The sequence below is a fragment of the Dermacentor variabilis genome, chromosome 9 (assembly GCF_050947875.1).
Source record: "Dermacentor variabilis isolate Ectoservices chromosome 9, ASM5094787v1, whole genome shotgun sequence".
In the NCBI taxonomy this organism is placed as follows: Eukaryota; Metazoa; Arthropoda; class Arachnida; order Ixodida; family Ixodidae; genus Dermacentor; species Dermacentor variabilis.
In genome coordinates, this window is record NC_134576.1 from 145827369 (window position 1) to 146285175 (window position 457807).

Below are 457807 nucleotides of genomic sequence, written 5' to 3' on the forward strand. Positions count from 1 at the left end.
ACTCGGAGAAGTGGAACTGGGCGGCGCGAGGGAGACCACTCAACGAGCGGCGGTCTGCCGGAAGGTCACGTCATCATTTTTTTTTGTACTTTATGGGCGATATAGTAACTGAAGGACGTTACTAGTTTGATTTTTAATAAAATTGTTTGAATAGAACCCTTGCACATTTCATTTCCAGTAATAAATGTGAGCTTGCGACGCAAACAGCCACTGGTGTCTTAATTTTATTTGAGTTTTCTTTTTTAGCCGCTAGGTCGTGTGTCGTGCGATAAGTAAATTGGACGTTGTCTGGGTGTAGACTGCGGCTCTAATATGATGTCCTTTCTCCAGGGCTGAGCTTCTTAGGGTGAACGATTGCGATGAGAGTTCCGTCCACACATCTCACAACTTTGAGAATCTTGCCGTGTTCAAGGAAGCGTTCCTTGACTGCAGCTTTCTCCTGCGCCGTGTAGGGAAATTTCCCCCCCACTTTTTATTTTCCCTCAACCGTATTGGCCCTGGCGACGGCGGTAATGACGCGACTGACTGACGGTTGCGATAACGCAATCGCTTCATTCCAAGCGCACTGCTGAAAACAACCCGGGGCAAAAAAAAGAACGCAACGGACACAGCACTTTCGTCGCAATGTCAGCGTCACTAAAGTTTGTGGCCCGAGATCGCACTGTGTCCTCCGAGAGCCTGAACTATTTTCGGAACTCTCCTTCGCTCCTGCCGAACGCGTCGCACCGATGCCTCTCGTCACGTCGTTGTTAGCAGTGAGGAAAAAGGAAAAAGTTAGCAGTGAGCATTACGTCATTCAGCCCGCCTTGGCGAGCGAACGCTTCGTGAAGACATTCCTTTGCTAAGTGGTGGCCCGACACGTGACCTCGCATTGAGATCATGGAGCAAGAATCGAGATTTGCTGAGACGTTTGGTTCCTAGTAGCTGTGCCATCAAAACTGAGAGCTGGGCGAGTTGGTGTTGTTCCATCTTAACGAAAAAGTCGCGCACTTTTTCGTTAAGATAGGTATGCCAGTAGTTTTAATTCCGTGCGCGCTTGTTCGGCTGCCCTGTTGTGGCTCTGCCAGCAGAGCGGGAACACTGAAATCAACCGCGCACTTTGACATGCGATCGCGTGTTGAGCCGACAGGTTTGGCTTCAAATGCATTGCGCGATGCACCCTTCCAACTTTTTCCTTTCCTCTAGGCCAGCCACAAAGCGAATGCGCGGCCATTGGTGCTTCTCTCTCGTCGCGCCAGCCAGCGCGAGACTAGCCAACGGCCGCGGTTGCCTTAGCAGCCCTCTAGATTGCACTCGCGAGCATCTAGCGAGCCACGTTTCCGCGGTTCCGCTCGTAGCAGACGACGAGTTCGCTTTCCAGATTATTCACAACCTGTGTGGCGACAACAAAATTTGTAGCAACGCTCCTCGGGGATGACGACAACGAAGCGCCGGCCAATGGCGTTCGTGAAAGCGAACCGGTTCCAACGCGAACCGTTACAGAATACGGCCCCTGGCTGCTTGGCGGCCTGTATATAAAGCCCATAATGAAGAAGGTCACTCGGACTGATTTTTGCGTGCAAGCAGGAGCGCGGCAGAAATTCACTTTCTGTAGGACCTCATTTTGGGGTTACATCTGCGCGGACATATTTCGAAACCGTGCTGACGTCCCCGAATGCGCGTGGAATTAATCTAAAGAGAAATAAAACGCCACGAGCATGGCCACCTTATCGCCTTACACTCCAGGAGGGCTTTCGCCAGGGCGCATAAAGACGCAGTCTGGGTGCCCACATTCTTTATTGCCTTCTTTGTTTTACTCCATCATTCGTCAACGCACACAGTTTTGCAGGGTGCTGGTTCTTTTTGGATTTGCAAAAGCCAGTACAGCAACACAACCGGCTCGAGTGACTCTTGGGCTGGCAAGCCTGGCAGTGGGTCATCGAGACGACCGTCGTTGTTTCGAAGGAAAGCGGCCATAGAGATTTTTAAAGCTTGACCTAGAGGGAAATGTGGCGCTATAGCTTCTATGTGGGTAGAGATTCGCTCAGTGCGGATAAGATGGGGAGTGCGGTTCGGCCGATGGATTGGCGCGCGACGAGACTTCGACGGCGTAGGTGCCGCCTTCTGGCAATGAAGCCGCAGCAGCACGTCGCTAAAAATTGCTCTGCGCTGTACTTTTCCAACAAAAATATTATTCACTAAAAGCATGCATGCGTGCTGTGAAGCGCCGCGAAGTATCTGTGCTTACGTTTATTTCTTGTAAAATCTCCTCGGACAGTAATAGTCGGTACCGTGATTTCACAACTCTGTGACAGTGTTGCGTCAACGGGTGCACAATATAATTTTTATGACAGCGGCTTGATTCCTTCAGACTATAAAAAGAACCCGGATAAGTGAAGTGAAAGGAAACTAGGACTGGCACCCGTAGCACAGCGCGAGCCAACCGATACCCAGCATTGCTACACACACGGTGGTTGAAAAGCTGCAGCGTCACGCTTCCCTCTAGCAAGTTTGCGCGAAGCTCTATGGCGGCATCAGTGGCGAAGGGCTTCACAGGGAGGAGGGTAAGCGAGCGGGTATGGCACATTTATTTCTACAGGTAAACATCTGAAGAACCTGCTTGTCGCCCACAGGGACGCGGGGTCACCGGGACGCGGCGGTACACCCACACGCGTGTGCGACGACCGTCCACCATTTATTAGCACTCACGTATCACACCCATTGAGAACGGAGCCCTGGACTCCACACACTGACGCAGAGAACATTCAGCCTGAGCTTAGTGCTCAGCACGCAACGAGGGGGATGGCCACAGGGCACGCGCCCGCATCGAGGCGCCGTCTGGAAGTTCGCTCGCGGCATATCTCTGTCTGTACCGGTCCGCGCATTATGAGGGATGCGCAATGTGAACGGCAAATTTCGGTGAAACTACGCGTGGACCGCCGCGATAGCCGAGTGGCTGCTAAGCCACCCTTGCAGCCGAACACGAGGTCTCGGGCTCGACTCCCGCCGTCTGTGTTGCAGCAAGGACAGAACGCGGAAACGTTCCTGCGTACCGACGCAACAAAGCGCGTTAATGAACCACTCAATGTCGAAGCTAATCACCGTCAACTACACAGGGTCCCTCTTAAGGATGTGCATCCTTTGGGCAACCAATCTCGAACACTTGCCGCAATGTGCTCATTCTTCTGGACACAAAAAAATAAAAAGCGGGTAGATGGAACTTATGCTGGAAGAACGACAACGGTGCCACAGCCAGTAATTCCACGAGTCGTCTTCATCGAAGACAAAGCGCAAAGGGCTCGAGGCTACCTGTCGGAATGTTGACTGTGGGCCGCATCTTTTGGCATATTCGCGATTCGAGAGAGACTGATGTGCTCGATGTCGCTTGGAAATACTGAGCGTAGTGCAGGCGCGGTTCCCCGCCGTCTGGTCAGCGTGCTGTGGCCATCCTTTCTCTCGCGCGGCTTCGCAGACAGCACCCGTGGGCAGGACTCGGAGCTGTCCGAACTGCAAGCACCGCTGCCTGCGTCGAGGCGCGCGCGTCTCTGTGCCCTGACAGAAGGCGCACCGTGGCCGAGGCACTGTGGCGTAGACGTCTGGCCTTGTCTATAGGCATACCTGCCGAGGGCGTTTGCGCAAGTGAACTCACCCGAGAACCTCGCTCGACGAGTGTTTTACCGGCATACCATGTTTCGTAATTTCCCTTGGGGTTTTCTTTTTTCCTTCTTTTTGCATGTAGTTCTCGTTGCGTGTTGTGTGCAGTGTGCCCCTATCACACGTTTATTATTTTTCGTATCTTTGTTGATTTCATTCCTTTCTGCACAATGGCGGAAAATGTGATAGGCCTAGCTAAGAGTTAGACATTATTTCAAAATGTAATATAAGGTGCGGTGATGTTGAAATTAACGGAAGGATGGGGGCAAACGTCAAAGAAAATGAAAAATAACGAAACAAAGGCGTTAGCAAGGCAACTGCGTTTAATCGAGTAAACTCCCGATTGGGCAGATCAAGCATCCCTACGACAGCGCCCGAGAGTTGATGCTCCCAAGAATAACGGGGATTATGTCTTCCCTTCCTTCAACCCTCAAAGGCGGGCGGGCGTTGTGTCCCTCATGCATGGCTCCGCTTGCCTGTCATTTGTCTCCTCCGATTCATATATGCTCTACGTCATCCCTTTCGTGTTCGCAAGCAATAACAACGATGAAAATGGCACCTCCCTAATTACAGATCTCTGTATATAGGGAGGTGCCACTAGTTAATGAGAGATGCTTTTATACGGCTCTCGTTCTACAGCTCATGCTGTTGGCAGCTAACCGTGTCAGAGCTACGCCTTCCGCCCCTGTGTTGAGTGTAACGTGCAGCTGTGTGCGCCAAGTAAGTGTTGTCTTCAGTCTTGCAGAAATGCAATTTCACACAAAATTCTCCTCATTTCGGTGGACCGCTTCACTCGCTTGCCAACGAATGACGGAACGAATGCTAGTCCTACACTAAGAGTAGTGCTGGAGACTCTCCCATTTCTTACTCGAGAGATCCCCTCTACTTCAGTGAAGTGGATTTCAACGTGTAGTACCATAACTCTGCGCTGAAGTATGGTGAATGCATTTCATCGGGCAGTGTGTGCACTTTCGAAAACACCGAGGCGGTCCATTAACTCCCACAAAATCAGCTGCTCGCGCCCAGTGTTTCTTATGAGGTCTAAACTGAACAGGCGCAACGATGACCGTACGTAACAGAAAGTAAAAGCGTCGCAAGTAATCGGGCCTAACAGAGCTGGAGCAGGTACAGCTTGAATGCACCGCGAACATGGCTATCACCAAGATGATGCGAGCTAGTAGGAATAGCACGAGTGGAACAGACGAACGAAAAGGCGCCCTATCTCGATGTCTCCTCTTTAGCTGGCGTGTTCCGTGCGCGCCGTTCTTCACGGACGAAGAGAGCGACCGCCTATGCGACTCCGCCGTTGGCCACGATGCGCCTGTATATTGTCGGTCAGCCGCGTCCTTTAATAACAACGACGTTAACAAAGAACTGCATCACCATCACGTTTTTCTCGCCACAGGAGGGCAATGCAGGGGAACCTCGGTGATATGCGCGAGCCCCCCACGAGAACCACGCGTGACGTTGTCGGTGTGGGTTCGGGATTTTCGCGGTAGAGCTCGTATGAGGACGCCAAGCGCCAGCAGAGCTCTCGACTCGCCGTTACAGAACATGTGCGGAATCTTCGCCACATAATGTGCACCTATTCATCTTTTTTTTTCTCGCGCTCTTTAAAGAGACACTAAAGCGAAACAATAAATCAGTTTAGTCTAACGAAGCATTGTTTCAGAACCCTGCTGGCAGTCATTTTAAAAAAATATATTGATTATTAGATGAGAAAATGAAGGTCCAAGTATCAGTATTGAATTTAGTGCCGAAACCCCAGCGCCGGTACGCCAGCGTGACGTCAGGGATTCCAAAGTATGTTTTCGCATTTGGGCCGCGTTGGCTGAGTAAAGGTTCCCGAAACTTGCCATGTTTAATATTTGGTTCCTCTAGAACACAATGTAGTCAATCTGTACCGCTATATTTAATGAGTAGGCTCTAGAAGATGCCATAAAAATCCATGACGTCACAGCCACCAGGTGCGGGAACTTAAGTAGACGTCGCCACCCGTATTTCGTTCTTGCGCTTTTTCTGGCTGACCAAACGTCTTATCGTTGTAAGAGTGCTGTTTTTGATGTTGTAGAAATGTAATTTACTGATGGAGAAGAAATCATTTTTCACTTTAGTGTCCCTTTAATATCGTAATGAATCGGAAAGCGAGGCCAAAGTTGCATATCTGTGAACGTCTTCCGAAGCCTGTTGCTGGTACGACTAAAAGGGGCCACCTTATCAAACCAAAAGCATTGTTCAATGGCCGAAACGTAACCACACTGAAGGTGGCGCTTACTGCGTAGTTCTTTTCTGTGCGGCTGTTTCAGAACACGCTATTATTTCTTTAAATGTACGTCAACTTGGGCAGCAGGAAGTTCTTTTTCTGATCAAGGCATCAAGGCCATGCGAGACTGCTATGGCCATGCGAGACTGCTATGGCCATGCGAGACTGCTATGGACTGATATTAGCGTGCTCCAGCTCGCACCTTGACACAAGAATGAAATTTTCTGCCTTCATCACTTCGACAGTCTGCTTGTATTTGTGCTGTCGCGCATCTTGACGGAACTAAGAAATGTCGCTTTCCGAAACTGGTCGCCTATCTTTACGTTTATGAGTGCTCACCGACTCATGCGGCGTAACCCTCCTCCCCCCCCCCTCCCGCCTCAAAAAATTCTGTCTACGACACTTCTCCCAGAGTTTGAACATTTATGGGTGTCGTTCTTCTCGAAACAGCGAAAAACGTTCTGAATATTTCGTGCATAGACTCAAGCGTACACCTGTGTCGCGCCGCTGGGTGACTGTGTTATCGCGCTCGTTGTCAACTCTGATTTCGTGCTTCCCATAGCGCGTCTGTGATGCTCCCCGGACACGGAGAGACGGATTGCCTTCCCGACTCTGAAGGACGCATGCTTTGTAACTATACACCGCAACTGTTCTAAGGTTTGTGCGTCCCGGACGCTTAATCGGCGTCGTCAGTGATCGACAGTGTCCATTATCCCTCAGTTGCCAACTAAGGCAGACATGCATCACTATAGCTCTCCACGCTTTCCCCCTGATAAGCCTTGAGCTTCCTGTGAAGGGTCTGTGTAGAAAGCTACAGGGGCTCCTAAGCGCGAAGAAGCCGTTCACATCAGATATGATTCAAACACGCGAGGGCACCTACGTAAAGCCGTTTGCATGAAAGAGCATATCTGGCGGCTATCTTATGAACAACAGCTGCACTGGGCGGTTACGTCACGTAAAATGTAAGAGCACTCCTCACGACGTCAAAGAAGATGCAGTGTATCCGGCCATAGGCCTAAACCCATCAGTCCTTGTACAGTCGACTTCCGTTAATTCGACCTTGGCAAATTCGTATTTTCGCTCGATTCGAACGCACTGGGAGGTCCCGGCGGGAAGCCATACACTGCTACGGAAGGAAACGTTTAGTTCGAACGCGAAAGGATGCCGCTTCGGCGAATTCGAGCCAACAAACCGCCACCGGCGCCCTCTCATGCGTGCCGCGTTCACTAAAAGCTGGAAAACAAGAAATTCTGCAGACGACATTACTGCTTCCCTAGGTGACGGCAGTAACCTGTCCTGCAGTGATGACTTGCGCTGCGCCCTGGGCGATATCTCTTTTTGCGGTCTTTGTCAGCTCCGACGGCTGCGTTGAGTAATGCGGACCACTTACCGACAACGAAGGGCTACAAAAGGAAGAAGAAAGAAAGAAAAATGAAATTTGAGGACACCTACGCACTCCTTAGGAGTTGTGAACACGAAAGCATTAATGTCCAATTGAACGCCCTCGAGCGGTCCTTCGAGTTATGGACTCCCCGCGGCCAAGCGACGCGTTGAGACGCTTGGCGCGTTTTCATTGGGCCTCACCGAGGCGCAGTTAGAACTCGGGCGAGAGCTTGCGCGGAAAAGAAACGCGCGGATAACGCAGGCCTGCGAGAGCGAGGGCGACGTGCCGTCGCGGTGATGCTCTCTCCCACCACGCAACACCTGGCGCGCTACGGCTGCAGCACGTATGCCGTTTCGCCCGCTCTGCTCTATCGAGGCGCGCTCGTGTCGTGGCGTCGCAGCCAATAGAAATCTATTTGCCGTTTCACTGCTGCAGATGACAGGCGTTGGCTTTTTCACTCAGTGAGTCACTTGACGATTTCGTATAAAAAAAATTAAATTAGTTCATTTTGCCGCCGTTTGTTAATTCGACCGACCCTTGCGGTCCCACAAAGGTTTAATTAACGGGAGTCGACTGTGTAAATCAGATTGCTCGTGCGTTTCCATGGCCTGACCTTCCAGTGTAACATCATCTTCCTAAAATACAAGTGTTCATTCGCTCAACCAACGTAACCAAACATACGTGGTTAAGTTGCGCAGTTTCTAAGGGCCTTCTGACCGGATGTGCTCTTTCAAGGCCTTCTAGGCATGCCTGTAGCTGATTGTCGGAAACAAATTAAGATAGTGCTACTGTTTGGGCTTGCTGGGTTCATCATTCGCGTTACGGCGGCTAACGTAAGGCCGCAGAAGAAAGCACCACACATCAGTAAAACGAAGGCTTGCCGAATGGAGGACGGATCCGTTGGTTAAACGCAACTATAGACTTTGTGTCTTGACGCTGACATAGCGCTCGCACGAATCTTCTGACAATAGCACTGCCACTTTCCAGTAGTGGAGCCAGGCAGTGTCACACCGGACACACCCCACGTCCCTTATTTTGCCTTACCCTCTCCGTCCCATGTGATATTGGTGCCTCCCCCCGGGAAAAATTTCTGGCGGCGCCACTGTCACTTTCACCCTCGCGGTGTGCGAAACCTAAGGTAACCAAGGTTTCCGCGGCATGCGCCCGCCTTCTCTTATTATGTCTGCTCGTGTTCTGTCGCATTCGGTAGGTGTGCAATCTGTGGCACGTTACGTACGATAGCTTATTCATTCTTTTCTTTTTAAAAAAAAAAATCGGAAGGCGGTGTTGAAGAAAGGCTCTCGTAAGACACAATAGGTATCGTCGGTTCGTGATTTTCCCCACTAGGCTCAACGGCGAGGGAATGCTTTTTGCCCCGGCCAAAGTGCGATGTTTCCCACGACAGTGAGGCGAGTCTGGGCTCTCGGGAGGACCTCGGTGCGTGACGGGCTAGCGCGTCTCTTTTTGCTCGCCGTCGCCCCGTGGGGACTCGGCGTCATCATCGAGGTTGCCCTGCAGCATTTTCTAGTACACGATGAGCTACGGCTAAGCGGGTTGCGCCCCCTGTGCCTGCTTGCTTGCTGGAGATGTGCGCCGTCTGCTGCTGCTGCGGCGGCGGCGAGGGGGACGCGTTGTGTCGTCTGTATCCGCCTACATGTCTCCGAAAACACCGGCGAAGGTCTTGCGCAGGTTCCTCATGGTGTCGTCCGGGTCCTCGCCCTTCTCGCTCGTCTGGCTCTCCCGCCGTGGCCGCGTGTTGGCGGCCCGCGGTTCCCTGCGAGTGAGGGCATTTTCCATATTATTATTATTATTATTATTATTATTATTATTATTATTATTATTATTATTATTATTATTATTATTATTATTACCGCAACGCCCGCATTGTACAGACTATAGAAGCTGATCTGAGGTTGGGGGTCCTAGGACCGTGTTCTGAATATCATACCTGCAGAGACAATTCCTTGAGGAGCGCGGACCGATTGGATGGAAGATCAAAAGATAATAAGTCGTTTCAATTGTGTCGAGAGGCGCCTATGCGCTGGCTGTTTACGGTGTAGCGAATCAGCGATGCGTTCTGTGACCTCCGGGACCTTTATGAACTGACTGCGATCTCGAACGCCGCTATAAATGTAAATTTCTTGGAAGGTGAACTTACCGCAGTTGCGCAGGATATAAGTCAGCAAGAAATATTCTAGGGCCGTTTTGCTTCCTTGTAACAACCGCGTTTGACGAAACTCATCCTAATCAGACCTTTTCTCGGTTATGAAGCGTGACATGTACCGTTGCAAGATATCCTCTGATACTCAACTTTAAGCATGCAAAAGAAAGAGGTGGCGACGATGAGTACGGCAAGAAATGCGCTATCAGTGTGCTTACACTTCTTGTCGTAGTTTGACCTCGACCCATCTTCTGCAGCACCGAAATTAATGACACGCACACGTGCGCGTTGCAAAGAGTTCAATTCAGGAAGAGAGCCCGGGACTGCATGTGGAGTTCCTGTCACCGTAGTGTGACACAGCACTATAACTTATGAATAAACTAGAACAAAACAATAGAACAGAATGCACAATAAAGCGACGTAGAATAAGTGCGCTGTCAGTGAGTACACTTATCTCTCCACGTGTGGGGACCAGCATATAATCGTAGCTAATGCGGTACTGTACAGAACCAGAAAGAACCGGCACTGTCGTCGCGCATGGTATACTGAGACTCGGACCAGGAGCTATATGTATGTACTCACTGTGTGGCGGCGGCTGCTGCTGCTGCAGGGGGCACCGCGGCGGGTACTGCTGCGGCGGGTACGGGTACGGGCGCAGCACCACCGCCCATCTGCTGGGGCGGCGGCCGGCAGTACTGCTGCATCCGCTGGAGCACCAAGTCAGCGATGAAGCGCCGGTCTTCCTCCTGGCTCTCGCCCAGTAGCTGCATGGCCGAGTCGTTGGCCTGCAGACGCGCGAGTCCCTTAAGCACGAACCAATTGGACTACCATGACGTCACTGGACAAAAGGTGACGAACACGGCTGACGCGACTCGGGCAAGGCTGTAGAATTCGTTTCGATGAGTGGACTTATGTTTGCTCCTACCAAGTATGACAAGGCCCCATAATTGACAAATGTTGATGCCTCGAAGCAACGTGGGCTCTGCGACAGACGGAGCGGTTGAGGGCTCCGACATAATTCTGACCGCCTGCGGTTCCCCAACGTACACCCAAAACTCGTGTACCGAGCTTCGGGTGCGCGTTACAGAATCCCAGGTGGTCCACTGCGGTACCCCGCAGTGACGTCTCTCACAATAGACTGATCCTGCCTTTGGAACGTAATATACATGCACGTTTACGATCGCACAACAAAGGCGTTCGCGCTCAGCTACAGAGGTCACGAGAGAAAGTACGCGCCTCGGTGATGAACTCCCTGCCGTCCTTGGCCTGTATGGCCTCGACGGCGCAGATGTCGAGGCCGCCGAACAGCTCGGACACCGTGTCCACCCACAGCCGGTGCCGGTCGGCGAGGGGAACCTGCTCGAGCATGGCCGATCCCACGTTGGCCTTCCAGTGTCCGCTGATGCTCTTGCGCACAAAGCACTTGTAGGCGGAGCCGATCTTCTGGATGTGCAGGTCGCACTTGGCCTCGACGAACGGTTCGACGACGCAGTAGTCGCCCGCGAGCGCCACCAGGCCGGCCACGTCCTGCAGCTCCTGCTGGTTCTGGACGCGCACCTTGCCCAGTCCGCCGTGCGCGTGGCCCACCTTCACCACGCAGGGGAACTTGGACGCCGCCAGCTGCAGCGGGGGGGAGGGACGCGGCAAGTGTGGCCATCGATCGTGAGAGGGTCTTAACAACATGGATCGCAATGGCGTATGAATCAGAGCTATTCGGGCGTCGCAACAATGCTCTCTGGGTTGCTGCGAGCTCACGCGAACACCTGCTCAGGAGACCCACGAATAGCGGCAGCATGTGCGCTTTGTGTATACCCACTCCTAAGAAGACGTGTTCTCGCACCCTGATGGTATACCGTCGGCACCATATAGTACCAGGCACCGCGTACGAAGATGACACCTGCTGACGCCGTGACCAGCCACTATAGTAACTACCTGGTTTCGCGCGATTCACTTTTTGAAAAATAAAATACGCAAAGAAAACTACAGCGACCATTGTGCCGGCGTCGACACATACGCGCCACCGAACGACTGTCGGCGAAACAGTTAGCACACTTGGCGCACGGTCGAACTGGAGCACGCACGCGCGTGCGCCTAACCAGGTCCGCCGTGTCTGTTCAAGCGGGTCAAGCCATGGGTTAACCGCACGGGGCACAAGGCGCCGCTACCTGCAGCAATTACGCTCGCACTTTCGCATATATTCAGGTGTGTGTCCGCACTAGTGAGTCTCCGCTAAGCTGAACATACATTTGCACGCAGACGAATGAATTCGTATAGGTACAGTGGGAGGCAGTGTGACATCGCGCTAAAGGGCGTTGATTACCGAATGCGCGTCTATATATATAGTATCCGCAGCAGTCACGCTGAATGTGGCGCGCAATTCGAACGAGTGCTCCACGGCCGGCATCGCGCTTTATCATAACGGCGTACTGCTACAGCTGCGTTTAAGCCAGCGTTGTGCACAGACATCTGACTGGATGTTCTGTCCGGACGCGTAGCTTTGCTCGCTGTGCGCCGAACCCCGGGTGCTATTAAGCGCTACCGTGGAAGGCCTCTGCCAAACACAGTTCACTGACCGCTAGGAGAAGAAGGCATTGAAAAAGACCGCTTATACTATATGTCGTAGTAAAAGCAGGCACCAAACTTGCTCCAGTGATCTGATCGATTTCTCGACCGCAGTGCTCGAACGGGTGTGCGCGCACGCTTGATTACCAGTTCACTGTGACGGTATAGAAGAGCAAACAAAGAACCTTCTCCGCCCGGCCACCGCACCCTCATTGGCTGCGGTAAGTGGAAACTTGTGTGCAGTCAGATTTGTTGCGCCCCGCGATGCTCGCCGGCACCCGCTCGTATTTCTAGGCGCGTAGAACGAAATAAACGTCATCGCGTTCGCGACCAAACTGAACGGAACTGTCCGATTTGACGTTAACTCGATCTCTCGAAAGATAGAGCTCTGTATACGGTGGATAACGGGTAAATGCGTACCTCTTTTACACGTCTTCGCGAAATATGCCGCATGGGGAAACCTTTATTGAAACCTGTCAGGGTCTGCTGGAAAGTTGTTGGATGCCGTCGTTAGTCGACCGCGGCATTACAGGGCTTTTACGAACGTGTGTTTTGGATCACCGCGAGGTGCCGTCGGAATCGATTTGAAGATGACTCTGGTTTAAAGTGGAACCCGCGAATCAACAAAGAGCGAGAGGCACGTGTTCGTTGAAGCGGGAAAGCACACGCGGTGCATCCTTGCACATGTGGACGAACCTTATTTCGCTCGTTGAGCCCTGTGGCGAATCGAACGTCTGCCTCCGATTCTTGGGCATCGTTTCAACGAGTGAACGTAAACTTGATCTTTAAGTATAGTTGTCATTTTGTGCGCGAGAAATGTCTGGTGTGTGAGTGCGTCTGTCGTTTTCTTTGCTCATAAGAGCAGCGCCCGCGTGTCATACTCGCGCTCGACGCCATGGCGGGCCTGCGGCTTGCGAGGCAGCGTGTGCGCGACGCGTGGTTTTCAAACGCCACAACACACGATCGAAGGCGACGATGCATGCTCTCGCGTTTAGGCTACGTTAAACAGAAGAAAAGCGCGTACGCAACTGCGCGTGAATAGGTTTTACCGGTACACACAGCGATGCGGCGTAGCTTGAAAGGGAACCGCACAGGGAGTGTTCGGCGTCTATTCAGGCCATTTGATTCGATATTCGCGGTTTTTGTAAACGACGGTGCCATGGCAGGACGGAACAGTGTCCTCTTCATGCACTGTCGTTTGTTCTTTCTTATTGCTCTCTCTCTCTCTCTCTTTTAATGTGATAGCGTCAAATGGCCCATTGAGCGAAAAAGCCGGCGTCGCGGCGTCTGTAGCAGCGAAACTTCTCGTTGGCTGCGACGCTGGCTCGCGCTTGCTGGCTCGGGCTTCGACGGAGCAGGACGTGCGAAAGGGTATGCTTTCTGTCGCGTGAGGGGAGAGGGCATCGCCGCGACGCCACGTCACCGTCGTTCTCGGAAGTCTGCGTTATCCGCGCGTTCCTTGTCCGCGCAAGCTCTCGCCCGAGTTCTAACTGCGCCTCGGTGAGGCCGAATCAAAACGCGCCAAGCATCACAACGCGCTCGCTTGCCCGCGAGGAGCTCATAACTCGAAGGACCGCTCAGCGGGGTTCAATTGGACATTAATGATTTCGCGTTCACAACTTATAAGTGCTTAGGTATACTCGGATTTTTGAAAGATGTATGGCGCATTTCGTGTACGGAGTGGACATAATTAAATTTTATGATTTTATTTTTAGAAATCGTCTGCTGCAGATCACATAATTCTAGTCCTTGAATTTTATTATTCAGAGAAGCGGACACCACTTGCACGAGAAACCAAAAGGCATATTTAAGAAATTAACAAGAATTCACTAATGAAATTCCTAATTAATTTACGGCACATATTGCAATTTACGAATTGTAGCCGGTTAGTTTGCGAGACGTATCCTCGTTGAATGAATTTCCGGAATGACACCAGTTTGGTAATATATGCCATCAAGCGGCGTCGTTAGTATGCACTGTTGTTCCACTTTCTTTAACAAAACGTTCTTTTATGCATTGAAGCACAATAGTAACTGGAAAGCCAATGTATTTCGTCCCACACTCTGAGAAATAATATCTCGAAACTGGTGTCATCCTCGAGATTCACTTCAAGTGGATGCGTCTCGCAAACTCACGAGCTACAATTCGTACATTCGAATATGTGCCGTAATTAACTAAGAAGTTAAGTATTGAATTTTGTTAATTATTTGAATATGTGCTTTGATTTCTCGTGCTCGTAATGTCCGCCTCTTTGAATTATCCATATCAAGAACAAGAATTGTGCTATCTGCCACAGGCGATTTCTAAAAATTCTGTAAAACTTAAAAATGATCACCCTCTACAGCAGTAGTATATAAACAATGCCGGAAGACGTATCTGACAACAATATGCGCTCATTGCAACGTGTTGCAATAATGCCATCAAGTGTAATGCGCTCCAAGCGTTCTCAATTGCATGACACATACCTGTTTCTTGAAGGAAAACGAAAACTACATTTGCGATGAATATTCCCGTACCTCTACTGCAACGTCTAAGGGAACAGGCTGTCGTCGCTGCAACCTTCCGCGCTTTGGCTGAACGTCGCGAGATGGCGCCGCCGACCACCAGTGCGAGCGGTCCGTCCTGCGTCCCGACATACGTCTACGCTGCGCGAAAGCTCTCGTTATCGCATCGAGAACACTGCTGTAACGCAGTGATTTGGGCTTGTCGGTAAGACATCGTGAGGCTTGTAAAGGACGAAAGTGAGACGTGACACACACAGGCGCTTGTGTGTGTCACGTCTCACTTTCGTCCTTGTCTTTTTAACGCGCTACAAGCCTCACGAGAACACTGCACTGAAAAGGTGTTAGATGGCGACGACAGGCGCAAGGTGGCGTTGATTATGGTGATAAACTATACACTACCTATACGTATAGTATATATGTATACTTCAGAAAGAAATGTAGAACGATGCGCCACCCGTACTATGCTTTCTCAGTCACGCACCAAGCGGTGTAATTAAACAGCAGACATCTTATTTTACGGGACTGTTATGGCTGGAATCCGACAAAATTATTTAACATCGTGATCGCTGTATGAACCTTCGCTGCGGGTGGCACGAAGAGCTCGACAGAACAACACTGTCAACTGCGATAGGATTTCACGCGTGTAGTTAATGAAACGTGAAACTCCTACAGAGTGCGTGCATTAAAAAGCACCTTCAGCTCCATTTTTTAACCATTCTAAGTTTATGTATACCTTTAATTTACAGTGGCTCTTTCAAAGTTTAAAGTAGCCGGAAGATCCCTTCTAGACGATGCGACTATAACTGTTCCTATAACTTTTGGGACATCAAAAGCGCACCAGGAGTGCACTCTTATAAGGACAGAGTGTGCTGGTGTCTCCTTTTGCGCGATCTGCTTGTCTCATATGCTTAACTCCATTTGAAAGTGTTTTCTTACTCCATAATAGAACGCATTCACATCAATTACGGTGAACGAACTCTATCGGGGAGTACGGGGACATTCAAAAGGGAGTCCAGTAAGGGAGAACTGTCTCCACTTATTCCCATTAAAGCGTCCCTTCCCGTCGAGGTCGCGCGCGCGCGTTGACCCTCGTAGACGAGCGCGGCCAAGGCTGCAACGGCGCGGCCATGCGAAATAGGCCGCACCATGTCGGCGTGGTTGGGGAAGAAGCTCTGCTCCACGAGGGGAAACTGCTCGCGGCCCAGGCGCCGCTGGGCGCCCTGCAGCTGGGCGAACACCCACGGCTTGTCCTGGAAGTTGTACAGGCTGTGCAGCGAGTTGACCGCCGGCACGCCCCCGAGCCGCAGGCCCAGCAGGAAGGGCCGGTTGTCGCGGCTGCCGTCGCGCACGTGCTGCCGCACCAGCACCATGTCCGGCCGGAACGAGCGGACCACCTGCACCGCCGCGCGTTAGTTTCGAAAGGGGACGACGGCGACAGCTTACGGACACGACGGGCCACTCTACTGCAGGATTCGCCGTTTGTCTCTTATTTACCTCCGCCTTCGAGAGTTTAGAAAGGCGTCAGCCTGCTCACACTCCTAGCCTGCACGTTCTTCTCGCGCGTGTATGCGTAGGAGGTGGCGCGACGATGCTCACCTTGGTTCCCTGCCTCATGGCCGCCATGCTGACGGTGGCGCCCGCCTCTGAACTGGCCCATATGCTGAGGTCCTTGAATTCGGCTTGCTCGACGCGCACGTCCCACTCGCCGTGCACCTTGCGGCCGCGGAAGTGCTTGGCCCAGTCGGTGTGCGCGTCGTCCACCACGAGCAACGTGAGCTGCCGCTCCTTGCCGGGTCCGACGACCGTGCTTCCGCCCGATCCACCTGTACGACGAGAAAGAGCCACTGCTTCCCTTTGCCAGACTCTGCACGGGCACGGCTACCAGAGTAAACGCATCCCTGGTCGGAGATCTACGAGAAATGTCGAAAATTGAGTGCAAGGACAAGCAGCATTTCCCGCGAGTGGGGCTGCCCGGGTGCACGCGACTTATCGTTTTTTTCGCTAGCCTGCATGCAGCGGGCACTGCCCGCGCGGGACACGCACCTCCGCCCACCACACGGCCGGTCAGCGAGGCGCCGCGCGACAGCAACGAGCTGACCCCGCTGCGCGCCGGCGAGCTGGGCGCGCTCGTGGCCGAGCTCGGGCGCAGGTTGAGGGAGAGGTCGGTGTCCCCGGGCTGTGCGGTGCCCGCATTCCCGGCGCCGGCCGCAGTGGCGGAGGCGCCCCCCGCTGCTCCGGCGGCGGGCGCATCGCCGGCGGCCCCGGGCTGGTCGTCGAGCTCGCCGGAGAGGTCGCCCGACGAGAAGCGCCGCCGGAGGTAGTTTGTGGTGCTGGTGAAGCCCTGCTTGAAGCTGGAGAAGGAAATCTTGGCTGCGGCGGCCGACGGCGACGAGAACGGATTGGTCGCCGGGTACTGGCCCGCTGGCGCCGCCGTGGTGGCGGTGCTCGGCTGCTGGCCGGACGAGGCCGCCGCCCGCTCCTCCTCCTCCTCCCCCGACTGCATGTGGAAGGGGGGGGGGGGGGTGTCTCGTTAACACGGTGGAGCACGCGCGCTGCAGCGCAATATGTGCGGGTCCCGAAGCCAAGGACCGACACCGCGTGCGCGTGAGAAGACGGACGTGAGAGCGGGAAAAGGGAAGAGGACAACAAGTGGTTTCTACGGGAAAGAAATGGCACTACAGATGGGACACGAGGAAGGTGACGGTCGGGGCAGCGGCAGATGAAGTACGAAAGAACACTACGCCATAAAACAGACAAAAGCGGTAATCTCGAATTGAGACTGCAACGAGAACTCTTTTGCAAGATATACGTACGACAGCCTAAAGGGTGAACGAGCTATCAAGAACTTCAGTAGTATAACTAATGAAAAGGAAACTGACGTGACACATTGAGGTATACTAACAACGTGCACTAATAATATGTGCGTAATAAGTACAAGGCGCATTCGCACATGGCCAAGGGAGACGGGACCTACGCGCCCCGATTGTGACGTCATCTGTGGGTCACGCCGGTGCTCCTGTTGCAAACATTGCATTCCAAGAATAACGAAGGAGGGACAGGCCAAGTGTGACCGGCGCTTTGTTCCTTGTGTGCGTGGCGTCACGGCTCAGAGAGGACCCTCGTCTGTTCAGACGCTATCTTTTACTGCAACCTGGCTGGGATTGAAGGTCCCCTCACCAGGCTCCATTGCAAATTTGAGTTAGACACTGGGAATGGTAGGACGCTGTCTAGGAAATGCTTAACAGCAAGAATTTTTGAGATTGGTTCATTATTAGAGGAGGTAGGCGAAGTCGAAATGTCTCATTACCATGCTGCCAGTAGATGAGATTCGCTGCCAACGTAGACAGTCTCCTTCAGCCTCGAATAGTGCCTCCAGACCTTTCTTCCCTGCGTTCCCCGATGGAGCAGCAGATCGACCGCGTCACGTTTGCACGTGTGACCTTCACTCTGACCGTGGAAGCAGGGCTCCTTCGAGAGGAAAGGCGCGCCGGGTTCTGTTTCAAATTTTAGCTCTTTTCGCGCCACTTGATGCTTTACTGGCACGATTGCCACCGCGCTAACCACGCGGGGCGCTTGTCTGTTTGCGATGCCCAAACATGGCAAGCGGCCCTAAAATCAAAGTAGTAATGAAGTTTTTGACGCAATGGTTCTACGGAAACCCGCAAGGTGGAGAGAAGTAATTAATAAAGGGAAAATCAGACATCCACCCCTTCGTAGCAATTGCTACAGAAGAATCCCATACGGGTTCCTCGAAAGAAAAGCCTCGCAGTTGAAGAAAAATTCGTCCTGGTCCGGGACTCGAACGCGGCACCACCGCCTTTCCGTGGCAGCCGCTCTACCATCTGAGCTAACCAGGCGACTAGCAGATGGCAGGCGAAGTGGAATTTGCTTCGAGTTGTTGACAAATTCGACTTCGCCCTGTCATCTGCTAGCTGCCTGGTTAGCTCAGATGGTAGAGCGGCTGGCTCGGAAAGGCGGTGGTCCCTGGTTCGTGTCCCGGACCAGGACGAATTTTTCTTCAACTGCGAGGCTTTTCTTTCGAGGAACCCGTATGGGTTTCATTTGTAGCAATTGCTACGAACGGGTGGATGTCTGAGTTTCCCTTTATTAGCAATAAAGTTTTTGAACGTATACAGCCTCCCCCCCCCCCAAAAAAAAGAAACAAAATAAGAGAAGGTGTCAACGTGTGCCAAAGGCAACAAATAACGTCGCCATGCTGATTGCAGCTTGCCTCTCGTGACCGGCGCTCGTCCCTACCGCAGCCCGACTCCCCCGCGCACTGCGATCGTCCCCAGTCGGGGCTTCTTCCCTACGTCACGCCCCACGACCCAATCGCAGGGCCGCGTAGCATGACGTCGCGGGACGCGGACGCGGCGCCCGGGGAAAACGGCGCGCGGTCGAGGGGCAGGCATTTGGGAGGGGTTTTCCTCGCAATGGCGAACAAGTCCGGAGCCTTAGGCACAGCATCGACTGCGCCCCAGTATACCGAAGGAACTCCCACAATATATATATATATATATATATATATATATATATATATATATATATATATATATATATATATATATATATATATATATATATTCACTCGCGCGGGATAGACTGTACTTTCAGCGAACACCTCAAATGTTGCTTGTAAGATGTTACATTCCATAGGGTTTGAGTCGCTTCTGTTTTCTGATCTCACCATCGACGTTTCGTGAAAACTGCATTTGTCGAATTCAAGCGGTAGTGAACCGTCGTTTATCGGGAACGTTCCCGAAGGTTGCCTCGGTTGAGTCGCTTCTCACTTTCGCATTGAACGGAGACCTCATATATATGAAGAAACTGTTCGTGCAGTCCCGATCAGCTGCTATCGAAATTCACGACGCCACGAAGGGCTGTATCGTGCGTCAAACTGACGGCGCTAAAGATGTCTTTCGGTATACCGTCCACTATGGCTTTCGCCCACAACGTATACACGAGTGGGCCTGCTATATCCCAGAAGCGCAGCCCACCAATGTCTAGCTGGCTTACCGTACACTCTCTCCCTCTCTCTTTACGAAAGAAGATGGTACTCGAGGGAGTCCAACGTGGGTTCAAGGGGCCTCTCACCACAGAACCTCACCGAAGTTCCTGCACTGTGCGAAGGCGCACTTTGCAGGTTGCAATAGGGAGTTTTAGAAGTAGCACACACAAGCATCTTTGCGTACCCAAAGACACCCTGCTTGCGTTCTTTCACATTCTGGGTTCTTTTGTACGCTCGGCGGTTTGCGTCTTCTAACTCATGAGTGCGCGATACCTAAAACGCAGTGGCGTAGCTAGGTCGTCTGGCACCCGGGGCCCATAGGTCTTCTGTCACACCCCCCCCCCCACCGGGTGTAGCCGGCGGAAAAAGGGGTGTCTTCAGACCTAATGACACTCCCCCCCCCCCCGCCCCTGGCCCCTTGCACCCGGGGCCTACGGCCCCCCGGCCCCCCCTGTTGCTACGCCACTGCTAAAACGTCTTAACGTTTCTGTCTACTGTGCCTTAAAACAGGTGCACCTCGAACATGGAAGAAAAAGAAACCAGTCCCCAAATAGTCCGTGAACGGGTCAAGGGATGTATCGAAATGACCAGCTTGAACACTTTGCGCGAGAACGGTCGGACCTCAGGTCTGGTATATGCGCGTCCGTTTCGGGAGAGCTATAGCGAGCACGATTAACGCACCTCTGACGTCTCTCCGATGTCACGTCTACAATCAGATTTACTGCCAGTCCGGTTTGCCGTATCGAAGGGAACGTGGAGAAAAGAAGTGTCGATGCACGGGTCACGTGGGTTTCGAATTTCATAGTCCACTTCTGGGAACGTATCACAGACGTTGAACTGAGGGGAACTCGGGGAAGTTGGAACTTCGTGTATAGCGACGGAAGGGAGTAGCGCGCAAGACAAGGACGCAAGAAAAGGAAACACAAACACGCAGACTTGTTGCTATGGTATTTATATCAACTTAATTGTACAAGCCGCCATATGCACTGACCCAAGCGTTGTAACCAAGACGCATGTATGGCGACATCTTGAACACGAATATCATGTGCTTCACCTATGGCGCGACGCTAACTTGCGTACTCGTTTACAGCCTGGGGAGGGAGAAAATGCATATATGAGTGTGAAGGTTTTCAAATCTGCGTAACGATGACCGCCAGAACAGTCGGTAAAGTTGCGGAGTTCGAACGCTAAATTGAGACAGTGTCACAGTGATAACCTCTTCCTCCACCCGCGAACACACGCTGAACAGTAGAAGAGCTCAGAAAGCGTTATTCATCGGTCCAACCCAATTTTGTGATTTGTTTGAGCGCGAAGTAGTTCCGAGTATTTTCAACAAGGACTGTACACAGCGCCGATGAAGAATAAACGGCGAGTTTCTCTGGTCCACTTGGAGACGCCTTTATCCACTCTGCAGTCGGAAACGCACGTTTGGTTGGCCAGTGCCTATGACGCAGCCCGCAATCGTCGTGTTCCGTTGACGCGGCGCTGCGTTAGTGAAAATGCAATTCGGGTCTACCATAGACATTACATGTGTAGTCGACTAAACGATCTTGCCGGCGAAGAAAAGAATAACTGCTCCACATCAGCTAGCGGAGTTCACCACGAGCCCGTGCACCCGTCAATTACAGCACTATTACTCGAAAAAAAAATTTTTTTTTTTAAGTTCCCGCTGAGCTCATTTATGGGGCACAAAGACTATCGAGTTCGGAACCGACGAAGCGTGGTCACGTTCACCCATTCTTTATTCCTAGCTCGTATAAGAGCGGCACGGCAGCGCTATCGTCGCCGCGGGCGCAGTATCGAGCCAAGGGCAACGACCGACCCACTGCGGCGAACGGGTCAGCGGGGAGCACGGTCGCCGAGGCCTCACTTTGCAGTGCAGGAAAAGAGGCAGAAAAAGGGGAGGGGGGGGGCATTAGAGAAACCCATTTACTTCTTCCGGACAACAACGGAGTAAATATCGTCCCATTGGGCGCGAATAGTGTTGATATCGGTCGACCGCAAGGCGCGCTAATGGCCCCACACTGCGGCACCACACCGCGTCGTTTCGCAATCCTGCCATTCTGCAGTGCGCAGGAAAACCTCGTTACAATGAAAGAGCGTGTACCGAAGCGATTAACACGCCGCGAAGAATCAGTCGTATATATATACACTCGTCGAATAGAGCTCGGAAGCATGTATACGAATAGATTCTGTATAACGAAATTAAGTCTGTAACGAAACGGTCGTAGCCCAATTGCGATTTCATCGCAACGACACGTTTTTGCTTACAAATCTGAACACAACCGTCATCTTAGCATAGGCCTGGACGTGCAAACAGATCCACGTGAATAGCCATATTATTCGCGCTAGCTCCCGGATACTAATATGTATCGCCTCGTACATGATGGTGTCGATTTGCCGAACTCAGTTTTTCTATAGTAATGTGTAAATAAATAAATAGAAGCAACAATGGCAGACAAGCATCCGACACTTCTCGTTGTTGGATTTTTTAGGGATTAGCAAAACCAAGCACCTGTCCTCGTATTTCGCTCCTCCTTAGAGCTAATTATATGTTGGTGCTATTTATTAACGCCTTGAGCATATTTGTTACAAGCCATGGGACCTGAATTACGGCGCTACATGAATCTAATCAGCAAGCCGTATTTTTCGAACGCATATACTTTGCAATTCTTTTTACGAGTGTACTAAGTTCGCAGACTCCATAGTGAAGCAAGGCCCCAAATCGAGAACACTGCAATTACTCATAAGCCACTGCGACTATAGAATACAATAAAAAAAAAATCCTTGGCATTGCCCCAAGGGCCAGTCGAAGAGTTTGACGCAGGGTGCTCGGCTGGTGCCCCTCCACTTCCAAACTTTCCCGCCCAGGTGGGCAAGGGATGAGTTACCGTGGCATGTTAAATGCTGAGCGAGCAATATGTTGAGCCTTCGGTATTCCGTAGTTCTGGCAACAAAATGGGGTCAGCTTTTACTCCCACCTGAAAGAAGATGACACTCTGCGCGAACAAGACACGAGCGGCCGTAAGGACTATTAATCACGTTTCCCAATTCAACAAGTTTTGTCGGGGTACGCGGTGATCAGCGTTCGGGCTGCAGTCGCCGTATTCCGCAAATAATTCATGGGGACTGCCTATAGCCTTACAAACGACGCAACTGTGGTTGCTACTCGTTGCAGGCTTCCTTATACATTAGGTTCTACCGGTCCCATTCTTTCGCTCAAAGCACCGCTGGATGGAGATGATAACCCATGTCTCGGTGCTCGCCGATGGTGAAGCATTGCGGAAGTCGTACACGAACGAATTGAATGGGCCTTGGTCAACGGGAGCACCGCAGCGCGAGCTAGGCTTTGTCTCCGGCCCAGCCCTAGATTAGCTCGCGCGCGAGGGGTGCTTCGCTGCGCCCAGCTGTCGGATCCAGCAGCTCACACTCTGCAGCCAGGGTATGGCGGCCAGCGCCGCTCCCTTCGAGGAAACCTCGTGGCCGCCGGGCCAATCGATAGCCGCAGCGCGACTCCTCCTCCTATGCAACCTCCTCAATCGATGGCTGCCGCGGGCTGCCCGGCCCCCTTCCCGTGTCACCGGGCTTTTCCCGACTTACGGACACAACCAACGGCACCAGTTTCTTCATCCGAGCGCGTGCACGGTCGAGTCATCTCACCTTTTAGCGCTGCGGGTGAGTGGCCGTCGTCCTGCGGCGAGGACCGCTTAGGGCGACGGGAGGTGAACTAACACCACGAGACTAAGCACGACCCACCGGCGGCAGGCTTAAACCGAGACTGCGCCGCACGCTTCTCACAACCTCCTCAAGGGCCGCCGTCTGCTCCTCGACTCCGGCGCGTCGCGCCGGCCGCCAACGAGGGCGCCACGGTGCCATTGACGTCGCTGCTCCCGCGGTGGTCTCGCGCCACGAGACTTCGACTGCAGCGCCGCTGTGTGGCCGAAAAACCTGTGTTGGTGCTTCTATCCTTAAATGTTCTTAAGAAAGTGCTGGTGCCTGTAGCAGCTGTGACATGCATTTCTTCTCTCTCGCGTTCAATTTGAAAACCAATGGTTGCTACCAATGTTGCAACCAAAAAGCAATAAAGAAAAATCTCCCTGAAAGTTCACAAGCATTTTTTGATCACGTACGAAAGTCCCTCATTGGCGTGAGCAAACACATAACTCATCTACATGAAAACAGGTTGCACACTCTATTCTCTCTCTGACACGTCGGCATAAACACGCTACTGCAACTTCTCATATAAAATAAATTTTCTGTGATAAGTTGTCTCAAGCATCTCTGTATTCACATAATATGCATACTTTTTCACAGATTTTGCAGAGGAGGTCTGTAGGTGTGTGCAAAGCAGAAATCATGAGCTAGTGGAACAGACCATTCAACGAATTGAATTGCACTTTATTGGACGTCTATTGTAAAAATTGTGGTTTGTTCTTGGAACCCAGCTTCAAAGCTAGTGATCACCTATGACTGCCCCTGCCTCCCAGATGAATACCGTGGCTTTGGCATTTACAGCATGCCTCAACGAAGCAACAGCAGAAACAAGGTACGTCTAGGCGAATCCACGAGTTGTCCTAAGCAGATCACAACTTCATTGCGCTGACAAACTGGTAAATGCTACATTGCAATAATATAGGCCCTTTTCGCAGAGGAGCTTGCTCTAGAGGAACGAGACGGCGCTTTTGGCGCTGCGCTGCACACTGCCTCAGCACAAGCACACGAATACGACACCATTACTGCTGCTGCCCTGCTACTGTGCATTCAGCTGTCGGAAATGTAACTGGGTGTTCGCTAACGGACTTTTCGGTAGGGTTGAAATGAAAGAAATGGCCATGTACCATGCATTGGGTGCAAGTTAAAGAACCCCAGGTGAAAATTAATCCGGAGTCCCTCACTACGGTGTGCCTCATAACCAAATTGTGGCTTTCGCAAGTAAAAACCCAGAATCTAATGTTTTTTTCTGCTAGCGGACTGTGTTCCATTCATGCTGCAAAATCTGTAATGGTAGAGGTGAGGCACGTGCAGTAGTTAGCTGCAAAAATAGTGACTGGTCTATTAAGGAATGAAATGAATCTGTGTGACCAAATCCACGGACCGCTGATACACAAAAGACTGCTTGTTTTGGTGGCCTTTTGCAACGCACTGCTTTTCTCGACAACAAAAAAAATTCACACATCCGCTAGTGTTGTATTGTTAACCTCCAAAGAAAGAACTTCAAACCCAGAACATCAACAAGAGTGAGTATACCAGTCATTACAGAGTGCCAAAGGGAATAGCACCGCTGCCTGACGTATGGTAAGTTTCTTGCGCATTATCTACATACATTCACCCAAATTCACACGTGAACCTACGCCCACTCTATCGCAAACGCATCAAGAATGAGTGAATGGGCGCACAATTTAATCAATGCGCCGAAGCCTGGGTGACGGCCACTACACCTACAAAACACGAACGTTCGGAGCTGAATGTGATTGTCCACAGAGTAAGCGGGTGACTAGCGATAATACGTCCTTGCAGCAAGCAATTACATAGTACAGAACATCTACGTTCTAAGCCTTGCATGCAGCAAGAACAAATCTATCACAGCTGAGCACACCTGCGAGAGATTAGGCAGAAAATAAACAAACAGATAAAGGCCGCGCCGAGGAATGTTACTGAGCCAGAAACATGAAAAGCCGCTGCCTGAAAGTGCTAGCCAAATAAAAAACCAACAGCAAAACACACCGATCCTCATTTAATTCACAAGCGCAAAGTTCGGACTGCTTAGAATACATTTCTAGCCCCATTTCTTGTATAAGCACCGTATACGCTGCTTGCCCCGTTTGGACGAGGCGTAAGAAGCTCCGAATGCGTTTACACGTCCTCTGCAGCTGTGGCCAAAGCTTCGTGTCGTCCACCCAGTCACCGTCTACAATATACGCTGAAACAGGTTTGCTGAGCCGCACCGGTTTCATGCACACCCATTGTGAACACTGAGCCAGCTGAGACAAGTAATGGATGCATCACCACGTGGTCAGATATGGCGGCACCCAGGGGATCGCTGTGAAAAGGGTCTATAATACAGGCATATGTTACCTGAAAAAATACATTGTCCTAATGTGTGGAGGGCCGCCATGATTGTTATGCAATTACTGGGAGTCAGACATCTAGAGTAAGGTATTTCCTATGGTAAATTGTGCTGTGTAATGCAAATAGCTTTCCTTAGCTTTTTTGGCCATTTTCGTGGCTGCTCGATGGTTGGTGGTCAAATTGGGCAAGAAAAACGTTCGCTCTTTCTGTCTCTTGCTCACTCATTTGTCTATTGATTTGGACTATTCACTTAAATTTACAATCATCATCGATTGTTTCTGCACTATCTTTTTTCTCAATAAGAGATAAAAGATATATTTTGCCATGTGGTAGTGACGGTGAAGAAAGCAAAACGGTGAATGGCGAAACTAGTGTCTTTATTGGGCGAACCTGTGCCCACAAAAACAAGTTACACTCAAAGGAGAGCAATATCGGCAAGCACGATCGGCGGTCGTCGAAATCTGATCAGCAGGTCAAGCGCGTCAGCTTTTATGCATCAGTCATCAAATGTGCCAGAGTAATCGCTGGGACCCGCGAGCCTTCCACAAAGTTCTACATTATTCACGTAGCGCACACATGCAATCAGATTACACAAGGTTCGGTCACAGACAGTGGATGGAACCATCGATAACATTCCAGAAACTTCCGATACATGCAGGCGCGTCCTGCGCTGTGCGATAACATTTGTTAGGCGGTGACACGTGTGGCCCGATAAAGACGAACAAATACACATCTCAATATGGTGTGTACATCACATAAATACAAACAGAGTAAGCCTTGAAAGCTAGTATTCCTCATGTTAAAGTAGTACACAATTGCAACCTTTGCTGTCTCACTAAAACCTTACAGTGCAATTCTGAAGCTAAACTGTACTGGTGATCCTCTAAGAGTATGTGCTGTATAAATAAGGACTTCTATGCATGGTAGTTTCCGGAGAGAAAATCTGCAACACCCATTATCTTTCACTTTATAACAACACAGTACTACCAGAAATAGTGGTTAAAGCACTGGGGGACACACAAAAGTATTGTTTAAGTAAGGTGGAAATCATTTTCAAGGAAAAAGCATACATGGCTTATAGGTAACTCAAAATTTTATGAGTAGGAGAAAGATGTCAGTGCTGAACTCAATAGATAGCTTCTGATCTCCTGTAGTGTACTTTCAAACAGCTTCAGGCAGACCACAAGGTCACAGTAACCATCACTGTCTTATCATTACATTGCATGAGGCATAAATGCAGAGTCTATTGCCCATTTATACTGTAGTTTTTGTCAATCTCAGTAGTTTTCTGCCTAAATTCACCTTGCCTGAGTGACGACAGCCATCGGCACTTCTGCAGTGTGCAAAAACAGGTCCCTGAGTTATTCAGTGCATGGAAGTTGTGACAATGTGTGTGCATCATCCCTGCCTCCCCTCCCTTCACAATCTTCTGTGCGTTTCCTAAAACAATGCAAAAAACTACCAGTCCAGCCAACTGTAATAGCTTGAGGAGCTAGGTCTATTGTGAGTGCTAAGTTGTCTGCTGCAGCATTCCACAGTCGGGGAGTTTTCTTTCTCAAATGTCCACAGTATAGATTTGCCTGTAATTACGGAAACTTCTCCAGTTTCCATTGACTAATTATATATGGACGTATCTTTTTGAGGAAAGCAGTGCGCACAGGCGATGAGAACGCAAAAGGAATGGACACATGGATAACAGCACTCACTCACAACTGTCTGGGTCTTCCTTCCTCTTGCACTCTCATCACTTGTGCACTCTGAATTCTACCACAAAATCTATCCATACCAACTTGCCAAGCTTTCCATTCTACTGCTTATCATGTATGTTTGAAAATTTGGCGACATCCATGTCATGCATAAACCCATGCATGACATGGGTTTATGCTGGAAGAACCATTGAACTATTGCTAACTTGCAATGGCAACCCTTATGGTGGTTTCCCTTTCTCCTTATACACTGGTTTCAGGAAGAGACACTGGATATTAAAGTTAAAGTTTGTCACTCATGATTGTGTACATACTATGCAAAGGTATTTAAGAGTTCCAAAGCAACACAGTTGCGTAAGGGATGGTGTAGTGGAAGCCTCACGATTAATTTTCACACCAGTAGTTCTTCAACGCAGATTCAGTGTTGCCCACAGAAGCAGTTCTGCATTCCTTGCCCGTTAAGATGTAGCCACTTCAGCTGGGAATTTAATTCACAACCTTGTGCTCACAATGCCTTGCACATTGCAGGACACTGGGAATGACAGCGGGAATGTAAAAAATTATGCACATCCCATGCACTGTAGAATTCTATGTAAGTGAAGCTTTTTGTGCAGTTTGCTTTGATTGACAATAATTAGTGATGGTGTTGACAGTGAATGTTTAATTTATTCAACGTTTAGTATAACATGAGAGTTTTGAGTTTATGTTAAATGTTGCCTTGTGTGCACCACTGCTGTTTGTCTGTGTAGCAGGCAGAACACACAGGGGGAGGTGTTTACTTGAGACACTTCGCGCCATACTTCATAACCTCCGAGAGTGTTGAGCACATTCATTGTCTCACATGGCACATCGCATCCTGGCAGTATTGAACTTTAATTAACATATGGGCGTGCCAAAACCGCAATTGGATTATACTCCGGATGAATTTTGACACCGAGGTGTTCTTTAACATATCCCTAAATCTAAGTTCATGAGCGTTTTTTATTTTGCCCCCGTCGAAATGTGGCTGCCGCGGTCGGAATCAAACCCGCGACCTCGAGCAATGCCATAGCCGCAAAGCTATCACGGCGAGCTCAGAAGTGTTGATTTGACATGTGACCGCTTCCGTAGTGTCGCCTTGACTCTATGGTGTGCTTTAATGCAGCTCTGCTTCTGCATGCCCTCTGTAAGTTGTCTGCTTGACAAATTTGCATGGTATTTATTTTTCAGAAATAGCAGGAATGTACCATGCCGTCCGTACCTTGAACTGAAATTTATTGTTTGCACGCAACCGCTGTTGTATCTAAAGCAGCAGCATTTCCTTGCCTTCCCACATCACATCTTCTCTATCCCCCATCCCCTTGTATGGGAACTGCGAGTGAAGAGTGGCAAGGTTGTTATTCACTCCTTTCGCGACTGTGCCAGTTCTACCCATTCTCTGCCCTCACTCCCCCTCCTCTCTACACTTCTAACTTCCCTCTGGACTTGCACATTAGTTGAAAGGTAAGCGCTGCAATTTCTGCAATGCTTTTATGGGGTGAGGGTCGCGGATAATTACACCTGTCAAGAGCCTAATATGGCGATGTCCACGGAAATCTAGAGGGCATTGTGCACATTCGATGCAGTACGGTCCAAACGAGTTTCTCGCATCTCCTTTCTCTCCATGTATATACACACGCTGAACCCCCCCCCCCCCCAATTTGGTGTGCCAGACAGCAGCAGCTACAGCAGCAGCAGCAGTGGGAATTTTGAAGAAAAAGGCAAAGAGCTTCGCTTTAAAATGCCAGGAGAGCAATAAAACAGCTACAACTCAACGCATAGTCTCTCTCTGTTATGCTCATCATCCGCCAATTTTTATATCCACTGTAATATGAAGGCCTCTCCCAGCGATCTTCAATTAGCCCTGTCACACTAGCTGATCCCAACCTTGAGCCTGCAAATTTCCCAATTTCATCAGCCACTTGATTTTCTGCCATCCTTGACTGCTCTTCCCTTCTTGGCACCCATTCTGTAGCTCTGATGATCCATCGGTTATCTGCCCTATGCATTACATGACCTGCGCAGCTCAATTTTTTTCTCTTAAAGTCAACTAGAATATTGGCTTTTTGGTTCCATTGCTCTTTCCACGACCTTCATTTGTACTCGAGCTTCTGTTATGATAACAAGTTACAATTACTGTAGTAGTGGCTTCTGTGAATTTCGCATTACATTCTGTGTGGCTTTTAAATGTAGAATGGATACAGGCAACATTAGTTGAACCAAAAAGCGCTGAAATATTTTTTAATGGTTTTTGGGTCAATGTTAGTATAATGCACATAGAAATATAATAAGCTTTGTGTGGATTTTTGCTCCTACTATATGTTACAGCATCGGAAATATGTGCCAACTCAAATCATGAAATGAGCCAGGCAACCTCTAAAAATAATACTGTTAATTGTTGCATGCAGGAAATATTGACGTTCTTGATGCTGACCCCTGCATTTAGCATTCTTGTAATCTGCAGAACCATGTACTCAGTTTAGGTTACTTCAGAATATTGTTTATTATCTTTCATATTTAACTACACATCCCACAAATGCTCAAAAGGTTCAATTTTTACTAATGGCTATGACTGTGTCACTTGTTTTATCCTACAATAACCAGTACCTACACAACCTCTTTGTCCTGCTGCCAAACAATGAGCGGATATGTCGCATACAGTGAGAGATCGCAGAGACTGGTGAAGTGGTTGATATTAATTTATTCTACTTAACTATAAGCGACACAAAGCAATCAGGAAAGGCACCTCAGTAAGCTATCCATCCAGTTGCCGTCTTAGACGTGAAGTGACTTGCTAGAAGTCATCGTGCAGCTATGGCTGGCTGTGGCTACTCATCATCATCCTCATCACTTAGGTGGCCAGCTCCACTGGCCAGCAGGCGACTTTGCAATCAGGGGTTCCCATGGCTTCCAATTTAGCATGCGCCTCGCCAGCACCAGCTCACCTTCAGCCTGAAAGGTAGGCAGATACCTCAGTTCTACTGTATTCACTTGAATGATGCATGACCACTATAATGTAGCGCTTACATTTGCTTGATTATATTTCTTTCTTATCATTTACCACTCACAATCAGCTGATCTTGGGGTTAAATTAGGCTTCTCAGACTGCTGACAAAGCACAAAAGAAAGAATTTAAATATGATTGCTACACTATATTGGCACATATATGAAGCAATTACTGAATCCAAAATTGCAAGGTCAGTGTAGATTCAATAATCTTGCTGCGTTACAACATTCATTGAAGGAAAAAACCATTCACAAAAGACTAGAGAGGTTCACACCACAACGACTGGTGAACCTCTCTTGTCTATTGTGACTGGTTTTTTCCTTCAACTATGTAGCAACTGACCTGGATTTCAACCCTTCTGCACAACATTCATGCTCCTTATGCCATCCTTATATCACAGATGCAGTAGCTAGTAATCAAGTGCTGCAAATAAAATGGTGATGTTCTACTAGTAGGGTGATGTTAACAAACGTAGTGCCATCAGATGTGAGCATCCCTTGCCAAAAATTGGGTTATCTTGAACAGTAATTTCATTAAATACAAAATTTGCCCTGTGGATGACCCAGTGCTCAATACCACTAAAGCAAGCACAAAATTGAATTACGCTGGTTGGTCAACTTAGCTAGCACAAATAGTTATGCTCAGACAGAAGACACTCCAGCCTAAAGCTACTGTTGGACTTCATAGACTAATCAAAATTTAGCAGCACTTCCTAGGTGCACAAGGTCCAAGAACTGTATGTTTTGTGGCAGTTCACACATTCAGTTTTATGTCTGGAGCTGGGAACTAAAAAGTATATAAAGGCATACAGCAATGTGTTAATGAAGATACTGTGCAATAGCAGCTGGACCTCCTGCAAGCAGGCCAGCATCAACTATGGGTGCATAAGTGAACCAAACAAATTTGGTACCTGAAACTCATGGAATAATGTAGTCGTGTTACAAGTTCTCTTTGTAACTTGAGAACTGCACATTTCATTGCTGTGGGCAATAATACCTCATATTCTGGAGTGTAGACACTGAACTAAAAAGAAAAATGTTACACAAACAAGCTAGCTGTTGCCTATTTTGTATAGTGTTATGGTTAACTTTGTGCGGCAGTGAATGGATTGAATGCCAAATGCATAGGGCACGGCATGCCTAACTATCACGCTCGTCGACATTAACTGACTGGCCCGTCGGGTGTGTGTGAGGGGATCATGCGCAGAATGTGCAAATTCTACTACCCTCTTTACGATGTTCAAACCTTCTACGTCAAGGGGTGGATTCCCTCCTGTGTCCCTCCATCTGGGTTGACCTGACGTGTCCTGACAAAGCTCTCTACCAGGGGGCAGCAGGGAATGTGGATGCCCAGATGGTGGAGGGTATGTGAAAGCCAGCGAGCCACCACATGCATCTTCTCTGCCCTTGCGTGCAAGTGCACACATGCTGAAAGTTTTTTTTTTTTTCTCTCCTTGGAGCGCACTGCTCACCCGTAACAACATATTAAACTTCTGTTATTTGTTTTTACATCACCTCGCCTTCCCCGCTGAACCTTCTCCAATTGTCAACCTGGCTCGAGCTCCAAGCAGACGCTGTTGAAGGTTTACAAAACCTCGTCCCCTTAACAACAGACTTTCCCATAATATAACAACTGCTTCTAGGCTCAGTTTGTACTTGCTGCAAGACCTATTTGTCGCTGAAATGATACACATACAGAAAGGAAGACAGACTGATGATGGCACCTTATATACCTTATGGAACAGGTGGCAGTTAAAAAACACACTCGGGCCAGTTGGCACATGCTTGATAGCGAAAGAAACAGCACTTATAACAGGACATAATGTGGAGTACAAACAGTATTTGTGTATGTCATTCTGCTTTATGTCCTGCTGTAAGGTCTCTTTCTTTCATTAACACATGAATTTTTTATGACTACCTTATGTTGCCAAATCACACACTGTGCACACACTAAGTGCACAAGTGCAGCAGCTTCAGCTTGTGATGGATACGACCAGTGTCCCAGGATTAAATATGTACGGCCTGCATCATTGCTCAGCAGAGAATATTTGCAACATTAGAAATGCCGAAAAAATGATCCAACCTGCTTGATCACTTGCTCAATCTGTCCTGCACCAATGCGCTTTTCCAGTTGCACGATGTCCTTTTCCTGCGAGTAGATGAAAGACCTAGGTCAGGGCATTAGCGCCAGTTACAAACCGGCTACGCAGGTTTGCATCTCTCGCTTTTATTTCTCTTTGTATCTCTCGCTGATGCTACCGCGAGAGATGACGAGGTTATGCTGATCGCGGTGGCAGCAAACCATCTACCTCGGATGATGTTAATCGTTTCAGCACACTAGCTAAGACCTAACAGATCTACTTTTGTCGTATGTGATGATTGTTAGCAACCCCTCCTACGCAGAAACCACAGTGCAGACAAAACGCTTTCACGTTACAAACGTGGTAAACGCAATCCGGGTACTCACGCTTTGAACCAGTGAGAGACGCTCGTTCACGATCTGTTCCGTGTAGCGCCTGTAAGCTGCGCTTTCCGGCAACTTCGCAAGTGCCCGCAAGATCTTATTGTACATTATTGTCAGCTCCTGCATTCAAAAAGATCTACTATTAGTGCCGGCCTACGCAAAGGACAAGGACTACGAGTACGAACGTGGTGCGGGTTTTTGCATACTGCTAGTCCAGTCAGCCCGGTCGTCTGAAAAGAAGAAAAAAGAGAGATCGTTGCATAGTGGCATGGCTCTCGATACAGTATGCAGATGTAGCACATCACGCTAGAGTTTACGAGTGTGAAGCACAGAAACTACAGAAATACCTTCTTTATCACGCCAGCCATTTCGACCGATCGTAGCAGAAGTTACCTATGAAATCCTTCTGTAGGACGATGATGATCATGGTGCGCAAAATAGTTGGTGTTCAAAACATGGCGACCATGATGAGTGCGATACCGGTGTCACACGTACATTTCTGATCGCGATCAGGGCTGATTCGGATCGAATTTCTCGATCGCAATCAACAATGGTCGCTGCTACACGGTCCGATGATCCGGATCGAGTTATCATCGCCTGCTGATGGTCAGAAACTCTCAGAACTGCATAATATATTAGCTACAAATTCAAAATGAATTTTGACAATAATTCAATTTTACATTTTATTATTGCTGGTAAAAGATATTTAAATGTTTTTTATTGAGCTAGCTTTACTTTTTATTTTTAACGCTTTCAGAATACTGCTTTAGAGGGCGCAGACGTCAGCCTGCGATCATGCTGCGATCGCGATCAAGGGCCCTCCGGCCCTCATCGCGATTCTCGGTTCGCGATCGCCCAGATCCGCTGTATACCCGATCACGATCAGAAGCGTACGTGTGACGCCGGCAGGACACCTGCAGTACGCAAAAACATTGAGTTGGTTACTATATAGTATGCGCAAAAGCAAAAGCCTTCGAGATAGAACTCTGTTATTATAATAGAGTTATCGCTAGTGTAGCTATATGACCTGAAGAACATCGCTGGTCAAATATACTTACGTCTTGTCGGTGTAAAATTATTTCTTTTAATTTAGTAATTGAAACTATTCTAGTAGTCAAAGTCGAAATTCCAACAACAACACTCACGAAGTAGATCTTGAAGACTATGCTATGGCTATGCTTTCATGCACTGCAAACGCCAAAAGAATCCGTTCGATTTGCCTGCGACACTGTGAACCAGTTCACGGCTGTTCACGAGAAGTTCAGAAACTGTACAGCTCGATTCCGTAGGTGCAGACCCAGCGAAACACTCGAAACGAATGCAAAGGTGCAGACGCGGTGTAGGCGTTAAGCTATGTCTGACGAATGTGCACGGATTGCGTAAGTTTGAGAGGTCCTGAACTGCAGTATGATCGGTTTCCGGGGCGTAAATACACACCACAGTTGCGTAGACACGTCAGACGTGCTTAAGCGGGGTTTTAACGGTGCTCGCGCCCGTGTGCTGCGTAGTCTGCTGCGCCGCTGCTTCGCAGCTGTATGCCGGCACCGACAGTGGAGCGGGTGCAGCAAAATCACGAACCAGCCCTGCACCTTTCCTGCACCTTTTGAAACGAACGTCGTGGTTCTGCGGGCGCCACTGCTGCACCGCTGAAACTGAAACGAACGGCAGGGTGCAGGACCTCGCGAACTGGTTCAAGTGGTGCAGGCGAATCGAACGTCCCCTAAGAAATTGTGCGGTTCGATTTCTGCGGTGCAGGCACAGCGCGACACTCGCAGCGAATGCCAAGGTGCAGACGCGGTGCAGGCGTTATGTTTTGTCCAACAAATATGCACGGAGTGCGTAAGTTTGAGATGACCTGAACTGCTGGTGTTATCGACCTCTGAGGTCTAAGTACACCCGCGCCTGCGTAGACACGATAGGCACACGTAAGCTGGATTTCAACAGCGCTTGGGACCGTGTGCTGCGTCGTTTGCTGCGCTGCTGCTTCGCACCTGTGCGCCTGTAGTACCGACATGGTGCAGAATCGGGAACCAGCCCTGCACCTTTTGAAACGAACGGTGTGGTTCAGAGGGCGTCATTGCTGCACCGCTGAAACGGATGTCAGGGCAACACCTCGTGGACTGTTTCAGGTGGTGCAGTGAATAGAACGTGTCTGTTAGAACACGTCGTGGTCGTAGTTTTCTGCTATATGGTCACTATAATGACCACGCACCAAGGGCGCTACTATGCGCCCTTGGTATGCCCTTTATAACTGTTCGGCAACTTTGATGAAACGTTTGAGTAGTGGCAATACAATGTTAGCATATCTGGATACTTCAGTGCGCGGAGGTTAAGCGCGTAACCGTTTGTTGTCATCTTCATTTGAGGTGCAGAAGAACATTTACATGTATAGAAAACATGCTCCTTGTGAATTTTGTTGAATATAAATTTTGTGATGACGCGCCAAGCATCTTTCACAACGCGCCAACCTGTCTCTCAGCAAAATTTCTCATTTCCCCCTTCTCTCTATTATTATTTTATTATTTTGTTTTATGTACCCTGGCGAATGAGTTTTACTCATTAAAAGCGGTAGCAATTGAACGCATCACATAGTAGAGATGAGTGATCGATCGAACGAACTAAATCTATCTATAACGCTTGTCACCAGCATTGTACATACAATATTCTGTCTTGCTGTACACTGCTGAAATCACATACTTGCGTCAACACCGCACTTCATTTTCGGCTGCATTGTGTCATTCTGCATAACCAGTATGGTAGTTCAATACCATCTGAGGTTTTTGACCATGCGAGCTGCTACACTTCTCACGTCAATGCTTCAAGGACTAAATACTGTTCTTGTACAGCACTAGTAAAGATTTATGAGTGTAGCAGCTGCCTGTTAGCAAAACTATAAAATATTTCGCTTTAATTTTTATTCACATACGCGAACAATAATATTTGTTTTAGCCATGGGAGGGCGCATGTATCAGTTTACACCGTGGTTTGGTGGTAGAATATGGTCATATGGTCGTCAGATGGTGTGGAGTTGTGTGAGCAGTGTTATGAACAGGCACGAATAACTTTTTCCCTCTCGCACCAGCGTTGGCGATTGTGGCGTCCTCTGTTGTCGCAAACTAAAATTGCGTAGCAGGTCGCGCGCGCGGCGGCCGCTCGTTACGCTGCGAGCGCCTACGCGAAGCCCAGCGGAGACCGACGCCGCGGACTCTCCCTCTTCCGGTTAGGCCTACACGCCTTTCCCCATTGCGAAAGCGTCGTCCGTGTATGGCCGTGGGATCAGCGTCGGCGGCCAGCAGCAGCAGCAGCCTGGAAAACCAGTGAAGCGTCGGATGCGGCGGCCCGTCCGGCGGCCGGAGCAGTGCGTGTAGTGTGGCAGTGTGTGGCAGTGCGAGCAATCGTCGCTAGTGGGGCCGCAGCGTGCGCGATGTGAGCGCGCAAAGCTGGCCAAGCCCCGGTCGCGCAGCTGGACGGACTGCCTGGTGTCCGGCCCGTGGCCGGCGCCACCGCCGCCTCCGCAGCGCTCGGTGTCGTCGCTGCTCTCGGCGGCCGGCGGCGGGAGAGGCCTCGCCGCCGCTGGCTCCTGGTACGGCTCGTTCGGCTCGCACGCCGCGCCCATGGACCTGGGCCCGAGCCTTGCCGAGTGGACGCGCGAGCAGCCGCTCAGCATCCTGCAGTTGGACCCGGCCGATCGGGCCGTACTCCGCATCGCCGGTGAGCAGCAGCCATCGATCCGCTATTTTCGGTTCCCCCCACCAAAAACCCGGCGACGCCGCCGCGTCGCAGGCGCTGCTCTTCTTTCCCCTTGCTCTGTCGCGGCGGCGATCGTGCTTTGTGCGCTGCCGCGCCGGTTCGCTGCCTTGCAAGAGTGGGGACGCGGCGGCGTCTGTTGGCCGTACACGCCGCGACTGCGGTATCGCTAGAAAGCTTCCCTTCACGAATCCGCGACGAAAACGAAAACTGAAAGTGCCCGCGGCACACTGCTCAAGTCGAGAGTACGCGGACGAACTCTCTCGTTGTCATAGTTTCGCAATGCCCCGAAGTGACAGAACCGAGTTCATTTACCAGCGCCGGCAGGTTTGGAAAAGAGCGTTTGGCGCGTTCACGTTAACCGGCTGTTCCTTCCGGCAGAAGCCCTCCAGTGTGCAGCAGCTGTTGCCGGCCGGCCAGCGTGTAGTTTCAACCTTTTCTTTTTTCCTCGTCGGTAGCGTTTTTCGAGGGCTGCTCGACCGGGCGTTTGCTTCGGGAGGAAGATCGGCGTCGTACGAAACGCGTGGGCGATTGATGTGGGGAGGGGGGGGGGGGGGGGGTCCCGAGTCAGAGTCAGGCGCGGCACGCGTTTCTCCCTGTAGAAAAAAAGCTTGTGCAATCGCCCGCTTCCCCCTTCGCTGACTGCTCTGCTTCCGTTACCGTCTCGTCTCGCATGTTACGACGAAAGTGGCCAAGTCCTGAAGAGATAGTGAACGGCGGGAAAAGTAGCGCAAGTCAGAGGAAACGGCGAGGCTTATATCTGCTGTTTATAGGCAGTGTATGTGGATAGGGTAGGAATCAACTTTATTTGTCCAAGTGTTCTGGTGCAGTTGTTCTTGGGCGGCCCGCTTTGATCCACGTTAGCCGAAAGTAGATAGCAAAAAAAAAAAAAAAAAAAATTAGGCACGCGTTCAGTCGAGCAGCTCGAGAGAGCCGGAGGGAGGGAGTCTCGAGAGACGTCGTCGCCTGGGCGCCAGAACTGGCACGCAGCACCGCGGAAGATACGAACTGCGGGCGTCTGATGGGGCGAGGCGCCACATAGAAAGCCCTCCTGGCATGCGCATTTTCGAACGACCGAAATTTGTTCCACGGAAGAGAGGTGCCGACGGCTGGTCGGATGCCAGAGCAGTTGTTCCTGTCCGCAGGGGGTCCGAGTGCCGGAGCGTGCTATAAATGAACTGGTGTTTACAAACAATCGCCGCTCTCGTGACACGTGCGCGTGCATTGGGAGCGTGCCCAGCCGATGCAGTGCAATAACGCCGCCTCGCGTTTCGTGCCCACGCGCGCGATCGTCAGCGCGGACGCGCTTCCGCGTGGTGACGTCGTCGATGCCGTGCCGACGTGCCATATTGGCGGCGGCTTTCATTTGGACGCACCCTGTGGGTGCCGAAACAGCGCGCGACGAAGACAGTCGGCAAGGGATCGGCCAAGAGCTTGGTGCGAACACAGACCGCAGACATCATTTTGTTTTCCTTTTATCCCACTGCATTAGCGGTGACAGGATTATCGATCATTGCAATGTATACTTAGTGTATTTTACTGTGCAAAGTGAATCGACGTTGCATCAGTTCGCCCAGTGACACTCGCGTAGTGTCGTTGATGTGGCTCTGGCACATGTGCGCTGACCGCAGATAAATTGTTTTTAATTTTAGCGAGTAAGCTGGTCACATCAGTTTTCATTAAAGCATGATGCATGTGCAACGTGTTGAAAGGAAATCGCTTCGAGTCGGTCATGCGTTTATTGCTGATACAACCAGGAAGTTTTCGATGAGGCACGCATAAACTGAACGTAGCAACAAGGCCGCACCATTGCGCGTCGTGCAAAATGCGTGGCCACTGCGGTTACCTTGCGCCACTTGGTCGAGCTTAGTAAGCTCGACGTTTTTGTGTTCGACAATATTTGAGCGTCCGCTTCGTGCCAAGGCAAACGAGCTTGCACGCAATTGATGAGTCAGACGGAAAATCAAATCAAGCGTACCGATGACCGTCTGTCAGCTGCGCCATTTTTGCGCTCTGCCGCCAAACCAGCCGAACTTCGAACTTTGGTGCTCCGGAGATCGGCCACAAACATTACATTTCACTTTTTTTAGAAATGAGACAATGTTCGATATTTGATTCTGTATTCGGAGCTCGTTTTTCTCAAATATTCGTATTCGGTTCCATTCGGAGCGAATACGATTTTTTCGAACACATACTGTAGTGAGTTACGAACAGTAGCAGCAGACGAATAATAAAGGACACTGATGGCTAGCTTTGACTGGTGTAGATGGTTGTTTCCGAGCTCCATTCGCTCTTCCTTGTCAAAATACGAGTTCATAATTAATCGGGATAACGGTTTCCGAACACTGAACCGCACGCCCGAACCGAGGTGCTGGTGAAGTCAGTATACAGAGGTCTGGGATGACTCGTTTGTGAAGCAGCTCGCAAAAGCAGCCACGTTAAGTCTTGTATCACGTTATCATGCACTGTAACTTCTGTGACACCACGAAAAGCTTCATGGTGTGTGAATTTAAAGGCTACGTCGTCGATTGTATCTTTCCGGCTGACTAAAACTCCGCTCGCGGTCAATACTGATCTGTTCGGCATTCCAAAATGTGACATCCGTGAATCTAGCTTCGTTTAATATATTCAGTTCCAACACAAGGCTCTCTCCTGTTGCCGCTGTGCAGCTCCCGGTGTCGGCCACGTGCGAATTTGCAGACTTGGTCGGCTAGGCCTCTTCAATCTATATTCGCCTCCCTCGCTAGTGATTCGCTGCACCAATCTTGGAACTCTTGTGTTATTTGCTCCTGTACCGAGTTACGCGAGAGCAGGAACAACTGTATTTGGTTCAGGAGCTCAGTCCAGGGTCTTGGAGTAGGCGACTGGGACATAGGCAAGGGAGTCAGCCGATGTCCGGCCCAAATGTCTTGATAAGCACTATTGATGGGCATCTGTTAAAAGTCCATTTCGAAGCTCGGATTCCTTATTAACTCCGGCAATCTGCTGGAGGAGTCATCAACCCAGGGTTTTCTTACACCTCTTAACGTTACTCCCTATCGGAGTGGTGTTGTCCCAGTGCCTTTTCAAGGTCGTGCACGGTGCTCCACCCGAACTGCAGCTGTGCACACCTTTCTCCGGACCAGTATTCACAAGCCGCTCGTCATCAAATACGGATGGCGTCGCAACGGCACTGGTGCATGAGTAATTATTTTTTTCTTCCACCACAGTGCATGATAGCGTAGGTAAGTACATAACCCGGATTATGCGGCTTCCAAGTTCTGTCAGAGCCATAATATTCCTTGTCAGTGGATGTCGCCCTAGAAGAAATCTCGCCACCAGAAAGGCTGGACCTCGAATCCACGAATGATCTACCGTCGGCGTCGTCATCGTAGCCGCCGTTATCGCTGGGTTAAACCATCGCTGATTTATATGGAACTTGAAGCTTTGACTTTGCATGGCCCTCTAGAGTATTTTAGGCCGAACCTTGTCTCACCTAGAAGAGATATGACGTTGTCTGTGAGCGCTGCCGCATTTATCTACATGTAATATTCACTGATAACCATTGCATTAACTTCAGATAGGGACCCCTCTCGGCATTCGAGGCGAAAGGAACAAGCGGTCTCATTGGTTCGCAGCCCGCTGTCTCGCGGCGTTCGTTGGCCTCCGCCTGCGTCTGACGACCCCCGGGTTCCCAGAAGTGTGGTGCAGCGCCTCGGGTGCGGCAGGCGGGCTCCAGCCGACGGGGGCGGGGGAGTCGGCCGCTCCTGTTTGTCAGCGGCGCCTCGTGGACGTCGTCTTCGGCGAGCGACGCCACGGAGGAATGCGGCCCGCGCGTCGCTGCGTGCCATGCGCCGGCAGTGCGTCGACCATTGAAATTCAAAGCGCTTGCCCCGATTCGTGACCGAGCGAGGCGTGGTGACGACGGGCTTTCTTGTTTGCGTGCCGGCCAAGTGAGCCCGACTGTCGTTTCCGACGAGAGCCTCGACCGAAGGGAACAGAGACGGTGAGACCTTGTCGGTGAAGCTGGCGCCCGAATCGTGACCAAGGACACGCGTGCCATTTGCACTACTGCACCTGTTGCGCAGATGGAATAAGTGGAACAAAGGGAGTGTCTGTTCTGAACACGTCTTAAATGCGATGGTCGTTGATTACTAAAGTGATTGCAAACTCTTTGGTGCCGACAGTTGACCATCCATCTTTGACGCACGTTTTCGCAGCAGACACGCTATCGTCCCGTTGGGCGACGTGTGGATTACTCAACGTGTGGACATTTTCTCGGTGCTGCGGCCACCAGTGACTCATTATCTGTGGGCCGTATTAAATGAAACGCTTTACTGAATAAAGGGGTTGTGATTCCTAGTTCACCTTAACGGCAGGTGTCATCCCCTGTTTGCTTTCCCGCAGAACTGACCGAGAAAACCGTCTCAATTGGCGCCACATTGTCTACACTGGCTGCGGCACATAAAAAATGGTGTGTTCCACTCGTGGCCAGCATCAGAGGCAGTCTAGGTAGACAGCCGAGAAGACAGCCGATACAGCATCGAGGCCAAGTAATGGAACGTGTTTCGAGCCGTCTGGAAGGCTGTATGGATGGATGGATGGATGGATGTTATGAGTGTCCCTTTTGGAACGGTGCAGTGGATTGCGCCACCAAGCTCTTGCTATTATACTGCCTAATGTGCTACCTAGGTTAAAAGAGAAATAGAGGTAAAAACCAATATGAACTGCCGCAACCAAATTTTCTGACCACCTATTGCGAACTTGCTTTTGTACGTCTCCGTTTTCTGTCGTTTCCCTACTTTTCTTCCACCAATCCTCCAATCGCCTCTTACTAATCCCTATCGCGGACATGTTTTCCACTGCTCTCGCTGAACCCAAGGGCTTCAAGGAGGCCAGTGGTGCCTAAATCGACCGCTGGGCAGACGTCTTCACATTCTAATAAAACATGCTCCATCGTTTCCCTAGCTTTACCGCAGCAAGCACATGCTTCTTCTTCCTTCTTATATCTCGCTCGCTTTAGGCGAGATATAAGAAGACGCTTCTGGCGACGTGATGCCACCCCGCGGCGGCAAAAAGTCGAGGAAAGCTCACATTGTTTCTGTATCTTAAGTATTTGCGCCTGCGAACCCATGAAAAACACGATGTGACTTACGTTAAGGGAATACGATAGCGTGTCTGCGTTAATTTGATTGTGCACAGACGACCTTCACGTCAAGTTACCAAGGGCCCAGCTTAGCCGCCATCTTATTTGGACAGGAAAGTAGCCTGCATCATTTTTCACTTCGATGCTGTCTTCGCGAAGCTGCATACTTTGACGTCTTCGTGAGAATTGGAACGAGACTTGAATAAGATGGGCCGCTGTCTGCTTAGCCGTCTACTTTGCCGTCGGCGGCGAGTATTGGAACACGGCCAGAGAGACTAATTCCGTCTCCCTTGTATACTTTTTTGCAAGACAAGTAATGGCATTGGATGGCGAGCACCTTTTTGTACATCCTCGTTGGGCACTCATTTCAGATGTATCTTCGCGGCATGACTTGTCGCCGCAGCCATCCTTTCTATGTCAGCCCCAGCATTGCGGCCAAAAGGATATATTACACGTATATGTGTGCGCGCACGCATAGAACTGTTCGAATCACCTTTCCTTATCAGGATATCGGGGATCGCCGCGTATCTGAATGCTGCCGCGGACAATGCAGTTCTTTCTAATCTGCTCCACTGCAGGTGCCGTACATCCTTTGTACAACTCTAATCGAAATTGACTCGGGAAGCTTGCCAAATATCATCGGCACTGGTGGCCGCTCTCTAATTCTCTAAATATAGCGGCTGTGTTTCGAGACGCGAGCAGGTGCAAAGCCTGCAGTGGTGTACTTTGGCGATCATACGAGCGCGCCGCCTCTTGTAATAAATCAGCTTTTGTTTGAGGTTAACGGCGTACGCGTCATTAGAGAACGCTAGCCGATTACGGAACCGGATTTCACTCACTTGGTGGTCCGCAAAATGAACGCTTTCCGAAACGGCGCCAAGAGCGCTCTTAATTCCTCGACGGCGTGTCGAGATGAGCGCGTTCGATAAACGGGGCGAACCTGTCTTGTCTTCATTCGTTTCTTGGCCGGCCTGCTTGGCTTCGATTGCTACGATATGTGTGACAGACTGTTACGATGGGATATCATGCGAAGGAGCGAGATGTGGTGCGTATGTCTGTTCATTGGCCGATATCTCTCGGGAGAAAGAAATATGATTGACGTATATACGATCAGGAGGTATACACGACGGAGCTATATATATGGCGCCCTTTATAGTGCGACAGAGGTCTGTGAAGCCCAGTAGCAGAGGGTTCCAGATACCCGCCGTGGTTGCTCAGTGGCTATGGTGTTGGGCTGCTGAGCACGAGGGCGCGGGATCGAATCCCGGCCACGGCGGCCGCATTTCGATGGGGGCGAAATGCGAAAACACCCGTGTGCTTAGATTTAGGTGCACGTTAAAGAACCCCAGGTGGTCAAAATTTCCGGAGTCCTCCACTACGGCGTGCCTCATAATCAGAAAGTGGTTTTGGCACGTAAAACCCCAAATATTATTATTAGAGGGTTCCAGATAAATTTTGAGCGCGTGACTCTCATCAACCAGCCCTTACGCGCGCCCCTCGATCCCCCTACTCCCAAAGAAATACATTTAGAGATTTGCATAGTCTATAGAATTCCCTATATGAGTACACTGCAGAATGTGGATGACAGTCCGTGCACTTATGACTCGTGGCCTTACCTTTTAGTCCTGATGTCAAAGTTGTCTGTAAACAACGCGTTAGCAAATTACACGAACCACAAAAGGAAGGAAATTCAGTTATTTATTGTTTTCGCGTATATGCGCTCTCCCTGTACAAATATCAAAGGCCAAGTCTGTTATACGGCTGAGCGGTCTACGTGAAATGTGTGAAATAGTTGACGTTCATGTATCGTTATGATTCAGCGTTAGCGGTGAAGGTCAGCGGCGCAAGCTACTGCACCGAGCGCGAGAGTGATGATAAGCGCGATAAGAGTAAGCGGTCGAATATACGGCGTGAACGGGGCAGCAAGAACGCGCCTGTGCAAACACCACAGGTCGTGCTGCCGCTGAGCCAGCCCTGGGCGAGCGCTCATCCATTGAGCAGCGCCAGAGCTCCGCGTCGCTCCCCTTTCCGGCGTGTCTGATCAGCGGGACGCGGCTCGTGTGTGCTCTTCTCGATGTGGCTGCGCTCTCTGCACCAGCAGTTCTCGTGAGGGTGCCGCACCAGTCGTGCAGGTAGTGCACGGCGGCGCCTGCGCGCCTCGCAATCGAACACATATACCCTGATCACAATCGTTCAGGCATCCCTCACCCCGATCCTTTAACGTAACTGGTGCAACGAAATCGGGAAACGTCTGTGTCCGCGCTTATCGGCTATAGCGCTTCATCGAGCTTTCCCGTGAACCCGTGCTGAACCGGCCTTGCACGAAGTCAGGTCGAAGAGCGCGGTACCGACGGCGTGCGCGAGGCACCGCGTCAAATCGAGGGTGTTCCACTCCTCCGACTATGTATACATTAGAGACGAGACCGACCACACCTGCACCGTGGCGATGTGGGCTTGTTGGCGTGTGCACATACTGACCGTGCGTGTCCAACGTGCCTTCTCTTGTCCTCGTGTTTCTCTGCGCTCAGCTGAGCCACAGAACGGAGACGTTTCGTGAAAATAGCCGTGGACGGCCACTCAAATGAAGGCCTCGAGATCTGCGATATATCTACAAAGGCTAAAGCCCACGAGGGCGATTTTGCGCGCCACGTCAACGAGTGACAGCTTCGAGCGACAAAAGGGGCCGTCGCTTGAGCAGATGGCTCGGTTCAGCAAATATAGAATTCGTCGCCCGGAAGTGCTGCGAGCGACTAGCCAATAGCGGCAAGGCGGAACTGGATGTATACATCACTCAAGTACCGATTGTCGCACGGAACGAGCAAACGAATGAATTTTATACGTGTAAGGATAAGAACCTACTGCAAGACCTTGAGAAATATTTTATGCTGCTCTTTACAGTAAAACACATCAACTTAAATTAATGAAGCACCCGTCACGCCAATTACGATGCGGGGAACACCGGGCAGACGTTGCTCAAAGTCGTCGCTCGCATGGGGTGCGACCTGTAGGCGACGAGCGTACGCGACAGCCACCTTCATCGCATCGCTTGTCGCGCACAAGATCGCTTGCGCGGTGTTCGCGGCAACGACGACGGCGCGGTGGTTCAGTGGACATACGGCGCTCTGCCGCTCAGTATACGAGGCTGCGGGTTCGACTCCAAGCCACAGCGACTGCATTTTTATAGGCGCTGAATGCAAAAACGTTCGCGGACCGCGCTTTGAGGGCACGTGAACCCCAGGTGGTCGAAATTAAACCGGAGCTCTTTGTTATGCTACGGCGTCTCGTCCAGTCTCCTTTGCTGATTCGCACTGGATCTCGCGGATAAATCAATCGCCATTCTTCCGTGCAAGGACGGTCACGACGAACACGATAGCTGCAACAGACATGACGAAATTTGGCTGACAATATAGTGCTCGAAGGTATCCGCGACAGGCAGAGAGATTGAGTATATATGCGTATGTACTGATGAGCGAGTAAGTGTAGACGGCAGCGGCCAGCTCCGGCAGCGCATGCGCAGAACAACTTGCCCTGAACCAGCAAGTTTTATAAACCGCACATTCCGATCACGACGCTCGCTCCCCCCGCGCTGCAGAGAACTTAAGCGGCAGTTTGCAAACACAGAACGCCGCCAGAATCAAATATCTGGGCAAGGGTGCGCGGCCAACAAAGAAAAGCGACACACCTGAAAGAGAAGGGAGGGGGTGGGGGGGGCGACCCCGTGCTATAGCGGTATCCAATAAAATGGGGCAAGCAAAATAACATACGGCCGCGTATCCGCACATTACTACACCGCGGGATTATATCGCGGGCCCGACCATTGTTGTTTCCATAGCAAAATCGATTGCAGGGATTTCCCCGCACTCGATTTAGTGTTTTTGTATTTCTTCCCCCGTCCGCGCAAATGAGTAACCCTCAGCTGGTGATCCGTGGTGCCCCCCCCCGCCCTCCCTCTCTCTCTCTCGAGCTTGCGTCATAATAGTCGTTCGATTATCTCCTCTCATTGTGTCGTCTTCCCGCACTTTCTGTTTCCTTTTCGCTTTAGCGCAAGCACACGTCGTCGCTCAGGGGCGCCGCTGGCATAACGCGAACTTGACGACGCGCGTCTTCGATCGTGCGAGCTGCGCGACTCCGTTGCGACGCCGGGCCTGCTTCCGCGTCTGGTGTCTCTTTTTTTGGGAAGCTGTAGTAGCTGTAAGCAGACGCACTCACCACCCGTATGTAAGAAATGGAATTGTGTAGCTGTATATGCCGACGAACGCTTTTCATTAGTTCGTTCGTCTGGACCTAGGTGACGCCACATTTCCTTGGGACTTTTTTTTTTAAACATTTTTTTAACAGGCGTTGGTAGCAGCTATCTTAAATATATTGATCATCGACGTGTTCAGCTGGCGGGGGAAGTCTCCGGAAAAGAAAACTTTGTTCGACCCTGTCTAGATTTGGATTCTGGGTGCACCGCATGTGAGCCGTCGTGCCGACGTTGTCATCATTGCCGTCGCTGTCGATGCTTATCACTGTCCCCGGGCCAGCTATTGCATTTTTTTTGCGTGTGGGCGGGGGGGTGGGGGGCGATAGCAGACTTTTCCTTTGAGCGGACGCCTCCATTTTTTCGTTTGTTTCGGTCATGTGACGCCAGCTTCGATTTGCTGGCACGAAGTGGAAGGGCGCATGGCTCCGCGAAGCGACGGGGCGAAGCTCGTCGTCTTCGGTTCCGCGCATATCCGGCGCCGTCTGGTCGGAAAAGAGCGAACCAGCGAGTGAACGAATTAAATGCGGTCGGTGCGGCAGTGCGATCTTGCAGATGTTTATTCATCGCGCAAGGGGTCGCAGTTACACGTGACAGGAAGGGATGGATTAAGAAACTGCTGCAAGACGCGGCAGTCATTAACTAATAACAATAATAATAATAAACGCATTTAAGGTGGAGCGTTGGGGCTTGTTGGAATTTAACGTGTCTTCCGGTTGAAGCGCTCTACCTTTCCTGTCGTTCTTTCGTCTGCGCACCTAGTTTCATTTTAGCTTAAGCGCCGAAGCGTGTCTTTGAATAATAAACTCATATATGCATCACTGACAGACGTATATTGTATAAAAAATGCTCAACCTATCGCGTTGGTGGTACAGTGGCTGTAAGGCTCTGGTACTGAGCACGAGGGGGGCCAAAAGAAAAAAAGAAGAAAAAGAGAATGCTCGTGTACTAGTTGGTAGCTTGAGGTGCGCGTTAGATAAACCCGCTGGTCAAAATTTTTCCGGAGCCCCTCCTCTGCGGCGTCCTCATAGGTCTGCTGTTTTTTGGGGACAATAAATCGCCCGAATAAAAAAAAAAAAAACAATATCAACCAATCAAATGCTCTAGCGGACGCTTCGAACATGGCAGCCCTTGGAGAAGCATTTCAAAGAGACGACACGCCTATTTGCGAAACGCGCAGAGGCGCCTAACATGCGCAGGAGACGGCGGAGCGGCAGCGTTTATGGCCGCGGTATTTTACTCCTCTCGGTTAACACTCGACGGGGGGCTCGCGCCAAGGGACGCCGTTTATGTGAGGCGCGTGCATATCGATAGCATCGCGCGTTGAAGAAACGATGCGCCGTTTGTATCCGACACAATGGAGGGTGTTCCGTTCGCCCGTCCGATACACGCGGCGAGAACGGCGTGTATATGCGCGACGCAGAGGCACGTGTACGCGCATCGGAGGGAAACTCCGGTGAAGCGACTCGGCAACGGAGGCGCATCTTGCCGGATCTGGCATGTTTTCGGCTTCCGCTATCAGGGGGGCCCCCTCCAAGCTTGTACCTTCCTTCCTTTCTTTCTTTTCCTCCTCCTCTTCTTCTTCTCTTTTTATTTGTAGCAATACTTTCCTCAACTGCATCTGGGGAACAATCCAATACGGTGGGAAATTTTGGTCTATGAAGACTTGGCGCCCCGTACGACCGCACAAATATCTTACGCAGAGTGCATGTATAAGAAGCCCCTCGTGGAAGAAAAGAGCTTCCTCGTTGTGTACTTCGACGATCGCATCTTGTCTCGTAGAGAAGGTGGAACACATCCTGTTATTCATCACCGCTCTTTACAGACACAAGGAAGGCCCGTGTTTGGAGCCGTACAGAAGCTGCTGCGCTATTTTCTTGCTTTTGCCTATATAAGCACACCAGTTTCTTTCGGCCCATCATAGAAACTATATTCTTGGCTAAATATTAAGGAGGTTAATTGGCGTGCGTAAACGTAAATGTGGGGCGTAGACGTTAGCAGCAGCACAATATATAGTGGCGGCATCTGTACCACTGTGTTTAATTAAAGCGTGAGGAGCTGTTTATTGCAGTGGGTGGCTGCACTGCACTCAGCTGCTCTGGAACGTGTCGCCCTTCATTAACCGCTCGCACACCTTGCGGGTCGGTCAGCCCGTTCACTCTCGTGGCTTTAGCCATCCCTAGACACGGCGAAGCATCCACGCAGGGGCTTGGGTCACCTCACTAGGGGTGCCGGGCCCCGAGTCCAAGTTGCGGAAGGCGATAACGCTTGACCTTCCGGGCTTACGGCGCTGATCCGCCCTTTCCGATGAAGGACTTTCTCGCTTCGCAGACGCAGAACTATGCCACGTGGCAGAACGTGTGCCCCCCCCCCCCCTTTTTTTTTCTTCAATCGATACGGCACAGCGCGTGTAACACTGGTGTTTCTACGTGATAACATGTATATCTTGGAATGCATTGTCTCCAAGCGGTTCGCTAACGATATGCACACTCTCCTCACTTTCGAGTGCGCACGTGTTTTCCGGCTATTCTTCGACGAACTCGAAGAGAAGCCGCAGTGTATCTGTCGGCGGCGTTTCTCGGCATTCTGATTGCCGGATTGTGCTGGCGATTGGTCTCGCGCAAAGGCGGTAGTAACTTGCGCTCGCTTTGTCCGTTTCTCTGTCTCTCTCCTTCCTTTTTTTTCTTTTCTTCTCGTGTTTAAGGGAGAGCTTGATGCTTACGCCGAGGAACACGTGGATGCCGTCGGGCTTCCTGCACGGCAGACTGTCGAGTCTCGACCGCCGGCGCCATACAATTTTCCTTCGTTGCACGTGTTGCCTTGCCAGCTGGTACGTTCCTTGTGTGCCACTTGCTCAGTCGATTCTGCAGCGGTTCCAGTAACGTGCGTGGGTTTTCTGGGTTGGTGCACTGAGTTGGGCTAGGTTGAAACTTGTCATTGCGCAACATTTTCCGAACATTTAAGAAATAACATGAACCAGAAGGAAGCGAACTCAATTCTTTTGTCATGCTTTCCTTTTCTGCTTTCGTTAAGACGCTGGAAATATTCAGTATACTGGCAAGTCATCACGGATTAAATAATTATGACCTGTAATGCTTGGCTTGCGCCAGTTGGTGAATGTGCATCCTATTGCGCTATAGCTTAAGGAAACAACTCGCACACGGACGCATGCGGAGGATTCAATCTCGTTCGTGTGTTGGTCCTCGTCCGAGTTGTTTCCTCGCGCAGTGCTTCCATCCCTCGAGGCCGTAATCGCGCTTGACGAACTCCCCTCCCGCACCGCAGGCGCGCTGCGTATCTCTTCAGCTCTTACGTAGGTTTCACATTGAAAGGGTATTGCGGGACCGCGTGGGAAGCTCTCGCTGGATAACACCGCACACATTCGGCGGATGTAAGTTTGCTCCTGTTGGGGACGATTGCCTCCCTCCCTTTCTGACGTGCCCCATCCTTTGCTTAATAGGAAAGAAATACTTCAGATGAAACTTTGAGATATATTACCAATGCGCTTAAGCACAAGTTCGACATTTGATAGGATACATAAAGTGTATAATATTACAAAATTCGAGAGTAAAAAAAAAATAACAAAAAATCACATGGTTGGTGAAATGAAGGAATGGCAAGAAGCAAACAAATAAGAGAAAGAAGATGCTACAGACCCTCTCCCACTCCTGACTGACCTATAAACTGGCATCTGACCACACCCTTTTCGGTTACCGCTTCTTCTTCAGCTTCATCTGCGTCTCCTTCGAAACTGTCTTGCCATTTCCTCTCAGACTCCCAATTCGTGGTCTCTCGCGACGAAATAGACCTTGATTACGTGGGGACAATGAAGACCCGACGTATGGCGAAAACGGCTGTGCTACTTGGTCACCGATGTAGACCTTCTGTCTTCTCGTAGCGTGGCCAGGCCGCCTGGTGTCTTCCTCAGCGAACTTCCCCTGCCGCGCCAGTGACCTTGCTCGGATGTGGTCGTTGCGTCTTTCCTTGTCAGTCCACGCATCTATCTATGCACCCCCACTTCATCCACTGGCACATTCCGAGTGTTATGCCGCTTCAGGGGGATCTTTTCGGCAGCACAGCTGCGGTGCTAAATAACTCTGTCTGGTTAACTTGCCCTCGCGACTCGCTTGATATCTGCTCGCAGAGAACTCCAGAGACGTGCTTCTAGTTCTTCCATTCTGGCCTGGTTCCGGTTGGTGCAATTCCTTTTACACGTCGCCTTCGTCCATCGTCGTCGAGTCAAGATAAATGACGTGGGTTGCCTTCGTCATTGCCCCGTTTTGTCCCGTTTAAGTTCTCCGCGTAATTGATTTTTCGTGTTTCCGGCCGTGTACCTTGTTTTGCTTATTTGCCGATCGTGAAACCTCTCCCGTTGCGATTTGACAAATATATCGTGACTTCTTTATCTCAGTCACTCGGATTCCTTCAGCGAAAAGCATCTACCTCTGAACTTCGCAGCGTCGTTATTAGCAGTCAAGTATTTATTTTAGTCGGGGTATTCGACAATCACATCTGAACGGGAGGTTCACCGCCTTGTCCAGGCCAGAGGACTCCAGAACTGCAATGGGAAGTGCTTTAATCATTCGGCTTTATCTGCGCTTGTGCGATGTCTGAAAAGAAGGCCGAACTTCATTTTTGCAAATTGCGCAGGTGAACCGCGGTGCCGATGACATCGTTATGACGTCATGTAATTTGTGTATCATTGTCATTATCCTATCATTATTATCATTATCATATCATTACTAACATTGATGAGATAGTTCAAGTGGCTGAGGAGTTCTATAGAGATTTATACAGTACCAGTGGCACCCACGACGATAATGGAAGAGAGAATAGTCTAGAGGAATTCGAAATCCCACAGGTAACGCCGGAAGAAGTAAAGAAAGCCTTGGGAGCTACGCGAAGGGGGAAGACAGCTGGAGAGGATCAGGTAACAGCAGATTTGTTGAAGGATGGTGGGCAGATTGTTCTAGAGAAACTGGCCACCCTGTATACGCAATGCCTCATGACTTCGAGCGTACCAGAATCTTGGAAAAACGCTAACATAATTCTAATCTATAAGAAAGGGGACGCCAAAGACTTAAAAATTATAGGCCGATCAGCTTACTGTCCGTTGCCTACAAAGTATTTACTAAGGTAATTGCAAATAGAATCAGGAACACCTTCAACCAAAGGAGCAGGCAGGATTTCGTAAAGGCTACTCAACAATAGACCATATTCACACTATCAATCAGGTGATAACAGAAATGTGCGGAATATAGCCAAGCCTTATATATAGCTTTCATTGATTACGAGAAAGCGTTTGATTCAGTCGAAACCTCAGCAGTCATGGCAGTATTACGGAATCAGGGTGTAGACGAGCCGCATTTAAAAATACTGAAAGATATCTATAGTGGCTCCAAAGCCACCGTGGTCCTCCATAAAGAAAGCAACAAATTCCCAATAAATAAGGGCGGCAGGCAGGGAGATACGATCTCTCCAATGCTATTCACAGCGTGTTTACAGGAGGTATTCAGAGACCTGGATTGGGAAGAATTGTGGATAAGAGTTAATGGAGAATACCTTAGTAACTTGTGACAGTATTCGAGCGATTCATAAGGTCCTGACATCAAAGTGGCAACTAGAATGGGACTCATGCACAAATAACAAGTTACACACAATAAAACCCCTCCTTAGAGAATGGAAGTCGTGCAGTCACCAGCAACGCTTCTATGAGGTGATCCTATGTAGACTTCGAATCGGGCATACACACCTGACACACAATTTTCTACTTCAAAACGAAAACCCGCCAACTTGCGAGAAGTGCCATGAACCACTCACCATAATGCACGTTATTATGACATGTCGAAATATTGAAACACAGAGACAAAGGCTTTTACAGAATCTCTACAACTTACACATACCTTTACACCCCGCATCAATACTCGGAGATCAACCGCTAGTGCCCTTCACTGACTTGCTCAGCTTTTTAGAAGAAACTGGTTTTTTACACAGACTCTAAAGTATCGCAGCTTGCACTGCTTTAAGATTTGAATTCTTAATATCTTGTGGCTGGCGCAGCATAGCCCTAGTCGCTTTTGCGCCATTAAACCCGAATTAACTAACTAACTTAGTAACTTGCGATTCACTGATGATAATACCTTGCTTAGTAACTCAGGCGACCAGCTGCAATGCATGCTCACTGGCCTGGTGAGGCAAAGCCGAAGGGTGGGTCTAAAAATTAATTTGCAGAAAACTAAAGTAATGTTTAACAGTCTCGGTAGAGAACAGCAGTTTACAATAGGTAGTGAGGCACTGGAAGTGGTAAGGGAATACATCTACTTATGACAGGTAGTGACTGCGGATCCGGATCATGAGACTGAAATAATCAGAAGAATTAGAATGGGCCGGGGCGCGTTTGGCAGATATTCTCGATCATGAACAGCAGGTTGCCATTATCCCTCAAGAAAAAAGTTTATAACAGCTGTGTCTTACCAGTACTCACGTACGGGGCGGAAACCTGGAGGCTTACGAAAAGGGTTCTACTTAAATTGAGGACGACGCAACGAGCTATGGAAAGAAGAATTATAGGCGTAACGTTAAGGGATAAGAAAAGAGCAGATTGGGTGAGGGAACAAACGCGCGTTAATGATATCTTAGTTGAAATCAAGAAAAAGAAATGGGGCATGGGCAGGACACTTAATGAGGAGGGAAGATAACCGATGGTCATTAAGAGTTACGGAATGGATTCCAAGGGAAGGGAAGCGTAGCAGAGGGCGGCAGAAAGTTAGGTGGGCGGATGAGATTAAGAAGTTTGCAGGGACAACATGGCCACAATTAGTACATGACCGGGGTAGTTGGAGAAGTATGGGAGAGGCCTTTGCCCTGCAGTGGGCGTAACCGGGATGATGATGATGATGATGATGTACTTTGTGTATTTTGATGTCTCTCGTTCAAGAAAACACTATTTGCAAGAGCTTTCGTACATTACCAATGGAGACTTTCTCGTACTTCTTAATCCTTATTGCTCAATTAGGATACATTTGCCAGATTTCATATTGCACGACGTATCTATGCCGCAACTTCCGCGTCCGTCCGACCTCGCTTTTGCGTCGCTTCGTGACTGCTCCCCTCGTCCCTTATTTAGCTTGCGCTGTTCTAAATACCGTGTGCCTACTTTTCCATCAACAAGCTCCTATAATAACGGTGACTTATATTGAAATTGCGTATTCGAGCGTCTGTTGTGTCTGTGGGGACTTGGTCTAGCTTCCTTTCTGCATCTTGTCCTCTCTATGACGACCTGTGCCTCCGTATCGTGTAATAGATCACACGAGCTCGAGAGCATTCTCTTTGGCGAAAGCATAACACGGGGCAGTGGCCGTGCTCGTCAGTATATATAGAAATGGAACGCGGGCATTGTCGCCGTTCGTGAAATCGACTGTTCCCAGTTGACCGCCTGCACGTATATATAGTGTTGTACATTCTCGAACGCTCGCGAGCGCCAGCGAACAGCTGTAATGCATACGGTGATGCGCGCACTAGCGGGCGGATTGACCCGTCAGTTCTGGGTTGACGACCGACCACACTGTGCTCGCCGTGGTTTGAGTGTTGCGTAATTGTCATTCTTGGCACAACCTCGCCCGTTTAGGAGTTTTGGTTCTTTACTCACATTTTTGGCAGCGTGTGGTTCTTCGTCGTCATTAAACCGTGACATCTCGGAAAAAGAAAGAGAGAAAAAAGGAAATGATGCGCAGATACAGCGCATTTCTTGGATGAAGCGAATAAGCGGTTTATCAAACGCTCCAAGTTTGCTCATTTCATTCTTTGGCGTAAAAAAAAGAAAGAAAAGGAACCGGCTTGCGTGCATGCATTTCGCGTGCATGCGCGGGAGAGACTCGGCGGTCGTGTCGAAGTGCGTTGGCGCGATACAGACGTTCGCGTGCAATCGTGGCCTAAGCAGCCGTGTAGCCGCGCGTATACAAGCGCACAACAAACGCTTCGCTGTGCAATTAGTAGAGTAAACGTTTCTGTGTGTCCAGTTGCGAGAGCAGGGCGCATAGCTCGCGGCGTGACAGCAGCAGCCCTTCTTTTGAGGCGGCACCTACGGAGAACGGCTCGGAATGGCCAGACGCGCGCCGGGCACCAAGCGTGCGGCGCGACACGCGCGCAGCTGTTTCGCCCTCGCGACGCGGCGTCGGTCCCGCCGCCTTCTTTCCTCTCTTCTTCTGGCGATCAAAATGTGTCCTCACGAACGTTCGAATGCGTCGGCGCGTACCAGCGAATGCGTTCGTTCTTTATTTGTTATTTTCATTTCCAACTTTTCGTCTCTTCGGCGGTGCCCGTCTAAAAGCGCGGCAGCATGTATACGGCTCCGTACATATCCTGCCGCGTGCAAGACATACAGCTTTTGCGCGAAGAGGCCCGTGCGCGCCACTTGCGACGCTCTGTTGCGCTGGGTTTGTTTGCCAGCGACGAGAACGCGGACACCGTGTTTTTAGTGCATAGATCTTGTGTTTAGTGCAACCTTCGGTGATTGTGTTCCTGCGTTATACTGCCGTACTATATTTTTTGCCGTCCCTTTAGCCTTTGTGATGAATCTGTCATCACGTTAATCAATAAAATGTTCGTTATAGTGCTCAGGAGCAGCTACGGAGCGTTCTTACTGGTGCCTTTATAAAACAATACGCGATACAAAATGTACAGAGAAGACGCCAAATGTGGTAGGCAAAAAAAAAAAAAAAAAGAGTGAGGCGACGAAACAGCAACAAATAGGGACAGAGAAAACGAGGAGGCGGCGTAAGAGGGAGTTAATCATAGAACATAGTTATCTACATATATGCAAAACACAGAAAATGACCATTGAAATATGTTCATGAATACGTAATACTTATTACGACTTTTGTGGAGTCGAGCCATAGGGCAGTCTTTAATGCAACTAAGCCGGGCAGAAAATGCGGAATGTTGCCTCATGTACTTTTGCGGCACGAAAAATTGCGCATGACTAAGAAGCTTAGGGCACTGTATAATGGCATGGACCGCCTTATAGAGAAATGGAAGGTCTCGTTTAGTACGTCTTGATTTTAGAGGTGTGAGTTGACGTATATTTGAGAGGTTTGAACTATGATCTTCACGTATGATCGCCAGAACGGCAAAAGCGGTGCTCTGCAAATAGATATAATTATATTCTGTATACGTTCAATAAGATCAGAATTAGAGTTGCATTTTCCGCCCCAAACTGCAGATGCGTACCCTCGTAGTGGGAGGCACACAGTAGAGTACAATTTCAGAAAGGCCACGGGGGAGTGCAAGTCGTACGAGATACGACAAGCAATACCGAGAGCGCGAAGGGCACGTATGCTTGTTTCGCATATTTAGCGCGTGAAGAGAAGCTTAGCGTTTTTTCTGACTACACAACAATATCTTTCATTTCAGCGACCCTAGGCTGTGAAGCATCCAGAAGGGTGTATGGAAATTGCACGTGGTGTGTTTCCCGGTTATAACTTAGCGTCATAGTTTGGGAAGCGTAGTAATAATGGGGAGGAAAAAATTGTGAAATACTCTGTTGGAATACGTGAACGAACTGCGGCTTGCGAACGTGGAATCCGAATCTGTTCTTTTTTTTTTCTTTTTTTCCTCAAGATAGAGTTAAAGAAAGCTACAGCGCAATGCAATTGGTAAAGAAGGCCGATCGTTTAGAACGCAGAGCGTTTACCTAAGCATTAACGCTCTCCGAAGTTCGGAGAGCACGTAGTTATGCGCACGTCAGTGTTATAATCACGATGTTAAAGAAGAAATTAAAGGGGCCGACCCCTCAACGAAAATGTTGATGCACGGCCCAGTACAGAGATAGGATGAGGTGACGACGATAACGACAGCGATTATCACTATATACGATGGTCATTCGCGCTGCTTCCAGTATGGAACCTAACCTAACCTAACAGACTGGCCCAAACCAATACGTTACTGAACGGCAGAGCGGCTCACGCGTTGCGAACCCTGGATCGAATCCTGGGGAAGGGCAAGCGTCTTGTTTCTTGTGTAAGATTATTCTGCGAAGGAAATAAATTGTAAATGCGATGATGGAACGTATGACTGACACCCCGAAGCACAGTCGGTCGCTCTATATTGGAATAGAGAAAGTGAACAGGACCACGCGCTTATAGGGTGCGTAGTATAGAATTGAAGTGAAAATTGCACGATGCGGTTTCGGCGCCGCTAGAGAGAGAGAGAGAGAGTTCTGTTGGGTTCAGGGCCGCAGTCCAGTTGAGTGGGGCTGGAGAAGGAAGTTTACCGCGATATAGGTTTGAGACGAGCAAAAAAGGTGCCCGAGCTGCTGTTACTTGTACGTTGCTCGCCGTCGTCATCACGATATGTTAGCCATGTTCTTTAGAAACTAAAGGACGTGGAAACGAGCCAAGGCACTATGTTGGAAATTCTGTGATGAGAAGCCGTTCGCTGAGATGTTCGGTTTGTTAAATGTCATCGTTTGTATAACTGCGAATTATGCAATACGCAAGATGACGGGGACACAGGCGACAAATGCGACGTGACAAGCACTGACTCGGCGTGCATTATAGTATTCTCCCAAAAATGTTTGGTCTATCTGGGTATAGAACCTCGAGTCGACTGCATTTTGTCTCCATTTTGTTTGGTAACACGTGTAATTGCTTATGTGCAAGGCATATCTATTTCCGGTAGTGTATGCTTACGTGTTTTGTCAAAACAAACGTTCGTTGCGAGTCAGCGCTTGGTACCGTTGTATTTGCGTCTGTTCGGACTCGATAATCTTGCTAAATCTGGGGATTTCTAAATATATATTACTTCGTTTACTAGCTCTGATCACGGTTATCTGTAATGCGTCAATTAGAACGTTCCAAACGCGCAAGAATGAGGCTCGATGAAACCGTATTCCGTATCGGAAGTTCGTGGTCGCCTCCCTTCCGGCTGTCTACCCCCCCCCCCGCCCAGCGTTCGCGACGCGAGCTCCCCCGTCCGCTCATTCTTCCGAGGCCCCGCGACGCGCTTGGCGTCCCCCGGATAAAGCCGCCGTCTCGCGCTGCGCCCGAGGGTTGGGCAACGGCGCTTCCTCCTCGAGCCGAAAGGCGCCGCCGCGATATCGTGGCCCAGTGCGCGCGTCCTTCCTCGTCGCTTTCGACAAAGGAGCGCCGTTCCGACCGTGACTCTGTCACGCTGCTCGCGCCGCACTCGGCCTCCTCCTCGTTTACGGCGATCGCGGACTGATCGAGCGATGCGCCCGCGTATTGCACACACGCGTGATGATATCCCAACTGTTTGACCGACATGCCTCGCGCCGATTAGGGAACGTACTCGCGCGTGTTTATGCGCTCGCTTCTCGTTGAGAGGGTGAGAGGCGAATGTGAGGCCATAAATCGGAGCAAGTACGGCCCGGGAAGTCGCGGCGCTGTTTACCAACGGGGCGTGAATGCCAGGGTGTGCATTATACCGAACGAGTTCCCTTGACGCGTGCAGAAGCGAGGGCTTTGCTCCGAACTTCTTCGAGACGTCTGGACCGCGCCCTGGGGATCGTCTTCTTTTCGAGACAAATTTATCGCTTCCGCCGCTGTTGTTTTTTCGCGGGGGCGGCGGTGAAACAACGGCTCTTGTTCTAAAGCGCGTTTATGAGAAAACGCGGTGTTAAGCCAAACACGATCATCTCTGAAGGCGAGTTATGCGGGGCAGCGAGACGGGTCCGGTCGCAATTAAAAGCAGATATAAAGATAAGCTCGACGCCGGTACCCTTCGGGAGCGAGTGTATACTGACATATATACGAGAGCGTGGCGTAGATACCGTGCGTTCCATAAACTTTCCATATTCAGTCTTTGGCACCTTTAGAACGTAATGTATACCCCGATCAACAATTAACTAGGCCCCAGCAGGCGCCTTGAAACCCCATGACGTCACGGCAGACTGACACGGGAACCTCAAGGCCGCGTCGTCACCCGGCGTGCGCCGCTCGTCTTGTTGGTAGTAGTGACCGTGGTGGGGTAATTCATTTCGACATTCAAGTCTATACAGCGTGTCCCAACTATCCTGCACCAAGATTTAAAGATATGCAAATGCAACGTAGCTGAACCGAACCAAGGCAGTGCTATTTGTCGTCGCTTGGGTCCAGAAACTCGCATTATTTTTTAGCATTCCGCCTAACTATATAATTAGCCTCAATTAATTAATCAACTTCTCAACCATTAGAATTCGATGAAAAGTGTCAACGGGAACATTGTAAAACAGCATGAAAAACTCCCGATACAGCTTTCTGTTGCTCAATACGTGCTGCATAAGAGGGTTTTTCCGAGCGTTAAGAAGCCCGCGAAACGCTGTTAGCTGATGCATTTGTTTCCTTCGGGGAAATCGACGGGCGTTCGTACGTGGCGATTTCTTCCCTGCATCGCTTCGCGCTTTAGCGCCCCCTGTGCACCCGTGGGCGAAAGCATGCGGACCACGGGCTCGATCGTCACGAGAAAAAAGAAAAGGGGGGGGGGCGGGGTATTTGTAATTCAGACGCAGAGACTGGAGTGGACGACTTTACTGGAACAATGCCTTGTTCCGATTGTATTCTTCAATTTCAAGTTGCACATATGGGCGGAGAAGACAATCTGTTTCATCGAGGAATCCGTGGGGTCCGTATACTTTTGCTTGTGGTAGTAAGTCTTTCGTGTCCTGTCGATAGCGTATACGCATGACTGTTCGCTTTCCGAATGAATTTCTGTTCGTAGTCTAGCGGTCGCACCGTTTGTTTTCTCTTTTGCGTTTTGCTTTCAGTCGGCGCCGATACAGGCATCAATGATTTTATGCCAATTTAGTCCGCTTGTCAGATCTTTTGAAGTTATTTTGACAGCGTCTATTCGGAACTATAATGAATAGTTATCAGGGTCATATTTCTTTCGCCAATAATCATAAACTCAAACCAGCGAGTGCGGTCGATATTTATTTATTTATTTATTTATTTGCGCAGGCGAAAGCGCAAACGACGCAAACATTGAAATTCGTGACGTCGAAGCGACGTATCGGCACTGCAGCTTTGCCGCGAACATCAGTAAAAGTTCGAAACGCTCGCCTTCATTTTTACAGCAAATCAACCAACCTCTCTTTTGCCAAATAAATGAAAACAGAGTGTTCCAAGAATACTTCGCCTGTATAGGCTGATTCAGTGTTGCTTTTCTTTTTAATGTTCGTGTAAGCAACCCGGCATCGAATGTGCTTTAGAGTGGTCAAGATTATTATACTTAATGGTTAGCCGTCAGGTTTAATGCGTTACTGGAAAATTTCATTACGCGGCTCGCGGCACAGCCGCATCGCCAACGCGCGGCTCGGGTCGCGCTGTTGATTGCTGGCGTCTTTTTTGGACACAGTGCTTCGGGCTGTGCCTTTGCACAGCCCGAAAGTCGCCGTTCCCGGTCGCTGTGCCTTTGCATTGGGAGTCGCCAATAAACCTCTTCTCACATTAAACTCTGTGAAGGTGTATGACCAGCGAAGCTGTTTAGCGCATGCCACAGGTGTGACCCAGAATATCGAATAATGGTACGAACATATTGATTGTCCTAATCTGTGGTCTTCGCGGCGATATAGGTACGCACACACATTCGCGTATCACATCTGTTATTAAATCTGTCCGTTACGCAAGACAACGAATGTCTCACACCCCCTTAATCAATGGCTCATCATAGCCCCGCCAACGCGGCCGCCCCATTACGACGACAGAAGTGAAATTCTACGCTAATGATGTGCGCCGACGGAGCCGCCTGTGGAAGACGACGTTCGAGCCGTTGCTGACGATGAGTTTTTTTTGCACAACGGAGCCAGCTGTGGAAGAAGACGACGAAGGCGCGAGCAGTGACACTACACACACACACACACACACACACACACACACACACACACACACACACACACATATATATATATATATATATATATATATATATATATATATATATATATATATATATATATACACAAGGGTAAGTGAGAACACTTACCCTTGTGCCTGGGACATCTTTGGGTCCAACGTGTGACAAGGGTAGTTGACAAGGGTAGTTGAAGGGCGCGTTACAGGTTCCCGAGCCCACTGAAGTATGTGCCATTGAACTTGGACCCTTCCTGTACTATCACCAGGATCGGCCCACACGATGATTTGTTTTTGTCAACATTTTGGGACGCATTTTTTTTTCCAGATCCTAGTAGTGCTCTTGTATTACTGTGAAAAACTGTTAACGTGCTAGAAACGGCGTTGTGTTGAACGACTGTTGTGAGAAAATGAAGGCGTACGTAATTAGGCGAGCAGCTGTTCCGCAGCCGCTCACCGGAATAAGAGTCCGGCACGCTTTCGTTAAGCACGCTGTTGCAGCATGCCGTCGTACGGGCGCTGCTGGATGCGCCTTGGGAATCCATCTCCCGCACGTCCGCGGCATGTTTTTTATGCCGTGAGCGAAAAGCAGATGCAGACTGCGCGCGACTTAGTCAAGGGAAATGAGCCGTGCGCGCGCGGTCTGCATTTTTACAGTCATTTGTCGGTGGCTATCTCGTTACGTACGCGGGACGAGTCGAGAGCGAATGTCTGAGCGATTTGTGCACGCGATAAGGCGTGTGAATGCAAAGAATCGCGTGATTCTACCGCACCGGCAGTTAGCGAGTTGCGCGATCCGTTCTGCTGATACGAACTGGAAAGAATTGGGGGGGAAAAAAAAGCGGGCGTAATTAGCCTATATGAATCGCACTGTCCGATAGCGATCGGAGTACATTAGTAGATTTGTAGTGCGTGTAATTCTGCGCAAGCTCGCGTCGGACCCAAGTACTTGCAATATTTGGACGTATCGTGTAGCTCGCTTTAGCCATGCATGCATGCTAGCGAAATTTGTTGGCTGAAACTGTTGTAAAATAACTTTCGCACGCTTTCCCCGCGGAATGCATCAATAGAGGCACAATCGGCGACGAAACGCACGGTCGCTTCATTTATCCTTGACTGTGTGAACAACGAAAAAACAGGTTTCCAGCATGCACGCTCGTGCTCGAGAAATTATATTTTGGCTTCAAAGTATAGGGCGTGCAGCCAATGCGAGCGCGAGCACTATTAGAGTGTATACTGTGCGCTCTTCTAACGAGGACTTCGCTGTAACACGCGAGTTCACGTGTGATGTCTACCACTGCGCCGGAGCTCTTCGATTCTTGCGAGACCTCGCCCGATTTGGTGTCTTTATGCTGCACGAGTGTTCATGGGTTAATGTCTGTGTATATATATATATATATTTCTGTACACGAATACTGGAGGCCCCTTGGAGCGCCAGCCTGTGCCGCCTGCTGGCACTCGCCTGACAGGCGCACGGCCGGTTAGCGCGCGCTCCCCTAGAGACCGGCCGTGACAGGCCGTGTCGCGCGGGCGTTTATTGGCTCTGACGGGCCTGCCTCTGTGAGCTCCGCGCTGGCGGCGCAACCGCGCGCGTCTTGCACGTGCGGTCCGAGGAGAACCGCCGTTGCCGTCGACTATCTTGAAGCGTACGCGAGGGCGCTGTATTCATGCACGGGGAGAAAGACACGTCGAGGGGACGATGGCTGGACGGCTGTTCGTTCGGGAAAAAAAAAAAAAAAAAAAGAAATGGAGCAGGCGACAGTCGTTCAGCTCGGGGAATACGCAGCTTTACGCCGCTCGCCCGAGTGCTTCTTCGCTCACGTATTCATGGATGCGTGGCTTCCACAGCTAAAACTCTGCCTCGTTCCTGTTTAAATTTAGCGCACTAGCGGAATTTAGTTTCGTGCTTTTGTTTATACCACCCACTTCCGAATTACTGCGGTAAAACGGCCACAATATACAGCTATGGAAAATTTTAGCATAACCGGGTAGAGGATTGATTGACGAGTATAACCTTACAAAGCAGGGGTTATGAGATTCGGCGTATTAACGCAAAGACGGGCGCTTCGCATTCGGCCCCCGTCGAAACCGGGCCATCACTGCCGGGCTTTGAACCCTCGGCCTTGTAGGCAACAGCGTAGGGCCGTAGCCGCTGAGGGTAAGCGAATACAGATACACGGGATGATGTGTGCGAGACTAGCGGGCCTCATAGTGACATCTTGGGGCAGTGCGGTTATCCACAGGGTGATGTAGGTGTTCCTCTGTGATTTGCGAGAACGAAATGGTACGGGTAAAATGCCTTCTTGACGTCGCTGCCGATAAGTTCCTGCTATACCATGCATGTTGCACCTTTTTTTCTGGCACGCGAGCGCCACCAACGGCCACGCAAGCGCTTACGGGAAATGTGTGCGCGTCGCAGAGACGGGCGTGCTTTCCTCCTGCGCCTGTTAGCAGTAATAACTGAAGCAAATTTGGCAAGGTGACGCATGTTACTGGCTAAATTCGAAGGAGAACGTCTTGTTGACATTGTTTAGCTGCGAAGGCATCTCGCCTCTTTGCGATGCCAACCGTGTATAGTGCTCCCGCGCGACCCTGCTTTCTCTTTTTCATTTCTCTTGCTTTCTCTCTCTCTCTACTACGTCCTCTGGGAATCCCCTTCACTTATTTAGTGCGCACACCCTTCGACTCCAGATACCATATATACGCATGTATTGGCCGCACTTTTTTTCCATATTGACCGGAGTGTACTAGACTGGTCGAGTGGGCCGAACGGGGCTCTCTCACTGAGGCGCCGCGTGTGGAAAAATTGTGCGAGGGCGCTGCGAGCGAAATGAATTGTGGCGGAGACGCGCTTCGCGGCACATTCCACGTTCGCTGCGGACCCCGAGACCGATTGCACGCGTGCGCTCTTATAACTGTGCTTTATTTCCTGTGCAAATTTATATTGACACCTTTTTGCTACGCATACATATTTGAGGCTTGCGTTATACAATTAACATGACGTCTTCAATTTTGCTGTCGTTGTCAAGTGCTTCGTCTGCTATGGCGAGTGCGCGTTGGTTGCGTGGTCGCTGGCGGACGCCCAGTTTTTCTCGCAGAAAGTCCCCGCAGTAAGATTTTTTTTTTATGGTTTTACTTGCATTGGTGCGCCAGCGACTGTCGTGGGCCGATAACAAGCCAGGTGAACTAGTATTTTTAACATTTTTTTTTCTAAACGTAACTTTTGCCACAGAAGCCGCCTATCTGCAACATGAAGCTACGTAAGAAAATCTTATTGATATCGTGTCATTTGACGCGCGCTTCTTGTTGGTGGAATATTGATATATCTACGACATATATTCAAGAGAAAAATGATCAGATATTCTAAATTCACTGACTAGAAGAAGTGACAACTCCCGACCGGAATAAAAGTGTTTCTTTTAAAAGCTGCACCAGCCTGAGGTGAACCAATCCACTTTCCGAGAAAAGGAATCAAGGCAATTATTGGACCTTAATTTTAACAAGAGTTTTAGGAACAAGATATCGCATATGTACTCAGACTGAATAGGAGAGACCGGGAAGTCTTTGCCAAAGTAATCTCCGTGGCTTGTCTGGCGATCTTCAACGTGCCAGCAGGTGAAATGAAGCAGAAACATATAGTCTAATCGGATGGCATTTGCTATTCAGATCGTATTCGACTTCAGAATTCACTATTAAAAATTATTGAATAGCCGTTTGCGTTCGAATCTAACGAATAAGAGCACTTTTGAAGCCTCGAAGGTGATGGGCCGATGCAAGCGAGGGCTCTTATTGCGAATGATTGTGCAGCTGGAGAGATCGTGGCTGTTGCACAGAAGCGCACCAGTTTCTGGGAGAATTAACGTATACGGGTGCTAGTCGGTTCTTGCTGAACAAGTTCCTACAGCTGATACTGAATATAAACGCCCCGTTTTGGGACAGCCTGTAAATCTGCAAACTTGATTCAGGCAAGGAAAACATTTTCTTGACAGTCTCACCATGGCTGAAAGACTGTAAACATTAAAACCTGGTGCCCTATGTAGTACTACGCTTCTTCAATGAACACGGCAGATCTACAAATATGTTTACGTGTATGTGAGGCATGCCGTTCCTTTAAATGCTTCGGTATTGTTCTTATGATAGTGCACCGGATAACTGAAAGCAGCCGTTTATATTGCAGAAGCTGCTTAGTTTAGAAGACGTACTGTGGGGAACGGCATTACATTGAAGGTATGAAATGTAAGATGAGCGTAACACGTTTTTCTCAGAAATCAGACTCGAGAATAATTTCTTTCGTTTACACACCTAAAAAAAAAAAAAAAAAAACGAAGGACGCAGCTACCTTCTTTCTATTCTTTTGTTCTTTTTTAATTGAACAAATTTTTTCGTTTTATCTCTGGCGATATGCTTATGAGGTGCAAAGCACGCCTGTCTACCTAGATACACCTGCCGTGTTATAAACTGTATGGACTTGATTTCTGGGGCCACGATCGGTAGGTGCCAGGTTTCGCTTCTGTCGCCACGTTGGACGGTATCCGGCCGAGGCAGACATTAAAGCGGCTAGGCAAGACGACCGCGTGAACAGAAAGAAAGGCAGAGCGTTTTAAGCAAATGAGCGTTCCGGAGCGATAAGCGCGCACGTGGACGGCGATCCAATTTGACGTCATGGCCATGGTTTGGAGGGAACGAAGAAAAACTTATCTAACGTTTCTCGCTGGGGAAACGAGCACGAAAGGCCCGCCATGCTTGTGGATATATACCGCCCCGCTGAGCGCCGGTGCGTGGCACGGCCAGCGTGAAAGAAACGCGGCCGTGCTCGTGTCGTGGGAACGTCGGCGCCGTGCGCGTTAGACGCATGCGCAGCACGAACCTCCGCGCTGCAGGCCCCGCACGACAGGTGGTGTAGTGCGCGGAACCGCGTCGCTGCCTTCCCGCGTCTGCGCGCATGTGCATGCGTGTGAGGCACCCCGGAGCAAGTGCACCGCTCATATCGGGCGGAACGTCAGCGCGTGTGAGTGCGGCAAACTCTACGCGAGTTGGTCCTTACGTAGGCCATGAAAAAGGGCATTCGTTCCCGCCGAAGTGACTCGGATGGTTATGGCATTCTGCTGCGGAGCACGAGGTCACGTGTTCGACCTCCGATGGAGGTTTGCATTCAGACGGGGCAGGAATGCGATAACGCACTCGTGTACTCAGGTGCGCGAACACCGTTCCTCTCTCGCAGCGGCAGTGCTACTCCGGGGCGTCGAACCCCATCAGTCGCACAACTCCGGGACGCACAGCCCCGTACTGCGTGGAGCGCTCTGCGGAGGTATGCCAGAAGCCATCGCCGCCGACCAGCAACTCGTCGTCTCGCACTCTGCCGTCAGAAAGGACGGGGGGCCATTGTCGATCGCCGAGAACCGTCTTGAGCTGCCGTACGCTATACATTCGGCGGATGGTGCGCGCTCCGTGGACCACACCCTCCGTTAGCGCGCTAATAAACCTAGCAAAATTACAAGAACAAAGAAAAGGAAAGAACGGAGAAGAAAGCGAAGGCATATGGGTGGAGGATCTTCGTGATTTCAGTATTTATTTGTGTGATCGCCAAGTTGTCCGGTTCTGCGCCCATTTGCTCGAGAGCACCCGTCAGAAACGCTTCCTTTTTTTCCTTCCTCCGTTTTGCGCAATGATTTTTTACCTGTCTAAGGAATGATTTACTGACGAGCCCAAGCGACCACCCTTTTGAAACCACAAGGAGGGTGCACGGTTAAACGGCGCAAGGAAAGGTTGCAACGACAGACGAAGTGTTGGAGCGAGCTCTCGATTAATTTTGACCGTGTTGAACTGCTTGAAGTCTAAGCAGTCGGGCGCTGTTGCGTTCCAGCTCTCACCGCAGCGCGGTCGCCGCTGCCGGGAGACGAACCGCGACCTCGTGTCCCCGCTGCAGGAAGGCTGCAGACTGTGGCCGGGTTCGAGAGGGCACGACGCTAACACAGCTGCGAGCTGTGTGCACCAGCTTCGTCTCCTATCGTGCCATTTAAGCGTCATTTAAGCGTACACCCTCGTGGAGCAATTGGAACCCTTTTGGACGGTGAACTCGAGCCCTCCCGCAGAAGCCGGGGAGCGCTGTTCACAAGCCAGCTACGTATGCAAGGAGGACCTCGCCGTGTGGCGGACGTACACCACGCCCAGGAACTGGCGGTTACGTCACCATGTGGTGCCGGTTGCGTCACCGCCAGATGCGTTTGCTTCTTTCTTCCGAGAACTTGAGTCGATATTGAGAAGGGAGAGGGGGGCGTCGCTTCGCAACCGGCGTGTGTCCACTTCCGGTTGCGCGCTGCCGTCTTTTTCTCTTCCGCCCCCCCTCGTTCTCCCCCTTTCCGCTACTCGGCGAAAGTGCGGAAGGGCCTGACGGGGTTGCGCCAGCTTTTCGTTCTTGCGCTCGTGCGTGCGCGAGAGGCTCCGGCTGCGACAATTGGCGACGTCACCTCTCCTGTCGTTCGCCCTCGTCTGCCCCACCTCCTCCGTGCACTTCACGCAAGAATGGTCGCGGAGTTACGAGGACGCCAGAAGCACGCGCCATGAGAGGCGTTTCGGCGAGGGGGAAGAATAAACAAATAAATAAAAAAAAATATGACTTGCCGTCAGCGCACGGAATGGAGGTCGCGGTACAGAACGAGCGTTTGGCTCGAGTTATTATTATTAAAAAGAAAAAAAAGAAAACCGAGAAGAATGGTGAAGCGTTGCTGGGAGTTTAGGTAGAGGGAGAGTATAGAAATAGACACCCAGAGCAAAATTTTCATACTGTCGCCACTTGTATTATGCCGTTCGCGCGGCCTTCACGCCCATCACGTAACCGCGTGCTTTTTCAATGACCGTTTTGTGTGTGTGTGTTGTGCGTCTATGCTGAGGCCTCTTATGCGCGACTGCCGAGTTTTGCAGATATATAGGTCGAGTCGCGGCCGTCGGCTGTCTTCACACTGCAGCGCACAGCAGTCGGCGACACCCCGCGCCACTGCAAAGGGAGCGTGCGCGCGGGGGGAGTTGGTCCGAAAGCGTGGAAGGAGGACGGTACACGTGAATGCACGGGCGCCACTGGCCGCCGGTGGACGAGCATCCACGTCTCGCCTCGCAATAACAGTCGGAATCCGTCCTTGTCCCCGCTTTCTTTGAGAAGCCGAGCTCATTTCGTGGACCGAGACGCGGCCCTGCGATTTTCACGCCTGCGTTTATTCGTGTATATGGGCCAAAAAAACAGGGGAAATGTTATGCTTTATCAGGGTGGCAAGAGGCCGTTAGTCATGGGTCCACTGCCTAGGGATCACACGAAGTTTGATACGCTTTCTAAAGTGGCGTAAGCTGTTTCACCAAGAAAGAACGCGGTATTCAGTGTCGCATGGTGTTTGTGCCTGTGATTGATTATTGGTCAGGGCACATTACGTAGGTGCGTAAAATGCGTATCATTCGTCACACTATTTGCACAGTGTCTGTCTTTCTTTTTTCTTCTTTGGAAAAACGGAGTGGGGGTGGGGGTATGATGGCATGCGAGGTGTCGGCAGGTGCTCCACGGGCGTAACCGAAGATGCTAAGAGAGTCGACCACTCACGGAATAACGCAGATATATGATGCAGAGGGGCCTTGCCTTCAAGGATGAAGAGAGTTGAAATAGAGGCACGGGTGTCCACCTAAACTCCAGCTGCCTGTGCGCTTGCGCTGGGCCACCTGAAAGCTCGGCGAGTGGCTGGTGCGAAAAGGCAGGCGTGTGAACAAGACTGTAGGAGGCCAAATGTGTTGTCCTTCTTTCCTGGCAGCACTGCCTCATCAGAGACGGTCGCTCAGTCCCTCTTTTGTGTTCAGAAACTGTAGCAGCGCCTTTGCGGATTTCAACTGCAGCGAAAGAAGCACACACACATATATATATATATATATATATATATATATATATATATATATATATATATATATATATATATATATATATATATATATATATATAACGGTGCATGTGCAGAGGGCAAGCCTTCGCAGGCGAGGCACTCGTACAACAAGCGTTGTATATAACTTCTTCGCAGCAGCGAAGTCGGCTACTCCAGCAAAGGATAAGTAGGCGTAACTATTCAACACTATACAGCCAAGCACACGTGCACGCAATATTCGGTAAGCTCAGTTATGTCCAAATTTAGCTCGAAGAGACGCACGGAATCAGTCGATACTGGTATAGCGCGCTTTTCGAACACTTCACCTGCATTTCATTAGGAAAAGTATGGCAGTATAAGTTCGGTTTGTATCGAAGAAATAAGTTAAGGTCGAACTACTTTTTTTCTTTTTTTGAGCATTATATACGCCGCCGCACCCACGACGACACTCACTTCAGGGTGCTTTGGAACGTTTGGACCGTGTTTAATATAAGCAGCTCTCTATATAGCCGCGAGCAAGCGCCGGCAAAAGCCATTACGTCATAAAGCGCCACCGGGGAATCGATCTGGTGCGGGAATGTCAAGGTGGCATATATCGCCACCCACACGCGTTTTCCTCTTCCGCGTCCATATATAGCGGCAACAGCGATGTATACCTATACCGCCCTGGAAGGTGCGGCGCATGTTAGCTGGATGTGTGTTTCCGTGAACCCGTTTACCGACTCCCTTACCGTTTTTCGCTGCTGTGTGCAACAGAAGGGGAATGACGTCCGGTCGCCGCTTTCGGCGTACCTTTCTTGGCACGGCCATGGAGTTCTGTGTGTCTATCACGTGCCTGAGCTGCGTAGCATCGTCTGGACTATTGCTATTATTGTTATCATTACATTTGGTTTCCGTAAGTGTATTATGGCATTCCCACTTAAAGGGACACCAAATAGAAAAAAAAAACTGTTTTAGTAACGTTAACATTGTCAAACAAAACCCACTGAGCCGGCTGTGGAGAGACGGGCGCGAAAGACGGGCGCCGATGTCGCCTTCCTGCACTCACCGTCAAGTTTCGACGGCCTCTGCTCGGGTCTGCAGTTACCTTTATATATCGCTAAAGTTATTCTGAAGGACCCAAGGACTGAACTTGTAGCAAGTTTCAACAACTGTTACTGCGCTACAACCGCTCAAATACGAAAAAAATGCTATGGAGTCCTTGACGTCACGCTGACGTCCCTGCGCTGTAGGGATACGGCGCGAAATTTAGGGGAAAAAAATTGGCTTTCTTTTTCCATTTTAGTAATCAACCTATATTACCACAAAATAACGAAATCGATGCTTTGAAGGAATACTTTATCAGTATAACATTATTGTTTCTTTTATAGCGCCGCCTTAGGTTAACATTCCTTCCACTGCGGCTACACGTGTCTGCCCTTTAGCGTCGCGTCCTCTGCAGCTCTGCACTCGACCGCTGGCGACCGCGGCGCCGTATCCCGGAGCCCCGTCCTCGGCGGATCGAGCATAGCGGACATCCCGCACGGCGGCGTCACGGTAGCGCTGACATTATAGAGTGCCGACGTCGAAGCCAGCTGGTTGCACACGGCTGTCGCGGAAGTGTTGCTTCTCTCGCCGCGCGCTAGCGCAACCCGATCGGCATGCGCCGACTGACGACTGCGGCGCGCCGGGGACGCGCGGATCGCGCATTCCGAGAAAGTGCGGCGCAGCGCTGGCGTGCATTACGAGCCGGACACGACGACAACGCCGCGCGTCTGTGTCCTCGCAAACGGGACGGAATCGGAGGCGGACGCATTTCCCTTTTCTGACACATACCGCGTCCACTGGGACGCCGTGTTGCTGCGCCTGTGGGGGGACTCACATCGCCGATACTCGGGCATACTTTGGCTGTAATCATACCGCAGTCGTTTCCTTTACTTATTGTTTCTTTTTTTAATCCGCCTCGGGGCCTCGACGGTTTTCCGCTACTGGTCGCGTTTTCAAATCTCGCGCTAGCGTTCTTGTGTTCAATATACTGCCGAACGCCTGTACAACGAACGCCTCTGTAACGAAATGACTTGTACGACGAAGGATATCGCGTGACCTGCCTGAATTTCTATTTTCCTTATGTGCTATATATGGATTCACCTACGTCGCAGACCACGCAGCCGATTTACCCTTGCGGCGACGCAGTCGTTCCCTGTGCTTGATTTGTTGCCTTTACAACGAACGCACGTATCGCTGCCCCGCCACTGCCCTCCGTAGAGGCGTCGCAGATCTGCTGTGCATGCGAGAGATGCATTAGGCATTACGTCGCACTTCTCGGAGGTCCCGGATGTATGATTTAAACCGCGTTCGCCACAAAGTGTACTGTTCTGGAGCTCACTCGACACACGGCCTACCGCTTAGAGGAGAGCATATGTATATATGTAAGCCCGCAAATACACGCAAGGTGCCTCGAGCAGCAAGTCTCGCAGCAGTGTTGCGTGCATTTGCGAGCTTCTTTCACGCTCGGAAAAACACGCTTATGTAGGATATATTGAGGAACAGAAAACTGTATCGGGAGTTTATCATGTCGCTCTACAATTTTCGTCATTAACACTTTTAATCCGATTATAATATTTGAGAAGTTGATTAATTAATTAAGGCTACTTCTCTAATTAGGCGGAACGAAAAAACAATAGTTTTGGTATCTCCAAGCAACGGCAAGCAACATTACCGTTGTTCTGTCCAGCTACGTGGCATTTGCATATTTCTTAACCTGGCTAAAGTTAGCTGGGACACTCTGTATATGCTGATTGTTAAATGCCCTCATTGTCAAAATGCCTTGTTGTTCGCTTCGGCGGGTCCTTCCACCAGTGCTGTCCTCGTCGACTTTCGCCTCCTTTCCGTCCTTGATAGATTCCACACGTCGTGGGTCGTCGGTGCGAGCAGACCATCACGTCGGCGGGGAAGATGTCTGCCACAGCTATTACTATCCATCCATCCATCCATCCATCCATCCATCCATCCATCCATCCATCCATCCATCCATCCATCCATCCATCCATCCATCCGTCCGTCCGTCCGTCCGTCCGGCCGGCCGGCCGGCCATCCATCCATCCATCCATCCATCCATCCATCCATCCATCCATCCATCCATCCATCCGTCCGTCCGTCCAACCGTCCATCCGTGCGTCCGTCCATCCGTCCGTCCGTCCATCCGGGAGGCGAGCGCGTGCGCTATCTACGTCCGAGCTTGGTGGCGCAACCCACCGCCCCGTTCCAAAGGGGGGACGCTCATAACATCCATCCTCATAACATCCACCAGTCCGCAGCAGCGGCGGCGGTCTTGCACGGCATCTCTACAGTGCCTGCATAGAGCCTTCCGTGTCACTTTGTGCGGATATTCAATAAACACTGACCCGTGTTTCGACTCTTTACGCGCGGACACAAAGCTTCGCTGTATGTAGATTCTAACTCGTTGGATCTGCTGCACTTGTTATCTTGTATACTTAACCGCCGTGTTTCCAGTAGATCGTCAGCTGCGAAGCAACGCTCGTGTCGTCCCTTTTTCTTGCCTGTCGCCGTCCTTTTGTGCAGTAAATGATGGATCTATTCCAATTCGTCCATATTTCCATCCTTAGTCCGGATAGCTGCCTAGGCTAAAAAGCTGTCATGACACAGCTTGATAGTGACGTGTGCCACTTCAATTTTGTGCGCCGGTTCTGGTTTCTATGGTCGATCGTCTTTCTCGGTTCTTGTCTCTCTTAAATCCATTGTTCCCGCGTGCAGGGTAGCAAACCGGACCTTGTGGTTTGCTTCTACGCCTTCGCTTTGTTTCTCTCTCTCTCTCTCTCTCTCTCTCTCTAAGGAGACAGCCGCTAAATTTTTAGTACGGTGAAGTCAGAATACCCGATAATAAATATACACACTCGTTTCTCTCTCGTACTTATACGAGCTGAACACGACCTACTTCTGATCACCTGCAGGGAAGTATTTGGCCCGCACGTGTTACAGAATTCACGGTTTGCCAAGGCGGGCATGTTTGCGTTTGGGCCAGTCTCCCGTCGAATCACTAAAGAAGACGAAAAAAAAAAAGAACGTATATGGCCTCCCAGGAATCGAAGCCGAACGCAGTGGCCCAAACTAAGCGAAAAGCGAGAGCTCTCACGCATGCATCATCGGAAGAGGTGGAGCAGCAGCATCGGAGCGGCGAAACGTGCGAGAACACTTGTACCCACCGTCGTGACGCGAAAGCGTGTCGCGGCCCAATCGCGCCGCGATTGGTCGATCCACTTTTAAGCACCAAAGAGAGAAGAGGGAGGCGAGGCCTGCCTCGAAGCAAGTCAGTCTTCCGTGATCTTGCCGAGGGTGCGGCGTACGCGGCGCGTCACGACCGGCGTGGTCCGGCGTTCTTCTTCGCTGTCGCTACCCGCGCCGAAGCGCGGTGCGGCGTTTCGGAAGCTTCGCCCTGTCTTAATTCCGTGCAGCGGTGTCGAAGCTCGGCTTCTTATTTCGACGCTAAAATGTAGGATAGCGTTTTGCCTCTAGTAAATAACTTCTTCGTACGAACGAGGTCTTCTCGACCGCGCACTATGACCTCACGCTACCGCAGCTCACCTCTTCACGTATACTTCACTGTTGCCTAACTCGGACGCGTGCTGCATCTTGCAGCTTTCTTTTTTTTTTTTTTTGCACTGAACGCTTTAGCGCGCCCTAGCGCATAATTTCATTTTGTGAAACTGTACGACCTCACCTATGATCAGCCAATCAGAAGGGCGAGCCTATACCATCGCGCACGTTGTTCTTATGCGCTGCTATGTGTCGGTTTTCCTGCAATTTCGCGCTCCATCGTCTCTTGAAGCAGACGACGACGACGCAGATATTTTCGCGCCGCGCAGTCTGTTCTGGTTTAATCGCGGCTCTGTGCGACGGAAGCTGTTCATTGCTTAATCGCTTTCCCTGTGCTCGTTCTTCGGAGGCTATGCTACTACTGCTGCCGTATTGCAGTGCGGGCACGTGCATGGTAGCTCTGCCACACACTACTACTTTCTGTTGCGCACAACTAAACGCCTCGTGCGCTGTGCTTCGTAGACGACTCCACAGCGCTGCACGTTTCTAGAGGGGCAGAGCTCGCGATACACCGCGACGCATGAGCGCACCTCGGTCGGCAAACGCTGCGCCGACGGCGATTGCATTCGCTGCGCCTGTAGGGGGATCGAGTGAGACGGCTGGGACTCTGGCAAGCCGGGCCCGCCGGGCTGCCAAATTAAGTCGCCGGGTTTTTCGTAAATGTGCTGAAAGCCACAACCCGAACTCGGAAGCGTGGGATAACTGCGCTGAGAAGGCAGATTGATGTCGGAATCGGGAACGATAGGAGAAAATGCGCTGCGCTAGTTAGCAGTTTTTCGAGAACGCGAAGTACGCAATATTATACCTAATATTAATATTCTGGTAGTTGCTTGCTTCGTCGAAAATAAATCAGCAGCAAAGATGCTGGACCGGATGAGGCCGATTTAATGGTGACGCCATCTGTACTGAGAGGGCGAAACGGACGTTATCGCCAGTTATCGGTATAGCCGGACATTTCGGTATTCAGCGTTGGCGGAAAAAAGAAAATAAAAAAGAATATATATATATATATATATATAGGTAAAATGCTAGCTTGCAATATAGTAAGTAAGGGGGCCGATTATGTCAAGCATGACAGTTGAGTACTTGTCGGCGGCCCGTTTTTCAAGGGGATGGCATTCGAAGTCGTCCGTCATCATCGTGAGGAAATCGACTTTTCCAGTTCACCGTCGTCACTTACAACCAATTTTAGTTTATTCTGGTGCACGGAACAGCCAAGTACCGCTCTTAAGCGTGACGTTAAACGGGCAGAAGGCGTAGCGCATCAGAAACAGGACAAAAGAAAAACACACTCACCTTTGGCGCTAACTTTCGACAACGAGTATTTATTGCGGGGTCATTATCAGCCTCGATCACGGTATACCAACAGGCCGAACATGCAACCTTAGTTAATGGGGCACCGTAGTGGCCAATTCTAAGCCGAATGGCAAGTAGATTACATGTGGCTTGAGCATGTGTGGAGGCCAGTTAGCAACGCCGCCGTTAAATCAACTGCGAATGTATACGCTGAAATTTGTGACGTCACATTTGCATTACCAGTGCCGTGGAAATTTTAAAGTGAAATTGAAAACTGAAAGATTGGCCGTCACTTTATCAGCTGATTATCGATCGGCCCCATTCATACATAGAAATAAATGAGAAATTAGTTTGCAAGTTATACAATACCGGTCTTAGGTGATTTAGCGTTACTGTTTGAGTGTCATTTTAAACGTGTATAACGCACGGCCAAAACTAGACCCATCTGCGAAATTGCGTGGAGCGCGAACGGGCGGACGGTTTAATTGGAAGGGCCTTTTGTGCCTGCGCTGCTGAACGACGCAGTGTTCAGTTGGTGTTCCAGTGTTCGCAGGTGCCCTGAACACACGGGCTACTAGCAGGATAGCGTTGGGATTCGGCAACTCATTGCTGCCCCACCTGCGGATGCTTTATTAAAATGTCCGCCTGGTGTTATAAATTATAAACGCGCTTCAAAGTCTGCGCCGCTGGGGAGTGAATCGATTGAGTACTCCTCTCGTACCGAGGTCTCCCCACTTTCCATCATATAGCTGCGCCCGGCGAAGTTTGAGACCGCCTGTTTCGTGGTGAATGATGGTGTTTTCTGGCTGTGTTTTGATCGTTGTGTTCTCTTCAACCATTCAAATTACAACAAATAGTACAGCGAATCATTCTTAGGAGATGTGCTAACATTTTACCAACTCGAGCTGAAATTATCCACGAAGAGAAAAGAAAGAAAGAAAGAAAGAAAGAAAGAAAGAAAGAAAGAAAGAAAGAAAGAAAACGAAATCTGTCACTGTTTTCAGGACTGGTCCAGTGCGCTCGCCAACAGGTGCGGAACGGTATACGATTTTCAGTGAGGACTGTCCGGTGCCACAAGCATTTCTGCGAGATATTAAATGTAGCAAAATAATAATAATATGATATCGCTGAATATTCTGTATGTTACATATACAAGTTGTGCAATACGTAGTTCGATAAATGAGATGTCGTAAGGCAATTAAATGTGCTCGGCGGTCGCCATGCAGTTTCACCTCGACTTTCGGTCGTGCACTTGCGTCGCCTTATTCACTGACGGTGGGTGGACAGTTGTGTGGTGCTCGTAAAGCAGTACGGTTCCAATTATTCTGCCAACGATGCCGCACTGTCCGTGCAGTGCGCTGGATGAAGACCTTCACTCCTGCCAACAATATGCCTCGCATAACACCCATGCGCGCGCAGTTGGCCGGCAGGAACTATGCTTTTGCTCGTCGTCGCGTTATTTCGCATGTTTAATCGGAGGTAAGGCTTCTTCGTAAGGAGGTAGAAGTTCTAAACTAATGTGTTGCTTCAGGTTTTGAAAGATTGACCAGTGAGCGGCTTTGCAGCTGGTAAGGTATTGTATTGATACGGTGCATATGAGAAATTCGAACCGATCGTCTTGGTTATAGCAGAAGAGAAGTCACGCATATTACAAACCGCTGCAAAAATACGTGCGCTTGACATTATTTACAACTTCGTTGGAGAAATAACACAAGATCCCTAGTTTGGCTTTAAGGGTGAATACCGCTCAGCCATTGTACTATATAGGATGAAGAACAGGACGTATATTGGCTGAGCGCTGTGTGATATAGTGGGGACCAATCCTCCCGATAAGACCGGACGTTTCCTGTAATTAGGACTTCGCGATTGATGAGTCACATGTTCTCTGTGCACTGCTGACCTCTTCTCGCCACACTAGCGCATTTGGAGCACCAGCAAAGCAGTGAGCTTGGACGTCAATGTTCGGTTCTTCCCACCTGATCGGTATCTCAACGTGCATACAATAAAACAAGACAATGAAAAAGGAACAGACGAACGTAAACAAGAAGTCAGCTCAAACCCATGGCCATCCTCTTAACGTTTCGCGTGAAGAGAACGTACCCGTTCTCTAGCTTTGAAGACGCATAACAGATATACTTTTCTACATCGGCGTAGAGGCCGTCTGCCGCCTTTTCATCTTTCTGCCGATAGTGTCGCTATTATCCGCGGTAGCTAGAGTTACCGTATATGCTACCAAAGGTAGCATGTTCAGCATACAGCGATTCAAGTCAGTACGCAGCCACATACAGTAATTCTAGAGAAACCAAGTGCGAAGAACTCGAAGCGGCGGACCAGACAACGGGTGAGACATTCACACATGTACATGGTGGTGGGCAGTCTCTCTAGATGTGTGGCCTAAAAGAGCTTCGCGACGCTTTGGCCTGCGCGGATTCGAGTTTTACGGTTTGGGGGAGTACGCAGCGAGGCTGAAGTGTTCAAAAGAACCGTTCCAGCTCGCGAGCGCGACCCCTCGCGCAGGTGTTTTTACGCCACGTTGAACCGTACCGTGGACCGGCCCCGCTTTCTCGGCTGAGCTGTAGTACTTACAAAGTCGTTACGGCCGAAAAAGGAAGAAAGAAACCGAGAACGGTGCGTTTGAATCCTTAGAGAGGTCGTAAACCTTGCGCCCTACGAAGTGAAATCCTGGTATGAGACCTTCGCGCGCTTGCAAAGTCCGTCCGCCGACTGGACACAAGGACGGGGTCACGTACAAACAGAAGATTAGAAAAAAAGGAAGGCCACGTAAACAAAAGACTTGCGCTTAGCAGACGACGACGAGGACGCAGTTGTCAATCGCTGTTCCAGCTTGCGAACACAGATGGCGCCAGCGGTCCCATGGCCGTACGGTGGTTCGGCTACGCGAAGGAGGTCCACTGAGGAGCGTTACTAGGAAACGACACGGCCGGCGCGTTGTCCGGAAGGAGCGTTCGCCCTCCTCTCTGGAAGGTCTTGCTCGTCTGGCCTGGTTGGCCAGCTGCTCCCGCGAGCAAGGCTTGCGCCTTGTTGGCGAGAGGAGAACGTTATGCTTCGGGGCGTGTACGCGACCGTTCGTTCGGCTCACTTTCGCCTTCGGTGCGCGACGCCACGAGGCGTCGCGCCGATCGGCAGCGATTAATAAAAGCGACACGGTTGTGGCGGCAGCACGTGACTGCTAACTGAGCTGACTGAGCGCGATAGAGAACATGGCCGTCTGCAAGCAGCTGCTGGTATGCGTTTTGCGAGGCGGCGTCGGCGTTGGTGGCGCGTGCGCATAGGAGTCGGTGTGACGCGACGCTGCTGTGACTGCCGGGGCGAAGCGAGTGTGTGAGTGTGGTGCGTGACGTCGTCGTCGCTGATCGGCAAGCGGCGCGTCGCTTGTCCTTACACGGCAGAAACGCGGCGCTCCCACGCCGGCCTAGAAAACGAAGTGCGGAGGACGTCGTCGTCGGCGGCTCGGCAACGGTTCCGACCGGTGAGCCGCTGCCTCACAGACATTCGCCGCGAACATGGCTGGCCGCGCGACCGACTGCGAGGACCCGAACCTCCAGAAGTACGAGTCGAGCCTGTACAAGTTCAAAGGTCAGTTGTCGTCTTCGTCGCCTGTCAGACTTCGCAGGGAACGCTCGACATGTGTGCTGAGCATCTGTTGGTGCTGTTACTACTTAACGCCCATATAACGCCGCGCGTCTCTCTGAGAGAGACCTGCTAACGAGAACAGACGGCGCGGATAGCCGGATGCCTCCGCCCCTGCTCGGAGTCTCGCTCACTCAGCGTTTCTTTCTTTTTTCTTTTTCTCTTCGCGGTACCTTTTCAGCGGTCGCCTCCTGCGAGAGATCGACTCTATGAACGCGAACTTGACTAGTTTCTTCTGCTCGCCCCATGTAGCGCCTCTCTCTCATCGACGGTGATGCAGGCGCGCCCATGGATATTATTCCTGCCCGACTTCGTTCCACATCTCCCCCGCCCCACCGCCTCGCGCAGCCCAGGTTGATCGCCGGCGAACTCGATATCGCCTCCCGTGTTCTCCGTTCCGCTGGAATGTCTCCGCGAAGAATTCCTTCCTACGCATCACCGAGTTGCAGGGGCTTGTTCGAAGGAATGCTACCGTGAAGTGGGGTTGCCTCTTATGAGGTCGTCGGTTTCCTATAAGAGCCATCTTGTAACCTTGAGCGCTTAGACATTACCTTTATTGCTGATCGCGGACGCGGAGAACAGATATGGACAGATGGTTTGTGTACTGCTGAATTCTTGCAGCGATAGTGCAAGTGAGGCAACGAATGCAAATCTCGCTTCGGCGGATTACTTGTACAATGACGCTGTGACTGCGAAAGTGTAGTTGCGGCCGAGGGAACGCGCAGTGTCTCCATGCGGACGATTCCGTTGCCGGGAGTGGAGCAAGGAACGAAACGCACGACTCGTTTGGACTTTCGCCACTGCATATGGGCGTCGGTCTTTTGGGTCTGCAGGTAGCCGGAGTTACCAAGCAACTTTCACCGATTTCTCAGCGGCAGCGCTTCTTTATAAGGACAAGTCCGCGCAGCAGCGTTACTCCAGCTGTGTTATCTTTTCGCTTGAACTAGTCGGTTCTGAATAAGCTCTTCGCGATGCATTTTCGCGACACTGGCAAAAGCATTGGTCGCGACACACCCTTTGTGCTGATACGGTTGCTGGACAGTCGCCAAAGCAGCAACTGGGCAAAAAGAAAGAATGCGGCGGCGTAGTGTAGCGATACATTCTGCTCCGAAGTTACGCTGAGATTGTGAAACGGTTGAATGAGGTCGTTGGTTTCGATTCCGAAAACAGCCGACAGTTAGAAAAGAATTGCGCCTGCGGTTTAGATTTCCCCGCGCGTTGACCTATGTGACGTTAACGTTGAGCGTTAGGATGTCACGTTAGTTGTGCTGGTTCAACGAACTGTCCTTATTTTAGATGGTTAGTGCACGAATTAAGTACGCAGTTGCGACTGGATTCCATCGTGCTCACCGGGCTTTTCTGCTTTACGTAGTGTTTGTTAGTTATCGTAGCCCTAGGTGTTGGTATAATCTTCAACGGGGAAAGAAATAGGCTGTTAGTCTATACGTGCATTTCCTGTTATACCTGTAACGTCAGTTTGTCATTCGAGGGCCCGAATTGGTTTGAGGGCGGGGCGGCGTCTGTGGCGACAGAGACGCCAAAATTAGAACAAACGCAGTGGTGGTCCTATAGACCGGGAAGGGATAAAGACGCTCTATACATCGAGTGGCCACTTGGCCTACAGCGAATCAGGCTTGTCAACTTGTTTAACCAGCGAGCACTCGTATATGCTCCAGTGGCCCGCACCGCATACTCTCGTGAAAGTCGACCATGTCACGCTAGATTCGTCGCTTCTGGCCGCATCGCCGAAGTTGAGCAGCATTGTTCTTGGCTGGTAGCTGTGAGGCACGCCGTGTTTAGCTGCGGTCTTGATAAAGAGAGAAACGGCGCGCCAGTTTTAGTCGTCGCGCACGCCGTGGTCAGTGACCAGCCGCGTGTATATAGACGTAGACATTGTGCAGATTATTGGAGACACGTTACGGACTACATTCTTTAGCAAACAGCGTGAATAACGGGACACAGAAAAGAGGCACATGACGCAGCGCCTGTGTCTAGTGTCTCTTTTCTGTGTCCCGTTGTTCGCACTGTTTGCTAAAGAATGTGTTCGCACCAGCAAGCCCGACTAGCCACTATTCTGAAGTTACAGGCTAATTTTGTTTTCCAGCACAACTTTTCCAACCTCCATATTACAACCTTTTATTTTTACAAATTTTTACAACCTCTATAATGCCACATGTACAGTGATTTATTAAAGGTATAAGGAAATTATCAGGCACTAGGTATTCAGTAGACGGCGTCTTACAGTCTGTGATCTATATTTATGAATAAACACATGTAAACACTTTTAGACTGCCAGAATACTTTTTTTTTTTTTTTTGCGTGAGAGAATACGTTAATCCGTCGCAGCTCGCATCCGCTCGCGAGCCGTTCGGTGCGAGCACATCTCAACGAGCCCTTGTAATTGCGGATAGGGAGAAGAGAGATTTGTCTGGTGTCCCCGATGTCCGACCGGCGGGTCGGCGCGGCAAGCACAACAACTCCGCACGCAAGTGCGAAACGGGGTGTGCGTACTTGCTTGAAAAGTGACCCCGCGGTGAACAAATATTTTCAAACGAAGCTGCTCAGACATTTCTTCGAGTTTCGACCGAGTTACTCGTTTTCACCTAACCGCATTCGCGAGCTCGCGAAACAGAAGTGACCGAAGGGAGATCTGGGCGCCCGCTTGGCCAAATCACGGATGAACCGTGCGGGGGCGAGTCGGAACCCACGATGATTCCTCGTTCGACTCGTCACTATAGTGCAGCGCGCAAATATTTACATTTTCCAACACGAATCGGATACTTCTGCATCGAATTCTTAACGGTCTTTGTTACTCGATTGGTCATTACATCTGTAATTTCATTTAATTTCTTAGTACCTTCGAGATCCAGAGGGAGAAACGGCAGAATTGCGAAATTCAGTAATATAAGAAAATTTATGCTTATACGATGTTGACTAATAATTTGCGAAAACCTGTAAGCTCTGCGTTTCGCCCACTGCGCAGCCCGTTTCTCGGCACTTGAAATATCCGTGCAGGCGGCGTCTCGCAAGAACGCTGACGAGACGGCAACGTGCGTGGAAGCCGTAGGAAATCTTCGGTGTTACACTTCCGCCGGCTTAAAGTCGCGATGGGTCTTTGAATGGCGTGCACCCAAGCGCGGTCTCGGCAGAGGCGAGGCCGAGCTCGGGGCCTCAGCTCCTCGGTGGACCGCATGTGCGCCGCAAACGCGTTGTGCCCATCGGCGTTCGGAGGAAAACGCCGGCGCGTGGATCCCGCGTGACGCATTTCCGGGAGAGAGAGAGAGAGACGCATCTTGGTGTTGGCGAGGCGACGAAGCAGCAGGCGCCGACGAATTGCAATAATTGTTACTTACGTTGCATGCAAAGGAGCGCACCAGAAATATGTAATCGAACTGCGTCAAACGCCTTCAAGGTTACGTTGTAAAGAACGAGCTTTAATGAATTTTGCAATTGTAGTGGGCTTTTATCATAAATGAGGTCTTGTAACGAGTACTGCCACAAGTCAGTTTGCTTTGAACTTCATTCGTACTTATTTGTTCGTAGGGGCTGTTTTCGTGCTTATTTACTTATTTGTCTGCCTGCTTCGCGCTGTTCGAGCGGCTGAATGAAGCAGCCCTGGCGTATTTATTTCCCTTTTCGGCACTGCAGGATGGGAAAGAGAATGAAACTAAAACGAAATTGATTGTCGCTGTAGTGAATCAAATACTGCCGCCTGGAAGTTACATTACCACGTGTTTCAAGCACTGCGTGCAACTCCCCGTGTTATAGAGCAGCAGCAAGTCGATGCAATTTGTTGGCTCCAGTTTCGTGAAAATAGCGTCGCCTCCCGCTTGCTCAGCGAAAAAAAGAAAGTTGCGGGCGCTCGCACCTGGCGCCGCAGAAACCAGTCGGCACCGACGACGAGTGGGGATCTCGTGCCGCGTTGTCGGGACTCGCGAGTTCGCAGGCCCACGGTCGCCGGAAGAGGGCGAGAACCTTGGCTGCGCGGACGAGCGGCATTCGTCGCTTTGCCAACGTCGAGCGTGACGGGCGCGGCGTGTTCGTCTTTTCGGTGCTGCAGTCCAGGTTTAAAAGCCGCTCGCTCCACCAGGGCCGTCGCTTCGGCTTCGGCGGCTGCGCAGGTCGGTTTGGTGGTCGCGCTTGCTGCGGTTTCGCGCCCTGTAGCTTGCTGCACCTGCGCCCTGAGAAAGCTGTCGTCTCACTTCCCCAACCGACTCTCTTTGGCCGACTTTCCCGATAAGTTGAACGAAACAGCTCGGTGGACCTCTGTTTCGCTTATTATAAAGCGCATCGGATGTGGTGGTCTTCTCCCGAAGCTTAGCTGTCCAACGTCACTTACGCAGAAAACCTTCGAAATGCGGGGGAGGGGGGGGGGCGCAAGCTGCTCAGCTTGGTGCCAGGTTGAGGCAGGGTCGATTGGCGCGGCGCATGTGCAGAACCATAAATTGTGCCCGGATCCTTCTGTGGGTTGGCTGGGCAGATTGCGTGTGGTGTGGGCGAACACTCGCGGTCCGCTGTTACTGAAAAATGACGAATAGTTGGATAAACGCACTTAATTTGTGACCGCGAGGGTTATTTATCATTAATTACCGCGTTTCCGCATAAATCACGCGACCACGAATGTAACGTGAAGGAGGACTTTGTCTCGCAGAAAAAGAAGCAAACTATATATTACGATTATAACGCGAAGTGATAGCGCAATGAAGCACGAAACGACGCTTCAGAGCGCTTGACCCACAGGGCGCTTTATTCGTGGTTACGGCGAACTGCCGTCGCAAATTACATTGAAATTTAGGACGGGTGCACGCTCAATTTACTCGTTGTCGCTGCTGACGTCATTGGCATCGTCCGCGAGTGCGGCGTCGCCGTTCGCGTTATATTACGAACGCGTTATATTACCAACCAGAATATAACGCGAGGCGCGTTCTCACACCGGAAGTTAAAAAAAAAGAGCTCGTGCAAATATAGGGTATTGAACGAAGGATAAGTTACTATGAATTGCTGTAACCGTCGCAGTCCGGGAGTTTAGTCGAATCCGCGAACTCTCGGCCGGAACCGATATGCCGCAGCCATTGAGTGATAATCGAGCGCCGAGTTGCTGTTCCCGGAGAAATCGAAAGTTACCGTATCTGTTCGGCGCGGCGCGCGCGTAGACACAACTTCCCAGCATAGGAGCGACAATGCTGGGTCTTAATGCCGTCTTTTTCTCTTTGGGCGAAAGGCCTCGATGGAATATACGAGCGTGCGTGCCCTGTATGCTCGTCTCGCGCCTGAAGGTCTTTCCAGAGCGCGTGGCGACTCGTCGCATTATGTCTGGTGCTGTGGGGTGATCGAACACGCCCGCCAACTCGGGAAAATATTCAAGAGGAAGGGAGAGAGAGAGGTGGTGCGTGTGCGCGCCGCACCCTCTGAATGTCTTGTGTGCATCTTTTTTTGTTTACTCTTTTATACGCTTGGAAACATCTGACCGTAGAGATACGTCGGGCGGCAACACGCAAGCATCCGATGTGCGAATGTTCGTCCGGACAAATTCCGAACGAATTCCGCACTGTTTCCACAACGGCGGCGTTCGAGCCCGCAGCTAGCAAATCTAAAAGAGCTGGAATATTCCATTTGATGTTTGCGTTAGAGTGTCCGCGGAATCTCGTCCACATGACGGGATGTTGTAAATGGATAGTGGTGGTACGCGCGATGCCAGAGGATGAGGGTGGAAACGTTTCGATGCCGCTCTGTTGAGAGGCGCACTGCTGTCGGCGTCGTTTAATTTGGCCTATAGATTACTTCGTTCGTATTGAAGTTGGGAGTTAATGGCGACCCCATTTCGCACGCCCGTCTCGGAGGTCTGGCAATCGACGTGTCTGTACAGTCGGAAAACTCGCGTGTCGACTTTCCTGGATGTTGTCACTCTTCCTCGAACTGACGCCATCCGGCGCAGTGCGATTCGTCAGAGCAGCCTCCTGCAGGCTGTCCGCCGCCAGATTCTCCGCGAGCGTCACTTGACTAAAAATGGTGAGACAAGGTCGGGCCGCGGCGGGAGGACCCGCGGCACCGCGCGTGCTCTCGCCCGTTTGTCACCGTCGCGTCCGCGCTGCTGGCGCCGCGGCGGCAGCCATCTCGCGCGCGCTCCGCAAGAGAGGACGCGCGTTGAGTCTCGGGCCTCCTCTCCGGCCCGCCGGTGTTCGCCGTCTCTCTCCTCCCCACGCTGTCGGGGCTCCCAGGCTCCAGAGCGCGCGCGCGCCAGGAAAAACGCTGCACGACTCGTGCGTAGTCTACTGCACCTCGCTGTTGTTTCATCGTGGCGTCGCCTGCGCGTCACCGTTCGTTTCGCTGGGTGCAGACTTCGTGCAGAACCAGTTCAGAGCGCTGTCCGCACAGCGGTAGTAGTGCTCGCGCAGCCAGTGCAGGCGGGCCTGTGAGCAACGGTACCGGCACCGCAATGGACCACTTCACGAAGCGCAGGGCGCTGTGGGGGTGCCGTGCTGCCGAGCGTGAGGTCGCGGGTTCGATGCATTCGCAGCGCAATAAATGCGTGGCGCACCTGCTTAGCGGAGGCCAATTCGCGCATGTTCGCGTCATTGGCCCGCTGTGCGAACAGTAGCGAAGAAACTACCTCGTCGTGGAGCTGTCTTCGCTGCTCCAAAATAAGTAGCTACGCGGCCACCTACGAGATGTGTCGCGTGTGTGCGGCGCCCTGTGCAGCCAGACGCCTGGCTCCCGGTAGAGAGTCTCCTCCTGCGTGTCGGTCACCGGGAGAAGAATGCCTCGTTTCGAACAGCATTAAAGAAGGCACCGACGTCGCAGAGGCTCTAAGCAAATACTACCATTTCGTACCTCGCCGTGAATTGACCCAGATTGCGAATTCAGCGTTGGTGTAGCAGATGCACAATTCGTATAGCGCGATATCGTGTGACTGTTTGTGCGAACACGAGGCGAAACAAGTTTGTAATGCTCGCGTGGGTGATTTCCGTGAGCTGCTTTCACGTAAGGACGACAACAATAAAGCTAATAGTAACGATAATAAATTAGACAAAGAAGAAAGAAAGAAAGGGCATCGCGTGCTCCGCGTCTCTTGGCGCAGCTCCCGTCACCTTCTCCCGCGTCACGTTTTCCTTGATTGTATCTTCGTTTCGTGCGCGGCGCTTCGACATGCGTTTGTTTAGCTTGCTGGCAACCGGCGGCATTCTAATTAGGAAGGCGGTTGATCGGTGCTCGCGTTAGGACAGCACCTCCGAGTCGTCTTTATATTCTAGGAGAGAAATTTACGACTAATTCTAATATTAAACGTTTTTCGCACAATGGTAATAACTTACTGCCTAGGGCTCGCACTAATTACCGACAAAATACCGTGAGCTACGCCGCCTTAGGAGTGTGGTATAGTCTACCCTTGGAGGCTAAAACCTCGTCCCCATTAATTATTTTAAAACTTTCAGTTTACCTGTTCGTGAGCAGTTGATTTATATGACAATCGCTGTCGTTACTTCTTTCTCCTGTCGAGCGAATTTCGTGTATTCTTATTTATGTTGGCACAGTTACTTCCTGTCGTGTGATTTATCAGGGTTCAATTTCTATTTGATTGCATCTGTGACACTTCGTTATGCCTTCGCGTAGTTACTCACTTATTCGCCTGTACATGTTATTCAGTTTTGATTAGTTCTTTTGTGTTCGTTACTTCCTTTCCTTGCCAACTCCCTGTATTTGTATGAATTGTTTGCTTGTATTTCGCATTTGATTCTGTTTACAAGCTTGTATTGTATGTCTGCATTTCGCGATTGCTTCCGTTATATTATTTTTACGCATATTTTAACAAGAGGTCCCATTGCAGTGTTCACACTAAAGGACCTCATTCTGTATACCCTATCTCCATATGTAACCCCCCCCCCCCCCTTGTGACTTTCCATAAACTCAAACCCAATCTGACAGGTGGGCGACCGGGGCCATTTTCAGCGCAGCTAGGAAACGAAGAAACGCGCGACTCCGCAAATGTTCCGGCAACGCCTTGTGCGGGGGAGTTCCAACTTTCTCCTTCCGAAGCGCGAATGTTGCGCGTACGGACATCCGTCGTTTCCCTGCGTGGGTCGGCGTACTAAGACAACGAAATTGTCGTGGTCGTTGCTTCGGTGATTAGCGTGCAGTCAGGCCTGCAGGGAGGTCGCACCTCCTATTTTTTCGTAGGGAGGCGCATTTTGCAAACGGGATAAATATGACGCCGGAGCAGCGAGATGCTACAAAAGCACGAACGGCGCTGTGGGGTAACGGCCGAGTGACCGGCTGATGTCATTGTCGCGCGTTTGTAAAAGTTATCGCTGAATTGTTTAAAGGAAGTGCGGTGGGGCGTGACGGAGAGTGTAGCGTAGGGTTGCTTAGGTGTCTGCTTATAAAGAAGACATTGTGTTTTGTAAAGTGCGACATTTACGCTTTGCGCGGCTGTACATGGCCGCCTACTCTGTCCGCCTCCATCCACCCCCCTCCAGCAAACCCATCTTCAGTGCGGTGCCTGCGTTCCCTGGTACGGATTCCTCCGCCCAGACAGCTTCCGTCGAGCCACCTGCATCGTTCGAGTCGCTCGGTCACAGGAAAAAAAAAAAAAAAAAAAGCAAGATGTGCGCCTGTATTCCGCGCCGAAAATGGCGCAGTCATAATTATCCCTGGCCTATTATTGTGCGATCGCGGCACCGCTACCTGCATCCGAACGTCAAGTTGGGCCAGTTGGTTGGGATTCATGGCTACCTGCCATGTGTACACACGCAGGAACACACGCGTATACGATCTCCCGCTTTGCCTTGTCAGCCGACAATCGATCGCGCTGATAACTGCGGGAGCGAGCGGGCATGCATGGACCGATTTATCGCTTCGCGCAGACACCGCGCATCCGCTGTCAGGTGTGCTGTGCATACACGCACGTCCGGTGTCACTGTGCACACACCTGTGTTAATATCAGCTGGGACTGCAGTGTTTGTTGACGTCTTCCGCGGTAATTGTGTGGCGGTCAACTGAACGCAGCCTTGGCACGAGCCTTTGTGTGTAAGCTCGCCTTGCGAACCAAAGCAGTTCGCGGGTTTCTGCAGAAAAGGAACGGTCGACCGCGCTTAGGTGAGGAAAAGTTTGATTTGTCAGATTATGAAAAAAGAAGACGTAGAGAGAGAGGCGTCACAATGTTATTATTAGAGGTCGGCGTATGTCTATATTTCGGATACAAGTAGTAAGTACCAAATATCGTTTGCATTTACGGCAGGAGTATCTATTTCTGTATAAATAAATTCCACGCTTCTAGTGACTAAGGCAAGAGAGACGGGTAAGGGATAAATATTAAACACAAGAACAAGATCACGCGTTATCATTAAAAGAACTGGACGAATAGACTCTCAAAACAACATTAGAGCCTGGTTGCAAACAAGCTCTCCAAGGGGGAAAAAAAAAGAAAAAAACGAGGGCCCCTGTGTTACTAAGCTTTCCAAGAACGTTAAAGGAATGGTCGCCCAACTAACTTCAGAAGTTGTGAAAAAAATAAATAAATTGGGGGCGATTTAGCGGTAAACGCGATAGAAATGCGTTAGCATTACGTCGCACCTCTTTGACGTCCCGGATACATTATTTAAACCTCGTTCGCCACAATTGCCAAGTGTTGCTCGGGAGCTCACTCGACACGCGTCCTGCCTCTTCGAGGGTCGAATTGCAACTGACGGTGTTCCGGAGCAGACCGCTACCACGTGGCCGGACCCTCCTCCTCCCCCCCCCCCCCCCCCCCCCAACGCACACACGCACACTTTTCATATTTTTTTTTTTTTCAGTTTGACACTCCTAATCCTTACTCATTAAAAGCTGCTGAATGACTTGTGGGCCGTAGATCCACGTAAAAGAGACCGTTGAAATGAAAACATCACTGGTTGCAGCGTGTAAAAAAAAAAAAAAAAAGAAAACTTTACCGAACTATAGACGGGCAAGAACACTGACAGGCGACAAGCAGAAGTCAGAGGTCGTCATGTTGGCTTCCGTCGCGAAACCGAAAAAAATTAATAAAGATAAAGCTTACAAATCCCATTTTGTATCTGCATTGCTTAGAAAACTGTTATCGTCGTCACACTTCTGACAATTTGCGATACTTTGTTTTAGCAGGCGGAGAACAATAACCAGACTTTCGGTTGTTGCGAAATGTTTAGCTAGTTTCGAATATTCGAAACTACCGATTAGTTCCTTTTCCAATACGAATAGTATTCGAGTTTTATTAGAAGCTTCGAACGTTCGCCCACCGCTGCATTATTATTATTATTATTATTATTATTATTATTATTATTATTATTATTATTATTATTATTATTGTCGTCGTCGTCGTTGTTCTTGTTGTTGAACACCTGTAGACACCATGAGGAGGCCCGGGTTTGCAAATTCCTGAGAGTTTTAAATTCAGTCTTATTGTTAGGTGCACCACATTTGCATTTCGTGTCAATCACTTACGGCTCGTTCGCACCGGCGACTTGCTCAGTGGCTATGGTGTTAGGCTGCTGAGCACGAGGTCGCGGGATCGAATCCCGGCCACGGCGGCCGCATTTTGATGGGGGCGAAATGCGAAAACACCCGTGTACTTAGATTTAGGTGCACGTTAAAGAACCCCAGGTGGTCGAAATTTCCGGAGTCCCCCACTACGGCGTGCCTCATAATCAGAAAGTGGTTTTGGCACGTAAAACCCCATAATTTCATTTTTTTGCACCGGCGACTGACAGCGGTCGTGCGTCGCAAAACTGCTAAACCAATCAACGGCGCGCCCAAAGTTATGTTAGTATGTGTTTTAATCCGGCGTCCGCCTGCGTCGCACCAAATAAAGTCCACTCCACCGTGGCAGACTACAGGAATGTGATTGGTGTCTTGCCTCGTGATGCTGGGGCGCAGCACTTCCAGCAACGTGTCGAATGCACGGCGTAGCATTCGCAGGAAACCAAACAGCAGCAAAAGGAAGCACAAAATTTACGCACCGGTTCTTACGCAACGCGAACTGGAAGCTACAGCCTACCATCCACGTCGCTCCTCGTCGCGCGCGCGGCATTCCAGCAGGGTCGCTCTGCCGGCCGCCTATCGCGAACTGCGGCACGGACGCGAGCACTAGCGTCGCGCTGTCCTCGCGGGCTGCCGCGGCCGACACGACGACGCCTTCCTCTTCGCTCGAATCAAAACCCGTGGCTGCTGCCCGAGCGCGACGACAGCGAAGTGCGCGCGAGCTTGCGAAAATGTCTCGAGCTGTCGCCGAGAACGATAACCTCCGGGATTTCGACCTGCAGGTCGCGCCCGCCCGGGCTTGCCGGTGTGAGCATCGGTCGCGTTCAGTCGCTTATTAGTCGCCAGTCGCAAATGGTCGCGCGACCTCCTCATGCAGCCGATGTTTCGACAATATTGCGGGAGCTGAAGGCTGCCTGCATAAAATATAACAAACCCAAACTCGTTAGTCGTTGCAGTGGCCGGGTGCCCCTTTCTGTCTAGTCCCGTCTTCTAGCGCCGATTTTCTGTCCCGCGTGTCTTTGGGAAGTTAGGCGCCATCAGTCAGTCGACCACATTCTCGGTCGTACTCGATGTCTGGCGAGTTGGCGAATTTCAGGCCTACACTGTACAATCTCTGAATTAATGCATGCTTCTCAGGTCTAGACCCTTCGATGAAACATCCCGCAGTCATGCGGATCCTGTTTGAAAGACTTGATATTGTTACGTTTTTTCTCTCACTCTCTATCCTGTATGAATCAATAGAGGAAGCGCTGATGTGGCTTTTGTCCAAAGGTCACCTGGCAGCCGCAACGCCTTCTCGCAGTGGTAAATAAAAAAAAAAGGAAAGGGAAAAAAAGTTTAATCGCACTGCGTAGACAGTTCTGGCGCCTCTGTTGTTCCGCAGCGTCGGCGCAAGGGAACGATTTGTTTCAAGCGTGCTAATCGGCATGGTTCTGAACGCGGCGTTAATCCGTCCACGCATGGATCATTAAGCGCGCCTCGGGTGGCGGGGCCAATGTGCGGCTGCCAAGAAGCGTCCCGCGGTGCGGTGGCCGGTACGAGAGGAGCTCTCTCTCGTCGCCTTGTTCAAACTTCCCGGTGTATTTTTCTGACTAAGCAGTGCCCGCCTGGAGTATAACGAGTCTGCTCGCGTCGGCCGGAAAGTGGCCAAGGTCAGTCTGGTTTGGCGATCTCCGACCGTCTCGCGTGGTTCCCGAGGAGAGTCTCACTTGGCCACGCTCCAGGATTGTGGAGAGCAGCTTATAGCGCGCGCACCTGTTCGAAAAGGCCAAGTGATTGACCGCTGCTGCGCAGGTGGGTTTCTCCCCGCGACACGTGCCCGCGTTGCGCGCAACGGCTGTGCGCATTTTGGGCCCGCACTGCTCGCGGATTGAACGGAACGGCTTCAAACTTGGCCCGCAGGTCGCGCGGTGGTGCAAATATTTCTATGGGCGATAACGATGCATGCCGATAGTTCGCGGAGCCCCGCGCCTGCACAGAACTCCACCGGTGGCTTCTGCGCGGTGCACTGGTCACGGCTTCCCGTTGACGCCACTTCTCTGCTCCCTCTTTCTTGACCCCATTTCTTGAGTTTCTGTCTCCGTCCGTCCGCCATCCTGCTTTATTTCTTTCAACAAAGCACAGTGAAGAAAGTGACGTGGGAATGGTGCTTCGCGGCGTCGCAAGGGCACGCGATGGTATGGCGCTGCATCGTAGTTGAGTTTTCGGACGTGCCTCTTGAGCTTCGCTTTCTCCAGTAGTATACCTCCGCCTTGTGTTATATGGAGTCGTGGTTTTCACGGTTGTGCCAGCAGTGTTAAGCGTTCGCCCGACAAGCGAAGGGTTTCCGGTTCGAATTTGGCCGTCGGATCAAGTCACGCTTAAATCGCTTCATTGACTGTGCAGAGTTTCGGCTCGCTTTCAGGTTGAACTTCTTTTTTTCCCGTGCTTCGGTTCCAACAGCACCGGAAACCGAGCAGACGCGAGCTGTTCTAGCAGTACCGTCACGTTGGGCGTGTGTAGGGAACGTGCATCGTCCACCTGTCCGCAGGCTGTCGAGGGCACGGTCGACGAAATGCACCTCCATCCGCTCGCAAACGCTTTTGCGTAGGACGCCGTATGCTTTGGTGTTTGGCGAGTCATCCAATGCGCAGGACAGGTTACCGTTGGCCTCATAACAGAATTGGCGCCAAGGGAAAGGAATGGGAGTCGACGGTGACGGGATTGGGAAAGTGGCGGACATATGTTAGGACCGAGTCGGCCGACGCGGGAAGGGGCCCCGAACAGGAGGTTACCTTCGTTCAGCGGTGGACTCAAATTGTCCGTTGATGACGATGATGACGACCAATTGATGCACCGGTACACAGAGGCGGTACAGAGCGTCGCACCTTAATCATAACTAGTCGAAAGCACTCTGCGTGGGACATTTGAACTGCATCTGCTTATGTTTTAGGTTATAGGCTGTCATCCACTTCCTCGGCAACGTAGTGAGCCCCACAGATTTCAGTGACAGCTGTGCGAGCAGCCGCTGGCCAAGTGATGGAGAGCGCAGGCAAGATTGATGACGATAATGCTGATGATTTATTGGCTGCATGATCGGAGAAAGAAAATTTAAATGTGACGCGACACTTGTTAGCGCTAGGAGCATAGCGTACACGTCATCGCAGGATCACAGTGCCAGCGAACACGGAGCCCTGTATACGACTATACGTGCTAACCGTGGTTTGCCAATATCGTCCACGGGTGGGCTCTGCGACCGGATTCGCATTTCCCGCTTCTCGTTTGCGACATTCACCTGTGGCTGCCGCGTTGCGCGGCCAGAAATCAAACCCGATGCTTGGCGAGCCGTGCGTGCTCGCCGTGCTCGCTTCGCCCGATCGCCCCGCGTCGCCGCCGCCGGCGGTGCGTGCGTGCGTGAGTAATGGACCGGTGCGGACGTGTTTCCTCTTCGAAGTGAAACCGTCGCCGGCATGGCGCGCGCTCGGATGTTCCTGTCGCCGCCTCTGTCGTGTGTGTGCGTGTACGGCACAGCGCGTCGATCGGCGTTTAAGCAACGTCGCGCCTGCTTGCGGAACATATCAAGGTCGCGTCGCGGTCCGTGGCGTTGTGTTTGTCCCTCACAAGCGGTGATACTCGAGCGCTGCGAAGCGTGGTTCGTCGACTGCGGCGACGCGGATTGGGCCTCGCTTTTTTGCGTATTGGCGGCCGAACCGACTTGCTCGCGTCGACGATTCGCCTGTGGCCTTGCGAGGAGAGCGCCTGCGCCGTGTTTCGTTCGGATGGGCTTCGATGACCGTGACCCTGATGATCGCGCCCCGTCGGTCCTTGCAGGAGGAGCTGATGCGGCCTCATCTGAACTGCCATTAACGTTGGTGGTTATAGGTTGACTTTACCACCTAACCCAAAGGCAACATTCTGAGGCCGGCCGGGCGGAATTTCCTCGTTTCGAACGCCATGGCGAAGCGACAAAGGAAAATTAAGAAGAAAAAAAAGAAAGCGGCAATTCTCGGCGATGTCCTGACCATGCATATAACAGAACGTGTCCCTTTAGGATCACTCAAAGGAAATGGTAGCCTAGATCCGAGTTAACGCTGTTAATATTAGGCTAACCTTTCTCCTTCGTTTATTATTTTTATTTAGAGTGCGGTGGAATTACGATAGCAGGCAAGTTTTCAGTGTTCACGAATTCTCTTTGCCTGCACCCGTTAGTGTACACATGGTAATTTTCGTGGTTTTTCAAGTTTTATTCTGCGTATATTCGCGCGGAAATTAACAGCCTATTCGAATTTCTGTCGGGTAGAGATGTGGGTGGGGTGCAGGTGGTGGCAAGGGGTTTCGTATTTGCCGGTGTGCCAGAGTTAAGGGGACGATGTAATTCTATGGGATTCCAAGTGGTGGCTTTTTTTAGATGTATGTCATCTTTTATCGTTTGCGTCCAGAGCGGATGGCAGCCTATTGTCGACTGCATTATCTCGGTATGCTTGCGCCCTCTTCTAGAGCCAGCAACATGAGATATGTTGAGCGAGTGTTCCGAGTTTCTCGGATTATACGTATCAGTGCTTGCGTCGTCCACTGTATCGGAACAGCGTAACAACTACAGCACTGCCGACTCCTTTCGCGGGAGTAGCCATGCAGCGCTTGCTCTACGCATAACTCGGGTCAGTACCATATAACTGCCATGGGCGTCCAAATATGGGACAGAAAGAGTTGCTCGCACAAAAGAAAGTTGGTAACACTCTCTAGTAAGAGTGAGTTGTGAGCAGACATAGGCACAGGACGTGGGGACTTCTTGAAATTTAAAGTGCTATGACAATACCTTTGCCAGTTTTAGGCAAACTGTATCCTGGCTCTCCCTTGCCCGCTGTAACTATGAGAGAAATTACACGTGTAATTTCAATGTGCGTTTGCTTTCAACTGTAGGAAACACGCCGTCAAAGTGTATCGAGACCGCCCAGTGTTTCATCCCATCGATGATACCGGGTGATCAAGTTCTCCAGTGTTTTTGGACATCACCTGTGGCAGATAGCCTGATTGTAGTCCTCGAGCTGGATTGGTCATAAAAGGCGGACATAACTAGCGCGAGAAACGGACGCATATTGAACTAATTAAAGAAATCGCTAATTCTTATTTAATTAGTTTACGGCACATATTGCAATTCACGAATCGTTGCCGGTGAATTAGCAGCGCATATTGACTTAGAATCCATTTTCAGGAGGACACCATTTTCGAGATATTCGTTGCCAAAGTATACAGAAGTTTAAAGGAAGATGGAAACTCGAAACGATGGGTAATTAGTCGAGCAAGGAATCTCGCGTTAAGCGAACATTCGTACTAGGGAACTTGTCTTCTATAATTTCATTGCCCAAGTGTGCGACAAATTACATGTGTGTTCCAGTTATTTTTGTGTTTCATTGCATAAAGGAGCATTTTGTATAAGAAGTGGAACAAGAGGGCATTTTCACCGCTGGTTTTACTTGATGGCGCATGTCTAGAAACCAATGGCGTCCTTAAAAATTCGTTCCTAGTGGTTGTGCCTATAGCAAGCTCACCGACTACAATTCGTAGATTGCAATATGTACAGGAAGGTAATTAATTAAGCAGGTAATCAGTTAAATTTTATGAATTAGTTGATGATGTGTTTCTATTTTTCTTGCAAGTAATGCCCCCCTCTTTGAGTAATCTAGCTCCAGGACCAGAATTGTGCTATATGCCACAGGTGATCTGTAAAATCTCCGTGAAGCTTTAAAATGATGGATGGATGGACGGATGAACTTTATTGTGGTCCTTCGGGGCGCGCAGCGGCCCGCTCCCTCGTCGGGACAGAGGCGCCGAGCCTCTCCGCCGTGTCGCGGTCCCGGTGGACAGCCCATAACTGTTCTTTCGAGGTTGGGGCTGCGTATACAACTGCATACCAGCGTGAAGAAGCGTTGCTTTTCAGCGCCGCGTAAAGCGGGACACCGCCAGAGCATGTGAGATCAGTTCGCTAAGTGATTGCGTATAGTGCACATGCATTTGTTTTCGGAATTTCGGGGTGAATCCTGTGAAGAAGTAAGGGGTTTGGGTATGCGCCCCTCTGTAACTTAGTATCAAAGCTTGAGGTCCATTGCGTTTACAATGGGGTAGGGGTGGATCCTCCGAGCCAAGTAACTTCGTTGTACGAGGAAGGAGAGTTCCGATTGTCTGTGCCCCCAACGTCACGCTGTCCGGTAGCTACATTGTCGATGATCATTGTGTGCCGACTCATTGAGGTTGAGTGAGGCACCCTCAATCTGTCCCATGTGGGCTGGAAACCAGATGACTGCGTGTGACTTTATCTCCTTGCTTCCTGGTATCCCTATAGGGCCAGCTCGGATATTGTTCCTTTGGGAAATGCCCGAACGGCTGATCACTGTAGATTGTTGTCCTCTTGTCCAATAAGACCATCGCTATTGCAGCCTGCTTCTGCGATCTCAGAGGACGTCGTCCGAATCGAGATTGAGTTCGTGACTTGACTTTCATGGCCCACGCTAACCGCAACGAAGGCCTTTCCGTCAGCGTGGCGCGCTGCGTCTACAAAACTGTTCTCCGAAGCCCGTGCACGAGCCTTTCTCGGGAGGGCCTTCGCGCGCGCCCGGCGTCTTCCCACGTTGTGTTCCGCGTGGACGTTTCGTGGGATCGGGGCGACATTGATGCGGTCCCGCTGCTCTCGAGGGATGCTGCAGAATTTTGTCTTGACTATTGCGGGGGGGGGGGAACGCCCAGCTCCTGTAGGATGTGTCGTCTTCCAGCTCGTGTGGTAGATAGCCTGGCGAACTGGGCCCTCTCCTGCGCTACCGCGATTTCCTCTTATGCATGCCGAGTAGAAGTAAGCGTTCCGTGTGTGTCTCTTGACTGATTAATGCGTTGAGCTTATCTCGCTCCGGTCTTCGCGCATGGCCGCGTATGATAACCCCGTATAAATATAGGTCACTTAGTACTGCTGGTCAGGCGGCGCTTTTATAGTAGCTTACATTGAATGTTATAGGGGGGTCCTTGAGCGCTGCGCTGCCTTAACTATCCCAACGTGTGCCAACTAGCCCAGAAACACGATCTTTTGCTGCCTCGACGGCGCCGCTCGTTGATCTTTCCCGACACATCGCGACCGCTATTCTTGCGTGCATAGCAGCTGCCCCTCCTCTGGTTTTCTTTATTGCCTCAATCGTGCGTAGCTGTTTTCGTCTGTCCGCGATGTCGCTTGGGCTTGGCGCCTCTCGTCTTTGCTCCTCGTCGCCGGCTTCCTTCTTTGCTAACACGGTACACGCCCCGGCGATGTTGTTCTGTGTCTGTCTTATCCGCTGCTGCCGCGCGCCGACAACTCGAGTGCAAGGCCTCGCAGATATGCGCGCGCGTCGCAGAACAACGGTGGTGCTCGCAATTGAGACGAGCTCGCCTCGCAGCCGCCCAGAATTACTGGCCTGCACGTCTTGTTGCGACATGCGACCTGGACGGCGCGTGGTACCACCATGCACGTGTATACGCAAAGGCACGTCGTCTGTCTCGGTGTACAATCTCGCGAAATCTCTTCTCGTCTGTCTCGTTCTGCACCAACGACGTCGCGCATACCGCCGCGTCCTCCGTTAAACGGAGTTAGTTGTTGCACGCGGCGTCAAGGAAACGTGCACCCCGTCTTTCTCGTTTTCTCTCTGTCATGTGACTTGTAGGCGCCGGCGCACATGGTGACGAAAGCGGAGCTCTTCAGAAATAAATATAAGAACAAAAGCGAGGGTACAGAACCACATGTAAGGAGGTCTTCGTGATCAACGCAGCATAGTTGACTACAGCCCGGCATGCAGCGCCGCGCATGTCTGTACGGCGAACACACCACCTGTTACAGCGAGGTCTACTTTTTTTTTTATTGCCATGAAGGCTTGCCCTTAAGGCATAATTCGTGGAGCGTATATCTACAAGCCTACGAGGACTCGCTCGAAATTTCGTGGTCTTATTAAAAAGTCGCTACTGCGCAACATCACGCTCGTGTTTGCTGGCATCTGTTCTACTCGTGGAGGCCGCTTGTTCTCAGCGACACTCTGCTATCGCGACATGGACCGTGCAGTGCTCGGAGCCGGCGCCTTGCTGCTTTTGGTCCTTTGGGATGATGTTAATTTACAGAAGTGACATGCTTACTTCCGGTTGTGGTCACCTCGTGTAATTACAGAGTAGTTGGTTTAATTGCGCCTTTGGTATGTAGCCTCGGGATCCTTATGCGGTGTTAAGAACGGCCAGCTGCATTGCAAGTTCTGCCGGCCAGTTGCGACGGTGGCGGCAACTTTCCTGGAGCGTCGCCGCGCACCTCTAGCCACGGCGTGACTAAGTCGACTGTTTGTGAACAACAATACGTGCGTCCTCGACTCTTCGTCGCTGGAGCCGAGTTTGACGAAGTCGCCATTATGACTAAACGGGCTCGGCGGACCAACTGTTGTTACTGAGCCGCGGGAACGTCTACTGACACCCCTTCCCACGCGCCGACCAAGACGCCAGACAATGGGCGGCCGGCGGGCGCGCTGCAGCTCGGGGAATAAATGCCCCTACGGTGCCTCGTATCCCCTGCGGTGCCTCGTCTCCCCTACGGTGCCTGGTCAACTCACCTACGGTGCTTGGACGGCCGTTTCCGCCACCTGGGTATCGGGGGAGGACCGAGTGTTTATAAACTGCTGTTGTGGGGCTGCTCAGGACTCTCTCTCTCAAGCAGTCATGTTAGACTGATGTACTTTCTCAAACAGTCATGTTAGACTTATATAAATACTGTAAATAAACCCATATTCCTCGTTCTCGATGAGAAGCAGTACTTCCCTTCATCAACGTCCTCAGCGTGAATAAGTTGGACGACGGCATGGGCCAGATACCTTCTAATTCATGCCCGACTCCAATCTTGACAACGGATCACGAGCGATGGGATTGAATCCGCAATCATAACAGCGGGGGCAGACTGCTCTGAGCGCGCTCCCTTCATCTCGGCATACTGGACTCGTTCTTTCCCCGAATGTGTGGATCGACAGACTGTGTCCCTTCGCGGTTGGTTATTTCGCGTCGAAGGCAAGGCTCGCGTGGTGTACGGTCTGGTGTTTTTGTCTAGCACCTCGTCGATCTTCGTCTGTGTGAGAGACCCTCGCTATATTGTATCTTCATGAAGCCACTTCTCCTCCCTCATTGTGTCCTCGTATACACTTCGCACTCTTGTGTTCAGTGATTGCGTCGACCTCCTTTGTCTGTTCAGAGGCGTCCTCTCTTCCCCTTTTATCCTCCCCCGTCCTTTTTCCGGCCTAGTCGGCGCTGACTCATCTGGGCACGCGTTGAAGTGCATGCTATACCAGCCCCCCCCCTTCCTTCTTTTGATGTAAGGGGCACAGCTGTTTGCCCGCACGTCGCCTCCTGTAGCCCGCGGCCATGCTCCCGCGCTGCGGCCCGCCCCGAGCTCCGTATGCAGTGGCTCTTCCGAGTGAACGACGCAAAGGCGGCCTTGTATAGGCGAGGGAGGCGATGGCCGTGGGCCGCGTGTGTCGCAGATTGGCGAACGTGTATAACCATGCGCAATATATATTGTAAGAGTTGGAGGACGATCCCACCGGTGGCATCCAGTTGTAAGGATTGCAGTCGGGCATGAACTATATATATATGTGGTAGCTGGCCCATGCCGTCGTACAACTCACCCACGCTTTGGACGTGGTTGTAGGGAGGAACTTAGCTCTTCGTCGGGACTAGGCGTGCAGGATTTATTTACATATTTACATTAAAACAGGAGATACATTTCAACAGCCTAGCATGACTGCAAAAAGGAGCACGAAGCTCCCAACACGAAGCGCACAGCGCACAACACACGAGCACAAAGCTCCAAGCACCAAGCACCCCCCTTGTCGAGCACACACCTGCTTAAAATCACTCTGTCCTCCCTAGATCCCTAGGGGAGGGAAAACTGCTGTTTTAACCTTCGTGCAATCGGACCGTCCACAGTGGTTGGAGGCGTAGTCGACCCGCCTTTGAGAGGGAGGGCTCACACACTCATATGCGCACTTTGGATTCCCAGAACCCACCGAGTTGAGCAGGTCCTCGTAGCCAGGTTGTCACGCTTGACCTCAGCTGGCGCCTCTTAATTCCAGAGCTGACTTCTCCGGTAGTCGCCACGAGTGTCAGCAGACTGTGACGAATCCTGGGGCCCGAGGAAAAACGCACTGCAAAACACCCTTTTCCGAGAAGCATTCCTGCTGCAAATAGACCGTGAAGGCGACGGCGAATCAACCAATAATACACGGTCCGCCAAACGTGGCTTGACTCGCAGGCGACGTCGACTCGACGAAGGAGGCGCATGGTTGAATGACATTGCCGTGGTCTCCAGTTGTCCGAAGGAAGTGCATGGTCGGTTAGCGTTGTCGGCGTCGCCGGTTGTCTGAAGGACGTCACCCCCGCGGGTCGATCGAAACAACTGCAGCGGGCTGAGATAAGTTTGCAGAGCAGTACCCCTGCAGGCCGATCGTAACAATATACATAGGAGACGGAAGGGCCGATCTCCCTGCGCGATTAAAGCCCAACCTAACCGCGTCCAATCGCGGTGTTTAGTTTACGCTCGTTCGCTATTAGCTATATACGTATACGTTCCCGCAGAGAAAGCAAGAAAGCCATCTCAACTGCATCGAACTGCATCCGTGTGTTGTCCTCGGCGCGTGTTCGTCTCGTCGGTGTCAGTCGTGCTCGCATATGGGAGCTCGTGTGGTTTTCACCGTGTCTAAACGAGGGAACAAAAAATGCTTTCAGCAGATCTGCGTCTGAAACTGGCGCAATCCCGAAGGCCCGCCAGCACGTGCCTTGTGCTGCTCACCTGAATGAATTAAGAATCAGCGGCAGTCGGTGGTGTTCGAGACAAAGTTCAAGACTCGCACGAAAGCGTACGTATGTACTAGCCGTCTAGAAAGGTTCAACCCCATAGCTTTTGTTGGTTGAACTTCAATCATGCAACGTATGTTTATACTTACGCGCTGTGCTGAGTGGCGCCGCTATATATGGAACAGTGGCGCGTACGGAGATTAATTATGCTCTCTGGCATCGAGCCACACACTGTTCCCGTTCTGCACCAGTATGGGCGCCATGTCTGCGCTGTTCCTGCGGAGCTTCTTGTCGATGAGCGTTTTCGCCTTACCTGTTGACACACGCACGCGGTAAAGACGGACGGACGGTATACGGCGGACCAGTGGCGGCATAAGTTCACGCGCGTGCAACGTTACTTCGAGCACGCAGGCTGCGCGCGCGGTGCACCAGCAGACGTTGCGTTTACGCCTTTATCTGCGATTCAAGCGCATCGCCGGCTGTCCGCCTGATACGGTTGACCTTTACTGCCGCCCGATATTGAGCGGATATAGGTTGGAATTTTCTCAAGAGCTACGATTGAGAGAGAGATTATTACGCAGAGCCTCACGATGCCTTACAAGGCTGAATAGATTGTTATATGTGCGGGTAAATGTTTTCTCGTCATCGCTGTCGGTCGCGGACACGTCGAAGGAGTGCGCCTGGCTGCTGCTGCTGATCGGCGTCTGTTCTCGCCTATCCCACGCGTTTTCGGGTTGTGCTCAGAGCCGTAATATACAATGCCACGAACCTTGGTGCATGTGAAAACACTATTACATAACATGAAAACAGTGTCACAAAGGATGGCAAAAGCAGTATGGTGATACAACGCATGTTTGCACGCAAAGAACCAATATAAGGCTAATAAAAACCATATGGTCTTAAAAGCCTTTCGGTAGGCCATGAACAGGCGCGTATTATCGCTGCGTTTGTTCTTTCCTGTGGTGCCAGTAACGGGCGTTGGTCCTTGCCTCGTGGTATCTTCGGCACAAAAAACATGAGTTCCGCTAATCCACAAAGGCGTAAAGCTGCCGCAAAACACCACGCGAAGATGTCATGCGAGCTAGCCCAAGATGGGGCCATTCAACTTTACACAGACGCCACTCAGTCTCCAAATGGTGCCGGCGTGGCTTGTCATGATTCCGAGTCGGATACCATTGCAGTCCAACGGCTTCCCGAGGAACATACTGTCACTAATCTTGAACTCATAGCCAGACGCCTTGCCTTCACTCGCATAGTAGAAAGACAGGATCCGGCTCCTTGTACCTATTATGTTTATACTGACTCTCAAGCAGCCTACACCGCCTGTCGCTCAGGGGGAGCAGACTATGCCGTTCTTAATAAGGCCATTCGTGCTGAAGTCCGTCGCCTGCAAGGGGAAGGCTGCACCACAATCGTCAAATGGATTTCTGCACATGAAGGAATCACTGGAAACGAAAAGGCACACCAGGCCGCGCGCGCTGCAGCTCTTTCCGCACCTTTGCCTGGACAAACTGTCGTTTCCGCTTCCTGGGCCCCTGCCGCCTTTACACAACCGACGTCGCCCCCTATGGATAGGGCCGAGACATGGCACTGCGCACAGAGCTACCGCCGCAACATTCTCCAGCATTTGGCCAACCCTGAGAAACTATATCGCCGCCCACCCAGCACATTTCGCAGGATAGAGGCGGTTCTTCTTCGCCGAGCCCAGACCGGCCAGCTTCTGGCACCAGCAAGGCTACACCTCATCAACCCGCACTCATACCCGAGCCCTAAGTGCCCGGCATGCCCGGCCAGAGGTACGGCCGAACATCTGTGGAGCTGCTCTGCCTTTGACACGGTCCGAGAAAGGACACTACGCTCCCTGGGCGGGAACCGACCTGGCACCCTGCAGGAGTGGCTCGACCCGCCATAGCACATCGGGCTCAAGGACTCGGCCCAGCTTTGGAGTGCTTTTTTGGACTTTTTCGGGGACAAGGAAGGGCCCGGCCGCCTCTTTGCAGAGCCGACCGCGGGACCACTCCACCTCGAGGAAGAAGAGAGCACCCGTCCCCTTTTCTGCCGCAAGGCTTGGCCTATTAAACGCAGAAATAAAGACGTACCAAAAAAAAGAAAGTGGACATTCGATACTGACCGCACATGCAGCGAGATAGGCGGTGGATAGTGAACGCCCACTGGCGCTTCGACTAAATGGCGCCCGACCCCCGAGGCGTATCATTGCTGCTTCTCATCGTTGCCAGCAACGCGGAATCATTATGTTTAGCGCGCATCGAGCCGTAAAGAGCTGTTCCGAGAAGCGTGTTTTAAGCGTTCGCCGTGGGAAGTTGCTGGGCGTGCGCCGGACAGGTTGATGATTTACAGCGGGTCGCATCTCGTATATACCGCTGCGTGTAACAGCTCAGCGCGGCCCGTATGCGTGCATATGTGTGCGCGTAGCCGACGCAGACGGTGCGAGCCGAGCTGCCTTGGGGCGATAGGTGCGCTGGTAACGGTCACCGGACATGACTATACCAGCTCTGCTGGTGTTTGTGCGACCATTGTCGCAAGCTACTGGAATTCGTGAGTCGTTTAAAGGATCGTGTTAACACTCATCGAGGAACGAAACAATGCGCCGCGCACTTGGCGCCCATACGCTTGAAACAGCGCGAACAGGACGGACACAGGTGCGCACTTTCCGTCGTACTTGCGCTGTTTCGGATACGAACGCTATGACCTGCCCGGCCGACTGGTGGTGTGTGCTCAGAGAACGCCGTTTGCCTGTCGTAGCACTGGCCCACTCGAAAGCAAGTTTGCCACTGCTAAACATGCTGATGTATAATGTTTATAATATGTCCTTAGTGCGCTGATAACCATGCGCCTGATCAATTGTCCAGTAACAAAAAGCTCGAACTGGGAGACTACTGAGGAAATACAGTATTTTTTTTTTTTTTGCGTCCGCTGGAAATCTACTCACCGCACAGCGTTTATATGGAGTCCCTCCTGGTTATCACCTTGGCGCATACGTACGGATATTGGTGCATCCACTGTTCGGTATTTGGACCTAGCGCCGCTTATTGCCGGCCAACGGCCTCCACGTGATGGAATCTCCCCGCGCCGTCATTGCGATGACAAAACGCTTGCGCTATACGGGCGCTGAATAGGGGGAGGGACAGTGCACGGAAAACAATTGGATCGCGGGTACGAACCCTCGAGGGGGGGGCCCGTATGCATTGCGTAACCGCGACCAATGGCGCGAGCCTGCTTGTGAGTGTAGCCATAGGCGCGTGCCTGCGCGCTCCCGGCGTCATAACAGATCGCACGCACACTGGCACGGCATGCCTGCGCACAATCGGCGGCGGCGATCTCCGAGTGCAGTGTAAACACCATTGTGAGGACGTCTCAAATTACTAACCGCTGCGCGCCACCCGTCATGCCGCTGACAGGACAATGTTATCGCCTCCTCGGTCGTTTTCCGCCTCTCTTCTCGCCTTCGACCATTGTGCTTTTGTTTGTTTCAAGGTGCGCGTAGAGTTGCTGCAATTCCGCGCATTTCTCAATGAAGAATCGCCTATATATACGCACTCACCATGGCCTCCGGGATGGGTTACGCTGCACTGCATTCTACGGTCTCCGTCGACGAATCTGGGAAGCTCTACACGGGGACGTCGCCCTCGCGAAGATCACGGGAGCCCTTCTCCCACGTGCCGCAGCTTGACGCGTCCGCGTGTGTAGTGTGCATGTGCACGTACCGGACGGCAGCGAATCGTGACGTGACACGACAGTGTACCGCACTTGGTCTGTATCGTGTTAAATTTGTCTGCTGTCCGCGGTGATTGCTGATGGTGAATTATATTCCATGCCGAGTCACAAATTACGTGGCCTTTTTGAATTCGTTCGGATTCCTCGTTAGTTCAACACGCTTCGTAGGCAAGGCTGTCAGATGTAAGGTCAATTCGAGCTGGCGACGTCCCTTTGACTGATCAATTTTCAGCCAGAAAACGTCATTTAACTTTTGACTAAGTCACTCGCAATGCTTCCTTTAAAAATTCCGAGGCACGCCGCATAGAGGGGGCCGCACGAATTTTGACCGCCTCGGTTTGTGCACCCAATGCACGGTATACGCAATCATTTTTGCACTCTGCCTCCATCAAACGCGGCCGTGATCGAACCTGCGACCTCGTGCTCTCAGCAGCGCAGCGCAAATAAAACCAATCCGCGGCGGGCGTGCTTTCTTTCGAGATTTGCCCATCATTGTTAGTGCAAAACATGCGTAGTTGTAACGTAGTGTTAGCGTTTCTACACGCATCCGGCATACAGACACACATCGTGACGGAACACGATGTGTGTCTGTCTGGCATTCATTGCCGACACGGTGGGTGCACTCCCCCATTTTTTTTTCCTCAGTGCGTGGTATTGGCAAGGCGTAGGTCGGTCGCAGTTAACCCGAGTAATAATGGAAGCGGATGACATTTACACTGACTGCGGCGCAAGCCGCGTCTCTCTCACGGCTCTAGCGTGATTGCCCGGCCGGGCGTTAGGCAATCGTGGGCGCGTGTTAAAAAAGTGATCTGACTTGTAAGCGATGCCCTGACTCTGGGTATCACCCATTTTTCTTTTCAGTTTGCTGCGCATATACGTTATTGCTTGTCTGCAAATAAAGCTCAGCTTTAAGTCGGCGCTCTTCGCTGTCTTTCTTTCTATGTACATGCATTCGCGCGATACGCAGTACCGCCGTTATGAGCAAGCTACGTGGTATCGCGTCACGCCACGTGAGGTCCGCGGCGTGGACGCTGCATGTGTCGGGACCCTCCGATCTCGCCCACGTTAGGTGCGCGAAACTGCCGAAGAAGCAGGCACTTTAGGCATCGTGATGAAACACACCTGTGGGCTTATCTATAATAAGTGATTCGTACCGCAGTCCTTCCTAGTGCGTATATTCAAGTTTAAAATAGTGACTCGTAGCGGAGGCCTGCCAAGCATGTACTGAAGCTGTCGTTCACGAGATACTTAAAGGCTCACCCACACCAGGCCGACCCGACACCGATTTCGATCTGTCGGCGACAGCGTTTTTTACCTTGGCGTCGGTACAGTGTGACGGAGGCGCCGACACGAAGGAAAAAGCGCTGTCGCCGACAGTCGGCAGACCGAAATCGGTGTCGGGTCGGCCTGGTGTGGGTGAGCCTTTAGTGTTACCAAAGGCTCCCTCAGCTCTGTCTAGTTGTGTTCATTTATTACTATTTTTACACTCTTCTTGCAGTCCGTCTAGCGTCACGGCGGCGTGGCTTATCTGGACGCAGTACGGTTTAGCGCGCACCGATAAGGGACATTGAAATAAGGTCGGGGACGGCATAGTGTTCGATAACCCAGCATCAGTGCCTCGCGCAACGATGGCACTGTGCTTTTCCCGTTCCCTCTGCGCTCGCCCTGATTTCAGCGCGGTTCGGTGGCTGACTGAGCGAAATAGTCGCGCATGATTAACTCTTCGAGTAACGGTTATGAGCCGCTGTTTTATTTAGCAGCAAGTCTTGCGCGTATGCCACACGTGTAAGGGCGCATAAGGAGCTGTTTGTTCAGGGCCTACAGGCCCCATTCAAACTCCACTGTGTCGAAGCGTGCACCCTGCAGTGATTTTTCTCGCGTAATTTCCACAGTCTGCATTGCGGTTTGCGTATATCTCCGCTCAGCAAAACCTTCGAAAAAAGTTTATGCAGAGCCTCCTTTAGTTAGCTTTCTAGCGTCACTGGATTTAAATAGGGCTGTCGACGCTTTTCGCGAAAGCGGTGCGGTATCGCGTGTTGCCGGCAACATTTTAAGGCTGTCCGCCTAAAGCCCGACAAGCCGCTCTCGTGGCGCCATCTTGTGAAGCGTATCTATAGTACAACAAGCGCGTAGAAAACTGCTGTTGCAATATATACTAGAATATATATATATATATACGGAACTGTTCAGCCAAGCGGGCTGATACGAGTAATCTATATACGAAACCGTGCAGTGCACTAAACGCGAATTCCATACAGCTGTAAATGAATGCGCTGAATTCATTGGATGAATTGTGGTGTTCCATCTCGACGCAGCCGAATCCACGCTTGCTTCGTCTCAGTAGATCAGTGCGGGGCAGCGAAATGTATAGCTCTACAAGTGTTTTTCCTTTCTTTCGTTCTCCCGAAGATTTTGCCGCTCTGCACGGACAGGTTGAATAGGCTGCAGGCGTTGGGTCGGCAGTGTTCGGGTGCCAGCTGTCCACAATAGCCCGCCATTATGGATGGTATGCACAGACTTGTTTCAGCTTGCCGTATTTCCGCCCGCTCTTTTTCCCTCCCCTGCCGCGAAACACGGGCAAACCTCAGTGCCCACTTGTATGCACCCGCATCAGTATGGCGCCTCTCATCGTGTCAAGTTCTGTGGCATCCCGCATCGCTGATTCGCTTTGTTTCACCAGAGAAAAATCATTTCTTTCCTTCTATTTGCCGACTACTGATCGACACAACGTGTAGCGGGACACGTGGCGAACCGTCGAGGTATCGTCCGTGTTGCGCATCTCGCTCACGCACCTCGTGGTCGTCGAAGCTTTCCGATTTCAATCGCTCGCGTTTCTTTGCTTCGAAAAGAGCGCGAAAGTGGAGAACAGAGGAGGGTACACGCGCACACACCACACAAGCGCATTTCTGGTTTCAAACCCGTTGTTGACACCGCGTGCGCGTCTGTCGGCGGCGCGGCGTAAGCGGGCCCCGCACCCGGAAGTGCGCGCGCCGTGTGAACGGAAGGCGGCAGCTGCCGTGTCCCATTCGATCTGGCCGTCGAGCGAGACCGGTCCCGGCGTGGCAGTGTTATGTTGCACGGTGCAGGCGTCGCTGTTGTGTCTGCCCCGAAGCCTCCGTTGCCGTCACTTTCGGCCGCCTTGTTGCCGTCGGCTTTGAATGCTTGCGCGATTACTCCCATATTCCGACCATATTCTCGGCCACGTTCAGTGTGCGACGGAAGCGAATGCCGTGTTCTCGTTTTCTGCGGCTGTTAGAAATGCCGAGGATATATACTTAATTTCATTTTCGTGACTTCGGTTGCTGTTATACTGTCATGTTTCCTCGGCCATGCATATGTCGCCAGAAAGTACTTACGAAGGCTCTGTTCGTCGCTTCCCAGGATTTGATTTTGTCTCGCGACGTGTGATCCGTAGATGACGATCCTCAAACATGGCACGTGAATATGGAAGGGAACAGCGGCGTAGACAGAAAAAGAACATGAAGTGTGCGTTCAAATCTAGAAGTGTTTTACGTAATGATAAGTTTTCCTGCCGAACTTTTAGTCTGATTGAACACATTTATGAAGTGCACGTGTGTTAATCCCCTACGAGCGTTTCAAAAGTTAGTGGGGGATTGGCCAAGATTGTGGCAACACCGACTGTCGTCACCGTCCGTACGCGCACTCTGTTCCTCGCTTCGTCACAGCTTTCAGAACGCTTGTTCGCAGATCCTTAGTGCCCCAACTGACTTTTTGCCCATCTTGGTATGTGTAACTGACGTTTATGATAAAGCCACCTTGCCCTATTTCGCGCATTCTCTAACGTCAACCGCGCTCTGTATACTAGAATTCGCCTTAGTCACCGGCATTCGGTCGTCTGATCATGAATAGAACTTTCCTGATCGCTTTTTCATTGAATCGCGCGAGAGCGATCCTGAGTAGAACGAACGACACACCCCGTTACGCGTTATACGAGGAATCGGTGGCATGTGGGAGGAAATAAAAATAAAGAAGAAGAAAAAAGAAGAAAAAACTACGATGAGAACGCGGCTTCGACCTCGTCGCTTAATTCGCCGGCGCCGCATGCACGCGCGGAGTGCCGTTCCGTCGCTCGGCGAGAGAGAGCGGAAGGTGCGCCGGCCTGGCGCGCGCAGCGTTTGCGAAAGACGAGTGCTCCGCACCCTTTGCCTTGCTTCGAGGTCGGAGAAAGCAAACTCGGTAGCCGCGGCGTTGCTGCTAGTTGGCCTCGTGCGGCTACGCTGTGTAGTATACGTGCGCGTTACACGCGTGCACTCGGTTAATGGCGCGATGGGGTACGCACCCACGCGTTCCGCGAGCTGCGCGTGGTCGCCGACGAAAGGCATTTGCATGTGGGACACGAGTTTTGACGTTTGCTCTGCTGGCATGACGCATATTACGCGCTTGGCTCGCGCCGTTTGCGCTGAACATGGTGGGCAGCAATAAGCTGGACGGGCTCTTTCCGCCTACTCTACGGAATTTCGTCGTCAGCGACGCTTTGGCGCTATGTTTCGTTCATTGCGAATAAAAAAAAAGCACATTGTCGGAAAATTAACTAAAAGAATCACCACCGAAGCAGTCCGTACAGATGGTTAACTTGCAGCGAAGCTGAAACGTACGGCCCCCGTTTTTATCACTGGACTAAGCCCGACGGTTTACTAAAGGACGGCTTGTTAGGCTGCCGGATCCTCGGTAGGAAGTTTCTGCTTGCAGTCGACTGCACGAGCCTGTTCTTGTGCCCGGGCTTGCAGCATCGGCACGGCGTAGACAAGCTCGTTCCCGGTTCCGCTCGCGGCGTTGCTGATCGAAGGCTACCTGCTCCTCAGGAGCACGTATGGAGCGTGGCCTACCAATTTCGGAGCAAGTTGCGCGCGCGCTCGGCTGCGACGGAGAGCAACGACGTCACTGCTGGCGCAGCCAATCGCGGCCCTCTCTTTCCCTTCTTTTTCTTTTTTTTTTCGCGCATTCGCATGGGGTTGCGCCGGAGGAGTTTTCGGCGTGCAGGCGACAGACGGACGGACGAATCGGCTAGCCATATATACAGCTTCGCTGCAAAAGTTGCATGCGGGGTATTGCGTGCCAAGACCACCATCTGATTCTGCGGTTCGCCGTAGTGGGGGACCCCGGAATAATGTCGCCGGCTTGAGTTTTTAAACGTGCGCTTAAATCTACGCGTACGAGCTTTCTTACATTTCATCCCCTTGGAAATGCGGCCGGGACCAGTGACCTCGAGCTCAGCGGCGCCATATAGCCATTAAGCTACCGCAGCGGGTCATAGCACAAAGAAAGGCGACACCTGCTGCATGAGCGCTGGTCCTGTGAGCGGTGGGCACATGCAGCTCTGGTGCATTGTGCTCTTGTTAAATTTTTTAAAAGCGAAAGCTTTACTAACCTCGCCGACCCGAATTTCGCCGTCGCCGCGAATTTGACCTTCATTAGACCGCAGCTGCGCCGTTGCCTGGGCAACGCACCAGTTGGCTCGCCGCGCCGAGCTTCGGCGCCGCCGAGTGCGCTAGCCGCTGCCGCCGGTTTCGCGCATGCGCTATCCGCAGTGGGTCGCCGCCTGACCACGTGACTCGCCGCGCGCCTGGCTAAGAGGAGCGCCGCACTCGCATATACTCCACACAGCCACTTCTTGCAGTGGCTGCGTGCCCACTTAGAAATATTTCGATGTTCTTGATCGTAATTGCGCGAAACCTTTCTTACCCGCCGTGGTTGCTCAGTGGCTATGGTGTTAGGCTGCAGAGCACGAGGTCGCGGGATCAAATCCCGGCTCCGGCGGCCGCATTTCGATGGAGGCGAAATGCCAAAACACCCGTGTACTTAGATTTAGGTGCACGTTAAAGAACCCCGGGTGGTCGAAATTTCCGGAGTCCTCCACTACGGCGTGCCTCATAATCAGAAAGTGGTTTTTGGCACGTAAACCCCATAATTCAATTTTTTTTAAACTTTTCTTTAAAGAGGCTCGTTATTGAATAAAAAAAAAAACGTTTTAATCTTTAGAAACAAGCAGTCTGTAGTATACGGTTATTTAATGCGTTGTTTTAGATCAGTTTGTTTCTAACTGCGTTTCTTTTCGGGTTTTTTATTCGTAGCCCGCCGTGGCAGCCTCATGTGCCCGCTCGCGCGAGCATACGCCTTTGGCGTGCAGCTGGGCCTGGACGAAACGCGCGGAGTGATACATTTTCGTCGCCGAACTTCTTGCGTAGCTTCCACAGCGTTGCACCTAATGTCTGAAACGAAGTATAGTCAGTGCGAGCTTGGACATAGATGAGATAGAGGGCGGGCCGTCTTCTCTGAGCGTTGCGCGGGAGGCTTTGGAGCCGTCGTCCTCAAGCGGCGTCTGGCCAACCCGCGGATATCGCCCGGCGAGCTGCTTCACTGGAGAGCGTCTGGAATGCAACAGGCGTCGCACCGTCGAGATCAAAGTAGCGACCGCGTTCGCGCCCTGTCCGTTTGTGCTTCGATGCTACGCATGTTCGCGGCGTCTCTTTGCATGTCTAGCACTTGCGCTTTCCCAACGGAACGGAACACCAGGCGTCACACCGTCGAACTATGCGTGTCTATCCATGCCTAATCACAGTCATGTCTAGCCACCGACCTAGGCACAGCTGTTATACCTGGCTTAACGATGATTATACGCCTAAGTATAATAATTACAGCTAAATCGAAGGTTAACCAAGTGAAACCAAGACTTAACCAGGCTAAAGCAAGCTTTCGCTCTGCATATCCAGAGTTGGTTGAGATAAGCCGCAGCCAATTTTCTCTCTCTCTCGAAAGATACATGCATTCCGGAATGTAAACTTACTTTTGCGGAGATTTCTTATTTTCTTTCCTTTTTTAGCTTAGTAGACAGGCCACGGTACTGGCTCTGCGGCTATATGTTGTTTTGCAAATAATGTGGTTTCATGGTCGCGTGTTCGACTGCTGTACGTGCGCCACGACCGCGTTCTGACGAATGCACGCAGTCTACAAACACATCCGTATTCCGAGATTTTAGCGAGCGTTGAAGCAATCTGGTGGTTATATAGGTCTAACGCGGAGGGCGTCCCTGGTGCATTCCTGGCAGCCTCGGTGCGAGTGTGCTTGACACGTGCGCAGTCGCTGCTTCGGATTGCACATTCGGAGTCGTCTATCTGTTTCGCGCTCCACCGAGAAAGGCGCGAGCAACGACAGCCCAATCGCGCTCCACCGCCCACTCCTCGCTGCCAGTCTCGCGGTACGTGGCTTGTAGCCTAATTGGCGCCGTTGCTCGGAATCCCGACTCGTGTGAGTGCTGTTGAGCGGCGTAGTTAAAATTGGAGGACGCTTAAGCTTCGCCTTCAAGAGTGGAACGCGACAGCGTTCCCGTCGACCCGCCAAGGGGTGTAAGACAATGGGCTACGGCGCAGCGACTACGCGCCCCGCATCGGACGCGGTGAGCGTCGAGCAACGCAGCGTTCGGCGCGACAACGAAATGTGCGCCTGAGCAAGCGACGCACGCCTGAGCCTTAGAAACAGCTCGTTTCTAAGGCAACACCGCGTTCACTTAGAGGCGCTTTTGTACCGCTTTGAAGCATCGAACATCGAACTCGTGGCTCAGTGGTAACGTCTCCGTCTCACACTCCGGAGACCCTGGTTCGATTCCCACCCAGCCCAACCTGCAAGTTGTTTTTTTATTCATGAAGTGCCTGCTGGGATTTATCGCTCACGGCCAACGCCGCCGACGCCGACGACACCGGCTTTTCTGCGACACGCGCTCCTTAACGCTGTCGCGTTAAGATGGTTGAGGCGCATTTCTCTGAAGGTTGCCACTTGTAAACGGCCGGTAGGGAAAAAGAAATGCTCTCGCCGCTGTTTGCAATATTTACCTAACATGGTAAGCTATAGACAGACCTCATCGCAGCGTGCCAAGCTTTATATGTATATGTAGTTACGAAGCTCGCTCGTGAGGTTTTGTCTGCCGTACTGTCGCTGAGCTGAACTTCGCGGTCCATTTGGAAGTCGCCGCTCGTGTCCGCCCGCATTGTTTCGTCCCTTCTTCGTCGAGCGTCATTGTACGCAGCACAAATGGCGCGCGCTCCGCCGCCGCCGTGACATGGCGGGGGTCCGCAACGCCCGCGGCGACATCGCTCGAAGCCGCGCTGAACGACACGTCGACTGTCACTGCGATGCGCGGAATGCAGGGCCGACAGCGAACGCGCGAGGGATACACCGCGTTCGCGGCCTCGAATAACGCGGCAGGGGCTAGTTGTGGGAGGCGCGATGAAGCTCTCCGAGCGGTCGTCGTGCCGATAGCGGAGCACCGTTGTGCGCACCCCAGGGGAGGAGCGCGCGGCTGCCGATGTGGCGCGTAAGCTGCACGCTTCGTGTGCACGCGCGCGTGGGCTTGGACGCTTCAGTGAAAAGCCGCAGCGCCTGCCGCCCGCACACCGGTTTCGCGCGCTGCGGCGCACACTTTCGCGTTGCCGGTTGATACGGAATGCATGGCGTCGATTTTCGTGCTTCAGCCGAGACTCGTACGCGTAAAGCTTGCCCGCCCGTTGTGCGACTGTGCCGCCAAGTTTCCAGCAGCTTACCCCCTTTGCGAGCTTGACCAGAATAGTTTCGACGCGAGTGTGTTCTGCACTTTAAACGTCGTATCGGTCGCAGCATCGTATGCCGCTGGTGTCTCCTACTTACGGTGGACGCGACGGTTAAGATATATCGACAGCGCACATGCCCACGCATGCCGGCGTTTGACATTCAGCTGTTTGTGTTGGTCCGTTGTATGTTCCCGGTTATTGCATTCCTGTTACACTTAGTATCTTTCGCTTCGATTATGCTCTGAATAGGAATCCAAGGTGCATGTAGCAGCATATTGGAAAGGGGATAGCCCATCGCAGGCAGCGTTGGTTGCAGAGGCAGCCTTACTGCGACCAAGTGATAACTGCAGAATGCGCAATATCGACTTCTCGGATTTCGCGTTTCTTTCTACTGCAAGATCCGAGTTTCTAGAGTGCAGGTGCTCAGTGTGACGTCACGAGCCAGCGTTGGTACGTGTATTGTCCCTTGCGATACATTGAAGAATGGAAACTTCTCAACGCGCATTTCTTATACCGGTGTCACACGTACAACTTCTGATCCGGATTGAGTGTTGCTGCACGGTCATTTGAGATCGCGACCATGTGGGATCCGGATCTGGACAATCGCGATCCGTGAATCGCGATCAGGCCTCTTGATCGCGATCGCAGGCTGACGTCTGCGCCCTCTAGCGCAGTATTCTAAAAACGCTAAAAACAAAAGGTGAAGGCAGCTCAATAAGAAAACGTTTAAAAGCCTTTTGATCAGTAATAGTAAGCTGTAAAATTGAAATATTGCCCAAATTTAACCATATTTTGCTAATCTGAATTTGTAGCGCAGGCACTGAAAGTTGCCGGCCATCAGCAGACGAAAACAATCCGATCCGGGTCGTTGGGCAGTGTAGCAGTGACCATTGTTGACCAATAATAAATCTGATTCAAATTGCGTCCTATCGCAATCAGAAGTATACATGTGACACCGGTATTAGTCATCTTTAGCACCGCATCGGCGCACTTCCCCCGACTCTGCGCCACGTTAGCTGCGTGCGCCTCGCAAGTTCGCTGTATGGGGACGTCACGCGCCTCTATTTTGTTCGGAGCTCGGCACTTTCGATTACTCGAACCTTGTACTATATAAAAAGCAAAACAAAATGTTATTATTAGCAAAGTCATCGCATTTGTGACCCCTTTATTGTGATTTGTGACGAGCGATTACCTACCTACGGCGTTGTTATGAGCGAGAAAACACTGTCAAAATTTTGTCGCGTATACTTCTCTGACCAAGCGACATAGCTGTTGCCCGTCCATGTCAAGCTCTCACGCGAAGGCTTTTGTGTGAGGGTGTCGGTTATCGTTTAGCTGTCTTCATGGGCGCTATACTTTCTTCAAACAGAGTTATTCCGTAAAAGCGTTTTGTCGAGCTATAGTACATTGCTGTTAAAAATATGCTGGAAATTTGTACGAACTGAATTTGTAGAGATCCACACTCACTATATACAGGGTTAGATAATTAGTCAAGATTAGTTAACCAACTTCTGAAGCAACGAGGTTAGGCAAAAAATTCTAATTAGAAAGTCGTAGAGCGCTTTGCAAAATGTCCGATTAGACAGTTTCTATCTATTAAGTATTAGTGTTTTTCAGCTTACTGTGGATGGCCCGCGAAAAAAAAAAAAAAAAAAGAAGACCACCTGGCATACCCACTTGCGCGCCGCGATTGCAGCGCTCCCAAACTGTGCGCGTACAAGCGAACATACCATCTAGAAGGACGTGCTAAAAAGTAAGCTGATAAGCACTGATACTTAATAGATAGACAGAAACTGTTTATTCGGACGATTTGCAAGCCGCTCAGCAACTTTCTAATTGCAATTTTTTCCTAGCTTCGTTGCTTAAGAAGTTAGTTAATTAATCTTGACTAATCATTTAATTAAGCAAAATGCAAGATGTAGCGTGACACACTACATTCAAAAGTGAGCAACATGCATGTAGTCGCGTCGTTTTAGAGTGCATCGGGATATATTTTAAATTCTGGCTAAAGTTAGCTGAAACACCCTCTATAGATGTGTGTGTCGGCTGTGTTTCGAACTCCATGATAACCATTGGGACGACCAACGACTCTGCTCGTCGCTGTTGAGGTTTCAGTGTTGTCTGTTTTGCTGGGCACACGTTCACCCAATGAAAAGTTCAACCTTTAACTAACGCTTTGGCCAACTCTAATCTTCACCGCCACAACAACTCGCCCAGCTTACTGTTCTACGTTTCGAACATATCCAGTGCGTTCAGCGTCCGCAGCTGTTTGTTTGTTCCGTTAGAAGAACGAGGGGGTCTGTGTCATATACGGTGTGATCGTAAAAGCGAGAGCATCGTCGGGAACGGCAGAACGGCTCTTCCCTTTGGGAATAAAAATGTGCAGCCCGGTACGGTTGCCACGGCGCTGGCTATCCGCTGGATCCGGATTCAAGTTATTCGCCAAGTTTGTGTTAGCCTATACGAAAGCGTGCCGTGAACCCTGCAACTTTACGAACTCAGTTTCACATAAAAAAGAAGAACTTGTTCTACATTATCTTTGGTCATGCAGAGTACATTTGTACAGAAAGAAAAGGATGGGTTTTAGTTATGTAATTAAAAAATTTCATTAATTAATTTGTAATTGGTTTGCTGTCCTCTCCGCAAAGAAGGCGGAAGGGGGGGGGGACCCGCTCCAGCGTACCAGAAATTGTAGGTTATGTCTTAATTTCTTTTGCGCTCAAAGGAGGAACTTTGACATATCAAAACAGTGCAGCATGTATTATACGCTGTGTATCACAGGGTTAGTCACGTCGCTGGCTGTTGGCAGCGTCTGCGCCACTTTTTGTCTTCCTTTTGTCTTCCAACGCAGGACCTCTCCGGAGCAGTCGCTTTGGCGTCTGAGCCGAGAGGCTCGGAGATAATGACTACGAGAGGTTCAATTAATAACTCCAGCGCTCGAACTTTCCAGAAGATTTACGCGAATGTATTTGAATAATTTTGTGTAGTGACAGTATTGTGTAGCGGATGTTTACTTATGCGTCACGCGCTGTTGTAGGGCCGCAGTGAAAGGGAACACACATGGTTTCGCATCTAAGTGGTCCCCGTTTTTGCACTGGAATAAAAAATAAGTACAAATGCCGTTGTTCTTCCACGGTAGGTATGTATACTCAGCGAGTATCTTAACAAGGTTGTAGTTACATATAAATCGTTGCTTAAGCACCGCGTTCATTTGATTATCAGTGCTCCCTGTATACTAACCTGTCCGGCTGAATACCTTAGCTGTTAGCCGTATCAATGTTATCGAACGAATGCTTGGGCTAGCTTGTATTGTAAAGCTGGGGGAAATTGGCGCTGGAGCGACGAGACGCAACAGAAAGCACCTCCTCCTATACGTTTTTAAGGTATACTGACATGTAGGTGTGATTGCAGTGCACTTAACGCGGGAAGTTGGGCTTTAGTTGGAACGGTGACATTGTTTGACATTGTGACAGCGTTGGAAACGTTTCAGTATCGCAATTTCGAAAGAATGGCGAGCGCTCCAACACGCGTGCACGCCAATTTTCATCCAATGAGCTGCACTCTCAGGTTTCGCATTGCTGCACAGATCTAGGGTGAGAGCGTGAGTTCTGGAAGCGTTAACCCGTTCTTCGCGTATGGGCGCGTTGTTATATTAATGATGCACGCCAGACAATGGGATGCGGAAACGAGGAGAAGCGTGCACGGATTGTTAAGCAAGTTTTATTGTCGTCTTCCGCCTCGGACGACAGCATCATATGCGCTTACGTATACGCAAATGTGAAGCACAATGTGCGTAGAACTTTGCTGTCCCGTTTGAGTTTTGTGCGCGCGCTGCTGATAGAAGCGCGAGAAGGTGCGAGACGCCGCGGTGCGTGTGCGCAGAGGCACGACTGGTGGGCGCACGTGTGATTGCAACGCAGCGATTGGCTCACAAACGCTGTGGTTGAGGTAAAGGGCCGACCAATTGGGTGCGCAGTTGAAGTGCGCGAGGCGCAGAATTGGACACGCAGGAGTAAAACACAATATTCGGTGTGCAAACTCTTGGGCGCTCTAGTTCAGCAGAAGAAATGGAAAGTGTCCGCTTGGGTGAAATTTGATTGATGCTGAGCACGAGATCGCGGGATCGAATCCCGGCCGCGGCGGCCGCATTTCGACGGGGGGCCAAATGCGAAAACACCCGTGTACTTAGATTTAGGTGCTGTTGGATCTCTTTGGACGAAGGTTCATCCCTAGCGCTGCCACCAGTTGTTGGATCTGGAGGGACAATCCCAATCGCTGTCCCCTAGCGGGAGTTGGCCGAGGTTGAGGAGGACTTTGAGATTAAAACTGGAGGTTTAGTTACATTATTTACAGTGAGTGTACGAAGAAATTAACAGTCATAAAGTCATTGCGGGCCGGCAGCAACTCGGACGCTGCTGCCCGTGGCAAGAAGCTCGAAAGAGATGAATCAAGGAATGCTCTCTTGCTGCTCCCGGTCTCTGGCTTTTAAGCCCTTCGGTGTCTCGAAGTCACGTCACGTTCTGCCAATCTGCGAGCCCGCTCAGGTGTAGTCATTTTCGGCCAATGGTAGGCGCCCGTGCGATTGTGTCACACCCTGCGCAGAGGATCGCTCCTTGGGCCCCAATTGTCCGAGGGCTGACTTCTCTCTCCGGTATTGCCGTCCCGGCTTGCAAGCGCCGTCACAATAGGCGGATGGGGGCGACGTTTCAGTGCTGCAAAGCAGCTTTGCTCGGGACCTGCGTTACCTGGAACCGTGCCAGACTCCCGCTACACTTTCGGGAAGAGTCAAGCAGTGAATACCTGCTCCACCTCGGCACCTCCACCTGCGGCGCACGAGGAAGGGTACGCCAACTTGTTTGCACGTGCCGCGCCTCGGGAACGGGGTAGATCTGCTTCTGCGTTCCTTACTTATGTTGAATTCCAATGGCGGAGTCGGAGAAAGTTTTTCTGCTCGTCTCGGAGCAAGTTTTTTCCAATGGCAGAGTGAGGGCGGGAGTAAGGTGTTCCAATGAGAGAGTCGGAGGGGATTCAGAGCGGGAGTCAGTCCGTGGAGCAGAAAAAGATGCTCCGCCAAAATCGGCGGAGTGGACCGGAACTCTCCGTGACGTATTTCCTTTACCACGTTTGTCTGCTAGGAGGCGCCACTGGTCACGACTCGCGAGGAAGCAAAAGCTGCTGCACGCTTGGCGAGATATCCATTCCGCGCTTTTAAATAAACAACAGGTGAACGGCGCTGAAGAGACAAGTGACCGGTGCAGCGGTGCTGGGAGCAAACAGCGGAATGAAATGACAACACGCAAGGTATCCTGGGTATCTCGGTGATAGAACTTCCGCTTCCGCTTTGCTCCGGCGGCGCAGGTTGTGTTCCACTCGCGGATCTGGAGGCGTTGCTCTGCGCCAGAGTCGAGTGCTCGCTCGCGGAGTCCGTCGGCTGCTCCGACTCCGCCATTGGAATTCAACATTAGGTGTGGCGCGATTCGATGTGGTCTGGTGAACTCGAAGGAGGCTCACGGAAAGGTCCCGTATCTAACAGTGCACGTCAAAGAACCCCAGGTGGTCGAAATTTCCGGAGTCCTTCGCTACGGCGTGCCTCATAATCAGAAAGTCGTTTTGTCACGTTAAACACCGAAATTTTTTAAAAGTTTGATTGATTCATGGGGTTATTGTGAGACAGTGTTAAGGAAACGTGTGGCTTTAGTTTAATTACAGCGGGTCTATCGGAATGTCACCTGCTGCGGGATTTCTAGGGCGTAAATGGCTCGATCACTCACTGGTGTGCGCCAAGGGGGCGTGCTTAGGTGCACGTTCTTTGTTGTAAAAATCAATTCCCTACACACAGCCACTCAACGCACTTCGTTTTATTCTGTATGTGTCGACGATGTGCAGATAGGTTTCAAATCGCGCAATATTTGCTATCTGTGAACGACAGGTACAGCTGGGATTAAACAAGTTAATTGTCTAAATGGGCGGATGTAGATGAGTTAAAAAGAAGTTCGGCAGAGAAACATGAGACTGCTTACGCGTGGGAATGCGAAAGCATTCTACCGTTTGCACGCCTCGGAACGTCACGAACGCGTTCATTTTATACACTCACGACGTTGCGCCATCTCCTCCCCATTGGCTTCGCCGTCGCGTGCCCAATGACGCACGCGCTGTAGCCGCACCTTCGGTCAGCCAGAACCGTGGAGCCGCCGTCGGGGAAGCGTGCTCGATCGTCACACGCTCCGGAGGCCCGGGTCCGATTCTTTCTTAATGTACCAAATTTTATTTTCGAAACCAATAATTTAATCTGTTTACCGGAACCTCCCTGATAAATTTGACGTCAATCCGAGCATTTCTTCACGTATTTTTACTCTTTGCGCCGTCGGCAATTGTTGGTGCCACCTTTCGGTCACGCAGACGCCGAGGAATTTTCGCGTAGTGAGGCGTATGATGCTTTCGCATTAACAAACACCAAGAAAAACGCGTGCACGCTCATCTCGAACAAGAGTGACGTGACACCGGTGCCAAGTCTTGCGATCACTCTAGAGCAGCTTTCCGTGAGCGGCTAACGCTAATTCCTAGGAATAATTATAGACTCTAAGCTTATCTTAATCCCCCGTCCTAAATGTCTGAAGGCAAAATGTCTGAGGACGATGAACCTTTTAAAGGTTTTGTCGCGCACAACATGGGGTAGTGATCGGAAGTGCCTTTTGAACTTGTGCAAGGGCATATCTCCGCTCACGCCTTGATTACGGTGCTATATATAATCTATACTTCTGCAACACCAAGTGGATTAAATATCATAGACCCTGTTCACCATTTAGGCATCCAATTTACAACCGGTGCCTTCCGGACAGGCCCTGTAGAGAGCATCTACGTAGAATCAAACGAGTAGTCCACCGTTGCGCAAGATTCCTGACGCCTCAAAGAAGGAAGCTTTTCGGCTGAGCAGCGAGCGACGCGTGCACCGCGCCCTTCGCTTCTTGTTCCGAGGTGAATCGACGGCCCCAGCAAGTGGTAGTCAGAAGGGGCAAGATCAGAACCACTTGAGCTTCCCGAGCGTTTCAGCAGTGTAGGCATCACTCAGTATGTGGACGGGCATTGTCGTGCAACAACACAGCACCTTTCGACAGTATTCCTCGGTGTTTGCTTCGAATTGCAGGCTTTAGCGTGTCAGTAAGCATCTCACTGTAATACGCACTGTTTATTGTTGTTCCACGCTCTCGATAATGTTCCAGTACTGGGCCTTGTGCGTCCCAAAAAAAACGGTAAGCACCAGTTTTCCTGCGGGTGGTAGGGTTTTGAACTTTTTTCTTGCTGGACGATTCTGGATGTTTCCATTCCGCACTCTGCCGTTTGCTCTCCGGCTCGCAATGATGGATCCATGTCGCCAGATGGATTTGTCAACAGTGACGTTCCTGTCTAGGAAGCCGTCACCTTCGTTACCATAGCGATCCAAATGTTCTTGGCAGATGTCCAAGCGCGTTTGTTTATGCAGCACTGTGAGTTGTTTTGGGACTCATCTCGTGCAGATTTTATAAAACCCAAGTCCGTTGTGCATGATTTCGTAGGCAGAACCATGACTAATTTGCAGAGGATGTGCCACTTCATCAATAGTCACTCCTTTGTATAACAGAACCATGCCACGTGCACGCTCAATGTTGTCATCGTTTGTAGCCGTATAGATGGTCGTCCGGCTCATTCCTCATGCGTAACTCTTGTGCGACCATTTTTGAATTTTCCACTCCATTCGCAGACGCTCCGTTGCTGCAAGACACTGTTCCCGTATTGTGCCGAAAGTCTTTGATTGATTGCGGCCCCTTATACACCTTCCGGCCACAAGAAAACGGACCAGTGTTAATTGTTCCTCTTTGGTGCAAACTTCTAATGGAGCCACCTTGATCTGTCTGCAACAAAAGGAAGACAAATGAAGGAACTGAGCTGAAACTTTCATAGCATGACCACGACAGCATAACAATAAAATAAACGGGGACAGAGGCCAGTGTGAACAATGTTAATAGATATATGTCAAAATTGCGGATAATTTTTGAATTACCCTCGTATATTTTACGCATTTGTACAGCGTCTAATTTAAGGCCGTGGTTCATCCTTGTACCTCCATATGCCATAGGAACCTGAACCTGGCAACGTTTAACGCTAGAACGTTATCTAGTGAGGGCAGTCTAGCAGTGCTATTGGAGGAATGAGCATGCAATAAATGGGATATAATAGGGCTCAGTGAGGTTAGGAGGACAAATGAAGCATATACAGTGCTAAAAAGTGGGCGCGTCATGTCCTACCGGGGCTTAGCGGAGACACGAGAACTAGGAGTCGGATTCCTGATTAATAAGGATAAAGCTAGTAACATACAAGAATGCTATAGCATTAGCGATAGGGTGGCAGGTCTTGTGAAACTTAATCAGAGGTACAAATTGAAGGTCGTGCAGGTCTACGCGCCTTCATCCACTCATGATGACCAGGAAGTTGAAAGCTCCTATGAAGACGTGGAATCGGCGATGGGTAAAGTCAAAACAAAATACACTATACTGATGGGCAACTTCAATGCCAAGGTAGGCAAGAAACAGGCTGGAGACAAGTCAGTGGGGGAATATGGCATAGGCTCTAGGAATAGCAGGGGAGAGTTATTAGTAGAGTTTGCAGAACGGAATAATTTGCGGATAATGAATACCTTCTTCCGCAAGTGGGATAGCCGAAAGTGGACGTGGAGGAGCCCGAATGGCGAGACTAGAAATGAAATAGACTTCATAATCATAAGTGGCTGAGGCTTAAGAAGTGGCATAAATCATAGATTTATGCAGTACCAGTGGCACCCACGACGATAATGGAAGAGTGAATAGTCTATAGGAATTTGGCATCCCACAAGTAACGCCGGAAGAAGTAAAGAAAGCCTTGGGAGCTATGCAAAGGGGGAAGGCAGCTGGGGAGGATCAGGTAACAGCAGATTTGTTGAAGGATGGTGGGCAGATTGTTCCAGAAAAACTGGCCACCCTGTATACGCAATGCCCCATGACCTCGAGCGTACCGGAATCTTGGAAGAACGCCAACATAATCTTAATCCATAAGAAAGGGGACGCCAAAGACTTGAAAAACTATAGACCGATCAGCTTACTGTCAGTTGCCTACAAAGTATTTACTAAGGTAATCGCAAATATAATGAACACCTTAGACTTCTGTCAACCAAAGGAGCAGGCAGGATTTCGTAAAGGCTACTCAACAATAGACCATATTCACACTATCAATCAGGTGATAACAGAAATGTGCAGAATATAACCAAGCCTTATATAGAGCTTTCATTGAGTACGAGAAAGCGTTTGATTCAGTCGAAACCTCAGCAGTCATGGAAGTATTACGGAATCAGTGTGTAGACGAGCCGCATGTAAAAATACTGAAAGATATCTATAGTGGCTCCAAAGCCACCGTAGTCCTCCATAAAGAAAGCAACAAAATCCCAATAAATAAGGGCTGCAGGCAGGGAGATACGATCTCTCCAATGCTATTCACAGCGTGTTTACAGGAGGTATTCAGAGACGTGGATTCGGAAAAATTAGGGATAGGAGTTATTGGCGAATACCTTAGTAACTTGCGATTCGCTGATGATATTGCCTTGCTTAGTAACTCAGGGGACCAATTGCAATGCATGCTCACTGACCTGGAGAGGCAAAGCAGAAGGGTGGGTCTAAAAATTGATCTGCAGAAAACTAAAGTAATGTTTAACAGTCTCGGAAAAGAACAGCAGTTTACGATAGGTAGCGAGGCACTGGAAGTGGTAAGGGAATACATCTACTTAGGGCAGGTAGTGACTGCGAATCCGGATCACGAGACTGAAATAATCAGAAAAATAAGAATGGGCTGGGGTGCATTTGGCAGGCATTGTCAGATCATGAACTGCAGGTTGCCATTATCCCTCAAGAGAAAAGTGTATAACAGCTTAGTCTTACCAGTACTCACGTACGGAGCAGAAACCTGGAGGCTTACGAAAAGGGTTCTACTTAAATTGAGGCCGACGCAACGAGCTATGGAAAGAAGAATGATAGGTGTAACGTTAAGGGATAAGAAAAGAGCAGATTGTGTGAGGGAACAAACGCGAGTTAATGACATCTTAGTTTAAATCAAGAAAAAGAAATGGGGGGGGGGGCATTGGCAGGACATGTTAATGACGGGGGAAGATAACCGATGGTCATTAAGGGTGAGGGGTCTCTCACACCCGTGCTCTTGGGACAAAGGAACGACAACACAGTAGTGCAAACAATCACAAGGGCATTTATTGCACCTTTCATAGATCAGTGCCTGCTAGCCGAGTTGCTATCCACAAAACAGGCCGATGGGCGCGCGACAAATCTAGAAGTCTGACTCACCGCGACTGGAAGCGAGCGAATATGTTCGCCCCATGCTGGATCCCAACGCCTGGTCCTTCGCGTGTATGGTCACGCGAATCGTGGCGCGTTCGAAGGCGGCCACGCGAGGCGGTCTCGCAGAAGCATCGGTCGCCGCGCGCGCGGAATGTCCACGCCGCGCGCCGACCCGCCGGGGAAGAGCCAGCCCGTTCTGCCCTGCGCCCCCAAGTAACCCTGCCGTCAGGCGGCGTTAGCAACGCAACACTCGCGCCATCTCTCGCACTGCGCCCCAACCACATCGACCGCCGTGGGCATCACGCAGGCCACGCTGCGAAGCCGGATTACAGGAGACGCGCCATGCGGGAAAAACATACCAGGGGACGCGCGAGAGTCGCGCATCCCCACAAGGGTTACGGACTGGATTCCAAGGGAAGGGCAGCGTAGCAGGGGGCGGCAGCAAGTTAGGTGGACGGATCCGATTAAGAAGTTTGCAGGGACAACGTGGCCAGAATTAGCGCATGATCGGGGTGGTTCGAGAAGTGTGGGAGAGGCCTTTGCCCTGCAGTGCAGCCAGGCTGATGATTAGGATGATGATGATGATGATGATGATGCCATTGTTAGCTCATATGACACCATGTGTTCGGCGCTGTTTAGCCAAAACTGCCCATTTCGTCATTACAATCAATCAATCAATCAACCAATCAGTAAATGGTTAGCAATATAGACGGTGTATTGTTTGGATCAACTTGTGGCCTGCGTGATACCTGACTGCGTGCACATATGTAGACTTTAGATGTCGCTGGGCTACCACCAGGTGTTTTCGCTTTTCGCCTCTGTTGGTCTTACTGCGCTTTTACTGCAGCGTTTGCCCGCCGCTGTGAACCTTGCAGTGAAAGATGTGGCTGCTTGAAGCACGTGTGACAGAGCGGGGCGTGTTAGATGACAATCGCCTTATAGCGTGCAGTGGCACTGCGACATTCACTACGTGTGGCATGGTAGGAATCATAATTGGCAAGATTCGTCTAACAGCATTAATTGAGCTCGAGTTTATAAATCACCGTGTAGATCCGTTGGAAATCAGTATTGCGCCACTTTGGTGCACTTCTGATGTACGCGGCAAGGCACGGGAGCCATCCGACTTCGAATTGCTGCTTATCATGTATGTGCGCCTGCGCTCCGAGAGGAAGCATGTACGTGCTGGCATTTGCGTGTATTGGGAGAGCATTCTAAGCGCGCACTGACTGCATGGAAAAACATGTGTTCGCTACGACCTGTGTGGGTTGCGTATCTTCAGTCTTATTTCGTATGTCACGCGGAGCGTTCTAATGGACCGGGAGGTCACGATAACGACACCTCGCGTCGATGACATGGTCGCTACTTCTTGCTTTCATTTTTTTTTTTTTTACTTTTCGTATATATCTCCCCGTATATAAGGTCGCAGCTCCGACGGCTGCCGCTTCCTACCGACGAGCGCAACTCGTATCGCGGACCTTCGAACGCGTGGGTTGCACCAGCGACGCTTGTTATTTCGATCACGCAGAAGCATGCGCGTTTTTGTTCCTCGCCGTTAGTGTTTGAAAGTCTTTAAGAAAAAGAAAAAAGAAAGCGAAAAGGGAAAGACGCAGCCAAGTCAGCTTAAGTGCTCTGACTCGCATGGATGCGCCATTCTCTGTGCGGCGTCCAGGTCCACTAGGCGAAAGAGCAGGTATAGACACCCAACCGAGCCGTGTTGTTCCGCCGTTTTACGCTGGGGCGCATGCTAAAATATACGCCGAATGGTGAAAGAAGGATCTTGTTTTTAACTATAGGCGTCAGTTGCAAAAGCGTAGTATGAAGAAGGAAAGACGTGAACCGAACCTCCGTCTCACTCAAACCAGTATTTCAAGGTTCCTGTCGATTGTGAACCGTTGTTACGTGATTGGCGTGCTGTGTCTGTGTATACTGGGATGTCGCCATGGGTGTTTATCTGTGCGTACGGGCAGCTAGGCCACTCCGTATAGTTGTTTATAGCATAACACTCGGACCAAGGAGGGAAGACGGAGTTGCAAATGATGTCTCACTATAGGATGGCAAATTATGCGATTACGGATTCAATTTGAGAAATCAGACGAGGTCATCTTTTCTTTCCATAACGACACCCGGGAGGAGGGAGATTTAACAAGGTCTATCGACTTCAGTAATGTAAAGAAAGAAGTGTAAACGCGAAGTCAGCGGGCCGTCTGCGTTTGCGCCCTTCGTCCTGGCGGAAGAGAAGGAGAGAGTAGAATAAGTTTGTAAGAAAAAAAAAAAAAAGAATATGACGGGCCTCGTATACGGGGTACTGCCGTCTCGCAATTTGCTTGCTGGGGTAGGTTTCGTGAACGTCTGCAAAAATGATATTGCCTTCTCATTACCCTTTTAATTTGAATTTCTTTATCCTGTTACTCGTTTTCCACTGAAGAAAAGAAAATGCCAGCACGATGTCGCTTTCCGCCTACATATTCTAATCCTATTTGTGGCGTACTTCTCGTGCTTCGGTTGGAGCAACTTTCGAGACGATTTATTTTATGTGTCTTAATTCCTATAGTCTCGTTTTACTGTCATCGCGGCCATGCGCGGAGTGCACCGAAAATGCATTCGGCCGGCTACATACATCGCTGTCGGAGAGACACAAGAATGGCCGCCGCACATCTGCTTCGACGAAAGCAAATCGCCCTTGGTTCCACACATGGGACAGAGGCGCGCTGGGAAGTCTGGGGATAACGAGTTTGACCTTGCGCCGTTCTCGTATTCCCCTAAGTGCGTCGCGGCGATTGCTGTGCTGCAGCGCGCCATTACCAGTCCCCACCGCCCCTCTCCCCGTGCGCCCCACATTTCCCCTGTTACAGAGCACGTTCAGGGAGTCTCGTTTCGCTTTATAGTTGTATCGTACCGTGCATGTAAACGTGACTACGTTTACATACGTGGTACGCGCAGGGTATACAGCAAAGCTATCGCACCGCACTTACCAGCTTTCCCGAATCTCCTCGTAAGGTTTACGGGGTTCGGATCGTTTTACCATTTTACGAATGGATGTTGCGTCAAGTTTTACGAAAAATGGAGTTACCGAAAAAGTTTCGCTCGGCGGTCTCCGAATCTCCCGTTCCAAGTTTTCCTGCGGTGAAATGGTACAAATGGTACTGTCTCATTCCTTGAGCACTGTACATACAGTCAACCGCAAACGTTTACGGGACGCAGGATTTTCCAGGAAGTGGAATTCTCGCGAAGCGTCGTCACACAGTCTCGAATTAAGTGTTCCAGCATGTAGTAGCCTTCGCCACCTACACAGTGATTCATCAAATACGAAGTGTCATGCCTTAACAGTGCAGGAATTCACATTTGAAGGGGAAACCGCGTCCCGTAAGCTTTTGCTGTTGACTGTACATCTCGCCGCACAGAAGACGCACTCCTGTACCCCTTTTCTTCGTCCTGTGTCGCGCTGTTCAAAAAATATGCTGTGTGCGTGGTGATCGACCCGAGCGACGTCGTGACATGCCGAACCATCCGACGCGGCCCGCCTTCGTCAGCTTGCTGGATGCGTTCGAAATGACGGTAAAAACGTGTGTGTGTGTGTGTGTGTGTGTGTGTGTGTGTGTGTGTGTGTGTGTGTGTGTGTGTGTGTGTGTGTGTGTGTGTGTGTGTGTGTGTGTGTGTGTGTGTGTGTGTGTGTGTGTGCGCGCGCGCGCGTGCGTGAAAGAAAGAAAAGCAAACTGCAGCCTTGAAGAAAGTTGTTTGCTATGATTGTTACTTATTTTTTTTTCTTCTGAGCGGTGTGCCGTAGGCCTTTCATCTCCTTAAAGAAAAGGAAGTCAAAGGGAAAAATGGATGCCATCCCCAAACATAAATGACAACGAGATGTTTATGCCCGCTGCCTACGCCATTTTCTTGCGCGTACAATACCTGAGAGAGAAGGAGCAGCCGCAAACCAACGACGGGGAATGTGACGTGACGTTGACGTGAGCAAGATCCCGCCTGCGATTTTAGTGGGCCTATTTATGGGGCCCCGCAATGTACCTTTTCAATTCATTCATTCTCTTCTTCTTATCCTTCACCGACCATTGAACAAACAGTGCAAGTTTCGCACTAGAAATCGTCTCGTCCCTGCCTGGTCTACCGGACGCCTGCAGCCCGACAACGGCGATTCTTCATCGCTCATGTCGTCGCTGAATTCGCCGCTGTCTGGTTTTCAGAAAAGCTGGGATAGCTCCCCGTGTCGTCAGAAGACACCGTCAGCTTCGCCTTTTTGGCGTTAGTACAAAGTGTACCGCGTTTTTACATTGCGGTAGCGTTGACTCTGACGTCATCGACTCATTGTAGAGGTCACGCGAAGCAGCCACGTGTTTCGGCACCTCGTTTATTGGTCATTTAAGATTATCGACAGGTTTGAAAGGACGTTGAACCACTCCACAGGTGACAAAACTGTCGATGCCAATTTGAAGATTACAGTATAGGTTAAAGTAAGGTTAAAGGGACCCTGAAACGATTTTTACGATTTTCTACAAACGTACTGAGTCGTTGGAGTAGGTCCTTCTGATCATTAATTGACACATCTAAGTGCTCTACGTAAAGCGTGTAATTTATTATAAGGTTTTAAAAATGCACATCGCTGCCGATTGCAGCACACTGCTTGGCGGAATTTTAAGCGGCCCCAACCCATATGACGGAAATTGCCCATATCTCGTCAGTGGGGCGAGCTATCTGATTGGCCGACCAGGGCGCGTGATCGATAACTTTTCCAACTTTATGGTAAACAAATGATGTTCGTAATAGTTGGAATGTTAGTTAACTTGCTTTTGTAAAAACAAAGTAACATAAAGAGAATGCACAAGAACAATTTTTCAGTGCACTTAAGCACTTCCGGCACACAGCAAGTGTCGTCTGCTTGTGTTACGACGTGCTCCGTTCTTGACGAGAGCTCCGCCGTCGCCGTCAGTGTCGGTATGTCTTTTCGCGAGCGCTATGGTTCGACTTTGTTGCGTTGTGGACTGCAAACGTAGCGACTGGCAATATGTCCAGCTGCGACATCGTGTCTCTCTGCAAGCCAGTAGAGTTGACTGGCTGCAGCGCATCGGACTGCCGCTATCCGATGGGCGCCAAGATTTGCGCCATTGCGGCCGTCACTTTACACCGGAACATTACTAACGCAATAGCGAAGCGCAAGGGGACAGGGCCTGGCCGCTTGACTGTGCCGTTTAACGTGTGAGCAGAAGCGCTAATGTGATGGTCTGCACGGTGCAGCCACCTGGTGGCATAGAGCTCAACCACACACAGTAGGAGTAACAACACGTATTCTTCCTTGCTGGTGGTGTAAATTTTTGGCAGGAGTGTAATCATCAACACGTTGTTTTTGTAGATGTTTAAAATGTTTTCCACTTGGTTAGAGCAATATTAGCTCTTTGTTTGGCTGGTTAAGCTCTGCGCCAACAAGTGACTGGACCGTGCAGACCGATCAGGCCGCTCACGTACGTCTACGCTAAAGTTCCTTCATCAGCTTGAGTTTATGCCTACAGCCATCTGCCGAAACACCCAGCTTGCCTGTGGTTACCGGAATACCGGTCGGCGCTACGACAGAATGCTCGCAACGCACGCTGCTTCGATAGCTTTCGCTTGGGGTCGACGGCCAAGCGGCTAGCGGAGAGGTTTCGCGCGGGCGGGCTCTAAATCTACCGGAAGTGGACGATGTGACGTCGCATCGTGACGCAGAACCAGTGAAGGCGGAGCTTGGCCCCGATCGCTCGGCGAACAAGTTGAGGAGGAAAAGCACGGAGGAGGGTAATTTGTAATGGCTTGTAGCTCCATTAAAACGTAACGCTTCACTTAAATTGTGGTGCGAATGTTCTACTTAAGCTGTACCCTACGCGTCTACAAAATTTGTCCGAACCGTTTCAGGGGTCCTTTAAAATGAAACGCCGCTGTCGGTGTGTGAACGACCACGTAACTCCGAAGATAGCGAGCTCGGTTTGACGGGACGCGCACATGCGCGCATCACTTGGTCGCGAGCACGGCCTTTTGTTTTGCGAGCGTCGGCACGGCGACGAGCATTTTGAGTGACAGCTCGACCGTTTCGGCGGGGAAGTGCCCGCCCGGCAGTGTCGATTCTTCGCGCCGTGCTCAACGCGGCACTCTCGCGACAGCTGTCGCGTACTGACTTTATGCCGTTTTTTTACCGTCCTCTTTAGTTTCTACTGTTCTTCGTGCCAAAGTGTGAACTTACTCTCTTACGCACCCGTATGTTGCAGGAGTGGAGGCACCCATGTTTTAGTCTTTGGTTGGTTCCTTGATCAACTTTATACTGCCGAGCCCCTTCCCGAAGAAGAACGTGTAGTGCGAGTCGGGAAAGTGGTCGCCGAGGCTGTTGGGGAGGGTGCTAATGTTTGAACAGAAGCCCCCGTCTGTATGTATGACGAGCAAGGTGTAGTGATTCGCCGACTCGATGACGAGCGAATATACCTTATGCGATCGCTGTCGCCTGCATGTAAAACACTAGTGCGGTCTCTTTAGTGGTTTTCATTCATTCGATCTTTTTTTTTTTTTCTAAAGCAACGTTGAAAGAAATGCAAACATTTGTCGGACCAATAGCCAGTTTATCTGATTACTCGGTGCCGCCCTATACTGTGTGTCCGTGACCAACACTTAACCCATAACACCGCGCGCAGTAGTAGTCCTCTGAACAATGATATGCGTCGTCAGATAAGCACAACCAGTGGCTCACACATGACATATAAACACGGAGTAAGCAGCTTAATAAGCATCGTGTGACAACCCGTTAGCCAGGCAGCGCCCAGTATACGTCCATTCACTCAGCGAGCGATCAGTTTCACCGTGAAATTAATTCCTGTAGTAGGGTCCACCGCGTAGGAAAGAAGGAAGGCAGCATGCCTGACTAACACTGCGTTTGGTATTGGCACCTAAAGCCAACGTAGTGACGTAGCTATGTGCGGCCTGAGCTGCGCTATTGTGGCGCGTTTTTTTCATGCGGCAAGCTTTGTACTGCTGCTTCGTAACGCCACGTTTCTGTCGATTGTGCCGGTAACTCTGAGAGAGAAACGTTCGCCGCGATAAATAAATAAATAAATAAATAAATAAATTGGTTATTGATGAATTTTTTGTTCATTGGTTGGCCGTTACAAAGTGCTGTAGTATATCGTGCCACGGCTATCGCGTGCGTCGAATGACTCATGCTCGAGTGTCGACCGAATACGAGACTGCATTGTCTCGTGCTTATACCGAGCCGTTGCAATGATTCGAATTCATCGAATACCTTGTTGAACGGAGTACTTTGACTCGACCTGGTGGCCTTCGTGAACGCGCACCTTGTTCCGTTTTCCCGGTACTCACCGTGAGCATGCGAGTTGTGGGATGCAATTAACGTCGTCCTGTAAAATTAACCAGTACTGAGCCGTAAAGGCCTGGAGGGAAGTGCATGCGACGTTGCAGTGCACTTCGTGTGCCCCTGCACGGCGCCCTTGAAGCTAGCGTCGTCCCTTAACGTGCTGGCATTCCAGTTTTTCTTCGTTGTGTGGCAGCAGGTTCTCCCGAAGTAACACGTGCTAAGCAAGCGTTTGTGTTTTTTTTCTAAGCAGTTCACGTCGTACCTTCACTCTACGAAACTTGTTCAGATTCAAGCATCTGATGCGTGTCTGTATAGCCGTGTGTGGTCGGCCGCACCGCACCATGCGCGGGGATATCGTTTCCTCCCACCAGCAGTTGATGTGTTTGGCTCCTCTGTGCGCGTTATCCGCTGTTATTGGCCTCACCCTCTTTTGAAATCAGTTGCCAGACGATTTGCTGCAGGAAGACACTCGGGATAGCTAAGTGCTGGCGTGTGTGCATCTCTACGTATACAAGCTAATGCTTCCGAAAAAAATTATCGATTATGTGCGATGTGTAATAAATAAGCAAGTGTCATATGCCTCGTTGCCCCAGGTTTCCGATAGTTCGGTCAAGAGATTATGCAATAGATTAGGATTTCTTGGCACGCGTCAAAAGGTGTTTTCTGGCGTGTGGTGTAATGTTTAGCGTCCAACATTCAGAACTTTACAAGAACTATTTCTGTTAGAATGCGCTGATGTAAATAATTTGCTGTAATGTCAACCATCTCTGCCCACTTCTTTAATGGGAGTTTATGCTTTCGTATCTCCATAGGGCCTGCCCAGAAATACATCGCCCCTATCCATACAGTGCTTTGTGTAGCACCTCACTGTCATCTCCATTTTCTACTTTTATCAACAGGCATTAACCGTAAATTAATCTGCTGTACGTTTTCAAGAAAAAAAAAAGAAAACAATTGTCTCTTTCTTATTCTTGCAGTATTGTGAAGATTGTGCGCACTGTTCCGCAGTTTGTTTCATAGTTTACGAATTTGATGGAACTCGTTCTTGTTCTGCAACTGTGTACTTGTAAACTGTATGATTGTTAGCGATCATACATACAAACAAGGAATATCTGTCGCGCTGCACTAGAGCGCCTTCAGGCACACTCGAGCTATATTGTATAGCTTTCCGCCAGGTGGACCCCGAACTATTTGGAAAATGAAGGTATTCTATTTTATAACGGGGAAGCGATGTTAATTTTGGGTTTTTATTTATTTATTTATTTTCAAGATGGTGGCTCGCCAAGGCAAACGTACACTGTTTTACTTCTAGAATTTTAGCAGCGAGACCTGCAGAGAACTGCCCTTGGCCTTTGTCGACTGTAAGCACTACGTGCAGTAACGAAGAGTGACGGGAATGGGCAAACGCGGCAACGAATTCACGAAACAGCCGGGAGAGCAAGGAAAGCGCGGGCCGCGATAATCACGAGCAGCTGTTTGTCTGCATGTGTATATATATATATATATATATATATATATATATATATATATATATATATATATATATATATATATATATGCAAGTTGAAAGCACCGTTTCGCAACCACGGCGGTAGTGGCGGCGCCAAGCGTTTGCGTAATTTATCTTGTCGCTCCACCTTCTTGTCTTTCCTGTTTCTGTCGAGACGTGGCGTCGCAGGCGAAAAAAAAAAAGAAAAGAAACCATGGTCGATGTTTTTTATCGCTCCGCGTACCCCCCGTCTGGTTCTCCGTGTCGTTTCGCTTTGTTTGGGTGGCTGCTTGGCGGTGAGCAATCAGCGGCGTCGCAGCCTCGCGCGCACCTGTTGCGGCAGCGCGTGAAAAAGACCTCCTCGGTCTGGGTCACCGAGGAGCTTTCGCCCCCCCCCCCCCCCTCAGTCTTTCGCCTTGTATGGTCGGGAACACGAGAGAACTTGCAGGGGCGAGACTGCGCGCCTACGTAAGGCGGAGACGATTTCCAATTCGTGCGTGGTCCCGCTGTGGTGACTCAATGGCCCCGCGCGCTCTATTTCTCGCTCTGCCTGCACTGCTAAATGAAACAGACGATTTTATTCGCAGCTCTAGATGGGCGCCGCCATGTTGAGTCACTACGGATACTTTTTCTGCTGATGGTGCGGGCAGCTGTATGAGCTTCAAGCGGAACGAAGTGGAACTGATGCACGAAGCTGGTTCCTATGGTTCCCAAAGGGGAGATGCCATTTGACGGCCTCTACCGACGCAGCTGCGTCTTCACGCGGAGCCTCACTCATAAGCTGAATTATGAGTTGGTTTACGGTGAATAACCTCCGAAGGCAACACTGGAGCTGTGGCAGGTGCCATAGGGCAGGTCTGTGGAATTATTCTGATCGGCAGGGGTTAATTCATTAGGGTTAATTCAGTTGCACGTGGCGTTGTCCCCTTCCGCGCTGTACTTTCTCCAGTCTTGTTTTGTAAGAGATTGCACGAATACTTCACCTTGTTCAGTCGGCGAGCGCATGAGCTTGTGCGATGGTTGCACCGGCCGAGAAAGCTTGCATTGGAGCTGCATAGAGCGTTCATGTTTGCTGCATCGAGGGACATCGTGTTGAAATAGCCCGTCTGCTGCAGACGAAGGTCTCCTAAGGCTGAAGAAGAGGAAGAGACAGAGTAATGTGGCTGTTTGTGCTTGTTGGTTCAACATATTGGAGCATCGCAGCGCGAGTATAGACGACTATACAAAAAGAGACGACAGACGTGCGCACATCTGTCGTCTGGTCTTATTGTTATTATTTTTTGTCGTCTATATCTGCGCTGCAATTCATCGAAGAGGCTGAGTACACGAAGTCACGAACGGAGGCACGCGAACGCCATGATCGATGGCCGCGTCGCACGGCAGGTCCCCCCGCGCCCCTTTCTTTCCTTCCGAATGCTCCAGACGCTGCGGTTTCCACAGCACTGCACGAAAACCGTGCGGGAAAGCCGCGTAGAGGGGGCGCGTGGAGTCATGCGGAGCAGCCTCCACTTAGCAGCGGAGAACGCGTCGATTAGACTGAGCGGCGCTCTTCGTGAAGCCGGTGGCCTTGTACCTGCCTTGTTTCGTTTCATTTTCGCTCTGGAGTATTGTTTCCGCTAATTGGACATTCACAGAGTGAATTGGACAACGTTCGCAGTCCGTTATTACATACATCGTAAAACGCCGCGCTGTTCACATGCGAACGATTGCCATAATTCAAGCTTTGTTCGCCGCTAGCCTTTCGGCCTTGCATTATTCAGCCAAGTAAAAAAAAAAAAAGCAATTTCGTCAGAACCTTTCTCTTAAAAAAGCGTTCGGCCAGTTTTCCTGCGAGGGGGCGTGCCAACGTGATTGCGGCAGGGCCAACTTGTAGCACGATTGCTTATGTGTTCCGCGAGAGGGAAGATGCTCACGTCGTTCATCGCAACCGTCGTGCGCGAGACAAGCTTCGACATGTGACGTCCGCTTGGAGGAGCTCGCGCACGGTATGTATGCGGGAAAGCAGGCTTACAGGGACACTCGGGGAAATATGAAGTGAAGCTAAAGTTGGTGTTCTAAGGCGTACAAAGCGTCACTCTTTCTGAGAATGGAGCTCTCGTAATAAAGGAAAGGATCGACGGTTCCACTCTAAAAAAAGCTGGCACCAGTTCCCACGAGGTGGCACATTTGTTTACAATTGACAAGTTGTAGTGAGGCACCGACAAGTGAACAGTAAATTACGCGCTGCACGCCAAAGTGAAAGAACTCACAACTTGGGCAATATTAATTCATTTTTCTCCCTGCGTAAGATCTTGAGAGCTTCTTGTCTCTGCTACTTTGTATCACTCCTAATATCGTTCCCTATATGTTTCACTAAGTGGGACATGCCACGCAGCTGGACAGAACCAAGGTAATGTTTGGCGCCGTTTGGAGATACTCATTTTTTTTTTGATACCACGTAATTAGGTAATTAGTCTTAGTTAATGTATCAAGTTCTCAAATTGTGCCGCCACTCACTGCTTTGCGGCGGCGGGAGCGTGGCGCCCCTGCTCTGTGGCGGGTCTCGGCTGACTCGAGGTTACAAAGCTGCACCGCTGCCGAACGGAAGCGTGACCTCGGAAGTTGCAGGCGCAGTTACCTATACGTAACAATACCCCGTTTAGTCCGGGCGATTTTAATTGCGGAACTCAATTGTGTTGGCCCCTTCAGCATTGACTTTCTCTTTAACAGTGCCGTCTCTACGCACCAAAGGTGCGTTTCTAGGTTTCTAGGATTGTATAATTGATTTGATTCATTTTTACCTTTACTGCTATGGGAAGATGTCTTAGGAAGCGCGGGCTCTCTTTCCGTGCTAACCTTGTGGAGGTGACGGGATCGTCCGTCCTCGCGGCAATGCCAGGAATACGGGCTGTTGCAAGTGCATGGCTGACGGGCTGGAGCTAGAATGGCCAACTGTTTCGTGAACGGCGTGGATTGGATTACAAGAAAGCGAGGCAAAATTACCGGAATAACGCCGGCAGAAATTCCGCTGGCGCTGCTATCACCGACGTTTTTTTGACATTGTGTTGTCACTGTGTATAAGGTGTCGCGGGGATGGACGCGTGGGTGGCCTCGAAGGGCGTGGTCACAGCGCCCGGCTCGTGGCGCGCCTCGCCGACGTCGAGGTGATTGGTGAAAGCTGACCGGTTGTACGCGGCGTTGCTTTCCTATTTGTCTGGCGACGACAACTTGACACTGTTGGTTAACGTAGCATCGTCAGTGCGACGACATTGAGAGATACGGGACCAGATTGACGCTGAAGAAGCGCCAGCCGGAGGTATTCGGAGGAGAAATGGCTGCATGCGGTTCTAGACTTGGAGCTAATTGATTCCATCAGGGAAGGTCGATGACTTTCCTGCTGTGTGTTGAACGAACGCTCCGATGTCGGCGCGTCCCAGCTGCCGTGTGCTATTTACTCTGCAGCTGACTTCCGCTCGCATTTCTTTTTTCGTTCTCTTCCTTTACCAAGGGAGCCGCTGTCTTTCTTTCGTTATGCTAGGGCCATCTGGTGATAGTTTCAGAAACTTTGAAGCGACAGAAAATACAAATACCGATACTGGTCACCTATACGAGCTGACTTATGGTTAGTTCTCGTTTTATTCAATTCTTTTATCTACATAGTTGTCGTAAGCGCAACAATTTATGACCGCCCGATAACTCAGTACCACTCTGCACTCCCATGTTGTGCGCGCTGTCGTGTACACGAATGAAATGTAAATTCGCGATCTTTTTTCTAATTTTTTTAAAGAAGAGTGTAGAAAAGGTGTTGTTTAGGATGGGTTAGGTTCTCGTGGGTGTAAAAAGAGTGTTTAACGCAAAGTTGTGTCCGGTATGTTAGGGTGTAAAAACGTGTTTATAAGAAAACGGGGTATGCGAACGGTGTTTTTAACTTTGGGTCAGTGTAGGTTGCATTTCTGTAGTTTAAAGGGTTCTTTTTACAGAAAGGGGTGTAAAAAGGGTGTCTTTAGGGTATGTTAATATACGTGGCAAAACCATGTGCATATTTGTGAACATTCGGTGACTGTCCTGCCGGCATTCTTTCTGTGTCCTGTCCTCAATACGCGCCGTTATAACCATGTTCCATATGTATGGACCTTCGTCCGTAACTTCGTTGTATGTCTGTCGCGTTGATCGGCAACTATACCGTCCCGCAGATGATCGCGAGGTCGTGGGTCCGGTTGTGAACGTTCTTCGCTCTGGTATTTTTTAGTGCATGGTACGCAAAAAATCCACTACTCGAAACGAATTTTAATCTCTCCGCATCGGCGTCACAGCGGCGTCACATCCTCTCTGGGCGCCTCTCTTTCCAGGGCTTTTGTTTTTCTTTGTCTGTTGGGGATGTTTCGTGTGTGCGTGTGCGCGTAATGTTACATTGCCTCGTAATTTTCAGCGTTCTTTTGTTTATTTGTATATTTAACACACGTAGCTTTGCTCGACGCCCGTAGATGGCTTTGTATGTATATAAGAACAAATAAAAAAAATATATAGACAAGTTTCCTTCGTGCATCTGTCACTTCAACGCGAACGAAACGTCGAAAGCACAGCGCATACGAAGCTACCCCTCTTCTTTTTTTTTTTGTTTATTATACAGTATGACAATTCGGCACATACCACATAGTATTATACTAGAAGCAGAAGCAGGGAAATTTGGTGCTTTGGGTCATGCGTGTTTTTCCTCGCGTTACAAACTAGAGGAATGTATGAACGAATGAACGGTTCGAGTTCCGGACCATGACGAATTTTTTTTTCAACTGCGAGTCTTTTCTTCCGAGGAACCAGTATTGGTTTCCTTTGCAGCAGTTGCTACGACTTGGGGGGTGTCTAATTTTCGTTTTATTAATTTCTTCTCTCCACCGTGCGGGTTTCCGCAGTACTATTGCTTCAAACTAGAGCAATGTGATCACGTCAGAAATAGTTCCGCATTGCGAGCGTTATTGCCCGGATATCACTCAGTGACGTGCATGTTAGCAAATGCAGACGTTTTGTTATGCTCTGGTAATTACGCAAGAAAATGAAACGTTACGAGGATATAGCGTGAAACACAATCTAACCTCAATGAACAGATTAAATGAAAATGTGCTACTCTCAACTAGTCCGCCCAAATCGCAAAAGATTATATATATATATATATATATATATATATATATATATATATATATATATATATATATATATATATATATATATATATAGATAGATAGATAGATAGATAGATAGATAGATAGGGAGGTGTATCTACGCTTCTCACGATTATCACGCTGATTGGACGTAGTACGAGGCTCTTAATTTCTATGCCGATATTGTGGCGTCCGAGGCTGGAGTACTCTGCGCCACGCTGTCTGACCTCGAAGGCAATGGCACATGCAGCTGTAGTCGTGTAGTGCCGACCGCTGGGCGTCCCCATCGGGAGACGGGGACACGGCCGATGATGCTTTTGGGGGCCGCACGGTCACTACGGCCGACGCCGTCTGGCCGACCACGGCAACAAAACGCACGGTCGCTCGCTAGTGCGAAGAAGACGTAGCGTAGTCTTATTGAATGACGGCGTAACTGGTGTGAGCGAAGGGAACCCGAAGCTACGCTCTGCGCGCGCGCAGCGGTCCTGCGCGCGTCGCACGCGGAAGCGCACCACGTGGCGCCCAGCACGCTCTTGGCGCTCGGCTATCGAGCGCGCAGCGTGTCTCGCTTGCATGGCTGCGGCCGCGTCGCAAGTGGGCCACACTCGCGGCTGCTAAACGGCCGCTGGCACGAGATGACAAGCGCAAACACGCGGCGTGCGCTTGAATGCTTGGGCGTCTCGCCTCTCTGTTCGTCTCGCGCTGCGCGGGCAGACGCTGTGTCACCGAGAGGTCGGCCATTGGGACCAGTGCTCTGGCGGCGCTGCTGTCACGCGTAAGCGCTCGTTAATGGGGATCGGTGTGTCGGAACGAAAAGGAAAAATGATATTTCTGACCCGAACGAAAGCGTAAGCGAAACGATATTTGTTGTTTCGTATCGAAGTGAAACCGAAATATTTTTTATCGGTTTTCGGTTCAACGGGAAAGTCGGCAATCCGAAACAACAGTCGTCGGGCAACGCCAGCATTGGCGCGTATTTCGGGCAGGGACAGTGCGAGCGATGGTCGGTCGAGCGCTCCACTAACGCAAGCCTGCCGCTCGGTGCAATACGGCAGGTCGGCATCGTAGCAAAACTCGGAGCTTGCGCGCTGAAGAGCTTATAGTTTCGTTTTCTACGAACGCTTTGTTACAAAAGGTTTATCGTTCGTTTATGTTCGCTTTATCGGAACAGCTAGTGGCCTTGCATTAGGGCGCGTACGTCCGCTGCCGTGCTGTTTCCGAGGTCGTGCTCAGTGCCCTGACTCGAGGGACTGAGCGTGATCTCGGAATTCATAATTCACTTATTGAGAAATATAGATCATGTGTTTTTGTCGTTACTTTGCTTCGAAAATTATTGCTTGCGAATCAAAACCGCTGTGAACCGTTACGGATATTTCTTTTTCTTTCTTTTTCTCCCCCCGGCCCGGAGCAAACCGGAACGGAACTTTTTTCAGTGAAACGAAACTAAAACCAGAGCGAAAAGCATTTCGTTTCGACACCCTGAATTGTCAATGGCAATGGGGCGGCATTGAAATCAGCTTGGCTAAAACACGTCGGCGGCCTGGTTGGTCAGAATTCGTGGTTTGAATGTGTAAGCGCTATATACTGAACGAGGACGTATAAAGAAACAGACACAACGCGGCGTGTCAGGCCGTCTCTTGTGGCCAGCCTCAAAGAGGGCATTTGTGCGCGTGAGCAAGGAGACGATCCCATTGGCTTTTTCATCTGTTAAATGATGACGTCACACAGCTCGGGGACGATACGGAACTTGCAGGCGCGACTAGTAGCCGACTGCCTAGCCATTGCTGCGGCATTTGAATATATATATAGATAGATCGACTTAGCCGTCGTTTTTATTTACAGTATACATGCGTGCGTAACATGTGAACCAAATGCCCTACTCGAACTCTCCGCTATGATCGTGGGTAGTTTTGCTCCCGATTGATTGATCATATTGCTGCAGCGACCGCAGGAGTGCTGTACGAGCCAGTTTTTACAGAAATAGAAGAGATCGCGCTGGGGACATACGTTACGCTGCCATGCGCGAGGTAGCGCGTTCGATTCCCAGCCGTGGCAGCCGCATTCCGAAGAGAGAGGAATGCAAGATCACTCGCACGCCGTGCATTTGGCGCACGTTAAGAAATATGAACATCTGGCGGTCAAAATCAACCCCGATGCCACTACTGCGGCGTGCCTCATAAGGACATCGTGATGTTGGCACGCTAAATCTCAGAATTTAATTAGGAACCGTCGGTGTCGCGTAAATACCTTTCCGATTTTTGTCAAAATATTCTTTCGAGGAGGAGAGAAGCGCTGAATGCCTGCAGATTTCAGTACGTGACGTTACTAGCACTGACGCTTTATTATTATTATTATTTTTATCCAAGCGTTGCCCAATATGTATTGGTTACCGATGTACGCTGCACTTAAAGAGAGGAACAGCTCTGCGAACACGATTGATGTCACGCATGCATTGAGACCTTGGCGTATAACGTAAATACCACTGTTAGCATCCCGCGGCGTTTTTAAACGTGACACGTCCCACGATTGCGAGCTACATCGCCTCGTAGTAATTAATGTATCCCCTCCAGTCGGGTAATGCGGGTAAGCCAGCCCACCCAGCCACCCGCCCTTTCCCCAGCCGGCCGGCATGTCGAGAGAATGCGAGAGTGCGTGCGAGACATGCGGACCTCGATGCTGACGGCGCGCCTTCTGTTTCTCTTGTCCGCAGACGAGCGAGACGCGATCCAGAAGAAGACCTTCACCAAGTGGGTCAACAAGCATCTGATCAAGGTGAGTGGGCGATGCTCCGCAGCGGCAGCCGTAGCGGGCGCCTACTTGCACGCTGCTCGTTGCCGCTGCCCCCTTACTTTCGTTCCTGCATGCACTGAAGTCGGCCGTGGCCGACAGAGCGGCTCTCTTCGACTGCTACACATGCCTGCCTCTCTCTCTATGCTTCTCTCTCGCAAGCAGCACTGGACCTTCCTGGAGGTCAGTATTTCTCTACCGCCTCGCTGTGTACGCAGCGGGCGGTCTGTATATATCCATTGGCGGAATGCCCACACTTTCTTGCTTTATTCTTTCGCCGGGGACACGCGGCCCACTCGGTGTAGTACTACTCTCTTGGGATCGCCGCCGACGCGTTTCCTTTCGTCATTGCCATCCTTTGTTGACGGTTTCATTTGTCGCAGCGCCGTGGGCACCGGTGACGTCGTGGTACGCCCGCCTTGCATCACTTTTAATGCGAAGGAAAAGGCGGGCGCCTTGTATGCCGTTGCGTACCGCGGGTGGTCCATGTGTCATGATACTAAACATGATACCTCTATATGCTCCACGATACTGCTTTGACATGACAGTCCTATAAACTCGCGTTACCCGACTGAGCTGCCGTACCAGCGCTGCAGCGGCGATCCGGACAGTTGCAGCTGCATCCGTTTTGCTTCACAATAGGTCTACCGTACGACCGGGTTTGTTTCTGTGCTGTAGTATGTTAAACCCTGTTCGTTTGACCGTATTGGTGGGAAAGTATACATCGTCACTGAGGCTGTTGATCAAAACGCACAATTGTATTTTGATCGAGTGTACGATACATCGCACAGGTAGTCTGTACCCTTTTCGAGTTTCACGAATGGATGCCACTGAATTAAGAGTCCCGGCTTCTCCACCTTCCAAGGGCCATTTGTGCCTACATCCGATCTGGTGCGAGTTAGAGACCGAGATCTGTTCATGCCGTATGCGCAGTGCCACAAATGTCGGAAGACGACGACCTTTTCACGCGGCCTGGCGTGCATCCTTAAAAGGACACTGGCAAAGAACAACGAGCCAAGGTTTATTAATGAATTTCGCCTGTGCAATACCAAAGCGTCACTTTTACCCTGAGAAGAGGCTTGTCTATTATTATTATTATTATTATTATTATTATTATTATTATTATTATTATTATTATTATTATTATTATTATTTGCTTTGAAAGCATACATACGCGTGAGACGAAAGCGCGGAGCAGGCTGCCGCCGGAAGGGGTACCACGCGCCTGCGCCTTTTCTTGAGGAGAAAGGAGGAGGAGACTGAAGCGAGATGAGAAAACAGAATAAAGCAGAACGCATGTCACGCAAACTGTAGTGTAGGGCCGTTCACTGCGGCTGACGCTGTGCTAAGAATAAAAAAAAACGATGTCTGAGGTTTTGTCATTTGAAAGCAAACACTTCCTTCTATAAGTGTAAGAAGGGCGCGACAGACTTGATCGCGTCGAGACGCACAACCACTGGGGTGACAACATTCGTCGAATGTCGTGCACCGCAGGCCGAGGGTCGCTGCGCAACGAGCGCAGGACATGTCCAGCGGTGTGGTAGAGGAGAAGCGACGAACGAACGACAGTCGGCGTCGCGTGCCGCTTTCTCGCGCCAGGCGAGATAGCGTTTGTTCTGATGTGGTCATTTGCTTATCCGGTAAAGACGGAATGCGCCAAATTCTAAAGAGATCCAAAGGCTTAACCTTGCAAGTTTCCAGAACTTGCTCACCAAAACGGCCCACATACAAAATATATACCCTGAAATCCGTAAAGTCTCATTGACACGCACTGGCGTTGTGGTTACAGCGTGAAAAATCTGATAAGCTTGGTGCTCGTTTTCTTTCCGTATTAATGACCCTTGTGCGCTAAGGTTATGAAAGAACGTTTTACCGGTCTCTTTTTATTGCGATAACAATTACATGGACACCCCAGGCGCATTTCTGCCATCGCCGTGCGGTTCCGTGCGAGTGAAAGCGTGTGGGCCGCGATGTGGCGGAAGCGAGCGCCACCTGGGAGTGTTTCAAGGAAGCGGGCGCGCCGTTTCGTGGACTCCGAGATATTTACGCGTCGGCGTGCGCAAATGACGGACGCCGTCTCCGATCTATGCATTGTAGAAACGTTGGAAAAGGGATTTGTTTTAGTTTTCGCGTAACAGAATTATGTTTTCTCGTATATTGAAATTACAATCCGATAGCTATCATGTCTGTAGGTTGTGTGCAAGTCGTAGTTTACGATTGTTCTACGTATTTTAGCTTGAGAAATTCAGTCAATTCCTTGCGTCACATAGAAGGCCTGGGTGCATTAAGGGTATTTTATTATTTGCTTTAAAGGTATTTGATGCTGGTCAAACTGCTACGAGCAGCTTTTTTTCCCAACTTTACCCCCGCAAGGCTGTATTTAGTTTTTGTGAAAATAAAGCATACATACATACATACATACATACATACATACATACATACATACATACATACATACATACATACATACATACATACATACATACATACATACATACATACATACATACATACATACATACATACATACATACATACATACATACATACATACATACATACATATGTGGTTGGGAAATATTTTCTGCCGAAACGACGGCCTACGCCGGACGCGGGGCGCCGACATCGGATTTTCTGCGACACTGGCTCCTTAAGAGGAAGCTTTAGCTCGGGTGCTCCTACCTAAATACATGTAAAGGGAGAATTCGTTTTTCTCGGCAACCACTGCACCAAGTTTGACGAGGTTTGTTGCATTTAGAAGAAAAACATAAAATGTAGTGACTGATGGTTTCGAATTTTTGATTTAAGTCCTCAATTTTTTTATTAACAATTGGCAAAAATCTAATATTTTCAAAAGACGAAACTATCAAGTTTACAACTCTATAACTCGGCAATGAAAAATGATAATACAATTCTGTGAATTGCATATTATAGTACATCTAAAGCGGACAAAATTGATATGTTGTACATGAATATAAAAAATTTTAGTAATATGGAAATACAGCTTTTGCACAACCATTGGAACCAACGTAACAAGTTCACGTAAGATGTAAAATGACATACATAATTTGTCCGGTTTGGATGGTCGAATGGATGCCGTTTACAGAACCGCGATATCTGTTCTTTATGCAGAGCTATGAATTTGTAAACTTCGTGCTTCTATTTCTTTTCAAATGGTCGAATATTTGAAGATCTTTTTAACAAAATTTAAGCCCTAAATCGGAATTCCGCTTCCAACAGTCACTAGAATTTAAGATTCTCTCTCAAATACAATGAATTTCATTAAAATCTGTTTAGGGGTTATCTCAGAAAAACGTTTTTGCGTTTTACATGTATTTGAATAGGCCGCGTCGGAGTTGGGCCCGAGCTTCCTCTTAACGCTGTCGCGTCAAAAAGGGGGGGGGGGCACGGCGCGAGGCTCCAAAGCGGGTGATTGTGAGGCATCACAGGGGGTCGAAATGGGCGCTGTCTTTTTCCTTCTCTTTCTTTCTTTATTTCTCTCTGTATACGTAATTAACCAAGCAAAGATTTTGCAGGTTCCATTTTTTCCCCCGGTAATGTTACTCCTTAGGGGCTCGTTTTTTTTTTTTTTGTAATACTATAGAATGAACTAATAGCTTGATTGATATAGATTTGACTGTTGCGAGATAGCTTAGTTGCAAGAAAGTATTGGCGGTGTATCGATGGCGTAGTGGCCAGTCGACGGCCTGCAAGGAACGCGAGTGCATTATTGCGGTGTGATGTCACTCTTGCGGGGACGTTTTTGTTGGAGGCCGCTGCATCCCAGCGGTTCGCAGCCTCGAATGCGACTGAATCCCTCCCATTTTAAGCACAGCGATGACAAGAATAGAACGGCTGTGGTAATTTTGTGTGCCAGCCCTGGTTGCGTGCATAATAACGACTCGCGTTATGGCTGATTAGCAGCTGTCTTTATTCGTGGTTACAACTTTGGCCCGCTGCCCGCGCTCGGCGAGCCGTAGCGAGACAGAGGAGGCTTCTTGAGCGTACGCGATTGCGTCGAGCTGCGCCAGTGCTTTTCGTGTGTGCTTTGATTGAAAGCGGGAGGCGGAGGAAAGGCGGCCTCATTTGCATGGCGCTATGGCAATTATGCGTACAATTGTCTCGCGGAAGCACGCCACTTTGCGCCGGAGCCGCTTCATGGATGCAGGACGGCAGACTGTGCACGCTAGTATAGAAGCGCTCATCTGCACTACACAGCCTTGTCTCTCTCCTGTCATCATTTTTATCTGGAATGAGGGGCGGAAAAAGGAGTACGGAAAGACTGCGGTAAGCAAATACCGAAACGGCGTAAATAAAATTGAAATGCATGACGTCGCACGAAGGTTCCGGCACTGAGATCTCGGCGCGAAATACGAGGATACGTGCACTTCATAAGGGACGCGTTCTTTAAAGAAAAAAAAATTAAATAATGGGGTTTTACGTGCCAAAACCATTTTCTGACTATGAGGCACGCCGTAGTGGAGGACTCCGGAAATTTTGACCACCTGGGGTTCGTTAACGTGCACCTAAGTACACGGGTGTTTTCGCATTTGGCCCCCATCGAAATGCGGCCGCCGCGGCCGGGAACGCGTTCTTTAAGGCAGTGTCACTGTCATAAACATTATGTTCGTATGGCTCCCATTTTAACGTTCTTTCTCTATGTGGGTAAACCAGTATTTTAATCTAAGCACGATATCTTGCTCTACTCATTTATTTTGCGCTTTCCTGGCTTCCTTTGTCATGATCACTCACAAGAAAGAAACCTGGAGGGCCGTCAGCTGCTATCAACAATGAATCGTCAAGTACCGGTACTTCTGTGAATAACAGCAACACCATGCAGTTAGAGTTTTCGAATACTCCAGATTTACGTCACGCGCGCACAGCAAAATGTGATGGATACAGTACCAAAATATCTAAATAAAAGCGAGGGCGTGTTAACAATCAATGCCGCATCGATCTTCTGGTGACGGGACCATGAAAAGGGCCAGTCGTGTTGCACGTTTAAATTTATGCTTCAGTTTTAATTGTAATTTGTACCTCTATACCTACGCAATGCCCTAAGTGTTGTGATTTTATCGCTTGCTGCGTCTCTCGCAAGCGTGGGGTGTACGGTCGGGGCAAAAGTGTTCTGGACGCGCGAGTGGCGACCGGATTGCTTCGCTGCGCCATCTGCCGGCATCAGCCACGCTGTCAGCCGGATTCGGATTACGTCTGAAGTCGCATCTATGGCCCGCTCTCTTCGCGGGCACACATCACGTTTGCCACTGAATACTTCTGTTAAGGCGTGTAGTTAGCAACTGCAGCAAGTTCCTGTGGCGACCTCGCGGCCTGCACGCAGCCTTCTAACTCGGTTTCTTCGGTTGTTTTCGCCCTTAATTATTGAGTTAGCATTAAGCTTCACAGGGATCGCTCTTGGTTTCGGTAGACACGCGGCGGTGCCACCATAAAGGCGGTGGGCTGGTGAAACGCGCGTTCATTCCCCACACACGAAGAAGACAGACAGCGAAGCCGGGAGAAGGCGCAGCGACATTTATATTTTTGACGCGAATGCGTCAAACGGCCCGTTGAGCGGAACAGCCGGCGCCTGTCAGCCGCGAAACGGCGTCTAAATCCTCGCTGGCTGCGACGCCACGTCACGAGCGCGCCTCGGCGGATCAGAAGCGGGCGAACCGTTTAAAGGCGCGTTCACATAGTCTGACGTCAGTTTTCGACGCGCGGGCGAGCGCTGCTTGCGACCAGTGACGCTACGCCGTTTGTGCTGCGCCAGCCGCAAGGCCATCCCCGCCACGTGAGGGGAGAGAGCATGTCGGAAGCAGGCGCTCGGTCCGTAGGTTTGTTCGATTCAGAAAAAAGGTACACGGCACTACAAACGAAAGGGTGCAGGGGGTGCCAGTTATGGTGTGCCGGGCTGCACCCACTCGCTGCAAGGTTGAAGGGTGCACTGCACCGCGTCGGCACCTTGCATTGCACCCCGTTCAATCGTGCACGGGAGTGCATGGTGCACCGCTGCACCTCGGGGAATCGAAGGTCTAGGTCCAGTACACTGTGAATAGGTGCAGAAGGTGCAGAGAAACTTGGCTGAATCGAATAGACCTCGTATTAGCGTACTCTCTCTCTCTCTCTCTCTCTCACACACACACACACACACACACACACACACACACACACACACACACACACACACACACACACACACACACACACACACTCACACACACACACACACACACACACACACACACACACACACACACACACACACACACACACACACACTGGCTCAGTGCGCGCCTGCCGGCCTTGGTGACCGATGCTGCTTCCTCAGTGTCTCGTTCACGCAGGACGTCGGTGGCATGCGGCGTCCTTGATTTCCCAGCAGTGTCCTACAGATAATTCGGGACTGCAGCCAACATGCTAACGTAGAAACTATACGAAAAAAAAAAAAGAACCCGCACCAGTTTATTCATAAAACTTTCGAGGGCCGCGAAATTCGAAACCGGCAACAGTGGGAGACCCTGCTGCTCAGCTCAGACCAGCGAGACCAGGTTTGGGCCGTCCAGCTAGCCGAGGCAGCCCCTGAGACCCAGGGGCTCTCGGCTGTCGCTGCGTCCGTCCCCGTGATTGCTGGCATCAGTAAAAGTAGACTCTTTCGATAACGCACACCCTGCAGCAAAACTAGAAAACATTACTCGCAGCGCTAAACTCGGAAGAACCGTTCAGCGGCGGCGTTCGATTGCACGTTAATGCTTTCGCATTCACAACTCATGAGAAGTGCGTAGGTGCCATAGGATTTTTGAGTTGGAGGAATAATAAGGAAAATGGAAATGAAAAGTTCACGAAGGTACATTACGTTAAGCTACGGCAATCCTACCGTCTGCTATCGCGGTTGTTATGTGTGCTAGCTAAGCCTCGGGAGAGTGCTGGTCAGCCAGTTCCATGCACTCTCGCGCTCTCGCACAGCCGTACGCGTTTTAAGACGGTCGCCGGGTTTAGCGTATTGTTCTTGATCCTCTGTGCGCAATGCGGCCGTTAGGTTGGGCAGTCTACGATGGCGGGATTCAGAGGTCGGGTTTAGGGTTAATTGCCTGCCACAGAGCTTATCAGGCAAGATCCGAGTATTACGCAGTGGTGTAGACTTCTGGGTGGCTGCGGGTTGGCTTCCGACGCCGCTTCTTAGTGTTCAAATATGATGGGTCGCGCAGCTGCAGTTTTCACCTCATAGCTCAGGGCCACTGAGGCAGAGTGTTCGGCAGCAAACGAAAGCCGATGATACTGACTGCTTGGAACTTGTAGGCGGGAGCTTTTATTTGCGCGAGTTCGTAGTGCTTAGTTTATGTGCTGGTAGTGTTGCGTGTGCTGTGTGTATAACGGCCTGTGTTTTGTCTGTCCGCCACGTTGCCCCCGGAGCGCAGACGTACGCGTGCCTGCACGTGTGCAGTCCGTGCAGCGCGTGCCACTCGCCCGCCGTGAGTCTCTCCCTTTTGACCCTTCATCTTCTCGCATGCCCTCTGTCCGCCCCCAGGACCCGTACCAGTATTTTGAATGCGTAACGCTTTTCTCTCTCTTTCTCTGCTGCCTTCTGGAAGCAGCGAAAGGTAAGTGCGCTTCGCCGCTCTCTTCTGGAGTCCGTGTGTGAAGCCTGCGAGCGAGTCGTGGCGCCGAGGCGCAGTCGCGATTTGTGCCGAAAAGTTGCCTTCGAGATCAAATAAGAAACGGTCGCGTGAACTCGTATTGTACTGTATCTCACTAGTTTCTTGCAACACTGTGGAAGCTGCATGACATTTCAGCCACTAGGAAGACCGAACACCCCTCAAAATGTGTTCATCCGCGCCGTGTCGTCTGCTCAGCGTCCGCTTGCCTTCATGTTTATACGTGCTGCATGGTTGGTGGATTGACGCAACAGATGTCTTAGATTTATAATCGTAATCTGCGTTTACGTGCATGCTACAGCGGAATGTCGCTTCGTCCATACGCTTTCTCAGCGGTTCCTTAGGGCCTCCTTGGCCAGTAATAAGTGCGGATGCCCCTGTAAATATTCGCTCCCGCCGCGTCGTCTGCTCGGACAGTTACGGCACTGCACTTATCTCTTCCATTTCTCTTTAAAGATCACTTCACACACACACTATTTGGCGTTTGCTCGTCACCGTCATCACGTACCGTACTAGAGCGGAGTAGTAAACAATGAGGCAGTGAACAATTGTGCCTTTTATAGCGTTCCGCATCGCCATCGCATTACCAGCGCTAATAATGTGGCGCCATATGCTGATTGGAAGTGAAACCGCTTTTACTGTTCGGCACCGACTATGTGTAGTCCTCGCTGCGTCAAAACATCCAATAATTACGACAAAACATACATAATATTTCGCATTCAGCGGGCGAAGACGTTAAGGGATGACGGATTTACCATTGATGTCTTGCTGTCAGGGCGGAGAGCCACTGACAAGCGCCAATTTTTATGTAAGCGGGTGGTCTGGGTTGGATAGGTGCTGCCATGTTCCTACGTAATCGCGGTTAGGGTACAGTATACTTTCTAGTTCACTGTAGTTAGGGTGTCTATGCGGTTACCGGCGCTAAACACCACTGGAATTCGTGGTATACGACGAGCATGCGCAAAGGGCCGAAAATGCACGTATCGGTGTAACGTATCGTGTACCAAGCAAAAATACAAATATATAATCCCGCCAATAATCAACGCAGTTACGCCCGGAATTATATTACGCTGCCAAAGTTATCGACTGTGTACACCTCGTATACCTTCGGCAGTGCTGTAAGTTACTTGTGAGATAGAGTTGTAGTTGTCTGACGTTGCTGTCCATCTTATTGCTGAAGCGCTGCTTGTCCACAGTCTCAAATCATGAGCACTTACTTCTGTTCTTGAGAAGTGCAAAAAAGTTAAGAAGCGACACTCGGGCAACATACTTTAGCTTACAAGTTTGTACCGATAAACAACTTACTACTACTACTACTACCACCACCTCCACTACATGGGTGACAATTGAGATGAGGAGGCTTTCCGAGTTCTTCCTGTGGCGCCTATTCTTTTCCTTAATGATAAGCCTATGCTCGCGGCATTTGTAATTATTAAAAAGGAAGTGCTTCTGCCCTCTTTAAAGGAGTCTGAATATGACTCTCGAGAAACTTACGTTTTCTTTTCTTTTTCTATCTCCTTTTCGCCATTCGCGTACAGGCCAACAAGCGCGTGGATGATTTGTTCGTGGACCTCCAGGATGGCCACAGTCTGCTCTCGCTGCTGGAGGTCCTCTCTGGTGAGACGCTGGTGAGTATCACTCCTCGCCCTGCGAAGCGTTTGTTCGTTGCTCAGTTGACGCGGCCGCCTGTGCAGCAGTTGGGCACTCGAGCGTGCTGCGTAATTGACCTTGTCGCCACGAGATGTTCCGCAGCGCTGGACCGAAGAACGGTGTCCGTGACTGCTCCGTGTTGAGCTTCTTAATTTGCCTCGGAAGGCGCCCTTTGCTTAGGCGCAGGACGTGTGCCATTGAAGCGCGAGACCGTTCAACTTGAGTGTTTTTGGGAGTGTGGGCGACGGCATCGTTTCATCGGTAATAGCGAAAAGAAAGAAAGCGCTGTTCCGCGCTGGACGGTCGTCACCCAGTGCGGCGAATCGGTTCGGCACCACTCCCGTTATTGTACGCCAAATTAAGGATAACCGGCTGCGCCGCCCAATAATAATATCCCGTCGGCCGACCTTGCGCGGTGTGTGTCCCCGTTCTCGACTCGTGGGGGTGCGCGTTGTGAGCGATTGGCGCCGAAGGGGACGAGTGGGGTTCGACATCTCTGCGCGAATTGACGGATATCTTCTTTCTCCGCGCGTGCGTGAAGTACTGAATTGTCGTGCGCAGAGAGTGTTAAGGTGCGAGTTCTGGTCCGGGCAGGCGTTAATTCCGTTGCAGTTCGACACGAAGTGGGTGGGAGGCGTCTGCCACGAAACGCCTTTTCTCTCATTTAAAGTGTTGCCTCAGTTGCTCCCTCGTGTCGATGTGTGTTAAACACGGTCTTTCATTTTTTTTGACGAACGCATGCTTCGCGGCGGTGGCGATACCCGCACCATCCCGAGGCTACGATTGCCGGCTGTTCGGTTGCGTCCACTTGGTTGCCCGAATGACCGAGTCTTATCGAGTCGCCTGTCAGATGCTTCGTGACGTTTAACGGGAGCGCTCGATGCGTGCGCGGCGACTGCAATAACGTTTTCGAACTAGAGAATTCGCGCGAGCACATTTATTATTTTATCTCGCAAGCACGAGGTCGCGGGATAAAATCCCAGCCACGGCGGCCGCATATCGATGGGGGCGAAATGCAAAAAACGTCCGTGTTACTTAGATTTAGGTGCACATTGGGGGAGAATCTCAGGTGGACGAAATTAATCCGGAAGCCCCTACTACAGCGTGCCTCGTGATCATATCGTGGTTTTGGCACGTAAAGCGCGGTAATTAGTATCTTCTAAAGTTTTTTTTTTTTTCTGTCTCGTCTTCAGCGCGCGCTCGTGCAGGCTGCAATTTAGTCGAGGTGTTGCGGGAAAGCATCGCGTGGCACCTCCCGATTCCGCGACGATGCCGCGTTCGAGTGCACTTGCCTCGCGGATACGTGCCACGTCATCGAGCAAGCGCGTCGTCAGCGATAGCTTAGCTGCGGCACGTTTCGGTTAGCTGCCAGGCCAACCGTTCAGTAATTATGCCCGTGCGTTCCCCCCTGCCGGCTCGTGGCCTTGCAGCCGTGCGTTCCCGAATGGAGTCGGCCAAGTCGGAAGCTGTAGCGAGCGGTCTCGCCGTCTGCATCCGGCCGCCCGTCGCTCGCTGTGTACGGTGCGATGTCTCTTGCAATGGGGAGCAGATATGCAGTCGGAATCGGAGTTTCCCTTCCGGTCCCGTGTACGTGGAAATTTAAGCGAGCAGGGATCATCGCTACCCGACCGGTATACGGGGCACAGTCGAGCAACGTTAGAGCTACTGTTTCAGGAGTAATCGCGGGTTTCACTGCGATTGCCACGTGTTCCTGATCACGGTGGTTTTGTGACTGCACGCTTCTGACGTGCGCCCCACTGTTGTCTCGCAGCTGAATACTACTCCCCGCCGTCGACTAATAACTAGTGGACGTGTCCTCTGTTATACGAATAATGCAGTGTGCTCTGTACGCTTACAAAGACCCTTCGCTTTCACTGTATATCCGTTGCTCTTTCCCTATAGGATTTGCAGCCTCTTTAGAACGGCAGTAACCGTTGATGATCAACAACTAAGCGCTTGTTCCCACACTGGGTGTCCGGCGTGACTTGAGCCAAGCTTTTAAAATGTGCGAAGGCCACTTAGCTGCACAGAACCAAGATAATGTTGTTTTCCGTCGCTTGGAGATACTCAGGTTAACTTTTGCATTCCGCATAATTGCGTAATTAGTGTTAAGTAATTAATGAACTTATCAAATATCACAGTTAGATTAAGAGTGTCCAAGAGGAAATTGTAGAGCAACACGAAAAGCTCCCGATACAGCTTTCTGTTGCTCAATACGTGCTGCATAAAAGTGTTTTTCTGAGCGTGGGAGAAGCCCGCGAATACACGAAAAGTGCCTCGAGCGGCCCTTCGGGCGGCAATCTTTCGTGTATTCGCGGGCTTCTCCCACGCTCAGAAAAACACTTTTATGCAGCACGTATTGAGCAACAGAAAGCTGTATCGGGAGCTTTTCGTGTTGCTCTACAATTTCCTCTTGGACACTCTTAATCTAACTGTGATATTTGATAAGTTCATTAATTACTTAACACTAATTACGCAATTATGCGGAATGCAAAAGTTAACCTGAGTATCTCCAAGCGACGGAAAACAACATTATCTTGGTTCTGTGCAGCTAAGTGGCCTTCGCACATTTTAAAAGCTTGGCTCAAGTTACGCCGGACACCCTGCGTACTTATCGAGTCGATGCGGTATGTGCCTTCGCGAGCCGGTGCTCGCGCGATCATTTTCCTTTCTTCTTTTTTACGCGCCCGTTTTTCCATCCCAGCGAGACTCCAAACAGGCCGCTGTGTTTTACTACTACACGTTCTCACTCCTGTTCGGCTCTCGCCATTTCTCGTTGCAGCCCCGCGAGAAGGGCCGCATGCGGTTCCACATGCTGCAGAACGTGCAGACGGCGCTCAACTTCCTTCGCTACCGCAAGGTCAAGCTGGTCAACATCCGCGCCGAGGACATCGTCGACGGGAACCCCAAGCTCACGCTGGGACTCATCTGGACCATCATCCTGCACTTCCAGGTCAGCCACGCGTTCTCGCCTCCTCGCGCGTTTCGGCCGCCGTGATTGCGCGTGCTGCACGCGTGCCTTTCGCGTGGTGCCGTCACTTCTTTTCTAATCCACGATCCTCTCGAAAGAGTTTGGTTTTTACCCCACGGATCGCGTTCGTATTTAGACGTCCGTTAACGAGACCGAGGCGAGATTGAAAGTGTAAACTGCGTCGGAGGCCCATTCGGCGTGCGCAGCACCGTTTGCGCCAAGGCCGTGCGCGTTTGTCTCCCCGGCGGGAGGTCCAGCGCGAGCGACCGCTTCGAGGGACGACTGATCTTCGAAAGGACTGCGACGCAGCGTTTAAGCAATTACGTCTCACAGCGCGGAACTCGCCCGCGGGGCACTTTGGGCCGATTGCGCCGCGACGGTGCGCGCGTGCGAGGGTGCAACTATGTGGTGCGCGCATGCACGCCGTTTGTGCACGTCGTGCCTCGTGTGGCCGTTCGCGTCTGGGTCGACGTTAGCCGAGGAAGGTGCTTTACAGCTGCTATGCGCGATTGGCTTGTTGAGACGCCCCTTCCCGCCTTGCTCTGTTGCACGGCGGGTATTCTTTTCCGTCGACCACATTCATTCGCTATCACCGGTGGCAGTGAGTGGCCCTTGCTCGCGTTAACGGAGGCACGGTCTCGTGCGACCCAGTGGCGAGCGACACAAAAATTAATGAAAGCATGCAAGTATTCCTTACGTAATACGGGCCCCTGAAGACTGTTCCAATGCTATCTATACCTACCGCTGTGGCGTTCGATCGTCCGCTGAGCGCGAGTTAGAGCACCGCGGGGCTCCAAAACCCTCCCGTGCTTAGATTTATGTGCGCCGCCTTGGGTAAACGCGGGCGGTCAGAATTAACCCGGCACTCCCCGTTGCGGTGCCCAGCAAAGCAGACCGTCGTTCGCCAAACGCCTGACGAATGCAAGATGCCGTCTAGTGGCTCGGATTAATTGCGGTCGTGTATGCGTAGCCGTCACGAGAGGGAGCTCCTGTTGTATGAATTCGCAGTGGTCGACATGCTGCCTCTGCGCGACCAGAAATCGATCCCGTGACTTCGCACATGGCCCAACGGCTGTTGGGCCATTCCGTGGCCGGGCTTTGTTTTGAAGAGTTGGACCCGCGCGCCTGGAATGAACTTTTTCACGTGGCCCAATGCCGTAGTGGACTGCACGCCGTGCTGCAAACAATATAAATGTGCTCGGCATCGACGCGAAGCGCAAATAAACCTGTCCACGTGTTTTTACTATCTTCACGTCCAGTTGCGCAGTTCTAATTGCAACGAATGTTCCTGAAAGTGGTTACAGAATACAGCCCATATAAATTATAATTACGCTTTCGCGTAGGAGTAAGTAAATATAGGCTTAAAACGTTCAAGGTTGCTGTTTGGTGGGCAGATTTCCAGCAGCGAAAAATGAATATTTAATTCACATCTCGCATAAGGGTACTTTGAGTCCTTTGCTTGCTTTGACGCACTGATTGCGAAGACGCTCAGCCGTTCGCCCAGAGATGCTGTTTGGGCCTGCGTCTGTCACCGAAGACTCATATTCTCTGTTTCGTGAAGCCGTAATGTAATTAATGCATAGTTAGAAACTTCTTACAAAGAAAGAAAAGGCGAAGCGTTTAACTGACTTTTCCCAATTTCCCCGGCTCTGCTTCAGATCCGATTATTGATCGTTGGTTATCCGAGCATTCAACGTTTTTTGGTTGAATCGACTATACAAGCACGCATACACAGGCACATTACGCAGGCGTACTGTCTGCGTTCGTAAAGCGTCTATTATGGGTAAACCAGCGGCAGTTTTGCGGTCCAAGACCTAAAAAAGAATAGTAAAATACCGAAGCTTTCAACTGTTAAACTACTCTGGCCGCCTACTAGTCGGCCGCAGCCCTAGCCTTCCAGTGTTAGACGACTTTTATTGTATCTGATAAATTGATAATTGGTTATAGTTTCACGGAGGTAACAATGCCTTTTGGTAGTGTAGCATGCCTCGGCGCGTTTATATATAGTTTTGGTGGAGGTAAGTACTGTTCTTCAGTGATTTACGCCCGCGCCAACTCTGATGAAGCCTCCGAAAGGTGCACCGCAGTTTATTTGCGGCCCAAAATTTGGTATGACAGCAGCAGACGCGTGAAATGTGGACCGCGCCCGCAGCGGACGGCTAAATGTCGAACAGGTGTTCGCACCGGCCGGCGTGTGGGTGTCCCAGAAGTCAATTGACTATCGTTAACTACGGTTGCCCAGTAGCCTTCCGTTGCACGTGACCAGCTAGCAATACATCGAAAAGGAACGCGCCCCACGCATTGTTTCTTTGTTCTCGCGAAAGTGCCTGCTGGGGTGATCGCGACGTTGACTCACTCACGCCTTCCTTCCGTCATTCATTGGCGCGCGTCGCCGAGCAAAGGAGTTCCTTGACTAACATGGAATTTACTCGCTCAAAAGGGTGAATTGGGGTTGCTGCTTCGTTTCCGTGAGTGCATCGGCCCCCTCCCACCATGAGAAGCACTTATACGCTATGCTAGTGAGTCCATCACTGTCCATGCTTATTGCGTGCATACGTTAGGTCGCAAGATTCGCAGTTTGCTTGCATCTAGCGTTGTGCTGCGCGTCACCATAGATGCAAGAGGGCAAGCTTCGCCCTACAGCTTTGTGCACGCTTTCAATCCAAGCGCACTTTAGCACCCATATGCAAGTGGCAGGTAGTCCTCAACTTTATTGTAGGGAGTAATGAACGAAGTCAATGAAGGAGTCAGGTTCCATAGCCACTGGCCGTCGACTCACCGTCATTGCGCGGCTAGCAGTTAAGGCTCCATATTCTCCATGAGATAAACATGCGCGCTTCGTGTCCGTTATCGCCCGAGTCTGGCCGGCACTCAGATAAAGAGAAGGGAGGGGACCAAATATCAGAAGAAAATATCACAAAACGCGAGCGGTATCCAGATGCTGGCGAGAGGGAGCAACAGCAGCAGTCCGGCCCGCCTTGGTGCTCTGCAACGTGTTTGGCGCGCGCGCTTACACATGATCGTGTGGGGCCAGCCGCCGCCGGCTGCCCAAGTCGGGCAGCCGTAGCTGCCGCGGCGACCGGGCGTGGGCTGGCGCCACTGTCGCGCCATAAAAGGCGTTCCTCTGTGGACGGTGCGAACGAGCGTGGGCTTCGCGCCGAGGTCGGTTGGCTGGGCCGACGTCGAGGACGTCTAGATGGACGACGGAGCGTCGTCTGAGGGTGTCCGTGACGTGGCTCCCCCTGGCGGAACTTCTCGGCGGTGGCGGATTTGCGTGGGGTTGCGCGTAGTGCGAGCGAGAGAGAGAGAGAGGCCGGGCGCCGGCTGCGCCGATTGTACGCAGAGGAAGGTGTGGTAGGTGAGCGAGGGAGAGAGCGAGGCGGGTCGTCGCGGCGGCAAACCTGTTTGAGGGTGCCCCCCCCCCCCTCCCCACACGCACCGTAGCTGCTGCGTCTGCCCGGCCGAAGTGTGCCTGCAGAAGTTAGATCGTGCCGGCGCTGGGCGTCGGACGCTCGCTCTGTCAGTTGTGCGCGATGTACTCGTTCGTGCGCGGCGCGCGGCTCTACGTGAAGGGTAGCCGCGACCCGCGGGACCCCGACGACGTGCCGGACCCCGGCGACGACCACCAGCAGCTGTCGGCCACGAGCGGCGGCAACCGCACGCAGATGGCGTCTGCCTCGCAGGAGTCGCGCGAAGTGTTCCGCTCGTCGCACGTGCGCTCTGGCCTCAAGACGGTGCACACGTCGCGCGTGGTACGCAAGACGACCACCATGACGCGCGGCGAGCAGAGCCAGCTGGCCATCGAGCAGGAGGCGACCACGCAGACGCCGCGCCTGCTCGAGAGCTCGGCCACGCAGACGCGCAGCGAGAAGCGCCGCGGCCACAAGGTGCGTAAGCCACAGGTTGTGCCGGCGCCGGTGCGTGACCGGCCCCGGCAGCGCGCCATGGCTTCTTCCGGCGGGTTTGCTGCGCTGCGCCCGCGAGGCCGCGTCGAATCGGGGGCCCCTGTTGCACTGCCGGCGCGTTCCTCTGACACCCGGCGCGGCTAGCGCTACTTCGTTTGCTCGCTACTCGGCGATGCGTCCGGATTCCGAAACGGGACGAACGAACGCCGGTCGGGGAGAGGCTGTCATTGAACCGTGCTCCGGAGCCTACCTGCCCATCCCACCGCGCCGGCCTGAGGCCTACTTTATGGGGCTGCCTTCCCTCCGCTTTCAGAATGACGACCGCTTCTTTCGGGTTCTCCGTGTAGGCGAGGCCGGCGATATCGCTGCTGCTGACGCTGCGTACTAAAAACGCGTAGCAGGCGACGGGCGATTCATTTTCGCCTTGGGCGATCGCCGTTACTTATGCGAAACCAGCAAAGCTCAGCTCAAGCTTCCTTTCACGCCCCTCAACACCCCCCCCCCCCCCCCCCATCTTTTTGCCTCGCAAACGTGTTTCAAATTGTTTATACAAAAACGTTGCAATTGCTACGCTGAATCGGCATAACAGGCGACAGTCACGTTGCGGAAAGCTGCGTTGCCTCCCAGGTGATCATCCTTGCACGTTTCGAAACCTGTAAGCTCCGAAGCTTTATCTCTCTGCGATGCGTGTAAAGTAGTTTCTACTTGTTGACACCATCTTTCGCCGGCGGTAGCGTCGGTTTCGGGCGCAGGTGCCGAGTAGCACTCGCCCCTTGTTTGTGTGTGTTACTTCAGGTCGTGCGTGAAAAGAACGATTGCGAAACAACCCTGGTATACACTACGCATTGAAACCGGTCGTCCGCCAAATTAATTAAAAGGCCGCCGTTCGTTCCGCATAGCGTTCTCTCGCCAAGAGCGACGATACGCGTCGTCCCGTTCCTTTTCACGGTGAGGAAACCCGGCGCCTCGCGCGAGACTCCTCCTGCGCGGCGCGTTTCGCCGCTCGACAACTTCGCGACAGCATAATGCTCGCTCTCTGTCAAACTGTCGAGTGTGTTCCGACTCGGGCGGGCGCGCCACTTGCACGGAGCTGTCGCCCGAGAGAGGCGTGGCTTGGGCCGGAGCTCGGCTTCGCATTGTTTGGGCCGTAATTTCGCATCCGCGCGGCAGGTGGTAAAGGCTCCGGCTGCTCGACGCCCGCGACCTGCGGGCTCCTCTTGACGCGATCTGGGCTGAGCGTGGCCTTTGCCCGACGCGCACCGTTCGAATCGCGCTTGGGGCGCCGCTCAACGCGAGCTCGTGGGTTCGGTGGCCGACGGAGCTTGCTACACTACGAAAACATTTGCCTGCTTACTTCTGGGTGCTCGTTAGAGAACCCGGAGTGGCCGAAACTAATTCGGAGCACTTCACAACCGCGTCTTCCACAGCCTTAGTGCTGGTTTTGGGACGTTGAAACCCCATCAGTTAGAAGCGAATCGCAACTTTTGCGTTGTTTAGTCCGGAAATTAGCGCGGGGTTTTCTGCCGTCGGATTCGTAGGCGTGGCCTCGATTAAGCATTCTGCCTCGTTCTTTGCGCCGGGCTGATCCGCGATGCATCGGTATTGCTCCGGCGGGTCGCTTTTTCTCTCTTCGGAGTCGACAGTCAGATCGCCGATAGTTCGATGTCAGCCCGGTCGAAACGTTGGCGCTCGCTTCAGCTTGCGGCTCGCGTTTTTCCCCCACGGCAGCGAGTCGCGGCAGCTGTCGCGGTGGGGGGGAGAGCCGCGGATTGAGGCCGCGTCCGCTCGGGCCCACGCTGCGGGGAGTGCAGCGGGGGTGGCGGCTCTGTGTGCCGAGGGGATTGCGCAACAGCGAACGGGTTTTTCGTCGTTGGGAAGATACAAGCATACTGACAGCCATCGAGCGCCAGGGTTGGCAAGCACACGGGGGTGGCGGGCAACCGTTTGCGAGTGCCATTGACAGGGCGCGATCCACCTGTTCACTGGAACGCTGATAACGTCCCGTTTTCGATCAGCCTTCCTTTCAAAGTGAAAGTTGACGACAGGCTGCGACCGTCGATGCTGACGAGGCTCGCGTCAGGGTTGGTTAGGCGAGGGCGACGGCAGGCAAACACGCGCGAACACTGTTGACAGAGAGGTGGGCTTCGCATGTCGCGCCACCGGGAGTGTTTCGCTACTGGCAAAATGCCAGACACGGCCCCCCCGTACCGCGATTTCCTTTCCGTTCCATTTCTCATTGTCTCGTACCTTTCACTTGTAGATCGATCTTGATAGTATGTATGTCGTTGCCGTGGCTTTCGCTTCAAATTCGCTGTACGGCATCTTGTCCTACACTTGGTGTGTGTGTGTGTGTGTGTGCGCGCGCGCGCGCGCTGACGGGCCCTGTAGCTCCTGCGTGGGTGTCTGAAAGAGACCCACGCGCAGTCTGGCGCTGTAATGGTTAAAGGAGCGACGGGCCTTGGGAAGTTTCGTTTCCGTTGCGTTATGCAGAGAGGGAGCTTTTGACGAGGTACTCGGCTAGTGTGAGTGGAGCAGACGTAGCCGGACAGGCCCGAACGCCCTTCACCTCGGAGCTTCCTCTTGTGTGTTTTGCTAACCCGAAATGTGACGCGCAACCTTTTGCAACGTCACCCTTTAAGAGCTCGTCCACGCTTTTCGCGGTCCGCCTTCCGTCCCTGCGCTGTGTGCGGGGGCAAAATCCGTGCAGGCCTCCTGATAGAGGCACAGCGGGACGAAACTTAGCGCACAGTTCGTGAGCACGCTGTACGTGCGAAAGGGATCTGGACACGTCTGATAAGCTAATCAACAATGTTGAACGGTACCCCGAATTGAATGTTGAAATCGTTGCCGATTTTTAGGGGTTGTCAGTTGACGTTGTTCGTGACGTATGCTGGCTATGTGCAAGTATATTTTACACCGATTGCTTTCTTTGCCCCCTGTCAGGATTGGGGGCTCAATCCCATCGCTCGTGATCCGTTGTCAAGATTGGAGTCCGGCATGAATTCGAAGGTAGCTGGCCCATGCCGTCGTCCAACTTATCCACGCTGAGGACGTTGATGAAGGGAAGAACTGCTTCTCATCGAGAACGAGGAATATGGGTTTATTTACAGTATTTAAATCACTGCTTGAGAAAAAGAGTGTCAGTCCAACATGACTGCACGAGAGAAGTGTGTCGAACATCCGCACAACAGCAGTTTTTAAACACTCGGTCCGCCGGCGATACAAGGCGGCGAATGTTCGTGTTTCATCGCAAAACTAGCCGCCGCCCCGCAGGACCGTTTACTCACACAAAGGCTCACACGGGCGAATGTCCGGAACCGACGTCAGAGGGGAGCCGTTCCGGGTAGCTCGGAGCCATTCTGGGTAGCTCGTTGTCCTGCGTCCCGGTCGGCATGTGGGAAGCAACAAAAAACGGCTTTCCCGCGGCAGCACGCGTAGCAGATCAGGTCCGCGCTGGGGAGTTTGGGCACAATAGTTCGCCCGCCGAACTCATTCCGTCACAACGGCGATTTAGTCACGCTGTGGCTAGAGGATGGCGGCGGTGTCAGCACAAAGCCCGCTTCATCGAACGCATCCTAGCTGAAGCGACGGAGAGTGGGGGATGCTCGTCTTGTTCCCCGGTCGTAACTGGGTGGCAATCTTGCATTGCAGCTCGCCATTCTTAACACCCCCCCCCCCCACCCCACCTTTCACTTTGAATGCTTCTCTGTTTATGGGAGGAGTCAACTTGGGTGTGTGGCGGCTGCTGTTTTGTCGAGCAGACGGTACGGAAGGGCCACTGGCTATACGTTGAGACAAGAGGGAAGTAACAGGTGTAGCATACTAGCGGTGCATGTCTGCAGCTGACAAGGGCCCCGTAATATATCTTTAACGAAAAGCAGCTTGCACGTCATCCAATGAAAAGGGTTTGTGGCTAGTCTTGTTTTCCATATTGTTCGGTGGTTCTGTGCGAAGCGGGACAAGGGACGTCCTCGTCCTTTCCGTGCCCCTCTGCCCTGCTTCGCTCTGCGGTTGAAGTCGTGATGGTGCAAGTGAATCTTGGGGATGCGGTGCACATGGTGTTTGTTACTTCGATGATTCAGGCTGTAGCCGTTATGGTTGAAACAAACCACACGTAAACGATTGTGTAAAACTGAAAGAGGCATCTGTCTAGCATCGCACTCGAAGCGATTAATGGCTAAAATAGAAAGCACACTGAATGGGGCATGGCCTTCACAAAGAGGGAACTCGGCACTGTTAGTTGGCCACGAAGTTCACTGGAACGTTCCTTCGCTCAGTGGTTTGCTCAGCTTGTTTGGGCGTCTTTGCTATGTGCCCACTATGCAGTCCCTCATTGTAGTGCCGAAATTCTGGATAGTGATAGAATTTCAGCGCTTTTCCGTGAGAAACTTCTGTTTGCTCGCTAGGTCGTCAGCGAGTCGGACGACCTGTTCGTCCTCTATTACGCCAGACGAGGTGCTGCGCGTTGTTCGATCAGCAATGGAACAAGCAATCTGACGGGTCCAGCTGGCTCTACACGTCCTTGCGGCTCGACTGACTGGATGGCGACTGCGTAGGCGCTGTGCGCACGCGGGTGGGCCCCGGTCTGCCGCGATTTTCTTCGGCTCCCATTTTTGGGTCGGGCTGGCGACATGCCCCTTTTGGCCGGGCGTCCTCGCGTGCGCGCGGCGAGTTGCACCGACTCGCGCGATTGTGTGCCTGCCGTTTTGTGCTTGCGATAAGCGCGCCGGATTACATTTGCCGAGCAAGCGCAAAGGAGGGGGGCAGCAAAAGAAAGCCTTCGCTTATCGTTGGATAAGTTCTGAGCCGGTTGTCAGCCGCGCGCGCACACGCTTCCCCCCCCCCCCCTTTTTTTTTCCTTCTGAGCTAAACTACTCGGAAAGTTGGCGCTGCGTTGGGCCATTCCTCTATAGCCCAGAGTAGTATATACTTACCGCCATGTTATTCGCACCTCGTAGCCTACACCCATCTAATCCGCAACTTGCGTATTCCAAGAATCCTCGCAAGGAAACTGCATTCATCAAGTCCGAAAATGTGCGCGTGCTTGGTAGTAAAAGTGTACGCGATAACTGGATCGGTTAGCCCAGCGAGAAGCTTGGCTCTCTACTACAGGTTTAGTAGATTGCTTCAATGCATAAAACAGCGATTTGTTTAAAAAGTAACTGGAATGCCATTGCATTTCGTCGGACACTCTAAAAATTAATATCTCGGAACTGGTGCTGTCCAGAGAATTCGGTCCAAGTGGACTCGCCGTGCGAACTCGGTGGCTATAATCCGCAGATTGATGTATGGGGCGTAAAATAATTAGTTACGACGTTAATTATGGTAATTACATTAATTCGGTTGAACGTTTCGATTTATCGAAGTAATGGCCGCCTCATCGACTAAATTAGATCAAGGGTTAGAATTGTGTTATCTGCCATCGGCAATCTTAAAAATTTGGTGGAGCTAGAAAAAGCACCCTGTATATTGAAGCAACAACTGATAACTTATATAGGAACGTACACAATTAATATCTTTCAGAGAAAGCCACGATATCGTAGCTTTTTGTCGTAGAGGAGTCGAATACCTTTCTCGCCCTTTGGCATGCCACGTTACAAGATGCACGAAAGCCGGCGCCATAAGAAAAAAAAAAGTATGGGCATATTACGAAGACAGAGCTGCAGATAGCGCTGGGCTTACAGCTATTCTGTCGCTCAACCGTGGCCCAACATCGCGCTCTGTTAATTTATCCAAAGAAAATCCACACGATTACAACTCGAGCGCCGTCCGTACGCGCCACAGGCTCTTAGCGGGCGCTGTCACGTTGTCCGCTGCCCTGTCCCATAATCGGGTGTGGGCCACGTGCAGCTTCTATGACAACGTCGCGTTCCAGTGTCGTGTTTCCCCTCCTTCCGGCAAACTGCATAGCAGACCCAGCGTCTGTCTCCTTGTCCTCGGGTCCCTTGCGCTGGTTTTACACGCTTCGCCTTGTGCCGGCTGAAGGTCTCGCGTGCCGACGTGTGCGGCACTTTCCCGTCTGAATGCCACAGCCGCGAATCGAACGCTCGACCCTGTGGCGCGGGTGCTGTTCGTTGCTCGTGGCTTCCGGCAATGTGTGCGATATCGGAGATTTGGCGAGCGGAAGTCGGAGCGCACTTACTCGTGCTGTGCGCTGTACAGTAGCAGGCGGGGTAGTCACGTGACTGGTCCTTTTTTTTTTTTTTTTCGCATCGTGGGATGAGGAGTAAGCGCGCGCGTAGCTTCATCAGGCTCCCACAGCGAGAGAGCGCATTACACTCGTGTGTATACAGGAAAAGGTGGAGTACGTGGACCAGAAAACGCTTCTATGCGATTAGTCACTGACGGAAGCGGTTTATGTACGCTCGGGTAATGAACGACCCGGTACAAGCCGGTCGTACTGTGCGCACACGGGACCGACACGTCTTAAGTATGATCCACCAGAAGCGCATTGTTCTCGGCGATATCACAAAAGAGCACCGCTCGTCCCTTGTACCGTCCCGTTGCAGCGACCCACAGCTCTCTTCTGCCAACGTGACCTCCTGTAGCCATTCACAAGTTTTCGAAAGAGGCCGCTGTCCAGAAAGGGCTCGCAGCATGCAGTTCTTCGGGTGAGGGTAAATTGAAAATTGTGGGAAATGATCGCCCAAGGATCTGTAGCGTCTCATCGGACCTGCGCAGTCGCATGATTGTCAACTCTCATTGGTGAAACGTCGGAACGGCAGTTGTGTTTGCTGTTTCCCGCCTTCAGTATGGCATTTCGAGATTCCCCATGATCGTGGAATGTGGCATAATTCAGGCAAGAGTTCACCTTCACTGACCCGAATCATAATGGGCTCCACACTTGTTGACTCCGTTGTATCTCATCGAGCTATTGGCGAATACTTTGTTGTCTACGCGAACAAGAAAATTAGTCGCAGCATATTTGAGGCGTCTTCGTAGTTCCCAGCCGCATTGTCGTTCAGTGCTTGGCGTGCCGCCGAGGCTGAGTGCCATTGGCTGTTGTGAGCTCAAGAGATTCGCTGCGGCCGCATTTCGATGTTTCGGTGTCCCCCACTAGGCTATGCCTCATAATGAGATTGCGATTTTGGCACCTAAAACAATTTTCAAAAATTTTTTATCCACGTTTGTGGGAGGAGCTGCGGCTTTGTCACCGGGCCTGAAAGCGCGGCACTTGCTGGACGATTTCCGAGCACCCCGCGGGCGACCGTGCACGAGTCGCACGGTAGCGTCACCCTCGCCTTATGCGAGATGCGCCGGGCCAGTTGGTTTTGTTGGATTGCTAGACCTTCGCAAATTTATTTAGACTGTCCATAAAAAATCGGACCCGACGTGTTTTCTCACTGGCTTTGGCGTTGTGCTGCTAAGCACGAGGTCGCGGGGTCAAATCCCGGCCGCACTTCGATGGGGGCGAAATGCAGAAGCGCCCGTATACCTTGCATTGGGTGTACGTGAAAGAGCCCCAGGTGGTCAAAATTAATCTGGAATCGCTTACTACCGCGTGCCTCATAATCAGGTCGTGGTTTTGACGCGTAAAACTCCAAAATTTAATATTTTTTAAATAAAAAAGTGTTGAGGTTTTCTTCTTCCTTTTTTAAATCTACGCAATATAGTCTACGAAAAGTTTTGTTGGTTCAGGCTATCTAAAACTCGTGATAGGTTGTATTCTAAGGGAGCCAACGATGGACCTTGATAAGTTTCGAGGTCTGCTACTGCGCCACAACTCTGGGAAGGCATGCAGGTGGGTTTCCCCAAGGTCAAAAAGTTTGGGAACACGTGTTCTAGTTTTACCGCGAAATTTATGAAAATAGAGTTTTGAAATAGTTCGGCCTCGTGTGGTTTAGTTTCTTTTTCTTTTTTTTTATTGTCCCTTCAAGTAACCGCCAACTTGCGGCGCGTGAATTCTGCCGCTGTGCGTTCTTTCCAGTCAACCTTTACGAAAGTCGGGTGGAACAGGTCGATACACGAAGGGTGGTACGTTCGCCACGTCAGCGTGGAAGGCGCAGTCGGGCGCTTCCTTGGACCGTCAACGTGGGACCCCGCGAGGGGAGTTCACACCGTGTAGCGCGGATCGCGGCGTCAGCTCGGACCCACACGCCGCATTATAGCCGTTCGCGCGTCTCGGCGGCAGCCAAGGCCGATCGTGCGCGTCGCCGCGCGCACCTGCTCCAGCGGTGCCGGTCACGCCCGGGACGTGGCTCGCCAAGGCCACCCGGCGTCTCTTCGAGCGCGTCCCATCCGTCCGGCTGTCCACTGCAGACCGCGGCGACGCAAAGGGGCGATGTGCAATAACCGACAGCGACGACGGCGGCCGTGGCTTCCGGGGTTAGCCCACCTGGTCTCTTCTTTTGCGCACCACGCGAACAGTTGAAAGGGAGCGCCGAAAAGAATAGGAGGGAGCGCATGCCGCCAGCGGCGCTGTTCGCACTACCTTTGTGTGTGTCGTCGTCAAAAGGCGCCCCGGAAGCTGCGGGGACCGCGACGTCGGCGCGCCGAACGGTTTCGACACTGCGGACGCGCATATGCGGCCGTGTGTATACGGGTAGCTGACTGGCGCCACCCCCCTTTTTAAAAATCATTTTCGTTTTACTCGTTTCCGCAGAAACGTGCAGGTCCTCGTTACGCTCGGTTCTGCAGCGCGGTAGCGGGGCGGGACATCTTTCGCAAACAGTCGCTGTCCGTGATTTCTTTTTTCTCATTAGTATCTCTCTTTTCTTTTTCGCTGCCACACCTGTCGCGAATCTTATTTCCTTCGCGAAGTACGGCTACGAGAAGTCTGTGATCGTGGAATGGGCAACCGTCCGCCGTCGACTGGCGGGAAATCTGAATCGGAGCGTCGGAACGAAACGTTTTAAGCGTGAAATGCGTTTAGCTCTCGTTGTCGGCGACCTTCGAGAGGCCTTGAGCCGAAACCCAGAGCCGTCATCCGGGCTCTAGAGACGAGAATGGGGCGAGAGCGAAACGAGAGCCGGCCATTGTTGCGAGAGCAAAACGAGATCATCCGGGCAACCAGTCAAAACCTTGCAAAATGCGGTCTGTGGCCCCCCAACCCTTTGTACGGGACTGCATTACATACGCTAGTTACTGCACAAACAAGTTACAAAAAAAATATTGCTTCCGTTTTTTTTCCTAACGTTGTTCACAATATCAATCAAGCTGTAACTTCTCTTACGCTCAAGTTTAATTTGTCATATCCAATAGCGACGTTCAAAAGGCTGATACAATGCGCCATAGACTTGACTGTCATCTTTTGGCGCTGAGGCAGTGTTGCCCGTGCTGTCTTGAACGCCACCGGTCCGTGATTTCCGCGGCGCGAGTTCTGCGCCGCCTCCTGCGAGAGATGGCGCCACCATGCGCGACCAGGCCTGCAGCGTTGGACGCGCCGCGGGTGTTTGTGAGATTATTGCGAGTAATCGTCGTAATTACTGCAACCAATCTGCTTTGCCGGTAGCCATTTCACGCTTGCATCTACTCTAGATTACGGGGGAGCCAGCATTTTTCGTTCTGGTTTTAGTTTCGTTCCACTGAAAAACGTTCCGTTTCTGCTCCGGAACGGAAAAAAAGAAATCCGTAACTGCTTTGGCTCGCATGCAGAAATTGTCAACGCAAAGTAACGGTAAAAAGATAGTATTTATTTTTCTCAAAAAGTGCATTATGAATACTTGCCTCGAGTCAAGGCACTGAGCATGATCTCACAAGCAGCACTTCATCGAGTGTGCTCGCCGAAATGCGAGACCGCTGTTCCGATAAAACGAACATAAACCAACGATAAACCTTCGGCAACACAGCGTTTTACCCGTAGAAAACCAAACAATAGGCTCTTCGGCGCACAATCCTGGTGTTTTGCTACGATGAGCATCTCCTAGTGCACTGAGCGACAGGCCTCGACGAGTGGAACCCGCCGTGGTTGCTCAGTGGCGATGGTGTTAGGCTGCTGAGCACGAGGTCGCGGGATCGAATCCCGGCCACGGCGGCCGCATTTTGATGGGGGCGAAATGTGAAAACACCCGTGTACTTACATTTAGGTGCACGTTAAAGAACCCCAGGTGGTCGAAATTTCCGGAGTCCTCCACTATGGCGTGCCTCATAATCAAAAGTGGTTTCGGCACGTAGAAACCATAATGTAATGTCGACGAGTGGAGCGCTCGACCGGCCATCGCTCAGATCTCCGACTTTCCCCTTGAACCGAAAACTGATCAGATACTTCGGTTTCACTCCGAAAAAAATAATAACGTTTCGGTTACGTTTTCGTTCCGGGCCAAAATTTTTTTTGTTTTTTTTTTTTTTCGTTCCGACACGCTGATTTGAATGCAGTCGAAGTGACATTTGTCGTGAGATATCCCGCGACAACGAGGAAGGGCGAAGTGGCGTAGCGAAACTGTTTTGCGTCAAACAAAAATCACATTTCTGACATCATTTTATCATCTCCCCGCAGTAACCTTTGTTCCGAATGTTCAGGTCATTCTCATTGACCATTGTATTCACACGGGTTCCCGTGCGACTATCAGGAAATATCGTCAATGACGAAATTACTTCCGTTTTTCGTGGTGTGTTCTTTATTTATGTGTTTATTTTTCTTGAAGTACAGCGTCGGTGTTCTTGTCGTCTTCTTTGTCAGCAAAGTGTAAATGTGACACGTAATGTCATACCTTGCTGAAACGTGTTTTGTAATTAAAACAAAGGGAAACTTTTTTTGGTTGCCGACCTAGCCATTGTGTGTGAGTATATACGTGAATCGGGCGTCGAGTCGAGGCCACGTCACGGCGGCGTGCTCGAGCCCCCGCGGTTTGAAGCGGCCGTTTGTGTGTGCTTCTCGGAGGTCTACGTGCGATACTCGGTATTGTATTTGGGGACGTGCGGGGGGAAGCTTTGGCTCCAGAGAAGTGAATGATATCCGAGAAGCGTGGACGCTCGCATTCGTGAGCGATAAATTGCGAGTATGACCTGGTTCAGGGTGACCTGCTTGTTTAGACAACGGCAATGTCTGCAAACCTCTGTCGATCGGTTTGCAAGTCGCGCGACGGGGTGAACAAGTATCGAGGTGCAACTCTCCTTCGCGTATAGTCAACGAACCCTCGACCTCTTGTAAAACGAGTCCGTCGCGAAACTGCCTCCGTGCCCCTTGCGTGCGCCCTGCTGTACAGATCGCCACAGACGGCGCAGCCTGCAATTACCCGTGTAGCTGTACCTTCACCAGTGCAGCGTGCAAGCGTGCCGATCTCCGCTTTGCATCTCGCGTCTGCGGCATATCGTTAGGAGAGGAGCGTAGTGCACGCTGTGAAAACAAATGCAAATTGGCCCAGCACGTGCGCATTCGCTCCGCCGCGCGCCGTCACGAAGCCACGACGGCGGACGTGCAACTGTGGCTCGGGGTTTTCCCTCCGCCGCGAAGACCGGAGGAGCCGGCCGCGGCCGTCCGCGTCTTCTTTTCACGCCGGCTGTTGTGCGCCGCTCGGTCGTCATTCTGCGGTCTTGCCCTAAAGGGGCCCTCTTTTTATTTCGCCGCCTTTGTACAACACGCGCGCTGCGCTGCGACCCGCTTGCGATTTTCTAACGGGCCCGAAGAAGATCAGAATTGGCACGCAGGCTCTTCGCGCACAAGTTGTGTGCTGTCGAGGAGGGGTGAGGAATCAAAGAGAAAGCGTCATTTTGTTTCCGTGTGTCCAAGTTCTGTAAAGTAAGGCAGTACTGCGTCCCCTCTATGCACGTGCATACACTGTGCACGACAAAGCAGGGTAGCGCACTGCACGTTCCTGGTCGTGTCCTCCGAGATCGCCCGAGTGTGAAGGCAGTGTCCGAGTAAACTCAACCTTGAAACCTGGCACCCCGCATGCACCCACGTTCGCCTCGGACGACGTCGCTGTGTGGCACCGAAGGCGAGCGCGTGCCAGTTTGTCGTCTGCCAGGCGAATGCCGTTGCATGCTTTGGACGATTACGTCAAACGGCATTCGTAAAGCGCGTTCCTTAGCCGCCACCGAGCAGAACTTTCCAGTCGCGGTTTTAATTTGTGCGCCACAGAACACGTGCGAGCCGTGTGGTGGAAGGCTGTACGTTCGGCTTCGCTTTCGCGGTCGGTGATTCGCCGCGACGAATCGGCGACTGTGGCACTCTGCTGCCGAGCACGAGGTTCCGGCTTCGACTCCCGGTTGCGGCGACCGCAACGTGTGATGGGCGAAATGCGAAACTGCTCGTGCGCTTACTAGATTTCGGCGCCCCTCGCAGAATTCAAGGGGTTCAAAGCGAGCACTCCACTGTACGGTGGAGTGCTCGCACTACACAGTGGGTCGTAACCCACTGTGCAGTAAAATTTTCACGTCATCCAATCTGGCTTTCAGGCTACGCAGTTAAAATTGCACGCCCTGTTCTCACATTTTCGCGACGTTAAACCCTCAAATGTTTAGTCGTGATCGGCGGGATCTAAACGCGTTCCTTTTGACTATATATATATATCATTAACGTCACGCGCCGTGTGTCAGTGCTCAAGGATAACGTATCCAAGAAACCGAGACGAGGTAAACGTTTCAACGTGAGCGCCAACCGTGGAATCGGATCAGCGGTAGCCGTTGGCTCCCGACGTGTGCGCGCATGAACGCGTGTTGACAGAACGAATGCCACGGGGAATCGCAGGAAGCCGAGGCGGTAAAAACAAACAAGAGACTCTTGTCGTCTGTGCTTTTGCAGTGCTTCCCTCGACGGCCCTGCCGTGTCGTCGTCGCCGAACGTGAGCGCTGTGCTCTTGCGCCCCTTGTTTTGCCACGGCGCCGGGCCTCGTCTGTTCGAGCACATGTCCCGGGCGTTTTCGGCGCCCTTGAAAGCCGGCGCCGGGCGACGCCATGAAACTAATATATAACTGCAGCATTTGGTTTAACCTTATCCGAAGAAGAAGTGTCGTATGACGCGTTAAACGGACACGTGTGTGTGTGTGTACAGAGTGTTTCACATTACTTGTGCCAAGGATATTAAAATACGTGGTTGGCCGCAGCTGAATGAAACCAACGGCGCATGGTTTGCCGTCATGGGGTGCTCCATAGAGTACTTTTTTTATATTCCGCTTAATTAGTTGATTAACTAAGATGAATTGTTCACAATTTTTAATATTCAGTTTAGGGCCAACTGCGTTTCGTTACGTTGTAGAGGACATTCGAAAACGGCCGTTCCAATTTTTTGTGGCAGCGTACGTGCTGCATGGCGATTTTTTTCCGGCGTTTAAAGAAAGCCCGCGAAATATGAAATAAAACCACGTGACTGCACTCGTGCGTTCGCAACGGCGCTTCGTGCGAAAGAACCGTGCGCGCGGACCGTGGCGAAGTGGGCGGCCGCGGCTCCAGGCGTCGGCGTCTGTGGCGGTGGCACGCGGAAAGGAAGCGCCGTCGTCCCTGATGAGCGATGGGCCCGACGCACGGTTGAGCGCGCCGCAATGCGAAAAGAAGCAGGTGCCCGCGTACTTTTCCCTCACCCCGCGGCCCATTCCTTCTGAATGCCGGCGCTCGCGACCCACGCTTGCAGTCAGGTGCAGTGATTCGCCCGCGCTCCACATCGACCCTTTTTACGCGTGACAAAATTCGTGCAACCTTGCCCTTTTCCCTTCGACGGCAGCTTATCGCCTCCGCGTCGAGTGGCCGGGGTCCGCGTCAACACGCCGGCTCTATAGTACCGCGTTGCGCGGGACGATTGCGACGGTAGGCTGGACAGTTGGGCGTGTTGGTTAAGCGCGATCTGAAGTGAAGGCGCGACAACGACGGTGGACGAAGAGGGAACACGCACAGGGCGCCCTGTGCGTGTTCCCTCTTCGTCCACCGCCGTTGTCGCGCCTTCTTTTCAGATTGCGACGGCGCCTGCGAGGGCGTGTGCGGATGCCTCGAGGCTGACGGGCTCCTCGAGTGTGAAGTTTGTGCACGCGGCTGTCGAGCGCGTACTGCCAGAGATCCCGTTGGCTGATCGCCCTTGCGAGGTGAAATAAATAAAAGGATCCCTGGTCCATTCCATTGACAAGGAGTGCGCGCGAACCGGCAGCTCATCCTTGGCCGGGAAGGATTTGGATTGACCGTTCCAGTGCAAGTTACGTGCGTCGAAATCTGCACACAGGCGTTGTTCTCTCTTTCCATTTTTTGTCCCAGTCTTTCTACATTCTGTCCACGAAAATAAGGCATATCCGCAGCAGGATGGTGTACACGTGACCTCTCGCTTAGCGGCGCAGAGCCGTAGTCTGGAGGTGCATGGCAGAAAGGGGTGGGCGGGGAGGCCAGGGTTTCACGGAATCTTGGACAGGTCGTTTCCGAGCGCTCCGGCAGCGCTAATAAATAGTGAAAGACATTATTCATCGAGGACATGCAAGCAGACTCTCGACAGTGCTAATTGGACGTACTGCAATACACACACTGGAGCCAGCTTAATCTTGCATCAGATCGTATAACTGCGCGTCCTTTGTGGCCCTCCCGAAGCGCCCCGGAACGACCAGCCGAAGTTGATTTAAGGGGCTGGCCGTCTGTGTCCAAGGTTTCTGTTCGTGTTCAGATGTGGAGCCCTTCGCTACGCCACTCCTCAAGGTGCCCGGCCGTTGGTGAGGGCGCATAGTTTGTGAATAGATCCATTCCCCTGTTTGCCCGCTGCTCCATGCACTCGACGCAGTCGAGATGTTCTGAAACGGTCTGTCGCATCGATCTTGGTCGCCAGGTGCCAGCTCTCGGCTTTACACCCTCTTCTCGCGAACTACTCCGACTTTCCATTTTCGTGCAGATCAGCGAAAGCTGCGGGCCATGCCATCCAGTCAGAAACGAGATCAAGAGGGGCTGTCCGCTATTGATTGACCTTGCCATGCTCAACGGCGTTTGGATGAAATAACACAGTGACACACTAGTAGTAGTAGTAGTAGTAGTAGTATTACATATACCCTATAGACTCTATTTTAGACACGGCTATTCCTACTTCCTAAACCTTCGATGTTTTCCATGTTTGTTAGCAGAGGCACAGTTGCTGGTCAATTTAGTGGGGGAAGGGTGCGGCGAAAATGTTTCAATTGCGATAGCAATTACAGGGACACTCCAGGCGAATTTCCGCCGTCGACTTAACCGTGAGGTCCCATGTAAAGCTATAAGTCGATGAGGTTATAAAATGTGATGAGCTCCTATGGCGCCCCGCGCGCCATATGCTGTAGGTGCAAGGGTGAGCTGAGAAACATGGTGGCTTGATGCACGCCGTCTTCCCGCTCGCCTAGTGTAAGGGAGAAGGTGAGCGCGCGGTAATGTGTTTAAGTGCGCGCTAAGGGGGGGTCAAGTGAATGGGCTTTTTTAGCCTGGCTATGGTGGCTAGAATGGGGTAGTGCGACAAGTGGCGAGGCGCACAGAGGAACGATGAAACTTGTAGATGGCGCTACTTGCAGCTGGTGTGCAGCTTTCGCGGCTTTTGAAGCGGGCGGCGCACGGCAACTAGCACGCATGTCACATTCACTTTGCGTCGCGTTTGAATTTTTAATGTAATGCGCGGTGCAAACATCATGAAGTGTTTGCAGCTCAGAGATGCATTATTAAAAAGGGTGACACTTCTTTGGAGAGCAGAGAATCGAGACATGCATTATTTGCAACACCGGAACGTGCAGCAGCTGTTTAGCCATGCGATTTAAAAAAGGCGGAAGATCACATTTGAATACCACTCTGTACAAGTTGGTTCTTACTAAAACGCTTGTGTTAGCGCACGCAAAAGTGGACCCCGAACACAAACAACCCAAAATGCCGACTTTCATCTTTTTTTGATTTGCTCATCTGCCTAAAATAATAGAGCATTGGGCCCAGTGAAAATCGTGCATGCAAACAGACAAACAATGCTGCCTCTGCGAACAATAAACCGGGGGATAACATCGTGTCATTCAGTTCACGCTCCATGTCTGCATGCGGCAGCAACATGTCCTTTAAAAAGCTTTAGCTTTGTAAAAAAAAAAAAAAAGAAAAAAAAGGTACATATGTGAATTCACTGGCAAACCTCAACATGCACTAAATATTTTCCATCACTGCTTTTTTTGTACAGGTCCACAAACGAGAAAAAACATTTCATTACGTTGTGCGGTAATCTACATGCATGCATCAGACCGAGTTCAGCAGTAGACTCTACTTCACTTTCCTTAGCTTCAAATGTTCCTGGCGCTTCCTTTGAAGAGCCTTTTCCTTGTTCAAAGATTTTGTGAAAAAGTGCAGCCTAGTTAACACCACAGGCTGGATAATTTTTGCAGTGAGCTCTTTGCAATGGAGCTCGCATTCCACTTGGTGGAGTGTTAAACTGCTCAAAAACTGGATAAAGTTATGCCCACTGATAGCATGAAGCTTCTCTGTTGAAAAAAAATAATGTGAATGCATCCTCTAGCACTTCAATCTGCTCCAAGGTACAATAGGCCTCCCCAGTCAAATTTTTTGTGTGAACACGCTGTCTGCATTGCATTCAGCTGCTTCTCCGGTGAATGTGAGGTCAGAAGCACAAGGCAAACCCCTCATGGCATCTCAAAACAATACCAGTGGCACATGTGCGACGCTTCCCAGCTTCCAAGTGACTGCTATCGACGTGCAGAGAAGCGTGGTCTAGATGCCTATGTGTGCCCGGCAGACCTCGCTGGTGCTACACTGGCAAGGCATGCGCCATGGGTTATCCTTGCACACCAGCGCACTTCAGCGCCTCTAGTGGCGCAGGGAAATTTCATCGCTCAACGCGCCTCTCCCTTGCACGGTGCAGCTGCGCTGCCCATCACAGTGCCCCCTTCTTGCCACCATAGCCTGGCTGTTGCCCTGCGCGCCCGATCTTAGAGGTAATCCTGTGGCGGGTGCAACACTTCAGCGAGCTACAATGGTTGGTGGCTTTGTGTGCGCTGTGTTCTCCCGTGCCCAGTGTTGCAAGTCGCGTAATCTCTAGTTTTGAAAATGCATTGAAAGGAGAGGCAGCACGAAGTGTTCACTAGCCGTTGCTGCCGCTACTTATCGCTCCAATGTTGCTGTCATACAATGAGATCTTCTTATGCTTATTTGTGCGCCCATGACACCATGATTGTTAATTAGTTGGCGAATGTTTACTCTAATGTGCATAGATAAAACTACAACCCTTATTTGTGTAGTGTGTGGTAGTGGGGGGTTAAACAATCGGTTGCGCTGCGTGCACGGAGGTTATGTTAACACAGTCGTCATGCCAGGCCACGTGCACTGCAGTTGTTCGGTGTGCTGACGTGCATTTTGCACTGTGTGCGATTACAGCTATAGGCTGTGCTCCCTTCGACTGCTTGAGCCTTGTATACTCCTTTGTGTATAATTTCGCCACACAACAGCAATCGCTGCTGTTATCGTCTGTGTTTCTCTTTTCAGCGCTACGCACCTAGTAGTTTCCTGTCGAGAAAGCTGTATGCGTCTGAGCATTGCATAGATGTAAACTGCCAGGTGCACATACTATTGTATGTAATTTGCTTGATTGGTATGTTCAGTCGCACATTTGGATTACATTTTGCTACACAACTGAGCACTTTTTCGTGAATGTGTTGAATTGTACAATAACTTCTGCTCCTTCATTCCAGATTTATGCTGTAAGCATTGCCTTTTGCATGTCTTTCCTGTTCTTTCTATGAGCTTTGCGTATGCATATGTTATGCTGTCTAATATAAATTCCTCTTTAAAAATTGAGCTCTTCTCATGGTCATGTAAGCATGCAGAGCAGCTATTGTTATGGTATCAGCTGGCGCCTTACTTCCAACTCAGTAAGCACTTGTTGGCCCCAATGCTAGAAATCTTAATTGCGCAAATCTCTTGTTCATTTATGCCCTACTAATTGGTAAAGAACGGTTTTAGTATGTTGGCAGGCAGAAATATTGCAGAATTATTTTCTTTTCTGCATGTTTTCACTCAATGCAAGATGTGTATGAACACTCGGTTTCATGTGAAAGTGCAGTTTTATGTGTGTGCAGCTCTCACGTTGTTCACTCCTCCCTTACCCCTTCTTTTGTTCTTTTGTCTGCAGAGCAGATGCACTCTTAGACTTCTACATCTTTCCAGTCACTTCGACAATGGACGCATAAATCAGACAGAAAGAGAAGGCTCAGGGATCAAAGTACACATTTCACATGTGTTGCATACAAGTGTCCAGAAGTGTAGAAATGACAGCCTTTTTGCCTTTGAATTACCATATGTTTTTCTTTTTCTCTTCAAACTCTGTTCTTTTTACCGTTTTATTTTTTCCTTCTGTGGCAATGAACATTACATGAACATTACATGTTTTCCTGCAGATCTCTGACATCACATTCACCCAGAACAACGAGAACCTAACTGCAAAGGATGCTCTCCTTCGCTGGGCTCAGCGAACTACCGACCGATATCCAGGCGTCAAGGTGCGGGACTTCACCACCAGCTGGCGTGATGGATTGGCCTTCAATGCTATCATTCATCGAAACCGGTGAGGCTCATGTTTCATACACATGCTCATCATTCTCTTGAAAATTTGAAGGCCTAATTCTTAACTTCCGGTCATATGAACTTTTTTTTTCATAGAAGCTAGCTTCTTACAAAATGACTTACTTTGCCTACATGTGATTTCCTTAGTAGACTGTCTTGGGGATTCTTCTGACTTCTTTGCTAACTTTGGCAACTAGTTCGGCTTACAGGTACCTATTACCCTGCTAAAATGTGTTTTCAATATCTCGTATGTTTCAGATTTTGTATGTACTTATTCCGCTGTATATTGGCACATGTTCTTGTTTTTATTTGTAAGATTTCTTCAGGCATACTAAATTTTTTTAGTAAGTGTTGGCACAGCCATGCACTGTTATATTGCCGCCATACCATGAAGGGTTGCATGCCAGGTCATTTAGCTTCCTTTCTTGCCTATTTAAGCACATTTGTTTGTTCACGAACCGCGGTAATTGTTCTTACACAGACCCGACCTCGTGGACTTCCGTTCGTGCCGGACACGAACCGTCCGCGAGAACCTTGAGGTGGCCTTCTCTGTGGCTGAGCGAGAGCTTGGTGTCACGAGGCTGCTGGACCCCGAAGGTGAGCTATAATTTAGCTCCTTACTGCTTCTTGTTTGTCAACCAGGTTATGATTACCCTTATTTGTGAAGCACTGGTTTCTAAACTTCATACTCGCTTTAAAGACGAGTACTGCAAGGCCTTGTATCCTTATCTCCAAGGTATGCGTATCGCACAGATGCAAGTTGTCTCATTAAAGACTTGTTAAATGGTAGTGCAGGAAATCGAATCGACAACAGTGTGCATACTTAGTGTGCAGGGTAAGGGGTCACCAGAGTTGCAGAAATAAAGGAGCAAGTGGTGCTGAGTGGGATTGTCTTTGCTGTTTGTGGAGCCAAACAGTAAACGCTATTTGCTGAGCACTTGGCACATATCCTGCGAGCCTCTCTGGCAAAGTGTGATGGGAAATGTAGCCCTCTGTATTTTTCAGTGGCTGCTAAGTGCTGCCAAAACCTCGGGACGCCTAAAAGCAGTACTTTTGTAGTAGTTGCTAACAGTTCGCGGGGCACCTTTAGAGCCATGTCAACTTATTTTCATCACATGTCATTCGGAAGCAAAAGAGCAGCAGCACACAATGAAAGTTGTCCATGATCTACGAACAACAGGTAGTTGAACCTCACTTATAATGAAGTGGCCAACATGAAATTCCAACATGAATATTTCCAACATGAAAATATGTCCATTTTATCAAATATTTGTTAAAGCATAGACTTGTTGTGTCCTATTGGCGAGGACAATTTTATACTTACTTCATTAATTATATCTGATAATTCGTTAGATCCATGCTCATCATACAGTGGACTTCCATTAATTTGAGCCTGGCGGGACCGACGAAATTGATCCAATTATGCAGTGAATCGAACTATACAGGATGCAGAAAAATTGTCAAAACACACTGCTGGTTCATTTGGCAATATTTGCCCGACTCTAACACACCCCTGAATCAAATCCGCAGCCGCTTTCTATATATATAAAAAGTAGAAAACTAATGTGGAAATGACGTTAAAGCCCCTAAACAAAGAAGAAATTAAAGAATCTAAATCTAAAAAATCAAATTAATCAGAGTTTAATAACAGAAGTTTACTGTATTGAGGTTAGGTGGTATAATATGTCTGGGTATGTGCTGCTGCCACAGTGGACCACTGGTTTACATACGTTGTGGAGCAGCTGGTCAGCCATTGTGAAATTACAGGAGGCTATGTGTGAACAATAAGAAAGGATGTTCAACTCAAGTGAATTTGTTGCGGCGCAGATGTGGACACCCCCCAGCCCGATGAAAAGTCCCTCATCACATACATCTCCTCGCTGTATGATGTGTTCCCTGAGCCGGCGAGCCACCACCCATTCGCGGAAGACGAGAAGCTGCGCAAGGCAGAAGAGTACCGGGACCTCTCGAGCAACCTCCACACGTGGCTGCGCCAGAGTACGGCGTTGTTGCAGACCCGCAGCTTCCCACCCACGCTCTCCGAGGTGAAGCAGCTGCAGACGGAGAATGTGCGCTTCCGCCAAGAGGAGGTGCCCCCACGGCTGCAGGACAAGCAGCGGCTGACCAAGCTGTGGCGTGACGAAGTGCACTCACTGGTGCGGGAGCAGCGGCTGCACGTGGATGTCGAGCTCACACCCGACAACCTTGAGGCATCCTGGCAGCGCATGCTGGCCGCACATGCCGACCGGGAGCGAGCTCTGCGGGATGAAGCAACGCGGCTCGAGAAGCTGCAGAGGCTTGCTGAGAAGGTATGGGTGGCCGCGGGCGGAAAGTTATTTTTTCAGGGGGGGGGGGGGGGCTGGGCTGGTGCCCAACCAGCTTTCCGAACCCCGTGTATATATATATATATATATATATTTCTTGCCTTTGAAGAAACTTCGTTTGACCTCAAAGGATTGTTCACTGAAGTGGCGGCCTTATGTGAGAACTTACAAGACCTCATAGTAGGAGACTGTTCACTTTCGCAGCCTGAGTCTTCTCGTACCACCAAGGATCTGGCATCTCTTGGTGATGTAATCTTCGTTCATTAATTGTCGTATACTTCGCTATCACCAATACTGCTTCGCCTTTCAGGTGAAACTGCAGCCTCTCTCTCTTCTTTTTTTGCTTTTGCTGCGAGTCCGAGTGTAAGTGCTGCTGCACGTGACTGCCGCTGATTCTGATTTCGAGTGAATCTGGCTTGGCCTCATTTCGGTTACTTAGTGAGTGGTACTGGGTGCCCCAGCTATCATGCACCAATACTTAAAAAAAAATAGCAGCTGTGTTACTCGAAGAAAACATACTGCATATCGTTTCCAGTACAGTGGAGTAGCCGCCAGTGATTTTTTTCGTTATGTAGATTCAATTAGGTAATTGTAATGAATTATCTAACTCAAGCAGTACTGTCCTAGTTTCAAAGTGTCAATGAGGCATTTGTAGGCACTCCCAAATGACATCTAACTGCGGTGTTTTCAGCGACATGTTGATTACATACAATTTTTTCCGATTGGCAAAGGAACCTCATGAAATATGAAAAATACCATGTGACTGCATTTCCACCCGCATCATAAAGGAGTGCCATCAAATAAGCTGATTGAAAGCAACTGCATTGCCTATCGCAAAGCCGAAGAGACCGCATCTTCTTGATGATGGTACTGAAGGGGCACCAACAGCCGGTTTCGGGGATTCGCAGCTATTTCTTGCTCTCATTTCTATCTCACACTTATCCTTCTCTGAAGGGCGACTGATCACATTGATAACAAAAGCCCCTTTATAATGCGACCGAAGCACCGCTCTGATCACAGACGAAACGCGAAAAGCAGTAGAACAGACATAGAATGTTTCAAGATCCTGGCTCTGCTCGCACTGCGTCTAAAGAATGCATGTGCAGCTATGTTTCGTGTCAGAAACTTGCTTTAGACCAAAGGCAAAAAAGTGACTCTTATTTTTCATGAGAGTGTATACCTGCTGCAAAAACAGGTTCGTGGCAAAAAATAAAAGCGAAATATACAGACTGGGAAGCAAACCTCTTGTAGAGAAAAGGCAAAACCGATGTGTTCAGAAAAGTAATTATACCACTTCTAATCTAGCCGAATTGGTAATCAGGACATCTGCATAAAAACAAAACAAGACAAAGCAAGAAAGAACATCAGATTTAAGTGTGTCCTTATTATCTATGAATTTGAAAGTGCTATCGAACACCAGCTGCTGCCTAGAGGATGTGTTTGAGTAGGTCTCCTTCTGCAGCTACGCATTACTGAGTCTACTTTTTCGCATCTTCTCTGGTTTTCTTGATGACCAACGCTGGAATTCTACAGCAGGCATTCATTATCCTTGCCTTGAGCTAATCTGACATCCGTCTCGATCATGTAAGCATAATCGTTCATATAACCCCCAAAAAATAAATCAAGTGGAGAGAGGTCAGGTGACCTAGCCGGCCAGTTTACAGGCCCATGCATTCCAGTCTGTTGTGCGTGAAAAGCGACATTCAGCCAGTTTCGTGCTCGGCTGCTGCTTTGTGCTGGTACTTCATCTTGCTGATACCACAAAAGTGGAAGACATGACAGCGAGACTTCGCTGAGAAACTCATCCACCACTCCTTCAAGGATTTCGTTCATGTAGCGCTGTTCAGTCAGCGTGTGATCGAAGAAGATTGGACTGATTATATTATAGCACCAGCGTGAATTTTGCGCCCCACATTGAACAACCACTGGTACTGGTACCAATTGCGCTTTACCCAGTGTGCATTGTAGTCACTCCAATAGCGTGCATTATGCAAATTTACCTGTGCGTTTCTGTGAAAATTGGCTTCATCTGTGCACATGATGTTGCTCAGAAAGTTTGGTGACTCATCGGCTTTTGTGAGGACCCAATTAGAGAAATTTAGATGATTCTACAGGTCGCTATCTTCTGAGCATTCGTGCTGGTTAAGGTGGTATGGGTGAAATGCTGTCGTTTAGAATCCTCCAAACTGATGACTTGGGAAATTGGTGCCTGGGTGGCCACGTCCTGCACGCTAGCATGAGGGTTTGAGGCCATAAATGCTAGAACATCCGTGCATAGGCTAGGACTCAAAGATGAAGCCGTCTGCTAATACTTCTTGAAGCTGCCAATTTGTCTCAGGTTTCCATAATTTCTGATGATAGTCGATGCGTTTGGTCTACCACCACACTTCCGTAACTGATATATATTTGCGGCCTTCCTCTTGTCATTGCAGCTCCCAAAGCAAGGATCATGTTTACCTTCTGCATATTAGAGAAAGACATGGCCACTGGGAAGGAACAAAACGCACCTTTAAGCCTTTGCACTGACGTTGTTGATTCACTTTTTTGATGATAGGTTTGGTGGAAAAAAATAAAATAAAACGTAAAACAATCAGTGCACTTTAGGCTAAGACAACAGCTATCAGAGCTTGTTTGCAACTAACACCTAACACGACGTGTTAATTCAGGTGGGGCACGAGAAGAAAGGGGGTTAACCGAGGGGCCCGATTTTTATTAGTCATATCATAAAAAGCCAACAAACACTGACACCAAGGACAACATAGGGGAAATTACTTGTGCTTAATAAATGAAATAAAGAAACGATGAAGTAATGGAAATTAAAATGGATGAAAAAACAACTTGCCGCAGGTGGGAACCGAACCCACAACCTTCGCATTTCGCTTGCGATGCTCTACCAATTGAGCTACCGCGGCGTCGTTTTCCCATCCACTTTCTTGGGTATTTATGTGTCCTAGTAGAACCCTGGGAGTGTTAGCCAGCGCCACCGGTGGGGCATGGCAGATAAGGAACTAGCTCGATCACAATGTTTTTCTTTATTTCTTTCATTTAGTTCTGGCTAACTGAGAGGGAGCTCGTTCGAGGGCATTGCTTTATGATATGGGTAGGAGCACAATCACGTGGTATTTTCCATATTTCGCAGGGTTTATGTATCAGTCTGGAAAATTAGTACACAATTTGTTCGTCACCGGAAACACCCCACTTAGATGTGCCTTAGTTGTGCCTATAGTAAATGCCTCATTGACGCTTTGGTAATTAGGATAGTATGGCTCAAGTTAGATAATTATTTACAGTTACCTAATTAAATCTCAGTAACGAAAAAATTACTGGCAGCTACTCCACTATACTGGAAACAATATGCACTTGGTTTTCTCCTTTTTAAGAATCTTGGTACATGATAGTTAATTGGGACACCCTGTATATTTATGACCTCTGCATGCAAGTGACTGTTTCCATCCCTAATAAATGTTATAGATAATCAGAAATGTTTTATCTTTTCATGAGTCGTTAGCATTGCTTACTGAAAGGAGAAGCAATACTGAGACATATATCATTCACATGCATTTCACGCGCCGTTGATAAAAGACTCTGCCGAAGGGGTCACTGAAGTCTATAGGTTCTTTCACCGTCAAAAAAGCATGCAAAGCATTTCGAAGCGAGGTGAACATACAGCAACATATTCATTCTCTAGGCATAGGCTATCCATACCTTTAAAAATAAGTGTTAATTGGCCACCTCCTTCTCATTAAAAGTATAATTAACTTTGTCCTGTGTATATATTTAAATATATTTTGTATGTGCATGGTGTTTACAGTGGAAATTTAAAACAATATTGAAGCAAGAAAATACGGATGAGGCCCGCCGCTGGTACTTCTAACATGCTTGTCCTCCTATTGTCAGGATTTGCAGAAATAAAGCAAAGCATGAAATAAAAGCCGTGCATTTCCACCCCAACAGTGAAGCAGTAAGCTATTAGTCACAATAAAATTTTAAGTGAACAGGTCGAGGCAACTCAAAATAAACCTCAGGTGATGTGGGTGACAAAACTCTTGCAATGGCACTTTAGGTGGGAGGGCTCTGCCCCCTCCGGAAAACTCCAGAGGGGGCTCAGGCCCTGGAGCTCCTTCGTGGTCGGCGCCTATGATGGGGGCAATGCTTAGCATAGAACTGTAATGTGCAGTTTCATGTGGCTGTCTTCTATTAAGAAGATATAGTATGATGGCTTGTGCTTACGTTTTGAACATTCAGTGGTGTCTGCTTAGAGGCGTGCACTTGTTACTGCCATAGGCACATGTAGGGTACCTACCCACCAGAGAGGGGGTTTTATCTTGTTTAAGCGCTCCGCCCCTAGCACCTCGGCATCGGTGGTTAATTTTAGCTGTGTGCAGGCTAACTGCAAAATTGCCAACTGTCCGGAATAGAGCCATTGAAGAATATTTATCTGAATATAAATGAACAGGGATTAATTTTTTGGCATCTCCAACTTCAAGAGTGTGCATGATACTGTTCCAAATTACCTCTCCTTCCTAGTCATCTGCGAGTTCTGTGGAAGGCACTGTAAAATCTCAGCACCTTTCAGCAGGGTCATTGCCTTTCTTGGTGCTGGGAATAACATTGTTTTTCCTTCTTTGACAGGTCCATCGCGAGGCCAAGAACTGCGATGCTCGCCTGGACGATGTGGAGCGGCGCATATCGGAGGAGGAGCCACGGCTTGGGCGGCTGCATCCGGCCGACGCCAAGCGCGTCTGCGACCAGGTGGACCGTGACTTGCGCCACATTGAGGACACCCTCAAGGCTCTATTCCGAGATGTGCAGCTGCTTTTTGATGGCCGTTACCACCGGGCTTCAGAGCTGCACAAGCTGTGAGCATTCATTTTCTCTCATCTGTTTCACAAATGGGACGGCCTGTCTGGCGAAAATTTTCTATAAGGGATCTAGTGGCCTAGGCAGATTGTTGGCCTATTTCCTACCTGCTGCTTAGGACTAGTATATATAACAATAAACAGTATAAATAGCATATATATAGTATAATAGCAATATAATAGCAATAAATAGTATATACAACAAACAGTACAAGTCATTTCATAATAAATGCAAAATAATTTACGGCACAACATATACATCCTGAGAAACACAACTTCAGTCAATAACAGAATATGTTATCTTAATGAAGAAAAAGAAAGATACATCGTCAGACAGCATTGGTCCTTAGAGCACAACTTCATTCATCAAAAGAACATGTTACAACAAGGAAGAAAAAAATGCATCATTAGACAGAATTGTTACAGAGTCCTGCGGTAACCTGTTCCAGTTCGAAATCGTCCTGGGGAAAAAAGACATTCTTAGCATTTCGGTTTTGCATTTTATTTCTCTTACCTTATTCACATGATCTAGACGTAAAGATACATAATCAGGCCTAAGTATGTACTTATCGCGTTCAATACCAGTTCTAGAATGAAATATGTTATGAAAGACTATGGCCTCTGCTGGCCAGTATTGAGCAGTTACGAATACCTCTCTTTCCTCTGTGCACTCAGGGTCCAGAAATTGCACCAGCGCTGGTCAGACCTCCGGCTGGCATACCAGCAGCGGCTGCTGGCACCGCTCTCGAGCAAGCAGTACAAGCTTGAGGAGCGAAAGGTGACCAAGCAGCGCCAGGTGATCTCTGAGAGCCGGCTGGTGGAGACGCACGAGTACCTCAAGTTCCTGCAGAGCTGCCTCGACTGGGTGCAGGAGAAGCTGCGACAGCTCGAGACCGTTGAGTGGGGCTGTGAGGTGCCTGCTGTGCAGTCAGCCCTAGACCGGCACCAGGCCGACCACCGGCTCATCGACCAGTTCCAGAAAAATGTGGACATGTGCATCTCGAGGCAGGGACACTTTGAAGAAGGTAGTGAGGAACGTGCGCAGTACCAGAAGCAGCTGGCGCAGCTGGAGCGTGACTACTCTGAGCTGCTGGTACTGTCCAACAAGCGACTGAGCGACCTGGATGCGCTGCTCGAGTTTGCCCAGTCAGCAGCCGCTGAGCTGCGCTGGCTGCAGGTATGGCTAATGATCTCTGATGCCTCCCGCTCTGTTCTTCTGGCTAAACCAGCTGTGCAATGACTGTTCTAAAGGGTACAACCTCCATCCAGAAATGGAGAGAAACACCTTTAAATCTTCTCTCATATTAACATGGGCACCTGCTGCTTAATGAGACAGTGTCCAGTCACTTCTAGGAATTATGGATGAGACTTGCGCTCGTTGAAGTGGGCGCAGTAAATGCCAAGAAGGCGAGTGCACGTGTATTGGTACAATTGACTTTCGGTGACTTTAACCTGATGGGACCAGCCAAATTGATTGAATTGTCTGGTGGGTCGAATTAAACCGGATGCAGGAAAATTGTGAAAACATACTGCTGATGCATTTGTCGGTATTTGCCCGATTTTAACGGGCCCCTGAATCGAATACATGCCTGCTTTCTGTGTGCCCAAAGTTAAAAAGCAAATGTGGAGATAACATCAAACCTCCTAAACAAAGTAGAAATATAACTTGCGTCCAATTTCTTTGCAACATATATTAGGCCCTTGCCCATTTTTCTTGCTTAGTGGTGTCCAGTTTCCTTAAGTCAGCTTCAGTGCAGTACCGCTGCCTTTTGTGGCAAAGCATGCAAACTCTGCGATTGCTGATTCTGGTCCTATGTTCTTATGGAGGAAAAAAAAGGGCGCCTTGGAGTTGGGTAAATAGTGGGATCAGACGTGAGCTACTGCTATTTCTTGTAAATTTTCCTAAGGCAGGTCGAAATTAGGCATATTCAATGGAAAATGGTGTATGTTCAACGCAGTCACTGTCGCCAAAACTCGGCCAAGACAGGTGCTGCCAGTGAAGGGGTCACTATTGGGGTCACTATATAGAGGTAAAGTGCGGGCATGCTGACTGGTCAAGTTTAGGATAAGAAATAACGAAAGTTGGGGCCCATAGAAATGCGTGGCTGCCGGCCGGGATTTTCGGTTTGGATTGAAATAATCAAATTAACCGGAGTCCAGTTAATGGAAGGCTACTGTACTAGTGTTGTCAGTGGCCATTAGGTGTTTTAAGACATGCATTGCAGCCATTACCTGAAAATGTGTGGAGAACCCACATAGTGCTACAGATGTGCTTTTGACTTTCCCTTCTTTTTTTGAGTGGCACATGCCTTAACCAGGCCTTGTAAAGTTCATACCATTGTGGATCATTGCTTGTTTTTAGTGCATTGTTCTATAATTATTCTGTTTGTGTGGGTTTAAAGGGGCCCTGAACCACGTTTTATCGAAGTCGAGAAATGCATTAGAAATTAAATTAGGCTACTTCAGAAATACTTTGCCATAAAAAGTTCTTCAATGTGTTCAGCAGAAGTGGAGTTATTGGCAGTCAAACATATTGTTTGTCGGGCTTCCACTCCTTCTTCATTAATTGGCATTGCGAAGGCTACGGTGGAGTAGGGTGTGCCTGTGCACAACGCTCTGCTTACTGTACGTTGCAGTGGCACGCAGTTCAAATTTATTTCGTACGTTGACGTAGGCACCACTATTTCGGATTTTGGCACCTATGACATGCCAAATGCGGTTGTGCTCAGCGAGCCTTAGTGCGCTCAGCCAGTAGACTTGCCGCGGCACCCCGCGGCGGCCGCAGTATCTGCGCTTCGTAGCAGACTGCAGCCACATGCAACTGCAGCATTTGCTTTGTGAATGATGGGGCTAGAATGCTAGCTCGAGCTCATATGCTCCTGTCTTGCTGTGCTACGTGGTGTGGACCAGCTTTGTCCTGCTCAGCTTGGCCAACTGATAGCAGCCACATCCAACTTGCGCCCAGTTTGAACCGCTCATTACGAAGTGAAGTCTGCCATTGCATCCAACCAGCAGCAGCCAGGAGTGAGCACGTGCTGGCTAGTGTGTGTGTGGTCTGACCTTAACTTTCACGTGGTTCGAGGCTAGTTGAGTGTTCAAAATTGGTCGAAATTAGTGAAACCTGATGGCTACGACACCGATAGGCAGGGTTGCCAAACCTTAATTTCTATGGCGGTGGCTACGGCAAAGTGTGAGTGTATGATAGTCGGCTTCTTCCGGAAGTTTGTAGTTACTATCGAAATATGAAAGCAGATTTTTGCTTACTTCAGCCTGTTCATTAAACTGTGTCAATAACTATGCACAGTAACAGTAGGAAGAAGTGCACTTATCCAAACACCCTTCTTGATTGACATAAGCTTGTGGGTGAACAAAAATAACAGATGCTGGTGCCTGGTGTCCGTAAATTACATTTTAAGCCGAGGCTGCTCAATCGGTCAGAAGCCTGATTCCACTGATTTCACTGCTCGTGCACTGTCGGCATTCTGGGCGTGTCCTTGTCGTGTTTTGTAACCGGAATATTGTGGCATGTAGTAGTGCGCTACAGAGCCCCCCTTCTAGCGAGGAAGCCGTGAGCTGGACGAAAGGCGAGGCGCGGATGGCAGTGATGCGAACAGCACACGGCGAGTAGGACTGGCCTACCGGGAGGGAATGCGACAGTAGAAGTGACTAAACTAGGCAGGCTTCAGACGGTCAACAGAGACCACCGTATCTTCCCGCCTATTTATGAGCAGCAGAAAATATTTAGGTGCATGCATGAGTACATTGAACGGACCATCATACAGGGGCCGTAAGGGAGGACACACAGCTTTGTTGTGCACAAAGATGTGCTTTCAGCTCTCAAGGCCAGGGTTGACATATACACGCCAGGAAGAACATCGTTATTAAGAGAAACGACAGCACACATAGCGCTGAGTAGACGGTAGGTGCAGTCGGAAACGTCGGCAGCTACGGTGGGCGAGTGGTCAAAGGATTCGCCAGGGACTCATAGAGTGGTACCAAACGTAAGCTCGGTGGTGCTGGTGGAAGAGTCACTGCAAAGAGCGGTGTGGATGCCAAGCATAACGAAAGAAAGGCACTCGATCCATGAGGAAGGAGAAGTCAAAGCCATGAGTGAAGCCTTCAGTGGGTGGTGAAAACGTTTGATGATCCCATTGGATATTGGGTGGTAAGAGGTAGTCTTGATGTGATTGACGCCGAGTAGCCAAGATAGATTGGCGAACAATGTGGTGTCGAATTGACGACCACGGTCAGTCGTAACGGTGGAAGGGACACTGTAGCGCCTCATCCAGAGTGTGATGAGTGCTTGAGTTATCGACTTCGCCGTTATGTCCAAGAGGGGCATCGCTTCAGGCCATCTGGTGAACCTGTGAATGCAGGTTAACAGGTAGTGATGGTTCCCGTAGGGAGTAGTGGGGCCGACAATATCGACATGCAGATGGCTGAAGCGGGCACCTGGGAACAGGAATGTGCCAAGAGGAGTCGTAGTGTGGCGATGTACTTTAGACTTTAGTGCAGTTGAGGCATGCGCGTGACCAGCGACAAACATCTATGTTGATACTAGGCCACACAACAAGAAGGGACAAGTCTCTGTGTTGCATGAATGCCAGGATGAGCCAAAGAATGGAGGGCATCAAAGATGTTCCGGCAGTATTGGCGGGGCATGTTGGGACATGGACGTCCGGTAGACATATAAAAAACGAGGGGCACATCGCAGTCAGGGAGCAAGATGTCTTCAAACATCAGAGAGGTGCCGCTCGTGCGAAGCAGCTGGAGCTTGGCATCAGTACTCTGGGTGGCAGCTATGACCGTGAAGTTGATAACTGTTCGGTTGTGGTTCGTTGCATGGATGGCAGCGTGAGAAAGTGCGACGGCATTGGCATTGGATTTTCAACTGACATGACAAATGTCGCTGGTGAATTCAGAAATGTAGGCGAGCTGTCTGATTTCACGGGGAGCGTAGGAGGTGCTGCTGGACGCTAGGGTGTAAGTCAGTAGTTTATGGTCGGTAAGGACATGGAAGGTGCATCCCTCGAGAAAATGTCGAAAGTGTTTCACAGCCAAATAGATGGCGCGCAGCTCTCAGCTGAGCGGGCTGTAGCGGCGCTCGGGGGGCACAAGCTCTTTGTAAAAGAAGGTGATGGGCTGCCAAGCACCAGCAACGACCTGCTGCAGAACTGCACTGAAAGCGGTGTTCAATGCGTCAACTATGACAGATGTTGAGGCGTCGTATTTGGGATGGACGAGGAGTGTCACGCTGGCAATGGCTTCTTTGATGCCTCTAAACACGTGGTCTGCAGTATCATTCCAGGCCATGAGAGTATTTAATGTCTCGAGGCATGAGAGAAGGTCCTGTAGAGGCTGCAGTATATTGGCGCAGCGAGGAATGAGGTGGAGGTAATAGTTGGCGAGGCCAAGAAATTTACACAGTTACCTGGGGATGGATGGTTGAGGAAATTCACGGATGGCTGTGACGCAGGTCGGAAGTAAATGAATGCCGTGTGCGTTGATGTGATGACCGAGGAAATTCAACTCCGTAACGCCGAACTCGCTCTTCGGATCGTTAACGACAAGAGCAAGCTTGCTGAGTCTTGCGAGCACTTGATGTAAACAGAGTTTGTGAGCTTCAGGGGTGGTGCTTTAGATGAGGATGTTGTCAAGATAGGTAAAGCAGCACGTCAAGCCACGTAATACCTGGTCAATGAGACGCTGAAAGGTCTGGCCCGCATTACGAAGACCAAAAGGCATGCATGGATATTCGAACAGGCCGAGGGGTGTTATAACGGCAGTTTTGGGAATATGTGAGGGTTCCACAGGGATCTGGTGGTAAGCTTTCATCAGGTCAACCTTGCTAAAGATGGTGCAGCTGTGCAGTGCCGACATAAAGTCCTGAATGTGAGGTATTGTGGACCGGTTTGGGACAGTGGCCTTGTTGAGAGCACGGTAATCACCGCAAGGGCAGCAGTCACCGGTCTTCTTCAGCACCATATGGGGTGGCGAGGCCCAAGGACTGGAGGTGGGACGAATGAAGCCAAGGTCAAGCATGTGTTCAAACTCCTCTTTGGCGACGAGCCCGAGCAAACCTGGGAGAGCCAGTTGTGGCGATATGATGTATCACGCTATGAGCGACTGAGGACTGAAAGGAGGGAGGTCGGAAGATGTCCGGAAACTTGACAAGGATGGCTGACCAAGGGTCGGGAATGGCCATGTGCGCTTGGAGAAGCCTAAGCGATGGAGCGGGACAGGAAACTTCTTGGACGGTCAAGCTTGTCTCGGAGTCCAACCTGCTGCTGTGGCGTACATTGATGACAAGCTTGTAGTGCCAAAGAAAGTCTGCTCCGATGATGGGCTGGCGCATGGTCGCGATGATAAAGATCCAGCGAAAAATACGTCTGAGGCCAATGTCAAGAGTCACCGACTTTTGTCCATAGGTCCGGATGGTTGATCCGTTGACCGTGGCGAGAGAAGGCGAGTCAGGAGAATGGCAGCACTCAGCCAATATAGGAGAAAGGCTGCAAATCTCAGAGCCAGTGTCAACGAGATAGTGAACTTTGATGACGTGGTCAGTGACATAGAAAAGGCAACTGGATCTGGGGCCGGGAGCAGTGGTCGCCGTCAGTGTTCGGCCCAACCTTTTCCCACGTAGGAACAGGGGTGGCGGCGCTGGTTTGTGCAAGATCCATAGCAACGGTGGTACCAGCAATGCATAAGAGGAGGAGGAGAACAGCGTTCAGAGTGACCAGGGCTGGGGCAGCGACTTCAGCTGTCAGTCAGGCCACTCGCCGTGTGAGCTCCTCGTTATCTTCAAGGATACGTGCATAGCTGTCGCCAGCGGTGTGCTGTGGCAGGTAGGGTCAGAAGGGTGATGAACTGTGGTCACAAAGAAGAAACCGACATCCATAATCTTGTTGGCCAACTGGGCCAGACATTCCAACGTTGATAATGAAGATGCGGTCAGGATAATGCGCACCTGCAGTGGTAGGCACTGCAGGAAAAGTTCCTGGAGAAGTGCGCAGTCAGTTGAAGGAGCCAGGTCTCCAGCCAAGGCTTGCATGCGATGCAGTAAGTTGGTAGGTTTGCGGTTGCCAAGCTCCTCCAATGTAGGAAGTTGCTGTAATCTATGCTGCTCCATTTCAGTGGTGCGCTGGATGAGCATAGCCTTAAGGTGTTCATAGGGGCAGTTGACTGGCGGGAAGCATAGAACATCACAAACAATCGCAGCAGTAGTAAGTGAAAGTGCTCCAACGACGTGGTCGAACATGGTCAACTACAAACTGAGGCAGTGGTGACAGAACAATGATTCGGTGGTAATAAACCAAAGTTCCAAGTGTGATGACCAGAACTACGGGAGCTTGAGAGCGGAGACGTCAAGATCGCGGGGTAGTGGCACTGATGGCAGTACTTGACTGGGAGAATCCAAGGCCATGGCTGACTGGATGGAAGGCGGACTGTGAAGACAGTGGGGCTCGAGCTTCTTGCAGCAGCAGGCCCAGCGACGCTGAGGCACCCAGAGCTGAGAGCAATGACGTGAAGTTTGGAGTCGCCAATTTGTGGGTGAAGAGAAACTAGACAGACGCTGGTGCCTGGTGTCCACAAATAATATTTTAGCCAAGCCCGCTCAATCAGGAGGAAGCCTGATTCCGCCAATTCTACTGCTCGCGCACCATCAGTGGGCTGGACATGTCATCGTCGTCTTTTGTGACTGGACCATTGTGGCGCATAGTAGTGCACTACAAGCTATTCGCCAATAGCAGCCACATATGGGAGTCTGCTATATTACGAAATAATGCGTCCAGAAAAGAGTGAGGAGCAGGCATCTGTTGAAAAGAGAGCGCTTGAGAGAAAGGGGACTTCACACTCTTCTTGCGGTATCTACGCGCCATGTATGACTGGAAAATTTGGCTGAGGTGTTTACACCAGCATATGCTATCTGCAGACTGTTTTTTTTCACCCAGCCCGAGGGTTGGTTCAGGGCCCCTTTAAGGAATCCTTTTGTTTACTTACCTTTCTTCATTGTTTTTATTCTTAAATGCTGTTCTTTGTTGTTCCATTTTCACCTTTTCCTTAAATTGTCTTGAGTATCATGCTAGGCAAGGGGCCAGGGTAACCTCTGCAGCTCTAACTAAACCCTTATTTGGGCTTTGGCCCTGCAGGAGCGGCAGCAGCCAGAGATCATGCGTGACTGGAGCAGCCCGACCCTGAACCTGGTTGAGCTGGAGCACCATCAAGGGACGCTGACAGCTGAGGTTGAGGCACGCGAGTCGGCCTTCAATGCAACGCTGGACCAGGGGTCATCCCTCGTGCGCCAGCAGCACCCAGCTGCACGCGCCATCGAGGCGCAGCTTAGCGCACTGCAGGCACAGTGGGCTTGGCTGCTCGAGCTGCTGCGCGCCCTCGAGGCCCACCTGCGACATGCCGCGCACTACCACCAGGTACGCTTAAGCACTTCAATTCACATAACACTTAAAAGAACACTAAAGAAGAAAGTAAAGTTAAGCTGTGTCAATGAACTATGCTTCTGAAATACCAGACAGTGCCTGATAAGCCGGGAAAGACGCAAAGCGAAAGCAAGGGGCAACAGTGCCGTCTCACACCAGCCAGCCATGATGTCATGGATTCTCATGGCGTCTGCTTTATGGCCTAGTTAACTTCTTATTGCTAAAGATGGACTACATTGTATTCTAAAGGAGCCAAAGGTTTAACTTGTACTCCAGTCACACAGGCATACCAAAGGTCCTCTAAAGTTAAGGAGCATAGAGCTTTCAAAGGAACCTTAGTTAAGGGATATGGCCTAGGGCTACACATTCTGCAGATGGTCTCCGCTGAAGCATTTAACAGAAACCAGAAAAGTGATGAAGGAGGAAAAAAAATTCATCGGCCCTTTCACTCTGTGAACGACGACAACCAGCGAAACCGTCATGTGTTCTTCTAAAATGATGAAATTATGTACAGGGAAACCTCGTTAAACTGTAGTTGGCCGGAGCTTGGAAAAAGCACATACTAAACGGTAGTACTGTTTAACCGAAATAGCATGAGATCGCCCACTTACCTGTCAAAAACGGAACTCAGAGAGAGTGCGATGATAGGGGAAGAAACATGCAGTATTTATTCACTTTGCGCGACAAAAGTGTTATTTTCATTTGATGCTGCGGCTCCCTAGCAGCGACGACAGCCGCCTCAAACTTGCTAAAGCTGCGAGCCAGCTTTTCAGCCAGCCCCCTCTTCTCGACAAACACTCGCACGGCAGATTCCTTGTTGGCGTTAGGTACTTTCCATGCATGCGCGCGGTAGCGCTGCAGAAGTCGTGGGGCGCCTTTTTCATTTCGGGGTGCTGTTCTCGTCGCGACGTTTGCATTCATGAGGCTGACGTAACATGCAGCTTCTGCCACTGTCAGATCTGAATCGTCCGTGCTGTCGCTTTTCGTGTCGTCCTCATCACTGTCGCTAGTCGACACTTCAATAACAACAGGGGCAACGATAAGGAGAAGTCGAACCTTGTAGCTGACATCTCTTTGTGGTCGCAGCAGCGCTGCCGAGCAACTTCACATTCCAAATGCCACAAACCGTAGTCAACAGCAGATCCCTGTCGCATGCTAGCACTGACTTCTTTGTGTCACATTTGATAGCACGAACTATGTCGAATTTTTCTTCTATGCTGAGCACCTGGCGTCTTTTTTATCCGAGCTTCGGCATGACACAAATCCTCCGCCACAAGGCTCTCTGGCACACCGCCGATGTTGATGTTGATGTGTCTTCACGCGCAAACGCACAGGGCACTTGGAGGCCGTTGTTTCGACCTCCGAGGCGTGTTGTTCTGCTGGGGCCGCCCGATGGAGATGACGCACTGCCGTGCTTGCGCGACGAAAAGTGGAAACATTAAGTGTTAACTGATACGTACGTAATGAGCTGGTACGGTTTATGCGGATACAAAACACATTATGTTCAATGGCCACTGAATTGGGGATTTGACTTTACTACTTTTAAAACGAAACTACTGTTTAAGCGGGTACGGTTTAACGAAGTTTTACTGTATATGTATGGCTATATATACGCAATTAAAGCCCATGTCTTGCCAGTGCTGCTTTGCCACCACCAGCGCTCACGTTCCCGGTTCTGTTCATGTGGCCACTCGTCATGGGCACGCTACGGATCATCGCCGGGTGGGGGATTGCTACGAAGGGCCTTAGTGGCAGCGACGTCCCACTGCTGCCGCTGACATGTATGCTGAGAGTCTTTGTCGGTCAGCACAAACCATGGGCCATGCTTATAGATTGATGCACAATTGGCCTTAGTAGCTTCCCGTTGTCATTCTAGAAGGGCATGTTGCTGCTCTTCCATATGCACAATAAGCATCCACACCATGGAAGCGCTCAAGAATAACTGCCGATAAGGTTGCTAGGCAACACTGATGTCACTCTATAGATGAACACGCATTGGGCAATTCATATGTGTACATTTATTATGGCTGTAGGAGTTGTAGTCGTAGGGAGGAACTTGGGAGGAACTAGGCATACAGGGTTTATTTACATATTTTTACATTAAACAAGAGATACATTCGACAGTCTAGCGTGACTCCCAAATGGAGCACGCAAGACGAAGCATACAGCATACGAGCACGAAGCTCCAAAATCACTGCTTCTTGAGCACGAGCACATCCTAGCAGCCGACAAACAGCTGCTTATAAACACTCGGTCCTCCCTAGATCCCTAGGTGAAGGAAAACGGCAGTTCACTGCCAATTTGTAGCGTCCAACGTCATCGTAGTTGACCCGCCTTTTTGGAGAAGGGCTCACACACACGTACGCACTGGTTTCACTGCCCCCATTGAGGTGAGACGGTCTTCGCAGCACTGTGTCTTGCCCAAGGGAGGCGCCTCTTATTCCCCAAGCTTACCCCCGCGGCGTGGCCGCCGTCATTGTCATGCGTCTTGATAGGCGCATGGGACGTTGCCGCCAAATACATTCCCATGGGAACTCCCTCGTTCCCGAAAGACCGGGTTTGTGGTGGTAAGTTCACTAACAATAGTTCGTGCGCCGATCGCGTTTAGTCGTAGCGGCTCCGAGGGGGTGTTGACGCGGCACCTCGTGGTCCCTATGAAACAAGTCACTGCAGCAGGCTTCCAGGGTCTCTTCGGGGAAGCTCGCCATGCTCGCAGCTGCAGTGGGCTGAGAAAACTTTGCATGTCGGCACCTCTGCAGGCCGTTCCTAACATGGCCTTTACACGGACATGGTTGCTATAGTGGCATACCCCCTAGTGGTGGCGAATGAGCGCCGAAAGCAATGGGTCAACAATCACTCAATTTGACACTTTTAATGAGCACACCAGAAAGAACAATGGGCCGTCCATCACAGGTTTTGACTCTTATGCTAATGAACCTACAAGGCTAGACTCTCTTTTACACAAGCTCTGGAGACTAACATTTTTCTTTGTTGACTCGACGGTGTACACGTACGGACGCAGAAAATTTGCCAGGATAGATGTATACAGCTTCACTGTAAAAATATGCACATCCTACGCACTGTGGGAATCAATGTACCATATTTGCACGATTGTAAGTCGACCTCACAATGCAAGCTTTCCTTGAAATGTATGAAATTATACAGCTCTTTAGTGCAATAAGTACTCTAACCATTGACATCAAAGTTCTATATGTCGGCTAGAGATGAAACTCTTAACCGAGAAAGCATAGGAGCACACTACTGGCCTTGTGATGGCTCGTTTCAATGTAGCCTTGTTGAAGCTTTGGCCAATAGAACACTTTTAGTGGAGATATGTGCTCAATCGTACACATACAAAACAATTGCAGCTAAACAAAGCAAGAATAATTGAACATCAAGAAAGAAACATAGCCTATAAGACAGAGCACAAACAATCACACGTGGTTATTTTCAGATGACATTGCTTCTTGCTTCGTGGTCGTCATTGCTCGATATCCGCATTGGTTTCCCAGCCTCGCACTAAAGAGAGCATACCAATCCAAACTAAAGAAGCAGAATAGAGAACGTGAGTGCATTGACTTATGAGAAACTATGCATGTGTGCAAAAAGAGAAGAACGGCTGCAAACGTATAGCAATAATGTTCATAGTCACCTTTGCAAAATCTAAAATTTTGAGCAATACTTCCTGCGATGAAAAACTGCTCAGCCTGGCTCTACTTGGATTGGTTTTGACAGCAGGAATGATGGTTAGACATCGTCTGTAGCAAAAAGTAGATGTAAAATATAAGCATTTCTGTTAGTAGTAAATTTCGGAACTAGTTTTTATTACTTTGTTAGTGATGGTGTCATATTTTACGGCCAGCGACTGCTGCTTAGGTGAAAAAAAAAAAAAAATCTCGGAGGCTATGTTTTTGTTCCTTCTGTCATTCTGCTCATGGCATGCTCTAGAAGCAAGGTGCTGGCCAAAAGCCACTGCGGGAGCTAAAATGACATCAATATGTTATAACAGCTATATTTTGTGCATCGATTGTCTGTCCACCACTCAGCGACAGCTTACCCTAATAACTAAAACAATCTTAGTGGCCATGCTTTTCTGGTTGTATGTGCCAAAAGCAATTGCGGAAGCCCGGAACTTATCATAGCCAGATATAGGTGGTGTCCAAATCCACATGCCGATAATGACACCCTCTGTTGTATAACAAACACACATCTTAAAGACCATGCTTTTGCCTGTTGCCTGTTTTTTGAGAGCTGCAAATACATATTAGGTGGCCAGCTTTGGACAAAAGCTATTCGAAGCATTATTTAATGAATTACCATAGATTACCTAACATGATCATGTAAGGCTCTTTAGTATGCTTTGGCAGTAGCTGTGGAGGTGGTACGTGGTAGTAGCACGCTTATCCTTTCTTTTCAGAGAAACGATAAACATTGTACCACAACCACCCCCGCAACACCACCACTGGAAGTGCCAGTAAGGTGACAACGGGGAAATAATCGGTACAATCCGGTAAAATTTGCTTGTTCGTTACTGACAGAGAGGAAATGGGGTATTTATAATATGTACAGGAATAACTGTCCCTCAAGGTGGGCAAAAACTTCATATGTTACCAATATATGGCTCACAGAATTTTTGGTTTAAGTCGCAAAATTAAAAACAACGAAATGCAAAGCCTATTGGGCTGTTTTGTGTGTGTTTCAAGTGTGCTGCCGGCCAACTCTGCCAACACATGCTGATAACGTCCACAGTTGTTCATTGTTGGGCCTACGCTGAATCTTACGTCACAGGGATTCCCGTAGGACGTCTTTCATAGGACGTGGGATTCGTACTTACTGCTAAAATGTAGTTGGAATGAATCCCCACCTAGTCTCCATAGAGCTCAATGTATTGGCTGACTGCTTTAGCTGAAGGGGCTCAGTGTATGCCTTCCATTTTGTGTATACCACGGTTCTCGCATACCTTTGGACAAACGCACACACATGCTTCGGGGAAAGCCGGACGAGTCATCCACTCTGTTGCTATGTCTGCTGCTGTGTTCCCTGCCAAAGTTTGGAAATGCCACTTGGCATTGTTGGATTGCCTTTCCCCGATCACATAGTTGTGCGATAGAGGCTGCATTTTTTCATCGCATTGGAAAAAAGAAAAAAAAAAAAATTCTCAGGTGCATATCATAAAGCATTCTGCGACATCACACTGTATTTCTTTGTTGGTAGTGGCAGCATACATCAAGAGACAAATTTTCGTACTTGGCGGTTAGTGGGTACTACTGTTTAGTGTGTACGAGCCAGCTACATAATAATGAGGTTTCACTGTACCTAAGACATACTCACAACATTCAAGAATGTCAAATTTCTTTGTTTCTTTTTGGCTGTGCAGTTCTTCAAGGAGGCTCGCGAGTGCGAGCAGTGGTTGCAGCGCGGAGAGGAGAGACTCAACACGACTTTCAGCCGACCCAGCTTCTCGCTGGAAGAGGGCGAGCGGCTGCTGCAGCAGATGCAGGAGCTGCGCGAGGACTTGGCACGCTACGCGGGCATTGTGAATGCGTTGCTCGAGCGCTCTCGCCAGGTGCTGCCCCTCAAGCAGCGGCGTGCACCGTTGCCCCGTGCTCTGCGGGTCACTGCTGTGTGCAGCTACAGCCAGCTGAATGTGAGCGACTTGAATCTAGATTTGTCAAAGGGACCCTGATGAACTAAGTTTAGCCAATTTGTGTTCTCAACTGGCAGTACCGATAGTGCTTTGAAAAGCACTTTTGGGAAAGGTGCTTTGGTAGCTGGGTTACTTACATTTGGAATGGTCAGGCACTCTTCAATACTCTCTCATGCTCTTCCCTCACTGCTCATGCTCACTCTGAATGGGGTGTGCCAGGAGAGATCAACACTGGTCCAAAAATTTGTATTTTAGGTTCCATCGGATATTTTATATTTTATGCGCACATCACTCGGTAGCCCAAAAGTGAACTTGGCTTGTTTGACAAATAGATCCTTTAGGAGGAAAAAAAATGCCGAAACTATTCAGTGTGGAGACACAATTTTCATGTAAATTCACAACAATGTGAAATAGAGAATATTATGGTTACAAGGAATTCAGTTATTGTGCAAAACATATACGTAAAGAACAGTCAGCTAGGATTATTCGAGGTTTCTGTGCATAACGGAAGTGTTTTAGAAAAATTCCTTAATTCGGTACACTTTTCAAAAGTTGCTATATTTACGAATTTTTATCTACTAAACCAATGCATGTAGCCTTTTGAAATTTCATAAACTGTGTGGGGTCTCTCACACCCGTGCTCTTGGGATAAAGGAACGACAACACAGTAGTGCAAACAATCACAAGGGCATTTATTGCACCTTTCATAGATCAGTGCCTGCTAGCTGAGTTGCTATCCACAAAACATGCCGATGGGCGCGCAACAAATCTAGAAGTCCGACTCACCGCGACCTGGTAGCGAGCGAATATGTTCGCCCCATGCTGGATCCCCAACGCCTGGTCATTCGCGCGTACGGTCATGCGGACGGTGTCCAAGGCGGCCATGCGAGACGGTCTTGCAGAAGCATGGGTCGGCACACGCGCAGCACGGCATGTCCGTCCCGCTTGCCTCCCGAACCCAAAGAGAGCGAGCGCCTTGTCTCCCGGCGCCCGAGTAACCCCGCAGCGGCGCGACACTCACGCCATCTTTCGCACTGCGCCCCAACCACATCGACCGCCGCGGGCATCACGCAGGTATAGCATAGCATCGCGCTATGCGGGAAAAACATCAGGGGATGCGCGAGAGTCGCGCATCTCCACAACTGTGAGACTTTAACCTATTCAACAAGCTTTCTGAATATTGTTACTGTATCACAAATTAACCTTTTTACAATTTGCCTCAAATGTAAAGCTTTGACAAAAATGAACAATGTTTAAATGTGAAAAAAAAACATTGTTAATTTTTTTAAAAATCTCGTAAACAGCTAGCTCTTCATAGAAGCTAGAAAAAGAACATTAAATAACATGTTGCATTATTTTGTTTGTAATGACAGTATAGGTGGTAGAAATGAGGGGATTCACCACGATGCAGCAATGTGCCAAAAAAAAAAAAAAAGGGACATCGGGGTAAAAAGAACCTGCATGAGCTTCTTACTTGCCTAAACTTGACCAGGATTGCAGGAGAAAGGCAATTTTTGTAAACTAGAATTATGATTTCAAGCACGTAAATTTGTGCATTGATGCCTCTCCTCGGTCATCATTCGCACCCGTATTTTGTTCGTGCTTTCAGGTGAAGCTGTTGTGAAAATCACCTCTTTTGAATGAGTTCGTAGAGTGCAGTAGAATGGGGAGTAGGTCCACTGGAGGCGGTGGCAGATGGCAGCGAGTGAAGCGAAATATGTTAGAAAGTTTCTGGCGGTGTGGCCGCTGCGTTAACCTGAACAAGCTACGTACACTCCAGCTGTTTCGATTACACTGACAGTCATTGATGTTGGCTAAGGAGCTCAGCAAAGCCATCTCAGTCTGAAGTTTCATTGGGTACCGTCAGATGTTGGGACTTGCAGGTAATTACCATATTTACTTGAATCTAGGCCGGCCCCGATTCTAAGCAGACCCCCGAAAGCCCCGGTGGGGGGGGGGGGGGGGGAGCTTACCTTGAACGCAGGATGAACAAAAAAGCGAGGACAGAGGTCACAAAATGAAAACAGCATTTATTAAATAATGAGCATGCTGAGCTCTATCTGCGTCATCATCGCTGCTAGCCTCGTTGCTATCTTCCTTAGCGCTTTCATTTTCAAACAGTGGACTATCTTCAAACAGTAAATGCCATCCTCGTTGCGACACACGCAAAAGGCTTCTCCCATTGCCCCCTCCAACGATGGACATTTTTCTCGTCGATGCCGAAGTCCTGCTCAGCTTCAATGTTTGACAATGCGTCTATGGCTAGCACAACTTTTCATTTGAAAGCGGCGCTATAGTGGCATCACCTGTTTTGTGCCATCACAATAATGCCATGCCGCGCGCCGATACCATAGAATAAAGAACCAGCTCCGATGCGACACAGGTCAAGATGGCAACGTTGCTCATGTACTTCAGTTGGGTACTAGTGCAGCTATAGCAGCTGCGATACTGACTTTTATGGATAGCAACGGACGTGATTACAGAAAGCAGTAATAGCAAAAAAAGAGTAGTGGCTATTCCGTATATTCATTCAGTGTCACACAGGCTTAAAAAAGTTGCTAGTAGATATGATTTGAATGTTACTTTCACTGCTCCCAATAAGCTAGGTAAGATATGCGCTGCCGTACAGAATAAAGAGGAGCGGGTAAAAGGCAAAAAACGAACAGATATTTGTCCAGTAAAGCACAATAAGAACAACAGTTTTGCTGACTGTCGTATGGGTGTGGTTTATAAAATTCCCCTTAGGTGTAGCCAATTCTTGTAGGGCAAACGGGACGGTTATCAATCAGAGGCTAATGGAACACAAAAGGTCGTTAACCGGTGGATCGCCTTCTAATCTTTCGCTACATTGCCGAGATTGTAACTGCACACCAGAGTTAGATGAATGCGCAATATTGTACAGGCATAAGAATGAAGATACGCGCCTTATGGTAGAGGCATGGCATATCTATAATGGTGGAAGTGTGTGCGTGAGTCAGCCTTCGATTACTTTACATAAGGAAGAGATTAAGTGCCTTAACAGTTATCTCTCACGTAGACCGGCACGTGTACCCGATTGACACGTGGTGTTACCGTTCCTGAGCATGCGCAGATGAGTTTTGTTTCTTCTTTCTTTTTTTGCCACAGTGCTCCCTTCAGTTAATAGTCGGCGTTCGTGTTGTCCACTTCTCTACTCTTGTGTCCTGTCTGCTCGCCTCACTTCTATTTGCATAATGAATCCTTACCAACTAGCTCAGCTTTCTGTCATTCTAAGCGCTAGCTATGCATGATATTTATCAATTTCAATTAGAAACTGGTGCGTTTTTTTAAAACATCCAATCTGAGCTGACTCTAGAGTTTGGCCTGGATTCGAATAATTACAGTAGGCAGTAGATGAAATTAAGGTTACCGATGAATCACTTCTTATGTAAAGATAAGGCACTTCTGAGCACTTTGTACACCTCCTCAGGATCCAAGCGTTGTTCAAGGAATCCACCATGCTGAAGGTATATGCTGTTTCATAGATTAAGAACTAGCTCTGCGAACACCCCAGCTTGGGCCTTCAAGGTTGGAGAAACGTCTCCGCTTTGCACTGACTGTAATGAAATTGGCGACGCAGAACAGTTAATCTGGTCCTGCTAATACCTCAATGAAAAGAGAAATTCTCTACTTGAGACTTTGCACAGAACGTTTCCTCATGAGTGCATGGAACAGGTAGTGTTTCCCAAACACCTAAGTTTCTGAGAGAGGAAGTGTCGCGCCTCTTTCCAGCTTTTCTAAGAAACTGACCTTTCCGACAAGTGGTGATCATTCTTAGGGGCTATGAACTTCTCTTTATATAGTAATCTAACAACCCCTTTTTATCTTTTTAAAGAGGCGGTAGAACAGACCAATCGCTTGCGCTATCTGCCGGCTAAACCTGTCGGAACTATCACCATCCTCACCACTGCATCTTAGGTTATTTAATGACTTTTCTGTCGGAGCCATGGCCATTATGACATTTTTAGAGACATTTACCTGCAGTAAATTCTGTTACTTGTGTAACAGAGTTCACCGTTAAATCCGTAGCACACACAGAAATACAAACCTACATTAACAAAGAACAACCTATGGAGCCATGTAAAAAGCCATGTATAAAGTGAGCCATGTAAAGGTTGTTCTTTTGGCATACCTTTATTTGCATTCAAGCGAATGAGTATTGCACTAAATGCACTTTTATGTGTAAGTATTAATCATAAGGCCAAAAGCCTTGGTGTCAATCATGGTCAAGTTCAGGCAATTCGGAGGTTTGTGCTTGTGCTTTTTATCTTGATGTCTCTTTTTCTGAGCAACTTGCTACATCCTGGTAAGCTCTCATTTCTGCCACATATGTTGTCATTACAAACAAAATAATGCAACATGTTTTTCAATGTTCTTTTTCCAGTGTCTGTGAATAGCTAGTTACGAAATTTTGAGGAAAACTCACGTTTTTTTTTTCTTTTCACATTTAATAGTGTTCATTTTCATCAAAACTTCACGTTTGAGGAAAATTGTAAACATGTTAATTTGTGATGCAGCAACAATATTTAGAAGGCTTGTTAAATAGGTTAAAGGGACACTAAAGGGAAAGATGATTTCTTCTGTATCAGTAAATTATCGTTCTACAACACCACAAACACCACTCTTACAACGATAAGACATTTGATAAGCCAGAAAAAGCGCAAGAACGAAATACGGGTGACGACGCCTACTTAAGTTCTCGCACCTGGGGGCTGTGACGTCTTGGATTTTGATGGCATTTTCTAGGCCCTACTAAATATATATAGCGGTACAGATTGACCACATTTTGTTCTAAAGGAACCATACATTAAACATGGCAAGTTTCTGGAACCTTTATTCAGCCAATGCAGCCCAAATGCGAAAACATACTTTGGAATCCCTGATGTTACGCTGACGTACCGGCGCTTGGGTTTCGGCGCGAAATTCAAATACTGATACTTGGACCTTCATTTTCTCATCTAATAATCAAAGTATTTTTTTGAAATGACTGCCTGCAGGGTTCTCAAACAATGCTTCATTAGTCTAAACTGATTTATTGTTTCGCTTTAGTGTCCCTTTAAGGTATCGCGGCCCACAAAATTTCAGAAGGCTACCTGCATTGGTTCAGTAGATAAAAATTATTAAATATAGCAACTTTTGAAGTGTATCAAATTCAGATATTTTTCTAAAGCACTTCGGTTATGCACAGAAACCTCGAACAATCCTAGCTAACTGTTCTTTACGTGTACGTTTTGCACAAAAAACTGTATTCTTTGTAGCCATAACATTTTCTATTTCACATTATTATGAATTTACGAGAATGCCCGGTGCATGGAAATGGCATCTCCGCATTGGAGAGTTCCAGTATTTTTTTCCTCCTAATGGATCCATTTGTCAAAGAAGCCAAGTTCACTTTCGTGCTACCATGTGATGTGCACATAAAATATAAAATATTAAATGGAATCTAAACTACAAATTATTGGACCTGTGTTGGTATCTTGTGGAAGCACCCTGTTATATGTGCTTGCCTTCATGAGCTTTCTAGAAAATGGCCGCCATGGTTCGTGAACTGTTCATGAACTCATGTACATTAACATTTTTTGACACAAGTTATTTATTGTTCAGCTACTTCATGGCAGTGCCCAATAATCTTGCTGGAGTCAGCGATCAATTTTCTGGACGGCTGATTTTTCGGACATGCCCGATAATTCGGATGTCTTCGCACAACCTCATAGAGTAAATCTATAAGAACATCTGAAATTTCGAATGCAAGAAAACCTTCGCCGTCTATTTTCTGGACTTTTGGTCATGACCGCAGGTCTGAAACGGCATTAATTTAAGCCACCACTGCTGCTACTCTGATTATCTTGCCACCTTGAACCGGCAATCTCACATGCAGATCCGCTGTAAGCCGTTTCCACCACCGCAACTACGCGAGGCCTAGCTACTTTGACGTTCGCTACCAAGCGTCTAGCTGTTCGGTTTCATGTTTTAGAGCGCAGCTCTTTGGCGTCCGTTCCTGGGTTTCGCGTCGTCGTCGGCGTCGGCGTCGGCCTCGTAACCAGCTCCGCCCCCCTTTCATCCCCCCAGCGCTAGCAGCGACCGACTGATACCGCTGGATGCCGCTGACGCCGCTAGAGAGTCAAGATAACGTGACTGCATAGAACACCGTCGCCGCCATGCAGAAAGAGTATCAGTCAAAGGCATCAGTCAGTCGCTGCTATCTCTTCCCTCCTCCCTTTATCGTGTTGTCCGCTTGCTGAGCGCGCTTCTGCCCCCATCGTTTGCCGCTGGGTGTACACGCCGCCCCCCTCCGCTTCCGCTTACTGCTGGTTGCTCTCGACGGCGGCGATGAGCCTCCGCTTCGGCGGCGCGAACTGCAGGGTCTTCTCGGCGGCGGCGATGAGCTTCTGCTTCAGCCTCGCTTACTGCTGGTTGCTCTCGACGGCGGCAATGAGCCTCCGCTTCGGCGGCGCGAACGGCAGGGTCTTCTCGGCGGCGGCGCTTAGCCTCTGCTTCCCCCACGGCTGTGACAACCTCGCGAGGCACTTGTATAGATCTCGTCTTTGAGAATCAAGCATTGGTGTACCAAGTCGAACATATATCAGTCTATTTCTCCGACCACAAAGCTTCCTTCATGACTGTCAAGAACTGTTAGTGGAGTCTTTGTTAAAGGAATACGTGTGAAAAATAAAAAAAAAAATTCTGTGATAGCGCATACATGTGTTGCTCGATTTCTTTGCCTCAATCTATCCAAAAGGTGAAACAGCTTATTTGCTGCGCTCAAATTTCGCATTAGGAAGTAACGTAATCGTCGGTAATTTTTTTTATTGAAACAATTTGCCGCTGTTAGGAATGAAGCCGATTCCACCTTTGTAATCCTTGCCAATGGCTTCGAAGCTCGGAAAGCACGGCGCGTTGCATAATGTCGATTCCCAAAAGTCAGCTTCTCAATACAGCAGTGTTACGCAGTAAAGCTTATGGAAGTATTGTGGTGAACCATATCAGTGGGAAGGAGCAATCGGCATGGGACACGATATGTATTCCTTAATTAGACACGCATGTACCCATCATTTCCTATCACAGCATGAGCACTAATAGCATTGATAAGTGTACTGGCAGGGCTTTAAAGCTATTTCGGACGTGCCTGTAGCATTTTAAGCCCTTGGAAGCAGAAAAGGCATGCATTCATCTTTTTCGGACTTCCTGATATTTCGGACACTTTTGCAGTCCCCAGGGAGTCCAAGAAGTCGGGCATTGACTTTCTATGGCATGCTACTCTACCATCTATTTGGTACTTGCTGTCTCTATTGGCATTGCTTATGATTTTGGTGAACTTCATGCCATGGCAGCAGCATTTATGCCACTTGTAGCCATCAAAACCAAGCATAGACTGTTGTTTCAATACAAATGTAGGCTACCTGCTGCTTTGTGTTAATATTCGGCAGAGAAGAGCATAGCTTGGTGTATTCAACACCACTCCTGTGCATTTTAAATTGTTGAGAACTGTTTAGGAACCATAAGTAGTAAATGAACAGTCAGTTATTAGTACTCTCTTCAAAAAAGGTGTAATTCTGTATTTTTCCACTTCCTTTTATGTACATAGATGCCACTAATACTTTCAGTAGTCTAATTGGACACCAAATGAACGCTCAATACACTGATCTTAAGCCTGTAAACACCGTTACTTTTGTTCAAGAGCTAGGCTATGCAATTTGTTCACGGCATCGTTGGCTTATTTGCTTACAAACTTGCCAACAGACATCTGTTAGCACGCAGGCATTCAGAATGTGGCTTCAACTCTAAGAGATCTCTGCGCCTGAGATGTCATTTATGTCACTTGTCCTATGCCACGGTAAATCAGTGTGCCTGCTGACGTTTCTGTGTACCATGCTTGTCCAGATGACGGTAGCTCGTGGTGAGCAGTGCTGGCTGCATGACAACACCCAGCGGGACCGATGGAAGGTCAGTGCTAGTCTGTGCTTCTGCAGGTCTCACAAAGGCCTTGACTTCAGGGATGAAGCATTGTTACCAGAAGATTTTCAGGAAATGTGTGCATCTCTAGTAATGGGTCTGCTTGCCAACCAGTAAGAAGTGCAACATTTCGCATTTTTTAAAATTTAAGGTTAAATAGAACTCCTATGTAACATAGGTCCTGCTTTCAGGAGTTGTCTCTTGTTTTGTATTGAAGGTGTGGTTCGGAGCAAAGCAGAGAAAAAAAATATTGCTTTTATTTAGAAATGGGATGTAGCTTACAAAAAGCTGTTTGTTGCTTCTTTTCTACATTAATTTCTTTTCACTTCAAATGAGGCATAATTGTTTTTTACTCTTTTAGAACATGGTATTTGCATTGGGATATCTTCAGGCAAAAGCACTGTAATTACACGATTGATTAAACAGGCAATTGAAAAGTTGAGCTACATTGCTTCCACCACTTTTCTTTAGAACTTTCATTACATTTGCCTACATACTCTCCGTACCTAAAAAGAGAATTGCAACAGTTGCTCTGTCTTGTTTCGAGTCTGAACAGCTCTTGTGTACTATCCGCGTCAAATGAAACTTGGAACAGCGAAGCGTGTTGCCCGAGCATTTGTGAAGGTATAGTGTGCGCCGTCCAGTCATCACCAGTGACAGGCGCGCACATCTGGTTTTGCCGCACTGCGCTTGTTTGAGAATCAAAGAGCCAAACGCGCTCAGCACGCACACGCCGGTTACCGTCACGGCTGCCAGCGCTACCTCGCTGTGCAAGTTGGCCAGTTTAAAGAATGAATGTGGCTCACAAGGGGCAAACCGCATGAGCAATTCGATCTCTTATGACGACGGAGCAAATTGCACCACGCACACCACTGTTCACGTTTCATTTGACATCAATAGCACTTGTGGTTTTGGCGAACTGTACGACAATACTCTCCCCGTAAGCTGCAATATTATAGGTTCTGTTTTCGTTTATTTTTATTTTCTTCCTTTCACATATAAAAACCAGAACAGAAGCGAAATTGTCTCACTAGAAGGGGATCGCTCAGTGCGGCCTAACCGGATGTGCGCGCCTGTCACTGGTGATGACTGGGTGGTGCATGTTGTATCTTCACTGATGCTCGGGCCATGCGCTCCGCTGTTCACGTTTCATTTGACACTGATAGTACATTGTTATGTGAAGTAAACTGTTGTTACTGTGATTGTTAAAATTGGTAAGGCTGTTTGTGCTTATGCTGCATGCATTAGTGAGCGTGGCTGGTGTGCTCTGCAGGTGGCCAATGCCAAGGGACACGAGGGCCAAGTGCCGGGTGTCTGCTTCATGATCCCACCTCCCAACCAAGAGGCTGTTGAGCTGGCCGAGAGGTGAGTCATCTCTGAAGCAAGTGGCCCAGCCAGTGTGACCGCTCTCTCTCCCGCCCTCTTTCTCTGCTGTGCAGCCTCAAACGCAAATACGACCTTGTGGTGAAGCTGTGGACGAAGAAACAGCATAAGCTGCGGCTCAACATGATCTTTGCCACCATCAAGATTGTCAAGGCCTGGGACCTCAAGACGGTACGTCAAGCAGGGCTGTCACTTGCTGCTGCCCTTTGTGTGCTTTTTTGTTGATGAGAGGCATTGAAATAAGTTCAGTGCTTTCCACTTCACTTGTGAGCAGGCATGTATTTGATAAGCATTGTTCTCACATTGAGTAGCCACCAGGCAGTGTAATTGCGGCTTTGTCAAGTGAATCGCTCTCACTGCAGCAAAGCATTGCGTTGGGCTTCGCATCAGCTTTAGAAAAATTATGGGCTTTTACATGCCAAAACCATGATCTGATTATTGGGCATGCCATAGTGGGGGACTCCGGAGTTTTGGACCACCTGGGGTTCTTTAACATGCACTTAAATCTAGGTACATGGGTCTTTTCGCATTTTGTCCCCATCGAAATGCTGCCACTGTGGCCATGATCCAATCCTGTGAACTCGTGCTTAGCTGCCCAACAGCATAGCCACTAAGCAACCACGCGGGTGCGCATCAACTTTAATGGCAAAACCAATACAGCTCGCACTTCTTGCTATGTAATCACTTATAGTGCAGGACTGGATATAATGGGGTCTTTTCTGACTCCCATTTATCTTCCCATAGAACTAAATTTGCTCATATCACTTATAGTGGAGCCGTGCAAGACCAAATACTGGTTATAATGCGTTTGGAAAATCCCACAGACAAGCGAGGCAGCGACTGTGCTCTTCAATGAGGTGCACTGGCTCAGGGGAGAGCGAGGAGGGTGATGCAGAGAAGGAGACGTGAAGCGAGCAAACAAACAAATAAACAAACAAACAAGGAACGGAGTAAAAAAACACTGCTGCAGCAGTGTGCTGGCTCAGCACGCACACAGGGGTTGCTTCTACTCCATTGTGCAAATCGTTAGCAGCACTGAAAAAGCTGCAAGGCTCCTTAGCCAATAGGAATACTGAATGCCCCTGAGATGTGCTCATCGTGCCACGTCATGTGCTTAGCGGCTGCTGAGTTCACGGTATGCTAAGTGCGTGCGCAAAGGTTCTAATATGTCGTGTATCGCTGTACTGTATTATGTACTGAGCAAAAATAAAGCTCTCTAATCTTGCAATCTGCCTTTTCCACAGTGCAATGGTTCATGCGCCCTGCCCTAGCAGATTAGTCACGAAACATTTTGGTAGGGACGTGCGTACGGCCGCGTGGCCAGATATCGGGGGATTTACCCCTTCCCTTCCCCCCTCCAAAACAGAAGTGTATGGATGCGCACTGTAGCGAACATTCGTGCTGCATACCGCGTTGGAGCTCCACTGGTCTATAGCTCTTTGCGGGTGCGCTGCTGAAAACGTGCATAGCATAAGACTGCAACTCCACTTTAAAACAGAAAGTGTCTGGACTGCACTGTGAACCACCATATTTACTTGATTCTAATATGCCCTCGATTGTAGTGTGCACCCGTTTTCTGCGACCAAAAAAAAGGAGGGAGGAAGAAAACACTCTTGATGACCTAAAAAGAAGTCCTTTACAGTACTGCGCACCTCATTCTTTCATACAGAAATGCAAATTTCTCTCATTTGGAGAAACAAAGATTTACTCCCAATGCACTAAAGTTGCGATAAATAAAGACAGTCGCAGTTTCGTCTGAAAGGCAAAGCATCGATTACGATAGCAAATTAGTAGACAGCTATACAAAAAGTTACGATAGCAGTTTTATCGGCTGTTTAAACTTTTTAACATTCGCTTACTAGCTAAATTAACAAGCATGGTGTCACGCACCCACAAGCAAATGTGAACACATCTCACTCATGACCCCGGAAACTCTTTATCAAAACGCTGGAGCGAGGAAGTGTGGTAGCAGGAATGAGGGAATTGACCTTTGTGTGGCCTCTGGCTTCAACGTGAACTAAGCGACGAGAACACAGCGCGGTAAGCCTAGATGCTTAGGCTCTTGTCCCGTCGCAGATCGCTTTAAAGATAGGGGCTACGTGGCTGCATCGTATGTAGCAGTTGCTGGCATGGAATTAATGGATTTAATTTATAAAGGTAAGGGGGAGAAAGATAGAATTCACTCATATAGACCATTTACCATTACATCAGTAATATACAGGTTAGCAATGTAGGCAGTTAAATTAAAGCTGCAAGCGTGGGAAGAGAACAATGGCATTTTGGGAGAGCTTCAGGATAGCTTCAGAATAGGTAGATGTCTGGATGATAACTTATTTGTCCTTACTCAGTCTATTGAAATATCCAGAGTAGAAAGGAGACTGTTATATGTGGCCTTTTTAGACATTACAGGAGAGCATGATAACATAGACCGTAACATTTTGTGGCATATTCTGGAAGGGGAAGGCTTGGGCGATAATTGTATGCAGCTTTTGAAAGAGATTTATTTAGAAAATACCGTTTGCATTGAATGGGAAGGGATGAGGAGCGAGGAGAAAGTTGATATAAGTTGGGCACCCCTTAAGCAGAGGTGCCCTTTATCTCCACTGCTGTTTATGATGTAAGTGGTGACAATGCAAAGGGCACTGGAGGGAAGTAATATTGGGATTAATCTCTCGTACAAACAGGGCAGATATAGTAGTAGAGCAGCAGCTTCCAGGTTTGTATTATGCAGACGACATTGTCTTGCTAGCTAACTAGCAGAGTGATATGCAACGTCTGGCTGATATCTGTGGACAGGAAGGCGACAATTTAGAAATTTAGCGTTAAAAAATGAGGTGTTATGGTATTCAATGAAAGCAGTGAACAGACAGTGTCACTAAAGAGCCAGGGAATACCGCGCACGAAAGAATATGAATACCTTGGTATATGGATAAACAAGGGCCATAGATATATGGAAACACAGGAAAAAGCAATGATAATAAAGGGGAAGAGAAATGTGGCCGTAATGAAACACAGAGCACTATGGGGATACAATAGGTACGAGGTTCTCTGATGTACGTGGAAAGGTGTAATGTTTCCAGGGCTTACATCTAGAAATGCGGTTGTTTGCTTGAAATCAGGTGTACAGTCAGGAATCGATCTAACAAAAGGTCAGTTGGTGGCCTCACATTGGGCGCTCATGGGAGTACTACAAATGAATCTTTGCAGGGTGATAATGGCTGGACAAGTTTTAAAGTGAGGGAAACTTGCAGTAAAATTAATTATGAAGAACGACTGAGGAATATAGAAGAAAGTAAATGGGCTGGGAGAGAGTTGAGGTATTTGTACAGGAATAACATTGATTCACAGTGGAGGAAAAGAACTAGGAAGCTTACTAGCAAGTATGTGACCTGTGTGGTGGGCAACACAGCAACAAAGAATGTCAAGCGGAAAATCAGAGAGGCTGAGGTAATCTCATGGGCGGCAGGAATGGAAAAGAAACCTGCTATGAGTAACTACTTAAAAGGAAAAAATGAAATTGGGAAAGAAACAGTTTATGATAATTCAAATTGAAGCTCTTTACTTTTCAAAGCATGATGAGGATGCCTTAGAACACTCAGTTATAAAGCGAGATACAACAAGTGCTTGCTGCGGCAAAGCTAGGGAAATGATGAAGCATGTTTTATTAGAGTGTGAACATATCTGCCCAGCGGTCAATATAGGCACCTCTGGCCTCCTTGAAGCCTGCGGGTTCAGCGAGAGCAGGGAGTAGTAAACATGTTCAATAAAGGTTAGTAAGAGGCGATTGGTAGATATGCGGAAGCAAAGTAGGGAAACAACAAACAATGGAGGCGCACAAAAGCAAAGTTCACAATAAGGGTTCAGAAAGTTTGTTAGGGGAATTCATCATGCCGTTCTTTTTATTATTTTTTTTCTTAACATCGGTAGGACATTAGGCAATATAATAAGAGCTTGTTGGGGCAACCCAGCGTCCCGTTCCAAAAGGGAAGCTCATAGCATCCATCCATCCATCCATCCATCCATTGGGAAGAGAAGTAGTGCTCTGCTGAATATTCAACATACTTTCGCTGCAGTCGCCGAGGCCGATTGTGCATTATACACTCTTAAAGTAGTGCTTCATTTCAATGGCAAATTGATGTTTACACCATATTGCCGAACATATATATTCAAGGCATGGATTATACAACTCGATGTTTTCAATTTTGCTGTCATTTTGAAGTGCATCATCTGCAAGTGAGTGCGTGTTCGTTGCGCGGACGCCCTGTTTTTGTTGTAGAGAGCTTGCACAGTACATTTTTTAAAATGTTTTTATTTGATTGGTGTGTCCATGGCTCTTGTCGGTTGTTGCCAATTGTAATTTTAGCCCGGCGAACTGCTGTCTTCAGCATAGATTTCTTAATGTAACATGTAATTTTGTCACAGCAGCCACCGTTCCGTAATGTGAAGCTACGTAAGAAAATTTTATCTTGTTGTTTCATGCCTGCTTCTTGTTCGTGGAATATTAAAGAGCACAAACAATAATCAAAGAAAACAATCATCATCATCATCATCGGCCTATTAATGTCCACTGCAGGACGAAGGCCTCTCCCCGCGATCTGCAATTACCCCTGTCCCGCGCCGACAGATTCCAAATAGCACCTGCAAATTTCCTAATTTCGTCGCTCCATCTAGTCTTCTGCCGTCCTCTACTGCGCTTCCCTTCTCTTGGTACCCATTCTGTTACCCTAATGGTCCAACGGTTATCTAGTCTGCGCATTACATCCCTAATGAAATGATCTCCTCAGTGAAATGGCCCTCAGTCCTTAAGAAGACAATATTGTAGTGAAATAAACCAGGTTCATTAAGTGCATGGCGTGAAGAAAAGTGGATACATAGACATATTCACAACATATATGTAATGGAAAAGTGATCAGATACTCTAAATGCACTAATTGAAAAAGTGATAACTCTCGACCGAAATAAGCGTGTTTGCAGTAACAAACGTGGCACCACCATACCTTTATTCATAGTGGTATCGTATTCATGTGAGCGCACACAGCAACTTTGACCGACGGCCTGTGACTGGATCTTTATCACGGATGGAACTAGAGTTTACAACACTTCTAATACACTCTATATGGAACCTACCCTAAGTGTACCGAGGGGCTTTCCGATAGAGGGAATGTCAATTACTGGAACCTAATATGAACAACAGTGTTAAGAGAAAGGATATTACCTACGTATGTAGTCGGACTGATTTGAGGTGAGTGGGAAGTAAAGACCAGCTCCATGGCTGGTCTGGCAATCTTCTTCAACGTGTCAGCATGTAAAATGAAGTAGAAACATAGAAGTCTCATCAAATGCTATTTGCTATTCATCTTTAGAACGACAGAAAGCTGAGCTAGTTGGTAAGGATTCATTATGCAAAAAAGAAGTGAGGCGTGAAGGCAGGTGTTGTCCACTTCTCTACTTTTGTGTCCTGTCTGCACGCCTCACTTCTTTTTTGCTATTCATATTGTATGCGATTCCTGAACTGACTATTGGATATGATCATATAGTTGCTTCTGTTAGTATGTAATGTATAACAGCACTTTGAATTCTCGAGGGTGTGTCCGATGCTATAGTGACTGCTGTTCCGAATGATTCTGCTGCTGGCTAGTCATGGCTGTTAAGCAGAAGCCCACCAGTTCCTGAGTGAATCAATGCATCGGATTTGGTAACTTCTGCTGCACACATCCATAACTGTCAGTCAATATAAACACCTCGTTTTGGAGCAGCCTGTAAATCTGCTAATTCAATTTAGGCAAGGAAAGATTTTTTTTGGACAGTCTCGCTTTGTTTTCATCCCATTAAAACTGAGTGGTGCATGTTGTAGCATACTTATCTCCATCAACAAACAAAGCAAGTCTGCATATATCTCTATGTGTAGTGAGGCAGGCCGTTCCTTTAACTGCTTCATTATTGTCATGATAGTGCACAGGATACCTGAAAGCGTCCATTTATATACACACACTGCTCAGTTGAGCTGATGTGCAGTTGGGAACGGCATTATATGCCAGGTTTGAAATATAAGATAACCATAACTTGTTCTTCTGAGAAATCAGACTAGAATATAATTTCGTTTTGTTTAAACTACTAGAAAAGAGCCAATGGACACAGCTACCTTCCTTTTTTTTAAATAAACACGTTCTGGGGTTTTGCATGGCAAAACAGCGATATACGATTATGTGGAACCCGCGGTGTTTGAGTGTTCACCAACTAGGGTTCTTAAACATGCATCTAAATATAAGTACACAAGTGTTTTTCCATTTTGTCCACAACGAATTCCATAGCCTGGATTGAACCTGTGAGCTCCAATTTAGAAGCCTAATGCCATAGCCACTAGTGCCACTAATTAATGCACTGCGCTGTTTTTTTCGTTTCTTTTTTCAAAGCATGGACTGGCAAAAAAATTGGATGCAGCTTACGGGCCAAAGATTTGCATGTAGAATAGATAAATAAAACTGTTTTCAGGGCTTGAGGTCCGACCCAATAAAAGACCCTGTACCAATTACTCCGCATTCTGTTAACGAGTAAGACGCAAACATGAACGAAATGTTGCGCTTTTTTTTCTCTCGGTATGCTTCGTGTAGATCGGAAAACAGGACAATGGTGTGCTGGATGAGGCTGATATGTTTTACTTGCTAAAGCGCCAAGCAGCAAGCTTGCAGTTTTCTTTTTTCGTCTGCATTTTGCAACAACTGCTGATGGAAAACTATATGTACAAGAATACACATGAGAGACACATGCTGCTTGTAGAACAAGCAACATAATTGTCCTCTAAGGCAACTAAAATACCATAGCAGAATAAAAGCCGACACTGTGGTCGCAATGCATGTGCAATCAGTGCACGGCACAAAACCACAGAAAGGAATGTATTCTTAAGGCATAAATGCAGATTACGTGTTGTTAGGAACACAGTGTGAGTGTTCTGATCACAAACAGCAGTGCGCAAAGCAGTACGAACGACCCCGCCAGTCATAATCGCCTGCACTTTCCAACGGCGCGACCTTGATGCAGCTTAATCCACTTTGATTTCAGCACCGCCACAGTATTTTTCGTCGTCAGGTGCCTCACTGCAAAGCATGCGCTTCTCCGGCCGCTCGTCTCACTCAGCCGTATGCTAGTACACTCTAGCATTAATTCAGGATGTCCTCTGATATGCCATTGCTTTTAGTGAATGTATTGTTGTTAGAAAGTAGTTCCAGTGGTTATATATTATTTTCTTTAGGTTACTACCACTCTGTGCTTTTATGTCATGCACTTTACAAAGATTCAGTTGGCATAAGGCTCTAAAGGGAATAAAGGGTGCTGCACATGCTGTGTGAGCAAGATCAGTCAGTCAGTCAGTTTTTATTTGCAGGAAAATCACATCATCCTGCGGGTGGCAGAGACTAAAGGCATGATTGCCTGACGAGGTCTCTGCTCCCGTAACAAAAGGAGCAGTCTACAGCAGTACAGCAGAGAGCTGGTAACAAAAGAGAGGCGGCGTTACAAATAGTACACGCATACAACCTACATCATACATTCTATACAATATGGGTGTACTTAAACACTATGGACAGTTTATTTTTTTAAAAATCACATTGAAGATTCGCTCATATCACAAAAATACTTAAAAGGAAGTAAACAATTGAAACGGAAATTTACATTTGTCATTGTAACTTAACAATTTCAACCAAAAACAGAGTCGACGGAAAACAAAATGAACCGCAGTTCACGTTTGAACGTTTTTCTGGGTAGGCAGAAATCCAGAATAGAAGCACAGTTATTTAACATGTCTATTACCTGATATTCCAGATCCTGTTTTCCATAATTTGTTCCGACTTTTTTATTTCTGCGGTTGGGGTTACGGATGTCATATTGCGCCAAGACAGGTGTGTAAATACTGTGGAGTTTCTGTTTATATATTCGCTGTGCCAGTGTTCATAAATATACTTTATTTGCAGGTAAAACATCAAATCTAGGAAAAAGTGGTTGTGTCGGCAACAAACTAATAGGGCCGGTGTGGTTCACAAAAATCCGGAGGACACGTTTTTGCAGCAGCTGTAGCCTATCGTAGTTCCCTTTTGTCGTTGTCCCCCAGACCAGAATGCCATACAAAAGTTTAGAATGGAACAGGGAGTAATATAGTGATTGCTTTAGCCAAAGGGGTAGAAGAGGAGCTATTCTTCTAATGCATCCAACAGACTTCGCGAGTTTGGAGAGCAGATAATTGACATGGGGGGGTCCAAGACAACTCTTCACTAAACCATACCCCAAGGAACTTTTGTACACTTACTTGTTCTAAGTTATGTCCTCTGTAGTGTAAGTTAATCATTTTAGTATGCTTATTGATTGGCTTAAATATCATTTACTTTGTTTTTACTGCATTCAACTGAAGTTTGTTTTGTTGCAACCATGCAGATAAATCATTTAAATACAGATTGGCCGAATGCTCAATGTCATGCAGTGTTATACCTGTAAAGAATAAACTAGTGTCATCTGCAAACATGGTTATTGTGGGTGTTCTTTGTAGTTCCGTAATGTCATTAACATATAAGAGAAAAAGTAACGGGCCTAATATCGAACCTTGCGGGACACCTAGTTTAATGTTAAGCTGTTTTGAAAAACTGCAGTCTATTTTAACAAACTGACGCCGAAACGATAAGTAGCTCTTGATAAGGTCCAATGTGATACCTCGAATTCCATAGCAATCTAATTTTATAGCTAAGATTTCGTGGTCAACGGAATCAAAAGCTTTGCGCAGATCGAGAAATATGCCTAAGGTGAAGAGCTGATCTTCAATATTTCTGATTATTTGCTGCTTGACGGCAAGAAGAGCGTCCTGAGTTGTCTTGTTTTTCTGAAAACCATACTGTGAGGGTGATACTATATGATACTTGGTTATAAATTTTGACAGTCTGTTATTGATTGACAATTCGTAAATCTTTGAAAACACCGGTAGCACTGAGATTGGCCGGTAATTACTAATCGTGAATTCTACCTCCTTTGTGTATTGGAATTACTTTGGCCAGCTTTAATTTATCTGGGAAGACTCCAGTGGAAAATGCGAGACTAATGAGATAGGCTAGGACAGGGCTGATAATTAATGATACTCGCTTTACAGGTTCAACTTTAATTTCATCATACCCACTTGCGACATTTTTTAAGCATATTATAAGACCATTGATTTCTCTTTCGGTAACGGCATCCAAAACAAATGAATTTACTCGACGAGAAGGCCAGTAGAGCCCACTTTGTTGAATAGACGGCTGGGGTACGGCTGCATTAATGAAATACTCGTTAATTTCATCTGCTAGCGTCTTGCCTCCCATAGAGTCATTGATTACTATTTGGTCAGCCTTAACCGGTGATTGGTGATTGGATGGTTTGTCATATAAGGTTGTGTGCAACTTTGGGAACTGTTAAACATTTAATCGGCACTGGGTTGTGCAGTTCCGGGCTATGGAGCCAAACCAACGTGAGTCAATCATTCGTGCACTCAACGAAGATGCCGAGAAGCTGCTTGCTGAAGGCGACCCAACCGACCCTGACATGCGACGTCTCCGTGAAGAAATTCGTCTCTGCAACAAGTTGTTCGAAGATCTCATGGCCAAGCTCCGTGAGGAAGAAGGTAAGGAGGCTCTTTCACTTCAACACTTTGCATGACTCATGCATTTTAAGCTGTAAACTTGACTTCATTTGTGGATGCCATCTGTTAAATATTTAAACTAGTTAGCTACTACGGTGAATGAGTGGCTTCAACGTTCTGCTGCTGAGCACGAGGTTGTGGGTGCAATTCCAAGCAGTAGTAGTTGCTTTCTGAAGGGGGTGGAACACAGAAACACTCGGGCTGGCACATGTTGGGCAGCTCTTCAACATTGGTGCACTCTCGCACAATGCAAGTGTTCACATTGTCTTCAGAGGAGTGCTGCATTTCCTCTTTAGTTGGCCACGGCAGCAGGGTTGATTCTTAGTCTCAGAATGCACTCGAAATGGCTTTACAGTGTGAACTGGGCACATAACAGAAGGCCCAGGGAGCAGCTGGTAAGGGTGCAAGCAAGGCTGTTGCACAGATTGACTTAAATGCTGCCATTGACGGAAACTATGTGCTGTGGCTTCCAACATTTGTGAGAAATTTATTATAGTTGAGAGTCTTGAGGTACCACAGATGTCTGAAGCAATATATCAGTAACAGCATTTTAAAGAGCCAACAGCAACTCTGCCTCTTGTGCGTTTTTCCAGCTGAGAAGTCACCCGAGAGCCCAAGTCGCCGCTTCGCGGACCTCTCAGCTCGACTGGAGAAACTGCTGCAGGAGAAGGAGCGCACATTGAACTCGCGGGTGCAGGCACACATCCCACGAGACATTGACAGCCTCGATGCCCTCGTGGTGCAGCACAAGGTTGGTTTTCACGTTTGCCACACAGCTTTAGGCCATCTTTTGCCATGTTTTCAGCTAAGTTTAGCTTGAGCCGGTGCCCTGCAGGATCACTGTCATACCAATATCATAGGCACGTCAGTAAAGTTGTGATGGGGTTGCCCACATTGTATGCCACATTATGAGGGATGTACGAGCTTATTATACCTAGAAGATATCATATAATGTGCCAGGTGGTGACATGGTCAGAGATTCATAAGGTATTAACAAGGTAATTAAGACTTATTCTTGCTATGAAGTTACCATTTTTTGGTAGTATAGTGTAATTTTCTATAGATAATTTAATTCTTGATCCAGTGCTTTCTTACTGAGCTTCTCTGGTCCTACCACCATCAGCGGAATAATTAATCCTAACGGCTTGTGCAGGAGTTTGAAGAAGGCCTGCAGGATCTGGAGCCACAGGTGGCCGAGATGCGGGTGGCCTTCAAGCAAATGACCAAAAAGACACCGACGACCCAGGATCGGCATGATGGGGTGGTGCGCCTCTGGGATCGCATCTGGAATCTCTCTCATCTATATGTCGAGCGGCTCAAGGCTGTGGAGATAGCTAACCACGGCCTTTCAGAGGCAACAACGTTTGTTTCGTCCGTTGAAGAACAGCTTGCCGCACAGGGTCCAATGCCCGAAGAGCAGAGCGCCCTGAGGCAGGTGCATGAAGATCTGGTAGCACTGCAGTTGGAACTCCAGCAGCAGCAACCTCAGCTGGACCGGCTCGCTGAAGATGTGGCCAGTGTCCGAAAGGTGACAGAACGCTCCCGCCCCAGTGCCTATTCACATCCAGATGTCCGTAAACTGGAGGATGACCTGCGCAAAGTTGTGCGCCGTTGGGACAATGCAGCCAACCAGCTGGCCGAACGGTGAGCACACTCTGGGTGGCCCAGTTAGCATGACTACCTTCTGTGATGCTGTTTTTCATACAGTTAAACGTCGATATAACGAAGTAGGTAAAATCGCCAATTTGCCTTGTTCTATCAAAATTTCATTGTATAGAAATTCAACCTTTTATGTAAATAAGTGCAGTCACCGATCGATTTTTCTTGCACAGTAAAGGGGCCGCCGAATTTCCTGAATTATAGGGCAATTGAAAAAGCAAATTTAAATGAGAATGCAATTTAGTTCGACAAATCTGGGTCTCAGCGACATATGATATGGTTTCATGCCATGTCGACCATATCTTCACATCGGTGGTATGAATGAAGCGAAGCCAGCCACGCTCTTGTTTGCACTCTACCCCTGGTGCTATCATTAAAAGCGCCAGCAGGAGAGAGCGACTGCTTCATTTGCCTCTCGCTCCAATGAGTCACCGAAACTGGAGATTACGCAACCTCCAATACTAATCGTGCAGGAAGACAGCTTACATAATGCCAAGCCTTCTCGGCACGCCCACTCTTTGCACACACAGCAGAATTCCTCTAAAGCAGGATGCCGTGCTGCATATGTGCTCAGCCACACTTAAGCCATGCACAGCCATGGCTGAGCTGCATGCCAGAAATCGCACGCGCTTGATTGCGTTACTGCGGGCTTGCTCCTCTTCCTCTCTTTCCCTTTGCTCGGGTGGGGAGGCGGCACTCGTGAAACCACTATCTTTCTTGTCTCACCCTTGCACATTTTCACTCGCACCTGAAGTGCAGAGTGTGTGGGGCGCGATAGGATCTTAATGCACTTGGACTCTATACGGAACAAGATGTGGCTACACTTCAGTAGTAGCTCTCGTTGCGCCGCGCACAATTCTATTCGAGAGGTGCATTAGCAGGCAGCCGCTTGTAATTCAATCATTTGACCATCTGTGTCTGCGAAAATTTCCATTTATTGCCTCTGTATTCCTTTGCTGCGGAAGCGAAATTTTGTTATATTGAAATCTTATACAAACACAATTCGTTATATTGGGGTTGTAAATACATGGTATTTGATGGACAAGAGGGTATGAAAAGTTAAATACTTTGTTATATCGAGAATTTCGTTATATTGAAGTTCGTTATATCGAGGTTTAACTGTAGTTCATTTCATGCACAGCAGACTGGACTGTCTTGTCAGAAGCAAAATAATACATCCTTAGCCTGTCTGTATGAAGACATGCTTTGCTGTTTAGCAGCTGTGTGCTGGAGGTGTGTGCATGGGCGTTGCAGGCTGCGCAGCTGTGAGGCAGCCTCGGAGCTGCTGCGTGCCTACCGGAACAAAATGGACGAAGAGAGGAACTGGGCAAGCCAGGCGACAGTGCGGGTGAATGCGGTGAAGACGGCTCGCCCCTCCGTGGATCGGCAGCAGGCTCTGGTGAGGTGGCCACGCAGGCCTTGGGTTTGCCTGTTATGGTTTGCACGCTGTTTTCTGGTGGGGGTTAGTGGGGCAGGGTATTGTGCTTAGAATGATGGATTAAACTTGTCTGTGTGTTGCCTCAGGACCTGTACACTGAGGTCAGTGGCAGGCGACCGCGCATTGAGGAGGTGAACGTGCTGGGAGGAAGGTTCACCCGTGAGGCCCAGGTTGGTGGCTTTCCTCCGCATGCTGCCGCCCGGGGACCACGCCACGGGGCCCTGTCGTGTTATTTTCTCATCACTCCCCCCACTTCCTCCCTGCAGCGGGCGGTGGCGGTGCATGATGCAGCTTGCCCGCCGGGGCTGCTTGCAATTTTTTTCACGCGCTCCTCTCTCCGTGCACCACCTTGTGTGTCCTCCTCCTCCTCCTCCTCCTCTTTTTTTTTTTTTGGCTTGAGTGTGCCGCTTGCTTTGTACAGCAGGAAACAGCCAGGCGGAGAGCGCAAGCCGCTGCCGCCGCTTCCTTGATGTGTTGCTCTTTGTGCTCTGGCAAAAAGCGTGTGTGTAAGGCCCCCCGCCATGGACAAAGGAAGTGAGAGTGTGGCAGCCCATCTTCTGCATCGTGTGTGTGCTACCTAGAATAGGACGGCTTTGGCTCTTGCCGCCTTGCGCCCTGCCGCCTCCCTGCGTCGAGCGCCCGCCCGAAGACCTTGCACGGCCCTTGCCCTTGCCCCACCTGGCTTGCCCAACCAAAAACCAAAAAAAAAAAAAAACCGGCCCTTCCTGGTTAGCCTAAACGGATCCCCGGACCCCGTGGTGTGGCCTCGCTGCGGGTCTGCAGTCACTACGACGCCGTTCCCCCCCTCGTCCTGTGGCAGATCTATGGCCTGCGGCTGCAGCGCTTTTCCGAGGGCCTCGAGCAAGACCACCCGAGCCTGGATGGCAGCCTTGCCGCAAAACGGCGCCGGATGGAGACGGCACCTGACGGGAGTGGTGGAGTGGCAGCCGAAGTGAATGGGCTCAATGCTCGCTATCTTTCCCTGGCTGAGGACCTGGCAAAAGCACTTGACCAGCAGGTGAGTTGTTTCCCTCTTGTCCTTTTTCCCCCACAATGGCTGCAGCCATTTGTGCTAGTGAAACTGTGCAAAGACAGAATGGTTGCTGGCTGAGTTGCTTAGGAGTCTTGGAACAGATTTTCGACGGTGGCACTACACTTGCATAAGCATTCAGTGCACTGCAGGTCCGTGTGCTCGAGCACTGCATCACATCCTCAAAATGGGACATCGACCCTGATGGTCTATTGTTTGTTGGCCTAGAATGCCCACCAATATTGCGAGAAAGTGCTATACATTATGAGCAATGACCAAAACTGCCGATTAGACTGATGACAACAGTACGTTAGATGGCAGCATTGTGACATTGTCCTGTACTAGTGGCATCAACTTAACACAAACCAATCCAACCTCGGAAATTACTCATACATGAGTCTCTTCTGTTTTCCTTCTTGGCAGCCACTCAACGATTTCATTTGCCATTACTTAGTGGATGCCTTACAGCACTGCTTCATGGGCACTGCCTTTGCCAATCCTCTTACCACATCTCACCAATAGTAAACAATGCACCGAGTCCATTCTGAAACTGCTGTTATTACTCAGTGTCACATTTAGAGATTAACTTCTGTATCAAATTAAAATGTTTCATGAGTTTCCCAACTTCAGTGTTTTCCAACATTGGCTCCTGCGCGAGCATATGGTAGATGGGGTGAGTGGGGTACAGGTGAGCGAGCGTCTTTTCCTCTAGCCTGGTCGTGGCAGCGGATGGCTGTCAGCATGGCGCCCTATCTTGGAGATAATCTGTGGCAAGAGTGAAGGTTGGGTGCTTAGGTGGCCGTGGCTTCACTTGCGCTGTCTTACCGAATGATTAGTGCTGAAGGTCGCCTAATCTCAAGTTTCAAAGATGTGTTGAAGCAAGAGGCAGAGGTAACATATAGCGTCTTCCCACTGCTGGCAAGGTGCCACAGCGGAAAGACGCTATACATATTTTTTTTCTTTAACTGCTGATGTGAAGATATCATCAACATGGCAGGATACTGTATCTTTGGTCACTGATTCTTTCATTGAACAAAATGAATTTTTTTTTTCTCATTGAATTTCATTTTATTTGATTGTCCGATATTGCGGCAAATTTTGTGGCCCCTTCCAAGTGAGAAAAATTTGTCGGCGATTGTACTTAATTGCATAAAAGGTAAAATGTGAATATAAATATATTTCGATACAGTTAAACCTCAATATAATGAAGGATTTAACTTTTTAACTTGTCCACAGAACACCATGTATTTAGAAGGTCAATATAACAAAGTGCATTTATACAGTACACGATTTCAATATTATGTACTTGCACTGCTGCCACGAAGGAACTCAAAGACAATAAAAGAAAACTTCCACGGACGCAGATAGTCAAATGGTTAAATTACAAGCTGCTGGTTACAAATGCACCTCTCAAATTGCGCGCTGTGCGACCAAGGGCGACCGCTGAAGCAGAGAAGCACCATGGGTCGTACAAAGTCCAAGTGCGATAAGATCCTATTGCGCCCCGTGCGCTGCACACTTTGGCTGTGAGTGAAAGTGTGTGAGATTGAGCTGAGAAGGATGGTGGCTTGATGAGTGCTGTCTTCCCGCTCAAGCAAGGGATAGGGGGGAGCGAGCTTGATGTAACGCAACAAAGTGCGCGCGAGAGGGGGAGTGGGCAGCACGTTGATGTGCGTCTCCTTTTCTGGCATGGCTGTGGCTGTGCATACGCAGCCTGCGCGCCCTGTTTAAAAGTATTCTGCTGCTTGTGCTAAGAGTGGGTGTGCCAAGATTGCATTGAATAATGTGCTCGGTCTTCCCGTGCGTTTAGTACTGCACTTTGCATAATCTTGAGTTTGAGCTCTGTTGAAGTGAAAGGCAGAGAAGCATTCACTCACCACTGCCGACGTTTTTCATGATAGCGTCGTCCCACTGTGGGCGACTCTATCAGCCGCGGGGCATAGTGGACGCGAAAGCGAAAACTGTCTTTGCTTAATTCATACCGCCAATATGAAGATTTTGCCAGCATGGCATGAAACCATATAGTTTGTCGCTGACACTCACATTCAACAAAATATTTATTTTCCAATTCAAATTTGCTTTCTTCGATTGCCCGATAATCTGGGAAATTTTGCGGCCCCTTCCATGCAAGAAACATTGATTGGCGATTGTCCTTATTTGAATAAGAGGTCAGATTTCAATACAACAAAATTTTGATGTAACAAAGCAAATTCCCGATTTTACCGACTGCATTAAATCTAGTTGTAACTGTATAATGAAGTAAAGTGCTGATTTTACCGAATTCTTTATATTGAGGTCAACTGACTTCAGTTAATTGGACTTTGGTTAATTTAATATTTCGTTTAATTTTAGCTCGACCAAAGGTTCTTGCCGGCACCTATACATTTCAATGGGCCAAAACTTTACTCATTTAAATCCTGAAATTGGCCCTCACCAGATAATTTGAACCTAGCTCGCCAGCATGAACTCACCTGACTACAATGGTGACCTTAGTCGCGACACCAGGGGCTGCACTGCCTGTCTTGGCGGTACTACGGGAGCGGTGAGAGCATCAAACACACATCATCTCCCACTGAAAATGCCTATTTCTGGTCTGCTGGGGTAATGTATTCAGCCAAAAATGTTTTTCCACAATGAATTATTACAATATTTGCCCCAACATAATTGCAGCTTTTTTTCCAAGAAAATTGATCTGAATATTGCCTGTGTGCTGAAGTCTTATAAGAAGCCAAAATTGTGTTCATCGCATTCGCAACAGCCTACCGTTAGAGCCAGTCTAGCCAGCGTCACCAGCATTGCCACCGCAAGGTGACAACAGAATCAGCATGTTGCATTACTATCGTCATCGTCCTCCTCCTCACAGAACAAGTTCTCAGGAGTCGCTTAGCATGCACACTCAAAAGGTGTTTATTTTACACGCTAACGGTAGTGGCACCAAATCATGTCATATTTTTTGGCATTTCGGAGGATTGCATATGTTGCAGGACAGAATAATGAAGCAGTCATAACCGTTGCCATCACAAAGTAGCGACAGAATCTGCATCTTGCATCATCATCACCACCACCACCACCACCACCACCACCACCACCACCACCACCACCACCAACACCACCACCACCACCACCACCACCACCACAGAACAAGTTCTAGTGACTCATGTAGCACGCTCATTCAAAAGCTGTCATTTTACTTGCTAAGCTAGTGACAACAATTTGCGTTGCTTGTTTTCGTTGTTCCATAAGGTTGCATGCATCCCTGGATGAACTAGTGAAGCGGTTATTCTAGGCATGTGCCACCATCTTGTTTACAATTGTTGCAGAGTCGTTTGATAAATTCTGCATATCAAATTTGCACTGTGCCATATGGAGGACAATATGTGATGGTCTATATATAGGCGACAAAGTGGCGTATGAGAGTGACAGCTGTGGGCATTTAAGTGCCAATAAATTACCATTTTGTTGAGGTAAATTTAGCTGGTTTTACCTTTGTTTTTTTGTACTCACTGTCTTTCTTCATCACTGTTATGTGTAGCCTGGGCTCTTTTTTAGGACAATCTTAAAGCTAAGAAACTGGGGAACTATGGGATGAGGTGGAAGAAGCCCACTCATGAATTGTGCAATTCTTCAGACTGCTAGCTTAATTGAAGAAGACTGCCATATGAAAGATGTCAAGACACTGTGAATTCAGGCAAAAGCACAAGGTTCTCACTTGGTGGGATGAGCTTCTGTAATTCTAGTATTTCACATGGGGACACCCTAATCAACATGCATCTGCTGGGTCAGCCTTTTGTTCTGATGTTCCTATATGGCTTAATACTGCAGGAACTTGTATATTTAGAATGTATAAAAATGATAAGAAAGAATGAAGGGAAATTGAACATTTTTTTTTCGCATTGCATGGCAATGCATATGCAGAAGGTTAATGCTCACACGCTCATTGTTCAGCACCTGTGTACCTCCTTGCGTTTTTTTTTTTATATAGACCATGATTTTACTATGGTCTATGTTATACTTTGTCGTTGCTGAAACAAAAAACAGAAACGTGCCACAACAAGTTTTTATTGGCTCAGATTTTCGCCTGGAACACATCAGTTCTTTGTTTGCATGTCTATTGTGCTTCCTCCTGTAATCTTCCCTTATTATTGTTTTTGAAAGAATGCTCTGCTGCAGCTGCAGTTGAATCGTAAATTTTTCTCCTCTGTCTTTCTCTTTTGACAGCAGCCTTTCCTGTTTTCTCTTCCCCATGTGCTGCATTCAACTCGGTCCTCTCTCTAAGCATGCGTGGAGTGTGTTGGACATTGCTTCTTGGCGGGCCTCTCAATGCTAATATGTTACAGGCACTCTTGCTTGTGTTTTATCTCTGTTTCTTTACTGTTTCCTTCTGCAACGTGCCAGCTGCAGTCAGTCGTCGCTGTAACGAAAGCAGCAGCTTGCAGCATGCAATGACGTCGGGCATCTTTCAAAAGCCCAAGTCCGAATCCCTGCTGAAGCTCTCGGCTTTTTAATGCGTTAAGGATTGTGGAGAGGTGTAAGTAACTTATAGTTCTGCACATTGTTTTCTTTGCCAGATGAATACAATAAATTTCATCTGCTCTCTGGCTGATCCAGATAGGGAGGAAAGAAAGAAGCAGAATATTGATATCAAAATAAAGTGGAATATTTGAATGTGTGTGCTTTACACTTACTTTTGATAGGTTGTTATGTCAATACATACCTTTCTTTGGTTCATGAAAGTATGCGCGAGGTCATCCAGTCTTAGCTGAAGCATGTCATTAGTATTCATGCTAGTAGTATAACTTCAGCAATGATTTTATGAGAAAAAGAAGCGTCAAATATATAACCCATGAGACAGATATCTATTAGTCTGCAGGCTTTCATGCCACATAAAACGCGGTCAAGTCTGGAATGTTGCCATGGTGTTTTCCCTAATGCTGGTTCACCCTGTACGTCTTGACAGTTAGTTATGTGATGTTCATTTCAACTCCTAGAGGGACTCAAAATTGCCTGGTAGTGTTACTGATAATGTAAAGTGTAAAATATATTGCTTTAGGTTGTTCCTCATGTATTCACATACTTCATAGTGTACACACTATTTAAATGTTGCTGTGATGTAAAAAACATGGTTTTATTTATTTCACGTTTCAGGACTTCAGAGCTCCTTTTTAATAATTGAACATTTTCTGATTATAGTATGAAGGCTGTTTCCATGAGGAAGTAAACCTTCTGTTCAGAAAATTCGGTCTTCTCATGGTGCACTGTTAGGCTTTTTTCTATTTTTTTTTGCATATTTTGCATTTTGTGCAAAAATGTAATTGGTGTACTTAAATGCCATTGTGTCTGTCATAGTATGTTTACATTTACACTATTTGATGTGTGCACAATGTAGTATTCTGTAAATGTGTGTGTCAAGGGGTAGTTGTGGTGTTGAGAGAGAAACAATAGAAGAAAGTGTGAATGAAAGAATCAGCTTCTTTATTGGCTGAACTTATGATCAGAAAGCAAATCAGTACTTAGCAATTATTAGCAGTGAACATGCTTAATAGTTGTCAAACCAAATCTCACAACTGAACTCTTTTCGCAATTCATACATGTGTCACCATACCTTCCAGAGCACTCAGTGGGGCTCATGTAGATTTGAAAATGTACCGCAGTGTTTGTGTCATCCACGCAATTCGGTTAAACATGCTTGCCTGTCTCTCAAATTAGCAACAGCACTCATAATGTTCTGAATGTAGCTTGTGTGCATCTTGTGCTAGAGTGATAACATAATAACAATGACAGTTTTCTCAATGTGCTGGCATGTAAGAAAGTTGAGGTCAGAAGCAGAAAGACAAGTTTATATTGACATTTTGTAAGCATCATATAGCTTTTATTAAACAAGATCAACGACTTGGAGAGCCACACTTGCCCTTAGGAGGACATCTAAGAAAAGCACTTGAACTGCATTAATAAATTGTCCTTCAACCATACACCCTAAAAAAGCTACCCTTTCCATGACAAGAAGCTCGGCAAGCCAGAAAAAAAAAAGTAAACACTGGTGGCGATGCCAGCTTGAACTTCTCTTGCCCTGACGGGGTTTCAACAGTGTCTGCTCGAGCCTAGTTAATTTTTCGTCAGCGCACTGCATTCTAATTGAGTAAAAAACTGAACTTTGCAAGCTGCAAGAGCTTTTGCTGAGCCACTATGGCCCAAATACAAAAACATAATTTGAAATCTGTGACATTGCGCTTGATGTGCCAGTGCTGGGGTTTCAGTGAGAAATTCAAAAAATCTGATTTTGCCCTTCATTTGCTGTTGTAATAACTAACCTATTATCACCAAATTAATAAAAATATAGTTTCGAAATACTGTCTCAGTCTAAATCTATTTAGTGTTTTTGCTTACTGTTGGTATGGTTGCAACTTCATTCGTTGCAACTTCGCTGTACAAACAGTGCCATCACCGACTTTACTCATGAAATTCCTAACTATGACACCCTGCAGTTTTTAGATATTTACACATTTTTTAGTGGGCTGCACATTTGGTGGAAGTACTCTCCATGAGCTCGTAAAGAACTCTTGCCATTTGATTCAGCACATAGTAAGGTGATAAAACAAGCAATTGCAAGGCAATGTCTTGAGTCGGTACAAATGAAGTCTTGTGCTCACTTGGCTCAGAATAGCTTCAATTGCCAGACTGAGCGCCTGCAGGCAGCTGGCTTCCCCCGTTCGATTTTGACAGCTGGGTCCAAGACCCTCCTTCAGAAACTGAAGGGTAGAAAAATGCCTCTGGGCCAGTTATACGAACAAGAAAGCTAGAAATGGTGCCCTACGTTCACAGGGTTGCACACAACTTGAAGAATGTGGCCAAAAGGTACGACGTGCCTATTGTGTTTTCTGCACCGCGAAAACTTGCTGGGTTGCGCCCACGCATTTTCGAACCCTATAGGAAACCTGCCTGTGGAAAGAAGCATACCATGCCATAGGTCGCATGCACTGTTGGCGTTGTGTATGAGATCCCGCTTAAGTGCGGAAAGGTTGACATCGAACAAACCAACCGATGCGTCAACAATCAGGCACGGGAACATGAGCGCTCTGTAGCTAACAAAACTTCTTTTCATTTGCCTATGCATTGTAGGTCTTGTCCCTGTGAGCCAATTCTTTCTGGTGTTTGAATTCTAGGCAGGAGTGGCCATGCCTTGGCCAGAGAAATCATGGAGGCATATCATATTAGAAAGAAAGGAAGTGCCTGTATTAGGGATACGTCAGTTGTCTTGCGTAGCAAAGAAAAGCAGTTTTTAGAAATGATGCTGTAATCTACACGCTTCTTGATATGATGCATTGGTTGGCTTGATGGGCAGTGCACTTGTGCGATCCTGGTCTGCTGCGTACACAAGTAGGCAAAGTCTTCAGAACAAAATTTAGTTGCAAGTTAGCGCTTGCCCTGTGCCTATGTGTCTTATCTTCTGTCCTGTCTAAGAAGTGCGCTTACCAACATTCAGTTCCTAAGCATGAACTGACTAGACCAGTAACAAATTTTGTTAACATATAGTTGGCATAGTCATCGCTTTTTTTTATTCTTATGAGAGTATTTGCGTCTTTCGTTGTTAGCTTGTCGTATGAGTAAGAAGTTGTATAGGACCTAGCTGTGATAACGGTGTGAATTATGAAACCATAATTACCACAAGCCAAGTTTGCATTTATTGTCCATTTATGCATGTTCCAGTGCCATCTTATGCTGTCATAAAGGATGCACAGTCAATTTGTGTACTAAATGTATGGAGCTCTTGCAGCTGTTAACATGGTGCCATGAGTCATTAGCTGTATTGACCTGCAACAGCTGCACCTTAGAATGTTGAAATGGTCACTGAATAGCAATAGATCAGTTAGACTTAATAGCGTGTTCTCCCAGACCTCTATTTGCATAGAAAACTGTAGATAACCTGTATGTAACACCTGTACAACTTGTGTTGGCAGAGCGTCCAATGAGCTGCCATTATGCCAATAGATCACATGTTTGTGTAGATCATTGCGTACTTCATTTGTAGAAAAATACCATTTGTTAGGAGAGAAACTCTTACTGAATTATGTGCCCAAACTGGAGAACTGGTAGTATCAATGTGACATCAGTAATTGCAACATACTTTCACTTATCTAGGTCATTTTTGTGTAGAAGAGATATGTATTCACGCTGTCATGGGGCAGGGGGGTGGGGATGCGAAGGTGGCATTCTGCTGATCTACATTAGCCCAATATTTATCATTTGTGCCCCTTTAATATAGCTGACATGGAATCGTAACATAGATCAGGCTTTTGAATGTAGTTTATTAGCCAGTAAAAATTACATTGGTTAAAAATTTTAAGCATCTTTATATTGTATATACAAAGAAAAATCAATGCTAAGCTCTTCTAATTTGTTCATCAGAAAGGTTCTTATACAAGCGTAGCGAATCTTGGTGACAAGTAGATGAAAATTGCATATGAGCAAGATAACACATCATACACCTGAAGAAGTATTTCAGTTTGAATACCCAAACAACCACTCAATGTGTGCAGCATCAGAGTGCACTGGCAGTGATGGCAACATAACTTCAGTGACAGCTTTGCCTCTATTTCTATTTTCCAGCAGTAATAATGCTTTCCAAAAGTTGATGCTACTGATGGTGTAGGTTGCCTCCGTGTGTTCTTGGGTCATGCACCCACATTTTGTCATGCCTGAAGGCCTAATTGATCAGTTCAACCCACCACGCTATCTCAGTGGCTGTGGTGTTCTGCTGCTAAGCACGACGTCATGCTTTCGATTCTTGGCCATGGCGGTGGCAGCCTCATGGGAGCACATTGCAAACATGCCCGCCTAGCGTGTTTTGGGTGCACATTAAAGAATCCCAGGTGGTCAAAAATATCTGAGGCCCTCCACTACAATGTCACTAATAGCCCATTGGGCCAGTTTTGGGACATTAACCCTACAATTAAATTTTTATTGTTTAGTTCAAATGCCCTCACCTGCTACTGGGTGTTGATTTTTTAGTGAGAGAGGCTAGTTCCAATTTTAAGCTGTGCAGGCATGTAGCCATTCCGAAATTATACCAGATTCAGCATCAGGAGAATATTATAATTTCGGGGTCAAAGACGTGTGGAAGTGGCAGTAATAGTCCACATATAATGTAAGGTTCCTTTCTGTATTTCAGTACATCAAATTTGCATCTTGAATTACATTAATAATAATAATAATAATTGGGGCTTTACGTGTCAAAACCACTTTCTGATTATGAGGCACGCCGTAGTGGGGGACTCCGGAAATTTTGACCACCTGGGGTTCCTTAACGTGCACCTAAATCTAAGCACACGGGTGTTTTCGCATTTTGCCCCCATCGAAATGCGGCCGCCGTGGCCGGGATTTGATCCCGCGACCTCATGCTCAGCAGTCCAACACCATAGCCACTGAGCAACCACGGCGGGTATTGAATTACATTCAAGTACTGCCAAATTTTGTAGAGCTGCAACTGTCTTGGTCTTCTAGGGTAAAAAAAAAAGAAAGGGTGTTTAAGGTCGTGTAACATTAGAACAAATTTCCTTTTATTTGAAAACTTTGCAGCCCAAGGAATTGCACCTCATGTCTCATGTGAGCATTATGCGTTTCCACTGTAGCGGCCAACTGCTGGTCATTATAGCTTAAGTTTTTTTTCAGAAGTTGGCATTGCTTGTTTTGCTTGATGGTTTTCGATCTGTTCGGTGATCACGTCTTTTCCTTTCTTCCCAGTGCACTGCCGTGCTGACAGAGACTAGTGCAATCAAGACGCTGACGAAGACGAGGGAGTTCAAGACTTTCACTGAGACCAGTGCTCCCAGGACATTTGCTGAGACTGGTGCACCCCGGACACCACATGCTGAGGAAGCAGCAGCCGATCAAGTGGCTTTACCAGAGATTGTCCGAAGTGGTGCCTTGAGGACAGATCGCTGGGTGTTTGTGGACATTGCCACAGGACGAGAGTACAGTTTGGATGAAGCTTTTGCCAAAGGGCTTCTCGATTCAAGGCTCAAGGCAGCTCTCCTCGAACCCTGTGGCATCAGGGATGCCTCGGGGACGGAGCTGAGTTTGCGTGCTGCCATCGATAAAAGGTTGTATGACCCCAAACGGGCCACTCTTCTGAGCCCCAAAAGTGGCCGACCAGTCACTGTCGAGGAAGCCATTCAGCTCGGCATCATAAAGCGCGAGAAAGTGGTGTACTTGCTTAGGCTTCGTTTGGTCAGGGTAACTGAGCTGTCACTAGCCGAGGCGCGCGACAGGGGCTTGGTGAATCTTGTGACTGGCTTCATCAACGATCCCAATACTGGAATACCGGTATCACTTGACGAGGCGTTTGCTAAGGGTTGGTTGGTACGAGAACGAGTTGAGGATAGTGAGGGCATGACTTTGTCATACGCTTTAGACACTGGGCTGGTGGATGATACCACTGGGAAGCTGAGAGACCAGCATTCTGGAGACTGGTACACACTGCGAGAGGCACTTGCCCAGGGCCTTCTGTCTGCAGACACTGCAGAAGTTGTGGACACACGTGAGGGTGCCTTGGTGACGCTGCCTCGAGCCCTTCATGATGGACTGTTGTTGGATACAGGTCGATATGTAAACGCTGCCACGCAAGAGCACTGCACACTGGCTGAGGCACGAAAGCTACAGCTGCTGACCCCTCCTTTGACTCTCAAGGATGCCCATGACCGCAGTCTGTTAGATGAGGATGGCCAGGTGAAAAATCCCTGGACAGGCAGCTGGATGACTCTTCTCGAAGCCATTGCTATTGGTCTGCTGGACCCGTATGTCAAGTGCATTGTGCACCCCAGAACTCAGGAGGCACTGTCACTTTCTGAAGCCCTTGCACAGGGAGTCATCACGCCAGATGGCAAGTTTGTCAATCTGGTGACACGTGAAGTGCTTACTCTCAGCCAGGCAGTGCGCCTTGGCCTTGTTACATCGGTTTGTCAAAAAACAATATTCAATGTCTCAGCCTTCCAGGACCCCAGATCAGGTGAGAGTCTCAGTTTCAATGACGCTGTAGCGCAAGGCCTTTTGAATCCCAAAACTGGTGTTCTCACATGGAAGGATACAGGGCCAAAAATTCCTTTTGAAAAGCTGGTTGAAGAGCGGGTTATGCAGCCACAAATTTTTGAAATGTTCCGCAGGAGAATTGGCTTGAAGGATGACAGTGGGCAAGAGCTGACGCTCTCAGATGCCGTGTTTAAGGGTCTGATTGACCCAAACACTGGCCAGATACGAGACAGAAAAACAAAGCTTCCCATCCCCTTGAAGCAGGCACTTGCAAAGGGTGTAATCACTCCTGAGGGAGCAGCACTCCTGCGCGGCCTGCTGAGAATCACAGTAAGCACTGCCACTGTGACCAAGACTATCACTCGCTATGTTACTGTTTCATCACATGGCTCTCAGGATGCACCGCTGACTGCAGAGGATCAAACACTGCAGGAAGCTGTGCAAAGTGGCCTGCTCGGTCCTGAGACGGAGTGGCCTGCAGACATGGGTGACCTCGCCAAGCGAACGCCTATAACCCCAGAGCCCGTGCGTAGAACTGAGGCCCACCTGATGTATGATGACACACAAGACGTGGCTGGGGAAAGAACTGTGTTGCATAGCAGCAGAAGGGTTACTGACACACATTTGCTCACAATAGGACAACATGGCGACATTGCAGATCAGGTCGATCAGCTAATAAAAGATGTCCCACAGGAGCACATTGTGACAGATGCTGGCTTACCCGGAAGGAAGACCCAAGGCCCGCCATCTAGAGAGGCTGCTGATGCCAAGGATTTCTCCAGGCCACAAAAGGAACGCAAAGTTCCTATTACTCATGCACCATCCCAGACTGCCGATGAGGAAGAGAGCGTACACACTGTTACTTATCACGTAACATCCAGACATGAATTTTTTGAGAAGTCTCAGGTTGTTCATGACATGCACGCAGACACACTGAAAGAAAAGTCGGACGAGGACACAAGAGATGCTTTTGGCCGTGACACAGTTCGATCTAGGAGCCCAGACAGGGACAGGCCTGACAAGAAAAGTGAGGAGGCAAAGGACAGGGTACCCACAAGCACAGTCGGCAAGCAGCCTAGTGACACATCCTCTCCTATAAGAAAAATGAGCCCAACGAAAACTCCTGCCAAGGGCAAAGAACAACCCACTGCTGACCATAAACAGTCTGCGCAGATGAAGAGGCCTGCAAAGCCTGAAGCTGCTGCAGGCAAACCAGTCTCAAGAGCCTTGCATGACAAACACGATGTTTCAGAGCACAAGAGTGTTGAAGACGTAAGAGTCTCGGTGACCCAAACGTCCACAAAGACTGTTGACATTTCCCACCACGAGAAACTTTTTCCAACTAAGGAATCTGAGCAGGCTCAAAGCACACAATCCCCACCAACTGTTCCAGCTAAAGGCAGAAAAGGCCTGCCTTTGGGTCAGAAACCATCAGAAGGCAGTCCTGTGAAAACTAGAGAGCCGTTTACTGAGCATGTGCTGTCAGAGGATGTTACAGAAAGTAAAGAGTCTGTGCTTATTAAGGAAATGCTAGAGGAAACCCTTGAAGAATCCCGAATGCATGATGGCCATGAGGACCGGCCAGGGGTGCATCTGAATGGTGGCACAGAAGTAAAAAAATCTGGAGCTTTAGAACCATTCCCACCAAGACAAAAGTGTCCTGCAGTACCGAAAAGCAAGGTGTCGCCATCAAAAAGCAAATCAGAAATTAAGGATCTCTCTCCAAAAGAGAGTATGCCTGAAACAGTGGAAAGCAGAGATATATCTCCATTGAAACAGAAGGAGCCGACGATGCAAGACAGCAAAGGTAAAAAGCCCTTGAAAGAAAAGTCGCCTTTTAGTGGCACAGTGCCAGGAAGAGATGCATCTCCTACAAAAAAGGTTCCAGCATCACCTGAAAGGAGAGATCGATCACCACCTAAAAAAACTATTTGTGTTTATGATATCAAAGACGAGGCCCCTAGAGAAGCTGTGTTCACAGTGGAAGACAGAAGCATTTCTACATTCAGACAGACAGGACCAGTGTCACCATTGAGGAAGTGGGCAGAAGCATCTGATGATAAAGACATCCTTCCTTCGAAAATTAAGCCTGAGGCACCCAACAGGGAATATTTGTCACCAGCAAAAGGGATGTCTGAATCACCAAGACGCAGAGGTAAGCTTTCACCAGAACAGGAGCTTTCTGAGACACCTAAAATCGGAGAAACATCATCTAAACAGAAGGTGCCTTCAGCTCTGGCAAGGAGAGATTTTTCACCGGCAAAAAAGATGCCTGTATCACAAGGTGAAAATGACGTGCCGTTATTGAAAATGGCTGCTAGAACACCAGCAGACAATGGCACTACACCAGAAAAGCTGACGCAAGAAACAGACCAAAGAGGCGGGTTTCCAAAAAAAGACATGCCTGGAGCTCCCGATGAAAGAGACACATCTTATAAAAAGGTGCCTATAGCACCCGATGACAGTGTAATGCCACAGAAGTTGCTACCTGGAACGCAAGAGGAAGGAAATCTAACGCCACTCGAAAACGTGACTGGAACACCTGCAGGTGTAGATGTGTCTCATGTGAAAAAACTGCCTGTTAGAACAGATGAAAAGGATGTGTCCTTACTGCAAAAGGTGACCACTACACTGGAGGTCAGAGACATATCACCACCTGAAAGGATGCCTGGAACATCGGAGGAAAGGGATGCATCCCCATCGAAGAAGGTACCTGAAACACCAGTGGGCAGGGATGTGTCACCACGTAGAAAGGCACCTGCACCACCAGGTAAAAGAGATGTTTCCCAACCAGAAATATCTCGAATACCAGAGGAAAAGGATGTGTCACCATGTAAAAAAGTTTCAGAGTCGCTAGAGAAGGATGAGGTGTCATTACCTAAAGAGGCACCTCTGTCTCCTAGGAAAAGAGAAGTGTCCCGTTCCAAAAGGATGCCAGGATCTCCAGAGGGGAAAGAGGTATTCCCATTGAGGCAAGTTTCAGGAACACCAGAGAGCAGAGAGGTGTCACCAACAAAAGAAATCTTTAATATGCCAGTAAAAGGAGTGTCCCCACTAAAGAATGTGCCTGAAGCACAAGGAGGAAGAGATGTGTCCCCACCAAAACTTGTGCCTGGATTGCCAGAGAAGATGGATGTGTTGCCATCGAAAAAGACACCTGAAGCGGCAGAGGACAGAGGGGTGTCCCCACAAGGAAATGCACCAGGAACATCAGAGGAAAGAGCAGGTTTACCAGGTCGAGAGGCAGCTGGACCAGCAGAAACAATAGATATGTTGCCATCTAAACAGGTGTCTGGATCGCAAGAGATGAGGCATATGTCACCACCAAGAAGGACATCTGAAGTAACAGAGGATAAGGCAGTTTCCCCATCAAAAAAGCCACCGAGAACACTAGAAGAAAGAGAGGTGTCCCCAGTGCGAAAGGAACTTGAAATGTTAGAAGGAGGAGACGTGCCATTACCTAAACACATGCCTTTGTCACCTGAGAGGCGGGATGTGTCGCCACTCAAGAAGACGCCTGGCACACTGGAGGACAAGGACAAAGAGGTGTCCCCCTTAAGAAGTGCACCTAAAATGCCAGAAGGCAGAGATATGTCACCCTCTAAAAAGGAGCCTGGAAAGCTTGAAGAAGAAGGTCCTTCCTCACTGCAAAAGGTGCCTAGCAGACCTGAAGGCAGAGATGCTTCACCACCTAAGGCCTCTGGAACACATGAGGCAAGAGATGTATCCCCACTGAAGAAGGTGCCTGGAACACCAGAGAGCAAGTTACCACCATCTAAAAAGGCTCCTGGTTTACCAGAGAAAAAGGAGGTATCCCCATCGAGGAAAAAGATCCCAGGAACCACTGAGACCAGAATTGTATGTCCTCTAGATACATTGCTAGGCAAAGAGGAAAACAAAAGTGGGATTTCACCAGAGCACAGGGAGCCTGAGCAGTTGAAAAGCTTTGATGGGTCCCTCACTTCGCAGATTTCAGAAACACTCGAAGCCAGAGTTCTGTTTCCAGAAAGGCAAATGACAACCGATACGAAAGTCAGAGATGTTTCGCCATCAAGAAAGGCACCTGGGGGGAGAGATCTGTCTCCATCTAAAGAGTTAGCTGGGGTGCCGAAGAACAGAGATATACCTCCACTGGAGAAAACCCCTGAGAAGACTGAAAGCAGAGATTTTGTACCAGAACAGAAAAGCCCTGTGATATCAAAAAGCAGGGATAAGTCCTCACCAAAAAAACCTTCTGGGGCACTTGGAAGCAGAGACACATCTCCATCAAAGCAGAAGGCGCCTGATACACGAGAACACAAAGATGTATCCCCAGTGAGACGAACACATGAAACACCAGAGACAAGAGGGGCATCTCCAGTGAAAAAGCTACCTGAAATGCTAGAGCAGCGAGATGTTCCCCCAACAAAAAAGGCACCTGGAAGACCAGATAGCAAAGATGTATGGCTGCCTACACAAAATATGCCTGAAACACCTGACAATGCAGAAAAGTCTCCCTCCATGCAAGAAGTGCCTGTAGAACCAGGACAGATAGATGCATCCCTACCAAGAAATGTGCCTGAGATGCTGCAGAGAAAAGATGGACTCCCATTGGAGGTAGTGTCCAAGAAACTGGAAACCAGGGATGTGTCCCCACCAAAACAGAAGCTGCCTGAAGTATCAGAAGGCAGAGATGTTTCACCATCAAGAAAAATGCGATCAAAGCCAAAGAGTCGCGAAGCTTCCCCATCAAAACAGAGGGTGCCAGAAACAGCGAAAACTGCAGAAGCATTCCTGCCAAATGAACAGGCACCTGAAGCCATTGACAGCAGACAGCATAAATTTGAAGTAGAAGTCCTCGACATTCCTTCTGGTGGGTGGTATCTGAAGGATGCAATTGAACAGAGGTTGTTTGATGCCAAGGAAGGACTGTTCCTTATACCAGGCACTGACAGGCTAGTGTCCTTAGAAGAGACACTGAAAATGCAGATCGTAAACTCTGATTCAGCAACTGTACTTGAGCCTGGTTCGAGGAGAACCCTTACACTGACGAGAGCACTGGAAAAGAATCTGCTTAGTGCAACTGGACATTATCGTGATGCAAAGACAAAACAAACATGGACCATGGAAGAGGCAATCAAGCATAAAGTTGTGATTCTGCTGCAACGTCCAGATAGTGCAGCCCCTGGGCATGGGCCAACGAGGTCTATCCATGTGACAAGGGTTGCCGGCCAACCAGACATAGTAGAGGTGAAAGCAAGAGAGCTGGAGGCACCTAAGCAAGACTTCCCAAAGTTTTCTGACCTTGAAATAGAGGAACTTTCAGGCAACGACTTCAGGAGACCTGCAGAAAGGGCACCTGGCACAGCATCGGGAGTTGCAAGCATATTAAAAGGCAGCCCAGAAAATGAAGTAATTATTCGAGAAGCAGGTGGGCAAAACGAAATCAAGTTAAAGGATGCTGTTGGGAAAGGTATTATAGATTTAGATACTGACACTTACACTGACAAAAATACTGGCCACAGGTGGAAAATTGAAGAAGCTGTCAAAGCAGGCATGCTTGCCATTGTCGGCGCACCACTTCTTTTGGGAGCGAAGGCAATTGAAGCCCTTCGAGAATCGGCCACTGATGAAATGATTCATGCAACGGCTACATGCACAGAGCCGATTCGTACTACCCGCGAAATCACCAAAGTGATTCGTCACACAAGTTTGCACATCAGGGATACTGCTACTGGCCGAGAGGTACCCTTGGAAGAAGCAGTGGCCTTGGGACTTATCGACGAAGAAGCTGCCCGAGAACTAGAGGATAGTGCAAAGACCACCACCGAGCAGAGTGTGCACACCACAACCACAGTGCTTGTCACGGACCCTGTGACTGGGGAGACCACAACGCTCGCTGAGGCCCTTGAGGAGGGCCGCCTTGAGCCAGAAACAGCAGCCAAGCTCCAGCGGGGCAATGTGACTGGCATTGTGACTAGTGTACAGACCTGTCTTGAGGGTTCAGGCAAGGGCAGCACAGTGGCATACCAAGAATTGCTCAGTGCTCCCAGAGAAGTTGCAGGCAAACATGTAGAAGAAGTGAGGTATGCTGTGCCGCGCTTTGAGGTAACGCTGGGCAGGGCAACAACATCCCAGCAACCTACCTTGCAGAAAGTGCGCAGACTGGTACTCAGCCCTACAGAAGCCCGGAACAGGGGAATCGCAGACAAAGGCTTAGTGCTAGACCCTCAGCAAGGGCACTGGTTGCCTCAAAGTGAAGCAGAAGCTGCAGGTCTTGTAGATATTACCACAGGGGACGTGCTCATGCCCGTGGGTCGGCCACTGTCGCTGCCTGAGCTTGTGGAACAAGGGCTTGTGGAGTCAGAAACCCAGCGGATTGTGCATCCAGAGACTGGTGCTCTCTTAACACTGGAAGAGGCAGTTCTCTGCGACATTGCTAACCCGATGTCTACTGTACCAGGGCCAGAGTCTCCGTTAACTCTAGAGGAGGCACTTGTCTCTCAGGTTGTTGACAAGGAGTCTGGTTCTCTTGCAGTGGCACCAGGCACTTTAGTGACCCTTGTTGATGCTGTATGGAAGCTGAAAGTATTTGACAAGCTCGACACGCCCAAGTCCGTGGTTCCCATACCAAAGCTTGCCTTAACTTTTCCTGTTGCATTGCGTCAGGGTGTCGTTAATGTGACTGAGCACACGTACACTCACCCAGTCTCGAAAGAAATAATGACTCTGGAGGAGGCCATTAAAAATGGCTTGCTTTTGCCGACTCCCTCAATCCCCACACAGGATAGCCTGCATGTATGTGAAGCAATTGACCAGGGTTTGATTGACCAAACTACCTTCAACATGAGGAACCCTCTTACTGGGCAAGATGTGTCGGTAGAGGATGCAATGGACTCTGGTCTTTTGCAGCTTGTGCCATTTGACAAGTCAAAATTCAGGTCTTATGGTAATGTGGAGCACAGCATCAGATACATTGCTCCTGTTCTTCACCATACTACAGTAATTAGAGGCACTACCATCATCATCAGGCCTGGTTACACTATGCCACAACCAGGTCAGGTGAAAAATGTCGACACTGGTGAGGTTTTCTCTTTAGATGAGGCTAAAGAACTTGGTATTGTTCAGTTACAGGAATCTATAGAAAAGCCCACTTTATTGGAAGCTGTGCAGGAAGGTTTGGTTGATTTAGAGCGAGGTCTGTACATTGCAGATGGTGTCACTATTCCGATTGCTGAGGCATTTTCCACACACCTCTTAGCTCGTGACAGCACAGGCTCATTACAGCCTGGCAAGTACACCCTCATTCAACTGTTTGAACTTCACTATGATGATGATATGCATTTGTTTTGGGTCCCAGGCAGCAGCCAGCCTTTGAGCCTTGATGAAGTGACAAAAGCCGGATATCTAGATCTAAGCACAGTGCTGCTCGACATTGATGAAGGTCGTGTTTTCACTGTTCAAGATGGTATCAGCTCAGGCTACATTGACACTGAAACTGAAAAACTTGCAAGGCATGGCCGTGAACCCTTATTCATATGGGAGGCCATCAGATCTGGAATTTTGGTGGCCATTGATGCGCCCTTGCTTCCAATGTTGCCAAAGAGATTTGGGACAGTGACTGATTATGGACCTGAAGAGGTCAAGGGTCGTCTGGCTCTTTCAAAGCAACATTCGCCTGGCCGTGCTACTGAAGCTGGAGGTGTTATTTCTGCTGAAGAATCTGCAGTGCCAAAGAGGCCAGCCAGGAAAATGCGACCTGAGTCACCAGGCAGCAAGTGGACTGCAGCTAGTCCACTGTCGCCTAGCAAGGAAGTTGCACCCAAGTCTCCAACAAAAGAAGTTGCACCCGAGTCTCCAACAAAAGAAGTTGCACCCGGATCTCCAACAAAAGAAATTGCACCCAAGTCTCCAACGAAAGAAGTTGCACCCAAGTCTCCAACGAAAAAAGTTGCACCCAAGTCTCCTACGAAAGAAGTTGCGCCCAAGTCTCCAACGAGAGAAGTTGCACCCAAGTCTCCTATGAAGGAAGTTGCACCCAAGTCTCCAACGAGAGAAGTTGCAGCCAAGTCTCCAACGAGAGAAGTTGCAGCCAAGTCTCCAACGAGAGAAGTTGCAGCCAAGTCTCCAACGAGAGAAGTTGCAGCCAAGTCTCCAACGAGAGAAGTTGCAGCCAAGTCTCCAACGAGAGAAGTTGCACCCAAGTCTCCAACGAGAGAAGTTGCACCCAAGTCTCCAACGAGAGAAGTTGCGCCCAAGTCTCCTGCGAAAGAAGTTGCAGCCAAGTCTCCAACGAGAGAAGTTGCAGCCAAGTCTCCGAGAGAAGTTGCAGCCAAGTCTCCAACGAGAGAAGTTACGCCCGAGTCTCCAACAAGAGAAGTTGCACCCAAGTCTCCTGTGAAAGAAGCTGCAGCCAAGTCTCCAACGAAAGAAGTTACACCGAAGTCTCCACAAAAGGAAGTTACCTCAATATCTCCACTCAGGGAAGAAATTTCTCCGAGATCCCCAACCAAGGAAATTCCTTCAAAGTCTCCGTTTAAAGAAGTACTTTCAAGGCCTGCTTCTAAGGTTGTTGCATCAAAGTCTCCAACCAGAGAAGTGGCTCCCAAGTCTCCAGCCAAGGAGGCTTTCCCGATATCTCCAGATAAGGAGGCATTTTCTAAATCTCCTGACAGAGAAGTCTTAAAGTCTCCTTTAAAGGAAGTGGCTCTAAAATCTCCAGAGAAGGAACCATTTGCAAGATCCCCAGACAGGGAGGTTTCAAAGTCTCCGACTAAGGATATTTCCCCATCTCCAACTAAGTCCACTCCTAAGTCTCCAACAAAGGAAGCTGTTCCAAGATCCCCAGATAGAGAAGTGAAGCTGAAGTCTCCAACCAAGGAAGTTGTTTCAAAGTCTCCAACTAGAGACATTGCTTCAAGACCTCCACCAAGGGAAGCTTCTTCAATTAAAGAAGTTGCACAAAAGTTTCCAACAAAGGAAGTTTCGCTGAAGTCTCCAACCAAGGAGGTAGTTACAAAATTTCCAACCAAGCAGACATCTCCAAAGTCTCCACCCAAGGAAGTTGCTTCTAGACCGCCAATGAAAGAAACTTTCCCGAAATCTCCACCAAGGGAAGATTCTTCAAAATTGCCCACCAGGCCTGCAGATCGGAAAGCACCGGCTAAGATGCCACCAGGTCACCTAGCTAGAACTGAGGAAGAAGTTTTGCCAACTACTGAAGTATCGACTTTCAGTAGCACTGAAGTGGTTGTGAAACAGACATTCACAGAGTACCGGAAGGACTATGAAGCAGAGCTGGTGGTAGGGCAGAAACTGCCCCTGCGCACACTTGTGCAGCGAGATGCAATGGCACCTAGGAACTTTTTGGTGTTTATTCCAAGCTCGGGACGGACAATGCGCTTGGAGGATGCGCTGGCCACAGGGCAGGTCACTGAAGACAACATAGTGATGGTGCGTAGCATGAACGAGCTAGTGGTCATGGACCTGGTGGCTCCTGAGTTTACGCTGGACTCTGCCACTTCTGAGGGGATGTACAACACAAAGCTTAAGACTTTCACCAACCCCAAGACAAAGAAGCCAATCTCCTTTGCTGAATTTGTGGCCAGAAAATTTGTTGACTTTTCCAATGTCGCTGTTCAAGATTTTAAGACTAAAAAGATGATTACGCTGGAGGAAGCTCTGGAGCGAAACATTGTGGACAGAGAGACAGGGCAAATGGTGCACCCAGAAACAAGGAAGCCCGTCTCCTTCTTTGAAGCAAGTGTCTTGGGCTGGATTGTCTGGGAGACCGTCGTTGTCACCCAGACAGGGCGGCTGACTCTAGCTCAGGCTATTCGCGGGCTCAGCTTTGACCAAGAAAAGGTAAATTTTTATCACCCACTGCTGCAGGGTGTGTCTGGGTTGCACGAAGCACTTTGTGATCGTATTATAGACCCGTCTTCTGTTTTAGTCTACTCGAGAGAGCAGGATAGTGTCATACCTTTGACAGAGCTACCAAACCACCTTGGCAGTTTGGACTCTGACTATTACATTCACCCTTTCACAGGAACGATCCTTAGCTTAGATGCCGCTTTTGCATCTGGGTACTTGCTGTCAGATAGTCAGGCACTGAGTATTCCTGTTGCTGTGGAGAGGGGCATTTATGACAAAACTCTGAAATGTTTCACTCACCCCACTTCGCAGGAACAGCTAAACATATTGGAAGCAGTTCAGCAGGGCATCATAGATGGGTTTGGCACAGTTGTGGTGGACCCTGAGAGCAACACACACATTCCACTTGTGCGTGCCATAGAGATTGGTGTAGTTAACGTGAATGATTGCAGTGTGGCATTGCTGCCTCTGGAGTTGGCCATCTGTCAGGGCCTGGTGGCAGACAAGTCGAAGTGCCCATCTGGGGACATCCGAGACCCCAGCACAGGGAGGCCAGTCGGATTGTGGAGTGCAGTACGAGCAGGCTTGATTGATCCCGAGCGTCTGCGAGTATGGGCAGGCGAGGGTCGCCTGATTTCGTGTGCTGAGGCAGTGCGGTTGGGTCTCCTAGAAGGTGCCAGTGGCTGTTGGCTGGGTCCTCCCCAGCTGACTGCTGATGAAGCCCTTCACTGGGGTTTCCTGCTCGACTCAGCTGTACCCATGCCTCTGCAAAATGCCCTGGCACTTGGCCTGTACTGCCCTGGCACAGGCACACTACGCAGGCCTGGGGGAAGAGGACCGTCGCTCACTGTGCAGGATGCTGTGCTTGAAGGCATTCTCGAGCCAGATGTGCTTACTGTCAAAGTGGCCCACAGTGGAGAGATGCTGTCCTTGACTGAGGCCGTTGGTGCGGGTCTTCTTGACCCTATTGCGGGGACAGTGTTGGACACTGAATGCAATATCACTGTGGACCTGTATGAAGCCATGGGCAGGGGGTTGGTCCTGCCCGTAGCCAAGGTTTTGCCGCTGTTGGAGATTGTGCTGAGAAGTTTCTACTCTCCCGTTACTGGACTTATATGCAGCCCATTTTGTGAACGACCTCAGTGCCTTCGTGATGCAGTTCGGTCAGGCTTTGTGAACACTGGTTCGACTATGGTCTTTTCAGGAAGCTGCTTGATGCCGTTCTCAACAGCTGTGGACTGTGGCTTAGTGGACGATCGAGCAGGTGTTCTCAGAGTCCTTGGAGGGCCCATGGACTTTAAGTTGGCCTTTGAAAGGTGCCACTTGTTGGACATTTCGCCACCCTTGAATCTCAAGATGGCCTTGTCATTGGGGCTCTTTGATGATCAGAGTGGCCATTGGATGGATCCAGCCAGTGGCTGCATGCTCACGCTCGCAGATGCGCTTGAACAACGCTTGCTTGATGACACTTCCACTAGGGTACTTCAAAGCAAGGATGACACACGTCGTACCTTGGTCCTGTCAGAGGCACTCTCTCAAGGAAAAATTGACCAAGACTGTTCAAAATATGTAACTGAAGATGGAGCTTTAATTCCACTTGTGTCTTGCTTTAAAGAGGGCCTAGTGCTTAATGTCCAGCCGAGCACTCCACTTCAGCGGCTGATAAGAGAGGGTTGCTATCTTGAAACCTCAAATCGTTTCAGCTTACGAGGACTGAGCCACACAGTCTCCCTTGGCGAAGTGGTGATGCGCCGGCTTGTTGACCCATTTCTACCATTTCTACCTCAGCCTGGGCAGGAGCCAATGCATCTTATGGAAGCATGCCGGTTGGGGCTGATGGAGCTGTCATTGGGTCTGTTAATGGATGGACAGCAACTGGTCCCACTTGTGAAGGCTCTTGAAACGGGCCTTGTAATCGATTTGGAGAAGCCATTGACCCTGGTTGAAGCAGTACAGCTTGGCTTCTGTGACCCAGATTCTGGACGACTTTTGCACCCAGTGGAGGGCTCCTATTTGAACTTGGAGGAAGCACTGGAGCTGGGCATAGTGACAACTCGTGATAGCTACGTGAAGGATGCAGAGACTTGTCAATTTCTGACTTTTGCTAGAGCTGTGGAGAGCGGTGTGGTGGACCCTGTGCGGAATCGCTACACTCCACGCGACCTGAACCTCTACAAAGCAGTGTTCACCAAGCTTATCATATATGCCAAAATGCCATTAAGCCTTGGCCAGGCATTTGCAGATGAGCTCTTTGATGAAGATAGTGGCAAGTTCCTGGACCCAAGGTCATCAGAACTTCTTGGCTTTAAGGATGCCTTGAGTCGTGGTCTTCTTGATAGGCACAGCATGTTGCAAGAATCTGCAGCTTCCGCTTTCAGAGCCAGCAGGGGTGCTGTCACTTCCCGCGATGGCCCGTCTTTCTCATTGTCCACACAAGCTGGTTCTGCAGAAAATCAAAGTCAACTAAGGTCAGGCACTGAAATTGGCAACCTGCAGCGAGGTATGAAGACTTCTGACAGGACACGCACCGGTGTGACTCCAGGCTTTGTTCATTCCATAAAGCAATCCATAGAGCCTAGCATTCGCAGTGGTGTCAGTTTGGCATCACGACGGGAGCTCACTTCATCAAAAGGCACTACCTCAGCCCAGTCAGCCATAGAAAAGACAGAAAAGCTGAAGTTCCCACTGCAGCGGCAGATTGTGCAAGAGACAGTGTTGGCAGCTGAAATGTTGCCCATCATCAAGGCTGAACAAGAGCTCCAGCCATGCCCATCATCACCCGTCAAGGAGCAATCTTCACCTAGGGGTTCTACGACAGAGCTGATGTCAACGTATTTAAAGGATAATATAGAGCCAATTCTTGCTGTGCTGGCACCTTCGAAGTCATTACTTGAACCTCATTTCTGCGTCTTGGAGAAGCTGGCTTCTCCAATTTTCAAAACGAGTGCTGAAATTCATGATCCAACTTTTGCTTCTAGGGAGGTTGCAGTCTTGTCTCCAAAAACACGACAGATTCGATTCCATTCCATGCCATCTTTGCAATTTACTAGTTTTGCTGCAATTGGGATCCCACTGTATTCCAAGTATGATAATGTAACCACGACTGATCCCCTGCAGGAAAAGCACCTTGAACCTGGTCAGCTGGATGTAATTGGTTTGGCTGGCAATGGCACTGATCACAAATGCAAGGCAGCCATTGCAGACTCGTCTGGTATTGCTGTGAATGTTCCTTCCCCTAGCCAGGATGACCATCAGTACTCTGACAAGGCACAGCAGCCTTCCGCTACTGAAGTCATTGTAAAAGATACAAATGATGAAACTGCCAAAAATTTTGACTTGCCAGAGCCTACCAAAGCCGTTTGTAAAGTGGCTTTCCACACAGAGTACGACAGGGCAACACATGTCACCAAAGTTCAAACAAGTCCATCAACCCAGTTGGCTGGGCATGGCTGTGCTGGAAAGGCAACAAGACGTCAAATAAGAAACCCGAAGAAACCAGTACCCAACAACTGTAAGGATGACAGTGAGCAAGAATATCCTTTGGATTCTGTAGAAATGAGTCTTCAAGAGCACTCTGTGGTTGTTCATGTTGAAACAGCAAATGATGGCGTTGATGCGGTTAGAGTAGAAATTGCAGAAAATAGACCATATCAAGATGACTGGCAGCGAAGTGCGAGCTTTCATGGAGCTACATCAAGTGCTGTTGTTCATTTGCAGCAGAACTTTGGAGCAGGAAAAGCTGGTCATAAGGATTCCTCAAGTGTGCGGAAAAAGAGTTTGCTGCCATCCTCTTTGGTTGAACTAAGTCCGGGTTTTAATCATGGCAAGTCTAGCTTACAATTGTCTAGCGATGCATTGTCTCCTGAAACATGCATTTCCTCTTCATTGCCTAGCTTAGAGCTAATCTCTGCTGAAGCCAGATCAGGTACTGATCAGATGCCAGGCACCAAAAGAGAGATGCAGAACCCAACAGAGAAGCCACCTACCAGTAGTCAATCAACAAGGATCAAGTGCCACAGCATTTTGCAAGCACAGCCTCTTCACCCTCAGCCTGTAAACTTTGATACTGTCTTATCAGAAGGCAGCTTATGTCCAAAGACTGGCCAGGTTACTGATGAAGCATGCAGCACCACTTTTACATTGCTGGGTGCCTGTAAGCATGGCTTTCTGGACCAGAGCTCCTTCCTTGTGAAAGACACCTTGGGCAAGAGGCTTCTAAGCCTGCAAGATGCCATACAAGAGGGAATCCTGGACATGGAAACGGGGACAGTCCTAGCGGCCACAGAATGTGGGCATATCTCATTTGGGGATGCGCTTGCACGTCACATTTTTGTGACACCATGCAGTCCATTGTCACTGGCTGAAGCTCTTGAGTATGGTCTGTATCGACCGGCAGAGGGCTTGCTGTTGTGTCCCTGGACAGGCCATTGGTTGCCAGTCACTGAACAGCAACAGCTACCTTCCTGGATTGATCAAAGTGCAGAAGGCAGCTTGCCACTTACAGATTCAAAAGCTCGGGGCCTTGCAGACCCTCAGGCAAGCAGGCCGCTGGCGGACAGAAGCCGGACGGTTCTCTTCTACCCAACGCAAGACAGGGTAAGGGGGCTGGGATGTGGGCAGCACTGCACCTTGGTAAAAGCCACTGCACTCCATGTCACTTCCGTTTTTGCCTGCACTGACTAAATGAATATGCTCAGAAGGGCACACAAGAAAGGAGCCTGCTGCTTCACTGACCAGTATGATCCTCCTGCTCAGCACAGTCGGATTTGCCAAGCATGGGGTAGCACGGGCTTTAATCAAAGTACTTCCTGTGCTTGTGACAAAAGGGGTGCAGGCTGTACACAGCAGACGATTGCAGTGCTCAGCCAAGCTTTCCTGTCACGCCACTGTTCCAAGGCAACTTTGGCTTCGGGGGCTGGTCCAGCCATTGTGGGTTGAAATGAAGGCACTGTACTTGTGTCCCACAACTGACGACACCTCATCCCTGGTCTTGTTACTAACCATTCCAGCACTTGACTCATGTCTTCCACCGGGCCCTCAACAGGGTAAGGGAGATGGCTCTGCACTGTGGACAGTCATCGCACCCTTTTATATGGTCCAATCGGTTCCTGGGTTCAGCAGCTAACTCGTCCTCCCTCCCATCACATAACTTTTGTCACCACTGGGCTTTGGTTGGGGAGCTGCATGTAGTGATTTGATCTGCCTTCTTTTGCCAGGCGGCAGCGCAGGAGCGATGTAAGACCTGTGACGAAGAAATTGCCCAGCTGTCCCAGTGGATCGAAGACATTGAGCTGCGACTTGCCAACCTTGGTGCTGTCTCGGAGAACTTGGAGAGCTTGCGACAGCAGCTGGCAATTGCCAAGGTAATCATGGATAGTTCCCGCAGAAGCAAAAACAGATGAGCAGTCTTGTCCGGGCATTTTGACAGCGAGAACTTGTAGGGCATAGCTCAGATACAGGAGTCATGGTTACACTGTCATCCTCTTTCTTATCCTGCACATTGTGGCTGTAAAATTGCTTGATCTAAATCGACAAGCTTGGATTTGCCCACTGCTCTATCAGCTTGGATCACAGAACAGAAAATGCTTCAGAGTAGGAGGTCCTGCTAGTGACAATGTCACATGAGGAAAAGCTTGTATAAGGGTATGGAGGGGAGAATTTGTTAGAAAGCATACATCAAGCATAGAACACAAGGGGGCTCAGTTTGTCATTATTATTAAAGGCACTCGGAAACACCTTATGAACATATAAATAAAAGAAATGTTGCCAATCTGTTAACAAGGCTCCTTGAAGATGCGAGCCAAATATTATTGCATTGTATGCAGCAAGGAATTCACGATGTCCGGATAAAAGCAGTGAACATTCACTTTCTGTTGCTTCCACAATGCCGTCACATAGAAAGCAGCTGGCCGACCAAGGTCAATGGCCAATTCCGTGATTCTGAGAACATTCTCAGTAATATGTAATTGCTATCTTACAGGGACATAGAAATAGTTTCATTTTTGCACTGCACATAACTGTGCCTGCTGCACATTGCTTCCGAGATGGTAGTGGCGGGCTGCGCAGCACAGTCTACCACGGCTGCCACACCACAACGAGCCCTTTCGCCATCGGGACACTCGACTTTCAGCCCAGGCTTTGCCCTCTTGGCTTTCCGCTGTGTAGCTTGCAGTGCACTAGCCAAAACGAAAAGAGAGAGAAAGCCAGATATCAGTACGATAACTCCACTTACAGTTGAAGAATTAGAAAAATCTTTGCCATATTGGAGGACATACTTTAAGGCCATCCGATAATTAGAGAAGTGTTTCAGGGCCCCTTTAAATATTTGTAATGTAGTTGTGTTGCTTATGTACTTATCACATCGGAAGTGATTCTGGATAAGTAAACGAGAAGAAACGGGGTTAACCGAGGGGCCTGATTTTTAAATAGCATATCATAAGAAGCCAACAAACATTGACACCAAGGACAACATAGGACAACACGCATAATGCGAAGGCGTTAGATCGTTCCCCACCTGTGGCAAGTTGATTTTTCATCCACTTTCATTTCCACTTTCATCCACTTTGCATCCACTTTCATCCACTTTCAGTAGTTTCCCCTTTGTTGTCCTTGGTGTTAATGTTTGTTGGCTTATGATATGCTGGAAAAGTAAAACGATTCTTGAACCAGCCTGTTAGAATCAATCAATCAATCAATCAATCAATCAATAAAGGAAGTTTATTTTTTGCGCGATGTACAGCAAAAGAAAAAGGTGGTTGGAGAAAAAAGCTTCACTCTCGCAGCTTGACAAAGCTCCAGCAACCTGTACACAGCAGTGGTAGTGTGCAGAGAAGAAAAAAGAGAGAGAGAGAAAAAATATTCCTACACAATGTAGAGAAGTCGCAGAAAGATATAGTAAAAACCTAAGTAAGCATACATTATATTCCAGTGGCAATAGTTCATTATAAGCATTGATTTGGGCATATTGAATAAAGATGCACAAGGCTTGTGCTTCGCCATTGTAATAATAAGAGTAAAAGAAGAAATGCAGAAACTGCCAGAACTCAAACGTCATGCACAAAAGGGATACCAGAATACATAACACAAGGCTCCGATCACTCCATTGAAACAAACAAACGTGCAAGCAAAGAAACAAACATGAATCGCAGTAACAAAGTAACATCATAAACAATGTTTTTACAAGTTCCTACAAGGAAATATTTGAAATATTCTACAGCAGGAAAATTTTTTCAACAGTCGCATAAGTGCGCACGTTATAAAAAAGAAACAAAAAAAGTTAACTTCGTGCTGGTCAAGTCAATCACATGAAGAATTCAAAAATAGCTAATATATATGAATAGCTGAATACTGATGTATTCTTTCGATGTTGCAAAATATGTTTCCATTGTGACCACTTGTATTTTAACCCCCCTACGATAATGCCGTACAGGCGATGTAGGTATACCGAATAAATAAATAAATAGCTTTACGAGATAGGGTTAAAACGTCGATGCATCTTTGATCCATGTAATTTAGTGTTGAGGGTAATGTGTGCCGAATTTGTTCTGTTCCGTGGGTTGTGCATGAGAAAGGTATGTGCCATGGTGATCTATAGCGGAATGGATACACACTGTTAGGTTCTATAAGATTAGTGTGCTCTAGAAACGTAAAAAGCCTTCCCTGGATGGCGCTTTTGCAAATGCGCAAAAGGAAGAAAGTATCACATGTAAGGGTCGTCGCCATCTCTGATTTCATTGTGTTTGGTATAAAGTCATTTTCTACTCAGCGGTGGTCGCGATCGGGGTGGAACATTATCTTTACTGCCTAACATGTTACTGCCACATGGATCAGCATGGTGACTTAAAAAAAAGTATTACACGTGCTTCTATCTAGTGAAAAGTGAAATGCAAAAAGCCACCACAACATATTTCATTGCAGCATAGTAGTGCAGCTCACTACATTAGTGGCATCAGGGCAAAGAAGTGAATGGCCTGAATTCTTTACTATATTGAAGTTAAGCCCAAGTGAGAAAATGCTAAGCAGAGGAACTGAATATAATATGACCCTCCTACCTACAAGTACTTATGCAAGCTGTTTTCATATCTCTAAGTCCTTAGCTGTGGCTGCTGCACAGTGTTTCAAGTTGTGCCACGATTGTAACATGTGCTTTATATTTTAGATCTCCCAAAATTGTCCCAGGAATATAATTCATAGTTACATTGATATGTTGATTTATACACAATATCTTGGCCTTCCTGTTACGCAGTCCCTGCGTGAGGAGCTGGAGTTGAAGCAGCCGCGAGTGCTGTCGTTGTTCGACGAGGTCCGGCAACTGTCCTCCAACGAGCTGCTTTCGCGTGATGAAACTGATGCCCTGCAGCGGCCCCTGGCCCAATGTCGTGGACGGCTCGAGCTCTGCCAGGAGCGCAGTGAGCGCCTTGCACGACGCCTGACTGCCGCTCTCGAGGAGCTGCTCAAGTACACAGTATGTACTCAATCTCGGAGGAGTTCTGTGATGTTGAGGCTTGTACTGTTTTGGCTCTTTAAAAATGTGATTGTGCCTCCTGAAGTGGTCAACACAATTTCCACCTTGATTATTATTACTATTTTTTGAGTGTCATGCTCATTGTGCCACGTCCATGTTCTCTCATCTATAGAACAAAAGGCAGATTGGGTTTAGTATTAAGAAATAGTCACATTTAGAGATATTGCACTTGGCATGCATTTATGCAACCAGCATAAGTACACGTCACGAAAAGAACACTTCCTGTCAGCCTTATTCATGTTGCATTGTCCTTGAATGCCTGCGCTCACGAGATGCACACAAGAAATTTCAGACTAAGGAATTACTTTCACTGCGTTTTGACACCCTCCTGACGAATACTCATTGTCACAGCATTTTACAAAAGATGTTTAACAGAGAATGTGGCTCCCAGTCAAATAAATCAAACATTTAATGCTGCATCTGTGACCTATTTTGTTGGTGAACACTCATTATTTAAGCGGCCTGCAGAAAGACTATAGTTGTCAGATGGTTTTTATTACTCAGTAAAAGAAGAAGCGTGGCCATATTTTTCTAACCTGCTGGACTCTCTGTTATTAATTTAGCATGATTAACACACAGTCTGACAAAAATGGACGGCAAACAATGTCTGCTCTATTTTCCAGGGGGAGATGCAAGTCTTCAGGACATGGCTTGACAATGCCCGCAAGGTCTTGGCCAGGCATGAGGAACTGTTGGACGACATCCGGAATGTGGCTGACAATGCTGATCACTACAGAGTGAGTGCACCTCCAGGTTGCCCCATTCTGTTAGGCATCATGTAGCACATTATTTAGGGCTGTGGCGTGAACACAGTGTTGGCTTTATTTTGCCTCGCTAGCTATTATGGACTCTCCCCTGCCTTGAAACCATGGAGTAGTAGCAGTGGCGGTAGGGGTAGTAGCAGTAGTAGTAGTAGTAGTGGCAGTAGTGGCAGTAGGTAGCACAGGCTCTTGAACAAAGAAACCCAGCTTGTCTCAAGATTTGATGCAGGATTTTCTGTGTGTCAACCGAGAACAATGCCATGGAACTACTCTAGTCTAGACTCTCCAAATGTGTTGCTTAAGACCTAATAGCACTCTTGCGTTTCTGATGCCCACGCCACACTTTTTTAAAAAGGGCTGATGCTGCTGGTCTCATGTGCTTCCTCCTGTGCACTGAGTGCAAAACATGCAAACTGAGAAAAGGGGGACATCCTCAGGCTATTGGTTTCCTTGCGAGAAAGCAAACAATCTGGTCATTAACAGCTGTTGCTGTAAGTGCACTGCAATTTGCAAATGGATGGCGGGGATTGATGCTTACTAGTAATGCAGTTAAATGTGATGTTAAATGGTTAGATGTTAAGTGCTTAAATGTTCAACCTCGATTTCTGGACCTGCAGTGTGTTCCTTTGCCATTTTTGCCACTGCCAACCAGGTGAAGGATATTGTTTGTGAAAATTGAAATTGTTTTGTGCTGCTTGGTTTTCATACTTTCATAAATGACTTTTGGGCTTACATACATGCACAAAATTCCACATTTGGAGTTTATGCTTAGTTTCTAGGTTCACTAGTATTAGAAGTGGGCACAAATACACTTTTTAAAAGCTCCAGACTACAGAAATGAGCATCAGTTGCTCACTAGCAGCAAACGGTTGCCACACTATAAGGATGCAGCAATATAAATGCCAAAATGTGTAATTGTGCAAGCAAAAAATAAATAAAGGGGTAACATGCATTTATGGCATAGTTTTTCAGACCAAGTCTTTTCCCTGCAGGACACTTACAGATGGTCGTTCTTTCTTTCCTTTTTTTCCTTTTCTTTTCTTTTTCCCCCCTTGTTTCCTTCCCCCAGGCATTTTCTAGTGATGTGATTGCCCACCAAGCAGACCTTCGTTTCATCACCATGGCTGCCCAGCGGTTTGTGGATGAGTCTAAGGTGAGTATTCTGTTTTTGACACGGTCAATGGAATATCTGCAGAATTGTTTGATTGCCTTGGATGCTTGCTGTGTCTACAAGGTGCAGTTTGATGCAACGCAGAATTGAAATTTCAGCTAAGATCTGAACTGAAGCCAATTTTATGCATTGCCTTGCTTTACGTATCCTGAGACTGTGTGAGCTCTGTGCTCGGTATCATATGGTAGAAAACCAATTAATTAAACTTCACTTGAATGAACTATCAACAAACTTTTACAACGTAGCTCACAGTAGTGATCACATGTATGTATAGTTTACATGCACAAATTTCCCAACATTTTGTTGCTGTTCCTTGGAATTTATTTTTATTTCGCCATACAAGCAGCCCTCAGGAGTTTAACTTAGCTTATTGGTTTCTGTTGCATTTTTTTCCCAGGAATATCTCCGCATGCTGAATGACCACCGCACAAGCCTGCCACAAAGGCTGAGCCATTTGGAGCCCTCGGAGAGTGAGGTTCGCACTGAGGTGTCTCACGTGAGCACCGAATACCAAAACCTACTGAGCCGTGTAAACAAGCTCGGGGACCAGTTTTCGGGCCTGACAGAACGCAAGCGTGCCTACCATGAGGCCATGGAGAGGGCCACAGCTTGGCTAAATGAAGCACAGCGCAGTGCCAAGCGGCTGCTTGAGGAGCCGACGGCAGCTGAGCCACCCGCAATCCAGGAGCAACTGGAACGTGTGCGGGCCTTCCACCTTGAGGCAGTCGGCCAGGGGCGGCTGATCGAGACGGCGAAGCAGGCAGCGCAGGCGCTGCCACCGTCTGGTGGACCTGCCGTTGAGGAGGCTGTGCGCAACCTGGAGGAGGTGTACCAGCAGATGCTGTCGCTTGTGGGCGAGCGTAGCAAACAGCTGCAGACTGCACTTGTGCAGTCGCAGGACATTGCAGACGGCCTGGACCGAGTGCTGCGACTGCTTGACGAGCTCGAGGCCACCCAGCGTGGCCAGAGCGCCAAGCTTGCCAGTTTGATGAGGGATCGTCTTGATGAGCAGGTGAGGAGTGCCATTGAGGTTGTCAGTCACACCAAAGGCAGCCATTAGTCAATTGCCGACTGATAGTTACATTGCATATGAAAATAAATAAAGATATGTGTCTGACATAAACTTACGAGAGAGGCAGTTTATCGTCTAGAAACTATACTCGAGCTATGACATATGCCATAGCCCATGTATAGGAGAGTTTTGTAATAACTTGTGTCCTCTGGGATGTTATTGGGTTCTATGGTGACAGTCTGCTGTGCAAGGCAGAACCATATGACCAAGTATAAGATCAGTGTCACAAGCTACTACAGTATCACAAACGTTGTGATACTGTAGCAGCAGTATTAGAGCCACCATTATGCAAAGGTCTCATACATATTGTGACAGGGATGACACACATGTTAAACATATGGAAGAATTTATTTACACGTTATGTATAGGTTTATGGCTGAACAGCAGCTTGCAGGTCATTCTCGGTGCATTTTATTCATTGTACTGCAAGGAATTGGTGTACCATCGTTGCATTTATGCACAAGGGCTCTGTAACATAATCTATTGCTTTTCAATTTCCAGATTCATGAACACCGTGTGCTGCGGTCAGAAATCGATGGTCAGCGTCCATTTATAGATGCTCTCAATGCTTCAGCACGGGAGCTGCCTGGCAATGCTCGCTTGGCCAAGAAAGTGGAGGCCAAGCTCAAAGACATCAATAGCCGCTACGAGAAAGTACTTGACAAGTCGTCAAGGAGGGGTGAATTACTTGACGAGGCAAGTGAACCAACTTGTTTCTGGCAGTTACACATTCAAAACCTGCTGGACACATTGAGCTCGTAACAAAGGCTTCTTGCTGTATCATACTAAGGGTGAGGTATAGAGGAAGGACAAATTCAGCTCCTGTTTTATATCTTCTTGAGCTTTGCTGACACATTCTGTTAATACTGTTGCTTGTATTTTGATCAATAGCTCTCTAGGTTCCTGCACAGTATGTTTTGAGAAGTGTGTTGGAGAGGGGAAAGCAGGTGAACTAACCTTTTGTTTGATGCATGCATAGATTATAGCTTATGTACTCATAGTCAACAATTCTACAAAATAAATTTGCATATTCATGTGACATACGGGACTCCTTATTTGGAGGGCCTCCTAACATAAAACTCTTCACCATGACCTGTGCCATCTGCTGATGCCTCTGGCATTGCCCGAGTCCCAGCTGATGGTTTTGGTTTCTTGCCTGGTGCCATGCTTTCAAAGAACCTGTCCAGTGTTATGGCTTTCTGTAACAAACGAGGTAGAGAATGCATAGCAGTAGTTCGTGAATGTGTGCAAAACTGCAGCGCATAAGCATGTCCTCTCCTATCACTGTGAATTTGCATGCACTTAAAAGGCACTGAAATTTTTTTTATTTAGACCTTTATTTCAAAGAGGTTGTTTTATGTTTTGTGGTGGCTCTTGGATATGGTATAAACTGTATGCATAGTGTTGACAGCCTTGATGGTCCATTACTTAGGATAAAAAATTGTGCTGAGGCATTGCCACTTGCCCGTGAAGCTTGCCCTTTTCACAAGGCAGTGTGTGCATGTGCTGCGCAGGTGTCAAGCTGCCTGGACCAATTCACTGGCATGGCGAACCGCTTTGAAGAGTGGCTTGCCAGTGTGTTGCAAGCCGTGGAGGGTGAAGAGCAGCCACGCCTTGAGCACGCCATGAATCAGCGTAACCTGCGCAAGGACGAGTTCGAGGACTTGCTGCGTGCAGGACGTGCCTTGTGTGCCAAACGCGATGTTACCGATACTGGGCCTGTGCGTGACAAGGTATGCACTTAACTTGTTTCCTTTTTACACTAAACAGCACTCAGTGCAAATCTTGTCCACTTTCTGCCCGTGCCTCAAATCTTTTCATTCTCACCAAGCAGCCCTTGCCTCACATCCAACCCTCTTTACTGAAAGGGGTACTGATATGATATTTCTGGCTATTCATTTCTTGCGTTAAATGAAAGTCCTTCAAGAAGCGACAGGACACACACAAACATAAAAGAAAGCATCAAACCATTTGCCGCCGCTCATATGGCGCCGCCTAGGCGGCATGGTGCGCTAGAACTTCAGAGAGATAAAGCTAGAAGTAATGCAATCAGAAGGCGACCATAACCACATAGCCAGTTGGCTGAGCGAGGTAAAAGTCCTCAAGTGCCTGCGTTGTAATCCGTCAATTCACCGCAAAGATGGCGGCGAGCGCTCAATGCCTCTTTTTGTTGTCTGCTAGCCAGAGAACTTCCAGAGAGCAGCCAGACCAAAATCATCCTGGCTTGTTCTGGAGCCAGAACCGTCCAGCAAGAGTAACGCGTGACAGAAGTTGGCAGAGCAATCTGAGAAAAACGAAGGCGCTCTAGTTGGCTCTGGCAGGCTCTGGCAGCCCACGGCAGCTAGAAGTGGAAAATCGAAGAGGCCCACTAAAATATATGTTGTAATTATCGTATTTACTCGAACCTAACACGCATATTTTTACTGATAAAATGGGGCCAAAAATTGCGTGCACGTTAGAATTAAATACGACCCTAAACCTGCGTTATCATATCGCCATCGGAATTTCAGAATGGCTGCCTCGTACGCACATTGAGTCTATCTGCTGTAGCTTCCTCCATGTGCTGCACTATGTGTGCTTAGGCAATGCTTCCTTTGGCTTAGGTTAGTGCACCGTCCGTCTTCCCGTTTTCTGCATTTGCTCTATCAGCATGGAAGTGCCGACTGCAAAGACATGCCAAGTTCATCACGATACCGCAATTAAAAGGAAAGCAATCACGTGTGCGGAGACGGACGGAAATCAGGCAGAATCACGGGTGTTCGGAGTTCCCGAAACTTGCGTACGGGACTGGCGCAAACAGGAGAGGTGTTCTACACCTGTGGCTGGTACGCAAGTGTTATGTTGTTTGGGTTTGTTGTGTAGGGTTTCAAAGATGCGACGGCACGAAGCCGCGAGTGACAGACTCCATTTCTTGAGAACAACTCTGGCGGCCACGACTGGCCTAGCCTTTATTAAAAAATGTCGGATTTGTAGGGGGCGCCAGGAGATACATAACACGCCCCTTTTTGAGTGACGATTACAACAATAAAACACTCACTTCATGACGTTCAGTTCTGAAATCTGGCCGGTGGCCGTATGGCTCTTCCAGCCCTTGTCACGTATGTCGACGCATGTCTTGCTTCTTCAGGATAGTTGTGAGGCATAGCATCGTTGGCACTTGTTGGCCCCGATTCATCCAGGGTGTAGTCTTCTGCTGTACGAGTGGCTTCACGGACCACCTGAGTGCGTGGCCTTAGGTGCGCACGGTTACGCACATAAATTGCTCCACTTGTAGTTTGCACTGTGTAGCGCCTTGGTTGAGGACCAACCTGTGTGACGACTGCTTTTTTCCAGTCATTCTTGTGCCTCACCCATACAAGTTGATGTTTCTTCAGAGGTGCAAGTATGCGAGTGTGGTTGTCTCCATATCTGTGCTGTGCACTCTGTCTGCGTTTGAGGAGCTTCAGATGTGCATCTGTGGGGTAGCGTGGTTTCAGATTATGGGGCAAGGTCGGTATGAACGTTCTCAATTTCCTGCCCATTAGCAACTCTGCTGGGGAAGATGCTCCAATGGTTGGGGTGGCATGGTAGTTGAGGAGAACCAAAGACAGATCTTTGCCATCGCTGTGCGACTTGATCAGCATTGACTTAACAGTCTGTATTCTCTCGACCTGCCCATTGGACCTCGGGTAGTGGGGTGATGACGGTTCATGAGCAATATCCCATTCTTGCAGGAATGCTCTGAATGCCTGCGATAAGCACATTGGGGAGTCCAAACCGTGAAAAGATGTCCTTCAGGACCAAAATAACTGAAGTTGACGTAGTGGTTTCCATACATTTCACTTCAACATACTTTGAAAAGTAGTCAACAACAAGGATATATGTATTGCCTTGACAGCGAAAGAAATCAAAGGCCAACTTTTCCCGTGGTCGTGCTGGCAGATCTCTGTCAAGCAATGGTTGCTGAGGGTTTGCCTTCTGGATGGATTGGCAGGTGTCGCAGCTTGAGACAAGGGTGGCAGTGTCCTTGTTGAGTGTGGGCCAATAAACACTCTGGCTTGCTAGTCTTTTACAAGCCACTATACCACAATGTGCCTGATGGAGTTTCTCAAGAACATCAGCCTGGAGAACTGCTGGAATGACAAGCCATTGACCACAGCAAATGAAGCCGTCTGTGATATACAGTTCACTTCTTATGTGAAAGTATGGTCTTGCCATAGGATGAACATCACTAGGGCGATCAGGCCATCCTTGTTGAATGTACTTGGTTAGTTGTTGCAATACTGGATCCCGACTTGTTGCTTCCTGGATCTGGTTGAGCTTGATGGGCGACGCTTGAACCAGACTGGACACCAACAGTCCTGGATCACTGTCTGCAGTTTCCATCTTGGATTCGGGGTTTGGGGATCTTGACAAGGCATCAGCCACAGTTAGCTGTTTCCCCAGTACACACACTAGTTTAGTGCTATAGCACTGTAGCCGGAGCAAAAGTCTTTGCAGTCTTGGTGACATTTTTGTTAGATCCTTTGTCTGCAGTCCAACAAGAGGTTTGTGGTCTGTTTCCACTGTTACAGAGCGTCCAAAAGTGTAATAGTGGAACCACTCGCATGCGAACACCACAGCTAGAAGTTCTTTCTCTATTTGAGCATAATGTTGTTGGGGAAGTGTAAGGGCTGCAGAAGCATATGCAATTGGTCTGCCTTCCTGCAAGAGAACCGATTCCAGGCCGTATGAGCTGGCATCTGTTGAAATTGTGATCGGCTTGGATGGGTCAAAATAATGCAACACAGGCGCCATTGTGAGCTTCTGTTTGATGACCTTGAAAGTCTCTGTGTGCTGGCTTGTCCAGTGCCACGCTACATCTGCCTTGAGAAGCTCACGCAGAAGACTGGTAGTTGCTGAAAAATTAGGGATGAACTTCGTGAGATATGTCACCATTCCTAAGGATCTTTGCAGTTCTGACTTGTTTGATGGAAGTGACATGGCCTCAATTGATCTGACCTTGTCAGGGTCTGGGGATAGCCCATCTGAGGAGAGCTGGTGACCCAGATATTTTATGGCTGAAAGTCCTAACTTCAGTTTTGATTTGTTAAGCTTCAGGTTGTTATGTCTAGCTATGGTCAGAACAGTTCTGAGATGGGCTTTGTGTTCTTCTGGAGTCCTTGAGGCAACCAGTATCTCATCAAAATACGGCTTCACAGTGGCCTGCCCTTCAAATACCTTGTCAATGGCCTGCTGGAACAGCTCGGGGGCTGTCGCAAGCCCAAATGGTACTCTAAGAAAACGGTAACGGCCCCATGGTGTTGCGAATGTGCAAAGCCGTGAACTTGGTTGATCCAAAGTCAGTTGCCAGAAAGCACTCTTCACATCAAGGACAGAGAAGACTGTTGAGCTATTCAGGCTTTCAAAAAGCTCTTCTGGTACTGGTATGCGGTAGTGTTGCCTTTTTATTGCTGCATTGAGGTTCCGTGGATCCAGGCACAAACGAACAGTTCCGTCTTTTTTGGTTATCACCACTATGGGATGGACCCATTCACTATGTTCTGACTCTCGCATGATTACGCCATTCCTCTCCATGCGCTTCAACTCTGCTTTGACCTTATCCTCGAGTGCACTAGGTACTCTACGAGGAGCACAAACTGTCGGCACTGCACCTTCACGCAGCTGGATGCTATAACGTCCCGGAAGCTGGCCGATTCCTTCAAATATGTCAGGGAAATCATTCAGTACTTTCTGAAACTGTTCTTGCAACACTGTGTCAGTGGACTTTGTCGTTGCTTGAAGGGTCTTGACACGGGAAAGCAAGTGCAGAGTTGTGCATGCAGCGGCCCCTAGTATCGGCTTGAGGGGCTCCTTCACCAGAAGAAATCTCAGACAGCACTCCCTGTTGTTTACTGCACAAGACAGTTCACATTCACTGTCTATTGGAAGCTGGTGGCCACTGTACATAGTCACTTTAGCTGTGGTTGGTTTGGTTGCTGGTCTGCACGGCCACTGCTTGAACATATGTTCTGAAATTATGTTGACGTCCAAACCGGTGTCTAACTTGAATGTTACCTCGTGTCCATTAACACTGACACTTTCGCTCCAGTCTGTTGCGTCGGCATTGACACTGCACGTAGTCAAACAGCCCAGGTATAATTCCTCCTGCGAGTCTTGTTGTGGATGTTCATGAAGCAGTCCGACTCGCGGTCGATGCGCTGCTGTCTGCCGACGTGGCTGCTTGCACAGGTGCGCGAAATGGCCAAGTTTGTCGCAGTTGTAACAGTTTTTGCCAAAAGCTGGGCACTGTTGTGGGGGGTGCGAAGTTCCGCAGCGAATACATTTACGATTAGACCTTTGGGACGAGCGATGAGGCTGCTGAGGCTTGTTGATACCTAGCGGACGACCAGTTGTCTTCGTGGGTTTCCGATTATACATGTGAACGGCATTCACTTCTGGCTGCTGATCACTGGTTCCGATCTCTTGCACATGTTTCTTTGATATTTCCGCTGCCTTGCACGCTGAGACGATTTTTTCCAGAGTGAGGTCGCGCTCCCGAAAGAGCCGTTCGCGGAGAGCTCCATCGCGGATTCCAAGCACCACGCGATCGCCGATGAGTCTGTCGCACTTGTCACCGAAGTCGCATTTCTGCGCCTGTCGGCGAAGGTCAGTAACAAAATCGTCAATTGACTGACCTGGCTTTTGTACCATCGAGTTGAGCACCGCCGCTGCTTGTATGACGTTCTTGTACGGGCGATACAACTCGTCAAACTTGTCAAGTATGTATTTCACTGGGTCTGTATCTTCGTTTCCAGCAGCAGGGTCTGGAGGGAACGTCTGTGCGATGCGACAAGCATGCGGGCCAAGTACGTGAAGCAACAATGCCTTTCGCACTGATTTAGGCTTAGTGTTCTACTCACAAGCCAGTTCATATATGGTGAATGCTTCCCGCCATTCTTCCCATGCGGTCTGAGGAGTGTCCCCAGGTTTGGAGTGAGCCGGGGGCTGGATGAAAACGTTGGCCATTTTGTTGATTTCAGGTGGTGCGGGGACGATCTGCTTACACTTCTGACACCATGTTATGTTTGGGTTTTTTGCGTAGGGTTTCAAAGATGCAACGGCACGTAGCCGCGAGTGACAGACTCCATTTCTTGAGAACAACTCTGGTGGCCACGACTGGCCTAGCCTTTATTAAAAAATGTCGGATTTGTAGGGGGCGCCAGGAGATACATAACAGTACGGTGCGGCTGCGCGGCCCCTATCTTGAAAGCGATCAGCAACAGAAACTAGAGTCTACGTATATAGGCGCACCGCGCTGTGTTCTCGTCGCTTAGTTCGCGTTGAAGCGAGAGGCCGCACAAAGGCCAATTGCCTTGCTCCTGCTACCGTACTTCTTTGCTCCAGCATTTTGGTAACGAGTTTCCGTGTTCATGAGTGAGGCGTATTCACGTTTGCTTGTGCGTATGTGACACCATGCTTGTTAATATCGCTAGTAAGTGAATGTTTAAAAGTTCATGTGGCTGATAAAACTGCTATCCTTACTTTTTGTATAGCTGTCTACTAATTTGCTATCGTAATCAATGCTTTGCCTTTCGGGCGAACTGCAGCGTTTTTGTTTATCACAGCTTTACTGCATTCGGAGTAAATCTTTGTTTTTCACAAATGAGGGAAAGTTATATTTCTGTATGAAAGAATGAGGTGCGCAGTACTGTAAAGGACTTTTTTTAGGTCACAGAAACGGGTGCACGTTACTATCAAGAGTGGTTTTTCTCCCCCCGTTTTTATGTATTCGTTAATTTCTTTTTGTTGCAGAAAACAGGTGCACGTTACAATCGAGGGTGCGTTAGAATCGAGTAAATACGGTACATTATGATTCAGCACTTGGGTAGTAGTCCATATTAGAGGAACCGCCGCTCGACTAACTTTCAGAAGAGCAACCGGCATGTGCGATTCATCGAACCGTGTACAGTCGCCGACCGTTTATTGATGCTTATCACAGTAGGTTTAGCGGCAATACAATGTGGCCTGTGACGACCCGGGTGGCGGGTGGAGATTTACTGGTACCGGAAGAGACTGTGTACGCTGCCATTTTCATGTGAGATGGGTGGCTATATGCTGTTCTTTATTACGCACGTCTCGTGCCTTTTCTTGTTCACATGGGACCTAGCGGCCGTAAAATGTATACAATCGCAGTACGCTGGAGAGAACGGTGGCGTGTTTTGGTTATCGCATGTGCTACGCTTCTGATGGCACCACATGCTGTGAAACGGATAGGCGAAGAGGCTTATTGTAGTATGATGGGCAATGATAGCTGTGATTGCTGCATGCGACAATCCAGGAGAAGATTTGCTGGTACCAAAATGAGAAACTGAGTGTGTGCCGTGTTTTCATATGAGACGATCAGGCAAGCATTGCGATGTAGCCGCTGCGGCGGGCAGCTATATACTGTTCTCGATCGCGTGCACGTCGCACATTTTTTTGTTTACACGGAATCTAGCACCCGGAAAATGTGTCATATTATTGCAGTTTGGCGATGTACTGAACGTTGGTGCCAAAAAATAGTGCTTTCTGGGAACGTATAAACCGGTGAAAAATGCGCTTAACTCTATTGGGTCATTTTTTGTGTTCTTGATTGGGTACATTGGCGCTAGGAAAATGTGCGTAATAGGAACATATCAACAACATATCACCAGTAATATCACCAGTAAGGATCAAAGCTTCCTGTGTGACATGTGTGCAGGTTTGTTAAGCACTAAAGCACTTGCTGTCTGCATTGCTCTGAGTGCATTAGGTTCCTGAGACTTCTCTTATGTAATGGAAAAATAGGAAGGCTCTTTACCTTATGTACCCTGTCATGATTTGTCTCAATTATATTGTTACGGAAGTATGTACTTCTTGAAGTCCAAGCCCAGACTGTCCAGGAGATCTCGGCGGCCCTCGAAAGGCAACAACTGAGTGAAACCGGAGGGAGGCTGCCACCCTAAAAGAAAGGCAGACGCGGTCGACCAAAGGGAGTAGTGCGGCCGCAGCCGAAGTAGAGGCGCCACACGCCGCGAAGACGTCATGGCCGCGTCACAGTGACGCCTCCCTAACAGGGGCAGGCTAACCGTTCTGCAGGCATTCATAACAAAGTTTCTTCACTCACTCACTCACTTCTTGAAGTGGATTCTGGAATACTGCAGCTGCCATATTCATTTATGAAAGGTCTTCAACTGCATTATCTAAAATGCAAAGAATCGCTGCTTGGCGAAATGAAACCTACTTTTGGTATTCAATTCATTCTTGCAATGCTGCGCGTGTAGGTGAAGCAGCTGGAGCAACAATGGAAAGAACTCGGTGAAGTGCTGTCTGAGCGGGAGAGGCAGGGACGGCAACGTGCTGAGCAAGGGGCAGCATACGAGACACTGCGACAGCAAGTGTTGATGTGGCTGCAGACAACTGAGGGACGCCTCGACACCCTTGGTTCTCTGGCCCTGGACCGAGACATCTTACGCCGACAGGCTGCTGAGATCAAGGTGCGTACTTCTGTTGTCTAGCAATTCATGCCATCTAAACCCTTTGACAAAATTCTTTTTGTCCCTGGTTTCGCTCCTGGTGGATGGAAAGTTAGGAGGATGAAACGCCTACATTTTGGTTGGTGTTGCAACTTGTGCAGCCTCTGGTGAAGGAGCATGCTGAGTACGCTTCCACCATGGACCGTGTCAACGAGTTGGGTCGCAGCTATGACGCGCTGCGGGTGGACAGCCGCTCACGCCCGCCTGCCCGTAAGGGAGGCAGCCCCCACAAGGAACCCTATGCCAATGGCAGCAGCACTCACGGTGGGTCATTGCTCCCCTGCTGAAGTCTGTAGCCAGTAGCTGCTACAGAACCTCGAGGCAATACCCTGTGGCTTTGCTGGCTGTTTCGTGGAATTCTAAGCATGCATAGTGCAAGAGGAAGGAATCTTATGTTTTTGTACCTTAGTACTTAGGCTACATCTAATATAGCTCTCCTTTCCTATACTGGTAGACGAGTTCGCAGCTTGTGAAAATAAGGGGATAAATGAGGGATGTTATGGTTAGGGGTAGCTATTGTGCAACTTGACATGGCTGCTGTTAGTGTCTGTGAAATAACATGACTTTTGTTAATGAATTGGTAGATTCCTGTGCACAAGTCCCAGTGGTCGTAATGTTCAGCTGCACACAGCCCACTGCATGCAATGGTTTCAACATGATGGCACTGCATTCTATAGCACATGCTTGCCCTTAGCCTTTCTGCTGAAATTACAACGAAGTTGTTTCTGTCGTGGCTTAGCCTGTGCAAGACATTCGGCGCTCTGAAAATTGTTTATTTTTCTCAGCATAATGGGACTTGCCTCTTGGGCTCCCATGTGCTGGTTCCCTCTGGAAGCTAACCTCTTCTGTCTCCCTGCTAACCCGCATGCACCCTGATAGAGTCATCACCCGAAGGAAGGGCACTGCAGAGTCCACAGTCCAGTGCCTCCAGTGGTTTTAGCAGTAGGCACAGCTCGATCGACCAGTTTGGGCCCCTCGAGGGTGAGTGTGATGGGACCTAGGGTGGCTTATGTGCCAAGCACCACTTGCTTGAGACAGTGGGACTGTGGAGGGTTGTCTGCGACTGTCATCATGAGTGCCTACGACCACACCACTGTTTGGTTTAATTCGCCAGAGAATTGTTACATGTAATATGTATGAACACAGGTCCTTGTGGCAACATTTAGAAATGTGCTGCAGGAGCAGAACGATTTAGGGACCACAGCTGATTGTCCCTGCACTGCACTGTGCAGCCACAATATCTGCATGAGCACTCTCAGCTGACAAACTAATGATGCGGTTTCTCTCTTTTCCTGCCCCACTTCTCTATGCCATTAAGAGTACAAGCAAGCACATTACACACTTGGTCTAAGTACTACTGACTGGGTTCATTTGTCTCCATCTGTATCTTGATTCATCTGACATTCTAATGCTGTTAACCCTATTTTCTTTTTTGCTATTCACTTTAGCTAGCCTGAAAATTATGTGAAGTAGCAACGGTCATGGCCTTGTGTTGACTAGTCGCAGCTAGTAGCCGCCTGGTTCTGTCTCAATGTGGTGCTGGTCGCATGCTGTGCCTTGACCCATCTCGCCTCGTCTCTCTTCACTCTTTGGCCCAGACCTGAGCCCCGTGCAGCAGCAGCTTTCCGAGATGAACCATCGTTACCACCTGCTCGGTGTGCGCCTCTCAGACCGGCAGCAGGAGGCGGATTCGCTATCTGAGGAGCTGCGGACATGCACTGAGGCCATTCGCACGCTGCTAACCTTTGTCAAGAGCCGTAGCGTGCCCCGTGACTTGCCGACAAGCCAGGAGCTGGCACACCAGCAGCTGTCGCAGCTGCGCGAGCTGCAGACAGAGCTTCAGGAGAAGCAACTTGAGGTGGACCGGGCACGCCTTCAGGCCCAGGAACTACTGCGGCGCCGACCGCAGGCGCCCGGAGCCGACGCCCTTCAGGCGCAGCTGGACGACCTACTCAGCCGGTGGCAAGGGCTGCAGGGGGCACTGCGCTCGCGCCTCCTCCTGATACAGTTGCTGAAGGAGTTCCAGGTTGGTTGGCACACACAGCTGGCACGACAGCAGGGGCTTGTTGGCATCACATCTGAACAAATTGTTGCTGCCACAACTGTTTTTTTGCAGGCAGAGGGCTAATGGGCATCTTCATACACACAAAGTGGTGTATACATGGCTAATAGAACAGGGAACATATGAATTTGCATTTAAGGGGCTCTAAATGTCTCAGCATCTGGGCTGACACTAAAGTGTTTGACAAAATGAAATTTTCTTGAGGACAACTATGTGACATCACATGTTGTGACGTTCAAGTTTATCTGTTGCAAGTAATTGTTGCTTAAAAACAGTCAGTGTCCCTTCCATATTGTTTGTAAATGGGTGTAGTTACAGCAATTCAAATTTGTCAAGATGGTTTACAGACACACATACATTGCAGATGTGCTTTTTTGGCTGGCCATTGCAGTCAGTGAAAAGTATTGTGTGTGAAAAACTACTTTTGCCTTCATTTCTGCAGGATACCCATGATCTTCTGCACAACTGGCTCATCCAGAAGGACAAGATGTTCCAGGTGTTGGGTCCAATTGCAACTGAGCCACGCCTGGTGGCTGCCCAGACACAGCAGGTGTTGTGTATGCGCGACGAGCTTACGTCACAGGAGCCCCTGCTTCGCCGCTTCACAACCTGCGCACACGAACTGCTGGACCAGCTGGACGACAAGGATGGTCCAACAGAACGCCGCCTTCGTGAACAGCTGGATGGCATAAAACGCCACTGGGCTGAGATGGTGTCAAGGCTGGAGGAGCGGGAGCGTGCACTGGGGGCAGCCACTGGAGCTTCGTCCGAGTTCCAAGCAGCGCTGGCTCGGCTCTTGGACAGTTTGCAGGTAGAGGCTTTGCTCGAGTCATCTGCTGCTTCCGCACTTACAGCAGAACATGACGCAGTCCATGATCTTTGAACTTGTAGTGCTAGAAGAGAGGCTGCTATGCAGGACCTTTATTTGAGGAAGGTACTATGTCTGTATCATAAATTTATTATGATGGTTTGGTGGCCAGCTGCAGTAGAATCTCATTGATACAATCTTTATGAGAACTGGAAAATCAGATGTATAATAAAAAAAATCGTATTATCCAAAGCTAGGTCAAAACGGTATGAAAATAGGTGCACTCTGTGTCAAATTCAACAGCAAAGGTCCGTGTGGCGTATAGTGATTCTGCTCCACGGTTTGAGCCAAATGGTATCATGTCCCACGCGCGGTGTTTCAGTTCTAGATCTTGTACTGACTACAGATCCGCAAAGTATGTATGTACGCATCCTTGACTGCGTGAGTGACCACAATGTTATCCACTGCAAGTATACCATAAAATATGAAGAACCTTGTAATGCAAAGAAAACCATATACGATTACTACAACAGAGAGGATGTACGCGCACTAAATAATGATCTGCTAACATTTTCTACGCAGGTCTTAATGACCTTTTCTGAGTGTGATACGAATGAAAACTGGCAGATCTTTCAAAGGACGCTCACTGAACTAAAGGAAAGATATATTCCAAGAATTACTATCACATCTTCAAATAAAAATACGTGGTTTACAACACATGTTAAGCGGTGCATTAATAAGAAGAAAAAAATTTACTCAAAGGCAAAGCATTCGACCTCTGCCGACGACTGGCAATGCTTTCTCGAACAGGCAAGACTTTGCAAAGCAGAAATTGAAGCAGCAAATGAAAAGTTTTACAACTATGACTTATCTCAAATGTTAAAAAACAACTGCAAAAATTTTGGGAAGTAGTAAATCCTAAACCATCATCATCATCATTGTGTCGATAACCAAAGCTGGTGAGCCTCTTCTGCAGTCCAATGTTGCAGAAGAATTAAACACTTTTTTGGGTTCGGTTTTCACATCGGAAGAACCAGTGCCACCAGATATGAACTTTTTCAGCTTAAATACTTGAATGAATGGCCTCACAGTCACTCGCGAAGGCGTAGAAGCCGCTATAGATCGTCTACCAGTTAATTCGGCACCCGGACCAGATGACATCTGCACAAAATTGCTAAAGCTTACAAAACCAGCTATATCACGTATCTTGGTTGCTATTTTTCAATACTCAGTTGATACAGGATGCTTGCCTGATGCCTGAAGGAGTGCACGCATGATTCATATTTTTAAGTCTGGTGATCCCTCTTTAGTGTCAGACTACAGGCCCATTTCGCTAACAAGCATATGTTGTAAATTACTAGAGCACATCATATCATCCACCGTAAGAAAATTTCTAACAGATCACAATTTCTTCTCTAGCAATCAGCATGGTTTCCTTCGTGGTCATTCCTGTGAAATTCAACTATTTGGATTGGTAACTGACCTCCACGAAGCCGTTCATGGTGGACTAAAAGTAGATGCCATATTGATTTTGCATAGGCATTTGACGAAGTTCCGCACATCTGCTTATTAATGAAGCTAACGAATCTTAACATAAACAGTAGAATTATAAATTGGATAGCTAACTTTTTAACCAACCGAAGTCAGTCTATGTGACCGGGTACTCACCTTCACTTTCACATGTAAAATCCGGTGTACCACAGGGTTCGATCCTGGGTCCAATATTGTTTCTGATCTATAATGACATAGGAAACACTTTATCTTCCGCTATCAGGTTATTCGCAGACGACTGTATCATCTACAGACGAATTAGTAACGTCGAAGACGAGAACTCATTACAGGTAGACCTCGACAAACTCACATTTTTGTGTTGCCAGTGGCAAATAGAAATTACCATTTCTAAAACTAAGGCCATGACGTTCACGAGAGCACATAACCCGGAATTGAGCTACTACACAATTCAGGGAATCCCTGCTGAGAAAGTATCCACATTTAAATATCTTGGAGTTCATTTATCCTCTGATTTATCTTGGAACGAGCACATTAATACCATAACCAGTAAGGCATCCAAAACACTCGGCTTCATTAAATGTAACTTATACTTGGCGAACTCTGCTACTAAGTTATTAGCATGCACTACGCTTGTTGGTTCAAAGATAGAATACGCATCCATTATTTGAAATCCGCATCAAACTTATCTGATCGATCAACTCGAAGCAATACAAAATAAAACAGCAAGATATATCACAAAGAAATACTCTCGAAACTATGGTGTTATGGATATCAAGGAATCACTTTCATTGCCCTCTCTTCAAAACCGCCTACTAACAACATTATTATCACATTTTCACGCGCTTTATCATAGTAAATCCCTGTTCCATGACTCTTACATCAACGCAGCTCATAGTATTTTTCAGAGTTTTGATCACCCATTTAAAGTGCAACCCTTTTTTGCTCGCACTAATCTGTATCGTCATTCACCATTGCTTTTGGCAATATATCATTCGAATAAACTGCCGAGGGACATTGTATCTGCCATTAACCATGATTTTTTTGTTAACAAGTTAAAGATTTTCCTAAATGTGTGATTATTTCTGTGTTGAGTGCTTACTTACGTATGTTATTCTTTCTGTATATAATTATGTCACTGTATCTTACCAATGTTCTATTTTACACTTTTGTAATTTTAACTGGCTCCCCCCCTATGTAATGCCCAAATGGGCCTTTAGGGTATATGAATAAATAAATAACACATTATGTGGAGCAGCATCACTTGAGGCCACATGAACCACAGCCAACGCACTTTTATTTAGCAACATTAAAACAGTTCGTCAGTTTACACTGAAGTTTCTTTTCAGTGTCTGTAAAAAATTTATTCGAGAGGTTAAAAAAGGAAGCTGCCATTTTCTCACTCAGCTGAGCATCAGCGTCCTACCAGGCCGAGTGGCCGCACTTCCGAGCAGCATTTACCAATGATGGCGTGCCACGTGCGTGTTCTCTCTAGTGTGTATGGGGCTCAACACATTGTTTGTGGGTCGCTGGAATGGTATTTAGGCTGGTGCACTGGAATATAAAGCTACAAGTTTTAAAAATGCTAGTTAGAGCCCACTTCTGTATTGTCCAATTTCAGGTAAAGATGCGATTGCAATAACCATACGAAAATGCATTGTTCCTGTGGGATGTCGCCCAGGAAAAGAAAAAGAAATGTATTAATATCCTGAAATACATGCAGAATCGTATTGATATTGCACTGCATATTTATGTGCTTGATGTAAAGAAGAATAAGAAATGTGATGGCTGTGATGGCCATGGAATTAGTTGCACTGTTGCAGGTGGTGGTACTCACTCAGGCTACGAATGAACTCCACTACAAGCATCTAAGCAATTTGAAATGAGACACAGGCATGGCATGCTAAGAAGTTCTGAAGCGGCAACACATGGGCATTGCTGTAGCAATGATCCTCGTTACTGTGCAGTAATAAAAAATGTAATTAAATTGCTTTAGTTGTACAAAATAGACAGCAAATTTTTTTGTAGTTTCAGATAAGATTGTTTAGCCGTGTGGCATCCAGTTGTAAACAGCCAAAGCATTGTTGTTCCTGTAAAGTAGTAGTTCAGACCTTGTATCACAGAAAGGAGATGAGCAGAAAGGTGCCTTGTTCAATTTGAAGGTCAACCCGCACCCTGTGGTCATATGACAGCTAGGCATGAGTGCACCAATCCACTATTTTATGTGCAACTGTCTGCATACATTTGCTCATTCAGACATTGCTGCGTTCATTGGACAGCAGTTGTCAACTGAAATTTTCAATTTCAAAGCAAATTCGAATAATGAAAACCAAGTGCAATTCAAACCAATCATTTTTCGAATGCGATTACTATTGGTTTTGCAGAAAGGCAATTTGTTTCACCAACTAGACATATGAAAAAAATTTTTTTTTAATTGGCAAGTTATTGCACAGCAAATAATGTGCAGGAAAATTGTGCTTTGTGGTCAACAAAAATCGCCAGTGCTGCACTTTTGTTTGGCAGTATCACTGCAGTTATTTAATGATGTCATGAAGGAAGGGAAGCTGCTTGACATGTCCGGGGGACGACGACACCTTCCTACATGTCACAATTTGTTCAGAGTCGCTCACTGGACACATCTGTGTCTGATATTGGCATCTTAAAGCTTTTTGTGCGCAAACAAACAGGGACGAAGAATAGGGGCAACACAAGGACGAGCGCAAACACAAGGAAAGCGCTCGTCCTTGTGTTGCCCCTATTCTTCGTCCCTGTTTGTTCGCACACGAAACTAGGCCGACTCGCAGTTATGATATTGGCAGGCATCTCTTCTCAAGTTGAGCCAACAGTGGGCACCACTGTGAAAACTTGCTGTGGGCTTCCCAATTTGAGAACTCTTCACCATTAGTGCCAACTGTGGGCAACGCTTGCGGCGCCTATGACCGCATGGAGCGCATTCCCCGCTTTTGTCTGGAGCACAGATTGGCCTTGAGGAGCTGACGATAGCCTGTGGAAAGCACCTGCCATAAAGATAGAAAAAGCCTCCTGTTTACTGGAATAGCACTGTAAAGCATTACTTTCTAAGCAATGGAAGATTGCCATTAAGCACAGTGTGACCCACTATTAAACTGAAAACCCCATTGGTATTTAGCGCAACTTCGCTATTTCAAACATTCTGTCAACAAAAAATATTTTCCAGACCTTCGTATACGCACTGAGTAGTTATGAGTGGTGGCATACTAATTTGGTGTTCCCTTTAATAAGAGTAGAACATACATCCACATTCATCGGTACCTAAGTTACTGACAGCTAGCAGGATTCTCGTTAAGTAATGTGATTAGCCTCCTGAGCATGTGCAGCACTGTTTTTTGCATAAAATTTGGAAGTATAAAAGTTTGTGTTAAATCTAGTGTTCAATGTTTGATTCGATATTCAGCTGTTTTGTATGTGTGGGTATGTGGGGGGGGGGGGGACATTTGATTCAATATTCATTCGAAATCGACTATTCGGTATTTGCACAACCCTGCTTTCCACAGTGCTGACATGGAAGGAGCCTCTTCAGAAGCTTTCACTGTTGAGAAAATAAATGAGTTCCTTTGTGTTGAAATTTTCCTTGCTTCTTTTAAAGCCAGTTTTAAACCAGTTTGCCATTGAAGCATCCTGGTGGTACACAATTTCTTTAGAGTGACCTTAGGTTCTGAAGACATTGCCAAGCTTGTTACTTCGTCATATTTGTAGTTTCTAAAGAGTGTATTTACAGTAGCTGCATTAACATGGACTTCAAGGGTATCACATCGAATGCTCCAAGCAAGGGTAGCTTGAGATGGAGAATGTGCATTTCTACAGCCCATGTAAATAAAAGCATATCGGATTGAGAATTATGGGAATGCATTCACATTGAGGTGACAACTGTCCAACCAATTGGCTGGTTGCTGCTGCACTGCAGAACTGCAAAACGAATGGCAGCTTACAGTGCAAGTCGCACACAATTTTTCACTTGTGAGTACATTACGTGCATTGAAACAGTGTCTGCTTTGTCAATAATAAATAAGATTAACATCGGTGAGTGACTTGATTCGCTGCATCAACGTAGTTAAGTCCACCTTGAGGAGCGGCAGACCATGACGGCCATGCTCGGCTACCACTGGACATGGCAACAGTTGCAGACACACTGTGAACTTTTTATATCCTTATACACTACAGTAAGTTTCCGCAAAATAAACATTGTGTAAGTTTGTCTTTGCAGACAAATGAAGGAGAACCTAACAGAATGTAGCCGACACTCTGCAGGTACTTTTGGTAACGTGTCCTACTTTTGGTGCATTTTGCAATGCGACAGCAAAAGCACACTTCTCGGAAGTGAGAGCTCTAGCATTTATACTTGACACCGGGTGGTGCTAGTTGGCTGGACGGGAAAATGCGCATCCATGTAAATCGTGGAGTATGTGTAAATGCGATACGGTAAATTAATACGATATGCTTCTACTGTATCGATGTAAGCGCAGCTACTGTTGGTACTTGAGCTGATAGTGTTGGGTAGCCATAAGCGCCAGCAGTGACCCTATGACAGTTCCCCCTGTTTTATTCATGTGCTTCACTGCACAACGAATATGCTTTACCGCAATACATTTAGCTGACTTAAACAAATGACAACAGCATTTTTTTTTTGTTCAAATATTTCGAATAGTAAAACTGCCTTTTGAATCGAGCCTAATACCAACTGATTCGAATTGAGCATTGGAGGTTTAGACTAGTTGCACATCTCTAGTAGATGACATGCTAGTGCATTTCCTCGTTGGTTACACATTGGCCTTTGATACATTCATTAAAAAAAACAGTGCTTGTTTAACACTGTGCACACAAACCATTGTTTAGGGACTTGCCAGAAGTCTTACACAGCTGTTTTTATGTTCTCACATTTATACCAGTACTTACTTAGTTTCGATGCATTCGATATTGCACACTCCTGCATTTAAGCCAACATCTTAAGTTGAAAGGTTCTTTAAGAAGACTCTCATGTCAAGGGTTCTTCACTTTTCCGAGACCCCAAGTGATCCTTATCTGTGTCAATGCCTGCAGGGTGTTGGTGACGACTTCGAACGCCTCTCTGAGGCTGGAGATTGCGAAGCCCAACTTCATCGCTTGGCAACCCTGGAGGAACGCCTCGATGCCCAGCGACCACCGCTGGCTGAAGCTGAAGCCCGAGCTGAAAACCTCTGTGAGCTGCTGTCAGATGCAGCCTCACGCTCTGAAGTCAGGGCCCGCTTGGGAAGTGCCCAGAAGCTCTACAATGGCCTCAGTCGCAAGATCAGTGAGTTGGTCACAGATTACTCATTACCAGAGATGTACATACTTTCTGCTAGGTTTTTTTATGGAGTCGCTGGTAGCTGCACACTTCAAAACACAAGACTTGCGTAAGCGCTTTCACTGTTCAGTATTAGCTATGCAGTTATTAATTCTCCTACCAATACAGAGTTACTGCAGATAAACATGCTAGCTCACTTTCTCTCCAGAAACCAGACTTAATTAGAGATTGAGCATCGTTCAAGAACTGTTTCATTGTATCAATAGTTAACGTAACAGAAGTGTGCTTAATCTATGAGAACCCAAACAAAGGTTTTGAAAGTCTGCAACAAGGTTTGAGACCAGGCTAGTTGGTGTTCCGTGTTACTATGTTACAGCGTTTCTTCATTGTTTTCTGTCCTGTTCAGGTGTACGCTGTAATTTTCAGTCTTGGAAGTGTTGTTTTTATCAGAAAGAGCGTGCCCATATTGCGTTATGCTTACTTTGCATTGAAAGGTCATGCTCATTCACCTCTTATTCTCAGACAACCGCAAGGCTGAATTGGAGTCGTCCTTGAAGGAGGACCGAGGCTTCTTCTCGAACTGTGACAGCATTCAGGAGTGGCTTCGTGGCATCCAGCTCAGCCTTGCTCCCGACCTGAAGATCTCGGCCGACACTGACATTCTGCACCAGCAAGTCACTGAGTTTGAGGTGCGGCACTTCTGTATGCAATCTCTAGTTAGCATTCAATGTGAGCACTGTAAAGTGCATTATGGTCTTTGCTTAGATTCTAGGGCAAGTAGCTGTGGGTCCTTGTTAGTTGTAGATCTAATAAGATTCTGTGTGACTACCATAATAGCTGACAAAAGGAAATGTGTGACCAGAGATGTGTGTATAAAGATTGGTTATTAGTGTGCCCCGGAGCACTTGTATTAGCATGCTTGTGCATCACTTGAATAAAAACCTGGCGGAGCTCTTGTTATGTTTGCCGTATTCGCCGAAGAGTGGATACCGGGGTCATTGTGATATTGATGTCAAACGTCATTCCAGTGAGTCAACCTGGGCACTGTGATGCTGACAGTGATGCCAAATTAGAGGTTGTTGTGAAAATGATAGGTGAAGAGTTTTCCAAAACTTGAGTGAAAGACGCTAGGGCCTGGAGAAGCTTTACCTTGCAAACTGGGGCCATGGAGCTCTCCCCAGTCATCAGTGAAACACTGGGTCTGGCATGCTTGCTTCCTCCATTCCAAGATCAGCATGGGGGCTGCGCATGGGGTTTGTGTCAACCTTCTCCTCCTCGGAGGCGGCATGCTGGGGTGATGCTAACTACCAGACTGGCTAACTGGAACATTACCCGTTTCCCTAGCGAGTGATCCAGGGAAGATGGAGGGATTTCTAAGAGACATCCTGAGTGTGTGGAGTGTGCTATCCCAGAATGACGTAGTCTGCTCTGACATGCTCTGTCGCTGTTTGCTATGTGTACTGCGCTCGATGCTTCTGCTAGTATGAGTATCTTATGCCTTTTCCTGTAGATAAGTGTGCCCTTTTTCCCCCATGTGAAGAAACCCCCTGTTTTAATACTCCAACCTCCCAATTTCATATTCATCACCAAGTTGGCAACTCTCGTCAAGAAAGTTCGGACAATGGTGTCGGCCCTCTTAGCCTCCATGTCACACCCCAGTAGCGTAGGCCAGCTACACCATTTTGATATGCACCGGTGGCCTAGGCTTAAAAGCGACCCTCAGTGTGACGCCAGACTCTGAGACCACATTCCCCCAAATCTTACACCCTGCTTTCAAAAGGATTTATGTCCTGTTGAATCTATTCACTGCTATGGGTTAGGATATTAGCAGTACTCATCATAGCTGATCTAGGTGCAGTATTGAGTTCCATAGGTATGTTTCTCAGCGATGAACACTTGTTCTGAAATTGGCTCTTCCTCATGGTTGTAATCTGTGGTAGTGTGAAAGTCAATCTGATTACTTCGTTCCAATTATTAGCAATGACATACACTGTGATAAGATATAAGGTCGCTGTAAAGATGCACCCATGTTCTTGATTGTGTGCATCTTTTTGCTTTACAGCACCCTCTCCCACCTGTACTGTTACAATAGCAAGCCACCCATTTTATTTGTTTTCTTACATTCGGGGCTAAGGTGCCATTACAGATGGGGTGGGATTGCTGTCGGAAATATTTTTAAGGATGTATCTAAAAGCAAGAATATGAAAATACGCAAGTTAAGATGATAACAAAATACATAGTATGAATTGATAAGGAGGTTGTGAATATAGTCTGTGAGGAAGTTGTCTTCCATGAGGATCATGGACAGTGAGAGGTGGTTCCATTCTGTATTATATGTAACTTCTCAGCAAAAATAAGATCCGTAATTGATGCAGCAATGAAGAAGATGGGCTTCACATATGTGATATGTTTGTTATCATAATTAGCGTCGTTTGATATAAGTTCATGCTTTAATTATCATATTTTAAAAATCGACGTAAATTAAGGGGTGCGGATCATTACGCTGGTTAAATTTTCTTTTTAAAAAATTTTTTTTTTTTTTTGCTGCAAGATAATGGGTCAACAAACAGGCAGTTTCCGCTGTAGCAGTGTGGGACACCAAAACAAAAGTGGCGGCCAGCGGAGCAAGCGAAATGCACCAAATGCAATATTTTTTCTTCTCATGAGTACATTATGTGCATTGAACCAGTTTGTTCCATTTCAGTAATGAATAATATCTTTGATATTGGCAAATTTGCAGAAAAACATAGCCATGTCCACTTTGAGGGTACAGAAACAGAGATAGGCGCACTTAGCTGCCAGTGACATAGAAACACATGGTGGGCATGCTGCGAAAACTGTGGCATTTGTCGTCACTACTATCCTAATATGGCATGTTTCCGCTAAGGGTGGGCGAATATCTTAGCTGTGTTACAGGAGTCGGCATATGAATAGGGTAGACTTCTAACATATCAATGTAAATGTGGCTACTATCGTTGCCGCTCGCCATTTGTTCCATTCCCACGAGTGCAGACGAGAGGAATCGAAAGGCGCCTTTTTGTTGTTGTTGACCACAACCATTGTAAAGCCTACAAACAATAAAGCCAAGGCAAGTTTTGTTGTAGATTTTTTTGTTTTTCATGGAAGTGCGGAGAGGGATGAAAGGAATAAAATGGGGCATCTGCTTAAGAATCAGTTTGGTGCATGCAGACCATTCGGTATGCCTTGAAGAGTTGTTCGCGTAGCAGTTGACTGCATTCGACAGATGGTAAGTGCGATCATCATTAGCTAGACTTGTCGCAGCGATATGTCGTGTGCCAAGTTAGGGGTGCGATCATTACGTGGGAAAGGAAAAAAAAATCAAATTTTGACGACAAAAATCAGAGGTTTGATCATTACGCGAGTGCGATCGTTATGCAAGTAAATACGGTAAGCGTTTCTTAATATAGATGGTATGAAAAAGGGAAGTGTCGGAGTTTATTTTTCTCGAAGTTGAGAGTTGGGAAGCTCATCTGAATTGATGCTAGCAGTGCGAGAGTGGCAGCAAGAGTCTCTTCTCTGTGTTCTCCTTGATGCAGCCAGCGTACAAGAGCCTGCTAGACAAGGAGCATGAGGTGCACCTGGTGCTGAGCAAGGGGGCCGACATGGTCACCCGCATGAGCCGCAAGCAGGAGGCCCAGCAGCTACGCACACGCCTCGACGGCCTGCGCCGTGGATGGGACCAGCTCCGCAAGGAGGCCACCGACAGGTATTGCACCTCACCAGCACCAGTCTTCTTCACTGCTGGTAGTTTGCACCGGTTTAGCTGGAGTATAAGTTCCCATCCAATGGGGAATTGCATTGCGATGCATTGCGCCTATCAGCCCTATCCCCGTAGCATGCACATCTCTCCTATACTTTTGCTGTAGCTATGCATGGCTGTCCATATGCAAGCCATGCACTATGTCTTATAGGTAATCTTCAGCAAGTGCAAAAGCCGAGTCGAGATGGTTAATACTTTGATGCACATTTTGTCCTCGTGTGCATGTCCAGCGTTGGCAGTTGCGCAATATCAAGTTTTCGGGACTTGGTGCAAAGCATTTGCTCACATTGCAGCAGCCAGTGTTCTTGGTCGTCGAGTGATATCTTTGCCTGAGCGCATGTGACACCTCTGGAACTACGAACCTTACTTCGTGTAGTTGCCTCTTTGCTATCGCCATCAATTCTCCGCCTTTCTGGCGAAACTGCAAGATCAATTTTTAATTGTTTTCTCAGAATGGATTTCTGTATATTTTTGCACTTTAGTTTTTAATTTGAGGGCGTCATTTGATGATGGCTGCAGGCACTAAGGGCAATCATCCATGGCATTCAAGATTTACTGAAAAAGAATAGTGATCTGGGTGAGTTAGTTTGAGTGGTTTGACCCCTCTTTCTACACTTCAGTGCTCTGCGCTGCAGAAAGTTTACAACATCCAAGATTTAAGGTGCTGCACGATGCAACACTCTAATCTCCGATGCTGTGAGCCACACCGATACATTGCTTTCGGCGCGATCTGCACCGCGCATGCTGGCAATGATAACCGTGCTATTATGGCCCAACCTTGCGATTTGTTTATAAGCGATTACAGACAACACACTATCCACCAGTAATGTTCTGGGAACTTCTGAAATGATTTCTACTGCTCAAGTTTGTGGGGTTCTCCTCCGTGCTCTTGGGACAAAGGAACGACAACACAGTAGCGCAAACAGTCACAAGGGCATTTATTGCACCTTTCATAGATCAATGCCTGCTAGCCGAGTTGCTATCCACAAAACATGCCGATGGGCGCGCGACAAATCTAGAAGTCCGACTCACCGCGACCGGATAGCGAGCGAATATGTTCACCCCATGCTGGATCCCAACGCCTGGTCATTCGTGCGTACTGTCACGTGAACCGTGGCGCGTTCGAAGGCAGCCACACGAGGCGGTCTCGCAGAAGCATGGGTCGGCGCGCGCGCGGGATGTCCACGCTGTTCGCCGATCTGCCGGGAAAGAGACAGCCTGTTCTCCCCTGCGCCCCCAAGTAACCCTGCCGTGAGGCGGTGTTGGCAGCGCAACGCTCGCGCCATCTCTCGCACTGCGCCCCAAGCACATCAACCGCTGCAGGCATTACGCAGGCCACGCGGCAAAGCCGGATTACAGGAGACGCGCCATGCGGGAAAAACATATCAGGGGACACGCAAGAGTCGCGCATCCCCACATCCCCCCAACCTTATATCACCACATATTCCGGCGAGACATGTCACACCGTCTACCATCAACACGTGCTTCGCGAGCAAGGTAGTACATGCAACATTAGCCGCGCCGAGGAAATGTCCACATGCTGTCCATAACATGCGAGCCGACTGTCCTTGGGTACACCGCTGGTGTCCGCCAGTCACAGCAGCAGCTTTGCAGACTCGACAGTACGATTCCAGGCCAGGACTCCGGAAACGACGACGCAGTAGTCGGAATGAGCAATCGCGCCGACGCGCCCTGCTGGCAAGAGCCGCCATAGCTGTCGGTGACCGCCGGCTCTTCTGTCCGCCGCCGAGGGTTGTGAGCTGGATACAGGAGGCCGCCGAAGTCGCTGCGCTGAACTGGACACAGCATCACCATGGCCCGGGGTGGCTCGATCGTAGTCTGGGGCAGCAGCGCAGACGATGTGAAGGTGGCAGCAAGCCAGGGGTGACTCCAATCACGCTGCGTACAATCAACACACTCTGCAAACACTAAAGTAGTGCAAGGGAGAGGAATTCTTCATGTGCATCGCCCACGTGGTACGATGTTCAACTCGGCTAGCAAAAGATCGGGCAGCTACTCAGATGCTAAGTTCACATGAACGAAGCTCGCTTCCTTGAGTCGAACGAGTAATTTCAATTCGTGCGAGGCTAAATAGAATGAGGGAAGCAAATTGCAACACCTCAACGCCACAGTCCACCAGGTTGTGTCCCTCCACGTGCGACAGGCAGCTTCGTAAAGCCTTAGGCCTAAAGCGTCGCTACCCTGACAACAACCGGCATCCAAAACACCCAAAATGAGCGCAAAACAGGCAGCCGCGAGGAGACGTCAGCTCTGTGAGGTGGTCCTACTCTGCTCGGTGCACACAGCATCCGAGTTGACGGCGCCCACCGTCCCAGACGGTGTCGGAGCACCCGGTGCCAGGCCGCAATACCAGTCAGCCCGTAGTGGCACCCGTGGCCCGCGGCTACCCGGCTCCCAGAGCCGCGACTTCATCCGAGTCAAAGAGATAGAAGAAGCTATTTACATAAGAAATTCGGACCACCCACGAGGCTTCCGTACTCACTCGCTTCAGGCTTGCCACTGCTCCGCGGGCGCTCAGCCTCGCTCTCCCAGGATGCAGACCGCGTTGCTCTCGTACTGACGAATGTCATTAAAAAAAACACTTGCGAAAAGGCTTAGCATGTTGACATGTTCAAACACACTACAGCCACCATCACCTCGCTCAAGAAAGCACGCCGCCGACGCTAGCGATCAAAATTCACGCTAGGCCTACGCTTCGGTTCAAACAAAGGTCTCGAACGAAGCAAACCTGTTAAATCTATCGTCCGATGCCCCAAGAGGTCCACATTGGGCAGCCAGATGTGGGGTTCTCCTCCGTGCTCTTGGGACAAAGGAACGACAACACAGTAGCGCAAACAGTCACAAGGGCATTTATTGCACCTTTCATAGATCAATGCGTGCTAGCCGAGTTGCTATCCACAAAACATGCCGATGGGCGCGCGACAAATCTAGAAGTCCGACTCACCGCGACCGGATAGCGAGCGAATATGTTCGCCCCATGCTGGATCCCAACGCCTGGTCGTTCGCGCGTACTGTCACGCCACGTGAACGGTGGCACATTCCAAGGCGGCCACGCGAGACGGTCTCGCAGAAGCATGGGTCGGCTCACGTGCGGCCCGGCACGTCCGTACCGCTTGCTGTCCCGAATCCAAGAGAGAGTGTCTTGTCTTCCGGCGCCCAAGTAGCCCCGCCTGTCGGCGGCGGTAGCAGCGCAACACTCGCGCCATCTCTCGCACTGCGCCCCAACCACATCGACCGCCGCGGGCATCACACAGGCCACGCGGCGAAGCCAGATTACAGGAGACGCGCCATGCGGGAAAAACATATCGGGGGACGCGCGAGAGTCGCGCATGCCCACAAGTTTTAAAACCTCGAATTTTTGTCTGCAAGTGCAACTTCATTACATCGAGCTTCAACTGTATCCAGTGTAGAGACCAGCGCAGTGCCACATATGTCGCATACACCACAGAGCCCCTCGTGCTTGAGGCCGCCCAAGCGAGCATGTCACATTGTTTTCGGTGCAAAAGGAGTGCCAGGTGTACCACTGGTGGGCTGCCCCAGCTGACACAGTAACGGACTTGGTTGCTGCGAGCACACCTCGATGTCAGCTCGATGTGGGGATCGCACACACAGTGCCCGAATACCGCAATTTGCACCACATTGACCAGTTCTACCTCTGTCGGTACGAGGGTTCTTCTGGGTCAACAGGACCGACACAAATGATCTGTTGTGTGAACATCACTAATTCGTTAGTTTTAGAAGAAAAAAAAGCACTTGGTTCTACTGAACAAATTCTATTGATCAAAAAACATTTTCCAGACCTTCATATACTACAGTCAAACCCGACTATATCGAACCCGATACATCGAATTATTCTATATATCGAACAATTTCTGGACACCGTATAGTTACAATGAGTCTATATAGCAAACATTACGCTTACATTGAACAAAAATAGCAGCGACTCCCGATATATCGAACGTGAAGCGTCGGAAAAGTGCCCCCAGAAGTTGGCTTTCCCTCGTGATGGCGGGAAAACTTGGTGGTGCGGCTCCGTCCAACCGCTCTCCCTACCGTGACCGCACTGCCTCGGATGAGCTATCGACACCCCCCTGCAAAAAATTATCCTGGGCCGCCCATAGCACTTGCTCAGACAACCAATCAGGCTCTTATGCCCTCGTCGTGCAAGGCGGCGAAAGTGCGAGTTGTCTTGCTGCTTTTCTGGTTCATTGTGCGTGCGCCTTGTGGGCCTTCTCTCGCAGTGTTGCCGTGATGAAGCGGCAGAATTCACCTTTCGTCGAGGCTCGAAATCATAAATCGGGTCGAATGCGGTGAGAAGTCGGATGTCCCCGCAACGTGCAAGATTCTGAGGAGCACTCTCAGCATGATCTTGAAGAATAAGGGGAAGATTAGGGCTAAAGCGGGCAAACTCGCGACTCGGTGCCCGTGGTGCCCGACACATACGCACGATCGTGCACGAGGGGTTCATCCGAAATTGCTTCAGCCGTGCCAGCTTCCGTGTGCTCGGTGATGACTGTAAATTCTGATGAATGCGACGAAGCCGTTGCAAGTGTTGCCGAAGTTTGGAGCGAGCTGTCAGAATTTCCGGAAGCTGTTGACGAATCAACAGTGAACAAGTTTGTGGGTGCAAATGATGGTGTCGCGACCACGGGAGAGCCCGAAAACGAAGACTACATTGCCGACATCGTACTGAGCACAAGTGAAAGTGGGCACAATGAGGAAAGCAACTATGGTCCCTTGCCTACATGCTCCAAAGTGATTGGTTCGCTCGCACTAGTGCGGTGCTTCTGCACGAATGCAGAAGGTTGCGACCTCAGCTGCTCTGACTCCTTAGACAATGTGAAGTGCGTGTGTCGCAGGCAGTAAAATTGCCCAAGTAGAAGAAAATGGAGGACTATTTATGTGAAACTAAGCTGGTTTCATCGTAATTTTAATAATGGTATGTGCTTTTATGATATCCAATTATTTAGCAGGTTTATATTGAATTGTTCTCTATATCGAACTGATAGACGTTTTTTGGCGAGTTCGATATAGCCGGGTTCGACTGTACAATTGAGCTGTAATCAGTGCTGGCATAATAATTTATAGCTCCCTTTATTAAGAGTATACCATATGCTTGATTTCTATATACCTAAGTTACTGATGGCTTGCTACATTCTGGTTATTCAATGCTAGGAGACTCCCGAGCATGTGCAGCAGCATGATTTCTAGCTCAAAATGTGTAAGCATTAAATTTTGTGAAACATTCTCTGGTACTCGCTATTCGATTGGATATTCGGGGTTTCTTTCTTTTTTTTTTTTTATTGATTTGACTTAATATTTGATTCGAAATCTACTATTTGGTATTTGCACTTTTCTGCAAGAAAAAGAATAAGACAAACAACTTCAATAAAGGCTTCTTCTTCTTTCTTTCTTTCTTTTCTTTAAAAACATCTGTAAGCAGAGCCTCAGTATTGATTGTGTTGTGTGCATTCTTCATGCTTCTAGAGTAGCTAGCTGCAGGTTGCCAACAGCAGTTTGAGGGGTGATTTCAAGTTAGGGTGCACTGCTCAGCGGTCTCTGTTTGCAGGTGCCTTTTGCCTACCTTTCTCCAGAGGGCTGTGTGCATACTGTTGTAAAGCAAGCATGGCCTTTCTGTACAATCACATTTAAAGTTGTAGGCGAGCCAAGCAGGTATTGAACGGATGCTGGCTGCACGATTTTAAAAGCTCACCCAATTTCTGGTTCTTTGAAGTTGCTTCCATTATTATAGCTCTGCATTACAGCTTTTGTAATATAGCTATATTGCGTTTTCTTTTTCTCACAGGCATACACGACTGCAACGGGCATTCGAGAACTGCAAAAAGTTCAACGCTGCCTTCAACAAGTTCGGACCCTGGCTGCAGTCAGCTGAAGGCCGCTTGTCTACTCTGACTCTGGCCAACTACCAGCGTGCTGAGGTGGAGAGGCAGGCCAAGGAACTGCAGGTAAGAACAGTGTCACGAGCTTCACTGTGTGCTTGGAACAGTGTGCTCGGGGGTGATGCGCTGCTGCAAGAACTGAAATGCTATTTTATGTCTGGCTTTTTTATTTTTGTCTAATTCTTCTTTAGGGTGAAGAGTCACAGGTAAGCACGACTGATGGGCTTGGCTGCATGCTGACACGTCGTGTGTTGCCATACAAGGAATTAGTCCTTGTATTTTTAATGTGAGAGCGTTAAGGGCCCAGTGTTGCAAAAAATTTGATGTCAGCCTCGGATTTCGCTTGGCGAAAAATCATTCTGAACCACAACCACGCAGGCCCTCCATATGGCACAGAGGTGTTACTGAAATAATTGAATTCCTCATAGTAAAATACATCCAAAAAATTGAGAAGTATGACCTAAACACAAGCTACAGACATGATAGCGCCGGAGTTTAACTTGAATATACCAGAAGAGATCATTCTGTTACGCGAAAACTCAAACACAAACTCCTTTTCCGAGCAGCTCAGCCCGCTCGGTTTCTTGCAACAATACCATCGTGCTCGACTCCGCACATCCACAAGAAAGCTGCGGTTTCCGGGAAGCGTGACAGGCAGTCACACTTCCTTGAAATCTATCGTGTTCCACTCTTAATGGTGAAGCTTAAACGTCCTCCAAATTTTTTTCATATATTCCTTTACAGTTGAACATTTCTTTTTGGTAGGTTACTGTCGCTAGTTAGCCCTGTACAAAAAAAGCTGCCTCCATTCCACCTTATGAAAGTGGATGTACAGTGAAGATTTTGCCGACGTTGCACGCTACCACCACAAGCGACATACGTCACGCCTGCACGCACGTGTCCGGAAGTGCAGCATACATCCTCATTTCTGTAAGCCTTCTGCCTAGCGCAAGTGCGTTATTGAACTAATTGCATTTCTAAAAGTAAAATGCATCTAAAGATTTGTAAAATACGACTTATAACCTGCAGACATGATAGCATTGGATTGTGATTCGAATATTTGAGAAAACATAATGCTGTTACGCAGAAACTCAAACACAAAGCCTTTCAGCTGCCATTTGTTCTTGTGTGAGCAAAACCCCACACGCGGACACGAAAAATCTCGACCAACTAGAGGCTAACAGCTTCGCTGTTAAGAGTCCTCCAAATAACTCTTCAGAGCATCGCAGCACATGAAGATATATGCAGCTGCAGTCACATGAAGTCAAGGAAAGTGAGGGGGATATTAACTGCGGTTTTAATCGGAACGTAAAAAATTTGTTTCAGTTAAAATCGTAGTTAATTTACCTATCCTTTTCTTGGTGTAATGTGATTGTGACTAACAAAAATCGAGTGCCTCAGTTCCTTTTCTTAATTCTCACTCATATATGCAGCCGAGCACTTTTATTATTCCGTTCTACCAGAATTCAAACATTTTGCTTTCAACTTGTTCAGCTTCCTGGGGGCGTGTGGGGACAAGGAAGAGCAGACGGTGTAATTTCTGTGAACTTTTGATTTTTCCAGACCTTCAAAAATGATTTGTCAAGGCACAGCCAGGAGTATGACAGTGTACGCAACCTGGGTGAAACATTCCTTGCGGGCTGCGACGTGGACAAGGACGGCGTCAAGAAGGACTTAGACACGCTCCGCACACGGTGGGAGAAACTGAATCATGGTGAGAACTCATCTCATAAGTCGAGGCACTTGCGAATTCTTTTCTCATTCCATTCTCTCTGTTGGAATGCCATCAGCATTTGTTCTGTTTGAAATCACTGACATGATTTCTGTGCTCAGTGTTGCACTTGGTCTGTACTTGAAGTCAGCATGCTCTCTGGGTAGTTTATGCATTTTAATGAGAAAAAATGAAATGCGTGTGATGCAGCAGTAGTGTCGTAGCCTAATGGCTGCTGGCCGAGTTGACTCCTGGTTCAAGTTTGATAATACCGCAAAATAGAACACGAACGTGTACTGGACAGGTGCCAAACAGAAGGGGAGGATTGGTGACTCTCCTTTCCTGCTTGTTCGTACTATATGCTGCACTATTTGCCAGTTGCATAGCATAGGCACTGGACAGGCGTCACTTTTTGGGTTCGGTCTGTGTGCGTCTTACACAAGACAGCATCAGTTCCTTCTGGGAAAGGAGTGCGATTTGTCTCTCTTGTCACTGCCACTGGCACAGGTGTGTCTGAGAGGAGCCGTCAGCTGGATGAGGTTTCAAGCAAGCTGTGCGAGTTCCAGGAGAAGGCTGGCGAATTGGGCCATGGCCTGCAGCGACTTGAGGACAAGCTTGCGTCCCACGACGCTCTGGGTGAGGCAGCACGCAACCCTCGCCTTCTTGACCGGCTGCAGGGCATGGCGCGCGAGACCGACGAGATGCGCCGTGGCCTCGACCGACTGCGTGCATTCACCGACTCTTGGCTGACCTCGGCTTCACCAGAGTGCGACACCTCACACGTGCGTGGCCAGCTCGATGCTCTGGTACGTCGCCATCAGCAGCTGGCACATGACCTGCAGGACCGCTGTGGACAGCTCGAAGCAGCAGGAACGGTGGTGGCCCAGTATCACGTGAGTGCATGGCATACATTCTATCTTCATGAAAAATAGAGGCACTGCCTGTACTTCTGCCTTGTTGTTGTCTGAAAGTTGAGTGTAAGGATAAGTTGGTTGCCGTGTGTGTCGTCTCTGTCCATCCGTGCCTTCTTTTTTTTGTGCCTTGAGCTTGTAATCATGTTGTGCTAACTAGGTTGAATCTGAAACCTGAGTAGAACTTAAGCCGGTTTTAGAGAATTTATGCTTAGATTAATCTTTACAGTAAGAAAAAGGTGTTGTTTCTGGCTAACCAAGAGCATCTTTGACCCGTGTAAATAGTGCCATTTGCAGTGTTGCAGAGGCCAAGCATTGCATACAGTCTGTCACACTTTGCTCATGGTGCATTATGTTTTCCCTTCTGGGCCTGGCACTATAGGCAAATGTAAAGACAGCCCAGCAAGACTTGAGTAACCTGGAAGAAGAGTTGGAAAGCATGGGCCCCATTGGGCGGGACATCAAGACAGTACGAAGCCAGATTGATCAAGTGAAGGTGAGCTAGTTGGCATGGCCCCCCTTGTGACTGCAGTTGCTGACAGGGCTTGCATCTTTCTAGAGCTTCCAAGGGCGCCTCTCATCTGCTGCCCACGAGGTTGACAGGGCGGAGCAGGAGTGCCAGGAGCTGATTTCTCAGGGATACACTCAGGACGCCAAGGGTGCCCGTGCTCAGGTGAGAGGACGATGCCTCTGGTCACAGTAGAAACCCTGCGACATTCTTTTTGTGGGGCTACATGATTGGGACATGATGACCAGAATATGTAGTACACAAACGGGGTGTTAGAATCGCAAGGTTGTGACTCAGCACTTATGATCAATAGAACAGGCAATAAAGAAACATAGTTAGCGCAGCAGGATAGCGTTGCCAAGAGGCATCACTTCTTATATTTAGGTAGGGGTTTAGGACATGCTTTTTGTTTGTGCATATACAACTATAAGCTGAGGCAAAGCGAAAAAGGGCACGCAGGATGACATACGGGAGGAAAACACAGAGCTTCCGCTGTCATCCTGCATGCTCTTTTGCGCTTCACCTCATGTTATGCAGTACCATCTAGCTCAGCAGTCTGTTCTATTGAACTTCAATTATAGCTGTCAATTTGTACAGATATTGTTTATTTAATTAATTTTTCGATGTGCAGTAGGTGCCCAACCAATAATTCAAACTGGGCGAAGACCATCTAGAAATCCAAATTATGAGGAGTTGAAGAAAGAAAACAAATTCAAAAGAAGCGTTTTCTACAAGTGGCCAGGAAAGCATGTCAACGATTCTGCATGCACATTCGGTATAGTGTGACCTGGTCAATCTGTAGCTCAACCATTATATTGCTGTTGTTACAAATAGATGAAAAATACTGTCGATGCTTAGTTCCCTGGCATCCTGCCATGATTGCTTAGTGGCTTTGGCGTCATACTGCTAAACATGAGGTCGCAGGATCAAATTCCGGCCATGATGGCCACATTTTGATGGGGCCAAAATGCAAAAATGCACATGTACTGTGCATTAGGTGTACATTAAAGAACCTGAAGTAGTCAAAATTAACCCGGAGTCTCCCACTACAGCGTGCCTCATAATGAGATCTTAGTGCTGGCATGGAAAAAAAAAAAGCTGACCATTTGAAAAGAGGTTGACTTCTTTCCACTAGGCAAATGATTGTAGGGGGGGGGGGGGGGGATTTATTCTGTAAGAGTCCACTTAGTGGACTGTCCATTTTAGCCGCTGCTGATTGGTCAGCTGTACGAGAGAGGAGGAGATGAGCAGCCCTAGCCAATAAGCAGCAGCTGAAATGGGACAGTCCACTAGGCGGACTCTTACAGGATACGCCCGCATGTTTCTTTACAACTGTCATTGACCAGCACTTCCCTCACTCTATCATTGCCTTTGTCAGCGCATTTATTGAGGGTGGAGTTGGCGTCATTTGAAGCTGCTCATTAATTCTGACCAGCAAAATGTTGTAAACAGCAGACTGTGCACTTGCCCAACACCATATGCAGTAGAATATCATTGATAAGTTCCTGTTTTCCCTGCGCCAGCATTCGCAATCGAGAACATAAAAATGACCCAGTAGAGTTACGTTCATTTTTTACCTGTTCATACTTCCCTGAAAAACATTTTTTAGCACCAATGTTCTCTACGCTGCTAAACACTGCGATCGTATGATGCGTTTTCCGGCCGCTAGATCCCATGCAAGCAAGAAAATGTGCAAGGTGCGCACAATTGACAACAGTATATAGCTGCCCACTACAGCAGCTTCACTGCAATATATGCCTGCCGGTCTCGTGTGAAAATGCCAGCGCGCACTCAGTTTCTCAGTCTGTCAAACTTTTTTAGTTACTTTGGTTTGTACATTTTCCAGGTTGGCATGTTCTTTATCGCACTTTTTTCCAGAACGTATGAACGAGGTTCTGCTGTAGCTATCAGTAAAGGAACAAATTCTCAGCATATGGGACGCACACAACAAACATGCAAATGCAGCCTTCACAACATAGTTGCTTTGCTTGACATGGCTTGTCCCATTGTTTTCGTGCTGTTGGTGACTACTGGATCAACTGGGCTATAGCAGTAATGTCCTACAAATGCTATTGCCTTTGCTGGTCAAAATTGTCATATCTGTAAACGTTGTAGAGAAGGCGAGTCTGGCGTTATGTGCTGCTAGCCTGCCAGCTGGTTGGAGAACAGCCTGATGACCAAGGTGTTATCTTTTCAGGTGGAGGCATTGCGCAGGCAGCTCAATAGGCTGGAAGAGCGGGCACGTGGCCGTCACAGCTCACTGGAGGCCATGTTGGCCAAACTGGAGAAGTTCTATGAGGACCTGCACATGACCCAGAGGCGTGTTGGGGGTGCTTTGGGTGAGGAGCACACGTTCCGGCCTGTGGCAGCTGATGTAGAGAGCTTGCGCAGTCAGCAGGAGCAGTTCAAGGTGAGCTGATGGTAATGTTTTTTTTTTTTTTTTAAGCATCGCAGTTTTACTTGACAGGCAAAGCATCAATTGCAATAGCAAATTATTAGACAGCTACATGAAGTAAGGTTGGTCATTTTACCAGCTGCATACATTTCTGTAAAGATTCGCTTGCTAAATAAACTAACAATCAGGTTGTCATATGCCCGCAGGCAAACACAAACACATCACACTCGATGTCTGTGGATACTCGCTGTCAGAAAGATGACGTGGTGAAGAGCGGCAGCCACTGCGAGCAAATTTCCCTTTGTGCCTCCTCTCGCTTCAGCACCAACAAGGCACGTGAGAACATAGCGCACATGGACATCTCAGGTCTGCTAGCCTTCGAACCCAGTATAGATTGCCTCCAAGATGGGAGGTGCACGACTGCGCTCCGGCGCCGCGGCAGGAGTGGAGATGTGCGCTAGCTTGACCACCCCCTGTTCCCCTCCTTGTGCGTGTGAGAAGACGTTGTGCACCTGTCCCACCTTCCTTCCTTGCGAATGTGAGAAGGTACCACCACACCAAGCCACCATCCTTCTCGGCTCACCCTTGCAAGCTTTCCCTCACACCTACAGCATACTCTGCATGACCGAGATCTTATCACACTTGGACTTTATACTTAACATCACAGCGACGGCGGAAATTAACTTGGAGTGTCCATATGATTGCTATTGCAGTAAAATTAAATTCTGCGTTTTATGTGCTAAAACCATGAAACAGTAATGAGGCATGCTGTAGTGGGGAACTCGGGATTAATTTTGATCACTGGGTAGACCTTCGTTTTTATCCTAGCAATACTGAAAGAAGGTTTAGTACTGACTTCTGATTGGTATTCACGTCAGTTATTTCGAAGCAGGTTGAATTTTCTCGTGTTTCATCATTCAGTAAGGCACTTTGTCATTCCCCTGGTTTGCGTGAACATTTTATTGGTGACAAATACAGGATCAGGAACTACCCCACATCTCTGCACTGTGGTATTAAAGACAAGGGGAGAATATGCAGGGAAATAACTCCCATTCATTGAGGCCGTGAGATCTACAACAGATGTGCTACTACTGTCTTGTAATGTCGCATTGAGTATTCAGGAAACTAGTACTAGTACTAAAAGCTAAGAAATCAAAACATTATAGTGCATTGAGGCTTCATTTATACAGTTAAACATAGACATAACAAAGTAGGTAAAATCGGCAATTTGCAAAATTTCGTTGTATCTAATTTCGACCTTTTATGCAACTCAGTACAGTCGCCGATCGATTTTTCTTGCACGGAAAGAAACCGCAAAATTTTCTGAATTATCAGGCAATCTAAAAAAGCAAATTTGAATGAGAAAATAATTAATTTTGATGAATTTGGGAGTCTGCAACGAATGACACGGTTACATTCCACGTCGACGATATCTTCACATCGGCTGTACGAAATAAGTGAAGCCTTTCGTGTGCACTCCACCCCTGTAGTTGATAGCGTCGCCCGCATTTGGACGACGCTATCATGAAAATCTGCGGCAGCCGGAAGTGAATGTTTCGCTTTTCACTCTGAGTCAGCGAAACTTGAGATTACGCAACCTCCAATACTAAACACTCGGGAAGAATGCTTACATGATGCCACACTGTCTCAGCACGCTCGCTACTTCCACATGTAGCAGATTACCTCTAAACCTGGAGGAAGGAAAAATATAGGAGGGAGCATAATGTCACGCAACCAGCCTTGGCAAGTGAACACTCCGTGAAGCCACATTGGTGGCCCAACACATGACCTCTTGCATCGAGGTCACGGAGCAAGAATCGAGATTTGTGGAGATGTTTGGTTCCTAGTAGCTATGCCAGTAGTTTTTATCAGCCGCAAACCCAGCCGAACCTGCATGCCACTGATAGTATGGCCGCGTGGTGCGCGTTTGTTCGGCTGCCCTGCTGTGTGTCTCCCTGCAGATTGGGAACACTGAAACCAACCACACGCTTTGACGTGTGATCATGTGTTGGGTCAACAGGTTTGGTCTCAATCGCGTTATGGTTTACTCCCTCCTATCTCTTTCCTCCTTCCATGCAGCAGCTTGCGTGGACGCATATGGGCTCAGCCTTGCTGACAGCCATGCGCAGCCATGGAAGAGACGCACGCCAGAAATTGTGATCGGTGCCAACTTATGCCCCCCCCTCCCCCCACCCTTCGTGCGCGTTTAATCCTTTACCGCGAGCTCACTCCCCTCCCCTCTTTCCCTCTGCTCGTGTGGGAAAACGGCACTCATGAAGCCACCATCTATCTTGTCTCACCCTCACACACTTTCACTTGCACCTAAAGCACGAAGTGCGTGGGGTGCGATAGGATCATATTGCATTTGGACTTTATATGGAACATGATGCGACTCCACTTCGGTGTGTTTGCAAGCAGCCACTTTTGATTCAATCATTTGACCATCTGTTTCCGTGGAAGCTTCTGCTTGTCTTGGCAATTCTTTTTGGGGGAAGCGGAATTTAATTATTTTGAAATTGCATACGAACACACTTCATTATACTAAGGTTCTAAATACATAGTGTTCTATGGACAAGAGGCTATGAAAAGTTAAATGCTTTGTTATATCAAGAATTTCATTATATTGAGGATTAACTATATCTTGCTTAAGCTGCTATGTCTTCTCGTTTCTTGCCATTGCAGCAATTCCGCAAATCTCATGTGGAGCCACTGGGTCGTGAAGTTGACACTGTGAATCGGGCTGGCAACGCGCTGATCCAGTCTGCATCACCAGGTGTTAACACAACTCTTCTGGAACGAGACATTGACAAACTCAATGACGAATGGAACCAGTTGAAGGAGAAGGTAGGCTTATGTAAACATTAGGCAAAGTACATTTTCTAACGTGCTTGCTGCTGATTGACATCTTGTTTTCTCCTTTTTATCTTGTGAAGAGAAAAGTATCTCAAGTGGTTCTGCAAAGTACTTGGTACTTTTATACTCTTACTTATCTTGGCACTTTTTTTTTTCTGAAGGATGAGGAATACATGGTCTGTGAACATGGGACTTTTTGTTGAGAACCATCATGCCAACACATCGGGGGATAGGTGTATAGGCAAAGCGTTGTCACAATTCTTTATGAAAGATTGAGTCTATTTCATCTTTCTCTGATTTTAGAAGGTAATGTTGTTTGCTTCTAATACAGCTGTTTTTATGTTGCTAGGTGATGTTGGCTTTTGAAGCTACCTTTCACCTGGCACTGGTAATAGTTAATTTAGGGGCTTTCTGTTTGTTTTTTACCTTGCATTTGAAGCATCACAGCCTATGGTGCTAATGTGCCACGAAACCCCACAATTCCCTTTCCAAAGGGGTTAGGGTGGTGATTGACTATTAATCGAACGAAGGCATAAGTGAAATAGTGTAAAATGCCACAGTATACATAATATGAACCAGGATGAATTGTGAAGGGCAATTATTGAGCTGTGAATTATGAAAAGAGTTGTGCGTAAATTAGGGTTATGCGAATATTAAATATCGCTGAATCAAATTGAATAGTGACCGTTCGAACAGTTCTATTTGCAAATTGACTAACTACTATTCCATTTTTCGAATATTCAATGTACTCGGTGTAATGATTCATGCAGTGCCACATGTCGCATGCGCCGCAGAGCCATTCGTGCTCGATGCCACCCAAGCGAGCGTTTCATTGCGTTATTGACACAAAATGACCGCCGAGTGCGCCATGGATGGGACGTCCTGGCCGACGCAGTAGTGGACTTTGTCACTGTGAGCCCTCTCTGACGTCAGCCCAAACGCACAGTGCCTAAACAGCGCAATTCGCAGAATAGCACTGCTTTGGCCCGGGCCGCCTCTGTCAGTATAAGGTGCATTCAGGTCGACAGGACCAATCAAAATAATCACTACACTATACACATGCTGTTAGTTCCGAAAGTGCTATTCAGCTTTTCAAAACATTCAAGGCCATTCCCAATGACATGTAACTGTGCATGTACGAATGAAACGCATTCACTGTGGACCTGCACGAATCACACAGCAACGAGTCTTGCACGCTGCGGCTGCAGTGGGCCTTTCTGCAAAGTCCGGTAGTTAAATTCAAACTGATGTAAAGATCCATCCAAGTGGATGTTGGGGTCTAATTCATTTTGGCTGCTCGTGGAATCCTATAATGTCATTTGCGGAAAGCCTTTGCCAGAAGAAGACAAGCCATACGGCACAGCATCTCCAGTTTGGCATCCCATGCGTAGCGCCACGCAGTGAAAAGATTGAGTGTCATCCATGCTTTCTTCTGGAACACTATCAGACCTTTCGCATTCTTGAAACAGAGTGACGCTCTACTCTTGCTAATAACAAATGGCCACAGTTTGCACAAGCCATCCACATGTGCAGTGAGCTAAATTGGAACACGCAGCTCATTTTGCCTTCGTTGCATGTACTGCCTTTCAGATGATTCAGTATCTTCTTTGACAGCATCTGCGAAAACAGTGGCATTTCAAATTTGGTGGTATTAAATATAACGCAGCCACGAGAAGTGATCTTGTAGGGGCATTGCACGGTGTAGTGTTCGATGTATCAAATGTGTCAGTGAATGGGAGTTCTGTGTATGCGTACTACACCGGTATACTTTTGCAGGGGATTTTACAACTGTTCAATATAGACAATAATTTCATATATCAGAGGTTGATACCTCCGGGATCAACTGTATATGCAGAACTGTATATGCAGAAATACATGTTTCTAGAGCTTTCTGACAAGTGTTCGCAATGTTGCAACAGGTTGGAGAGCGTGAGCGTCTGCTTGAGGCGGCGTTGCTGCAGTCAGGCAAGTTCCAAGAGGCCCTGGCCGGCGTGGCACGTTGGCTGGAAGACACGGAGGAGCTGGTGGCCAATCAGCGGGCTCCATCAGCTGACTACAAGGTGCTCAAGGCGCAGCTGCAGGAGCAGAAGTTCCTCAACAAGCTACTGCTCGACCGGCAGGGCAGCATGAACTCGCTGCAGGCCATGGGCACTGAGGTCATGCGGCATCTGTCATCAGCCGACAAGGCCCATGTTCAGGCACAGTTGCATGATCTGAGCCAGGTGAGAATACACATTGGGGCTTTGTTCGCTTACCTCCGTTGTGCACAGATGTTGGCTTCTGCTAGAAAGCTGGCTGTGATTGGATATAGGATGGTAAATGAGACCTGTTGAATGAAAAGACGGATAATACTACTACTGTTTGATAGCAATAAGGAGATTTAAGGTAACACATGTAACCTCCAATGCCGGAATGGCTCCATAGATGCTTTTCTCACCTCTGCAAAACATTTTTTTTTTTGTTTTCTTGAACAAAGGGCGACACTAACTTCTGCGCACTCATGTAATGCTCTCGGTTATCTTCACCCCTTCCCTTCCTTTCCCTTTGCTGCATTTTTCATGCCACCTTGACATTCAGGTGCAAAAGAAGCTCAGTTGCTTTTGTGGAGCTAGCAGAAAGTGTTCTTACTTAACGCAACAGGGCAGATCTACAGAGCTATCCTGTAGGCGCATTGAGACTGATGTAATGTGCAGATTGATGGAAAGGAATGAAAACTGCCTTCAAGTAACCATTGGGCCTCAAAGAGATGAGCACCCCTTCTTTTGAGTCATGCTGGCAGGTTTGATTTGGATCTTGCACCCATGCAGTGGCATGCGTGTCATGCCAGCTGTGTCCTGCCTGCAAGGATTGCATTTTGTCTTCATTAACGCGATAGCATTAAGGGCCCCATGTCGCAAAAAATCTTATGTCAACATTGGACATCACTTGGCAAAAAATCATTCCGAACTACAACCACGCAGGCCATTTGAGTGGCGCAGAGGCATAACTGAACTAAGTGAATTCCTCAAAAAAGCATGCATCAGGAAAATCGTGAAGTACAATCTAAAAACATCATTCTGTTGTGCGGAAACTTAAACACAAACCCCTTTTGCAGCATTTCTACTACTCATAGGGCTGCCATGGCCTCCAAGGTTTTTGCACGTCAATTTTGGAGGCCATAAAGCAGCGTGCCCGTTTCCTTGCAACACCTCCAGATAACGCTTGCCTCCATCGCATCTCATGCCATTTCTACGAGAAAGCCCGCCTTCGTGCATACATTAGTAAACAGTAAACATTACGGTTACGTAAGCTGCAGTTGCCGGGAAACGTGAGCACCAATCGGGGATCTTTTACTATCACGTTCCACTCTTAGGGCCCCTCACCAGGCCCCATAGCAAATTTTGGTTATAAGCTGGAAGTTGTTACGTGTCCTCTAGGGAGCGTTCTGCTGCAAACATTTTTCAATTCGGCTAATTAATAGCCGAGATAGAAATATTTCAGTGCCACGAACCCATGGTTTCAGCAGGCGAGCTCCACTGCATAACGAGACTCTCTCTCCACTCACCCCGTCTAAGCGAAAGTCCTTCCCTGCGTTCTCCTATGCCGGACCTCGAGGATCACGCGACACATACGTCTTGTGCCCTGCCTTCACTTTTTTTTTTCTCCTATCCTTTTTTTTTTTTCCCCTGGCGATGCGCACTTCCGCTGGTGGCGTAGCGCGCGATCTGTGATCATTTCGCGCAGCGCACGATTTTGCACGCTGTCCACAAGGACACACGACTAACGGTATAATTCAGTGCTACACGAATACTGAGGCAGAACAAGTGGATCATAGAGCATGCTCACATGCTGAAACACAGTAGAAAATGGCACAGTTTCTGTACGTGCGCAAATGACTGCACAACCTTGGGAACAAGCAGACGAAGCGGAAGTACATCTCTCTTGCTTCAGTGCGAACTTAAACAAAATACATGCAGACATTCCATTTGTATGTTTTATTATTTCTCTAAACTTCAATTTGTCAATTCAAGCAACAGTTCACACAGATAACAGATGTCTCACCATGAGCGACATCACACTGTGGACACCAGTATATAGGCGCAGGTGCACGAGTACAGTCATCCTCCGGCGTGGTGTGCGGTGGCCGCGAGGAGAAGGAAAAATGGCATATGGTTTGAAATTTCATGTGTTTCCACGGCGCGTAGCGATGTAATACTTTGCAGTCACGATCGTTATTGCGCAATGTATGCTCTGTGCTTTTCAGCTCAAAATGGCCAGACCTGGTGAGGGGACCTTTAAAGGCAAAGCTTTAAGCGTCCTCCCAATTTTTCATCAGGCCTTAAGCCTGTTCAAAGTGCATCTTAGGTGCAACCACAGTGTAAGATACATACTCTTTAGATAAGGACACTGGCGCGACATGATCGACCAGATAAAGTAGAAATGGCACACATCGATCAGCCGTCACTGCAGTGGATACCTATTGGTGGGGCGACGCAACTTTAAGGCAGAAAAGGTTTTATTGGTTTTAGTTCCCGTTGGTATAGCAACCAGTGCTTCACAGGAATTATGAAATGATTGAGTGACACGCGAAAGTAGGTCATTGTGGTGAAGGAAGAGCATGGGGGAGAGGGCGGCGCTGTTCTCTGGTTGCTTGTGCTATGGACGCGTTCCTTGTCTACACGTTCCTTGTCTGCGCAAGCCCTCGCCGGTGTTCTAACTGAAGTTGCATCGTCACGCCGATAGGTATCCTCTGCCATCGCCAGGCCAATGGATGCGTGCCGTTGCTAGTTTATTTCGTCGATCGCGTCTCGCAAGCAAGCCGAGAAGTTTCCCCGCCCAGAGAGTGTGTATATCTTACACCGTGGGCGCCACTGAGCAGTTCATACATTTTGTTCACTCTTGGTCAGTGTAGTAAAGTCATCCAATTGCTGTTGTGCAGCATAACCATCAAATTCTGCATTAGTGCTTATGTCAAGCTAGAAAAGAAGTTTTTGCAGTCTTCACTATACAGTATGCTGTAATAAACACCTAATTAAATTAACACTGCTGTGTCGCCTCATTCCAGTTCACTTCCTTGGTCATTTCTTTGCGCAGCGATTTGACCAGCTCATGCGAGGTGCACAGGAACGCACAGCAGCCCTGGAGAGGACACTGCCCGTGGCTCGATCGTTCCAGGAGCAGCTGTCACCGCTTGTTGAGTGGCTGGAGCAAACAGAGCGACGGCTCACGGCGATGTCCACCTTGCCAACGGATGCCGACCGTCTTACACAGCGGGCGCAAGAACACCGCGAACTTCATCGGGACGTGTTGGGGCACAAGCGAGCGTTTGAGGCACTCACTGAGACAGCTCAGCAGCTTATGTCTCTGGTGGGTGACGACGAGGCTCAGGCTGTGGTTGACTCACTCCAAGAACTGACGGATCGTTATGCTCGCCTCGTTGGAGACAGCGAGCGTCTGGAGCAGCTTTTGACGGAGGCACGTGCGGGCGCTGGCGCCTTTGCACTCGCCTTCGAGGACCTGCTTGTCTGGATAGGAGAGATGGAGTCGCGCCTTGCACGCTACCAAGTGCTCAGCGTCTACGTTGAGAAATTGCAGGAGCAGTTTGACGAGCTCAATGTGAGTGTGCTTTCCCATGGCTGCCCCAACCGTTTGTACGTTCGACTCCCACTCGCAGTCCTTACTGTCCCAACCGCATCTTGCCATCTCTCAACACCATGAATTCAGTAATCTAGGTACCGTCTGATGTTATACGTTTGAGTTAGGGCAGAATAGTGGCATTTAGTAGATACAAGATTATGAGGCTCCTTTGGCACAAATGCTGAGAGAGTTGACACCTTTGTATCCAATAACCATATGTGTATGACAACAAGCCATATTTGTTGCAGTGCTGTGTTTGAACACTGCTTATGGGCACTTTTTTACAGGAGCTGAGTGAAGAGGTGTCTGACCACCAGAAGCAAGTTGATGAGTTGAGTGGGTCCGGGCAGGAGCTGATGCGGCATGCATCGGGCAATGATGCCATCCAGCTCAAAGACCGGCTGGATTCTCTACAGCTTCGTTACACAGACCTGGCACAGCGTGCATCGGAGCGCCTGCGACAGGCCCGTGAGGCCCTGCCTGTAGCCCAAAGCTTCCACACTGCCCATGAACGTCTCACTCGATGGATGGATGAAGCTGAAGCACAGCTGCGGTCTCTGGAGGCCGCTGCCCTTACTGCCCAAGAGAGCACTATGCAGGTGCGTAGTTTTCTGCTTACTGAACTATTGGTGTCACCTTGTTGGATGACAGTAGCTGAGGTTGAAGTCTTAGTTTGACTTGTAGGGCCTTCTTCTTTGACAAACTGGATCCTACCAAAACTCTGTGCTGGTAAGATTATCATGAGCAGGTGCAACAACTGCTTGAGCGAGACGAAAATCGGGGACATGACTTGAACATCTCCACAGACCCTGTGATGTGGCATATCTTTGTGGTTTGCTAGGTTCCTACAGTATTTACTGCTACATTTACTACATTCATTATGATTGTGCTTAAGTTAAAATGCTAGAAGCATGACCTACCAATGGAAAAGTAACATATTGCAGAACATTCTTGTGATATGGTACTACAGTGCAGCAGTTCACTTGTAGCGATACCACCATATAATGATATATCGGTTATAACGATGAGTCGACTTAAGAGTGTCAGCATAAACATTAGGGCTATGAGAAAAAATAAACATACAGTCAACGACCGATTTTTCGGACCCTCTAGGGAACGTAAAAACGTCCGAAAATTCAAGCAGTCCGAAAAAATGAATGCATGCAAAAAAACACACTTTTTCCTTTTTTATCGGATCTTGAGGTAAAGGGCGAAGTACCAGGCTTCCGAAACCCTGCCAAAGCATCAGTGAAGTGGCTATAAAAAGAGGCGTTCAAAAACTCTGTATGCAGCTGACTGCCGGTTTATTATGTACATTGCATCGTCGGGCAGCCGGTGTTATTGCTGCAGTGGCTTAAAGAACTTGTTGATTGTTGTTTGGACTGCGTTCCGGTTGCATGCGATCATATTCGCCTCGATCTGAGCAAGGGTCATGTCAGCACTGTACACCGATGAAAGAGTCAACAGTGCACGCGTCAACTTGGCGCTTGTAGTCGGCGCATGCATTGGCTCCTCATTTTCAACATCGGAGTCTTCTGAATCCCTCAGAACCTGACAGACTATTTCCTTGTCAGTCAGTTTTGCGCAGAAGTCGAGCTCGTTGTCAGCGCCAACAAACTGTTCGAAAGTTATTTCCGTGGGTATGGAAACCCCAGCAGAGCGGAGGTCGTTGATCTTGTCGTCCATGGGCGCCGAACTCCTTGCTCACGCCAGCCTGGGATCGGCCGCTCACGACTTGCTTAATAATGGCAGCTTTCTTCACCATCGTTAACCGATGGTACTGCTTTCCACGCTTCGATGCCATCGGCGAGGATGACGAAAACGGAGTGGGGGCCATCGAAGGCAAGTGAAATCCTCAACTTGCGAACAGTGGAGCTCGCTGACGAGCGTCGAAGCACCTAGGCCTAGCGTCGCAGAGCACACTTCAACAGTACAACCACACGCCACGCTAGCCAAAACGTGGCCGGCATAAATAAACGAAATGGCGCCGCTCCGGAAACTCCGCCAGAAGCGGAAGTGCGGCGATGAACCTAGCCAACGTGGCCAGACCAAATCGGTGCGTGACAGCTAGATTCGGCTAGTTGTGGTTCAAAGCGGTGATGTGCTTCGGCTGCAAGTCGATTTCCTTCGCAAGGGCGCTGCGCGAGGAGCCAAAGGACCTTCCGTCGCGTGAAAAAGTCCGGAAAATTGGACGACGGGGGGTTCGAGCGTCCGAAACTTCAAATGTCCTTATACATTGATTCTATGGGGCTCATGGCGGTGCCGCGAAGACATCCGAAATATCAGGCATGTCTGAAAATTTGGGCGTCCGAAAATTCAGTCGTTGACTGTATATAATGATACGTTATTCACTGCATGTCGGATATAACAATAAAAATTTTGCCTTGTGGGTGGCGTTTTCCATGCAGAATAATCGGGAAATTTGCAATGCTAAGTTCCCCTTAAACGAAAGATGCGAAGATGGGTCGGTGGGTTTGCGTATGCAATTCTTCCTCCTTTAACCGTGTGACGCGCAAGACCCGCGGCAAGCCAGCCCAAGACCCATGATGAGGAGCCGCGGTTCTCGGAGGCCAGGCGCGGGATCGACGGTAGTTGACTGAGCGACGAACAGGTGGCGTGAGTGCGGGGAGGACAGCGGCGCGAGCGTGCGGGAGGAGAGTGGAAAAAAGGGAGAACTCGGAGTGTGGTTGTGTGGTGCGGAAGGTTGGCGTGCCGGGAAATAAAGCGGTAGTTCGGGACCACGTGTGGCGTGTCGTCGATCATGACAAGTGGGGGCCCGTCCGGGATCTACGTGAACATGGAGACAGTGGACGTTCCCGAACAATTGGTACAGCATCTGCTGGGGCAGACGAGCGGATCTACCATGGAACGCGAGCAAATCGCGGCAGCTGTCAGACAAAGACTGATGGCGGCCGAGGCAGTGCCTATGGGTTCTACGACAACGGCGGCGGCGGTTCAACCGGTGAGCGACTGCGCTCCGCGCTCCACAGGAGGTCAGCCAGGTCAGCCTCCAAGGTTTAAGGGGTTCAACGACCATCAGTCCCCCGAGGAATTTTTGGACCGGCTTGAAACGTTTTGTTTGGTCAGCGGTGTCGCAGCTGACAAGAGGCTTACGCACATTGTGCCTGCTGCGCTGGAAGGTAGCGCGAAGTTGTGGTGGCGATTCGTGAACTCGTTTGCGTCGTGGGAGGAGTTCACTGCGGCGTTTATTGCGGAATTCTCCTCCATTGACGCGAAGCGCCGCTTGAAACAAGAGCTGGAGCACCGGACGCAACATCCCCAAGAAAATTTAAAGGAATTTATTTATACCATCGCGGCCTACTACGATCGGATTGGCGGCGAAGTGCCCGAGTCGGAAAAGGTTGACCGCGTGCTGCGGCAGATGCACCCGCAACTCCAGGATCTGGTGGAGGGAAGACAGTTCAGCAGTCTCGCGGAGTTGGCGAAGGCCGCTGACGGTCTCATGGAGCGTTTCTGGAGGCGCATGCAGTACAAGCCACCACCACCCCCGACTGACCAAGTCGCGAGAGACTTGGCCTTCCAATCGACTATAAACGTGGCCGGCGTGCCGGGAACACAACCCGGAGGGTTGATCACAGCGGCTGCCGCGCCGTTCCAGTATCCGCCGGCGGCATCCCCCTGGCCGTTGCACCCCGCGGCGATACAGCCCTCCTACCACCGAGACCAATTGCACGGATTGGCCGCATTCGCCACAAGGACGCCACATCTCTCAACGCCGTCACAGCACCAAAGGTACCAGCCGCGTGACCAAAGAGAATTCAACTGCCATCGCTGCGGAGGCGTCGGTCACATGGCCCGCGAGTGCCCTACAGGTCGGCGTGGCGGCCCACCCCGCTGCTACCAATGCAACGGGATCGGACATATCCGCTCTCAGTGTACGGGAAACGGGGGACGGTAGGTGCTGCACCGGCAAGCACCTACGAGACTGCGCTGCAAGTAGCGGCCTTGGCCGGCAACAAGGAGCCTCTCCTGGAAGTGCAGATCGGGAGGACGACGTTCCAGGCCCTACTGGACACAGGCTCGAGTGTGAGCTTGCTTGGATTGCCGGCGGCAAGGGTAGCGGTCGAGGCGGGCGCCAAACCCAAGACACAGGAACAAGCACTCCGCCTGGCAACAGGTTGGTCTCAGTCGACGACTTCCCTCAAGTGCAAAATAAAGTGGGCCACAAGCAGCCGCAATCAACGCTTCCTGTGTGTGCCAGACTTGTGTCGGGACATTGTGCTGGGCAGAGATTTTTTAACAGCAACAGGCATCTCTTTACATGTATCGCTGGGTGGGTGGACGATTGGAACCGATCCACAGTGCATGGTGCCATTTGCTAAGCGTGAAAAGGACCCAGCGACAGCACTTGCAATAGAAGATGGAGAGTCGTACCACTTGCACAGCCTCTTTGAAGAAGTGCTTGTAGTTCCAGGCATAGAGAACATGCATCAGGCTGGCACCAGGGAACTACACCCAAGCATGAGTAAAGTTCTCGATGACTTTAGCCATCTGTTTACTACAGTTGCGGGATGTACCACCCTGGCTCAGCACCTCATTGACACGGGGGACAGTGCGCCCGTGAGATGCAAGCTACGTCCAGTGAATGCGAAGAAGCAGAAGATCATTGAGGGCTGTGTGGATGACCTCCTACAACAGGGCCTTATAAGACGAAGCACCAGCCCATGGACTAGCGCCCCAGTGCTCGTTGCAAAGAAGTCTGGAGGCTACCGGCTCGCTGTGGACTACCGTCCGTTAAATGCACGCACCCGAGTACCTGCCTACCCAATGCCTCGAACTGACTGGCTGCTAGCGCAGTTGGGCCGAGCAATGTGGTTTTCCAGCTTTGATCTCTCCCAAGGGTTTTTCCAAATTCCTGTTTGCAAGGCTGACATAGCTAAAACGGCCTTCATTTGCCATCAAGGTACATTTGAATTTACGAGGATGCCCTTCGGGGTGGCAGGTGGTCCAGCAACTTTTCAAACCCTAATGGACCGGGTGCTGCAGGGAATCAATCACCACTTTGCTATGGCATTTTTAGATGATGTCCTTGTATACTCAGAGACACTGGAGAAACATGTTGAACATGTAAGGGAAGTGCTACAACGCATTGAGGGTGCTGGCCTTACGATTAATCCAGATAAAGTACAGGTCTGCCGTCAGTCCCTCAAGTTTTTAGGTCACATCATCTCCCCTGGGCAGTGCAGACCAGATGAGGACAAGGTGCGTGCAGTGCTGGATTACCCTAGACCCAGTACAGTTAAGCAGCTGCAAGCCTTCCTGGGACTTGCCGGCTACTATAGAAGCTTCATCCCTCACTTTTCACTGACGGCACATTCACTGACCAACCTTTTGAAGAAGAACGAGCCATGGCAGTGGGAGGAGTGCCAAGAACAGGCTTTCACTGCACTCAAGCAGGCCTTAGCTCAGGATGCTGTTATAAGCCTCCCAGATCTAAATCGACCCTTTGTGGTGGAGACAGATGCAAGTGGCATTGGCATTGCAGCTGTGCTGCTGCAGGCTGGCCCTGATGGTCTGCAGCCTGTTTCCTTCATTAGCAGAGTCCTTACAGCAGCCGAGAGCCATTATACTGTCCAGGAGTGGGAATGCCTGGCAGTAGTCTGGGCAGTGGACAAGTTCAGGGCATATCTTGAATTTACGGAGTTTGAAATACACTGTGACCACTCCTCCCTGGCATGGATGTTTCATACCGACCAAGCTTCACCCAGGGTCAAGCGTTGGGTTCTTCGGCTGCAGGGCTTCAACTGCCGAATCAAGCACAGACGAGGGCTGGCAAACATACCCGCTGATGCCTTGAGTAGAGCCCCTCTCCAGTGTGAAGACAACCCAAGTGACAACCTACATGAGACGCTGTTCCCCATTGCTGCTCCAGAACCTGAAGGCAAAATTACATTTGATGAAGTAGCTGTGGCCTCGGAGGTTGACTCTTCGCTGCTGAGTGACACAACACAGCTGGTACAAGAACAGGCTCGTGATGACCGCCTCTTAAAGCTGAAGGCAGTGGTCCAAGGGACTCAGCTCCCAAGTTCGGACCCTGATCATCGCCTCTTTCGTGATCTGGCCGAAACAACGGAACTGCAGCCAAGCGGATTGCTGGTTCAGCAAAGAGGCAACCACAAGGTAGCGTGGTTACCTAGTCACTTGCGGCAGCTGGCACTGAAGGTGGCCCACGACCATCCCACTGCAGGCCATGCTGGATTTTTCAAAACTCTGAGGCGTGTGGCTGCACGATTCGTCTGGCTGGGCATGCGAGCAGATATATCAAAGTATGTGCAGTGCTGTACTGTCTGTCAGCGCACAAAAGCTCGGCGCAAGAAACCAGAGGGCCTCATGAGCAGTCAGTGGGCAACATCACCCATGGAAGAGCTCAGTGTTGACATTATCGGGCCCTTGCCATCTACACCCCGGGGCCACAAATACTTGCTGGTAGTTATTGACAAATTTACGAAGTTCCCAGAGCTTTTCCCTCTACGAGCAGCAACAAGTGCGAAAATACTGGAGTGCATGGTGCAAGTCTTCTGCCGCCATGGCACACCTGTGGCCATCACCAGTGACAATGGCAAGCCCTTTGTTAGCACACTATGGCGCAACCTCTTGAAACACTGGGGCATCAAAGATCGCCACACAGTGCCTTACCGGCCGGCTGGCCAAATGGTGGAGCGTCACAATGGCACAATTAAGCAGTGTCTACGGGCATACTGCTCCAACCACAAAGACTGGGACCGGCACATACCTGAGATCGCCCTTGCCATGCGTACTGCCGAGAGTGTTGTCACCGGATATACTCCAGCATTGTTGTGTTACGGCCGCGAGTTGCGCACCCCATGGGAACCTACAAGCGACAAGGAAGACACAGAGCCTCCAAAAGCAGCACACCATGCACTTGCTGCGGAACTCCAGCGGTGCCTTGGAGAGGCCCTCCAGTATGCTCGGTCACATCAGGCAGCTGCTTGGAAGGTGCAGAAATCCTGTTACGACCGTCATCGTCAGGCAACAACCATCAAAGAGGGTGACCTTGTGCTCCTGGATTCCCATACCTTGAGTGATGCGGCCAAGGGCGTTTCGGCGAAATTGGCACCGCGGCGAAGTGGACCTTATTGTGTAATCAAACGATTAGGTGACAATAACTTTGTTTTGAGCGATCCTGCTACAGGACGTCATCGAACTACTGCCCATGCTGATCAGTTGATGCTCTACCATGAGCCATGGCCCCTCCCTACCAGCACAGCTTCACGATTCGAGGGGGGGGAGAGTTGTGACGCGCAAGACCCGCGGCAAGCCAGCCCAAGACCCATGATGAGGAGCCGCGGTTCTCGGAGGCCAGGCGCGGGATCGACGGTAGTTGACTGAGCGACGAACAGGTGGCGTGAGTGCGGGGAGGACAGCGGCGCGAGCGTGCGGGAGGAGAGTGGAAAAAAGGGAGAACTCGGAGTGTGGTTGTGTGGTGCGGAAGGTTGGCGTGCCGGGAAATAAAGCGGTAGTTCGGGACCACGTGTGGCGTGTCGTCGATCGTGACAACCGCACGCCTTGTCCCACCTACATGCTGACTTCGAAAGCCATGGAGAACATCGCTAGTTGGCACAGCGCGCCACAAGATGGCGCCCTGTCACCTCGCATTCGTGTCGCCTACGGTCGTGCTACGCATGAGGCGAGGGAGGGGAAAAAGAAAAAAAGGTTGAAGGTAACCGGCGCCCGCCCTTTGCACCTTTCCTGACGAGCGTGGAAATGCGCCGTGGGAGCAGCAGTGGACAGCCCAGTTATAGAAGATGATGCTGACAAAGTGCAATGTTGTGTCACTTGAGACGAAGCTGCAAGTATTGCAAGATTGAGCTCACACAGAAGCACCGTGATAATGATGGCTGCGACCAGGGGCCATGCCAATTGACAGAAAAGGCGGGCTTTGTGTGCCAGGGCAAAACCCCCCATGATAGTGGAACCAACACGGTGGAAGCCGCTGACATTTACAAACCTCTGAGAGCATGTCGCTATTGACAGTGAAACAGCTGGTGCTTCAATGTAAGAGTTTCTGAGTGCAGATAGTGCTGCCTCGTTATGCGTTATGTACTACCTTCCATGGGCCGATCGTTTTCGTAACAGACGGCACAGTTGTGCAGTGGAGGCAACGAGATTGACAATGACCTGTTTTTGACACCGATCCCGATGTTCACACGAAGTGCACTGTCTTCAATCGAATCACTTGCTGTTTTCATGCATGCTAAATTATTGGCGCTAGTGTTCGTGCAGTAGCTGGACGCGATGCACACTGCTGTTGTGAACTTGAAGATCCAGCAAAAGCAAGTGCATATTTCGGACTATTTCAGCGTGCCTAATGCTTGACAGGCTGTTTAGAGGTATAAATAAACATTTTATTTTTTACAGTATACTTTATACAACGCCTATGTTTTAACGCAAGTGGCAAATTTGGTATCGGAGCTACAAAGGTATGTTTGGCAGCATTTTTTTTACAGCAGTCCAGATGTAGCAATGATCAGTTATAACGGTCGGACTTTCGTTCTTCTTGATATCATTATAAGTGGACTGCACTGTATCACAGTTGTGAGGAGAGCTATGACAATCCATGTGGTCTCTCTTGCTTTTCGTGCACTCTATTGCCGCCATTATTGGCTGTACTTATCAAGAATATAGCACTTCTTTAGTAACAGCAATTGAGCACTGCTGCACAGGTTTAATGTATACCTTCATTTCTTGGTGTTCCAGCGTCTTGAGCAGGAGCTGCAGGAGATGCGTGGTGTGTTGGAAGTTGTGAACCATCTGGGCCCACAGCTGTGCCAGCGGTCACCTGGAGAGGGTGCAGGTGTGGTGGAAGCCATGGTGTCTCGTGCCAACCGCCGTTTTGACGCCATCTGTGAACAGATTCAGCGGCGTGCCGAGCGTCTTGAGCTCTCGCGCCAGCGCAGCCTTGAAGTGACTGGTGACCTAGAAGACCTGCTTGACTGGTTCCACGAGGTGGAGCGCCAACTGGCTGACGCTCAGCCCATTGTGGCCGAGCCAGACACCCTGGCTGCCATGCTTCGGGAGCAGAAGGTAAGACTTGGTCATAACTTGTCATGCTCGGCAATTTGCTGTGATCGCCGGCAGAAGCACTGCATGGCATACTGGTGCAGGGGCAGCAGAAATGGAAATGAGGATATGTTTCTTAATTGTGGATGCCCACAGTATATAGTGACTCACTTTTCTTACAAGTTGTCCCTGTCTCCAAACTGGCTGTGACCAGTGCAGAACTGAGTGCAGTAGAACCTCGTTGACATGAGCCTGTTACGTATAATTTCCCGATGCCACCGTTCGCAATGGAGAACAGAAAAAAATGACCCAATAGAGTTAAGCTTATGTTTTTGCACGTTGATATGTTTCTGGGAAACACAATTTTTCGGCAGCCACGCTCAGTACGTTGTCAAACTGTGATCGTATGATAAGTTCTCCGGCCACTAAATCCCATGTAAACAAGAAAATACATGAGGCTCGTGTGATCGAGAACGGTATACAGCAAAAACTCGTTAATTAGAATTCTGTGGGAATGCTATGAAAATTTGAATTATACAAAATTCGAACTAATGATAGTCGGAGAAAAAAATCGCTCAGTTAAGGCGCTTGTGTAGTTCGACATAGCGTGAGTGCACGCGTGCACACATGCTACATCATATTGCCGAGAACGTCTATAGTTCGAAGCAATGGCGCAGCCAACGTAACCAAACGTGGCCAACACCATGCGATGTACCTGATGTCGAGATGGCTCTTTCTCCATACACGCATTTTTCATGCCGACTGCGCTGACCAACAATGCATGACGTCGAGAAAAAAGGTGCCCATGCTGCCTTGTCAATGTGCGCTGACAGCTGCGCACAAGTTGGGGATTGTTCTGCGCTTTCTTCGAAGAGGGAAGCCAATGGCATGCGCATCGAAGTCTAGAGGGGATGGCATTTCGGCTGGCACAGCGCAAGTGGCGTAGCACGAATGGCAGCAAGGGACGCGCCCCAAAAACCTCGGGACTATAAACACGCCTTTGCACCGCCAATGCTCGCCATAGAAACTAGAGCTGCACTCTAAAATGTGCTTGCGAAACGCACCATAACCCGCTGCGTTGTAGGTTTCAGTTGTACTTGCGTAGCTGCACCGGCTGCATGCTGCTGAGTTCCGCTATACGTATAGGTGACGTCTAAACACGTATCCCAATGATACTTTCCTTTGAGTAATAGCAATGAATGAAAATAGCCACGAAAGAAAAGAAAAATGCAGCACAGAATTTTGAAGCTATTGAGAGAGAACCAACCTGCAACAGAAGTGTTGGCCGTGCCTGGCCAGGCGCAAACGCTCGTCTCTCCAGTCAGGCCTAAACAAAGGGCCGCAGATGGAAATAGCAAAGCTGCGCAGCCCGCACGGCAGCGCCAGCTCCCACGCACTAGCACTCTCCCCATCCACGATGGCGCAGAGTTCTAGTTATCGGTGGCAGCCCGGATTTCAGTGCGAGTTAAAGGGATGTGTTACATATTGCTTTCAATACCGTATTTGCACGTTTGTAAGTCGACCCCCCATATAGCGAGACAGGGGAAAAAAAAAGAGAGAGAGCGTACTCAAGGGCGCATTTGATAACGAAAATTTATTAGTAGCTGACATGGTCAATGGACTACTCGTTTTCATTAGTGCTGCCATTGTCATCGTTGCTACGCTCCCACAGCGCGTCGTCGTCCAGCGAAATTTCACATTTGGCAAATGACCACACCACGACATCTTGTGGAACAGCAGCCCACTCCAAATGCACCCAACTACACACAGCCGTCAGGGAGGCTCTTTTGGCAGGTCCGGTTGGCGTAATTTCGCGGTCTTCTGCCGCCAGCCACTCGTTGTACTCGCGGCAGAGCAGGTCCTTAAAGGGACAGTAAAGGCTGATACTAAGTCGACGTGGACTGTTTAAAGACCATCTCAGAAACCTCACAACGCTTGTTTCATGCCAAGAAAAGACTTAGTTTACGAGAAAATTGCATCTGAAGAGTCCGAATGCCTTTTTTGATGTTCAAATCTCCCGCGCAGTGGTGACGTTGCATACGCCATCCCGACCCTTTGCTCTCTGCAGTCTGTGAGTAAAACGGCGGTCGACAGATAGTGGTACCGAGTCAAGACAGAGTGGCGGATTCACCACTGCAGCTGCTTTTTAGTCGAGTGGCGTGGACCGTCCGGGCATCCCGCGACATCACATGGAAGTTGAATTCTCTGCTACTTGCAGTTTGTGTGAGTTTCGCGAGCCAGCAAAACCAGCGCAGCACTATGCGATCAGGAAAGTGCTGAAACGCGAAAGCATGGGCGGCTCAGAGTCGAGCGCAAACAAAACCTTTCGACCGTGCACGTCATTGTCAACGGCAATTTCAATGAGTTCTTTTTTCTAAAAATGAAATAGAACTGGACAACTAGCATTTTATTTCATCTTACAATACAATGCAATAAAAGGATGTTTCTTGCAACGAGTAGTTCAGCACTAGTGACAGAATTTAACTGAGGAGTGCTTTCGTCATCGGGCAAGTGCTTGACTGTTCGGGAGAGTCTCTAATTATGTCCTGTATTTGTCTTAATTTCTCCATTATTAAGGCTCTGTTGGCAATAATATTGACGCCTTAGAGATTCTCAAGCACTAATCTATCACTTTAGCTTGACTTAGTATTTCCCTTTAGTGTCCCTTTAAAAGGCGAAGATCCGGGCTTGTTTCATCACCATGTCGCACTTCAGTGGCAGGCACCAATCACGCATTTCAGCGACGTAAGCCGCAAGCTTAGCCTACAGCTCCGGAAAGCGTCCAGACTTTGGTACGTGGGAAATTCCTCACTTGCCATCCCAGGTGAAAATTTTGCTTTGCTGCTGTCGCCATGCTCACACCACCCGTTCAGAAACATCTAACTTGCGGCCCGCTGCGCAGTGATTTGTTTCTTGGGCGTAAAGGCTGGCAGCCCTCTTGAACACGGCTATGAACGAGGGCCGAATAATTAGTGGGCCTGGAGCACTCATGACGACTGAGGAGCATAGAACTAGCACTTAGCCGGCAGTCAAGTGGAACGCGTCAAACCAATGCCTTTCGTCAAACTATAGAGAAAGCTAAGCGTAACAGGAAAAGAGAAACCCGTGAGCGGTGTCTGCTCTTCCATGAACTACCGATACTCCCTGCAAGCGCTGCTGTTCTGAGGGTGCCGCCGCGAATGGAACAGTGGCGCTTCCATCAACTATCGACACTCCCCCATGAGTGTTGTGTGCACTGTAAAACTCTCAAAAGTGTTGAAAAACCCTTCCGAAAAGCAAACAAACATGCGGGATAGCGAAAAGCTATGGGTAGGGTCATAGAGCAAACATAAAATTGTAACTACATTGTAGCTCCCGTCGGTCTCGCTTTTTTGGCGGTGCCATGTTTTGGTTTTGATTGTAAGTCAACTTCAGATTTTCAAATTAAAAAAAAAAAGGGGTCAACTTACAATCGTGTAAATACGGTACATTCTTGGACGGACCACGGCGGCTACCTCGAATTGTTCGAAATTTTGAATTAACGAGATGTGAAATAATAAGTTTTACTATAGAGCTGCCTGCTATGGCAGCTTCACTGCAATACTTGTCTGCTCGTCTCAGGTGTAAACGTCGGCAAGCACTCAGTTTCTTATTCCAGCAAATCTTCTCCCGAGTTCTCGCATGCCGCATTCACAGCTATCGCCGCCAACCCTATTGCAATAAGTATCTTCACTTGTCCGTTTTACAGTGCGTGGGGCACAGTGTTGTTAGTAGCTTACTGCATGCTTTTAGTAGGCAATAGTCCAAATGCGGCACTGTTCCATGCTGCAGGTGGCGCAATGTGAATGTCATGTTTTGCTTCAGTGGCATCCGGCGTCGCCCACCAGGTCGATTTCATTTTGGATTCCCGTCGTTGTCTTAAAACACTGCGAGATAGAAAAACAACAAAATGTGTCTCCGGCCGCCAAAGCCCCACCAGCACGATGCATGTCTCATCGTGCCCTGTGCGCAACAATTCGCACAACATATCGCATTACGTAGATGTCAACTACAGTTGAATTTGTCAAATTTTTTAGTAACATCGGACCATATGTTTTTTTGGTTAGTAAATTTTTTCTCGCATTTTTTTTCAGAGTTATAGGAACAAGGTTCTACTGTATAAATATGTTGATTTAAAGATAGATGGGGGGGGAGAAAAGGCATTAGATTTACAAGAGCATTCAGTATGCGCACCAAGGCAGAGAGGAACTGGGGTGCGCATATGCTTGCCGATGGTGCACCTGCACTGCCCTTGCTTAGAACTTGCAACACCAACTTTCACAAACCATCGCTTAACTCTTTCATGGAGGTGTTTGTGGACATTCCGCTGATGTAAGTGTTGCATTGGTTCGTGCAGGCCCTGAGCGAAGAGGTGAGCAGCCAGAAGGGCCGTGTGCGGGATGTCTTGTCAGCAGCCAAGAAGGTAGCGAGGGAATGGCCGGCCGAAGACCAGGCAGCTGTGCGGGACCGAGCAGAAGAGCTGCGAGCGCTGTCGACCCGCGTCGCCGAGGCATGTGCCGAGCGGCTGGCAGCACTGGAACAGGCACTGCCACTGGCCGAGCACCTGCTTGAGGCCCACAGCGAGCTGGTTGCCTGGCTCGACGAGGCCGAGTCCGAGGCTGAAAGACTTGCCGCCCCTGCAGCTCCCCATCCTGCACACATCCAGAGGCAGCAGGAGCGTAACCGTGCCCTGCTGCAAGCGCTGGCCGAGCACAAGCCACTGCTTGACCGGCTCAACAAGGCAGGCGCAGCACTCGCAAAACTGTGCCGACCGCCTGATGCTCAAAAGGTGCAGCGGTTGCTCAGCTCAGACAATGAGCGCTACAACGCACTTCGAAAGCTACTCCGTGACCAGCAGAATCTCCTTGAGGAGGCCATGCAGTCCACCTCCCAGGTTGGTGCCCTGTACCTGCGTTGGCACCTAATTGCTGTTATAGTAGCTGAAGGTCCCTTCCTGCTGCCGTCGTGTTGCAAGTAGCACTCAAGGAGGCTTGAATTTGCAAACTATGAGGGCTGTTTTGGGCTGTTTCTTGGGCATGCTTTTTTTTTTCTCCTTCTTTACTGACAGTTTTGTTCTTAGCCATTGCAGGCAGTATAAACACTGCTGTTCAAGTTGTTCCAGGAGCGCCATTTCTAGCTGTACCTTTATGAAAGGGAATAATTGTCATCCACCCGACAGTTGCATGGAACTACAATGGAAAACCTACACAGGTTTCTAAAAAGGAACCTTTGCAGTTGAAGCAAAATTTGTTCCACTCCGAGGATAAAACCAAGGACCAATGTCTTTCTGTTGTGGTCACTCTAACATCCGAGCTAACTAGAAGGCTAGGAAATCGCAGAGAAAGGCCAAAATAATTTAATACTCAAAGCACAGAGACAACGTGGCCTTGCAGTAACTAGAAATGCAACTGAACTTTAAAGCTGTCATAACAGCTTCGCGAGGTTCTCTGTTTTGAAAATCCTGGTAGCACCAGGTCTGAGAAGAGCCTGCTTTGAACTGGCGCTTGCAGTTTGCTGACAAGTTGGACGGCATGCTGAGTGCACTGGCTTCAACGGCAGACCAGCTGAACAATGCGGAGCCCATCTCTGCACACCCCGAACGCATCCAAGAGCAGATTAGCGACAATCAGGCTGTGGTGAGCGACCTGGGAAAGAAGTCGCCCGCCTTGGAGGCTGTGCAGAAGGCTGCCCGCGAAGTCATTGCCAAGGCTGGCGGAGACCAGGAGCCTAGTGTACGAGGTAAGCACGCAGCATGACACTCCAATCTCACTGCACTTTACTATAGGGTTTCGCACTGTGAGTGCTAGAACTTTAATTATGCACTCACTCTGGTAATAGGGGCTAGTGCATGAATTTTTTTACAGTTTGGCATGAATTCACTGACTAAGCATATTGCAGTTTATTTTATTGTTCTTTGTGGCTAAATCATGTTTCTAGCCAAACTGCAACATTTGAGTAGAATAGGTAAACGTTTCACTTCACAATTAGTTCATTTCATAGTATTATATCTACTGCACAAATATATCTATCGTATACTTTATTTATTCAAATTTAAGGCAAGGTTTTTGTCCAGAATCCTTAGCTTTGAAGTCATTTTCATTTCATAGTATAATATCTACGGCATAAATATATCTATCGCATACTGTATTTATTCAAATATAAGGCAAGGTTTTTGTCCAGAATCTTTAGCCTTGAAGTAGCACCCTGCCTCATATGTGAGGCTGATAGATTGTTACTTTTTCAATATGATGGCCACAGCGCTACATTACTGGCAATTCAGGTTCTAGATGACAATGGCAGATAAAGCAGTACCATATTATTGTGCTTGTAACCCACACTGAGAATTTCCAACATGTAACAGTAAAGGTGGGGTGCGGGTTATATGCTGATTTCACCTTAAGGTGGGACTTCATGGCAGCACAAAATGTACTTATGTAGTTTGAACAGACTCTGATGTATTTTGAACAGCTTAAATCAAATGGATGCAAGAGAACAAATCACTTGAGTTATGCATTTTGCAGTTGAAATGCTATGTAGCACTTAGGTGGGAAGTAAGTACCTTATGCGGACTTTTAATTATCTATATCGGGGAAATTAACACACCTTATTTTACAAGCATTAAATAAGTTTTCAAGCTTGTAAAGTTGATTTCGATTAACTCGCCCCTGATGGGACCGACGAAATTGATCACATGCGACGGGCCAAATTAAACAAGATGCCGTAAAAATGTCAAAACATACCACTTCTGATTCAATGGCAGTATTTGCCTGATTCCGAAAGCTCCCAAATCAAACATGCACCCACTTTCTGTGTCTTAAGTAGAAAACTAACGTAGAGATAACATTAAAGCTCCTAAACAAACTAAAAATATAACACGCACCCAATGTTTTAGCATTAAAAATAAGCAAGGGTCTAATGTGCATTGCGCAGTGGTGGCTGGTTCCTTAGCTTTGCTGCAATAAAGCCATGTTACGCGGCAAAGCATACGAATACCACGAGCGCGATTGCTGGCTCAATTAAAAAAATGCGGGGGAAGGGGAGTGTGTGTGTTAAAGTCGGGTAGATACCATAATCATTCATTGGTGAGCTACCGTTATTGTTTGAAGAGCTTCCTAGGGCAGGCCAAAAATAGGCGTTTTCTATGGGAGATGACATGTGTTCAATACATTCACTGTCTCGCTAAACTCTACCAAGACTGACGCTGCCAATAATAAAGTCACTGTAGGGTTCATCATAGGGGTCGGGCGCATGCATGCCGACTGGTCAAGTTCAAGTTATCTGGCAAAGGCAAATTTTAGGATAGAAATAACGAACGTTTGGGCCCATAGATATGCATGTGCATCAGCCAGGACCTTCGGTCAGGATCGAAATAACGGAAAAATCGGGTTAACTGAAGCCAAATTAATGGAAGTCTACTGTATAAGGAAAATGCAACCGATGATTCCTTAACAAATTATCAATTAGCAGTCTATTTTTTTTTGCTCATTCCATTTCTTTGGTTCCCTGCTCTGCATTCCGCTTTATTTTTTATATACAACAATTAATCAAGGGTCCCGGTGCAGTCTCCAACTATGGGACCCTTGTCTGTATATAATTTCTTGTAACTAAATGTATGAACTAATAATAAACAAACTTTACTCTGTGGGACCTGAAAGGAACTGATTTGCATGTTAGGCAGATTTCGCACAGCCTTTGTGTTCTTAGTGTTGGGTCTGTGTGCCGTGAGCACATTAAATTAATTTCTTGCACTCTTTTCCTTTTGTGTGTGTGTGTGATTTTGAGTAAAGTGCAGTGTATTCGGGAAAGGCTGTTGTTACTAAGAAAACACCATGCTTCTTGCTGCTCCTCAATGTGTCCAATAGACACAAATGCATCTGTGTGTAGCACTGGCCTTTGTGTCGTGGCATTGTGCTAGGCTCATGAGCCTCCAGACAAAGAAACAACCTTTTATGACTGACTTGACATCTGATTTTTTGGTACCCATGCCTCTCAGAACTTCAGTTAAGAGTTTGGCTCGTGGATTTTTGCGCAGACATCCGGCAAAAGCTGGAGCGACTCAATGGCCTGTGGGAGGCAGTCCAGCAGGCAGCACGCACGCGAGGCCAGTCGCTGGAGAGCGCGCTGGCTGTGGCGGAGCGCTTCTGGGAGGAGCTGAACGCAGTCATGCGGGCACTTCGTGACCTCCAGGAGAACTTGGACAGCCAGGAACCACCAGCCGTCGAGCCGCAGGCCATCCACCAGCAACAGGAGGTGGGGCCCAGTGCCAGGCACTGAATTGTGCCTGCATTTCATGCTAGGGTAGAGGATAAATGGCTGTGTATTGCAACGGTGGAGTTTATCAAACACAACTGCCTGGACAGGGCTACACCATCTTCGTGTGTTTTTTAAAGGATGCTGCGACTCCACCGAAATATTGGGACGTCTATATACAAGTTGTGTTGAATGTTGCTTGGCCTATGCCACACTTGCGTACCCAAGATGTGTTGGACTGTGTGTCAGTCCAACACATCTTGCTCTCACTTCCAAGCATTCCTATGCATGCTACAGTACTTGTAGTAAATGAAGTTTTTATAACAATTTTATTTTCCAATTTTCCTTTATCATAAATTACACTGAATGGCTGGTCCAGGAGAGCTGAGGAACTTGCTTACTTCTATATCTGACTGATTCATACAAAAAACTATGAAAAGTTACTTGAGTAAAGTAATTAGTATAGGAATTGGTTAATTAGCTAGAATATATCAATCAATTAATTAGTAATTTGCTTTCTGAAGTATACACAGCTTGGGAAATATTGCTCCAGCATATCAAAAATGCTACTAAGAGTTTTTGTGCTGCTTGGCAGACTGGCAGGCAGCTTAGCAGAAGCTTATGTGTTTGGCTTTGTCGGTGCAATGGTAGGTGCTGCACGAGATCAAGCAGGAGATGGACCAGACACGGCCCGAAGTGGACCAGTGCCGCCAGGCAGGTCAAGACCTTATGCAGTTGTGCGGGGAGCCTGACCGACCGGAAGTCAAGCGCCACATTGAGGACCTGGACTCGGCCTGGGAGAATGTGACCACCCTGTATGCCAAGCGAGAGCAAAACCTCATTGATGCCCTGGACAAGGCCATGGGCTTCCACGACACCCTTCAGAGCCTGCTCGAGTTCTTGGACACAGCCGAGCAGAAGTATGCCACCCTTGGACCTGTGGCAGCTGACATTGATGCTGTCAAGGCACAGATTGGACAGCTCAGGGCAAGTGTAGCAGCTGTTGTCTTTTCGTTGTTGGCACTGCAGCATTGGTCTAACCTAATCCACTGAACAGTTTCTGCACTCAGACCTGCGACTTTCCTGGAAGCACTCCCGGCTGGTGCGAAGTGTGTGGCAAGTTTGACTGTCCATTTTTCAATGGGAACTGGTTCACAGGATACAAATAGGTGGAGCTGGCCTTTACTACATAAAATCTTGCTCCCATGCTGCTAGCCTCTGTGTGAATCAGGGCTGTCTATGTGTTCTGCGGTGACCAGTTGTTCTCATGGCCTTACATTGATCAAATTTTAGTACCTTTAGCTTTATACAGTAGAACCTTGTTGATACGATCCTCTTTCATAGGATTTCCTGGCACCAACATTTGCGATTCATAACAAAAAAAATTACCCAATACAGTTGCACTTCTTTTTACTGGTTAATACGTTCGAGAAAAAACGCGATCGTTGGGCACCAATGTTTCGGTGCCTGCCACAGCAGCTTCCCTGTAAAAATGCTTCCTCCGGTACCAACAAATCTCCTCGTAGGTCGTCACATGTCGCATTCACAACTGTTGCCACTAACCCTGTTACGATAAGCACCTTCACCTATCTGTTTCGCAGCGGGTGTGGTTGAAAGCATACTGCACACTTTCAGTAGGTGATAATCTAAACACATAGTCTGAAGTGAGTGTCATGTTTAGCTCTGGCTGCATCACATACTGGTGTGGCCCACCAGCTCGATCTTGTTTTGGTTTCCCGTCGCCATCTCAAAATCTCAAAAGACTGCGCAATGGAAAAACAACATGGCTGTCTCAGGCCACTCAAGCTGCAGCAGCTCGGTGCACGTCGGCGCTTCTTGCTGTAACAATTCTCATTCGATTTTTTAGAGCCTTGGCATTGGCTCATACGCTTTGCGATTAGTACGTCTTTCGTTGCATTCTTTTTTTGTATATATATGTGTATGAACGAGGTTCTACTCTATTTACCAGTCCTTATTTTTACCCCTGATCAAACCATTCATTTTTCCTCTGTACAGTAAAACCTCATTAGAGTTTATCTTGGAGAAACGCTGGAAAAGTGTGTATAGGCTGAAGCAAAAAAGTAAAACAAATTGCATTAGCACCAGTGCACATCTTGTCTTGTTGGGAGTAGTCCTTACATTGTTGCTGATTTGTCTGAGTGCCTCCTTTGCAGGACTTCAAGCGAGAAGTGGACCCACACATGGTGGAGGTGGAGTCATTGAATCGGCAGGCCAAAGAGCTTTCAGAGCAGACGTCCTCCGAGCAGGCACGTGCATTGCGGCAGCCCCTTGATGAGATCAACCGGCGGTGGACGGCACTGCTTCGTGGCCTGGTGGACAGGCAGCGCGAGCTTGAGAATGCGCTGCTACGGCTGGGCCAGTTCCAGCATGCGCTAGGAGAGCTGCTGGTGTGGATGGCACGCACTGAGCGTGCGCTCGACGAGTGCCGTCCCGTAGCCGGCGATGCCCAAGTCATTGAGGTTGAGCTGGCCAAGCACAAGGTGGGCCTATGCAGGTGTTTTCCACCATGTCCTCAACTGCTCTGTTTCATTTATAATGCAGTGAGCCATCTTGTTTTTTACATGAGGTTCCAGGTATTTAGCTACGTTTCTAGTTTGAGTGATGGGTGGAATGGGCTAGTTTCTGCCCATTTCTTCCAGAGCTCATTTCATCTTGGCAAAGGTGCCTCACTGCATAGTGCTGTGTAGAAAAAAGCTAGAGAACAAATCCTGTGCAAGTATTTCATATTATGAACGTTTAGCACACAGTGAAAACCACTGCATGATGTACCACATAATGACTCAATTTCGGGAGCATACTGGTATAATTTAACACTCGAAGGGCACTTCGGCTTCTGCCGATGAATGACAAATCTGCTGCAGTGTGCCTTATTGAAATGTATAATCCTACAGGAGAACACTCATCTTCATTTTTTAGGATCTGATTGGTCTGTGAGCATGTGTCTGAATGAACCTTCTTCGCTCTTTTCATTTCGGTACCACAACTATCAATCGCATTTTATTTCTACAAATATGGCTGAGTAACTTCTTTTAATTTGTGTTTGTGCATGTGCATGCGTTTGTTCTGTTAACACTATGAGCAGAACATGAAAGCTCTGAAATACAGCAGTGTTTTCACTATTTAGCTGGTTACAATGTGACACCTGGCATGGCCTGTTCTGTCTCAGGTGCTAATGAATGACATCCAAGCGCACCAAAGCAGTGTGGACACGCTGAACCGGGCTGGTCATCAATTGATTGAAGCAGACCGGCACAGCGAGGACGCCAGTGTGACACAGACCAAGCTGGCAGACCTCAACCGGCGTTGGAAGGCACTGCAGGACAAGGCATCTCAACGCCAGCAGCAGTTGGAAGCTGCCCTGCGAGAGGTAAGCCACTTGCATCATTCTCCTGGTCAGCACTTGAGGTGCATTGCTGGTGTCAGTGCTGTTGCTGCTGCTATGTTGTTGCCTCAGAAGCAACTTCTCATAGTCAGCCAGAGCAGCACACATAGGTCTAACATAGCTTTTCTTGCATTTCAGCACTTTTAAGCATTGTATCAGCCATAAAATTGACTGCAGCCTTAAAATGCACTACTCAAGCATTTGGTTGGGACTTTTTAGATGATTCACATCTAGTCTTAGTTAAGTGCCAAACAACCTGGCATGTGGCCATTTCCTGGTAATCAAGAACATAAATGCAGTCTCTGCACACTGTGGCTGCTGTTCCTGTCCACTTTGGATGCCAACTGAAGTGCACATGTTGTGTGCAGGCTCAAGCCTTCAACCAGGAGATACAAGACCTACTGATGTGGCTGAGTGACATTGACGGTCAGTTAGCATCATCCAAGCCTGTTGGTGGACTACCAGAAACAGCAAGGGAACAACTCAACCGTTTCATGGTAGGTGCTGCCTTTGTGGTGACTTCCAAATGCAGTTCAGCTCAACATTATTGTTCAAGTTTCACATGCTGTTTTGTTTGTAATGGCGGCCAGTTTCTTAGTCAGCTTTGCCGCAGTACATTAATGTTGTGGGATACATGCCTTGAAGGCAGTGTTGATGTCATATCCGATTGCATCACACAGGCAGTTTCCTGCCCAATTTTCGTGTTAAAAAAAGATGGCACTCGTTAGAATTGGGTAAATACCCTAATCAGACTATGAGCTAGGGTTATTGCTTGAGAATCTTTGTAGGACAGACCGAAAATGGACGTTTTAGACTGTGGATTAAGTGCGTTCATTTCATTCACTGTCACCTAAGCTCTGCCAAGACAAACACTGCCGCTGAAGGCATCGCTATTGGGGTCACCATAAGAGTCGTCGGGTGTGTACGTGCTGACTGGATTATCCGGCCAAGGCCAATTTTACGGGGAAAAAAGCAAAAGTTTGTGCTGATAAAAATGCATGGGTACCAGCCAGGACTACCAGTCAGGATGGGATTAACCAATAAGTTGAATTAACCGAAGTCTGCTGTATAATGTAATTGGAATTAGACGGATCACTCTTGTGGAATATCTTGTGCACATTTTTGGTATCTGCAGTGGCCTCTGTTTTGAAACTTCAGTTACGCATCAGTCAAGCAAATGTTTGTGTTCTTAGAGCCTCCTTTCTCGTGCTTGTCTTTCTGTGTGCTAAACATTTTCAAGGACTGGAAAACTAAAGCGAACTCGGCTGAGCTGTGACTCGTGTTTGCAGGAGCTTTACAATGAACTGGATAGTAACAGGCACCGGGTCGAGTCGGTGCTGCAGCAAGGCCAAGAGTACACACGTGCAGCCGAGGGCTCAACTGGGCTGCAGCATAGCTTGCGCACCCTCAAACAGCGATGGGACAATGTCCTCAACCGGGCCAATGACCGGAAGGCAAGTGCAGTCTGTTTGCCGAGTTGCTCCTCAAGTATCTGCTAGTGGCTGTACTGTGGCGAACTTAGACCAATGTTTATCCAACTGTGGCATGCAGAGTTTGTTTGAGCGACACACCATGGGCATTGTCAAACAGGAGAGCAAATCGGTCATCTTGCACAGCATGATGATGACCTGTGTATAGCTGTACGTAGTGTCTGTTTTATTCCACGTCTAAAATACGAGACTAGATCGATGAACTAGACTTTGATGCTCTCTCAAATCGGAGTTTCTGGTTTCCAACATACATCACTTTCATTGATCATAGGCTGCAACTGAAATTATGAAAAGCCAATAAACGTCTTAGTTGTTGTGGCTGTAGCTGGAAGTATGTAATATTTATGCATTTAAGCTTCAATATTATGAAGTAGGTAAAGTTGGCAATTTGCTTCGTTATATCAAAATTTCATTGTATTGAAATTTGACCTTTTATGCAACTAAGCACAGTCGCCGATCAATTTTCTTAAACGGAAGGGGCGGCAACATTTTCCGAATTATCGGGCAATAAAAAAAATCAAATTTGAATGAGAAAATAATTCATTTTGATGAACTTGAGAGTCGGCGATGAGTGATACGGTTTCATGCCACGTCGACGATATCTTCGCATCGGCTGTGCGAATTAAGCGAAGCCTTTCGTGTGCACTCCACCCCCATGGCTGATAGCATCGCTCGCGCTAGGACGAAACTGAAAGTCACCGAAACTTGAGATTACGCAACCTCCAATACTAATGCTCAGGAAGACTGCTTACATGATGCCACGCCGTCTCTGCACGCCCGCTCTTTCAACATGTAACAGATTACCTCTAAACAAGGAGGGAGGAAAAATACAGGAGGGAGCATTACATCACACAGTCAGACTTGGCAAACGAATGCTCCGTGAAGCCGCATTGGGGGCGCAGCACATGACCTCTTCACAGAGCAAGAATCGAGATTTGCAGAGACATTTGGTTCCCAGGAGCTATGGCAGTAGTGTTTATTTGGTGCGCGTTTCTTCGGCTGCCCTGCTCTGGTGCCTGCAGAGCGAGAACACTAAAACCAGCCACACGCTTTGACATGCGATCATGTGTTAGGTCGGCAGGTTTGGCTTCAATCGTGTTGTGGTATGCTCCCTCCCATCTTTTTCCTTCCTCCATGCCTCTAAAGCAACATGCATGGCTGCATGTGGGCTCAGCGGTGTTTACAGCCATGCACAGCCGCGCCTGAACCGTTACCGCGAGCTCGCTCCCCTCCCCCTCTTTCCCTCTGCTCATGTGGGAGGAGGGCACTCCTGAAGCCACCATCTTTCTTTTCTCACCCTCACACACTTTCACTCGAACCTAAAGCACCAAGTGCGTGGCGTGCGATAGGATCATATTGCATATGGACTTTATATGGAACATGATGCGGCTCCACTTCAGGGGCGATCACTCTTGCCACGCCTAACGTGATTTGAGGTGTGTTTGCAAGCAGCCACTTGTAATTCAATCATTTGACCATCTACGTCCATGGAAATTTCTGTTTATTGTCTCTTCATTTCTTTACAAGGGAAGCGAAATTTCCCTATATTGAAATCGAATAGAAACATACTTTATTATATTGGGGTTCTAAATACATGGTGTTCTATGGAGAAGAGCTTGTGAAAAGTTAAATACTTTGTTATATCGAGAATTTCGTTATATTCAAGTTCATTATATCGAAGTTCATTATATCGAGGCTAAACTGTGTATATATGTATATAATATGTATAGGTGGGGGATTAAGAGGTCAGTGATGGTATGAAATTTGAGGGTGATAAGACTTTTCTTTTTCTTTAGAAGTGCGGTATTTGTCCCGTGCAGATGTTTTTTTTTTTGTTGTTGTTGTTGTTTTTGTTGTTGTCTGAAAAGGGCAGACCTCTATACATTGTTAGCACTTTAGAATATGTGAAAAAGCTTGCCAATAGCTTTGCACATTGCTAAAGTACCAACTTTGGCATGTGCAGGGTTAGCAGTAGCTGTTATGAAGGGTGCAGATCTTTACAATAGACATGATATATATTGCTAACTCTGTGGCCCACTTGTTACAGATCAAACTGGAGATTGCACTGAAGGAAGCAACAGAGTTCCACGAATCACTTCAGGAGTTTGTGGAATGGCTCACACATGCGGAGAAGTCTTTGGCAAGCCTGCGACCTGTGAGCCGAGTCTTGGAGAATGTGCTAAGCCAGATTGAAGAGCACAAGGCAAGTGCTGAAAACATAAACCCATTATTATTTCTTTTTTTTCACCTGCTGCAGTGGCTCTGCTATTCACATTTCATGCTTCAGTGTTTACCTTTTCGTTTGCCTGTCTTTCATACAATATCTTGTAATCTGGGACTTCTAACAAAAACAGTCGTGGGAATCTTGAACATGGTGTTGATTTGACTAATGGAAAAATGGGTTACTCTGGCACGCACGCATGTAAGCACACACAAGCTTGCACCTCTACCTGCCGTGGTTTCTCAGTGGCTATGGTGTTGGGCTGCTGAGCACGAGGTCGCAGGATCGAATGTCAGCCACGGCGGCCGCATTTCGATGGGGGCGAAATGCGAAAAACACCCGTGTACTTAGATTTAGGTGCACGTTAAAGAACCCCAGGTGGTCGAAATTTCCGGAGTCCTCCACTACGGTGTACCTCATAATCAGAAAGTGGTTTTGGCACGTAAAACCCCATAATTTAATTTTTTTTTTTAAGCTTGCACCTCTGGATTACTCTTAACATGGCAGTGGTTTAACATTCCTTCAGGGTGTGTGTTCTCTTATTCTTCTGTTGTCCTTGATGCACTGTTTTAACCCCATTGCCATGGGAGAAGCCATTTTATCTGTAAAGAAGACATTAAAATTTATGCACATGGAAATGTGAGGTTGTTGATGGAGCACATTAGCATTTATATATAGCCTTATGTGCTCTGACAACTTGTATTTTTATGGAATGCAGAATATAGTATTAGTAGCTTGCCACATTTATGTTCTATATTTTAGCCAAGCCTACCTACTGTGACTTGCACGTTTCCAAAGCAAACTTTGTGTTCGCCTAGTTGACTTGTCAGTAACCTTACATATACAGGCATTGCGGTGTCGAGGTGCCTTGTACTTTGATGGCATGACGCACTTGACGGTATTCTTTGGCCTCTGCTAAGTGTGAAGGGGTGCTGCTGTAACATGCAGAGCTTCCAGAAGGATGTGGGTGCCCACCGGGAAACGATGCTGCAGTTGGACAAGAAGGGCACACACCTCAAGTATTTTAGCCAGAAACAGGACGTGATTCTCATCAAGAACCTGCTCATCTCGGTGCAACATCGCTGGGAGCGCGTTGTCTCCAAGGCAGCAGAACGCACTCGCGCTCTTGACCATGGTTACAAAGAGGCCAAGGAGGTGGGTGCATTCGTACGAAGCCGTATGCACTGATGATGAAACAGTCGACTTCATTGCAGGGCTGTGGCTCTCGCATACTTGTGTATGGGAAACACTGGATGAACATTACTGCTTATCAGTCTCTGGATTTAATGTTTTTACCTCTTAGTGTATGGGCTCTAGGATTTGAAAAATTTTGGATGTTTTCATTGTAATGGCTAGCTCAGTTGGGCCTAGTTTTCCAAGGTTACGGTGATATTTAGGGCTACCAGACTAGTACCGTATGGCACCAGATTTTCCCTCGGAAATTAAAATTTGGGCACCGACTTTATTATTTAGCATATATACTATAACGCACGTTTTTCCTCAAAAACTAAAGCAAAGTTGGAAGGTTGCATTTATATGCAGGGTAAATTTTATGGGAAGTTTCTCAAAAGAGCAAAAATTGAAAAGTAAGATGGTAATGATTTGAAAAATGGATTAGATAACTTATCTTTGCACTAAAAGTACATGCGTACTATTTGTAAACCCTAACAGCATTTCTATTGCACTTCACTCTGCATCGGACCCACCAGACCTGTCGTCCAGGTCACTGGCCGCTTCATCCATATTGTGGTTCCACAACAATTCATTCTCACAGCCACTTTCGGCCGCCTGTCGTTATTGCAAGCATCATGTTAAAGCACTGCTTTTCGGCACCTCTTGTTTTTATGAGGACACTGTACGTGCCTCTTTCTTCGACCATCCTGCTCATCGGCATGTCAGTTTATCAGTGTCTGATCAACGTTTCCGTTTTGTGAGCGGACAAACTCTCTATTCCACAGTAGGCATATAACTAGACTTGGAGCCCATTGCACACAGCGAAACCAAAGGCGGGCAGCAAAGCGAGCAACAGACACGCGAATTCGACACTACAGTGAAACCTCGTTAAACCGTAGTTGGCCGGAGCTCGGGAAAGGTACGTACTAAACGGTAGTACTGTTTAACCGAATAGCATGAGATCGCCCACTTACCTGTCGAAAACGGAACTCTGAGAGAGTGCGATGAAAGGGGAAAAACATGCAGTATTTATTCACTTCGCGCGACAAAAGCGTTATTTTCGTTTGATGCTGCGGCGGCCTAGCATGCCGACGACAGCAGCCTCAAACTTACTGAAGCTGCATGCCAGCTTTTCAGCCAGCCCCCTCTTCTCGGCAAACACTCGCATGGCAGATTCCTCGTTGGCGTTACGTATTCACCGTGCACGTGCGCAGTAGTGCTGCAGAAGTCCCGGGGGCGCCTTTTTCATTACGGGTGCCGGAGTTTGGAATAATTTTCATTTGGAATAGAGTTACGTTATCGCGCCCCTATTGCTGTCGCGACGATTGCATTCATGAGGCTGACGCAACGCGCAGCTTATGCCACTCTCGGGCCTGAATCGCCCCTGCTATTGCTTTCCGTGTCGTCCTCGTCACTGTCGCTAGTCGACACTTCGGCAACAACAGAGGCAACGATGGCGAAAAGTCGAACCTCGTAGCCGACCAACACCTCCTAGAGCCGACATATCTTCGCGGTCGCAGCAGCGCTGCCGAGCAACTTCTTCGCATTCCAAATGCCACACACTGTAGTCAACAGCAGATCCCTGTTGCGTGTCAGCGCCGACTTCTTCGTGTCACGTTCGATAGCACGGACGATGTCTAATTTTTCTTCTATGCTGAGCACCCGGCGTCTTTTTTCTCCAAGCTTCGGAATGACGCGAGTCTTCGCTTGCACGACGCCATAACGTTCTCTGGCACCGCGTCGAAATGATGTTGATGTTGATGTGGCTTCACACGCAAATGCACAGGGCGCTTGGAGGCCGTTGTTCCGATCTCTGAGGCGTGTTCTGCCGGGCCGCCCGATGGAGACGGCGCAGCGCCGTGTTTGCGCGACGAAAAGTTCAAACGCTACGTTTTAACCGATGTGTACGCAGTAAGCTGGTACGGTTTATGCGGATATGAAACACATTATGTTCAATGGCCGCTGAGTCGGGGATTTGGCTTTACTACTTTTAAAACGAAACTACTGTTTAAGCGGGTACGGTTTAACGAGGTTTTACTGTACACCCAACTATGCTGACCAAGTGCCACCCCCCCCCACCCCCCCTTCTTCACTTTGACTCTTCAGTCAGAGTATGAAGTCTGTCAACTGCATAAAGTTGCTATTACAGAGAGCCAATTGGTTTTTTTTTTCTTTTGTCTACGAGTCTGCGAGATGCCGGTGCACTGGCACTGGTGGCAAGCATGCGCTAGGAGCAGGCTAAGCATTATCGCAGTCACTCTTTCCATAAGGTCCCAAGCAATCGTGATGATGCGCAGCCTGTTCTTACTGCATGCTTCCGCCAGTGTTCTCTCCTCGTGGCTTCGCCACCAGCTTCTCGGTCATTAAACCCACCACCCCTGCCGGTGTGCCACCGCAGCTGCTAGTGTGGATGTGCAGCCTACATAATGTAGCTGTAGAATTTCGTTTACTTGATTTCGTCATTTCTCGTATTGCATCATTATTAAATATTTCCTACACAGTGACGTACATCGAGATTAAGTGCACTAGATTTAAACGCATGTGTGAGAGTGAAACGTTCTTGTCTCTACAAAAGCTGCAGCAAGGCCATTTGATCGTGGGACTAAACAGGAGCAAAGTTGGGGGCGTGATTATTATGCGAGTATACGCCGTATTTTGCAAGAGACGGTGAACTGATATATTTGCGCTATATCTAGTGTTTGTTTCTGTGCCTTGCCCTGATCATGAAGTCTGTAAAAGCTTAACATGTAAAATAGAAAAACTTACTTCAGCTGCAGAACGTGCTTTCTAAATTGTCTGCGCTTTCTGTGTCCATGCTACTGTGATCAGACAGGTGTTTGTGGTATTGTTGCAGTTCCATGATGCGTGGACTGAACTCGACCGATGGTTGACAGAGGCGGACCAGAGCCTTGACGAGCAGCCGCCGGCAGGCAATGACCCCGAGAAGATTCGGCGCCTGCTGGCACGGCACCGGGAGTTCCAACGCACCCTGGGGGCCAAGCAGCCGGCGTACGATGCCTGCTTGCGCCAGGGGCGGCTTCTGCGTGAGCGCTGCCCCAAGGCGGATCAGCCAGTGCTGCAGCGCATGAGCGATGAGCTCAAGGCCAAGTGGAATGCCCTTTGCAACAAGTCGGTGGACAGGTATGCATGCCCAGCTGTGCCACCATAAACACTGAGGGATTCGCCTGTTTGATTGCTCAATAGCACACGGCTTCTTTATCGGGCCAAGTTGTATTCTGTCTGAAGTACTCTTTGAAAAGTTCGGTAATTAAGAGTACCAAAAATTCAAAGATACGGTGGCGGTAGCGTGAGAGAATAGGAAGCAAGACCAACATAATGAAAGATGGCAGAATATTATGGAGTACGTTATCAGAGCTAGAAAGTGCCCGGAAGGTTAGCGTTCACTCTTTGCTTAAGGGGGGACGCGGCAATTGAAGTGGTCAAATTGTCAAAATTTTCAATTTTCTGATTTATTTCTTTTCGCAATCGACGGACCTTTATTTACCTCGTGGTGAAATATTATAACAAACTACGTGGTAGAAATCAAGAAAACAGCACTTTCGTAGATTGCTATAATCAAAAATTGCTAAAAAATTGGGCTTCACAAGGCCCCGTCACATCGCAGACCGCCCGGCTATCCGCTGATGCAGCGCCACCATCCTGGTATCATCGTAAAGAGGAGAGATTGGAGCTAAGGATAGCCTGAGCGACGCATTTCTCCACCGAAAAATAAAACAGCAAATGCAAGCGAAACAAAATACAAATGCGGCGTTGCGATTGGGCGCAGCAGTCACGTGGGGCACAGGGCATGCTCCTATTCGCTGTTGTAGATTTGAATTGCTGACGAACCTCTCTCGCGCGCATTTGCACAGCAGTGAGCTGCGTGTTCCTATCAACGTGATTGACGATCGTGGCAGCTTTTGCACCTTTTCTGTGATGAGCCCCAAAGGAAGGAAGTTCCGAATGGCCCACGTGTACAGAGGACCACGAAAGGCATGGAAAAGAGAGAAAACTACTCGTAGAAGCAGATGCCGCCTAGCTTGTTGACGAGGCACGACCGGCGCACGTGGGTGACTGGGAAAGCGTGCCCGCGTGCAGTGCTGACGATGCGACCACAGAACACCTACGCGACCGTGGGCTATATTGACGCCGCAACCACGAGCAACGGTGAAGAGGCGCGACTGTGAGCAACGATGATGGCGTATCCGTGAGTGATGGTGAAGGTGCGACCGCGAGCGACTGTGAAGGCGCGACCGCGAGTGATGGTGACATTACGTCATTGTGTGGTCTTGACGGCAACGCGACATCGGCGGAGCCGAGGTTTTCGCGTCAAGTATTCAACTGCGGATTTCAGCTCCAACTTCACTAATAAAGGGTTGCGCAATAAGGGACGAGCGGACGTTTTGAATGCGCTATCATTTGTCTCTTCACGGCGGATAGATGCACGATGACCAAAAAGGCAGCTAACGTGCACGAAACTCGCGAAACTGCTGCAAGAACACGAAAAACTACATCAAAATGTAAAGAAAATGTGTCCCCACAGGCAAAGGGCTACATCCCAGGCGAATTTTAGGCGCTAAAAATAAACATTTAAATGTTTACAACAAATGAAACTTTGAGCTCCGTTTTCTCAGCTTTCATTCTTCTTTTCTTTTCTTTTCTTTTTTTTTTTTTTTGCAGTTGCTTTCAGTCATCCCAGTGCCAGTTCACAACGAATGAAGACGAAATCATTCTGTCTTTTGCACTTAGATCCTGAAAAATTGATGAGTGCAGCAAAGCTGTCTGTTTTTAACTGTACCTCATAAAAAAATGTAATGCTTTTTTTTTTTGCAAAAGTTGTTAGTAAGACAATATGCATAGGAAAGCATAAAAAAATATTTTTATGCTCATTTTGGCATTTGAAAAATAATCCAATAGCTTTAGTGCACATAATGGGCCTTTGTGAACATGCGGATGTGAAAATCTTGGGGAACTTCTACGTAATTAATTAACTTGGAAATGACCATTAAAGGCTGTGAATTGTAACTCGAAAACTATAATAGGTCGCACCAAACTGATTTCAGTTACGATATCAGCATAACAAATCACGCCTTCATGCCATTTCATTGCCATGTCCCCCCTTGAGAGGTTAGAAACTCGTTGAGAACAGTGAACAGCAACTGGAATGAGAAAAAGATGCTAAATACAGTGGAACCTCGTTGATACGTTGCCATTAAGTATGTTTTCCCAATGGGAACATTCAGAATTGAGAATACAAAATATGACCCAATAGAGTTATGCTCATTTTTTACCTGTTCATACGTTCTTGCATAACACCATTTTTTGGCACCAGCGTTCAGTACATCGTCAAACTCCAATCATATGATACGTCCTTAGGCCATTAGATCCCACATAAACAAGAAAATGTGTGATGCACACGCAGTCGAGAACAGCATATAGCTGCCTGCCATGGCAGCTACACTGCAATACTTGCCCGCCGGTCTCACGTGAAAATGCAGACGCACACTCAGTTTCTCATTTCGGTACCAGCAAATCTTCTCCGGGGTCACACACGGCATTCACAGCTATCACCGCCAATTCTATTCCGATAAGCATCTTCGCCTATCTGTTTCACAGCGCTTGGTGCCATTGGAAGTGTAGCGCACGCTTCTTATAGGCGATAATCGAAACGCACTGGCCATTCCCTGCTGCAGACTGCGATCATGTACATTTTACAGCCGCTAGATCCCACTGAACAAGGAAATGCGCGATGCGCACGTGATCGAGAATGGTATGTAGCCGCCCGACTCACGTGAAAATGACAGCATGCACAGTTTCTTATTCCGGTACCAGCAAATCTCCGCCCGGATCGTCACACGTCACATTCAGAGCTATCGCCGCCAAATCTGTTGCGATTAGCATCTTCACCTATCTGTTGTACAGTGCGGGATGCGTAGTGCCATTGGTAATGTACTTCACTCTTTTAGTAGCTAATAATCCAAACGCACCACCGTTTCCTGCTGCAGGCGGCACGATGTGGGCATCACATTTCGCTTCGGCAGTATCCGGCATTGCCCACCAGCTCGATTTCATTTCGGTTTCCCATCGCCCTCTTCAAGCACCACACAATAGAAAAACAACAAAACGCGGTGGTGGTGCTCCGGCCACCAGAGCACCACCAGGTCGAAGCGCGTTGGCGTCTTGTGCCGCAACGATTCGCGCGACACTTCGCATTACGTAAACGTCAAGAATAGTTGCGGCAGTAAATTGTTTTACTTACTTTGGAACATACGTTTTCCCGGTTAGTTTGTTTTTCTCACGTTTTTTTCCAAAATACATGAACGAGGTTCTACTGGATATGCGGAGCATCCTAGAAAAGCAACCAGGTTGTCACGAGCCAGTTACCACAGCTCTCCTTTTCATTGCTGGTGTTTGCACTGCGTAGGCAACGCAAGTTGGAGGAAGCGCTGCTGTTCTCGGGCCAGTTCAAGGATGCAGTGCAGGCGCTCATCGACTGGCTGGACCGCGCCCTGACCTCCCTGCAAGCAGACCAGCTGCTGCACGGAGACCTCGACACGGTCAACAACCTTGTCGAACAGCACCGAGTACGTGACACTGCGGCCACTTTCATCCATTTTGGAACAGGGTGTACAAGCTTTAAGCTACAACCAAAGCAGCTGCTCTTACAGCAAGCTGTCCTGTCTTGTGTAAGCTGTCTTTCCTTCTTTATGTTCTTTTTCTCTCTCTTTTCCACCTCTCTCTGTTTTCACTCCAAATCAAGGAGCACGGCGAAGGAGAGAGTCACTGACTATGTTGTGTCAACTCTTTCACAACGCACTAAAATTTTGTGAGGGATTTTATGTCATCCGTCTTCCTTCTTTCCTTTGTCTTATTTCTTTGTCTTTTGTGCCTGCCTGTTTTCTTTTCTAAGCAGCGCACCATTCTGCTTTGTCAAGCCATATTTGGCACAGGCAGTTATGATTTGTCTATTTCTTTTTCGTAACATTTTTCCATTCTTGCACAGAGCTTCCAAACGGAGCTGAAAAGCCGCTCGGCCAACCTGGAGTCAGTGCAGCGCACGGCCAGCGAGCTGCTCAAGACGGCCAGTGCCGACGATGCGGCCAGCATCCGCAGCCAGATGTCATCGCTCGAGTCAAAGTGGGAAGCTGTTTCCAAGCTCTCGGACACCAAGCAGCGCAAGCTCGAAGAGGCTCTCCGCCAGGCAAGTTGCACAACCTGCATTGTTGATCAGTTTTTATTCTCCTGACCTTCCTTTGCGACTAGTGGGCTGTTCAAAGCAATCGTAACATCGAGTTTAACCTCCCGAGTTTTTATCTTTGCCTGGATACAAATCTCTCGGTGCTTAGGTAGTGTTCAGGTTCAGTACCTCCAGGTATGCTGCTCAGGAAAATGAGTGTCCAGGCAACTCAATCACCTGGAGAGCAGTTACGCGTTGAATGCATTTGAGCGGTGATAATTAACTTCAACTTTTGTTTTGCTATTCACAGGCAGAGCAGCTGCACAAGGCAGTGCACATGCTGCTGGAGTGGCTGTCAGATGCAGAAATGAAGCTGCGCTTTGCAGGTCCTCTGCCTGAGGACGAAGCTACAACACGGCAACAGATGGAGGAGCACCAGCAATTCATGCGCGAGATGGAGCAACAGGAGCACAACAAGGTACTGGATGGAGAGGCACCTTGCTTGATTTGAGCACCTATGCAAAATTAAATGGAAATACAACAGTTTGTGAATGGCTTTCAAGACAGCATTTGCTTTCTTGGTTGCCACCTTTGTCAGCTTCTCTATACCGATCCCTTCGAAGATTCGCGTTACTGTCTCGCCATCCCTGCACAGTAACTTGTTTAATTTTCAGTTTTTTAGCTGACATAAGAACTTCTAGTCATGACGGCAGCTTAAGCTTTGCCGCTGGTGTTACTTGCATTGCAAGGTAATGGGTTGTTTATCCCATGTAGCAAGCTGGGAAGGGAAATGTAGTGAAACTTTGTTATGAGCCCATTCAAAAATATTGAAACTTCTACACGCAGTTCATTTATGTACGTGGCAGCTGGAAATTCATTACCTGCCTTCTGTGTTGCATATCTATACGTATTCTAATGCTATAAAATTTTGCCATGACTGTGTGGAGATAACCTCAATCCCACGGTGGTTGTGCCATTCTGCAGGAGAGCACGATAGCGCTAGCCCAGGAGATTCTGTCCAGGTGCCACCCAGATGCCGTGACGGTCATCCGTCACTGGGTGACCATTATCCAGTCACGCTGGGAAGAGGTGTCCCTCTGGGCACGCCAGCGTGAGCAGAAGCTGGCCGAGCACCTGCGCTCGCTGCGCGATGTGCTTGAGCTGCTTGAGGAACTGATGCGCTGGCTGCTGGCAGCCGAGGCCAGCCTCATGACTTTGGAAGCCCAACCACTGCCAGAGGATGTGGCAGCAACAGGTTCTGTTCACTTCTCCTTTCAGCTTCAAATATAGGCTTGCACCTGTGTTGGGTGAGATGCGAAAAAAATTAAAGATCGCATTGAATATTGCATGTTTAGCTCTCGCTTCTAGGAGCCATATGCATTCTTCATTAATATGAACAGAAACACTTGAATTCTGTTCAAACAATAATTCTTGAAAATCAGAACCACAATTGCTCTTCTTTGCTGTAGAATCGGTGTCTTGAATAATTTGGTCCATAAAACCGTTTTTCTTTTCTTCAGTTTAGACCAAACACAAAAATAATTACAAGCTTCAAAAGAAAATCTTTTGTTCCTTTTCATATTGGCACATGGTGTTGAACTCCCCACCCAACTGACACAAGTCCTCTAGCAGTATATTAAGCCCACTTTAAAGGCATTAAAGGCAAAGACTTGCGGCGCTGCCACTCTACCATCTGAGCTAACCAGTGGGCTCACAGATGGCAGGCCGAAGTCGAATTTATCAACTAGAAGTAAAGGGAAGGGTTGAAGACGATTCGCGGAACGGTCAAAACTGATCAACAAGGCGAAATTAAGTGATATCCGAAATTATAACGTGAGAAAAACGTAATAAATGGTCGCAGCCTGAAATCGGTGAGAAGGAAACTTGGCATAGGACAAACTAAGATGTATGCACTGAAAGATAAGCAGGGTAATATCATCAGAAATCTCGAAGGTATAATAAATGAAGCGGAAGAATTCTATACTGACCTGTGCAGTACTCGGAAAACACAGGGGAACACCATTTGGAATGATAATGAACAGGATACAGAAACTCCTCCTATAATTGGAGATCATGTCAGAAGGGCCTTGCAAGACATGAAACAGGGAAAAGTGGCAGGAGAAGATGGAATAACAGTCTATTTAATCAAAGATGGAGGAGACATAATGCTTGAAAAACTCAAGGCTCTCCGTACAAAATGTCTATCAACTAAAAGGTCCCAGAAAACTGGAATAATGCAAATTTTATACTAATCCACAATAAGGGAGACACTAAAGAGCTGAAAATTTATAGGCCTATTAGCTTACTCCCAGTATTATATAAAATATTTGCCAAAATAATCTTCAATAGGATAAGGGCAACACTGGGCTTTAATCAACCAAGGGAACAGGCGGGCTTCAGGATAGGATTCTCTACAATGGATCACATCCATGTCATTAATCAGGTTATCGAGAAATCCGCAGAGTACAGTAAGCCTCTTTGTATGGCTTTCATAGATTACGAAAAAGCATTTGATTTAGTAGAGATACCAGCAGTCATAGAGGCATTGCGTAATCAAGGAGTACAGAGCGCTTACATAAATACCTTGGAAAATATCTACAGAGATTCCACAGCCATCTTAATTCTTCACAAGAAAAGTAGAAAGGTACCTATAAAGAAAGGAGTCAGACAAGGAGACACAACCTCTCCAATGCTATTCACTGTGTGCTTGGAAGAAATATTCAAGCTATTAAACTGGGAAGGTTTGGGAGTAAGGATAGACGGTGAATACCTCAGCAACTTTGAGGTTTGCCGATGACATTCTTCTATTCAGCAACACTGCAGACGAGTTACAACAAATGATTGAGGACCTTAACAGAGAGAGTGCAAGAGTGGGGCTGAAGATTGATATGTTGAAGACAAAGATAATGATGAATAACCGGGCAAGTGAACAAGAATTCAGGATCGCCAGTCAGCCTCTAGAATCTGTGAAAGAGTACGTTAACCGAGGTCAATCACAGGGAACCCTGACCATGAGAAGGAAATTCACAGAATAAAAATGGGTTGGATCGCATAGGGCAGGCATCGTAAGCTCCTGACAGGAAGCTTACCATTATCATTGAAAAGGAACGTATACAGTACAATCAGTGCATTTTACTGGTGCTGACATATGGGGCAGAGACTTGGAGACTGACAAAGAAACTTGAGAACAAATTAAGAACGCCGCAAAAATTGATGGAACGAAGAATGCTTGGCATAACTTTAAGAGACAGAAAGAGTGGTTTGGATCAGAGAGCAAACGGGTATAGAGGATATTCCAATAGACATTAAAAGAAAAAATGGCGCTGGCAGGTAATGTAATGCGCAGATAACTGTTGGACCATTAGGGTGACAGAATGGGTACCAAGAGAAGGAAGCACAGTAGAGGACGACAGAAGACTAGGTGTTGCGGCGAAATTAGGAAATTTGCGGATGCTAGTTGGAATCAGCTGACGCAGGACAGGGGTAATTGAAGATCGCGGGGAGAGGCCTTCGCTCTGCAGTGGACATAAAATATGATGATGATGATGATGATGAAAGGCATTATAGTGTACGCTGTAATTCTGTTGAGCTCCTGAACTTTCCAAGGTCCCACATGTTTGTCTTAAAAAGAGAATATACCTCTGACTCTGCCTTGTAATTCTGCTATTTGGCTTTTAGTCAAGAGGGCTGCTTTTATGTGGCACGCCTAACTGCTAAATTCTTCTTGTGAGAAAATCTGATGTGAAAGTTTGATTGACAGCTTGTACCCTAAGTAGCTCCAAAGGTGAATGTCCTGTTAGTTTAGTGCGTCTACTAGCCATTTGATAAGTTTTCTTGTGACAAAAATCTGCACAGAACGCCTTCTCGATGACCACCGGCGTTTCATGGACGACATGTCCCAGCGGCAGGCCGACGTGGATCGTATCTCTAAGGCCTTTGCCAGTAAACGCCAGCCAGCTGCTGGCTCAGCCGCAGCTGGTGGAATCAAGGACCGCCCGTCGCAGCAACGACATGACCGACGCACGCCCCACGCAGCTTCTCAGAGTACGCCTCGGACATCCACACCCACGTGAGTGCTGTAGTATGCCTTCACCTCTTTATGACTTACTTACCCGTTTCAGTCAATGTGGATAAGCACGCACAAGAATTGAGATGTCTGTCGCATTGAGTTTCTGGATCGTTGAGGCGTCTTAGATGTATCCTAAGCACAGACTGCAGTCCCTGCAGAATCTCTTGTTTGTATGTTATGAAGTTCTGCTGCCAAGTGGAGTGCTGCAGATTCTGTTCCCCGTCATAATGGCTGCGCACCAATGAGTCAGAATGTAACTATGTTTGTATATGGGGTCAAATTAACCCAGAGCTCTCCACTACAGGATTACTTGTAGCCTCAGTGTTTCTATGTGGGATCAAATTGAATCAGTGAGTCAATGAACAATGTTGTCCATCCTTACAGCACCATCTACTACACTGCTGATTAGCATAAATAGCAGCCTTTGAAGATTCCCCAGGCCTCGGAACTGAGCAAGAATTGAGTTTTCTGCATGCAGATCATGTGTGGCTATAGAATGATGCTCAGGTAAACATCAATGGTGTCATTGCAAAAGAGTGTAGTGATGCAACACCAGCTGCCACCAACAGCTAGTGGGAGCTTTTGCGCTGATTTTAACAGCCATTTCTTTTTTTCTTTTTTGACCCGTCAAACACTAAACTGCTAACTCTAACCACGTCTTTCTATAAGAGATAGCGAGTCGAATTATTGGACACACATTTTGCAATTCCTTGCTCCCAACTGACAGGCCTGTGTCATCGTCTCTGTGTATGCAGGCGTGGGCATGCTGCTGCAGAGCCTGAGATCCGACACCCCCGTGCACGGGAGCTGGTGGAGAAGTGGCAGCACGTCTGGCTGCTGGCCATGGAACGCCAGCGCCGACTGCTGGAACACCTCAAGTACCTGCAGGAGGTAAGCACTGAACATTCTTAACAAAATTGTACCCTCTTTTAGTCAGGGTGTGCGAATACCAAATAGTAGATTTTGAATCTAATAATGAATCGAAACAAGAAAAACACCCCAAATATTGAATCTAACGCTAATATCAGAAAACTATTCACAAAGAGTAATGCTTACAAATTTTGGCCAAAGAAGTACAGTGCTGCACATGCTTTGGAGTCTCCTAGCATTATATAGCAGTAATGTAGCAAGCTATCAGTAACTTAAGTACAGTCAACGACCAATTTTTCGGACGTCCAATTTTTCAGGCACTCAATTTTTAGGACATGCCAGATAATTCGGACACCGTCACGGCAGCGCCATGCACCCCATAGAGCCAATGTATAAGGCAGTCTGAAATTTGGATGCTGAAACCATTCACCGTCTGGTTTTTGTGACTTTCTGCTGTGACTGCAGGTCCAAAATAGCATTAATTGAAGCCATCACCGCCGCCATTTTGAATATCTCGCAGGCTTAAACAAGCGCTCCCGCACGCCAATGCACTCGCACACATAGTAGTCGCATTGTGCTGTCATTAAGCCTAGTGGTTGCAATATTAACTTTCGGGCTTCCTTCTATTCGGTGCCATATTTTTCATTTTAAGGGGTTGTGAACCACTCCTCGGGCTTAGTAACAGAAACAGTCCACAGATAGCATACAATGCTGTGAATATCTCAGACAGAATTTGCAGTCTTGTACAGTGTGTGGAGCTTCCAAGCAGAGCGTGAAGTCACATTTTTCTCACACTGTCTTTTCGACAAAAGCCTGTTACTCACTCTTTTCGGCCTGCTATGTTTCGTCAGAACAAAATTTACTGAAGAATAAAAATGGGTTGGAGTGCATATAGTAGGCATTGCCAAATCCTGACTGGGAGCTTACCACTGTCATTGAAAAGAGAATTGTACAATCATTGCATTCTACCAGTCTAACATATGGGGCCAGAACTTGGAGGTTATCTTTATTTTTATGTACCTAAGTTTCTGATAGCTTACTACATTCTTGTTGTGCAATGCTAGAAGACTCCCGAGCAAAGTATGGACAGTGTTTTCTTGCCCAGAATTTGTAAGCATTAAATTTTGTGAAACTCTTCCTGATATTCGATTTGACATTCATATATTTTTGCGTTTTTTATTGTGATTCCATTTGATATTTGATTTGAAATCTACTATTCGCTGTTCACCTACCCCTGCTCTCCAATGCCATGTTCTGCTTAAAATGTTATGCGATCCTACAGCACTAGGTTATCTCGAACCTGGCTTCATGTGGTGGCATGGCATAATAGGCTTCGGCTTGAAGAAATCAGAAGCTCAGAAGTTGGGAAATTGAAAACCAACAGGCTTACTGGCACTTGTACATAACTTATTTACATTGTTGTATAAGAAAACAGAAGGTCAAGTGTTTAGCAGTGAGCATCTGGATACACTGCGTTTCCGTGGTCCAGAGCAGCTTGTTTTCTCTACGCACCGCCATTATAACACCTCTGTTCGAAGCCTCCCTTCTGGAGGTAGCCACTCACACACATGTCACGACCCACCATGACGGCAGCTATTCAAGAAGCACAAACAACACTGTCGCAGACGGAATATAAGACCGCTGACCCCCACCAAGAGACAGCGGATGCAAAGGCCGAGAGAGGGTCTCACCGTGGGAATAGGAGAGGAGATCTTTTACTCCTAACTGGTCTTCTCCCCTTCTTCTCGGTATAGGGCAGGCACCAATTCGTCGCGGCTTTCTCACGGGAAACGTCCATGAGCCCTTCGCGTCTTCTCAGCCTACCCCAGAGTAACAACTCTTTCTTCCCTTTGTGGCGCTTCTCTGATGAGGGCAGCTTGTTACGGGAAAATTAGCAGCGCCCAGCATCCGTGGTAACTGTCCTCCGACTATCCTCCCAGTGTAGTTCTCGCATTCTACCTTTGCACATGACGAAGAGCATGTTGTCTACTGCACTCATAGCAACAAAGGTCTCTCTCTCTCTCTCTCTCTCTCTCTCTCTCTCTCTCTCTCTCTCTCTCTCTATATATATATATATATATATATATATATATATATATATATATATATATATATATATCGCTCTCTCTGTTTTTCTTCTTCTTTTGGTACAACGGTAGTACAACGAAACTCACATGTGCTAATGTGTCTTCATTTTTTCAGTTGGAGAGCATCAAGAACTTCGACTTTGACGAGTGGCGCAGGAGGGTGAGTGGCAAGCTGATTTTGCTGTAAAAGTGAAGTCTTGTACTCACACTTGTTCATGACGTGTGTGTCTTTCATCCTTGGCCTTCAGTTCCTTGGCTGGATGAACAACAAGAAGTCTCGTGTGATGGACCTGTTCCGCAAAATCGACAAAGACAATGATGGGAAAGTGACCAAGGAGGAGTTCATTGAAGGAATCCTCAAGTCGAGTAGGTCTCACAACATCACATGCTTTCAGGTGTCAGTGAGTCTTAGTACAGCATATGCAAGAACCTTTGCATATGCTATAAGATAGCAGTCTTAAAATGTACATGTGCAAAATGCTATTAAGAGCTTTGCGACTTACGTGTACATGCTAACTTTTGTATTTAGTGTTTTAGGCTTTGCATAGCTTGTGTAGCTAATGTAACAACATAGTGGTGCCTAAGATGCCCACTTCTGTGCAAATGCAATCATGTTACCTTCTTTTTGTCATGACAACAAAACTGAAGTGGTAAAGTTTGTGGGGTCTCTCACACCCGTGCTCTTGGGACAAAGGAACGACAACACAGTAGTGCAAACAATCACAAGGGCATTTATTGCACCTTTCATAGATCAATGCCTGCTAGCCAAGTTGCTATCCACAAAACATGCCGATGGGCGCGCGACAAATCTAGAAGTCCGACTCACCGCGACCAGAAAACGAGCGAATATGTTCGCCCCATGCTGGATCCCAACGCCTGGTCGTTCGCGCGTACTGTCACGCAAATGGTGGCGCATTCCAAGGCGGCCACGCGAGGCGGTCTCGCAGAAGCATGGGTCAGCGGCGCGCGGGATGTCCACGCCGTTCACCGACCCGCCGGGGAAGAGACAGCCCGCCGCGCGCGGAATGTCCGCGCTGTTCGCTGACCCGCCGGGAAAGAGACAGCCCGTCCTCCCCTGCACCCCCAACTAACCCTGCCGTGAGGCGGCGTTAGCAACGCAACACTCGCGCCATCTCTCGCACTGCGCCCCAACCACATCGACCGCCGCGGGCATCACGCAGGCCACGCGGCGAAGCCGGATTACAGGAGACGCGCCATGCGGGAAAAACGTATCAGGGAACGCTCGAGAGTCGCGCATCCCCACATACCCCCAACCTTAAATCACTACATATTCCGGCAAGACATGTGACACGGTCTAACATCAAACTGTGCTTCGCGAACGAGGTAGAACATTAAACAGTGGCCGCGCCGAGGAAATGTCCACGCTGTCCATAGCATGCGAGCCGACTGTCCTTCGGTACACCGCTGGCGTCCGCCGGTCACAGCAGCAGCTTTGCGGACTCGACGGCACGATCCCAGGCCAGGACTCTGGAGACGACGACGCAGTAGTCGGTACGAGCAAGCGTCGCTCGTGCCGACGCGCCCTGCTGGCAAGAGCCGCCGTAGCTGTCGGTGACCGCCGGCTCTTTTGTCCGCCGCCGAAGTCGCTGCGCCGAACTGGCCACAGCATCACCATCGCCCGGGGTGGCTCGATCGCAGTCCGGGGCAGTAGCGCAGACGATGTGCAGGTGACAGCAAGCCAGGGGTGACTCCAATCACGCTGCGTACACTCAACACACTCGGCAAACACTAAAGTAGTGCAAGGGAGAGGAATTCTGCATGCGCATTGCCCACGTGGTACGACGTTCAACTCGGCTAGCAAAAGATCGGGCAGCTACTCAGATACTAAGTTCACGTGAACGAAGCTCGCTTCCCTGAGTCGAACGAGTAATTTCAATTCGTGCGAGGCAAAATAGAATGAGGGAAGCAAATTGCAACCCCTCAACGCCACGGTCCACCAGGTTGTGTCCCTCCACGTGCGACAGGCAGCTTCGTAAAGCCTTAGGCCTAAAGCGTCGCTACCCTGACAACAACCGGCATCCAAAAACAACACCCAAAATGAGTGCAAAACAGGCAGCCGCGAGGAGACGTCAGCTCTGTGAGGTGGTCCTACTCCGCTCGGTGCACACAGCATCCGAGTTGACGGCGCCCACCGTCCCAGACGGTGTCGGAGCGCCCGGTGCCAGGCCGCAATACCAGTCAGCCCGTAGTGGCACCTGTGGCCCGCGGCCACCCGGCTCCCAGAGCCGCGACTTCATCAGTCAAAGAGATAGAAGAAGCTATTTACATAAGAAATTCGGACCACCCACGAGGCTTCCGTACTCACTCGCTTCAGGCTTGCCACAGCTCCGCGGGCGCTCAGCCTCGCTCTCCCAGGATGCAGACCACGTGGCTCTCGTACTGACGCATGTCATTAAAAAAACACTTGCGAAAAGGCTTAGCATGTTGACATGTTCAAACACACTACAGCCACCATCACCTCGCTCAAGAAAGCACGCCGCCGACGCTAGCGATCAAAATTCACGCTAGGCCTACGCTTCGGTTCAAACAAAGGTCTCGAACGAAGCAAAACTGTTAAAGCTATCGTCCGATGTCCCAAGAGCCCCACGTTGGGCGCCAGATGTGGGGTCTCTCACACCCATGCTCTTGGGACAAAGGAACGACAACACAGTAGTGCAAACAATCACAAGGGCATTTATTGCACCTTTCATAGATCAATGCCTGCTAGCAGAGTTGCTATCCACAAAACATGCCGATGGGCGCGCGACAAATCTAGAAGTCCGACTCACCGCGACCGGAAAACGAGCGAATATGTTCGCCCCATGCTGGATCCCAACGCCTGGTCGTTCGCGCATACTGTCACGCGAATGGTGGCGCATTCCAAGGCGGCCACGCGAGGCGGTCTCGCAGAAGCATGGGTCGGCGGCGCGCGGGATGTCCACGCCGTTCGCCGACCCTCCGGGGAAGAGACAGCCCGCCGCGCGCGGAATGTCCGCGCTGTTCGCCGACTCGCCGGGAAAGAGACAGCCCATCCTCCCCTGCGCCCCCAAGTAACCCTGCCGTGAGGCAGCGTTAGCAACGCAACACTCGCGCCATTTCTCGCACTGCGCCCCAACCACATCGACTGCCGCGGGCATCATGCAGGCCACGCGGCGAAGCCGGATTACAGGAAACGCGCCATGCGGGAAAAACGTATCAGGGGACGCGAGAGAGTCGCGCATCCCCACAAGTTGTCTTTTCACTTTATCTCTTTTTCTTCGTGGATGTACTACTATAGTCACAGACAACCTTTCTTAGCTATGAAGGTAAGGCTACGGAACCAAAGTACACCTCTTTCACTGCTACTGCAAGTAGTCCCGCAGTTTGTTTATTTTTTTATGTGGGAAATAGAAAACAATATTTTTTTTTAAATTTTTTACAGCGCCTTATTTGAAACAATTAGTAATTCACCAGTCAGCTACTGTTATTTTATTGTATTGTTAGAAGTTATTTTCGCATATTAGCATCTCCATACTGGAGATGCTAGCCCCATCAGACGACGTCCTTATTATTTGTCCCATGCTGAACCACAAGTGATTCAGCACGAGGTCGAAGCAATGCTCACGAAAAACGTCATTGAACGTTCCTGCAATCCCTGGGCATAACTGTTCATGCTAGTAAAAAAGGACGGTAGCTCTTCTACGTAGACTGTCGTCACTTGAACAAGTCACATGAAAGGACATCTACCCTCTGCTGCGAATCGATGTTGCTTTCGACTGTTTCCGCGAGTCTACCTACTTCTCATCCATTGACCTACGGTCAGGATACTGGGAGATTTTTGTAGGTGACCTGGACCGGGAAAAGGCCACACTGGTTACACTGGATCGACTTCATCAATTTAAAGTGATGCCCTTTGGCTTCTGTAATCCCCCAGGAACATTTGAAAGGATGGTGCACTCTCTCCTCCACGGCTACAAATGGTCTGCGTGCCTTTGTTACCTAGATATTGTTTTTTTCACCGACATTTGAGAGCCACCTTACACACCTGCGGGCAGTTCTCTTACACGCCTGTCGGCAGCTGCCCTTCAGCTTAAATAATAAAAATGCAGTTTTGGCTGTCATGAAATCACTGCGCTAGGTCCCTTTGTCAGTGCTCGTGGCGTGCAGTCTGATGCCAGCGAAATTCGTGTGGTCAAGAATTTTCCAGTACCACATTCGGTCAAAGATGTCCGGAGCTTTGTCGGCCTCTGTTCTGATCTTCGTCGCTTCGTCAAGAATTTCGCCGACATTGCCCGTCCTGTAACGCAACTCCTGAGGAAGGACATACCGTTTTCATAGGGTCCTGAACAACCTGATGCCTTTCTCACACTCACTATTTGTTTTCACCCCACCCATCTTGGCCCATTTTGACCAGTCTGCGGCCACTGAATTTCACACCGACGCCAGCCGACACAGCATCGGCGCTGTTCTCGTCCAGATGCAACAAAGACAAGACTGCATCATTGCCTATGCCACTCGATTCCTCTCCCCTTCAGAGCACAAGTTTTCGTATCACTGAACGGGAATGCCTCGCTCTAGTTTGGGCAGTCGCAAAATTTTGACCATACTTGTTTGGCCACATGTTCTCGGTCATCACAGACCACCATGCACTATGCTGGTTGTCCTCCCTTAAAGACCCCACTGGATAACTTGTCACTAGGCATTGAAGCTTCAGAAGTATACCTTTGATGTCATTTACAAGTCCGGCTGAATGCACTAGGATTCCGACTGCCTCTCCCATCATCCCGTGGATCCTTCCGACATCGCTGTCCATGACGCCGACACGTGTGTCCTTGCCATCTCTGACCTTAATGATATCCAGAACGCACAGGTCAATGATGCGGACTTGCACTGCATTATCCACCGTCTGCACTCTCACCACTCCAACCCATCTCTTCACCTGTTTGTGCTCTGAGGTGGTATTCTCTAGTGATGCAATACTAACTCCGACGGCTCAGACTCTGCTTGTACTTCCTACATCTCTGCATTCCACGGTGCTCCAACAGCTATGCGATGCCACAACTGCTGGACATCTCAGAGTGTTTCGTACATACGACCAGGTGTGGCGTCGGTTTTTCTGGCCAGGCCTTTACTGTTCTGTATTTCGATATGTTGCTGCTTGCGAGTCCTGTCAGCACCACAAGCGCCTATCCTTGTTGCCCGCTGGTCCACTCCAGCCTATCAAGATCCCAACTATCTCATTCTACCGCATGGGCCTCTATCTGGTGTGGGGAGCACCCGCCTCCATTTCCTCCCGCGTACCCGCGGCGTCCCGTTCGCACGTGGCGACGGGTCGGGCCGGCGTAGACATGGGAGAGAGTCACTACGAGCCCTCCCTTTCTCCGTCGCTCTGATGACGCGCGTACCCCTCTTCCCCTACGCGGCACGGGAAAGGGAACCGTATCCGGTGGGCGAGGAGGACTTCCCCTCTCAAAAAGGTAAAAAAGCATAAAAGGGCGCCACCGGGGGAGACTCGCTCTCTTGGGACGCCGACACCTTGGACCGCCTGGACGACAGCACCTGCCGCATCCTGTGAGTGACCTCGTTTGTCTGACCCACCCAGACAACAAGGCAAGCCTTTTTACTACTATTACTGAGAGGACGTCCCTCTGCGAGTGTTCGCTATTGCTAATAGCAATAAACGTTGTTACCGTTGACACCGCTGGTTGCCTTATTCGTCCGAACCCGACGTAGCCACGATTCCCGCGCTACGGGTTGGGAGTACCACGAAGCGACTGCGTGGGGCTAGATCCGGAGCTCGCCTTCAGCCCTAGCCGCACGCAGAGTGGAACCCCCACACTGGTTGGACCATTTCCGACTCCATTTACGGGGAACAAGTGGATTGCCATAACTGCTGACTACACCACACGATATGCTGTCACCCGGACACTGCTGCCAAGCTGTGCCACTGACATCGTGGACTTTCTGCTTCACGATGTCATTCTCCACCATGACCCTTCATGACAGCTGCAGACTGATCGCGGTCGTTCGTGTTCTACGCATCACATGTTAACCACAGCCTACTGTCTGTAAATAAAGGGACATAACGAGAGTCCTAATCTCATGCTGACCACTATGCTCTCTGATCATGATCATCATGACGGGGACAGCACTTTGCCTTTTGTGACATTCACATACAACCCATCCCGCCACGACATCGCCGGCTTTTCTTTCTTCAACTTGTTGTTTGTCTGCCACGCAACACTGCCCTTTAGGACTCTCCTGCCATCGGCTACCTACGTCCCTACAAGACTATGCCTGCAGTGCTGCTGCTCGGGCTCAAACACTTCACCAGATTGCATGGGATCATCTCTCTGCCTCGCAGATATCCCAAAAGGCCCGCTATGACAGCCACTACAGATCCGTTTACTTCTCTCCAGGCTCTTTGGTTCTTCTTTGGACGCTGTCCCGCCACTTGAGCCTGTCTTCGAAGCTTCTGTCTCTGTACTCTGGCCCCTATAATGTTCTCCACCAGCCCTGTGAAGCCACATACGAGATCGCCCCGGTGAACAGTAGCTTGTCATTGTCTGTTCTACCTAGTGATATTGTGCCTCGCCCGTTTGAATCCCTACTTCGACAACAACCCTTCCCTTCCCTAAGCGCCGAGGCACCGCCCTTACAGCAGGGGTCATATGTTACAAGCATAAAAAAGCAATTCCTGTACATTGGAGACGGCACCTGCAAGGAAATGAAGACGACGATTGAAGAAGGGGGGCGCTTGTATGGCTATTGTTCTGCCATCTCAGCTTCTTTCTGTATATATTATGCAAATACATTTTCCCTTTTGTTTTGCCTGCTCTTATCCCTGTCACATTTTTTTTAGTTTGCCCTTTTGAGTTTTTGCACACATAAGACTGTCGCTTATTTTACGCATTCCTCAAAGACGCAATAGCGCCGGTGTCTTCTGGTGAGTGTTCGTCGCTTGCTGTCCTGCCAATTAACTCCCGTGAAAGGCCATTGTTCAACTTCAGCGACAAAAGACTGTCGAAGCACACAAAACAAGTGTTTGCAGCATCTGCATGGAAACCAAATGAACCCATCTGGAAATTTCAATCATTGGCATGGTTCAAACCGTTGCAACCGTCGGCATGTACAAACCAGTGAGCAAGCTGACTGCAGCGCCAACTCTACCGACAACAGCATTGGTTGTGCATCCAAGTCCCATTCGACACCATGGTTGTATGGCTGCTTTGGGGCTTTGATGCAAGCTGCATTGCATGCTGTTCAGAACTCGGTACATATCGAATGTGTAAACATAGATTGATTCATGCCAGGTTAATTGTCTCCGTCTCTGCCTTCACTAAAGTAAAGAATTTGTATGAGGTCGGAGAAACCGAAACCAGTGCTGAGCTCGCCCGGACTACATTGCTTATGAATACAGTCATGTGCAGAAGCTACACCCCCATAGCTTTCGCTTCATAGCGAAGGAAAGTTGTCTGCGAGTATAGCAATGTTTTGTCAACGTTATTGAGATCAGTGGTCTGTTCTGATACTGTGCACTAAAATGAAAGGAAACACCAGATTTGCATTTAAAGCTGGTAATGTTCTTGTTTCTGTGGGAAAATAAAAAGTTTCATAAAGAGAATCTTTAACACGCCGATTATGTAGAAAATAGCAGTGGCTGGGGCATCCTTTCTTGCATGTTTGGAGGAATCATTGTTTGGACGCAAACACGATGCTTTCTTTCGTATTAGTGCAGTGTAGGCGTCCTGATGGACATCATGTAACCTGCTTCCTGCTTTTAATGGTTCGTCTACATGTAGCCCCAACATTCTGGTGTGTGATGCTTGTTGCAGAATTCCCGACGAGCAGACTCGAGATGGAAAGGGTTGCCGACATCTTTGACCGAAACGGCGATGGTTACATTGACCATAAGGAGTACATTGACACCCTTCGTCCTGATCGAGATGTGAGTCTACGTTGCTAACAGCTCAATGCTAGGCTCTCTAATGGCTGTACTAGTAGCCTTGCGATGATGCCTGGGTGATTTAGTGCTCAGTTGTAAACTTGCAAGCTTGGTGCTAACCTTTCTAACATGGCTTTTGTCTCTTCTCTGTCTCAACAAACACTAAACACAACCTGTGCTGCAGTGCTTGGTTCATGGTGCGAAGCAGGTGAGTGCCAACTCGACGTGCTAACTGTACTCACTGCACTGTTATGAGCTTGCCATACAGCTAGCTGTGTTCATGGGTCTGTAGTCTGCTGCATTGAGTCCTAGCGTAGACATTGGGGACTATGCAGATCCGGGGGAATGTTCTGTAGCATGACTTGGTCACTAACATCTCAACGTAGATCAGTCATTGATGGTGCTTGCCGATTGATTGGGACTTGGCTACCATCACTAATATGTGTGATGCCCATCGGCTTGCAGAACAAGCCCCTTACAGAGGCCGAGAAAATCCAGGATGAAGTTCAGCGACAGGTTGCCAAGTGCACCTGCGTCCACCGCTTCAAAGTGTTCCAAGTGGGCGAGGGAAAATACCGGGTAAGTGTTCATGACTGAGAGCAAGATTGAGTGTGCTTGAGAGATATGTCCTTAATGTTAACATTTGCAAGCAGGGAACAATGGGAATTAGAAAATTCATAGTAATCTGCCTTTGAGCCCATATAGTTTTTCATAAGTGGCATTGTTCTCTCTACAAGATTACTTCCTGTATAATGCAGATAGCATTCTGCTTTCATATTTATGGCATGTGCACCATTCTTAGTGTTTCAACCTTACCATTTATGAATTGTAGTCAGATACTGAAAATATCGGAGGAACAGTACTGAGGGTGACATCTTGTTGTGCTGTGTTCAGCTAAACGTTGCAGGACTCTTTCTTCAAGGAATAACATTGACCTACTCAGCCTCGTGTAAAAGTGTTGTCAAAAACATATTAGGCGAGGATATTCATTACCTTTTCCTTTTCCCCCATTTATGTGAAGTGTCCTACAGCTCAAGAACATTTCTAATGTAGCATAGTCTAACACGGTGCCATTAGACATCACCAGCTGTACACTTCCATTGACACCTCCAGCATTTTGTAAATCTTAAGCACCTGTCAGACTAAGAGTCCTTTTTGTTATTTGAAAAGTGTCGCACATACATTGATATTTAGTTAGAGCTTGGTTTATGTTAGAGTTCACAATCATGAACTTACCCTGTACTGTCATGGTTGGCTTTTTTTCTAGCAGAGGCTGGTTTTGTGGCCTCCACTCAACCTAACATTGTCGGTCGCTTTCAGTTTGGTGAATCTCAGAAGCTGCGCCTGGTGCGCATCCTGCGTAGCACAGTCATGGTGCGTGTAGGTGGCGGCTGGGTGGCCCTCGACGAATTCCTCGTCAAGAACGATCCCTGCCGAGGTAAGCGGGGGGCCAAGGCAGTGCGCCTGTGCTCCATATTATGCCAAGCTGCGACTACAAGCCGAAAAGCTTTGTCTCTCCATCTTCTTTTCTTTCATTATTAACAAGGAGCGGTGCTTTCCCTGCCACGTTTTTTTCTCTTCTCTTTCTTTTTTTTGTTCTCTTCTGTGGCAGGAGGGAGAGAAGAAGCATTGTTGCTAACACGGCTAATAATCGAGCAGTACCGACGCAGCCAGTCCAAACAGTTTGCAGTGCAAATGGCGCCCACTTATCCCTAACCCCCTCTTCGCGCGCGGCTGTGCCTTGCTGGGATTTGGAATGCGTTGTACATAAGGGGGCCTGCCTGAGCATGCTCGTCGCATGCCTTCTGTGCATGCTGACCGTACTACTGTCCGGCCCCTTTCCTTCTCTGTCTCTCTATCACTCCACGGAATTCTTTATCTCAGGGGTGGCCAAACTGACCCGGGAGCAGCACATAGTTTTTCTTTGGTGTGCTTGTGACTCGCGACTGGTTTCTTGGTCAGGTGGCAGGCCTGATCAAGCAGCAAGTCACCTGCTACTACATGCAATAGTCTGCTAGCATACATCAAATGAGGCAACTTTCGCAGTCTTTTGCTTCTGCCATTCCCCAATCGGTGTTTCTTCGCTGGAAGCTCAAATAGTAGAGATGCAGCCAATGTCATTAAGGGCAAAAACTCCTGCGTTTTGCTGCAACTCTTGAGCAATGCATGGTCAGCCTTTTTATGACTCTTTGAACACATCTGTTTGACCACCCCTGCCCTATCTCGAGCCTGCAACCTTATGGGCAAACATCTCACCTGCATCAGTGTTGGGTTTCACTCCCGACTCTGTTATAATGTGCTAAAAGACTTTCTTTCTTCAGTTCTTTTTTTTCTGGCTTGCACAAAAGACTATTAGCTGTAGTGTCCAGAGTATGTCTCCTGTGTGAGATATCTTGTATGTGTGTGTGTGTGTGTGTGTGTATATATATATATATATATATATATATATATATATATATATATATATCTGTATTTAAAGCTTGGAACACATGCAGTGCAGCTGTATTGGTTTTACCTTTTACAGGCAGACTACCGTATTTACTTCAAAATAGGTCGAACACGTATATAGGTTTACCCTTATATATAGAACTCTCCTCCGAAAGATGAAAAATTATGAGTCAAATATAGATTGACCATAACTTTTTCAGAAAAATCGAAGAACTTTGAACATGACACATCTTCATTTACCGCAAGTTCGGCTACTAAATCTCGCTAGTCGATACCACTAGTGGCATCCTCGTCGGATGCTTCACAGGCATCCTTGGCATACCAAACAACATTGTCCTTGGTGCCGTTGAGTGTGTTGGATATGCAGCACTTAAAGCCACTCTTCGTAATCTTCAGGCTGGCTTTACAGCAGGCGCCACCAGGAACTCTGCTAACTTGGTACTTTTGCTAGCTTTGTTCCCTAGCTATGTCAGCTTGTCAAGTTTCTTTGGTCACAAATATAGATTGATAGCACACTATGGGTAACAGTTCCGAAAAAAAGAAGGTCGACCTATGTTCGTACAAATACGGTAGTTTAAATTGTTTGTTTGATTGTAAAGGTTAACTGGAATTTTTCCTGCATGAACATGCTGTAAATTTTATTTTAAGGTTGCCCTTTTAGAAGTGGCATAATGTTCATATCTCGCTGCAGGCTTTCAGCTCTGTGAGATGTTTGCCATGGTGTAAGACGACACGGCACCAGCTTCCTGGATGTTCACCATAATGTTAAGCAAGCATGTAACATTAATAGGAATGGTCTCTTGCACATTTCCTCCCCTTGGCAACAGGCTGCGCCATGTCACTCAACTGTTCTAGTTCGAAGCATTGGTAGTGCACGTCCAACAGTGATAAGCCGCTGTACATAATATCTCCTAACCAAATTAAAGCTCTGTGCCACATCCCACTTCCATGGCATGCCACAAGGCTCACATGCATCAAGATGCATACTATGTAAGTTGCTGTGGATCTATGAACATTGTACAGTGTGTGAAGCAGGCTTATTCTTTGGGTGTGGTGGACATCCATGGGGCTTTGCCAACAAGCTCTGCCTTTGTTTACCTGCGATGTGGTGATTGTAATCAGATTTGTACAGTGTGTTTACAAGAAACAAAGAGAAATGAGCAGCGTACCACGTCAAAAAAAATGCAAATTCAGTCAACGCTTTAAAGGGAGCTTGGAAAATAAATGTAAACTGTACATCTGAAGTGATGTTTAGGTTGATGAAACTGAGTGAAGTTTTCGAGAACAGTCCAGTTTATCATGAAATTCAAGATGACAAATTTCATCTTAATGTAATCTACTTGTATGTTATTTGGATTTCTCATTGTTATGCTTGTTGCACAGCTTGAAAGGCAACTGGCATGGCAGCTGTGTTAGTGATCTTGTGAGTCTTGGCCCACAGCATTATGATGTGGCAGTACCCTCATTTCCTTTGTTTTATTCTGTCATCATTCTAAGCATCAGTAGCACACATCTTGCTCACTAATTTAAATGAGCTGGAAGTCCACACCATAATATGTTGAAGTCAATTTGGACATCGAGGCAGTCAGTGTCGGCGTGTCAGAAACGCACCAGCCAAGCTCGTTGTCATTGTTTCCGCCGGCCGAGTGTTCCCGTGCATGGTGGGGGGTTGGTTATGCCTGCTGTGGTTCGTTGTCTGTATGTGGCTCGGTCGGTGGTGAGCGTGTGTTGTACCATGTGCTCCCCTGCGTGTGGTGTGTATGTGTGTGTGCACGTGGCTGACCCGTCTGTTGGACGCATGCGCGTGTGCCCCCTCCTGCTGCTGCACCCCTTCCCACCACCACCACCACCGTCACGTACCACCACCACCAGCCAAGGGGCGCACCAACCTGGAGCTGCGCGAACAGTTCATTCTGGCCGAGGGCGTCAGCCAGTCCATGACGCCCTTCAAGCCCAAGACCTTCTCGCGGGCAGGACCCATCACCAAGGTGCGTGCATGCTTTCACGGGACGCAGTGGGGGGAAGCAAGCAACCCCCTGCACCCCCCCCTGCTTCCCTTCCTCTCCCAACACACCCCTGGTTGGGCACAGCAGCCCGGAGGAAACTCGTCAGCCGTTAGGGGGACGCCAACACGTCTGTCAGCAGCGCACTGCCTCTCCCTCCTGGCGCGGCCATGCACAAAGCTGTTGCCGTCTTTTTCTCTCTGTTATCTCGCTCTCTCTTTCTCTCTCCCTACCCTGCCCATTCTCAACTGGTGCTGATAGATAGTTTCTTCTGGGGACCCTTGCAGCAGCTCCATTCCAGTCCATGATGCCGTGCCTGCCAGTGCAGGGCTTCAGTCCGTCCTTTTACCGACCTGTGCCGGCTGAAGAGGGCTCTAAGATTCCTGTCTACGACTGGGTAATGGGGTGCTCCTATGCATGTCTGGGCTGAGGGAACGGGGCTTTCCCCGGACACGGTGCCTTGGCAAATACTCATTGCCACACAGCCACTGAGATCCCTCGCTCGCTTCTCCACCTCGCACACTCCCTGGGGAAGGGAATGAGCACAGTGAACATTGTAAGCAGCAGCTTCAGTCAAGTGTACCTACTGGCTGACTACAGTAGCCAACCAATTTTTTGGACACTCAATTATTTGGGTTTCATAATCACGCCAACATATAGGCCATGGGACCAGATTATAAAGGCAAATGAAAATTTGGTCAGCATGTGGCAGCTTGCTTAATTTTTACTGAATTAATAAAAGCACGAATTGACGAGGACGAGACAAGAAGGTGATACAATATGCACTGACTTGCAACTAGTTATAACTGGTTAGTTAGTAGTAAAGAGTAGTTGTAAGTCAGCACATTTGTGTGTCACCTTCTCATACATGTCAATTTGTGCTTTTATAATTCAGTATAATTCAGAAGTAACTAGCCTGCCAACATGCCTTAACAAGTTTGCTTGATTTTGCTGATATAGTTAACCCTTTCACTGTCAGCTTTTTTTTTTCTTTCTTTCTTCTTACACTCGCAGAATTGGGGTGTGTTTCTCAGATATGATAAAACGAGCACATCAGTTTACTTTGGCTATACAGAAGGGAAAAAATAACAGGAATAATGGCAAATGCACTCTTGGTTGGGTCCTCATATTCCTATCTTCATTTCCTATCTCCTACCTTGTTTCGTTTTGACGGTCATGCTTTTGCATTAGTGCCACTGTGTCAGGGTCATAATTCGACATTGTCGAAGTTGCCACTTCAGTGGATGACACACTGTCATATTCCAAGTCCGAGCTTCACTCGTATTCGAAGTCATAAGCGCCACCGCTCCTATCAACAGTTGGAGGTCCCACACAAGCAGCCATCTCTAAGCGATCAGGCGACCATGCTCAAGGACTTTTTGTCTGGACCAGACAAAGCAAACAGAGCAACAAATTAAAGAGAGAGCCACAAATGAGAGAGGCAAGATAGAGGGCTGAGCCATCCTGGAAAAAGCACATAGATGAAAGGAACACCCTTGTTGCTGGAAAAGAGGTGCGCCGCAGCAAGAACAGCGCAAGAAGGGGGGAAGAAACCTTCTATAAACGTACAATAGGTGGTAAAAATGCACAAGAGAGATGGCCTTACGCTGTGGCGCCAATATTTGCTCCAAGAATGGCCAACATGTCGATGTACAAAGTCTGGGAGCCACCCCTCCTATCTGCAGACGCAAGTACTTGGTGTGGCATAACCAGGCCCTTAAAGGGGTGTGTTCCACACTGCACTAACAAAAACCTAGACTGAGCAAACCCAGAGAGGAGAAAATATATTTAAATATACACAAGATGGGGCAGAACAACCTCGGAGCTCACAAACTTTGTATTACTGCAAACATCTGAGAGCAGAGAGTAGGGAATGTATGGGTACGTCAGTGACGTGGTGGGACAGAAAAGCGAAAACTTAACAGTACATCAGTGACACTGGAAGGGTTAATGTTCACCGCCTCATGGACAGTGCAGTTTTAAAAGGGGTAGGCTGAGCCTTTCCATGGTATAGTAATTCCACGGCTATCCAAGTGCTGTTAAGCCACTAAGTCTGATAGCCCAGTGATTTCGATTAAATGAAAGCCAAACCAAGAGAGTCAGATTTCATAATTGACACTCCACCTTCTGGGGGAAAAGAAGAAAAGAAAAACTTCATGTGTAACATTTGAAGCAATGCAAGCAAGAATACATAGTAGCTGCACCAGCTGTCGCAGTACAATATACTGTTGTCACGCAGCAATCGGTGGTAACCAGAGATTACACGCACTGTCAGCTCCAGATGGCTTATCAGCAACAGTATGCCGATCTGGAGCCAACATGTAGTAGTAAGACTACATCCAAGAGGGCAGAACATAAATTTGCATTGCCACGTGAACCTAGTCGAACTTGTTGGCTTTGGTAATAGCAGTCCCATTCACCTCCGAAAAATTGGGCAGCAACTGTATTATGATAAGTTGGGTGGCACCATGCAAGGCAGCTGCAAGAAAACCATTTCACAGTGGCACTGACTTATAATTGAGCTTTATTTATGAATAATTGTACCTTATGGTTGCATGAACCTAGAGAGTTATATAAAAGATAATCTGGCGGACAAGCTGCGAGCTGATACCTCACATTCAGTCTGCATTACCCAAAGCACTCATTTCTGTGTCAATGTTACTGTTGCATATAGCCCATCCATACTTTCAATTCCCCTTGCCTCCATCATTTCTCACATCTGCAGGCACTTGGGCTTAACAAGACTTGCAAGCATGCTTGATTCATTGTAGTTCACCACGACAAGTGTAGCAGTGATCAGGCTGTCTAGCAGCCTTAGCAGCACAACTTAGATGGTTGGTATGCTCATACAAGTGAACAATAGAGACGAGCCCTTTAGCGACTGAATAAGTCAGTGCCAGTTGCTATTTTTTGCACTTCCCTTGCTTAGTGCTTTTCAGCTTTTCAGATAGCTGCTTTACTTAAAATTCTGCACATATTATGTGATTCTAAATAATATATGAATTATTATAAATATTAGATGAATAAAATATCAGACAAAAAAAAATATTTGTGCACTATATTACAAAGCAACACTTGAACTTAGTAAATATTTGGCAGCCAAATAGAACACGTGAAGTGAATGTGATACTGTGCCAAAGTAAAGTGAACCTCTTATTGTGTGCAAGATTTTGGGGTAACTTGTTTGATCTGCTGCACATGTTGCCCTTGGTGCGCTCACAGTGGCAAGTTGGGCATGTCCAGGCCTTACCAGAGCACTTTCTTTTAGATCTTTTTCTTTTTACACATTTTGGCTCTTCTACAAAGCATGTAAAATAAATGCTGATTGTTCTGTAAACACTTTGTGTACTTTAAGGAAGAGACACCTGTCTGCAGATTTTTGCTGCCTCCAGGTTGCTTTCTATGATGTGCTGAACACACTGTATAAGGCCAACAGAAGAAGAAACTGAATGTCACGGTCATGAGTAATTCGACGTTCACCACCGGGCACGTGATGTGGGCATCTTCATTGTGTCCACTGTCTTGACCATCCATTGGTGGGCGCAGGTGCGAGAAAAGACGGAACGCAGCGTCCCCCTGAGCCAGCAGCAGCAACAGCGCATTGTCGCAGACGACGAGCTCAGTGACGGCTCAGGCCAGCTGCGGGTCACCCGCCTTGGTGAGCACAATGTTGATGAAGCACTCTAATGCCTCTATCGCCTAAATTGCATTGAATTAATGGGACAAATCTTCTTGCAGAGCACAACTTCGGTCTCCAAAGCAAAGCACATGCAGCCATTGGTTTCAATTCCCGCTCTCTGCACTTGTCTCTCAGTTCTTTCGTGCAAGTTTGGGCAACTGTGGAAGCAGTTTACATAGTAGAGCCCCATTTATACATTTTTCTTGGGAACCATGGAAAAACTGAAGCAAGGAATTTACTACAGTGGACTCTATAGGTGGAGATTATGCAAGTGCAGTGTAGCTATCAGGAAAATGATAACACTGGAGAAACGTTAATGGCGTTTCCTTGAAATTCTCAAATGGGCATCACGCATGTCAGCAAATACCACCAACCCTTGTCATGTGCTCTTGTAAGACTTGCATAACAAAGTATTAAAATAAGTCTTTGTGGATTCTAATCTCTTCATTGGAGAGTCTACAGCGACACTACTGACAGTACCCGAGAGTGTTGAAGTTGTTTGGGACAAATTAGTCATTGAGTCATTGTTAACAACATAGCTGCTTTTCTTTTTGACATTCTTCACCTAACCATATTTGATGAATAAAAGCTTAAGGTGCACAACCAGAAGAGGACGGTGAATGGAGACTGGAGACGCATGAGCACTGACTCGCAAAAATTTGCAAGTTAGCACTCGTGTATTTCCTGTCTTCTTTCACCGTCCTCGTCTGGTTGTGCACTTTAGTCACGTCTTCCCAACACACCCAAACGGCCACATTATGGAACATGTTTTGTGCAATTTTTCATGTTTGTTGTTTCGAACATCTTTGTTTCATGTCACTGCTCTGTTTCATAACTTCAACATCTAGGCAAGGTAAAGGCAGTCCTTGTCTCGGAATCTTTAGTTGCTGGGTTTACACGTGACACATAATCTGTTACTTGTTTTCATGCGAGAGCGTGCAAGATTTGATACAAGATTTGAGCATAAGAGATTTGATGTGCGTATGGTAGTGTTTGGTTGGGAAGCTCATACTTATAACTTTACTGTTACCCTTGGTTCTCTTGTTTCTGGTGCAGGTGATGCAAGCGTGTAAGTTTGTCCTCATGGGCATCCAGAATCTGGCTCTTCTGTATCATTGGACAATTAATATTTTACTAGAAAGCAGTGTAACCTAAGTTTTGTGGGGTCTCTCCTCCCGTGGCTCTTGGGACAAAGGAACGACAACACAGTAGTGCAAACAATCACAACGGCATTTATTGCACCTTTCATAGATCAATGCCTGCTAGCCGAGTTGCTATCCACAAAACATGCCGATGGGCGCGCGGCAAATCTAGAAGTCTGACTCACCGCGACCGGAAAACGAGCGAATATGTTCACCCCATGCTGGATCCCAACGCCTGGTCGTTCGCGCCTACTGTCACGCCAACGGTGGCGCATTTCAAGGCGGCCACGCGAGACAGTCTCGCAGAAGCATGGGTCGCTGCACGCGCGGCACGGCACGTCCGTGCTGCTTGCTGTCTCGAACCCCCAAGAGAGAGCGCCTTCCACTCCCGCACCCAAGTAGCCCAGCCGGTAACAGCGCAACACTCGCGCCATCTCTCGCGCTGCGCTTCAACCACATCGACCGCCGCGGGCGTCACGCAGGCCACGCGGCGAAGCGGGATTGCAGGAGATGGGGGAAAACAAGATATCTGGGGACGCGCGTGAGTCGCGCATCCCCACATCCTCCCAACCTTAAATCACTGCATACTCCGGCGAAACATGTGACACCGTCTAACATCAAACTGTGCTTCGCGAACAAGGTAGAACATTAAACAGTGGCCGCGCCGCGGAAATGTCCACGCTGTCCATAGCATGCGAGCCGACATTGTCCTTGGGTGCACCGCTGACGTCCGCCGGTCACAGCGGCAGCTTTGCAGACTCGGCGGCACGATTCCAGGCCAGGACTCCGGAAACGACGACGCAGTAGTCGGAACGAGCAAGCGTCGCTCGCGCCGACGCGCCCTGCTGGCGAGAGCCGCAGTAGCTGTCGGTGACCGCCGGCTCTTTTGTCCGCCGCCGAGGGTTGTGAGCTGGATACAGGAGGCCGCCGAAGTCGCTGCGTCGAACTGACCACAGCATCACCATCACCCGGGGTGGCTCGATCGTAGTCTGGGGCAGCAGCGCAGACGATGTGCAGGTGACAGCAAGCCAGGGGTGACTCCACTCACGCTGCATACACTCAACACACTCGGCAAACACTAAAGTAGTGCAAGGGAGAGGAAGTCTGCATGCGCATCGCCCACGTAGTACGATGTTCAACGCGGCTAGCAAAGATTGGGCAGCTACTCAGATGCTAAGTTCACGTGAACGAAGCTCGCTTCCTTGAGTCGGAACGAGTAATTTCAATTCATGCGAGGCTAAATAGAATGAGGGAAGCGAATTGCAACACCTCAACGCCACGGTCCACCAGGTTGTGTCCCTTCACGTGCGACAGGCAGCTTCGTAAAGCCTTAGGCCTAAAGCGTCGCTACCTTGACAACAACCGGCATCCAAAACAACACCCAAAATGAGCGCAAAACAGGCAGCCGCAAGGAGACGTCAGCTCTGTGAGGTGGTCCTACTCCGCTCAGTGCACACAGCATCCGAGTTGACGGCGCCCACCGTCCTAGACGGTGTCGGAGCGCCCGTGGCCAGGCCGCAATACCAGTCAGCCCGTAGTGGCACCCGTGGCCCGCGGCTACCCGGCTCCCAGAGCCGCGACTTCTTCCGAGTCAAAGAGATAGAAGAAGTTATTTACATAAGAAATTCGGACCACCCACGAGGCTTCCGTACTCACTCGCTTCAGGCTTGCCACTGCTCCGCGGGCGCTCAGCCTCGCTCTCCCAGGATGCAGACCACGTGGCTCTCGTACTGACGAATGTCATTAAAAAAAACACTTGCGAAAAGGCTTAGCATGTTGACATGTTCAAACACACTACAGCCACCATAACCTCACTCAAGAAAGCACGCCGCCGACGCTAGCGATCAAAATTCACGCTAGGCCTACGCTTCGGTTCAAACAAAGGTCTCGAACGAAGCAAACTGTTAAAACTATCGTCCGATGCCCCAAGAGCCCCACGTTGGGCGCCAGATGTGGGGTCTCTCCTCCCGTGGCTCTCGGGACAAAGGAACGACAACACAGTAGTGCAAACAATCACAAGGGCATTTATTGCACCTTTCATAGATCAATGCCTGCTAGCCGAGTTGCTATCCACAAAACATGCCGATGGGCGCGCGACAAATCTAGAAGTCCGACTCACCGCGACCGGAAAACGAGCGAATATGTTCGCCCCTTGCTGGATCCCAACGCCTGGTCGTTCGCGCGTACTGTCACGCCAACGGTGGCGCATTCCAAGGCGGCCACGCGAGATGGTCTCGCAGAAGCATGGGTCGCTGCACGCGCGGCACGGCACGTCCGTGCTGCTTGCTGTCTCGAACCCCCAAGAGAGAGCGCCTTCCGCTCCCGCACCCAAGTAGCCCCGCCGGTAACAGCGCAACACTCGCGCCATCTCTCGCGCTGCGCTTCAACCACATCAACCGCCGCGGGCGTCACGCAGGCCACGCGGCGAAGCGGGATTGCAGGAGATGGGGGAAAACAAGATATCTGGGGATGCGCGTGAGTCGCGCATCCCCACAGTTTATATTTTGGAAATTCACTTCTTATATTGGAGCACATTGTAATACTGTACCCATAGTTGTTAGCCTTTCACCCAGCGGACTTCATTTGTCCCAAAAGGTCACCTTGGTGCAAAGGTAGAAAACCATAGATCAGCCAAATGACCAGTACAGTCACAAACCAATAAACCAGACACGGATAACTCGCACAAACTTGATTATTTGGACAGCTCCAAGGCGCCACCACTAGCCCCATAGACTTTTTGAACATAGTAAGAAAACATTGCCGATCTGTTGTACAGGCTACTGTGAATATGCGAGTCAAATGTTACTGCACTGCATGCGGCAGAAAAATTTCTTGCTCTCACTTCCGCATTGCTGTTATGAAACATAACCGAAAACGGGTGGACCCACCAACACTATTAGCCGATTTTGCAATCACAAGAGCATTCTCGATGATGCATAATTACTAATTTGAGTTAAATAAATGAAAAATCTATCTGTTTGTGATATCAAAAAGACAGAGATATCCTTTCATCTTTACACTGTGTAGCTTAATCAGCTGCATTGGCCTCCCAGATGGTGGCGGTGTGCTGTGTAGCACAGTTTACTGTGGCCACCACAGGGCGCCATGACTAGCCATTTTGCTGCCATGACACTCAACTTTTGCCTGGGGCATTGCTTTCTTGGTTTCTCCGCTATGTAGCTTCCAGTGTTCTAACGGAGTCGAAAAGAGAGAAAGCCATGTATCGGTGCGATAACTCCTTATAGTTGAAGGATTCATGAAACGACGTCCTTTAATAGTGAGGCCATGACTGTAACTAGTTGCATAAGGACAACCGAAATTTTGAGCATCTTACAGTGCATCGTGCGATAATGCGGACTCCAACTGCATGACTGTGTGCTTGTTTGGCCAAGTGTTAAGCAGAAATAGTTACATTTTTGTTTTGATATGTTTCTGGCATGGTTGTCAGTCATGTCAGTGGTGCCTCCTTGAAACTGAAAATAGCAAAGCCTAGCCTATCTAGTCGGCCACAATGAATATTCGGGGCTTGCATTTACTGTACTTTTGTCTACCTGTAGTGACAGCATGACAATGGTCGAGCTACAGGCAGTGATCTTGTAGCAATGCCTTCCGCTTGATTCTGTACCACCCTTATTATCCACCACACGTGGCCGGCTGATCGCACTGACATGTCTGGACATCACACTTACCACTGATGAAGTGCAAAAAGCGTGAAAAGGTATAGCATAAAAGGCATGGCTAGAAAATCACAGCCACGTTTTGCTCATAGCCATGAACCATGGATCATGGCCAAACGCAAGCATATGTGCGCGTTGACAAACTCGGGCCGTATTCCTAGATGATCACTTTCGAGGACACTTTCATTGTCACGATATTTCACTTAATTAGCACTGGACACATTGACGGGCAGAAGCATTTCTGTGCTGTGATAACGTGACATGCTTGGCACTGTGCAAAGGATGTTGTCACTTGTAGACACCGCTGCTGCTTGCACTTGTCATTCAAAAGATAGCGTGCTTTGCATTGTGCCAAGAGTACCGTGGCTCGTAGATGCCGAAGTGTCTTGTGCTTGTCACACAAAATTGAAAGTATCCCCAAAAGTGACTGTTCAAGAATGCAGAACACTTTTTTTTGTCTACTCGTGAAATAAAAATTTTTGGGCGAAACCGGTATGTCAGACTACCGATTATTCTGACATTTTGGTGGTTCCCATGGAGTCCGAATTATTGGTCGGTGACTGCGTGTAATAAAGTCCTGTTTGCGCATACCTTAGCCAACCTCTAGCTTTTCCCATGCTCTTTCTTCAAATAGGAACACCCCGAAGCCGGCCTTCAAGCCGGCCGTCAAGTCGGCCATCAAGCAGGCCGCCAAGCAGGGCAAACAGCGACCTGTCCGCGGACAGCATTGATGGCTACCACAGCCAGAAAAGAACACCATCTGCGACACGTCAACGAACACCCAGCGGATCATCTCAGACCAAGATCCCCACACCACGACGGCCAACATCAAGCACCAAGGATTCTGACGTCAAGCAGCAGCGCGAGCGATGGAAGTGAGATACTTCGCATGGAAAAAGCGCCACCCTCAACAGGGTCCACCACGCTACTTATGTTTCTTCTTTGTTGTTGTTGACACTGGCTTTGTAGAAGTTGGTTGTTAACATTGTTCTTGTGCTTTTTAATCCTGCCACAGCTTTTTCTAAAGGGCTTTGCGCCAGTCGCGCAAGATCGCACAGGTGCGCATTGTAGTACTTGTACATAATATTGTCGTGATGCCAGATCATGTTGCTGCTGCACTAGTCCAACTAATATTTTTGTCACGCAAATGTGATTGCATCGTGGATTCCTGTCAAGCAACAAAGAGCTGTTCAGAACATTCCAGCAGCAATGTCCTCTTTTTTTTTTTTTGTTTGTTTGTCATGTTACGCTCGCTCACCGAAAGCCTCATAGTATGCGTATACTAATGCAACATTAAGTGATTTTTTAGTTGACCAGAAAAAGCCTGGTTTCGTTCAGATTGTTTGCCCACCAAAGGATTGTGTTAGGTGCCACCACTGAGGCTTCTTGCCGCTGGGCTTCAGTCAGGCTCCGATAATTTGCATTTCCTATTGTGTGAGCAATTAGCATAGGCTCAGAAACTTAACTTTTTATTTTTTTAGAATCTAGACCGCAATGTTTGCACTTTTGTTCCATTGCATTAACCAAATCGCAGCTGTTGTGTTTAATATAGGTATGAATAAAGAGACTATATACATTATGTGTGCCTCTTGCATCTTTGTCTCATCTCCACACTCCTCAGGACACCAACTGCTAAAAAGTTCTCAGCAAACTGCTAGAAAAAAAAAGAAAGGTGGATACAACACAGCACAAATTTATTTCCAGTAATACAAGAGTTCTGGTAGGCACCACTTTTGTTCTTGATGTACATTAACGACATCCAGTTTTTCATTAAAAGCTCAATTCAGATGCGCCTGTTTGATGATGACTGTGTCGTGTACACAGTCGTACACAACTCGGAAGACCAGATAGAACTTCATAATTCACTGCAAACAATTTACTCTTAGTGCAACACTTGGGGCATAAAACTGAACACATCAAAAACACATTACATGTCTTTCAAATAAGAAACTCCCGCTTAACTTTGCATATTCGATCGGAAGGTCAACAATCAACAAAAGCGACCAGGTAAAATACCTAGACATTAAACTCGTGCCTAACCTTAACTGGGAGCCGCATATTTCAACCATGTGTCAAAAAGCCATAGGCAAATTATCCTTTTTAAAAAGGAAACTATGCGCAGCACCACCACACCTCAAACTAAATTCGTACAAAACACTAATAAGACCATGCCTAGAATACGCAGATCTAATCTGTAGCCCTAATCAAAAATACCTTATAAATAAAATAGAATGCATACAAAAATTTGCAATTAAGTTTGTATATTCGGATTACAAAAGGCAGTCCAGTATCTCAGGTCTGCTAGCAAGGGCAAACCTAAAATCCCTCTCGCAGAGAAGAGCAATTTCGCGACTAAAATTCATCTATCACTTATACCATGGTCATTTCCAGATAGCACGTTCTCATTACCTGCAAGATCCTCCAAAACGCTCAACCAGACTAAATCATTCCAAAACTATCCTCCCCCAAGTCGTGATAATGTTCACAAATATTCCCTTTTTCCGCCGGCCATTTCCCAGTGGAACAAGTTAACTAACAATATTGTGTGCTGCAATAACATCGACTCTTTTATTAGCCGCATTAAGTGTATTGACTTGTCACTATGATTCTTTTTATCATTACATTTGTATACCACTCCTGCATGGGCCGTGAAGGGCCTGCATTATATTAAAAAAAAGAATACCATAGGCTAAAAGCTGTTGTAAAAACAGCTTGACTGGGCCAATGGTCTGTTACAAGGCGTACATGGTGGTTGTATAAAAAATACTAACATTGCTAGGCACTCAAAATATATTTACTTACATGAATGCACAAGAGATCAAAAATAATATAGAGACTAAGAGAAGACATATTCGATACATCAGAAGAAAGAAATATATGTTTGTAAGGGTTACAAAAAGGTAACACAATTTGCTCTGATAAACTAGAAATAATCGATGATCACATGTTTACAAAAAGCATTCGAAGTTCCTTGGCTGAGAAAGTATATCTACCTCCATATTTATTTAAAATGTTTGGTAGGTTATGTTGTAATGACTGTAGGCTATATTTATTACGAAACCAGGGTACATGTCATGCATCACTATTTCTCTTATTTGCAGAAATGAATCTTAGTGTCTAAAGATGCATTAGACACGAGGAAATTCTTGAAGGCAGTATTTGAGATGTAAAAAAAAAAGAAGGCGAGAAATAGGGGCAGAAATATTTTATTTTAATAAATTTATGCTTTAAAAAACCTGGCTGTGTTTTCTCCAGAAAGCCCGTGTTGTCAATGTGCTGAATCATCATCTTTTGCAAAAGAGGGATTTTCATAATGTTTCTTTCCTGTAGTCTCCTACACTAAGGTACAGTAACTTAAATTGTAAGAAAATGAAGCATAATAAATGTTAAGTTTCGCTTTAGGTTGAAGAAGACACTGACATTGAGACAAAATGCCTGTGACAGCTTTTTGCAGATATTTTTAACATGTTTATCTCAAGTAAGGTGCAAAGAAAAAGTAACGCCTAATATTTTATGTTCAACAACAATTTGCAGTTCTTTACCAGCACACACTAAGGTTTGATTACTAGTAAAAGCTTTATTTTTTGTGCAAAATAACATTAGTTCTTGTACGGTTTATTTTTAGGCAATTAGCGATAGACCATTGAGATAGCTTAGTGGATGGATCATTACAATTTTTCATTAATTTTTGTAAATTCCGATTAGAAATGGGAGCAGTGTCATCGGCGCATATGATAAATTTTACGGTTGTGTCAATATTAGTAGCATCATTAATGTACAGGTTAAAAACCATAGTACCTACTATACTCCCTTGTGGCATGCCATTTAGTAATGGAAGAAAACATGACTTCTGTTCTCTACATACTGATTGTTACCGATCAATAAGGTAAGACTCAAATAATGTTAATGGAGTACCCTTAACGGGAAGCTGAAAGCTTTTCCAGAAAAAATGAGTGAAGAGCAGTACGTCATGGTTTTCAACCCTCTGAATTCGAATATCGCATAGAAATTGAGCGAAAGAAAGCGCAAACAGATTTTATTTAGACAAAAAGTGCAGCAGCACACTCGGGGCAGCTCGCGCGCCTCGTTTCCACCTGTGATTGGTTGGGCGCCTCGTGACATCAACAATGGTGTTCGTCCGGACCGACTGCTGCCGCTACACATGAAGCACGGTTCAAGGTAGTTTTGTGCTGTTTTGCTGAGATGGTAACGGAAAATTTCAAGAGCTTGCGTTTCTCTGAGGAGTTCGGCGTTAAGTCCAAACCCCACGAGAGCGATTTTGCACGCGACGTCAACGGCTTCAAGCGACAAAACAGGCCGTCGCTTGAACAGATCGCTCGGTGTTGTCGCTCAATCGCTCATTTCTAGACATCTAGAGCTCGTCGCTCGTCACCCGGAAGTGCTATGAGCGACTAGCCAATAGCGCGAAGCCGGAACTGTATGTACATAACTCAAATACTACTGTTTGTCGCACGGAACGAGCAAACTATTGAATTTTACATGTGCAAGAATAATAACCTAGTGCAAGACCTTCAGAAATATTTTATGCTCCTTTTTACAGTAAAATACATCAACTTAAATTGATAAAGCACGCATCAAGCTAGTTTCAGTGCGTATATTGCTGCCCTCATACCGGGAAGTCATCGCTCGCGTGGAGTTCGGCTTGTAGGTGACGAGTGAACGCGACAGCCATCGCCTCGCTTGTCACTGTCGCGTGCAAGATCACTTGTATGGGGTTTATACTTTACTCCCTACATGTACGAGCCGATTGCGAAGAGCCAGCCTCTCCAAGAAGCAAAAAATGTTGGTGCAAGCAGTGCTTTCCACGCGAACGAAGGCGAAGTGTTAGCATCGCCTCGTGTTGAAAATGTTCTTTGGCAAGTATGTTTTTTGCTAAGCTGCACTCAGCGATCCAGTGAGTACGTTTCCAGGCAAACAACTGTAGTGTTATGTTCCTGCATGCCTCCTCGTAGAATGTAAGCGGTGATGCGATCTTCGGCATTTGTGTGCTGCCCCAAAGCTGTCGGAAATCTACTCAGACGGTTTAAACGCGGGAAAAGTTTACCGGCTGTTGTAGTACGTGTAGTATAGAACCTTCATCAGCACGCCATTCGCACGCTACTTGTAACCGGCGAATTCCGTCTGCTACGTGAGATGGTCGGTTTCTCTATGTGTGCGAGAGAAGGGGGAGCGCAGCATCCTGGCGTGAGCCGGCTTTCCAACACATGCAAACTTTACAATTGCACTGCGTTATGGTAGCTGCATGCAGGCTGTTTCACAACACACGTGCGAATAGAAAATTCGCGGCGCTTGGCGATGAAACCTGCGTCAAGGGTGGGAGTTAAACATGCACTTTCCGTTCAGCATGCTAACATGAAGGAGAAACCAAAGCACGCATTATTGATAAACTCTGGTAGTAATCGTCGTCACGTAAGTGGCTAGAGCACAGCACTGTTGTTCTTGAGCGCTTGAAGTTCTTTCTCTTCACAGCAGCCTCCCACTTAGCTGAAAGCTTCTTGTCTTGCGGGAACTACCTAATGGAACATCGGAACATTGTCGCGGCCGCTGGTGTTCGTGCAAGCGTAGGCTGCACAGAACGCTGGCATGATCGGCCTACAAGTTCAATTGATGCTGCACACGTCAACTACCACTCTACATACACACAAACAAGGGATTGTAGGGTCGAGCGAAGCACATTAGGATGGCACGCACGCAGAAACAAGCACTGTCAGGCACGGTCGCGGAGACTGCGAAGGAACGGAACACCAGTGCTGACGTCGCTACGCTGCAGTTTCCGGTCTCCGCTCACATCGTCAGCGTCAGCAGTAGCGCGCGACGCACAACGGGGGGTGGAACTACAGTGCAATTTTAACCGACGATTACGTCGCTCCTAAGTTAAATATCCCCTCCAAAATTTTACTTGCATGGTTTATAAGGTTCCCGCATCCGTATATGAGTGTCTTATTGATTTCGACAGACTCTTCAGCTTCTCTTTAATGCCATTCTGTTGGCCGGATTGTTAAATTGACTGACAGTAAAAAGTCAGCTGTCGTATGAAATCTGGCATTCAGCAACATGCACTTTTTCTGCACAATTCTAACTTCCATTGCTAACTTAACCCTTGAAGTTCCAGCAAAAAAATCTAAAGATGTGTTCAGAAAAGGTTTTTTCACCACACTTCTCGATAGCAAATTTTTCGCAGATCCGAAATATATATGACATGGGGGTGTAGTAAGTTCACAACTTGTCTGATTATACACAAGTAGGTGCTGGCAGAAGGTACTGCTCATTTCCGCGCTGTATCGGAACTATCGCTGTAGTCGATGACATCAGAATCACAAGATGTGCCTACAGCACTGTAAACACTGCCATCATTGTCAAGGTTTTCATGCAGAAGCAAGTCGCCTTAGGAGCTTGATGACTAAAACAAATGCGGGGCCAAAGGGGGAACTCGCCAGCATGCTAAAATTCATTTGGCCAGCCCGGCCCGTTACCAGCACTTAAGAAGAGCACCCAAACACGTGAACGGGACAGACTAATCCTTAGCACTAATTGTAAGAAAAATTGCAACAGAGTAAGACTTGTCCACAGCACTTAAAGGGTTAATAAAAATACCACGCTTGGCAGAGTTCTAGATGCATGCTATTGTATGTACAGGAGAGAGAGAGAGAGGTTTGCTATAGCTCGCACCTTGCTATCCATGTTTCCTCTTGTGTAGTAAATATATTGCTTTCTGTGACTACCACCAGAGAAAGGGAGGGTGAAGCAGGAGGAGGGGGGCTTAGCAGGGCATTTTTAACACAACATTGACGGGCGGAGGGGTGGGGGGGTTCATGTGCTTGGTGTACCACCCTCTAGCTATGCCACTGCTTCTGTCACCAGTTCTAAAGCTTTGCTTCAAAATATGGGCATGCTTCAGGTGACTTGTGTTAATTGACTGATGTGCCATGAATGAGCTGTAAAATAATGTTTCCTCAATCCACCACTGCTGATCACCTCCCTATGGGCTTGAAAGGGCAAAGCCAGCTGAAAAAGCCTGCCAATTAGAAATGGTGTGTGTGTATGGTTTTTCTTAGAGCTGTTCTGGAAAAGTCGCACTTTTTAATAAATTTTTTTAAGACATGACAATTGGCAGACCCCTATCACATTGTGTCTGGATTATGAGACTTGGGCCAAAAGGGAATTCTGCAACTGGAATGATTGAAGAGCTCCGGTCATCTTTACTGCATTGGCATAGCAAATTGCTCCTTGGTAGGCTCTTTGCACCATGCGGTGAGCTGCCATTGGTACTAAAAGATGGTAAATGGTCTCATTTCAACATTTCAAAGGAAGTATATCTTTGCTTAAATCATGGTAAGTTTGCAGTACTGCATACTATTATACTTCATCTTGTGTTGGCATGAAACGGACGCTACACGATTTTCACAGATAAATAAAACTGCATGGAGAACACGGGACAGCAGTGCATGACAACTACTGATTATGTGATTTTGATTCACATCTATCTACCAGTGTCTGCTGCACAAGTCTCTTAAGCAAACTGTGTTTATTTCATTATGTTAATGTATGCAAAATAGCTGGAACAGAAGTGGTCGAGACATTGTGACATCCACAAATGAATGGTTGTAGACAGTTTCACGAACTTATGTTCAAAATGCATCCTTGTAGATGCTACATACTGAGGAAGTCCTCATGTGTATGTTTTAGTAATGGTGCACTCGTGGCATATTCAGGATGCCCGTAAGAGGGCAAAGATGTCCAGACACTGCAAGGATGTTGTGAGAATATTTGGCACTGTCTGGGTAACGGGGTGACAACATTTGTGCCGAGTCCTTTTCTGATAATGTATATTATGTTCCTTGTGCAGAATATTTTTATTCAGTATGCATAAGCACTTGGTGATAAGGTGTCAGTGACCTGAACACGCACTGTTGTCTAAAAAACCGGGTGGCCATTGCCAGAATCCCCCACTTGCCTTTGATAAGCATATTAAATATATTTTGTGTGGTATACAGGACCTACACAGGGCTTTTACAGTTAAATTTAGTAATATAATTTTTAATAATGTAATTTTAATAGAAATGTTATGCTAGCTACATAAATGTTTGCACAGGTGGTTTATGTGCTTCGGAAAACACAATTTCTGCAAACAAGTCGTGAAATACATCCCTAATATTGCAATTATAATGTTTATATTAGGGGTGTATGAATATCGAACTTTCCCAATGGAATTGAATGCAAATATTTGACAAGAACAACCTTTGAATATTCAGTCGTATACCATACATTTTCTCATCCCTAAATAAAGTGGAATATAAAGATCCTGTGGAGTTCATTCAGCTGAAAAGCAAGGTTTATTTACATTATTTGATGAAGGCAATGCCATTCAGAACTGGGCATTCGGTGCACTGAGGAGCTTTAGATGGCCTGAAAGGCTAACATATTTGACACACCATCACAATGGCGGTAATAAAATGCAAGCACAGCGCATCAACAGATACATATACGTAGAGTGGTATGTTCGTTGAAGGCGCCAAGTGCACCATATGTCTACAGTACCACACATCATTGTAAATGGATGGAAACATGGTGAAATTGTTCAAATAGCAAGTTGTTTTTGCCTAAATAACGAAATAAGAAAATCGTAGGTAGCTGCAAGACAAGGCATCCATTTGAATGACAGGGAAATATTGAGCATATGTTAGACTACAATAAAAGCACATTTTAGATATTTGTTTTAATTACACATTTTTGGTGCTTCAAATATTTTTTAATTATGTATTCTTAATGCAAAAATTTTGTAGAGAGTAGAACTTGTTGCTGGGCGAGTTGGTTGGGATCTAATGAATGCATTGTTGCGCCAAAAAAGGAAAAATAAAGACTTGGGAGGGAGAGTCGTTTTGTACTCTCCCTCCCAAGTCTTTATTTTTCCTTTTTTGGCGCAACAGTGCATTCATTAAAAATTTTGTAAGTTTTCAGGCAACCGTCTAAGATTTTGACAAGCTCTCAATATGTTTTCCTTTATAAGAGGTGACCAACTTTTAACTTTGTCACCATTAGATATGTCACCATTGAGTTCCTGAGTTTCCGTGATGTAGGAAGCTGCTTGTTCTATATGATGCCACTGCAGCCTGAATAATTTGGTTCCTTGTGTATATGCTTACTGGCGATTGTGCCAGACAAGTTTTCAAACTTTGAATATGCGCTTTATTGTGCGTATAAGTTCACTTGCCAAATCTCAGAAATGGGGTATCATGCCTAAACTGCAGTGCTATCGGAAGACAACAGACCCAGGCGGAATTAAGAGGAAGCTTTAGCTCGGGCCAAACTCCGACGTGGCCTATTCAAGTACATGTAAAACGCAAAAACACTTTTCTGAGATAACCGCTCGACAGATTTTAATGAAATTTGTTGCATTTGAGAGAGAAAGTTAAATTCTAGTGACTGTTGTAAGCGGATTTTCGATTTAGGCCTGAACTGGCAACCACTTCACCAAACTTGACAAGGTTTGTTGCACTTAAAAGGAAAACTTAAAATCTGGTGACTGTTCGGTTGGAATTTTTTATTTAGGTCATCAATTTTTTACAAAAAATTGGCTAAAATCGCAAATTTTCAGAAAACGAAGCTATCAAATTTACATCTCTGTAAGTCGGCAATAAATTATGATATCACAGTTCTGTGCATTGCATCTGATAGTACATCTAACATGGACAAAATTGATATTTTACACATGAATCTCAGAAAATTTAGTAATATGGTAATACAGCTTTTGCAGAATCCTGGTACACAATGTAAAAAGATCACGTAATATATAAATTGACATATTGAATTTGTTTGCTTTGAATGATCTAATGAACGCCGTTTACAGAATCGCGATAGCTGTTCTTGATGGAGAGCTATTAATTTGTAAACTTCGTGCTTCTATCTTTTTCGAACTTAAAAATTTTTGAAAATTCTGATAACAAAATTCAGGCCCTAAATCGAAATTCCACTTCCAACAGTCACTAGAATTTAGCTTTCTCTCAAATACAACAAATTTCATTAAAATCGGTCCAGGGGTTACCTTAGAAAAGTGTTTTTGCGTTTTACATGTATTTGAATGGTAAGAACTCGAATTAGCCTAGACCTGAGGAGGGAACGGAAGAAACTGGTACATAAGAAGCCGATTAATGAGTTAGCGGTAACAGGGAAAATAGAGGAATTCCAGATCAAGCTACAGAACAGGTATTCGGCTTTAACTCCGGAAGAGGACCTTAGTGTTGAAGCAATGAACGACAATCTTGTGGGCATCATTAAGGAGTGTGCAATGGAAGTCGGTGGTAACTCCGTTAGGCAGGATACCAGCAAACTATCGCAGGAGACGAAAGATCTGATCAAGAAACGCCAATGTATGAAAGCATCTAACCCTACAGCTAGAATAGAACTGGCAGAACTTTCGGAGTTAATCAACAAGCGTAAGACAGCTGACATAAGGAAGTATAATATGGATAGAATTGAACATGCTCTTAGGAACGGAGGAAGCCTAAAAACAGTGAAGAAGAAACTAGGAATTGGCAAGAATCAGATGTATGCGTTAAGAGACAAAGCCGGCAATATCATTACTAATATGGATGAGATAGTTCAAGTGGCTGAGGATTTCTATAGAGATTTATACAGTACCAGTGGCACCCACGACGATAATGGAAGAGAAAATAGTCTAGAGAAATTCGAAATCCCAAAGGTAACGCCGGAAGAAGTAAAGAAAGCCTTGGGAGATATGCAAAGGGGGAAGGCAGCTGGGGAGGATCAGGTAACAGCAGATTTGTTGAAGGATGGTGGGCAGATTGTTCTAGAGAAACTGGCCACCCTGTATACGCAATGCCTCATGACCTCGAGCGTACCGGAATCTTGGAAGAACGCTAACATAATCCTAATCCATAAGAAAGGGGACGCCAAAGACTTGAAAAATTATAGACCTATCAGCTTACTGTCCGTTGCCTACAAACTATTTACTAAGGTAATCACAAATAGAATCGGGAACACCTTAGACTTCTGTCACGCAAAGGACCAGGCAGGATTCCGTAAAGGCTACTCAACAATAGACCATATTCACACTATCAATCAAGTGATAGAGAAATGTGCAGAATATAACCAACCCTTATATATAGCTTTCATTGATTACGAGAAAGCGTTTGATTCAGTCGAAACCTCAGCAGTCATGGAGGCATTGCGGAATCGGGGTGTAGATGAGCCATATGTAAAAATACTGGAAGATATCTATAGCGGCTCCACAGCCACCGTAGTCCTCCATAAAGCAAGCAACAAAATCCCAATAAAGAAAGGCGTCAGGCAGGGAGATACGATATCTCCAATGCTATTCACAGCTTGTTTACAGGAGGTATTCAGAGACCTGGATTGGGAAGAATTGGGGATAAAAGTTAATGGAGAATACCTTAGTAACTTGCGATTCGCTGATGATATTGCCTTGCTTAGTAACTCACGGGACCAATTGCAATGCATGCTCACTAACCTGGAGAGGCAAAGCAGAAGAGTGAGTCTAAAAATTAATCTGCAGAAAACTAAAGTAATGCTTAACAGTCTCGGAAGAGAACAGCAATTTACAATAGGCAGCGAGGCACTGGAAGAGGTGAGGGAATACATCTACTTAGGGCAGGTAGTGATGGCGGATCCGGATCATGAGACGGAAATAATCAGAAGAATAAGAATGGGCTGGGTTGCGTTTGGCAGGCATTCTCAGATCATGAACAGCAGGTTGCCATTATCCCTCAAGAGAAAAGTATATAATAGCTGTGTCTTACCAGTACTCACCTACGGGGCAGAAACTTGGAGGCTTACCAAAAGGATTCTACTCAAATTGAGGACGACGCAACGAGCTATGGAAAGAAGAATGATAGGTGTAACGTTAAGGGATAAGAAAAGAGCAGATTGGGTGAGGGAACAAACGCGAGTTAATGACATCTTAGTTGAAATCAAGAAAAAGAAATGGGCATGGGCAGGACATGTAATGAGGAGGGAAGATAACCGATGGTCATTAAGGGTTACGGACTGGATCCCAAGGGAAGGGAAGCGTAGCAGGGGGCGGCAGAAAGTTAGGTGGGCAGATGAGATTAAGAAGTTTGCAGGCATGGCATGGCCACAATTAGTACATGACCGGGGTTGTTGGAGAAGTATGGGAGAGGCCTTTGCCCTGCAGTGCACGTAACCAGGCTGATGATGATGATGATGATGAATAGGCCACGTCGGAGTTGGGCCCGAGCTAAAGCTTCCTCTTAAACCGCGTTCACCGCATTGCCAAGTGTTGTTCAGGAGCTCACTTGACACACGTTCTGCCTCATCGAGGAGTGTAGTGCCCGCATCAAACCACCATAAAACCACCGTCAGTTGCACTATATATATATATATATATATATATATATATATATATATATACATATAATTAAGAATGGCTCTCCTCTCTACCTCTACCACATGACCGGCTTCCCACTTTACACACACCTTCTTCTTCTTGGATCGACGGATGGATGGGCACAACTTTATTGTATGTCTGGCCAGGTTAACTCCACCCGGGCTGGGTCTCGAGTTCCCCCGTGGGAGCTACCACGGGGGAACGTCAAGGCCCTGCCTCAACGCCGCCTCACGGGCTTGCTTGACTGTTCACGTCTGGATGCAGAGGTGTGAGCTGCGCAGAGCAGCGGCCCACCTCAACGACACGTTCTCCAGAGCAACTGCCATCCTTCCTATAACTACATATTGCACTCCCACAGCATGTGATTGAGTGCTACTGGTCGTGCCAGCTGGCACAATTTTCCTGTGTCGTCCTGATGCTTATCTGGGAAGATACGTTTCAGATGGAATGGGTTAGGGAAGGTGCTCGTCTGGAGCTGTCTCCAGGCGACGGCCTGTCTCCTGTTCAATTTGGGACTCGGCGGTGGGTATACCCTTCTGGCGCTTAGGTATACACTATCTAGTGTATCTTGTGAGCCTGTCCCGTTCTGCGCGAGGAGTGTTCGCTATCGTGCGAGAGGCGTTGCCCTGTTTGGCGCGGCGAGTCATGTCTCGTGCGGTCCGGTGCGCCGTCTCGTTTAGATTCGGGAGCGCGTCGCCTAGCTTCTGTGGTGGCCTGCGCGGGGAACCATACTATCCTCGAGCTCGCGGTTTTGGATCTCTGCGCTTTGGCCAGTATGGCCAGGGCTTCTTTGGAAATTCTACCTTTGGCGTATCTTTACTGCTATGTTTACGATCGCTTAGTACGACTTAATTCGCATTCCTTATCTGTGAGGGCTAGCGCGATAGCTACTTCCTCCGCTATTTCTGAGTGTTTGGTGTATACGCTGCATGCGATTCTGATTTTGGAGTGTGTGTGTGACTACGGTTCCGCTTTGACAAACGCATTAAAATTCGTTCTGGTTCGAGACCGAGCCCGACGCCCTTTACGAAGCAGTTGCTCCATAGTATAAAGAACCTGCAACTTTGTTTGCTTGGCGTAGAGCGACTGCCCCGGGAAGGCTGCAGAAATAAGCGTACTTTCCCTCTCCCAAATCACGAAGAAGGCGTACGTTGGTCTCGATTTGATCCCCATGGATCAGGACGAATTTTTCTTCAACTGCGAACTTTTTTTCAGTCTGCGAAACCCGAGTGGATATTCTTTGTAGCTTCGTGCTACAGTCGGTTGGATGACAATTTTTGCTTTCATTAGGCAGAACAGAGGCGCGCTCACTGGCACTACTTCGTTGGTCAAAATTCCTCACTAAATACACATCGGGGAGCCACCAAATGCCACATGTAGACACACGACAGACGATAATGAGCCTTCATACGCCCACACGTGTTCCGCACTCAGAGCTCAAGCTACTCGAGGACTTGAAGGCTCCTGGCTGTCAAATAAGCAAAGACTGCGGAACCATAGGCGAAACGCCGAAGTATGACACAGCGTCGGACATTGTGCCGGACGAGCAGCTGCAGACAAAACTAAAAGCGAAACCAACTGGAGTTTTGCAGTTGGGAGAAAGAATGCATGACGTCACTTGTTAGGCCAATCGGTCATTTTCAGACGCTATCTGTAAATGTTTAGTGTAACTACTACGCCAGTTGACGCGTTGCACAAGCTTAAGCCACAAAGGCATTGCGGTACGTATGTCGAAACTGGTTTTTGAAAAAAACAAGTCATATATTTAGCAATATAAATTACAAACATGAGCAAAATGCTGTTAAATTAGATTGTTTAGATTAGAACGTAACGCTATAGGTGAGAGACAGTGGCATTTAATAGTTCACTTTGTAATTTTTCTTAGCATAGGCGGCGCGCAAGCTTTCTTGTGCGCTTTTTTTGGCTTGATTTACGTCTCTGCGTGGAAGCTTCAGTTTATTGGCGTGAGCCACTATACATTTAAAAAGCCATAGCGCAGTAACGTCGTAACGTTTCCACTTCCTGCGGACGAAGTGAGTGACTTCATCCTGGGATTTAGGGTAAGTGCAGGGCGTTGTCGGCTCTGTGCGGCTGTCAGAACTTCGTCTGAACTTGCATCGTTGCCTTCGGCTTGCCAGGTAAGCGTTTGAGTGATACCATATTTTATGGCGGTTGCCACGGCCCGCTGTTTGCCGCTAGAGTTGAACGAACGACATTCTGAGGCGATACTGTCTCGCAGAACCATGTCGAGTCGCAAGACCAAAGGCAGGGGCCCCACGAAGAAGCGGGCTCAGCGAGCCACGTCGAATGTGTTCGCGATGTTCGATCAAGCTCAAATCCAGGAGTTCAAAGAAGCGTTTAACATGATCGACCAGAACAGAGACGGCTTCATCGACAAGGAGGATCTGCACGACATGTTGGCCTCGCTGGGTGAGTGTCGCATTGACTAGTGCCAGGGAGGGTTTGGCTGCTTCTTTATATAATTTGGCTGCTCGCTTCACAGGCAAGGACCCAGCGGATCCGTACTTGGACAGCATGATGAATGAGGCTCCGGGACCAATTAATTTCACAATGTTCCTGACCCTCTTCGGGGAGCGGCTGCAGGGCACGGACCCCGAGGACGTGATCAAGAATGCTTTCGCTTGCTTCGACGAAGAGAATGTCGGCCGCATACACGAGGAACGGCTTCGCGAGCTCCTGACGAGCATGGGAGACCGTTTCACTGACGAGGATGTGAGTGCACGACGTCGTTCTTTACCCGTGCCTGACGGAGTTCTACCAGCCGACTTTAGGATTCGTTTGCGAGCCCCCACCTTTGTGATCCCGCGGAGCATAGTTCACAACGGTTACGCAGGAAGTACGCCACACCCGCGCGTTCCTCTTTGCCGAAGCAACACTGTTGATCACTCAAAGCACCTCGACAGCTTTTTTGTAAAGAACCATTTTAGGTGTTTGTGCTAAATATGCACACACATAATTGAGTTATTCATGTGACATGTGAAGATTGTAGTGCCTTTGTTTGCCCTTAGTTTTGTATGCATTTCAAGTAGTTGTAAAAGTTTCGTTTCGAGGGATAAACGGACGGTGCGTGATTTGTCATGCACATGCAAGCATTTGAGGGGCGAAACGTGAAATGTTTATAGCTAGGTCATGGCTAAATGTAGTTTCAATGCAGCATGTGCCCAGACTGCTGTCTTTACATGCCTTTTACCGCGTGCTCAACACACCAGTCATGCTTTAAATAATGGGTGTATTCTTTTATGCTGAGCTCCCATTTAGTGGCGAAGAAGTTTCTACAACTTATAATTTAAATACTCTATTCTTAATGTAAAATAGGTTACAATATATTGTTTACATTATGGTCCAGTATTGGAAAAACTGTGCAGGGTCAATGTATGCCAATGCAGTAGGTAAAAAACCAAGCATCAGCGCTCATTGCTGATGTAATGTGGCACGGCAGCTGTGTTCTATAACAATCTTTTTTATTGTTCCTTCGGTATTTCTTCATTGTTGACTTGAAAGCTGCATCGACGCTATAATTGGTATCGGCCACTTGGCACTACAGACGTGAAGAGATGCATAGAGGAAGACGAAAAAGATTTGTTCATCAGAAACAAGGGCACTACTAGTGAACATGAATGAAGGGCGTCCATGATATTCTATATCTCAGAAAAGTATGGTGCCTAATACTAACTTATTTTTTTTCAGCTCAACTGATGTAAAAAAAGCCTGTTTCATTTTAGTCAGAATGAAACCATGAAGCACTAACAATCACCTGTGCCTTTATGTGTTCTAGATTACTTAAAGGGGTTAAAGGTGAAAAAACACAGTCCCCAGATAGCATACGCTGCTACGAACATCTCAGCCAAATTTTCCAGTTGTGCACGATGCATGGAGCTCGCAATGAGAGCATGAAGCCACTTCTGAAACGCTTTCTTTTCAACAGAAGCCAGCTTCTCACTCTTTTCTAGATACATTACTTCGTAATATAATAGATTTTCATATGCGGCTGCTATCGATGAATAGCTAACATCAATCAAGAAGGGTGTTTGGATCAGTGCGCTTCTTCCTACTCTTGCTGTGTATATTTATTGACATAGTTTAATAAACAGGCTGAAGTGAGCGAAAATCTGCTTTCGAATTTATATAATAATTATCTACTTCCAGAAGAAGCTGACTATTGTTTGCTGATGCTTGGCTGCCCGCATAGGGATTATAATTTGGCCACCGTGCTTTTAGGTGTCGTAGCAGTCGGGTCTTGCTAATTTCGATGAATTTTGAACACTAGGCTGGAACCACTCGAAACTTAGTCAGACCACACGCACGCATGCCAGCACATGCCCACTCCTGACTGCTCCTGTTTAGATGCCTTGGCAGACTTCACTTCGTATTGAGCTATTGATAGCGCTTCAAAGCGCAAGTTGGATGTGGCTACTATCTATTGGTCAAGCTGGTGCAGGACAAAGCCGGTCTGCACCATGTAAAATGGCCAGACTGGAGCATATGAGCGTGAGCACGCACTCAAGCCTTGTGCACAAAGCAAGCGCTGCACATACGCACTACAGTAGCATGCAGCTGCGGTCTGCTATGTAGTGTAGATATTGCGACCACGGTGGGGTGCTGTGACAAGTCCACTGGCTGAGAGAACTGCGGCTTGCTGAGGACGACCACATTTGGCACGTTGTAGGCACCAAATCCAGACGCAGTGGCATCTACATGAACGTCCAAAATCAAATTTGAAATGCTCGACACAGCGACATTCAGTAGGCGGAGGGTTGTGGGCACATCCTGCTCTGCCATTGCCTTCGCAGTGCAAGTGATTGAAGAAGAAACAGAAGCACTGCGATGGGGATGTTTCATTTCCAATAACTTCGCTTCTGCTGAACACATTGAAGCACTTCTTGCGGCAAAGTATTTATGAAATAGCCTAAATTAACTTCAAATGCATTTTTCAACTTTGACAAAACGTGGTTCAGGGCCCCTTTAAATATAGGACCTTGAAGGAGTGCTGACATGTTTTTAAAATATCTCTAAAACACCCTTCTCACATATGAAGGCTTATTCACACAATGAAGGCAATTTCAATTTCGATTTGGGGATTGCAATCACATGAAGATATATCACCCATTCCCGTGGGACTCCCTCGGTCGGCACTTCACGATACTGCAGAAAGCCAAATCACCCTTGGAAATTTGGGCTCCATCGCGTTTGCTCTGTCTCCATTGCCCATGTGAAGGTTGCTCCAGCCTCACTTTCACTCTGTCACTCTGTTGTGTGAATGCCAGCTGTGAAGTAATCTAATGCATTCCACATGTCACATGACTGATTTGTCTGCGATCATCTCCATAGTGTGAATTGAATCCAGTTTAAGGGGATGACACTTGCCTGTATGAAGGTTAGGAAACACTTAGTGTATGGTATCAAATTAAATTTTGATATTAACACCCATCTTGAAATGCCGCCTGGGTGTCATTGATGTTATTGTGACATGCAGAATTTGCTGGCGTCTAGCAATAAAGCTAGGCATGATTACAATGTTGCCCATTAAATACAGACAGGGGTCCTGCACTTGCATGTGTCGACCATAGCAGTTTCAGGAACAAAGCAAGCCAATGTATCACGACACATCCACCTCTTGCGTACCGTTGGTTGATTGAAACAAGCATTAGTAAATACTTTAGAGGTCTCTGATGCTTGCCATTATTTTTTTTATGGTTTGGACCTTCATCTAGACACAATAAAATTACATGAAAATGCCATGTCCGTAGGTACTCCTTTAAGGAACCAGAAGCATCCATTGCATTCGTTTTGTATACTTAAAAGAATGTGCAAGATGGACAGGCACTATTTTAGAAATGCACAAACCTTTCTTGCCTTATAAAAGTATCTTTGTTGCATGAACAAAAACATGTTAATTGCACTTAAAGCAGGAAATTCTCATCAGTTGCTTCACCGAGGTGAAATTTACAGTCTTCTTGTGAAAAGCTTTAATGCAATCCTAATGTGACATGTCTCTATATCTACACATTTTTTCAATGTATGTTTATTGACTTGCAAGGCAAACCATCCTGCATCTTATGGCAGCATTTAAAGCCTTTAAATGAGAAGTGCAATTAGTGCGCTTGAATGGTTGCAGCCATGCAAGTTTCTTATGGTGACTTTGGGTGGTCGTTTCAGAGTGCTCCAGAGGTAGTCATCTTGGTCGAGTGGCTGTGAAGTGGCACTCTGGCTAAATTTGGTTGGTTCTTTCACATCGCTGTACTCAGAACGCAGAAATGCTCCCACTGACGATGGAGCGATTGCGAGATTTGGCCGGTTTGCGCGAGCACTATGCAGGCTTCCATCACCGTGCTTTTGCCAGTGTCGGCTTGGCCGTTTATATGGTTTTGTAATTGTGCTGTTATACTTTGTATGCCTCAGGTCACTGTTGGCGACGTGGCAATGTTTGTTAGCAGTGCCTTCAGTCCTACTTTTGAGTCGAGAGGCAAGCAGCGACAATATCTTATTGTGGCATTAAAAACTTCCTGTGTTGGCGTAGACCTGTCTTGCAACCAACAGCAGCTGTAGCGGTTGCTTTTGTAGCCCACCATTTTTTGTCTGGCTTATGCCCTTACTTGCTGTGATGCGATAAATGTTGCGTGATGCGGCAGCATTAGTTGGGCATCGATGAAAGTTGCCTTGGCCTTCACTTCCTTCCCTCTCATTGTTCCAAAAAGTGGCCTGGCATTTGGATGATTCATGCTTTTTCTGACTTGGATCTGGCATGTATTGCAACCCAATACCAAGAACTGGATTGACCACCTGAATTCACCATTAGTGTGTGGTCAGCCTTGTTAGTAACTTATGTAAAAGCGTTGTTCTAAGTGAGAGATGCCAGCATGGTGAGAAGTTTTACTTGGACAACTGCACATGATGTCTCTCTTGGTTAAGTGTCTCTCTCCTATTTAGAAACTCAGAACTAGTATGTAATAAGAAGGGAAGCAGAAGAGGCTCAATTTTTGTTAATCACAACCGTATAATGCCAACACGTGTAATGTGAACATTGTGGGTTCGGTCCGCATCAGCGACAAGTTATATTTTCACTCACTTTCATTTCCCTTTTCTTTACAATTTTCTACATTTCATTTTAAACCACAGCTAATTACCCCTAGGCTTTGCTTGGCTTCGTTGCCTGTTGGCTTTATATGGTCATAGCTAGTATGTTGTCACCTTGCAACAACTGGGTAGGTGTTCACCGGGTATACATAGCAAGTACAACTTAAAAAAAAAATGCAAAAAACAGGAAACAATGTTGTTTAATTAGGTGTTAATATGTGGGATGTTTCTGGGTAACTGTAACTAAAGATACATTAATTCCCAAGGTTGCTAAGACTTGTGAGCAATTTCACTTTTGTCGGTAAAGGAGTTTGTGTTCAGCTTTTAGGTAATGGCATTGTTCTTAGTCGTGTGTGGCATATTATCAATGGGAAAGCATTAAATGGCTCACGAGGTGGAAAATCTGGCATAGTTGTTGGCATTGGTGTGACCACATGATGATATAAAAAAGGCTACAAACCCTCAACCTTTGGTGGGAGTTGAATCCATGACCTTTAATCTTAAGGCACTCGAACCCTTGACCTCTACTGGGAGTCAAAACCCACGAGTTTTGGTGTTAAGTCACAGTCAATTAATATAGAGTTAACTAAAGCACTTGAACCTACGACCATTGGTGGAAGTCGCACCCACGAGTTAATAAAGACAAAGTTAATTAAGAGGAAGCTTTGGCTCGGGTGTTCCTATCTAAATACATGTAAAAGGAGAATTCGTATTTCTCGGCAACCACTGCACCAAATTGGCAAGGTTTGTTGCATTTAAAAGAAAAACTTAAAGCATAGTGACTGTTGGTTTCGGATTTTTTATTTAGGTTGTCATTTTTTTATTAAAAATTGGCAAAAATCTAAAATTTTAATAAAACAACACCATCAAGTTGGACAAATAAAGTTTATTCCTATCCTATCCTATCAAGTTTACAACTCTGTAACACAGCAATGAAAACTCATAACACAATTATGTGCATTGAATCTAATAGTACATCTAAAACGGACAAAATTGATATGTTACACATGAATCTAAAAAAAACTTGAGTAATATGTAAGTATAGCTTTTGCAGAATACTTGTACACAACATAACAAATTCACCTAAGATATAAATTGACATAGCAAGTTTGTCTGCTTTGAATGATCTAATGGACACCGTTTACAGAACAGCGATACCTGTTTTTGATGCAGAGCTATTAATGTGTAAACTTTGTGCTTCTATTTTTGTCGAACTTTTGAATATTCCAAAATTCTTTTTACAAAGTTCAGGCCCTAAATCGAAATTCTGCTTCCAACAGTCACTAGAGTTCACCCTTATCTCTCAAACTCAACAAATTTAATTAAAATCGGTCCAGGGGTTACCTCAGAAAAGCGTTTTCGCGTTTTACATGTATTTGAATAGGCCGTGTCGGAGTTAGGCCCGAGCTAAAGCTTCCTCTTAAGACACAGTTAATCAAGGTATAGTTAATTAAGCACTCAAACCCACAATTTGGTGAGAGTCAAACCCACAACATTTGCTGTTAATTAAGGCAGAGTTAAGATGACTGAAAGAGCATAGGCATCGTGCTGTGGTCACAACGCTTTCACATTCATTCACGTAGGAGTAACTAAGTGCACCTTGAATATTTTTTTTTTTGTTTTACATCTATGTTTATACCAGATAATTTGAGTAAGGCGCATCTTTTCTGTTGCAGGTTGACGAAATGTTCCGTGAAGCACCTATAGACAAGAACGGAATGTTCAATTATTTGGAATTCACACGCATCTTGAAACATGGTGCCAAAGAGAATGATGATCAGTGAATGCATATTTCATATTTTTGTATCTTTTTATATTGAATAAAGAAAGCGCTCCTTATTGTTCCTTTTTCACAGGGTTGCTGCTTGAATGTGTTGCTGTCTATTAATTTTTCACTTGAGGCACTCGTCAAGGAGTGGGAGGGCTAGGCCATATTGAGTTACTTGCAGCATTGCTCCGGAAATTTTGAACATGGATTCCCAAAATGCAACAAGTTCATCGAAAAGCTTAGCTTTGCACTATTCGGTTCTGTATTATGGAAGGGTGATGGTTTGGACTAGTTAGTTTTCCATGAGACTGTTTGATGCTGTGCAAAGCGGGACAGGGAACACAGGAATAAATGAGGACAAGCACTATTCCCCGTTTATTCCTGTGTTCCCTGTCCCGCTTCGTGCTGCACCAAAATGTCTCGTGTATTATGGAGCCCAGCATGTAAAACTTAAAGTATAAGGGTCAGTAGCCAAGTGCTGACTGCTAACACACTTTGCACGTGTCTTATGTGCGGACATAACACAGGAGAGCAAACTGAATGCTAAAGGACTAGATCACAGGAAAAATGAGAGCAATAAAGAACTGGAAGGATGGTGACTTACCCAGTCAATGCCATCGTCTGTACGTTTGAGGTAATCAAGCTCCCTTTGTGTTGGATCTGCAAGCACATGTAAGCTCTTCCACTTTGCTAGCTGTATTTATAAAAATGTGATTTCTCATACAACAAAGAAGTGCTGACACGGATCCACTAGCCTCAAGATTATGTTGTCTGTTCATTGGCTCTAAAATGCATTCAACTCTGCATTTTGCTTTCATCGAATTCTTTATCAATTTTCCCAGTCTTGTGTTTAGCTTTCAATTTGTTCTGGGTTATGTTGCCAGGCAAAGCATAAAGTGTCTGATTGTAAACAAAATTTAGAAGTTTGAGTGCTTACCTTTGTCTTCTATGCTTTAGACGCTGGGTACCACAATAACATTCACACCATACCATTACACGAGAACTGGGAACACATGAAAGGGAACAACATGAGTGCATGCTACCCGTGTCGTCTGTTCACGTGAATTGATTAGCTTGAAAATCGTGAAAGAATGCTCAGCAGCACGCATTTGGAAGCAGCATTTCGCAAATGCAGTAAAGGCAGAGAATTCGACAGTTCTAAAATGGTATCGCTCGGAAGGGGAATGCCGAAGGACCGTGCTAAATTCCATCGTGACGCTGCAGGCTAATGTTGGCCTGTTCTGTCACTCCTAACTCGCCCAGGAAGTCTGTCTTTCATTGACTTCAACTAGAGGTTGACTCACCTTCAACTTTTGTTTTCTTTTGTGACCTCACCATTATTTAATATTTGTGTTTTTGCTGTGAGTTTGCCATAGGGGTGAGTGTCCAGTTCCAGAATGTTTCCACACGATAGAGCGTGTGCCTTTCTCTGATGTTGGCAAGGGAGTCCTGCTCCTCATGTTTTCCTTTCTGACAATGCTTATGTATTCAAAACAAATAATAATAAGGGAGCCCGCATCTACGGACACTGTTGATTCTCTCCTGGGATGCGCAAGGAGATTAAACTTTTGATCCCTCAATGTACCCCTCAAGACTGCAAAATGGCCCGGCAGCAACAAATGGTCCATGGCCTCCGAGATGCGGCAGCGCACAAAGTGTAATAGAAGTCCAGCAGAAATTTTCGCTGCCACCTCCATGCAGTGAAACTCTATGCATGCAGTACGAGGTTCATCTTCGCGAACGTGAGCTGCTTGTGCCCTCTGAAATTACAGCGTTGCCATTGTGGTCTCGGAGGCTGCAAATAGTCGGAAGCGTTTTACATAAAAGTCACAACGTGGCAGCACCGATTCGCCCAGAGGCAGGGCGGCCGAGTTTCGCTTCGAGGTTCGTGGCAATGTCCGTGCATGGCCGTAACGATAGGCTAATAAATCGTGACGTTTAACCACCGCGGTTTTCTGACTCCGTACCCGGCACGGCGTTCAGTAAACGTGATAAGAAGGTATATGGGTTGGCGCAAAATGAGACGCAGTTGATTTTTTTTTTTTTTTTTTTTTTTTTTGCAATATCTAGCGGGACTTTCCTCACTCGGAGTTCTGTTACTGGAGGATTTTTCCATACTGGTAGCAGGGCGCTGTACTGTTTTAGACATCGGCTGATTCTACGGTACACACTTAGGTAAAGTTACACCCCAAATCTCTTCCACACACTCACTCTACGCTCTTAGGCAAAGTTACACCCTTTGGAGTGCCCCTTCTGCCACACAACAATAATCGTCATCTGCCTTGATGCGTTTCCTTTCTTTAACGCTGCGAGCCTGGTACTTTGCATTAACGAACGGCATGCGCGTTATCAGCATGATAGCACTCCCGACAGGAAAGTAGCGGCTGCGGCGTTTTCAAGAAAGGAAACGCATCAAGGCAAATGACGATTATATTGTTGTGTGGCAGAAGGGGCACTCCAAAGGCTGTAACTTTGCCTAAGAGTGTAAAAAGTTTGCACCCTTTGGGGTGTATATCTGCCACACAACAATAATCGTCATCTGCGATGCGTTGAATTCTGTCGATCTTTGAATTCGGTCGCATTCGTCCTCCAAATTTTTAAAATCCTCATTGGATACGGCTGATGCTGGCATGTTCAATTAAGGCTAAATAGCGGTAATTGTGGTACGGTCATAGGCTGAAAGTCTCAATTTGTCCGGAGGGGGCTGGGGCCCGACCAGCTTTCCAGCCCCCCCCCCCCCATGTGTATATATATATATATATATATAGTTGTGGCTGAGGAAATCATGCTGGCCCCGGTAGACGTGAAATGAAGAAAAAGAGAGTCGACTTACGTGGGACTTGGACAGTATATTTCACTGACGTTTCGTTCGGCTGGTGGACCAGCCCTGGGATCAGTGAAGTATACTGTGCCAGTCCCACGTACGTCGTAGTCTCTCTTTCTTCATATCATCATCATCATCATACTATTTTTTTTTATGTTCACTGCAGGCACTGCACGACGAAGGCCTCTCCCTGCGACCTCCAATTACCCCTTCCCTTCTGTGTGTGTGTATATATATATATATATATATATATATATATATCTATATATATATATATATATCGTCAAATAACATTTGCACTTGAAGAATGACCTCGAAGAATTAATTGTTCACTGAAGTGGCGGCCTTATATGAGCATATACAAGAGCGCATAGTAGGAGACAGTTCAATTTCATAGTCTGAGTCCTCCCGCACCACCGAGAATCAGGCGTCTCTCGGTGGTGTAATCTTCCTTCGTGGAATTGTTTTATGCTTCGCTATCACGAATACTGCTTCACATTTCCGGAGAAACTGCAGCACCTCTCTCTCACTTTTTTCTTCCTTCTTCAGAGAGTCCGACTATAAGCGCTGCTGCGCATGGCTGCTGTTGATTCTGATTTGCAGTGAATCCGGCTTGGCCTGATTTCGGTCACTCGGTGAATTATGCAGGGTGTCCCAACTATCGTGCACCAAGACTTTAAAAAAAAGAGCACTTGCGTTACTCGAAGAAAACCTACTGCATTTTGTTTCCATTACAGTGGAGTAGCCGCCAGGGATATTTTCCTTACTGAGATTTAATTAGGTAATTATAATTAATTATCGACCTCAATGCCGGGCAGAACAGCGGCGGAGGTGAAGCAGGCGGTAAGCACTCCCCATACGTGGGCCGATTGCGAGTGTAGTGCAGTAGCGGCCCACCCGCGGCGGAGGTGCAGTTCGCCATTAAGGCGCCCACATTCACAGCTTCGCTGGTCATCCGTCTTCACAGAGTGGAAGCTAGGGACTGAGTTTTTTGTATACTGCTTTTTCTCTTGCTTCTGACATGAATGGTCAGATTTAGATTACACGAATTTAATAGAATTCCATAACTCGCTCATGGAAGACTGGAGCTTGTCGACAGTTGAAGTCAACCCCAAAAGTTGATCAGTTTTACCAGGAAGCGGTAGCAGAGAATTGAGCTAAAGTTTAATGGAAGAGAGACCGTCCAGTTTCTAATTTATAGCTCTTATCTATCTTTGCAGAGCTTAAAGTTTATCTTTAGGAGACGAGTCTGGAGTCGCGGGCCGGTTTCTTTTTCCTTGTCGACGATGACTGTGCACTTTCATATACGTCACGGTTAGGCGAAGCCATCGATATAAACGTTGATTCTGAAATTTCAGAACACAATGAGCCCATATGAAAGGGCCTTTTACATTCTTTGCAACACATTAAACGGCCTTCATCAGAAATATAATCAGAGACATCTTCACAGGACGACGATGCCATATGGCGCAGCCACAACAACATGCACAAACCCTAATACACAAAATACAAAGCCCTCTAAGGCAGTCGGCGGTACGCAGAAAGCAACCAGTGCAATTAAGAGCCTTAGCTCACCTGGGCAGAGACAAACGTCAGGGCGTGGCAAAGAATTGACGCCGACTGTAAAAGGTTTGAAATCAGTCCGGGCCATTAAGGGCAACGCTGAGGCGAACAGCAGCTCTCTGGCACCCTGGCTATAGTCGACAGGGGACAGGGGACGGGGTGGGGTTGCTTGTGCAGGCTTGATACCGCCTTGTGGGGAAGTCTTGCGGTTATCGCCCTTGGATGCTGACAGGCGATCACTGAACGAGCCGGACTGGACGACGCATTCTCCTTGTCCATATTCCCTTGTGGTATATGGGCAGAGACAAACGTCAGGGCGAGGCAAAGAATTGACGCCGACTGCTTATAAATAATAATAATAATAATAATAATAATAATAATAATAATAATAATAATACAATTTGTATTCATACACACATGTTATATCTAACTGAAAGTGAGAGTTACGAATGCCCACATTAAGAACCTTGGTTTGAGGTACCTTGAGGTACTACATTGGATTTTGCCTTTTCTCTACACGTCAGTCGCTTCCTGGTCTGTTTATTTCGCTTTTGTTTTTTGCCACGAACCTGTTTCTGGAGCACGTATACACTAGCATGAAAAATAAAACCGCCACTTTATATTCGGCTTTGGTCCGAAGCGGCGCGAGCACAGCCGGCATTTTGAGACATTCCATACCTGTTACATTGCTTTTCGCGTTTCGTGCGTGGTCAGAGCGGCGCTTCGGCCGCGTTATCAAGCGGTTTTTGTTACCGATATGACCAGTTGGCTTTGAAAGGCGGATAATAAGTGTGACGTAGTAATGAGAAGAAGGAATAGCTGCGACACCAGTGAAACCTGCTGTTGGTGCTCTTTCCGTGCCATTATCAAGCTGATGCGCTGTCTCCTCGGGTTTGCGATAATCAAATCAGTTGCTGTCAATAAGCTCATTTGAGGGCGCTGCTTTATGATGCGGGTGAAAGCGCAATCACGGGGTATTTTTCATTTTTCGCGGGGTTTCTTTACCATTCGGAAAAAATTGTGCGCAATTAGTACGTCGCTGAGAACACCGCAGTTAGATACCATTTGGGGATACCTACAAGTGCCTCATTGACACTTTGATGATTACGACAGTAGTTGTCGAGTTCGATCATTAATTATAATTACCTAATTAAATCTCAGTAAGGAAAATATCCCTGGCGGCTACTCCACTGTAACTGAAACAGCCTATATATATATATATTATATATATAGGCTGTTTATAGGCTGTTTATAGGCTGTTTGTTTGTATAGGCTGACAAACACACACACACATATATATATATATATATATATATATATATATATATATATATATATATATATATATATATATATATATATATATGTTTGTCTCCGTCCGCAACCTCCTGCTCGCGTCACGCTAGTCGACAGGATCAACCGTGCCCTACATCATGGCGACATCCAAGAAAGCCACCAGCATCCCGAAGTGCTCGGGAGCACCCGAGGACGTTCCCTTTGACAAGTGGCTCCGGCTATTCGAGGTGAAGCCTGCGGCCGCTACACGGACGAAGCGAGGCAAGCTGTGCCATTTCTCAGACTACCTTGAATGTGAGGCCTTCCGGTGGTATCTTACCGAGGTGTTTGACACTGACGCATCTTGGGAGACCATCACTCAATGGATAACACAATGCTTTACAAGCACCATCGCAGATCCTTTCCGTCAATTCATTCATTGTCGGCTAAAGCCGGGCCAGAGCCTTAAGGGCTACTGCAATGAAAAAAATGTGTCTGGGGCGCCTTGCCGACCTAAAAAAGACGCGCTCCTTATATCAGGGCTCATCGACGGCCTTCTCGCCGATGTGTAGATGGCTCTTGCTGGGCTTAACACGCCTACACCAGTGACGTAGCTTTCAGCTGCGCTGCGAGTAGAGTCAACTATGCAGCGAGTTAAATCACAGCGCGTTCTACCAGGCCGAAATACGCAGATCAACATAGCAAGCGGCAGCGCCCATCAGCGTCCACCTATACACGCCGATACGAGCACCCACGTTCGAATGCAGACACTGCGCAATGGATGACTTGCCCCGACAGATGCACAATGAGTGTCCACGACGCGCAAGCGTTTCCGCCCTCGCTACCAACCAGGGAGACGAGGAGGGCGACCCTCAATTTGATGCACTCATTACCGGGTACCCTGTCGGCGCTGCTCTTGATACAGGAGACACGATTACCTATATCAGTGGAGCAGTGGTGGCGGCTCTTCACCTACACATAATGAGAGATTCATGCATCAATGTTCAACAATTTACATCATCTACCTTGGGTCTTTGGGTCGCGTAAATGATACAGATCGGAAAAATCACAAAGGAAATTCAGGCACACGCTCTACAAGGCATGAAGATTAACCTACTTCTTGGCTTGGGCAGTGTCTGTCTCTTTAACGTGTCTCTGGATCTTGATACCCTGACTCTAAGCCAAGGGAATCACATCCTCCACCCTCGTACTAACATGGACGATTGTTTACAGCTAGCTGATGTTTGTGATTTCGTGCATCCAAATGAAACTCAGAGGATGCGTTGAAGCAGGTTGTCCATAAGTACGCGGACATTTTTCGCAAATCACAGACTGACATTGGGCGCATCACTAGCGAAACGCATCACGTTCATCTCACCAACAATGTTCCCATCCGCAGGGCTCCCTATCGATGCTCAGTAGCCAATAGCGTCGAAATGGACAGACAAATCAGCGACCTCCTCACACAAGGAGTGGTACGGCTGTCTGCGTCACCGTACGCTGCGCCGGCGGTTCTGTCCGAGAAAAAAAGGAGGAAGAACGAGGTGTGGAATAAACAGAGCTTCGCACGCCCGCCATGTACGTCTCCTATATATATATATATATATATATATATATATATATATATATATATATATATATATATATATAAGCATTATTAACTCCAGTTTGTTGAATTTACCCGTTTTGCTTGTAACCACTTCCCTCTTTAATGCCGTAATGGCCCTGAGAGTATGCTAAATAAATAAATAAATAAATAAATATTTCCACTGGCTACGCCGGCCTCGAAGAGCGAGCGTTTCGTGCTGCCTCGCGCTTATTCAACGCGTCTCCGGAACTTGAGATTATACGCGACTTCCAATGCTAGGCGCGCTGAAAGACGGTGCGTACGAAGCGACCAGACATCTCGGCTCGCATCCACCACAGATTGCCGGCAGGATAGGGGCCGCGATGAGCGCTCAGCTCGGGAGGCGCGTGCTCGCCTTCTTCCGCGCGCTCGAGCACTGAGCAGTGGGTGCGCGGGAGGATGGCGCGCACTTAGCCACCGTCCTACTCGGCTCGACCTCGCGCGCTTTCCCTCGAACCCGCATCATACTCGTGTACCACACTTGGACATTTACAGAACCTCACGGCGCCGCCGCCGCCGACGACGGAGGAAATTCGGCTGGTGTGTGCATCGCAACATTAAAGAAACATCGGTGGTTCTGCTGCTGAGCAGCAGGGTTCGACTTCCGGCCGCATTCCGACACCTGCAAAGAAAGCGCTCGTGTTTTTAGGTGTGCGGTAAATAAACAAGTGGTCGAAATTAGCCCTCGTAGCACGTGTGCTGCTTCGGGGAACTTGGTGGTTTATTTAACGAATCCTCGCTGATGCATGCATGGCCTCATGTTTTGCAGCTATGTTATGCGTGCATTGATCGTGAAACAATGATCACTCGTAATTACTAATGCACTGTCAAATGACGCCGCGCAGCCACACTGGCAACAATGTCTCGCGTCGAAATGTCTCAATAGCCGAAACATTTTTTTTTTTTTTTTGTAGAACGCGAGGGCACGTGCATCAGTCAGGCTTCGACAATGCTGTCGAAAGTAAAGTAAAATGGCTTTCATCGATGGCTCGCGGCACATCTATTCGCTCGACCTTCGGGGCTTTCTTATAAAGCGAAGCCTTTGTTGCTCGTACACGTAAACTTGCGGTGCGCTGTGTTTGTCTGTGCATGCATCACCATTCTTCCCTCGACAAAAAGTGTCGCATTTGTACGCACGTGACGTCGCTGCGTCGACGTGTCACAGCGTAATATTCCACCTGAATCGGCGTTTGCATTTCAGCATAGCTCGTGAACGCTGCAGAGCACAAACATAAACATTGCAAGAGTTTAAAGTTGCCACCTGTGGGGTGCACAAACAAACATTGCGTTAGATTACACGTTGCATAGGATAAAAATCAATACTTGTATGCATCGCATTTAGCTATATAGCATTTATTTAACCGCTCACTTGATTTTCGCTTCACATAGATTCGGACATGTGCGGTAAATCTGCATCACTTCTTTTTTTTTTTATGTAAAGGTTGTCCTAATCATTCTCGCACTTTTTTAGTTGATAGGCCGTGCTGGTTCTGTGTTGTCCCTGTCCATTCGCGCGCTGCTTACAATGGACAACTTCAAGCTTGCCAGCCTGACCATCCAACTAATGTTCTTACCCCTTCCCCCCGTTTGTGTGTGTGTACGATGAATGATAGGGAGGCCACGTGCAAGGTAGCGCATTTGTGCAACCGCGGCCGAGAGAAACAGCGAAATAAGTCTACTGAGCGGTGTATTGTAGAAAAAAAAATATGTTCTAAATGAGACGTTCATGTTTTCTCTTCCACATCTTAGGCTAACGCGCACGAGAATATAGATGCACGTTGTGTTTTGCCCTATACGCGAATGCACCGCGCAGGTGCGTAGAAAGGCGCCAGCGCGGTGCCAGCCAGAGGCCGCCTGCTGCAAGTCGCCGCCGATTGCTGCACACTCGCTGCAGAGGGAAGCATGCGAGCTCTACGTACACGTGTGCTCCCTCTGACGGTGGATCGCGGTGCACTAGTGGGACCTGGCCATATCGAAGTCGGGAGCACTTTGTCACCAGCTGCTTCCACGCCCTATTTGGATATTCTTTGTGAATTCACGAGTGACATTTCCAGTGGGTGTTTATTTCGTGACATTTGTAACTTTCCTGGAAATCGAGCAAAAGTATTCGAAGACTATGGGGGGGGGGGGGCACTATTATTTTCCTTCTCTCTCCTCGGTTGACTGCGTCAGCGATGAAACGGGTTCCGACGGCCTCGTCGGGAAGCGTGCCAACGCATCCGTCGTCGCCAACTTGCACGCCGCCGTTTCTCCGCTTTCGCCCCAATTTCGGCACTCTCCAAGATGGCGCTCGAGTGTATGCTTCCCGGATTTTGAGGACTGTACTTTTCGAGATCCCTCGCGTTTCGCGCAGCTGTTTACGACTGTGGTTTTTGTATTCGAATCCAACTATGACGGTGGTGAATCAAATGCAAATCGAATGTTGGTTATAATGAGAAACTGGAGACGTTAGTCTGGCTGAGTACTGTGGGCATACTATACTCCAGGATTTGCGTGAGAAATAATCGGAACCACACCACGATTGCGGAAATGCTCGACGGTGCACACAACCACACGCATTGTTCGCGAAGACCTCCTCCCAGAAACGCCTGCGTTGAGCGCCACGCGCAGGCGGTGCTTCTCGAGCCACGGCGCCAGTCTGTATATAGCACCTGCCTTCTGAGTTGCAACAATTTCGAAATTGGAATTTTAATTTATTCGCATTTTCAGGCAATACATCGGCTTGCATGCGTAAACTTAAGACTAGAGTATAGAAGGTGCATGATCTCCTGACTGGGTACCGCAGGGCGAACCAGCAACAGTGACTCTTGAGGCGCGCAAAGGTAACAACAATCCGCTGTGCTTATTAGTCATATGTATCACTCACACGAACACGTGACAGCAAGTATAGAAGTCTTTTTTTTGTCCACTTTCATTTTTCTTTACTTTATCATTTTGCTCATTTGAATTAAAACTCCAATTATAACTCCCCTGCACTTTCCTTGTCTTCATTATCTGTTGGCTTAATCTGGTAGTGATTCAACAAAATTGCGCCCCTCAGTTCTTCTCGTTTATGTCCACGTTCTCTAGACCAGGCCTGGCTAGCCACAATAGCCAGTGGGGCCCTGGAACAGGGGCTCAACCCGCAGTAACAGAGCACACTCTTTATTTCAGATGAAGTTGTTTCTCTCTCTGTCGCGTTTGGAGTTTCGCAAGGTTAAAGGGCCTGACAGTCGGCTTCAAAAATTTTCGGACCACGGGACACGGGATATTCGTGCTGCCCCTTGCATCTTGAGCGCCACGTGCGATTTATATTTTTCAATGTGCATATACTACTCTTATTTTGATTGTGTCCTTTTATATTGTACTTAGAGGTATATCGAGGTTGCATCTTATAATGTTTTTCTTGTGTCAGCATACTTTTATTTTTGATGCACAGTGTACTATATTTATATTATCTTCAATTCTCTATCTGCAAATACAATTAATTCTTAATTTTTTGTCTAACGCCGCCCCCACTTCGATGCCCTAGACGACGTGGGCACGAAGTACGAATCAGAAAGCATTTGCCTCTGTTTTCTTTAAAGCCAAATTCAACATAAGTCAACATACCTCTGTTGACTTCAACAGAAGTCAACATACCCAGCGGTGGACCTATCTTGGACCGGTCCGGCCTTATCTACCGGCAGCTCCGCTGCACGGCGCTGCTGTCAGTCGTTGAAGATGGCGGTTGTGCTTCACGCGTCCACGGTACAGTGAACTAGAAGGCTTCTATAGTTCACTATATCCACGGCGTACTAGCAACAAAGTGTGATTCGTTTTCTATGGAGCGCGCCCGTCGAAATCCACAGGGAAATCCACGTATGGGGCAAGGTGTCTCGCTTTGAGGAGTGCGAGGTGCTGTGGATTCGCAAAAGGCCGCGAAGACTGGCGTGGCGACGAGCGCTCGGGGAGACCACGTGCGTCGCCGACTGACGACGCGTCCCACGTTTAGCGCCGCGAGTGGGGAAAACGTCACCGGTGTGGGGATTATGCGTAAAAACAGTGTTAAGTACGTAGAATAGAGCGTATACATTTGTAGTTACCTGCATGTACGTTATTTTGGCTAACAAAAGATAGGGGAAAATACTTTCTGATTCGCCCTCGTTAAAAAAAAAAAAAAAGGTTTATATCTCCGCAGCTTGCGCACGCAGCCTGGTATTCAGATTTCGAGCCTGTACAAGTAAATATATGCCAACAACAAATAGTATTGACACTGTATACGGTTTTCGTGGATACGTTCGCAAAGTGCTCGTAAATGCGACGTTTTCTAAGATCATTTGGTCGGTAAACTTTTGACGCCGACTGTACATGTTGCTTTATGGCAAACCTTGCTGAAACCGAACGTGTTCTAGCACAGCCGTAAAATAGCTGAACGTTTTCTGCAAATCCGCGGTATGGAAAAAAAGAATGTCGGATATCATTCTATATAGAAGAACTTGTTTTCTGACGCAGGGGGGGGGGGGGGCAATGAGAGACTTTTACGCTCTCGCATTAGTTTTAGAAAAACACTCGCGGTGTTTTCTGAGTCTCCACTCCTGCGCCTTTCTTTATTATTCTTTTCTTTTTTTTGCGCAGTTCGATTCACTGGCAGTATGCGTTACACGGTGAGGAAACATTGTAATGCACAAGATGCCCTTATTACGCCTGGAGTCCCCTCTGACGTGGAAAAAGAAAAGCGCGAGCGTATAGTGTTTGTGGCAAGCACAAACTATAATAAAAATAAATATAAGCACTGCGTAATGTATTGTTATCTACAGCTCACAAAACGCACAGATCGCGTTCTGACGAGATGGCGTATCGCATCGAGCAATGCAACGCAGTAAACGCACGCAAAAAGTTTATCTTTTATTTAGGATGCTTGCATATGGATTTGTCATGGGTATTTTATTTTAACGTTAACGTAGCTCAGATCTACCTGTGTAGGCGGATCATTCCAAGAGGTGGGCATTGCTTACACCGAAAATCAAAACTCATAATTGTAGCAAGGCAGAAAGTTGGGCGAGTTGGTTTACATAACGTAATGATGGGAAAAGCGCCGCATTAACACCTATATACGGACAGAAGAAAAGACAACACTCGTCGTTGTCGTTTCTTCTGTCGGTATGTGTTAACGTTACGCTTTCTTCCACCAGGAATGCATAATTAATGAATTAACAAAGTTTCATTGATCAAAATTTCAACTAATTACTTTAGCGCACATGTTGCAATACACGAATTAAGGCAAGCGATTTCACAACGCACATTCACTTGGAACTAAGTTTGAAACTAGCTCCAGTTTTGAGATAACAGCTCACAAACTAGCGGTAAAAATGCATTGTTGTTTCACTTACTTTTCAAACAAAACGCCTTTTTACGCACTGAAGCTCAAAAATTACTGGAACCCCGATGCAGTTTGAAAACGCGTGTTTCAAAACTGGTGTCATTCTCTGAATCCGTCCCAAGTGGATGTAACTTGATTTGTTCATCGCTTGTTTGTGCTCTGGTGCTGTCTAGACTTATACGTGGGTCGGCGGACTCGTCGGGCCGCCAAGTGGCAGCTTTTTTTCCCGTAGCCTCTCCATCTGTAGCACCTGATGGAAAATAAAGTTTTGATTTGATCAGATTTGATTTCAAGTCGCCGGCTAAAATTCGCCAAGTGCAATATGTGCCGTAACTAATTACGTTAAATGTTGATTACTGGTAATTCGGTAATTAGTAAATATAGCTTTATTTCTCGTGCAAGTAATGTTCACCTCTGGGAGCAATCTCACCCAAGTATAGTAAAGTTGAGCTATAAAAAATTCTTTAAGGACTATATATATATATATATATATATATATATATATATATATATATATATATATATATATATATATATATATATATATATATATATATATTTGTGAGCCCAAGATACCTTATTTTACCGCTGGTAGCCGACGAGGCATTCATATGCCCTAGACGTGCAGTTGTCGTAAGAGGTCCTGTAATGGGAAGCGTGCACGCCTACTGTGAACTTAAATCATCATTGGCGAAATGCCTTCCTGTGCGCAGCCATCTCGCCTAGCCGTTACTGTCGCCGGCTATCTCTACAGTTGCTGCCTTAGACACTGGACGAAACTCCGAAGACGTCAGCACTGTAGATTGTCGAATCCCACGCGAACAAGCAGTCAGACTGGTCTGAAAGGTCGCTGACTCCTACCTTGAAACTCCTGCCGTCCCTCCTTAACGCTTCGTAAAGAGAGCGTTTACTTTTCATATTGAAACGCTCGTGAATGGACCTATACTGCGAGCCACAAAGGGAGAGGCTACCAACTTGTCGTCAGCGGAATAAAAAACGACAGCGACAAACCTGGCATCCGTGTCCAGACCTATCGGAGGCCGAATAAGTTTAGGAGGCGCTGTGTTGCGCATCGCGGCTCTTCTCGGCAGGCGGTTATTGGTTTGCATATAGGCTCTGCAGACCAAAGCTCGTGTCACATTGGAGAGAAGCCGGAGCGATGTCAACATTGGCGCCGCATTCAATTCTCACGGCGCGGGTGGGCGTATGACGGACGCGCTGCGATCCTGCTGCGCCGTTGCATTTCGCGAGCCTTTTGCCGCCACGTATTAGCGCAGGCCGACGGATTCGCTTCGATCCAAAGCTTGGTCACGGAGGCGAGGTAAAATGCGACGGTAAAGTTGGCGTCCGCGTTCAGGATCTAACGGTATGACCGACGTGCTATACTCCCATTGCGCAATTACGGTTCACAGACTCCCTCGCCCCTCTCGGCAGGTCGACAATGGCAGCGCGCAGCGGCGGAGAAATCTCCGCTTTCGGGGTGAAAATGCGGACGCCCACCCCGCCGTATTATGCGGCGCGCACGCAGAGGCGGCCGTCCGCTGCTTCGCCGGGCGGGCGGCCGTGAAAGCGAAGCGCGCGGCCCACTTCCGTCGTCGGGCCCCGAAGCCGGCCACTGGAGCAGCCGTCGTTCCACTGACCCAGATGGCCTTCACCTTGGCGCGCGGCGGCGGCAACGACCGGTTGCGTCACGCGCGCCAAGCAGCGGCCATGTTGTGGTGCTCGGCGCGTTGCGCGGGCTGTTGTACTCGCCAGTCTCGGGTGCCACCGCGGCTGGGCCCGAGGACGGACGGCTGCTGTCACCGACGCGAAGCGGTCCTGTCGCTAGACGTATCTGTCGAAATCTGTGCCGAGTAGCTTGCTTACTGGGAAGGTGGGAAACGCTTTAACTGGCGCTAAAATTAACACTAAGGGCCACGGTGCACAGGACGGAACGCCATCCGAGCTGCCTGTGCAAGGTTGGATTGGTCTGGCTTAGCGAAATGGGCACCGAACGGACAAAGATACGGACACCACAGAGCGCCGCAGATGTCGTTGTCGTCTACTGCGTCTTCTTCTGTGTTACGCACGACGTGTTTATTTCTCAAGATCACCGACTGGCCACGTTAAAGACGCAGAATGTCTTCGGGACGAGAACTGCCAGTAGATGATTGATGCAGCTTTCGACATTTCAACTTGTTTGTTTCATCCATATGTTTATCGCAGCGTCGGTTCGTAGTCTGCTAACGAGAGCGCAAAGAATAGAAACACGTACCTGTAGCCGTTGATGCGCCGTGTAGCTAGTTAATATTGTTTATGAGAAATCAAATGTCCAATCGGCATCTAGAACGGCGAGGGGGAGAAGGAAGAGGAAAACATTTATTTAAAAAAATGAAAGGACAAGCAGGTGTCTTTCTGCTTGTGCAGGGAGGCGCCCTTAGTCCAGGGCTCCTGCGGCTCTTGCTGTGTCCCGGGCCCGCCGCACCAGTTGCTGCTGGTTACGAGGGTGCCAACTAATCTAGAACGGACGTTCTCCTAGATACGTGCCAGGACTCAACTTGGGCCAGTATGTGCAGCTGGACATGTGTACCTGGGCCTGTGTCCGAATAGACAACTTGGTCCCCGGTCTATGTGCAAGTGGGCATGTGGCACTTCCTGGCCAATCCCCTAGAGTAGGAATGCGCCATTGGGTAGGCGCCCGAACAGACGAGCAGAAAAAGAGGAAAGAAGTGAAGTCGGCAACGTAAAATCGAAGAGGTCGGCTACACGAAATTGAAGAAGTCGGCATCAAAAGCAGCCGAGTGTGAAGAAAGAAGTAAAGAGAACAAAATAGCATTGAGGTACATAGAAGTGCAGAAGGGGAAGTGAAGACATTCAGGGGATGCGGAGAGATCCATTTCTAATAATGTACGAAATGCATGTGCTTAGAATTTTGATGTGTACTACATTCTGCTGCGCCAGCTTAGAAATGAGGCTCCTTTGTTCTGTTTGAGCCGGAAGCACTGCGATAGTGCTGCGGATTACCGAAATTTGTTGCCGATAACGTACTACATTACGGATTCAGGTTGCCCTCAGTAGTGAGTAGATTTTGTTTACTGACACTACAAACTTATTAAAATATGTATGAATCCCCTATTAGAAAAGTGGAAAACATATTCATTTCCCAGCCTGCATTATTCTTCGGAGTACACTGGCCTCGGTTTCATACACCACAGGTGGTATTTGTACAAACATTGATTAATCCCTTAAATGCACATATCTGGGAGGTGCCGCCCATTTGTGATGTGTGAGAGATTCTACAAATCATCTATGATGACATCTACCCAAACAACGCCAAACTTCTCTCTCATAATATGCCAAATGGACTATTACAAGACCATTCATTGAGTTTAGCTATAAGTACGGTCATTACGGCAGATGCCTCACAGGACGGAGAAAAATCTGGAATTGGCAGAATTGGCATTTTCGCTCCTCCTCTAGACTGCTCATCCGCAATCAGGATTGCGGGCTTATTATCCATATTTCTGGCTAAATTTCTAGGTGTAGTGTTAGCGTTACGCAAACTGAAGTCATCAAAATCCATGGTAGTCATAATAATGGGTTTTTTATCTTTATGTTCATCGCCGACAGCAAATAGGGGAACTAATATTTTACGTGCATTTAATTTTCTAGTACCTTCCCCCATAAATTTAATTAGATTGCTTAGGGTGCCTGGACATAGGAGATTATTCCTCAACGAATTAGCTGACAGTCTCGCGACAGCGGCCTTCAACGCCTCTGTACTATCGTTACTTCCTACATCTGCTCATCTAACTACTGCTGCATCCCGGAGACTTGAAATTATTCAAGACTTTTTGAACCCAGCTATAGCCCATTTTTCACAATATCGGCACCTCCTATTCCCTTGGCACAAAAATTCCTTTCACACCAGAAAAACTGAAGTGATTTTTACTTGATTACGTTATGGAATACCAGTATCAATCAAATGATATTGCGCAACAAGAAACGACACGGACGTAAGAGAGGACGACACAGCAAGCGCTTGGTGTGTCGTCCTCTCTTACGTCCGTGTCGTTTCTTGTTGCGCGATATCGTTTGAGTAACGGATTACCAATTTGCCCGGAATACTGCTCTCACCAGTGTTAAACTTTTGTCGTCACGTCGCCGGTCTGGCGCCTTCCACACTGTGCCCAATTTAAGGAGAAGATGAGACTATAGATCATATTTGTTATTCTGCCACCGTTTCTCTCCTTAAGGAAAAACATATTAGAATAAAGGTTCGCACAAATTGGTTTAAATATTTCTTGAGCATTCTTTCTCTAGGAGCCTCCTCTTTTGGAAAGTACCACAGGAATGTTTGCTCAGCCGTGGATGAAATTATAGTTGTTTCAAGGAGTTTTTCTTTAGTTGTGCATACGTTATTTTTTGTACATTTCCTCCTGATAATTTTACGAATTTTAGTATTAACAGCAATTTCCTAATACCATCCAAATCTTAACCAATCCCCCGCAGTGTTATGCGCCATCTTAGATAGTAAACCAAACCAAATCAGTAAATGTCAAGATAGCGCTTATCACCTATTCGCAAATATGCGTGGGATCCACCGTATATGTTTAATATGGCCATTCGATTTTTTGGCTAACAAAATTAATGCGTTGTAGGCTCCCCGTCAGAGCTCGACTGCCAAGGTCATTGGCATAATTAAAGAGCAAGGTAAGTGAGCGGAAGTTGCAGGAACAAGATGTCGGGGTGCGGGCATATTACACGAATGTTCATTTGAACATTCGTATAACATTAGAACTTTCTGCAGAAGAAAACACATAGCATCTTCATTTTGCGTACAATATAATGACAGCCTCCCAACAAGACACGCAGCAAGAGAGAGAAAGAGAGAGAGAAGTCATAAGGGAAAGGCAGGAAGGTTAATCAGGCTCAGCCTTTCTGCCGCTCTGCCCCACGATGTGCGAGCGGCAGAAATTCCTATGCCCTGTTAACTACTCAGAAAAAAAGAAGAGATAAGGGCAAGATTAACTCGCAGTTATTTTACGGGAGATAGCCATGGCGTGGCAGACGGACGAGAGATGAAGAGGGTCGCGCACATATGAACTCTGCGGTCCACACGACACATGCGGGCTGCGCGCGCGAGATATCTTGTGGGGGGTGTCGTCCTTCGAAATTTAGCGCTAGTTGGTTGTCATCGGGACATTTTAGCACAATCAAATTTGCATAATTTGTTACTAGAATACCTTTCGGCAGCTCTTGCCGCTATAGGGGCCCTCTAAAAAAATGTGTTAGACAGTCCATAAAAATATGGCGATCATCGGTTAGTGAGATCTGGAATTTCCCTCAATATGAAGAAAGAACGAATAAAATTAGCCAAGAAGAAACAGGCCTACGTACACGCAGTAAGGGAAAAGCAGACCTAGCTGGTGCTTGCAAATCAATATGCAGCTTTGAAACAGAGTGATGAAGGTGACATAGAGGTAATGAATGAAATCGTAACTAGGCTGGTTTCAGAAGCAGCAGTTGAAGTGGGAGGAAAGGCACCAAGGCAACCAGTAGGTAAGCTCTTCCGCGTAACAAAGGACTTAAGAGGAAGCTTTAGCTCGGGTGCTCCTACCTAAATACATGTAAAAGGAGAATTCGTTTTTCTCGGCAACCACTGCACCAAATTTGACGAGGTTTATTGCATTTAAAAGAAAAACTTAAAATCTAGTGACTGTTGGTGTCGAATTCTTGATTTAGGCTGTGAATTTTTTATTACTTGGCGAAAATCTACAATTTTTCATAAGCGATACTATCAAGTTTACAACTCTGTAACTCATCAACCAAAAATGATAATACAATTATGTTAAATGCATCTAATAGTACATCCAAAGCGGACAAAATTGATGTTACACGTGAATCTAAAAAAACTTGAATAACATGGGAATACAGCTTTTGCAGACCCCTTCTAAACAACGTAGCAAATTCAAGTACGACGTAAAATGACATATAGAATTTGTCCGCTTTCAATGATCGAATGGATCCCGTTCACAGAACCGCGATATCTGTTCTTGATGCAGAGCTATGAATTTTTAAACTTAGTGCTTCTATTTTTTTCAAACTTACGAATTTTTGAAAACTCTTGTAACAATATTCAGGCCCTAAATCAAAATTCCGCTTCCAGCAGTCACTAGAACTGAACTTTTTCTCGCAAATGCAACAAATTTCATTAAGATCGGTCCATGGGTTATCCCAGAAAAACGTTTTTTCGTTTTACATGTATTTGAATAGGCCGCGTCGGAGCTAGGCCCGAGCTAAATCTTCCTCTTACTAAAGGAACGACAAAATATGAAAGTGTTCAATTCAAGAGATCAGATAGAATTCGTGGAACTGTCAAAACTGATCAAAAAGGAAAAAGTAAGGGCTATTCGAAATTATAACGCGAAGCAGCGAAAATGGACGCAGCTTGAAATCAGGGAGAAGAAAACTTGACATTGGACAAGCCAAGATGTACGCACTGAAAGATAAGTAGGGTAATGTAATCAGTAATTTCGAAGATATAGTAAAAGTAACGGAAGAATTCTATATCGACCTGCACAGTACCCAGACCAGCCACGTTACCTTCATTCGAAGTTGTAAGGAACAGAATATGGAGGCTGCTTCTACAACTAGCGATGAAGCTAGAAGGGCCTTGCAAGACATGACCCGGGGAAATGAGGCAGGAGAATATGGAATAACAGTTGATTTAATTAAATATGGAGGAGATATTGTAGCGCACTACCACGTGCCACAATGGTCCGGTCACAAAAGACGACGACGACATGCCCGGCACGCTCACTGTGCGTGAGTCCCGGACGTTTGCTTTGAGGACGTTTCGCACTCTTTTAGGAAGCAGCTCGGCGTTCGATCTCCGCCCCGGTGTGCCCAAGCTGGAACTTACTTGGTGGTTTGGCTGAGTTTTGGGTGGATTTGACCTAGTTATCTTACTTATCTTATTTTTGTAGGACTTATCCGTGATTGAAACAACGCTGATGTCTAAAAACTCTCCTGGGCAAGGGCCCTGCCCTTGGTCAGCCTCCCTTTCCCCTGATGATTTGCCTTTGCAATCTTTCTTCCGCAGCGGTGTTAGCAGCATCCCTGTCGCGCTGGTGCCCTCGAATGTTTGATTCATCCGGCTGAACAACCCACAAGCTGTTCAGGCCGAGCTCCAGGCCATGACGCGTCATTTCCAGATCATAAGCGATGTCCGACAATTTGGAAGAGGTTGGATAGTCTGCAGGTCATCAGATTCGACCTGTGTCGCAGACCTCCTAAAGTGTAAGACTTTCGCATCTGTCTCGGTGAGTGCGTTTATTCCTCCTCATCTAGCATGCACTAAAGGCATTGTCCGGGGCGTAGACTCTCGATTGAGCCCAACTGAGACTCTGGAGAAACTGTCTGATGCTGGCGTCATAGTTGTATACCGGTGTAACCGACTGGTAAATGGAGAAAAAGTGGCCACAGAATCAGTTATTGCTACGTTTGCTGGCATGTCCTGCCCTTCTGAACTGAAAGTGTGGCCACTTATTTTTAGAGTGGAACCTCTCGCTTCCCGTCCACTTCAGTGTCGGAACTGTTGGCGTTTTGGCCATAGTGCAGGAGGCTGCAAATCAAATGGACGCTGTCGCGCCTGTGGTGCCGATCATTCTCCCAATGAGTGCACAGCTGAAGCCGAAACTTGCTGCCTATGTGGAGGAAACCATGCGGCTGACTATGCAAACTGCTCGGCTAGAGCTAACGAAATACAGGTACTCGGGGTAATTGACAGGCGACGATGTTCGCGGCGAGAAGCTATTGCAGTCGTCAAGGAAAGAGCCTTTGGATACGCTGGCGTCACTGCGAGGCAATCTACTTTACAGGAAGACAACTTGTCGAAACTCATTGAATCGGCCGTAGAAAAAGCAATGACAAAGGCTATGCAACATATTGTCACAAGTGTTACCGACTGTCTTTCCCAAGTGTTTACTGCGCAGATGACACAGCTATTGCTAACAGCTGCAACTCCAATCACAAAATCAATTGCTTGTGCTGCAGAACAGGTAGCCAGTACAGTCCCAGTGCCGAGTACCACATCGGACCCAACATTTCTTGGATCCGATCCTTGTTCTTCGCGTCAGTCAGACTCGCAGGTCGACATGGAAACAGGTCATGATACCAGGCCACAAAAACGAACTGGCTCTCCAGTAACTGCTTCTTGTCCATATACCAAAAACAAAAAGGGTAATCCAATTTCTCATTCTGGCATCCAAGAAAGTTCATTGCGACGGTAGTCGCTGAAGTAACTATATAAATTAGATCATCACCATAGCTTCTTTAAAAGTGCTACAGTGGAACTGTCGTTCCCTGTTTTCTGCTTCAACAGACTTATATTGCTTAACAACTCATCTTAATCCTGACGTCATAATCTTACAAGAAACCTGGCTTACTCCTGAGAAAAATTTTCATTTTAAAGATTTTCGATCTTTTCGATTAGATCACCTTACACAAGGAGGTGGCTTAATGATTTTGTTGTCATCTAAATTCTGTCATAAGGCGAAAATAGCTTTCAAGTTAATGTCTCCGGAATGTGAAGTTTTGGCAGTGCACCTTAGCATCCCAGGCTACCGTACATTTTCAATTATAAATGCTTATTTCCCTACGGGCGTACACAGTACATACCAATTGGACAGTGCACTTGCCAGCTGCAAAAATGAAGTCATTCTTACTGGTGACTTCAACTCGCATCACGTGCCTTGGGGTTACAAAACAGATTCAGGTGGGACACGTCTGTGGAACTGGACCATAGATAAAAACCTTTCATGTCTTAATATCAGTGGACCTACATTTGTCCGCGGACAATCTCACTCACTGTTAGATTTGACGTTTTCTAGCACAAGTGTCACTGTGACATCTTGGACAACGATTGATTTCTGTACAAACAGTGACTATCTCCCGGTATACTTTGAAATTGCATGCCCTTACGTAAATTACGTGTATATATATATATATATATATATATATATATATATATATATATATATATATATATATATATATATATATACCGACTCAGCGGCGCAATAAATTTAGTTGAAAGTTTGCGTTGTGTGTGTTCTTCTCTTACGTCCGTGTCTTTCTTGTTGTGCAATAATACTTGAGTAAGGGATTACCAACATGCTGCTCTCATTGAATACAGTTTGTTGCATTTAAACGATAAAGCTAAATAATGGTGACTGTTGGCGTCATATTGTGTTTACCATGGCACACACTTATTTTTACAAAGATTGTCGAAACTCACAACATTCGGGAAAAAGAAATGAAGCCTCAAGTTTTCAAGGCTGCACCGTAAACAAATATCACAAGTATGTGAAATGTGTCTGTTAGTCGTCTAAAGCAGGGAAAGATGATGTTGATAAGATAATATTGACAATGTTCTCAAGTACTCGAATAATTGGCGGATTTGACTTTTGCAGTTCGAGTAGTGATATCACTCAAAATTTTATCTGCTCTGAACACTCCCTTCATATGCTCTGTTTACAGAATTGCTAGTAGAAAAATATTGTTCCTTAAAAAAATGATTATTAATTTTGGGTGATTTGTATGAAACTCTTCACAACATAAATAAAAAATATGGTTTCTACAGCGATTAGAATTTGATCCTTAGATGCGGCAAACATTCATATCATTGCAGAGCTTGCCTACTGAAAACTGTTTTGCGTTTTGCCTGCATTCGAATAGCGAAGCTGGAGTTGGTCTTGAGGTGAAGCTTACGCTAAGGGAAAGCTCGGGCCCTTCTTAACGGCGGGGATTTCACCCGCAGAAATGTTCCTGCTATGTACGTAATTATTGAACCAATATGAGTTACTTGTATTGCATATAAAAGAAAAGAGTGAATTTATAAAGCGTCATGAGAGCTGCATTATGTATATTCAAGGGGAGTACGGTAGCGCGATTCAAAGACGGGACAAAAGAAGACACAAAAATAAAGTCGACAAACTTGTATCAGATGGGTTTCTCTGCCTTCATTGTAAGCAACATAAGTGCTCCCCTCTCTTCGAATCAGCAATCATTACCGGTAGAAATAAGTGCGAACTCACTAGACTTATAATACAAGCCGAGCAGATTGATGCCCTAGGGGAGTCATGTATCAGCAAACCATCATTGGCTCTCTCTGAAGAAGAACTGAAATTTTCGCGCATGGCTTAACATATCACAAGATGTATCGCTCTGATTGTTAATCTGTTCACGTGGCTGTGACTCATGTTGTCTGAGTGTATAAGTACGACCTGGTTTTCGATAATAAACAGTGTTGGAAGTTAGCGCTGTGTGTGCCCCTTTGTGAGAACAAAAAAAAACTGCGCAAAAAAAAGGACAAGACAGAGAAAGAACCACACGACACAGGCGCAGACTAACAACTGGTTTAATGCTCCAACGCCACCATTCTACAAACAACAGAACGCATGCGCACCAACCGCAAAGACCAATGCCGCTATCATGTTGTCAAGCCTAGAAACGCCAACTCCTTGCGGTACAAATGTATGGAAGCCTCGCTAACACATTTATCCGGTCCTAATCTCGCGATTTCAAAAGCTTCGATTACTTCACGCTCTTTCTTATCACTTGCGCGTCCGACAATCTTAGTCCTGCCGAAAAGAGGAGTACAACCATTGCCGTCATGCCTGCAGGTCTTGCAATGCTTAGGAAGATGCTGTCCTCTAGAATCATCTAGTGAATTGGCATGTTCTAATAATCTAATATTAATGCAGCGGCCTGTTTGTCCAACGTACACGTTGCCACAACTCAGCGGAATCTCATAGATGATATTCCGTCTACAAGGCACAAACTTTATCCTGTGGTTAGTGCTGCACTCGATTTTCTTTTTCCTATCAGGTCTAGCTAAATTGCACAGACTGGACAGCTTACAAGGTGCCGAAAAGAGAACCTGTATGCCGAATTTACCCGCGACCCTCTTCAGGCCGTGCGAGACCCTGTGGACATAGGGCATAACTTCATACTTCCTCCTCTCCTGTGGATCCGCCCCACGAGGCTTTGAACTTGGTCGGAAGGACTTCAACAGGGACTCGGCAACAGACCGAAGAAGGGCCAACGGAAAACCGGCCGACCGAAGGCGATCAGCTTGGGCATCAAAACTAGACTGGACCTTGTGTGGACAGGACTTCACCAACGAAGCCCTGAGACACGTTGACGCAATCCCCCTCTTGACCAGCTTCGAATGGCTCGAGTTGAAGGGTAGAAGTGCTTTTTTCGACCTAGGCAAGTACGCCCAGCAGAGGTGGTCAGGATCGTTAAAAAATAATTTTAAGTCTAAGAATTGCAAGCAAGAGTTTTCAGGAAGTTCAATAGTAAAATTAAAACTGGCAAAAGCAGACTTAAAGGATGCTAAAACCTCCGATGCCACCTGTGTCAAGTTATTGTTGTAGTCTAAATTTAAAAGAATTAAAAATGTGTCGTGTGGTTCTTTCTCTGTCTTGTCCTTTTTTTGCGTAGTTTTTCTTTGTTCTCATAATGTCATACCAACTAGCCCCTCACCGTACGCTTCTAGACTTTGTCCCTTTGTGTCTTCTTTTGTCCCGTCTTTGAATCGTGCTACCGTACTCCCCTTCAATATGCATTGCCAACAAGCCCACATTGCAACCCTCGTGTGCATTATGTAGGCCTTCTAATACATATGTATATTTGACGGCAGAAATAAAGCTGCTTCCTCAACTATATATAATTTCGCTCTTTATATATATATATATATATATATGCGTGTGTGTGTGTGTAAAGAATTGTCCAACATCATCGCGAGCTAGCTCCTAACAGTATCGATGTCTCTAAAAAAACAGATAGCAAAATGTAACTGATCACATAGCTGTAGGAGCCCTATAAGTACGCAAAAAATGAGGCGTACAACGTGATTCTGCAGTACCCGGTATATTTTAGAAATAGTAAATTTATTGTAGTTACATATACCTGCATTAAAGCTTTCTAGTTAACTGAGAATTGACAGGTTGTATTTGCTTGCTTTAAATGCTTTGTCATGTGCACGTCAAAGAATTTTTATGTACGTTTTTTATGTGGATTTATAGAGGCGTAAATTTCGCCTGCTCTTTATTAAAATTTTGCAATCTTTTGTAATGCATTTTAAGAAGCTGTCAACTCAAATTATATATCTGCTCCTGCTATATTCACTATAGTTTGACTATTTCCTTTTAAGTTCCATACATTCTATTGGCATAGTAGGTTCTGCGGATGCCTAAACATATCATTTCTGTATTCTGCATGCATATAAAAAGAAGGCTCGATCTAATGTTTTTAATTATGTAATTGCTCGCAAGATTGCTTCACGAGACAGAGTATAGCTGATAAATGCTACAGCTGCTTATGGTTATCTCTTGCATTAAATGGCAATCACTCTTGGGGCATCTGACTGAGCAGTGCAGCATAGTTTGTAATCCGTAGCATTTCTTGCACGACGAGTACGAGACGATAAACACGAGCGCCGAGTGGACGGCAGAGACAAGAACGTGGTGCGTTGCATTTCTTTTCCGCGTCTGCGCGTCGTCTCGGACGCCTGTCGATGACGCAGACGACAAGAGAGGGACAGAGACACAGCAGGGGAGGTTGACGGTACGCTGTGCTACCCTGCACGAGAGGAAGGCGAAAAGATATTTGGAGGGAAAGGAAAGCGGAGAAATGTGAGCGAGAGAAATCGGCGCGCCAAATTCTGGGTCGGCACACGTCACCATATCCCCTGGACGGCAGGGAGCGAACTACAGTAAAACCTCGATTCAACGAAGTTATTAATTGGTTATATCCTATATTGCATACACTGCGCTATGAATCTGTTGTGGGGATTTCAAAAGAAATTTTGTTTGTTTCGTTATAATTTCGTCTCGTTATAACATGATTTACTGTATGTAGCGCTCCGGTTGCCTTTAGCGCACACGATTCTGCTATATTTTGTTGTTGCAGTTGCCGGCCGCCCAGTGTCACGGCGAGAACGACGCAACGCGTAGGGAAGGCCCTCGTGTAAACAGCCTCGCGCACGAAAAGTGTGCACGAGCAAAAAAGTCGAGCACTCCGCCGGAGGAACCGAGCGGCAGCGGACTTTCGCTTTCGCCTTCTCGTCGCGTATACAAGCAAAAAAAAAAAAAAAAAAGAAAAAGAAAATCAAAGCCGCTCAGCGCTTGCCACTCGGCGTCGTCGTCACGCGCGTGACGCGACCGGGTGGCGGCCATTTTTCTTCCCCCTGCCGGTTTCCCTCGCGCCTTTTGTTGGCCCTGCAGCGGTGGGCATTAAAATACTCGCTTTTGAGATGCGAATATCTCGAAACCCTAAGTACGAGCTTCAGAAAGTTTAGTGCCTCTGGCAATGTCCAGTCACATTCAACATTTCTTGGGCCGTTGAGCGTCTGAGCCAAATCGATATCTTATGAGGCAACCTCTTTGAGACAGCGTAGTGGCTGGTGTCACTGAGCATTGGTCTCTCTACATTTGTGCTGAGTCTTTTCTCTAACCTTATGATCTGTAGATTCGTACGACTAACCATTGAATATTGGATTCGTTTATACACTGAGTTAAGCGTAAAAAGCTGTGGTTTCTCAATTGTGTGCGCCCCCCCCCCTTGTGTCACCGGCGTTCAGGCCGCTTCTTTTCCACCGCAGATAACACCCAGTCACTCCAGCCACGCGCGTATACCTGCGTCCACGCTGTAACATTCCAGCAAAACATGCTCGGGGACTTTTCCCCATTTTTCACACAATATGCACGAATGACTGTCGCTGGCAAATTTTCTTAAGTTCGCGTGCACGGACATCAACAACGACAACAACAACAAAAGGAGAGGGGGCTGTTTAGTGAGCTCGAAACTGTTGTTGAATATGATGTTTTCGAATAATAATAGTGAAAATATTAATAGTAATAATAATCATCTTTATTACATCCATTCGCTTCACGGTTACATATCCAGCCCGCATAAGCTACGTTGCTTGTGTGCGAGGCAGGGCTGTACGGCAGGTGGTACCAAAACATGTACACAACAGATTTTAAAAAAAAACCTAAAAAGATGCGTACTGTAACATCGAAAAGGCCTGCACACACTGTGTCTCTAAGGTAGATTAAAACGGAAAGACACTGACATCAAACACGCCTACAGAATCAGGTTCGCACAAACAGGAATCCGAGAGTAACAAATGCAAAAAAAGAGTTTGCATATATTATAAAGCAGTCTCTCGGATGTGCTCCGTCGTTGCATACATGCTTACAAACAATCTGAGGGAAGAAAGTTTAACAAATAAGAGCATTATCTACGTATTACCCACGACCACAGAAATGATTTTATTTAAGTGATGCTGTGATCTCGTTACCGTTCAGATTATTGAAATTAGCCGGGAAGTAGAAAGCACGAGTCTTCTTGCCGTAGTTGGTGTACACGACGTAGGCAGTGGGATTTCACGTCGGGGTTTTTGAAATTAGTAGAAAAACAATTCTTACACATGGCATCAAACAGAACTTGCTGCTCGACAAGCAACGTGTCCGACTGGTACAGGCTTAACAAGACACCCTACCCATGACCAATTGTGCCATAAGAGAGGCTATAGGCAATTTTTTTCTTCTTTAGGATGCGGTCAATTACCCTCAATCTGCTAGAAGAGACAACTCTTTGTATTGATTTAGCGTTTTTTTAACACTGTTTTGGAAGCATGTGATCATTACAAACATTTTTAACTCTCACATTTTTTAGCGCTCATATATCTGTTTTCTCTTGTCATTTGTTCAATGACGCCCCCCTTACTCAATGCTCCCCTTGGGGCCTGTAAGGTACTTTGAAATAAAATAAAATAAAGCGTAAATTGTTATTCCGTATTTTATGATGGATTCACCAAGTGATTTGTAGACCATTTTACGAACACATGCCTCGCACAAGGATCTCAGAGCATACAAATGGGCGCACAAAGCACCGTAAAGCTCTTGCGAGCTCTTCAATGTGAACATTCCATGACAGCGTGTCGTCCAAGCGTAAACCCGGATATTTGGTGTTTGTTACCAGCGTTATCAGAGGACAAGAGCATGCAACGCAGCCATTGGTGTGTAGATAAATAGGAGAAGTATCCGCAACTACTTTATATGGACTTTGAAAGCATGTTAGTCTTCGATTTATTAATAAACATTTTGTTGTCAACAAACCAACCAAGTCGTTTAGACACATCATAATGTAGTAGTCTATCGGCTTCGTCGAAAATTTTGTTCTATAGAAACAAAAGCGTGTCATCAGCGTATAAATAAATTTTTGATTTTGGTGGTAAGCAAGTAAGATCGCTCACTTAAATATTAAACAAGAGCAGTCCCAAAACGGACTGCAGAAGGGCAGCGGATTGGGCGAGTTGGTGTTGCATGGTAACAATAAAATTCAAACAGAGCTAAACGAACGGGACCAGAATGAGGAGGAGACAGCGCCGTGTTTGTCTCCTCCTCATTCTGGTCCCGTTCGTTTAGCGCTGTTTGAATTTTATTGTTACCAAAACGGACCCTTGTGGCACGCCTGATTTAACACACAACAAAGAACTGTGTGACTCCGCCACACGGACACATTGCTGTCTGCCTGTTAAATAATTTTTAAAAAATTTGTAATACGGGCCTCTGAAACCACAAGAGTAACCGTTCATGATCTACTATGTCAAATGCTCTTTGTAAGTAAACGAAGAGAGTCAATACAACATTGTTTTTATCGATTTAGTAACAGATATGGTCATTAAAATCTTCTAACAAGCCTATGGTACTCTGTCCTTAGCGAAAGCCAAGAATAAGGCTAAACTTTTCACAGAAAGAAGCCATATTAACATGGACTATTTTTCCTAATATGCCTGCCAACAACGAAATAATTGAAATTGGTTGGTAATTATCGTAAAGCTTTCGAGATCCTTTCTTATAGAGAGGTCTGACAATGCTAACTTCCATGTTTTCTTGTAATTGGTCGGTTCTTAATTTTTCATTGAAGATGTATAGCGGAGTTCATTTTAGCACATCGAAATTCGAAGCTATATCTCTCATCTTAATTTTATCAAAACCTGGAGATTTTGTTAAGAGGATGCTTTAGCTCGAGTGCTCCTGTCTAAGTGCATGTTTTTTTTTTTTTCGGCAACTACTCCACCAAGCTTGACGAGGTTTGTTGCATTGAAAAGAAAAGCTTAAAATCTAGTGACTATTCATTTCGAATTTTTGATTTAGGTCTTCAATTTTTTTACTAAAGATTGGCTAAAATCGCAAATGTTCAGAAAACGAAGCTATCAAGTTTAGAGCTCTGTAACTCAGCAATAAAAAATTATATGAGAGTTCTGTGAATTGCATCCAATAGTACATATAACGCTGACACAACTGATATGTTACACACGAATCCCAGAAAATTTATTAATATGGAAATGCAAGTTTTGCAGAATCCTTGAACACAACGTAAAAAAATCATGTAATATATAAATTGACATATTAAATTTGTGCGCTTTGAATGATTTAATGGACGCCGTTTACAGAATCGCGATATCTGAGCTATTAATTTGTGAACTTCGTGCTTCTATTTCTTTCGAACTTCCGAGTTTTTGAAAATTCTTTCAACAAAATTCAGGCCCTAAATCGAAAATACGCTTCCAGCAGTCACTATAATTTAGCTTTATCTCTAAAATGCAGCAAATTTTATTAAAATCGGTTCAGGGGTTACCTCAGAAAAGCGTTTTTTTCTTGCGTTTTACATGTAGTTGGGCCCGAGCCCACAATTCGGCTCCGTCAACTGTAGGCAGAAATACAGAATGACTGCTAGCCAATGCAGTGTTTGGGAGATTACTGGTGTGCCCACATGTGTGACGTTATTTACCGACTCTATAAAGTGGTTGTTAAAATCATTCGCTATCTGGGCAGTGGGTGACTGGAGAAAGGCGTTCGTAAGCATACCATCTATACTCCTCTTTGTAGGTCTCGCTATTATAGAGTTAACCAAATTCCATGTTTTACCGGCATTACTACTACAAGCTGTAAACTTGCTCGAGTGGTAGCGCTTCCTAGCTATAGTCGTATTTTAGTGTTCACTTTGTTTCTCATTTGCCTAAATTCTTATCTTGCAAGAGTTTCCCCGGGTTTGCTTTGATATTTTTTAAGAAGTTTATTTTTAACACAGCAGAGCTCCATTATTTCATTATCGATCCACGGGCTCTTTCTATTTCTTCTTCTAAGCTTTCTTTTCTTTTGGGAGTAATGGTAGATCTCTTTAAATGCCTCTGCGAACAGTTCGCAAGCCTTTAGGTGGCTGTGTCATGTTAGATTATCCCAGTTAAAAACTTTCACACGTTTATCTACTTCATGCGAGGCACAATTTGACATTCGCACTTACGTAATTATGCAAGTAATTTTAAATTCAGCCAGTTTATTTTTACTAAGTAACTAATGAACAATAACCGAGAAATTCGCCAGTATGCGCAAGGTGATATTGCTAAGACATCGTTCGTCACGTCGTCGTATCCCGTGGCCTTTTTCTTTTTCTTTTTTTTTCCTTTTTTTAGCTGGGGCACACGATGTGATTTATAGCGCTGTACGAACACGACTTGCGAGGCAAACGGACGTTCGTATCGAGGCTTCCCAGTCGGCTTAGCTTTCACAGCGCCGCGACGGCGGCAACCGGAATTAAGCCGGAACGAGCTGTCTGGAGGCGACCTACTCCACGAGCGAGGGGTGGGGGGGAGGCACCCTTTCAGGCCTGGCTCAGCGACGCCGCGCCGTCCCCCCCCCCCCCCCCCCCACCGTGCAACGGTACCCCACCCACCGCATCCGGTCCTGCGGGTGCGTCGGATGCCTCGTTTCTGCCGCGGCCTGATTGGAGGGCGGCGAGGGGACGACGACGTAGGGCTCGCCCGTCCAACAACGCAGCGACGAAAAAGGAGATTCCGGACAGCGTCCGTCCAAAACAAAAGGAGCGCAAGACGAGCCCCGAGCGGCAATTGTGGACGCACTGACTGCTCCGCTGTAAGACATCCGGTACTTGGGCGCATTGCCTCCTCCAGGGCTGACACTCGAGCGAACGGAAATTCCTTGACATTGTTTAAACGAGAGAAGACCGAAGGGCTCGATTTTGTTAATCGTGACCGTGTATCGCCAACAGCCAAAAGCAACGGAAAAATTAACTGCGGTTGAAATTGAAATGTAGAAAACACCAAAGGGGGAGGGAAATGAAAGGGGGGAGGGAAATGAAAGTGAACGAAAACATGACGCCTCACCAGTGGGAGCCGAACCCACAACCTCCGCATTGCCCGTGCGCTGCACTACAAATCGTGCTTGCAATTTGAGGCATTATACGGTATACGTTTGGGGTATCGGAGGGCGTGGGTGCTCGCCTGCCTGTATGTGCACGCGTGCGTTTGTGCGTAAGTCCTCCCTGTAGCTTTTAATAGAAACATTTCTTTTTTTCAATTCTTAAAAACGGTATGAATTCCGTATAAGTTCCTTAGCATTGTTATGCGAACAAAACGGAAACCCCAAGTTATTCGATAGTATACAGAATGTTTCAAAAGACAATCAAGTATGTATACTTACTTTTCTCTTTCCTGCAATCTACGTTTCAGTCGTCAAGCGGCAGTGACACGCAGATATATAAGGTGCGGATCCAGCGTCCTCTCGGAACAAGTTGGCGAGCTCGAATAGGAAGGCTGTAACGTTTATGTTGTTGTTGTTGTTGTTTTGTACCTTGAGACGACTTCGGCTTCTTTCTATTTTTTTCCCCAAGTTTGCAGACAAACCAGTAATGCTTCCACAGCTTAGATCTGGGAAATCAAAATGAGAAGAAAAAATGATGTTGATATGATCTGAGTGCTCCAAACAGAATTCTGACATACAACCTCGTCCATTTCTGAAAAAAAAGAAAAAGAAATAGAAAACTGTTTAAGATTGCCAAATTTGAATACCTCGAGAAGGCGAGCTCAAGAAGGCTCAAAGTGATGATGATGATGATATGTAGTGTTTATTGGCGCAAGGGCCAAGTATGTCCAAAGAGCGCCAAGACAGTGGTGATGAGCACTGAATGATGATGATGTGTGGTGTTTTATGGCGCAAGCGCCAGGTTTGGCCAAAGAGCGCCATGACAAGTGGTGGTGTTGACGATGTATTGTGGATGACGTGCACAATGAGCTCATCATGGTAGATGTGATATGGCTGTAAAAGGGCCTAAAAACTTTCGCTGTAAGTGTCGTAGAATATATAGGTGCTGAAATAATGACGGTGACTAGGATGTGATGTGGGATTTCGTTAAAACATGATGCAATAAAACATAACACTGAGGCCAGCGTTTCAAGTGAGCCCTTGAATGCAGGGTTGTTAGTCGTGTGCTACAAGTTGCCTGGCCAAATGATTTTCGGGGTGTCCGTTTCGCCTAAAAACTCTTAAGACCGTTTCCAGATTAAAAAGCGGTTCATCGCTAATAAAAAAAGAAGGCTCAAAGTAAACGTGATAATTGCGTATTTATTTATTTATTTATTTATTTATTTATTTATTTATTTATTTATTTATTTATTTTTACACATACTTCACAGTCTATAACTGGAGTATAGCGTGAAGGGGGTAAGAAAAACAACATTCCAGGTTATTAATTTTGAGAATGTGGCTTGGAAGTTCGTTTCAAGCTGTTATTGCCCGAGGTAATGCAGATTTATTAAATGCGTTTATGTGGCCGAACACAGCTGCGAAGCTGCGTCTGTTATTTAAGCGGCGCGATGTACGAAATAGTCGGGAAAGTGGTAATGCAGTTGCGTGTTGACTGTGAGTGATTTTATGCGGTAAGCAGGGCAGAGCTACCGTTCTCCGTGATTCAAGAGATGGGAATTATAGTGATTTCTTTACAGCAGTAACACTGGAATGCCTGCTGTAATGTTTGGCGATGGAACGTGCAGCACGGTTTCGAACAGATTCGAGCGAATATATTAAACATTCCTGATGTGGTAACCAGATTGCGCATGCGAATTCGAGCTGTGGACGAACTGTACGCTCTTTCACGAGTGGTCGAAAGGTTTTCCCGTAGGTTTCGTTTTAGGTAACCAAGTGCGCTAGATGCTTTTGCCGTAACATGATTTATATGCGCCTTCCACGATAAGTTTGTTGTAATATGGATACCGATATATTTGTACAAGGGGGTGACAGTGAGCGCACTGTTATTGAGCGAGTAAGTGTAAATAGAGTCTGCTTGCTTTCGCCTGATGGTCATTAACTTGCATTTTTCTGTATTTAGTGAGTTTTGCCATAGCGTGCACCAGTTTATAATTTCATTTATATCGTTTTGAAGAGCGAAGTCATCGTCGGGTGTTATAATTTTGTAATAAATTGCGCACTCGTCGGCAAATATTTTGATTATGGATGTAATGTTGGCCTGAAAATTATTGATGTAGATGAGAAACAATAGCGGACCCAGCACGCTACCTCGAGGTACACCAGATGTCACCTCGGCTAAGGAAGATGAATTATTTTCAGCAAACGTAAACTGTTTTCGGGATGTGAGAAAGTTCCTTATCCAGGTTTTGCTAGGCTGTATAAATGTAATGATCATAGCTTGCTATCAATCTAAAGTGGGGAACGCGATCAAAGGCTCAGGCAAACTCAATAAAGGTGCTATCAATCTGGAATCCATAGTCTATATATGTCACCTAACATAAATATAAAATGCCGCCTACATAACATACATAGACAATGCCACATAGGCAATGCCAATGCCACCTAACAGTCACTTTAATGGGCAACAAATCCACAAATAACGTTACATTTCACCTGAAATCGTAAACGGTATTTTCAGGCGTATTAATAATGGTACATTGTCCAGCCAAACCTGACACGTAGTTGTTATCTGCCTTCTTGAATGCCGTGATTCGTGCCCAATTCCAATATGTGTTCTTGTTATAAACGTGTCGCAATGTTTGACAATTATGACCACTGAAAACTTAGGACCACAGTCATGGCTCTTATTCTTTCTATTCCTTCACCTTTTTTTCTATTTATAAATTCACTCAGCGGTAGCTGATGCGGGGAATAAGCGAGAAAAAAAATGGTAGGAGACTCCAATCTATGATTTAGGTATCTCTTAGTGGCACTCGCACCTCGGCCTTAGTGTTCTTTCGATTAAGTGAGCGAACGTCTTTGCCCTGGCACGGTATGCGGGCGAGGAGGAACCGCAGCCTGCGCCACCTGGTGGGGCGTAGCCACCTAGCGAGCGACGCACGAAGCGCAACTATACGCGGAGCAGGGGCTCGATCGGAGATCTTTGTTCGATACGTGCTCTGTTCGGTTGCTGCAACGTCACACAGTGGCAGTATGCAAAATTTGTGCGAACGGGGCGGAGAGAGCAGCCAATCAGCAAGCAGTGAACTCCCCGGAAGTTTACTTCCCTCCTTTGTCGTCTGCTTGCAGACAGTATATTACAAAACGAAATGTTTCTCGTCTCCCAATGAATGAAATCTCTATCTAAAAAATGTATTTTTTTCTTCTCAAGCTTAAACACGTTTTCAAATAGTAATACGTGTGACTACTACAATTTATAAGTATTAGTCTCTCCGCACCGTCCCTAGGTGGTGTCGCGCATTGCGAGAAAAAAAAACAGAAAGAAGAAACGATGGGAAGATTGGCACAATTTTCAAGAGGCAGCAGCAACATTCCAGCGGCTCGCTGGCACCTGATTATGGGGTCGATTTCTCTGTACAACCAACGCACTATTTGTTTCGAGAAACGAAAGCGACGCCGTAATACGCGCTCTGCCATTTTTTCAAACGCGTTTCGCAGCTCCACCCGCTCTCCTTCTTCCTCAAGCAACCCCAGCGCAATCAACCGAAGTTCCTAACGCCAGCGCCATTTTTCTCGAATTATACTACGGATTGGATCCGAACGTGTTAATCAGCTGCCGCAGCCGACGTTTGGATCCAATCCAATCCACCAGACGCGCCATGCGAAGCCGGTTTCGTAACGAGCGATGATCGCTCCAAACTTCTCAACTCCCGTCGCGTTCGGCGCCTAGCAGACGACATGCTCGGTGGGAGAATGATTGACAGGAGCGTGTTGTCATTTTGACGTCACCAAAAACGTGGCCGCGCCCCGCGGCTAGCGACGTCGGCGCGGAGTAGGCCAATCGCGCGCGCCGGTAACCGAACGAACGCGCCGAACAACCATCTCCGATCGCGCCCCAGTTGAGCGCCGAGAGAGGAGAAGCGAGAGAGGAAGGAGTGACGTCGCATCCGCTCTGCTAGGCAGATGTTCAGTCTATGTCAGGCAACTGTTTTCCATTAATTAGTCGGTTAAATATCATGCCACCTTCTTGTGTGTGACGCCATTAGTGAAATAATTACTTCTGCTTTCTACTTCCCGATTTCCAAGAATTTCGCCAAAGTCTTGCTCATGTGCCGGGTCCCTAAAATCTACGATTCTGTGCTTTGGTGTGGGGTAATCAGTGATTTCTAATTAATTCTTATTACTCGAGACACTTCAGCAACTCAACTTGTAACTAAACTTACGCTCTGGTATCGTATATATAATGAAACCCATGAACTTTGTACTGTACTATATTTTTGATTTTTTTCTCATTTATTTTGAATCTGGTCCCTGGTAGCCTCAGGAGGTGAACAGGAAGTGCTGCGCAAGAAACAACAGTGTCACTCGACACTCGTGCCACTAAAAAGACGCACACAAAGGTAGAGGAGACGTATACAATTAAGAGCCCAGCGGCCGCCTTATAAGAGCCTTTCTGTTTAATCCACGTGTATGATTAGAAAAGTAGGAGGCCAGGCCCGCCTCAAAACTGTAGATCATAACGGAAATGGCAACTTTAATCGCCAGATTTTCATCAAAATTTGATTATGAAAAGCTTCCCCCAACGTGTATGCTTGTTAAGTGGCAGGACGCGCGTAACTACCTTGTTGGCGCATGTGCACGTGCTTTTGTAAATGCTGCGAGTGAAAACGACGCGTGTCGCCTCTTTATTCTTTCGTCGTCCATGTGCTTCTGCGGTACTGCGGAAATATTGCCATGCCAACTAGCCCAACAGTCCGTCCTTCTGAAAGAAAAAAAATCACCGCCCCTTCAAGTCCGTGAAGCTGGTCGAACAGCGAAGCTGTGTTAGTTACACCGAGTGTTACAACATGCAAATCAAACTTCGCAAGCAGTCTATATGGTAAAGCTTTTGTTGCACCATTCTTTCCCCTCAGTTGGGATGGAATGTGCGGAACCACTAATACAAAGCTCCGTCTATTGGGCGCAAGGCGCACCACTGGAGATGAGGGCGCTGCAATCGTTTTGACGATTGCTTGGATTGGTTTGACGGTTGACGTCAAGCAAGCACCCAGGATTTTTTTCGGGGGCGGGAGGGCAACCCAAGGTAACCTTTCAATGTAAATGAGGGGGGGGGGCACCTTTACTAGTACAAATATGAATCACGCCCGCCACTCGCCATAAAGACGCGTAAACCCGCAAAAAAGAAATGAAATAAGGTGAATCTCACAGGTACGCCTGTGAGACAGGTACGCCTATGATGTGGTACGCCTGTGTACTTCGCAAACAAGGAACCACATCAAATGTACTCGCGCGGGAAAGAAGCGCAGGAAGAACACTGCCAAGAACAAGTAAACAAGCGAAAGTGTAAAATTAAGATTTCTATAGTAGCATACAACTTAAAAAAAAGAAAGCAGTTCGCAACCAAGGCACACGGACCGCGCGGAGTTGTGTTACTCCTCCAGCCAATCACAGAAGCAAACAAAACCGTCGTCTTGTGGCCTTTTCAAAATGGCGTCGTACTTGATACCCCCGGAGCGCCTGCTGTTCTTGAAGAGAGTTTTCATCGACGGAAGCAATGAGGTGTGCAACAGAGTGTATACAAAGTGTATGGAGTCTCAGAATTTCACTCTTCGAAAGTCTACCTGCCGTGGTTGCTTAGTGGATATGGTGTTGCGCTGCTTAGCACGAGGTAGCAGGATCAAATCTCGGCCACGTCAGCCGCATTTTCGATGGGGGCGAAATGCGAAAACACCCATGTACTTAGATTTAGGCGCACGTTAAAGAACCCCAGTTGGCCCGAATTTTTGGAGTCCCCCACCATGGCGTACCTCATAATCTGATCGTGGTTTTGGCATGTAAAACTCCATAATTAATTAATTGAATCTTCAAAAGTCTGCGGTGCAGTTCATTTCACTGCTGAACCCGTTTTATTCATAAATTTAACTGCCAACTCAAGTGAAACTTGACAGTAAGTAGTTGCAGTGATGCAAGCATTATATTTCAGTTCAATAAAGAATTAGGCTTTCGCCATTCCACTATAATAGGCGAGGGAAAACGTGTAAAATTAAGCGCTAATAATTTTATTTTTATGGTTACCACCTTATTGGAGTAACGGGAAAAGTTTGAAGTACGAATTATTTGCAGCCTCGCTAAGAAACAGTGGCTAGTGGTTATGAGGGCGTGGGCGTGGCTTCACTGCAGGCTTAAGTTGTATCCGACTGCGTTTTTTGAATATTAGCTCTGGAGGAATTATAGAGAACTATATATTTGCGTAACAATCACAGTTGCTTTGGATCCCTCGTTTACTGCTCCATCAAGTGCCAAAACCGACTCGTATCGTTGTTTGGGAAATTGCGTAACGATGCGTGTCCGGTACAGCCTCGTGGAGCCTCGCACGCTGCGGTTCCAGACGTACTGCGCCCGTCGCGGAAGGTCAGAAAAAACACCTACAAAAGCACAGCAGAGAAGTGGCTACGTCAGGCGGCTCGACTGATAAATCTAGACGCGTAATTCAAACCACACAACTATATTCTCCCCTTCCGGTGGCGTTTACTCTACTTCCTTTAATAAAAATATGTTGATCCGTAAATAGTTTCATAAACAACGGTTAAATTTGTTAATTTTCGCTTTCCCTCTCCGTTTGGCTGTTGCCTTGGCTCTCTCCCTTAGTATATTGCCTCATTTCTCAACTGTTTGCGACTATTGTTTCCAGTTGCCAATTTTGCACGAAAAGTGCTGTACAGTTAAAGAAAAACCAGACGAAGCAACAAGTGACAGTCATATTGCTCATGGGTTTAAGGGGTATTGCAGGGTTTGATGATGGACGCTCTTTCGCATTATATTAATTTGCACTTTATTTAACCCATATGACGTGTATATGGTTCCCACGATCCGCCACCGTCGCGACGAGCCGTCACTCGAGGAAATAATGAAGCAAAAGGAAAAGTTAAACGCAACTGGTGCTTTCTCCTATCGCAACTGGTTCCTCGAGCATACAGACCAGCTGACTACGAACCGAATCCCTTTCCTGGTCCGTGGATCAGTCTAAACAAATCATGTTGAACTAACGAAGCAACAGCGATGCGCGTGACCGTTGAACGGGTGGCGACAACCGAACGCACGTCGAGTTAATCGCGCGGGCACCGAGTCGATGAGAAAACTGGCCTTCACATCCCAGGAGATGCCGACAACTGCCGCCGTCCGAAAGGAGTGAAAAGGGCGGCAAAATGTTCACCGCCGAATAGCTGTCACGTCTGAACATTGATTTGACGGCGCTTTAGGAATGTGTGTGAGGAGTGGACAGGAAGGGGGGCCCCTCCCCCTGGTTACGTGCCTGGTTGACGTCTTTATGTTTCCTAACGAGGTGACACACACGTTTGGCTGCGACGGAGAGAACGACGTCAGTGACGGTATGCCCGCAGTCGTCGATTGCGTTCGATGTGTCGAGTTTGATCGGTGGCGTGCTAAGCAGCATCCGCTGGTATTGTCGCTTGCGATTCTTCAAAACTAAATTGCTTCAAAATTAAGTCTGTCCGTTACGTAAGACAATTACCTCCTTAGGCACTGGCTCATCATACGCCCGTAAACGCGGCCTCCCACTACAACGGCAAAAGCGAAATGCTACACTGGAATGACGAGAGGCACCTACTAGCCAGCTGTGGAAGAAGACGCCCTAGCCATTGCTGATGATGATGGTTTTAGCGGACTCCGACAACGACGGCAGAGGGTCCGCGTAAACAGCTTCGCTGCTAAAGGCTCTTTTGATGGCTCAAGCGTGACCAAGGCCGAAAGTGCCTCACAGCAGGAAAAAGAACTGAGAACCACACCGCACGTGCGTCCGTGTTGTAATCCAAGCGTGGCTTAGTGCTAGTTCTTCTTTCCCAATTGCTTGCGTGGGCTCTATGCGATAAGGAGAGCGAGCGATGAGCGTATATTCAAGGAATATGATAGAGCAAAGAATGAAAACAGAGTACTCGTTCACACTCGTGTTTCTCCTGTGACGACGTTTACTGATGGATTTCGGACAATATGCAGAAATGCAGAGAAATAGAATCGATGCCTTCTATATCTGATGTTGGCGCAGATAGAGAGAAAGAAAACATACTTATTGAGCAGTTCAGTGGATTTTTATTCCCGGTAGCCGTGGGCTCTCTTGGCTTGACCGGCCCTCTCGACCAGCAGGAGTTGATCTTGGGTTATGGAGCTGCACAGCAGTATCTCCCAACGCTGAGGGTGGTAAGTCTAGGTTGTTCACACACTCCCATGTGTTGTATCCGAGTGTACCTGGGTAATTGCACCATATATACATAGGGCGTTGAATTGCGTGCGAAGTAGCAGGTGCATCCTGATTGAATAGGGAAATGTGTTAGTCTGTAATAATCTGAGTGCGGTTTCCTGGGTCTTTGTGAGGTTTGGGTGAGTTGCTGGGAGTGTTTTCCTACTGAGCCTGTAGTGTTGTGTGATTTCTTGGTAGATCGTGAAGGGTGTGGGTTCCGGTGTCCCCTGCTTCCAGGAAACGAACCAATCGATTAATCTGATCAAACATAACATTGGAAATGTAGTCGACCGGAACGAAATTTACAACAGAAGCTTCCTTAGCTTTCGTCGTACAAAACACGTTACTAATTCAGCCTACAATAATAAATTGTTGCCTGGTAATTTCAGTGAAAGTGCAAACGAGTGCGCTAATGCAGAGAAGTGTATCTCGCGCAGAGTTCTTTTCATTCCCCGGTGGTGTTATGACTTACAAAGCAGGGACTCCATCAAACGGGCTGTAATTACTTGGTGCCTGTAGACTGGAACAGGACACGTGATATGTGAGTGAGTGAGTGAGTGAGTGAGTGAGTGAGTGAGTGAGTGAGTGAGTGAGTGAGTGAGTGAGTGAGTGAGTGAGTGAGTGAGTGAGTGAGTGAGTGAGTGAGTGAGTGAGTGAGTGAGTGAGTGAGTGAGCGAGTAAACTTTTGTTGGGTCCAGCAAAACGCGATGAAAAGCGCACCCGGCTAATCCCACGACGGGACTGACAGGTCTAGCCTGCCGACCCGATCGCGGGCGCGCTGGACGGCCAGGATTCGGTCTTCAAAGACGGGACTTCGCAGGAGCGCCTCCCACTCTTCCTTGGTGAACTCGGAGCCCAACGACCGGCACTCGCAGAGCACGTGAGACAAAGTAGCAGCCTCACCACAGGCGACACAAGAAAAATTCGGGTAAATCTCAGCATCTATGCTGTTAAGGGAAGCTGGATTTGGGTAGGAGTTAGTTTGCAAGAGTCTGAGCGTGACCGCCTGCGGCCTGCTTAGCTTGGAGGGAGGGGGCGGGAAAACCCTTCTCTCTAAGTAAAAGAATTTAGTAAGTTCATTGTGCGTGATAGAGGCGTCTCTGTGTCCGGGGAGAGAGTCGCCCAATCCGAGGGCAGCGCGGCCGGTAAAGCCACGCGCAGCCTCGTGGGCAGACTCGTGGAGGTTCAGAGGACTCCCCCCCCCCCCCCCCCCCCCCCCCAATCGCCCAGACGTGGGCAGGGAACCAAAGGATGGAGTGTATGGAGCTGTCGCCGAGTTTGGCGCCTGTGCCAAATAGCTTGTATTCGTTCGGCAGAAATGTCGAGCTCCTTTTTTCTGGTGTTTCCTGTGATGCCGCGTCTCGCTCACGGAGGCGTATGCATCCATTCATCAAATTAGTTGCAGCCTTGATTTCGAGTTATTGCCGGTGCGGATGACATAAAGATATTCAAATAAATTCGTAGCCTTCGGCACTGCAATCTGCTTCGACAGAACATATCCACTTTTGCCAACTGGTGGGTGCAGAAAAAATAAAGAAAAAAAACGGGTGTTAAACGGTCGAAAGACGAAAGTGGCATCATACACACGCAAGACAGATATCTGAGTTCCGTTTCGCTTACCACCTGGGCTAAGCCGCTTTCTGTCGCGAGTGCGAAGTTACTGACCTTCGAATCATTCTTTTGATTTCAAGCTCACCTTCTCGGCCCATCTTAGAATGCGTCACTAAACGCGTCCTGCGCACCCTGGGAACAGCAAGTCGAATCTCGAGGAGGTTCAGAAACACAGGTGTATTTCTTAAGCTGCACAAAGCCATCTGCGTATACCTCTGCTGGAATATGCTGCTGTCGTTTGGAGCAGCACCCGCCGTTCTAACAAAGATCGAGTAGACAGGTATCGGAAGAAATTTGTCTTTATGCACATCGGAGCTCCACGCAGGTCGGCCACGAACAGCATCCTCGCTCTCACCCTCTGCTTGGTCTAGAAGACTTGGACTGCATACTCGTCAAAGCTGACTTAACCTATTTATTCAAACTTGTAAATTGGATAACGTAAATATAACAAGTTCAAAAAAGAAAAGACATAACTACGGTGTCAAAACATTTTCATTTATCTCCTTCCGGCGTCTCAAAGAATCCTTTGGTCACGATGTTGCAGGCCTGCGACGAGCACTCGCACGAAATTGAGATATTTCACAAACATTTGCCCACTTTACAAGCAGCACTCAAGTCCATTTCACGACCTATTCCTAGAAATTTCGATATTCTTTTTAGATGTTATGTGGTAAACTGTTATCGTATAACACGAGTATTCTTTCTCCCTGCTTGTTGGTGTATACACTGGGTATCCCACGTAACTTGACACAAAATTAAAGATAATATGCAAGTGCCATGTAGCTGGACAGAACAAAGGTAATGTAACCAATATAACCAGGGTAAACAATGTTGTTTGTCGTCGTTTAGAGGGAGTCAGACAATTTTTTTCTATTTCGCCTAATTATACATGACTAGTTATTATTAATTCATCACCTGCTCAAATGTTATATTGACAGCAAGTGTTAATTAGAAAATTGTCGACATGCCTGAAAAATTCGCGATCCAGCTTTTTGTTGCTTAGTACGTGCTACATAAATGTTTTTTTCCAAGCCTGAAAGAAAGTTCGCAAAAATACGAGAAAAGTACCTAAAAATGAAGGGGAAGCGGAATGCATTTCATTATTTAAATATAGATCACTTTGGGGGCTATAATACGCGCGAGGTAGTCCGAGGAATGCGGAGAGGGAGTAATGGTGCCGGCGCGAACGTTCGCAGATGCAATTCTGTGCTTAAAACCAGAGATCCTGTCGCGATTGGAAGTTAACTGGATGTCGGTGGGCCGATTGGCATCGAGGGCCCGCGATAGAACTACAAATGACGCAGTGCAGAGTGACGTGGGTTTCTTTTGAAGTCAGAGAAGCACAGGACAAGATTATTTAAAGAAAAAAGACAAAGACGGGGAATATAGCCGAGAAGAAATGGGCGGCTAAAGTGAACAAATATGTGTACTTCAAAAGCGTAGAGAAATGGAGGAATGGGTCAAGAAAATTGGCAAACGAATTAAATGTAATTGAAAGTGTAAATAGACAACCAGGAGTCATCAAAAAATGAGAGAAACAGAGATGGTAAATTGGATGCATAGAATGAAAAAAAAAAGAGATGAAGATTTACAAAAACAGAAAGCAAAATAATCAGGAAGGAAGATGTGTACGATAACACAAAAGGGAGTACCTTGCCATTTGAAACCCGAGCTGGTTGCCTGAGGGCAACAATTTGGCAGACTCAAACCTAATGGACTTCTACGTAAGACGGAACATTCGTGATATGTGAAGAACTATGGTGTGGATAATGTAACTGTTGTGCAGTGAACGGTTATGTAGAAATTATGGGCTGTTGGTGTTTATAATCAGTAAGAGAGAATGTTTGTAATGTCAAGATGTAAGATAGATAGCAAACTAAAACCCAGTGACGCACACCCAGTCGCCCCTGGTGGCACATAATTTTAGACGGCACTTTCATCGGGATCGGCCCACGGAAACTTTCGCTCGCCTGCCAAAAAGTGACTGGACTCTGCGAAGGATGCTTCGCATTGAACCCCATGCTACACATATCCATTGACCCCAGGGGCACATGTCCAAGTGGCACCGCATGGCAATGTACCCAGCCTACCCAGTGGCACATACCCTGTGGCCCCAATGCACGCTGGGATCACTGCGGGAACAAGGACATTAAGCCTCGGATCATGGTTTTGGCACGCAAAGCCCCGTAACTTAATTTAAGAACATTAAGCTTCTGGCTGGAGCCTAGGTTTCGACAAGGGTGTTTGTCCTCACCCTGCCGACGGCCCATGCGGAGTCGTCGGTTCCAGCCAGATTTTTGTTCGGCTAATCTTTGCTAACCAGTATGTGCCCACGTGTGATTGACAACGCTGTCATTGTGTCGCAAATTATGACATTATGGGGTTTTAGAACTAGCGTCCCCCCAAGTGGATTTGCCGATACCGCAAAACTCATACTCCTTTATACGCCTGTTTCACTTTTTTGTTTATTCTGTAGTGTTATGTAACGCCAGTTTCGTGACATTCGAAGGACTTCCCTCATGCCGTGCCCTGCAGCAGCCGGTGCAGGGCCTGTTCCGCGTGTACTGTCGGCGAGCGTGAATTCGTTAACAGTTGCATCAGCGCTCATACGATCCAATCACGGCGCGAGCTTATGTAGAGATCGGGTTCTCAAAAGATGCGTGACCGAGCGTACAGAGACGTGTGGTGTGGAAGACTTGAGGTTAATGGTGTTGATTCGAAACGCTTCCACGAAGTAAGTGCTCGCTACGCCGCTGTTACCGACTGGAGGTCTGTCAGTGAATCTAATGGGATGCGCAGTGTGAGGGACCCCAATCAGTGATTGAAGTAATAATTATACTAACCGAATTAACAAGTATAGGCGTGTTAATTTGAACAACGTGAGCGAGGCCGTATCTTTCTGCAGTTGCAATGGACAGAGACAGGTCGTTGTACAAAGCCCAAATCATGCAGCGGCTTTCGAGTCATCTTCAAGTGGTCCGCGCTCAGCCTTTTTCGTAAACCGCACAGTTCTCTCAGCAGAGCCAGTGGGTCAGGGGTGACCCCCCACGCAGGGTCACTGTTCGTGCCACTCCTAGAGCCTGCAAGGCAGCACTCGAAAAGGTGAAGTTGGTAGAATGCTGCAAGGGGCGCTGTTGCAGCCTTCTCTGGCTGTCGGAAATACGTGAGAAAAAGGCTGCAGATAGAATATCTTAGAACCACGTAAAATTATTAGGCAGGAAGTCTGGAAGAATACGACATTTGCTGGACGAAGATGGAAACAAACTAGAAGGGTACGCGGCATTAAATTACATCCGAAAAACAACAGTCGAATCTTTCCAAGGCAATGACGAGGTTGTATTTGAGGGGAAAAAAGAGCATGAAAGAGAACCACATTGGAAATGAGCTGGTGCTGACGAGCGTCAACTGGAAGAAAGCCGAAGAAAAAATTCTGAAGCGCACAGCCGCAGGGCTAGGCGAGGTTCCCGTTAGGCTGATTAATGAACTAGGTCCAAAAAGTAAAGAAGCTCTGTTGAAAACGGTATAAAAAAAAGATTAAGGACAGACGAATACCGGACAGTTGGCGAGAAAGTAGAATGAATTTAATTTATAAAAGTAAGGGGGAGAAAGATAGAATTCACGCGTATAGACCTTGACCATTACATCGGTATTATACAGGTTAGCAATGCAGGCAATCAAATTAAAGCTGCAAGCATGGGCAGAGAATAATTGCATTTTGAGAGAACCCCAGAATGGCTTCAGAATAGGTAGGCGTTTGGAGGATAACTTATTTGTTCTTACTCAGTGTATTGAAATATCCAGAGTAGAAAGGAGACCGTTATATTTGGCCTCTTTAGACATTATAGGAGCGTATGACAGCGTAGGCCGCAACATTTTGTGGGATATCCTGGAAGGGAAAGGCTTAGGTAACGATTGTCTACAGCTTTTGAGTGAGATTTACCGAGAAAATACCGTTTGCGTTGAATGGGAAGCAATGAGGAGCGATGAGAAAGTTGATATCAACAAGGGACTGAGGCAGGGGTGCTCTTTATCCCCATTGCTGTTTATGATGTACATGGTGAGGATGGAGAGGGCGCTAGAGGGTATTAATATCGGGTTTAATCTCTCATACAAACAGGCGGATACAGTAATAGAGCAGCAACTCCCAGGTTTGTTTTATGCGGACGACATTGTGTTCCTAGCTAATAAGCAAAGTGATATGCAACGTCTGGCTAATATCTGGGCAGAAATGTGGGAATTTAGGTCTGAAATTTAGCATTAAAAATCAGAGGCTATGGTATTCAATGAAAGCAGGGAACAGACAGTGTCACTAAAGGGCCAGGAAATACCTCGCATGAAAGAATATAAACATCTTGGTATATGAATAAAGGAAGGCCATAGATATATGGAAACATAGGAAAAAGCAGTAACAGTAAAGGCGAAGAGAAATGCCGCCGTAATGAAACACAGAGCACTGTGGGGATACAATAGGTACGAGGTACTCCGGGGTATGTGGAAAGGTGTAATGTTTCCAGGACTTACATTTGGAAATGCGGTTGTTTTGCTTGAAATCAGGGGTATAATTAGGACTCGATAGCAACAAAAGGTCAGTGGGACGCCTCGCATTGGGCGCTCTCAGGAAGACTACAAATGAGGCTGAACAGGGTGATATGGGCTGAACAGAGAGAGAGAAAGCACTTTATTTACACCCGTCAGAGAGTATGAGTGATCGGGGTGAGATGCAGCTTCCCCTTTCACCGTCTACCTCCCCTCTAGACGTCGGCCGGAATTAGTTGGCTTCCGGCGGCGGCCTGGGCTTGAGCGACGACTTATTTTTGGGCTTGTTCTTCCTGGCTACGGAGGGAGGATTCTCATGACTCTTTATTTCCATATAGACCGTTTGTGCTGGACAAGCCCAGAGCATGTGATTTAGGGTCGCTATGCCTTCACAGTTTTTGCATTTGGAAGAGGGCACCTCAGGATGCCATTTGTGTAGGATATACGGGTTTGGGAAGGTACCCGTCTGCAGTTTTCGCCAGATTACTTCTTCCTTCTTTGTGAGAGATCTACGGGGGGGGGGGGGGGTTCTCCTGCCCATTCTATAGTGCTCTAGAATTTCTCTGTATGGGGTTAGACCTCGCTTTTTGGACAGGGAGTAGTCTGCCTGGGCTGGGGGCCGGTGTGTGTGTGTGTGAAAACATTTATTCGAATGAGGTCCGGAGGCTCGACTTCTTAAGTCAAGGCGGGCCGCTCCCACGTTGGCACTGTCAGGCCAAGCCTTTCAGCGACATCATGGGCCCTCTGGATGGCCCTTAGTTGGTCCTGAAATAATGGGCTTTGAATCCTTTTCTCCCACTGTGTCCATTCTTCAACGAGGTTGGGGAGAGTCGCGGGGCACCCCGCCAGCATATGCCTGATTCCAATGATGCCATTACAATCGTTGCAGTCCATCCTAATCTCCCTCTCTGGATATATTTTAATAATGGTTTACGGTGTGGGATATGTACCTGTTTGCAATAAGCGCAGTGAGACTGCCTGAGCCCTGTTCAGTTTTGAATGTTGCTATGGGAATTGTCTGCGTCCTAAATAGTAGTGTTTGGTAATGTCATTGTTTGTTATTAAATGATGGCTGGACAAGTTTTGAAGTGAGGGAAGCTCACAATAAGATGTATTATCAAGAACGACTGAGCAATATGGAACAAAGTAAATAGGCTGGGAGAGTGTTCAGATATTTGTGCAGGAAAAACATTGATTCACAGTGGAGGAAAAAAACTAGGAAGCTTACTAGCAAGTATGTGACTGGTACGGTCAGCAGCATGTGTACAAAGAAAGAGGCTGAGATAATCTCATAAGTGGCGGCAATGGAAAATAAACCTGCTATGAGTAACTACTCAAGAGGAGAAAACGAAATCAGGAAAGGGACAATTTATGATAGCTCAAAGGGAAGCCCTTTACTCGTCGAAGCGAGATCAGGATGCCTTAGAAAACTCACATATAAAGAGAGATACAACAGGAAAGGAGAAGCATGTGCTTGCTGCTGTAAAGCTAGGGAAACGATGGAGCCACTCGGAGAAAGACCCTTTGAACGGCCCGACGTTCGAAGAAGAATCCCTGCGCCACACGGAGCCCACCCAGGGTTCCGTGAGCAGTCTTACCGTGCCTGGTCCGGACTCCATCCGCGTTTGCAGACAAGTAGCCGGCGGTTATCTTTCTTTTGTTAACTTTATTGTTGCTTTCTTATTCCTTTTATTGAAAGTGGTGGTTATCGACAAGGTGATGTCAGTTTCATCTCCGGGCCAGGGATGTTGCATCTGGGTCGCAAGCCCCAAGGGTAGCGTTGGCCTGGCGGCCTGGGGCACAGCTGGAAGCGTCCGAAGGTCCTGGCAAAGCATGAGTCGACTGCTAACAGAACAACTTGTTTATTCTAGCATCGCAAAAGAGCGGCCGGTCAGGTCGACCGAAGTGGAGAGATGGGAGACCACGTTACTCGACGGAAGAATTCGAAGCCTCTCTCTTGGCGTCCGGGGGCAGCTGCTTTTATACTCTCGGAGCTGAGGGCAAGAAGGAACGGCTCTGGATGGGGCGCACGTGACGGCGGGGCACGGACACGCTGAGAGACACGTTGAGACTAGAAGGTGACGCATCCGCCGGGCCGGCGCCGGCCAGACCTCCTCGCTTCACAGTTGGGGAGCTCCTCTCCCCGGCTGCCGCGCTTTGACAAGCGTGGGCACCAACATGCACACACACACACACACACACACACACACACACACACACACACACACACACACACACACACACACACACACACACACGCACACACGAAGACACGTGGCATTGAAACATGCCTGGACGCGCTTGGCGGGGAGGCGTTGCGGAAGCGCTGAACGGGCCAAAATGTCCGCCGCTTTGAACGAATCCCCGGCGTCCGTTGCATCCGCGCCGGCTATACCGCGCGTCGTAGGCGAAAGGTAACAGACCGCCCCGCCGGGAGAAGGAGATCCCGATGGTCAGGGGACTGCATCCGCTGTCCGGAGGGATGTCGCTCGATGATGCTCATAACCGAAGTTGGTCGTCCCTCGGCGTTTCTTGAGCGCAGCGCACAGAGAAGGCCTCGTTCTCACGTTCAGGTTCACACAGGACACTGCAAAGTGACTTCGGGAGAGTTGCCATTTTTGTTCTCGTTTCCAGCAAGCGTTAGAACTACGCCAAAACTCAACTGCTCAGTCAGCAAGCACGACACAATCCTCACTAAGCTATGCCAGGCTCTTTCCCCTTTTATACTACTGCCTAGTTCCTTACAGTAGTCTAGCAGCACTCAGAACGCGTCCACAAATTGGAAAATTGCACTAGAAAGCACGTCATGACTTTGAAACACTAAACAAAAGCAATGTTAAAGATCCTGCCTCAGGAAGAAAAACATCAGTAACAAATAACTTTGAGGCTGATTCCTACGTTAGGGGCCTCGACTTAAGCCATTGGCGTTACCGTTGAGATTCCCCTTTTTGTAACGCACCTCAAAGGAATATTGTTGCAAAGCGAGGCTCCAGCGCAGGAGGCGGCCATTTTTGGAGGAGATGGTCTGCAGCCATTGGAGAGGGCAGTGATCCGTCTCAATGATAAACCTTGAGCCGGCTAGGTAGCATGACAATTTCTGAACGGCCCATACGAGACACGCACACTCTTTCTCGGTGGTGCTGTACGCCTGCTCACGACTGGTCAGCTTACGACTAGCATACAGAACGGGGTGTTCTACTTCTCCATTTTCCCGTTGGCACAGCACAACGCCCATGCCTCGCTCACTAGCATCGCACTGAACAACGAACCCTTTTGTATAGTCTGGCGATCGTAGCACAGGCTGGCTTGTTAGGGCACTCTTTAGGGCGCTAAAAGCTCTTTCCTTTGTCTCGTCCCAGACGACTGTTTGCGGCTCTGTTTTTCTTAGAGCATCCGTCAGGGGAGCCGCGATATCAGAGTACCTGGGGATGTACCTCTGATAGTAGCCGGCGACACCTAAGAACGACCGAATATCGGTCTTTGTGCGCGGTTGCGGGAAGTCTCGCACAGCGGCCACCTTTATTTCAGAGGGGCGGCGACAACCCCGTCCAATCACGTGACCGAGGTAGACAACCTCGGACTGTGCTAACTGACACTTGGGAGCCTTGACTGTCAAGCCCGCTTTGCGCAGGCGGGTTAGCCCTGCCCGCAAGTGTGCCATATGCTCAGACCAGGATGAGGAGAATATCGCTACGTCGTCTAAATACGGTAAAGCGAATTCTTCATGTCCCCGCAACACTTTGTCCATGAGGCTTGAAAAGCAGTATGGCGCGTTCTTCAAACCAAAACTCAACACTTTAGGACGGAATGTTCCCATTGGTGAAATGAACGCCGCATACCTACTAGCCTCGTCTGTAAGTGGAACCTGCCAATAACCCCTGACAAGATCTAGGGTGGAAATAAACTGGGCGCTACTAACTTTCTCAAGGCGCTCCTCGATGTTAGGGATCGGATAAATTTGATCCTTAGAGATGGAATTAAGCCTGCGGTAGTCGACGCAAAAACGAGGTTCCTTGCCCGGTACCTCAACTAAAATCAAAGGGGAGGTATAATCACTCTCACCCGCCTCAATAACACCGAGCTGTAGCATTTTCTTTACCTCGGCCTCCATAATATCGCGCTGGTGGGGCGACACCCGGTACGCCTTGGATCGTACTGGCTCTGGGGAGGTAAGTTCTATGTCATGAGTAAGGACAGAAGTCCTACCAGGTCTCTCAGAGAACTGACCTTGAAACTCTTGTAAGAGCTGGTGCAGTTCGGTTTTCTGCTCAGGCGATAGCGGTGCTTTACTGATTAAGTCCCTAATGACTTGATCGGTGTCTTCCCTGTTCGTCACTGAGCCTAGTCCTGGAAGCTCGACCGCAAGCTCTTCGGGAACGTTTACCATCATACACACCACTGCTGCCCGTTGTCTATAGGGTTTGAGCAGATTACAGTGGTAAACTTGCTGTGCTTTCCGTTTTCCTGGCAGACTCACCACGTAGTTGACGTCCGACAGTTTTTGAACAATCCGTGCTGGGCCCTCCCACTACACGTCGAGTTTGTTTTTTAGCGATGTGCGCAATATCATGACCTCATCGCCCACCTCAAAACGACGGGCCCTGGCTGTCCGATCATAATAAACCTTGGCCCTCTGCTGGGCCTTTGCCATTGCTTCACCTGACAACTCCTGTGCCCTTCTTAAGCGTTCGAGGAGCCTAAGCACGTACTCCACCACGACTGGGTCGTCGCCCCTGCCTTCCCACGATTCTCGAAGCATGCGAAGCGGAGACCGCAGCGAGCGACCGTACACCAGCTCAGCTGGCGAAAACCCCGTAGCCGCATGCGGCGCGGTCCTTAATGCAAACATCACCCCAGGCAGACACAGCTCCCAGTCAGTTTGTTGTTCAAAACACAATGCTCTCAACACGCGCTTCATGACGGAGTGGAGCTTCTCAACGGAATTCGACTGTGGCTGGTACACTGAGCTGTGTAACAGCTTTACCCCGAAACTTTCGAGAAAGGCTGTCGTCAAAGCGCTAGTAAACACTGTGCCCTGATCTGACTGGATTTCCGCAGGAAAACCAACTCGCGCAAATATGGACAGTAGTGCATTGACTATCTCAACTGAGCTGAGTTCTTTAAGCGGCAGTGCTTCAGGGAACTTTGTCGCTGGGCAGATCACAGTCAAAATGTGTCTGTATCCCGTGGCTGTTACCGGCAGAGGTCCCACTGCATCAATAACGAGCCGTCTAAAAGGCTCCGTAATGATAGGTACCAACTTCAACGGCGCCCTCGATTTGTCCCCTGGTTTGCCCACCCGCTGACAGGTGTCGCATGTCCTCACAAAGTGGTCTGCGTCACGAAAACACCCTGGCCAGTAGTACTCTTGCAAGAGACGGTCCTTAGTCTTCTTAACTCCTAGGTGTCCGGACCACGAACCTCCATGCGACAAGCGCAACAGATCCTGACGGTAGCACTGAGGCACAATCAGCTGGTCGAACTCCACTCCCCTGCGGTCTAGATACTTCCGGTACAGGACCCCACTTTTTTCCACAAAACGAGCATTTTTCTTGGCGATACCTTCCTTGACATTGCAGCGCATGTTTTCTAGGCTGCCATCCTTTTTTTTTTGCTCGGCTATCAAAGCCGACCAGCTGACTTTTAGCAACCTATTAAGTCCATCTGACGTAGGCGCGATGAGCAAATCTGCAGATAGCTCTTCTAACTTTCCCGTGTCGGGAATTTCCTCTCCAGTATCTGGTGCCTTCAACGCTACAGGCTCAATTTTATTCAGTTCGGACGTGCTCTGAATATCAGCTTGCTGCGCCTCTGACCCTTTCTCATTGTTCGACAACGTCGGCCCCGCAACTACCGCCTTTGCAGCGAGCTCCCGAACTCTCGATCTGGTTAAGGCCTGAACGCTAGCCTCACCAAACAAAAGCCCCTTCTCGCGCAGGAGGTGATCGGACCTGTTCGAAAATAGGTACGGGTACTGGGGGGGGGGGGGCAGCATAGATGACACTGCGGCCTCCGTCTCAAGTGCTCCGAAAGGTCCTTCAATAAGCACTTTTGCTACGGGCAGACAGACGCTATGAGCTTCCACGGCTTGCTTGATCCATGCGCACTCGCCCGTGAAAATATCGGTTTCTACGTAAGAGGGGTGAACTACATCCATTGTAGCTGCGGAATCACGAAGCACTCGGCACTCTTTCCCGTTCACGAGGAGGTCTCGCATGTAAAGCTCGAGAAGCTTCATGTTCTCGTCAGTGCTGCATAATGACAAAAACACGACTTTTGTTTTTGTTTCTGGACACTGCGCCGAAAAGTGACCCGGCTTCTGACACGTATAACAAACGCGCGCTTGCCTCGTCTCGAACCGCTTTCTGCGTTCGGCTGCCGCCGTCTCCTTACGTTCGGTCGGACTGCTTTCACTCGCATCCGCACTACGTGTGTCCCCCCTTGCTCTCATGGGCGTGAACTTTGGCCTCTCTAACTTGGAGCCAAATTCACCCTTTTGACCGTCCTTAGCTCCGCGAGCCCGACGCGTCACAAACTCCTCGGCTAGCTCGGCGGATTTAGCCACCGTACTAACGTCTGGCCTATCCAAGACCCAGTACCGCACGTTCTCAGGTAACCGACTATAAAACTGTTCCAGCCCGAAACACTGCAGAACTTTCTCGTGGTCACCAAACGCTTTCTCTTCTTTGAGCCACTCCTGCATGTTTGACATAAGCCTGTAGGTAAACTCTGTATATGACTCAATTCTGCCTTTCTAATTTTCCCGAAACTTCCGACGGAACGCCTCCGCTGACAGCCTGTACTTTTTTAGCAGACTCGATTTCACTTTGTCGAAATCCTCTGCCTCCTCTTTATTCAAGCGAGCTACTACGTCGGCCGCCTCGCCGGGTAACAAAGTGAGCAAGCGCTGTGGCCACGTTTCCCGAGAGAACCCCTGCTTCTCGCACGTTCGCTCAAATTTAACCAGAAACAAACCAATGTCCCCTCCAAGCTTAAACGGCCGCATCAGGTCAGTCATTTTGAACGATACTCGTTCTCCTGCACCGTGTGCCTGACTTCCATTACGAGCGCGTTCCATCTCTATCTCGAGACGCTTCATTTCCATAGCGTGTTGACGGTCGCGCTCCTCTTTTTCTTTCTCTTTTAGCTCTTTTTGCGTCTTTCTCTCCTCAATGGTCTCAAGGCATTCCGACAGCTCGTCATCCTCAGCTTCTAACTCAAGAATGGCTCTTAGCAGTTCTGGTTTTCTGAGTTTGTCTGAGACATCCAGACCCAACTCTCTTGCAAGCTCTAGCAATTTCGGTTTGCGCAACGACTTCAAATCCATGGCTGCTCTGAATGCTGCTTTCTCTACTGCCTGCTATTGTCTTGCCGCAAACTAACCCGGCAGCAACGACAACCACAATTACCAGCTCTGTTTCTGACACTAACAAAAGCCTGGCAAAATTCAGAAGAAAGTCCCGCACTCACCAAACCTCGCAGCCAAGAACTCAGCGCAGTCGTTCCGCTGCAGGCAACCAGTCATCACACAGGGTTCGTTGCACTGCTCCCGGATGGTCGTTGTGCTGCTCAGCATACAGTCGACCGCATATCTTCGCTGCTGGCCTCCGTTGTCGCGATCTCACCGCTGGCAAACAGTTGTTGCAATCTCACCGCTGGCACCAGTTATTGCAAATGGGTCGCAAGCCCCAAGGGTAGGGTTGGCCTGGCGGCCTGGGGCACAACTGGAAGCATTCGAAGGTCCTGGCAAAGCATCAGTCGACTGCTAACAGAACAACTTGTTTATTCTAGCATCGCAAAAGAGCGGCCGGTCAGGTCGACCGAAGTGGAGAGACGGGAGACCACGTTACTCCACGGAAGAATTCGAAGCCTCTCTCTTGGCGTCCGGGGGCAGCTGCTTTTATACTCTCGGAGCTGAGGGCAAGAAGGAACGGCTCTGGATGGGGCGCACGTGACGGCGGGGCACAGACACGCTGAGAGACACGTTGAGACTAGAAGGTGACGCATCCGCCGGGCCGGCGCCGGCCAGACCTCCTCGCTTCACAGTTGGGGAGCTCCTCTCCCCGGCTGCTGCGCTTTGACAAGCGTGGGCACCAACATGCACACACACACACACACGCACACACAAAGACACGTGGCATTGAAACATGCCTGGACGCGCTTGGCGGGGAGGCGTTGCGGAAGCGCTGAACGGGCCAAAATGTCCGCCGCTTTGAACGAAGCCCCGGCGTCCGTTGCATCCGCACCGGCTATACCGCGCGTCGTAGGCGAAACGTAACAGGGGGCTACCTTCTTGTCTGCTTCCAATTTCCCGCAGGATCTACCAGTGGTCTTGTTACTTCGCAGTGGAACCACTAGCGCACATGTGGCTTTGGTACCTACGAATGGAGGAGCTATTCGTATGAAGAACCCCAAGGCCATTCAAACAGAGCTTCGCGCAATCTCGTCGCACTTCCGGCACATAAGCGTGGTCCGACAGTTTCGACGTGGGGGGATCCTCTGTTGTTCACCAGACCAAGTCTGTGTTCAGGATCTGCCTCGCAGTCGGTGAGCTCCTTCATCCCTGCTCGCCTAGCTTGCTGCGAGGGCCGAGTACGTGCTGTAGACATAAGCTTAAGTCCGTCAGAAATATTAGAGACATTTTCTGCCGTAGGTGTAGTTTCCGTGTATCGCTGTACCAGGCTTGTAAATAATAAACGGGTCTCTAAGCAACAATCATAGCAACGTTTGTAGGGACGGTTCACCCATCAGAGATAAAGGCGTTGCCATTAATCTACAGAGTGGAACCCTTAGCTCCACGACCACAACAATGCTTCAAGTGCTGGTGGTACAGACACAGCGCTAATGGCTGTCGATCAAGTACTCATTGCCGTTTATGCGGGGAAGGCCATCTTGCCAACGATTGCAAGTCTCAGGCTCAGTCATGCTTTTTGTGCAATTCAAGGCATGCTGCTGACTACTCCAACTGCCCTGCAAGGTCGAAAGAGATCCAAGTAATCGAAATCATTGACAGAAGGCAGTGTTCTCGTCGAGAAGCCCTTGTAGAAGTTCAGAGCAGGACCCAGGGTTATGCTGGTGTAGCAGGCCGTCAATCACTTGGCGTGGACTCGTCAATTTCTCAGACAATGACAACAGTGTTAAAAAAAGGATGGAAAAAGCATTAGAAATGATTCTACTAAAGCTATCTTGACTGTCTGGCTACAGTAATATCCACGCAATTGTCTGGTATGTCTCAGACAATAACAAACAGCGTGCGAAATTCGGCCGCCTTATTTACAATGTCCCCTGAGTGTCAGACTGGTCTTCCCTCTGCAGTCGAGGTTTATCAAGACCTTCGACTTCAAAACATGTTGATCAGGAATGCCATTCTGATTAAGACTCCCTAGGTAATAGAGATGTGGATATGTGTGTGTGTGAAAACATTTATTATAATGAGGTCCGGAGGCTCGACTTCTTAAGTCAAGGCGGGCCGCTCCCACGTTGGCACTGTCAGGCCAAGCCTTTCAGCGACATCATGGACCCTCTGGACGGCCCATAGTTGGTCCTGAAACAATGGGCTTTGAATCCTTTTCTCCCACTGTGTCCATTCTTCAACGAGGTTGGGGAGAGTCGCGGGACACTCCGCCAGCATATGTCTGATTCCAATGATGCCATTACAATCGTTGCAGTCCATCTTAATCTCCCTCTCTGGATATATTTTATTAATGGTGTACGGTGTGGGGTATGTACCTGTTTGCAATAAGCGCAGTGAGACTGCCTGAGCCCTGTTCAGTTTTGAACGTGGCAATGGGAATTGCCTGCGTCCTAAATAGTAGTGTTTGGTAATGCCATTGTATGTTATTAAATGATCTCTAGATTCCCTGGCTTGATGGTGAACGGCTCGGTTGTGACTGTCACGGTTTCCCAGTCCTCGTGCCAAGTCGTGAGCAACCTCATTGAGGTTTATCCGAGTCTCGTCCACTTTCCCCATATGCGCAGAAAACCATCGGATTTCAGTTCTCATAATCCCAATGTTTTCAAAAAGTTTAGCTGCAACACCAGCTACGTAGCCTTTATCAAAACACTTTATAGCGGATTTCGAATCACTGTAAATGCAGGCCCACTTATTACTCCTGATGGCTAGAGCAATTGCCACTTGTTCCGCCACCAAAGGGTCCTTGGTAAAAATAGTGATAGCATCTTGCACCTTCCCTTGATAATTTGAGACAATGGCCGTATATGCTTCTTTACCTTTCACCCAGGCTGCATCAACTATAGCTGCCAACTTGTTCTGCTGTTCTGTTTCCTGTAAGAGTGCTTTAGCTCTTGCCTTTCTCCTTTCGACATTATATTCTGGATGCATGTTTCTGGGGAGGGGGTTGGTTCTGATCTTGTTCCTAACGTCAGTCCTTAATTCTACTTCAGCCTCTATCGGGCTCTTTGATGTATTCAGTTCTGCACCTATTGCCTGTAATATGTTCCTGCCAGCTCGTGATTTTGTCAATCTTTCGTGTTGCGCTAGCTGTTGGGCTTCCGCGATTTCTTCCATTGTGTTGTGCACCCCTAGACTCATGAGTTTGTCAGTTGCAGCGTTACTGGGTATCCCTAGGGCTACTTTAACGAGCTTCCTGAGCATCACACTAAGTTTGTTAAGTTCTGCCTGCTTCCATTTGAATAATCCAGCCACATAAGGGAAATGACAGAGAGCAAAGGCGTGTATTAGCCTCAAAGCGCTGTCTTCTAAGCCTCTGTGTATATTGGTAATTCTCCTTAGTAACCTAATGACTTCACCTGTTTTATTCGAGATATGTTGTATTGTTCTATAGTTAGCATTGTTTCCGTCTATGTGATACCCAAGAAACTTGATTGTTTCAACTAGCCTGACTTCTGATCCTTCATGAGTGTATAAGCGCACTCTTGGCTCATCTTCCGGAATGTAACATCTTGGTTTGCGACCTTTTCTGCGATGTTTAATGACCAAGAGTTCTGATTTGGCTGCCGAGCATTATGTGTCTTTCAGTGTGTTCTCTACAACATATAAACTTTCCTGTAATCTGATCTCTGTCTGTCCTACATTACCTTTGGCACTCCATACCGTTATGTCGTCGGCATATACCACATAATGTATACCCTCAATTTTCTCCAGATTTCTTGCAACCTTGGACATTGCTAAATTAAATAGCATGGGTGAGAGCACAGCCCCTTGTGGAGTGCCCCTATTTCCCAAATTCTTAGCTTCTGATTTAAGCTCACCCAGCATGAGTTGTGCAGTTCGATTTCTAAGGAAGTCCTTCATCATGTTAAAAAGTCTCTTACCTAACCCCATCTCCGAGAGGACGCCAAGTATTGCCTTATGCTTTATACAATCAAAAGCTTTTTCCACATCCAATCCCAAAAGAGCTATCGTATGCGCTGGGCTGGCCTGTATAAACTGGTGTTTGATCAGCAGCATAGCATCCTGAGTTGACAGCCCGGGACGAAAGCCGATCAAGTTGTATGGGAGGACGTCGTTCTGCTCAACGTATTTAGTGAGTCGATTTAGGATGACATGTTCCATAGCTTTGCCTAGACATGACGTTAAGGAAATAGGACGGAGGATGTCCAGAGTGAGTTGTTTTCCTGGCTTTGGTATGAGGATAGTATTGGCCACCCTCCATTCCTCTGAGTATACCCCTTTTCTCCAACATTCATTGAAATGTTCGCTTAGATAAGAAATTGATTCATCATCCAGATTTCTTAATATCTTGTTAGTTATTCCGTCAGGTCCAGCCGCCGATCTACTATTAAGACTGTGAAGAGCTGCCCTCACTTCACTCTCAGTGAAGTCCCGGTCAAGTTCTTATATTCCCGTATATTCCTCCCGTATATTCGGGGCTCTCGTCTTCTTCGTTTGGTTGTTTAAGTGGGAGATATTTGGCTGCGAGACTATCCATGATATCATTCTGTGTTTTATCTTGGCTTTCCTGATGAACCAACTTAGATATAGTTGTTCTCTTGCTTGTCCTTGTTTCATTGTCGTTGAGCAAGTGCCTGAGGAGGTTCCAGCTACCTCCATGCTTGAGTCTACCATCAGCCGAATTAAAGATCTCATCCCACTGTTGCTTCACGAGGGCCTTCGAGTGATCATCAATTTCTCTGTTTAATTGCGCTATTTTTCCCTTAGCCTTCTGTTAAGTATCTGCGTTTTTCATCTCTGTAATATCGAATGTTTGGCCTCAATCAGATGCGCCAGCCTGCTGTCCATAGCCTCAATATTTTCCTCTGTCCTGATTTCTTTAGTGGCCTCTTTGACGTCCTCTCCGAGCTGGGTGACCCTCGTCTGAAGGGAATCCTGCTCGGCATCTAGAGGCCCCCCTTTCCTTCTGTTCGCCCTGATTTTTCTGAACTGATCCCAAACAGTGAATTTGAAGGTTCTAGTTTCCTGTCTCGGTATGCGTATGGTTATGTGTATGATATAATGATCGCTCCCGAGATCCATGTTTGAATTTTCCCAATTGGCTCCTCTTGAGTTGTTTACAAAAGTAAGATCTGGTGAGGAGTCCCTGCATGTGGACGTGCCACAACGGGTGGGATACGTCGGATCAGTAATCAAGCATAACCCCAGATCCATGGCAAGACTCCATAGCTCCTCTCCCTTCTTTGTGTTCCAAGTGTATCCCCATGTGGGATAGGGAGCATTAAAGTCCCCTCCAATAATGAGCGAGGAGTTTTTGGCAACCGAAAGCACCTTGTTGAAGAGTGCTCTAAACCTCTGTCTCATGTCGTTAGGACTGCTGTAAATATTCAAACAGAAAATGCTTTGCGTCTTACCTCAGTTCCTTTTAAGTATTATCTCAACTAGAATAAATTCAAACCTGGAATGTCTAAGATGAATATCATGCTCAATGTATGGCAACTTTTTGTCAATGAGGGTCGCCAACCCCCTCCCCGTTTTTTTGTCTCTACATATAACTTTGTACCCAGTAAGCATAATTTCGTCCACTAAGGTTTCCTGCAGCATAATTACTTTTGGCCTGGCCTCAGATGACCTGATCACCTGTCGCAGTGCTGCTTTTTTGTGTTGGAACCCGCGACAATTCCATTGCCACACGTTAAATCCATGATTACTGTTCATTGTTATTAGGTGAGGCTGCCTTTCTATTACCCGCTACTTTCCTCTTTGTGATGGCCCCCGACAATCCAGGAATGGACTTTATACTATCCGCCTCCGATGGCAGATACTCATCGTCGTCATCCCCTCGCGTCTCAATTTTCCTAAGTCTTTTCTCCGCCGTTAGCCTCCATTTCCACAATTTGTCCACTTTAAAGTTGGTCGTTTCCACTGTCTCTCTTATCGCTTTAATTGCATCTTTTATTTCACTGAGGGCTGAGAAGACTGACTCATCCTCGGAACTCACCGCCCTCTTTTTAAGGGCAGGAGAGCTGGATTCTCCTGGATCGCTGCTTTTGCTTATAGGTCTATCTATCTCTACTCTAGCAGGGCTCGACTGCTCTTTTTTACGAAGCTCTATTACCTGCCTGGTCAATTCTTCATTAGCTTTTCTTAAAGAAGTTACTTCTTTAATTAATTGCTCTATTCTGGCATCATTGTCATCACCCACAGCAGCCGAGGCGGCCCCAGCAACTCTCGCCATACCTTTTACTTTGTCAGCCCAAGTGGTTCCTGGCGTCGTCTTCTCGCCAGGTATTGAGTCCCTTTGCACGAAGCGCACCTGCGCTTCCCTTGACTTGGAGCGCCTTCTCTCCCTGGATAGTGAACGATGCCTGGATCTGGTGCGACTCCTGGAGCGTCAGGGCTCCCTGTCCTCGGGTGATGGTTGGGCGCCAGCTGTTGCGCTTCCGATTGCACTCTTGTTGACGACCGAGTCCTGTTGCGCTCTCTTCGACGAAGTCGTACGACGTAAGGGATTTGAAATCTTTGCTTACAAAACTTGTCGCCGGTAGGGTGATCGCCTTCACGAAATTTACACTTAGGTACGCACACATGTTCATCCCCTGGGTTGCGAGTTCCACATCCCCTGCACTGAACAAAGTCAGGTGTTGGACACGCATCAGAGCGGTGCCCGAACCTTCCGCAGCTGAAACAGACGTCGAATTGCTTCCTGTAAAGGTAGCATCTCACTAGCGTGGATCCGTACCTGACAAAATTGGGCACTTTGAGTCCATCGAAAAGTACAATGACGGATCCCGACGTCTTGATGCGCTTCGCAGCCAGGGCAAGCGGGTTCAAGTCATGTACGATGTTTCTTGTTATTATGGCTTGCGAGTCTCTGATGTCCACTCTTCGGATGACGCCTTTGCATGTGGCATGTGGTGCCACTTCGTATGCATTTGCCTCGTATTCCGCTTCCATAATCTTGAAAGATTTGATTCTAACGTACTTCGCAGCATGTTCGGGCTTAGGTGTGCTGACTACGATTATATTTTGAGTGAAGTTCGGGCAGACGTCTTCACGGGCCTCCTCTTCCGTTAGGCCGGACGCCTAGATGACTGCGGAACCAATCGTGGTGGTGCTCACCTTGTTCAAATTGAGCCCTTCTCGAGGTCGTATAATGACCTTTCCGTGCTCCTCGGGCATTTGAGGTATCCTCGAAGCTTTGATAATCCGATTCTTGACCATTCCACCGACGGCGGTTCCCTTGACTCCCATGCTCTCGCTGATTACGTGGCAATGTGCTGTCCTCATCCACAGCCTTTGTGCTAGCTCGTGATCTTCGACCAGCCACTACTTGCCAGCCGTAGTCGTCCTGACCATTGTTTCCTTCATTTCCAGTAAAATCTTCATCTTCCATGTTTGTATCCGCCATGGCTGCGGTCAGGTGGGCTGACTAGGCCCAACAAAGGCCCTACTCCTCACTAAGGAGCAGAAAACCTTCCGTAAGATTGTGAGAAAACAAGCCCCACCTCGAATCTTGGTGTCAGTAGATTCGCCGTCGCTTCGCGGATCTAGTGGTATGCTTCTTTCCGTTGCACTTTCAAAATTGGCGAGCGGAGCATGGAAAAAGAAACGGAGCCGATGCTTCCACGTCTGCACTGATGATGATGATGATGATGATGGCGGCCTCATGTTATGGCTCATACCCACACTGGGGGATTGGCCAAGAATTGCGTGCTGAAACGTTCACCTATTCTTTTTTGAAGTGCCACTTATTCGATGAGAAAAAAAATATAACGAAAGAGAGATAAAACATACAAAAACAAACAAAATACAAGACAAAAGTTAAAAAGTTATACGTTTTGTTGACTGTATGTAACTGCAAACGGCATCAAATACGTCCCTGTGGCTGACTCCTATTACTGACGCACCGAAAAATAGTATGATTTCTGGTGATAACATTAACCCTAATTTTGCGAACGGAAGTTCTAGATGTCTTTTTCTTAACAATTTGTATCGTCGACATACCAAAAAAAATTACCGACGATTACGTTACTTCCTAATGCGAAATTTGAGCGCAGCAAATAAGCTGTTTCACCTTTTGGATAGATTGAGGCAAAGAAATCGAGCAACACATGTATGCGCTATCACAGAATTTTTTTTTTATTTTTCACACGTATTCCTTTAACAAAGACTCCACTAACAGTTCTTGACAGTCATGAAGGAAGCTTTGTGGTCGGAGAAATAGACTGATATATGTTCGACTTGGTACACCAATGCTTGATTCTCAAAGACGAGATCTATACAAGTGCCTCGCGAGGTTGCCACAGCCGTGGGACGCGTTACAAGCGAGAGGAACGGGATGTTCTCCCACATAAGTGTTAGGAAATTGCTGTTTGTGTTTATGTCAACATTAAAGTCCCCCACTACTAACATCGGTGTGGATCGATGGACGGTTAATGCGAGTTGCAGGAAGTGCACGACGTCTTTCGTGAGTGCGGTAGGGGCGAAGTAGGCAGCTACTACCAGCAAGCCGTTGGGCAACTTTGCGGCGCACAGTTCGCCAACTTCATGTGAACGGCAGCGGCAATTTCGGCTCGGGCGGTGCACATATACAGATCCGCCGCCACCGATCTGGCTCTCTGATTGCCACCGCACAGGGCGAACGGCAGCGGCAATTTCGGCTCGGGCGGTGCACATATACAGATCCGCCGCCACCGATCTGGCTCTCTGATTGCCACCGCACAGGGGTTGCATTGGAGGAGGAGCGAAGAAAGGAATTAAGTTCGAGCCGGCGCTTTGACAACAGGAGACTCGCAGGAAGAGGGGGGAGGGGGGCGGCGTGTACACCCAGCGGCAAACGATGGGGGCAGAAGCGCGCGCAGCAAGCGGACAACACGATAAAGGGAGGAGGGAAGAGATAGCAGCGACTGACTGATGCCGCTGACGCCGATAGTGAGTCAACCCCAGCTGCGGAGTTGGTTTCAGGGACAACGCCGCCGATGCCGACACAAACAATATGATACCCTCGCTTCCGCAGCGCTAAGAACCAGGTCTAGCCGTGGGAAGGTGGTCACGTATTCGTCGACGTGCCGGGGCCTACGTGAAATAACCGGCGCGTCGGCAACTGAAGAGCACCCTATCCGCCACACAAGAACAGGGGGGGGGGACCCTTTCCTCCTCTTTCTGCATGGCGGCGACGGTGTTCTATGCAGTCACGTTATCTTGACTCTCTAGCGGCGTCAGCGGCATCCAGCGGTATCAGTCGGTCGCTGCTAGCGCTGGGGGGATGAAAGGGGGGCGGAGCTGGTTACGAGGCCGACGACAACGCCGACGACGACGCGAAACCCAGGAACGAACGCCAAAGAGCTGCGCTCTAAAAATAATGATCTAGTGATTCTGTTTCTTGGCAGTATGGACACAGAGGTGATAGCGTCAGACTAGTCCTGTGTAAATATAGGTTTAATGGAGGGACACGGCAGCGTAATCTCGTGACCGCTACTTCTGATTGTCTTGATGGACACCACTGGATTTTCCACGGAAATTTGAGGTGCTGATATTCTGTCCATGTTGTTATTGATTCACTGACATCTCTATGAATTGAATATTTTCTATATCTGATTGCTGTTATGTGAGCCACCAAAGGAAGAACAGGCATTATAGGTCCACTCAGGGATGCTCGCGCTAATGCGTCTGCCATTTCATTTGAATGTAATCCACAATGTCCAGGTACCCATAATAGTTTTAGAGAATTCAACTGCGGAGGAACTAATGTTAGAAACGTCTTTAGTGGTGGCGAATTGGGTGAAGCCGTAAGCGAAGTACAGACCGAAAGGGAATCTGTTATAATAACCGCACTTATTGAGTTCGACGGGAGTTTCCGAAGCGCTAAAAGAATTGCTAAAAGCTCGGCTTCAAAAACAGGTGTGAAGTCTGGCAGTCTCAAGGAGAATGACCAGCCAAGCGGAAGCGAGAAGATGCCTACGCCCGCCTTTTCGTTGTTCACTGAAGCGTCTGTAGCTATTATGTTATTTGTTTGCACGTGTGCTAGGTAATCTTGCAACAGGTTATTTTAAAAAGTGGCAGATTGAAACTTAGAGTTTGGCGGGAAAATGTCATCAAAATCTATCTTAATATTCTGATGTGATTCGGTTGACGGAATTACCTCTCGAATGTTCACATTCAGGCTATCTAATTGTTTTTGAACAAATATGATCTGTGGAGTGTGAAATCGAGGCCTGTGAGCAAGGAAGAAGGAATTTGGATCATTAATGAATGCGTATTGAGATCGTCTAAGCGGCAAGCTGTAAAATTTCAGGAATGCTTGAACTGTTAAGATGCGAAATCTGCAGGGCAATGTTGGAAGGCGCGCTTCTTGGTAGATAACATTAATAGCCACAAACCTGGGGAGTCCCAGACACAGGCGTAGGGCCTCACGCTCAAAAAGAACCAGAGGCTTTATTTTATAAGCAGCGCCGCCTGAGAACAAGACACACCCAAATTCCAATATCGGGCGCACATACATTTTATAAATCATCAACAATGAATCCCTACGTAGTCCATATTTCCGGTTACTCATTCTGCGCAGAATACCTAAAGCACGTTGTGCCTTACCCGCTACACTCTCTATGTGTGGACTCCAGTTGAGTTTTCCATTATATGTGATTCCCAAATATTTTAGAGACTCAACCTGTGGAATGGGTTTTTGCTTATAAGTTATAGAAATTGAAACCGGATCCATGACCGAGAACACTAAAATGGCGCTTTTACTTACGTTTAATGACATACAAATTGTCTGAAGCCATACTTCTAGCATGCTCATGTATCTTTGTAGTTTTTGGTATAATGTGTTAATGTCAGTGTCGGCAGCAAAGAATGCAATGTCATCTGCATACACGTAAACGTGCACGTCCTGAAAAGTGGGGATAGAGCTCATTAATATATTAAATAATATTGGGGATAGGACAGATCCTTGGGGAACTCCGCGAGTTTGTCTGAATTTAGACGAAGAACATCCGTCCTTGAAGCAATAAAATTCTCTTAATCGCAAAAATTCTGCCACCCACGCGGTTATATAATTGGGGAAATTACGACGCTGCAGAATATCCAGTAGAATTGAATGTTCGACGCTGTCATAAGCTTTAGCTATGTCTAATTTCATCAAAGCAGAATATTCTCTCCTTTTCTGGGCAAGTTGGATGCGGCTCTCTAAATCAGCATGGGCACACCATATTGAGCAATTAGCTCTAAAGCCTATTTGATTTGCACTTAATATTAAATTATCCGTCATCCAGATAGTAATTCGGCAGTGTAATACCCTCTCTATGAGTTTGACCATATTAGAAGTAAGAGAAATAGGTCTGATGTTTTCTATGTTATAAGCTAGTCCTTGTTTTTTAGGTATCGGGATTACTTTAGCTACTTTCCAATCGTTAGGTATCCAGGCTTTGTGTAAGGAATAGTTTATAACGTTTAGAAGGTCTCCAGGAGACAGATAAAATAATATTTTTATCATGTGCACGGTAATTCCATCAGGACCAGGGGCTGACAAAGGTAAGTTTCGAATCACTTGGGATAATTCAGGCAATGTAACTTCAGTATACACTAAGGATGGGGCTACTTTTTGCAAATTATACGACATCGATGACGTGAATCTACTCTCCAAGCCTTTAGCAAGGAGTTCAAGAGATTTTCTCATTTCATCGGGAGACAGATTGACATAATCAATATTAGCTGGCGACGGCAGAATTTTCCGATATCTCATATATCTAAACAACGAATTTTTGTTTTTAGATTTAGAAAGGAAATCATAGTGTTTCCTATCATAATCCTCTTTAGCTTTAGCAACTGTACGTTTAAAGACAGCAGCTTGAAACTTGTAATCAAACCAATTTTTGGGCACTGGTTGTAGAGGAGCTGCTTCCAAGCTGCCTGTCGGCGTCGGTGGTCTCGCGTGCAGTCTGTATTCCACCAACGGTTATAAGATGTTTACTTTGCAGATGTAACACTGAATTCAGCTTTTTTGTATGTTCTTTTAATTACCGCACAAAGTTTCATAGATTTCGTGTCTTCCTGCTCTTCGGAATGAGAAGCCAAATGTACCTTAAGATCGGATTTAAATTTTTTATAATCTACAAATGCGCGTACTTGGGAGCGCGATGGCATAATCGGGCAAGCAATTTCAACCATTATTGGAAAGTGGTCACTGTTGGTTGCACAGTCCAAGGCTGTCCAGGATGAGTTAGTGAAGGACGAACTTACGAAACTTAAATCCAATGCGGAGCGGGACTGTTTACAAATATATGTAGGAAGTCTAGAGTTCAGACAAGACAGATTATTATCTATTGTCCAATCCCACAAGCGTTTGCCACATTGGTCAGTTCGAAAGCCCCAACACGTGTGATGGGAGTTGAAATCTCCAACCAGAATTTTGTCCTTACACCATGAAGTCACTGCTGAATTCAAACATCGAGTGTTCTGTACACCCGCCGGAAAGTATACGTTTACTAACGAGAAAGGTAGACAACCTGGTATAGTTATATCTAATGCGAGAATTTCACTTTCGGAGGACATATGTTTATATGAAATCTTTGCCTTAAGGCTAATTCTGTTATTGATAAAGAAAGCTAAACCTCCGCCCTTCGATGGACAGTCCAATCGGAAAGATCGATAGTTCGTCAATTGAAAACTTTGATGTACTGAAGGCCATGTTTCTTGCAAAGCAATGATGTCCGGGGAGAATTTCGATGATAGATACAATAAATCTGTTGCTGCTGAGTAAATTGATCGGCAATTCCAATGAATAATTTTGAGGAGACCTACTGTTGCGTAAGTATGGACTCAGTAACTGCCTTACCTAAAATGTTTTCCTTTAAGAAATCTTCCTTGGTAAGGCTGTCTTTCTGATACTTTTTTGTCTTTGCCTGAGTTAGAGTCGTAGCTTTTTTAGACAAAGGGGACCTACATCGTTTTAACGATCGAGGATCCATGTCCATTTCATCTGCGCCCTCTGTGTTATCGTTGGAGCCTGTGCATTGGGTCTGGTTAACATCGACTGGTGGGATTACAATTTGGGCATCTTGCGACGTGCAATTGGCGGTTACTTCCTCATTTGAAGTAGGTGGACACTCAGTAGTTCGCGAAGTTATACCAACTGCTGTTGTCGTTGCGAATATCTGCGCCATCTGGCTAGTTAGAATTTGTGTCAGGGACTCACAAAGGTTTCCAGCTAGGCGCTCCATAGATTTTTCCATTGCCCTTTCGATGGCATTAGCAATAGAAATTGAAAGAGACGCATCCGTTGCTGTCACCTGGCGGGCTGTGACTCCGGCGTATCCCTGTGTCCTAGAATGAATTTCCGCTGCGGATTCTCTACGCGAACAACGTCTTCTTTCAATGATTTCCAGAATTTCAATTTCCCGTGCCTTTTCTGAGCAATTAGAATGATCTGCAGGGTGCGCGTCATTGCAGAGGCAGCACCTTTCTTCCTTGCTTTTGCATTCGCCAGCATTGTGCTCTTCACCACAAATTCGGCACCTGGAAGCAGATCTACATCCTTTTAACGTGTGTCCGTAGCGCCAGCATTTCACACATTGGAGGGGACAAGGGGACAGAGGTTCCACTCTGTAGATTAGAGGCCATGCCTTTATCTCTGAGGGTCGAATTGTCCCTGCAAATGTGTCTGCGATCCGACTCAGTAGGGATCCTGTTTTTCTCGACCATACGTCCACACCGATAAACTGAAATTACACTCGCGGGTGAAAGCATCTCTAATACCTCTGTCGGTGTCATGTTCACGTCGACGCCGCGGACAAGCCCTTTCACACATGCCAAGTGGGGAGGAATAAATGCGCTCACCGGATTGGCGGCAAACAGCGAACACTTTAACAGGTCTTGTACACAGGACTGGTCTGCCGAAAAGCAGAGGACTCCACCTCTGCCAAACTGGCGGACCTCAGTGATGTTCTGGAAATGGGCCGTCGCCGATCGCAATTCCGCCTGAATCGCTTTCGGATTCTTCATCCGTATGACTCCGTTATTGGTTGGGACAAGAGCCACAGGAACTGATGTGATGCCGTTGCGTAGAAACAGATCCACAGGTAACTCCTGCGGAGGAATAGAAGCGGACCAGGGGAAGGCCCCTGGCCCTGGTGAAGAAAAGGACATCTGCGTGGTCTGATTAGCTAAATAATAATGAGACTAGCAAAACTGTTGACAAGCGATAAAAGAGAAAAAAAAAACAGCTATGCAATCCTTGGCCAAAACCCTGCGAGGCAAGAACAGTTCCACTGGAAGCTCCACTAGAAGAACCGGCGCCGGCGTCGCTTCACACTGGTATGGTATGGTATTCCTTATGGGATGGCGCACACCCACTGTGGGGGATTGGCCAAGATTTGGATGAAATTAGGCTATCTTTATTAAAAAACCGAAAATGGTAAAGCTAACTGGAGGAAATGAACAAAAAAATGTTTAAGAATTCAAGATAATCTCTTTGTAGCAAGTATAAAATCCTCCATGGTTGAGCAAATATCCCTGTGGCACTGTCCAAGAGAGGAGGCTCCTAGAGAAAGGATATTTATAATTGAAAAGCTCAAACCAAGCTGTGTAAATCTTGATTCTAGATTTTTTCTTAAAGAAGTGAAACGGCGGCAGAATATGAAAAAATGATCTATTGTTTCATCTTCTCCACAGACTGGGCACAGAGGGGAGGGCACCAGACCAGCCCTGTGACGATAGAAGTTTAATTTTGGTATTCGACAACGTAATTGGGTAAAGATGACTTCAGTTTTTCTGGTGTGAAAGGAATTTTTAGGCCAAGGGAATAGGAGGTGTCGATATTCTGAAAAATTTGCTACAGCTGGGTTCAAGAAGTCTTGAGTAATTGTATATCTCCTGAATCTAGTAGTCGTCAGGTAAGCTATTGTAGGAAGTAATGGTAATACAGGGCCACTGAGGGCCGCTCTCGCGAGACTGTCAGCCATTTCGTTCATGACTAATCCTTTATGTCCAGGCACCCAAAGCAATCTAATTAAATTTATGTGGGCAGGCACTAGAAAATGAAATGTACGTAAAAGGTTAGTGACACCATTTGCTGTGAGCGAGGAACATAAGGATAAAGAATCTGTTATAATTACTACCGCCGATGTTGACAGATTTAGTTTGCGTAAGGCTAGGACTACAGCCAGAAATTCAGCCAAAAATACGGAATAAAAGTCCGGAATCCTGATTGCAAATGACCAGTTTAGAGAGGGAGAGAAAATGCCAATTCCAGATTTTTCTTCACACTGTGAGGCGTCTGTCGCAATGACCGTACTTATAAACTCAATAAATGATCCTGTAATAAGCCGTTTAATATATTATAAGGGAGATGTTTTGCATTGTTTGGGTAGATGTCATCAAATATAATTTCTAGGTTCTCTCGCACATCACAAATAGGCGGTACCTCCCAGAGACGTACATTTAAGGGATTTATCAATGTTTGTACGAAGACGACCTGTGGTGTATGAAAACTATGCCAGTGTACTCCGAAGAAAAGTGCAGGCTGGGAAATGAATATGTATTTCAATCTTCTAATAGGGGATTCATACAATTTCAAGACTGTTTGCACTGTCAGTAACCGAAATCTACACAATATTGAAGGCAACCTGACTTCTTGGTGTAATATGTTATTGGCAACATATTTCGGTAATCCGCAACACAGTCGTATGGCTTCCCGCTCAAGGAGAACAAGGGGACGTAATTTATAAGCTGGGGCACCAGAAAATAAAACACATCCAAATTCTAAAATGGGCCGCACATACATTTTGTATATCATTAAAAGTGGATCTCTCCGCATTCCGGACCGACTATTGCACAGCTTACGTAGCATACCAACTGCTCGTACTCCTTTTTTAACGATATGGTCAATATGGCCGAGCCAGTTGAGGGAACCGTCATATACTACACCTAAGTATTTCACCGACTCCACTTGAGGTATAGTCTCGAGGCGATAGGATATCGATATATTAACGGGATTGTTAAGAGGGAAAACCAATATCGAGGATTTTCTAACGTTAAGTGAAAGGCGAATTTTGTTTAACCAGGTTTCTATGGCGTTGAGGTAGTTTTGTAGTCGATAATATAGAGAGTGAATATCACTGTCTGATGCGAAGAAAGCAATGTCATCCGCGTATACGTATGTTTGTACATCTTGATAAAGAGGAATGGAACACATCAGAATATTAAATAGTAATGGTGAAGTGACCGCACCTTGAGGAACACCCCGTGATTGATTATATATACTCGAGGAAACGCCTCTCAGACTGCAGTAAAATGTTCTTCCATTTAAAAATTCACCAATCCAGTTTGAAAAATAATTTGGAATCTCTAGATTTCGCAATATATCTAATAAAATTAAGTGTTCTACACTGTCGTAGGCTTTGGAAATGTCTAATGTCACAAGAGCACCTATTTGCCTCTGTCGCCGTGCTAATTTTATTCTAGTTTCTAGGTCCACGTGAGTATGCCAAATTGAACATGATGGTCGGAATCCAATTTGGCAGGGGCTAAGCAAGTCCTTGTTCTGTATAAATTTAATCATGCGGTCATATAGAATTCTTTAAATTAATTTAACCAAATTTGAAGTTAGCGCAATTGGCCTAATGTTATCTATTGTATATCCTTCCCCATGATTTTTAAGAATAGGGATGATTTTAGCAATTTTCCACGCAGACGGAATCCACGAGAAGCGAATTGAGTGATTTACAGTAGCTAAAAGGTCATCGGGAGCTTCTTTAAATAAAATTCTGATCATAGTAGATGTTACCCCATCCACACCGGGAGCTGAATCTGGAAGTCGCTCCACGATTTCAGCCAATTCTAACATGGAGATTTCTGTAAAATCATCTGATGCCCTTCGTAAGCGAGAACCACTTGGCAAGACAGAAGAAAATCTAATTTCTAATCCCTTCGCGATTTCTTCTAGTGATTGTTTCATTTCATCGCTACTTAAGATTATAGAGTCAATATTAATTTGACGCGGAAGAATTTTTCTACAGCGGAGAAAACGGAACAATGCACGCTTATTTTTATTGTTAGATAAGAAATCAAAATGCTTACAGTCGAATTCATCTTTGGCTTTAGAAACTGTATGTTTAAAGACAGCTCGAAAAAATATATAGTCACTCCAATTTTGGGGACTCTGGTTATGCAATAATTTTTTCCAAGCAGCTTTTCTCTTTCTGTAGTCTCGAGTGCATTCTTCATTCCACCAAGGACTGTAAGAATTTCTTTTATTCAATCCAATCTCAAATTGAGCCTTTTTTTGAGAACTTTCCAAAGCGGAACAGATAATCGTGGTTTTTTGTTCTGTAGGCGCATCAGACAGAGATGAAAGAACATTTCGTAAGCATTTTTTTAAAATGTTGTAATTTATGAAGGTTCGAACCTGATCACCTATAAATGTTACCGGACGTGCAACGTCAAATACTATCGGAAGGTGATCACTGCTTGTCGAACAATCAATAGTCGACCAAGAAGTTACGGAGAGACTCGGGCCAGAGAATGTAAGATCTAGTGAAGAGTAAGATCGGCCTCTAACAAACGTAATAGATCCGGAGTTTACACACGTGAGGCGATTGTCCAACGACCAGTTCCACAATCGGGTGCCGCACAAATCTGTTCTTAAACCCCATGAGATATGGTGAGAATTGAAATCACCTGAGATCACAATGTCACGTCCACAAGAGTTAATAACACTATCCAGTGTGCTAGTGTCCTGTACGCCAGATGGAAAATATGCATTAACTACGGTAAAAGGAGAACATCCCGGGAGAACCAATTTTATAGCTAGGATTTCACACTCTGGAGTAGAAACTTGAAATGAAATGTTAGCCTTATGGCAAATTTTAGATGAGATAAGTGTAAGTAATCCGCCACCTCTTGTAGGACGGTCTAATCGAAATGACCTGTAGAATTTCAGTTGAAAAGATTTCTCAGGTTTAGCCACGTCTCTTGTAACATAATTAAATCAGGATTTAGTTGAGAAGTTAAACAAGTCTACTGATGCAGAATATAAAGAGCGGCAGTTCCACTGAAGCACTTTTAGTGATCCTATTTTTTGGAAAGTGCCGCAGTCGAAACTGCCTTCTGCAGAATGTTATCCTTTAGCACAACACTGGACTGACTTTTCTTCGCTTTTGAGTGAGGACCGGGGGAGGAGTCTTCACTAATAGACGACATAGTTCTTTTATATGCTCGAGCATTTTGTTCTACCTCTGTCATCTCCAAATCTGTATTAATCAGATTACAAGTTGTAGGGCCCGCAGAAGAGGGATTTGAAAGTCGAATATCATTATTGCAAGGATTGGCGTCTGATCTGTCATGGTTAGTTTGGTGCTCAGGATCAACTGTTTGCGTTGGTACAGGAGCTGGGCTGGTAGTTTGCATCAAATGAGATAAATGACTAGAAACGGCTTGTGAGATACATTCACCAAGGCTCACTGCCAACCTTTCCATAGCTTTTGTAACTGCCTTTTCCACAGCGGCCTCTATAGTTGCAGTAAGTGATCGGTCCGTGGTAAGATTTTGTCTACCTATTATCCCCGCATAGCCAGATGCCCTTTCTTTCACAATGTTTATGGCCTCCATCCTAGAGCAGCGTCGACGATCAATTATTTCAATCACCTGTAACTCTTGAGCCTTAACAGAACAGTTTAAATAATTGGCTGGATGATTTCCATCACAGAGACAGCATCGCTCTTCTTGGGCATTACAATCACTTTGAGCGTGTTCTCCCCCACATGCGCAACAACGTTGTCGTGATTTACACCCTGCCATACTATGGCCGTATCGCCAGCAATTGCGGCATTGAATCGGACGCGACGCCAGGGGTTCAACTCTGAACACAAGGGGCCACACCTTTAGCTCTGACGGGCAGGAAGTTCCAGCAAAAGTCGCAATCACTGATTCTGTTGGGACCCGCTTATTGTCTACCACTCGAGTGCATCGGTAAACAGCAATTACTCCAGTCCCAGACAATCTCTCAAGTGTTTCAGCGGGAGAAAGATCAGCATCGACACCTCTGACTATTCCCTTAGTGCAGGCGAGGTGAGCAGGGATGAAGGCACTCACCGGTAATGACGCGAATGACGAGCACTTTAGCAAATCCGCGACACAGGACTGGTCTGGTGATCGACACACGATACCTCCGCGGCCGAACTGCCTCACTTCCGTGATGGTCTGGTATGAAGAGGTAGCAGCTTGCAGGGATTTCTGGATCGCCTGGGGGTTGGTTAGACGTATGAAGCCTCCATTTGAAGGAACCAGAGCCACCGGGATGTTGCTCACACCACTGCGGATGAACAAATCTAGAGGTAATTCATCCGTTGGAATAGAGGCCGCCCATGGGGACAAACCCCTGCCTGGGGAGTTTTTAGACATCAGCCTAGGAAGAAGGTGGCGTTAGAATTAGTGAGAGCTCAAGAAATAAGATTAGTAAAGCCTAATATCACCCAAAACCTGGCCAAGTGACAGAAGCCGCAGCGAACGAGAAGGAGCGAGGAACGGACTTCTTCTTCTTCCTCATGTGGATATGGACACTCGAATTCTTAAATGCACAAGATCGCCTAACAACAAACTGCCTAATTCTCCTAACTCTAAAACAAAAAAGTGTCCGAAAGAATCACTTACGAGGACTCACTTTCTGAAAAACAGTACGCTGGCCCAAGCAGTTGCGGCTGCTTGTCTACCGTCAACATAGGGTGCGTAAGAATACTGCAGTGGAACTGCCGATCAATACTTTCTGTAGCTACATATGTTTTATATTTAATCTCCCAACAATCTCCAGACGTTATACTATATGGAGACACCGGCCGCATGGCGGCACAGAGGTGCCGCCATCGTCATCATCGGAGCGGGGCTCGTGCGCGCGGGCCACGCGCAGGGAGGCTGGCTCGGCGACTGCAGGAAGCTGGGGCTCAGCTGGCCTGCGCTCCCGATGGTTGTCCTTTGCACTCTCAGAGAGGCCTTCAGAGAGTGTCCTCTCTGAGAGCCTCGGCTGGCCACTGGCTCTGAAGCCACGGCCCTGAGCCCACATTGCACAAATTTGACGCCCAACGTGGGGCGCCAATGTGGGAACGGCGCGGTCCCTCAGACCACGCCAGCCGGCCTCAGTCCTGGCCGGCCGCGCCCAAGAGTGCCCAGCCGAGCCTCGAACCACCGTTCGCGCTCACGAGTCACTTTGTCCTCCACACCGACTGCTGGCTCCGATGCCCGGGTTCCCATAACTATTACAAGAAACTCGTTTGTCCGCTGACCAAGACTTTCATTTAAACGACAAGTGTTTTCGATTGGATAGACCTTCCCGAGGTGGTGGATTAGCTTTTTCAATTTCGTCGAAATTCTGCCATAAAGCAAAAATTTTAAATCGTACTCTATCACCTTATTGTTAAATTTTAATATTAGAAATTACTATTCCGGGTTGCACCCCGCTCTCTATAATTAACTCCTACTTTACCGCTGGGGTGCAAGACGTACGCTCGATCGCTTGACGGTCGCAGTGGCCTATTGCAAAAAGAACATATTAGTTGCGGGAGACGTTAAGTCCCATCATGTGTCATGGAGATTCCGCACTGACACGTCTGGAAAACCTTTATACGATTTGACTAATATTAACAATTCGACGTGTTTAAATGCAAAGTTGGCACTTTCGTGCGTTCGCAGTCGTGATCTGGCCTAGATTTGACATTTGCTACCTCAGGCGTCTCCATCTCTTCTTGGGCTGTGGTCGATGCCACCACTAGTGGTGACCCCCGCCCGATTGTCATTGATATTAACAACCCCCTGATTTCTTTAAATGAACATGCGCAGACTCTTGTGGACTATCCAAATTTAAACATAATTTACTGCCAACTGCGTCTTCTTTGACAAGTATGGAAATAGATATTAAAGCGACGAGCCTTTGTGCAATATTCAAAGGCACCATTAAAAATCTGAGTTTGTAGTCACATCAGCAAAAGGGAGCACTGATTGTCCATGGTGGAATAGTGATTGCGCACGAGATTATAGACGCCTAAAAGCTACATGGAAGAAACTTATTTTCAATCAGTGCCCTACTCATTGGAGTTACTATACGTATGCTACTGCTATGTTTAAAATAATAATTTCATTAGCGGAGGATAAATATGATGAAAAACGGCATAATTCTTTATCGAAAAGCGGTGACAAAAAAAGCACTGTCTAGGTTTCTCCACTCTCGCAAGGCCGTTCCAGTACTCATAACTATTGATTCAGTTGTTCTGTCACCAAAACAATTGTTAGAATCATTAGATAAAATTGGAAAAGATTTAGAACAGCGCTTTACAACTCAGCTGCAGGTAAACTTCGTAGGGGCTCTGCCAGGGGATATTTCATAGAGGAAACAATGGAAGAGCTTCAGCACGTTGTTCGGCTGCTCCCTGGCACAGCTCCGGGTCCAGATGGCGTTACATCAGGCATGTTGAAAATATTGCTTGACCTCTCCCCGCAAGACCTCTCTAATATAGTTCATTACTCCCTCACGAACGCATGAATACCTCCTGACTGGAAACTCGCAAAAATAATCCCACTGCTTAAATATTAAGGAGCAGGAGTGCCTATATATAATATAAAGCCAATCGCACTAACTTCGAATGTTATATAATTAATAGAAAGGGTATTGCACATTCGTATCATGAAATTTTTATATGATAACACACTATTGAGCCCATGTCAGATTGGGTTTAGGCCTGGATGCTCGATATGGTGCGCACATGTCGATTTAGAGGAACGCATTAAGCTTGCTCGACACAGGCGGCAATGTGTGCAGCTTTGGTGACCCTTTGATTTAGCTAGAGCATACGACAGCGTAGAGCATGTCATACTCCTTAATGCTTTAAGTAGTGTGGGTTTTCCTCGATATATTATAAATTGGATATATGAATTTTTAAAGAATATAATATTTTATTGTTCCCAACGCGGCTTGTGGACGAAAAAAAATATAATCAGCCAGAAGGAGTTCTCCAGGGATCCGTCCTATCTCCGATTTTGTTTAACATTTTATTAAGCTCAGTACCACTGTACGATACCGTACAAGTATATGTCTATGCAGACAACATATCATTCTTTGAATCTGCGAGTGATATTCACGCATTACAAAGAACACTGCAATCATACTTAGGAACGCTTGAACCTTGGTTTGTGAGTATTCGAATCTTGCTTAATGTCAACGAAAATTCCTTGATTGTGTTTCCATTGAATGTACCGGTTAATATCTCCCTCCAATACCGTCAGGCAATAATTCCGCAAGTTGACTTTATCAAATATCTAGGTGTAATATGCGACGAAATACTGAGCTGGCGAAATAACATTGATTTACGTTAAATCTAGGGCAGCAGGGGCTGTTGGCATGATAGCAAACTTGGCCGACATCGCACTGGGCTACGCATTGATACTCTAATAATGATTTATCGCCTGTACATTCGACCGATACTGGAATTTGGGTGCGTGCTATTATCTGGTGGGCCAGCATACAAAATTAACCCCCTGGTTCTTCTAGAACGAGAGGCTCTCCAAAATTATCTCGATTTACCAAAATTTGCAGCTAACAATGTTTTATATCAAGAAGCACGACTGCCTACTCTTCCCTGTCGATTCCGCATTATAACAGTAAAGATGTCTTTAAACATTTAATATTCTTCTTTGAGACGATCACAATTTGTATTTATTAGGGAAATGAGGGCATTTTTCGATGAGCATTGGTCTCGCTTATATAGACCTCAGCTTATGTTTGCATAAGCTGAGCTAGAACCACTAAACGTTAATATACGCGAAATCATTTGCCCAAACAAGGTCATGCCTAATATAAAGATTGAATTTGATCATATATTTCAATCGAATGCCAAACTCCTGCTCACTACATATTGCAATGGCATGCTACAAGATCATTTAACGCAATTGGGAATATATCATGTAATCGCGACTGATGCGTCAATGAGTGAGGCGAAAGCGGGTGTGGCTATTTTCTCCGAGTCACTGTCCTGGTCATATGCACTACGCCTTCCCGATTTCACAGCCATATTCCTGGCTCGCCTATCAGTCGTTATCTTAGTTCTTCGAAAACTTCCTTCAAATTATTCAACAGCGGTTATAGTGACTGATTCACTGTCAGTACACATCACTCACTTCATTTTCAGACACTGCTGTAACCAATACATTTAAATCATTAATCTCTTCAAACTAAGCCTGGTGCGGTTGTTAAGGGTTCCAGGCCATCGTGGTATATTCTTAAATGAAATGGCAGACACACTTGCGCGGCAGACACACTTGCGCGGATGTCTCTTGGTGGACCAGCTATGTCCGTTACGCCTATGTCGGCTTATGTCACTACCGCTAGATTTAGAAAACGTTCTCTTTTCCAACATTCTACACAATTGAAAATCCAAATGTCAGAATTTAACCATTTGTCCTTTTCATGGGACAATAAATGGTGTCCCACACGTAAATTAGAATCTCCATAACAAAATTACGATGCTGCATTTCACGATAAAATATTTACCTCTACAGGTCTGGTATGGCACCGTCCCCTCTGTGTCCAACCTGCCAGGAACCCGAAAACCGAGCACTTTTTAGTAGGATGCCGTCGATTTAGAAATCAGAGGAAGAAATTAGAATTTTCATTCCGAATACTGGGTATTTCTTTAAATACTCATAATATATCCTCCTTCGGGGCTTCTTCATTGGGCTTTAGCCCCAGGAACATCTGCGTGGCCATTTGCGACTATATCTATGACACAAAAAGGTTACCATGTTAATTCTCGAAATCAGTAATTGAGTAGATGATTAAATCCCTAATTGTGTCTTCGAAATTATTCTAATACCAGCCGACAATGAATACAAGATTTCTTGTTTATATATAATTTAAATATATTTCTATATCTGCTACGTAAATCTATTTTTAATTAACGTGAACGGTATGCTTCACCCCTATTCAATTTTACGTTTAATTTTTTTTCTCTCCCCTTCCCTATAACTTTTAACATTTAACCACGGGCTTCTTGGCCAATTCCCAGTAGTGGGTAAGTGCCACAATTGAGGAGCGAGCGAGCGAGCTAGTGAGCAAGCAAGCAAGCAAGCAAGCAAAAGCAAGCAAAAGCAAGCAAGCAAGCAAACAAGCAAACAAGCAAGCTAGCTTTGTTAGAATGTGAAGATATTTGCCCAGCGGTCGATTTAGGCACCTCTGGCCTCCTTGAAGCCCTTGGGTTCAGCGAGTGCTGGGGGAAGGTAAACATGTCCGCAATAGAGATTAGTAAGAGGTGATTGGAACATTGGTGGAAGAAAAGTAGGCAAACGACAAACAACGGAGGCGTACAAAAACAAAGTTTTCAATAGGGGTTCAGAAAGTCTGGTGATGGGAATTCTGCGCAGTTTTTTTTTTCGTTTCCTTTTTTCTCTTTTTTTAACATAGTTAGGACATCAGGCAATATAATGAGAAGTTGGTGACGCAACCCACCGCCCCGTTCCGAAGGGGGCGCTCATAGCATGCATCAGTCAGTCCGTCCGTCCATCCATCCATCCATACATCTATCCATCGCGAAAGCGGCCTCTGTCAACGATTAGAGGAGGGTACTTAGATTTAGGTGCACGTTAAAGAACCCCAAGTGGTCGAAATTTCCTGAGTTCTCCACTACGGCGTGCCTCATAATCAGAAAGTGGTTTTGGCACGTAAATCCCCATAATTTATTTATAACGGTTAGATGCATGTGAATGAAAGCGTGCGTAGAAAAAAGAAATATAGCAGAAAGACGGAAAGAAAGAGTGAGAGACAGACTAAAACAAATTCTGCCATGAAAACAAAGCTGCAATTTAGGCCAGTTGCGTATACATTGTTTTTGATAAACGCGCTGTTTTGCGCCGAACTAAGAACGACTTGAAAAATAAACAGGGCACACACATGCTAGCTGTGCGCGCGTTTTCTGCAAAACGGAGCGTTTTCCCGAAACAATCGGTCGCGAAGGTTTTCCGTCTGTCGAAGGAAGGCGAACGTATAACCTCGCACTGCTATAGCGGTTCTGTTAGGGGTGAAGGTTTATTCAAACGTGAACACTTTTTATAACCTCTCGCAGAGTGACAGGAAAACGTTCCTTGCATGCTTCGGCGCACCTTAAGAAACTGTAGCTGGTCAAGGGTGATTCACTCTGATTCACAGTGCGAATCTGTGATACACATATTCACACACTGTGTATCACAGCCCTGGTGAAACTTTAGCCCTTCTAACATCATCAAAAATATTATTTTCGAATATTTATACAAAAGTCTTCGAGACTTGTAACGTTGATATTCTGTGATCCGATGACTGCGAAATTGGGAGTTGGGTAACCAGAGTGGTAATCAAACAGATCAACGAGCAGTTGATCTGCCGCTTGGACATCGGTGACCATTATTGCGCTCCTTGTAGCAGATTGTTGTGTAGTTTTGGCTCCACCTATAACTTCAGACAGAGCTTAAGACTTACCAATGCAACTTGACTCATAAGTTACAGTTTTCGTGACTTAACTGCATTGTTTGTTCCATGCAGCACGGTGTTTATCGTCTTCTGTGAGGGAGAAGAGTGTTTGACGCGTTTTCTGTGTAGGAACGCACTACACAGTGGTCTAAACTGTTTTTCTGAAGGCGTTTGGTAACAACATCGTGTATTGGGGTGCGACAACCTTGTAACTACGTTTCTTTTCCGTATACGCCCATGCAGTGTGGTGAGGCATTACGAGGCAAGGATTGGGGCATTGGTCTCCTTTTTTGTCTCATCTTCCCTCGACGTTATCATTCTAGAATGCAGGGTCAAATAACTTGATCACCTGCATTTGCTCAATTCCATCACCCTCTCCCGAACGGTCAAAGTGAGAAAGGTGAGGGACACACTCACGATGTTGTACAGCGAGTGCTAGACGGCGGTTCTCGTCCACTGCTCTCGTTTGACGAGCAGCGCGGTGGAACCGCGCCGCCGCTTGTGCAGTGCAGCCAATTGTCGGGCGCTGGCCGCACTGCGGCGGCGCTTGGCGGCGGGCGTAGCGCAGCGCGTGGTCGAATGCGAGGCAAACGCGATGCTTGGCACGCGACTCCAGTCACACACTTGGTGCGCAATTTCCGTGATGCGCTGCGGTTATACGACGTGGCCTGCGTGCTGTCCGATCTGCATGCGTCACGCGACATCACCAGCGGACGGTGTGCGTAACCCCGCAGCGTCTGCGTGCCGTAATCAGTTTAAATGCTCGCCCCTCGAGCTTCTTTCCGTATGTACGTAAAACACAAACCGAGCCAAGTGTAATAATGTCCCGAACCTTTAGTCGCGTGCATTTGAGGCGTGGCTTCTGCTACCGACGTCGCGAAATATTATCGCGTTCAAACGCTGCTTACCTCCCCGCGATTCACGTAAGAGAAACCGAGAGCAAGCGAAACACTATGCTCCCAAGTGGCCTGGCGAATTAGAGTGGACGAGACATAAGCGGCATGCAGGTTACGATGCTGTAATGCTATATATGAGTGTTTGTCTATTGTCCTTTAATGTAACATGTCTTAAGAACGAGCGATAACGTTGGGTTCTAGGTGTCGATAACTGACCAAGTCCCTTGTTTCGAAGAGCAGCACGGGATGTTTCATTTTGCCTTCAAGACAACTTATCCTGTTCATCAATGACGTGGTCCAAACACGGCATGGTGTAGTGGTGCTTTGTATTCGCGGTAAAGAAGGAGAAGCATTGTCATTGAGCCGACAGTAATGCGAAGACGCAAAGGCAACCCATTGAGGTGCTACTGTACATTCAGTTTTTCATCAGAACGACGGCTTTTTTTTTTTTCATTACTTGGATTTTTTTCTACCTTGCGGATTTCTGAAGACCACCCCCTCCCTGTGGTTTGCAGCCCCGTGTCTTATGTATATTTCTTCTTTCTTTACGAATGGTCGCGCACAGCGTTGTCCCATATCATATGTTTCACGCTCAGCGTTCTTTATATCTTGTCGATAATTCCGTCTCATCAGAATTCTAGAGATGTATATATGAAGACTGAATGTACTGTCTAAATTTCATAGAGACCGCCAACAAACATTCTACAGATTTCGTCTATGTAGGGCCATTAGTTATAGACCATCTAGAAATGATTTATGGTTTTGCGATATTTCACTTTCACTAAGCCATTGGTCATAAGGTGTTTAGAGGATATGCGCCGGTAAAAAGTCCGCAGAAAGCAGGATAACTTATATGCAGAAAGAACGTAGGCAGTCCAACTTCAATTTTAAGGGCACAGTCATATGTATAGTTCCGAAGTGTGCTAAATTATACATTGGCGTTTCATCTAATTTTTGTCCGTTAAGAGCGCAGGAAAAGCTTTTGAGAAAATCATAACTGAAACGCCAATTTCCGAAAGCCGGTTGGTCTCTTGTCTAATGAGGACGTACCTGCGTTTCTCGCGTATCTCGGAACAAGGGGCCTGCAGCAGAAGTCGCATCTTGATCCCACGAGTATCGTTTCAAGTGAATCCCGTCGTACCGGTAACGTAAGCTCTTTCCGGCGACACCAAGTTATAGCTGGACATCGGGTCCGCCTGCAGGTTAGCTTATTTCGTTTTTCTCCAGCTGGGTCCGCTGGTGAGCTACACTGCACGTGCCTTTATGCGACGCGTGTCATCGGAGTAGCGTGTTAGGCAAAAGGATGCGGCACTCAAAAATGGCAGAGCGCGCGATGGCAACCGCCGCTCTCTGAGATGTACTGGTCAGCTCTTTCGAGCACACGTGCGAGCTCGGCTTAATTCTCGCAGCAATTAAGCGGGAAGGCTGACCGCCGCCGACTTTCTTAGCGCAATCCTATACGCAACATTGCCGAGGAGCTTAAAAGTGCCACCTGCTAAAATGAAGGCAAGGAGCGTCGTTTCTTACGTTAACAATTCATCCCACAAGGTCAAGAAAATGGCACAAAATGTAGACTTTAATCTGTTTTTCAGCCTTTCGCAGGCGCATAGAAACTAGGAAAATCCCAGCACTGGAGAAATGTGAAGGTCGCACCAGACCAGACAGCTTGAAAAGTATCACAACTTGTTGCTGCGCTGGTTGGTTCATGCTTTTGTCGACGTTTAGAACGTGAACTATAAAGGAAACTGTATATATTTTTGTATTTTTGTAGCACCCGTGTACTTAGATTTAGGTGCACGTTAAAGAACCCCAGGTGGTCCGAATGTCAGGAGGTTCCCACTACGGCGTGCCTCACAGTCAGAAAGTGGTTTTGGCGCGTAAAACCCCATAATTAATTATATGTCCCATTATGCGAAAATCCAGTTTTGTACTCGGCGGCGTGACCGAAGGATGGTAGCAAAAATGTCCGACGGCGCAAGGAGTAAAAACGCGTCAAAAAATGCTCGGATTGACGTCAAATTTCTAGGAGAGGTTCCTGTAAATAAATGCCTTGGAAAACAATATTAGGTAAATTCCGGGGCGGGAGACGCACGCTTGGCCGACGCCACGGCGGCTCCGCGGTTCTGCGCTCACGAAAGGTGCGCCTCCATAGTGCGTGCGTCATTGCACACGCGCTATCTGGCTGACTAAAGGTGCGGCCTAGGTTGTGCGTCATTGGGCACAAGACGGCTCAGCCAGTGTGGAGGAGGTGTCGCCACGTCATGAGTGTATAAAATGAGCGCGTTCGTGACGTTCCGAGGTCTAAAAACGGTATAATGCTTTGGCATTCCCACGCGTAAAAAGTCTTAAGTGTATCTGCCGAATTTATTTGTGTGTTTACGTGTCCGTAAAATTCCGTCTGTTTGTGCGTGTGAGAGGTTGTTGCGACGCCCACTTCTCGAAGCTTGACCCGGCGTTACCGTTGGGCATAGCGTGGCATCGTCGGCGGGGCTGCAGGTGTCGCTGCCTGGTCGCCATGGTCTGCCGGACGCCTGCAGCCCGCCGACAACACCACGCTATACCCAAGAGTAACGCCAGTCGAAGTTAGAAAAACAGGCGTCGCAACAACTGGTGGCAGCGGTGGGATCTTTTTCCTGTTCGGCAATCAATGTGGCAGGGCTTACATTCAACAACCTTCTTCTGCATTCTGCCTCTCGAGGTGCAACTTGAGTTAGTTGCCGGCCGGCCGTTGCTCTTGCCTGATTTGGCGCACCTGATAAACACGCAGCCTCAGTTGGTTTTTGTGACACTGGCTATCTCGTCCCCGGTTCCAGCCTTTATGCATAGATCCGTTCTTCCAATGAATCACCAGTCGACAGTCAGCGCTCGTGTTCTCAATTTCTCGCGAGGTTTCTACTATTTGCAAGTTGTCGGGCCCTCGGCGAGGCAAGCGTCTTCCGAGACCATTACGAAATCAAGAGTTTGACGGAAACCCGTCTGGTCTGGAGGAGACATTGTAACTAGTTGAAATAAAGAGCGTTGTGTCAAACGCACTGGCTGAACACTCAGAAACGACCAATCATGGAATCGATTGGGACAATGTAAGAATCATTGACAAAGAAAAGAATTTCTCTTCGCGGCTTGATCTTGCAAATCTTTGATCATCTAGACAACTGAGCGCACACTCAGTCGCAACGACGACAACTTTCCACGCGTCTTGAAACGTACATAACTAGATTTTCGTCTCGCTCATCCTCTCGTAAACAAGGCTCCCGTGTGGGAGCCGAAACGTCTTCTTTATTTCGAAGTTTTATGGTCGGCGTCCAAATTCCGACTGTACTTCCAAGGACCATCGTAAAGAACGTGTCGCGCTTGTAAGGTCCACGCGGCTTCCGACGTTCACGGGGCAGGCGGCCACTTGTCGCCGGCGCGAATCAGTGTGCAACTGGACCAAACAAGCGTGGTTGCGCCGGGGTCCGCGACCGGAAATTGGCAACGCCGTAGATTGAATCCGCCGCCGCCACGGCGCCTAGATTAGGCTGAGCCGGAAAGGCCCGGCTGAGCGGCGACCGTGGCACAGCGGATGCAGCTATGGATCTCTATGAGCGTCAAGGCAAATCACATCACGGACAGCTCGGTTGCCGAGAGGTGCCTGGTCCGCGAGCGACGCCGCGGGGGCACGCCGCTCGCGACGCTCCTTGTTGGCCCGACGCGCGCGCTCGGCGGCGTTCGGCAGCGCGCACGCGTGAAATGCGGCCGTCGCCGGAACGTTCTGGTCGGTTGTGGCGCGTGTAGGATGAAACGTCAAATGCTGCCAACAACCTCGATTGCTTTATCGCCTGAAATTTGTAATCTATTAAGCATTTGAAGTGTATCAGTTTACGGCATCGGCGAAGCTGTTAACTCCCGCTACTCTTTCAAATGTTGTATTCATGGTATATATGATTATGGCATGTGTCAATTTCTTCCAATTTGAATAACTTACGCAGCTCGCACTGCATGTTGTGGCATCTTTTTCATTGCGATGTTTTCGTGGTTTTCTTTTTTTACTCTGATGTTAGGCTATTCTTTTTTGCCAAATATATGGAGATTTAATAAGTTATCGTAAGTTCCTTTTCATTTCATCAAACCGCATAAAAGACGGTTCAGTGATACTGACCCAAAATATTTTTTTTTCTGTTTTCTCGTGCATTCCAGCTAGTATACGCCAGAGCAGCTCTTTCACAGCCACGGGTGCTCCATGCGGCGAGCACAAAAGCAGCGCTAGGACATAGAAGCGAGCGCGACGCCACAAATTCGGCACCTTCGAACGCGCTTTATTCATAGCACGGCCCCACTTAAATTTCGGTCATTTATTATGGATTCCAGGGAACTGAGAAATTCATCTTAATGAAACAGCTGATTCACTTGTGCGCGCCTCCTTAATTAAACGGTGCAGTGGTCTCTGTGCGGCCGGCTACTGCTCATATCACTGCTGCCAGGCTTGATCGGATGCAGAGAAAGCATCTCATCCATGGAGGACTTTGCATCTAAATTACTCTTGGAACCGGCAATGGTGTCCTGCACCTGACAATTCCAAGTTCTATTTACAAGTCTGCGTGACCGTATTACAGCGCTTAAAGTTTACTTGCACAGATCTGGTCTGGCGGTATCCCCTTTATGCTGTCTCTGCAAT

At 47.9% G+C, this 457807-nt stretch overlaps 4 protein-coding genes, 1 long non-coding RNA gene and 1 pseudogene across 16 annotated transcripts; 2 read left to right on the plus strand and 4 right to left on the minus strand.

Moving 5' to 3' along the window:
• Nucleotides 1-2550: 2550 nt before the first annotated feature.
• On the minus strand, nt 2551-16667 carry LOC142557762 (synapsin-like). The gene is made up of 6 exons (XM_075669849.1): nt 16551-16667; nt 16104-16330; nt 15653-15901; nt 10678-11061; nt 10024-10226; nt 2551-9054 (listed from the first exon to the last, which is right to left on the minus strand). The coding sequence occupies exons 2-6, from the start codon at nt 16128-16130 to the stop codon at nt 8931-8933; spliced, it is 987 nt and encodes a 328-aa protein (XP_075525964.1). The 5' UTR covers nt 16131-16330; nt 16551-16667; the 3' UTR covers nt 2551-8930.
• Nucleotides 16386-17010, minus strand: LOC142558581 (synapsin-like; annotated as a pseudogene).
• A 12979-nt stretch (nt 17011-29989) lies between these two features.
• Nucleotides 29990-33314, minus strand: ND-13B (NADH dehydrogenase (ubiquinone) subunit ND-13B). Its single transcript, XM_075669863.1, has 5 exons — nt 33126-33314; nt 32964-33008; nt 32782-32898; nt 32398-32463; nt 29990-30260 (listed from the first exon to the last, which is right to left on the minus strand). Exons 1-5 carry the CDS (start codon nt 33144-33146, stop codon nt 30156-30158), a joined length of 354 nt encoding a protein of 117 aa, XP_075525978.1. The 5' UTR covers nt 33147-33314; the 3' UTR covers nt 29990-30155.
• A 2672-nt stretch (nt 33315-35986) lies between these two features.
• shot (dystonin-like protein short stop) lies at nt 35987-354400 on the plus strand. Of its 12 annotated transcripts, none has more exons than XR_012822837.1 (73): nt 35987-36489; nt 137791-137852; nt 147055-147144; nt 149949-150119; nt 172291-172457; nt 172938-173053; nt 174284-174765; nt 179413-179639; nt 180315-180816; nt 187790-188068; nt 193452-193721; nt 201621-201683; nt 202966-203057; nt 203132-203246; nt 212532-212709; nt 213321-213478; nt 213881-214371; nt 215641-215785; nt 215911-215994; nt 216645-216842; nt 226593-237719; nt 242945-243091; nt 245974-246192; nt 246876-246989; nt 248083-248166; nt 248582-249196; nt 249758-249952; nt 250771-250989; nt 258520-258732; nt 258873-259035; nt 259651-259752; nt 260370-260797; nt 261276-261644; nt 268227-268458; nt 268975-269141; nt 272010-272179; nt 278061-278220; nt 279718-279868; nt 280373-280758; nt 281159-281272; nt 281336-281449; nt 283482-283694; nt 286362-286523; nt 288452-288754; nt 291606-292127; nt 292436-292747; nt 300888-301214; nt 305566-306102; nt 306719-306947; nt 309241-309458; nt 310110-310445; nt 311633-311959; nt 312646-312846; nt 313230-313358; nt 314151-314315; nt 316399-316554; nt 317521-317727; nt 320600-320886; nt 324170-324329; nt 324749-324950; nt 325237-325400; nt 325907-326177; nt 328778-328991; nt 329747-329882; nt 332064-332108; nt 332197-332314; nt 339763-339875; nt 340057-340080; nt 340338-340451; nt 341193-341310; nt 344193-344308; nt 344611-344720; nt 347870-347981. XR_012822837.1 is itself a non-coding variant. In XM_075669853.1 (73 exons), exons 1-73 carry the CDS (start codon nt 36393-36395, stop codon nt 353698-353700), a joined length of 26250 nt encoding a protein of 8749 aa, XP_075525968.1. In that variant the 5' UTR covers nt 35988-36392; the 3' UTR covers nt 353701-354400. The 12 variants fall into 12 exon arrangements, 11 of the variants coding, with proteins under 11 accessions (XP_075525976.1, XP_075525974.1, XP_075525968.1 ...); XM_075669853.1 differs by lacking the exon at nt 344193-344308 and adding an exon at nt 353456-354400 and having other exon boundaries at nt 35988-36489; nt 344614-344720; XM_075669851.1 differs by lacking the exon at nt 344611-344720 and adding an exon at nt 353456-354400 and having other exon boundaries at nt 35989-36489.
• Nucleotides 354401-367225: 12825 nt separating this feature from the next.
• sqh (Myosin regulatory light chain sqh) lies at nt 367226-374175 on the plus strand. The gene is made up of 4 exons (XM_075669864.1): nt 367226-367365; nt 367467-367657; nt 367731-367960; nt 373999-374175. Exons 2-4 carry the CDS (start codon nt 367471-367473, stop codon nt 374104-374106), a joined length of 525 nt encoding a protein of 174 aa, XP_075525979.1. The 5' UTR covers nt 367226-367365; nt 367467-367470; the 3' UTR covers nt 374107-374175.
• A 471-nt stretch (nt 374176-374646) lies between these two features.
• On the minus strand, nt 374647-375654 carry LOC142558229 (uncharacterized). Its single transcript, XR_012822985.1, has 3 exons — nt 375395-375654; nt 375028-375093; nt 374647-374750 (listed from the first exon to the last, which is right to left on the minus strand). It is a non-coding gene; the product is annotated as an uncharacterized LOC142558229 (long non-coding RNA).
• Nucleotides 375655-457807: the final 82153 nt, after the last annotated feature.

What these genes read in the sequence shown, in the direction of transcription:
- LOC142557762 (XM_075669849.1), bottom strand. Translation starts at nt 16,130, where the DNA reads ATGGCGGCCATGAGGCAGGGAACCAAG. An exon ending in TCCCCAACCACGCCGACATG is followed by an intron (nt 11,062 to 15,652) that starts GTGCGGCCTATT and finishes CCCCCGCTGCAG; the next exon opens with CTGGCGGCGTCCAAGTTCCC. An exon ending in GCAGGGAGTTCATCACCGAG is followed by an intron (nt 10,227 to 10,677) that starts GCGCGTACTTTC and finishes GCGCGTCTGCAG; the next exon opens with GCCAACGACTCGGCCATGCA.
- shot (XM_075669851.1), top strand. Translation starts at nt 36,393, where the DNA reads ATGGACCTGGGCCCGAGCCTTGCCGAGTGGACGCGCGAGCAGCCGCTC. An exon ending in GAGGCTGCTGGACCCCGAAG is followed by an intron (nt 173,054 to 174,283) that starts GTGAGCTATAAT and finishes GTTGCGGCGCAG; the next exon opens with ATGTGGACACCCCCCAGCCC. An exon ending in ATGCCGCGCACTACCACCAG is followed by an intron (nt 188,069 to 193,451) that starts GTACGCTTAAGC and finishes TTGGCTGTGCAG; the next exon opens with TTCTTCAAGGAGGCTCGCGA.
- sqh (XM_075669864.1), top strand. Translation starts at nt 367,471, where the DNA reads ATGTCGAGTCGCAAGACCAAAGGCAGGGGCCCCACGAAGAAGCGGGCT. An exon ending in CGACATGTTGGCCTCGCTGG is followed by an intron (nt 367,658 to 367,730) that starts GTGAGTGTCGCA and finishes CTCGCTTCACAG; the next exon opens with GCAAGGACCCAGCGGATCCG. An exon ending in ACCGTTTCACTGACGAGGAT is followed by an intron (nt 367,961 to 373,998) that starts GTGAGTGCACGA and finishes TTTCTGTTGCAG; the next exon opens with GTTGACGAAATGTTCCGTGA.
- ND-13B (XM_075669863.1), bottom strand. Translation starts at nt 33,146, where the DNA reads ATGGCTGGCGTGATAAAGAAG. An exon ending in GTCTCTCACTGGTTCAAAGC is followed by an intron (nt 32,464 to 32,781) that starts GTGAGTACCCGG and finishes ATCTACTCGCAG; the next exon opens with GAAAAGGACATCGTGCAACT. An exon ending in TTGAGCAAGTGATCAAGCAG is followed by an intron (nt 30,261 to 32,397) that starts GTTGGATCATTT and finishes CCTACCTTTCAG; the next exon opens with GCTGAAGGTGAGCTGGTGCT.